The sequence below is a fragment of the Phyllopteryx taeniolatus genome, chromosome 20 (genome assembly GCF_024500385.1).
Source record: "Phyllopteryx taeniolatus isolate TA_2022b chromosome 20, UOR_Ptae_1.2, whole genome shotgun sequence".
Classification (NCBI taxonomy): Eukaryota; Metazoa; Chordata; class Actinopteri; order Syngnathiformes; family Syngnathidae; genus Phyllopteryx; species Phyllopteryx taeniolatus.
In genome coordinates, this window is record NC_084521.1 from 9,252,161 (window position 1) to 9,760,807 (window position 508,647).

The 508,647-nt window shown below is 40.3% G+C and overlaps 19 protein-coding genes, 5 long non-coding RNA genes and 1 other non-coding gene across 74 annotated transcripts; 11 read left to right on the forward strand and 14 right to left on the reverse strand.

The window, feature by feature from the left end:
• Positions 1 to 1,141: 1,141 nt before the first annotated feature.
• zeb1b (zinc finger E-box binding homeobox 1b) lies at positions 1,142 to 60,954 on the reverse strand. Of its 2 annotated transcripts, none has more exons than XM_061758111.1 (8): positions 60,582 to 60,954; positions 20,841 to 20,993; positions 14,285 to 14,446; positions 10,497 to 10,699; positions 9,897 to 10,002; positions 7,860 to 9,586; positions 5,940 to 6,120; positions 1,142 to 4,769 (listed from the first exon to the last, which is right to left on the reverse strand). In XM_061758111.1, exons 1-8 carry the CDS (start codon positions 60,637 to 60,639, stop codon positions 4,144 to 4,146), a joined length of 3,216 nt encoding a protein of 1,071 aa, XP_061614095.1. In that variant the 5' UTR covers positions 60,640 to 60,954; the 3' UTR covers positions 1,142 to 4,143. The 2 variants fall into 2 exon arrangements, with proteins under 2 accessions (XP_061614095.1, XP_061614096.1); XM_061758112.1 differs by lacking the exon at positions 60,582 to 60,954 and adding an exon at positions 22,985 to 23,332.
• On the forward strand, positions 11,909 to 14,387 carry LOC133470129 (uncharacterized). Its single transcript, XR_009785874.1, has 3 exons — positions 11,909 to 12,805; positions 13,467 to 13,593; positions 14,254 to 14,387. It is a non-coding gene; the product is annotated as an uncharacterized LOC133470129 (long non-coding RNA).
• A 17,954-nt stretch (positions 60,955 to 78,908) lies between the features above and the next one.
• Positions 78,909 to 122,162, forward strand: znf438 (zinc finger protein 438). Of its 11 annotated transcripts, none has more exons than XM_061758654.1 (6): positions 79,032 to 79,051; positions 103,229 to 103,297; positions 105,527 to 105,574; positions 105,847 to 106,005; positions 116,338 to 118,125; positions 119,421 to 122,162. In XM_061758654.1, the coding sequence occupies exons 5-6, from the start codon at positions 116,366 to 116,368 to the stop codon at positions 120,004 to 120,006; spliced, it is 2,346 nt and encodes a 781-aa protein (XP_061614638.1). In that variant the 5' UTR covers positions 79,032 to 79,051; positions 103,229 to 103,297; positions 105,527 to 105,574; positions 105,847 to 106,005; positions 116,338 to 116,365; the 3' UTR covers positions 120,007 to 122,162. The 11 variants fall into 11 exon arrangements, with proteins under 11 accessions (XP_061614636.1, XP_061614637.1, XP_061614634.1 ...); XM_061758655.1 differs by having other exon boundaries at positions 105,847 to 105,917; XM_061758650.1 differs by lacking the exon at positions 105,847 to 106,005 and having other exon boundaries at positions 78,921 to 79,068.
• A 45,241-nt stretch (positions 122,163 to 167,403) lies between these two features.
• svila (supervillin a) lies at positions 167,404 to 235,538 on the reverse strand. Of its 30 annotated transcripts, none has more exons than XM_061758027.1 (42): positions 235,376 to 235,533; positions 206,824 to 206,887; positions 205,315 to 205,406; positions 204,852 to 204,915; positions 204,642 to 204,769; positions 203,840 to 204,551; positions 200,895 to 200,978; positions 197,987 to 198,820; positions 197,432 to 197,602; positions 196,808 to 196,842; positions 195,585 to 195,649; positions 195,020 to 195,150; positions 194,456 to 194,551; positions 193,826 to 194,108; positions 191,082 to 191,592; positions 189,728 to 189,911; positions 186,734 to 186,866; positions 184,062 to 184,112; positions 182,223 to 182,279; positions 181,690 to 181,855; positions 181,273 to 181,350; positions 181,052 to 181,078; positions 180,371 to 180,457; positions 179,463 to 179,640; positions 179,213 to 179,385; positions 177,907 to 178,062; positions 176,534 to 176,670; positions 175,754 to 175,901; positions 175,507 to 175,652; positions 175,238 to 175,413; positions 174,566 to 174,719; positions 174,200 to 174,479; positions 173,929 to 174,083; positions 173,745 to 173,847; positions 173,097 to 173,304; positions 172,892 to 173,025; positions 172,323 to 172,478; positions 171,684 to 171,827; positions 170,626 to 170,747; positions 170,203 to 170,358; positions 168,356 to 168,376; positions 167,404 to 168,144 (listed from the first exon to the last, which is right to left on the reverse strand). In XM_061758027.1, exons 1-42 carry the CDS (start codon positions 235,473 to 235,475, stop codon positions 168,058 to 168,060), a joined length of 6,987 nt encoding a protein of 2,328 aa, XP_061614011.1. In that variant the 5' UTR covers positions 235,476 to 235,533; the 3' UTR covers positions 167,404 to 168,057. The 30 variants fall into 30 exon arrangements, 28 of the variants coding, with proteins under 28 accessions (XP_061614011.1, XP_061614009.1, XP_061614007.1 ...); XM_061758025.1 differs by having other exon boundaries at positions 203,840 to 204,557; XM_061758023.1 differs by having other exon boundaries at positions 204,627 to 204,769.
• Positions 235,539 to 244,044: 8,506 nt separating this feature from the next.
• LOC133469882 (cAMP-responsive element modulator-like) lies at positions 244,045 to 250,863 on the forward strand. 2 transcript variants are annotated; one of them, XM_061757440.1, is made up of 6 exons: positions 244,045 to 244,181; positions 244,485 to 244,629; positions 246,220 to 246,234; positions 246,384 to 246,452; positions 248,996 to 249,104; positions 250,262 to 250,863. In XM_061757440.1, exons 1-6 carry the CDS (start codon positions 244,170 to 244,172, stop codon positions 250,404 to 250,406), a joined length of 495 nt encoding a protein of 164 aa, XP_061613424.1. In that variant the 5' UTR covers positions 244,045 to 244,169; the 3' UTR covers positions 250,407 to 250,863. The 2 variants fall into 2 exon arrangements, with proteins under 2 accessions (XP_061613424.1, XP_061613425.1); XM_061757441.1 differs by lacking the exon at positions 246,220 to 246,234.
• A 1,878-nt stretch (positions 250,864 to 252,741) lies between these two features.
• Positions 252,742 to 289,199, forward strand: prkdc (protein kinase, DNA-activated, catalytic subunit). The gene is made up of 86 exons (XM_061757437.1): positions 252,742 to 253,054; positions 253,933 to 254,009; positions 254,082 to 254,186; positions 254,332 to 254,406; positions 254,592 to 254,700; positions 254,808 to 254,920; positions 255,206 to 255,305; positions 255,431 to 255,486; positions 256,146 to 256,176; positions 256,256 to 256,413; positions 256,489 to 256,635; positions 256,744 to 256,908; positions 257,082 to 257,250; positions 257,459 to 257,508; positions 257,603 to 257,725; positions 258,033 to 258,182; positions 258,281 to 258,390; positions 258,796 to 258,955; positions 259,070 to 259,156; positions 259,274 to 259,393; positions 259,582 to 259,741; positions 259,830 to 259,939; positions 260,588 to 260,675; positions 260,787 to 260,950; positions 261,033 to 261,185; positions 261,625 to 261,732; positions 261,901 to 262,127; positions 262,273 to 262,367; positions 262,875 to 262,977; positions 263,781 to 263,914; positions 264,065 to 264,295; positions 264,421 to 264,647; positions 264,738 to 264,946; positions 265,741 to 265,864; positions 265,950 to 266,093; positions 266,238 to 266,414; positions 267,071 to 267,259; positions 267,591 to 267,695; positions 268,095 to 268,262; positions 268,515 to 268,642; positions 269,237 to 269,444; positions 269,673 to 269,851; positions 269,968 to 270,136; positions 270,233 to 270,298; positions 270,384 to 270,447; positions 270,594 to 270,742; positions 270,835 to 270,975; positions 271,071 to 271,190; positions 271,968 to 272,111; positions 272,256 to 272,407; positions 272,735 to 272,866; positions 273,480 to 273,591; positions 273,764 to 273,888; positions 273,970 to 274,119; positions 274,603 to 274,776; positions 275,003 to 275,101; positions 275,398 to 275,608; positions 275,690 to 275,864; positions 275,987 to 276,187; positions 276,324 to 276,436; positions 276,962 to 277,093; positions 277,181 to 277,360; positions 278,409 to 278,611; positions 279,157 to 279,295; positions 279,368 to 279,556; positions 280,491 to 280,715; positions 280,790 to 280,898; positions 281,083 to 281,185; positions 281,271 to 281,433; positions 281,503 to 281,677; positions 281,855 to 282,048; positions 282,140 to 282,323; positions 282,442 to 282,602; positions 283,271 to 283,482; positions 284,050 to 284,137; positions 284,218 to 284,361; positions 284,635 to 284,842; positions 285,120 to 285,187; positions 285,519 to 285,739; positions 285,880 to 285,972; positions 287,047 to 287,133; positions 287,237 to 287,308; positions 287,384 to 287,585; positions 287,694 to 287,882; positions 287,971 to 288,110; positions 288,624 to 289,199. Exons 1-86 carry the CDS (start codon positions 252,889 to 252,891, stop codon positions 288,826 to 288,828), a joined length of 12,285 nt encoding a protein of 4,094 aa, XP_061613421.1. The 5' UTR covers positions 252,742 to 252,888; the 3' UTR covers positions 288,829 to 289,199.
• A 479-nt stretch (positions 289,200 to 289,678) lies between these two features.
• Positions 289,679 to 300,472, reverse strand: garem (GRB2 associated, regulator of MAPK1). Its single transcript, XM_061757439.1, has 6 exons — positions 300,023 to 300,472; positions 298,569 to 298,709; positions 298,186 to 298,316; positions 295,952 to 297,148; positions 295,726 to 295,880; positions 289,679 to 294,604 (listed from the first exon to the last, which is right to left on the reverse strand). Exons 1-6 carry the CDS (start codon positions 300,141 to 300,143, stop codon positions 293,746 to 293,748), a joined length of 2,604 nt encoding a protein of 867 aa, XP_061613423.1. The 5' UTR covers positions 300,144 to 300,472; the 3' UTR covers positions 289,679 to 293,745.
• A 559-nt stretch (positions 300,473 to 301,031) lies between these two features.
• ncf2 (neutrophil cytosolic factor 2) lies at positions 301,032 to 305,343 on the forward strand. The gene is made up of 16 exons (XM_061757442.1): positions 301,032 to 301,276; positions 301,457 to 301,539; positions 301,628 to 301,736; positions 302,341 to 302,475; positions 302,624 to 302,731; positions 302,808 to 302,867; positions 303,285 to 303,328; positions 303,534 to 303,675; positions 303,772 to 303,837; positions 303,936 to 303,990; positions 304,084 to 304,127; positions 304,191 to 304,339; positions 304,413 to 304,518; positions 304,707 to 304,827; positions 304,903 to 305,035; positions 305,161 to 305,343. Exons 1-15 carry the CDS (start codon positions 301,103 to 301,105, stop codon positions 304,992 to 304,994), a joined length of 1,488 nt encoding a protein of 495 aa, XP_061613426.1. The 5' UTR covers positions 301,032 to 301,102; the 3' UTR covers positions 304,995 to 305,035; positions 305,161 to 305,343.
• dph2 (diphthamide biosynthesis 2) lies at positions 305,030 to 309,462 on the reverse strand. Its single transcript, XM_061757443.1, has 7 exons — positions 309,221 to 309,462; positions 308,943 to 309,119; positions 308,724 to 308,836; positions 307,922 to 308,142; positions 305,667 to 306,332; positions 305,370 to 305,549; positions 305,030 to 305,260 (listed from the first exon to the last, which is right to left on the reverse strand). The coding sequence occupies exons 2-7, from the start codon at positions 309,090 to 309,092 to the stop codon at positions 305,139 to 305,141; spliced, it is 1,452 nt and encodes a 483-aa protein (XP_061613427.1). The 5' UTR covers positions 309,093 to 309,119; positions 309,221 to 309,462; the 3' UTR covers positions 305,030 to 305,138.
• A 380-nt stretch (positions 309,463 to 309,842) lies between these two features.
• On the reverse strand, positions 309,843 to 314,574 carry mcur1 (mitochondrial calcium uniporter regulator 1). 3 transcript variants are annotated; one of them, XM_061758750.1, is made up of 9 exons: positions 314,422 to 314,573; positions 312,925 to 313,032; positions 312,750 to 312,853; positions 311,704 to 311,805; positions 311,235 to 311,276; positions 310,998 to 311,069; positions 310,857 to 310,910; positions 310,632 to 310,746; positions 309,843 to 310,235 (listed from the first exon to the last, which is right to left on the reverse strand). In XM_061758750.1, the coding sequence occupies exons 3-9, from the start codon at positions 312,804 to 312,806 to the stop codon at positions 310,180 to 310,182; spliced, it is 498 nt and encodes a 165-aa protein (XP_061614734.1). In that variant the 5' UTR covers positions 312,807 to 312,853; positions 312,925 to 313,032; positions 314,422 to 314,573; the 3' UTR covers positions 309,843 to 310,179. The 3 variants fall into 3 exon arrangements, with proteins under 3 accessions (XP_061614734.1, XP_061614732.1, XP_061614733.1); XM_061758748.1 differs by having other exon boundaries at positions 314,268 to 314,572; XM_061758749.1 differs by lacking the exon at positions 310,632 to 310,746 and having other exon boundaries at positions 314,268 to 314,574.
• LOC133470394 (uncharacterized) lies at positions 314,258 to 315,644 on the forward strand. The gene is made up of 3 exons (XR_009785970.1): positions 314,258 to 314,380; positions 314,831 to 314,911; positions 315,034 to 315,644. It is a non-coding gene; the product is annotated as an uncharacterized LOC133470394 (long non-coding RNA).
• Positions 315,645 to 315,780: 136 nt separating this feature from the next.
• rgs9bp (regulator of G protein signaling 9 binding protein) lies at positions 315,781 to 320,029 on the reverse strand. Its single transcript, XM_061758751.1, has 3 exons — positions 319,346 to 320,029; positions 317,670 to 317,976; positions 315,781 to 317,251 (listed from the first exon to the last, which is right to left on the reverse strand). The coding sequence occupies exons 1-3, from the start codon at positions 319,439 to 319,441 to the stop codon at positions 316,872 to 316,874; spliced, it is 783 nt and encodes a 260-aa protein (XP_061614735.1). The 5' UTR covers positions 319,442 to 320,029; the 3' UTR covers positions 315,781 to 316,871.
• A 1,342-nt stretch (positions 320,030 to 321,371) lies between these two features.
• On the reverse strand, positions 321,372 to 329,191 carry zgc:56231 (uncharacterized protein LOC406257 homolog). The gene is made up of 18 exons (XM_061758981.1): positions 329,017 to 329,191; positions 328,811 to 328,906; positions 328,617 to 328,736; positions 327,369 to 327,507; positions 327,124 to 327,308; positions 326,464 to 326,551; positions 325,861 to 326,037; positions 325,659 to 325,770; positions 325,516 to 325,578; positions 324,988 to 325,134; positions 324,734 to 324,899; positions 324,448 to 324,633; positions 323,378 to 323,517; positions 323,134 to 323,299; positions 322,917 to 323,025; positions 322,697 to 322,767; positions 321,870 to 321,989; positions 321,372 to 321,769 (listed from the first exon to the last, which is right to left on the reverse strand). Exons 1-18 carry the CDS (start codon positions 329,044 to 329,046, stop codon positions 321,557 to 321,559), a joined length of 2,328 nt encoding a protein of 775 aa, XP_061614965.1. The 5' UTR covers positions 329,047 to 329,191; the 3' UTR covers positions 321,372 to 321,556.
• Positions 329,192 to 330,297: 1,106 nt separating this feature from the next.
• Positions 330,298 to 332,295, reverse strand: rps20 (ribosomal protein S20). The gene is made up of 4 exons (XM_061758877.1): positions 332,137 to 332,295; positions 330,982 to 331,081; positions 330,672 to 330,745; positions 330,298 to 330,519 (listed from the first exon to the last, which is right to left on the reverse strand). The coding sequence occupies exons 1-4, from the start codon at positions 332,137 to 332,139 to the stop codon at positions 330,337 to 330,339; spliced, it is 360 nt and encodes a 119-aa protein (XP_061614861.1). The 5' UTR covers positions 332,140 to 332,295; the 3' UTR covers positions 330,298 to 330,336.
• Positions 330,813 to 330,877, reverse strand: LOC133470597 (small nucleolar RNA U54). Its single transcript, XR_009786027.1, has one exon. It is a non-coding gene; the product is annotated as a small nucleolar RNA U54 (small nucleolar RNA).
• Positions 332,296 to 333,188: 893 nt separating the features above from the next.
• Positions 333,189 to 344,673, forward strand: LOC133470513 (ankyrin repeat and SAM domain-containing protein 6-like). Its single transcript, XM_061758979.1, has 18 exons — positions 333,189 to 333,884; positions 334,599 to 334,811; positions 335,549 to 335,747; positions 335,847 to 335,997; positions 337,035 to 337,079; positions 337,162 to 337,366; positions 337,779 to 337,885; positions 338,235 to 338,386; positions 339,601 to 339,838; positions 339,942 to 339,991; positions 340,382 to 340,576; positions 340,660 to 340,822; positions 341,416 to 341,627; positions 342,100 to 342,292; positions 342,395 to 342,462; positions 343,053 to 343,169; positions 343,713 to 343,809; positions 344,116 to 344,673. The coding sequence occupies exons 1-18, from the start codon at positions 333,553 to 333,555 to the stop codon at positions 344,163 to 344,165; spliced, it is 2,787 nt and encodes a 928-aa protein (XP_061614963.1). The 5' UTR covers positions 333,189 to 333,552; the 3' UTR covers positions 344,166 to 344,673.
• LOC133470515 (uncharacterized) lies at positions 343,775 to 348,715 on the reverse strand. The gene is made up of 3 exons (XR_009786004.1): positions 348,580 to 348,715; positions 344,317 to 344,403; positions 343,775 to 344,167 (listed from the first exon to the last, which is right to left on the reverse strand). It is a non-coding gene; the product is annotated as an uncharacterized LOC133470515 (long non-coding RNA).
• A 347-nt stretch (positions 348,716 to 349,062) lies between these two features.
• ahrra (aryl-hydrocarbon receptor repressor a) lies at positions 349,063 to 424,812 on the forward strand. The gene is made up of 9 exons (XM_061758980.1): positions 349,063 to 349,558; positions 349,834 to 349,926; positions 351,335 to 351,516; positions 408,431 to 408,549; positions 414,527 to 414,616; positions 417,516 to 417,660; positions 417,868 to 418,001; positions 419,361 to 419,566; positions 421,188 to 424,812. The coding sequence occupies exons 2-9, from the start codon at positions 349,865 to 349,867 to the stop codon at positions 422,308 to 422,310; spliced, it is 2,061 nt and encodes a 686-aa protein (XP_061614964.1). The 5' UTR covers positions 349,063 to 349,558; positions 349,834 to 349,864; the 3' UTR covers positions 422,311 to 424,812.
• Positions 424,813 to 430,823: 6,011 nt separating this feature from the next.
• Positions 430,824 to 437,416, reverse strand: pigm (phosphatidylinositol glycan anchor biosynthesis, class M). The gene is made up of 8 exons (XM_061758629.1): positions 437,011 to 437,416; positions 436,245 to 436,418; positions 435,362 to 435,482; positions 435,011 to 435,254; positions 434,008 to 434,111; positions 433,237 to 433,391; positions 432,496 to 432,597; positions 430,824 to 431,830 (listed from the first exon to the last, which is right to left on the reverse strand). Exons 1-8 carry the CDS (start codon positions 437,179 to 437,181, stop codon positions 431,663 to 431,665), a joined length of 1,239 nt encoding a protein of 412 aa, XP_061614613.1. The 5' UTR covers positions 437,182 to 437,416; the 3' UTR covers positions 430,824 to 431,662.
• A 1,380-nt stretch (positions 437,417 to 438,796) lies between these two features.
• LOC133469876 (leukocyte elastase inhibitor-like) lies at positions 438,797 to 447,310 on the reverse strand. 2 transcript variants are annotated; one of them, XM_061757428.1, is made up of 10 exons: positions 447,161 to 447,310; positions 446,421 to 446,602; positions 444,962 to 445,063; positions 443,845 to 443,982; positions 443,325 to 443,442; positions 443,037 to 443,179; positions 441,156 to 441,233; positions 440,953 to 441,042; positions 440,695 to 440,875; positions 438,797 to 439,587 (listed from the first exon to the last, which is right to left on the reverse strand). In XM_061757428.1, the coding sequence occupies exons 2-10, from the start codon at positions 446,595 to 446,597 to the stop codon at positions 439,361 to 439,363; spliced, it is 1,254 nt and encodes a 417-aa protein (XP_061613412.1). In that variant the 5' UTR covers positions 446,598 to 446,602; positions 447,161 to 447,310; the 3' UTR covers positions 438,797 to 439,360. The 2 variants fall into 2 exon arrangements, with proteins under 2 accessions (XP_061613412.1, XP_061613413.1); XM_061757429.1 differs by lacking the exon at positions 444,962 to 445,063.
• Positions 447,311 to 447,363: 53 nt separating this feature from the next.
• On the forward strand, positions 447,364 to 448,706 carry LOC133469879 (uncharacterized). Its single transcript, XR_009785808.1, has 2 exons — positions 447,364 to 447,574; positions 448,399 to 448,706. It is a non-coding gene; the product is annotated as an uncharacterized LOC133469879 (long non-coding RNA).
• Positions 447,764 to 457,352, reverse strand: LOC133469875 (leukocyte elastase inhibitor-like). The gene is made up of 10 exons (XM_061757427.1): positions 457,194 to 457,352; positions 456,565 to 456,746; positions 455,754 to 455,903; positions 454,479 to 454,619; positions 453,848 to 453,965; positions 450,019 to 450,158; positions 448,975 to 449,052; positions 448,703 to 448,792; positions 448,431 to 448,614; positions 447,764 to 448,326 (listed from the first exon to the last, which is right to left on the reverse strand). Exons 2-10 carry the CDS (start codon positions 456,739 to 456,741, stop codon positions 448,091 to 448,093), a joined length of 1,314 nt encoding a protein of 437 aa, XP_061613411.1. The 5' UTR covers positions 456,742 to 456,746; positions 457,194 to 457,352; the 3' UTR covers positions 447,764 to 448,090.
• A 1,973-nt stretch (positions 457,353 to 459,325) lies between these two features.
• snx16 (sorting nexin 16) lies at positions 459,326 to 480,412 on the forward strand. Of its 6 annotated transcripts, XM_061757435.1 has the most exons (9): positions 459,329 to 459,760; positions 461,411 to 461,514; positions 461,670 to 461,940; positions 465,272 to 465,358; positions 469,573 to 469,721; positions 469,828 to 469,897; positions 472,409 to 472,545; positions 473,218 to 473,343; positions 473,792 to 475,212. In XM_061757435.1, the coding sequence occupies exons 3-9, from the start codon at positions 461,776 to 461,778 to the stop codon at positions 474,045 to 474,047; spliced, it is 990 nt and encodes a 329-aa protein (XP_061613419.1). In that variant the 5' UTR covers positions 459,329 to 459,760; positions 461,411 to 461,514; positions 461,670 to 461,775; the 3' UTR covers positions 474,048 to 475,212. The 6 variants fall into 6 exon arrangements, with proteins under 6 accessions (XP_061613420.1, XP_061613419.1, XP_061613417.1 ...); XM_061757431.1 differs by having other exon boundaries at positions 459,332 to 459,760; positions 461,411 to 461,940; XM_061757434.1 differs by lacking the exon at positions 473,792 to 475,212 and adding an exon at positions 476,782 to 477,845 and having other exon boundaries at positions 459,340 to 459,760; positions 461,411 to 461,940.
• Positions 461,113 to 465,955, reverse strand: LOC133469878 (uncharacterized). The gene is made up of 3 exons (XR_009785807.1): positions 465,850 to 465,955; positions 461,385 to 461,471; positions 461,113 to 461,294 (listed from the first exon to the last, which is right to left on the reverse strand). It is a non-coding gene; the product is annotated as an uncharacterized LOC133469878 (long non-coding RNA).
• A 16,407-nt stretch (positions 480,413 to 496,819) lies between the features above and the next one.
• Positions 496,820 to 503,122, forward strand: LOC133470495 (agouti-related protein-like). The gene is made up of 3 exons (XM_061758948.1): positions 496,820 to 497,079; positions 501,636 to 501,709; positions 502,268 to 503,122. Exons 1-3 carry the CDS (start codon positions 496,959 to 496,961, stop codon positions 502,466 to 502,468), a joined length of 396 nt encoding a protein of 131 aa, XP_061614932.1. The 5' UTR covers positions 496,820 to 496,958; the 3' UTR covers positions 502,469 to 503,122.
• The last annotated feature ends 5,525 nt before the right edge of the window (positions 503,123 to 508,647 follow it).

The following is a 508,647-nucleotide window of genomic DNA, read 5'->3' on the forward strand; positions in this document are numbered from 1 at the left end:
CATTATTAATTCATGTTAGGCGGAACGTGCTGATGTTGGTGGGGAGGGGGGAGGGTTGACCCCAGTAGAAACCTAATCTGGATCAATAGGGTTGACCTTGGGCAGGGCTGCTAACAAGCAGACTGCACTGATTTGAATGGGACAGATCGATCACTGATGCAGTTTGAAGCAACAGTATGTAGTGATTGTACCTTAGAAAGTGTCAAAATAGTGAGGATGGCATAATGGACCAAGGAGAATAGCATCGATGCCATGACAACCCTGGACCTTCGTGCTCCAAAATATTGATGCTAGCGTTAACAAATTGTGTGCAGTACAATTGCCTATCAATGCCTCAAGATGACAGCAAAGGACTACTGTTGTCTAAATGAAGCTCCTCAATTCACTTCAGCGCCAAGATGCCACCAGATGGCGCCATGGAATACTGTTAATGCTTTTGGCTGTGCACAAAAACTGATAGTTTTCAGTGAATAATGGATACATTTACAAAATAAATAAAAATCTACGAATAGACAATTCGGCGAATACAAGGAAGACATATCTCCAAACATTTTGATTAAAAAAAAAAAAAAAAAACAAAATTTAAGATTCTTAGTAGAACCTCCCCCCGCCCCAAAAAAAACTTTTTGTTTAGCAAAACATGCAAATTTGACTAAAAATTCAACTTCAGCCTTTATAGAAACTGTCAAATTTCCATTATTTTCTATGAGAAATGCTGTTTTTAAATACAGTGGACCCGCTTTTCGCAGGGGATAGGGAACGCGCCTGACCGCCAATAGCAAAAGTCTGCGGATAATTGACACCCATTATAATTGTATATAATTGAAACCCCAAACTTTCTTGAATAAATAAGGATAAACCTCCAATAAGCATTTTCAGAGTTTGTTCCCTCCCAAAACAAGAAAAGCAAAAATAGAAACAAAATTAAAAACAATTTTGAAAAAAACCCCACTAATAAGTGAATCTGGGGTGCCGAACCGAAGGTATGCGGGGGTCTTAAAGCTTGGCAAGCATCTTGCAATGGGCTGTGTTCAACCTTAGTGGTCTCACTGTCCTAAAAACAAAATACATACTATCAAAAAATGCACATTGGAATATAAATTCACAATATAAACCCAATGACGATATCAGCACAAACCCACAAGTTTGTATTTGGTGTATTTTATTGTGAGATGGGGAGTCATTAAAAAAAAGGAAAAGAAAGAAAACAATCACAATAAAAAAGATGAGGGTGTTAAGGGGTAGAGGGGCTTATAAAAGTGGGCATGGTCTTGACAATGACGTAGAAAGTAACATGTTGGCACAAAAAGAAAAGCATTGGAACAATATTATTTTGGCTTGGCAAACAGGACAGATTGGGTGGTTACGGTTCATCCTTCAATACAACAGCACACTCATGCTATTAGACATACAATTATTTGTTCAAAAAGTTCAGTAGCTTCATACTAGAGAGGAAAACTAAAGTAACATGAGCATGGATGCAAAGAGGTCACAGGTTCCAATTTTTCAGGCTTGGAGGGGTTATTCGTTGGGGGGGAGGGGGGAGAAAAAGAAAAAAAAAAACACTTCAGTATGCCGGAGTCTCATTTGTTTCAGGCTTGTGGTTATGTTACCTTTGAATCTTTTTTTCTTCCCATACTAAAATATATTATCGTATTAATACAAACTACAGTATTGTACACTACATAGTGTAATAAATAAACCATAAAGAAATATAAAAAAATAAGACATAAATATAAAAGTTCTCTATGACTAAACAGACAAACCCATCTCTTTTTGGGGAAGGGGTAATAATACTGCAACTGCTGAACATACAGTACACACTGAACAAAAAAATAATAATCAAGAACAGGTCAAAAATAATACTGACATGTTGAATTAAACTCCTGGAATTTGCCTACGTTACCTGAAGAGACGTTTGATCGCTGTGTGTTGAACAAGTGCACTGAACAAGCTTAGAGAAGGCAGAAAAACTATTACAACAATTAGAAGTCATGTGTGCTAATTCTTGCTCCAATGAAGAAATACGTTTCCAAAATGATGCAATGGTTGTACTACGTAACACTGTAGTCGGCCAGGTTGTACTCCGTTGACTGGCTGATCTGGGATCTGCTAATACCTGATCTTAGCTGCTCCACTCCCACAGCATAATGGCACTTTTTCATCTGCAGCTTTCACTTGTTTCTTTCCTTTATTTTTGCATAAGGCTCAGAAGGTGGGGGTTCTATGCCTAAAAGAAATGTAAAACAAAACAAAACAAATCCCTCCATCTTTTTTGCTAGCGTCTAACCATTTTTAGCATGTTTTGACATTTTGGGAAAAAAGCCCATTTACTCTCTTGTCCATGCGTCTTCATAGAAAAGTAACACACACAAAAAAAGCCTCACGGAATTCAAAAAACACATTGCATCTTAATTTCATGTGTAAAGATACAAAATGAAGAAGTTTCAATGATTTGTAAGGTTTTGCGACATCCTCCTCTGACCACTCGTGAAACGTTATTTAATGATCGTGTTGCCCTGGACACTAACAAGCTTATTAATGTAAAATATGATGAACATCCTTCCAAATCTTTTATGGCAAAATGTCACCGTTGTGATAAGAGTTCAGGCTCAAAATTGTTGTTTGTAATCAACCTTTAAACAACAATATAGTTTAGCTTTGACAGCGTCAATAAGTATCAATGCCATGGCAACTCAAATGCATGCGTACCACTCTCTTGTATTTTGTCACTGTATTGTAAAAAGGAAATGAAAGCAGATACACTTCACTATTGTGTGTGTGTGTGTGTGAGGGGGGGGGGGGGGGGGGGGAAATCAGGGGTCCCCTGATACAAAAGTATAGTATCTGGATCACACTGGAAAAAAAGTAGCAAAAAAAAAGTTGGGAATAAACTATCAGGAGAACAGCAGTAATAACACTATAAGAATAGATGTTTTTTTTTGTAAATAAAAAAAAAAGCAATTAGGAAAATTATTTTATAAATTACCTAATTATAATGTCACAATGTTACAAGAATTAAGCAGCAATACTGTAATATGACAAAATATGCTGTTTTTTGAGTCAATGTCAAAATTCCCACACAAATGATGCAAATTAGACCTGTGCGTCTGGAGTTCTTTTCCAAGAACAACATTATGGAGACTAATATTAAATGTGATTATTTTTTTATTTTTTTCCCCCTCCCTCACATGCCAACTTTATTCCCCTATTGTTTTGACTTCACTCTGGTAATTATAATCTTCATATAATTTATTTGTTTGTTTTCCTGCTGCAAATACAGTATTACAACTTCATGCTTATATTTCAACTTTATCTTTGGAATTCCCTAAGAGTGTTGCCTTAATACTTAAAAATAACAACAAATAATTAAAAAAAAAAAAAAATCTTCCCTGGTTCTCATAAAACTACTATTGCTAATGTAATTTTTTGTCTGGGTTTTATCTCTTTAGTTGGCCTGTGGTGGTTGTGTGAGAAAGAAAGCGAATAAGCGTTTGTCCCAAAATGTCAATTTGTACAGAAAAAGTCCCCTGAAAAGTCTAAATGGCTGTAAAGACCCGTCCTCTCACCGATGTTTTTATTCTTAAGGCTCACAATCCAATCGGAAAACCAAAATAAGTGTGACGTTGTGGTATCTCGAGTGCGCTAATACTGAAGGGTAGAAAACACAACTGAACTGCTCGATCCTCACGTAAACCAAGCCACTTGTAGTGCACAGGATTTGTCTTATTTTCCTTCCAACTTAATAAAATACTGACTTTTTTCATGTTCATTAGCAATAAAAAGGTATAGAAATATCTCCCAACTGTACAGCATTTAAGGGTTAAAATATGAGTGGCAAAATTAGTAACACTGATACAAAGAAATGAACCAAGGTGTTTTAGTAATAAAACATTATCTAAAACTTGTCGGCTCTAGCTTCCAAAGTCTGTATAATGCATTTCCTTCCTTGAGTAAAATTTGCATTCTTCATATTTTTCTCTTTACAAATGGATTTGAGAATTTCTTTTCTTCCCTGTGGAAAAGTCACCAGTATTTTTGTTTGTTTTCAATTTTCAGGCACACCTGGATCTCTACACAGTAGTGAACTGAATGAAGCAAGCTGTCTCGAGTGAGCAGGAGTCTGATCGCTCCTCTCGTCTTTCAGTCACGTTCTCCTTTCTCCTGCCTCTCATCTTCTTCACAAGCTGCGTTCGCTTCGCCCCCGCTCTCTCTCATGACCTCGTCTTCTCTCTCGCACGCCACGCCTTGTTCTCCGTCCATCGCCTCATCCCCCGCCGCCTTGCCTCCCTCCTCTTCATGTTCTTGTCTCGTGTCGGCTTCCTCCTCGGTCTCCGCCGTCTTCTCCTCGGCCTGGTTGTCGTCATCCCCTCCCTCGTCCCCTATCTGCACCACCTGGATGTCATCCATGTCGACCGCGCCTTCCTCCTCCTCCTCCTCCTCGAACTCTTCGCTTTCCTCGTCCTCTCTGGTGCTGCTCCCTCGCTCGTCCGAGTCCATCTGGAAGGGAGCGCGTTGCGAGCCCCGCGCCCGTCTCAGGGCGTCCTCATCCGGGCTCTCCCTGCCTCCGCCTTGGCTCTGAGACTCCTTCTTGCAATAAGAGTAGCGATGGTTCATGTGCTGGGAGTACGAGCCCGAGTGGGAGAAGCGTTTGCCGCACTTGTCGCACTGGTAGGGTTTCTCCCCCGAGTGGAGGCGCTTATGTTCGATTAAGTGGTGTTTGTGTTTGAAAGCCTTGGTGCAAATGCTGCACTCGTGTGGTCGTTTCCCTGTTGAGGGAAGAAAACAAAAATTGGATCAACAAAAATCACTTTCAGTTTGCAAAAGTACTCACACTCTGTACTTACAGGCATTGGGGATTGGTTAGTTTAAGCTACCGCTAACTGCAAAGGTTGCCTTCACAAGTTTTCATTCCCCGCCCGCCCCATTTAAACTTATACAAAACACACTGTGGATGGGTTTCAAAACCACTGTTATGAAGCTTGGCTGTTATGAAGCTTGGCAGCACGGTATGGTGGACTAGTGGTTAGCACATCTGCCTCACAGTTTTGAGGTCCTGGATTTGAAATGCGGGTGTTCCCAACCAGGCAAATATATATAAATATCTGTTTTGTCTCTATTAGCATATTTGGTATTGAAGTAATCTAAAAGTAATAGAAGGTAATCAAGTTACATTATTTTAAATACTGCATTATGGTAAGTGGTAATTACTGACACTAGTAAGAATACATTTTTAAAGTAACCTTCACAACCTAAAAAGAAGTAAAAAAAAAAAAAAAAAAAGGATAGTGTCATTTAAGTCTGAGGGCTTTTAAATTCGTAAAGGCAGGATTTTTATAACAGCTCTTGTACTGAATCATATTTGATTGTGCTGGTTTAATTAATGGGTTGCCCTGCTGTGAGTGTAATTTATTTTGGAAAATATTGTTGTGTAAAAAAAGAAAAGTACCATTGGGCGGAAAATACTTGAAATTTAACTGAAGGCAAAACAATTTTGCTTCAGTCTTGAGGAAACTAAATCCAGGGTGGGGAAGGGCTATAGTTTCACCTAAACTGAGCTCATTTGGAGATGAAAACAACAGTTGCTAGCCAGGTATCAGGGAAATAAACGAGGGGAAAATGGTAAAAAGCCTCTGAAAGCGTTGACCTGCACTTGACTCAAAGCAATCCAAATCACTAGCAGAGCTCGCCTCTTACAACATTTGATGCTTCATTCGAAAAGCTGGCAGTGCAGATGTTGGGGAGTTGGCGGAAAGAGCTCCTCAGACCTCTTCTGTGCATGTTGAGTAATACCTGCTGGAAGGCGGTGTCCAGCCTTCCGCAGTAAAATCCCCCTTCACTTGCACTCTGACTCAATGTTCCTAGCCCCTGAAGCTGACTGATGGTGAGACGCGATCTGTTTTTGTTGGCTGGAAAATGAAACCATTCATATTTATTACCTGTGTGTTCGTATTTGTGTCTGAGCAGTGAGCTGCTCTTCTGGAAGATCTTGTCACACAGGTCGCAGGCGTACATGCCGCTGTCCGTCTTCTTCATCTTCTTCCTCAGAGGCCCCGAGTCCGAGTCGTTGTGTTCCTCCATGGCCGACGTGCCCTCTGAGCCTGTGTCCTGCTTTTCTTCCTGGGGGAAGAGGAGACATGATTAGTAACTCTGATGGAGTCAAAAGTGGAAAAAACAATGAATGACTCAGTGTACGTCTACAGTGAAGGAAGGTGCTGAGTCAAACTATGTCATGACAACTAGTAGTTATCTGGAAGCCAGTGGCAATGTAATGCAGGGCCCCGGTTTCCGAGATACCAGGATGCGAACGGCGACAACTGAACTAGTTTGCGCAGTTGCATAAGAATGCACAAGCTCAGTTAGTTACTTTCATTTTTACGGCCTAGAATAGTTTTCCTACGCCTATTTACTGTAATTATGGCTATACTATCTTAGCATAGATTATTGATGCTGCGTTTAGACAAAATTAGTTATGTCACTGCGGTAAGAATGTAACTCCGTTCGTAAACGGAGGACCCGCTGTGGTGATTCAGAGAGCTGACTTTCGTGTAGCTGGTGTGGGACCAATTCCCACTTAATGCCTCATTCACAATTGCCCTCCGATTGAGAGGGGAACGATTCAGGGTAGTGGGGTACAAGATAGCTCAATATATCTCATTGTTATCGGTCATTTGCTACAGTATCAATACACCAACATTGGCTACAGAAAATTTTACTTTCTGAGCTAAGTATGCACTTAATTGAAAATGTTTAACTTGAACCGGTATCGTGACAGTGACCCTTCCAAGGTGTAAGATCTTAGACCCTGGGCATAATAAGCATTTTGTGTGTCAAAGAAAGAAATAATTTCACTATTCACTTTCAAGCCTCTAAAACCCACCCAATGGTGCTGGAAAAGACATGATTCGTGATTAAGAAGAAACCAATACACACGGAAGTTTCTTTTTACAGGGCAGTCCTGTGCCAATACACTTAACACAAACGTAAAATACAACAACAATAAATCAATGAGAAAGGCAGAGGTGCAGCATTTAAAAAGATTCCCGCAGATCAATAAGGGTCTCAGCAGTAAAGTGCATCCTCGTGTCCTTTGGGTGACGGACCAGAACATTTACATCCATCACTGCTAGCCCATTAGGGTGTCCCTGCACAATGAATAGCCATTACTGACCGATGTTGTTATTTTTATTATTATTATTATTATTTTTTTTTTTATAAAGAGATGAATTTTGTTATTTCTATATATGACTTATTGATGAGTTTTAGCTGGTGTCAGGCTATGTGTCATGTTCTTACAGCTCGGGATAGCGAAGCTGGTGAACAACGAAAATAAAAAGGCATGCACTGAAGATTGGGACTGCTATAATGATCAACTATGGTAAGACATTCATCCCTTTCCTACCACATGAAGGTGTTTGCTGAGGATGAACACCGCAGGAAAAAGGAATTAAAAAAGGAATTTGCTTGAAGTCAAACAACACCGCATGACGAGATCTCGAAAATAATGGAAGTACCCTATGTGTTCTTTCAAGGTGAGAACACTTGTGTATCAGTTAGCTTACAGATGTCTGAAAAACAGATGTAGTGTGCAACAAAATCCTACCACCTGTTCCATCTTAAAAACACTAAAAACCCTTTTTTCCAGTAGGGGTAGAAGTAGTTTGGTTCACATTTTGATTCACATGTGACGGGTAAGTAAATTATTCCAAACTATAACACTTATTGACACCCTTCCATTGCTGTACCAGCTAGTTCTGAAGTACAAGGTGTGTGAGTTAAGATTGAACAAGGCATATGGATGTCCATCAATGAGTTGGTAGAGAATCCTTCAGAGTCTTTGAAATGGGGACGATACAAACCTTGATTCCGTTGAGGTGGATGGTTTCCTGCGTTTCGGTTCCGGCAGGGCTGCTAGCTGTAGTGGTATAGGTGTAAGCCAGTTGAGGGATCAGGATAGTCTGTTTGTTGTTGGTGGTCAGTGCCCTTAGACATTGGATAGGGCTCTGGTCGGCAATGGCCACCAGCGTGGGGAGTTGAGTGGTCACAATATTGAGGGGTTTGGCACTTGGCGGACTGGCGTACAGTGCGACAGGGCCGGAGCCCACACATGAGAGTGGCGACGAATCTTTCTTTGTGCAAGTTAAGTTCAAAGGTTCATCCAGATTGGTACGGAATGAGGAAGGTGAGGGGTAATTGCGGGGTTTTACAACCACGCCCTCAGTTTCCTCTTTGTCAGACTTTGGCAGGGACAGGTCCAGTGGTGCGTCAGTGCTGTGAGGGGTCCGGTCTTGAAGGAGAACGTCACCGCTCGGGTTTAGTGGTAAAGGAGAGCCCGGAGAGCTGTGGGAGCCGTTGACCTCCGCTGGGGTTGCTTCTGTAGGACTGTCCTGAGTCACAGTAGGACTCATGGAGGCCATCCCCTTCCCCTGGATCAGCGATACTACGCTGTTGGTATCGCAGGCATCCTCTTCCTCTGAAGGGGGTGTTGGGGCACCAAGTGATATTTGACCCTCCTGCATTTTGTCAAACCACTTTTTGACAACATGAATTGGTAGGCTGACTGAGTCGGAGATCTTGGCCAGCTCTTCCTTGCTGGGCTCTGCATTTAAGGCAAAGTAGGCCTTGAGCAGGGACAAGAGGTTCTTGGGCTGGTTGGAAAGTCCTCCCTCTGACAGCATGGCAGCAACAGCAGACTCTCCATTGAGTCTGAAACTCTCCTTATTGCAGTGTTTGAGGGCATGGAGTGCTTCCAGCCCAGCAGGACAACTATCACACAGGAGACAAGTCTTAGTGGTTTTATCCTCTTCTTTTGTATCAGTGGCCCTCTTGCTCCTGACGGTCAGATCTTCAGGGAGTTTCTGACACTTGGACGGCTCTGTGGTTGGCTGTGCAGTTGAAAATGGTTCATGCTCCTTCTTAAGGTTTTGCGCTGCAAGTTGGGCTTGGTTGGGGTCTAAATTGTAGTTTATAATGATTTTTGCATTGCCATCCTGACCCACAATAGGCAAACTGATGGCTGAGATGAGCTGCTGCTGGGAAGGATGGAGCGTTCCAGTGGTTAACCCCAAGTTGGCCTGGCCCTGGCCTTTGGCGTTGCTTTCCAGGACTTGGCGAATAACATTACCGTCCACGGCCACTTTGAGAGCATTCTGGAGGTCTGCTATGTTGATGCTGATGGGTGACACCAGCCCCACAGTGGGCAGGACCACAGCTTGCACTGTGCCCTGCAGAGGAGCTGCAGCCCCTCCGCTGTAAACGCCAGCATTCATGCCAGCCACAGCTGGGGATGTCATTACCATGGGTTTGTATTCATAGTCCATAGGCTCGCTTTTGATCTGGTTAAGGGGCAGCTGCTCCTGTAGGGGCTTGCTGTGCTCTAGCTTCTCTCTAATCTGCGTGCGGAGGACAGAGGGTGATGTGGGAAGGATTGGAGTCTGAACCTGGGTCTGGGATTTGTTGTTGCCCTGTCGTTGTCTACCGTTGACAGAGATGAGGCTGATGCACTTCTTGCTGCTGATGTGCGAGCTGTATGAGCCAGAGTGGGAGAACCGCTTCTTGCAGTTGGAACACTCATAGGGTTTCTCTCCTGCAATGGTAGAGAGAAGATGTGTATCTATTAGTTAATGAAGCTAAATGAGCAGGCTAGGCTATAGAAGCAAGATGGAAAAGAAATCTCATGCATTACACTGATGTTGGAGTGCTGATGTAATGACACAGTTGGGAAATGCCCTTCTTTAATTGCACCATCATAATGCTTAAAGAAACAGTTATAGAACATTAACGAGGCGTACACATTCGATGGAAAACATCAAGGATAATTATAGGAACTGGCTAAACACACACACACACACACACACACGCTCCACTTCCATGGTGACAGAGGATTGGCCACTCACCACTGTGAATGCGTAGGTGCTCCTTCAGATGGTGCTTATATTTAAACGCTTTGCCACATTCAGTGCACTTGAATTTGCGATTGCCTCCCGACTGTGTGATGTGTCTCTGAAGAACCAGACAAAGAGAGGGTCAGTCAGCGAGATACACGATGACAACATAACCTTTGAACCGCTACGAATTCATGACACAGTGTCATCAATCAATCGGGGACAAAAGTTCATGTTTGAGCGTCATGTTTTGGAAAAAAATAAAAGAGGCACTATGTTTCCATGGATGGTTGTGTATAATTTCGAATCACTTTGTCGAAGGACGATTACTTCACAGTAGAGGTCCAGACAAAAATCTTCTACACTTTCATTTGGGAAAAAAAATATTTTATATATAAATTTATTCAATTATATATTGCAACTCCAATTACTAAGTTAGTTCATACTGTTACTAGCCCTATAGTGGGCAACCTTGTCGAGACAAATGATGGTATGATTGCCAATGTAATTTAAGGATTCAAACAAGCAGCCTTAATAGACAAGACACATTCTTGAAACTATTAATTTGTTTTCCTTGTTTAATCATTACTGTCTAGTCAATCCGATTTTTACCTGATCCCTTCCTGGCTTGTGGGCCGTCATGTGTCTCTCCAGTTGTGCGCGGTGTGCAAAAGTATAGCTGCACTCGGGGCAGCTGAAGCATTCCTCTGTCTTCTCGTGCCGGTACTTGATGTGCTCTTTCAGGGAGCTGTAACGCTTGTAGCCACGTGAACAGTAGGGGCAGGTGAGCAGCTGAGAGAAGGAATCGGGAGTTCCTGGACGGAATAAAAAAAATAAAAATAAAAAGTCAGAAGAAGGCTGTAATGATGTGAAGTGGAGTGAAAGAGGGTGAAGGTGGCTTAACAAGAACACCACAACACTCCTATATTTTCTCACCAACCAGTGAGAGTTCCTCCCCCACAGGTAAACACCACCCAGGTACCCAAATGGCTCCAAGTTGATTACCGAGCCAACAGCAAAAACAACATGGGGATGCCATTTTGGCTTTTGGTCTCACAAATTGCACCAAACAAAATCTTCTACCGCTGGCAGAGGTGGCCAAAGTACTCACACTCTGTACCTAAGTACAGATATTTTCTTGTTCTGAATCAACTCCTGTACTTTAGTAAAAGTAAGAAAGTACAGATTCTGAAATGTATTTACATACACAAGTAAAAAATGAATTTTAACTGTTATAACTGTTAACTGTTTTGATAGCCATTTTGCTTTGGCACAAGCTTTTAGTCTATCAAAACAAACTGTTAAATTTGATAATAATCATCTGAATCACTACACTTCCTGAATTTTTTTTTTTTTTCCAGATTGGACATTTTCAAAATCCAGAAGCTGGTGGTTTTTAGGCTGGTACGAGACAACACATATCTCACGTATCATTCTTCAACATGAAATAATTCTCTTAAAGGAGTCCGTGAATGGGAAATATTTTAGTTCTCCCAATCACGTTCCTCCATGTAGCTGCTGTCCTTGTCTTTTCTGCCTTGCAAACCCTAAGCTCTAAATTAATCCAAGATCTCAACCGCGGTTGACTTTACCTCTTTCTCTTCATGCATTTTTTTCCCGTTGTCGTCATCCGTGGAGGTTAAAAAAAAGTAACAAGCCTATTTTGACAAAACGTATGCTGACAATGTAAGGAGTAGAAAGTACAGATGTTTTCAAATGGCTAAAAGTAAAAAGTTGGCAGAGGAGTAAACACTCAAGTAAAGCACATGTACCTGAAAATTCTACTTTAGTACAGTAACAAAGTATTCCTACTTGTAATTTCCTCCACTGACTATTTGTAGACTTTTGTTATGCCTCCTAAAATATAAGGACTGTATCTCGCAGTAGCCCAGCTCCCACACAGGTGAAACATTACTTTGTTAACAGGTGATGTATTAAGTTTCCCTGCGGCACAGGTGAGGGCCTTGGGATGGGAACACACACGCACACACCTTATCGCACAGGTAGCCATGAGTCAGAGCTCTCACAGATGTGACAGATTTGTTCAGGTGTTGCAGTTTCTCTGCTAAGCTTTTTCCTCCCTCGCTCACCCTCCCTTTTGTTGTAGCAGGTAAAAGCCAAATGCCTAGGGGCCATAAAAGGCACTTGTGTGCTGCTTTTACAAATAGCAGCGTGGCGTGGGTAATTATGTTGCAAAGTGTTGTTAATGGAGAGGCGCTGGAAGTGAGGTGCAACCAGATAGAGAATTAAGAGTGTGAGATCCACTGCAGCTAGCATTTGGTGTGAATTTTAAGTTTAAATTGGGGTGTATAAACTTTTTCTACCAAGGGCTGCAGACCGAAAAATCAAAAGGATTAAGGGCCACTTTGACATTCTTCACCTTTAAAATATATAACCCGGTAACCAATCCACCAGTGTAGGTAAAGATTGACATATTGTGTGTATATATAGTCAACTTTTCAGGATTTTGGAGTGGCCAGCGGCCATGTATGCTACCAGATTGACCCCTGACCCCTGTACTGAGCAGCAACAGAATCACATCTCCACGTCTGAACCAAAACAAGAACAATCTAACAAGTTAACCTCGACATGAAGCAGAAGGAGGAGCAAACAATCGCTCTTTGCTGTTGTGATGGAATGATCTGTGATTTTGCTGATTTTGTTTAGATTAGATTTAGTTTTTGTTTTGTCATGTCATATTTTCCCTTGTCAACGCCATGGCTTGTCTTACTCGTTAGGTTTTTGTTTCCACCTGTTCTCGTCAGCCCCGTCTCTTGTGTTGACCAATCAGCTGCTTGCAGCCACTCATATCTTGTCCAGGTGCTCCTCGTTGCCTGTCACTTTTCTTGTATTTAGTTCCCTGTTTTCACTCACTCTGTGTTGGTGCATTGTCATCATTTCTCATGTCATGTTTCTTTGTGGTGAGTGTTTGTTTCTTGGAATTTAGATTTTTGGACTTTGTTAATTTAGTGTTTACTTCCATGATCTTTTTTTGTTTTTGAAATTAAATTCCTGTTTGAGACTCCTGCACACCTGCCTCGCTTTCCTACAAACGGGGCCTTTGCACCGACACCACAAAAACCCAATCTCAAAAATGGAGGTGGTCATGAATAGAAATGTTATTTGTATTTCAGTTGTGAAAGATTAAATTTTTTTTTTTTTTTTCAAATCTTGAAACGCTATATTAAATTACCGTTATTGGAAGCAGTAGGAGCCGGCGCTGCAATACATCACCGGCATCGTACCGAATGTGTGATTGGTTGAAAACAAGGAAATGAGAGATAATGTTCACCTCTCCTGCTTTGCCACCAAGTGTACAAAGTCAGTCATACAATGCAAGCCATGCTGAATGTTTGTTTTCGTATACGCCGCAGGAGCCGAATAAACGGGCAGCAGACGGCCCCCGGGCTGTAGTTTGCACATGATTATTCTTTCTGAAAACAGATGAAACAGTTTTGACTTGGTTTTACAGTATTTTGGAACACAATTTTCAACAAAGTTCTGAAAAGCCTTGTTTCTACAAAGAAGTACAGTACATTGATTGTTCGATCACTGAGTCAGTTATGCATGTTCATCCATCAGTCTGGTTTGGTGTTGCTACAAAAGGACAAAAATCAGGCTCCAACGGACAGTTAAGACTGCCAAGAGGTTCATCAGTACTCGCCTACCCACTCTTGAGGACTTGGATGCTGCAAAAACTAAATAAAAGGTAGGCAAAATTCTCTTGGGAGTCGCCCCACCACTTCTTCCAGCTCATTTTCTCTGGTAGGCGCTATTGAACAATGCACACTAAACCCAGCAAACAACCTTTTCCCCTTGCAATCAACTTTGTAAACAGTTGACTCATATTTCATAGAAATACTTTTTCACATCTTTTGTGCCATTATTACTGTGTTCATTTTTGTTGCTTTGTTACGCTGCATCATTTGTTGTTGCTCAGTAGAACTGCCCTAATGGACACTTTATATTGCTTAATGACTCTAGTTTGTACATTTATAACTGTACAGTATCTCTCTTAAAAGTGAGTACACTTCTTAAAACTGTAAATGTACTGTCCCCTCAAGCACAACCATTCCTTGGCAACAAAAGTGAGTATACCCCCTAAGTGAAAATGTCAAAATTGTGCCCAATTGTGCCCCCCCCCCCCCCCCCCCAGACTCATTAGTGGTACGAGGTGTGAACGGGGCGCTGATGTGTTTAATTTGGTGTTTCGCTCTCATACTGATCAGTGAAATTCAATACTGTCTATTTTGTAAATTGTCCCAAAATATTCAACTTTCACATGCCATTTTTGTTTGGAGTATAGTAGCATGTATCGTGGTGCCATACATTAATTGGCAGAAAAATATCACTTCCGTGTTCTGCATAGATCAAACACTTCTACACTGTGAAAAACGTACCATTTTCATCATGAATGCCGCCGTCCGGAGTCCCGTGGCGTTGCAGCTCATCCTCCGGGGCCTCTGGGTAAATGACGGCTGTGTCCCCTTGCTGCAGCATCTCCTCCACCAAAGCGTCTGTGCTCACGTCATCCTCGCCGTCTGACACACAGTCTTCTTTCACTAGGAAGTGACAGAATGCACTCTGGTTAGAGATCCCAAGGGTGGACATGAGGTGCAGTTATGAAACCGTAACCACATAAGAAATGTGATTGCCACGCTCAATGTCATGGTTTTATTAATGGTGAATCTCTCATTCGCACAGAATCTAACGCCATGTTTTTTTTTTGTTTTTTTTTTAAATCCACAAAAGGCTGGAGGAGCTACATTGGCCTTTGTACAAACTGCACAAAGTATGACCATCATGCTCTTTTGAAAAAACTGAATGGCAAACCAGTATCCACAATGTTACCTAAGGTCCTCGCTTAGTCTGCAACACACAATTTGAGAAATAATTTCCTCTGGTATATGAATGTATGTACATCACATGAGAATAGAAGCGCGCACACACACACACACACACACATTGCCCTCTTGAGAGGTCTGTGCTTAGTATTTCTGAAACTGCCTGTTGTTCCCATCACATGAGTAGAATAGCCTAACAACAAGCACTAATCACCACCCTGCAGCTCAGGTTGTGCCTGCATGCAAGCTTCTATTTCCTGTTCTTGCCTTGCTCATGGTTAGTGTGCCATTAACCCCCAGCATTTTGTCTATTACACGGAAGTTCAAACTTTTCTCACTGAGGCCCCATACAGAAAAATACAAGGGCGGGGCCATCGCCCCTTGTGTTTATGAAACATGCTAAAAACTACTTAATATGCTCTGGGTTGTCATGTTAAGCAGTTAAAAAAAAAACAATCTCATCTTGGTGTCATCGGCAACAAAACAGTTGCTAGTATTACAGCAATTAATTTTATAAAAGTAGTAAATACAGTATCTCACAAAACTGAGTACACTACGTTTTTGTAAATATTTGATTCTTTTCATGGGATACACTGAAGAAATGGCACTTTGCTACAATGCAGTCTGTCGTGTAAATATGTAAACAACTCGGCACACAGCTATTATAGATAAACTGCTGGCAACAAATGTGAGTACACCCCTAAGTGAAACTATCCATATTCTACGCAGGGTCACTATTTTGTCTGGCGACCATTTTTCTTCCAGTACTACCCTAACCTTATTGGGCATCAAAAATACTCTCTCTTGAAACATTCAACATTAGGCATTTAATAAAAATAGTGTGGTATCCAGTAATATTCCAAGTGCAAGCCATGCACCATATTTGAACATTTATACCTTAAAAAATGCTTTAAAATAAAGATCCTGTAACCCTTGGATGCGGGCTGGGTTTAATTTTATTATTAAAATATGTGGCGCTCCAATAAAGATCGTGACCAGACTTTGGACACACCTGGTCTATTAAGACAAATGTTTCCCAACCTTTACATTTGAAAACAAATCTCACAAAAGGGGATGAACAGGTTACTTATGTTCCTCCTGCCATCTAGTGGAAGGGTATTTAATTATTTGGTCTGTCACTATATGTCACTGGCATAGACAGTTGAACAATGATGCATAAATAATTTACAGTCCAAATGTGTGAAATTTCCCTAATGTGCTTGGGAATCACTATATTAAGATGTTGCGTGCCTGTCTCGACACCATAGCAAAAGTGTCCTTGTACGAATTCAATTGCAGTGTTTTCTCCGCTTCCTCGATTCTCCCTGACTTCAATATAGTGTTTAGTGGGCTATGTGTGTTGACAGACAAGGCCAGCTGTCTGTTCTCCTTTGAGATGGTAACAGGTGTAGGACCGACACTCGAATATCCGTCATCTTCCAAGCGCTTCCTGCGGTGCGCCATAACAAAGCCGTGAAAACAATATGAGCACAGTAATTTGTTGCTATGGTTATTAGGAGCACTGGACGAGGACTTCTGGCCCCGTAATAAAACCTCAAGCCACAATCCAGAGAAGAGGTTGTCTAATGGCGAACGTAAGCGCGGATATGTAACAGCTGAGAATTGCAGAATTCATTTCCCACAGTGGAGTGTCAGGAACACAAGGTGCTGCTCACCCTACCACACTGCTTTTCTCCCATGACCTTAACAATAGAACATCCCAAGACATTTTTGCACTTCTATTTCGCATGTAATACAGGCTACAATCAATGGTTTATACTTTATATGATAAAAATATGGAGTGATTATAGATGGTTTAAAGAGCTCACTCATTTACTGCAGCTTCCTGCTGCTTAAAAACAATTAATTCCAATTGCTGTTATGACAGGCTAACTTATACGAATAATGACAGTATAGGTAGATACAATATCACATATCCGATTGAGAGTAATCCAGTGTACGTATTCTATCTAGTAGTGATAAGGTATACTATTATCTATTGAAAACAACTGTATTTTACCACAAAAAAAATTACAGCATACACTCAAAATCCCCAATATGGCGAATTATCCACGATATGAATCGGAAAAAAAATCCACAATTCGATATAACGAGGCAACACTTTTTTTTGTGTGACACAATGTTGTCCATAGTATAATAGTTACATTATAAATTGTTTTGACTTGAATGTCCATTAGTTATGAAACCTGGACTAAGTGAAACTTTTTTTTTAATTGGCTGTGGGTAAACATGGGAAACATGAGGGGAAGTGCTGATGTTGCTGTGTGTTGCTTATCCACACACTACAAAACACACTTCTTGGCTCCAAAATGTTGCGCTTGAGTGTGAAGTGCAGTCCCAGCTGGGGGTCTGCGAAAAAGGTGCGACAAGTTCTTATTTTTCCTCCTTGTGTGTGGGTCTCATCTCTTTGTTAAGCGCCGAGTGAGGCCAGAGGGCTGAAGCGGCTCCGTGTTATCAAGGCTGCCTCCCCTGACATGAAACCTCACACGGGCCGTTTATGTGCTGACGCAGACATGTGAATGCACTGCTGCACTAAAGGTGGGGGGAAAAAATCTAAATCTGAGAATGTTGCAAAAATATTTGGTGCCGTTTTGTATGTAGAGGTAAACTGCGGCTAAAAAAAAATAAAACTCTCCTTCTCTATCACATGATGGTATGTGCCGCTTGTGGTTATGCATCCAGACTCATTTGCAGTTCCTCACCATTCCATATACGCTGTGTCACAGCAATAATAAGAATATGCAAGTAACAGCTCTGATCTGCCGTTATCATTTGCAAGATTGCAAAACGTCCATGTCAAAAATAGATGTTCCTGAACAGGAATGCACTCTCTTATCATTAGCTTTGTTCTGTCAAACTATTGTTGTGTGTCTATGCTAGACTGTCTTTTCAGCTCGCATGAAATTATTCCCTTCCTATGCAGAGGGGTGGCTCACTTTTACACCACATCATGACATAATGCACACAGGAATGTAGTTTTTTTTTCCTGAGAGTCCCTACTGCACAAGAGGTAGATTTGAAAACGAGTACATCGATGTCATCTATGCACGTCATGCCAACATGTTACTTAAAGTACTGAAAAGGGAAAAAAAATCTCAAGACGCTATTAAAACTTGTTCCCATTGTTTTGCGAGTGTTGTCAACTCATTGACAAAAAATGCAAAATTAGGTAATGATAATATTTATAATTTTTCAGATTAGATGGAACATTTTTGAATGCCAGTAGCTGTTGGTTTTTAGGCTGTATGTAGCAAGGCATTAGTTATTCGCCACAAATTATTGCTGGAGCTGACATCAAACAACTCTAACTATGGCCATGGCTGGGGAATATCTTGCTTCTGAATCAGTTGCGTCATCATCGATAGTTTTCCTTGGTTAATACTCCTCTTTGGTGCTGCTGTCCCTTTCTTTTCTTTTTTTCTCCACCCCCTCCCCGCCCCTCCTCCTGCTTCATGAGTGTCCAAGATCTCTAACAAGATTACAACCGCGGTTGACTTTAGTCTTTTTTTTTTTTTACATTGTTTAGTGGGGTAAAATAACAAGCCTTTTTGATGAAGTAGGGAGTGGGAAGTACACATCAGTTTTCAAATAAACTGATGTGTACCATAAACAGAAAAATAAATACTTGAGTAAAGTATTCAATCTGAAAAATTGACCAGTACAGTAACAAAGTATTTGTATTTAATTACTTTCCACTACGGTGCGCTAATGCAAACAAATCAAACTCATACACATACAACCTGCTCATCTTTTGAAGGCCTTTGCCTTTGTCTTCGCACACTCAAAGTGGCTAAGTGCTTCATGATATTAAAGCACACCGACTCCACCCTGTTCATTCTGAGATGTAATCATGCTCTACAAATCATCAAAAATAAAGGAGAGCGTCCAATACACTCTCTCTACCTTTTCCTCCCCTGAATTTCTCAGCCTGATCTTGGACTAGGTTCGAGTACATCCACACTGGGCTGCCCCACCAAAGCATAATCACTTAGGAGGGAATGAGTAATGACAGCGAGCAAGGCGCCCATGATACCATATAATCAAGAGGAATGAATCAGAATATGAGAAACGGCAAGGGAGAAGAAGGGTGTAAAAAGAGGAGGAGGGGAAGAGAGGTTAAAAAAAACAACTGGAGCACGACGGTCTCGCGAGAAGAGGTGTCGCGGCTTTAATTTGAAGCAAACCGGGCTACGCTGAGAAGATTAGTGGGTGGTGCTCACGTTTCAAGGCAGGAATCTGTTCTTAGGAGTGAAACCATCAGCATGATTAGGCAAAAAAAAAAAAGTTAAAGGATTGGCGCTTTCCCCGAGTTTCATCAGTCGAAGCAAAAGACGTTTCTGTTAAAGTTGAGGCAACAAAGAGCGAAAACGTATGTGTGCAAATGTGTGTGAGCACACACGAGGGAGGCAAAATGAACATTTGCACAAGCCGAACTGTGGCGCAGAGCCAGCCTGCTGAGCTGTGTCACTGTAACTCATGCTTTTCAAAATGTTTAATGTTCGCAGTTCCAGGCCAAAACCAATGACATTGTTACTCCTCCAACTTTTACGCAAGGAGATACAGCTGGAGAGCTGCTGAGAGGAATGAAGAAGAAGAAGAAGAAGAAGAATCATCTTTTATTGTCATGAACATGCATGCATGCACACGAAATTTGTTCTCTGCATTTAACCCATCACAGTGAACACATGTTAGTGGAACACACTGGAGCAGGGGGCAGCTGAAGCGCCCGGGGAGCATTTTGGGGTATCAGTGTCTTGCTCAAGGACACCACAGCCATGAGTCCGGGGGATGTTGGCGGATGGTCCAGTCGGGGTTTTTGAACCAAGGTCCCCCATGGTGGCAGGCGATGATCTTAACCATTGGGCCACGGCCATCACAGTTTTGGGATTAGCCCGTAACACTGTCCACAGCTCTGGAATTGACTTTATATAGGAATGCGTGCGTTTACCGCTAAACAAAACCAAATGGTAATTGGTTTGAGTTTTCAACCGAAGACTACAGCAAAACACAACTTAACCTAAGCACGCCAAGTGACCCAGTCGATTGTGACGGAACTGGGCAATCGCGAGCAAATTAGTCGGCCACCTACACCCGCACACCTGGAGATTAACCCTCGCGCACATACGGTACCAACTCGCTGCAATGGGAAAAGTGCAATCCCTGGTTTTTCCTATTGGCAAACAAAGTTTTGAGGCCCACATTCTACAGGGTGATTGAAAAGTAACTCCATATTTTAGTCATATCATCATCAATCATTATTTTCCTTTGGGGTTGGTTGAAGAGAATTAAAAGATTTTTTTGTTGGAAATCCAACCAACTCAACAAAATGATACAAGTATCATATAAAATCTACTTCATCGATATTTTTGCCGATGAGTATGGTGTTGTATTCCCTTCTCCAAGCTTGAAACACCAACATCATTGTTTTTAGAGGGGGGTGACACATGTCCTTCCTCTGGGTCTGGCTGCTTCTGACGTCATGTCAAGTAAGTCGAGGTAAAAAAAAAGTTCATAGCGGCACTACAATGCCCACCAGTGTCATAAACCTCTCCAGTGGTTCTTTGCTCGCGAGGCTTTTTTGTGTAGTTGAAGGTCTCTCCTCTGTTGGCATTGTCTTTGTTTAATATTGCGCTTCCTGTCTAACCAACTGCCTGTAGTACCTGTTTCCTTGCACTGTTGCACAAAGACACCAGTAAATGAAGAAATGCTCTCATATGGAGAAAAATATTTATTTTCCAATTCTCTTAAAGACCCTGAAAATTGATTTGTTTCTAAATACATAATGTTTGAAGATATGTAGTTCAAGAAGGGTGTGTAGGCTATATCCACTATAAATGTTTAATAACAAAACAGTTCTTTAAGATTGCATGCTGTTGTATTCAACTTAAGTGAAATACAACTAAACTGTACTTGGGCAGTGATTTCTTTCTGTCCCACAAGCGGGAGCTTTGAGAATCACTATAAGAATGGTGAAATGAGATGCAGCATCAAAATGTTTTCGTCAGCGGAGTGAAGTAGAACATGTTACACACTGAGGATGGTGGGTAGGATCGTGTGATAATGCGGCCCACAAGCATGCAGCTGGTCTCACCTCCATCCCAATGCTCCCTGGGGTGCTCGTCGTCTGGTAGGGTGCTGTCGCAGTCCGCCCCGTCAGCCAGGCTGGCTTCCTCCTCCACGATGTGCAACTTGTCCTCATCATCTGAGTCTGTGCCAGCTTCCACCACATTATTGTAGTTGGTCACTAAACGGGTGGAAGAAGACAAGAAGTCTGACTAGATTGCAGGATTTCTCTATTATAATTGTTTTTTTTAAAGAGATAAACAGGTGAAACATAATCAGCATTTTTGTCGATTTTAAATGTAGTGGTCCTTGGTTCAGTGCTCCTGTACCCTATGAGCAGTTTGAAAGGCCAAAAGTGACAATATTAAATGTCCAAACTACTCAAACAAATGGCTCACGGAGGGACAGAGGAGGAGGTATTCAACTGAAAATACCAATTTCCGAGGCAATGGCTGACTTTTAACGTGTGAATAGTGTTATTAATGCACAATAGCGTCACCATTTCTCAATAACTATCAAAGAACAATTTGTCAAAAGTGAGTCGATGTGAAATATTCAACTGTTTCCCCACAGGAAAATGTATGCTAATGTAAATAAAAACTTTAATGGGGCCATTGCATCTAATATAGCGCACATTACACATCTAACCAGGCTGCTGGATTTACTAAACGTCCATTTGGACTGCTCTGATGTCATCATCCCCTATGCTACTCATAGCCCCTAGGGAGCACATTTACATGGATTGACGCATTTGCCGGCATTCTTCAACATTTCTCAAAAATCATATTTCTGATGGAATTACAATTCCTATTATTATAGATTAAACTATTAGTAGTCCAACTTCTTTAGTCAATTGTTTTTATTTTACCATTAACAATGGATGACTATTTTTGCATTGTTTTGTTGGTGTTTTGTTGTACTATGATGGTGACATATTAATAATGATGTTTCCATTTTTCTAATCGGGAAATTCTTGACCTAACTTCCATGATGAAACTCATAACTCAATTTACTTGTGTATACAATCAGTAAAATGAAATGCCGTTAATGTTTCTGCCCCCAAAAATCTGAAAACATTTTTGTTTCTTGCTTTTCAAGGAAGAAATAGCACTGTATTGTAAAATGTAAATATAAAAACATGATGAAATGGAATGTAAAGAAATAAACTGGTTTTATTAAGTTCAATTACGCTGAAAGTCAGAACACAGACTATGACATTAGTGTGTTGATGTGCCTTTAAGGGGCGTGGCCTAGTGATTGACATCAGGAGCTCTGACTTTCAGCTCAGGCTGGCCTTACAATGCGATTAATTCAGTGCATCTGCTCCTTGTGAGTGCTTTCATTTTGTAATTGTGTTTTTTTCCGTTCGGTAAATGGCTAACAGTCCATCAGCTACCTCTCCTTTTTTTCCCCCTACTTTACTCGAGCACTGTGATGTATCTGAAGCTTGTAACTTACATTTTGGCTACCTATACAAAGCAAACAAATCGAACAAGTGACTGCTATATTAAGGTGAGACAGTCAAAAGTTAAGATAACACTGTGCAGTACTTTCAAAATCCCAATAAATGTGAGCTTGACGAGCATCTCAGAACTAATTGAAATGTACAGAATTTGGAGCTATAAAGTAAAATATTCTAAACTCTTGAAGAAGTAAACTGTAATTGAGTACAGAGCTTTGGAACAACAGGCTGCATGATGGCTTCACACTCACACAACAAGTGTGTAGTGTGTTTGCGTTTGTGCGTGAGTGTGACTTCATTAGTTTGCAGTCTGAAGTGCTGTGCGTGTGTTGTGTGGGAGTTGACGTGACCTTGTTGGTGGCGTTATGAGCTGAATGAAACAGACACGGACACCCCCCCCCCCCACAGAAAAGGGGGTTTTAGCTGGAGTGTATTCACCTGACTGGCAAGCATGTGTTCCTGTCTACTTTTTATTTTGTCCGTCACCTTTGTAACTTCCATCCACTCCTCCGCCCATCTCACATCCCTGTGTTCCTCTAAGCGGCCTACTCAACAGGTCGAACCAATTCTCTAGTGAGTGTGGCTCAGTCAGCGCTACACTCAAAAGTATCTGGCCAAGCTACTTTATCACTCTCTGACACACACACACACACACACACACACACACACACACACACACCATCTGGATTCACTTGGCGAGTATGCACCACCTGAACATTTGGTTTCCTGCACTCGCCCACTTCTTCTCTGGAGAGCCTTCCAATGTCAGTAGGAGGTTTATCTGGGAATACCACCGTCCTCTGTCAATGAGGTTTCAGGGAGGTTTCTTTGCATCATGTAGGTCATCGCAAGTGGTGGGGGTGCAAAAGTGAATCACGCAGGGTGCAGTGAGGGGGAGGCAAGGAGGTTGAAGGTGTCTAGCGGGTGTTGAGATGAAAGGTGTGTGAGGAGGAGGAGCGTGAAGAAGCGGTGGTATTTTCATAGTCATCACGCTGTGCTGCAGTCGCAAGAAGGGAGTGAGGTTCATCAGGAGAGCTTTGTCATCCCTCAATCTCTTTTCTACTTTACACTATTATCTGCTTTGTGTTACCATGACGCAATCCCAAGAACCTTTACTCATTCAGCCAGTCAGCTGGGGGGGGGGGGGGGGGTCCAGCTTTGGCTCCTCTGTGTTTTTTCCAAAGAAAGCCAAAAGATCCAACAGAATCCATTTACAACTAACTAGCGGGGGGACTTTCCAACACACTCAGCGGAGCGCTGACTGAACAATCTTACTTTGGATTACTTCAACGATAAACACCACCTACATACTGTATGCCTGGATCTTTTCATTAAGACTATATACTATGTGGTTCAAGTGCTAATTTTTTTTTTCCTGATGTGGCCGAGAAACTCTCCACTAAAGGTCACAAGCCAGTGTATTTCTCGTGCCAGTACCAAGCTGTACTGTAAATGTTAAGTGTTGCGTCACGAAAGGGACCCAGCATAAAACATTGTCCATTGGATAGTGACCCCGACCCCTGCCGCGAATGGCAAAAATCTAATTGACGCCCCTCATCCGCCGTTTGTTCTGCCCAACTGCATTTCCAATAAATATACATTTACATAAAAAAAGAGGGAGTACAGTGTCCCCTGGTTAGCAATGTAGACAAAACCTCCTTGCAGCAGGTAGTAAATACAAATTCATGGTTTTAAATTTATGGATTCATATCAATGCCTTCTTCCCTCTCTGCCTAAATGTGACTGATGCAATATTAAGCTGCCTAAAAGGCGGATGGCATTTCTATGCTGGAACAGAAAATACCAGTACTTTATTTCTAACGGCTGTTTAAGAGCACAACACTCAGGAACACGAACGATTACAAAGCAACACTCTCCCCTCCAGCAGTGTCAAGAGAAAATGATCAACTGTGAGGCTGTGGAGAGCAAATCAATACGTAGATGGGAGGTGGCAAAAGCAGCAGGATTACACAAAGTGGAATGAAGAAACACGCAAGTGGGTTAGGGGAAGAGTAAAGGATCGGTGGATAGTGTTAGGTGTCTCCGCGTGGTGGAGGGTGTAATCTTCCTGTACCAAATGGTTGTCGGTCTCACAACAAGTGTGTTCCGACAGCCAATGTAACACCTAGCACCAACAAAGGCTGTAGACCCTTCTGGCCGACCGGCTGAGCGTTTGGACAGCTGCCTTCATTAGCGCTAGCATGCTAACATACAACAGGAGGACCACTCCTACGCATGCAAGAGAGAACTCACTGGTAGGTGGAAGAGGTGATGCATAGACTGCTTCAACTTAGGTTGTGTTGGAAGTAGTCTTATAAAATTCTGGGAATTTTCAAAGTTGGAAAGGTTCCATAGGAATCTGGTCTATGAGCAACCTTACGCATTTGGCAAAACAGATGTTTGCACAGGATGTCTATTTACGACAAAACTAAATGTTTACATTTATGCTTGAATGTGATACTAGTGGCAGAACGGTGGATGACTGGTTAGCACATTTGCCTCACAGTTCTGAGGACCGGGGTTCAAATCCCCGGGCCTACCTGTGTGGAGTTTGCATGTTCTACCGTGCCTGCGTGGGTTTTCTTCTCCAGGCACTCCGGTGTCCTCCCACATCCCCAAAACATTTATGGTAGGTTGATTGTAGAATCTAAAAAGGTGTAAATGTGTGCACGAATGGTTGTTTGTTTATATGTGCCCTGCGATTTGCTGGCGACCAGTTCAGGGTGTACCCCGCCTCTTGCCCGAAGATAGCTGGGATAGGCTTCAGCACGCCCCCGACCTTTGTGAGGATAAAGCGGTACAGAAACTGGATGGATGGATGTGATACTATTCCATTAAATAACTCTCAACTCCCATTAATTTCCATGAATTCCCATACAGTAATTCCCACAGAAAGTTTACCAATGTGGAATATTTCTAAAATTCCCCAGCTTAACTTCCCATGAAAATGTTCCGAACCTTTACAACCCTCGCTAAAACACCAGCGAAAATAATAGTCTGAAAGTGTAGTCCGTGACCTGTGGCCGTAGATCACACATTACTCCTTCACTGAAGCATTGATTGATTATACTAATGTGCCACAATCAATGCAAGCTAAATAACTTCAACCAAACATGACTTGACTACGGATATCCCAATTGCAGGATCAGGCATCCTAGTTTCAAATGCATCCATTTGTTTTTCTGACATATTATGCTTAAGGATTCCGCAGATTAGTAGTGTAGCTTGTAATGTTGTCTTTATCAGGTAAATGAACTGAACTGATGCCAAGTTCGATTGTTCCCACAACCATGAGATCACCATGATTGACACTTTTCAGACAGGACTTTTATTAATGGCAAGCAGACAAAAGCACACTTTTGTTTGTATGACAATATGGCAATGTAGTTTAAATGCTGAAAACTGAAGTCTATAAAAACAGAGAACATGACTGTGGATGTTTGTTTTTTAACATTTTTCCAGAAACAAACTTTTTCTGAAGTGTGGTATTATGCCATCCATGCATCAATTTTCAATACAGCTTATCCTTATTAGGGTCGCTGGTGAGCTGGAGCATATTCCTGATGTTGGGCAAGAGACAGGGATTGTTTGCCAGCCAATTTCAGTGCACATACTGTATAGACAAATAAGTATTCAGGCCCACATTCACACCTAAGGATTATTTTTGTCTTCAAGGAACTTAACTTGCATTATTTTGGAATGTGGGAGAAAGCCTGAGTACTAGGGTGAGAACATGCAAACTCCACACACAAAGGCTGGATGGAGCCTGGACTCAAATCCCAAACCTCAGAGATGTGAGGCGGATAGGTTAAGACACATGCCGATATGATATATACGTACAATTAAGTGCATTCAGAAGATGTTTCAAATCAGAAAACGCAAATCATATACATTGATGTGATTAAGGACAGGTCTGATTGATGAATAGTAATAGTGACTAGAGGCAAAAGAACCCAAAACTCAGGGAAAACGTATAGTCTTCAAACATCAACATCTGAAATGGTATGTCTTGTGTGCAGCACCGTGACACATTTCAGCTCCTAGGAACACCAAATGATGGGTTTTCTTTGCTGCTAATTCTAAATGGCATGTATTTTCATCATCATGAGAATCAACTATTGGTCTGTCCTTCAAGTTCCTGTGTTCTTTAAGTACTGGATCCCTCTGAGGCGGGCAACTTGTCAAACTCTAGGGGCTCACTCGGGGCCAGCAGGCAGGTCGCGGTGCAACTACCACAGACATTCCTTAAGAGTACAGATCTTGACGTCACAGAGTCTGCCCTTGGAGCTCGGCAATGCTATTTTCTCAGGGAAGCTAACCACGACAAAAAAAAACAAAAAAACGGCACAAACCAAAGTAAAACAAAGCAGTGCCATTCAAAACCTCAAGTATTCCGTCTCAAGGTGAGGCGCCGAGGTAAATGCCACTGATTTTGTTAAAATAACAGCCTTCCTTCAACAGAGTCAGGAAGGTCAACTCAAGAGTCGATAACAAAGTCAAAGAATTGGGAGACTTTTGATGCTTTGCCTTTTCTGAGAGCACCTCCAATTTGCTGGCTCATTTGATTCTGACAATATGTATTTCAAGTAGCAGCGACATATGTAGCTGTGAAAAAATAACAGCAGCCCTTCACAACCCCACACATAACTTCCTTCTGACTGAAACCATGCCAATTACCCTTTGCGCTTGTAAAGTCTCATCAGACAAGGCAAATGGCAATCTTATGAGATTTACAATGCATTACTTTCTTTTCTATGAGGGAATATTAGTGCCACACTGAAAAGAAATGTCATAATGTTATGAACATTAAGTGCTTGTTTGGTTTTTTTTACCTGAAAAGGTTAAGTATTACAAGACTAATGCCTTAAATGAATATTCTATGCATGAAATCAAATCATGAATCTTGTGTAAACCTCAAATTTGGAAAAAATTAAGTAACGGTACCCTGTGCATAAACCTCGATATTGCAGTTTATTCTCGCCGTATGGCTTTTTTTATTTTTATTTTTTTAAGACTTTATTCTTGTAACATTGCAAGTTAACCTATTGTACATTTAAGTTTAATTGATTAACTGAGGCACTAGTACAGATCTGAATTAACACAAGTGAATGAAGAAAGACCCTTTTCTGAATGTCTGTGTAGAAATTTAGAATACAAACATGTTACAGTTGGAAGATATACTCTGTCTCCCATTGGTGTGTTTTGGCATCTTATTTAAATGGCTTGGCTACTTTGCCTAAGACTGTTCAACAACCTATTAAGCTGTGCTCTTGGTTTAATGAGTTAAGACAAGTGCTCTTGTCTTTATAATGACACAGATCAAGGTTTTAGCACAGTAGTTAATTGGCCTCCGTGGGTCGTTCATCTGTTGTCTGAAGAGTACTTTCCATGACAAGACTAATGTTAATGGAAGCTATTGTTCTCTTAATCTGCGTGATGATGACACTGGGAAGTCTGCGTTTGTTAGGAAAAGCCATACCCTTTGCCGTTCCCTTTGTTTACGTTGCATATTGGGATGCCTTTTTTTATTTTAATAGGTTTCCTTGGCGGCACGGTGGCCGACTGGTTAGAGCGTCAGCCTCACAGTTCTGAGGTGCGGGGTTCAATCCCCGTCCCCGCCTGTGTGGAGTTTGCATGTTCTCCCCGTGCCTGCGTGGGTTTTCTCCGGGCACTCCGGTTTCCTCCCACATCCCAAAAACATGCATTAATTGGAGACTCTAAATTGCCCGTAGGCATGACTGTGAGTGCGAATGGTTGTTAGTTTCTATGTGCCCTGCGATTGGCTGGCAACCAGTTCAGGGTGTACCCCGCCTCCTGCCCGATGACAGCTGGGATAGGCTCCAGCACGCCCGCGACCCTAGTGAGGAGAAGCGGCTCAGAAAATGGATGGATGGATGGGAGGTTTCCTTGCTATTCTCTATGTACTTTGCTTATGTCCCCAAAGTAATTGGTATTAATAGTGTAGTTAAATGACTCCTATGTAGATGTTATTGTTATATCAAGATAATGAGCACAGTGACAAACAAAAACAAATTCTGTTGCACTGTGCCTCCTTCAATAGGTTTCACTTACAGATACTCTAAAGACCTGCTTGGCCTCGAAGGTAGCAATATGACGACCATATTTATGTTGGAAATGAGACCGCACCATCCATGGTAATAATAATAATGGCAACACTTAAGTGACACTTACCGTTTGTTCTTGTAGAACGTTTAAAAAACAGAGGTCATTACAAGTGGCCAAAGCAAACACCTAAACCCTATGCTACCTCCTACTTATAACTCAGCCACTCTTGGTGGAGAGGCCTGCTGCTGTTATCGGTGGTGTCAGAATGTGCAACCACTAAGCTAACCTGGCTATTCACGGTAAAGGCATGTGATTTAAAAAAAAAAAAAAAAAAGTTGCTTACAAGGTGGTTGGGATGTAGAAAAGATGAGGACTCTTAAATTCATAAAACCTGATACCAAAATATGAACAGTAAAGTTGGAAAGTATAATGATGTAAAACTGCTGTTAGTGTTTTAAATCACCTTTTATATTTCCAGGCAGAAAATCAACCACAAGCTCATCTGAGTTTGAGCTTGTCTCCATCAAACCTCATTTGAGTGCCCTGGGGAAAATTAAATGTCCCTGTCAACTCTGCTGTCAAACTCCATTCAGGCTGCAGCTGTAGTCTAATGTACTATGAAAGCTTCAGAGTAGTATAGTGGTGCCCTTCTCCTTTTTGAATTTTGTCTCAGGTTGACATTTTGAGTGGACGCCCTGTAAAGATATTATTAGAGTCATTGCCTAAAGGTATCCAGACTGTTTAAATAGCCACTTGCATCCATTACATAACATACTTTATTTTATTCTCAGCACAAATGACAGCTATATGATTTGGTTGGCAGATACTGAGCATGTGAAGATCATTTAGTCAAGCGTGGGAGCAGATGCTCAATCCAAAAACAAATGGCACCCATCACCAAAATTATTCAGAAAATAGACTAAAGAAATAACACAGTAGGATATATTTAACTTTATTTTATATTTTTGTTTCAGATTGTCATTCACACACACTTACACCTAAGGACAATTTAGTCTTCAGTTAATCTTGGGCCTGGAGCACACCGCGCAATGCGGTTGAACCCGATTGGACCAGATCATCACAAAAATGATGACAGTTGCCGACTCACCCCTGCATATTGAGCGTCTAGATATATGTATGTCCTGAACAGTGAGCCTGTATAGGTGTTTGATGCTGTACAAACCCTTTATCACATTTACCGTAATTTCTCATGTATAATGCGCATCCTGCCCAAAATGTCAACAGTGCGCATTATACATAGGTATAGGGGGTAATGGGAAAAAAAAAAAACTTTCACATTTCATAAATGTATACCGCCACCTAGAGTTTATGAAAAAGCTGTACACTTTCATTCCAATGTACCACCGCCACCTAGAGGTTATGAAAAAGGTGTAGCCTACACTTTCATTCCAATATGATAGGGGTACGTATGACTGCATAAGATGTACTGTTGTGCTCATAAGTTTACATACCCTGGCAGAATTTGTGAAATTGTTTTTTTTTTTTTTTAAATACGACTGATGACTGATGACTGAACAAAAACCATCATTAATTTCTTTATGGTTTTGTTGATGATAATGCTTTTCTGAAATGCTTGAGTTTAATTTGAATCCCATTAGAATCCCATTAAAATAAAATTAAATGTTTCGCCTGGCCCTTCATGTTTTCTTTAAAGAATTGTACCCATCTTACAAATTCTGCCTGGGTAATCAAACATGAGCACAACTGTGTGTTTTCTCATTTACTAAATAAAAGTAGGGCTGTGAATTTCAAAATAAGAGCAAGTAAATATCAAATTGTGTTCAAATAAAGTGTGTCAGAATAATTATTTGAAAAAACTAACAAAATACAGATAATACTTCATGTTTTGATCACATGGGTAGAAGCAAAATCATGCATTGTAAAAATGCATTATACATAAGTAGAAGGGTTTTCCAGAATTTTGAGTTCAACTTTGGGGGTGCGTATTATACATGGGTGCGCATTATATATGAGAAATTACGGTAATAAACCATAAAAAGATAGACTAATAGTTAAGGAATTAGCGGGTTGCTCGAGAGGACGTCGGCGAGAATAAAAGCAAGTGTGTGGATATTTGATGGGTCTCGCTTGCACCCTTTCATTTGAATGTACCCAGTGTGCTACAGTACTGCGTGTGTACATTTTGGCCAGAAGCTTCGCTATTTCATCCATAGACGCATTAGAAATATAGTTACATATTGTTGTAAAACACTATTGATATACTGTTTTTATATGGCTTGGGGGTGGCGAGGCGGCTGTTCTGTCTCTCGCTTGCTTAAAACACATAAATGCATTTTTAGCATAAGTAGAGGTTTATGTGCGTTTTTGATTGGCTAGTTGCTACATCATGCAACTGTGATTTAAAATTGAATGGGCCACTAAGGGGCTACTCAGTTGCCAAACCCAGCACACTGCGCGACAGTCCAGTCGGGTTCGGCCGAGTCGTGACAGCCTTAACATGCATGATTTTGGAATGTGGGATTGAATGAATAAATGAATAACAGGCAACAAATAATCATAAAAATATTCTGCATTTGTCAAAACGCTGCTCTGAATAAATATAATATAGCCATCCATCTTCTACACCGCTTATCCTCACTCGGGTCATGGGTCTGCTGGAGCCTAACCCATCTGACATCCTGGACTAGTCATCACACAATCGTTGGGCTAAAAATAAATCATCCAATATATTTTGTAAAATACAGCTATTTACAAGGGAAATGAAGGGTGCAGGATCGAGATTGACATCCTTGGTGCCATCTCTTGGAAGATTTTTATGGCCTCACTTATGTCTTGCTGAATGGCAAGCAGGAGATGGACTCAGTCTTTCTTCCCCATGAGCCTGAGCCTGTTCTTTACAATGTTCAGTTTTTAAAATATTTCCACTGAAGCTGTTGTCACTGGCAGTGTTGCATAGATTCTTGCCATCTTCGCAAATGTTGGAAAGATAAGCTGGCCAGTGTTTTCCTTCACTGTGGCGAGAATTTCTTGCAGGCTTTTCAAGGGAAAGTTGGAATGGAACACCTTTAGATCGGTCTTCAGCTGGTCCTCATTTTCTTGATAGAAATCACACAGAACATGTGGACGGCTTCCTCTGCTTCTGGTTTTTGGGGTGCTTGTCCAGTTGGCACACACTGTTAAGAGCGTGGAAGGGCTGTATGATTTTGCCAGATGGACTTTCAGTGATGTGATGGGTAACAGACATTCATCCTGCACTGTCAAGCTTCAATATACTGTATGTGATAATTCTATCCTTTGTCATCAGCACAGGAAGATGGTCTCTCCCGTATTGTCAGACAAGAATATTTCTTGACTTGGGTAGTATGGCTGACTTGTGCAGGTTGTGTGGGATCAATTCCTGACTCAATGCCCCAATTATGATAATGTTGTTCCAATAGCTTTCTCTCCTAATGTCCATCCATCCATTTTCTGAGCCGCTTCTCCTCACTAGGGTCGCGGGCGTGCTGGAGCCTATCCCAGCTGTCATCGGGCAGGAGGCGGGGTACACCCTGAACTGGTTGCCAGCCAATCGCAGGGCACATAGAAACAAACAACCGTTCACACTCACAGTCATGCCTACGGGCAATTTAGAGTCTCCAATTATTGCATGTTTTTGGGATGTGGGAGGAAACCGGAGTGCCCGGAGAAAACCCACGCAGGCACGGGGAGAACATGCAAACTCCACACAGGCGGGGACAGGGATTGAACCCCGCACCTCAGAACTGTGAGGCTGACGCTCTAACCAGTCGGCCACCGTGCCGCCTCTCCTAATGTGTCAAAGGCAAAACACAAACATACTGAAAATTCACCTGGTTTAGCGTCATAAAATGTTTTCTTTCATTTGACTTTTAGAATCAAGTCAGTGCTTTGCATTTACCCATTGTAATTTTCATTTCCACAGTGTTAGATCGGGCCTTACAGCTGGGCTGGGGTGTGATGAGGTGTGTGTTTAAATATACGCAATGAGCAATAACAGCGTTATCCAACCTGCTTGTGTGGTGCAGGTCTATATTAGGTTAGTGTAGCACAGGGCTGTTGCATTTTAGGAGCAGGTGACTGGACATTCCTTCCTGTATTAGGCCTGACAGTTTACTGTGGGGGAGTGCAAAGCAAGGAGAATTACACGGGTCTAAGGGGGAGGGAGGTAACAGTGCCAAATAACTCTCCAACTGGAAAATCTCATTAAATCTTGCTTACCTGTAAGTAAACCACATTCGACATGGCTATCAATAAACTCAAACTAGAGACTAAATGTCGCCATCAGCAATGTCAACTCTGGCCTCGCGTAGACTGTGGTTTTTTAACGTAGATTAGCATTCTAACTTGAAAGATGAATGCACCCGAGATTGTACAATTTAGAATTAGACAAAACATTTCAAGGAAAAATAAAGCTCTTAAACCACAAAAATCTTCAGAAGTTTGAATATACCATGTAAGGTCTCAGTTAATCAAGCACTACATTGCATATATATATATTTTGCAACACATACTTCATCACAGTTAAATTAGTGTATTGTGTATAAGTGCTAATAATTATAAATTATTTTTACTCTTGTACAACACCAGATCATTTTAAAATGTAAAATTCCTTGACAGTTAAGGTTTTATGATGGTGTAAATTAGAACCTGGAATCGATTACTTCTATTGCCTTCACTCCCTGTAAGAATTAATTTAAAATCAGAGGCCAGCGTCCCAAAACGGATTGGGTTCCACCTTAGAAGCGTCCCAAAAAAATGTCAGTTCAGAAGTGAAAGATGTGCTCACCCTAACAAAAAGGAGGGCATAAAATGTAAACGGGTGGGGGATGATGGCAAGGTGGGAGGAGAGGAAGTGCTAATGGCTTAAAAAGACAAAGCTGGCCTGTCAAACCCGATGTTCATCTGAAGTGATGGCTGCCCCAGGGAGGGAGTGTCACAAAATGTCAGAGCGAGACGACGACGAGTAAAGATGGAGAGAACACAGATGAGACTGATTGGAAAAAGAGATCCTAAATGGGTTGAAATAAATGGAACTTTAGAAAGAATAAATCTAAGTGCTTATTAATAAAATGAAAGCACGCATCAAAGGTACATGACAGAAGACTGAAGGTGAAAAAACATTAATAAACATTGCTACACATACATTTTCCACTTGCCTGCTTCTATTAAAGGTCAGGTGTTGATGCTGTGGCTCTGGCTGACACATGTCTCATTGGGAGGACAGGCCATAGGCAACAAGGCAAGCACCGCACACACACACAACACATTGGTACACACTCCAATTCCCACTAGTGGACAGGTGAATGCACAGAAATGACTGTTTGCCCTTATAATTCATTAGTTATTTTTACAATTATAAATGTCATCACTTATTTCTCCTCTCATGAAGCGGAGGTCCAGATGCATGTTGACAACCCAGCTTGGCTTCTGTTAATTCTGACACTAATGTACAAAAAGTGCAGCGAGAGCTCTTCCCTTCCAGAGCAAATCTTCTCCTTTGTGAATTTTGACAACAGCTGACCACACTCCCCATTTCTCAGAATGTCAGCTCAGTCACAAGACTCCCGGGGGCAAACATCCTGGACACCCCCTGACACACACACAACCTCACACAGACACACACACAATCCGCATAATCAAACACGTGGCCTCAGGCTACTCCTAAGTTGTCACAGTAGTTTTTTGTCCTTCATGTGATGCTGGGGGAGAGAGAGGTTAATGCTGTAAACTTGCATCCACAAAAGGTCTTTTGTCACCTCATTCTATCCTCTCTCTTACAAAGTGGTCTTTCCCCATGTGATCAGGGAGGGTTAACCCCCCCCCCCCTCACCCTCCTCCAGCCCCCATGTTCCCTAACACCCTTCTCCAGGGCGACTAGAGCTGAGGAGCAGTCAAGCAGCACCATACACACCATTACCCTGCTGTTAAATGACCATGAGTGTGTACTGCAGACGACTTGTCTGTTGGACAGTTACAGGAATAAATCTTGTTAAACCAGGCGAGAAGAGAGTGAATGTATACTGTATGCTAGACCGCAATAGAGCCCCACCGATCCCCCCCCCCCCCCCTTTCAAACCAGCACCACCTCATTGCACTTTCTTGGTTTTATTGGTTTATTGTGATATGCAACATCAGCCCAAACAAAGGAAAACTTACAAGCTGGAGTAACATATGTTGCCCTGATAGGCCAACGCATTGGTCAGATGTGAAATGGCTGAGGCAGCAGGTAAACTCAGGTTGTCATGTATTGATGTATTAATGGATTGTTTTGTTCATTACACCCCGAAGTGTTGGGATTGTGTGTGTGTGTGTGTGTGTGTTGTGTGTGTACGCTGGCAGCCACCGGCCCAGGAGACCATTAGTCCACCATGTCGGAATTCATCGGGTGTATTGACAGTCCGGGCGGGGCAAATCGATAAGTCGCAGATCTCTCACTGCCCAAGTGCCATCTACGATAATGGGCTTACAGTTGGTCAGGACTGTGTTATACCACATCACTTACAGTATGTTAAAGTAAAATAAAGTAAAAATAAGGACACAGTTGATACATCCATCCATTTTCTATAGCGCTTGTCCTCAATAGGGTTTTGATGGAAAAGATAATGCTTTTGTTTTAAAAAAAAAGGGCCAAGCAATCAACCAAAACAGCATCTTTTTCCATTTCAGTTAAAAGCTCCTCCTTTGTGTATTGTGTATGTATAAAAATGAACTGTTGATTTTGGGCTCCAAAAGAGAATACATGCTAGTCAACCAGACTCCAAAGAAAAATGTAATAGACGGGTAAGTGTAATTAAAGTTTCAATTATTATATTAAGGTCATATATACAGAGTTGTGTTTTCTTTCCAGTATTCGCTTGATGCAAGTTTCTAGTCCCAAACGTCAAAAGATGAAGGCCACTGTCTAATATTTTCCAATATACAACAGCCAACAGGGTGGTTCCAGGACACATAGCACAGTGCAATCATTGGGCTGGATTTTCATGTGATGTCATCAATAGCGTAACAACTCAGGGAACATCCAGATGTTTTTATTTTTTTATTTTTTATTATTTATTTTTTTTAAACATGTGGAGTGTACCAAGTAATGTGCCATCTCAAGTAAAAAATATGACCAAAAAAACTATTGGCTGCAGTACCCACTATTACAAAACACTAACCACCTAGTTGTGGTTTAAGGGCACACAAGGACAGCCTGTATCCCAACCTCAGCAGCAACAGCAATGATACTGACCAATCACATTCTGGTTCTTGTTAAAGCTTCTTGACACATTTCCTAACACGCATTCCTAGAGCAACCAGTGAAAGTTTTACCCTTTGTGAGGAGAGCTGGAGTTTGCAAGGACAAGCAGATGGTAAATGAGCTTGAATTGTACTATATAATGCGTTTCTACTTTCAAGGTATTCAAAGTGATTTTACACCGTCACCTCATTTGCTCAGTCTCACAATGGAATATATAGTGTGATGGGAAAACAACCGCTCACTCACACACTGATGACAAGCACCAGGAGATGTTGCGATCTGAGTGTAATCAAACGAAGGTTGAAGTTGTTTAGTATGGAGGCTGAATGAAATGCGTCAAATAATGTTTTTTTTTCTCAATGCATGTGATAGAGATTTGTACTTTATGGGGAATTCCACTGGATAGCGCATGAACGAAACATTGGCCTTCCTGTTCAACTCTGATGTGCAGAGGTCCAGAGGAAAGGGAAATATAGACACTCTTGTCCATGTGTGTGTGTTATTTGACATGGACATCTAAGCCACATTTTTGCTACTCTATAGCATGAGTGTGACTGAAGACATATGTTTATATCCAATATGTAGTTTGTGTTTATGCACTCCCGTGCGCAGCTGTTGCAGACAGATCAGTGATAACGCTTTTAATAAACTCCAAAGGCGTGTGTATGTTTTACTGTCTCGTGCGTGCATCTTGTTGAAAGGTCCAGGCTGCATGATTGATGTGCTTCTACAGAGCAACAGGGGCACTCCTGCACACAAGTCTGTACATTGGAGGTGGGTTAAGAGGTTTAAAAAAAACTTGCATGGTCATATTCAGCAATGCTCAGCTAATGTTACTCATCTGAGTGAGCTGAGCCTTTGGTGTATGTGCACAGTAAACAAGGTCATCCATTACTGAATCTTGAATCAAATTGCTACAAAATGTTTTCTCCTCAATCGCCCCTGAGGTCTATTCTGAATTGTGAGAAAATTATCTGGACAATCAGGCATCACTGTACATCTTCAAACCTGTGCTAGAAGTGTAGTGGAACATGATTACATTGATTCCAGCCAGTCATCTCATCTAAGGTTAACTAGGATAGTTTCACTATCAATAATGGTTTGCATTTACACTTGTCTGATGAGTAAGAATTTTAGTATTTAGGATCTCAGATGAGCACTAGTGGTTAGGATGTTTGCTACAGTTCTGAAGTATGGAGTTCAAATCTCGGGTATGGCCTTCTTATGGTGGTTCTCTTCGTGTACTTTGGCATCCTCCAACATTCCAAAAACATGCATTTTATTTTAATTGAAGACAAAATTTTCCATAGGCGTGAATGTGAGTTTGTCTACACAGTATGCGCTCTGCGACTGGCTGGCAGCCAGTTCAAGGTGTATCTCACCTCTCACCCAAACTCAGCTGTGACCCTTGTGAGGAGAAACAGTGTAGAAAATGGATGTAGCATGCGAGAGGTACAACTTCAGCGCAAATCACCTTTTAACTTTTTGTTTTATTATTAACAGTGGTTACTGTTTTTGAACAATGAAGAATGTTGAAAAAAAAAATCTACGACTTGAAACGCCATTGTGGTTTTTTTTTTTTTGGGAACAGCGGTTAACTTATAGATTGTGAATGGATTGTGTTCAGCCTCAAGAGGTTCTCTAGTATATGATCAGGTAACTCGGAGAAAAAAATGGCTGTAAGAGCAAAATGGTAAGAGAAAGAAAGTAAGCAAGGGAAGAGGGAAGTTTATTTTGGGGTCTCTGAACTGTAATCACCACCTACATCGGCTTCCTCCCAGGTGCTGGACATCGACAGGGAGACACGCACAGCACAGAAGAATAGAAAAAGCAGAGACTTCTCTAGAAAGAAAGACTATTATAGGTCAGGTACTGCCGCCTGTGTTCATAATTAGCCTTCATTTCTATATTCTGAATATAGAAGAAAGACAACACTTTTCTTGCCAAACCTGGAGGCTTGGGGGAAGTTTTATCTTTGCAACAGGAGGAAGTTGAGGAGGTGGGGGTGGGGAGGCGTCAGAGAGCTGACACCACACTTCCACTGCCTGCCCGCGGAGACTGGCTGGTGACTACTTTTGGAGGGAGCTAGACTCACTCTTAATCCTGTTAGACATTGTGTTGACTTGCTCAATGACAGCACATCAACAGGTGAGGCAAGACAACATGAGGTCATCAATGCCGTGGACAATGAATTTCTTTTTTGTGAGGAAACAATTCATTTGTGAGCATAAAATACTGTACATTAAATATCCTTGGTTTTATAGTATTGTTTGAGGAATCATACAAATATAGTATTACAAGGCAGGGAAGTAGTAAATGAGCCCAGGTTGGTTTCATTAAAATTCCTAGACAAGATTTTAAATTAAGGAAATGATTATGGATTTAAGGGGTAATACCAGTGGTGAGTGGTCAGGGCCAGCAAGTCCTTCTGTTAGCTTGAAAACTATCAGATGCACTGACCTATATGTATAATCCAAATTCTAATATTTACTCAGTGAAAATGTATGAATTTATTTCCAACAGTCTATTCTCTTAATTTTGTAAAATTTTTGTTGGGTGCACATCTTCCAGTAGTATATGTTGAAGTTGGACATTTTTGCCCAATCAGATTTCCGCCTCTGTTTACTGGCATGTTAATTTAATCTGCTCTGGGGTCTTCTGTATTCTGTTGTGCAGTCAGCATCGTTCTGAGGAAAACTTGCTTCAGCCAACTTGAACTGGCAAACATGCTGTCAAATTAATATATGTAATAATTAGCATCTCTGGTGAGTATGAGGTATTTTAGTAAAATGTTTTTATATTAGAGGTCAATATTACTTCTGAATTACTCCAGATGATATATGTGGCATAGTAGTGTTTTCATATAGTATTTATGCTTTCTATGTGATGTGTGTTATTACAATTTGGATTAAGTCAGGCTGAAATCCACACTGAAGGGCCGAGTTACCAAATGTGCCACTGGATAAACCAACTCATACAATACACTAAAATACAACAAGACATCATACCTTTCATACATGTTGAAATTGTAATCTCACAACTCAATTTTGCCAAGTTTTAGACAAATATATCCAAAAAGGTGCAGTCCAATCAGTCCCTTTAAAGGAAGTGGTTACCCATTGCAAAAGCAATACTGAAAGCATGTAAATAATAGCGTGTTTAAAAAAAAAACAGCATGGATGCTGCTATGGAAGCAGTTTTATTAAGTGGAAAAAAAAAGTCTTCATTAGAACACACAGGAAGACTGTCTTCTTTTCTGAAATGTGATTACCTATAGAAAACGACCAGCCCATTTTGCACCGTAATTATTTCCCACTGCCCAGGCTCTCATTTTAAACGAGGGGATTTTTGAGTTGGACACAGAAAGGGGAATTTCTAAACTAGTTTGTCATACTGAAGACAATTTATGTCACAGTGTTAAGCAGAGTTGCCTGACTGTCACAAGATATAAAAATTAAGCCAAAAAAATATTTGCTCCTAAGAAGAACTCCAAGAAGTTTGTTTTATAATCTAATTTATTTCAGTTGTGCATTTCTTTGCAAAGTAATAGGTACATTTTCATAACATTAGATTTTCACCAATAAATACTGCTCACTTTCTTCAATAGAAACAATATACAAAACAATGATGCAGTATGACATCGTGAATTGCACATCCACCCATGTTACACAAGTTAACAGCCGTTAGCAACCAAATAGCTCTGGTGAAAACGGCAAGTACTGCAGCCCAACATCAACTCACTTTTTCATTCATCCATCCATTTTCTGAGCCGCTTCTCCTCACAAGGGTCGCGGGCGTGCCGGAGCCTATCCCAGCTATCATCGGGCAGGAGGCGGGGTACACCCTGAACTGGTTGCCAGCCAATCGCAGGGCACATACAAACAACCATCCGCACTCACATTCACACCTACGGGCAATTTAGAGTCGTCAATTAACCTACCATGCATGTTTTTGGGATGTGGGAGGAAACCGGAGTGCCCGGAGAAAAACCACGCAGGCACGGGGAGAACATGCAAACTCCACAAAGGCAGGGCCGGGGATTGAACATCAGGTCCTCAGAACTGTGAGGCAGACGCTCTAACCAGTCGTCCACCGTGCCGCCCTCACTTTTTCAATCACAGTTTAAAAATTAATTATTGTATTAACGCTAATGTTCCACAATGCATCATGAGTTTGAAAAAGCATGTTGGAGCAGCACAATCAAAATCAATCATGGACCAGCTGTTGTGCCCCAAGTGGTTCCGTGACACAGGAGCTCACTCTGCTCTGTAGATTAAATGCAGTGCCAGTTTTTTTTTTTTTTTTCTACTCAGTATGTCTTTGAAGACGTTTCGCCTATCATCCGAGCAGGCTTCATCAGTTTATGCATTTCATTGGCTTTACTATACTATTAACTATTTTTCACCTTTATTCATCCAGGTAAAGCAACTGAGAACAGATTCACATTTCACTCACGTCTGGTGGAAACCTTGCCATCTCCAAAACCACCACTTTTCAGGAAACCCAAAAAACTTGTTTGTTAAGCCATTAGCATTGCATTGTAAAAGAGAGCAAGCCCTTTTTAACACTTTATATTTGTCAATAATTTGAAAAATAACATACCCAAATGGTGACTGACCAAATTTGGACAGTGACACCAGCGATTTGCAATGCCGACCTGACAGCCGACAGCAAAAAAAACGGCAAAATAAAAACAAGTATAGATGACAAACTGTACAGTGTGATACGTTACATATAAAATCTTTATTTTTTTTTAAATATAAATCTTGTACATTTGTCGCTTTTTGCTGCATTCGCCTTAACCACCTACTTTTAAATATAGATGTGCTGTAAAAATTAATGTGCGTGTGGATGTTCCAGCTGACCCATGACTCTTGAGGACAAGCGGTATAGAAAATGGATGGATTTTAATTTTAAAAGATTTGTAGTAACCAGTCACCCCTTATCTGTACACGTCAATCACAAGTTTATATGTTTTTGCACCACAGAGTTATGTCAGAACAAGTCATAGTGAGGACAAGTGGTGCAGACAATGGATAAATGCATATAATATATACTGTACCTTTTCATCAAATGTCTCATTCCCTGCTCACATACAAATACTTGTTTTCATTGTACAGTATACCACTACATGTCAATATGTTGTCATCCTGTTAAAGCCTGAGCCTTTGATCCCACTGCAAAAAGTATATATTATCATCAATGGACACGCACCTGCTATGTTGCTCTAACACCCGTTATCCATGGGGATAGTGATTAGTGCTACAAACACTGCATGAGTTTGCATGTTTTCATATGAGATGTCTCCATGAAATAATAGGATGGCAGATGCTAACTGACAAGATAGAGTTGAAAGCGAAGCCCCTTGGTCATGTCTGTGCAGTTTCCTAAAGCCAATAACCCGATGCCATGCTGAACGATCACAATACCAGCCTGACACTTAGCGCAAGAGTGGCACAGTGCCAGCCTGACCCTCCTCTCTAAACACACAGTCACAGCGGTGAAGTTTACCGCCTGTCTGCTCCCGTCACTCTTCTCTGCCAGCAGCAGTGTGAGGATTAAGGGAAAATCCCGACCTCCTCATCCACCTCTCTTAAATGGCTCCGCTCATTTTAAACAGCTCCTCCAAAGCTGGATTACAGCTCCGGTTGCCTTCTGCTCTACATCACAGATCAGCAAAAGTTGTGCTGTTACCATCCATGTTATTGACATGCAGCCTGTACAAGCCAGGGGCAGTGAAAGAGACACAATTCAGGATGGTAGCCTGTGTGATATGCTGATATTTAATTAACCTGCTTTCCCCTCACACTGAACATACACACGCACTCCTCCCTGCTCAAAATTCCTCCAGCAGGGCAAAAATGCACACTCCTGTCCATCACCCCGGCAGAGTTGCTGGCATAGCACTTTTATTGTAATTTTCATCACTATGTGCAACCTCTCCACCTATCATCTGCTGCCCTTTTCTCTTTAGTGCATTTTCCCAAAACCCGGGGGGTGGGGAAGATGCTTACATTCTTCTGATAGTCAGTTAAAATGTGCATGCAATGTGAAGGCAAATTGTGTATCTTGTATCTGCTGAATTATCCCAACAAGACAAAGGGAGTTTGCAATTTTCCCCAAAAATCACTTTTTGTCATATTTGTTAAAATTGTCAGTATGATGTGACATTGGTACATGACTAAAATGGTCTGTGGAAAAAAAAAAAAAAGTCTGCCCTCTCTTGCCCCATCTTGTTCCAGAAACAGAAGGCGTGACTGACGAGGTGTCATCATTTGTAGCGTCTTCGTGGGTATTCATAGCAGGCACACCCCCTGCGGCCTCACGCTGACTTGTTACCATGTTACCCCAGAAAAACACATTAGTGATGGAGTGTTACTATGACACTAAATGTTAATGTAACAACGGTCAGGCCTTACTGACAGTTTTAATAAATATGACAAGAAAGTTTTTTGGTTTTTTTTGGAGAATTGCAAGACATCAGTCTGAAGAAATGTCAAGATATGAGCCTGAAAAGATCCCTAATCCAGCACTGTATTTAGATCAATGCGTCGGCATCCACTTTGTCTTGTCACAAATGAAGCTCAGAGGTATCTGGTATTGGGGGTAGGTTAGCCTGCATATTTCATTCATGTCTGCACATTAGTTATGCATGGAAGACTAGCAAGGGAAATTCACACTGTGGCCGTTTGTCTTTCTAATGGAGGGGGAAACAGCAGCGTCTACAGGCAGAGAACAACTCTCATGCTACTTTAATGGGAATGAATAAAGGATGAGTCGAGGCTCAGACACCAGGTTAAGAGGCTGCTTAGCACCTCTGGCTTGATGCCATGTTCTGGAGGAGCTGATGGTACAGAGTGGACGAAGACAGAGATAAAGGCAGAAAATCAGCAAAATGTGGTGGAATGTTGTGATTCATTAAGGGGCTGGCAAATTGCTTATGATTGTTCAAAAAATCGGCGGAGATACAAACAATTTCTGAATGCTCATCGATTGAATCCAATTGAAACAAATGTAGCCACACACACAAATTAAGAATGAAAACACTCGCAAGCAGCTACTGTGAGCCAAAACTCCCATTCAAATAATCACACGAAGACTAACTGGCCATGTGACATAACTCACTACTCACATGCCACTATAGGCACACTTACAACTATTTATGTTTTTACATTCTTTTATTTTTTTATGTTTTTATGCAAAACCACTACTTTTCTTTATTAAAAACAACCAAAAAACTGTGGTAGTTTTTGGGTGGCTGGAACGGATTAATGACATTTCAATAATTTCAATGGTGAATATAAATTTGATATGAGTAAATTGTGGTCCAAGCTTGGCCGTTGAATGAATTTAACTCAAGTCAAGGTACCACTGTATTTACATTTTAAAAATGTTACAAGTAAATTGTAACATTTAATTGTATTATTGCAACTGAAAAGTTAAGTGAGTGTTAAGTGACACATCAGAGGTTTGCCAGCATCCCGAAATGCATTGTGTGCAACTCTGGTTCGGTAACTAGTCTCAATAAAGTTGCTAACAGAGTTCTTCTCTAGCAGTAAATTCAAGCAGGATGAGGATATACAGATGGGATACAGAGTTATAAAAAGCAACTTGTTGGCATTGAATCTGGTACCATACGCCTGCACGGACCTCTACTGTTTGATCTGCCATGGGGGGGAAAGCAATACAAGAGAAAGCAGGCACCAGAGCAGAGGGATCTAAAGCAGTGCCTCTGGGAAAATCCTGGTGATGTTGTAAAGAAACTGGTGGTAGTGGGAGTCTGTGCTTGGTCGGCCGAGCTTCGGTAGCTACGCCAATAGTTGTGCGGAGAGTGGACCGAGAACAGAATCTGGCACGGTGACGACAGAATCTGCCAGTCTGCGGCCTGAGATAGAGCCGTAATGGGTGCCACCTGCCCTGAGTTACGGCAAATAACGGGAGCTCGTAACAGCAGCTGGCGGCACCTGTGCTTAATTGTCAAGTTGCCACATCAAAACAAGGTTGGGGGATTACTGGAAGCGAGGGGCGTAGTCAAAATACACACAAGATGTTTTTGTCACTGCCCTGGCACCACATGGTTAAGCATCTGTCGTAGCAAATTTAATCAGCCTATACAGTGAACCTCAAATATTTGCAGTTAGGCAAATTCAACAATTCAGATATTTTTCAGAACCTGTCCCCTGTTATTTGCTGAAAAACTCATTCACTATTTTTGTGCTAAGGCCAAAGCAATAAAAGTAATTACTTGGCGCTGTCTTATAGTATCTTGGTACGAAGGAACTATATTGAAGTGAATTGAGTAGCTTCATATCGACAAAAGTAGTGCTTTACCACCATTTTGCAGCATACTTGTGCCATGGAACTTTGTTGAAGTGAGTTAAGAGTTTCATTAGACCATCTTGTGGCATATATAGGCAATTGCAAACATTTTTTGCGGGGCATCAATGACTTGCGGATTTTTCGCTACTTACGGCAGGGCTCGGTCCTTATCCGACGCAAAAAAAGTGCTGGAACTCTGTACTTGTATGCCCATCACTTGCTCAATTTGGAAAAACAATATGAATATATCCTCTGACTTGTTCAATGGAGAATTTGAGGAGCTGTGATTGACTGCCGGTGCCATGTGACATGGTGTGAGTGCCTCTTATTTTAGAGTGAGAGGTTGAGATAAGATGTTAAAAGGAAGGGAGGGAGAGGAATGCTGAGCTGTCCTTGTAGGCCCTTCTCCATGCACCGCGCATGCGCCGCCCTCTTGATTTAAATGTTTCGATTACAACCTCTTAAGGCCTAAACCACATTTGTCCTGATCCCGATCATTTCCTGGGAACTGCGGTCCACTTCAAATAGGGTATCCTTTTGTTTGAGCCTCTCTCTTTTTCTCTCGCCCTCGCTGTATTCTTCTCTGTGTGCAGCAGTTTATTTAGCTGCAATGTTTACATTCCAGTTGAGGCAGCCTCTCCCAGGGGAGGATGACTGGACCAAGCGGTGTGGCTGAGCCTCCCTTCCCCATGGCTCAAGTCACTTTCAGATCACAATGACTGACACATTCAAATGATCTAAATAACCATTTAATACAAGCATGCCACCACTAAATTACACATTCATTGCATTCACATGCTAGAAAATAAGTCACTCAGACCGGATGACAAACAAAATGCTGTCTCAACTACTGTATATAGTAATATAACAAAACAACAGTTTGGGTCCAAGGGAAAGGGGCTAAGTGGATGAAGCTCGAGGCAGTCCTGATTGCTCAGGACCCTGGCTCTTCAATGGCCTCATCATTAGACTGCCTGGCTCCTGTGGCCTCCGGCAGAGCGCTGTCTGCACGCCCTAATGACCGCTGACTCACTCAGCACGCAGCATTGCCACCACATTCGTTCAGCCCAGAATAGCCCCAAATAAAGAGAGATGGGAGTGGAGCGGTGAGGGTAGGCGCCTGCTATATTCCTGTAAGATGTTACTGGAGGCCATGATCCGCTCAATTGAATTCAGTTCAATTCTGTTATTACCCATTGCAAGTTGCTGGGAGAATTGGGGCAACGCCATACAACACAATAATGATACAAAATATTCAAGAAATATTACAATTATAATATTGGTTTTCCAAAATATTTTCTTGTAATATTTATTTATATATTTAGATTTAGATTTTTTTTCTTAAACTTTTTTTTTTTTTTTTTTTTTACCCCCCAGTTTGTTGTAATAGTCATTGTTGATAACCACAATGCATCCCAAAAGACATCCTCCAATTATTTATGATACTCTAAATCACAGATGTCAGATCCGGCCGGCCACTTCATTTTATGTAGCACGCTAAAGCAAATCACATGCTTCTACTTTGTTTCTTGCTAAAATCCAAATTCCCAATTCCCAAATTCCAAGAAGTGGGACAATATTTTATACTATTTTCTTTGACTTCTGATTTCAAAATTATTTATACATTAATTTCTTGTCTATATGTAACAATATGATTAGACGATTATACATTTAAATGGTTTCACAGTTATGATTTGAATTTTGAACCACATGTGGCCAGCGACAAAATCCGATAGCATGCTGACATTCTACACTGTAAGGCATGAAGTGTGACAACACTGTAAAGGCCGTTTAATGGTGTTGGGACATTTGAGGGTTAAACTGGCCTGGTCAACTGATTTTGTGTGTATGTGTGTGGCGGGAGGTTATTGAGGGTAAAAAAAGTAAAAAGTCACACATGATACAAGAGGAAAATCCCCTGTTTTCTTCCTGTGACCATACACCTGTGTGTGTTAAGGACACAGAGGGAGGACACATCTGTTTGGGATTTGGAACAGGGCTTTTTCACCTCATGTCACGCGAGACTTAAGACAAAGGGGGCAGAGAGAAAGAGAAACGCAGTCTGCCTCCGATACACGAGAGTCAAGGCGAAAATACACCTCCTAACAAATCAATACAGTTTATTGATTACATCTCCACTGTGCTTATGCAACATCCCCACAACTATGGCGAAATCACAGTGTGCAGGTGGGGCTTTGCAAAGCAGAGATAGCAAGGTAAACCTTTCATGCATGCCACATGCTCTTTAAATCAAACTACACTATGTGACCCAATGGCCTGGAAAAACAGAACTGCTTGCATTAATCCATTCACATGGAGAAGAGTGTAAAGTTGTATTCTCAGAGTGTTTAAACCATGGAAATGACTTGTCCATGAGCAATATTCATGAATCTAGAAGAGACTTGGGACCATCGGCTTTAAATGGATGTCTAAAATGGTCAACCGTGGCTAATTGTGAGTGAGTCTTCTAACGACCCAACCCGCTCCAGCATGCTTCTGCTCTCTGCACACCCCCGACATTAACTCCTCTCAGCCCTCTTATTTTCTCGAACGCATTTTCCCCCAACAGAGCAACATTTCCACCGGGACTCTGATGGAAGCTCAGAGATGGCCCACGCTTAATCGATAGTGCCAGGTTGCCAAGACAACCTTGATTTCCTGTCACAGTTTTTGCAGAGTGCCGGTGATTGCGCCGGGTGTCCATTGCACCTGCCGCCCTCCTCCTCTTCCAGTGCCTCATCAAGCACTTGCTATCCCATACCTCTCTCCCTCCTGATACACAAAAGAGGACAGATATACAAAGCCATGACGGATTAGACCCAAGAGGTTGAGCTGGCCCAATCACACCATAGTGCCAAGGATGTGGAGACACACACACAAACACACGTCCTGTTATCTCTAACAATGCTGAGCTGTGACAGCTATCATATCTACCTTGGAAGGTGATGTCACCTGGGGAACGTTTACTATCAGTGCCCCTCATACACGCACACACATACACAACCTGCCTCCCTCCTCCATAAGAGGTTGGCACCTTCTGTTTTTTTTCATTAATGGAGAGCTCATTAATCGTGAGTGATAACGAGGACATGGGACAGGGACATGATTAAGGGGCTCTCTCTCCTTTAGCTGGCTGCCCTTGGGAATAAATAGCCTAGGGTGTGTGTGTGTGTGGTCCACATGTTAAAACAGGTAAAGGACATACTGTATATATCTTGTGCTATCACTAGGACATCTCTGGTGTAGGACCCTGCACGTTTTCTCCTTTATTTATTTAAAGTATACCCACATGCACCTTCCAAAAAGATGTATGACTGAAGAGGTTAGGACTTGATTGTAAGGATGATGTTTTGAAGTTTGCACATGCTCATAACTCATACTTCCTAACAAACTAATTCTTATATTTTGTATCTGCATATTCTGCAAAAAAAAAAATATATATATATATAGGTTACTGTCTTAATCCACATCTTGTCTTGGAAACTTATTTCATGTGGTACCCTTTAATTGTCCAATTCAATAGTGCATTAGGGTGAGCAACAGTTAATCAAAGTGTGATAGATTTGTGTGCCAGACTGACTCCAATTTCTCTTTGTCAAGTATGCTTTACGCTATGAAATCGATGATTAGTTATCACATTGCACTAACCTTGTAACTTAGAATGTATATTTTATAAAACAAGTGTTACTTTGTTGTTGTATCTGCCATATCCAAAGGAATAATACAATTTGTAGTCAAGTTTAGTTAAATGTTAAAAACCTTTAAAATAAAGATTTAAATCTGCAAAATTCTGACAAAGCATCACAAGCTTTGTAAAGTCATATTATTTGAGACATCTGTTTTTCTCATTTTTTAATGCAAGTGGTCATAATGTCGTTTGGTGTACTTAGTAGGCCTACTTTAAATCAACAAATAAAAAAAAAAGCCTACAACATTTTCTCTCACTAATCCAAACACATTTTGACTTCCAAAAGACTTGATTGGTTGCTACAGATGAAACAGAGAGTGATAATCTGTGACACTATGGAACATCCAAACTGACCCAAATGTATTGAATGAAACTGATCCAGAAACATTGCAGGGTGCTACGAAGTCACAGGAAGAGAGCAGAGATCAGACCGTACATCCACAGAAGGCTTTGCAGTACAGCAATCATTTAGCCTTACACACACATTAAATCCAATCTGTCTGGACCAGGACATTAATCCCTTCTCCTCGACCATGGACACAAGCAGACAATAATCCTCCGTATTTGTATATTAATAGCAAGAGGGGCGGACTATCTATGTGATTGCGATTGTATGTTTTATTAGTTGGCTAATCTGCTTGTCGATCAGAGGATCTGGTCCATTTAAAGCCGGACTTTAATAAAAACACAGTCACCACAGCCTGAGGGATAAGATCCACAAGGACAAGGGAAAGAACATGGCTGTGTTGAATAGACTCATCGCCAACAATAAACAGCTTTACATCAACGTTATCTGTCATGGTCCAATACAATTATTGTGTGGAATCCACCCCTGGGCCTCTGCCCTTTCCTATGAAGAGGGCTAGATAAAGCCTGACCGAAATATAAACCTGCTACCTTGTTTCCAGGGTGTATGCTTCACTCATCTCTGTTATTTCTGAGGGTGCACTTAAGATTCATTGTGCGTGTCCATAATAATGTGCATCGCCCTGAGAAACACTCCCTGTCCTCCTGAAGAGCTGACCCTAACATACTCCAGAGGAGCAGATGCCGTTCCACATCAGCTAACACGACCAGCGGAGAGGTGAGATTCCTTAAGATCTGAATCACGTTAAGAGTCATCTGCTCACCTCTTGACCTGTCTAGACGCTGTATTACCGCCACACCCTGCTGGACATCAGTCCTGATTCCATAGCTTTATCAGAAAGACGTTCGATCAGTAGGGCAATGCTTTGAATTAGCAGGCAAGTCAGAAGGAGATGAAGGCAGGCTAGACCACAGGGTGATTACCACATTGGATACTCCTGCCTTCTTACCAACAGTTGTGCCTGGAATCATTTACCCCACAAACACACAGTCCACACTAATACCAATAAAAAAACAAACTATCCACATGAAAAGACATTGAAAAAACTGTCCAGCAGTGATGCTGTGACCCCAAACAGTGAGGCCCTTTCAGCAAATCAGAGGCCGGAAGAAAGTCATATCTGGAAAAGGCACCAATAATACCAACTGTCTTTGTTCTGGTGGAACGGAGGGCGACTGGTTAGAGCATCTGCCTCACAGTTCTGAGGACCGGGGTTCAATCCCCGGCCCCGCCTTTGTGGAGTTTGCACGTTCTCTCCGTGCCTGCGTGGGTTTTCTCCAAGCACTCCGGTTTCCTCCCACATCCCAAAAACATGCATGGTAGGTCAATTGACGACTTTAAATTGCCCGTAGGTGTGAATGTGATTGCGGATGGTTGTTTTGCCCTGCAATTGGCTGGCAACCAGTTCAGGGTGTACCCCGCCTCCTGCCCGATTACAGCTGGGATAGGCTCCAGCACTCCCGCGACCCTTGTGAGGATAAGCGGCTCAGAAAATGGATGGATGGATGTCTTTGCTCCCTTCTGTCATGCCTGGAATCATTTAGCCTACACACACACAGTCTACACGAACACCAATTTTAAAAAAAAATCAATAAAAATAAGAAAAAAAACTATCCACATGAAGACATTTACAGACTCTCCAACAGTGAGGCCCTTTTAGCCAATCAGAGGCCTTAAGAAAGCCATATTTGGAAAATGCATAATAAAAATGGCAAAATGAGGAAGGGGGGTACAAATTAATTAGAATTACTTGATACTGACCATGAAAACTATATTGTACACAGTTTTTATACTATAAGCATCTATTAAAGTGTTTTACTTTGGATGATTACGCACCCTCGGGAAAGAAGTGATTTTCTTTAACGATTGGCTGATTTAGAAGAGAGGAGTGAAGAGGAGAATAATACAAAAAAGGATAAATCGAGCCAGTAACATGGTTCACAATCCAGTCGGAATTCATATGGAGGTCCAGAAATCCACTCAGAAAGATTGCTTATGAAACAGAACCACAAACAGAGAAAATAAACATAAAGCTTTGTCTTGAAATACATTACAGTCTAACCATGTGACTCTCACGGGTTAATCTCATGGGAGCATCCCCCACCCATGATCCCCCTGATGGACTGTAACAACAGGAAGTCAGCTTGCAATCGGCCTGCAACCAACACCACACCTACAGATAAGTGAGTTCTCCCTCGCGCACACATCACATTGGAACACAGACACACTCTCAGCCAAGTAGAAGAAGGCACAAACAAACACTGTTCCGACCTCCCTCATCATTCAGATGTTACATTAACGACAGCCATTTATCAGTCCACTGAGTTAAGTCTATGTTTAATCCCTTTAAAAGAAGACTGTGAGGAGCAGAAGAATCAATGGCACGCTGCCCATTGCTGCTGGCGTCTGTGGCAAGCAAGACTCGCTGCAGCCTGGCACTGAAACACGGAGGGACCGAGGCGGGCAGGGGGTGGGTTTTTCAGTGGCTCAATAGCCCTTGTTTGTCTAGGTCCCTTTGGGAAGTCAGGACACAGCAGTGAATAGGAGCCAGTTAGCAGCGATGGCATAATAAAGAGTGAGGGGGGAGGACCCAGGTCATTGAAATTCTGCGCAGGCTACTGTCAAGACCAAGCACCATTGCCAGCTGTGGCAGCAACTCAATGGAGCGTGGGGGTGTTTAACAAGGCTCAAGTTTTGGTTTATAGTCATAACATTGGGAGATAAGGAATCATTGATCTGACACTGCTTGATCAGCAAAAATATTAGCTCCGAGATAGTAATCTGTGGTTCAAAACACAGAATATAAAGTAGACCAGCCAGCCATGTACTGTAAATGTGACTCATTTAAGCCGTGAATTTCCCAAGGAAGATGACACTGAAATGACAGGCAAACAGGCCAGGCTATTGTTTTTCTGTTCGGTGTCTGTCATACTGTGTAAAGACACTCTGCTCTGTGTGGATGTGATTGTAAGTGCTGAGAGAGACGGATAGACACGACAGTAACAGTGTCCTTCATTCGTGTTTAAAAGTCACTACCGGACAGCCGTCTGTATAAATAAAGGATTTCAAGTCAGTTTTTTTCCATGTCACCCTTCAGTCAAATATAATTTCTTCATAAGGAGACAGACAAAAAAAATGCTTTCTGAGGATCATTCTTATTTATTGTTCACATATTGTTGACATTTTAGCATCTTCTGTTTTGTTGTGCAAATGTTCCAAATAAGTGCATCTCTATCTTAATACCAGCAACATTGGTACTCAATGATTTTCCTTTTGCAAAATGTGGTCTGCTCAACTCACAATAAGCACACTCCCAAAGATAAACCACAGGTAAAAGTTTGACTTTACTGTTGGACAACTCGACTCGATAACTACTTTTATCAAACAACATTTTCATCAAGCTAGCGGTGCAGTTCAGTTTGCCACATAATGGTTTAAATCTGTTAACCCTGATCAACCTTGCGTTTACATTGCATGGTGTAAGGTTGGGATGGTGGTATCTGTGTTAGCTATAGTATTACACCATATCATTCGATATCATAGTATAAGCGAAGAAAAAAAAACATGAGGGGGTAAGGCAAACAACTGCCATGGACAAATTACTGCCAGTCAGTCACTGGACAGCAGCGTCTACAATCACCCCTTCACAGTGTACCACTGTGACTGGGTACCAAAGGGGTTACCAAAATCAACTGCTCTGCACTGAACCTTTTTTTGGGTTTTTTTTTTGTACAGTCCCATTGGGGTACCAGTGGCTGTCATAAGCCACTTTTACACAAGCCATCTAAGACATATTTTTCCTGGCTGACTACCACGTGTGTAAGGTACCAATGTGGGATTACAGATAAAAGTCGCTATGCGAATTTGCCGGCCTCCGAGGAACAAAACCAATTACAATGAAGATGGGAGTTTGTGTAAAATGCACATAAAAACAGAAAACAAGAACAAATAATTTTCAGCCTTCAGTACATTCAACTGACTAGAGCTTGTGTGCGTCACTGTTGCTCAAACGCCATATAATTTAATTATCGGAAAGCGTGAGGCCGCAACGGCTGTGTTAGTGCTCACTTGGACATTGCAATGTCCTGCTTCATTGAGATCTTTCCTGAACGGGATAGGCAGATAAATGTACCGTTATGCCTTTGATGCGCCAATTTTCCATTCCAGGCACAGTACGTGAACGATGGAGCTCCAGTAGCTCCAGTTCATTGCTTGATCAACAGAGAATCATCAACAGGAATAACACAAAATTTGACATTTTTAAAATTGTAATAGATTACAACATGGAGGTTATTCTTTGCGTTTTAGAGTTCAGGTTACCATACAGTTTTATACCATGTCATGTTCCTCTGATTTGATGAATAAATTAAACTCTTATGATTGTAAAATGCCATACTATTTATGTAGCTTATGTAACCTACCATGACCAGCAGTCTACACGTGTGAAGGCAAAGATCAAGGATTACCACCATTAGAGCTCAATTGATCTGGATCACATGGTGCTGAGCTAACCTGTTTCTCTCACTTGGTTTGCGTCATTTACTTTTAAAGTATGCCAAGAAAGAGAGAATCCAAGCTTGTCATGATTTGTTTTATAAAGGACTACCAAGCCATGAATTTAATGTACAGTAACATCCTGGTTTGTGGTCCTTTCAGCCCCTGATGAGGAGCCTTAAATAGGTTGCCACAGGTGCTGGGGGCTGGTGTGTAGGAGGAGGGGTGGTAGCCTGGATGGGAGCAGGGCCGCAGGAAGCCTCTTGTTTTCACAGAGATAAAGGGCTTTCAGGTTGCATCCTGGGCCGTAATCTCCCACACACTTCCTGGTTTTGTTCAAGGCGAGGCGAGAGAAAATGACAAACTAACCTTCGCCACAAGAGGCTGATCAATAACTTCGGATGAAGCCGGATGTGTGTCTGGCATTTGTGCATTTGATAAGCATTAAATAGCAAAGCGACTGCCAGAATGACTGCGATTATAATAAAGGTCCTTGATTTGAGGTGATTTATGGATTCATTTATTCTGAGTGCTGGTTCATCAGTGATGATGATAAAAGTGTGCATATACTTTATTTTCTGACCCCTTCAGTTGCTTTTAAAGCATAATTAACATTGTTCCAAGCTCTTACATTCTAATTAAAGGTAGTGCTTCCTTCCTCCAAATTCAAGTTCCTCCTTAGTCACTTAGCAAGAGCCTTGTGCTTAAAAAGATGTATTTACTAGATATTTGCATTAAAGGGCTTTATTGAAAGCTGGCATCGGGGAGGAGCACACACATGAGAAGAATGAGAAACACACTTAATGTAAGAAAGTCCACATTCCACTCTCTATTTGGAATGCCAGCTTTCGACCATGAGGCACACCCTGTTCTGTTGCCAGAGGAAACTTTCAATCTCCTCTCTACCTCGCTCTCTGGCTGTAGCTGTGGCTCTCTCATACTTTTGTCAGGTGTTATTTATGAGTGGTGTATAGCTGAGTAGCTGCATGCCTACAGCACCTGCTGGTGTTGGCGAATCCGAGCCAAGGCAGCTGCCAGAGACTGGAATAAGAGAACAAGAGAGGGGTAGAAAGAAAGACTACTTGGGGCTCTATCTAGCACAAGCCAACGAGCAAGAGAGTTTATGTCGGAAAACAATGAGGAAAGCTGAAAATGTTTGGGGTAATAATGTGGTGATGTCAAATTACACTGCCGCTGAGCTAACATCTTATGCGGCTAATGAAGGTTATTATGATGGGAACAGAAGGACAAAATAAACAAGTGACAAAGAAGTGCTAATTAATAGTGTTGTACAACTCAGAACATAATCAATTAAAGACCACGCTTCATTGACTCACAGGCAAAAGCACTGGCGCCAGAATAACTAGGTGGGGTGAGGGTGGAGAGGTGGGGGGCTTGTTCATCAGCATGAATAAAAGGACAGATGTACAATAGCTTGAGTACCATCCCTTATCCTCCTGCTACATTTACACAATATTCATATTAATGGATCATGTCATTTTTTTTAGTGTGAATAAGTGGTCACTGTGGAGCTGAAAGAATGGTGTCATGGCAGTGATACAATTAAAGCCAAATTTCACATACATGTTTCATGTACAGTAGCAGTGTTAAATGGGTCAGTCAGTCTGGGTAGTGATTAAGGAATACTTAAGATGATTACAGACCAACTAAATACTCGCATCTTGCACTAAAAAACACTTTCTACACTGCTTTGTATTTCTAGTTCATAAACACACACTACAGTATTTACAGTAGCGAGTGTGCCTAGTCTTGGCTTTCTTAGATTGGGTCACACTCAGGGGCCACTGGGAGCTCCAAAAAATACTTATGGGTTAAATGGGGCGACGCGGTTGCTCCATGCTTCCCTATTACACCCTCCCTCTGCTTTCAGGCAGACCATTCTCCTCTCATTAATCCTGTGTGGATGTTTATCCATGATGACATTCAGCATAGCAGACGGCCCTCTTTCTGACTAACAAACAGAGTGACTAAGGTTTTCTTTGCTTGAGCTGTCATAGGGCTCTCGCCTAGCCCGCCTCGTTCAGTGTACAAGCTCGGGGGGGGACACAGGAGTACTCTCGATTTGTTAGTCATTGTGACCCTTGGGACATCAAAGTCAGGCTGCGCAACTAAAATCAGTGTGTGAATATGAATGTGTGCCCCCTCAGGAGGGCCATTATCAGTTGTGTGTGCTATGGAGAGGAAAATCAATATGGTCATCATAATGGGCTGGCAAAAAGCCAGCCAGTAGGCTGTGTTCAAAGCACAATGCACAGCAACGGATTACTTCTCATCTGATGTCATCCAATTTCATCCCTGTGGACCCAGCCACTGTGGGATTATAATAAGGTCAAGCACATTAGAGGGGGCTCGCCGACAAACGTCTTTGTGAAAGAAAAAAGTTGACAAACTGACAATCAGGAAGTGATGCTCTAGCAGAGGTTTGCCCTAAAGAGCTTTTGCCTCACACAACACAAGCTGGCGTGAGCGCCTTACTGAGCCCGCCTTCTGCCTATTGTGTCCGTCCAGTCTTTTTCATTAACCGCTCCACTGAGGACCACAAGCAAGAGGGAGGGGACGGACGGACGGATGGCTGGGCAGGGGGGAGCGAAGAAAGTAGGTGGTGGAAATGATGGGGGGTGGTCAATGAGGGGTCTGCAGACAGACCCAAAGGGAATTACTGTTGGCCTACCAAATGCATGATTAAAAATAAACAGACAGCACAGATAGGGACACCATACACAATGACTGTACACTTTCTACCACTAAGGATGGCAATTAAGAGGTAATCACTCGTTAAGTATACACATCACTCGAGAACATTATCTCACCCTTGCACCTGTTGGAAGCGGCTATGAGGGCGGAGTGAAGAAAATTAAAGAAAAGTTGGCAAGTTTTGTGCAGCTGAAGTCATCCTGCGAACCCACCTGTGCCCATGACTCACTGCTTTGGTGTCAGGCTTACATGATACACTTAACTGAGCTCTGCTTCTTGTGCTGCGCTGCCTACATCGCTGTGTTGTCTGTATCAGGGTCGTGGCTGTTTTGGACGGTTTCCCAAGCTTAGAACCAGGGGCCTAAAAGGCGTCATGGAGCAATTTATTCTTTTTGGGTCACCTATTGTCAGCTTAAAATGCCTTTTATTGATCACCACAGAATTTCCTACCAACTGACTCTTTGATTTTATTCTAAACTTACGGTATGTTTGCTGTAATTACTTTATTTCTAAACACTGGCCTACGATATCATGGACTGTACTCAACGGGCAGGGAATCTCTGGGAAGAAGTAGCCCACATGCTTCCCTTCAAGAAGAAGGGGGGAAAGGGGGGGGGGCACATTTGGCTTGTGCGCAACGGCTGTTGTTTTGTTCAGCTCATCAAGTTGACGTGTTGCTGCTACAAGCTATCCCCCACCGCACCCCGCAAACTCCAGAATATTACGATCCTTTCAGAAACATTGTTGCTCTCTGGATGGGTACCTCAGCCTCGTGTGGGGAGGGTTCAAGGTGTGTACCCCCTCCCCGTCACATTGTTCTCATGGCTCATGCTTCAGATTCAGTAAAACTCCTTCCTACTGGGCCATATTAAGCCTTCACCCTGGCGCTAAAAACAGCTTGTTGGGCACCACCAATGTGCCCACTAAAATACACAGGATAGAAATGTAATGAGCAGCATGTAAGGGGAACAGACGTACATGTAAGCTACATTTATGAGATAAAAATGTCAAAGTGCTACAATGTGGGTCTTCAGGGCCTTAGGCTGTGGGAAGGATTTGATGAATTCTGCTTATGTTCCATGGATTCCTCCCTCGCGGGGACCTTCAGGAAAAGAATGGGTCATATGCAAATGGCATGCACAGTATGGAGGAGAAATTTCCCACAAGCCCAGTGTGAAAAGGGCTCTCCCTCCCCATGCCAGGCCCGCTGAATGGGCCTTTTCTTCTGCCACTGAAAGTGAATGAGGTAGCGCAGGCTAACTGCAAAGGTAACTAGGCTCTTTCTCCTCAGGCTTTCTCACTAAAGCCTCAACACACAATGGTTCATTTACGCATTCAACCACACAAACCACAATAAAGCACATCCAAGCGCAGTTAAGGGGGTTACTGAAACTGACTCTGGGTTTAAAACTCTTCCTTTATGCAGGAAGAGCACCTTTTTATAGGCTAATGCTCTCTGCCTCCATGGGGGCAGCTAATCATTAAGCAGCCTTAACAGAGGTGGGATAGTACATCATAAAATTCAAATTTCAAGAAGCAGCTCACTGAGAAAAGTAATTCTTCTCGCTCAACAATATCAGTTTGCCGGAAAATAAATTCCCCTAAAAATGTTACCAACAAGAGGTAAAGCATAACTCGGACACAGTCTTCATCTACTGTGCGAGACTGCTGCTGCCATGTGTCAAGCGTTTTATCTGCCGTCACCGAGTCTTTCAGCTGTCACCTGTTATAAACGTCTTTGGACACCTCAGTCGCTTCTCACCAACTCCATCCATCCCCCACTTGCCAAACCATGGGGAACACATAGCCCACAATTTAAGGGGTCACCAAAGAATGGACAGAGAAGGAGGGAGAGGAGAAAGGGCTGAGGGCTCCAAAACTCCCTCCCTCTCCTTCCCCGCTCTTCTCCTTTCATTGAACAGACTTAAACACAAACACAATTGGACATGCTGGAAGCCTCACAATGGCACAGGGGAGGAAAGTGAAGTCATACTCTAGGCACGCTGGGTGCCTAGGTCAGGGGGCAATCAGCAGCACCCCTGGCTACTGTGTCTTAACCCCTCCGGCTCCTTTCTCCCCCAAAATAAAAGAGAATCTTGGGGAGAGAGGAGAGTGTGAGGAGGCGGGGGCAACTTCTTCTTAGTTGGCACTTTCAAATGAAGCTGCTGGGGAAATTGGTGAAAAGCTGTGAGATAAATGAAATATTTCCTCCTCTGCTAAAGTCTTCACACAACAGGGGTGGACCTTTTAAATGTAAACATGTCTTTAAACACACTAATGTGAACATGTGGAGCTACAGAGCATATCCCCACCACCTCCGATGCCATTCCATGTTTCACTTGACAAACTGTATCCACAGCTTGTATTGTTCCCATGCAAACTTACAGCATGTGGTTGTATTCAAAAGTTTTTAGGCGTGGTGACAGAGTCCAGTGCACTCAGTATACTGTAGTTTCATCAAGCCAATAAACAAGTGCTTAACATCACACAAGTAGTTGCCAAGTGCCGACCTCATTTTCCTTATTTGATGGTGATTCACCAGAGTGAATTTAAAGAGTGCAGAGGAAAGGAGGATTGCACTTTATTCGATGTTTTGATGCAACAGCTATTGAGAAAGAGTCCAAAAATCGTCCCAGTGACGCCCTGTTTATTTTTGCAAAGAATGTTAACACCGGTCACATTCCTCTATTCCCAAATTGCTGTGTTAAATTACCATTGCGGGGAATGGCAACTATTCCCGAGGGGGGCGGAATGGAGAGAAGTGACAAAGGGAGCAGTAGTATCCCACCAATTGCAAACTCCTGTCATCCTGCAAGCTGTTAACACCTCTCTGTTTACAGCAGGGAATGGAGCTCACCTTGATCACCGCTACACATGATAGCGAGCGACCTAGCTTAAGCCACTGACCATCCTAAATTGGGAAATTTGGGCACAATTATAAGTGTACAAACAATGACTAATTGAATTTTAGTGGAAAAGTTGAGGATTTCACATTGTTATAAAAACAATTCAAATATAACTTTTCATGGAATTCCATTATGCTGGTTTGCATGACAGGTCACAAAGTATAGGAAGTATGGATATCAAGGCAAATGAGGTCAAAGTAACAGACAAGACATCTGCCTGGTCACAGACTTTCAATATCAATAGGCCTGTGTAAAAAGCCTGTCAATTTAAAGGGGACAAGTACACATTCTGAATGTGTTTGTTGGGCAGCATTTCCACAAATCAGCACTGTGGAAATGAATGATGAAGGCGAGAAACATGCATTTACAAAACTAATGAAAAAGCCTTCTTGATGATAATGGGAAAAAGGCATTTACAAACCCCAAGCTTGTCAAACTGTCCTAGAGTGATCGTCCCAAAGAGAGAAAAAAAATACGCTTATTAGCTGTGCAGTTATCTAAGGCGTGTCCACGTATTTACACCCAATCTCCAGAGGCGAAGCAGCAACACGCCTCATAACAAACCAAGATGACAGTGGAAAAAAATAAGTCACTTTTGGAGAACACTGACGAATCACCAATGGAAACAGCAGTGATAAACATGGTACGGTTGCATGTTTCCTCCCACAACAGCTATCGTGCCTGACTTTTCCAGCTCCTTCAATGCTCACCAAAACCAGCAGACATTCCAATACCATTTTTTCCCCTTGCCATCAACTTCTTAAACAGTAGACTCATAATTTCAGAGTCAATGTGCACATAACTGTAGTGCCATTATGACTGTATTCGTCATAGCTCCGTCAATCTGCATTATTTGTATTTATTTTTTATTTTTTGAAATCAGTATTACTACACTACTGGACTCTTGATATTTCTTAATGGCTCTCTTTTGTGACAAACAAAAGCTGTTTTACTAGAGTCGCTGTAACTACCCAAGACAAATAAATTCCTTGTGTGTTTCAACATACTTGGCCAATAAAGGTGATTCTGAGTGTAAGAAATGGCACATATATTATTTCCAGCATCACCCTACTTCCTTGATGCTACACTGGGTGGCACAATACACAATACACCATGCAAAAGAAACGCTTCACTTGTCACTATTCCACATTTACAAGCAGAATGGCATGCAAAGGATGCAAGTGTAACCCACATTTTTGGAAAGTAGAGCGTGTGGAAGCAGTTACTTTTTTGTGTCAGTTGCAAAGCATCAGGGGAAATTATGTGTGTGCAAGTATGTGTGACAGTGACATAGACACATGCGCCAAATGAAGAATATTGTGTTTTCAACGCTGGCTAGGTGACAACTGTCCCAGTGGAATCAAAAGGATTCCCAACGCCTGCACAGCCGCAGAGCCGCTGTCCTTATATGGACTGTGCGCAGCTCACATAAACAGGCGCGTGAGCTGTGCCTCGCGTTCCGGAACCTCAGTCAAACCTTGACGTGGTTCTGATAAGCTTCCTGTATCTTGTTTACCGTGATAGAAATAACAATAATAATGTTTTAAAAATTATAATAAATGAATAAACAAACAAAAGAAACGTGTAAAAAAAAAAAAAAGACTGCGGTAGACGGCGATTGAGTTGGACGACCGATGGAAAGAAGTGGTCAAAACAATTTTTGATAACTTCTATCGGAAAAACAAAAACAAAAGACTACGGTATCTTCGATAAAGTTATTGAAAGCGCCGATGGACATTGCTGACTGGCGTCGATAAGGGAGCACGAGTTGTTCCGCCCAACCGAGCAGCAACAGTGTCCCTCACGTTACCTGCTCCCTAACCAAAGAAAGCGCATCAAAGAGTCGTGTTTTTTTGTTTGTTTGTTTTTTAACTTTGATAGACATATTTCCGTCCACGGAAGCACAACAACGTTTGCGGAATAAACAAACAACCCGTCGAGAATTGTGAGAACAACCAGATAGAAACAGGTCCGACTTTGACAAAGATGGTTATAACTCGAAAAATGACCAATGGTGTCTCTTTCTATAACGAAAACGGGTACACAAATGAACAAACACGTGTTAAGATGCGATAAAAGCGCTGTCCCTTTTATCACAGGGGTGAGGTGCGAATAACGGGTGCAGCGGACCGGTGAAGAGGGATAAAAACTCGTCAGAATGTTCTTCAAGCAAGTGAATAGTGGATCTACAAAAGAGAGGGGGGTGGGAAGTCAACTAAAATGAATGTAAACACGAGATAAGAGCGAGTCCGTTTCTAAAAGGGTGAGGTGCGAATAACGGTCTGGAGTGCAGTGGACCGCTAGGCGGAGGGCGAGACGCGACCCAGGTATAACGGTACACCGCATACAGCGCTCACTTGCTACTTCGCAGCACTTTCGCTCACTGAAAAAAAACAAAAAAAAAAACACTTTTGCGCATCCAAAGTTCTCAGCCCAACAACCGAGGAGCACAACAACCTCCCAACTGTCCGCCCGAACGCGAAGCTCCGCGTCAGAAGTAGTTTTTACTCACCGTTGTTCCTCCTCGGGTTGGCCTGCTTTCTGCGCTTACACCTGGGGCCATCCGCCATGATCCTTTCGTTGTGTCTAAATGGTGCGGGAGAGTCACCTCCTCTCTCACCCACTCTCCCCCTCCGCGTCCTCCCTCCCCTTCACCGCACCTGGTTTACGACACTAACACTTTACGACATCACCTTCTCGTGTACCTCCCGGACCGACATTAACTTGCCGACACCGGTCCCGTCGAAGGAAGCACTGCAAGTCACAAGGGAGGAGAGAAAAAGAGAGAGAGAAAGAGAGAGACGCTAGCTTGTGTGTACCGCTTTACCTGACCAGCCTCTTGGAAGTGCGTTTGAGGTTTGTTCTTTTAGGGCTGCCTTTGTTTTGGTCATCAAAGGTGAAGGTGGACGCACTTTGTTAACGTCATAAAGCAACTCGCCACATGGAGATGTGTGACCATGGGGAACACTTTTTCTAAACTTTTGTTTGTTTTGTTTTTTTCTAATTGCCTCCAAACATTAGGTGCAAATTTCGTCTTTGTTTATTTGCAGTAAATAAATAAAAAAGTTGTTTTTAAAAATCTGTTGCATTTTTATTGAACATTATGTATAACCAGTCTTGTAATAAAGCGACAGAAAACATGGCACCCCTTGTAGAATATTACTTGAGTAAAAGTCTTAAAATTAGGTATCAAAAGTAACTTTCTAATATTAATATTAGATGGAGAGAGATAACCACACAGCAAAGTAGGCATGCTGAATTACTAATCATTTTAAATATATGAAACATATTGCATGATTAAATATTAAAGATAACATATTGCGATCTTTAAAATGGAATAAATATTCAGCATATCATCCGTGACCCGAGTAAGATAAGCGGTATAGAAGATGGGTGGATGGATGGATCCATTCAAGTATTTTTTCATACAATAATACAATACAATAAAAAATTTATGTCTACTCATACATTAGTGGTTAGTACATCCACCTCACAGTTCTAAGGTCAGGGGTTCAAATCTGGGTTCATGCCTTCCTATGTTGACTTTACATGTTCTCCCTATGCTTGTGTGGTTTTCTTTGAGTACTCCGGTTTCCTCCCACTGTCCAAAAAGATGCATGTTAGGTTCACTGAAGACTGTTGTTTGTCTATGTCTGTCAATATGTGTCCTGCGATTGGCTGGCGACCATTCCAGGGTATACCCCGCCTCTCGCCCGAAGTATCCGTGATCCTAATGAAGAGAGGCGGCATGGAAAATAGATGAAGATGAAAGCCGGTCTCAATCCTGGACAAAATTAAAAAGGGGTACCTTGCGCCAGGAAGGCGTCTGGCATAGAGACGGTGTAAAACAAATCTTGCGAGTAATTAGCTGTGGTCACCCCTGATGGGACAAGCCGAAAGTCACAACAACTTCAGTGGTATAGTTAAAGAGTAATGTTAGCGATCACACTTTAGCCTGGCCACAACATATCTCTAATAGTGTGAGCGCTGACACTTATTCCATAGTTCCGGACTTAAAAATTATGTCTGCAGGGAAAAAAAATCCCCTCCCGCAATTGACACAGTAGTACCTGTAGGCTTGTTTTCTGATCAGATATTGTCCCGCCCACATTTAGGTCTAAACCTGTGTGCAAGCACATTTTCTTATACTAGCACATGTTCTTCGTTGCTTCACAAACCAATACTACTGGTCTGTCTCCACTTTATTTCTATGCAATATTAATCAATTGAAAATGGTGAAAACAGCTTGAGTGCTGTAAAACTTCGACTATTCCCTCATTCTGTGAAAGCCTGCGATGTAATTGTTGCCTGTATTGAATGTCTGGATGTTTTGGTTTTTTTAGACAATGAGTGAAAATAGTGAGGTTAGATTCATTTGAGTAGGCTTGTTTTGTTAAAATCCATCACATCAGAAGAAATGAACCCACATTAGATACAGTATATGAGTTAAGTGCGTGCAGATTCATTTCAACCTATCAGGTTTAGTCAGTTCATTGTTGTATTGATTGCATCACTCACCTTTGAAAAAGAGTGTGGAGATGATGTAACACATTTGCATTTGTGAAGTTAAAGGCCTTTTGTACAGTCGGCGACGTTGTGTGACTTCTGCAGACTTTGATGGCCACGGCTGACTAGTGCCGTGTTCGTACCATTTTAATAAATAACAGCGTAATAAATTAGCATTTCTTTTTAAAGCATATTAATGATTGAGCATAATTTTGCGGTGCTGTTGTGTTGATTTGAGCGTGCAACTGTATATGATAGCAATATAAGGTATAATACCAACTTGATCAAAGCAGTTTTTGAAAACTCGAGCAAGATGGGTTTTTTTTTCTTTAATTTCCTGAAAAGTTGTTGTTTTGTAGGTGGAGGGATTCTGCCCGACAGTGATAATACATAAAATGAGTAAATAGTGCCACTGTACAGTACTATAGAGCATTCCACTGTCCACACCACCTATACAGCGAATATGGTGTCCAGTTCTATCGCTGATGTCACACCAAGACATGGCAGCGTATCGATTTTGGCGAAAAGGGGGCGTTCCCAAGCAAATGAATAATTTACCGATTGCTCCAAAATTGGAAATGACTGCCAGTTTCATTGTCTTGAGCAAAAAATACATAGAGAACTTTTTAGTGAAATATAGGCCATCTGGACACCCTCGGTCTTTTAACCACATGCCTAAACAAGTTCATGATCACATTGATCTTGCATCCATGTGTCGATGTGCCTTTACGGGGCACGGCATCATGAGTGATATCAGCAGCAGCAAGTCAGTCTGGAGTTTATTGTCGATTTTATTCTTGTCTGTTTTTTTTTTTCTTCTTATAACTGTGGTCCTAGCACTCCTTTGTGGTATAAAAGTGTATATTTTTGGTGCTTGTTGGGGTTTCTACACTCTTCTTACACTGAAAAAAAATTAAATGACCATGTTTAATTTAATAACTTCACTCCTCTCAAACCGAATGAATAGATATAATCAATTCAAAACAAAGGTTTTTGTGTCCCGTGACCATGTGACACCACACCGGGTGGATCATAAAGCCCATTCTGCTGTCGGCCATTACATCCCAAAGAAAGTAAAGATTTCCATTGCTCGAGAAAACTTTGTTAACGAAAGTAAGAAGTCCAAATGTCTTTGTTTTAAGTTGGTAAATGCATGTTTTGTCCTCATTTATAGTTAGTGGTAGGATTGATAACTACTTTACAGACTGCTTTTGTTTTGAGCAAGGACAAGAAAGAAATGAGAAAGAAAGGAAGGGAAAAGGACAATTCTGTAGCTCAGAAGGGAGTCTAAGAGGGAAATTAGAAAGCAATCAATGATGAAAGGCGTATGACAGGGACAGCACGATTTGAGAGAAACTAACACATTTGGTTGTGATCAATTACGGTAATTTTTAAGTTGGTCATATGTAGTTTTTTCATTACTAGCAACATTGTAGTTCATTTATCTGCCAAATGTCTTAGATTCTACCTAGCCATATGCTGTAAATGCCTTTAAAGTGTTTTATTTATTTTTGTACCCATCCTTGACCTGTATTTGTGTGTGTGAAATGTGTGTTAGCGAGAGGAAGAAGTCATGAGACTGTCATCACTGATTCAATCCTCTGCATAAAGAAAGACCCCGCTGTTCTTCTGAGTAGCGCTTACCACAGACGAGGAGGACACAGACATGCCAGTGCAATCAGCAGGTTCAGGCTGCTTCCAATCAGATGAAACCTCCGGGCACAAACACACAATGCTTATCACACCACGCTCTGAGCAAACTGAAAACCCTGAGTCTGAGGTGAATTGTTTTTGTTAAAGGAAAGGTGAACTTTATCGACTGCATCAAGGTCCAATCACATATACATTTATAGGTCAAAGGAGCTGCAGTTGCTGTGTGGTGGTGGCTATTCTTAAAGCAGACAACTATAAGGTTTCTACTGCCTGTGTCATCACCAGTCAGATTTTTGTTGGAGGTGGACTGTGTTACCCATTTCAGATTAGGAGAATTACCTTTAATATGCTGTCCTGACAAATGTGATTGGTTTATGGGTACATGACATTCTGTAGTCATTCCAGAGTGATTTGTAATCTTTGAAGTGAAGTTTTACAGACAAAACTGCACTCTTTCCATGTTAAACTGATTCACGTTTGTTCATGCATTATGCAGAAATATCCCAAGGCCAAAACCTGATTTTCATCATACCATTCCACTGTGAGGCACGGTGGACGACTGGTTAGAGCGTCTGCCAGCACAGTTCTGAGGACCAGGGTTCAATCCCCGGCCCAGCCTGTGTGGAGTTTGCATGTTCTCCCCGTGCCTGCGTGGGTTTTCTCCGGGCACTCCGGTTTCCTCCCACATCACAAAAACATGCGTGGTATGTTGATTGAAGACTCTAAATTGCCCATAGGTGTGAATGTGAGTGCAAATGGTTGTTTGTTTAAATGTGCCCTGTGATTGGCTGGCAACCAGTTTAGGGTGTACCCCGCCTCCTGCCCGTTGATAGCTAGGATAGGCTCCAGCACTCCCGCGACCCTAGTGAGGACAAGCGGCTCAGAAAATGGATGGATGGATGGATTCCACTGTGATACTTTGTTTCAGTTAACATTAATGCATCTCTTGTGCTCTATTCACTTCTTAGTCATGACAGTACTACTGAATGTATGTACAATACTGAGATAATCCAACACTACCTTTTCACAGCATGTCATTATGACAGTAAAGTATGTAGATACTGCGTAGTAGTGCAGAGATTAAATGCAAAATAGATTTTCGCACAACTTGATGGATGGTGCATGTGCCAAAGAAGAAGCAGTTCATTTTGGTAAGATCTAGAAAATGGTGCTTTTTCAGGAGATATCATGGATCTGTCCACCCCAAAGTTGCTTGTAAAATTTTACAGCTCTTGTGTGGCTTAAAAACATAACCAAAATAATATCAAACATCTCTCTATATGATGTAGTGCAGTGTTAAACCTGTGAAAACATTAACAATAATCATTAACATATTATTACATGAATACATCTCTGACAGTGTCAATCAGAAGTCTGCATTACTATCTTTATAAAGGTAGAATTATGATACTGTTCATGCTTTGGATTCCATTAAATAGTGCAGTTGTACCTCAAGTTGTGGCCGATGAGTTTGTTTTATGTCATGAGGAAATTGCGCTGCTAAAAATCTGCAGGCCCCAGGCAATAGTCTCCATTTTAGTGCAACTCATCATTCAGCTACATGTACTGTATACCCACAGACGATTGGCAGTTCTGAATAATTCAGTAAGAGCAGAGCAGGCCAGCTCTGAGGACAGTCTGACCAGACAGAGAGTAATAGCTTTAGCATAAACAACACCTCCAAACTTGCACTGTTCCAATAATTGTCTGACAAGGGGAGGGGCGGTTGCCCAGACTTTGCATAGCTTGCTGAAAGAAGGCCCCAGAAACTGTCTGAATCAGCAAAGATCAATGGTGAAACTCTCAGCTAACCACGTGGTCCTATAGCAGTGGCTCCTTGCACGCTGAGCATGGAAAATAAGATGCTTGTTATCCAATGGAAAGTCAGATCTTTTGCCATTTTCCTTGGAACACACCACTATTAGCATGAAGACAGCGCCTGTGGAAAACAAGGAAAAGCAATTGTGCGACTAGTCATAATGTAAAACAGCCCGAAGACACCATCTGATGTCTTTATGAAAAGCTGGATAATTTATTTTCTGTGGCAAATATTGAACCGGGCATGATCAGTCATACACTATTAAATGGGGACTGCAATTGTTAGGTACATGCAAGGTTTCTGATGTCTCTTGTTTTGTATGAACTAGGTCGAGAGATGGTAAGTGTAAGGTGAGGAATATTATTCAATAGGAGAATGATGGCAGCAATAAAACTCCAGCAGTACTACCAGTGTAGGTAGTGTATGTTCAAACATATATATACATACATATATAAACAAAATTCAACGCTAAAATATGATGCAAAATAAAAGTATATTGTAAAATTTACAATACAAAAATAAATACGAAATGTGAAACTAATAAACTGACTCACAATGCTTGCGTGGGTTTTCTCCATGTACTCCGGCTTCCTCCCACATTCCAAAAACATCCATGATAGGTGCAGCTAAGATGATGAAGAGGACAAGTGGAAAAGAAAATGGATGGATGGATGGTAAATAAAAAGATTTCGACCATATCGCAGAAACTGAATATGAAGAATATTTGCATGTCAGTTTTTGGAGAACAATAAATAGTTTTACAGCAATGTAGTTCATAAAACCACACATATTTAGCCTGAATTTATCTGTTCACAGTCATCACTGTAAATAAGGGTAACTATAATGATGACTTAAGCCATTTATGTTCCTCTCACAACATGTTTCCACAATGCTCACAGTGTCATCAAGACAATTACCGCCTGTAATGGTATTTCACGTTTAAATAAATACTCAACGAAGAGTATTGTTACTTCAAAATATGACTCAAGTAAAAGTCAAAGGTAAAGCTAAAATAATTATTTGTGTAAGACAAAGTATTACTGAGTAATTGGTGAGTAACTTCTGATTTTTTTTTTTTTTTAAATGAGAGCATGAACGTCAAACAGACAAAATTGTGAAATAGGAATGTGCAAATTCAGATACTGACCAATAATATCACTTTAACTGAAACAATATCAACAGTATAAATATGTAATCTTCATAAAATAACATAAATGCCAATTCTCAACAAATGCAATTAACATTCTTAGCACAATAAGCTCAGCATTTACGTGGCATGACAAAGCATTTCAGCACATGACATAGCTGTTCTTTTTGCAGTCTGTAAAGTAAACATAGATTAAATTTGGGGCCTGAATGCCTCTTCTGACTGAAAGTCGCGCTCCGTTGTTTCTGCTGTGCTCCGTTTGGTGAAATAGAGTCAAATGTCACTGGTGGTTACGGTGGATTGTGAAACATGTGACATGATCCAAGGCGGAAGTCTCTCCGCTTTGGATGCAAGAAAACAAATAGATCGCACAAGAGCAATAACAGATAGACAAAAACAAATGTAGCGAGTGGAATGTAGCGCAGTGTATTATCTTAACAAAAAGAAGTAAAACGTATGTTGCATTAAAACTACTCTGACAAGAACAATTTATTCAAAAAGTTACTTAGGTAGATGTAACGGAGTAAATCCAGCGCACTACTGCCCACCTCTCGTCAAAACTGATTGGTCCATTTACCAGTTTGATCAAATTGAGGTTGGATTGGTTTGGTAACTGCACCAAGATCACTGACCGGTTGAGTTGGTCCACACCCGAGTTTGATTTCTGTGGTCGTACATGACTTGGGTGATAGGGTAAAAGCACCCTCACTCTATAACCCCTACCAATATAAGCATACTTTTATCTCGATAATGACATTCAGATATAGTCTTTACTAATGCGAGCCATGAAATGGAATGAAAGGCAGACTCTTGTTCTTTCTGTGTGGAGTTGAAACTGAAAGGATGAGAGCGGGATAAGCAGCCATCCTCTTCTACATTAAGGGATCATGCTGCTCCCTGAAAATGAGTATTGATCCTCTTAGGTGCAGGATCGTTTAGGAGATTAATGTGAGAAGTGGTTGAGCTCCATAGTGCTCCACCAGGACCAGGGGGATCAACACAGTGGGATAGCTGAGCCATGGGTGACAGAGGTGCAGTAGTGCAGAGAGGGTGGGGAGCAATTCAGTTCTGTACATCCTCACTAAACTACTGCCATCTGGGCTGTCAGCTAAGAGCAGGAGCTGGATGTACAGGTTAAGAGGTAAGGTAAGGGGGCCAGAGCACGTCAAATAGAAACAGTCTGGAGGGAGAAAAATGAAACAGCTATGTGTCACAGGCAGGCAGGATGGATGGAATGAAGAGCAAGGTAAGGAACAGAGGAAATGAAAGTAGAAAAGAGGAACAGAAAGTGCAACAAGGAGGATGACGGAAAAAGGTACACCCTGCACTACTCCATATAGTGAGGAGGAACAAGAAGCTGTGGCAGTGATAGAGCGACACAGAACAGACTAAACTGCTTAATCTGTCCCTAGAGACGGCGGCTAAATGTGAGGTTCTGCTCTTGTGCTTTCTACAGACCACCAACCCCCCCACACAACACTGGCATTCTGCTCAAATGCAGCCGAGGTTGATATACTGCTGAAAGGCACAAGCGCAAACTTATAAAGTGCACAAGTGGAGCCTACATTTCAACTGATTCGAGAGAAAGAATCAATTTGAGCCTACTGGTGAAGTGTTATGCCACGCTGCACAAAATGAGTTGTGAGAATGATCAGTGAGGGTTTTTTTTTCTCTCCTTAGAATCGCTAATCTAATGATCCTACTTGCAGCAAATAAACAGATCCTGTTGCAGGCCTGAGAATTTTCTCATATATCTCCCTCTGGGGGGTGTAGCGTCCGTGGGGGAAACTCTTAAAACAAATATTAGCTCAAGTATTCAGCTCCAGTTGAATGGATGCTGTCAAAATGTGAAACCCAACAATACAATGTTTTGAGGACGAGATGTCAATCAGATTTTTTTTGTTTTCCTCCCCCATCGAGCCAGCAAATTTTTAGCGAACTTCCGCCTTCCTCCTGTATTTTTTGTGTTTCTCAAGACAGGAAGTTGCTGACACAAAGGTTGAGGGCAGCCACACCCCAAACAGTTCGGGAGAGGAAAGGTGAACCCAAATATACCTTTTGACACCCGGAATAACACTGAAGACGAAAAACGTATGTAGCCTGATCATATGGTTCTGCAAAGGTGGGTGGCCACAAAACTTAAGAGTTCCTGACCTGCGGGTGAATGTAACGCTGCTTGTCTGCACTGAGATCCAAGATATATACTTGTTTTGGCTAGGAGGATGTGTGTGTGTGTGTGTGTGTTATCGTAACACACACACAGACAGACACACACACACACACACAGTACACAACCGCAATGGCCCAGAAAGCCTTGCCCCAGTCATGTTTTACGGCGGTCAATTGTAGAAAGCCCAATTTACGTTTATATTGTATTTATTGGAACGTTATATTTTGGGTATGATACGTCCATGTGCTCTGTGTACATCAAACTAAGCATAAAAAACTGCAAAAGTATCAAGGTGTTGTTTCTCGATGCATCACGCACTAGACACCAGTGTGCTGTCAAATTATTTGTGTGAACTGAGGTGTTTCTCTGCAGTGATATGGCAATGACTTGTCTGGATTTAGTTTAACCCTATACCTTAATAAAATAACTATCTTTAATTTGTTTTTGCATGTATAAAATCGTATACTTCTAATGTGTCGCTGTTCGTTTGTCGCTCACAGTAGAGGTTTACTGTAAAACTCAGCCATAAAACCAAAGAGAATTATACATTGACTTATACATAAACACTAGAATGTTCAACTAATCCATATAATTTACTCTAACAAAAGTCTGCTCGCTGAATCCTAACATATAATGTGAAATGCCATAGACAGGCTAACAGAAGTTTGCATTGATGTTGGTAATTCTAAACCTCTAAACAGCTGCTACTTTAACACACACAAAGTAGCAACACATTCAAACACAGCATGCAACAATATATATATATATATATATATATATATATATATATATATATATATATATATATATATAAATTCTCTGCTGTGTGGGAACAACACTTATTACTGCAACTTGGGGGTTGGGGACCTTCTCTGCTTGTTCTTCTTGCTCGTAATGACACTGCAGTTCTTCCAGGAGATCATAGTGTTGCTTATGTTGCAACAGAACATGGTATTACACTGAAGGCACACAACTCTAAATTTAGACTTGAAAAATGATTGCTTAAAAAAAATCAGCGATATGGTGGGGAAATGAATGATGACACGCGATATAGCGGCAGTTCACTGTATTCTGAAATAGCACAGTAATCTGCTCACGAGGAATGGGCCAAAATATGTTTCAATGGGTGAGCAAGTTTGATTGAGTTACGGAAATCAGCTGATTGCAGTGTTTCCCTCAAAAGGTGGTGCAAAAGTAAAGGGGACCTTTTTTTTTTTTTTCAGGTCAGTTTCGTTTGTCCATTCATCCATCCATTTTCTGAGCCGCTTATCCTCACAAGGGTCGCGGGAGTGCTGGAGCCAATCCCAGCTATCATCGGCCAGGAGGCGGGGCACACCCTGAACTGGTTGCCAGCCAATCGCAGGGCACATATAAACAAACAACCATTCGTTTTTAAAATAATACTTTTGGACTACAACTAAAAAGCAATACCTGATTTACTGTACATTTGTTAATGTTTTATCATTCATGAGGAGGATTTGACCTTCAATTATTTGTGTGGCTTTTAAGGCATAGTCTCTCCTGAAAATGTTGATTTTCAAATTGTGCAACCTCTGTCTTTTTCGAATTAGGAGGTTCTACTGTAAAACCTTCCACTGAGTTAAATGTTGGGGGAACTAGGGGAAAAATACCAACTTGAGTGTGAATGTTATGCTGAAAAGGCTTACCTTCACAAGGAAACACTTTCATAAAGGTATGAAAGCTAAATTTTTACAGAAAATAATATTTACGTGATCTTTCCACAGTTGATATCGGGACACAAGGATTCGAAAGTGTGCATTCTCATTTCCTTGTTGTTGTTTATTGGTAGACGTTTAAGGCTCAATCTGAGAAATGTGTAGGTGGTTTGTTTGCTTATGTCTCAATGTGTGATAGGCCAACACTGTTTTCACTGGATAAATATGAATACCAAACACCTACTCTTTTCCCACATGTACTCGCAGTACATCAGAACATTTGTCTACGGTAGATGCATGAATAGTGGCGCAGTACTATAAATGAACATTGAAAATGCCAAGCAATTACTATGGCTGTCCCTTAACTCAACCTTTGCATATTAAACCCTGGTTGTCAAACAGATTGTCTCCGCTACTCTGAGCAGCCTGCACTGTGAAACAGTTTTCATTAAGGGCCGACTGCATGGACCTTAGGCTGGTGGCCTCATGTAATTTCATAGCCCAGCGTCCCTGTGACCACTTCAGGGTCCAATAGTGGCCACCCACACCTTTACAACAGCCAGAGAGAGGTGCTGAAAAGGTGACAGACTGCTAGTAAGTTTTAGGTGTGAAAAGGGAGTCCCAAAATGAAACCCCAGTCCAGGAAATGACTGAAATAATAACATTTAGGCTTTGGAAATGAAAAATGTAGAGGGAGGGACCTCATTTGTGTAGATGAGGGACACTCACTCAACAGGGGGAACTTAATTATCTTCTGTTAAAAGTGTCTCCTCCCACATTCCAAAAACACGTTATGCTAACAGTTTCAGGTCTTGTAAGAGCTACGGAGATCACGCACAACAAAGTTTGAATTTTGTATTATTTTTTTCCCTCCCCCCTTCCCCTACACTAAAAATTTTACTTTGGATCTTCTACTGAACGCAAAGTTTTGAGCCAAGGTCACTATTAGAAACATATGCAGAGCATTTCACACCAAAATGTGTTATGTTGTTACAGGCACAGCAAAATTGAATGTGCCCAAAAAGCTCAAGCGGACAACTTAAAACCCATCCATCCATTATCTTGTTCAGGTTCACGGGGAGCTGGAGCCTATCCCAGCGAAAGGCAGACTACACTGTCCATGCCTTAAAACATCAAAAGGAAATCTTACATCTGCATGCTGCTTTGTTTGACTCATTCACAAAAAATAGATTCAGAACTGTAAGTGATGGTTGCAGTTGGCTGAAGAAAGTACTTGAGTTTGCACATTTCTTGTTTTATGGGAAAAACAAATAGTGTGCTTAAGCTTTTATTCTGTGTTCTTCATTCAAAGGAATAAGGATTTTTTTTTGGGGGGGGGGGGGGGGGCAATACATTATGTTGACTTATTGATATAATACCTAGTCCTTACGTAAAAGAATTTTTCCAAGTTGACCTAAGTAGCTGCTACCTCAAATTTACTGTAAACAACACCAGTGACAGTGCCAGAGCAGTAAGCATCTGACAAGACAGAAAAATAAGAAGGTGGAGGCACACTGACAGCATATGGCTAATCAGGGTTATACATAACCTCACTACCTTTCGCCATAACCTAATCTCGCAACAAAGGAAAGTCTAACCTGATGTCACATACAGTATAATATGTGAAATATATGAAATGACAGCAATCTCTAAATATGGCAAAATATGGAGGTGGCATATAATTGGTCAGAATTACAGTACAGCAGCACCACGGGAGCACAATTTTGATTCAAGCTTCAATATCGCAGGTTGCAAATTGTACTTTTGTAGGCAAATTTAGTCTTTTGATAATCAGTTCAGGTTTTAACTCAAACTAGTGATCAACCACTCAGTTTCGAGTATCATTTGATACTCCGATTGACCAAAAAAAGGGTGGTTTGTTAAATTCTTACTCCTCAAACACCTCTATCTCATATTTTACCTTGTACAAATCATGTGGCAACATTGGGTTCAATCAATGAGGCTTGTCAAACAACATACTGTGTATACCGTTACATTTATAACAGAAGTGAATATCTTCCAGTATTTATTTATTTTTTTCATAAACAGTACACTGTTTGGATTCATCCATCCATCTATTCGCTATGCTACCGATACCTATTCAAGGTTACAGGAGAAGCAAGAGCCTATGAGAGCTGATTTAGGCCAAAGGCAGACTACACCCTGGACTCGTTGCTAGTCAATTGCGTGATGATTGTGAATGGGGACATTGAGTATGAATGGAAGCCGTTCAAACCGCGTGAATGTTAGCCATGTGAATCACTACACAACTGAAGGCCCCACTGTTTTGAATAATCTGGTTAAAATCATCTGGACCGACTTCTGTCACTTAACATGATTCAAATGTTTTTGTTTTTTTCCCCCACACTTCCCTAACACAGTTTTTGTCTGCTAGACCTGATTAAAATGTGTCAATTTGAGTTACTTAAGATTTAAAGGAAAGCATTCATCATTCCTACATCCACATTATGGTCAGATGTCCAGGTACCTGTCTATTTCCTATTGAAAAATGTACCGTTTCCTATTGCCTCTGCCATCTGTTTACCCTTGACCATGTTAACAGCAGCATTTTGTAGACTGAAAACACTGCTATGCACTCAAAATATTTTTAGATTTTTGACAAAAGACTGACAATTTCTGTGTAAATGCTAAAAACATTAGTCTGTGAAAATGGAGGACATGCACATGGGTGTGAAGTGTTCATGATGAGTATGCGTGACTGAATAACAGACAAAACTCTAATGGAAGACCAAAGTGTCGTTGTAGTGTTTGTGCTTTTTACACCTCTCCAGCAAAGTGTACATTTACTTGAACTACACTGCTGCTGTGTCCAACGGAGTTGCACTACTTACTCAAAATTTCAACCTTTCAGTCACGAAGAGTATTAAAGGCTGGATTTTCAGTGCAGGTCCAATTCCAATCTACATCTCATTTTCTATTTACATGTACAGTACATTTGAAATGACGCATATCCGATATCACCGTATTTACATTTCCTTCACACATGAAACAACCCGCATACACAGATACCCAAATTGCATGTTAACATCTACACAATTGTTTTTTGTCTTTTTCATGCATTTTACGATGCCATGACGCATATCTGAACTTTGTCACTCCTGAGAAAAATATCTGAGTTTTATCACTTAGTGTAAATCTGTCCAAAAAGATGTTTTTAGAGAATACCCAGAAGGACGAACCCAGTTACCTTACCAAGTGACATTGCCAGCTACTCACCCGGCATGCTGTAGTATGCACGGTGAATGCATACACCATGGTTTATTAGATTGTAGATAGTTTGATAACCTTGTCAAAAACCTCACAGAAAACATTCACTTTTTATCTGAGTTGTACCTGAGCTGTAAAATGTACCTTTGTGAAAATTTTACTTTTAATTGCTTGTATACAAAATTGGATCAGATTTTATTTTATTTTTTTCATCCAAAAAACACAAAATATTGTACTTTCATAGGTATTGAAGTCTGTCAACTAAAACGAGTCCAAAATGGCAATCAACTTAAGCCTCACATTGTGGGCCATGAGCAAGAATGCTCATGCTTATTCAATGTGTCCACTGAGGTGTGCAGACACTTCATTTAATATTTCCATAAGGTTGCATATGAGGGAACGTGAAGCATGCCGGTAATAAGAAAGTAATGCATTCTGTGCCAATGGCGAAAAGGTATGCTTGAAACATCCCTCACATGAACAGCAGTTTTCAACTCGACAGTGGATACATAAATCATTAAGCCAACTAAACAAATGCATTTTTTATCCCCAAACATCAAAACATCTCTCTGTCCCTCATAATAACCAAAGTACATCACTTTTATTCACTGAGGGAATACAAAACAAGAGGCGGTCAATCCGAGTGCATTCCCTTAAAAAAAATAAAATAATTATTATTGGCAGAGAAAGGAAAAGAAGAAATGGATCCACATGTGCAACTTATTTTAAAGTTAGATCAAGCTGTCACATAATGTAATGCATCCTCAGGGGGAAGGGAGATTTTTGCCCTGTACGTTAACTTTGTTCATAAGATTAGATTAGTATAATATTAGTGTCACTGCTAGTTCTTTTTGCCCAATCTCCTGTATCTCAACTCATGCAGAGCTTCCCAAAATAAGTAATGTGTGCAGGGACATCGTGGTTATAATAAACCTTTATTAACTGTCCATAGGAGCTGCAAACATTGAAGAGATGAAACAGGACTTCTTAGTTGTTTCCCTTTGCCTGATGGTCATTTAAGCATAGCAACCACAACAAAAACATTGTTAATATTAACACACAAAAACAATTTGATAAATGGCAAGGGTGTTATGTTGTGCATCTGCAATATTTGCATTTAAGGTGCGTATCATGCATCATGCATTTAAAAAAAATATTTTGACTTGTCTCTTGTTAAGTCTAGAAAGAAGTTGCCACTAAAACGTGTTTGTGTGTTTGCTAATGTAGCCGCTACAAGTGCCATGCTAATTGAGTGTAATTCGGTGTGGTGATGTCGCCTCCACAAGTGAAAATAAAATGTATGCTTTTATTGTTTTAAAGGGGGCTCGGGAGCACTTCGCAGGTCGCATTGGCAGAAACATGCACCTGTTGGTCTTTTAAGGGTTTAGGGGGAATCTTGAAACAGTGAAAGACTAACACAGCATAACAATGATCATACATCCTAAAGGAATATAAGGACCAAAAGTTATACAGAGGTCAGAGGGTGCCTTGACACAGGTGGGAGATCTACATCTGCAAAAACAAGTACACGCAAAATTATACTTTTCTTTTTCACTGAAATATGGATTTATCGTCTGAAAATACATTTTGAAAAGCTCAGTAGTTCATAATTTGATGTAAACAATTATTACGAGGACCCGGAACATACAATGTGTGTATGGGGAATAAACAGTAAAAGGGTAACCTTTAATTTACGGGGTGAAAAAAAACATTTCATCTTCCTTGTTTGAGACTAGGTAGCCCTTCTTTTGGAATAAAAATCACACACACACTCACACACACACACACACACACACACACACACACACACACTCTCGTAGCTCTCGTGAGGTATGCTGAGATCTTGCGCAACATACTGAGATAACGCAGTTTGAAGAATTTTAATTTCAATTTTGTCAAAAAGGGACATTGGATTTTAGAGGTACTAATACACACTGCAATAGCTTCAGATGGCTATGTTGTAGAAGAGAACGTTCAGTAGCAGGATAGCGATGCTACTGTGGCACCGTCTTTGAGAAAATTATATCGACCATCCCATGCGATTCCGACCGGCTCCCTGCACACCTTCATAGATGGGAATGAACCTGACACAGCTTAAAACGCCTTACCGAATGTTGGTCGATAATGTCATTATCCTAAAGCAATTCTTAATTCTATTTGGACCTCAGCTAAAAATCCCTTTATTGATCACAAAGTCAGATGACACGACTACATTTTGGATGGTTAAGACCTCAATGTGCTTCTGTGCCCTTTGTAGCTCAATATATAGCCAAGCACTACTGATGGCTTAGAATATAATTTGAAATGCTTTAACATCTCTTTCACAGTGATACTTAGAGGATTTAATCAAGAGTTACAGTTAGCGGCTCAGCAAATGCTGGCAAGTGATAGCTGTGTCGTTCATCAAGGCTTACAGAAAAAGCTATTTCATATCCTATTTAGAGAGATGAGAAATATTGATATGAGTCACAGAGCATTATCAGCATGAAACAGAGGCAACTGAGCTTCTCTCTGTTTTCTCAATCCTTCACTCTACCACTGCTGCCTCTTTATGAGTGAGTGTATTAAAAGAACAAGAAAAAGATCCTTAAGTTGCATAAATGCATGTTTTTTTTCTTCTTGCTGACCGTTTGTCATCAACACACACAAACTGACACAGTCAGAGCACCTGTCACAGACTATACTCTGTAGGCTGTGACAGTGGTTAAAAGAAGAAGACACGTGTAGCCCCAGGTGACTCAAACTGCAAAACTAACAACATTATGCTTCACTGCCCAAACAGCGCGGTGTGAAACACTAGTAAAAAGGGAGACATTAAAAAGTAAATGTATCTGGACCTTTACATGTATCTAAATGTCTTTTTTTATGGCTTCAATAGATGTCAAGAAAAAGTAAGCATCATTAGTGCTCCATGTAATATACTGTCCTTACTTGAATTATTGAAGCATAAATTAAATATCGCAGACAGAAGTTATGTCACTGATGAAAGTTGATCTCGCGATAAAATATGTGCTCACATGATACGAAATGACATTTTTGGTTTGCCGTTACATCTGGGAGATTTCAACGCCTTTTTAGCACAACAACATAAGTTGACGACCCCGCTCACACTGCGCGACAATTCGGTCGCTTTCGGCCGCGTCGCTTGATGTGCGCTGGGCCTTAGCTCCACTCCAAGCCAATCAAAACAATAGTCAATAGAAAAATGTCTAGAATTATAGCACACATCAGAGTTGATCAGATAGTTTGACATTTGCACGTTTATTGAACCAGACTTCAATTTTGGTCTATTTATTCTTACAAGAAAAGTGTGTGGCCCATTTAATTGTAGTGCTGCAACAGTACATAACGTTACATTCAGGGGCAGACTTATTGTTCTGCCCATGACAGTTTATGATGTGTTGTCGTTACACTGTTCTCTGTCAGTTATTGATTGAACCTTTATTTCGTTGTTTCTTTGCAGCAATGACTTTTTTTTTCAAGTTTTGCATAAGCTTTGTGTTAATGTGATATATGTGTGATGTTCAATTACATTTTGGCAAGGTTTGCAGGTAAAAAAATACAAACTTTACTGTTATGGTTTGTTCACAGGGCAGGACACTTACCGTTAGGAAAACTAAATTTGCAGGGCCCCCCGAATGTCTCAGAAAAGCTGATTTAAAAAAAAAAAAAAAAAGGATTTAAAGCAATTATTAGTGTTTGTCTTGATTCGAGATCTTAAAAACACTTTAAAATGCTTAACTTATCGTGATAGTTTTGAGTGGTCCCCCCTCCTGTCTCATGCAATGGACTACTTCATTTTCTTACTGCGCATGTGCAGACTTGATTCACAAAGACGGGAGCAAAACAAAGTTCCAAACTTGTTGCCACCTCGTGAGGAAAATGAACATTATTCCAGTGGGGAAAAGGAGTAGGAGAGAGGAAAACCGTTACAAAAAAAAACATAAAATCCAAACTATCAAAGGTTTCAACCATTTGCACGACACCGAAAGTGAGTAACCAATAACAGCAAGGGCCAGAGACACTTGCCAGTTGCAGTAGCACTGCTGTCAGTGTCAGCTGAGGAGCAGAATTGCAGTAGAAATGAGTGTAGAGTGACCCGAGTCGCCCAGATGTGAGCATTGAAGCAGTCAAAATGGGAAACTACACTATATATTCTTTGATGATAATAATACGCAAAGATTTTTCAAGACTTTATCCAGTTTAGGAAATAGAATGATTTTTCTCAAATTCACACTTTTTTTTCCTTTTTTTTAGTAGAGGATAAACATTAATATCCCAAATCTTTCCATTACACGGAAGTGGAAAGCCCCATGATCGAGTTTGCCTCGGGTTCGCATCTCTGAGTGCTTCACAACTGCGTGCCATTGAGTGTAAGTGTGGAACACTGCTACATAGTTCACTCAGCAGCTGAGCTCATTGGCTGCATTTACAGCAGACTCACACAACAGGCGGGCTGTACCATGTCTTCCTATGGGAGGTGTTGTACGACGCACACGTACTACAAAGCACTGTTCGCTGACCACTCTGTAACAAACAAATAATCAAGCTACTTAATATAGATATAATCTTAGCTGACTAAAATGTATTCGAGCCAATTTAAGAAACACGAGAGGGTAATTAGCTGCCGTATATTGCGCACCCCCATATGAGCTCATTGATGGTTTGACCCAAAATGGCTGGAGCGAAGCAGAAATGAGAATCGACGATTTTGCCAAGTATTATTTGAAAATGACCTCGTCTATAGAGTGACGGTGCAGCCTCCAGGTCTCTGGAGATCCAGGTGAGACATAATTTGAGGTAATCCAACAGTTTCATGGAGCCCGCTGCTTTTGAGTCTCGTCACCGAAGCCAAACAGGGCTTAGTTTGCAGTGTTTGTCACCATAGCTTGTACATGTCGCTCGAATGTCTGCATTGACTCTTCATTTTCTGTTTGAAGAACACTGTCAAAGTTGAGAAACAACAACATGCAACACTATACAACTGACGTGAATATGCACATGCAACGACCTTCGTGTTGGTGAACGCTATCGAACGGTCTGCCAGTTTGTGTACAGTTAGTGCAGAGCAGGCCTGTGCTAACCAGTGCACCATGCTTATGAGATGCAGGCGCTTATTATTATTTTAGTGCACTTTCAGGACAATTATTAAATGAAGAAAGTTTCCACGAGACAGTTTTCACAGTCAAATTGATACCAAAATGAATAACTCTTGCCCTTTTGCCACTGCAAGGTACAGGCAATACACAACGGGACTGTTGACTTTTTCTTTGGCAAAATTAGGTACAGTAGTACCTTGACTTGCGAGTTAAATTTGTTTCAGGACCAAGCTCAATGTACTCTTATATCAAATCACCCCCCACGCCCTCATGAAATAAATTAAAAATGCCATTCATTCATTCCAGCTCCCCCAAAACTGCACACCCCCCCCCCCCCTTTTTTTTTTTAAACAAGGAAAATAACTTTTACTTTTATTAAAACATAATAATAAAGAATACAAAGAAGTAAGGCGGCACGGTGGGCGACTGGTTAGAGCGTCACCCTCACAGTTCTGAGGATCGGGGTTCAATCCCCGGCCCCACCTGTGTGGAGTTTGCATGTTCTCCCCGTGCCTGCGTGGGTTTTCTCCGGGCACTCCGGTTTCCTCCCACATCCCAAAAACATGCATTAATTGGAGATTCTAAATTGCCTGTAGGTGTGAATGTGAGTGTGAATTGTTGTTTGTTTATATGTGCCCTGTGATTGGCTGGCGACAAGTTCAGGGTGTACCCCACCTCTCACCCAGAGTCAGCTGGGATAGGCTCCAGCACACCAGTGACCCTAGTGAGGATAAGCAGTATGGAAAATGGATGGATGGATTTTCGAGGCGTTTGAAGTGCTTATTCCATGTTGTTTTTATTTAGTATTTATTTATTTATTTTTGACAAAAGATGGTGGCAACTTATCACTTTGCTACTGTGAGTGATTTCAGCAGCAACATGGCTGGTTCATCTTTGTGTGAGTGACTGGATGTGAGATTTGGCTTATTGTAACTGCTTGTGGTGTCGTTTTCAATTTTTGTGTTTGTTTTTATGCACTGTGGCTCTTTTTTTGTTTTTTCCCCACTTCACTCAAGTACCGGCGTGTCTGAAGCTGACTCGTAACTAACATATAGGCTTGCGACACAAAGCAAAAAAAACGGTATTATTTAGCGCTTCTGGCTACCAATGGTCTACAGCTGCACGATTATGGCTAAAATAATAATCACGATTATTTTGATAGATATTGTAATCATGATTATTAATCATGAGTATTCCTCATGTTTGGGAAAAATCTTTATTGTACTACTTTTCCAAAAACTATGTAGACAGTTTTCAGTGCACAATTCATCTTTAAATAAGAATAAATGATAGATAATAATAATAAAAAAAAATACCTATAAAGTTCTACTTTACCAAGGGCTAACTCAATAAATATGGTGTTACAAAATACAATCACGAATTGCAACTTTATAGAAGCAAATGCAGCTTATGCATAAAACGCAATAACATTAGGCTGCTAGCACCGACTTTTCATTTGAAAATCCCCTTCGGCATAATAGTGAATTGTCAAGGACGGCACGTCTCCGTTGTTCTGCTTGACCATTGGTCAGTCGGGCACGGTCACAAACTGCTCAGAACTCGACAGTTGTGATTTCCCTCTCTGTTTACTCCCGTATACTATTTACTTTAGTCCCATTGCGGTCAGGCCAGCCGAAAAGTTGAAGTCAGTAGTCCTACGGCATCCCGGACGGGACAAGCTTGAGGTTCCACAACATATGTCGTCTGATAGCTCAGGTCACTTTTAAACAACACAAAATACCTATTTTTTTGTGCACTTTGATACAAAAAAAAAAAGAAGATTTTTAGCATTTGTTTTATAGCATACATTTGAATGTTTTTGTGTGTTGGTCCATGGCCTATTGTAAAGCTATTTGACCTCAACATTTTTGTTTTCAATTAGTCATAATTTATTACTTTAAGAGCTCTGGATCATTCACGCAGCGACCTGTTTGAAATAATGTACAGTTTTTTTTAATAAAGGGACGGAAATTGAAAGATGTTTTTTTTTGTCCGATTTATCAATTATCGAAAAAAATAATCAACCGATTAATAAATTATCACAGTTATCGTTAGTTGAAGCCCTAGTACATGCTATACTAAGAGCAAGTTGAGTGATTGACTGACTAAAAATACATAAATAAATGACTGGCAGTCTACAAATTGGCTATAAGATCAGGATCCTGACCACCAGTTTAGGCTTCAAAATAAGAGGCCTAATATAATGTGTAAATGATGTATAAAATGATCAGGTTTACATTGTCCAAATTAGTTTACTGTCATAGCAGTTTCCTGTCCTTGTATGATTATTTACATATTTTTTGATGTACAAGCTTCACCAGAAATGTCTGCTAAAAAGGGAGATGGTAAGGAGTTTGCATGGTGTTTTTTTTTTTTCTTTTTTTTTTTTTAAATACTTGAATGCATGTCATCCAATTTAATATTCACGCAAAAGTACTGACTGGCTACTTGTCAAGTTGTCATGTTTCTGCGTACTATGTCATGTTGTTGATTTGTTTGGCCCACAGTTGATGTAAAAGACAGAACATTTGTCCGATCACCTTCCAAGTTTGTCTTTTGAAGTGTCTGCCTTTTGTAGTTTATATTGGCTCTTTACCAGATGGATATGTAAAGCAAATTATTTTGTGAAACAAGCCATCTGCTGTATCAGTTTCCTCATCGATTGATGACTGGAAGCTTTCTGCCTGATCAGCCACGGTTGGCAACTGTGAGCTTGCAGTCAGCGTGGATGTTTCTCTCAATCAGTGGGGGTGAGGGCGGACTTCTACAGTTTCCAATTCTTAATAGGCGTAAGCATTTTTTGTTGTTGTTAGAATGTTTGTAGTGTGTTAGTGTAGTAGTGATAGTTGAAACGTATCCTAGATATTAATGATCAGCTGTAATAAAGTAAAGATGTGTTGTGGGGAGGAAGAGTGAAGGATAAATTCCCCTCCACGCAGAGTCAACATATTGAAGCTGGAAATAGCGCTCGCTGTGGTGTATATTCCAGAGGGGCTTTTGGTTTCCCTTTCCAGGTACAAAATATTATTTTCACCACTGCCAGGAAGCCAGGTTTTGTCACATTATAACGAGCCGTAAAGGTCAGCAAAGCCCACATGCTGCAACTCTGGGAGGAAGTTTTCATTTTGCACCCCTTCAGACCTACAATTTTCTGAGCTGTTGCCATTTCAATGTTTAGCTGTCATCGCATGTTGCCCCCAAAAGGGTACTGTACACTTACAGTCACTTGCCCCTGCTAATTTTTTTTCCTGTTGAGCTCTGGCATCGGTGGGGTCTCTTGTCGATCTACTGTGATTCAGCTTTTCTACAGTTTCATTACATTTTCATTCCATTAAACTTAAATGTTGGAAGAGTTTCTGCTTGAATTTCTTTTGATATGGTCCATTGTCATGCTTGAAAATGATTTTGGTAATGGAAGCACAGTTCCTCTTTTGGTACAATGGCAGAAAGTGGTCAGTCAGAGGGTTCACGGACTTTTCAGAAGTCATTTAGGGACCCTAGAGGGGTCGGCAATCTTTCTCCCTGACATGTTTCTGGTCAAATACATGACTTCGCCAGTCCGCCGCCGCTGCTTTTCTGACATCACAGCTTTGTTGGGACATGGCGGTCTTTCACTAACCATCCACTACTCCATCCATCTGGACCATCCAGGCTTGCACGGTACTCCTCAGTGGACAATCTCATGCCGCAAGGTATACCTCTGCATCATTTGCTGCTATGGGCATAGAAGGAGAGCGAGTCATGTTGTGCCCCCCTCCCCCATTGATGACTTGAAAATTATTTTTATCAACTATTTTGGAAAATCAGAGAAAAAATATAATTTGGAACACACTGTAGGAAATGAATAACCTAATGTATTTGATGGGGATAGTTGGACATTCACACGCAAACGATCTTTCTTCTTTCACATCTTTCTTAGGTCTGTATTCTGTACTGAATGCATTTCTAGTATATAATAAGTCAGTTAAATCACAATCCGTAAAGTATGGACGTACAATTAGATGGTTTATTTCAAAGCAGCTTACTGCTCACGTGGAAAATTGGTTAGCAGACACTTTTATAAGAGTTTTCACAGGCCCAGTGCAGCTCTCAGCTCTTTGGAGGAGTTGGTCACAGTCGGACTGTGACAGCCTCGTTTATCACGCTCACCTCGGCAAAGTGCTCACACTTCTAAGGGTGCGTCACATACAATGGCTGTAAGGGAAGAGTAACATTGTCATATTTTTCATCCCTCTGAGCATGAGTAAGGGGTTGGCATGTAAACATGGCACCTTGCATAAACAAAATCCATGCCATACAGCCGGTTTTAATGTTGTCTTTGGCTTATGAACAGTTCCACAGTGGCTTCTCATGTTGCGAGATGAGGAGGGTGGAAGCAGGCAAAGGAAACTTAGATGATTGTCTAACGTTTCCGCTTAATCATAACTATGATCATATTACTATAACACGCACACAAGCACACACACTTTTCTTTCAGGCGCCACTCAATCACAGAGCTTTGAAGAAAGTTTCAGTAGTATTAATTATTCAAGAAAGCTGAAAATGTTCGAAAATCCTATTGCTTTGTCAACAGCAGAGGTGTGATAGTTATTTTCTGCATAAGAAAGCTAAATGCAATTTACTTTTGACCTCAAGACAAGGAGGGATCACTTGTTAATACTATGGGCTAAAACAGAATACCTTTCCATACGCTCTGCATGGGCGAATATGTCCTTAATGGATCGCGGGTTTTTAATTTTGCAATTGACTTTGCATTGTCTGTGTGTGCGTGCACACGCGTGCACGCTAGAGGCTGACACGGAAGTGGAATTTGACGACCACCCCCACAGAGGTTGATATCACTCCCACCTAATACACTGAATGTTTAAAAAAATAAAATAAAATCCCGCTCACACAGAGATCGATCCCATTCCCTCCTAATCCCGAACCAAAACTTTACGGAATAGTGTGAAAACCATGGTATCGACTCCCGTCGTGGTTTCCACTCCTGGTGACTTTGTTGTCATAGTTCCTGCTCCTGGTGACTTGCATCATTCCCATAAAGACTCATGGCTATATTAGCTCAAAAGGATGCTTCTACTCAATACTGAGAAAATGGTCTGAATACTTATGGCTATGTGATATTTCAGTTTTTCTTTTTTAATAAATCTGCAAAAATTTCAACAATTCAGTTTTTTTTCTGTCAATATGGGGTGCTGTGTGTACATTAATGAAGGAGGAAAAAAAAGAACTTAAATGATTTTCGCAAATGGGTGCAATATAACAAAGAGTGAAAAATGTAAGGGGTCTGAATACTTTCTGTACCCACTACATATATTTCACACCAGTGAGATGACACATTGGCCACTATGTATGTTATATTATTTTTATGTATACTGTGGGGTGGCCAGCGAGCGGCGGCACGGAAATGGCCCACAGGCAGAACTTTGGACATCCCTGCTCTGAGCGAATTGCTCAAAAATGTTGAAGTTGTCCCTTTTGAAACATCTTTTTTTATTTTTTATTTTTTTTTATACTAGTCTGCTTATACGTGTCATGTCGGGTAAGTGCTGCCCAAATATGTCATGAGCGGATGGTTGAAGAACAAGGAAAGCGCATCTCAAGTCTGAATAATGAATGAAGACCATATGGTAGATGGGGGGGAAAAATGATTTTGTGGCTCAGTAATAGTTGGTGAATATTTTTTTTTTCTCAGCTAAGTCTTCATAGACGTGTTTTAAGGAAAATGACATCCGACACCTAATGATGGTCTTTAGTCATTTTATTGAGGTGCTTCTTTAGGACTGGTTATGTTCCATCCAACAAGTCAAATTATTGTGTGATAGCGGCATAATATTAATAGACTCCAGTGTTTGTATAATCTTTTAGGTTATAAGTACAGTACTTAGCTTTTCTTTCAAACCTGCTCTTGAGCAAGGCATTGTTCTCCAGATTCTGCCTTCATGGTGTAATTGTGTTTGGTGTGTCTGTGTGTGTTTAAACCACTTTTTTTGTATAGAACCATCAAGCCAGGTGTTCAGAGAATCTTATTTTCTGTGACAATGTTGGCCAGCTTTTTATTCTATATTTAATTCAGGACCTTTGTAAACATAACATCACCCAAAGTTCAACATCCATTTTTATTCCACCTCCAGTGTATGTTTACATGCACTTTATGTAGAAATGCTTGTCCAGACGGAATAGGAACTGTGAGCTGATGCATGAAGGATGACATACAGTATACAGTGAAATCAAAGGTTAAGTCCTACAATTTGTAATTCAACATTTCAGAGATAATGCGCCTCTAAGGTTGCACAATAATCCATAGGCCATACTGCAATCACATGTAAATCCGGTATACACAACTGTATTGCCGAAAGTATTCACTCACCTGAATTTAAGTGACATCCCATTCTTAATCCATAGGGCTTAATATGACATCGGTCCACCCTCTGCAGTTTATACATCTTAAACTCTTCTGGAAAGGCTTTCCACAAGGTTTATGAGTGTGTTTATGGGGATTTATGACCATTTTTCCAGAACTGCATTTGTGAGGTTGCACACTGATGATGAGAAGGCCTGGCTCTTAGTCTCCGCTCTAATTCATCCAAAAGTGTACTATAGGGTTGCCGGCCAGTCGAGTTCATCCACATCAAACTCCCTCATCCATATCTTTATGAACCTTGATTTGTGTACTGATGCACAGTCATCTTTGAACAGGAAGTGGCCATCTCCAAACTGTTCCCACAAAGTTAGGAATGTCCTAAATATTAACCTCTGAGCTCCAGTGAAAGGAACTGCAGCATACCAAGAGATTTTGGACAGTCAAACAGTTTCGGGATTGCCTCTTCCTGTTCTAACATGTCTGTGCACCAGTGGACAAAGCAAGGTCCATAAAGACATGGATGAGGGAATTTGGTATGGATGAATTTAAGTGGCCTGCACAGAGTCCTGCCCACAAGATAGAACACCTTTGGGTTGATTTTGAGTGGACAGTGAGCCAGGCCTTCTCATCCAACATCAGTGTGTGAACTCGCAAATAACTTCTTGAAAGAATTGGCAAAAATTCCTATAAACTCACTCCTACACTTTGTTGCAAGCCTTCCCACAAGAGTTGAATATTTTACAGCTGCAAAGGGTAGACAACAACATATTAAACCAGGGGTTCCCAAACCTTTTTGCCCCATGATCTATAACCCCAATTCCAATGAAGTTTGGACGTTGTGTTAAACACAAGTAAAAACAGAATACAATGATTTGCAAATCATCTTCAACCTATATTTAATTGAATAGACTACAAAGAAAATATATTTAATGTTCAAACTGATCAACTTTATTGTTTTGAGCAAATAATCATTGATTTGGAAACATGTTCTGTAGTCTGACGAATCCACATTTCAAATTGTTTTTGGAAATTGTGGACCCTCCGGGCCCAAGAGGAAAAGAACCATCCGGACTGTTATGGACGCAAAGTTCAAAAGCCAGTATCCGTGATGGTATGGGGCTGTGTTAGTGCCAATTGTATGGGTAACTTACACATCTGTCAAGGGACCATTAATGCTGAAAGGTACATACAGGTTTTGGAGAAACATATGCTGCCATCCAAGCAACGTCTTTTTAATGGACGCCCCTGCTTATTTCAGCAAGATAATGCCAAACCACATTCTGCATGTGTTACAACATCGTGGCTTCGTAGTAAAAGAGTGCAGGTACGAGACTGGCCTGCTTGCAGTCCAGACCTGTCTCACATTGAAAATGTGTGGCACATTGTGAAGCGTAAAATACGACAACGGAGACCCCGGACTGTTGAACAGCTGAAGCTGTACATCAAGCAAGAATGGGAAAGAATTCCACCTACAAAGCTTCAAGCATTAGTGTTCTCAGTTCCCAAACGCTAATTGACTGTTGTTAAAAAAAGGTGAAACATGACCCTGTCCCAGCTTTTTTGGAACGTGTTGCAGCCATAAAATTCTAAGTTTTAAAAACAATCAAGTTTATCAGTTTGTACTTTAAATATCTTGTCTTTGTAGTGTATTCAACTAAATATAGGTTGAACATGATTTGCAAATCATTGTATTCTGTTTTTATTTGTTTAACACAACATCCTAACTTCATTGGAATTGGGGTTGTACTTTTCAAGCAGCCAACCTCCCTCAATCTACCTTTTTTTGGGGGGGGCCGCGACCATGTCTCCGGTTTGGGAGTGCAGATTGCTACCACTGAGCTAAAATTCTGGGCTGCCGACACAGCTCAGCACCAATGTATGTTGATGTACAATCTTGCAAAACACAACATAATTAACAATGTAAATTGTTTTGTCATTACTTGAGTTTACTCCGATGACTTGCACTGAAGTGAATCAGCCAGGGATGCTGCCTTATTTTTAAAGTCCCGGAACAATGTGTCAGCTGCTTCCACGAATGCCTCTTTTACCATCTCTCCTTCTCGGAAGGACTTCTTGTTCTTAACGATGCTTCGGTGGAAGCCCTCGTTTTTGAAGTATGTTGTGTGAAAAATAACTGCTGTCCGGTCAACTGGGATTTTAGTTCCTTTCTCTTTCTCAGTTCGCTTTTTGGCAGGAAGTCAGTGTCGTATTTTCCATCAACAGTTGATCATATGCTGACGTCTTATTTTTTATTTATTTATTTTTTAATGTTACGCGATGTCATGCGATCTACCAATACTATCTTCGACCGACGCATTGAGCACCCCTGTATTAAACCATATGGATTTAGAATGGGAGATCACTCAAAATCATATGTGAGTCAAGGCAGGTGAGCCATTACGTTTGGCATTAATAGTGTATCTCATGAAAGCTCAGTGCACATCGAGGATGAACCAACTACAAGTCTGCAAAGTTTTTTTGTTTGTTTGTTTTGTTTTTTTACTTGCTGGGGTCCATAAAACAGAAAATGGAACTCATTAATTCTTAAGCCTTTATACCTGTAGTTTGCTTTCACTGGTTTCTCTGGTCCTGTTTATATACCTATCAACGCGAATCACTTGATTAGGTATGTAAACAACATTCATGTCCTCCATGACCCGAATGTGGTCCTATGCAGGTTGTCAGATAGATAGTAGATCAGCTAGAGCTTTCACATCACATGCAAATTGCAAAGCACACTTTTTGTAGGAAAATTCGGACTGTTGATTTGGTTTGAACCACAATTTATTTGCTGTATTCAGACCTATTACTGGACTCTTGGGATTAATAAAGAATATCTTATGTTATGCTAAACGTTAGCAAGGGGGTGAAATCAACTCTCTGTAGTGCAATTATAATGAGGGTGCTAGTATGAAAACGGTCCGTGGGTCTCTATTCTATCTGCTTATTACAATTCAGTGGTTAACTTATTTCTACACAAATGTTTCTAAAAAATTGAGATTTCATGATGCCATCAGTATGACCTTGGTATTGATTATATTCATTTCCATTCATTTCTATAGGAAGCAAAGAATCTAAATTAGCTATATGAATAGAGGTATTGTAGGTTGAGGTATGACTTCCAGGCCAAATTTTTCAACTAGCTCTAGAAATCAGTTAAAATGTAACTCATTTTGGACCTCAAGTTTATTCTGTCCGACACAATCTAAAAAAAAAAGTATGAAACCCAAACCACACCTCGTCATTCCTCTGAGGGTCCTCCCACTTCAAGAGGTGCAGTACATTCATGAATGGCAACAGAAAAGTTTTCCCTTGCATCCAGTGTTATGTGGCGGTTTCCCAAATATACTGCCCCCTTGTTAATTTATTCCATTACTCCACCCTTTGTCTCCTCAACCTCTCATCTCCCTACATATCTGTCTTGCAAACACAGTTTGTGTCTCCCTTTCTCCTTCCCACAGCTATGATTTAGGTGTCATGGTGGTTCCCACTCCCTTCGAGCCCTGGATCACGTTACCCTGCCATTACTCAGTCATTCCCCTGCAATGGTGCTCCATGTCAGCAGCAGTGGAGCCTGCCTGCCTCCTCCGGACCTGTAGACTAGCACAATTTAACCACAGACGCCCCTGGTCAGTGGAGTTGGTCCAGCTATGGCGCAGCCTCTCTGGAAAGTTATGTAGAGTTAGTGTCAGGCAGCGAGCTACAATGTTTTACAGCTGCATTTTCTATTTCAAGCCTAGCCTTCTTTGGTTGCACAACAAGCTGATCATGTTTCAGATCTGTAAGAATTTTCTTTTTTTTTTTTTTGTGGATGAATTTGTAGTCCTCATTGTTTTATGTGCATGTCATGTCAGTTTGCCTGATGAGTTAAATGTCTTGTTAATCCCAACATTCTCATAAATGTGAGTGATGTAGGCAGTGGTATGAGGGCAGTGGTGTTCCATTGTGCTTTTAAGGATGAATGTATCTACCTGCTTTAGCTAATGCTTGGCCCTGCAGAAATTCCCTTGGCTTAGGTTTATAATGTGATTAATGCCTGTCAGGTAAAGCTACTGTATATTGTAAGGAATTGTGGGATGCTATCCCTTTTTATTTATGAGGTAGTGAAGTGTAGTAAGTGTGTAACTGTGTCGCTGCCTATGCATTCTCATAGGTTGTAAAGTTTATAGATGCCAGAGCAACCTCCTGCTATTAAGCTTGTTGTGCACTCATGTGGAGCCACAACTCCCCTCACACAATCACCTTTAATTCCCCTCCTCACTAAATTTATCTTGACATGACACATAGCCGTCCTGTGTGTGGCAAGCTAGCATATCACTGCACAGGAAGACCCGCTCTGGCTGGGATAATCTTCTCTAATTGAAAAAGAGGCATCGTTGAGGGCCAGTGGATTCTATGTTGCTCATCCTGCTGCTTGTTTTGCAGTAATGAGACATCTGGGGCTGCACAACAGAGACGTTTGTAGAGGACTGTCAGAGACTAAACAACAGAGCTCTCTGCTTGTTTACAAGTTCCTGGACCTGGATATTTTAGATTCGGCTTGAACGATTAATTAAACTTGCGATAGTATCACAATATGATACAATGCGAATTTCACTGCAGGCAAAATCATATTATGGAGTACATCCACATACAGATTAAGTGCAGCTCCTCACAAGTGGTTATGTACGCCTGTGGAAAAGGAACAGCCCTTATTACCTGCCAGCCATCCACCCACCGTTTTTCTCTACTGTTCATCCTGTTCATAGTCACAGAGGGTCTCAGAAGCCTACACCCGCTGTCTTACACGTCGTAGGGGACAAATCAAGTATGAATTATCACATTATGGTTTTTCATTCCATTGAGCAAGAGAAAAGGTGGGAGCAGTGTACAGATCATCCAGGGAGAGGAGCACCTCGCTGACTCGTTCATTGGAAAACGATAAACGTAAATCTGTGGACTACGTCCATGTGATTCAAGTCTACTGCGTGGACCTAAGGAGCTAGGGAAAGAAAGCCAGGTTCTGCTCCGCTTTCCTCTCATTCCATTGAGCAAGAGAAAAAGTGGGAGCAGTGTACAGATTACAAAGGTAACAAACTTTAGTTGGTCTATAGAAGCGTTTAACCGGTTAGTCGAGTCGACTTTACGACTCCATCGGCATGACACGCTCACGGCTACCACTTATTATTATTACATTTAGTGTAATGGTGAGTTATTTTTTTGACTGATTTGGTTTTGTTTCTATGGCGGTCTGTCGAAATATGCCTTTTCGAGAAACTGATCCATGGTGCAAAAAAGGTTGGGGACCACTGTGCTGAAAAACTATCGATGACGTCAATTCATCGACTGCAACCTGACTCTCATCTCATTATAGTCTACTACAAAAACTCTTAAGATGTTCAACCCCAAGTAAATGGTGTCTTCTCTGCTCTTGGTGTTTATACTGCCACCTTCTTCATGCACCCTGTGTCACAGGGAAGTGAACTGGTCTTGTTACTTGGCATGGCATTAAGGCAGGTCCACAGCTACACTCCAGATCCAGCTGGATCCACTAAGCCCTCCGCAACTCTCCAGAGACTTCGAAATTACTGCTTTTCACAACCAGAAAAGCATCTCAAATGTTTGAGTCACATTTTAAGAGCTGTTTTTCTCTTTGAGCCTGCATCACACATGCAGATATAGATTCTGATATACCTCTGATGCAAGGGCGTACTTTCTCTCAGTTAACGACGACAGCACTTCATGATTTGGCCTGCTCAGAATAACACACTTTTAAACCTGCAAAGTTATAAAACGATGAACCTAGCATTGATACTTGAGAGGCTTAAAGTTAATACTAAACTGCTGTAATCCATTATTTGGGTGGTTTCAGAGCAGAGATAGCAGTGGTTCAGCATGTACCTGTCAGTACTAAATGATTGCTCATTTCCTGCCGCGGGGGGGGCGGGGTGGGGGCTTGAGAGTAATAGCAAGCAGCTGCTTCAGCTGGACCTGGCCTTTCCTCGCTCTCAGCATGTTCTTCTCAAGAAGGCCTGGGTGCCAATACGCCTACTTCTTGTTCATGTTCCGAACAACCTGTTTTAATGTATTGCAAGCTGGTGATCAGACAACACTGAAGTGTTGAAGTAAACATCACGGTGTTCATTAGCGTGTCATCATTTGCGTCAACTGGCAAATTCACAAAACAATTTGTATTGTTTTAACAGTGGCTATTTCTTTTTTATTAGCTAAATCTTCAATCCATAAATCTAAGGTAAGGCACCCGGAATAAGGGAGCCATTTCATCATCCAGGGAGAGGAGCACATCTCTGACTCGTTCATTGGAAAACAATAAACGTAAATCTGTGGACTGCGTCCATGTGATTCAAGTCTACTGCATGGACATAAGGAGCTAGGGAAAGAGAGCCAGGTTCTGCTCCGCTTTCCTCTGGCAGTGGAAACTGATAGCTGGAGCTCTCTGGAGTTTGCTGACATTTGAAGGAAGAAAAAAATACACCTTCTGCAGAGGCAGACTTGCAAATCAGTCACAAGTGCAGGATGGGTGATTTTTAAAATGGGAAAGAGGATGTGAGAGATTCTGAGAAGCCCTCTCAGCAATGCTGAGGGACTTCGATAGACCAAGACTTCTCCTGTGAATCACAGCTAATTAACAAAGTAATTAAGATCAAAATCTCTGCTCAAGGAAGGACCATAAATTGTCTATACATTAATAGGCCATCAAAAGGAAATCCCTTCCTTTCATGAAAGGGGTAAAATAAACCGTTCAGACCCTTTCCTCTATTATCCCCACCGTGTTGCACAAGGGACATCTGTTGAGAAAGAGCAAGCCAATGTTAAGCCAAGCTACAGCCAACATTGCTCCAACAGAAGCTCTGTTCATAATGCATTTGCTACACATATTTTAGCGTATTTCAATAAATAATGTCACTCCAAGGACACTGTTCGATCTTGCCGAGGCAACACTGACTGTAAGCCACACTGCATGATCTCATTTCTCTTGTGGCAAATGATAGATAATAATAAACAGTTTCTTTAGGAGGGCACTGAGCACATTTTATCATCAACTCACACTGGCACAATAACCTCATCATGTGATGGATGGATGTGTCTCTCTTATTCTGTTGCTACAGGCTGCAGATATATTGCTGCGTATGAATTCAGTGTGCACAGGGAATTGAATTTAGTGGGTAAAAGTGGAAGGGATTTCAAATCTGATAAGGATCAGTGTTCTTTTTATGGTTGTTTTGGTTTTGCTCTCCCCTACTTTTAGTCATTTTCTCTTGATCATTTCTCCGTAGAATATTGACTTTTTCTAATCATCCAAGCAATGTCTCTGTGAAGTTACTGTAAACAGAGCCCATATGTATAAAAAATATTTGGAAAGCAGCTTGTCTTGGGCATTGAAATGGCAGCGGTGCTACAGTAAACTTTAAAACTAAAATAAGTGTATACCTGATAACAGATATTGTACCTGGTAATACTAAATTTAATACCCCCAGGTAAAATCGCTCTACACAAGCTCCCTAGATACAGCAAATTATCTTTATCTTTAGTTTAAGCAACTGTTGACTGAAGTGATCTCAGAACTGTAGCTTTTTCTGGAGCTATACATCGCAATCTAAAACAGGCAATGTTGCCTAAACAATAATGTTGCAAATTTATGAACCTTAGTGGATGGATTAATAGGGACGATGCTCACAGAAGTATTTCCAACAACTGTCTTTTCATTAGCAGTAAAGTAAAATGGTTTATATACACCATAAAAGTGAGCAAGAGACTGTAAAATAAAGGAACACAGGACGGAAACGAAACTTCCTACCACCTATACACACGCGCAAGTCTTGCCACATAAGCCTGTTTGAGGAAGAGAAGGAGAGTCGTCAGCAGCTACACTTTTAGAGAAGAAAATCCTCTATTTGTCTTCTGACTGGGGGAAGGTCCATCTTGTGTCAGGAAAAAATACAATTCAGCACCATATCAAACAAAAAAATCATCAGGCATCTTAAAATGCAAACTGATCAGTCACTGGATTAATGTGATTTGTTTTCTGCACCAATGGATGCAGTGTCGAACGTCATCTTTCTACAAGCTTTGTTTCTAGCGCAGGTTAACTTCATCAGCTTGGCGTTTGCTTCATGTTAACGAAACATGATTGAGGTTATTTACTTTCCATTGTTTTTGGGGCAGTGATACTGAACTTTCTGCAGTTTGAACATGATCATTGCACTAAAACTATAAAAAACTGCACTTAAATAATGATACCATTCAAATGTATTGCACATGAAGGTTAAATAAAAATGGTACCTATTAACAACTGAGCTACACTAAGTGATTCTTTCGCATGCAACTAGAGGGAGCCCCTGTACCACAATAATAGTAGTAATTGTACTTAGTGCTGCAATTAACGGCTATTTTATCATTTAATCTGTTGATAATTTTTTCCATTAATTGATGAATTGGATTTTTAAAAAAACTTTCAATTTCCATCCCTTTATTTAAAAACAAATTTATATTAAACACTATGTATATACTTATGATATATACTATATATAGTTATTTCATACTGACTGCTGAAAATGCACAAACATGAATTGATTATGCTTCAGTTACAGGTTTGGTCCGTAACGTGTCAGAAAATAGGCAAACATTTTGATAATTGTTTTCCAAAGTAAAAGATTATTTTGATGAAACTCAAAGATAATCAGCCTGCTTTATTTTATAATTATTTACTGCTTTATTATTCTAATAAATATACTTATTTACTATTGAGAGGCTGAAATTCCGAGGATTTGCACAATTTTAAGTTAAACAAGGTCTAAAGTGCAAGGTTAATAGATTATCAAATATCATTATCAATTCGATAATTGCTTAGTTGTCAGTTAATTGATTAATCGTTGCACCTCTTTATGAAACTTATGTTATCAGTTTGAACTTTTTTTGGGGAGGCCCCTTTAAGTGTGATAAATGTGCAGAAAAATCATAAGTTAGGAGTGTGGCAAATACTTTTCACTGCACTGTATGTATTGATGTGAAATGGTTCTACTTTGTGTTTAATTTGCAGGCTCTCTTTCGGTTTGCATATTTGTCATAGCCTAAATGACTTCCTCTTGTCTTTCCTTTCAGGCAGGACAGGGTTACTCTCCGTATTTCCTGTCCAATTCCCTGAGCAGTGGCTATGTTCTGATTGCTTTCTAGATGTTAAACATTCCCAGGCTCTTATAACCTTCTTGGTTTGCCTCTGCCGTCCAACGGCTGTCCCAGGTGAACAAGTGGGCGAACCTCCTGTTTTTAAGGATAAAAAATCTTTAAAAAATAAAAATAAATAAAACATTCTCACAGGGGCAGGATATACGGGGACTGAAGGATCAGGAGACTGAAATGAGAAGCATTCTTTCTTTGCTTTCTGCTACGTTTCTGCAAAAATGTGAGAAAGTACGATATCCAAACCATAGCATTTTTGAAGAAATTGGCAAAGAGGGGTGATATGTGACGGAATAATTAGTCAATTTCAGAAACTATTTAAATAAGCCTTTTTGACTTCAAGATCTAGAGGATAGGGGAAGTGTTTCCTTTTTGGGTTCATTCTCCCTCCTTCCTCATGAGACACCTGATCGACAGCTGAATTATGTTATCTCGTCTGAGTCAGCGGAGCCTTCGCATCACTCATGAAACAATCCAGATTGTGCTAACATATGTGCGTGGAGGCCGCATTGTGGACATGACCCAGGAGCAGAGCTGGGCCAAGCTGCACTATATTTAGCCCAGCGATGCTCAGGCTAATTGCCCTCCCAGGCCTAATCATTTCCAGGCTCTGCAGCTCACAACTGACTGAAGGGGAGGCCAAACACCCTCCAACCTCATGTTAAAGAGATGTCAGCATCAATGGGCCTGTCAATGAACTCCACAGACAAGACAAATAATATGCTTCCTCCTTGTATTTCATTAGCTGTGCTGTAAGCGGATTGTAGGGTCAATAGTTGTGAAACCTTTCCACCACTGTATTGGTTTCATTTTATAGAGGTTTGGCAAAACAGCTGGATTTTCATCATCATCTTCCAGACAGTTTACATACGTGTGTCTTTCCTGGCCTGCTAAAATTGAAGTTTGAAAAGCTTAGCTTGCTTTGTTCAATATCTATCTGTTGTATGTTCTCACTTTGCTGGAAGCTTTGTGAGAGTCCTGTTGTTCTTAAATTGTGCTATTTCATGTTTGGTTACTTGCCCTTGGTCAAATGTGATCACTCTTAATGGTTTAGGGCAGTAGGCTTAAAAGGACAGCTTGGGCTCCTGCAGAAGTTACCTTTTAAAAGCATGACCACATTTCCTTTCTAATGACGTTCCCAAAGGATATCTGGTCATTCAAAGGTTTATTCCATTATCTGTAAAAGGAAGTCAATAACTGGAGGTAGACAAGAGGGACTGGCAATTATGAAAATATAATGCCGTTTCTGGCTAAAAGCTCATGAAACGCATAACTAGTACTGTATACACATATTTTACATTCATGCAGCAGCAAAAAGTCTTTCATAATAATTCTATACTGCCAATCAACAGACTTAAAAGTAGAGGTTGCTTGCCTCACACTGCTACTGCCGCGGCTGCTTGCTCTAGTCGCCATTTTGTTGTTTGGTCGAGTGCGGCCTAATTAAATAAATGGCTTCATCGGGACGGTCAGCTGAATAAAATGTCACATTATTGACGCTGATTAGTCATGTGATTGCAGAGCATTTGTCTTGGGGGGTGTGGCTATCAGGAATAAGGGGGTGTGGCTACCCTAAGGGCACTTTAATGATATTAGTAAAGATCTGCTTATTTATTAGGCTGCGAGTTATTTATGCTGTCCATCACAGCTAAGGTGGTATATTGTAGGCTATAAATGTCACAGAGCTAGTAATGTGCTACCAGAGTTTCTGATCAAATAATTGAAAATCCTTGGAAAATGTTTCTTTATCCTGTCAACTCAATTACATTTCATGTAGGATTTAAAATGGGCTTGATAAGGATGCTGCGTCTGTTTCAAGTTCCGCTTCAGCAGTTTTTATCCAAATTTTTGTTGGCGTCTGTTTTGAAATGCTTTACATTCCTCAGTTTTAGAGGTGTGTTTTTAAATTCTCGTTCACAAAAACTGGCAATGACAAATCAAACCAAAAGTTTAAGTGCTCTCAAAGTAGGGACCAACAGAGACCCGCGTCTTGAGTTCTCGTTTGTTTCAATCTTTGCTGTTCCACTTAGGTCCTGCAGCTGTATTCGGTGTGGCAGAGTGTCAAAACAAATATTGAAGACGTTTCTGCCCTTTGTGCACTGAGTGTGCTAATACTACATCAAGTTTAACAAATCACTTTGCTCAATCCGTATCAAATGAGACCAAGAAAAGCACATGTATACAGACAAGCAACAACACCTTTTCTGAGCACTTTTACCCTGCTCACCATTAGACTACTCACAAAAAGTTAGGGTTATTGGACATTGGGATGAAATTTCAGGATTTCAGCTGGAAATCATCCCTTGTTCCTGCAGGACACTGCTCAATACACGAGTAGACTTGAAATTGACGTAAAAATCTTTGTCTGGTTTAAAGGTACTTCTCACAGTGCCCAGTTTAGGACTTTTCCTGATCTTCCTCCAACATGCATGTACTCTTCTTGACAACTCGAATAACCTAAATACACTTCAAACAAACTCTTAAAAGCTTACCAGCCTAACCATACAATTACAAGAGGATTGATTTCTCATTTGGCATTACTGTATTTTGGATGTTCCTTTCTTTGATGATTGCTGGAAATGTAGTGGCCAGAAAAAAAAAAGGGAAAAAAAATCTAGGTGACTGAAAAAGCACACACACATTATACACTTTCATTGTGTCTATTTTGTGCACATGTTGGCAAATTGATAGTCTGTTGTCAATCCTGGCAGGCTGCAGTCTCTGGGTCTGTCTGATAGTGCTTGTTCCTTTGAGAGCGGAACATGGTGCGTGTAATGTCACCAGCTTCGTCCAGGCTCTGATCTCAGTCCAGCGTGAAACCATCCGGAGTCTGGGATGCCAAGACCTGGGCAGAATAAAGATACACATGCGAGTGGTTGAGCACATCATAATACGTGTACCACTGGTTTGATAGCTGATACCACCTGCACTCTCCACACTGGCTCTTTGCTGGAACACATTGATGCATGGATGCACCCTTGGCGAATGAACCCACCTCCTTGTTTACCTCACCTCTCTTGATCTGCCACAACTGGCGTCACTCCCTCACAGTTCTCTGTTCTTTCTGTGTCTCCCCCACCCAATACAGTCTTTCTTCTTTCCCCCTCATCTCCCAGTTCCTCATCAGATCCACGGGGCCAGATTTTTACCGCTTTTCTGCGAGTCCTGCAAGGAGAACCTTCAGGGTCTCAGTGGGATCAATTTAAAAAGGAAATACTTGTCTCTCCGCCTCTCCTTGGCCCTCTCGACTGATTGGATCCGCTCACCAGAAACTTGCAGGCTTTTGATCTCAGCCTCTCCAAACCCACAACTTCTATAAGTTTTTGCCGGAGCTTGGCTTGAAGAAAAGTCTGTTCCACTTTCTGTGAAAAGTGCCCCCCTCCCAACCCATTGCTTTGCACCTGCGAGTGATCAAGTACTGATGGGGAAGTTTTGTAAAGCCACTAGGTGTTTTAAAAAATATATATATATATCTTAGACATAACTGATTTCTCTTTGAAGATGTGGGAATGATCCCCCTCTTCTACAACTAGTGATATTTGGGTGAGAAGTTGCTGCAAGCTGCAATAAATAATTTACAGTGTGAGGAAACAGTTAAGAGAAAGGTAGGAGGTGCTGCCCTGAAGGAGTGTGTTGATGTCACGTCTTCCTTTGTTCACCATATAGGGACAGCCAGTCGTATCCACCTTCATCAACAGGGACTACATTATCGCACTCTAATCATCAGGGGTTTCTTTTTTTTCTATTACTTGCTAGAATTCTTTTTAAATGTTAATTGTATCAGGTTTTGTTTCCCCCTTTTAATATCAGTTGGCTAAACATTTCACTTAGTCTAATCTATGACGTATTTAGAAAATTATTGCCTTGTCAAAGAATTTCAGTAGCGGTTATTGTTAGGAGTCTTAAAAATGCCAAGATTCCATCTATTACTACAGTTCACTTGAGTTTGCCACCTCAGAGTGGCATCACATGATGTAACTTACCTGTTCAACTCATTCAGTACATTTGTACTTGTTTAGTAGCGGAGCTCTTTCAAAGCTAAGAAGTTGGGGCTTGGTGGTACCAAGCCGATTGGTTGTAACTTTTAACTCAAAACCTTTAAGTCAAATAGATCTAAATTGATACATGCAAGAGGAATTCGATTTCAAATCAAATGGCCTCATTGTGTAATGCAGCTTTTAAAGAGTGTTAACATTAACAAAGCTGGTTTCAATCCATTTAATGCAGCAGTTGTATTTTTATTTTTTTTCTTACAGCATGCACACCGAAAAATAATTCTCCAATGAATTCAACAAGGAAGAAGAAAGATGCAATTGAGTATAACAAACAACAATAATAAAGTCCAGAATTTAGTGATAATTGTTTTTGGTATATTGTTCTTTATTATAACAAGACTAGCTTTAGCTGGAGCTCAACTTTCCCTTTAGATGTACTTTACCATAGCGGTTGGTATCCCACTCTGTCAGATTGCTATAGGTCCAACATGTTTTTTTGTTTTTTTTGTTTTTTGTCTTACCTAACTGACCGTTTTTCTCCTTGGAAAATTCCTGTCACGGTAGTATTCCGAGTCTTGGTGAATTTAGCCAAACCATACCACAAACTTGTTGTTTTTTTTCAAAACCACATTTGAAGAACAGCACCTTTTTTTTCCTTCAGAGTCAACTTTTCTCAGCTGTAGAACCACAACAGATAGAAAAACTTTAAAGTTTGAAGTGCCTCAGATACAAGCATTTGTCTTTCTAAAGAAAAGTAACCCTTACTTTCGGGACTCTTGAGTCCCAGTGTGATGACATCATTGGCGAAGTTGTGTGCTAATTGAGGTTTAATGCTAGAGTAGAACGAGCAAGGCTGTAATTTTGCCGCCCTGTCCTGGAATAGAGACGATGTTTTCATGTGGTCCCAGCAAATTTAGATTGCAGTCCTGCAGCTGTGGGACACCTCATGCCGATTCGCCCCCCCCCCCATGTCTCCTTTGTATAAAAAAAAAATAATAATAATAAAAATATGGAAAAGTCTGTTTTTACCTTAACATCGAATTTTCCATTTGAAAGAATTCAGTGGCGAAATCAGTGCTTCCTTTCTTTTTCACATCTGACTCCGGTGTAAGCCATGTTGGAGACTGTGGACCAGGTGAATGAAATGGTATTTTTAGATTGGGATGAGCATTTCACTAAATCTTAAGTGGTTGGCTATAGGAACAATTAATAAAATATCACTTTCAATGGGATGTGACAATCTCTTTGAATGTTTTAAACTTCTCTTTTGACGATATTGAGCAGCATAATCCTGTGTCGTGGAGTTGCAATAGCAGTGATCTGCGTCGAACTACCTGAGACTGAATCAACAGCACCTCTGCTGGTTTGAGCCAAGTAGTGCACTTAATTTGGTAGTGTCATGACGTCATTTAACAACAACCCTCGTAATGCTTAATGAGCAGCTAATCTATTATAGTTTAGTTTTACTCAAATTTATCACATCATTAATATAACTGCAATACATATAATATTTGTGCAAGCCTATTCAGAGCAGCTTCTCAAACCACCTATTTAACAAGCCATTGTCAAATGCCTTGCAGCCGCTTTTGGCCTGTAGGATGACGAAATCACCCCCTCCAGTTTGAGATGTTAATGTGAAAATGAAAATAAGATGTGGATGTCATTACTCATTTTGTATTCAAACGTGTGGAATGTAAAAAGACCTCATAGTGTGATTTGGCAGAATATGTGAGTGATTGAGTTTCAACATGCGTCTTTGTACCAGTCGGCTCGTAGAGGCCTGTAATGAGCACTGTCAGACTTAACTTAACAACCACCCACTCGGAGATAAAACACTTAAGTAAAACGCAAGACTAAGTGAGGTAACATTTGAATTGTACAGGATTTTTTTTTTTTTTTAATCTTTATATCAATTTTGCTATTAATGTGGAATTTTAGCCAGACTGACTGTCACAGCTCACCAAAATCAGTTCATTATACAGTGAGACATCCCATTCATAAAATGTGTTGGTGGATGTACCGTAATCTGAAATCCATTATCAAAGTCGAAAATGAACCTTAAATCTTAACATTCAATTTGAAAGTAAGAAAAAATGTAATTCAAATATACCTTGATGGCATTCAACAATATTTCCCTAATCAACTTTGGGGAAAATAAATGATTATGTAATTACAATGTTTAAACAATATTTTTTGATGGAATGTGTAGGCAAATGTCTCAATGTTCCAAACTTGATTTTAATGCCAGTGTCATATTGTGCATAGGGCTGGGCAATATGCGGGAAAAAATGCTATCACGATGTTTTTTTTTCCATATTAGTCTATTGATAAATATGAAGATATATATTTAAAAAAAATCTAAAGTTTTTTTCAATGTTAAATGGATCCTGTTACATTTAATTGTGATTTGAAGGTATTAGATTATTTTTTTATTTACATTTTTATTTTCTGTCCAAAGTTGAACATGACAGGGAACGTTATACAACTGTGTTAGACAAATAAAAGGTATCCATCCATTTTTTTCTGCTTATCTGAGGTCAGGTCATGTATTTATATTTTTTTAAATCCTAAATCTGACCAGACAAAAGCTTTCAAGTTTTCCTGTTCCAAGAGAACACAATATAGACCGTTAAATTCGTTGGTGAACTCCAAATAAATAAATAAAAAAACTTGATCCTAAAACTAAAATCTTTCAAGTTTTACAGGAGGACAGAAACAAAATGGACATGCATTCTTTTGTCTGTTTCATAAATAAAAGGTCATAAATTCTCAAAATCTATCCTTTGAATATATTGTTTTAAATATTGTTTGTCAAACAGGATTTGAGCAGAATAATCCTGCCCGGCATAGCTGCATATCTGAGGACTACAAAGACGTATCTTTAACTTCCCATAGCTGACATCCGACATTACTTTTAGACTGCAAACTTGAGACTGGCACAACAGCGCTTTTACTGGTACTGCACTTAATTTTGCCCCAATTGCTTCAAGACACGATTGATCAACAATCAATTCCATACAATCAAGCAAAGTTTTACAGGTGAATTAATCCATTTTATATGCCTAACCGCACTGCAAATTAATTCCATGATGAAAATTACAATGGCAATCCGTAGGGAATAGGTTCAAGGTTAAACCTTTTAACAAAAGTGGGGGGGGAAAACAAATCATGAAACTTTTTTTTCTCTCTTTTGCACAACTCACATGGTACAGGTAAAACATTAGTGTGTTAACTGTGCGGCTTGTTAGAATCAGTTTGTGAGCTGTTGATGAGTTCCTGTGTTTTCCAATCTGCGGCACAATAAAACATCCGCTGCATTACCGCATTACGTGTCCTGCTCTCCCATACTTCAATAATTTATCCAGACAAGTAGAATGATTATTCTATGAATATGCACTAAAAATTCATTTCTTGTGCTCTTTCTCTTCAAGTTTGTGCATGCCAATGTAAACTCAATTGTGTGCCCTTACGCATGTGTGTTACTGTGTGTACGCAGCTCTTTTTTTTTTTTTTTTTTTTTTGTGTGTGCTTGAAACAAAGGTGTCAGGCCGAATTAGCCCCCTTATGACTGAATGCCCAGAAAGCTTAGAGATGCACCACAGGTTCTGCTGAGTCGCTCATGAGCCACAGTGTCTGCCTCGTCGTTACTTTGTGCCCCTCCCTTCCACACGCACACCCCTCTTTCCACTCCTGAGTTGCTCTAACAAGGTTGTTGGAAGAGGATAAGGCGTGTTAAATGAATAATTTACACACACGAGCGCTCCTTATTTATTTAATATGGATGGATCTGACTGAGTGGGCAGCCTGTGTCCCTGCCTGCCGAGACACTGTTGGCTAAACGAGCGCTCATTCTGTTAAATGGAGTGTGCCTTTGTGTGTATGTGCAAAGCTACGTGCGAATCATGTCCCCACTGAATGTACTCGTCACCACACTGTGTTACACTTTACACTTTGATGCAAATACATCGCATGACAGATCTTTCACCTTTGTCATCGTTGCTTTCGTGAATTTAACAATTTTACGGCCTAACACACTGCAATGGAACATTTGTTGAATGCTTGCAGAAACGCTTGTGTGAGCTATGTCATTACAACCATTATGGAATTATTTATTTTAGTTAATTTGGTAGGTTGGTTTGGACCATGTCTAAATGACATTGATCAGGAAGAACATATGCTTGGCACCGGAGCATAGCTCTGTGAACTCGTTTCCATTTGAAGTTTGTCCGTACCCATACATTCGCAATTGACCTGGTGATTTTGTTGTTGTTGTTGTTGTTGCTTTTTTTACTCAAAATATTAAATACTTGATCTCTCTGCAGGGGGAGTGTGGAGAGTTGGGGGGCAGGACCATGATCTAGGCTCCACCTAATGACAAAGGAACTCATCAAGTAGGTAATCTTCTATAGGCTTAATCTGAACTGGATTTAATAGACCCAAACACAGAGGGTCGAATTTGTCATAATTTACAAGACTTGGCCTTACATAAAGGACATGGTTAAAAATGTATTGCACAGTTGCATCATCTACCTTTTGCCTATTTCTTCTGTTGATGGAGGTAGCCATGCACAGCAGGATACATCACTACAGTTTGTGTATGTATGTATGTATGTATGTATGTATGTGTGTGTAATTCCCAAGAGAAAAAAATCCCATAGCTCACACTGACCTCATTATAAAAATAGCTCATCTATCCACCCATCACTTTTTCAATTTTCCCTCTCCTCTGCAATCCCTTATACATTGTGATCCTTTCTACCTTTCTCTTTCTACTTTGTCTCTTGTCAGTGTTTGCAGTGGATTTATCACAAGATTAAAAGCTTATGCAAGTCTTTGTAACATTAAGGTTTCTCCTGCACCTGTCATTACCAATCTAGTCCTAATCTGGGATCATAAGATTTCTTTTAATCAAGAAACCTCTCAGGATAGCATTAAAAACAGTGGTTCCGTGATGTGCCAACCATGTCCCCGAGCTACAAATCAATCTGCTGTGTATCCTTGGGCTTTCACCGTCTCTTCTATCTGGTCTCCTGCATCTTTTCACCTTCCTTTCCGCCGTTGGAGTGCTCACATCCTTATTAATTAGCGGCAACAGTATTGTGGATAAGCATGTCTTTGATGTTTTGTCAGATATGGTTTTGATAACCTCTGCATTTACAAGTTGACTACTGTAATTTCTCATGTATAATGCTCATTTCCCCCCTCCCCCTCAAAACATTTCAAAAGTCAATGCTGTGCATTATACATAGGTAGAGGGGAAAATGAAAACAATTTTCCCATATGCCGCCACCTAGAGGTTATGAGAGAGGTGTACACTTTCAATATAATACACCACCGCCACCTAGAGGTTACGAAAAAGCCTACAGTTTCATTCCAATATGATGCACAATATGTACAGTTGTGCTCATAAGTTTGCATACCTTGGCAGAATTTGTGAAATATTGTTAGTTTTAAATAGGACTGACTGAACAACAACCATCATTAATTTCTTTATGGTCATGTTTTGTTTGATGACAATGCTTTTCTGAAATGCTTGACAGTTTAATTTGAATCCCGTTAAAATAAAATGAAATGTTTTGCCTGGCCCTTCATGTTTTCTTTAAAGATTTGTACCCATCTTATAAATTCTGCCTGGGTAATCAAACATATGAGCACAACTGTGTTTTCTCATTTACTAAATAAAGATAGGGCTGTGAATTTAAAAATAAGAGCAATTAAATAAAAAGAAGGTATTAAGTGTTCAAATAAAGTACTTAAGAATAGTTATCCATCCATCCATTTTCTGAGCCGCTTCTCCTCACTAGGGTCGCGGGCGTGCTCGAGCCTATCCCAGCTATCATCGGGCAGGACGGGTGGTACACCCTGAACTGGTTGCCAGCCAATCGCAGGGCACATAGAAACAAACAACCATTCGCACTCACAGTCATGCCTACGGGCAATTTAGAATCTCCAATTAATGCATGTTTTTGGGATGTGGGAGGAAACCGGAGTGCCCGGAGAAAACCCACCCAGGCACGGGGAGAACATGCAAACTCCACACAGGCGCGGCCCGGATTTGAACCCCAGTCCCCAGAACTGTGAGGGAGTGTGCTAACCAGTCGTCCACCGTGCCGGCGATTAAAGTCTATTTTCATTCAAATATTTATATCCAGGTATCAACTTTAATGCTTACACAGTGGAGATATGCTTCCTATCAACTTGAATCCAAGTAATCATGAAACATGATATGTAGATCTTTGCATTGTTTCGTGTCCAGATCTGTTTCCGAACATATTTGTTGAATAGTTTGCTGTCATAGATGTCAAATATTCCAAATTGAGTCTAGATCCAGTCCACAAATTCTCCATTGTTAACACAATTTATGCCGAGCAGGTCATTTCTTTACCAGATGATACAGTTGCGAAGTTGGCTTTCTTTGAATGTTTTTTTTATTTTATTTTATTTTTTATTTTATTTTTTAAACTAAAGATAAAGTAGTCTTCAGTTTACCTACATTTAGAGGCCCAGTCTCACCTCAACACGAGAACTGTTGAGATCTTCTGCATAGTCTTTTGATTTTTGCACGGTCTTTAGGAGCAGCTGTCATTAAAGTTTTATAACATTCCCATTTGTTTCTCAAGCTGAAAATCTACCATGTGGCCCTTCTCTGGTTGGCACTTGACTCCACTGTAAGTCATTTAAGTCCATAAAGCCTTTGCATGCACACTTTTCTTCACGGTCACTGTAAGTTGGGTTAAAAGCTCTAAACCATATTTGTTTATCCTACGCTACATAGGTGATGTGTGTATTTGTTGGGTTGCCCTTGAGGTGCATTACCTTCACCCCCACCTCTGCCTCTTATTTCTCCTCCTCCCTACCTTGCTGTTTATCTATCTCTGTACCCTCCATGTCCCTGAACCTGCTGTAATTAGCATTCACACAACACTGTTTATTTACTCAGGTACTGAAAGAAGGGGAGGGTGGTGAGAACGAAAGAGCTCGTCGGAACCAGAAAGCTGAGGAAAGGAAGAGGTGATGAGGGCTGAAAACAGGAAGACGGGGAGGAATGATTCACCAAATCAAAGGGACTCTTTCATATTGGATGCATGAGATAATGATAGTAAGAACGACATGATGCAAAAAGTCAAAAATTAGATGCACAGAACTTTCCCACTTCTCTATCCCACTGCGTTTTCCAGTGTTTCATCTGAGATGCAGAGGGACTAAAATTAGCATGGTGGCAGCTTCCTTCCTCTCAGATTCCCCATTGAATTTGTCTCGTTGATTCAAGGGATCATAAAGATGTTTGTGTTCCAGTAGAGTTTGCAATGACTCCCCCCCGCACCTCGGCTGTGCCAATAAGAACAAAACTCTAAGATCCTGTGTTGGAGTGTTTATTTCAAATATTGTAATGTTAACATATTAGATCTACATCACACAATGCACCCGCTTGTTTTGGAGAACAGCATAAAGAATTGCTGATGAATCTAAAGTGGTTTAGTTGTGAGCTAGGTAGAAAGGGGAAGGGTTTTGAAGCTTTTTTGTATCCTCAGGAACATGAAACGCAAGACTGTTAATCTGTAACACGTTATTGTCATTATACAGTATCAATGGAATTATTCACATTCACTAAAGTTGACAGGGTACGGCCAAATTGTCTCCCGTTCTTTATAATCTTTATAGTCAAATGCCCCTGAAGTCCTGAATTCACAATCGCGTGACAGCTACAAATGGTAGACGTTACTTTAAAAATGACCTCTACAGGTCTTAGAGGACATATAGAACAATTGACCTTTTAATTGCTTTTATACAAATTAATTAATGTTAATGGTTTTCTGGACAGCCTGGCCACAAAGACAAATTACAAAAACTCCAAAGATTTTTTATTTATTCAACCACCCCCACACCCGCTTTCACCTTCAATGTAACCACATTGGATTATATAACTGTGATCCTGGATCTCTGCAGCTATTGAACTATTTTCCCCACTTTTTTATATGTATCTGTGTCAGGTCATGAAGCAGTGAGTGCAGGGCTAATTACCAAACCTGAAATTCCTGGCCAGGTAGTGGAAAACTCAGAAGTACTGGGATTGCTGCAGCAGGTGCATGGAGAGGAGACGGTGTCATGCTCACATGTTTTTGATTGTTGCAAATTTTTTGAAAAGGGACACAAGAGCCTAGAAAACGACTCCAGAAGCAGAAGGCCTTACACGAGCAGGAGTGAGGCCAACGTGGAGCGCATCAGGCAGATGGTGCCTGGTGATCATCGGTTGCTATCCTATTGATCGCAAATGAGCTGGGCATGAACCAGGACAATGTCTACAAGATTATCACTGAAAATTTGGGCATGCGGAAAGTCCACGCAAGGTGATGAAACTAATGATGACCAGAATGCTTGATGCATGCAAGTGTGTCAGGACATCCTTGACCGTGTTGAAATCACCAGTGATTAGCCATGAGCGTTCATGTACTAGCTGGAGACCAGACTCCAGAGACTTCAGTGGAAGAGTTCAGCGTCTCCAAGGCCAAAGAAAGCAAGAGAGTCGAAGTTCAAAGTCAATCACAATCTCCGATGTGAGTGGCGTCATCCATCGTGAGTTCTTGCCACAGGGCCAGAAGATCAGACGGCACATCTACAAAGAAATCCTGCAGCGTTTGCTTCATTCAGTGTGTGAGAAGAGAGTTGTGGTAGGACAACTCGTGGCTGCTTCACCCATGAAACTCATCTGCTTACAATGTCCTGAGCATCTGACAGTTCCTGGCTGAAAACAACATAACTGTGCTGGAGCAACCTCCCTACTTGCTCTACCTGGCTGTGTGTATTTTTTCCCTCTCTTTCTCAAGGACGAAAACAAGATGACTGTGATAATGATGCTGCTTCAATTTGAGGAAGTGAATGCTGACAAAGTGCGTTTTGGGAATTAGTTGAAGGGTAAAACTTGTATTTAGGAGTCTGAATTTGAACTACATTATTTATGATGCAAGTCCTGGAACTTTGCCAGCATAGCTCGTATTTGAAGTTTTTTATTAGCCATTCTGAATTTTGCCGGATTGTGACGTAACAGTGCAGGTAATTTGCTTAATAACCACCCATCATTGTCATTTCCTGCACAACACTTATGGCAACTTGTCAACATCAATGACAGACGCTTTGAGGAGTGCTCATTCTCACAGATATGCATCCAGGAAAATGGTTTTACACTCATCCTCCCATGCAGTCACACTTAATGGTCTTTTTGCCGTTTCCAGCCAAATAGGCAACAACAAAGGACAAAATATGTTCTGGGAGACCTCACGTTTTGTCCCTTTGAAGAGTGTTTCAATCTTGGGAATTTGTTTTATGTTCTTGGACGGTCCATGTACACCTTTTCTTACCAGGGGTGGGTAGGAACGCCCTACATTTACTCAAGTAGCGTTTTGGATAAATTATACTTGTCACATTAGTTTTAATACTGCATGCGTTTTACTTTTACTCACGTATTTATGATAAGAGGAAACGATACTTTTACTCTGTGACAATGATCTACATGCTGCTCGCTACTTTTATTTATCAATTATTGCTTATTTTTTTGTGTGCAATCTGTTTAGACTACGAATTTCGCATTTGGCGCCATTTGCTCCAATACAACATAACCGCGAGTGACGCTTTGACTCTAGTTCACCAATCAAACAACACATGACGGTCACATGACTGCATATGTGAGAAGACAGAACGTCTTCTATTGGACTTTGAGGGAATAAGTATATACGCGAGATACGCTAGCCCGGCTAATCGACCTGCTTACGTGGCGGCCATGTTGGGAAGGTCGCCGTTCCCATGGAAGGCAATAGCGCGCAACTGTGTTTACATTTCAGACGACAAAAACAACATTTGCCTGGCACTGTCTTCCCAAACGTGGCTATTCTAACCCACTTTTAAGTGAAAAAACAGCTTGGGTTAAGTTTGTTTTTGTTGTTGTTTTGGCTGTGCATATTAGCCCACATTAGCCCTATTTTTATGGTCATAACTGTAAAACATGGCGGCACAGTGGACGACTGGTTAGCACGTACCTCACAGTTCTAAGGACCCGGGTTCAAATCCGGCCTCGCCTATGTGGAGTTTGCATGTTCTTCCCGTGCCTGCGTGGGTTTTCTACGGGTACTCCCATTTCCTCTCACATCCCAAAAACATGCATGGTAAGTTAATTGGAAGCTCTAACCTGGCCACAGGTGTGCATGTGTTTTTTTTATATGTGCCCTGCGATTGGCTGGCGACCAGTCCAGAGTGTGCCCCGCCTCTCGCCCAGAGTCAGCTGGTCTTGGCTCCAGCATGCCCGCGACCTTTATGAGGATAAGCATGAATGAATGAACTATAAAACATGCATATTTTGGGGAACATGCTAATCTCGCACGCACTGAACACACACACACACACTGCACATTCACATTTTATTTAGTTATAGTTTTAGTTGTATTTTATTTGATGTTCATCCTCTGACAAATTACTCACCATTTACTCACTACTTGTTTACGCTTAGTAATTTTTGGGAGGACTACTCTTGTCAATTACTTTCAAGTAACAGTACTCATACTTGAGAACAATATTTGTCTACTCTGTCCACCTCTGCTTGTCACTCATCTTTTATGTTCATCCAGCTCCTCTCCATTTTCTTCCACACTCTTTAGTGCTGTTTGACCTATTCGAATGGGTCCAAATGTCACCGCGAAAGGAAAGGTCAGGTAAAGGTTTAGCGTTGCAAAGTCTGGATGACGAAGACAGTCTAGCTGCCTGGGGAGGGATAGGGTGTTAACACTTGAGACCACAAACACGCATTTCCAGACATGCTCTTGGACTCACTGCTGTCACCTCCACTCCAGATCGAAGCCACTTACCTTCAGATCCTTTTGCCATGTTAACTATAAATGTTCAAGCTTTAAAATATGCTTATTTGCTTCATCTGTGAACACTGATTATTAAAATTCCTGTGGATGCTTTGCTAAACAGCCAGTCAAAGGTTACTGGTTGTTTGGGGGGTTACAGCATCCTGCCTTCAATAACTGCAACTGTTGTTTTTGCTAGGGCACAGCTTTTGACCAACGGACACATACATAAATGCATATTCCTTTGATTTATACAGATTATTTGAACAGTTTTATTTGTCTGTGGCATAACAGGTAAATCCATTTAAGACAGTTTTAATTTTTTTAAGGAGTAGTGGGTTAGCAGTGTGGTCTCAATACCGATTCATTTTCATCCACATGCAGGCTACATCGGCATGGACCTAATTGGAATGGATTTCTCCTGTGCCTTGATTTGCTCGAGTGACAGTGGATGACATATGGTTGTGTGTTTGTTTGTACATGCCATGCATACCATGTGGTGCTGTAATAGAGAGCAGCACCTTTCATTGTTGTCCAATGAAAAAGCAGTATTAGTAGCTGGATGCTATCAAATTAGTATTTGTGTCTTTCTAGCTGTTTCATCCAGCATGAGCGGTGGGACGAATCGAGGACCTCTGCAAACACAGATTTTCCTCATGACTGCCCTTGCTCCGGACACTTGAGAGCTTAACTCTCCTGCACGCGCACACACGCACACACACGCACACTGCATGTACATACACACTTAGTGTTACACTGAGCTTAAGTTGAAGACTGTTTTCACCAACAGTGATTGAGCAGTTTTCCTGCAGTAATTGCAGGAAAAAGCAATCTCACACAGAAAACACCTTCAACACAGATAAACCCAAGTTTGCTCAGGTGGAATAAAACTGAACCGTTTTAGCTAAAAAGACCAACTGGTAAAAATATTTACATGTATTGACCTCCCTTACATGTTTGTATGTAGGAGGGGGATTGTCAAAGATGGGTGCTAGACATGGCTTCTCACAGCCGGCTGGCCCCGACCCCCCCCAATGATCTGCCCTCTTATCTAGCCTAGATCCTGGCCTTTCATCTGCGCCAAAACCTGGGGGAGTTTGGCCTCTGCTGTGTTTTTACCCCTCCCTCCCACAAACATGGACACACAGTTCATTACAGACCAGCTCCATCTCCAGGTCCTATCTTTCGGTCCCTGATGAGCATGGCTCTACCCTACCAAGCAGATAACAAATCTCACAACTATACTCAGAATACAAGTTAAATAAAAAAATAAATAAAGATAAATTAAAATGTGGGAAATGACACTATTTTCTAAAAAGAAATGGACATGTACATTGAATATAAAGCAAGACTCAGTAAAATGTTTTAAAAAATGTATTTAAAAAAAAAAAGAAAAAGTTAAGTTAGTTATTCTAAACTACTAAAAGAAATTTGGGAATATCAGTACAATTCAATTTGAAAACGAAAGAACTGACAGTATGTGGTTGCACAAGAGAGAATTTTCACCCAATTACACCATGTATAAACTCATGCCTAACAGTAGACAGTTCACACCAACAATTCAAGCAGCTCTGCACCGTAAATAAAGTAAAACCTTTAAATTTGAATGCCCTAAATGTCTTATAAAAATTGTATTCTAATTACCTGAAAAGGATGCTTTAAAACTTTAAAAAGTTAGGTTATACCCTCGTCATCAAAATTGTTTTATTAAGTGATATTACAGTGGTAATATTACAAATTATTTTAAATGTTACTTACCAATGAATGTAAAAGTTAACCTTTACAGTTACTGAATGTTTTATGATGGAAACAGTTTGAGTGTGGAACAGATTAATAGATTAATTCTATTTTGCAAATTTCCAAAGGAGAGTTTTTTTTTTTTTTTTTTTTTTTTTTTTTTTTTTAAAGCCAAACAATTTGGAAGTTAACGAAAATCCCGTAATGAATTATGTTCAACCTTTAGAAGTGCCACTTTTGCTTATCGCCTTTAACTTAGATCTCATAACAAGTCATGGTCCATATAAAAAGCTTCAAAGGGGTCTACAGTATTTGTTGCGGTAACAGTCAGGAGAAGGGTACTAAATCATTTTCAGGCACCACGCAGACACCACGTTTCACTGTGAAGACCGTAATCAGTAAGTAAAACAGGACACATCTGAATTTCAAGAACTGGTCAACCCCTCAAAGTAAACTAACAGATAAAAGGAAACTGGTTCAGAAGGATCCCAAGAGGCCTACAGAAGGACATGTTTGAGGAATCGTTTGAAAGGAAAGGTATTTTAGGTGAAACAACACTGCACCTAACTAAAGGTACAAAGCACCTACTATGATGGCCACCATCATGGCGGTGGATCCAACAAACGTTGTCTGTTTTTCCTCCAAGTAGTCACAAGGGACGGATTATGAGCAACTCCAAATACCGGTCAATTTTGGCACTGAACCTGCAGAATTTCCCTTTTTTAACAAGATACAGCAAAATACAATCCATAGAGCATTGACATGTCAAGAAAAGACTGGACGACATTGTGAAATTTATAAGGTTTCAACAAAAAGCTTGTACCCTCATGCAACAATTGTTCTATGTTTTCATAGTATTCCGAGGAATAGGCACAACATACATTGATTCCGAATCAGAAGTTCAGATTCTTCCAAACAATTAAAGATGTTTTAAAAATAATACATTGTAAGTTGTCCGCATCGAGGGCAATTAGTGAGATGACCATCCTGAATTTGTCTCCAATAAATTGTCTTGTACTGATTTTGATATACTGTATGGTGGTATTTTAAAGCACTTGGAATTTTATATCTCCTGGAAAAAATGCACTGTGGAAGGCGACGCATTCCATATTAAGCACAACTTTACCTGGCTTGAAAATATTACAAAGTGAGGCCAGTTTTGTCTGCCATGATATTTTTCTTGCAAGGACTAAATGTTTGCATGTGTCCCAACTTGTTTGAGTATGTGAGCCAATGTTTTTTTTGGGTATTATTTGTTTTTTTTTTTATATATATGCTCACTTCATGCTTGGTCTGCACACACTGCCCTCCTATTCAACCCTGACCTCTTCCATGCATAAACATACGTTCCTCACCTCTCACCCTCTGGCTTCACCTGTTAATCTGTCTCCCCTTTCCCTCTGTCCCCTGCATTCTCTACACAAAAAAAAACAGGGTTTCTGCATCATCCTAGCCCTGACCTATGACCCCAGTCAGATTAAACCTGATGGTGTTTCAAATCCCATGGCAGATTGAGTGGAATCTGTGACCTCCACATGTATCTGTCTTTTAACCCCTATATTTGATTCCCCTCATGATCGGCCAGTTAGATCCCAATAATCATGTAGGTTGGATCCCCTTACAAGTTATGTGACACCACACCGTTCTTCTGATCACTTTGTAAGATATTCAGACCCTTTCTTTTTCCACACGGTTTTGCTTTTGGTTTGAAACCTCATATTTACACAAGTATTCCAATGCTTTGCTGTATTATTTCACAATGGACACCTCATAAACCCCTGCAATAAAATTTTGAGCTGGGCAAGGGAAGATTGCTTTAGACTGGAGTGAAATGAAAGAAGTGTGGAGAGCAAAAAAAAAAAACTAAAAATGTAGTTAGATCTGACTTTGAGCCTCAGAAACTCTTGGACAACTATATCAAATGTACTTAACCTATTTCGAATTGATAAAATGTTTTGTTCATATTCTATCCCAACAAACAAGCTCCCCATCCAGATCCCATTCAACTGCTAAAAGAGATTTGTGTCCAATAGGAAAAGATGAGCAAATGTCAGACTGCACGTATTGAGTCAAAGGTGGTTTGACTGACTGATTGGCAGCAGCTGTTTCTGTCAGGGTAACAGGAGACTGCAAGTCTGTCTGATGGATGTTGTACATGCCTTCTTTTATTATTTAGCTTTGGCCTTTTCGGCAATTAGGTTTAAATTAGCTTCACAAGGAGGTGTTCGGATAGCAGCAAATATGCAAAACTCACGGGTAAATGTGGAAACATATTTCAGGTTCTTGGTCAGTTTCCTTTTTTTTTTTTTTTCTTCTTTTTTTTTTATTGTTGTTTTGACTCCAAACCCACATTTTGAGGAAAAACGTTAAAGAAAGCACTCTTCATTATGCTCTATATTATCAGTGGCTGATTTGTGTTTTGACATTTCGAATTAGAGCAGGGGTGGCAAACTCATTGTAGTTCTTGGGGCCACATACAGTACAGCCTAATTTGATCATATCATCCAACATCAAAATCAGCGTAAAGTGCAGGATTTTGACATCACGTTATGAACGTCTGCTTTGCGTTAATGTAATCTCATCTGAATACCCCTTGTGTTGCCTCCATGTCCTGTCTTAAACCCCCACCTCCACTCCATTTTCATGAGGATTACTACTTTGTGACCTGACAAATGGCTGCATTTCTTCAATCACATTAATTCTATCTTATTGAGCGCTTGTAATTATAGTGTCTGTGTTTTAACCTGCCTTTATTGCCACTTTGCCTTGAAAAAGCCAAAAACAAGGTGTAATTCTCCTTTTCTAAAGTCAGACATGCTTGGTTACAAAAAAAAACAATATTTGCCTGTTTAAAAATCCACAAAATTGTTCAACACATTTTGAAGTACGAAAACAAATCCATTGCAGCTCTTGTCTTTGGTTTTAGGAGTGGCTTCATACAGTTTTCGTAATTACAGTTCAAAATAACACCCCCCTATTTCAATTCTAGTCAAGTAACAGTGTTCACAATGTTAGGCAGTTTTAGAGCCGAAGGCGGCCAACTCCAAATTTTGTACGCAGGAAAAACCCTGGTTACGTTTGGATATCGCTTTCAGTTCTAGCAGTGCTGTAGAGTATTATTTGTCTTTGGTTCCCTATCAACTGAAAGCGCCAGACTTATAACTATTCTTTTATTTCACTTCCCTAATAAGTACTGGTTGAGGCTTATGTTCCCATATGAGTAGCGGTGTAACATTTCTAATTACTAATTAATTGTGAATCGTAATATCAAGGCAACTGTCATCAGATTGTGGCATTACAATTACCACTTGGTACAGTAATCCGATGTCTGTCATATCTGAGTATTTATATATATATTTTTTAAATATATATTTAATTTGTTTGATGACTCTGTTCCCAAATCATCAATGACAGTAACTTGGCTTATGAAGACGATTTGGATTTTATAGGCAGACTGTTAACTTTTTCAGCCACTAATGCGCACCATTCCCCCTCACCTATCACGTCTTACTGCAAACTTTCACATGGACTGAATTTCCTCCCAATAGATTCAAATCTATGGCGACATAAATTGTATCGAGGACCATGCATCCCTTGGTTTTATTCTGAGTGTTCAGTAACAATCGAACTACCATCAGCTGTCTCCTGTATATAAAGAAGGACTACCTCCAGTTTTATGGATCTGAATTTCCTCCCAATAGATTCAAATCTATGGCGACATAAATTGTATCGAGGACCATGCATCCCTTGGTTTTATTCTACTGAGTGTTCAGTAACAATCAAACTACCATCAGCTGTCAACTGTATATAAAGAAGGACTACCTCCAGTTTTATGGAGCTGTCAGGGAGTGTGTAAATATTTTTTGCACAAAATCACTTCCAGGTGTAAAACAATGACTTTTGCGTTTTTTTACTGCCCCTTCTTGAAAAAGATGCCTTTCTGTATTTTTTCTTCTATTGTTGCCATGTTTTTGTGTCACCTCCAGAATGCTTTTTATACTGATTGTTATTATTGTGGTGGCACAGTAGATGACTGGTTAGCACATCTGCCTCACATTTCTCTGGACCCAGGTTCAAATCCTGGCCCCGCCTGTGTGGAGTTTGCATGTTCCCCCTTTGCCTGGGTGGGTTTTCTCCGGGCACTCCGGTTTCCTCCCACATCCCAAAAACATGCGTGGTAGGTTGATTGAAGACTCTAAATTGCCCGTATGTGTGAATGTGTGTGCGACTGGTTGTTTGTTTATATGTGCCCTGCGATGGGCTAGCGACCATTTCAGGGTGTACCCCGCCTCCTGCCCGATGATAGCTGGGATATAGGCTCCAGCACGCCCGCGACCCTAGTGAGGAGAAGCGGCTCGGAAAATGGATGGATGGATGGATGGATTTGCGGGTCATCCTTATTGCTGTTCAGGAGCTGACAGCGGAAGCCTTTTTAGAGCCATCAGGCTCTACTAGCTGTACCTTCCAGGAAGTGAGTTGGGGGGGTGATGACAAAGACTCCACTGCAATGGCCCAGCAGGAACTATGGCTACATGCCGAGTTTAAATCAAAGAGGGCATTCTGTCCTGAGTCTCAGTGACAAGATAACTGGTGTGTGTGACCAAAGAGATGTGGCTAAGCGGACAGCTTGTCACCCTCGTACAGATGCTTTCTTTTTTTGTTGTCTTGTATTTGACTTTGAGGTGTACACCATGACCCGAATTGATGCCCAAATGCTCCTAAAAAAATTCACAGAGACATTTCTAAAATGCTAGTCTAACAAAAAGGTTACAGAAGTAGTGTTGCGAGGCTGTTATGGTACAGTCTTTGAACGTGTACTTCCAAATATCTAATACTACGATTTTGTCTTTTAGCTGGTTTCCAGTGAATCCAGCCATTCAAATGAAGAGTCTTCAGTTCCGCAGCATCGCCCCCAAGGCCCCAGTCATTGTGCCTTGCCCATCCTCTGCAGTCCTATCCTGCCAACCTCCCACTGCCCTTCTTGAAGCTAATAGTGGATCCAGCCCTAAATCCATTGTTGTGCCGACTCAAAACTATGCACTGATGCAAATTGCTGGTCAGGATGGCACATTCTCTCTGGTGGCACTGCCCCCTTCTGTCTCCTCTCAGACAACACAGCGACAACAATCTCCACAAACCCAGTCCATCCAAAAGAATCTCAAGCTCCCCATACCCAGATACAAGCCTGTGCGGAAAGCAGGGACTACAGATAAAGTTGGATCACCACCAATATCTCTAAGAGTAAAAACCGCCTCTGGGGTTGCTGTGACACCACAGACAAAAACGCTGGTGAGCAGCAGGTCGGCGTTGATCAAGAAAAAGAGAGAGCCGTGTGCGGTCACTCAAAAGTCAAAAGAGGAGGTGTCGGAGCAGGTCATTTTTATAGACCCGGCCCATTCTGAAATCTCTGTCCCTGCCCTTTTGCCAGACAATGCTGTCCTGTACCCGGGTTCCCGATTAGAACAAACCTCAGATAAAGCTGAACAATCTGCAACAACAGGCGTTACTCAAAATCCATCCCCACCTTCTACTCTCCCAACTGATCTCAAAACATCCCCAGGAAAATCCAAGGAGCAAAGTGGTACTAAGATCAGGATCTGCCAATCTAAGCCTGCATCGGCTCAGCCTCCAAACAGCATCACTGTTATCTCTCCAGCCATCTTCGGCAAAGCAGTGCAGATTATCCCTTCCCCTCCCAAGGGTAAACTGCCCATTCTACCCTACTCTAAAATGAAGACCAATCTCATTCCAGCTGCCAAGCTCAACTTGTCCCAAGATAAGGATTGCTTAAGCCAGTCAGGTCCCATGAGTCCCAAAGATCTTACATCCTCGATCCATGAGAAATCTGAAGCTCTGGGTTGTAGCCAGATGCCAAACTCATCTCATCAGCCTCAGAATAAGAACGCTCTCATCCCGGTGTTGGGGAACCTTCAGAAGCTGCCAGGAAAGAAGAGAGGAAGAAAGAGAAAGACAATGGAAGACATCTTAGCATATGAGGCCCGAAAGAAGAGGTCATTGTCCTTTTTTCGTAGAAGGGTCCCTGAAAAACCAATAGTCATTTCAGGTTCCAAGCAAAAAGAAGTTGACATTTCAAAGAAGTACCGTAGCATTCAGCCCAAGCCAGTGTTGGTGATTGAGGCACTTCCCCATCTACTTAGCTTGCCTGCTAGTACTTCAGATGGTCAAGAACCAGACCATGTACTGAGTCATCAGCTCCCCACTTCCACCGCAACTCAGGACCTAGATTGTTCTCCCCAACATCCCCCAGTCACTCTACACCTGAGTTGTACGTCCCATTCCAGAATTCCTGGAGCTAGCCGCTCTGTCCATCGTTGCCCCACCTGTAGCCGCTGCTTCCAGTTTAAGCATCGCCTCCAGAGCCACATGAACATTCACACCAACAGTCGACCATATGTCTGCCCGGTGTGCCGCAAAGCCTACGCGCATTCTGGCAGCCTGAGCACCCATATGAAGCTTCACCATTCTGAGGCTCCATCTCGTCGGTCTCTATGCTGTGAGTTCTGCGAAAAGGCCTTTGGATATGTGGGTGTTTATTTCAGGCATCTGCGAGAGGTGCACAAGGTCTTGCTAACAGTGGAGCCATCCATTCGACATCATGAGGAGGATGTGACTGTTGAGTGGTAAGAGGATGCGAACGTCATTTTATCCAGTTCTTTGAACAATATAGCTCTTAGGAATCATCATGGATGGGTAACATTTTTGCAGCAATAGTCCAGACTATAGTGAACACCCTTTTTATTGCGATTCATTTTCGCGCCCCCACTATATCGTGGACTTGTTTTTACACTAGCAGCGTGACAAGATTTCCCAATAATTACACTCAGTCAAAATGCCGAGTCTGGTTGGAATGGCCACTTCAACCTGGATACAAGTTGGAACACAACAAGAATTTTGAAAATCAAATGAACAAAAGGAGTTTTTTGTTTGGGGGAAAAAATTGCCTTTTTGGGCATTGTTTTTGTGTGCTATCGCCTATAGAAAATCTGGTCAAAAGATACCTTCAAATTAAAATAAAACCGTTATTTCTCAACATAGCTACTCAATCCTTTGGTTTCATCTGATACTCGGGGAACGTCTTCTCCAGTTAGCTGAGAAATTTCAGTGAAAAGTATCCACCAATAAGCTCGTACGGGCCGGAATTTCTGGGGTTCTCAAAGTTGATGCGTCAAAATTACTGCAACCTTTCAAATGCCGTCACTTGCTCTAATAACTCGACATAAGTAGCACAAATGTTTCATTTGTGAGGAGAGCAGTGCGGGCAGTAGAATAGGTCATGTTTTTAGTACCGTATATTCACGACCATAGGGCGCACCGTATTAAAAGGCACACTCAGTTATTTCTGTATTTAACACATACATAAGGCTCACCGTATTATTGGGCGCAGGCATGGTAAAATACACGGTAGCATGCATGCACCTTATGGTCGTGAAAATACGGTAATTGTTTTTTTCGTAAATTTGTTATGGAGGAATATGGAGGCGTTTGAAGTGCTCATTCCCTGTTTAAAAAATTCCACAAAGATGGCAGCCACTTGAAATTCGCACGATACAGGCTAGTCCGAATTTCGAATTGGCCCCTTCAGTGTAGCACTGAGGTCTACTGGAAAAAGGTTCCCACATAGCAGCGTGAATACTGTATAAGCTTGTGAGTAATGTTGTATGCTCTGTTTGTATGTGTTGCTGCGCTGTGTGTGTTGAAATAGCAGTTTGGTTTATAATTATCGTAGCATTGATGCTAATTTACCTTAACCCATTTATGGCAATTCACATGAAATGTTTAAATTACCACATACACCTTGCGGGTCTGGAACATATCCCCCACGATAAATACGAGTTCACTGTATTTCTATGTCACGTGTCACTTTTGCCTGTGTTAGTCAGTATTGATCAGATATGTACTAATTCTGTCCCAATAGGGACAAGTCTGAAGCATCAGATGAGCTGGATCCTGAGGAATCTGTCGAGCTGCAGATTAAATGCGGCCGCTGCCAAGTGGTCACTCTTAATTTTGCCGACATGAAGATGCACCTTCTGTATGTTCATGGGGAGGAGGTCCTGATCCAGCCTCGGGGGAATCAACCTATGCCGGGTGGTCTTAAGGCTGAGAAAGAGCTGGTAAAACACGCCGCACACTACTGGCGACAGCTCAACAAGAAGCGCAACCTGGTCAAGTGTGGCAACTGCGATGAGGAGTTCTTCTCTTTTGCTAAACTCAAGAGGCATATGATGTTCCATCACTGTGGAAGTGAAGGGGAGGACAGCAAGACTGTCACAACATCAGCTGCTGTCGGATGCCTTGGGGTACTTGCAGCAGGTTCTGCCTTTAACTGTGTACTTTGCAGTAAGGTGTTGGATACAAAAGAAGGGGTTCTGGAGCACTGGAGGGGTCACCACCACTGTAAGCAACCAAGTTTACTGTGGGCTGCCCTGAGCACCTACTCCGGTCTGGAAGACGATGAGGCCAACAGGGATCTGGACACTCCTGTTCCAAGCCCACATTAGCCTGCCCAACCCTTAAAATGGCCATGGAGCTCATTTACTGGAGCTTGTCATCATATTCACTCAGTTGTAACTGTTAGCAAGGCAGGGATTTCTTGTTTCTCTCATGTTTCACAACTACTCCCATTCTTCGGGGGGCGGGGTGGAAAGATTATAAGGACATCCAGTTCAAAGATTCCACATTTATAAACAAAGGTCTTGTTCAGTTTATATGTTGCACTGTTTTTTTTTTTTTTTTTTTTTTAATTTAATGCTTATTTAAATATTGTTTAACATTAAAACTCTTATAGATATGTTCATGTGATAATTCTATTTCCAATAAATAAATGTAGTGGTAGCCATGAATGTAAATTTGGTCCGACTTGTCTGGGACTTCTGCATCTAACACTGTTCCATTCACACTCTTGAAAATACTTGTAGTTCCCTATGTAGTTATACGACAGCACCTTAGTCCACAAAGGGTCCCAGGTTATTCTGTGGGTTAATTCAGGAAAACAGGACTTTTTGAAATTTTTCTTTCTGTGCATTTACATTATCGCAAATCAACCCTAAACTCTTTGCATGGTGTGACACCCTCAATAGGGGAAGTGTTGATTTTTATTTTTGTTGTCATTTGTATAAGACCAAGCGTTTAAGTAGTGTAGCTAAGAGATTATCTACACTGGAAGATCATTTCATGTTAGTCTAGGATTCATACAGGTAAATAAGACAGAATTTATATATTGTTACTGTAATAGAAAAAAATAACAGAATTAAAGGCGGTATGTGGGGTTATACGTAGGAGTATTTGGGCAACACTTGAGGGGGAAAAAACTGTGATATTACAAGGATTGCGTTGAAATTGTAATGAGTGAGTTTTCGCAATACAACAGCAGGATACTATAAATGTATTTGGTAATACCAAGTATTAATGGAAATATTTCTGGTTTAACATGATAACCTGATGTGTAGGTCTTCATCAACAAACATTTGCACAATCACATTAAACTGATGACGAATGTGCCAAAAATATTTTTTGTAAAATTTGTAAGTAGTGTAACTTGACAAGCTTCTTAAGAGTCCTCATAATGCAGGCATGGGCTTATGGTCTTATGACTTTTTCCTTCATATTCCAACAATTTTTTTCTTTTCTCAATATTACAACTTTATTACCATATGAATTTGTTCTTATATTGACATAGTTTTAGTGAAATTTGAACTTAAAAATAAAAATTATCTTCAGTATGCCTCAAATACTCCTTCGTAGGGTCAGCTGTCAACTTGAACCCAACGACACACCTGACCAGCACTCATGTGACTGCCTTGTGGCCTTGAAAAGAATAATTAAAAGTACTCCATGTGTTACCTGGCTTCAGTTTGATGGCCAAGACTTCTTTACATGTTGATTGCCTATTTGTGTATTCTGTGACATGCCAAGGTTCTATTCATATAAGTGATTGTACGTCTGTGTTTAAGCTTTTAACCACTGACACAATACTGTTTTAGCTCGTAAATGTTGCCAGCTCACATATGCACCTGAGGAAATCTATTGACTCGGTCTCTTGTTTTCATGTACTGTTGTCCAGAAAATATGCTATTTTATACTAGATTAAAACAGAGGTCTTTTAGTATTGTTGTTAAATGAGGTGTCATCGAAACACAGACTTGTTGGGAGTTCTGTTTTCATATGAAGAGAAAAAAATGACAGGGTCAAACGAATGTACCTAAATGTTTAAAAATATATATATCCTAGTTATAGTATCCATATATGTCATCTTTAGATACAATATATAGATATATTGTGAAAATTAAAAATATATATTTACAAATTTAGATTATTTGCTGCTCTGTTTGGTCACAACAGAACACAAAGCTGCCCTCAGTTTGACACAAAACATGGAACTGTGAAGTGGCTAAACAGCAGTGCACGTCCTCATGGAATGCCCGTGTGTGTGTGTGTGTGTGTGTGTGTGTGAGTTCTCAAGCCTCAGCACCAATAAGGAACAAGTAGTAGAAATGAGAGGCACACTTACTTGAATTTAAAACAAATTTGGGGGCGGGGTGGCTTGAATCCCGCAACAATAACGAGTAACATCCAAAAGAAAAGCAAAAATAAGGCTTAAATGTGTTTGTGTACCCTGAGAATCTGTTTATGAAAATAAAGAAATGCTTTGCTGAGACAGTTTTCGTATGACTCATTTAATCGTGTGCTGTAAATCTTTTTAATTTGTTAATGGCAATCTGTACTGAAATTTAGTGATCGTTTTGCTGCTAATGGTGTTTCATTTTTAAGTACTTATTTGGCTTACGAGGCACTCTACTGGATTAAAATAAAAAGTACTATTTTAACTACAACTGCTACCTTTTAGGTATAAAATTGTCTTGTCAAGCCAATATCCTAAGGATATGATACAAAATGGCTGCATTAGATAGGTCACGTAAGTTTATGTTTCAATGCCAGGTGCTCAATTTTCAATAGATCTTCAGGCTTCAAGGTATTGACATCCAAAACTAGAACTATTGATTTTAAATATGACACCAGATGACTGAGGTCAAATATAAAGATCTGTTCGGTCTTTATGTGAAGAGACTCCTCACAGTAAGCCATTTCACTCTGTACTTTTTAAATATTAACAGTGGTTAACTTTTTAATTGTTGATGCGTCTCCTCTACCCTATATAGGTCTATGCATGCATCAGTGTTCATCAAAGTGATGACAGTTAATTTATTTTTTTACACGTGTCATAAGGGAGGACATGAGGTAAATCTGACTTAAATTGAACTCTCAAGTCTTTTTCTGGGTATAAAATGTGTCCGTGAGCGTAATGCCGTTCAGATTTTGCCGAACTGTGACATTACAAATGCGTTTGGCAATGTCAGTTGGTGATGAAGTGTTGCCTCCATGAGTGAAAATCCTATTGATTTTACTGTCTGTTATGGGGGCTTGTGTGTGCTTTTTTATGTGCTAGTAGTACAGTCTTTCTACAGTGCTCCATTGGAATGTCATTAAATTTCTCCCTTGTCCAAAAATTGATAAATGATATCTGTTGGAAAATATAAAACACTAAATAGTCTAGAATGAAACCCATTGACCTAAATTTTATGATTCAATCCAGGAATTCAAACATTATTTTCGTGGGGTTTAAATTGGCCAAACGTGGCCATATTATTGATGTATTTAAAGAGTTGAAGTTGGAAATGACAGAATTAAACAAAAACCCTCACCCTTGGGAAGTTTCATTCCAATTGCATTAACACAGCTAAAATGGTTCATAAAAAGGAAGTGAGGGGGGTCACAAATGGCCAGCATAAAACCCAGAGGATTAAGACACCTGTTTCAAATTGTGACAACACTGGTGAGTGGCAATAATTTGACCCTGGGATGGACTAATTCTACTACCATCTGCGCAGCAAAAAAAGGAATGAGGAAGACCGGGTCAAAGAAGGGGTTTCTATGCTTAAAATTGTCTTGAAAAGGAGAGGTTCAGAGCAATGTGAGGGTACCAGGTTATCTAAGTGGAGCATTTGAACAAGAGCAGAATTCCTTTTGATTGCTTCATATTTAATGAATGGAGCCGATGCTTGCTTGTCTTCTTGTTCTCGAGCGACATGAAACTCCACTTTTTTTTCAAGTCCCAAAAGATAGCAGAGGGGGAAATAAGTCAAAGGGGTGGAAGCGACAGCCTCGCCACAGCCGTGTAGAATGCAGGTCCTCGGCATTAATTGTTTTGGAAGCACATGATTCCGTGTCACAGGTCAAAGGCAGGATTTCTGCAGCTCGTCAAAGACAAAACTTCCTCAACCGTGTCTTTTATTCTCTTTTATTTTCCTCTACTTTGCAAAGACTCAAAAGGTTGTAAATGAGCGACTTCAGGTGGTGCTTGAGCCGCTGAAGGTGCGACATCAGTTACACGTGGCAGGCGCAGATGAAAAGAAGTGTGCTATACATTGATGCATATTTCCCTTTAATCAGCGTTAACACGCAGCACCGCCGTCACACAAGCGCTCTCACCTCCGTGTGGCTCTCAGGGGGGCCCGTCTGATCAAAGCCCCCTCTACTCCGAGATCAGTGAGAACGAAGAAGTGGAGCTTTCTTTTTCCTTTCTTTGGGTCAGAGTCTTTGTGTGGTTTCTGCTTCTGCACGCCTTATGCGTTGGCCTTTGATGGAGGCTGTATTTTTGGTGGCTATGGGACATTTCCCGTGTACTTTCAGGTGGCAAAATCCTTGAGCTTTCTGTGATGGCGCTACTAGCAAACAAGTCATTAGACCAAGGCAGAGCGATAGCGAAAACCAAGGAAAAGGCATGAATAACGATTTTAGCCTTCTTCTCTACCGTCATAGTCTGAATGTGTCGAAAAGAAGATGTTACATGAGGTAAATTGCTTCGAAAGGAGACAGAACGTCGGCCGTAATTTACTTTTAAACATTGAAGTTGATTTGAAAATACATGTGGTGGAAACGCAAAGATCATTGAGAGACTGGCTCATGAATTTAGGAGATAACAATATATTAAATACCTTAACCTTGGTCATGGTAGATGTAGCCAAAAAGCTAGCATAGCCTCTACCAATGAGTGCTTCTTTTGGTGACTGAAGATGGTCCCTGTTATCGAACTAGGAAGGCAATGATAGCTTTAGTTACCTACATTTTCTGCTGCTTGGACTAATGGCATGGAGCGTACCTTCTGACGCTGAAATGGATTGAATGTATTACTACTGCCTAAACTGTAGCTGACGTTAGCTAACAATCTAGCTATCCAACCATACATCCATTTTCTGAGCCGCTTCTCCTCACTAGGGTCGCGGGCGTGCTGGAGCCTGTCCCACCTATCATCGGGCAGGAGGCGGGGTACACCCTGAACTGGTTGCCAGCCAATCACAGGGCACATCGAAACAAACAACCATTCGCACTCACCTTCACACCTACGGGCAATTTAGTCTTCAATTAACCTAGCATGCATGTTTTTGGGATGTGGGAGGAAACCGGAGTGCCCGGAGAAAATCCACGCAGGCAGGGGGAGAACATGCAAGCTCCACACAGGTGGGGCCATGGATTGAACCCGGGTCCTCAGAACTGTGAGGCTGACGCTCTAACCAGTCGTCCACCGTGTCGCCCAAGCTAGCTATTGTTTACCTAAATCACTCAAAGCAAAACCTATTAAACATGTTTTACATGCCTGTGAGAAAACACCTTCCACAAAGCCCACGGTGACGCTTTGGTTCTACTAAACCACCAGACGGTATTATCTTCATACAACTATTTACGATGGCCACTCGCCTTGTCCTAATTCATTTTTATTTCTTTGAAGTAAACGGGGGAAACAAAGTACAACTATAACTGACCCCAAACACACCAAGTTTTTGTCATTGTTTCAGTTCAGATCACTTTTCTTCCCCCCAGAAATATCTTGGTACCCATTGTTTACAAACATTACGAAAGGGTCTATTTGGGTCTGCTGACCCAATATGTAGAACAGGGTGAAAGTAAAACCACAAACAATTCGTGCCGAGACTCGAAATAAGAAAGCCGGCGTTACTGGAGAGAAACGTCAGAGATTTATAGGTGCATAAAAATGTGATCCACCGACCATTGCGAACATCTTAAGTGGCGGTGTAATGTGAGTGCAACATGCAGTGTTTTGTTGAACATGAGCTCGACTCCTCTTCGCTCACTCCCCACTGTTGGTTGCCAGTCTATCTTGATATGCTAACATGTGTGACGACTCTGTCGGCACATGTGGCGTGTCGGTGATATGTGCGCACATTCATCAAAGTGATTCTATGGTTACATGAAAGATTTATAAAGCCTCTTCATGTCAGGACCTACATGTACAAATCGCTAGGCCCATATTTAGGACCTCTCCCTCCCTGCGTCTCTCTTTCTCAATATGGAGCCGTGAGCCGCCCTTCCTTTCCCCTGCTACCTCTGTACTGGTCTCAGGTTTCAAAGTGTCCCGTCTCCCTTGGCCCTCAAAGATTAGTCATCTAATGAGCAGCAGGGCTGATCAGGTGAATAATTGATGACGGGCGGCTGGAGAAATGTCATCGATCCGCTGGAGCTCCAAATGGAGGAGAGAGGCAGACACCTAAGGAGCCCAAGCTGGCACGGCTACCACCAAATCAAAGCCTTTGTCTGCCAGGGGCCTAGAAACACTTGGATTATATCCATCCATTTTCTATGCAGATTGTCCTCTTTAGGGTTGCAGGTGAGCCGCAGCCTACTGTATCTCTGCTGATTTTGAGCAGAGATACGTTGAACATAGTTGGGGTACAATCTGGACTGATTGCCAGCCAACCGCAGTGCATATAAACCTTCTGACATCTATAAAATGAAAAGTGGTGCACGAGCCAAGGAATCCAGATCTTGAAACACATTTCACTGTTACAATTCACTTGCAAACAAAACCAATGGACCTGTCAGATTCAGCATTACGCCACCTACAGGAGTGGAGTGAAAGTGAACACTATTGTCATTTTAGTTCCAAATAGTGGTACCTTCACTCACGAGTTTAATTAGTTTCATGACCAAACTCAAACCTCAATTGACTGGTGTATAAAGTCAATTTTAAAATCAATTCAAATACCATAAACACGTTTTTGGGTTAAGTGTTTTAATAAAGAACCTGCGTTGTATAAAACATAATAAAATGGTTTTATGAAGTGTAAATAGCATACGTTGGGACAAACCGAGTCTCAACGACTGCATTGTTATTTTGTATGTGTGCCTTTAAGGGGCGGGGCCTCGTGAGTGAAATCAGATGCATGGCTGGTTTGTCTTCATGTGAACATCAGGATGTGACGTTAGCCTGACTGTAACTTTTTTTCTACTATTCTCATGTTGTATATGTGTGTTTGACTATCATTCAAGAAATGACTGAAATGTCATCTTGTCGTTTTTTTCACCTTACTTGAGTGGCGGCGTATCTGAAGATTAGGCTTTCCACACAAAGAAAAAAAATCGCCCAAGCAATGGCAAGTAAAAGAACTAATACTTGTATTCATACATTTTATGCCAAGCTGACGGAAATTGGATCCAATGAATGTATGTGTCAAACAACATTGCTCACTTTACAACAATGTCCAAACAAACGGCAGGTCAAAACGATTATTATCCATGTTTCAACACACAGTATAGAAACAAATTTGTGAGTAATGGACGGTTACCATTAGAGATGTTTGATACCACTTTAGTAAGTACTCACCGATACTGACAATCAAATCAACTTTTGATCCATAAAATTTCAATTGACACAATGACAGATAATTGTGAACAAAAACCTTCCTTTCTTCCTGAAGTACTACTTGAGGATTTGCTGCTGTGTCAAACTGCCACAGTGTAGCGCCAAATACCGGCAAGGAGGACTGACTCGATGTCAGATTTTTTTGCTTTAAGTATCTGTGGCTGGTATTCACGGGTACCAGATACCTTGAAATAAGGCAAGCATCAACCTGATACTGATACCTGGTATTGATACTTGCCCATCCGTAGTTATCATAGTTAGAACTGTAAAGAATAGTAGCAGCTTGTATCATGGCTGTGGTGGCTGTGCTGCAGCACCTGGGTTATGGCTGAATGGATACATTGTTTTTAAAATCAACATTCAAGCGCTTATAAAAACAATTCAAATGAACCAGGCACAAAACGGAAGCTCCCGTCTCCTTCTTCCATGTTTATATATTCATAGACGCCTTGTGTAGAAGTACCATGATAGAAAGATAAGAGAAACTAACTCTCTGGTTCAAATCATCTACCTTAACTAAACATACCATCTCTCCCACCTGACTTCCAGTCTGGATCCATTTAAAGTATCCTGAAGAGCATGAAAGACGACTGCACGCTTCACGAAGCCAAAACCAAAAATATGCCTTTGATTTGTATTTCTGCCAAGCTTAGCTCCATACATTCCAGCAAGTGCTTCCACTACACGAGGTGATGGGCAGTTTACAGAATATTACTGAGATTTCCGTCCATCGTGCGTGCTTCAGAACTACGGCTTTTTTGTTTTTTTCTTCTCAACAACTGAGATTTAAGAAATGCTCAGCATGTGTGCGTGCGTGAAACATCACGTTTAACTCTTTAAAAGTCAACTCTTTGAATGTAGCTATAGTTGCAATTTGATTTCCATCTGTAACCCAGCAGGAGTTTGCCAATGCATATGATTGCATCACTCAACCTTGCGCGTGTATGTTAAAAATGGTTGGGCAGCACACACTTAGGTAGGCTCTGAACGAGGAAAGCTTCATTCCAATTTATCTTATGCAAAGTACAAGTCTCACGGGACATTTTGCATGTCTGTGCTCCACCTTTTAACATACGTAATACAAAAAGCCACAAAGAAAAAAGTGAAATGCAGTGAAGCCCCGTTCATTACGTAGGCTACTTTCAAGACCAACCTGCGACAGGTGAAAATCCCCATTGTAGCGAGACCATATCAAAAAATATTGATATAGTTACCCCACCCGCACACTTTAAACTCATTAAAATGCACGTTCCAAAGTATTCCTTCATGCCTGTTCTCACGCTCGCTGTCAGGAAATGTGAGACTCTTGTATAACATCACTTTGAGGAAAAGAAGACTTTCACTTGCACAGTTTTCCAAATAAGAGGCAAAGTGTGCTTGCTTCAAGCTATTTATGTCACTCCCGTTTGAAGTGAATGAAAAACTGACGCATACAACAAAAGAGAATTAAACATCCATATTTAAACACCAAAATGTTGAACCAAACCATTTAATAACAGAAGTCCACAAGTTTAATGCGAGCATAACACCATACAAATGTGCAATAGAGCGGAGGTGTGAAAGATGAACCACAATATAGCGGAGGTTTACTGTATAGAAAATGGATGGACGCATTTAGAGACAGCACCCCTTGCTGAATGTGGTTGGCTCTTCATGCCACTTGTCACCCGATTCTCACATGGCTCATGGACATTATGATGGTGACATTGCTCCAAACGGGCCTGCCCCCTCTCTCCTTTTCCATGTCGCTTCAGTGGGGAATCCTCTCTGGGATGCTGCTCGTTGCCTTTCTGTCCATATGGTCAAGCGCTCCCAGTGTTCAGTGGGGCAGGCGCCATTCGCCCAGGGGAACTCCTGCCATCTGTTCCAATCTTCCCCTTACTTCTCATATGACTCCAAGTCTGCCAACCACTTCATGTACAGGCTCGTATCTTTCACACTATTTATGGATTCGTTCCGTCATGTTTTGTCCTTATTTCCAATAAGAGTCCTGAAAGAAAACGTGCTGATGAAAACATTGATTTCATGCCACATTTTTCCCATTACCTTTCCAGTTCGGATCACATCTTCTGCTTCTATTCATGTGAAAGTCAACATTTCCACGTGTGTGTCCAACAACGCTTTAAATGAGACGGAGAGCATCTTTCCGGAGTCATCTCAGCTCGGGGGAATATGGCGAGATAACCGGATGCTAATGCCGACACTTTGCCTTTGGGGAATTACTGAGCAGTAACCTACATTCACCGAGTTGTCTCCTACATGAGGTTAATGAATCAGGCCTGCTGGAAGGGCGAACACGCTCTCCACACGAGGAGCACGTATATTCCCACACGCGTGGTTAATAACCATCATCAATACAATAGTTGTAGACACAACTCACAACAAGGATGTCTGTGCTTGCTGTAGCGCAAAAGCTAACAAGGTTTGCAAGTCAGAAGCCATCTGAATGGCTAATTCACTTATATAGTCTGGCTCCGGCTCCAAGGAGTCGTGGGTGCGTGGGTAATAAGAGGGGGACTGTTTTTCTGCATAGAAATGTGTTTGAATGTTTGCATGAGTATGTATTAGACATACTTGGGTGAATTATCCTCAATTTTTTATTGTTATTTTTCTTCCTATATGAAAATGGCAAGACATTTGGTGGTTGCATTAGTGTTCCTGAAAACTTACTGTTCATTTTCAATGCCCACATTGAATGTTAAGTGGTCAATTTTGACATACTATCAAACAATGTTGTTTATGTATGAAGATCCTTATGCTGTTTGGAGATTTCCCCCATGAGCCTTCAAAGACCAACATGCATGTTTCTGCAGGAACCTGAGCAAATGTGGTGGTGACACAGACAGTTCTCAGGACTGTTTCAAACTGCCCCGTGAACATCATCCCCACTCTCCCACCAAAATACACATACACATGACTACATGATCCTTTAAAGACCAGCAGGTGCATGCCTGTGCAAATGTGGTGGAAACACAGACAGTTCTTACAACTGTTTCACTACCTCTTTAACACCGTTACCAGTGTCACGTAAAAAAAAAAAAAAAAGCATTTAAATGCACCTTTAGTATATGTCCTTGCATTTGACTAGAAGTGGGATGTTCTCCACACCTTCATCCTACCTCATCCCTTTTACCTCCCTCCCCCTCCGTAACGGTGACTCTGGCTGGGATCCACTCACCGTCTCCCCCCTGGGAAGAACGCCATCTGACTTGGGTCGTCAGAATCAATTATACTCATCCCCCTCTCCTCTCCCTCTTCTCCTCTCCTCAGCAGCATTTACATGAGTCACATTTTTTCAGACTCCTTCCTTCTTCCCTTTACTGTGCGCACACCTCTTGCACCTAGCCCCCCCCCCCCCCCCCTCCTACTCTGTCCAAACCTGAGGCTCCCCTGTCAGGATCCGGGAGTAATTCCCCTCCTTTTGCATGCTTTCGGGAAGAAAAGAAAAAAAAAACAGTGTAAGGTGATAAATCTGCAGTGATGTACTATAGGAGGGGGGGAAAAATAAATGAAGGAGAAGAGAAGGAACCCCAGAAGGCACTTTTGCATGCTCAGCACAGCAAGAAAAAAAGGCTGCGCCGTCCCTTAAAGGGCAGAGATGAGGAAAGGGGGTTAAAAGAGGAGTGTCACGATGACACAGGACACTAAAGAGACACTAACTCACCTACGGAGCCTCACTGCTGAATGAAAATTTTAGAGCTGGAAGCTGCCTGCGCTCCCTTTTGGTTGCAAATCTAAAAAAAAAAAATGCAAATGTGGCCCTGCATTTCTGTAATAATAACAGTGAAACTCAATTCTCTGTATGGCTGTTATAGTACAGTATGCGGGAGGGTTTGTGTACATTGAAAAAAGCGATACTCTTAATTTGTGACAACTGAATTCATAATTTGTTTCAAATTATGAATTCAAATTATTAATATTTTTTCTAATTGACAGTGCAGAAAATGCACAGAGATAATTTGATTAAGATTGAGTTACCGGTACTGGTTAGAGCTGTAAAATATTGATCTTTATCATTATTTTCCAAAGTAAAAGCAGACGTTTCCAAATGTCATATTGTGATTCAAGGCGAAGATCATCTAAAATCGGAGAATATTTACTGTTGTGAGGCTAAAATTGAGAAGATTTGGACAATTTTAAATTAAACAAGGTCTCTATAAATGTTCAATTGATTATCAAAAGAGTTGTCAATTAATTTGATGATCAATTAGTTGTCGAGTAATTGATTAATTGTTGCACCTGTATTTTAGACTTAATTTAATCTAAAGTATTATTTTTACCTTAATCAGATATTTACATAAACACAAAGTACAAAATATAATTTATTATAGAGACAATTTTGACTACTGTTTCTTCCATTCCTCCTTCTTCTTTCCTCCACTCCTTCAGTCCCTTCTTCCCTTCTGACCTTCCCGCCCTTTCATTCCTTGCTTCCAGGATTCAAACCCAGGACCTAGAACTGTGAAGCAGAGATGCTAACCATCGGTCCATCATGCCTCATCCCCGTTTCCAATTTCCCATTATTGACTCCTTTCTAATTTCCTTGTTCCAGTCCTTTTCTTTACAAATTCACTTCTAACCATTTCTTTCCAATGTCCTTGCTTGTTTTTTCTTCTTCTTCCTTTTCCATTTCCTTCCAAAACACAAAAGCAGTCTGTAAAGTAGTTGTCCCTCCTACCATGGACTGTAAATGAGCACAAAAACACATTTACCGACTTAAAACAAAGACATTTTGATTTCTTACCTTCGTTAACAAAATGGACTTTTTACTTTTCTGAGTTTACATGAAGATAATCAATAGCATGTTACAGGCTAAAGCAGAGGTTTTCTGCTACACCCAACTGTCTTCTTATTTAACAGATGACTGATTTTAACTTCACTTCATGGGCAGACAGCAGGTCGGTGTAGGGGGGTCGATCCGTTTGAAGGATTTCTGATGCAAACCTGGACCACCTGCCCGACGAGTAACGCGAAATACAAACAAAGGCGGGTGTAATTGGCATCGATGTGCTTTAAAAGACCTCCTCCTCCTCCTCGACAAACACCTGCAGCTCATGAAGCAGGGCGGCCCCACGGGAAATCACACATTAGCATTTAGCCGTTTCATCTGCTCCTCTAATCGGAGCCAAACGTTTCAATAATACAACACAAGAGTGGTTACGCAACACAAAGCAAAAAAAAAAAAAAAAAAAGAAGGGCACTCAGTGAAAAGGTATTTCCAGAGATGTGTGAGTGAGTGAAGTATTTGGCTCAATATCTGGACGCTTCTGATGAGCTGCAAGGTGAGCCAATGACCACGGCCGCTCTCCTTGTTGTTTATGTAATCCCAGTTACTACTTGTACTTCAACTGGCCAGATCATGTTTACAATGCGGCATCGAAATCAACAGGTCAGGAATGGCCGACCTTGCGAGCAGATGTGCAACAATGCACGCAATAGCAAACATGCTTGTGAATAAATAAATGCTGACCTTCTCTCGTCAAATCAAATGTTATGGTGCAATCGTAGGGTCAACAAAGGGGCGAAACCCATAAAGACGACACAAGCATTTTAACTCATGGAAACTTCGGTTCTTACACTAAACTGTTTGTATAGGGCACATGGACAAGTCATCAATCATTATAACTAAAGATTTATTTGGTTGATTACTGTAATTTCACATTTGATGGATGGGCAGGAACTCCAGACACCCAACTACTTGTGTGCAAACTAGAAAAAGTAAATGTTCTATATAATATATGCTATATCAACAGCTGCTGAGCAGCCAAGTGCGACTGAAAGAAAAATTCCTGTACAGTTAATGACTGAATTTTATGACTGTTTTTTCTATTTGTTTGCGTTCTAAAATCTAAGTGTCCAGGAATGGATTTCAAATTACTTCCAAAATGTAGCACAGTGTTCACCCCGCTTATTTGCGATTCACTAGTCGCAAATTGACCAATTTCACCCAATTATTATTTTTTTAACTTATCCTCTATTATTTGCTGAAAAACTCACCCATTTGTGTGGGTTTTTTTTTTTTTAGCACAGGCCAAAGACCTGTCTAATAAAAAGTATTGCTTTGGTGCCATCTGTTGCATCTTTGTGCTAAGGAACTATTTTAAAATGAGGGGAGGAGTTTCATTTAGGCAGGCTATCACCTTGTTTAAAAGAAAAGTAGTGATTTGCTATAGTATTAACCTTTTTTGGGGGGGGGGGGGGGGATGTCAATTATGTCAAAAGTGGATATTACTGTACTTGTGCTACTTTTGAAAAACTGTCTTTCGGGATAAAAGCTTTGGAACACTTGGTCACCTACAAGAAGTTAAAAAAGTCTGTTGGGTTCTTCCACACAAACTCACCCGTGCATGCCTTTATAGATCTTGCTCTTAATTTTGCTGGAGTTATGACTGCGTTATGGTTTCTGTTCGCACTAAACCTGAAATAAACCTCATGGCTCTTTCTGCTTACATTAACAGGTTAGCTCAGCTTCCACCCACTCTAAAACCACCCACCCCATCATTCACCTCGTGAAGATTCCGAGCTCTCCTTTCCTGGCGCTTGGCAGCTCCTGATGAGCCTCTCTGGATTGCAACAAGCAGCAAATAGCCTATTGTTGCAGGATAATGTGAATTGTAATGTTCTCTGCTCTCTTGGAATGCACTCTGTCCTGACAGCCTCACCGCTGTGGGCAATGGTAGGCGCCAAGTATATATGAGCACCTGCCAAACAGAGGTCCATCAGTGGTGCTTTTACTGCAGAGAAGGAGAGGGGAATCCCTGAAGACTTGTGGGAAACAAGCACCTCTCCCACAGTTGTTTCACGAAAACTCACCTCCGCCCACTCGATCCAACCTTGGAGATTTTCTATCATCTTTCAGAGCTCATGTGAACAAGCTGTGCATCGGAGGCAATGCTGAAAGTGCGGTGAAAACATTGACACAAACAGGCCTGTTAGTTCCCCCTGGAAAGAACCTCAGTCAAGCACTTTCAGTCTCTATGCGGTCATTCCCTTGAAATCTTCATCTTGTGATTATTCAATTCGCTAGATAGCATCCGCGGTGAATCATTCACAACTTCTCATTTCATTGAGAATGTTTATTGCGATAACCTTTCATTTTTGGATATACAGTGCCAGGTACAGTACTAAATGATTTTGCAGTGGTGCCTCTATCATCCATTCAGATAATGGGATGGCATGAAAAGCAGCCAGAAAAAGTCACCGGGGGAAGCACTTGCTCAGTGCCTAAAGCGAGATATACTGACAGTCGGTTCCAAATTTGAGCATTTTCCTTCTGTTGCAATCAAAGTCAGCAAAGGCCAGAGTCTCCTATTTTTCTGAAAGATTACCCTGAGCTATTATCCTGTGGTCTAAAGTATGTTAAAAGTGATTTTTTTTTCCTCTGCTCGGAAAACTGTAAAAGCTTTCCCAAGTCATTCACCACAATAAAGATGACGAGAAAGTTTGCACTCTAGCTACTTCTTCTTCCACTACTCCTACTCCTACTTCTACTACTCTTTCTTCTTCTTTATATTTTTCTGCAGCCCCTGTAGCACCATGCTGCCTCTCACAGGTCAGTCTTAGTACCACGCTGGACTTCCCAATATATCATAACGTGTTCGGTGTGCTGTGGCGGTCATCTTCACCGGTACACCACCCGCTTTGCTCGTTATGTGTGGTGTCTGTCACATTTTAAAAATTGGCTAAGATGCTAAAAAATGGTATGTGTGTAGTCCACTTACGAATTTGCCTTGAAGCGGCAATATTTTTATATGCAAATCAGGAGTGGTTGTCAGAGACTAGAGTGCGCCCCTGCTAACCTTGGGGAATAATAGTGACCGAGCCCTGCCGCGAATAGCGAAAATCCGTAAGTAATTAATGAGCCCCTAAAAAAGATTTTATTGCCTATAGATGCCACAAGATGGCAGAAAAGAACTATTTTACTGTACGATGGCCTGTCAAAATAAGGATTTATTCATAATTCCTTGCTACCAGGATGGTGTCAAATCTACATTTATATTAAACAGGGCTTTGGCCTGAGCACAAAAAGCAAATAGGGGAGTTTTTCAGTGAATAAAGGATGATAGGTTCCAAAAAAACAACAACAACAAAAAATCACATGTTGAAGACTTCCACTGACAACACCAGCTAAATTTAACTCCTCCCCGACATACAAAGCTTGTCTCTCAGTCGAGATGTATCACTTCAGCGAACTTCCTTGACACCAATTCCTATTTAGCTTTGATGACATTTTGCGAAGAAGTGAATTTGTAAAGCGTGAACTGCGAATATGCAGGAGGATTACTGTAATTACAGATAAACAAGGCTTTTCACATTTGGGCAAAATAGCTGGAAAAATGAGTTCTTCCTCTTATGTTGCACCTTTAAAGTTCCTTGGTTTCCTAATTTAACAGCATTTTACTGTCTTCATCCCTGAGAGGAAAAAAATAAAAAGAAAGTTATGCTCTCTGAAATATAATGATGTGGATTTAAAGTTGGCTTTCTGGTATAACACTTGGCAGGACTTTAAAAGTTAAAAGGTCTCTCCCTTGGTTAGTTGAGGTAGCATTTTACCTTTTTCCACACATTCTATTCATCTGTTGTCTGAGATAACAGGTTCTCAGGAAGCATGAAGAAATGCTCCGAGAACTTAAATACTTCTAAACAGGATTCTGCAAGAGGTAAAAGATGTCGAAGGCGGCGTATTCAGGTAATAAAAGGCTGTTAATCTGTCAGATTACTGACAGAAAATGAGAATGTGTGGGATTAAGGTAAAGCATGTGCCTTCCTTTTGCTTTATTACTCACTTTACATATTTAGGGATCTTTTTTTGGAGGAGCTCTGCACCTAAATGGATTAAAGTCACAATTCACTACTTTTATGAAAACAGACATTTAAGCATATATCCTCCTCTCTGTGTCTTTTTGAGTGCACGCTTTGATGCTCAACCAGACGCCCACTGTCACTGTTTTAGCGCGCCACAATTGTCTGCTCGCTGGTTTTTTAGGCTCCCATTTTTGGAAACGCTTAACACTGCCATCTATTGTTCTTCTCATGGCTGCGGATCCTATTGTTGGGAGTGACTTGATTAAGAATGCTGCTCACAGTTTGGTGGAAATACTTTAAACAGTGCACCTCTTCAGTAGGAGAATGATTTATCTTTAATGGGTTTTACTCCTTTATTTGAGTTCAAACATTCTATTCTTAAATTTCTCCTTGAAATTGTCAAGGATATGAAAACTTTTCCAAACGTAAAATACAGTACAGTGAAAACTGCGCATACTTTTAATTACGATCTTCTCGCACAACTTCAAACACACACTTTCTGGTGTCATTTCTGGTAAAAGATGCCGCCACCTGACTTGTAAAAATACAAATTCAGTATTCAATTCATGCAGGGTATGAATAATTTGGAACACTAAATAGCATTAATAGGTGTGCATGTGGACCACACAGATTAATTGCATATTTATTTATACAGTGGAACCTCAAAGGTTAGACACAAGCTCACAATTTGTTCCAAATTTGAAATTCCCATAGGAATAATGGAAGTTTGGGTCAAACTGTCACCATTACAATTACATTAAAGGAAGTTTCAAAGTAAGATTTTAACATTCTTTACTGTCTCACAAGACCAAAAATGTAAAAATTACGATAAGTCACATCGCATAAACGCCTACAAAATCTCCCTTTGTACTTTGTAACGCTCTTATTTGTCACACAAGTGGAATAAATAAAAAGCACATCTTTGATAAGAATGATGCTTTTTTTTTTTACCTCTTATCAAAACTTCCTTACCGCCTGTCTGCTAGCTTAATGCTAACATCTAATACTAAACACCATTAACAGGCTAAGGTAAATTAGCATAGATGCAATGGTAATTACAAAATAAACCTTCAAATAACAGCACTATTTAACAGGTTTAACATTTACAATTGTTGGGGAGTAAAACCCACTCAAAACACGGCCCGCACCACAGGGTAATCAATCATGATAATATTACAGTGACAACTGATAAATCGGGAATTTTGCTTACTTTGGTCAAATGCAGGGAAAATCTTTTATCAAATTTGGGCCGTTTACGGATATGTCTGTACCCCGCTTAAGGTGTTAATTACACTCAGAATGTACGCTAATTATTTAATCTGAAGACAAAGCAATAATGTTTGGGAGAACGGATGCAAAGTGTGCTTGCAAGCGAAAGCAGCAGCACATCCATAACCTCGCAAGCAGACATAAAGGCAACAAAGCTTCGCCTGGCGTCGACTCTGCCTCTCACAGCTAATTTGACTATAATTACTGTCGTGCGACCAAACTGGGAGAGATTATAGGAATGAGTTACACCTGATGCCATGTGGTGGACGCCAAATATTAAATATTTAAAGACCCTTTTTACTGTGAAGCAAATAAGGCAAGGCAAACGTTGAAGAGTGGCGACCATGGCGCCACATTTTGGGGGCACACATGAAAAAATACGTGTTGTTGTCCACTGGCTGATCATTTACTGTATTAGAATAATAGAATAAAGGAGTGTTTGCAGTGGCGATATAATATGAAATAAATTGGTAGGGCACCAACCACTTAGCTCAGCCACTTAGTTGGCTCCATACCAGGTAAATTACATTACTCGCTCTCTTTTTAATTCCAATTTACCTTCTAATGGCAGACAAGAAATTACATTGGTGATTCATTACAAGTGAACAAACATTTTAGCTTTTTAGTAGACACAGCCATGTGGAGAAGCACAATTTATCACTTTCTTTTTCCTGCATGACCACTTGTTGCTAGGCAGAGCTAATAGGCCTTAATCAAAACTGCCACATTGACCAATGAAATAATTGGTATATGCCAACCGTGGCTATTAGACAATTTGAATGGAAAAGCAGGAGCTGATGGCATTGTACAGTAATTGGAAGTCGTTTGTGCTGTTGAAAGAAATTACTCCCAAACTTCTACTATATAGAGGGCTGCTTAATACACAGGCCTGTGCAGGCAATACCAAAGGAATTGAAGCAATTTTAACATTGACAAACAAAATCATTAAGTATTAGTGAAAAAAATAGTACATGTTAAAAAAAATAAAGAAGCTGGTAGACAACCTGAAATGGTTTACTGTACAGTATTCCTCTGCTATATCGTTCAAATTTCTGTTAGCCTATCTATGACGTTTTGCACTGTATGTTAGCATTCAGTTGTATGGTTCAATTCAACATTTTGATGTTTAAATATACACTGTTTAATTCTCTTGCTTGTTTTATGTGTCAGTTTTACAGTAAACTTCAACAGGAAGTGACAAAGAGCTTGAAGCAAGCACACTCTGCTCCTATTTAGAGAACTGTACAAGTGAGAGAAAAACTGACTATATGGATCATGAGAGTTTATTGGTGCAATGTCATTATATTTTATTCAAATTTGATCAAAGGAATTCAATTTGATATAACATACTTGCAAGAAATAAAAAGAGGGCCATTTGTTGAAATTGATTGAGCATAGCCCCACATGACCCCTCATTGTGCGCGCGTGTGTGTGGCTGAGTAGAGGGTTCGGCACACGTGACCAAGTCAGCGCCATGACCGTGTGACGCTCAGCCACCGCTTGCTGCAGATACAAAGCAGGACATTGTTCACCACTTGAAGTCATTTGGACCTGAAGCTGCTTTACTGGAGCATCACAAAGAGGTGACACAATCAGGCAGTAAATCTGAAACGCCTTGTATGTTCAAGTGACCATGAAATGACCATCTGCAGAGCTATACTTGAAGTGGCCTACAATATGGTCGGAGGTAACCGTTGCTAACAGAGGGCAGTGAATACAATGAACGTCCCTGCTCATACTCAGGAAACGGGACAAATTCCACCGTAAAGCACCAAGTGACCTTTTTGCTCCAGGACCCCCTCTACAGTTTGGAAGTATAATACACTTTGAAGTCTGCAAACTGACATCATATGGAAAGCCGATATCCTATCCTATTTGTTGTACTCACTGGCAATTCCAATTCAGCGCGCTAGTGGGGCGACTTCGGCATATTGATCAACAAAATGACAGCAAAATGTTATTAGTGAGGCAAAAATTCAAGTGGGCATTTTGATGCTACTAGTATGGTCCAGGAGGCTACTAGTGCTAACACGCCAACTAGATGGGCATCAAATAATGTTACTAGTGCAACACAGTAGTTTACTGGTAAGTAGTAGGCCAAAAGTGACACTAAATAGTGGAAAAAACGTTATTAGGAAGTACACTGGCATTCTACTAGCGTTCTGAATTTTCTTACCACTGAGAACAAAGAGCATATCAACCTTAAGTTGGATATTAAGCTTATCCAACAAATGCTTAAACAGCTTTCCATAGCTGCGGAAAGTGATCAAGAAATGGTCAAAATCTAAAAGAGCCAAGCCAATTTTGCATAGCAGTGATTCTCAAAATGCAAATGGTATGCAGGCTCCTTCTAGTGGTACACGAAAGAATCACTGCCTCAGTACAGTTCAGTTGTATTTAACTTTTAAGTAACAACCTTTTTTGTTTGTTATACTTTTATCTAGGTTCAGTTTTTATTGAACTTATATGTGCAATAAATTATAATTCAATTGTTATCGAAGTAGTTTTTTTTTCTATATTTAACTCAACAAAAACACTTTGACCTACTTACGCTACTGTATATTAATGTTAGTCATGATGGAGGTACTTGGACAGATAAGTATTTTCTTTAGGTGGTACTTGCTGTAAAATGTGAGAAACACCAGCAGAACTCAGTGTATATTTATGATCATCTTAATATGCGTACATGACAAACATTGCCTTGACCTTTGACATGTGACATTATCTTTGTTAGATTAAAGCGGCAAATTTATCCATCAAGCAAGAGTTTCAATTCCACAAGAAGCTAAATGTAAATAGATCAGATAGAAATCTTATGCTTCACGGAAAATTAAGGAGGATGTACTTTATGAAGGATGTACTTTATGCACATCACAGTAGTCCTATGATTCAATACACTGTAATAACATTATATGTGAACAAGGGAGGGTGGGAATTCAACATGAAATTGCAAACAAACAGTAGGCTATATATTGTATACAGTGCATGTGTAGCTGGCTTCCTAACATTTTCTGTTATGCCGGTGACATCAGCCCAAAGTGGCGTGCCGGTGGGATGACACCATCCCTGCTTTGCTGCACCGCTCCACCTGTCAGCAGGACATCCATGACGCTTGGCTTTGCTGGAACAACTGAGTCAACTTCGAAAACGTTTAAAGAAGCAAGCATGAGCGTTAGAAGAGATGCTCCAAATCACAAGTTGCAAAAATGTTTGGGGTTAAGATGACTGATGCCAGTCTGCAGAAGATCCACATTCAAGCGGGAAGAGCTTAACTCAAGCAGAAGAACATAAACTGTGCTTTTAGTTGTTTTTCTACGTTTAGACGTGACTAAGCTGGACTTTCTGTATTACACTTCTGTGCGCTGGTATTCCCCAGATGACTCTCAGTATGTTCCCACTGTTGCCGTGAGACTTGTGTAACATGTTAGTTACACGTCTATTGCCCAGTTCAAGTAAACGTGCAGCTGTTTCAAGGCTGACTGCCAAGCATTCTTCCCCTATGTTGACCTTTTGAGAGTTCACACCCTCAAAATGTGGGAAATATCCTCCAGATTGAGAAAAACCGCATTTAGAACACATAACTTGGAGACAGGCTGACAACAGGTGAATTAGCAAAATGTATTGAACATTATATATTTGAAAACCAAAATGTAAAAAAAAAACAACAACATAATTTAACCTAATGAATGTCCGCTAGCTTAGAGCTAGCGTATAATGCGAAACGTGATAGATGAGCTAATGAGATTAGCATAGATGTTGCAGTAATTATTAACCTTCAAACAACTGCTACTTTAACATACACACGGAGCATACAGCGATACTTAGAGGCCTAAATCCTCTCTGCTCTGTAGGAAGAACAACTATTGGAGACCTTCTCTGCCTTTTCTTTGTTCTCTTAATAATGCTGCACCTACATCCTGTAGACCTCAGTGCTGCTCGGCATGTTGCGCAACAACGTGATACTAAACTGAAGGCGCGCAACTCTAAATTCAGGCTTGTCTGTATACTGTAAAAACCCATTTAAAAACAAGGACATGAAAATATGTGCTAGAGCTGGAGTTAACTGTAAATGCAATTACAAATAATAAAGAAATGATTACATAAATTGAATATATATATATATATATATTAATTTTAAAAAAGTATTGACTTCAGGATCAATAAAGCATAAAGGCAGTCCTATGCCTCGAGTCAAAGATTTTTGGGGAAACCTTTTCTCCGTTCTTTGCCAAAAAAAAAACCTCACCAGCTCAAGTCAAAGCAATAATATTGCTTAAAAAGGGATGTTAGTGGCAAGGAATCAATTTCAAGTGATTTGAGGAGCTTAATTTAGACAAAAGTAGTCATTTGCCGCCAACATGTGGCAACTGTAGGCAATTACACTTCCTTTTGGGGGCATCAAATACTTGTGGATTTTTTGCTCTTCGCGTCAGGGCTCGGTCCCTATCCCTGCGAATGATGCGTGTTCACTTCATTCACCAGCACAAAGTTTCATGAAAATCAGTTCTGTGTTTTTGTGGAACCATAAAGAAAAGTGCTAAAAACGACACTGTAGAGTTCTTTCATCCTTTTAGGAAGGTCATTATGCATGCGTGAAGGTTTGCCAGTGGAGAGGATTTGCGGAGGAATCGGGCTGTCATTCAGTCCAATTGGTTGCGCGTACTTTTTCTCCTGGTCCATCCCAGGAGACTGAAAGCAGAGAGCTTGGTGGAGCGGGAAAAGGCCTCGAGACAGCGCATAAGTGATCACTAAAGTCGAGGATGGAGACTGTGCAATAGATGCTACGCCCCTGGAGAGCTGCGCAGAGGAGGGATGACAAAGGGGATGAAGATATGAAAGAGTAGACCGCGAGTTGAGGCGTTTAAAGTGAAAGAAATGTGATCTCGTAAGGGAATCATCACTTTCCTTTGCGGGTCGCTCTGGGTGACTGCGCACACATTATTGATGTGAGAGCATTCAGTGACGGGAGACAAAACAGACTGATCAAACAGAAGAAAAAGTCAGAGCAAATAAAGTCGGGGTCTCCCTCTTTGTTTTCCTTCACATTGTGCCAGAATGTAGTGTATGTCAAAGGAAGAAAGGCCTTGTTTCCCGTACAGAAACTGTATGATTCATGTTTCCTCTGCTTTGATCTGTGAGCTGTGCTCAGCCTCGGGATAAACCATTTCAGGTTGTCTAAACAATTTCCAATCACAGTTTCCATATTTAGGCTCTTATATGAAGGAGAGGGGCGACGCTAGAACGCATTTCTTGCTGTGCGGCGGAGAGGATTTTATCCATCGAGCGTTCAGACGTTGATCATGCGCACGCAAATAAACACACGCACGCGTGTAAGTGGCACAGCACGTGCCCCCTTGAGGTCAGCTTACCGGCAAAGTGAGACCCTCTTGAAACCACCCACCTCCGTCTTTCATCCTTCTCTCCAAATGCACGTCTGCTCCCCAGCGTCCCTGCTCTCATCAACTCATCACCACCACCACAACCACCCCTTTTCCTGTGTGAAATCCACCCAGGCACTTATTAGTAAACCCCACCACTCCGAGACCCACTTCTGCTCTCCCTCCTGATTACCCAGCATCCCTCAGCTCCAAAACACCCCAACCACTCAAATGCTCTAGATCAGGGTGTCCAAACTTTTTCCACCCAGGAGAATCAAAGGAAGTAGGGGCTACTTTGATATTTTTCACTTTTGAGTTTATTAAACAAACCAATCAATATATCTGCATAGGGGGGTCCTCGGTCCCTTTCCTACAGCAGTGATAGAATCCAAATTTGTACATACAAATATGTCAGAATTTGTACAGTTTCACTTCAGGGTGTACTCACTTTTGTTGCCAGTAGTTTAGATCTGGATTTATCGTGGTTTGTTCACAAAAAATGCAGTATTTACTGATTTTATTACCAATAATATTGTTGTGGGATTTGTCAATTATTGTTGAATGTCATCATTCAGACTGAGCAATGATCAATAAAATAATACAAATAAAATTGTCGGTCTACTATAGCAACAACAATAACATCCTTGCATAATTAACACTTGTACTTCCTTTTGTCATACAGAAAGTGAAAAAAAATTGAAAAAACCCCCCCAATAAAACGTGTTATTTGATGTCTTCTCTGAACGCTTACTCTGAATAGTCACGACCCAGTGTCAAAAGAACAATGCAGCCATGTTTTGTTTTGCTTTGTTTTCTCCTTTGCGGGACTAATAAAGACATATTGTTGTATTCTAAAGGTCTGATGTTCCGATAAATGATTGTTGATATTTGATTTGATTTTCACAAACACCACACGCCACCTACAGCCTGCAAGCCAGACTTTGGACATGCCTGCTGAAGACCAATACTGGCCAACACCTCAAGTTTGAATTACAGTCTCAAAGCATCTGTGTGTGTGTGTCTGTAAGCGTGAGTATGTCTGTCTGTGTGTGTGTGTGCGTGTGCGTGCGTGCATGTGCGTGTGTGTTGCATGACATCATTCAGCTGTTCCTCTGGGCACGACTCCATCCAACTAAATAATCCAGCCCAGCTCCATAAAGCAGGGAGTGCCGCCGCATTCCCCCAGCCATGAAATATCAAGTGGTATTAAGTCACTGTAACTGTCAGTCTTCTTCCTTCCTGCACACACACACACACACACACACGCATGCACACACACAGACACACGAAGAAGAAGAAGCATGTTTTATGCATAATGAGCTTCTTTTTTAGGGGTGGCAGAATGTTAAGCAACCATGTTGTGTTGTGTATCGCACAAGCAGTATCCTGTATGAATGCAGCAGGTGGCTCCATGTTAACCTTACCCCACAGTCTGAGCAGCAGAGTGCACCTAAAGGATTTGGTTTCTCTCATCCCTTCTTCCCTGCGTCCCCATGGACGCCCATTAGAAATGACATCAGAATGTCCCTACAGCTGAGACCAGAGCACAGAATCACCCACAATGCACTGGCAATATCACCCCATCACAAACACCGTCGGTGTTGTGATTGTTTACCAGTGGAGAAGTTTGGATCATTTCTAAATGAATAAAAGTGCACATAGAATGAACCCGGTTCAACTTTCATAATATAATGAAATAATAATATCTTGGATTTTCGAGCGATAGTTTTTCATGGGTTTTTACAGTAATATAGGCAAATCCGAATTTGGAGTCGTGCCTTCAGTGGACTACCACGTTGGGCCGTAACATGCCGGGCAGCACTCGGGTTTACTGGTTTATTTACATGCGGCGTAAATAACAGCAAGACCAAGAGGCAGGAAGACAGTGCATGTTTACGCCACACGACATTCAAAACCTCGAAATGCGGTATGTTGTCATAAACCGAGCATCCGCCTTACGAGAGTGTTCTAATGAGTCTTATTCTAGTTTAGAACAGTTGTGCATTTTCAAGAACGTTTTTTTCACTTGAAACGCATTTAGCGGAACATTGTGACAAGGAGAAACAGGTGTGATTTACTTTCAGTTAACATTTTCATTATTTACAAGCTCTGACTCTTTTTACTTCCCTGTCAGCATTTCAATTTCACAAGCACTCTGGAATGCCAAACAGGTGCTGGCTCAACTTTCGGACCACAAGAAGTGCGACAGGACAGAAGAACTTAAGCGCGCACCTGTTTTCTACCAGGCTTGGGGGAGTAAGAGCCCATTCCCCAGATCACGCTAAAAACAAGGAGCCTCTATCCACCGTTGTTCTTTTTCTCACAGTTAAAAAGAAGCATGTGCCATTTTGCTTGCTTTTTTTTTTTTTTAAAGTGTTTTATATATATATATATATATAAATTGATATTTCACTATGTCAGTGTGGATGTGTTAAGCTTGACATTCAACAACACCATTGTCATATAATATAATTAACACTTTTATAACAGGGAGCCTTTTATATCTCCATCTTGTCTTCATGTGGTTTAACCCAGAAAATTGCATTGGTAAAACAAAAATAGTATGACCTTGTTTGGTTGAAAGTCATAATCACGGCTGTATGTTTTTGAGTTCTGCATCTTGTCCGTATGTAAATTCAAATTATTATTATTATTATTTTAAAAATGTGTTCGGTATGATTCACTAACCGCAACACTAATCGCTGGAACGAACGAATATATTCTATTGAGCCATCTTAATAGAGAAACTGCTTCTTGTCAGAAGGAGCAATAGATTTATTTATTTTTTTATGATGATTTTCCTGCCGGGATCCATCATGGGCCCGTGACAACATTATGCTAATCACTTGGCCTTTTGACAGTCTCACGTACAGGGAAAGCATGTTAGGGTGCTTTCAAATCCCCCTCAGATTGATGTTTATTCAGCCAAGTTTGAGCAGAGGTGAGTGATGGCCAAAATTGCATCTGTTGACGGTGAAAGAAAACAGCCGTTCCCCGGAGTGCTCTGCGGGAGACAGATGTTACGGCTATCTAATAGACACACACTCAGTCAGACAGAATTCCTGACTTCTGCTCGGATCCTCTCCAAGGACCCATAGGTGCTGTCGAGACATATGGACGTTCTGGGTCGCCACCTCCACTCAGAGGTTCAGAGGTGACTCATTTCTCATTGACATTAGATTAGACGCATTTAACAGGATTTAAGCAGCACTCCCTGTTCCCTTCAGCCTGCCCTGATTTGATTTGAGCTCACCTTGTAAGTCGGTGACTGCAGATAAGAAGAGCGTGCGGGAGCCTTCCGCGGACCGTCCTGCACTTTCGACTCTCACATAGCAGGGGAAGTAAAATCTCCTCAAAAGAGCCTTCATACGCAGTACGCTCACCAGACACTTCATTAGATACACCAGCACCAATGCGATACATCAGAAATCATCAGAAATGCCTTCAAAGTTTGGTTTTGTTGGTTGAAGCCATCTATAAAAGGAATTCATTTAACTGATTACTTTACTTGAGTATTTATTTTTCAGAGCACTTGTTACTTTTACTACCTACGTACGAAAATAGAGATCTGAACCTTCTACTCCTTTGTCGGAAATAGATTTGATCATTTTTCCGACCACCGCGGATGATGACGCGACGTCAAAAAGGTGTAAATAGAGAAAGATAAATAGAAATTAATTGACTGAAATCTTGGGGTCTTACAAGGCGGGAAAAACATGAACCAGGGAGCAATAATGACGACGGCAACAGATGCAGAGATTCGTTTTTTCTACTGCTTTTAAAATGCATAACATACAGTAGGTCAAAATGAGTCTGTGACGTGGTTTAAGTCATCTTAGCGACGTCTACGCACTTTTTCGATTGAATGCAAGATAAGCGATCCAATCCGAGCAAAGCTTATTGACATGTGGCATATTAGTGGGAAATCCGACCTTTTCAACTGCCAGGCGTATAAAGAGCAACTAGAATGGTTTGGAAAGGGACATTGTGGGCCTTTCCAACCCACATTATTTTTGCAAAACTGAGAAAAGGACAGCAAAGATTATGCAAAAATAAACATTGATGGAGGAGGCGTTTAAGTGAATTGTTTGCCTAATAACCGGCAGTATTTTTTTTCTGTTATAACCATGAGTTAATTTAGTTCATTTGCTGTTAGCCAGTTCACGTTAGCAAAGCGACGGGAACACATTGTTTCAATAGCATAAACGACTGAGTCAAGGCAAGCTAGCTCCTGGTTTAAGAAAACATTTTTTTATTGCCTTGTGTTATTTTTATTTATTTTTTTATTCCATTTGTTATTATTAAAATGTGTATCCTGTATAATTGACAGTTAAAAAATATATTTTTTATGTTTCCCTTTTGTACTTAAGCACATTTCAATCATTTCAAACTTTTACTTGAGTCGAACCTGTGCTTCTACTTTCGTCACATTTTTATATGATCTTTTGTTCTTATTAAGGGCAGCTTGTGAGTACTTTTGCGACCTCTGCCAGACTACTTCATTATGCATCCTAGCACGTATGCGAGCCCACAGAAGAGCTGCATTAATAAAAAATGCCTTTACACACACTATTTTTGTCTTGCTGAAATTAGCCCGTGTTCACAAAAGTGAGCTCACCTCTGCCCACATACTTCCAGGTCAAGGGCGAGTATAGATTTCCATGACTAACCATAAATTGACTTTTCAGCGTGAGGGTCTACATATGAGGACATATCACCAAACGCAAATTAGCGGAACATTGTGACATTCCCCACTGCGGGAAAATAATTCATGGAAGGGACTGTGTTCAAACTTAGGGTTCCACTGTATTGAACCCATGTTCGTCTCTACTGTTATTTAGGGTAATAGCCCTTTATTACTCTTAAAGAATGTGTGTGTGTGTGTGTGTGTGTGAGGGGGGAGTACCCAGAGAAAATCCCACACAGGCAAGGAAAGCCAGAACTATGAGGCAGACATGCTAAAAACTAGTCCACCATGCTGCCATAATTCAGTTCAATTGATTTGATTTGCTTTCATTGTTCCACATCTTGTCTTATCTCATGGAGAGTCCTCGCTGCTTTTACTTTGGGTAGGCTGCACTATAAATGGGAGCTAAATGCTGAATCAGGCACAAAAGCAGATGATGTGAGTTGAGATCTCTCTGGGATTAAGTCTGAAGTGCCCCCCCCCCCCAAAAAAAAAAAAATGCTCCTCACTTGACTAAATGGCCTCTTGTCTGCCGTCAGCTCTTCATTACTTCTCTTCATCTAAGTATGGAAAAGGAAGACAAGTGGCGAATGTATAGAAATCGTACTGGAAGAAGAAGTGCAGAGAGGCATCTCTCACAAACACTCTGATGAGGGGTCTCCTTAAAACACAAATTTACACAAACAACGCCTGAAGACTGAGGTGCACTTCAGCTGAATGTTCCAATTCAATTAATCCAGGTTGTGTGCATGTTCTTGACCCTAATGAGGATAAAGATGGATGGAAGACGTTCCTTGTCCCGTAAAGGCTTAACCGTCACTATCTTGCTCGCTCTTTTGGTTCTGTCTCACTTCACTTTGATGCAATGTACCAGAGCAGTCAAAAGAAAAAAAAAGAGCAGTCGTTGCATAAATTCCGCCCGTGGCCCGTATTCAAAGCGGTTAAAGTAGAAAAGAGAGGTAAGTGAAAGAAGCACAGACCTATTGAAACACAGTAATAACATCTGTGGTGTACATCATGAATTCGAAGACTTCTTTTTGTGTGCCGATGTACACCAGCAGGCATGCACATGCAGGAATGACAACAGTGACAGAATGTCTCCACCAGACTGCTCACAACAGCGTCAACACAGCCTCCATCTGCTGCCACTTCTGAATAGGCTGGCTAAAACGTTTAATGGAAAAAGGGCCCCTTCTGCTGTGGTTTTAAATGGAAGATAAAGTTGGATATTTTTATCTCACAGAGGTTTGCGTTAAATATTTTTTTCTTCCCTCAGTCTGGCTGTTAAAAAGACAGAAGGCTTTCTGTGAGAGGCAGCTTTTAGCTGTTTTATCAGACGTGCGAAAGTAGGGTGAAAAATAGATGAAATGACTTCTGAAAATTCCTTCTCACTCCAAATTTCTGCCCATCTTTGATTTATACTGTGTTGAATCACAGAAGTCAACTCACGACACTTACAAGCGTTAAAGCAGCCATCTTGCTTCTGCTACTCATTATTTTCATGAGGGCCCTCAAAGGGGTTTGTTGACAGTTCATTATTTGCACATACATCCTAATCAGTCCAAAAATAAAACATCGAGATGGGATTTTGCTTTTTATTTGACTTGTGGGTATTTTTTTTGCAACCCTCAAAATAAAGACCTGCTCCCCTTAGTTACACTCCACTCCAAAACTTTTGGATCAGTGAGGCCACTTCCTTTATTTTTTCTGTAAATTGAAAACCTTTGGGTTTGATATACAAAGTTCAATATGAGACAAGAGATCAACATTCCCATGTTTATTTCCAGGTATTTCCATCTGGATCTGATACACAACAATTTGGACCAACCCATTTCTCATGTGAGCAAAATTACAGGAACATTTGACTGATAGAGGTGGTATGTAAATATATAGCGCTGAATTGTTCTGCTCAGTTTCTTTTGGGTTTTTTTCCTGTAAGTATTCATACTAGTTAGAGGAATAACTAGCATGACAACCAGAGGGTTGTCTACGGGTGAAAAACGATCAATTGTGAGGCTGAGAGAATATGGAAAATCATTCAGAGAAAGTCCCTAGAACAATGTAATGCCCTCGCATGTGGGCAAGGTGGGCTCCGTGTATATCTATTTGGCATGGATGTCCGCTTATGACATTCCATTAAATTATCGTATTCCCATAATTCTAATGGAAAGGTTCCAATTCCGAATGTTTCCGAAATTCTCAAGCTTAACTTCCTGCGGAAATTTAATGGAACCTGTCTTACTGTCCTACATTTACACTGGTCGTCATCAGAATCAGAATCAGAATCAGAATCAGAATCAGAATCAGAATCATCTTTATTTGCCAAGTATGTCCAAAAAAAAAACCACAAGGAATTTGTCTCCGGTAGTTGGAGCCGCTCTAGTACGACAACAGACAGTCAATTGACAGAGAACACTTTTGGGACATAAAGACATTGAGAAAAACTGAACAATAAAAGGTTGCTAGTTATCTGGTCAAGCCGGTACATTTTTTTTTTTTTTTTTTTTTTTACAATTGTGCAAAAGATGCAGAGTCCTCTAGCACTTAGAGCAGTTCCAATGACTAATATTGGAATTTTTTTCAAAAATCCAAAGAAATTGGAGTATCCTAGCATTTGGAACAGATTGTGTTCGACCTGAGTTTATCGTAAGACACTTGAGATTTTGGCAAAACGAAGACAAGGCACCAATGTCTCCTTTACCGGGAAGCCTCAGTGTTTGCGTCTCTGGAAGGATTTTCATGTTTCCATGCCGCAGCAGGTTAGATCTTGGATCAGGATGATAGTACCATCGCAAACACTTCTTTGCCAAGCAAGTGGTTTGGAATGCAAGATTTGTGGCCCACAGGTCACCCGTGTCTGCTTACACGTACGGAGCTGCGAAGATCCCAACTTACCGTATCGACCCAAAAGGAAAAGCCACATGGGTGGAAGCCAACGTGCTCCACTTCAGAACGCAAACCACAGATGCAACCGAACTAAAACTAGAGCACTTCTCAGGGGCTTGGAAGAGAACCTGGGCTCCAGCCTAACCCAGTCAACCGGTCCTGACCACATTGGAGAGACAGATGGAAAACAGAACCTCAAGAAAACAAAGATTTCCAAATCACTGCCTGCCTTTGAATTCCATGTCGAGATGCTTTTTGACACCGAAGCCTGAAACCTTTATTGAAACAGAATGCTTCCAACATGCCACAGGAGGTTAACTCAGCACACACACACACACACGTTAGGATTTGTGACTTCGTCTTGTTGTGTTTTAATGAGAATATTTTATCTTGCACCAGGAGTTACTTAAAACACTGTTAACAAATGAATATTTCTGCTTTTATCTATCCGTTTATCCTCGTTCAGGGTCACGGGTGAGCTGCAGCCAATCCCAGCTGACTTTGAGCGAGTGGCGATATGCCCACTCGCAGGGCACATATCGACCATTTACACAACGTTCACAACTGTGGACAATTTAGAAACTTCAATGAACCTAACAAGAGACGTCTGAGGCAGATGTGCTGACCACTTACACACTGTGCTGCCCGTGTCTGCTTTTAGTTATTTAAAAACATTAGAAAGTTTCCAGTGAGATCAGCTCCTTCACTCACACGTCATTTTCTGCTTTTTTTCTTTACTGAGCAAATGAAGCGACGTTGATTCTATTATTACAGTCACCCACCAAGTTCTTTTTCAGTTTGTTTTCTTACCTTTTATTTCATTTTCCCCCTTTTCTCATTTTTTTTGTATTTTCCAAGTACAATGATAATTATGCCATTACGTGTGTAAAAAAAAAAATCACAGTAATTAAGTGGTTTTCTTGACATTTTTTTCAGTCGGTTGGCAGCGTAGGTTCCCCTGTTGCCTTAAAAACTTGAATTAAACTTGACAGTGATGAAATGGAACATTACATGGTCGCGATTTATTGTGGTCAGTCCAGAAGTTTTGGAATGTAAGGAAAAAAATGCATTTACCTTCAAAAGAAGTTAACAGAAACTTTGGTTCGCCGCGTAGATTTTTATTTTGGATTTTGGATATTTATTTATTTTTTTTGCACTTGGCCATGTGCAGAGCATTTCCAAATGCCACTGGACTTATTTCGGATGACAGCGCATCAAGTTGAGTGACAAGTGCGGCGCTGAAACACGTGTGGACGCGTGCACACGATATGGAAACAAGCTGCACGCACACACCTTTTCACTGTACGACCACACAGATATCAGTCTTTGTTTTTATCTTGTAAACATAAACGCTCACTGTCTGGACAACATGCTTTTCCAAATCCATGCTGAGCCTGAACTAATGGCCACATGGCCTCACAAACAGACACACACACACACACGCACACATATTGTGACCCCCCCCACAGAGAGGAAGTGAGATGAGCTTTTTGTTGCTACTGTAATTCAGTTATCCCTCAATGCCGGAGGCCAAATGGCAGGCAGGAAGGAGGATTGTGCTGTGTCTGTGCTTTGCTTATCTCTTTTATACACAGGTGAATGCCTTTCTGCTTTGCCTGTCTTCAGTACAACTCTCAACACGCCTCGGGCCATCGTGGATGCCCCCTTGCTGCTAAGCTGCCATCTTAAATCCAACGGTGTAAAAAGCTCATTCAGACATGGTTTCCCCGCAGGAATTTTACCACAAGCGCAGTGTGTTCTTTCATGCCACCTTTGTTTCCAAGCAAGTGTCACGACTACTAAACGCTCATTCTAAACCACAGGTGTCAAACTCAAGGGTCAAGGCCCGCATTATTTTATGTGGCCCAGTAAAGTAAAAAAAAAAAAAAAAAAAAAAGGTGTGTCTACTTCATGTTTCTTGCTAAATGGTATTGTTCTATTCATTTTGGCAGAACAGCTGGATGTAAATTGGAATTTTCCTCCTTTTTAGCAGATATTACAATATTTTCTTAATCAAACCTTTCTTAACATAAATTGAACAATACTGAAATATTTGCATATCACAATGTTTCATGACTTCTGATTTTGCATTCAATTTGTTGTTAGCAATAAACATAACAATCAATGGGCTTATAGGAGTTACCCAAACTAACCATCACAGACGTACATCGTCCTTGTCCTCCTACGAACCACCAAACAGTAATTTAGAGAAGAGCCTGAAGATGAATGCTTCTTCTTAAGCCCACCGATATAAATGTAGAAGTCAATATTCGTCCAAATGTTGTGGTTAATAGGAAATCCGTGGTTGATTAAGACGCCGTTGAATTTGGATGATGATGTGTTCTTTGTAACACAACAATGTTCATGGTATTGTTTATGTTGCTTTTGGGAAAATAAATCTTTTATAAGGCCCATTCTCAGCTAATGACTCGACTTTGAATACACACACGGTTGTCACAGCATTATTTGCAAACAGCCCATCGCAGGGGCAATTCTGTACACCATGAATCCCCGCTATTCATCGGGGACAGGGACCAGGCACTGCTGCAAATAGCGAAAATCTGCAAATATTTAACTACCTCCTCCTTTTAAGGAGTTTGTAATTGCGTATAAATGTCACAAGATGGCGGCAAAGCCCTTAAAATGAAGGGGCTCATAAAGCATCAACAGCATACATCTAACATGGACAAAATCATTAACACATGCTACACGAACGGCTGTATTCAGTAGTTAAATTATTCAACAACAAAAAATAACCTTCACATGAGGCTCATCAATAGCATTTTAGCGCATACTAACCTAAATAACACCCTAGCACAAAGTGAGGTGACAGCACATACATGCAAACAAATGTGCGCACAAACGCTTTACACAAATGGTATGCCATTAAACTCACTTTTTGCCATTTGAACACAAAAATAGGAACGAAGGCAAATTGGAACGGCAAAGTCGACCACACGGTCTTCACTTTCAGTTTCACTGTGACTGTGCACAAGGTGCATTCAAGCACCCCCAACAAAAAAGGGCATCTAAAATGCAGACGAAAAATACGTCATCAAAGAATTAAGCCCAGCAAAAACAATAACACCATTCTATACGATGGCGCCAAAGTAATACTTCGATTGCTTTAGCCTGAGCTCAAAAAAATAGTGAATAGATGAGTTTTCAGTGGATAACGGAGGAAAAATCTGCTAAGAGGCGAATTTGCAAATGCTCCACCCACATGAGGGTGTTCACTGTAGGTAATAATATGTTAATGACTGTATACATTCAGATGGTTTTCACAGTCAAACCGGCCTTCCGAGAGTAACCATACAGTGCCGTGAAAAAGTATTACCCCCTTCTCAAATTCTTTTGCATAGTTTCCCCACTTTAGTGTATAAGATCATCAAACAAATAAAAATATTAGACAAATATAACCCAAGTGAACATAAAATTCAGTTTTGAAACTTACTCAAACTCTTAAACAAAGTGGGGAAACTGCAAAAATCTAAGAATTTCAGAAGGGCGGCAATACTTTTTCACGATGTGGCCACGACGAGAATGAGTTTGACACCATCTAAACAGTTTGATGGACAGTTTTTTTTCTGTAGCAGGACCCTGTGACTGCTCCAAATGCCAGAACAAACGTCATCAAGCTGTAAAAAACTGCAAGCAAACGCACACTTAGCAACCATGTGGTGACTCACACAATTGCACGCATGCAGGTTAGCAACAATCTGGGGCCGGACCTCCTGCCAGGCCAAGCTTGTTGGAAAGAGGTCACATTCTCCAAGGTGTGTCTAAACAGAGATGACATGTGGATGTGCTGGCACGAGAAGGCACTCCAGGCTCCCCTCCATCGCATCTGACGCCTCTCTGTACAAGAGAAGCTGACACGTTTGTTTTATTTTTCTTTCTTTCTTTCTTTCTTCCTTCCTTCCTTCCTTCATTCATTCATTATTTTTTTTCCTCTTCTCCTTCCCTTTGAACAGCATATCTCACTCAGCCAGAGAAAACACAAGCATTGTTTGCTTTCGTGGTTATTCCATCCCTCAGGTTGATACAGACTTAAAAATACCAATAAAGCGGAGGATGAGTTTGACAACAGGAATGATGCTTAATTTGGCAATGCAATTGCCTTCTATTCCCTGAGGCGTTCACTTTTAAATGTTTAATATAAGTTGTTTTAGGTTTTCAACACACATGCATGTTTGTCGAGCTTGTATACTTCAGCACCATATTACAGTGTTCCCCGCGGCCTGCTCTGTCACAGATTTTTATGTGATCGTTTTTTATGGGTTTTTACAGGAAAAAGGCAAGTCCGAATTTAAAGTTGCGCGCCTTCAGTGCAGTACCAAGGTTTATAGTTACCGTTTATAATTACTGCCATGACTATGCTAATTTCAGTTAGCCAGTCTGTAGTGTTTTGCATTATATGTTAGCAATAAGCTAGCAGAAGTTTGTTAAATGAAATTATATGATTTGGCGGAACATTTAGGTGTTGAAATATACAATGTCTAATTTTATTTTGTTTCATGCAGCAAATTTTTTTTTGTGTGACATATTCAACTGGAAGTGACAAAAAAAAAAAAGGTTAAAGCAAACACATTTTGCCAGAGAACATTTTGACAAAAGACTGAGACCTGGCACTAAGGAATACTTTTTTAAAGTGCGTTTTAATAAGTTTAGGAGTGCTTCAATCAGTTTAAATGTGTTTAAAGTGTGTGATAGAGGGCAAATTGTGTTGAAATAATTGTATGGTGGATATATCGCAGACTTTCAGCTATTGCGGGTGGGTCTGGAATATATCCCCCGTGATTAACAAAGCTTCACTGTAGATGTAAACAACAGCTGGACAAGATCAATCGATCTATTGATCGATAGATCGATAGATAGCTCTTGTTTACAGTTATTAAAATAAGGCAATGAAATCCCTGCATGAGAAAAAGGTCATCTGCTGACCAGCCACAGTTGTTTGCCTAACAACAATGACATCACCATGGAGAAAACATGCCGAACACAATCCTCACAAGCTCACAAAGGTCTTCAAACACTATTAAAATGAGTAATGTCCTCTTATTTTGTGTCTCGGGTCCAACACTGCATTTATATATAACCTTCTTGCTGATTAGCTCTTAAAAGCTGACAATGCAGGATCACAGCTATCTGGTAAATGGGAATGCGACAAACACCAGCCACACTCAGCGGATTGCTTTGGCTTGCATCATTTTGGCTGAATGAGTGCTTAGTGAGTGATCATAAAGCAAACGTGAGCTATAACACCAAGTTGGGTTTGAAGACCGCCGCTGGAGAATTAATAGTCCTAGGCCCCAGGTATTTCCACAGGTCATGGCTGAGACCTGAGTGGGTATCCAGTTCTTTATAGAAATCAATATAAGTTGGGGTTTGAACCATTTTCATAGATGGTGGGATTTCTCAGATATTAAAATATATTTTTACGAGTTCTGGCCCCATTAAATAAATGGCAGCAGAAGTCTGGAGCTCCGATGAGGACAAGAAGCCAGCAAGCACACGGAGCTGGAAGCGTGGAAAGAAAAGCAATGAGGTTGTGGTTAAGCTAAGGTTAGAGACCTCGATCAAGATCAGGTTTAAAGGGGGGGCCTTTGGGGGGGGGGGGGGGGGGGGTGCGGGAGTTTAACCCTGAGATGTGGTGTGGAGCCACTTTTGACAAAAGTAAAAATGAATGTTTGTTTGTTAGTTAATAGACTACGAAATGTGTCAGAAAGGTCCCGGGACTGGCATCATTACAGACATATTTCCCAACCAAAAGACAAACTTTTTCTCCTTCAATGCAGGCCAAACGATCAAACAGCACATCTACAGGGAGATCCTGCGGCATTAGCTTAGTTCAGTGCATGAGAAGAGGCTGCTTGTCCATGACAAAGCGCCCGCTCACAATGCGCTCAGCGTCCAACATTTGGCTGAGAAGATTCACGCCGTGCTGGAGTAGCCTCCCTACTCACTCGACCTGACTGAGTGTCATTTTTCGTCTTTTCCAAGCGCTAGGGTGTCATCAAGAGGACCCATTTTTCATATTTGATATTGTATAATTGGTTTTAGTGTTTTTTTTTTTTTTTTTTTGCACTTTTAATAGTGAATCTTGACATTTGGTTTAATTAGAATACACTAAAAGTGACTCCAGTCTGTCTGCTCAAGAACAATCGCGAAAGGTGGAGGTTTGATTTGCTGTATTTGTATCCAGGGGTTTGCTGAATATTACAATTCTAAATATAAATATATATATATTCTATATTTCAATTGTACAGGTATGTTCTGCCACCCATTAAGTAATGCAGGTGAGTCCTTGTTAGCCTCTCGCATTAGTTAAGAATTGTCCTTTAGACAGCAGCCTGCTGTTTACACAATGTAGCTTTCCCTCCAGTTATAGTGTATGTGTGGTGTGTGTGTGTGTGTATTTATAGGTCAAGGGGGGGGCTTAAATGAGCCTGCTCACCACCTGAGGGTGATCTCTGCCATAACAGCAATGGAAGTGTGTTTGTGTTTGTGTCCTCATCACCACGAGCAGTTGGCACTAGATGACAGGCGTCTTTTTTTCTTTTTTTTTCTCTCGAAGTAGAGAGAGGAGCTGTGTTTTTTGTGTTTGTTTCCCCAGCTTCGATTGTCTTTTTGACCGAACAAAGGCGAGCAGAACGTGCCCTGAGGCTGAGTCACTCTCTCCTCTTGGTTACACCGCTTTATGTTTTTGTTCGGATCCTTATGTGTCTCAAATTATTAAAAACAAAAAAAAGTGTCACCCCCCTTTCCTCTGAAATGTTTGATGTCAAGCAGCGTATTTTCGAGATGACACAAGCGACCTCTTCCAACTTTGCAAATCCACTTTTAGGTTGAGCAGTCCAGCAGGCAAACATGTCTGCAGTAAATTGTGAAATGGAAAATGCAACCTTCATGCCATGGAGGCGGTAATGCAATTATAGTCAACTGCTCCCCCACATCTTCACCACCACCCGGCATGTTGTCTGCCTTCATCATCGCCCACCTGGTAAGCAGCCCATGACGCCAGACTCCCCCTCACCCTGCACTCCGCAAGCCTTCAACTCGTCTGCTCTCCAGGCCCGGGGCTGGGCCACAGGATTGGGGGGCGGGGGTGATGGAGGGACAGGAGGTATGAGGGAGTGTGGTTTGGTGGTTCTGATTATAGAGGATCAGATGCGCCAGTGATGCCAGGTGGTGGTGGGCGGGCAGTCGCTTGACTCTGGTCCAAAGGCTTTAGTTTGGAGATACAATGGGACCTTGACTTACAAGTATAATTCATTCTGTGGCAAAACTCAGAACTAAATTTACTTGTATTACTGTATATATTGTAAGTTGAAAGGAATCGAAATGCCATTAGTCCATTAAGCCCCCCCACCCCACCCCCCACACCCGGAAAACACCATTTTTTATTGTTTTTAATAAAGAAAAATAGCACTTTATTGTTAAATATAAGCAATGTACATGTTAAAATTAACTTAACTTTTTTCAGTGTTACTCACAAGGTGACTAAATGCAAAGTGGAACGTCAAATTGTTTCATGCTCAGTTTGTTACTGTTTGTGTTGATGCTCTTATGTGTTATAGTAGCAATTGTTTATAGGTTTATTATTACCGTAACATCTGCACTAATTTCCGTAAGCCTGTCTATGGGGTTTTGCATCATATGTTAGCATTAAGCTAGCAGACTTTCGTGAGACAAAATTACCGTAATTTCTTGTGTGTAATGCACACCTATGTATAATACGCACCCCCAAAGACCCTAAAATTCTGGAAATCCCTTCTTCCCATGTATAATGTATTTTTTCAATGCATGATTTTGTTTCTACCCATGTGATCAAAACATGAAGTATTATCTGTATTTTGTTAGGTTTTTTTTTCAAAGAATTATTCTGAAGCACTTGGTTTGAACACTTAATCCTTTTTTAATTTACTTGCTCTTATTTTGAAATTCACAGCCCTACTTTTATTTAATAAATTAGAAAACACACAGTTGTGCTCATATGTTTGATTACCCAGGCAGAATTTGTAAGATGTGTACAATTATTGAAGAAAGAAAACATGAAGGACCAGGCGAAACACATTTAATTGTGTTTCATCCATCCATCCATCCATTTTCTGAGCCGCTTCTCCTCAATAGGGTCACGCTGGAGCCTATCCCAGCTATCATCGGGCAGGAGGCGGGGTACACCCTGAACTGGTTGCCAGCCAATCGCAGGGCACATACAAATAAACAACCATTCGCACTCACAGTCACACCTATGGGCAATTTAGAGTCTCCAATTCATGCATGTTTTTGATGTGGGAGGAAACCGGAGTGCCCGGAGAAAACCCACGCAGGCACGGGGAGAACATGCAAACACCACACAGGCGGGGCCGGGGATTGAACCCCGGTCCTCAGAACTGTGAGGCTGATGCTCTAACCAGTCGGACCACCATGCCGCCCAATTGTATTTCAATGGGATTCAAATTAAACGGTCAAGCATTTCATAAAAGCATGATTAAACATAACATAACCATAAAGAAATTAATGATGGTTGTTGTTCAGTCTTCAGTCATATTTAAAAAAAATAAAAATAAATAAATAAATATTTCACAAATTCTGCCAGGGTATGTAAACTTATCAGTACAAATGTACATATCTGCAGTCATATGTACCCCTGTCATATTGGAATGAAAGTGTAGGCTACACCTTTTTTATAACTACGAGGTGGCGCTGACATTTTGGAATGAAAGTGTACAGCTTTTTCATAACCACTAGATGATGGCATACATTTATAAAATGTGAAAGTTTTTTTCCCCATTTGCCCCTATACCTATGTATAATGCGCACTATTGACTTTTGACAATTTTTTGGGGAAAGAAATGTGCATTATACACGAGAAATTACAGTATAAAGTTTAGTATTAGATTAATATTTTGGTGTTTATTGTACAACAATGAATTCTCTTTTGTGTGTCAGTTTTAAGGCCTTTTCACACCCACTTAGCAGGCCACAGCACGCTGTCAGCAAACTCATTCATTGGGTATGTGCTGCATGGTCGTGACGACGGAAAACGCCGTGTTGCACCGCTATGCGACACGCAAGGTGGGCGATGGCCGCCGTTGCGTCGCGCCTCAAGTTGACAAATATTCGACTCAAGTGGCGTCAGGATTAGCGGAGTGATTTCAGAATGCGAACAGCAATAGACCAACCAGCGGGAAAAGCCTCCCTGTTACTGTCAGGTAGGCAGCCAAGCAACCTCTTCCAAATATGGGCAGGCTTGCACCGTAGTGCCGTTCTCTTGTGTCCTGCACGGCAGTGAACACCCAAAAAAAAAAAAAAAAAAAAAAAAAAAAAAACCAAGTGCAGTATGAAAAGGCAAGCACACCTTGCTAGTTACGTGGAGAACTGTGTGAGCGAGAGAGTAAGAACAGGTGCTAAGGATACTCTAAAAATTGTGTTGTTTTATTAAGATTTTCAAAATGGTCTCTATATATCAGATTTTCAACTATTACGGGGAGAATATAACCCCGACAGTATTAAGAAAGCACATTAACAGTAATAGTGAGTATCGCATTTTCCTATGCAGCCTACCTACATGGTTTTTGTCCCACCAATTTTATCCCTATAAAAACGCCACAGCTCCATCTCGGATCCTGTTCGGTTCCCATATTGCAGAATTTTTCATGTTAATCAAAGCTGTGGCAGAGGAACACTTTGAAGTCTGCCATAAATCTGTGTGTAAGTGAATCCAAACATGTGTAGGGTTCAAGTTGCAATGTGTGGTCCCATTTTCCTAAAGAGGAGCAGCCTCTGGTGACTGCGTCCAGCTTGAAAAGAGACCGTCCGAGGTTGAAATTGGACAACGGCGAGGAGCGTGGCGGCGAGCTGAGAGGACCCGAGGCACGTGGCTGCGCTCCACATAAAATAAATCCACACCACTTTTATGGCCTTCATCACAGTAGCGATCTAAATCTGGGTTAACAAGCAAAGCTTACCACTAAGAGCCCAGGGCACCGGAGAAAAGGGGAAAAAAAAGTATTCTTTCTTGAAATTCATTTCCCATAAGCCATCTGGGCCCCCTTGCTTTGAAGTGGCTTTCTCCGACTTTGGACAGGAAGTCTGAAGCTTAGAGCGTTGCCAACCTAAAGACGAAGAGAGAAGAAGAGAAGAAAGCGTACCTGCATTGTGATGCCGTGAGCAAGTGATAATCCACACATAAATAGAAAGTGGGGAAAATGCAAACACAACATGCAGAATAATATGCGCTTAAGCCTTATTTGGACTCTCTTTGTTCACGACTTGTCCCATTCTGCGCAATGACGAGAGCAAAGAGGGGACGACGCATCAGGCACGCCGCCAAAATGCAAATACTGCCGAATAAATGACACTAAAGCCCAATGTGCCACTTTGCACCTAAGCCTGCTGAATTAACACCGTTATCATAAACAAAACATTATTTTACGATGAGCGTCGACAGATGGTTAAGAGCATTAGCGTGAGAGCTGCCAAAGGGCGCCGCTCGCCCCTTGTTTGGCGTGATAGAATTCACAGGTGAGCCAAGGCGCCAATGTGCCCTCGGCATATGGCCCAGTAAATATTGACTGATATTTTAATTACTCTTTGCATAATCTAATTATTAATCACACACATTAGTTTCACCTTTCCACTGCGGTACATCATGGCTAACAAGCTCCAAACTCTCTCGTCATATGCTCGCCCAAGGTCACAGTCAAGAGCGCCAGGCCTTGTTCTCGAATACTGTGATACCTTGACTCATGAGCTTCATTTGTTCCGTGACCATGCTTCTAACTCAAATCACATCCATCCATCCATCCATCCATCCATTTTCTGAGCCGCTTCTCCTCACTAGGGTCGCGGGCGTGCTGGAGCCTATCCCAGCTATCATCGGGCAGGAGGCGGGATACGCCCTGAACTGGTTGCCAGCCAATCGCAGGGCACATACAAACAAACAACAATCCGCACTCACGTTCACACCTACGGGCAATTTAGAGTTGTCAATTAACCAACCATGCATGTTTTGGGGATGTGAGAGGAAACCGGAGTGCCCACGCAGGCACGGGGACAACATGCAAACTCCACACAGGCGGGGCCAGGGATTGAACCCCGGTCCTCAAAACTGTGAGGCAGACGCTCTAACCAGTCATCACGTGCCCTCAAATCACATGTATATCAAATAAACGTTCCCCATTGAAATGAATAGAAATGCCATCTATCTGTTCCAGCGCCAGTGGCGTGCAGAGGGGGGCGACGGGATGGTGGCCCCAGGCATCCAAATTTGAGGTGGGCATTCCAATCATAATCTGAAAGAAGATAATGGTGATTTCAAAATTCCCACACCTGCAACCAACACCCCCACCCCTTCCCCCCGCCGACGTCAACTTCTTTATCGACGTCTTCTGCTTCAGTGCAGTATACAGTATATGGTGGAACGACTACGCACACGCTGCTTTGCGCACATTGATCATGCTTTTCTGTTATTTCAAGCTTTACCTCAGTGGAAATCTTCGCAGCACTTAGGAACTATAGCTAGGAAAAAAAGAAATTTGGCAAAATAGTTGCAAAAAAGAACAAAAAACAACAACAGGAAATTGGAAGCACAAAACACAACCCCACCTGTATTTTCACAGCGAGCTAATCAAGTAAACTGATGGTGGTCGGATGTTGTGAAGTTTGCTGTGGAAAAGTTTCTGAAGCTCAACAAAAAATCAAACTTGACAGAGTGACAATCTGCGAGTAATTGATGCAACCTTTTAAAAAGGTTTTATTTTGCCTGCAGAGTCCTCATGACATCAAAGCACTACTTTTGTCAAAATGAAGATCCTTAACTCACTTCAACACACATCCTTGGCACCAAAGCTCTACATTTTCTCTAAATGAAGCTCTTCAACCTCAGTTCTCTTCAACATAGTTCCTTGGCACAAAGCCACAATATGGAGGTGAGTTTTTCAACAACAAAAAATTGGATAGGTTCCCAAAAAAATAAAAACGGCAAATGTGAATTTGTGAATGCCGAATAACAATTATGCTGGGGTTCACTGTTTTTACATTGCCTGCCTTTTAATGGAATTATTCTCTGTGCATTCAAGGTTGTAATTGAAGGCCTGTCAAACTTTAAGGGATTATTGTTTGATGTCCAAGGAAGAATTCTTTTCATAAGGATAAATAGTGTCGTAACTATAACACAAAGCCATGAGGTGAACTTGCAAGGCAGTGGAGTCAGGAATGCAATCGTGAGGCCAGAGGGGAGGAACACTGAGGAGAAGAAAAATCGATGAAATATGCGTTTTGTAATTTGGATGAACTCCCATACTACACTAAATATTCCTGATTACAGTTTTCCCTTTTTTCTGCATGAAACTGACAGAATTTGGGCCTCATCTGAGCATCTGCGTGCAACTTGAGAAACTGACCTAAACCTCTGCAGAGCTAAAAAGCAAATGTGTCAACAGACTGATGAAGAATTCACTAATTCCATTAAGCGTTCATTTATTATATTGCACAGTAGTGTATATATTGTAGGTATGTAATAATACTGTGTATTGGCCACTTCATGAGTTAACACCTCCATCCATCCATCCATTTTCTACCGCTTATCCGAGGTTGGGTCGCGGGGGCAGTACCTTTAGCAGGGACACCCAGACTTCCCTCTCCCCAGCCACTTCATCCAGCTTTTCCAAGGGGATCCCGAGGCATTCCCAGGCCAGTCCAAGGATGTAGTCTCTCCAGCGTGTCCTGGGTCGTCCCCAGGGTTTCCTCCCGGTGGGACGTGACCGGAACACCTCGCCAGGGAGGTGTTTGGGAGGCATCCGAATCACATGCCCCACCCACCTCATCTGGCTCCTCTCGATGTGCAGGAGCAGCGGCTCTACTCTGAGATCCTCCCGGATGACCAAGCTTCTCACCCTATCTCTAAGGGAGAGCGACCTGGAGTGTCCTGGTGCCAAGTGCACATGTGGACACCCTTATGCTTGAACATGGTGTTCGCTATGGACAATCCATGATGAGCACAGAAGTCCAATAACAGAACAGCGCTCGGGTTCTGATCGGGGGGGGCCGTTCCTCCCAATCATGCCTTTCCAGGTCTCACTGTCATTGCCCACGTGAGCATTGAAGTCCCCCAGCAGAACGATGGAGTCCCCAGCTGGAGCGCTCTCCAGCACCCTCTCCAATGACACCAAAAAGGGTGGGTACTCTGAACTGCTGTTTGGTGCATAGGCACAAACAACAGTCAGGACCCGTCCCCCCCCACCCGAAGGCGGAGGGAGGCTACCCTTTTGTCCACCGGGGTGAACCCCAATATACATGAGCCGAGCAGGGGGGCAATAAGTATACCCACATCTGCTCGGCGCCTCTCACCATGGGCAACTCCAGAGTGGAAGAGAGTCCATCCCCTCTCGAGAGGACTGGTACCAGAGCCCAAGCTGTGCGTGGAGGCGAGTACCACTATATCTAGTCGGAACTTCTCGACCTCACAAACCAGCTCGGGCTCCTTCCCTGCCAGAGAGGTGACATTCCACATCACTGGAGCCAGCTTCTGTAGCCGGGGATCGGATCGCCAAGGTCCTCGCCTTCGGCCACCGCCCAACTCGCACTGCACCAACCCCTATTGCCTTTCCCACAGGTGTTGAGCCCATGGGAAGGGGGACCCATGTTACCCTTTCGGGCTGTGCCCGACCAGGCCCCATGGATGCAGACCCGGCCACCAGGCACACACCTTCGAGCCCCACCTCCAGGCATGGCTCCAGAGGGGGGCCCCGGTGACCCGCGTCCAGGCAAGGGAAACCTGAGTCCATTTTTTGTCGTCATCATAAGGGTCTTTGAGCCGTGCTTTGTCTGGTCCCTCACCTAGGACCTGTTTGCCATGGGTGACTTAGCTCCTAGGATCATTGGGACACACAAACCCCTCCACCACGATAAAGTGACGGCTCAAGGAGGGGGAGTTAACACCTGCATAATCTAATTATTATTTCATCTTCATCAGCTTCACCAGATCAGTGAATCCTCACGTGCATCGAAAAGAAACAAAAGTCCTTGCTCAAAATTACAAGTCATTGTGTTAATTTAAATTTTATGTATCAAAAAATACTAGTAGTATCGATATTCGGTATCGGTGAGTACTCAAGAGAGAATACTCGTAGTGGTATCAGTCTGAAAAAAAGTAGCATTGAACATCCGTAATGTGTTTGTTACTGTACTTTTGAGCTTGCTGCACCTTATTCTGGTACATTGCATTCGTGTACCTTATTTGCATGCTGTATATTGGATTGTATCAAGAGATGCTAGGAGGCGCAATCCACAGAAACTTGGATCAGAGTCAAAATGGGCTGGCAGATCACACACACAAACACACACACACTTCCAGGAGACACGGAGGAGAGGGGGATGGGGAGTTTGGAGCATGCTGCCCTGAGTGGGCGTGGAGGAGTAGGAGGGAGGATACGCACCATGTCACACATCAAACTCCTCACAGGCCACAGGAGTTCACATGTGCAGTAGAAGCATCCAACAAGTGAGCATGGAAGAGAAAGCAGGATGATGAAAAACAGCGAGAACCACAATGTAAGCATTTTTTTTCTTTTTTTTTTTAAAGGGTCAACATCTTCTTTCTTGTTGCTGTTTCAAGACAAGCTGTCAGGAAGCTTGTGCAAATATTGAGCAACACTCCAAGCAACAGTTGGATGAGCAGAGCAGGCGCTCCATCAACAGAAACCTGCTGTGTATATTGTTCTTGTGTGATTGCAGGAACATTCCCCTCTAATTACTCTTGTTCCTCATCGCAGGCCAACTGCTGACACTGACAACATCTGAGATGTGAACACTAAAACAGACAATTCAATCCTACACATGCAGGACTGGAACAATGAGAGGAAGTATGGAATGACCTTTGAACATTTCTTTGCCATCCTTGATATCCAGTTTAAGCTACATGTGCTAGTACGCTCTTTGTTTTCACGACCAAGACAATTCAGCGTAACAATAGAACAATTTTGCCGACTGTGTCTAAAGAGTAAAATATTGTTTTCCCACTACTAGTGGCCTATTTGTTCTACTAGTGCGCTGAATTTTAATGTTTCAATGTCACTGACTGGTCTAAAGGCTTTTAAAGATATTGTGGGGGTGAGGTAAACAAGGTGAGGAGTTGAGAACCAGTCATGTCACTTTACTCCCCACATACAGCACAAACTGAGTCTTTCTACAGCAAACAGCCAACCTCTCCCTTTGAAGCCAACAACTACATTCAACCCTCTCATCTCCTGCCCAGTGAGGGGCAGGAGATGAGAGGGTTGAATTTCAAATTGTTTTTGGAAATTTTGGACGTCGTGTCCTCTGGGCCAATGAGGAAAAGTTATGAACGCAAAGTTCAAAAGTCAGCATCTGTGATGGTAATGGGGCTGTGTTAGTGCCAATGGCATGGGTAACTTACACTTCCGTGAAGGCACCATTAATGCTGAAAGGTACATACAGGTTTTGGAGAAACATATGCTGCCATCCAAGCAACGTCTTTTTCATGGACACCCCTGCTTATTTCACCAAGACAATACCAAACCACATTCTGCACGTGTTAAAACAACGTGGCTTCGTAGTAAAAGAGTGCGGGTACTAGACTGACCTGCCTGCAGTCCAAACCTGTCTCCCATTGAAAATGTATGGTGCATGATAAAGTGTAAAATACGACAACGGAGACCCCAGAATGTTGAACAGCTGAAGCTGTACATCAAGCAAAAATGGGAAATATTTCCACCTACAAAGCTTCAACAATTCGTGTCCTCAGTTCCCAAACGTTTGAATGTTGTTAAAAGAAAAGGTGATGTAACACAGTGGTGAACATGACCCTGTCCCAGATTTTTTGGAACGTGTTGCAGCCATAAAATTCCAAGTTAATGATTATTTGCTAAAAACAAGCAAGTTTATCAGTTTGAACATTAAATATCGTGTCTTTGTAGTGTATTCAATTAAATATACGTTTAACATGATTTGCAAATCATTGTATTCTGTTTTTATTTTTGTTTAACCCAACAGCCCAACTTCATTGGAATTGGGGTTGTACATGGATATACATAAAGCAGTGATGAGAGCAGTCATTTTGAACGTGTGGTACAAGTACCACCAGTGTTATGTGGGTTTTCTCTAGTGGAAAATAAAAATAAAATAAAAAAACACTGAATTAAATAGAAATAAAATTTACATTTAAAAAATGAAATACAATTAAACAATTATAATGTAAGACAATTCTACTGGTGTAGAATTCTTACTATTGAGGATAAAATGTCACTAATAGAACACAGCTGTCAACTAGTTTATTAGTAACATTTTTCTTTCCACTACTGTGTGACATTTCTACACAGTCCATGTCTACCACTTTGTAACCAATTGTACTAAAATCTATATTTTGACTAATTTTACATGCAGAGTATGTTCATGCTCTCATGGCATAATTACAGTTAGGTGTGCACCGCAGCAGGCTAGTGGTCGAACAACAACTCAGATTCACATTTACACATTTATGGACAATTTAGTCTCTAATGAGCCGAGCATGCATGTTTTTGGAATGTGGGAGGAAGCACGCAAACTTCATATAACCGAGCTGACATTTGAACGCACAGCCTCTTTGACTGAGGTAGTCGTCGTTTTAAAATATTACCCGTCCAGGTTAATGTTGATAATAGTTTACATCAATTCCCCAAAAGGACAGAAAAACAGAAGGTAAGCAAGTAGAAATAATTGATTGGTAAAACTTTTTTTTTTTCTTTTTCTGTCGTCTTAACCAATGAGTCAAATGTGATACAACGCTTCTATCTAGTGGTTGGTTCAGAAAAGTGCACTCATAAATCCATGGCCGATTTCAAAAATACAAAACACTACATGATTTAAATGTTACTTAGCCTTTTTTCCCCCTGTAGCCACAGCACGATTCTATTGTCGTACATTACAAACTCATTATTGCACAACCTACTCCCTCCAATTGACATGAAAAAGTTCTGCATTTTAATTACTCAGCCTATGGCCCAGCTGCACATCAATTGCAAATAACTTGCAGTATACCCCAAGCACTCTAAAACCATTTGGACAAGTGAAATTTTCCCACAACAAACTAGTGAGTTAAAATTTCAAATGTGAAAAAAAAAAAAAAAAACAGTTGACACATTATCTGCCATCCATTTCCACATCCAGGGTTTATTTCAATTACAGTTGTCACAAAAAGTCCTCAAAAGGCAGACTGTGATCTGTATATAAACTGTACACAAATGCAAGGCACTAGAGTGTAGGTTTTATGAATCAAATACATTTCATTATCTCAGTCTTTAGTTGGTCAATTAAAAAAAAGGCATAAAAGTTGCATTATTTTGATGGTTAAATGGCAAAATGTTATACCTGTACAGCAATGGAGGATTACAAACATTTTTTTAAACAATAGTTTTCTATACTCATAACATTTTAATTAGCTTAGTTTTTGTCCTACATGAATATAAATATAAATTATTTGCACGAAGAAGTCAAACATGTAGACAAGAGGCTGACAAATGTGAGGGCACTGACTGTGTCCCATCTATGCTACATCGTATGTACATGCATGCACACTGTAAAATAGTCCTCTCAGACACCCAAGTGCAGTTTTATTATACAAACACAAGCTCAGAAAGACAAACAAATAAATGAGAAGCTGGCACACCTCTCATCCTCATCTGTTGATGTCATCTCCATTAGAGGGTCGACTCAGGAGAGGCTGCTCCTGAGCCTCGAAACCCTCATACAGAACGGCGCTGGCTTTTCCTGGTGTATGTGTCTGTTTACATGCCGACTGCTCCATTTAGAAAAGCCCTTTGGTTTTCTTCAAGTTCATCTGCTTCCACGGGGGCATACTGGCATACTCTTCTCTGGTCATCTGCAAGCCTTTCTGTGGAAGCAATGGCACACAAATCAGCATCAAATTAAAAGGAACCCCTACAGGAGGCCGTGAGAACACACGTGCATCTCGTATGTCGGAGTCAGTTTGGTGTCCACGCCAGCTGCTAGATGAGTTAACATGCTAAACAAAAGGGATGTTTTAGTTCACGAAAAAAAAAAAAAAAAGTGAGGATGCTCCATGCTGATCTCTGACCACTCACCTTTCCACTAGCCCCCACACCCTGGAGAGTGGAATGAACAACAGATACATTAAAAAAGGAGAAGAGAACGGTGATGGAGACAGAATGGAAACTTGGAATGAAAAATGAATCCACAAAGAATGATGGAAGACGGACAACTGATGAGGGAAAACTAAATAATAAATAGAGACAGACAGGAGAGTCACGGTATTTATGAAATAATATTTTCCAGAAAGTGGAGGTAAACAAGATGATGCCATCCATCACTATTTGTGACATTGTGTTCAAGCACTGCTGAAATTAGACTAAAAAAAAAAAACGTTTTTCTCCAGTTTGATGGATTTGTCTTGAGAAGGAATCAGTGGGATTGGAGGTGTACTATACCGACAAAAAAATCCACAAGCCTAATTAATCACTCAATGGTTGGGCTGGGCCCCTAACGCTTAATTCATCATCTTACAAAGATATGTTGGACAAGGGCTCCACAAAGGCATGACAGGATGAGTTTGGGACTAGAACAGCAGGCTCTCTGGTCGAACATTAGCAACTACTGTCGCTTGCAAATGTTCTTCTACATGAATGACACACTCCAGTATATTGTTGTAAGGCTCCCCGCAAGAGTAGAAACGCCATACAGTCGAACTTCCAAGTTCGAACATAAGACGTCCGAGCATTTGTCCCCGTATAAAATGTTGATCAAGATAATCCGTTCCAGGGTCAAATGGTCACAAACAAGCAAAAAAACTTTAGAACTGGACAGGCATTTAAGGTAATAAACACGTTAACAGTTGCATAACACTAGAAATAACTGAACCAGTTAATACTAGGGCTGGGCAATTTTGTCACTTAAAGCGAACTCAAGCATATTCTTGGTTCAGCAATTGCAAGTTGGCGCATTTTTGGGGGGGGAACCTATCCGGCCAAAGCCATGTCAAATATAAAAATATTTGGTACCATCTTGTGGCCAAGGAAGTATGTTGAAATGAGGGGAGGAACTTTATTTAGTTGAGTCGGAGCCTTGTCCAATAAGAAAAAGTGCTTTGCAGCCTTCTTTTTTATTTCATAAGCAATTGCAAACCTTCTTGGGTAGGTGTCAATTATCTACAGATTTTCACTATTCATGGCAGGACTTGCTCCTTATTCACTGTAATTCAAGTATTTTTTGTCTGGGCAGATAGATATATATATATATATATTTTTTTTTTTAATTTCTGCTTACATAGTTCAAAGCCCGCTTCTGTTGGCTTGCACTGTTTACACCGATAACATAGCTGCTAACAGAGAGGAGGCAATTTACAAAATCCTCCTCAGTGTTGCCCACTAAGCTACTTGGTTATTATATTTAGTGACTATTTTTCAGACGGGAGTGAGCTGACTCTATCACATTGTTTTCGATACGACAAGAAAGGAGGCCAATGGAATGCAATCACAGAGCAGACTCGCTGAACCTTGCCAAAGACATGGCATCCATTTATACGTTTCAAAAGCAGTGACTTAGACATGCACGAATTTTGAGACCAGAGGTATGTACTTAAAGATGCAAAGATTTTGTTGGCGTCGCCTGCCTCACCTGTACAACGAAATAGTTTGGCATCAGGAAAAGTAAAGCATATCCCAGAAGGGGTAAAAAAAACAAAACAAAAAAAAACAGAACAAAAAACACTTAATAATGCCATTTGATTTTCTATAAGTGGGGCTGGGGGGAGGATTAAAGTAAACCAATTTATTTCAAGGCCATATCATCCAGCCCTAATCAACTTTAAAACCATAAAGCTAAATTATAGCAAAGTTTGTACTTTCAAAATATTACTCAGATGGGAAAAGAGCAGTTGTAATAAAGGAAAGAGTATTTAAGTGCAGGTTTTTACCTGGAAGTCCTCGTCCGAGAGGTAGACCTCCAAGCGCAGGGGGTCAACGCCCTCGGGCAGCGGCCGGGCCAGGAGATCTTCCAGAGGGTACGTGGTCTGACAAAGTCTGGCTAACACATCTTCCACCAGGATGATCTGGTTACACACCTCGGCCTCCTGACAATACACACACACACACACACACACGCACGCACACACGTTTTAATGCCAAAAGCTAAAAGCACCAGAAGAGTCGAATGGCGGCTAATAAATTGAATTAGGAAAATCAGTAGTGATAATGGTTTCCACATGGGCTGACCTGCACTTTGGGTCTGTTCTGTACAATAGTGCCGTGCATGTGCATGTGTTTCACTGTATGAGCATTGCACTGGCTCGTATCAGACCGCAGCGCGATGATGAGATAATGTCATTTCAACCACACACCCGCTCAGTGATCTCAGCGATGTCTTCCCGGTGCTCCCAGCTGGGGAACATGTTGGTGAAGGTGAGCGGCTCCAGGCCAGCGTGGATCAGATACGCCTTCGGGGCCTTTTTCGGATTCTTTTCTGCACAATCCGATAAAAGTGCAGATCGTTAGCTTTTATGTAGTGTTAATGTTGACAGCAGATTTTGATTGGCAAAGTCTTTTGACTCAAATTTTTAGTTTTAGTCATAATTTTGTCATCTAAACTGTTTTAGGTTTACTCTGGTTTTAGTTGATGAAACCTGCAGTAGGTTTAGTCGACTAAAACAAGTAAGTCAACTTTCGCTTCCCTTTCTGAGAGTCGTGACTTTCACCTACATCAGCGGTTCTCAAACAAACTCAAATGGTGGCGGGTTAGCAAAACAGCGGGAAAGTCACTGGACTAGCAGATTTATATACACTACCTGATTGTTAAAAAGTCATACAGGTATTTTTAATTAACTGTTTTCATGCTCACCTGTGCGTGTTACCATGTCGGTCTGATTGGTTCTCCTCTTCAAACAAAATTAGTTTATGTGATCTCGTCTGTGAGTGACATTTCAGTCTCATTTTAAATTCGTTGACAGAAATGTCAACACATTTCGTCATCAGCTTAGTTCCTGGATTTGCATTTTTATTTACTTAACATCTCCTTCTAAAGGGACAGATTGGGAACCAAACCATCATCGGGTTTGTGGAAGCAACAGAAAAGTCCATTAATTAGCCAGTCCCTCGATGATCTGGTCTGAATTTCCACAATGTCAAGTTATTATTTTTTTTATCAATTTATCTGTTGAAAAGTAAATTACAGTCATCTCGCTTCAAAGCAATTTACCTCACGTCACGTATTTCCGACTGAGACGGGACACATTCAATTTGTGTCGGTGGAGAAGAAGGCTAAAATCATCATTCAAGCCATCTACTCCATTTTCTCAATCAAGTTGCCTTGTTCAAATTACATAAAGTTATTTCTTTGACTTTCGTCTTTTGCCACCCTTGTGACATCACGGCGCAAAGGTCTCTATAGGAAGGGGAATACCTCTACTGTACTGCAGCACCGTCTCCATTGCACACTTCCTGTCCGAGTCCCAGCGGATTCGGGCTGAGCCGGTGCTTTCGCTGTCCCGAGGCCACCAACCCTGCCACAGGTACACTTCATGGTGGTTATCTACCAGGAACAAAGCTGAGGGTGGGGACACAAGACAACAACGTGTTTACAAGCTAATGTGCGATTTACAAAGCACACCGTTAAAAAAAAAAAAAAAAAGTGTTGTGTGTTGGTTGACCTATGGAGCCTACGGGGGGAAAACAAAAACGTCCTTCTCGAGCGTTCCAAACGCTGTGTTGTTATGCTGACATTATACTACTGAATGAATTCTGTGTCAATGACACATTGTCTCAATCTTTCAAGCAATGCTTACTTGAGGATCACAAATGATCATTAATGCGACACATTCACAAATCAGACTGACACAGCAGAAAGTGGACAAAAACCTTTTTGCTTCTGAAACGGAATTATCTTTAGTCACGAGGCATTAAAGAGAACTTTTGTGACTATTTTAGTTAATTTATTTATTAAACCAGCCATCTTGTGATGTAAACAGAGTTCCTCTCATCTTAAGGCCTCCAGACGAAATAAATTAATTACATACATACATACATATATACAAATGTGTACCTGGTTGGGAGGTAGAATAAAGGTCCTCCTGCAGGAAGGGCATGGAGTTAACCTTCTGGGCATCTCTGGCTGGGTAGAGAAATTCCACGGCTACAAAGTCCCCTGAACTGCTGCTCAGCTGGTACAGACGTGGCGTGAAGTTGAACCTGCCAGGATCTGAGGGGCGGAGAAAAAATAAAGATATCCATTTCATCGTGCTCAACTTTTCACCTTTCAAAACATTTGTACATTGTAGCTGTATCATCAAACGTGAACCCTTCCAAATGTAATAAATACAGAGCTGCTGATCAAATTTTACTCACTCAGTCAGAAAAATCTTTACACGCTTGTTTAATAACAATTTGAAACATTGCAGGATTATACTAAATCTGTTCAAGTATTTATTTCATCTAAGTGCAATAGTAACATTTTTGTTTTAAATGATCAAAATTTCAGGCATATACAGAAGTTGGGATAACGATATACAAGTTGGTACTAATAAAAATGTAGGTCGTTTGGCCTTGGCCGCCGAGGTCTGCACTCTCCTGGCTGTCATTGTGATAATAGCTGGACCGATAATGATCACCCACCTTGCAGCATGCAGTCATATGCTTTCCTGTCTCTCCTGCCAAGGGCCTCCCAGAATCCTAGAGGTTCGGCTCCCTCATTGCATTCCCGTATGGTCACCTTGCTGCTACTGTGGAGGCCTGCTTCCAGAGGACAGCTGAGCAAAACAAAAAAAACAAAGCTGTTGAAAATCAGTCATGTCAATTTCTGGGTTCCATTTCCACTCACTGGTCTTTGATGCCGCTGGCCGCGGTGTGCGCCACCTCCCGCGTGTGCGCCTGCGACTTGCAGCCGTGCCAGAGGTAGATGAGGGACTGGCTGACACTCAGCAGTACCATGCAGACTCTGGAGCGCAGGCTACTGCAGTGGCACACCACCTCCGCAAGGTGGCTCTCCACCTCCACTTCCCCTCGCACACAGTACAGTCGCCAGTCATCTGGGGTGAAAGGCAGCAAGGTACTAGTACGCTCTATGTCCACATTAGTAAGACAAGCCCACTACTAAATGTAAAACTTAAACTGCATCATTAAATTACATTCTCCACAATATTCTAATTTATTAAGAGGCGCCTGTATGTATTAATGCCGATATATTAGTTGATAATTGTCTTATTGAGAGATGGATAAAATGTAGTAATGATTGTTGTCATAGCTAGTGGAACATTACATTTAAAAATATGTTCATGAGGGTACTTGTTGTTTGTAGTGGAGTAGATCTACACCGCATCATACTGAGATCTGTTCCACTCATGTAGTTGAATTGAATAAAAACTGAAGATCATTTTCCTCTGATGTACCTGCAGCTTTTGTATTGGACCGGATTAGATTGTGAACGTGGACCCAATGTTGTGGTGAACGAATGATTCTCAGATTTTACTTTGTGAGTTTTCCTCCTCTTCTCTCTTCCCTGCGTGGACGATCATCCTTCCTTTGAAGCACTGCAGGAAACACGGGGGTTCTTTTCCCTGCAGGACTTGAATCTAGACGGCAAAGTTAGCAGGTGTTCAACTAAAAAGGCAGAAATGCAAAAATTAAGGTAATACAAGGACACACTTATTTACCTGTGCTCCTCGTTCCTCATCCAACTCGACAGTCATGAGCGCCGATGTTCCTTTCTCGCTGACTGTGGAGTTGCGACCCTGCCAAAAGAAGTAGCAGCATTTCTCTTTGCCGGGCCCCGCAGTCTTCAGCTGCTCAGGGTTTTGCCGCTTCCCAACTGGTAAGAGGACATTGTAAATACAAAATATTGTGATGATGTTATAATGGAAAATTCCCTGCGATTCCAGTGGACCGTTTCTAACCTCAGAAAAGAACACATATTTGAGTACTGACCTGCCGTGCTGACCATGTACTTCCACTTCACCACATAGGTATCACCCTCGTGGAACTGGCCGATGCTTTGGCGTGGCAGTCGGCTGTAGTCGAACTCCAGGATGTGCCACACCTCCACGGCAAGCGTGGTGACCTCGTAGCAGCGCCGGTCGTCCCCCTCCACCAGACCATAGCCCCGCCCTACATTCAAGCCATCCACTACGGTGCAGACGGGCGCCTGGTGCAGGGGCATCATTAGGGCGGCGTCGTATGCGTGGGGCTGATCTGAGGTGGGCTGCTCCTTGCATGCGAGTGGAGCAAAGAGTATAGGAGAGTGGAGCATACGCTACAATGACACCACCGCTTTTATGCAGAACATTCTGCTACCTTGTGATCATTGATGTGGTTGTTGCTGGTTTTAGTGGGACTGGGGGTTTTCCTGGAATCACTCCAGTCTAAGAACTTCTCTTTGAACAGGGTGGTTTCATTGTGGTGAGTCAATCTGCCAAACACTGCCCAGTCAGGACGCCCCTGGCCTTTCCTATATTACAAAGTAGTCATACATCATGTTAATCCATGCCAATCTTTTTGATGCACTTCTGAAATAGAAGTGGTATTTACATTTAAAACTAAAAACTAAACCAAATGCCATAATATTTTAAATCAGTCTGGAGTCAAATGCACTCGAACATTGACAAGGTACAATCTTAAAAAGTAGTAACAATGCCACTTCGACTGTAATCAAACGCTGCATACACAGCTACATGTCTTCTAAACAAAAATAACATTAATTAAACCCCCAAAGCATAGAAAATAAAATCCAAGGGAAATCATACTTGTGGACTGTTTGTTAAGTGTCTTTAATATTGAATATTACACTGTGATATAAAGTTGATAAAATAGACAAGAAAGGTGATAATGGCACACACTGCACCGACAGTGCACTTTGTGTGTAGCTGGAAAGATCAAAACACGTTTCGAAAAACGTGCGTTATTCTGTTTGCCATAAGTGACGCATCAGTGTTGTTGCATTACTGGACATGCGTTAACTTTGCATACTTGGGAATGAGGGGGTTGCACTCTCCGGGATCGAGCGGGTTGATGTCACAGTTTGTGTAGTCAAATGTTCCGTTCCACAGGTGTTTGGCCAGCTGGAAGGCCACCTTCCTCTGAGCCAGTGTCACTTCCTTCCCATGCCAAATGTACATCTCACTGCCAAAGTCAAAAACCAGAACCTGCGCAGACGACACAATTTCCCCATTTCAACATGTCTGTTCCAAACAGTAACTTGGAAACACATTTGGTTTAATGACTTGTAAATGTCTGACCTCCTTTGGTTTGAGTAAGGAACAGCGAGGTATCTTGGCCCAAAAATCGTCATCCGGCACCAGTTTGTTGTCCATCAGACGGTAAATACAGTTTGTCTCTACAATGGCGGCCTCGTAAAGCTCATCTTCATCCGGCGTGCCCGCTGCTACACACACATACGTACAAAGACGAGGGACTTAGAAGCTGATGTGGGCTTTAACTTAAGTGGCATTTAGACAGGGATCAGCTTTGGAATTGAACTCTTACACTGGTAACTCAAGTGGCCTCCCAGGATCTTCCAGAACTCCTTGACCGCGTGGCTGTGAGTACTGAGGCCTTCCTCGATGACCTGGACGTAGTCGGCACGGCAACCCAGATCTTTCTTGCTCTGGATGAAGTTGCCCAACTCTGAAGCCTGAAAGCACAGAAAAGCAGTCTTATGGAGCTCATGACAAACACAGCAGGGAGGAAAATGTTGAAAAAAAAATGAAACAATTACAGTAATGTATCATTGAATCACTAATAAAATTTTGGTAATGAGACATGCCAAAATCTCAGCAAAGTGCATTTCAATTACAATTTGGCAACTGCTGTTGGCATTTACTGTTCATTAAAGTATAACAAATAACTTTCAAATGACAGCAAGTGGTAATACAGTATAGCAGATTCAATTTTGAAAGACATTTTCTCAAAACAAAAACAAAAACAAAAAAAACAAAAAACAAAAATTTCAGAAACTAAGATACAGTATAATTTCAGACAGAATACACAGGTTTGTGAACTGTAACCAAATGGGAAGCTCCGAGTTTTTGTTTAGTGTCAGATTGAGGTCAACAGCCGTTTTGGCCAGTTCGCGAGACCAGCGGAGGGAACTGCGCCTTTGTGTTTGTTTGTGTCTCAGCTTCCTGCAGCCACCCCTGACACACATACAAAATCAAAAATAACCATAAATATGTTTACATAACGGCACGCACGCTCCAACACTGATGTTGATACAACTAAGAGTGGTCACAAAACGCAGTGCTTTGGGTCACAATTGGACCTCACCTTGTTCTTCTCAATGACATTAGCAAACTCTCCCGTCCAAATGAAGCAGTGATGAGGAGTGATGAGGAGGAAACAGTCGCCGCTGTTGAGTGATGACGCTCTTGGCTCCACTAGCCTGGTCTGGATATGCCGGCGGCCTTGCGTAACAAACATTTATCGGAATATCATCATTTTTTGTTTTTCCCCTGAGCGTTGATGACAGTTTACAACAACAGCTAACCTTAAACTACAACGTCAATTTAACCACCTGACAAAGTGGTAGCCCCGTTTTAGTGGATTTGTTCTAGATTATCCACAGGGGCGTGTGGCGTAGTGGATCAGCGCGGGATTGTGTGACCTGAGCTGGGGAGAAGAAGGATTTAGAGCCGCAGCTGTCACCAACAGACACGTGGAGGAGGTGCAAAGACACTAAAATAGACAGTCTCTTGCCTTTTTTAGATTTTCTCTGCAAAGGTTACACTTGAAGCAGAATCCTCCAGAACAGTAGGTATCTGTAGTTCCATCTTGCGCAAGTAATGAATGGGACAGTTGCTTAAGACTGCCTCTTCTCTGGTTTGTTTGGGGTTTTTGAGGGGGCTTCACTTAACTTTCTACAGGCACTACCGTCACTATCAACAGCACATTATACATCATGATAAGATGTAAGAAGGATAAGGAAAAATACTTCTTGCCCATACTTTATTTGATTCTTTGACAAAGTATTGCACCGCATAACTTAAATCTCAGTATTTATGTGTGTATATGTTTGAAGGTCTTTGCAAATATCATTATATCTTTTTTTGGTAAAACAATACCTTAGTAGAAATCCAATAAAATTAAGTCACAAAGCAAAAAGACAAAAAGCTCAAGTATTACATAGTTTGTCCACTGCCTGTGTTTTAATAAGTCAAGAGTTATGTTAAAAAAAAGGTATTTAAAACAAAAAAGAGAGGGCATTCCATAGGGTAAATTGCTTTTAAAAAGGTCCAGGTGAACGGCTTTTTCTATACAACGTATCGCTTGTATGAAGCCCATTCATTCATCCATCCATCCATCCATCAATCCATTTTCTATACCACTTTTCCTCATTCGCTATCTCAGTTGACTTTGGGCAAGAGGCCGGGTACACACTGGTTTGGTCGCCAGGCAATTGCGGGGCCTTCATCAATAAATTGTTACGCTTTGTACTCAGGAAAACATTCAGAGCACAAAAACATAAAACTGTCGTGATCCAAAATGCAGGAAACAAGGCGACGCCTTTGAATTACAGTATTCCTTCACTATATGGCAGTTCATCAAACACCACCAAACATCGATGGTTAAGCATTCCAGGAAGATCCCCTATAACTCCGCTGTGAGTGTATGTCAACAGCCAAGAGTGATATGTGACTGACCTTTGACCTGCAAGAGCATCAGTTTCTTGTAGGGCACGGCACTATTGTTGGACATCTGCTCAGAGATGTTCACGCTGCGCAGGTTAACATTGCTGAAGTTCTCTTTGCTGGCAAGACCAGCCAGGGCAACGTCGGATAAGTTGGAGTTCTTGTTCACTGCGGTGGGGACAACACACAGACTGCATTCACTTTAAAGTAGTACATCTGTACAACATGCAATCTTAAATCATTACATATGATCCGTGTAAGAGATCATGACCTTTGAGTGCCCACATTTCAGGGATCTGTCTGGTTTAAGTAAATCTAGACCACTCAAGATAGTTGATTTATTGCCGTCGAGAGATGTAGGAGGAAATTACAAGAGGGGCCCTGATGGTGTCACACTCTCAAAACAAACTTTTGCAGTTCATGTAGCTTAAAAACAATCCTGATCCTCCGATGACTGCTCTGTTCAATGGCAGGAAACAGATGTCGGTAATTTGAAGTCCTGTGGGAGCTTTGTGTCTGTTGAGCCTTTCCTTTTTACAATGCGTGTCAGCAGGGAGTTTTTAAACATCACAGTATTATGTATTTGTCAGCGATGGGTCACATGGTCTGATGAGTACCGATTTTACAGTGTTCTAGACTGATGTTTGCATCAGGATTATGCCTAGTGCCTACATACCACACAATCACCGTTTAGGCCAGCTGATTACATGAGGAGAAGCTGGCGTTCCAATCCATAGATTTAGCTTTTAAATTTTTTTCCCCCTTTGCTGGTGGGATGGGCATATTCCAAGACGACAATGCCAGGATTCATGGGGCTCAAATCGTGAAAGAGTGCTTCATGAAGCATGAGAAAGCCTTTTTACACATGGCTTGGCTACCAGCGAGTCCAGAGCTTAACCCCGTTGAGAGTCTTTGGAATATGCTGAAGAGGACACAGCGGTACATTTCTCTATCCATTTTCTACCGTTTATCCTACTCAAGGTCACAGGAGGCTGGAGCCTATTCCAGCTGACGCAATCACAGGGCTATTTGAATAGCTCCTTGGAGGGAGAATTTTTTTTTTTTTTTTTAATGCAAGCTGCTACCAATGGCCCACATTTCTCCTACCGCAGTTCATTCGTTACACACCTGCTATATTTCAGATTTGTATCCTACTTACACACAATTTGGACATCCAAACACTTTTGTGGTGCTTAAAATTTTACAGAATACTTCCGCAATTCTGAATTTAAAGTCACGCGCCTTCAGTGTGTTACCACTTTGTGTCGTAACATGCTGGTGAGCAGGGAGGGGTTGACCGTATTCTAATTCTGCTCACTTTTCTCAGCCTTCATTCTCCTGCTCTCCAGCAGGCCCACGTTGAGGCGCTGCTCAGTGTATTCGTGTCTGATGTCCTCTCTGGCAGCGAGCATCTTTAGCGGGTTCTTAGACGCTTGAACATTACGCGTTGGGCGCACCGCTCGCTTGTGCTGCACCATGTCCGACATCAGCCTAAGGAGAGGTCACAGTCGTTGGGATTTTCTAGCAGGAAACTGTAATTACTGATGATGTCAAACAGTGACACTTACGTTGGAACCTGCGGCCCGAAGATGGCGTCAAAGTCGTCAACAAGCTCCACCTTGTTGGCGACGGTCGGCAGCTCCTCCACTTGGCGGTAGAACTTGGAAAAAGTCTCATCTTCCAGTGTCATGACTTCTTTAATTTTCTTCTCTGTCACTGTCACAGTAGCTTCTGGCAGCGCTGCTACTGAGGAGACAACATAAAGGGCCATTGGAATCTCAAAATCAGACCTTTTTTTTTTTTTTAAAAGACACGTTCCCATTTTACCAAGCTCCCACACTGCAAAGGTCAGCTTCAATATCTGCTACTTGTTAGAGAACAGCAAGTTGTGCAAAAAGTACCAAAATATTGAACAGATGGATATGTGCATTCCAAAGGTTAGAGAAACTCAAATTAAGTTTACATGTAAAGGGTTTTGTGCATTAAGGGTTCAATATGAAATTTTACCCAAAAGCCGAATATTCCTAACTTTTTGTAGTAGTGTATGTTGAATTATACAACTACAGATAACAGGATACAAGAAATAATGTACAGAGGACCTTAGGTTTATGACGATACCAACATAAATTTTGACTAGGTTACCAACGGTAACTAGTTTGGGCAGTGGAGTAAGAATACAGTTCAACATTGGTGCATGGCACAGAAAGGCACGCTCAATTAATGTCATTTGTTTTTTTCATTTTATTGTTTCATATTTACGACCTCAAAATGGTTTTCATCCAAATATGTACTGCAATTAACGACTTCATTATTGAATTAGCATAGATTAGTGATAGACTGCAGTCCTTTCCAACTTGTGTCCAAATTTAGCTTGTTGTGGCCATAGAAATGGAACTCCGTTGTAAACCAAGAACCCCCCTAAACTGCAAAAATAGTACAGCCACTTTTTTATTTGTACACCAGGCTGAGGTCTGACCTTTACTATTGATCTTGCCAAGGAACGACTCGAGCTTTTCCAGTTTACTGTCCGACTCCAGGTTCAGATCCGGTACAGCCTTGATTTCTGCACAAAAACATGAAAACGGCTTTCAGAACCATACATTTAAGCAGTGTTCCATTTAGCTCGCATACCATCTAAGAGCAGGCAGTCACTATGTTATGCATGTTGTTGTCGTTTAACAATGAATATCACACAAGCCATCCACATGTATTTGGTCCCAACTGTTAGTAAAAAAAATTCACACGATTAATTAATCAATTGTTAGGTTTTAAATATTCTCTGTACATTGTAGATGGTTGAAAATATGTTTGTCCACATTTTTACACAGACCATCTTTTTTCATAATCGTTTTAAAAGTTAAACAAAAACAATTTAACAATATGTTCCTCTGCAGACCGCAAACTGACTATGAACAGCACATCTCCTTGTTGCAGCCAAGTATAGTAGTGCACTCATTCTCATTAAGATGTAATTTCACACAATTTACAGAATTCGTAACAATTAATGACAAATCTATAATTATGCCAATAGTTGATAGTCTACTGGACTGGTAAAATAAAGCAATCACAGCAGACAGGTTCGTGTTTGTGGAATTATGTTGGTTTCATATGGTAAAAACTGGGGGGAAAAAAAAAAAAAAAAAAAACAAAGTAAAACCTTCGCCATCACCCATGTCCTCCACATCTGTTAGAGATAAATACAAAACACAGCAGAGTGTAAATATAACTTTACCTTGAGGGATTACTAATAGTACAATAAAATAAAATATACTCCAGTTAAATTCGTCAAGATTTCAGCTCTTCTATAGAACTCATATCAACATGACGGGTGGTGCAGGGAGGTGAAAATCATTTGAATGAGGGATGAAAAAAACTGACCATCTTGTGGTTTGGAGATGGCGAGGCTACCGTTCTTGGGTTTAGATGAAGATTGCGGCGTAGCAGGGGAGGCCAACCCTGATGAATGAACATGCAAAAACAAAATGACTAAATACAAGAAATAATTGAAAACTTGAAATAGCCATGAAAGTGGTGTAGCAACGGCACAGTTTATAAGTACTAAGAGGTAACAAGGACACTTATTGCTTACTACTTTAATATGTTGTAGACGAAACACTCCAATGAGGACTAATATTTGTGGTGCTTCCCACTCACATTACATGAGCCTTGCCCACTGCCCATTCTAAATGTGCAAAACCCACCACTAAAGCGTATTGTGCCTCCCAAGCTACCCGCTAAGAAAAGGGCTGTGCACTGAAACGTGTGTAAAGGATGGAGAAATGAGTGTCTTGTCACCTTTCTTCACCATGCGTGCGGCCACAGTGAACTGGGTGGAATCGTTAGCAGCGCCGTGACCTTTCGACTTCCAGGCCTCCTCTTGAGCTTCGATCTGCTCTTTCCTCTCCTGGATGGACATCTGGGCCTCAATCCTCTGGGATTCCATTGCAGCTTCAGTGATTCTCTGGTTCAAGAAAGAGCGAAAAATGTTTGTGACGTCTGGGAATAATCCTTCAGGGTAGCTGTGTTATCAGTGAGTTTGATCACTCTCACGAGTATTGTATGCCATGTTTCAATTAAAACCGGATTATTTCACCGCACTCAAAGTAGCCAAGCAGGCACCTCTAACAGAGTCAATTTAATTAGCGCTTTCTACACCGGACAAAAAGAGTCACTCATTCTGACAAAATAGGTGAAACCAAAGACGTTTGTTAAATCAAACAGTGTGACTGTGAGGAGCTTTTGAGGCTTGTGCACATCAGGCTGCCACTCAGTGACAAAAGAGGGGGTGGTGCACATTATTTAGTTTATTTTTTTTTAAAAAGGGTCACCTTTCGTCTCCAGGGGTGTCTCTCATCCACCTGCATAGATCTGGGAAATGTGGGGGCCTTCACAGCCAGTGGAAGGGATGAAGAAAGTAAGATAGTTTGAGGTTGAAGAGTGATCGGGGAATAATGATACTAAATATTCAGAATGAGCCACAAGCTGCGGCATTGGCTTTCGAGATCAGCGTTCGACTTATAAAGGAGACGTACAGTAAAGTTAACCATTAACGGGGGGTTGGCTGGAATATAGTGATCCCAAAAACATTTAAACAATATAACATGTAAAAGGTGACAAAGTAACTGAAGTGAAATAATATTAGCTCTGTGAAATAGTATTAGCTCTACTGGGGGGGATTCAGGAGAAGAGCAGATATTAGCCACGGAGAGAAGACAAACAAGGACAACATGCAGCTACAGAGCAGGAGGATAGAGTCACTTGAAACCATTTTAAAAGTCACCCCACTGAACATGAATTTACATTTTTGCCGGTATCAAAGATATTCCTACGAGAGACATGAAGATGCATTAAAAGGAATTGAAAAATCAAGTAGAGTGGAAACTTGGCCCCTGAAGTTGTACTATTCGGAATACAAGCTAAGCTCATTTTGTGCATGCTTTTGCTTTTTCTCTACCTCTTTTGTGACACATTTTCCAAAAGAAAAATGAGGAATGCTAAGAGAACCAGATGAGGAGAAAAAGAATGTGCCGTACTCTGCTAATTAGTCATATTTAACTGATTTGACCTTTTGATATGATTTACTGGCTTAATTATATTTATTTCATAAACTACCATCACTTCCACATACAGTATTTCATTAGTTTTAATTATACACATTTCTCTGCCTCTCTGAAACAGAACAAAAGAAGGGATTTGTTATTCTACTGGCCAGATGTAATCAAAACCAGTCAAACTTGAAAAACGTTATTCAGTGTCTTGAGTCAAATCAAGGGCATGCGAGCCATCAGGTATTTTGAACACAATTTTAGAGGATCACAAGTGTAAATAATTGCTTATCCCAACAAAATAGTCTCACCTAAGGCTAAGCCAAGGAGGGAATGTTTACATTGACATTCGATTGATAGTTTGTCATATGCATAAACATTTGGTTCGATATTCTAACAAGGATGTTTCCATCAATTTTGTTGAGAATCTACACATCCTTGTTATGTATATGACTATTTTTATATCATCTCTGTCAAATCTCCTATATGTATGCAAATGCCAAGCTGTAATGTCACACTAGCATTTTGGAGCAATTTGAACTCAAAATGGAAACATCCCATACAAAATGTGATGCTGATTTCCCTGTGAAATGCTATGTTGGACCTTAATAGCTAGAAGGTACCTCAGATATCAAATATCTTCTTGAGCCAAGGGAACAAAAATCAAGAATATTTTTAGCGCTGGTATGATTTTTGCCTTGCCGTTGGCTCAAGTGATTATGGAGGCAAATGAAAATACATGTGCCAATGTCACCAAAGTTGTAGATGAATTGGGTACTCAACAGTACATACGCAGCAAGATCAAACCATTGCAACACCTGCTGACTACACCGGGCTTTGGCTAATTACATATCACAGTCTTGTTAATCAGAAGTTCAGGTTGCATTTTAGAGACACATTTATAAGTTTGCAAAAGCAGAGATGGAATGGAGCACAAGACACAATATTCATAGACTGTAACCAGCACAAAAGCACCGCCTTCAAAAACACACAAAATGCTTTTCCGATGAATCTGTCAACAGTCAAGCTATAAAACAAATGTCACGTGTGAAAATGATAGATTAGTCAAACTGGATGCACTTGATAAATATCACCACTTTGCAAAAAAAAAACTGGCCTTACCCATAGTTCGTCAGACACTGCAAGATCATCGATCATCAGTTCTTCATCGCCCTATAGACAAGCAGTCGCAGGAAAAGGAGTTTTATTATTATATATATATATATATATTTTTTTTAAATTTATTTTATTTATTTATTATTATTATTTTTTTTTAAATCAGATGTACAGTGGAAGTCAAATATGTTCCCAAGGTCAAAAAATTATGAATTGTATAATAAAACACAGACGACATCACAAGATCACAGCATACTTCAAGAACTTAATTCAGCGAGATTAAATGAGGCAATTAGTGCTTTAGCTCCAGCTTTTTGTAACACTTATTCCAAAAGATCGATCAGCCTTAAGAAACGATGTTAAAACAAGAACATGGAACATAAAAGCATTCGGTAACTGTGTTACTAAACCATTTGTCAAAGTTAAGGGAGAGTGCTTAATTTTAATACCATTGTACAATAAAGATAATTAAAATTTTTTTTTTTAGCACTTTAATGATGCAGCTTACAAAGTGAAAAACAAGAGGGACATCTACAACGCAAGGGTCTTTGTCATACATCATTTAAGTTACTGGTTTTAGGTTTTAATATTAACCGTGGTTATTTTTACACTTGTGTGACGGTTAAAATTTTATCGTCCATAGAGGAAATAATTTTTAAGTTGACGATTGTCCCGGAATAGCTTGTGTTCAAATTTAGCGGTTCCACTGTATCCTGTAACCACATTTCATCTTTGAATTAAGCACAAGTTTGGACATCTCGAAATCTTCTCAGACCTTCAGTTTCTGTCAATAAAAGCGCTTGTTACAGAGAAGATAAAAACGTTCAAAACACAGCATGTCTGACCTGTGACTGCCAGAGCAAACACAGCAAAAAACGAGCAGTATGTCAGCAAAGGCATGGGGAGGAGAAGAACACACTCCGATATGGAGAGCCAAAACAAATGATGTTTTGTAGCAGTTCTAAGCAAAACTCAACAGAGAGGTTTGTGTACTCACACCCTCCGACATATACACACACACGCCCTTCGAAAATAGACACCCGGCATGCCAACACAGACACAAAATACACATGCGAGATGTAATGGGGGTTTATTTTTCAAAAACAAAACAAAGGAATTAAGGTTTACAAGTGTCATGCATTGGAGTGGAAAGAAATGAGGACTGACAAAACAGCATGGATGCTCATACAGTGGATATAAAAAGTCTACACACCCCGCTTCAAATGTCAGGCTTTGGTGGTATTTATAAAAAAAAAATAATAATAATAATAAAATAAAAAATTACACCAACATTTTTTTTAAAACTTTTTCCACCATTGTGACCTAGAACCTGTACAAGAGAGGATAAGTAAAAATGAACAACTGAGATCAGGCAGTTGCACAAGTGTGCATACCCTCTTAACTAGGATCTGGCGTGTTCAGAATGAACTATTCACATTTAAACACATTGGACCACAGTCAGCAAACACATTTTAAGTGTCTCTGATTAACCACAAATAAAGTTTAGGTGTTGTATTATGATTTTCCACACTACGTTTGGGAATTATGGCCAAAATGTTAAACTCTCCTAAACAAGTGAGTGTTATGGTTTAATGAGTTTGAATGTGATTGGTTAATTGGAAATACAACCACAATCGCATATCTAAAAGGGCATGCATATTTGTATAACCACATTATTTCAGTTGTTCATTTTTACAGCCCCTCTTGAAAATTTTTTATTGAGTTGAACAGGCTGCTTCCTGGTTAATGGAAGATGAAGAACAGACAAGGGTGCAATATCATTCTGGCGATTGGACAGTTACAAATGGTACCATATTAACCCACATGGTTAAAAAAAATGCATTATTTATATAATTGGTTGTTGAAATATAATTTGGTCCTTCCAGCACTATTTCCCCAGTTCATTTTTTGAATAGTCATATTGACTGTCGTGAAAAAGGGGGAATTATTAAAACAAAGCTCGTGGTGACCTAAGACTTTTGCACAGTACTGCATATATGTATATACATACAAAATATACATACTACACCATACATATATGTATATGCATGTACAGTACATATATACAGTGAACATCCTGTAGTATACCTATACAACAGTTTTAGTAACTTTATTTTTACTCAAGTTAATTTTGGTTGGAAACGTTCAACACGAAAACAGTACAAAGTAAGAAAAATGTGAAACTAATTTGGATGTCACACTTTTCTATTTCCATGACTGGAGTAAATTAGGGAAAGTTCAAACAGAGTTAAACTCAAGAGTGAGAGACAACAGAAAAAAAAGAGAGAAACATGGATAATACACAACCTCTCTGTTTAGATGTCTTAAATTTTTTTTTACTTGATATCTTATTTAGAATTACTGTTCATGAAGAAAGCCTATAAACATTCAATAATAAACTATGATGCATAAGAACGGCTAAACAGGAAATGTTAAGACTGTGGTGCAGGCACTGTGCCTCCCACATTAGTTCTGCATTGCAGTCACATGAGCATAAAATCCTTCTGTGACTTCACTTGAAACAACCAAATTATCTGATCTTTTAAAAAAATAAAACACATTTAAAAAAAAAAAAAAAGTGCCACTCGATGTATGCCTTATAGAACGATCCAAACGTAGCTGGTGACACGAGAAGCCACAAAAAACACGGACTTGTCTGTAGATGTCATGTGGTTTACCTTCTTCTTGAAGCTCTGCTCCACCTCCCACAGGTGAGCGTGCTGATCGCCGACAGCAACCTTCACTGCATCCTGCTTCTTATTGATCCTGTTCCTCCAGTCATCCTCGCCACTTTTCTTCAGCAACGCCACCCTGTGTATGAGAGAAGGTAAGAGGTGGGGAATTTGACCTCGAGTTCATCTAAGTCGTCAGAAGTAAAGAAAATTCAAATGCAGACAAAGAGCCTATGTTGCAGGCCCCCCAGGGATCCTTGCTCAACTGTGCAAACATTCAGTGATAGATCCAAGCTAGCTTTACGTTGAGAAATGAAAACCAAGCTAATCAATGAAATGAAAATGCCCCCAATATTAGAATACACCAATGTAGCATCATTCAACCGAACTTACGTTTACATACTATATAGTGATCCATCCAGTTTCCTTAGTTTTTCTTTAAATAATTGTAATACCACAAAAATAATTCTCATTACATTTGTATTTATTATTACTTTTGTCAGTTTCCAGTTAATTCAGTGACCACTGTGTTTTTGTTTTTGTACCAATACTTTTGCTTAATACTGTACAGATCCTGAAGGTTAGGTTTCTAAAACAAAATTACGTTCCCCCCAGTGGGATAGAAAAGTCAGACAACGCCAATTTGAAGCTGCCAAGGTCACGTCACAACATTTTCTGTTGGATCACAGATGTAAACAGAGCTTCAATTAAAGCATCGCTTAGAAATTTCAGTGCATCCGGATTGGAACACTCAGAGATGAGATGCGGACATCAAAAAAAATTATGAGGGTTCATGTATTTTGGTAAATTGTTGGAAATCGGTTGTGAAATATTTAGACTTACAGGAGAAGACAATGCAAGTTAATAGAAAGCACATGGACTATTTAAAACCATACAATGGAAAAGAAATAAGAACAGAGGTTCAATTATCAGATGTGATCCGCAGAGGAAGGCCAGAGAGCTCAGTGACCCAAAGTGAGTGGACGTCGTGTTCTGCCTCTGGGGCGCAACAACACATCCAAAACAGGAGGAAATTACCTCAGATAGATATCAGAATTTGTGGCTACCAATCAGATTTTGTATCCAGGAAGATCCTGATTGTGAGGCTTAAAAACACTGGGGGAAAATTAATAAATAAATAAATAAATAAACAAACACTTCAGCACTGGCCTACACATCATTACATTATGTCACCAGTCAATATGGATTGTAATGACTGTCCGGTTAGTGGAGTCCTTAAACCGGGAGTGTGAAAATGTGACATAACGCAGTTTACGTAATTCTTTTGGAGCAGCTGTGATTCACACCATTTCTAGTTTTCTCAACAGTATTTCTCATGTTTTCCATAACCTAAAAACATGCACATATTGCTGCAAATGTGCAGATTAACACAGCAACACACCATCACAGAATCAGGCGATTAGATCAGTGGTGGCACCCTGGAAATGGAATGTAGGTCGCATTTTCCTATTGTTGCAAAGTCACGACCCACTTTTATAGAAGAGCAATAAAGATTTTTGTTTTAAAATAGCCTGTGAAAACACGTACAGTATATTTTTTAAATGCCGATTAAATGCCGGAGGCTGAGCTGCAATGTATTTGTTAAACATTTCTTGTCACTTTCCTATGTTCTGTGTAGAAACTTGGAACACCTCTCTACTATGCAGAGAGAAATACAAAATAAATAAATCAGAATATGAATGCATGTAAATCAACTATCTGTGACCCAACAAAAATGTGTCCGTGGCCCACTTTTGGGTCCTGACCCACCAGTTGAGAATCACTAGATTAGATGACAATGTCAACACTTGTGTCCAGTTCACATCTATTGTAACTCACTATTTACCAATTTACAGTATATGTAATAGTCGCATATTTGGATACAAGACTTGTAACTAACACTGAAGAGAACACTCGCCAGTCATAGCTGATTTGCACTAAATTAGTGAGATTTTTATTTTTACTTTATTGTTTAACAATAAGAATCTTCTGTAATTCAATAATTCTGTAACAACAGCACAGGAAGACACGATCAGTTACTGCTGTGCTAATCGATTTTCATTTGACTACATCATATTTATATCCTAGAAGTGTTTGTCATAAAAATATTTATTCTAATTGTGAAGTTTCAAGGTTGCAAACAGCAGGAATTAGTTTGCGCAGCAGCAGAAGAAAATGTCACGTGACACAATTAGATGTGTTTTTCATACAAATGTTTTTCTTGATTACTTCACTACTGCATTTGCGTTGGTTCGTAATAAACTACGGTGCATATCAATTATTAAATATCACCATGTACAAATTTGTGTGAAAAGAAACCGAACTCCGCCATAAACTGAGGACCATCTGTACTGTTTTGGCCATGTTATAAAAAGTTAAATGATTAAAGTCATAACTAAAATTTCTTCTAAACTGCCCGAATAAACCTCCAATCAGAAAACCAAAATCTGTTGACGCCGGCATTTGAAACGTAAAGGTGACTTTTTAATGCTACTCGTCTGAACTCCCGTTACATATTAAAACCACTTAATCATTTTCAGTTTCTCCGTTCAGCTTATTATTAAAAAAAAAAAAAAAAAAAGCAAAAGTTGTGCAAAAAGCACTGACAGTGGACAGTTGCATTCAAAATTTTAGAGAAGTTCACCTGTAACGGTCATACTGTAGTGCACTTTAGGTTAATTCTGAAATTTCACCTGAAAGCCAGACAACTAACTAACTTTTGGTGAGTAGTGTATGACCACCTCCTTGTGTATAGTATGTGTGCACTGAAAAACAGCTTCAGCATGTACGTCAGTGAGCGGCTGCCCTTACAGATATAAAAAAAAATTCTTGTCGCTCTCATTCCTCATTTCATTTATCCCACATTTTTACAAAATACACATGCAGGTGATGCTTCTCTTCCTTCTGCATACTGTATTAACATATTAAAACTATTTGGTGCCAAACTTGGATACTTTCTCTAAAATATACTTTAACTGTACCCCACACCAGCAGACTCACCTCTGTTTGATGGACATGTGTTTAGCAGTCATCGTGTCGCACAACTCGTCTTCCAGTTCGGATTGCAACGGGCCGGTTGTCAGTTCCCCGTCGTCACGGTAGGTGTCCGCCTCGGGAGGCTGGCATACGCCCCTAGATGAACCAGATGCTGCTCTGGACCTCACCAAAGTGGGCTCGGGTAGCTCTGCAGCGGACAAACGCACAGCAATACAATCAATAAGAGCTTTCGACTACAGGCTGAAATGCAATATTGGGCGTCTGTGACTTCCATAGCTTCCGTTAAAAGCAAATTTAATGATTTTACTTTCATAATTTGGCATAAAAGTATATTATTACCATAAAATGGGGCCCATTTGTTGCACACGACTGTTGTTTTTGCCACACTGGATGCCACACTTTGTCAGCCACACTGGATGCCAGATACAAAGTACACCAACCCAAACAATTCATAAAATAATCAACTGCTGTGTAACAAAAAGGTGTTTTCACCAACTGCAGAAATGTCTTACAAAAATTTGTAAGACATGTTTGCCAAAACTTCAATAAACTAAATGTATGCCCAACCGCTTTCAATGGGTCCAGACAAAAAAAGTTGCAACCTATTCCAACCTTATTAGAGAAAACATTTGCTGTGTTCTCTACTGTATTGGGTTGAATGGAGGAGGCACAATTTTTTAGTGATAAATACTAAAATTAAAGTCTTCCTTGAAATCAGATATTATGAGCAATTACATTCATCCATCTGTTTTGTATACAGCATAGCCTCATTAGGGTCGTGGGTGAGCTGGAGCCCATCACCAGCTGACTTTGGGCGACAGGCAGGATAAAGCCTGGACTGATGGCCAGCCAATCGCAGGGCACATACTGTATAGTCAAACATCCAATCACACTCCAATCACACCTGAGGACAATTTTGAGTTTTCGGTGAACCTAACGTGCATTTTATGGAATGTGGAAGGAAACCGTAGAAACCCCAAACAAGCACAGCAAGAACAGGCCACGCAAAGCCTACACAAGGCCTGGATTCAAACCCCAAACCTCAGCCATGGACAAGTTAAAAAATGACAATATTTTAGGCAACATTGCAGAAGTGTAGCATCAATTATTTAAAAAAATTAAAAATAAAAATTACAGCAAACGTAAGAAATCTGGTTTTCTTGTTGGGTCAAAACCTGATTACACAGAATTTGAGAAAAAATAATGAATACATTTTTGTGACTTGACTATTTAAAGCAAAGGAAATGTTTCATTCACATGGGAATTTTTTTTATTTTGAACAGTGGACACTAAATAAGTAAATGAACGCAAATGAAGAAGACCATACATATGTAACATAATTCTCGATTGTCCTCACCTTCACTGAATGTTCGGCTCCTCTGGCAGGCTGCATGGTGCACTTCCTCCCTTGGATAACTCTTTTGTTCCTGCCTTTCCAGCGACATGTGACGGTCGGAGTTCTGCGTGTTTTCATCAACCCCCCCCCTGGACACCCACTGCTCCTCCTCTTCCTCCCATCTCTCACTTCCAGTGTGTGGCTGAGGCGGAGCAGCCTGGCTGCCTGCTCCCTCAGGAGAGGGCAGCCTCCTCTTTCCTCCTGCCGGGTCTGTTCCTTCCTCAGCGTGTTGCGACACAAGATAAGGCTTTCCATCGCGGTCCACAGGGTCGTGGGGCCTCCGGGATCGGTTGTTGAGGTGGGAAGGGGGCAGCGGCTTGTCGGCGTTCAGAGGGGCAGTTTCAACCACAGCTGGCCCCATCGTCAAGGGGATGTCTCCTGCATGGTCAGTGGACACTGTCCCGCCTCCTCTTAGCGCAGAGGACGAGGATGAAGAGAGGGGTTCAAACAGAGAGCTTGTACCATTTTGAAGCTAAACGGGAAGATAAATAGAAATGTAAGGCATGCAAAATTGTTAATGGAAACTTAGATATAACGCGCACACACACACATTGCCACATGAAATTGCAGAAAATCATGCTGACTAATCACGGCCTGCCTGACTCAATGCACTTCATGTCCATCAAAGGGCGGCCCATCGGGTTGGTGAGCCCGCATCGTAAAGCCATGCCAGCTACAACCTGCACAAAACGCATCGTGCTGAAGCCTAAAGCGCACTTTATATATGAGCTACATGTGAAGTAACGAAGAACTGTTTACATTTTTTTATTACAGTAAAACCCCAGGATTGGAGATTTTATTAATTTCATTATTCACTGGAAAAACTGACCTACTCACGGTTTTTGCGCACAGGCCAAAGCAATCAAAGTATTACTTTGGTGCCATCTTGAAGTCAAGCAACTAGATTGAAGTGAATTGAGGATCTTCATTTTGACAAAAGTAGTGCTTGCCCCCATCTTGTGGCATCTTGATGCCAGAGAACTATGTTGAAGTGAGTTGAGGAATTCCATTTAGACAAGTAGTGCTTTATTCCTAACACTATCGTTAGGAGCGTAGTAGTTGTAGTTATCAGTGCTGTCACTATTTTACGTTTTTGGTTAGTGTTGTTTGTTTTAGTTTACATTTCTTTTAGCAGTATTGTGATGATATTGATAACTGTGATATTTTTGCTTGCTGGAGATCATGAAATAAAATCTTCATACCATTTCACCTCTAGAACTACCCTGACACTTTTGTTGAGCGAAAATTGATAAGCAACAACTTACATCCATGGAGAAATCTTGCAAAACTCTCGTCATACTTAAACTGTCTCTGTACACATTTGCAAAATGTTTCCAAAAACAGCAAGATAAACAACAGAATTTAGCCAATGTGGTGGTGAAATGCAGACTTTGTTCCCTCCTCCACCACAAACAGACAAAGACATCTTTGCTTGAGAGCTGACCAGTGAGTGCATGTCCACAACAACGCTGCTGCTGCTTCACTGACAAAGCACGATGAAGGTGATGAGTCACGGCTCAATCAGAAGCTCGGCCATGCACTGCAAAGTCAAAGTGGAGTCGCACCACAAATACGGGGGCTCAAGACGCGATCCCGCGCAACACAAGCCACGTGATGTGGCCAGCAGAAATGGGCGGTCATTTCTGAGAAGCGCCTCGTCACAGCGCTTTGTCAACATTGTCGCAGGCGAGTGCACACCCCCACAAGGGGGTAAGCTTACTTGATGGAGTTCTACCAGCTTCTCACACTACTCCTGTTCATGCTGGCTGTCTGAAGACTCCTGAGTAGAAATATGCACATGCCACAATTCTTTGTCTAAAATAAAGGGCTTTTTCTGGTTTACTTTTATTTCTAAGGCGAGTAACGAATGCCACTTCCTGGTAAGAAAACCCTCGCGCAGTTTTACGTCTTTGTCTACCCTAGAGATCTATTCAAATCAACTAAGTGTAAAGTCGTATAAAAAGCATAAAACTGTCAAATGTATTAATTCCTTAAACTTTATGTTAGGATCAGGCAATGTGTCAAAGACAGCACAGTCTTGCCATTAGTCAACCACTAGCTCTGTTGTCATAAGAACCTTTTTCTGCAACTTTACACTGCAACTTCTTTAACACCTTAATCTTGTTTGTTGCCCTAATTGTGTATTTTGAAATGATAATTGTGTTCACACTTCAAGTTTTTATGATGATTTATGATCAAAAGAACTGTTGTCTCGTATACAATTAACTTCTTTGTATAACGTTTGAGGTGATCACCTTTGCGTTACACCTTTGTCATTTAAGACCGAATGCTCTGTTTTTAGTATATATATCACAGTATTAACAGTTATTGTTTTGTAATGTCCCTTACTTCATACTTTACCACTATGAATTTTCAAATAAATCAACCAGCATCCCAGAACTGATCATGAATATACCCGGAACATTTTTACAGTTAAACTGTGGTCATTGAAGCACAGCTAAAACAATATTAGGGTTACTTTTGCACAGTACCGTATATTTGATGCATACAGCCATACAAAGTGACTAATGTTAGTTATAGTGCCTTTGTGCACAAAAATAAAAAATCCCAAGGTGGTTTTGATCAAAATAATCATTGGATGAAATGCTTTTTATTATTGAATGAATATGAAAGGGTGTGATTTAATATTATTTGGGGGCTTCATCAGACCCCGGAGGTGGCAGCGGATCTTGTTCATGCCCTACCTGCTCCATATCACCCTGAGTGATGGGTTGTGTCTGGTATCGAACGTTGTTCCTGCGCTGGCGAGTGTCCCCCCTGGTGCGAGTGACTCTGGTGGGGGGCTGCGCCAGCCGGTTAAACAGCGCCATCTTCTCTGCCAGACTGAGTGTGCAGAGGTCAGGCTCCTCCTGGGCCTGGACTTGTTCCTCCATCTTGCAGTTGTGAGTCTCTTGCGTGAGCGGTGTTGGCTGAGCCTCTGGCGCCTGCTCCCGGGCGATGGTGTTGTGATGCGATGATGCCTGCAGACTGGGGCGTGGATGACACCCAGGAAACAGAAAGGAAATACTTAGTTGTGGTTACATCATACAATGGAACAAGATGCACCGTATATCAGGGTGATTCAGCAGAAATGAAAATCTGACACTAGACATGCACAAATGAGTCATCTCCACTACTTTAGAATCCTACACAATCAGATGAATCGCATTGTAATAGGCGAGTAACCCGCAATCACACAATAGGGCACCTAAACCTAAAAATCATGCTATGAGTTTCATTAAAAAGAACAATTTCGAGCATTTAGTAAAGATCAATTACGGAGTCACACTTTTGCAGGTGGGTGCAAGCGTTGGGCACACGCATGTCCAGTATACCTGCTCGGAGGGAGGGCGCTGCAAACTAGGGTGGGACTAGAGACGTGCGCTACAGCTGTGTGAACTGTTATAGTCTGCGGAACATGAGTGGACACACTACAGGGGTCCAGGACACAGACAGACAGTGAAGTCGAACACACATATTCACAACAGAAAAAAACAAAAAGGTGAGAAGGGTCTGAGAGAGTGTAATAATCCACAAAGAATGTTGCTTGTCAGTTCACACAACTGTACTTTTCATTTGAATATTTATGCGAAGCTCTTACAAATGAAATGTTGGAATGCAGTTTTAGACATACAGTCAGTATAAATATTTTTTTTGTTGCACAGTGGACGCCTCGCTATTAGCGAAATTCCCGATAAATGACCCCTATTATAATAAACCCCCAATAAATGTTTTCATGGTTGGTTACTCCCCAAAAGAGAGGGAAAAAAAGGAAAAATAAAAAAAATGGAAAGACGTTTGGGGGGGGGGGAAATCCCGAACTGAGAGTATGTGGGGGCACACTGTAGTTCCATAACACTTCCAAAGATACCTGAAATCCGTGACGCATTGGCACTTACGTGGCGGCGATGACCACCTCTTCAGTGGTGACTGGCTGAGTTCTGGCTCGGTCCTGTGTCCGCCTCAGCCTCCGGTCCACTGCAGCATTCCTTGAGCGGGGTTTACCAGTTCCAATGTTTTTCTCCAGTTCCTGATGATTGGAATAGGAGTGGTGCGTGATTATCGACAAATTGTTATATTTTATGTGGGAAATATTTGAATGCAAAAGGACACGATGAGTGAATTTGTAACAATTAGACAACAATGACGAAAGACCGATCGTCCAGATAGTATCTGTTGTCAGAATTGTTTGGAAATATGAGTCGGCTGACTACACAAAATGGTTGAGGCCAACTTCACACTCACGCAGAAGGAAATGCTTGTTCCACACTCATCCAAAGAATGCACTGAAAACAAACCAATATTTCCAGGTTTTTAGGCACTGCACAGTAAAAATCAGTCTTTGATTAGGGGTACGTACACCGAGTTAAAGTCTGGATCAATCGCAAAAAGGTCAGCTGACATGCATGCATGTGCCAAACGTGTAGGATATAAGAGGACGCAAAGGCAGAAAGTAAAGCTCACCCTGAAGAGAGAGCGCTTGGCCGCTACGCTCAGCTTGGCCCGTTCATCGAGCTTCTCTTCATCAGCTGCAGAGAAACAAAAAAAGAGGGGGGGGGTTCGACAGAAAACTTGACTGGTGATATCAGTGTTGTGATAGCTCGTCTGAATAAAAAGGTTTTTGAGCTTGCAGAGTGTAGCATACATGATATTTGCTGCATAATTTAGGAATCACTTATTTTTGGATCGGAGACAAGAAAATGTATTTTATTTTCTGTATAAAAACAAAAACTGTACCTGCTTTTGATAGGACTTAAATGCAGGTTTGTTTGTCCAAATTCAACTAGCAACTAAACAAAAATTGACAATGAAAATTAAATTTCAGATCTTGATAAATTATTAGCAACCGCTACATGGTTAAATAATGTACTCTTACTGTGTATACATATTTTTTCAATGTATTTCCAAACATCAATATAACAAGCTACACAGATAAAATAATGCATTAACCGTAAGCATAAAAAGCCATAATTGATGTAATTTTACTGTCAAGCAGATAAGCACTGTCAAAGGCCAATCTACTTTTCGGTAAAGATGCAAATTTGGGTGGGGGATCCAGATGTCAAGACACAGGGGACTGCGTTAGCTTAAGTTTTTGATGGATACAATTGAGAGAACAAATGTTCAAATGTTTTCAAAACTGCAATCTTCTCCACACAAAAATCGCTTCAACAATTCTGGCTCTCGTAACAGCGGTCCATACTTAAAAGACTTAAAAATACATTTACACATCATACCTCATCTACTTTAATGGTATTGTCAGGGTGCCAAGATTTGGATTTACTGGTGCTTAGTGTAGTGACCCTGTCTCTCACACATACTTTTTTTGTACTGACTCAAAAGGAAGCAGAGACTGTGACTGTCAATCAAAGAAATATTTGTCAGATGATGTCATGTCACATATACTGCAGAGTGTTTGTTCGTACAGCCGTGGCACTCACACCTGTCTCATTCTGCATAAATCATACTCAAGCGTGAGGACAGTCACTGGTTCTGTGCTTTCTCTTTGCTCCCAACTATTGTACGTATGGTGGGAAGACCAAAAGGTTGCAAACCAAATTATACAATTAAGCCAAACAATATATACTTGCATGCTAGAATTTTATTGGTGCTATTGTCACCCTTGTGTCATACCAACAGCTGTATCGTACAGCTTGGGTAAAATAAGAACCAAATATGCTATTTACCTTCATTGGAAGCCAACTCGGCACTCACACAGGACCTTCAACAAATAAAAAACGAAAGTGACAATCAGTCAAATCAGCAAGACGTCTATGTTGATGAAATTAAAGGGTGACGAGCCGTTCGGAACAAAAATGAGAGAAAACCCTCGACGCAGAGGACGAGAAGCATTTTGGTGAGAAGTGGACAGTTATGGTATGCTGAAATGTTGAGTGTTAGAAGAACAGTAAAGCAAAGTAAGCTGGCCAATTAGGCCGCATTACAGATGTCGGTTCAGTTCTGTGGTCACAGTGAGAGCACCAACAAAGGACAATTCATGCTTTCCTAGTATGATCACACATAATGACCACTGCTGTGAGGCCCAATCAGAACTACCGTTGACCTTAAGTCATTGTGCAAGTTTGCTAATGTTGTTAAGGGGAACGGTGTCTACTTTTTTGCTGCTATGGAAAGTGGCCTGTGACAATCTGGCTCCTTCTAGTAATGTGATTATGCATTTATTGCAAAATGTTTGACTGTACACCAACAACAAAATGCGGAAATGAACACCTGTAATTTCTCCAACATGCATGATCACGTTTTGTGGAATTTTCCCTGCAGGGCCATGCATTATTGCATCCAAAGTGTACCTAGCAGTCTCCTGGCGCTCAGATGATGTGATGGGCTGTGTCCTAAACCTCTCTGATGTCTTTCTACACTCCCCCGGACAGATATAGTGGAAGGGTCTGCGCCCCCTGTCCCCTTGCTCCCTGCATGGGGCTTGGTAGCCTGCTTGGCCCTCATCCCTCTCCACTGCATCACTGGGGGCCCCCACACAGGAGAGGGAGCAATGGCAAAAGTACCCAAAGGAAAGAAAATACAGCAAGTGAGGAAGAGAGCAAGAGGTGAATGGCGACAATGGAACTGTTTAAATGCACATTAAAAAAGTCAGAAATTGGGAATGACATTAAGCATCTGCATACGTGTTAGTGTTTCGACTACAAAATATTTAATAGTAGCAGATACAAGTTATGGTGCCAATTAAGAGGTGTATTGCATGAGTTTCCTATAGAGGGGCAACTCCGCAACATCACTGAGCACCAGACAAAGTTGCTTGTTAATGAATGAGAAGCAGTGGATGTTAAATAGCAAGCACAACTGTGAGGTCCACAACAGCCAGCTCTTAAGATGCATTTTCCACCTACAGTTCAGCTCTGCGTCTGCTTGGAGGAATGGCGGAGCTTTCCATGTAAGAATTTCTGAGCTGGGCCACAGACACACGGCTGTCCTGGTGACTTTCTGCATTACATTTCTTGAGCTCCTGAGGATCCTGCATGTGGCGATGCAAGCTCCTTTGACCTCGCTCTTGATCACCAGGATTTGCTGCAGTAGGGATGGAGCCTCCTTCTGGGCGTGCATGCGCCGCCTTGGGTCGGATGTGAGATGCAGACACCCCTTTGTGGACATAAATGGCATTTTCCCGCTCTCTGGACCTACTGCCGGCTTCTTGTTGATGGCTGGTGTGCTCTGTGTGTCTGGCTGACTCAGCCGTTTCCCATCTTGCTCTGCCTCTGTGACCTCTCCTTGCGGGATCGTCAACCTCAGTGTGCGCTTTGGAGGTCCTCATCTCATCTTCTCCTATTCCTCTACACGGGTCCTCAGTGCTCCTCTCCCTGCGGTGGATCTCTGAGGGTATTACTGCTTTCTTACTACGCAGGAGGCCCTCTGTCCTAACGCCGCCTGTCTCCTCACGTTCTTCATCTGGGAGCTCCTCCGCTCTGGATGGAGCACCAGAGGTCATGGACAGATAACTGGGATAACTGACAAAATCTAGTCCCGCTGGTGGGCCGGACTGAGAGAGCTGAGCGTGATGTTGAGGGTGGGAGTTGTTCTGCTGAGGAGTCAGTGGGTCTGTGCTGTAACGCGCAGATGGCTGATGCTGAAATTGTCTGCGGTATGTCGGCGCCTCTGCGACACTTCCCGGCTCTGGGCTCCTCTGGCGAGCATCCTCCTTCGCAAGCCTCTCTCTAACTCTAATTCTTCAGGGAAACAAAGAGCTGGTTAATATTTTCACCGTCAGACCAAATGTGCATCAAAAGCCAAGCCAAAACAAAATACAAAAAAATATCCTGTACATTGAGGAATAAAAAGGTCTTTTGTTTGATTAGAATGGTGTATGAAATCACTGAAGAATGATAAACATTTCTTAATTAAATCAATGCCTGTTTTTTTTTGTTCGTTTAAAAAAATACCATATTTAATTATCAAATTAGTAAATACATTTGAACCATTTGACCCTTCCTAACTGGCTTGTTTTAATTGTTGAGTTTAATAATTGTATATAGGTTAAATAAATATCTCTAGATGGTTTCCATTAGGGATGGCATGTTCGGTACGCTCTGCACTGGACAGTACACGCTTACGGACTTATGCAATTCCCTTTGCATTGACACAATGTGCGTGTGTGCCTGTTGCGTGTTCACCCACTCACACTTGTAACTGTATCCGACTTCAAAGTGCAGCTCATGGACACGGTAAAATGTAAAACCACTAGCACAAGCAAGAGGATTTGAGAGACAAAACTTTAAAGCAGCAGCGGCTTCATTGAAATCTCCATTGTGGATTAATTTCACTTTCGCCATCGAATACAATGACGTGGGAGTGAAAACTGTGAACAGACATTTTACTGTCTGCAAACAATATGACCAAGCTTCTCCTGTGTTCGTATCCTGATACAAAGCTTGTTGGGCACGCGACAGTGGATCGACTTGGAAAGGTATGACCAGCAAAAACATTTATGGAGAATGCTTTTGAACACATCTACTGTGTCACTTAAGAGAAACAAGAAACCATAACCTGTGCCCTTTTCTCTGGTCGAAGATGAGATGTTAGGTCACTTAAAGAAAATGCTTGAGCCATGTTTTGTTGTGTCTTGACTGTCGAACACATTGCAGCAAAATTAATTCAACCGTTACGACTACTGTTATATCTGCAGCGCATGACCAAGTGACCCATGCTTAATCTGACTGTTACAGTTTCTATATAGGTTTTAATTTTTTATACATATGTTATACTACTGTATTGTCACATGTATGCAAATAGTCAAGGAAAAGAGAGAGCTTATTTGAAAGAGTTGTGCTAATGGTTATCTTAAAATAACTAATATTATTCAGTACACTGCAAAATGCAGTTGTTGCTTACTGGCAAAATAAAGAGACAATTTTGAGAGAGAAAAAAAGTTGCACTACTGTTTCTTATACACAAAAGACGTACTGAACTCTGGCAAAACCGTACTGTGGATCACCAGTTTCTATTGACATCAATTGGTAAATTCACAAAGAATGACTGTGAAAAATACAGAAAATATCATTTCATCTTAACCATGGATTTACTTTACAAGAAAATAATTTTGTTTTGTTGTTTTTTTTTTGTTTTGTTTTTTAAATCGTCATAAAACAACAGCAGCTGCAACAATAAAAATATAAACACGGATGGAGTATTAGGACAGAGATGTAACTCCTATCCCCATCAGATATCATGCTCGATTAATAGAAACATGGAAAGTGAGATTAAAAAAAGTTTTTAAAAAGTTGCTTAATTATGCACATCTCCACTAGTGAAGGTGAAACTGTTAATTATTAACACAAATCAACACTGCATTTTCCTACAGTATGACTGCAAAATTACAGTTGGTTAATAGGTTATATGTTATTATGCAACAAGGTACGGCCTTCAACGCATTTCAGCAAGGGGATTCAATCTTTCACACCAGAATGAGGTTGAGAATTAAGTTATTGTCTTGAGAATTGGAACTGAAACTCGGGGCAGAGAAGATGACAACGATGGGGCCAGCTGGCTGTCAAAGCTCAAAAGCAGAGATTCTTAAGCTTCTTCTGATCAGTTAGGCATCCTGAACTACAAAAGCATAGTTTTCTTCCCCCCAAAAATATAACAACATAGAAAAAGTAGTAGTAAAAGGAGTGTTTTGAGAATTAGAGCGAGGTCCTGTACTGACAGTTTAAGAAGCACTGCTTTTAAGGCTTGATGGCAAAGACCAAGCTGGACAGGAACATGAGGGTGATTTTGGGTGAGACACGACCAGGTTTGGTGTACCTCGAGGGCCAGTTGATTAAGGAGTGGGTGTCGCCATCAGCATCAGTCTCGAGGAACCAATCAGTGCACAGTTTTGCGCTTGTACTGTACCATTGAAGGGAAATATGAGAATACATGGGCAACAGGATTCTACTTAATTTTTCCACGCAGACAAACATTTAACGTCATAATGTGCTTGACAGGCATGACTTTGGCTACTATCAGAAATGTATTAAGAATGCTGGTTGTATTGCTAATTTAATTAGACATTTAATTAACATTGTGAAATTGACAGAGGTGTCCCACACACAGGTTACTGATTCAATTGTCATCAGCTGTTTCTATAATCAAAGCGTCATGAACACTGGCAGTCAATTATAAAACAGCAAAGCAAGAATGTGATGAGACAAATGCACGTCACTCAATTTGATAGCGCCATATCAAATCATAAATTTAATTAGGAGGTACTCTGCCACGACGAAGATCACGCTGACCTAAAAGAACTTGTATGTAGTCACATGGAACTGATTATGAAAAGATAACACTTTACAACTGCTAAAGTAAAGCAGTTATTTCATCATGCCCTGCTGTAAGACAGATGTGGCCAAGAGGTCACACTAATCTGCACACTAATCACACTTTCCTGCACTAGAGGGAAAACAACATGGCAAGCCAAAGAGAGAGCTGTTAGCAACAGTAAACTGTCCAGGGCCATGGAGCTTCTTTTGTAGTAAGAACAAAAAATACAAAGTGTGCAGATAATGAACTATAATGGGACACATGCCAAAATCCAGAAAATTTTGGAAGTAAAAATCAAATGAAAGGACATATAGAGTTGTTCTCCATTAACCGGAACTTTCACTCTTCCAGGAAGACGTTTTACAATATTCTGGAGAGTGTCTAAGGGAATGTTGGGTTAAGTGCGCCGTGCCAGTCATTCAAGATTCTTCCGAATTCATCCAGCCAGGACTTTATGGACCTTGCTTTGTGCACAGGGGCAGAGTCATGCAAGAAAATAGAGCCCTTCCTAAACTGTTCCCATAACACAATTGTTCAAAATGTCCTTAAGAATCAATGGTCCTCCTCCAAACCTTGACAGATTGATTTTGTATATTATACAGCGGAACCTCAGTTCACCAACTTCATTTGCTGCGCGACCTGAAATGTTCATTAACCGAAGACATTTTTCCAGTTAAAATGAATGGAAACGTGATTAATTGATTCCAGCCCAAGAACCAACTCTCCTTCATACGTGGCTGTTGAGGACATCTGGCAAGGAACTGACAGCGGGACACCAGCCGACACACCTCGGCGCAGGTGAATGGTTCAAGATGGCGAGCCAAGGAGCCTCTTGCAGCGCAGGGGGGAAGCTGAGGGCAGGGGTGACATTCCAAAAATGCACTTAGCTGGATTGCAGTGCTCCGTCAGGTGCACCAGCTGTGACTTTGTGCATTAATGCATTTGAGGAAACGGACGCCGCCAGAGCCGTGACACTGTCCAGGGCTTCATATAAGCACAATCACTTGCATTTTTCACTTTCTTGGGAGATATACTGAGGGCTAATTTACAGCAAAAAGCAAAGATACTGTACCTGAAATATGTGATGCACAGAGCTAATGATGTAAATGTCAACTACATCATAGTTCTTGAACCAAAGGAATATTTATCCCAAACTTATGTTGGCAAATTAAATTGTTTTGTGGAAAGGCACATTCGTGAACTGAGGTTCCACAGTACTGTATAGGTTTGGTGTAATCAAAGTGCTTTGGCGCAGCATCGACAGAAACTGGGCATTCATAATCTTGTTCTATGATGTTTTGTTTTGAATTTGGAATTTGAAATGGGCATCACTACTCCCTCCGCCATGCCTCCCTGACATGGCGAGTGTATCATCATGGAAAGAATTAACTATTTCCCGGGTTTTCCTGGACAAAAGATAAAAGCATTACATTTGTCAATAGAATCAATGAAAAAAAGCCCAAAGAGGAGCAATTAACTTCGCTCCACTACAAAGCCAATTGCACTATTGCAACAGCGTGGCCTGGAGTTGAACTTGAAGTTTCTCAATATGTCGTAATTTGCCATGGAAAAAAACCCGAGGAGGGGTCAGTAGCAAAGGGACAAATCAGATCATGGATATATGCCAAAAAAACAGATCATTTTAAGCTTGCAGTTATATGAAAATCATTTCTCAGAGGTTTGATGGCATGTCAAATATAGATGCAGAACAAGTGATGCAACACTATTAGATGGACTTGCCACTACAGTGTAGCTGCAAGATTTAAGACCATCCCTCCATTTTCCGAACCGCTTATCCTCACTGGGGTCGCCCGCGAGGGCGTGCTGGAGCCTATCCCAGCTGACTCTGGGTGAGCGGCGCCAGCCAATCGCAGGGCACGTACACAACAACCATTCACACTCACATTCACACCTGCGGGCAAGTTAGAGTCTTCAATCAACCTACTATGCATGTTTTTGGGATGTGGGAGGAACCGGAGTATCCGAAGAAAACCCACGCAGGCACAGGGAGAACATGCCAACTCCACAGAGGTGGGGCCGGGACGTGAACCCGGGTCCTCAGAGCTGTGAGGCAGATGTGATAACCAGTCGTCCACAGTGCCATATATATTAATATATAATACATTATATCAATACATATGAAACCTTTTTACAGGGACTGGAATAAAGGGAATCATATTTGGTTGTGTTGTTTGGATAAGTTGCATGCTGCTACTTGCCCTCTGCAATCTCTTTAATGCTAAAATGCAAAACACTAATTATACAATTGACAAGTTTTTGACAATGATTAGCACAGAAAATGTAGTCCGTGTCATTCACATGTCATTTTTAAGGATAATTAAGACCTTAACTTTGGAAAAATCCTAATTCACGACAATTGAAAAAGCCCCCAACAAATTGACAAAATAAGTCGAGAAGGGCACAGAAAGACCACAAAGAGTGCTCACCCATGTCTGTTGAGTATGTTATGGGCCTGCTGCTCAATAAAGAGGTCGCCAGGTGATGCCCCGTGTTTCGGTGCGGGGAGAGAAGGATGTCTGCTCATCTTGGGTGAGCCCGGCGGCACGCCTGTGACGGCGTAGTCCTTAGCAGGCGCCCTCGCGCTGGAGGACAATGATGTAACATCCATGTAAGCGGATGGCTCAGGAGCAGCTGCCCTACGTTGATTCTCCAGGTTCATGAGTCTCTCCCTCTCCGAGAACGAGTCTACTCTGCCTCGACTCATTTCATATCCGGTCTCGGGATGGCCGTGTCGGGGCACACTTTGCCCTCTCCTCGGGCTACCGATGGAAGTGTAGGAATTCATAGTGATGTCACTCTCTTCATCTGCGACAAACTCCGCTTTGTTATGCCTTGCGGAGCCCTCAGGCTCTTTCAGAGTACGAGTGTACACAGATGAACAGTCAATGTCTGGCTCCTGGTCCAAAGAGATGCCATAACGCTCAGCTAGCTGCCGACGCCGTTCCGCCTTGTAGCGGGCAATGCGTTCAGCTTTGGACTCTAGCTCTGGAGCACCTTTGGTGGATGAGGATGAACTGTAGACATGATCGGTGTGATTGGAGGCTTTAGGGTCAGATCTGCATTGAGTTCTGGACTGTCGCTCAGGAACCACTGGCTGCATATCTAGATTTTCCAAACCTTCCATTCCATACCTTTGCACTGTAACTACAGCGGGCACAAGTTAGGGCTTTTCTGAATGCTAACAACTAACTATTAGTAATCTTAGTATCTCACCACCACAGGGCTCACAGGGGTCAGACGCTCTCGTGTATCGCGGTGTATCCTCTTCCAGAAGCCGGTTAGCCACCAAATTGGGCAGAAGAGATGGGTGCACCTCACCCTCAATGCCCTCCAATCGCCGATTAATACGCTCCTTTCTACACACGTGGACAGGAGGGACGTTGTAATCATCATCAGTAGAATCAATAGCCAGTACAAGAAGGTCTAGCACCTCCCTACCTGTTCATTTCCCAGTGACTCGTGCTTGTGGCAATGCCTTCAAATCGTTTCCTCAACTCAGAGACTTAAAATAAGAGAGAAAAATTGGAGAAAACAATTACTCTGTATTGCTTGGTAAAACATGATTCAACATTTGGAGTGTCAAGGTAGCACTCGATAAAAGTTGGCAAAAAGAGAGTGAATTCTTGATTACAGGGCCAGACTATAAACTTGTCAAGGTGAATGACCACCCACATAGCATTATACAATGACAGTATATTCATAGACCAGTACACAGCAATGGCTTTTTAGTCACAGTATATACAGTGTAAATGTATTTTGAAATGAACAGAATAGTTAGGGTTTAATTATTATACAGTAGTTTTTGCTCATACAATATGACAGGAGACAATGTTCAAATAAAAATAAGATTGTTGACAATCATTTGGAAGTGCTGTATACAAACGAAAACAGTTGCACATACCTTTGTTGAAATTAGCCAAGAGACTAACATCTATATCCTTGGTAACTTTGACTGGATCGCCCTTTTCGTCAAAGGAGAATTCTTTTTGGAAGCTGAGTATTCAAGGAAAAGTTGTATTATTGGCTATAGAAACAGAACTGCTGGGGAGGGGGGGACCATTGTTTATAGACTTAGTACAAGTACTGTCGCAAGAAACAGAGTGGTACATTTTTTGCTTTGCTCATCAGTTCAAATGAAACCACTTGAGGCAGAATTCTTTTGAATTAATACGTTTTATTACATTTTCAAGAAATTTAGTTTTGGACTAAGTAATGTCAGCAAGGATATACATTACAAATTGCGATATGGTTCAGCTCGACGAAACCCTTCAACCTGACACAGATATACAATAAATCTCTATTAAGTTATTTGGGATTTGATCTAAAACCACAAAAAAATGTGGTCCAGATGTGAAGAATTTAAAAAAACAGTGCTGTGGGTGTGTTTTTGTCTCTTCCAGAAACCACAGTGTTGTTCAACCTCATCTACAAAAACACTTGACTCCTTCATTTGACCGCTACATTCACAATGCTGTTAAGTGAAGGATTCTTTCCCACACTTGTGTTACTGCTGGTAAGGTAACTTAACAGTATGAAGGCTAATCTGTAGGCCGGGCGGAGTATTTGACAGCCTGCCAGCATCCTGAGCAGTGCCTCTAATGCTGCAGCAGTACCGTACTATACTAGCACGCTACACAGTGACAAACATTTACTTAACTGGACAAAGACACTGGCTGTATTTGAGGTTTTCCTGCTGTATCTTTCTTTTCTATACCACAGCTGCCCAACAAAGTCATGTTAAACAGGTACTACTATACAATATTTTATCCAGGTCCAACTTGTAAAGTCAAAATTTTCCTGCAGTTTTACAAAAGGGAATTAGACCAATACTTATGGAAAAATATGCCTCAAAGTTTCAGTTAAAACCATGCATGATGTATGCATAAAAGCATCATATACAAGTACAGTGTGTTTGATTTTCCTTTGTCTTTTGGAGACACTTTTTCCCAATTGAAGGACATGGTTAAGAGAAAAACAAAAGTTATGTGAAGTAATCTGACTCAGAGGAGTAACACATTAGCGTCATCATACATGTCCCCATTTGTTAGCAAAATCATTTTATCCTTTTTGTTACTTTTTATTCTTGACAGTGAAAAACTTTAAATTTGTCTTATCAATTTTGAAAGTGTGTCGTGTGAGGAGCAACTTGAATTGAGTCACCTTTGCACAATGGCTTTGGCTTTCCGAATGAATGTTTTGATTTGCCATTTTACCATTAAAAGGAGGTTTTTACACTTGTAAGACAATTAAGCATACTACTGAGTTCCCATACAGTCAATAAAGATTAATAAAAGCAATCAGCATCCATGTCATACAGCTACTGTTTATGCCTTTGTAGAGACACTTTATAGTTTATTTTGTGCTGATGGTAAACAGAAAAACCTCAGTACTCCTACATAATGTGGCTTACCTAAGAGCTCTCTTCTGTAGGAGTCTGGTATTGCCAATTGTAATCGGGCTGTCACTTGTAAGTCCTGAGGACAGAGGAGAGAAATAATTCTTGAAAGAATACACTCATGAGTGGACTTCCAGAGATTCCAAAATGCATTATGTGGAAGATAATAACCCTATCTGGATGAAGCACATTCACAAAATTACCAACTTTCGTATTGTGCTCAAAGACTTTCAGTCCTCTAAACTCAGAGATACAGTAGTTATTATTGAATTACATCATTGCCTCTATATCTGAAGTATCTCTGTGTCTGTGTATGTGTGCGTGTGTTATGTCATGGCCCATGGCTTTTTAGTGATAGCTGCTGTGTCACAGATGCTGTTAAATCTGATCACACGTCAAGGTTGCCTAGCAAACAGCCTGAAAAGTGGAAGACAGCCCAAGGAGAAATGACCCTTCTCATTCCTTAAACACACTCGGAATGGATTGATCCATGCAACTCCACGACAAACATGTGGTCTCACTCCATCCCTCAGAGTTCACTTCAGGGCTGAGTCATACACTGGCTTCACTGCTGCCCCACCCAAAACTTTTCCCTGGAGACCGCTCACCCCTAACACCCTCCATCACCTCAATTGCTTATCGGTTGGTCCTATTAAGCATGTTTGGGTTGATGCTTTAAATCAGTCCCACTTGAGTGAAACATCTTTTGGGAAGAGAGAAAGCTTATTTGCAGAGGGCAGTGTGCTGGGCTATGTTTGGGGAGGGTCTGGTATTGTTTCAGCTGGTTGGAATATGGTCCGTGCAAGCCCCTGAAAGATTCAAGATGACTGTTTTCAGTGGACAGGAATCTAATGGTTTGATTCATAATTCTTGTAGCTATGAAAACTGACTCAAACAAGGATTTCAAAACAACAGTCTCTGTCATTAATGGTACTTTCACTAAAAGTCATTAAAGTGTTTATTTTCAGGCTTTTGGCATTAGACTAAAAGGATGTTTTCATTGGACAGATGACAATAATTCAATAAAATTTTATTTATACATCACCAAATCACAACAGATGTCTAAGACCACGCTCACTCATTAAAAGACCAACTGAACCCAACATGAGTAAGCACTACGCAACAGAGGCAAGTACTACATAATGGAGAAAGCTTTTTGGCAACACAAACTGGAGAGCCAAGTGCCCAATTCGGATTTAATGACCATATCAGATATTTTTTTGACTATTATACTATACTATCTGATACGGCTGTGTTTACATTCACGGAACACATGAACCAACCCTGCCTGCACAAATGCTCAATTTGCACACAAGTCACATGCAGTACGTTTACATACCATTTAGTTGGCCTACACAAAGTAGAAATGTTTGGAGCTTCTTTAAAATCAAATAGTCGTGAAATATTTTTAATTGCTGTGGGGAAACAACAACAAAAAAATAATTCAAATGAGGGATTGGGTCCCAAAAAAAGCAAATAAGCAGGGGATCAGGTTTAAAAAATAAAATAAAAAATAAAATAATGCAAATAAGCAGGGGTTTCTGCAAAAAAAAAAAAAAAAAAAAAAAAAAAGGCAATAGGTTCCATTAAAAAAAAAAATCTGCGAATAGGTGAATTTGCAATTGCTGGATCTTGACTATGCGAGGGGTCCATTGTAAATGGCAAAACAGAAACAGCAGCCTTGTACAAAAAAAAAAATCATCATCTGGTCCAAGAACCAATCACATTTTTGTAAGGATTTAGATGAAAGTGCAGATACAGAACTGTATTTTCACACTAATGGAACAGGTACATTATACATTATGAATATAGTTCAGTATTGATGTAAAACAATATTTGATGCTTCATATGGTTTGATGTGACACGGCAGCGCAGCTCGCTAACTCGTTTTGCTGTAAAGGAAAGCTTATCTGTTGGGATGTTAAGACAGAGATTCAAATTTTGAATCGCGGCAAAACCACTGGCAGACTTATTGACTCCTCATCAAAACAGTCGCCAAACCACGCACACTGCGCAACAGCTCAGTCGGGTTTGGTGGCGTCGCTCAGTATGCGGCAGCAGTTAGACGCCATGATTGTGAAACTGACAAGTCACCGCGTTTCAAGAAACATCTACATCAATCGGCCAATCAGGCGACCGTTATATCACGGCCCTCCTCGGCCTGCGTTTTAGAACCAGGCCGGAGGAGGTTCCACGCGGAGCGAAGCTGGCTGGGGGTAGGACGGGTACAATGGAAAAGGGGCGTAAGACTTTTGCACAATACTGTGCATTGACATAACAGACTTTTCCTTTGAGTAAATGTGTTAAACAAAAATCAGAAACTAAAGTGATTTATATTCGTATAAATATTATATTAGCAATTGTATAAAACTAGGCTTTTTCCCTCTGGGGCAGCAGTCTTACTGCTTTTGTCAGGTCTACAAATGTGGGTCATTAGCTCCAGAAGAAGAATCAGAAGAATCATCTTTTATTGTCATGAACATGCATGCATCCACACGAAATTTGTTCTCTCTCTCTCTCTTTAACCCATCACAGTGAACACATACACATGTTAGTGGAACACGCTGGAGCAGGGGGCAGCAGAAGCGCCCGGGGAGCATTTCGGGTTATCAGTGTCTTGCTCAAGGACACCACAGCCGTGAGTCCGGGGGATGTTGGCGGACGGTCCCGTCGGGGTCTTGAACCTAGGTCCCCCACGGTGGCAGGCAATGATCTTAACCATTGGGCCACGGCTGTCCCACCCTCACAATACAATGGTAATTCCAGACACAAACATAAAAAGCCCCGTAATGGTCAAAGATGTTGCAAAGCCTCTGGTATAGATTGGAATGCACAGAAACACGATGCCTGAAACAGCAGACAAAAAATTCGCCTGGAATCCCTCTGAACTGTATCCTACCAGCTTGAGTTAACCCTGTAAAAGATATGATGTCATGGATCAGCATCACTCAGTATCTGAAGCAGGGGATAGTTTTTAAGTAATAAAATAAGGAAAAAAAAAAGAATCTATTAAAAAAAAAAAAAAAAGACCTGTCTGTAAGGAAACTTGTCCCTCATAATGGGCGTGTTGCTCTAAAAGTCTGGCTGTTGCTCAATATTAACATGTCAAATGTAGCAAAATTTAAGATGCAAAAAGGGCAGACCATATGTTCAAGGTGAGGTATAGGATTAACTTTGATGCTTGGGATTACAGCACCCAAAAGGAAACATGTCATGCTTTAGCAGACTGCATTACATCACACACTGTGTGCGCATGTAGATGTTTACTTCTCCAAGCAATTACCCACATACTCTGTCTGCCCTCACCATTCATTTAGGGGGACAGCCTCAAATTGTGACTAAAGCCTTACTGAGAACGGTTTAGGAGGCAAAGCGTTACAAAACAGATGGGGAATCACAAGCCCAAGGGTGCAAACACTGAGATTTAACAAAAGGCTACAACAATAAGCCAATTAGGCTTTCAATGCTAATTAAGAAACAGAATGCCACTCAAAGTGCAGGTCTCAAAGACTTAACACTATAGAACTACAGAGTCCTTCCTGCATATGCCTGTTTTGATCATTAAGCTTTGTGTTTTTATAAACTATTTGTGGGCATGAAATCTTTTTCCCTGTCAAAAAAAAGGGAATAAAAAAATATATATATTTTCAACTTTACTTTTGCATTTATCTGCTTACAGATTAAACAGTGATGACATCATAACATCTATGGTAGAGGTAATGATTAGTAAGTAGAGTGAAAAATTCAAGTCTCAGGTAGAAAAGAATGCAGCAAAGAACAACGATGTTCAAATCAACCAATCTCCCTGCACGAGGCATAAAAGCCTCAAACTGTGAACTGTGAAGAAGCCTCTAACTTCTTGTGGATCGCAAGCTATTCCCACCTGGGGGGAGCAGGTCTCAACACTCAGTTTTCACTCGGGAAACATTACAAAGACGGGTGGCTATGAGAAGCAGACGCAGATCTGCGGTCAGTCACCGGTGCAAACTCATTTCTACATAACTACATTTCTACATCCTCGAACTCCACCACATACTGTAAATATACATTGTGAAGTATCAAAAGTTTTGTTTCCACTTGTGCAACATCGTGTTTTTTAATGACGTATCGTATACATGAAATAAAGAAAATATAGAAACTAGCCCTTTAATGTAGGTTCCTTGGGGATCGTAGTTAATAAAGACGAGACTATCAGAGTTCAGTATATGATTTATATTTGTCTAGAAATGTATATACAAAATAATTTTCAACTGAAGGGGTTTTAAATATAAGTGGCATAATAAAAACAAACCAGCACTTCTAAGATACACTGCGTGCATGAAGTTGCAGGTCAAGTCCAGCAGGCAAGTGTTGTCTTGACAGGAATATTCCACTGTAACTAAAATGAAATTGATTCTGAGACTCACAGACTGGAGTCTAAGGACAGTGAGGTTTCTTAAAATTGTGCAAAAAAAACCTCATGGTTAACTCCAGCGCATCCATAGCATGTGACTGCAGTGCTGTGGCGGAAAGTCTGGTGACACATTTGACACTCATGAGATTGACACTGACCTCCCACAGAAATGACTACAATATGATATACAATACAAGGGCTGTAAAAAGTATTCTGCCTTTACAATGATAATGTTCAGTTCTGATTGACACTTTCAGAGGTATTAATTAACCAAAATGTTCATTATTGTGGTTATCATTTGCAGTGGTGTAGAATTAATTCATTGTTCATCTGCCCATTTGCTAAATTTGACAAAGCAGAAAGGTGGCTAGTTGACTTCAGGAGGTTTGGTTGTTGGTTCAATATAATTAACACTCAATTTGGTTACAATGGAAATTTTGTTAATTTGTCATGAAGATTCATTACTAAAGCAGAGAGCCTCACTAAGAACATACTGTTTCCTTGCTATTTCTCCTCAAAGTTTGAGAGCAGGTAGATAGATGCACAGCTCAGAAATAGCTGGCTCCCTAGGGGTAAAAAAAAAAAAAAAAAAAAAAAAAAAAAAAAAGAAAGACTGCTCTGCTGTCCTTGGAGGCTACAGCTGCAGTGCAACGACAGCTGTCTGCAAAGAAGGACATTGAGCAGAAAGGAAGCAGGTCTGCTGTGCATCACCGGACAATTCCTATGATTTTATCCCTAGCCCCTCAATCTGAGTAATCTGTCACCAACTCCAAAATTGAATTCCAAACCTACGACCTGAGCTGCAGAGACCAATGCTCTTACCTTCGCTGCAAAACTTGACATGGCTCAGATAATTAGAAATCCACGGGTTCCGGTACATTTTGGCAAATGAAAAAAAAAAAAAAAAAAAAAGTTGTTGGAGAGGGTGAATTTAAGAGAGGAAAGAGACGCAGCTACCCGAGAGGTGATGCAGCAACAAAGCAGTTATGACAAAGCTTTGGGACAGACTGAGGGAGAGAGAGCAAAAAAGAGAGAGAGTGAAGTCAGGTAGCATTCAAGTCAGGGAGGACAGAGGATAGAGAAACTAGCTGCAGGGCTAATATAAGAAAGGAGGTCCTGGTTAGTTCTCTCGCTACCCAATTCGGGGTGCCCCCCCACCACCACCACCACGACAACAACATGCAAGGCTACAAGCTGTGCTGCACATGCTAAGCTCATTAACCAAGGCCCGATGACACAGGCAGATTGCAGCAGAGTGGTTTGAGTAAACCTGACAGACACAGAGGTGCAACAAGATGAGTGCGTGAGCCAGAGGCAAGGAAAGTTGGGAGTGTCCGAGGAGAGTGCTGCTTTCCAAATCCTTGGCTCCTAAACACCAGTGGGGTGCCAAAGAAACCCGTGCTGAACATGAGGGGAAGGGGAGAGAGGCTAGATGGGAGTGAACCAATGTGAGCAGGACGAAAGGAGAGAGTACAAATAACCCTCTCAGCCTGATGAGAAATTCCAGTCCTCTTGCAGCAGGAATTAAATAAAAGGCACACAGACAGGAAGGCAGATAAGGAGAGACGCATTGGAAAAAGAAACTGCAAGAAAGAGAGTCCAAGTAAAACTGAGAACAATAGTACTGTAGAAGAGCTCTCAGTAGCCCTAACTCAGAAGCACAAAAGCTACAAGGTTGTATGACGTAAAATGATGGGACTGTACCATTTTTTTATTCTGGTGCAGGGTGAAAAATAAAACGAGTGAAAAAATGTGTGTGTGCATTTTGCTTCAATGATGTTCTCAGCATGCTACTTTCTGGTTCATGGAGAACGAAGTAAGCCATTTATGAACTGACAGACAGCATTTCAATTCTGGGAGAGAGGGGGTTGATAGTACTTCAATGTGGTGAATTAATATTTTCACATCAAATGTGCCACACCCCCACAATAAACAGGTTGAAACAAAAACACTTGTCTCGTACTGTCTATACTACGTAATGTTGCGGCTTCTCTAACTAAGCAACAGTGATCGAAACAATTACATCTTGCCCTTGCGTTTTTGCTCTTTGGGTCTATGCCGCTTAATCTGTTCAGTGTCATGTGAAAGCATGATTTTATCCCAGATGACTGAAACTGAGAAGCAGACATTATCATGGATTATTCACCAGTCAATCTCAGGGCACATATTGACAACAAGAATCCATATTGGCCAGTGAGCGGGAATTGAGGAACTAATTACACAGGTGCCAAACGTGTGTGAACCACTACATTAACAATGACCAAACCATAATATCAATAGCCGTCCATCAATATTCGGCTCAAACACAGACATTTAAGTGAACTGTCCCACAACTCTCCGTTTTATACACTCACGTCCTCCTCAAGGCATACCACAATAATTCCAATTAGACATATTCATGTGCTGCATAAACCCTTTTCCTATTATGATTCTCCAATCTGTGAAGGCCAAAACCCAACGAAAACGTGCAGACATACACCCATATACGTCAGTGTGTCAATGATGCACTTATCGCTGCACTGAGAAGGCCTCACAGGGAGCCTGGCACGGAGCCAGCCCAACACGCTTATTCTGACGCTGACGGTAAAACAGTGCAGTGTATCTTCTCTATCTCCGGCGTACACAGTAAAACCTGTCAACGTGAGCCAGGTCATTCGCGACTGCTGACAAAATATATTAATCTTAGAGGACCACTTATACATGCAAATGTAAGCCGTACTACGGGACAAATTGAAATAATACTACTACAGAACAGATGTCATAAAAGTTGTCGAACCCTACATGAAAGAGGGCTAGACTGGGGATTTAATATGCAGCCTAGCAGACGGTCAGGCGTGAGAAAACACTGAGGGATGACATCTTTAGGTCCGCTGAGATGAGCTCATCGAGCAGCATGTAAACACGCTTGCACATACGCAGACAGACGCTCTAAATCTAGCGGTATGAATGGTAGAACGTGCAAATCCTGCCATCTATAATGCTATCATCACCTCTGCACCTCCAACCATGTAACATCTGTCTGTCTGTCTTACTCGTTGGTCTTTGACTCATATGTGACAGATGAGATCAGCCCCGCAAAAATTGCTCAATGGTTAGTACCCTGTTATTAGCGACGATGATGCTCTACTGCTGAGAATGGGCAAGACCTTACAGGTTACTCCAATGATACAGCCCTGCTTTAGCCCGAAAACCTTGGTGGGGAATTGTAGGGTCGGCTCAGTCAATATATACGAGCTTATAGAAAAACCGCAAAAGGGAATAGGAAAAAAGGGGAAAAAAATAAATCTAAAGAAAATATGGTTAAAGTGATTGCACTTTCCTGTAAACATTGTAAACCTAAAACTACAGTCAAATAAAAGGAATGAGAATGGGTCAAAGAGCCTGTGACAAAGGAAGCCACAGAAGTGGAGAAGTGGATTGATTCCAGGAGAAACTATCCCTTTAGGAATCATTTTCCGAAAAACTAGAGCGAAAACCGGGTTCAAAGAGAGCATGAGAAGGTAAATTGTCTTCAATTAAAGCAGACTGTCCACAATAATTTCCTCTGATGTTCAGATCATTTTGCGGTTACATTTTCATGCCAAGAGATACATTTATTATTTGCCCCAGACCTTTGTTCTTCCCTCTCGCTGCTATAACATTTTGTAAATCTGAAATTAAAATGGATCACTGGGAACCAGGATTGTAGAAATATGCGCATGCATTTGTATGTGGCATTCAACTGTGTATTATAGATATTGAGAACTTTCAAAAGCAATAAAGGCTCGTACTAACACCCGTTGTAACACCCATGTTAATCAAACAATATGGACAGTGTGTTGTAACACACAAACGAATATACTGTACATAAAAAAAAAAAAGAAATTTAAAAAATGTAAAAAAAAAAAACATTTTCACCCAGGTTGAGATCCAGACTTGACACAAAAATACAAACAAAACTTTAACCCATGTTCTGGAGCGACCAAATTTCTATTCAATATTCATGGAAAAAATGAGAAATTATCTCAAGTCTACATCTTTAAAGCAAAATCAACTACCTCTAAATGTAATTTCTTAAGTAACACAAGAACTATGAGAGTGTATATTAGGTTAAGTGGTAAATTGTTCATTCTTTATATCAACAAAGTTGGTCTACCAAATCGAATTGTATCAGCTAATCACAATTGTGAAATTAAACGGCACGGAGAACTGGACATACATAACAGAATTGTTCCTCTCCACTAATCACCTCCCCAGATGTTCAGTCAACTAAACTGGATGATTTCAGCCTGGACAAGCTCACGTACACCCAGTCGTTATTAGATAAACACTTCCAGACAATTATTTTGCCCTTCAGACAACCTCTGGTGCACAAAGGCATCTCAACAGGTCTGCTTGTAGTCACTTATAATGGCTGAATCACCTTCCTGGTCTGAAAACTCGGAGATTAGGGAGAACACTTGGAGGAAGAAGAAACAACAAGGCTGGTCTTTTGGACCTGTCCTTCATGGCTTTCTTCATCCCACAGGAAAATGTACATATCTTTCACAACAGATTTACAGAGGGGTCCGATATGTACAAGGACCATCAATCCAGACAAGTACTGGTACATGCTTTGGAATGTGTAGAAAATTTATTCATCAAATTCTTAAATCCAAATATTATTTCACCTTATCTTAGTAGCAAGGAAATTATGAAGATTTTATATTTCATAAGCATATAGCCTGCCAAGATCACCAGTATCTATTAAACCCAGGACACAGCTGAACTAAACAATCACAAACTATTTGCAGTCGACGACTGACTCTCGCACACCGATCGACTCGCGCAAAAAAAATAAATAAATAAAAAAAAAAAATTTTTTTTTTAAATTTAAAAAAACAAAAAACAATTTAAAAAAGGCGACCCCTCGCATTCTTATTGGGAAACGTTTTGAAGCACCACCTGTAATATTTTTATTGAACAACAAACATGGCTCATTTCTCAAGGAAAAATATGATTTTCCTGAGCACTGTAGCTACATTACATTACACATTACATTACACTGTAGCTACGACAGAGAATATAAAAAGAGGAAAGGGGCAAGAAGAAAGGAGACTGTGGATATTTGAGACTGCACGTGATATCTTTTTGTTGCTTTTTCTTCTGGGTCACCGTAATTGATGGTGTCACACATGATGTTAGCATATGTACAAGACTTTAGTATACTTCAGTTAGCAAACATGAAAAGGTTGAAGTAATTTGGCTTTTTCTTTGCTGCTAATTTGCGAACATTTATACTAAAAGGACCTAACTTTAAATAAGATTTTGAGGCAAAAGAAAAGACATTGGAAATTACATGAAATAAGAGTCACATTCAAATGATGTTTTACAGTTTTTTACACTTGTGACATGTAAACACCAATAAGATGCAGCCAATGCAATACAATCAAAGACACACCTGCATTATGCCTAACACATTGATCATTAAAGTTGACTGAATATCAATATTTTATTGATTTTACAACTCACAACTCAATTTTAAAAGTTGTATGATAGTTAATGTTTAGTCAAGTATTGCCAGTACATAATCAATTTAAAAACATCCAGTAATGAGAAAGACCATGGCCTTTCTAAGGCCACATTATAAAATATATACAGCAAGTAAATGTACGTAGATCGTGTAGCACTCTCTGCACACCAACCTTCCACATCACATACAATAGACCTCAAACCCCAATCCCCATAATCAGCTTCCTATCACAACCACTTCAAGCCTAAAACTTTCCATTCACACTCCAAATAGATACACCACGACAATGCTGACCTTCTGTGGCAATTTTACAGTCTATTAACACATGGCAGTGCACACACCTCAGCATGACTTTCCCAAAATAAAACAGATAAGTGTTCTCAAGTTGGGATTGCGGCAACTCCAAGTGAAGTGCTCCAGAGGTCTAGCGATGCAGCTCTTTGAAGAACTAAGCATTTTTTTAAAAAATAAATAAATAAATAACCAACCATAATCCAGATGATCATTCAAAATCAAGAGGTTCAATGATGTGTTTTGCATTGTAGAACTTCGATTCCACTTGATTAAAATACATTTCTGGCACTACTGTCTCCTGAAATAGACACGCTAGATACCGATTACTAATTGCAATCAGGATTATTTGTAGACACAAGCGCGCTAACAAACATGCACACATAAATGCATGCACAGTGTGTGCTTCATTCTGACACGCTGTCCACATCTGGTTTTCAGTGCGCCAAATACAGAATATGTAGTTGATTGCATTTGCCGGGGATTTGTTTCCATCGTTTAGGTGCCATGGACAGCTTCCCAATTGGAACTGCTAACCTGGAGGACAGGAACGCTTAAAAGGATAGAGATGCACTGGTGGAAAGCGCTCTCCCTAAATCCTGTCTCAGTGTGAAGTGAGCCGTCAAAGAAAAACAGCCATCAGTAAAGTGAAATGGGACTGCACTGACTGGAATGCAGCAGGACTTTTTCCTCACCCAGAGCAAGAACTGAGACCTCTGCAAAATACGTCAACTCGTACTGCTATCAGTTACATAACACATTGTGCTGTTAGACATGACCATAATATTCAATTAAAAGATTAACTGATCCTTAAAAAATAATGAATCATATTTTAAACAAGTGAGGCATAATGGAGTGCACTTCGAGGCTGCAACCAATAATGGCGCTGTTGATTCGGTTCCAAACAGTTTGTGGTCTTAAAAAACAGCTTTGGGAAGTGGAGCTTTATCCATCCACAAAGAACTCGACTATGGCACAACCCCTTCAAGCAGGATTACACCACTCAATAAAACACATAGCATGGCATAGAAACAAGAGTTCAGAACCTTTAGACAATTTATCACATTCCTTTAATAATAATATAAAATGGAAATAAAAGAAACGGTCAAATGCCCAGAGCTTTAATGACGAAAAACAACAACACTATTTTCCAAGATTGTGCAAGTGGCACATATTAAAATGATTGACTGAATATTGCACAAGGGCTTAAACTGCAGCTGAGGAAACATCTAACTGAGGTTACAAGCGCAAATCTGAGGCCAATGTCAGAGTCAGTTATTTCACTCAAAGCCCCAAAAGACTATTAGTGGCTCATCATAAAGCACCACTAAATCGATGGCTGGTGGGGTTTAAATAAATTTAAAGACACTGTGGCGAGGTTACCAGCATTAGGCCTCCTGACAAGACTTCAATTGTGACACAAAACCTAAAGTCATTTGCAGACAACTAAGAGGAGCACCCGGTTACTGAAGATAAGTCACATTTGTTGAAAAATAACCTTCCTAATAATCACTTGGAGTAGCATTATAAATCCAGCCTCTGGTTTCATGCAATATTGTGTTCTCACAATGTTTTGCTACGAAATAGGATTGATGCCACGTTGACTTAAATCACAGGTGTCAAACTCAAGGCCTGGGGGCCACATCCGTTATGTGGCCCGTGAAAGCAAATCAGGTGCGTCGACTTCATGTTTCTTGCTAAAATAACAGCATTGCAAATCGTCTTCCCTTTCATATAACGTTGATGGCAAACATTTTTGTTACCAATCTCCATTTCAAAATAAACTGAATTAACAACTTTTTACTGGCTTCTGGTTTCAAATATTTATTCATCGATTTTCTTTCTTTTTTTGTGTATATGTAATAACACGAGGCAATTGTCGATTTACTGTATATGTGTTCGCGCTCATGACGTCCCTCCGAGGGAAACCATAACTACGATGTGGCCCGCAGCAAAAATGAGTTTGACACCCCTGACTGAAATGGTGTAAAGGAATTCCTGCACCTACGAATCTGAAACCTTTAACCAGATGCTCACCAAAATTTTACTGGTTGATTCTTAACACTTTCACAACTGGAAAATCAGTTTGGAACTTTTGCACAATTCTTCTTCACCTCTGTTCTGTGAAGCTGAGGGGATTGGTTTAGTTGAACTAAGCGAATAACATATTTTTGGCTTGCTGGCTTCCCGTACAGATGCAAAGTGTACTAAGCACATAAAGAACATGATCACAAGCTAATGAATAAACAAATAAACAATACAATCACTATTAAGAATATTTGATCTAGGATTGCCATTTTAATAATACTGTAGATGCTATTTTCCATATTGTAATGGAAATTATTTTCATACGATTATCCTTGTCAGAGAAGGCCAGAGGCGGACTACGCCAGTCGCTCACATAGCAATTGGGGTTTGGGCATTGGTGGGAATGTCAAGCGTAAAAGTCAACTATGTGAACCACTACAATACCAATGGGACCTGATCCTGAAATATTAAGTGAATATAAAAGTACAATCAGAATTGGAGCTCAAACTTCTAAGATTAATGCAGTTTCCTCAAATGACACGAAGATATGTCGCTTGCTCTCGACCGCATAAGAAGATGATGTGATGGAGGTGAGCCAATTAAACCACAGTGACGCCACAACCACTAGCGGCCAGTGAAGCACCGACGGTGTGTAACAGAAGCCTATCACAACATCATGCTGCAGACTGCCTTACTCTACAATCTACCAAACCCCAGTGCAACGCAGCTGACAACACCCCACCCCCCAACACTCAAAATTAGACCAGAAAAATAAGTTACTAAACCAAGTTACTAATTAGTCAAAAGTTCTAATAACAAAAAAATTGTCACTTTGAATGACTGCATCTTGTTTATACATTTGGACTTGCAGGTTTCAGCACTTTTCTCAACACGAGTATAAGTGATGACTGGACGCTTTCAAATTTATATGGAAAAACTTTGGCGCGTGTTGCCGTGCTAGGCAGCGCTCTATTTTTGTCTGACAGGGTAAGAGCAGGTGCAGCACAATGAACAACTGTAGACCATAGTCAGTCATTGAAGCACAGAATGAGTCACATTTCGAGAACCAATGTCTGACACAAACTCCTCATTTGGGCTATCAATGTTCTTAATCAACACCCAAAGGATCACAATCCATAAATACTTTAAAATTACAATTGACATCAGTTTAGCTTAACCAAAATGTAAGAATTTCTTTTTTTTAGAATTTAGAACAGTACGTTTTTCCAAAAACCTTAAATGTATTGTATTAATTAGACAATTAATTAATTAATTCATAATTTTTACAAACAGGTTTGAAAAGACCCATAGCCAAGAAGTATGTGCCTGATGAAGAATTATTAAAATAGCGTGTCGCATTTTACTCAATGACAATCGGCGACCCAATAAAAACTGACCCATAGTGACCCATACCCAACTTAACCCTAAATTTGGAAAAGGCCGCTTTAAGGTGTTTAAAACTTTATGAATATAATCACAATAAAGGGCACCAAAAGATGTGATTAGTTTGTCCCCTAGGATTGAAATAGGGTTTCACTCATAAATAAAAGCCACATACCTTCTTGATCTTCTTAGAAAGCCATTAAATACGAAGTTGGAAATGTTGAGGATCAGGGCTCGAAGTTTCTCCAGTTTTAGGTGAGCTGGAAAAGATGAGAGCTCTGGAGACTTGTGGAAACGACTACTGGGACATAAAAGTTGTAATGACAGGTCGACCAGCCGTGGCAACAAACACCCGCCACCCCCCACCCACTTTCCATCTACGACCCTCCATTAGGGGATCTATGTGTCGGGGCTACATCTATAGCAGGCATGAACCCAACAGGGGGTGTGGGGGGTGACAAATTTAGAACGGTGCTTTCCCACTTCAACACAGCGTAAGATCAATCAGATGACAAGAGTGACAAGCGGCAGTCATATATGACAGTGGATTAAAAGAAAAATGACAAGAAAGCTTAAGTGAGGGACTTGAGAAGAAATCTTGAGTTAAAAACACAAAAGTATAACATTGCATTTGTAGAGTGACAAAATGGACTGGGTCATCGGGTGGGTACAAATTGTTAGAATCAGCTTGAATTTTTTTGTTCAGGATCACATCATGACTAATTGTAGCTACATTATCTACTTCAAAGATAAATACCTTGTTTATCTGGATAATTGATCATTCCAGGTTGTACAATTTACAATTTTTTTTTTTTTTTTTTAGTATTTTACAAAATACGGCAGTAACTGAGCTTGCCATCTAGTGCCATTTGACAACGTATTCCTACGCTGCTGTGTTAAAAAAAAAAGTTAATTGTGCGCCATACATAACCATAAAATATAAATGTCTTAAAAATATAATTTCACTCAATATTTGTATAAAACCACACTTCTAGGCCATAAACATAAACAGTAAATTTGCCTGTCTTTATTTACCGTGTGTTTAATCTTATGCTGCTGCACAAGTCAAGTGCCATTTTTAATCGGTTTTGTAGTCTATATTTCAGTTTTGAGTGAGTCCTGCAAAATGTCTTACAACAAGTAGCTGGGAAAAAGTGGTGTGCCCAAGAAAAAACATTCAAGCATTTCTCTATGTTGCTGCTAGTTTTTTTAAATGTTATAATGAAAACTGATTTTGTTATCATTGCCATTCATTGTACATTATTAAATTGAAAAAAAATAATAATAATAATAATAACCCTAAAACCGCTCAGTGATTTATATCCCGTGGGCAACACGATGGATTCAACACCAGCATGATTAAAAAATGTCATACAATATGATGACACGATACATAGTGTACTCCGTGTCATGAAATGGATAAACATCCAGCAAACAATACCCTCTAGTGTTTCCAGAAGGTATGACCACCACAATCCCTGGTTGTCTTGCTTTCTTGGCTCTACACCACACATTGTTCCATAATGTAATCACACCAACTGAGTATTCATGGTGGCGTTGTAAGAAAAACCTGTATAATGGATTGTTTTCCTCAGCTGTTTGAATCAGCTTTCAAATAAAAACAAAGGGTTTTAGCCACTTTATAGTCAATTAGGCACACTGGCATAATAGTTATACCAGAAGGGAGTTCACCAATGTCATGGCAAATATGATTTCAATTTAGGTCAAGGCAAGAGCTGAATGTTGATTGCGAACATGTCCTGCTGGCAAACTACTGTTACCAAAAAACTATTTTTTTTAAATAAATAAACTATAAACAGGAGAGGAGTTCTGTTTAGTATAAATACTCTATATCACAGGTGTCAAACTTGTGGCCAGATCCGGCCCGCCACATCATTTTATGTGGCCCGCAAAAGCAAATCAAAATTGCTAATTGTATTATGGTGTAATAAAGATATTTGAAAGCATTTTTCATTTTATTTTTTTACCAAGCCCCCTTTGAAAATGTAATCGCGGAAAAACATGTTTTTATAGGCTTCTGATTACAAAACTGGTTATTCATCAATGTGTTGTGTATACTGTATGTAATTATGGGTTGTAATCTTTTGTTTATTTGGGTTCACTGTCATAGCGACCCTCAGAGGCAAGTCATAACTACGATGTGGCCTGTGACAAAAATGAGTTTGACACCACTTCTCTATATAAAGAGAATCCAAAACAATGCTGCTAAATGTGCAAAAAAACCAAACAAAACAAAAATAAACGTGTTTGCCTTCCTTCACTGCCCTGCAGGAAAGCTCACACTCAGCAATTTATGGTCCAGTATAACCTGGCTAAGCCTTTGCACCAAATGAGGCTTGGGGACAATGTTGGTCCCGGAAACCATCCAGATGTAGAATGAAGATCTGAGCATGAAGTGCCATGACATCATTTATGTGCAACTAGTGGCGTATACAGTATTTTCCCAAAATTATGGTCAACCTCCTAATTGTTCGTCTGCTTTGTTTGACTACAGGTTCCGCTCTAAATTTAATATGATTAATACTTGATAAACTAAACTTCAAGTACATAATTTTGCCAATGGAATGGATCAAAATTAGTATCATTCATTACTCTGTTGTTGTTGTTGATCCTAGTAAAGTATTAAAGTTATGATGTTTAAAGGTGGATTTTATTAATGCTTTACATTTAAAAAAAAAAAAATTAAAAAAATCCTAATTTCAAAAGGAAAAATTAAAAGAACATTTTCATGTATAATAAGATCAGGCCAATTTTTAACATTGGAAGTTGATAAAGACCACAAGGCATGTCCCTGCGGCAGCATAAAATTTATGTAGGCTTCCAATCCAAACAGCATCTCAAATAAATTAAGAGCAGCAGGCATGCATAAGCTGTTCCCGAAATGTTCAGACTGCACTTCTTCTTTACCGCTCCGCTCAATTAGCCCAAAAAAGCTAATTCATCCAAGCTGTGCACTCCCTATAATACATCCACCAACCAGATGTGCCAGTGTTTCTCCAAGTTTGTTTCTCATGCAAAACACTGAATTCTTTGCTCTTTTACGAATTTGAATGAGCACAAATCAGGTCCACATGTCCTCTTTTGAGGAAGGCAAAGAAGAAACCATTTTTAATTTAGTGGCCACAAATGGAGAGTGGAAAAGCCAAGGTGTGCTCGCAGTTAAGTCATTATTCAGGTTATGTTTACACAACAACAACCTCTGAACGTTTTCAAAAGGTTTCATAGACAGTTGACAATCTTGTCCAAACTATCCCATTCACAGACCTGCAAAAAATAAACTGAAAAGTACTGTAAAATTGGCATGTCAGGCCAGTAGTTGGAGAATGGTAAACGGACATGCTTCAACAGTGCTGTGCAATGAACCCTTAACACGCATGCGGAAGTCCGCATTTTTCACAAGACAATCCTCAACATACGTTTCAGACGTTATTTTCTCCATGAATATTACATTGGAATAATTGACGGGTTTTTTGGGACATCACAAATGAAGACGTCCCTGACTTTACACAATCTCGTTTTTGAAAAACGGCAAAACTTACATCTTAATTCAAACAAACTCTTCCACTATACTGTATTGATACACAGGATTGCACGACCAAGATAAATTGATTGCGGCCTTTTATGGCTATTTTCAACTTATTGTCGCAGTTCATAGATGGGTAAGTATTTCCACACTGCAGCCTGGTTCTCCGGACAAGACATTTCTTCTTTAAATGAATGCAGAACCTGCCTGCCGCTTCGGCCTTCAAAATAAAAAACCTTAAGTCAGTCTTTTAAAATTGTCTCAAGAACTTTTCAAACAAGTTAGAGACACACATGCAAGCCGAAAGGTTTATGGTCTCAGTCAAAATAAGCCAACTAGCAGTTCCATTAGGGGAGAAGCAAGAGATAATCCTGGGTAAAACAGGTCAAAAAGGAGACTATGCCAACTATACTGCATCCTAATACATTCAAAGATTCCTTGGTACGGGAGAATTGGTTTATAGTCTTCAGCTCTTTTGTCCTAGTTTAAACTTTATAACAAAACCCTGCAGCCGTAAATGTTTTGTGCCTGTCAGCACTCCATTTTGCCTAAATACAAGAGAATAACTCCTAACAAACAAAATGTTAAATCATCCATTAAATGACAGATCAATTATTACATCCATCTCATAATTACTGAAATACCCACACACAAACACACACTCAAGCCTACCCCAAGCATTGTAATCAAATGCTTTCCTATAAAGGGCAAGGGTTTCTGTTCAATTCCAATGATGAACAGTACCAGCTGTAGTGCGTTTACGAGTGTGTGCATGTCCGATAACGTGGCTAAACAGTTCTGAGAGATTTGAATAATCCCCCTTTAGGACTGGTGCTAACTGGCTAGAGTTTATGGGTGCAAATAACCAGCTGACATCATGAGATCACACACGTTATAGAGTTTGACATGAGTTGAAAGGTATTGTGCAGATCTACCAGAAGGATTCCATCCTGAAATAGAATCAGTTTGTCAATCCGGCAATCACATAACATGACCACATCAAGTCTAGAGGAGGACCAAAACAACTTTTGTAACCTCAATGAGTCAAGTCTTGTATTTCAGCATGAGTCATGTCCCAAGACTAAAAAGCTAACTTAAGAGTCAAACCTTATTATATAAACACATCTCTCAATGGGTGTATGATTGTAATCATTGTGCGATACAAATGGCCAGTGGACATAAAGCATAACACTATTTGAAAGGCTTGCATGCTGTGTGGGGATGTTGTGTGAGATTGTTTATCTATCTTGGAGTTGTGTCACTGTGTGTGTAAGTAAGTGGAGGATTCAATAATGTGGTCAAAAGGACCCTTCCGATTTTGTACTGAAAAGGGAAGGTACAGATTGGTCTCTGGACTCCTTCAGTCTCATGAGATAATTTACGAAAAGGTGCACAACTACATATGGGAACCATTTAAACACACTTGTTTGCATGATCGCTCAGTAATTCAATATGGTGGTCGGACTCTTGGGTCTTGAACAGTTGGGAGCATACTCCATGGTTTGTTTTGCATACATAAATGTTTAAATATTAAAAACTGTGTTTGAAACAACAGCCCACACAGCCAAATGACGTGTTTGTGCTGCATGAAGAGAGCGGGAAGAGGATAAACATTTACGTTCCATGAAGTCCTTACTTTAGGCGGGTTCAAAAATTGGTTAAAGGTTTGCCTGCCTTCAAAGTCATCATAGCCTTGGAAAACACAGACCATAAAAATCTGAATTTAGAAGCAGTTTTAAGGGTGACGATTTTCTAATGTAAAGTTCTCTATATTTTTGTCCTACATGCATCAAGTTTCCCTGAAAATTGGATATTATTATCCAAAATGTATGCATAACGACACAAATTATGTTGGCTAGTGGAACCAGGTACACCTTACGAAAGCAGAGCTGAGCGTTCTACGTGGATGCTGTGACTGTTTGCAAACTGAAACCTAGTTTGTGAACCAAACCAGTATTTATTTGCTCGAAACTCATGTTAGTAAACCGATTTGGTCACAGACAGGGTCGTGCAGTGCTTGGCCTCATGTCGATGCTACGGCCTGGCCTGCCGTTCCCCAGACCTGAATCCAATCGAGCACCTCCTGGTTGTCATGTCTCGTTCCTTTCACTGCCACCACACCATACCGGCATGTCTAAGAGTTGACTGATGAGCTGATCAATGTTTGGTGGGAGACATCGTCTAGGAGAACATGTGTCATCTCATAAGGCAAATTCCCAGACGACGTAGGGCGTGCATACAGGAATGTGGAGGCCATACACACTACTGTGCCTCATTTTGAATTCTCGTTAAGAAATTCCACAGAAGTTGGATCAACCCATCTGTTTTTCCACTTTTATTAAGAGTATGATTCTGAATACAAGATCTCCACCAGGTAATAATTTTAATTTTCATTCATCATTCTTGTCTTGGCGGCCGACTGGTTAGAGCGTCAGCCTCACAGTTCTGAGGTGCGGGGTTCAATCCCTGTCCCCGCCTGTGTGGAGTTTGCATGTTCTCCCCGTGCCTGCGTGGGTTTTCTCCGGGCGCTCCGGTTTCCTCCCACATCCCAAAAACATGCATTAATTGGAGACTCTAAATTGCCCGTAGGCATGACTGTGAGTGTGAATGGTTGTTTGTTTCTATGTGCCCTGCGATTGGCTGGCAACCAGTTCAGGGTGTACCCCGCCTCCTGCCCGATGACAGCTGGGATAGGCTCCAGCACGCCCGCGACCCGAGTGAGGAGAAGCGGCTCAGAAAATGGATGGATGGATCATTCTTGTCTTGTTTGTTCTCAGCACGTTCCACTGTGTAATGTATAAAGATTTTGAACTGGAATAGTTCATTTATTCAGATTTTGGATGTGTTGTTTAAATGTTGCCTTTTTTTAGCAGTATATTTCCCCATTAAAAATAAAATTAACATTTGCTGCCATCTGTATTAAAAAAAAAAAAAAAAAGTACTAAACTTGATCTTATTACTTCAAATGCCCATTGCTAGTTGTTGCTATTAACAATATTCCCTCAAACCCTGTGTATGAAAAGCATTGGTAGAAAATTTAAAAGGTTCCTGGTACGGCCCGTGCGTGCATGCGCTTGGCAACATTGCCTACTGTGTCACCATAGCAGCTGTTTCGGTCTCATATTTCCAACATCAATACAACAACACAGACATCTACGGAAAGTTTGTCCATCAGACCCAACAGGACTGTTAAAAGATCTTGTGCTAGACAATCATGTGATCAGTGTGAGACGCAGGTATCTATGCAGACAAGAATTTCAGCTCTTCATAGGGGAGGGGGTGTTTGTGTAGTGACCTCTCCCCGCCTCACAGCAAGAAACTTGCAAATAAGAAGTGCAGCGTCCAGCAGAAGCAAACCGTTGAGCTTTATATTGGCTTAACTGCAGCCAGTTGGTGTATATGACTGTGAAACAATCATGTCTGTAAAACTAATTGAATATCAAACTTGGATTAAAAAACACAAAGCAAACAAAATACCATGGTGAGGAGTGATACATTAATCCAGGTCTGTCTGTTGCTGATTCACCCAATTTTTCACCAGTCCATTTAAGGCAAAGTGAGTGTAGCTGTTTCTTATTTCATACTGCTTGAAATCTGTGTCAAAACAGATTTAGGCCATGACCTCGGAAACTCTCCTCCTCTAGTCTCCAAATGTTACTTGTCTGTATAAATCTAGAATGCTATTATTGTATGTATAATATGCTAGCAGTTAATTATCTTTTTGCAAATAGAAAACACTGCAGCACTGCAGCTATGACATGCATTAGTCAATGTTGACACTGAGTGCGCCCTGCTGGAAGAACATTTATCTCAATGTCCTTGGACATCATCAACATCTTTAAAGGTCAAACACAATCTATTCTGAGGCGCTTGTCACACTGAGATTTGTTAAAATTTTGAACATAGGAAATTACCAGTTCCAGGATCACACGGTCACCAAAAACTTTAACTGTATAAGTAATTTTAGGTCACGTGTTAGATTAGCATTTGACTACGTTTCTTTGGATGACTACCGTAACTTCGTGTATAATGCGCACCCCCAAAGTTGACCTCAAAATTCTGGAAAACCCTTCTACCCATGTATAATGCATTTTTACAATGCATGATTTTCGTATTATCTGTATTTTGTTAGTGTTTTTTCAAATAATTATTCTGAAGTTAAGCACTTTATTTTAACACTTAATACCTTTTTATTTAATTGCTCTTATTTTGAAAAGCACAGCCCTACTTTGATTTAGTAAATGAGAAAACACACAGTTGTGCTCATATGTTTGATTACCTGGGCAGAATTTTTAAGATGGGTACAATTCTTTCAAGAAAACAAAGAGCCAGGCAAAACACATTTAGTTTTATTTTAATAGGATTCAAATTAAACTGTCAAGCATTTCAGAAAAGCATCATCATCAAACAAAACATAACCATAAAGAAATTAATGATGGTTGTTGTTGAGTCATCAGTCGTATTTACAAAAAATATATATATTTTACAAATTCTGCCAGGGTATGTAAACTTAGGAGCACAACTGTACATATGCAGTCATACGTACCGCTGTCATATTGGAATAAAAGTGTAGGTTACACCTTTTTCATAACCACTAGGTGGCATATTAGAATGAAAGTGTACAGCTTTCTCATAACCTCTAGGTGGCGGTGGCATATTGAAATTAACGTGTACCACATTTTCATAACCTCTAGATGGTGGCATATATTTATAAAAAGAGGTTTGTTTGTTTTTTCATTTTCCCTATACCTATGTATATGCGCACCATTGGTTTGACATTTTTTGGAGGGATAAAAGGCCTATTATACACGAGAAATTACAGTACTTAGAAAGTAAAAAAAAAAAATCTATTATTTCTTTTACATTTTAAATGGGACATGAAATCTCTCAATAATGTGAACTCCTATATCGATAGAAGTGTTGTATTAAACAGAATATTGTTGTCAGGAGGAGTACGGTACAGATGTAGCTCAAATTCCCCAAAAATGTACACACATACAAAGGTAATCATTTGATGCTCCCTGAACCTAGCTCCTGTGAGGTATACTGAAGTCTCGCATTAAGTAACACATTGAGGCGATTCAAGCTTCAAAGTTTTGTGCAACATTATAGGCATACGTTTCCCCAAAACTTTAGAATTACAACTTCTATTAAAGATGTTAAATACACTTTTTTTTTTATGTTGAGAAAATTGCGATAGTCATCCAAAAAGAAAGGCTGCTAAAAAGTGGGAGGCACACACAGAACCCAAACCAAACATGGTGAAGCAGCATTTACCTGTAATGGTGTACACAAATGGAATAAGTTGCAAACAGAAGTGAAGTGTCAATGTTTTTAAATCCAGTTTAAAAACTATTCTCATAATTGAGCATTTTCATCTTTTTTTAGTCTTTTTTGCACTGTACTGTATTTTAGTAAGCTTTCTTTTATTTTTCTGTACTTTGTTTTTGTCTTTTGGTCTTTGTTTATAAATGCTTTTAATCATGTAAAGCACATTGAGTTACGTTGTGAATGAAATGTACTTTATAAATACATTTGCCTTGCCTAAAAAGCTGATCAAAGACAAATAGTAAACATCTGAAAACAACACAGCGTTGTGGGGGAAAATAGTGAGAACAAAAGAGGTGTGGTTGTTGAGGGTTATAGACTTACAAAACATTGCGGTTTTGCATGTTTTAACTTCAAAGTCATGGCAACTTAGCCCTCCCAAACCACACTTTCTACACGATGTCTTGGTTAGTCAAACTGATGGGACAAAACCCACACACAACATTAAAAATAACAAAATTATTAATTAATAATAAAAAAAATTAAAATCCATTGTCCATGAAAATGACAGGTGGGGCCTCTTTACCATTTTGGTCTCCCAGAAGTTGTGCATCTGCTTCCAATTGCCAGTCTGTCTCCCATCTCTTTTTCCTCCTTAAAAGGGCCCACGTGAAGCCAAAGCTTGAGTTTTATGGATTGGGCCCTCCATAAAAAATAAATAAATAAATAAATAAATGACGTAACACGCAACAGACTTTATGCAACAAACCTATTCTGGCAGTTTCCCTCACTGAAGAGGGGAAAAAACTAAACCACCACCACTTAAGCCATGTCCACAGGAACATTAGGACATAAGGGCTGTGCCATAGTGTAACATCAAAGATAACGCTAGTATACAGTTGCAAAAAAATGTGTGACCCCCTCAGGCATTTTCTGCATAAATTGGTCATAAAATAGCATCTTATCTTCATCTGAGTGACAACAATAGACAGCTTCTGTAAACTAATAACGTTTATATTTTTCTGAACACAACATCACAGTATATTGTAGAAAATTATGCAAATCATTGGATTTAGTAACAGATTGAGCCACCTTTGCCAGTAATAATCTCAATCAAATATTTCCAGTAGTTGCCAACAGATCTGCACAACAGTCTGGAGAAATCTTGAAAATGATCATTGCTCTTTAAAAAACTTTTTGAGTTCAGCGATGTTCTTGGAAAGTCTGGTGTGAATTGCTAATGAGACCATGCTACAGTCTCTCAAGTGCTTTGAGGTCAGGAGGATTCTGACTAGACCACTTCAGAAGTTGTATTTTCTTCTGGTGAAAACATTCAGTCCTTGACACTTTAAACCTTTAGGTCGTTGCCCTATTGCGTCATCCATTTTCTGTTGGGCTTCATTTGGCAGACAGTTGGTCTTAGGGTCTGAAAAATGTCTGATAAACTTGATAGCAATGCGTCCAAACCCTGCGGTAGAGAAGCACCCCAAAGCATGATGCCCCCCTCCGCCATACTTCATACCGTGCTGCATTCCTTCCAAACAACTCAATTTAGGTTTCATCTGTCCACACAATAGTTTGTCAGTAGAGCTGTGGAACATCCAGATGCTATTTTGAGAACTTCAAACCTGTAGCAATTGTTTATTGCACAGCAGTGGCTTCCTCTATGATGTCCTCCAATGACATCCATTCTTGTTCAATGTTTTCCTTCTTGTAGATTTGTCAAGGGAGCTATTTCCATGTGTCACATATTTCTGTAAGTCTTGAGCCAACACTAGGATTTTTCTTGCAATCATTTTTGCAGTGTGGCCACTCCTTAGGTGAGAAGCAACAGCGAACTTTCTCCATTTGTAGACAATCTGTTTTATCATTGACCGATAGACAAGGGTTTTAAAAGAGAATTTTGTGCCTTCATGTAAGTTAATTTAGTCGTAGGTATTCTCAGTGCTGTTTTGGGCGACGAATGGTTCACATCGGGCAATGTTTCTTCAGAATATAAAACCCAAAAAGAGTGTACGTTTTCATAGGGCAGGGCAGTTTTAACCAACACCACCAATCTTGTCACATTGATAGGAGTCTGGGTTGGCCGACTCCTGACTCAGATTAGCAGTCATTAGCGTTAGTTCACATACTTTTTCCACCCTAAACTGTGAATGTTTAAATGGTGTGTCTAACAAAAACATGAAAACAATTGTTTGGGTTGTATTACTTTAAGCAGAATGTTTGTCTATTAGTGTGACTTACGTGACGATCAGCTCACATTTTGTGAACTCATAGCATTAACAAAATATTTAGTTAAAGCTATGAGTTGCATTTTAAAACTATACAAAATATCAAGGACTATTTAGGAGTAACTCCACATCAGTATCAAGTTACACTTACGTGTTCCCTTTTCATCGATTCACTGCTTTTATTATTGTTGCCTTTTCCAGAAATGACTTTCTCCAGGCCCCTGATTGGACAAAATACCACATATTGATAAGGTGAGCTCCACTTATCATTTGGAGAGGGATTTTCTGAGCACTACTGGAGTGAACAGAGATCTCTACCTCAGAGGGTAGAAGAAAAAAAAATCTCTAATCAAATGACATGGTGGAATGTGAAGAAAGACTCCCTCAGAGTTTCCAGCTCATTACAAGGCTCAGTTCACCTCAAAACAGTCACCAACAGCATCTGACACCTCAACTTTAATAATCAAGAACAAAACAACCGCACAAACAATGCATAACATACATTAGCAATCAGATTTTTCAAATTGCAAGCATAAACCATAAAATGTCCAACAATTATCAATTTGACCATCTTGCAGAGCATTTTTTACGTGCCAAAACCAATGAACAACACAAACATACCCCAGGGGGAAAAAAGCCTGTAAAGTACACCATCTTAAAAGACAACACTGGCTGCACAAAAATACCCCAAAATATAAATAAGTCCAACTAAGTGTAGATACAACACAAAATCTTCATACCTGATAGAGACTACTTATTTTGGTAGATTATTATATTACCTGTCAAACAGGAAGGAAGAGGAAAAACAGCAGAGCTGCACAATAGGTGGATGTGTGGTCGTGTGTCTTAAGTACGTAATTAAAATCGACAGGCATCTGATCTTATTTTGCCTCAATATAGGCGATAGCTTATCAATGTATAGACAGTGTCTCAATGGTGTAACGTGCAACACCATGCAGATTGTGACAACAATGTGCATTTTACGTCAAGAATTTGAAATAAAGTTAAGTCAAATCATTAAAGTGAGAGTTGTCAAGCTATGCATGATTGAACCAAAGATTTTCATAGAGCAACTTTCGTCGCCATGACAGCTCGTGTGGTAAAAGTAACCTGAGACAGTTAATGGGCTGTGTGTCTGTTGTATTAATAATGTAATGCATGTAAGCAAGCAATTCATACAGAACTTCATTTACAATTGCACACATTTGTGCAGCACTGCAGGTCATGGAATAACTGAATAGGGAACATGTACAACTTAAGAGCATTATGATATTTAGTTTGCCGAGTTTATTACAGGCTGGAATAAAGAGCATTTGTTGAGCATTTATTCGATATCCTTGATATCCAGCTTTAGGTTTATGTACTCACTCTCTAGTAAAACAATTTGGCGCGCACTTGTAGAACTGTAACTCGTAATGATTTTTTATTTTATTTTTTCCACTACAGATTTGCACCCCACAAATACACAGGTCAGTATGCTCAAATTCACCTATTTGTGAATTTTTTTTGAGGAAACCTATCCTCCAACATTCGCTTACAAAAAAAAAAACATTGCTTTGGCACCATCTGGTGACCTCTTGATACCAAGCACCTCTGTTAAACTAAGGCGAGGAGGTTAATTTAGTGAGGCCACAGCTTTTTCTAATACAAAAAAGTGCTGTGCCACCACCTTGTGGCATTTGTAGGCAATTACTCGTGGATTTTTGCTATTTGAGGCAGAGTTTGGTTCCTATTCCCCGCGAACTGTGGAAGTTCACTTTACTAGTGCGACTTCTGGCCTACTAGTACAACCTTAAGTTGGTGAACCTTTATATCAAATACATTTTCACGGCTTTGATATCCTTGATATCTAGCTTAAGGTCCATTTACTAGTGCACTCTTTGTCCTCACTAGCAGGGCAACTTTTCAAATACTGGTAGGACAACTACATGGTACATAGTATTAGTAGTTCTGTTGCAAGAAATTGCACTAATTAAATATAGCACTTCAGTACTGATTGTGCATAGATGTCAACTAGTGCGGTTGAGCCTCACTAATAACTAGTACTAGATGCCCCCCCCCCCCACCCCCCTGCAGGTTGGTGGAGGGGGGGGGGGGGGGGGGTTGACGACAGATTTTCAATGATCAGGAACAGTTCAAAAACCACAACAGTTTTACACTAAGTGCAATCGTAAAAAATGGCGGAGGGTACGCTGACGGTAATATCGCCCATATTAAAAAACCCTGACCCCTACACAATTGGACACTTTGCACATGCCAATTACCGCCACTGGTCTTCTACTAATGCACCCTCGCCGTTCTACATCCTAGCCGCTAGTGACGCAGATCATAGTCCACGCATTTGTCACGTCTCCCCTCAATTATTGTAATCTGCTGCTTTCTGGTCTACCCATGTCTAGTATTAAAATCCTGCAGTTAGTACAAAACATTGCAAGACTTTTGACGAGGACGAGAAAGTTCGATCATATCACCCACATTCTGGCCAACTTGCATTGGCTCCCGGTCTACTTGAGATACGATTTCAAGGTCCGGTTACTTACTCAAAATATTACATGGGTTAGCACACTCTTATCTCACTGACTTAGTTGTATTGTATGTGCAGTCCGCCGAATCTCAAGCATTTTCTATTTAGGCTCCAGTACTCAGGAATACCCTACTCGCGGATATTAGAGCTGCTACGTCAGTAGAAAAGTTTCAATCCCGATTTAAGACTTACTTCTACTCTTTGGCATTTAGTTAAAGTAAATGTAGGCCTGTTTTACTGCCGCTTGTCCAATCTCCTCCCTCCTCATCTCCTGTTCAGAGAGAAGGCTAGGTGACGTTGACCGTTGCCGTTTGAGTTCTGCACCGACCAACCAGGACAAGATCTGGAGGTGGACCACGTCCCCCGCAGTCACAGCCATGGAGGATTCTGCTCCGACAGACCGGGCCAGGTGCTGAGGCAGAACCACGGAAGGAATCTACCCTTCGCCGCTTTTTTTGTTCATAAACTGACACTTATGCCAACTTAATGAACATTGTACAGCCCCAGACTATGTGATAAACCGTGCCCACTCGACATCCATTGCAGCCTGGTCATCCTGGAAGGGGGCTCACCCCCACCCAATCTGCAGTCCCGTTCAAGTTTTCTTTTTTCTCCCAATTGGGGTTCTGAGTTTTTCGTTGCCCGAATTGGGGGTTTAGAGTAGGCGATGTCGTCAATCATTGACAACTTAACTGTGAAGCCCTTTGAGACTCTTTTGTTATTTGACAGTTATACAAATAAACTTGATTTCACTTGACTAGTCCACTGAATTGTCTTACTTGTGAGGACAAAGATCATATTAGTAAATTGACTTAATGACTGTCTATCAAAGATGTCGAATAAATGCTCAAGCACGCTTTCCATAAACCTGACCTTAAAAGTAACGGGGTAATTGATGTTATGCACTCTTTTGAAATTACAGAAGGCCTTTGCTATACTGGAAAATGAACAAAGCAGCACAGCTAGACTACATTCTTAAAATAAAATAAAATTGGTGTGCAAGTCTTTCTAAATTTAGAGCAAGTCTTTCTTGCTCTAAATTATAATCTATTATATATAATTTGGGTTGGCGTAAGAGGCACTCTTTATATTTCAATGGTTAATGGCTAATGAGAATATTTGACACCTGTCACGAGGGGCTGCATGATCACCTGAATGGAGTTTGCAGATCCTCGTAATGAACAGCTCATTTGTCTTTACCTAAAGTTTTTTGTTTGTTTGTTTGTTTTGTTTTTAAAGACACCAGACAAAATAGATTTTCGTCAATAACACTCCAGCACGGTCCGTGACGTTTCAATGACAAGCGAGTGGATGCGACGATTATTCCGAACTTTTCTCAGCCGCTTGTTTGAGGTGAAGAAACTACTTGAACAGCTAATTGTTTTAAAAGCAACCAGCAGAAAGACAAACCTACCTGTGGCTTTTTTGTGTGTGTGCGTGTGTTGACTCACGTCAACTGTTACGCCAGTCGACCCGACGAACGGCGAAAAACAAACTTGTGGAACATCCCGCATGCACACGTACGTCCAAAAGCGAACATGCAACCGCTGTCATTTACATTGAAACACCGCCCACCATGAAGTTAATCACTTCCACCAAGTCACTAATGGCGAACACATATGCTTCTTGTAATAGACTTCAAAATAAAAGCATTCTTGCGTGAGTATTTTGCTTCTCGTGGAATCTGCTTTTCATGCTGTGTCTACTTTTAATTACTTGGTTTTATTCCCTCGATTTCTACAACGATAACGTCAAAGATGTCAATTTCCACTCAAATACTATGGCTTTAGTATTGATTTTATGTTGAAGAGAAGGTCACAACATCCGGTTGATATGTGTTGTTCAACTCCGACTTTACGCGCTTCCTCTACATTCTTCTTGTGGTCAAGCAAGCCCGAGTTTTTCTTTTTGTGGACAGAAATTCCCGAATTGTCATCGAGATGGGAAATTGACAGTGATGGAAGTAGTGGGTGAATGTGTGCCTTTGCTGATCTGTGAGAAACATGACTCAAAAGAAGAAAATTCCAAGCATATGAAGGTTTAAGCATGTATTCTATATTCTTGATAACCAGCTAAGGTTCATGTACTAGTAGACTCCTTCTCCTCTAGTAAGACAATTCACCACACAAGTACAGTGACTGCATTTTACTTGTAATGTTTTTACACTGCTAGCGCCACTTTTGGCCAACAAGTACACAATTAAATGTTACTCGGCTGCACTATAGGAACACTAGGTCCAACTAGTAGGCGTGTGTACAGCCACTAGTCGCTCCTGAGCCCTAATAGTAGCACTAAAATGCTGCTTAAACAGAATCACGAAAAGCCTTTTGAGCGGCATTTATTTGATTTCCTTGATATCCACCTCAAGGGCCATGTACTAGTGCACGCTTTGTCTGCACTTGTAGGACAACGACATCTTTAACAGTGAGAAAATGACTGACATTATAAAATTCTACTAGTTAACATCGAGATCATAGGTGTCAAACTCAAGGCCCGGGGGCCAGATGCCGCCCGCCACATCATTTTATGTGGCCCGTGAAAGCAAATCATGCTCTTCAACTTCTGTGATTTTTGCTAAAATCTGTACCCAAATTCCAAATTGTCATAATAATAAACAATAATGTTGAGATATTGGATTTTTCTGTTACCAAACCCTTCTTCTACAGTAACTTAAACAATACTTGAACAAACTATTATCCTTGTCTTCTGATTTTAAAACTAGTTATCCCTCAATTTGTTGTGTAATGGTAATAAAATGATTTGGTGATGAAACATTTCACTGTTCTAACGGCCCTCTGAGGAAAATAATAACTACAATGCGGCCCGAGACAAAAATGAGTTTGACACCCCTGATAGATGTTTAGACTTACATTCACTTCTATGGAAAATGTCTAATCATCACTTCTGCTGTGAAAGTGCTGTCTTGAACTAAATTATCCTCATCCAGCCATTAGTCACTCAAATATAGATGCACAGATGCAAAGTAATGTTTTCCTGTGCCGACTTATGACATAAACCACAATGCAAATGTGCAATCCATTTCCAGCGTTCTCTAATGGCATATCCTGTCCATTAAAAAGTACTGTAGCCCCGGATAAACATTCAATCTGAGCAGAGTTAGTGTCTTTGCAGTCTTCGTGACTCCTTCACTTAATAGGTTTGTAAAGGGCAAAGTGGCATTCGAGGAGCTACACGTCGTTTCTCACAAGCACTTTTCAAAGTGTACGAAGGAATTTTCAGTGAAGCGGAAAAGTAAACTTTGACTTTGGTTTGACTCGCTTGTCACCGCTGCTCTTTGTTCACTTCGGCTCCTTGGGATCCTCCCCAGGTTGGTGTTTTCGTTGAAGGGTGTTGCCGAAGGAAACAGGCGACTGGGGAGCAAATAATCCCAAAAAGTGGCTGAGGAGAATTTTAGTGAATGTGGAACTTTGCAGCAAAACACAAAAGAGGAGTTCATTTGGAGCAGATGTTGTAATGAATTCCATACATTTTAGCTCCTCTGTCATCCAATACATGACCCCTCGTATGTAATCTCTTTCATGTGTTAACCATAAATGATAAAGCATGCTTTTTTTTAACTCACGAAAGCGATCTCAAACGCAATGCTTTGTTGCTGTAATCAAACACTGAATATTCAGCAATGCTGAGAAGGTTGACCGTTGTTGCGGAATTATGCATTCCTTAAATGCCAGAATTATGCGAAGAGTAAGTTGACAATTAGACAAAGATACAGTACAGTACATATGCTGTCAGATACACATTATACTTTAGTTTTCTCAGAGAAAAAAAAAATGCTGATGCAATATTTAGAGCTGGGTAGTGTGCCAAATGTGAAGTGCCCAATTAAACTCTCATGTCTTTGGTTCTTCTGTTACTGTTACTTACAAAAGTACTATATGATCATCATCCAATGCACCATTTGTATGCATTGTGTTTGCTATTGGTAATCTTATAACTATATTAATAGAAAATAATCATGGATAACAAAGGAGCACAGTAAAGTTTCGCAACAAGGTTATAACGGGAGGACATTTTATCTGCATGGCTAATGTTAAAGGGAACATACATTTACTTTTTATTGTTTGTATACAAATCGATGGGTCTGTGGAGTGTCTGGCTTGCCATCAAATTAACTAAGGAAATCTTTTGTGAGCTGCCTATTTCTGAAAATGTGTCTGTTAGCTCGCCGTTCTGCACCTCCGCTAATTTACATCATAAATGCCCCCTCACCGAGTTTCTTCACCCATGATTGAGCAGCTAGGCTAAGTGAAGATTCTGAGCCACTTTCAAGCAACAGACAGAGTCCGTGAGCGGCACATACTTTATGGTGGCGTTGGAGGGGGGGTATTTGTTTGGTGATGTGTCCATGAGCCATCCAGTGTTGAATGACTGTACTCATGATAAATTACAGTTGGAGGTAGGTTACAAAGGTAATACATGTGGATGCAGTATCAAATGTCTCTGCATTCAGATTGACTTTGTCCAATATAAGTGTGGATACACTGAATGGGAATAATCACACTCACACTCCTGCTTACTCTTGCGATTACTTTTCAGTTTTTGTAATACGCCATAATCTACTGTTCTAGAAGATCCAGAACAATATATAAGGATGGTGGTGGTTTGTCTCATTACTGGTTGTCGAAAGTGCACATTTTCGTCATGGAGTTACTGCCCTTTGAATCGGTGTGACCACTATTAGCCCCAATAATGAGTTCAAACTGGCAGTGTACTCTGGCAGCTAACAAGACCTCTTTTGTATGCCATTCTTCTTCATATCGCTGGGCTTTTCGCCAATGTCGTATACTTTGTAACTTGTGTCTGCAGGGCCAATATTTCAGACCCTCATTACTTTTAATTGCATTTTGTGCGGTTACATTTGACAGGGAGCAGTGCCCCCCTTTGTGTTTGTTTGATGAGGAAGATGTAATGTGTGACAGCAAGTACTCATGATTGCAATGTCACAGAAGATAACATGAGAAAAGAAACTGTACGCCATTATTCATGCGCCAAATAATGGTCTTGTTCAGTATATCACAGTATCAAGGCAGAAATTGACCTAGCAGGACAATAGAGAACAATACAAAACATATATGTACACTATTTAAATGTATAGTGTTGTGCTGAATTTGGGAAATCGTGATCCTCCTCGCTGAAGCGGCAGCTATGCAAAATGTCCGTCTTACGAAGTTATTTTCCAACAGCAATCAAATAAAGCAGTCCAGGCTGAGTGTATTTTTATTTTTTATTTATTTTATTTTTTTTCGCTTTTATGTTTTATGATTGGGCGTGATTGGGAGGAACAGCCCCACCAATCAGAACCTGAGTGGTGTTCTGTTATTGGACTTCTATGCTCACCACGGATTGTCCATAACGAACACCAAGTTCAAGCATAAATGTGTCCACACGTGCACTTGGCACCAGGACACCTAAGTCGCCATTCAATGATCGACTTTTTGGTCGTGTCATCGGACTTGTGGCCGCATGTCTTGGACACTCGGGTGAAGAGAGGGGGGAGCCGTCAACTGATCACCACCTGGTGGTGAGTTGGCTCCGATGGTGGGGGAAGATGCCGGTCCGACTTGGCAGGCCCCGGAGCTGTGGCCGTAAGGTAGTCGGTGCCTGTCGTGGCGGCAATCCCAGAACCTGTTGGTGGACACCAAAGGTGAGGGATGCCGTCAAGCTGAAGAAGGAGTCCTATCAGGCCTTTTTGGATTGTGGGACTCCTGAGGCAACTGATGGGTACTGCCTGGCCAAGCAGAATGTGGCTTTAGTGGTCGCTGAGGCAAAAACCTGGATGTGGGAGGAGTTCGGAGAGAACGACTTCCGGACGGCTTCGAGGAAATTCTGGTCCACCATCTGGCGTCTCAGGAGGGGGAAGCAGTGCACCATCAACACTGTGTATAGTGGGGATGGGGCGCTGCTGACCTCGACTCGGGACGTTGTGAATCAGTGGGGAGAATACTTTGAAGACCTCCTCAATTCCACAGACACGCCTTCCCATGAGGAAGCAGAGTCTGGGGTATCTGAGGCGGGCTCTCCTATCTCTGGGGTTGAGGTCACCAAGGTGGTTAAAAAGCTCCTCGGTGGAAAGGCCCCGGGGGTGGATGAGATTCGCCCGGAGTTCCTCAAGGCTCTGGATGTTGTAGGGCTGTCCTGGTTGACACGCCTCTGCAACATCGCGTGGACATCGGGGACAGTGCCTCTGGTTTGGCAGACTGGGGTGGTGGTCCCCCTTTTTAAGAAGGGTGAACAGAGGGTTTTTTCCAACTACAGGGGGATCACACGCCTCAGCCTCCCTGGTAGGGTCTATTCAGGGGTGCTGGAGAGGAGGGTCCGTCGGGAAGTCGAATCTCAGATTCAGGAGGAGCAGTGTGGTTTTCGTCCTGGCCGTGGAACAGTGGACCAGCTCTTCACCCTCGGCAGGGTCCACGAGGGTGCATGGGAGTTCCCCCAACCAGTCTACATGCGTTTTGTGGACTTGGAGAAGGCGTTCGACCCTGTCCCTCGTGGAGTACTGTGAGGGGTGCTTTGGGAGTATGGTGTTCCGGTGTTGTCCCACCGGGAGGAGACCCCGGGGACGACCCAGGATACGCTGTAGAGACTACGTCTCTCGGCTTGCCTGGGAACACCTCGGGATCCCCTCGGAAGAGCTAGAGGAAGTGGCTGGGGAGAGGCAAGTCTGGGCTTCCCTGCTGAGGCTGCTGCCCCCACGACCCGACCTCGGATAAGCGGAAGACAATGGATGGATGGATGTTTTATTAATAAGACCAGTTAATGGAGAGTGGGTCAATTTCCTACTGTGCCATTGGGTTTTATGTTTGATGCCCGCAAGTTGCAATTTTAAATTCCAGTTACTGTGTGTGGAATGAGTTAATGGTTCCAGCAGTAGGCTTAAGGTCAAAGGGATATTTGTAACGGCTCATTTGGACACATATGGGATAATGTTCAATGAGGGTCAAAGAATTGGGATCTCTATTACAATGTTTTGGAAGAGTAAGTGTGCTGAAGTATTTTTGGATGAATGTCATCGTGATATATGTAGATTTTACTGAGTTAGTTTAATTTTTTTTTTTTCGTTTACTTTCAAGTGTAAATGGGTAACTCCACCACATTGTTAGGACACACAAACAGTATGTATGATTCCTTTTTCTTTTATTTCTTTTATTTATTCCATAAGTGACTTTCTTCAGGCTTCTGATTGGATAGAATGGAGTTGCAGTCAGGGTTTATGGGTCTACTGTACCTCTTGCTTTGGCATCCACTTAACAGCTTGTGAAAGCATGTTTAAGTGGATTGTTTTTAAGCACCATTGATTGGGAAAGATCTTTTTCTCAGTTTGAGGTAAAAAAAAATAAACATAATAATAATTTTCTTCCTAAACCAATCACTTCCTCAATTCCTAAATGACAACTGACACAGTTTGTCCCTTTGATGACAATATTAATACCACCCAAATGTTTGTCAACATTTTTGCATGGACTAATTTGATTGGAAGAACAATTATATGACAAAGTGCCATTAAACTTAATCCAACCATGACAAGAGTCAGGAGATTCCCTGCTGCTTTCTGTCTTCATGTGAGAAATTCTTACAGCATACATATGACCTCATACCCATGGTTCTACTCATCTAATTGAATTATAACAGGTGTTAAAACTAAACATGTTTGCCTTGGAACTGCTGAATCTATTTCAGAGATGATTTTTTTTTTATTATTATTACAAGACTGCTTTTCTAACAATACTGAGAAGGTGATGAGATATTCACATCTGTAAGTGATTTGTAAAAGACCAACACTGTACAACTTGTACAAGATGGTTCAGACACTAGCCAATAGGAATGATATAACACAGTCATTTTTAATGAGGTCATCTTTAACTGACTTGTGGAAGAACATAAAGAACACACGAATGGGCTGGAGCCACATATACTGTATTTAAAAATTAATAATCACACTCAATATTTTTTTTCCATAATTTATAAGGACACAATTCAATTTGTTTCACAATTGAAAACAGTTCCCTCGTGTGTTGATAACATGCCTCTGACATGTTTTTGTCATAATACCCAAAGGATCAAGAACTACTACATAGTACACTTTACACTGTTGCTGAAATTAGTCTCATGTCTCAACATACACTACATAATGCAACATACAATGTAACTTTCTAAAAAAAAATAAAAAATAAACGTGATAACACAATCAAAGTGTATGTATGGTATAACCTGTATCGTATACATTTTCCAGTATTACAGATGTGTAAATGTCACCTAAAGTTGCCAGCACCCATGAAAAGAACTCCCATAATGCTTTACTGTCAGTGTGAAGTGGAATTTGATTGTGGTCAAGCGCATGCCTACATCGCTCTCCCACTACTCACGTCTACAGTGGCCTACATTGTGCAAAAATAATAGGGAAAATAAAAAGAAAGGATTGTTTGAACAAATTAGGTGCCCACGTACAGTAACAGAGCAGAATGAGCTATAGGGCTACATCTTGGTCCAATTATGTCCAAATGTGAACAGCATGATGAAAGGCCAATTCTAATTAAACCAGGAGATGCATTGGTTGATTCATGGATCAGACACCTGTTGTTCATTTTCCCTTTCAGCTCCTTGTTAAAGAACAGCAAACTGTGCAAAAAGTACTTAAATAAAAGAGAAGGTCAAATTAGGTTAACCTGTAAAGGTAATATTGCATTTTAGATCTTCAAATTTTACCCAGAAGCCCTAACCCCTAACTTTTTTGGAGTATGGAACTGTAGAACACAGTGAAGACAGTCATCATCAAGCAGAGAAAAACTGCCCTCTAAAATTTCCAAAAACATGAGAAGAAAAACTGGTCAGGATGGCTGTATTATTCGTCCGTATTATTCACATAACTGGGCTGTGAGTTGGGACAACACGAAAACATCCAATATTTAAAAAAACAGTTGTACCCCACTATTCGCGGGGGATAGGGACCGGGGCAGACTGCAAATAGTTAAAATCGGCCAATAATAGACGCCCAATTTTAATTTCATTGCATTTTTTTCCCCCAAAAAAATCCTTGAATGAGCAGAGATATATCACCAATAAGTGGTTTCAATTAAAAACCTGCATTGCCCCCGCCCAGAAAATCTGTGAATAGGCGAATCCGGAGGTGTCGAATGACATACAATTTTTCCCGAAAGCTTGCAGTAGAATTTGATATTTTCAAGGACTAACAAACAAAGCACATAGTATACCCGTGTGTTACTCTTCCAACTGCCGGTCTCCCCACCCATCCATAATTAATGATGACTTGATGGCAAACAGTCCGTGTACTGTTGCCTACTGTTGGCCATGCTGGACAATTCAAAACAGCAGTTGACAGCAACAGCATTGTTGTACATTGTGTCCCATGTAACACTTTATTAGCCATGTGCAGGGTTGTTGCTACAAACAGCTGGCCACACAGGATTTAGAAGTTAACATACTGTACGTACATTATGTACAAATTCTTAAGCACATAGCAGCTGCTACACAGTATGAAGTTACTCAGCTGCCTGCTATTTAACTTGCTCATCTGGGTGGATTTTTCCAAAGTGACAATGTTTTTCACTGCGATCTGCCAAAGCACTCACTGTAAGCAAATGATTTAATGTGAGTTGTTCTGGGAGTTTTCTTTCTCACAATTAGAAAAACTCTTCAGTCTTCTTCATTTATTCTTCGTTTAGGAGCTTTTGTGTCTCCTCCTGACCAGTTTCTGATACATTAACCTTTATTTATTTATTATCTTTGAATTGTGCGCCCATTTTTAAAACAGTTTGCTCGACAGTGGTACCTAATCGTATAATTTGTTCCATGATGATGATTGTGTAATCGGCAATTGGTGAGTCAAATCGGGGACGAGCTGAGCTACTGCTATGGGAGCTACGAGACCAGCGAAGGCTTCTGCTCTACTCTGTCCAAACATTGTTGCTTCAGTTCTGATTATAAATTGTTCAGGGCTGTGAATCAAGGAGGGTGTGTTTGGATATTCAATCTTCAATGCTTATTTCTGTGTATTTCCCACAAGTCACATGACTTTGAAGCCAATACTTTCTGATCTTTGATATTACTGGTTTGCCACTTCATAAAGACATACTGCTCCAGTTCAAGGTGGATGCAATGGGATTGCTCTTGTAAACTCCATAGCATTTTCCCAACATTTTGATCTGAGGCCTACGGAAGGCAGTTTCCTAATGGCAATGGATGTGAGTATTTTAGAATTTGTTTAACCTTATATAAGGTCATATAGAAATTCAGATCAAATCAGTCCAAGGTAGCTAGGTTAAGTAGTCATGTCATGTCGTATTTATAGCTTGTTGTCAATACATTACTATAAAACGGATTGAACAAAGTGTTGTTTTAGGTTCTTTATCCACACATAGTTTATACAGAAAAATATTTTAATTGGAATGTTCAGTTGCCGGTGGAAAATCCATCCAAATGAATGGAAAATGCTGGCTGTAAGATAATGATTTCATTTGTTGGTATACTTTTTTCTCTTTCCTTAGTCTCCTCCATCTAACAATTTATCTATTGAGGGCGCGCAGCCCCTGTCAGCCATGGCCATGAACTCACAGGCACTTCCGTCTGATTCAACTTCTTCTGATTACTATCCATGGACATACCAGAATCCCTGTTTCCCGGGATTTCAAGGTAAAAAGTGTTTGTACTAGTGTCTCCAAATATGACAGCTCTCCGTTTTGTCCCCTTTAAAGCAAGTACAGTTAAACTTTTACACAATCTGGACCAGAATTTGTTTCAGAAAAAAAAGCTTTACGGTAGCACAAACCAAGTAGTGGAAACTCCATTTTATACAAATTGACCTATAACCAGAATTTTCTCAAAACAATACGCCTTTAAAGTAACACAAAAACTTGAGGTCAAACAATCCCGCGTGGCATCATCATCATCATCTCATGAGACATGAGCTTCGTGAGCATCGAATGGATTAACTGTCCTGGCACCACAGAGGAGCACTAGTGATGGCAAAGTGGAATAAAAAGATGAAGGACCTGGATGGAACGAGGTAAAGATTATCCCAAAAGTCACTATAAACTTCCTTGTTTCTATTTCATTCAGATATCGTTCAGAAGTGAGGTAATCAGCACTTGACAATTAATCTTTGCGGTTTTTGCAAGCATATCATCATTCCCTTGCCCATCGCTCACCAACTGACACTGGAGTAGTGTTGAAAAATTGCTGCCCGGCAAGAGTTTATTTTTTTGTTCCCGACTAAAGTTAAGCACCAGTTTGAGAGGCTTTATGGTCCTCATATTGCTCCAACGTGGAGTAAAGTTTCCTCTATCCATGGGAAACGTCTCAAAACAGGATCTGTTCTTGTCAAATCACACAGCGGAAGGCCTACTACTACCACCACAGATGAAAACCCAGAACTCTTAGAACAGGCATTCACACAAAGTCCCATCTGGATGGTTGCACTGGAACAACAAACTATCAATTCAGCGGATGCTTCGGACAGGTATACAGTGTAAAGCTTTACACATACCAACTTCAGATGGTTCAAAAGCTTCAAGCTCAAGACCTGGAGCGTATAACCTGTACTCCGCATTGGAGAAGTGAGACAGCCCCAACACTTCTCAAACCTCAAACTGGCACTGAACTGCAGTTGGGGACAGACAAACTTCTTGCCAAGTGGCAATTTTTGAAAAAGATAAATAAATAAAATGGGAACTGTATACTGACTTTTGGGAAACCCTCTAGTACACACATTGCTTGTCTTGGGTCCTCAGTAAAATGTTTCTAATAATAGAAGGCGCTGTGATTGAGTGTCATCCACATTTTCAAGTCAGCTTCATGGGATAGGCTTCGGCTCCGCGTGACCCTGAAATGGAGAAAGAAAATGATTACAAAATGGATGGAAGGCTTGATGCATAGTCATAAAAGAAGAATCGGGGTTTTCCGTTCCATGGGAGCCGTGCTCCCACGACACGCACACACAGTCTCACCTTTTCTATTGACTTTTAAAGCCAAAATGGCCACTCCTGATGTTCTGGCCAAATTGGCAAATACCTATTGCTCCCTCTCACTGTACATAAAATAATCAATAAATTAAAACACATCCATGCATCCAGCCACTGAAAACACATTTAAAACATAAACATATTCTTAGCCTAATAGTATAATTGCCAAAGTATTTTTTAACTGTCACAATATCAATCAAAAAATACTAATGCGCTTGCTAAAAATGTTTTTTTTTGTTTTTTTTTCTTTATGTCTGTGTAGATACTCCAGCTCATGGTAATCCGCAGAAGTTGAATCGAGGCAACTTGACTCCTAATGTTTGTTGAAATTGTTGTTGGTGGGGTGGCGGTCCACCAACACAGCCAAGGTCTACAAATAGTCATTTCTGATTTAACACTCAACCAGCTTTCAAAACACTTTTTCAGGTGCTGCATTCTGCTACCAGAATGAAGGAGCGCAGGTTGTGCCAATCGCCATGACAACTACACGGCCAGGTAAGATACAAAAAATACTGCGAAAGAAAATTCATCAAAATGAATTAAATATTGAAGTGGTTTGCATAGTCTTAAGTCGTAGATAACAAAATGTTGTACAAACGACTGATGGAAACCACAAACATTAACCCACTGAGCACTAGATTCAGTCTAAAAATGGTGTCAAATAGGAAGCCATTAACCTGTATGCATTTCCTACAACGAACACGGATGGTCTCCTGGCGGATGTGCCAAACCTGGATCAGAGCATCAGTATGCTGCTAGATAGTCATGGGTGTAATGTTGCATAATGTCCCACAGGTGCGTGGGTGGAGTCAGGTTTGGGGAATGGGTGAGCTGCTGAAATAACGCCAACGCCTTTGTCATCCAAAATCTGCTGACATATTCCAGCAATGTGAGGCTGTTTATTGTCATGGAATACCCCAGGTCCAACTGCACTAACATACGGTCTGACGACGGGTCTGGGGATCGTATCCTGTCGCCCAACAGCTATCAGGATACCTCTGGCGAGCACATGGAAGTCTAAGTGGCCTTTCAAGGATTTGCCGACCCAGATCATCAATTACCCATCGTTCTCCACAACCTCCTACGCGATGCTCACATCTGTCACATGCTCATGTGAACCTACTGTCATCTGTGAAGGGAGTAGGGCAAGTGGTTTTGCAGATTGAGCAGAATCACAATGCACACAACTGGCCTGTTGGGTCAACTTGACTTGGGCATTGCTCCTCTACAGCCCACCTCGACCTCTCCTGGTGCACTGGCCTGTTGCCTAGTGTCTCCTCCATGCTCTGACCACAGCACGAACTGATTTGCCATCTTGGAGGAGCAAATTATGTGCACTGCGGATACTACCACACAGTACCACGACTGGCGAAGGCTCTGGAAGAATGTAAAACTAGCTAAGAATTAGTGATAAAATATCAGGAGAGAGGAATGGTCTGTGGCCGCCACTTATGAATATAAAGCCCGTCATTAATACTTAAGTCTTAGTAATTTCCTGTTGTTTACACGTACTGCTCATCCCATTTGCACAACAGCAGTTGAAATTGATTTACGATTGTTATACTGTAGCTTTCTGACTGCAGTTTTATATCCTGGAAGTGTAATTGACTTGAAATGAATAGGTATAAATATAAAGTAAATATAAGTACAATGGGTACGGAAAGTATTCAGACCTCCTTAAAATCTCCGCTCCTTTGTTACATTGCAGCCATTTAGTAAAATCATTTAAGTTCATTTTTTTCCTCATTAATGGACACACAGCACCCCATATTGACAGAAAAAAAACAGAATTGTTGACATTTTTGCAGATTTATTAAAAAGAAATAAGAATAACTGAAATATCACACAGCCATAAGTATTCAGACCCTTTGCTGTGCCACTCATATATTTAACTCAGGTGCTGTCCATTTCTTCTGATCATCCTTGAGATGGTTCTACACTTTCATCCACCTTCACTTGTCCACATGCAAACTTTGTTTTTTTGTCCTTAAAAACAGAGCTTTTGGAAAACTACAGTCAGAGTGAAGACGTTCTTGTTTAGAGAGACTCAACTGTGACCTCTAATACTCATGGTCGATTATTGATGTTGTCTCTTGGGTTCTGTATAGAGCAGTGCTGATTTTAAACGTAATCCACATCTAGGAATGGAGGAGTCAGATTGTGCAGCAGCGCATCCAAGTCTGCGGATGCTGCTTTTAGTTTAAATTACCTGATCCACGCTGTCTTGTATCTGTGATCGAAGGTCAGTCTTTTTTGGGTTGTGACTTTAACCGGATCATTTTAACTTACCTTTTAAGCTTCATATTTGTTGTATTGTGTGTTATTGCTTCTTTGTGTTTTGTACGGTGTACTTGATTATTTTATTATTATTTAGCCTTTAGGCCTTGTTTGATTTTATACCCTTTCAACTGGCAGACATAATCTTGTCATTTTTTAGATTTGTTTGTGTTTTTGCCCTTTCACAACAAAAAGCTTTTAACTAACATGAATTCTTGTCATTAGTATAAAATATCCAGCCATTTTTATGTTGAACCCTTGAAATTGCAGTTTGAATTATATAATCTGGTAGAAAATGTGTTGAGTCTAGAATGACAATTACAGTAATTGTATGATTCAATCAAGTAAATAGCAAGGAATTAAAAAAAAAAAAACCTAATCATTGTAATGGGTTTCAATTGGCCCAAATGGACATGGTTAATTAAAGCATATTAATGATATATTTATTGGAAATTAAAATCTGACAATATCTCCACTCATTGAAAGTTTATTTATATTGCATTAACACAGCTTTAAAAAAAAAAAAAAAAGATACAAGGTGCACACAAATGCCCAACACAAGAGTCCAGAGTGTTGAATTGATACATTTCTTTGTATGCAGTTTAGTGGCGCAGTAACAACATGTGGCAGCGAAACACTTTACTCTTGATTGTTTAGTTGAATGATGATGAGTCCAATTAGTGTTTTTAGCATAAAAAAAAATTCTGCATAAATAGAGTACAAATAACCTGCTGTGTTTACTATCTCTGCTGGCTCCCCAGGTGACCTGACAGCCTCCCAGCTACAATACACTGGGCCCATTTTCACACAGGCTGTGCCAAATGGCAGTGTTCCCCGTAAACAGTCAGAACGCAGCTTGATGAAGAACAGGTAGAGGAAATGTCATTCTAATAAGCTTAGATGATAAATTGGTTACATTAATCTTAATGGTTAGAATAGTTTATAATAGATAAAACTAGGGTTGCAAATTCTGGGAATGTTCAAAGTTGGAAGCTTTCCATATTGGAATTTATGGTAATCAATGGGAATAAACTAAAAATTGAAGGCTGTGTTCCTAATGGGGAACTTAATCCGGATTAAAACCAGATCTCATGCAAGAATAGTTGAATATGAATTGCCTGACAGGGTTAGCCATAATGCTTGAGGGAAGATGCTTTTTTATTTTCATATTGAATGGGATTTTTTTTTTTTTTTTTTTTTTTAATCTTAACATTTTGTGTGAGACTTGGATGGGGGTGCATTTTTTGTTAATTTTTATTGAGTTGGGATGGGGAAAGAGTAATATTTCACTCAGCGTTTGTTTTTGTTTTTCAATTAAAGAATTGATTTGTTTATATTTATGCTTAAATCAGATACCTTTAAATGACCCCCAATTCTCAGTTAATTACCCACAATTCTCATAATTCCCATGGAAAGTTTCCAATTCGGAATATTTCAAATATTCCTCATCTTCTCATGGAGATTTAACAAAAACTTTCCATCAATTTACCAGAACCTTTGCAACCCTAGATACAACCAGCATATTCATGTTATATGTTGTAAGGTTTTTCTGCAGGTAGCGCTAACGTTAAAAAATAGAAGAAAAAGTGCTGTTTCACAAATACAGCGTTTAACAATAGTATTATTGTCAGAGGTGCTGACTTTTTTTCCGTATGTGCCCCTTTTTTTACGCTGTGTGCACCTATGTGAAAAATGTGCCCTCTGTGCACCCCAATTTGCCCCTGAACAAAAATGTGCCTCACCACTTTGGCCCACACACGACTTGAACATTTTCAATCAGGAGCCCCACCACCTCGTAGACGATTGGGTTTCGGGCATAGAATAAGCTAGAAATGCGAGCGCTAATGGTTTTTTATATGTGCCTTGTAATTTGTTGGCGAATAGCCCAGGTTGTACCCCACCTTTCGACAAAGTCGGTTGCTCCAGCTCACCCGTGACCTTGAACAGCACACTTCGTAGAAAATGGCAAATTTTATTTATACTTGCTCCGGTTAATACATGTGAATTTGTTTCATTTGTAACTCTAGGGAAGCTGCCCGTGAATACAGGAGGAGGAAAAAAGTTTATATTCAAGATCTTGAGAAACGTGCGGAAAAGCTTGAAACTGAAAATTCGGTTTTGAAGGAAGAGCTTAAAACTTGGAAGATGCATGGTCAACAGAAATTCCAATAATTAACTCACAACCGGCTGGAATCCTTTTGCTGCATTGCTCTGGCTCATATAAAATGTTTATTTTATTTTATTTTATTTTATTATTGGGACAGATCTGTACAGAATGCACTGAATAATACACTTGAGTGTTTTGCTTCAGTGACCCTTTGTCATGTTAGTTCACATTAAATACAAAAGTCAGCAACTCATTCAGTGACATTTTGACAGGTTTCTGGAATTGAAAAATCCCAATGAATAATGCCTGCCATAATGCAGGCAATGGGGAAATTGTCAGTGTATAATAGAATTTCTTATGTATGAAATTGAGTTAAATATCAATAAAGAGAACTAGTTCAATGTGTTTACCAATGATAGCTTCTTAGTATTGTGCAAGAATCATACTGGAAGGATATTGTGAAAAAATGACTTGCTCTAATACAGAGAATACCTGAAATAAACATTTTAAAGGAAAAAAGAGTTTACACATTTTATCATCTTTGCAAAGAGGTCAGATAACATATACCGTTAAAACTGTGTCACGATATCTGGACCGGCCGTCTCAAATACAGATAGACACCCCCCACATGCAAATGCAACAGAACAATAAACACCACAGCGAGGCCCAGCCAAATAAGACAGTGGTGGGAAGTGACAAAGTGCAAACACTTTGCTGCAGTACTTATTGACCTGTGCGTGAGTATTTTTCCGACTTTTTACTTTTATGCCATACATTTGAAAACATCTCTACTACTTGCTTTGTCAAAATAGGCTTCTTACTTTTTTCAACCACCACGGAGCATAACACAATATGAAAAAAATGTAAACAGGGAGAGGTAAAAATCAGCGACATGGAGGAACGTGAACCGAGGACCATTAAGGAATACAATCAAATTTGGAGATGATGACATGTAAGACATGGACGAGCTTTGCCTTTGGTACTTGAGTCTTCAGTATGGGGACTTCCCCGATTGAATCCACCACTTAATACCACCACTGTCGCGTCGCAATTACAGAAACAATATAACGTACATAATCTGGACCAGTTCCGAATATTTGTTTTATCAAGTTACATGACAAACAATGTCAATAAAATACATCCTATACCAGAGATGGCTATCATTAAACGTGTAAATGTGTGCAGAACACTGCAGGTGTTTTACTAGTGGAATTTGTAACAAGTTTTTCTTTGACCAACCATTCAGAGATGGACAAATGCTGATATCATTGAGGGCCAATTTAAAATCTGATTGGTAAAAGAAACAAACAGTCCTCTTGTTACTAGTTTTAAATTACAGCGGCCAGCACTACAGATTCTGAAGACCCCGTGTAGATTGTTACTTCCATAAAACACGACTGGAAGCAGTGCAGCCAAGAAAAACACTATGAAATAAAGAGAAGACAATTGGAAATAATACAATTTCACGGAACAAACACTAGAAAAGGTTGTGCTTGTAAAAGTCTTTGGGCCAACAGAGAAGGCCTTACACACACCACTTGCAAGATTTTATACACCCGAATACTCCAGTGAAATGCAATACGAACTGTAAAGGACAGGCAGTATACAGTAGAAGATGGATGGTTGGAGGGTTTATGTCAGGCCTATGTGTCACGCTCAACACTACCTGCTTTTCATTAAATGTTAAAATCCAAAATGTTGTTAGGTTATGTCATGTTTGTTCCCTGTTGACGACAAGTGCAGACAATACAACATTAATTTCACTTTACCTTTGATTATTAAGGGACATTGCTAGTGTCATGGTTCATACAGAAGACTTGGATGCAGCGAGCTCGACGCATTGAAGCAAGTGAGGTAAACGGAGTGCATGACTTGGCTGCAACCAGCAGAGATGTTGATTTCATATCCAGTTTGCTGTCTAAAGCACTGTTTGCCAACAATTTTTTTGAATTGGGAAAATCACGGAAAACAACACAAATGTCACAAAAATGACATACCGTATACTAAAATAATGATCTTGTCTCGATTTACTTACAAATGGACTTACTACTGTACTTGTACTACATGCATGGGATATTCAGTCGGTGAGCAATGTATTTTTGCACGTGTTTTTACAGCTACCAATGTATGTCATACCGTTACTGTGAAAAATATTGAAATATAAATGGGAGTAAAAATGTATTATCAGACTGTGATTTTTTGTTTTGCTTGCTTAAACAAGCTTATTAAAAACTATGACTCCTGAAAATATATTTGCGTAGAATAAAATGTAAACAGCACTATACTGTAAAATGAAATGGTCACGTCACATACTACTACAATGCCGCAAGGAGTAGTCATTGTTCCGGTCACTTTGAATGGTTAACCAAATCTGACTTTTATTTTGAAAACCCGCGAGTGTGTTTCCTGTCCTTAAGTCTTCCGGGTACGAGATTGGATTGCGGCGTGCATTGTTGTTTTGCAGTAGCTTCAAGTCACTGGCTGCTCATCGATGTGAAGTAACGAAGCGACACTTGTAATGGTTGCTCATGTTACCTTCGTTCAGCAATGTCTCTTCCGCAAAGCAACGCCGCCGGAGGGATTCACGGGATCCTCTTGAAACTTCACGAGTCACTCGCAGACGAGGACACCCGTCGTGCGTCTTTGAGATGTCAAGATCTAGTGGGAGACCTGGGCCACACGTGCATGCTAACACCCACCGACAATGAACTTGGTAAAAAAAAAAAAAAACGTAGCGCCAACCTGACAGGAGTCTTTATTTTCCAACGCCAATGGAGCTTTGCTTATGTCAACAATGAACACGTTGTTTACAGTACAAGTTCAATGGAACAGTCATATAGGTGGCGTTATACAGAGGAACAGTCCTCTCAACAAAGTTTTGTTCAACTCTTAGTCAGTTGAATCGAGGAATTTGGACTCAAACAACAACCAATAAGAGTCCAGTTGTATGAAAAGACTTTTGAACATTTATGCACTTGTCTTTGATATCCATTTTCAGCTTCATGTAACTAGTGTGCTCTCTGTCCTCACTAGTAGTACATTGCACTCGTTGACAATTGATGTCTTAAAATGTTTTACTAGTTAACATTAGTGTGTCACTAGTAGTGCACAAATGTCAACTAGTGCACAGTTTTTTCCTCATCAGTAACATGTAGTTGTCCGATCATTTAGCACAAGGACCTTCAGCTGGATATCAAGGATGTCGTATACATGCTCAAACGGCTTTCAATACAGTTGCCTGTTTCAACAACCACGAGTCAAGTTGGCACGTTTCAATTAGTTCGGATTAATAGAGATAATAATTCCTTTGCTCATAAGCACACTTGAATTGCACTGAAACAGAAGTTGACTAAGACAAAGGTTTAGACGGGTCATCTTATACAAGAGTGTGGGAAAGTGTCCATTTGGACCGATAATGTCGTCTTGTTAACACCACTTTAAATGTATGTATGTACTGTAGGAGTGTAACTTTGCTGAAATGTTGGTGACTACTGCACGTGCCAAAAATATGTGATGAAGGCAGCCTCATGGGGGTAGGGGGTGAAATTACTTGTGCAAATGAAAACATTTCCCTTTTATTCTGTCTCGAAGCCTTACAGACATCTTTGCTGTTTTCAAAAGACTGTGGGCTGCTCGCCTTCCTCAAGAAGTCTTTGCCAGAAAATGAGGTTCGAACCAAGATACAACTAGAAAACATGTCTCATGTTGTTTAGTAATGTCATGAAATGTTTTCCCCCCAGCTACGGGATGCCAGAATTAAGACATTGGTTTTTTTGGAGAAGTTTTTGGACAAGCTTTCTCCGAAGGTCAAAGGGTGGGAGACGACATACGCCATTGACATAAGAGTAAGTCTTCTTTGGACTGCCAGATTATTTAAAACATTACTTTATAGGACTGATTGCAAACCCCACCACCCTTGAGAGCTGCACGTAACAAAAACTTTGACTGAAATGCTCAATAAAAGAATGTGACTTATTTTCCTTCCTGCAGGACACATGTATGATGGTGTATACAAAGGAAAAAATGGCCAAAAGTAGGACTGCAGTACTGGAACTTCTTATTAAGGTTGGTGTTATTTTTTTTATTTTTATCAGACATCAAGCTTTTGTACTGCCTGAATAGCATCACGTCTTTACAAATGCATAAAATGTATCCTCTGTCCGTGTTAGTGAGAGTCTTAAAGATAAAGAACTTGGGGATACTGCTTTTCATGAGCCTCAGTCTGGTAATTAACAACTTGTACTCAATAGGTTCTCCTAACAACAAAAGCTTCCACTGTGGTGGCGGAGTTGAGAATTGGTGACATATTCACAAAATTTTACAGCGAACTTTGTCAAAAGAGCAAACTTCCAGATTCAGGTAGGTTTTTGACTTATAATGATGAATTATCAATCATATTATCATTGGAAATGCTTCTTTAAGAGGTGTTATTTTCCTTTTTTTTTTTTTTTTTAAATATTCTGTAGTCCTTAGCACCATCTATGAATTGCTGGGAGTTGTTGCAGAGGTTCACCCCAGTGAGATGGTCAACTACTCAGACAAACTCTACAAAGCCTATCGGGGGGAGCTCAAAGAGCAGGTATTGCAGCTTAAAAGACAACTGTACTGTTATCTTTTTTTTTTTTTGCCATGTTCACAAATAAACAGAAACTAGATCATAGGGCACAGACCACCACCAAGGCCAGTAAATCCTCTTTAAGTATAAGCCTTTATTTGGGTAAAGCATCAGTTATTCGCACATTTTCACTATTCGCGACAGAGCTCGGTTACTGTCACTGTGTTGCTTTGTTCAATTTGCAGCTTCAATTTGGCCTTTTTTTAGTTGATTTATTTTTACGGTTGCTGTTTACTGTCATTTTTGCAGATGACTTCTACAACAAAGGAGCCCAAACTGATTGTAGTTGCTGGATGTTTGAGAGGACTTACTGCTCTCATGGTTAACTTCACTAAAACAATGGAGGAAGGTGAGCTCTGGAGCCGTGTTACTTGCATAACGCGATTCGGAAATTTTGCCTATATTTTGTCACATCTCTTTATTATTCAGTTTTGTCTGTTGGATAAATGACCAGTGTGTGTCTTTGACTTTTAGACCCAGCTACATCCAACGAAATCTTTCAATATTCTCTAAAGGCGATAAATCCACAGGTAAATGCCCTTGGGAACGCGAGCATGAACACACAGTGGTGTCAAGGGCTGCCTACTTTGTGTACCTTTATTCATCCTACTGCAACAATCAACCATCTTTGAGTATTTTGGAAAACTCTGTATAACAAAATGTATTACTATAATTGTTATTTGTATTATAATTGTTAGTAGTAGCTGTAGTAATATTATAATCTAGTCAGGAGAATGCTTCCAAATACAGTATTCCCCTTTTACAATGTCAGCAATGCATTGAGTGACACTGTCAGAAAGGGATTAATGGAACAATATGTTTTACTGTGGGTCTAGTTTGCCATGGTTTCAAATAGGGGTGGGCAAAATATGGCCCGGGGGCTACAATCCATCCCATTTACATTAACACAAGTCCTGTAATAATTGTTCTTTTAAGCTCAATGTTTTTTCCTAAAACTGTTTCAAATAAAATATGCAAATTATTGTTTTATTCATTCATCTCATCATATAATTGGTTAATTGTTTTATTTTAATAATGAACAAATAAAAACGTGTATTTACATCATCGTGTATGGGGTATATTTGTTGTATTGCTGTACAGGTTCAATCTACTGAACAGTATTTGAAATATAGTGTGTTGTTAATCTGAAAATTCACTTTGTCAATCACAAAAAAAACTTTTGTTCTAGATGGAAATGAGTCGATATGCTGTCACGTTTGGTGAGGTTACGCTTTTCGTGTCATTGTGATTTTGAAACACTCTGATTAATAATTATTAATAGCTCTGTTTCTTAAACAGCTGGGCTTAGATTGTTCTCCAGACATGCGTCCCAGTTCAGCCGTAGCCTCATAACCCACTACAGAGAGGTGTTTGATGCCATGTCCAAGCTCTGTGGTCACATCAACAATGAGATGAAAAAAAACAGTTACTATGCACTCGAAGCCTTCCTCAAGCAGGTGAATAATTTCATTCACTAGACTTTCCACATTGCACCAAATTTCTTAATAAAGCTGTTTGAATTTGTTTTTCAGGTTTCCATGCTCGTGGCGGAAAATATTGAAGAGCACAAAAGCAAGTTGAAGTTTTTCATGCAAAAGTTTTGCAGCATCATAAAGACCATGGAGTCAACCCACAAAGAACTATCCATTGCCATACGAGGATATGGATTGTTTGCAGCGGTAAGTTTGTGCGCATGGGGCAATAGTGAATGTCAGTAATTTTAATTTCCAAGTTCAAATTTGAATTCTGTGAATCATGTTGTGTGTATAATTTTATCTCTTTTTAAGCCATGCAAGAAAGTTTGCCCACAAGATGTGGAGTTGATGTACACAGAACTGATTCAACGCTGTAAACAGATGTACCTGACTGAGTCTGATAGGGAGGACGAATCCTTCTACCAGCTGCCCAGCTTCATGGACTCTATAGCGTGTGTCCTGATTCACCTGGACAAGGTCACAAACTCATAAACTCGTAATACCTTTCTTTTTATTCCGCTTCTGGCCCTCAAAAATGATCTTTTTTTCATCCACAATACTACTATTTCTAAAATTCCCCTACAACTTCACATTGAAAATTTCTGCTATTTTGGAATATTGTTTTGTATGACCCGCCCCCATGACCTCAGATTCCAGAGGTGTACACTCCACTACTGGAACGCCTCCTTGTGGTGCAGATTGACAACTTCCCTCAGTACAGTGAGAAAATGCAGATCGCTTGTTCCAGAGCCATCATTAAAGTGCTGGTGGCCATGGCCTCGAAAGGACCTGTTCTGTGGAGTTTCATTAGCTCTGTGGGTAAGTTGACCTGAGTTCAAAATGGCTACAATGAATCATGCAGTGTGGGTGCAAGGTGAAAGGGACTTCACATAAAGGGCAGATAAGGACAAAAAAATTCAGAGTAAAAAAAGTATCAAACTTTTTATTCAGGTGGCATTTATTGAGGTATAGGTCAATTTTTACATGATAATCACTTATGGTTCATTTTATTTTCTCATATTTTTAGTGCACCAAGGATTGATTCGTGTTTGTTCTAAACCCATCATCAACCCTGAGGTCAGTTTACTGTAAATGTTCTTTGTTTACGAAGTGGAATCCTTGCACATCTTGTTTTCATAAATCTCTTCATAAGTAATTTTTTTTTCCTCAGGGCAAACGTAATGAAAATGATTTGTTTGGCTCTTCTGAAGTTCATATTGGAAAGTGGAAGGTTCCGTCCAGTAAAAACTATCTCGCCCTATACAAAGACCTACTAGATTGTGATCGGTTGAAGGTACAATACAATTACTAGTGCTTTTTCCACCACTTCCCACATTGCTTGTTTAATGAACAAGCACATAAGTACAAAGGAGTACTGTGTTTGGGCCACAGTGAAAAGATGACATACAATTTCTTTCTTGTAAGATTACGACCTCAATCTCGTAATGTTGATCTCCCCCCCCGTGTGGCCCTAACACTCCTTTGTATAAAAGAAACCCCACCACTCTGTGGGTGTAAGAAAGTGGTTGTACATGGTTGATGAATTCTGGAGTACATTTTTGCTTATATGCTCCTCCCCTCACATTTGTCTGCTTCCACAGGATTCAGGATTTTTGGACGGAGCTTTTGAAAGTCAGAATGCAGCTCTTGTGTCCTTGAGTCGCATTCTTTACGATGAGCTAGTCAAATCGATTCTTCTAATCATTGATAAATTAGACTTGTCTTTGCAAAAAGTCACATCAAGAGAGGAGGTGAGTGGTTGCCCTTAGTGGACACAGTAACTGCATACTGTTTAACAAACAAGACTTGGTGTGTATGTACTTGACACCTGTCTCCTTATCCTTGTCAGGCTCCAGGTGATATATCTCATGTCGCGCCTTCTTCTGACCCTGCCGCTCATCTTTTGCCCAATAAGATGAAAGACTTCACTGCCTTTATCAATTTAGTGGACTTTTGCAGGTAATGTAGATGCAACACAGAGTTCCAGACAGCAAATAGCGAAGACAGTATACTGTATTTGTATTCTCGCAGTAGTTTCACGATGCATTGACCTAGTGATGTTCTTGAAGTCTATTACTTTTTTTATTGTCAGCTTTAATTTTAACCCTCATCCCAACAACCCAGGATCCGTATATAAAAAAAATGTCTAAACTATTAAATGCACAGACACTTCATCGAACACCATTCAACCTATGAATGGACATTCAAGCAGATTTCCTTGATGGATGAATGGAACTGTAATTGTATTCCTAGCACATCTGTACAAAATAATAAAGTATATTAAGTGCAACAGATCATGCCCATTTCCATCCACCTCGCTTTGTTGAAACAACTGAGACCTCTCTTTTGTGTTTGCTTCTGTAGTGAGCTCTTGCTTCATAAACATGTCGAGTATTTCCAGACTTGGATGTACCCCTTCAGCCATAAACTTATCCTCCAGTCAATTCGAAACCCACTTGTCAGTGGTTTTTACAAGTTGCTCTCTGTCACCATGAAAATTGCCAAGAGAATTAAGTATTACCAGGTAATTTATCGCCACACAACATTTTTAAGTTATCTATTTTGCTGTTTTGCTTTGACGTGAAGAGTTGTTAAGGGCTCACAAATGATACATATTTAAATGTTTTTTCTTTCACAGGGAGTTGGCTTTAACAGCTCAGCTTCATATCAGAGTGACACAGTGAAAAGTGCTTGTTTTGGACTCTTCTCAAAGTTTGGAAAAGAGGTAGAAGCTCTCTCAATTAATCAAATGAACTGTGATGTTTCACCCAAGTTGTTTATCTAATAATAACCAAGCTTTTCCCTGAAACTTGTGAGTGAAATGTGGTGTCTATCTGACTAGGTCTGTGTGAGAATGAAGCAGTACAAAGATGAGCTGCTGGCATCCTGCTTGACATTTGTCCTCTCACTGCACCACAACATCGTGGCTGTGGACATGAAGGTGTACTGTCCTGCTCTGGAGGTGGGTTCCATCTTTTTATTTGTAGCCTTAGTTGACATGCTTTGCAAGTACTGGGTCGTGAAGCAGCATTTGAGAGAGATTGAGTTTACTAAAGACTAACTGCAACGGCTAATAGTTGTAAAAAGCGAGCGTTGTCTGAAGAAAATACAAGGCGACAAACTCCATGCCTTCACTTTTCCATTATGCAGGCGGCTCTGAAGTTGGGTCTTAGCCATATCCCTTTGGCTAATGCAGCTCTAGATGCTCTGGAAGGCTGGTCCAGCCATATCCCTCTGGAGACCATGCAGCCTTGCTACAAGCTCATCCTCCCTTTTCTGGATGGATACCTCAAAACCAACGCCAGCGACAGTAAGCCTTTGATTTGACAGCAAACCAACTTAATCAAATCTGTTACCTTGTTGTGGGTGGAGATACACTAACCATCTCTTTAACTTAGACAAAGACGATAGCGTATGGGAGGTGATGTCCTCTTTGTCCTCAAGAAGTGACATTGGATACAACCGAGTGATGACAAGGCTCCTGAAGAAGTCTAACCAGTTTGCTATGGTAGTATAAAGGCTTTTAGCAACCACATAATAATAAGAATTTAAAAAAAAATGCTCCTGCCATTTGCAATTTTAATATTTCCCGTAAAAAGACCTCTTGTAAATTGCACTGTTCAGCTCCTTCTTAGAGAACAGCAAATTGTACAAAAAGTACTGTAACATTGAACAGTTGGGATTGTGCATTAAAAAGTTTTAGAAAAGGTCAAATTAAGTTGAAATGTTTAGGGGTTACTTCGGTTATTTTTTAAATTTTTATTTTTTTAAAGAAAAGCACTGTTTTAACACATGTCACAAGGTCAAGACTTTATTTCTGATTAATTCAATGTTATCTTCATTGAACCAAAGTGGCTTTAAAAAGAATATTACTATTTTTTATTAATTTGTAAATTAATAAAAATGGGGCTTATTTGTAAAAAGAATATTACTAAGTGAGCTCAACTTTTGAACATGTTTGTGTATACGTTTTTATTTCTGTTCATTTTTTTTTCAAAAACAAGTTCAAGCATTAGCTGAAACGGGAAAAACAAAATTACACTATCGCCATTTCTATGCCACATGCCATGCATGTTAAGTATTCCAAGACTGTACTTTTAATATACTTGAGTAGATTTATGGTAAACAATCAACTATCCTTTATGCATGAATGCAGGAGGATGCTCCTCTTACCATGGTGAGGCTCAGGGTGGTCAAGTTACTCGGTCATTTGGGTGGGAAGCTCAACAGAAACCTTATAACTGGTATGGACTCAGACAGCTAACCCGTTGTTTCTTGTCTTGTCATCTAATCCACCAAGCAGTGGTCATTTTTATAACATTGTTGGCTGTTTTGGGCCTCTGTTCCTTCACAAGTGGTCTCATCAGAGGAGATGATGAAAAAGTTTGTGGCCTGGGATATTGAGAAGAGGCTCAGCTTTGCTGTGCCATTCACTGATATGAAGCCAGTCATCTATCTGGACCCTTTCTTGCCTCGGATCAGTGAACTTGCTCTCTCCACAAGTGACAGACAAACCAAAGTGTGTCCTTTTCCATCCTAGTTTGCGCTCAGTTAATACAAGCACTAACACCATATTCTCCTTTGACTGATCTATGATGTAGGTTGCTGCTTGTGAGCTGCTCCACAGCTTAGTCCTCTACATGGTTGGTAAGAGTGCTCAGATGGTGGAGGGAGAGAACCGTTTACCACCTATGTACAAGCTGCACAAGAGGCTTTTTCCTGTGCTGCTGCGTCTGGCCTGTGATGTCGATCAGGTGTGTATCACTAATTATAATAATGGTACGAAACACGTGTATAAAGGCGCTGTAACACAGAGCACATAATCAGCAGACTGACCGAGAGCCAGGCTTTTGTAGTTGACCGTTCATTCAAATAATTAAATGTGACAGTTTAAGGGTGTGATGGTGGAAAAGCAACACTGAATATACTGTATCTGGTTGTCAAAGCCCTCTATTGATACTGTATTAAGAAGTGATCAAGTAAAAAAGGATATTTGATGTCTCAGCTAGCAATCGGCATATATGAGAACCGCATCAACCACCGTGGAGTTATTTAAAACCGTCGGGTGAAAAAAAAAAAAAAAAAAAAGGAAAAAAAAAAAGAGTGTGCTTGAGTTCACATTTTATAATTGCAAACACAGATTGGAAGTGTGTGATAATGCAGACAATATTTCTAAATGGATATTTTTGACAGGTGACCAGACAGCTCTTTGAACCACTGGTTATGCAACTTATCCACTGGTTTACTAACAACAAGAAGTTTGAGAGCCAAGATACAGTAGCTGTTCTTGAAGCTATTCTGGTAAGTGCACACATTCAGTAAAGGGTTTAATGATGATATTCATTTGCAATCCTGCGTGAGGATTCGACAAGTATTTTTTCTGCAAAATTTCTAAATACCTATCTGCAGTTTTACAAGTTTTTTTGTTATTATTTTTTTTGCTACTATAATTTAATTTGCTTCTTGTAGGATGGTGTTGTTGACCCCAAGGACAGCACACTGAGAGACTTCAGTGGCCGCTGCATCGAAGAGTTTGTCAAATGGTCAATCAAACAAACTAGCCCCAAGCAGCAAGAGAAGAGCCCAACAAACATGAAGTCGCTGTTTAAGCGAATCTACAGCTTGGCTCTACACCCCAATGGCTTCAAAAGGCTGGGTGCAGCTTTAGCTTTCAATAGTATTTACAGGCAATTCAGGTGCGAGAATGTTCTAATCCTTGTTTCTTCACTGTACACCCAATAAGAATTTCCAGATAGACTCCAAGATGATTATTATTCTCTGGACTCATGCTTCAGTGCCAACATGTTGTGTTTTTGCACTCTCAACTCTTTTCTCTTCCAGGGAGGAAAATTCCTTGGTGGAGCAGTTCATCTTTGAAGTGCTTGTTATTTTTGTCGAGAGCCTGGCTCTTGCACACACAGATGAGCGATCAATGGGTAACTCTCCTTCACTTTAACAAACCGCGTATTGCCATCTTTATTCCTATCACAACACGCAATCCCCCACCAGGTTCTATTTTAAGATGGGTAGACAAGGAAGATCCCACTTTTTCCATTAACTATGGAAAATATAAGACATTAAAACACATGATATTACAGTTTTATGCATGCATTACATCCTTTTTAGCAAGGTGTGCTAATAGGAAAAGCAGGGCTTTTGTAATGGGTTAGTGCAGTATGAAAAGTGGTACTTTTCAATCCAGTACTCAATCCAACCTTGATGTTACACCTGATAAAAAGGCTGTATCAAATGGGTAAGATGGATGATATTTATGAAATCGTCAATGTGTGGCTGATGAGTGATGTATCCCTGACCACAATGACAAACACTGGTTGAGACAGCAAAACTATCGTCAGAAAGTTGCACACAAACAGTAGGTTCAAGACTATTTTAATAGTGCAAAGTTACCAACCAACCATGACTTTCTTTTCTTACATCCACAGGTACACTGCAGCAGTGTAGCAGTGCCATTGATCATCTGAAACGGATCATCAAGTACAAGGCCCACACTCTCAATCAGCAAAGTGCTAAGAGACGTATCCCGAGGTGGGTAGTCAACCAACAAGCACATCGTTATACAAGATATGGCACATGACAACTGTGTTTCAAATGTTAAACTATTTTAAATTAGTTTGTTCTAAGTCTAATTCACGTACCTGTTGAAAAGTGAAAGCAGAATGCTGCTTAAATACATTTCCACTACATACAGTACGTCATGCATGCACTTCCTTGCTACATGTTTGCTTGATAGCTTTTGGATGTTAATATTGCAAGTCTCAGAACCCGCTAATGATGGGAAACACAGTTGGACCACGTTTTCCCTCATCCGGACGTGGATCACCGAGGCTCTGTTCGAGTGGTGCTTGATGACGAGCGCATGGTGGCCGGGCCTGCACCCTTGGCACACATGGTCACAACCTGAAGAAGCAACTTTGGTCCCCTTTCCCATGGATATAAGCGGCCGAAATGAGTTTTCTCCGCAGGGTTCGGGCTCTCCTTGCAAAAAGGGTGAGAAGCTCGGTCATCTGGGAGGGGCTCAGGGGAGAGCCAGATGAGGTGGATCGGGCATCTGTTTAGGATGCCTCCTGGACTCCTCTGGAGTGAGGTGTTCGGGGCATGTACAAACAGGAGAAGGCCTGGGAAGGCCCATTACACGCAGGAGGGACTTTCTCTCTGCTGGCGTGGGGAATGCCTTGGGATCCCTCTGGAGGAAGTGGTTCGGGAGAGGGAAGTAGGGGTTCCCTACTTCGACTGCTGCCCATGCGACCCGACCACAGATTAACAGAAAAAGATGAACGGATGGATGGATATTTGCATTGTCATTCTTATCCCTCTGTGTCCTCTTTTAGGGGCTTTCCAGCTGAAGTAAAGCTGTGCCTGTCAGACGTGGTTTTATGGCTTCTGGAACAATGTGGTCGACCTCAGACTGAGTGTCGCCACAAATGCTTGGAGCTCTTCCATGAGTTTGTGCCTCTCCTCCCAGGTGAGATAATAATTATCCATCCATTTTCTGAACCGCTTATCCTCACTAGGGCCGTAGGTAACAATAAATATTATCATCAATAATGGCACAGTGGAATATTTTAAAAACACTTTTCTACCCTGGTGCTCTGTGTGTTTGATGTCAATTTAGGAAATAAATCTCCACCACAATGGCTAGAGGGTGTGCTAAATGATCGTGGTATGGGTTTCCTGGTCGCAAAGTTTGAAGGTGGAGGTCTACTCTCCCAACCTACTCTCAGGAACTTGATGGGCCCTTTCAGCATTCGGGCCACCCTGCAGTGGATGGACCTTCTGCTGGCTGCCCTCGACTGCTACAATACCTTCATCAGCCTGCATATAATTAAGCCTAATCACATGCTTAGTAAGTTCTTGTGGTCACCAGTAATAAACGTGTGTAAAATGTGCATGAATTTCAGTCCTAAACAGCTGTAAAAGTCATATTTTAGTTCTGAACTGGCTCAAAAAGTATTCTATTTCCTTCCCAAGACTCCAGGGAACAATCAAGTTTTCTGCAAGCTGTGCATTTCTTTTTGACTGAGCTTGCCACCCAAGAGCTGGCTGCAGCAGAGAGCCTCTTCCAACATGGCCAGAGGAACTCTCACTTCAGTCCAATAGAGGTGGACCAGTACAACTACAGCAAATGTACAATCATTGTTCGTCTGCTGGAGTTTACCACCATGGTCCTCGTCAAAGGAGGCCAGGACTTTTGCAAGGTGAGATAGATTTTTAGGCATGAAAGCCCTTTTTGTAACCACACCTGCTTTTTTGTTCTTGCTGAAAGTACCTTTCCTCACTGTTTACAGCTTCTGGAACAAGATATTTTCACCTCCATATTTTTTGAGCTGACTGCCATGGTGGTGTGCGAGCCATCCTCTGTGGGTTTCAATATGGCAGATGTGGCTATAATAAAGAACCTACCCGTAGTATGTATTCCTCTCCTCAAGGCCTTGCTGGCCTCACCATACCGTGCTCGTCTGGAATGTAGCTTGAAGAAAAGAATTTCACATAAAAGGTATGTGGATTATCTTTTTGTCTTTGCCAGTCAATTGCAGGGCTGACACACAGAGATATATTTACCGATACCTTCACTTGAGATGTATTTAAAGAATTTATCAACAAAAATATTGCCCTGGTAGAATCTAAACATAAACATTTTGGTTATGCATACATTTTTAATACAAGGGAAAACCAAATGCCCAGTATGATAAATGTCTCATATAACATTAGTGAAATGTTACGAAAATGTTCTGGATAAATGGGCAGAAATGTCTACATACACGTGCCTGTAGAAATCCAATTGAATTGAGAAAATCTCATGCTTTATAATAAAACAAGGTTTCAAATTCCACACAGCAAAAACCCACACACATAGATGAGCAGCAGTTAAGCAGTGTAACGCAACATATAGAGAACCATACAGACATAGAATCAGTAGTTGCTAAAAGCTTCTGCTGAAATTTAACATCAGATCGTCATATTTTAAGTTGCGGCAGCGCCATGGAATAGCCAAAAGTGATTGCGATGTAGAGATGGGCATACAGGCATAGCATGTCAGTAACGTTTGAAGAGGCAAAACCATTTAGAAAAAAAAACAAGTTGTGTGCCTTGTTTTATCTCAGACCTGATAGAATTGTGATGTTGGAGTTTAACTCAACTAACAAAATTTCAAGAAGATACTTGTAAAGTAAATAAGCACATACCATATTTCTATGGCTAAACGTAATTCTCTGTTGTATCAAATGCTACTGAGTGTCAGGCTATCATGATTCTATATATCTAAACAATTATGTGTTTGTTTTTACTCAGTGTTGACGCGCTATGTGCTGTAGACTTCTACCAGTCTGGACACCATGGGCAGTTGGAAATGGTTCTGTCTTCTTGCAAGCAGATCCACAAAGCCGGCTTCCTCCACTCCATTCTGCAAAGCCAAGTACTTAAACATACTTGGTTTCATAATCAATGCTCAATGACTACATATTAACCATATTTTTTTTCCGGTGCTATTTGTAATGAAGGATGCAGATCCTGCCAAATCACTTCTCATGGCGGTGTATAACTGTGTAGCACCTGGTGACAGGAAGTCACTGCCGTCCTTGGATGTAAATACCAAGAAGCTAGCTGAGGGCCTACTTGAGCTTGCTTTTGCTCTCAATCAAATGGTCAGTGCCATGTTCTTTTAAAAGAAAATTTAATTTAAAACAAAATTGAATTGCCAACAAAAGTAACTTAAAGCACAGCCATATTTTAGCCCTGTTGGGAGATGACTGTTTTCCCACCTTCTGCTCTCGTGCATTTCCATGCAGGGTGAGCAACTCCTGGACATACTCCTGACTGGAAGTCACTGCCAGAGCTTCTTGAGCTTCTCTCATGCCGAATATTTCTACAGCCTCTTCCCGACGGCCATTAACACTGAGTTGCTTCGAAACATGAATACAACTGTACCTCGTCTCATGATGGCGTCCTCTCTCAACCCCACCATGGTTAATAGTTTTTGTCTTCTTTCCCTTCTTGTGCCATGTGACGACCTACATTGCGCAAAGTTGTTCATTGGCCGTTCCATCCATCCATCCATTTTCTGAGCCGCTTCTCCTCACTAGGGTCGCGGGCGTGCTGGAGCCTATCCCAGCTGTCATCGGGCAGGAGGCGGGGTACACCCTGAACTGGTTGCCAGCCAATCGCAGGGCACATAGAAACAAACAACCATTCGCACTCACAGTCATGCCTACGGGCAGTTTAGAGTCTCCAATTAATGCATGTTTTTGGGATGTGGGAGGAAACCGGAGTGCCCGGAGAAAACCTCATTGGCCGTTCCCGACCTCAAAACTTTATGTCAGTCCCACCTGTAGATAAATTTATCTTGTAGACTGCCATCACATGTACCTCAGAATCAGAATCCTCATTATTGACCAAGTATGGTAAAACACACAAAGAATTTGTCTCTGATAGTTGAAGCTACTCTAGTACGACAACAAACAAGCCCCTATGACAGAACATACATGTAAGGTATAAAAACACAAGTACGGAGAGTCACTGAGGAAAGAAAGGGTACCAGTAATGTGGTAATGCTGATACAATGACTCTAAAAGTGTTTACCAATTGGTTGAGCTATGATAAATCTTTCTGCTTTTGATCTCAGGTCAGCGCGTTGCTGAATGGCATGCTGGACCACAGTTTTCGGGAGCGTTCTTTTCGGAAAACTCAGGGAAAACAGCTGGTGGAGGAGGTGCTACGAGGATGGAATAGGCTCCAGTCATGGTGGGGTGGACACGCTTCAAATGCAGAGAGCAAAACTGCCACTCTCCTGTTACTCTCCAAACTCCTGCAGGTATTCCGATGACACTTCCTTTTGTTTTCCCAAACAAGCTGCTGATGTTGTGTTAATTTTGCTTTGTTAAAAAAACAAAGTGGATAATCTCTATTTCGTTATAATAACCAGATAAGTCATTGGGCCATAGTGACTTGCAACTTGTATCTGGAGAGCTGTGTGGTGTGTTGCGGTTCATGAATTGTGTTTGTTTTGCCCATCACTCTTAACAGTTAACCATCAGAAATTCTGTTTATTGCAGTATTTCTGTTGGCCAGCATCTTATTTTGTTAAACGGATCAAGCTACTGAATTCTGATATTTTTTCTTTATCATATTTTCCCTCTCTTCAGATTGACTCCTCGGTGTGCTCCAATGTCAACCATGAAGGATTTAAACAAGTTTTTTTTACTTTTACCATGCTCCTGGTCGACAGAAGTCTACCCCTGAATCTCAAGGTACAAACGTTTGCAGATTAAAGCCATGTGGTACAGTTCAGTTGGGTTTCTGGAATGATTTGCAGTGGGAAAAATGATCTCTTGCCTTTCCAAGTCTGGATGTAAAAGGATTCTCTTTGTTGAAATGAACCAGCTATTTCTTAAAATGAGTTGAATTGTTCGTAATTAACGCTCATTGTCACAGAGAAATGAGCTGAACACTTTAATACCACTGTAGTTGTTACGCCATTTGCTGTAAAGTGACATGCTACTGATTTATTGCTCCCATTTACCACTTTTGATTATGGAATCGTAATGAACTGTTGTGCATGTTGGAAACAGAGCCTTTGTCCATTACTCTAATTTGTTGCAGTATTTTCTGCTTTTCTGTGTTTTTACTGTTTTCCTTCATCTGTCTAGAGTCAAGCCCTGCTGGTGTTACCCTTCTTTACAACCGTCCCGGAGGAACCACTGGCTGAGCTGCAGAAAGCACTTGAATCCCTGGTGGCCTCCCACTTTCCTATGCAGTCTGATGAATTTGCAAAGGGGTCCCTTCACCGCAACAACTACATGGACTGTGTTAGAAAGGTGAGTGTTTTATAAATGATGCACAGATAATCACACATAAAAAAAGAAAGTGTGCATATAATAACACAAAGAAAAACAACCTTTATCACATCTTTCAAATGTACACTTTACTACATGTACAGTAAATCAGAGTGAAGCGACATTTTTTCATACAGATATAAAAATGTAGATGTTAAAATGTGTTTTTCTTTTATAGGTAGAGAATGTGTAATGTGTTGCTGGCACTGGGAATGAAAATAATTTTTGTTATAGCTGCTGGATGCCCTTGAGCTTTCTCAGAGCCCACTTCTGCTCAAACTGCTGGCTGGGATCCTGTGTCGAGACAGAAAGCACATCATGGAGGAGCAATTTCAAACATGCTTCCAAAGAATTGCTAAACGGTCAGTAAAGATGATTAATTGTATTTTTTTTAGGGCAAATATAAATAAGATTACTGGTCAAAAAGGCATCTTTAGGAAGTAGGGTATGGTATAAGGCACACCGGGGGTATTGAGGTAAATGTTTATCAAAATATGTGACTGAAAAAAGAGAAATGTATTGTTTGATTTGGTGAAAGGTTAGTGTTCCCCCGTAAGCCCCGTCGCGAATCGCGAAACTCCGCAAGCAATTGACGCTCACCCCAAAAGGTTTGGTTAGCGGCAAAGCACTACATGGACCTCTTCAACATAGTACCTTGGCACATAGATGCCACAAGATGGTGGCAAAGGAATACATGAAGCTCCTCAACACACCTTAACAGAGTTCCTTGGCACCAGTGTGCCACACGATGGCGCCAAAGAAACACTTACACATTATAAAAGGCTTTCGGCTGAGCACAAACCAATAAATAGTTACATTTTTCAGTGGAAATGGAGGAAGAGTTAAAAAAAAAAATCCGCGATTATATGGGTGAATAATAATGTCTTACTTGTAACCTGTTATTTTTGTTCACTTTTTTTTATAATCTCTTCCATGTTGCATGAATGTGTGAACAGACCAAGTGGTGAACGGCAGTTACAGCTGCTGTGTACGATATATGGAGTGATCCAGCAGGGTGATGTGCCAACCAGCAGTGTGCTTCAGGCCATGATGGAGAGAGTTCTGCTGCCTCTCGCCTCTCACTGTAGCACCAAGACACTCATTGACTTCTTTGTGGCAAATGTTGCGGAAATAATGGCTTTGCTTCTCAGTCGCTTCACCAAGGTTTGAGTTCGGCATTTTTCTTCTTACAGCTTGCTGTCATTATTTTATTTGTAGGTGAATTTAATTAAAAAGTACGTACTGTATTGCCTTTTCAACCGGACCATGTATTTTATGCTGTTTTTATGTTATTAACACTTCATTATTCAAGTTAATCAGTTGACAGCCTAAGTCTAGTTTTATTGAGATCTGAGTAACACACTCATGTATACTGTATGCCTCTTTTTTCAGACAAGTGAATCAACATTTGAGATACAGTTGTTGAAGAAGAATGGCTGCTTCAAGGTGATGGAACTCCTGTATTCTCGGCTTCCCAAAGAGGAAGTTTATTCTAAGGAATCACGCATCAATTCGGCTTATTGTGGTGCAGACAAAACTGAAGGGAATGAGCTATCAAAGAAATTGCTCAAGTAGGACTCCCCCTTGACTTATAGAGATGCATTTTTTTAAATTATTATTATTGTATTTGTTTACCAGTATACCATGACTTAATGATGAAGAGGAATCTTTTCAATTCTTCGTTTAGGTCATGTTTTGAAACGTTCACTGAGAATATGGCCAGCGAGACTCAGCTCCTCGAGGTCAGGAGACAGTACCACTGTGCTGCGTACAACTGCGCCATCGCTGCCATCAGCTGCAGCTTCAGTGAACCCAAATTCTATTATGGCTTCCTCTTCAGTGACAAACCAGAAAAGGTGTGGGCAAACTGTATGAATCAATCCTAACTGTCATCGTCATTCACGTGTCACAAATAAGTTAAGATGTTGACTCCTTTTTTTAAACTTGCCCAGAACCAGTTCATTTTGGAAAATCTCATTGACGTTGAAAGGACCTACAACTTCCCAGTTATCATTGAGGTACAATATGTTAAGAATTTTTTTTAGGTTAGGAAAATAGTATCAGGCAACATTTCTTTCATCCTTTATGTCCTTATCAATACAGGTCCCTCTCGAGAGAAAGAAGAAATATACTATGATTCGAAAAGAAGTGAGCGATGAGAACGGAGGTACAGTATTTTAACCTGTATTTAACCGGTATTTTGTCGACTACTGAAGTCATTTACTTTGCGGTGACTTATGTGCTATAACATGCAACATTAGGTGAACATTGCCTTTTTGGGTAACTCAAAAGACTTTTGTGTGGCGTCTAAAGAGGCGCCAGTATATTTGTCCTCCCAGTCCTACATGGCTGACAGCAGTCTGAGCGAGGAGATGAGTCAGTTTGATTTCTCGACCGGAGTTCAAAGCTTTTCCTACAGCTCCCAGAAACCTGAAGGAGAGAGACGTGCTGTAGCAAAAGTGGTGAGTTGTGTTTACGGAACTAAATATTACCATGTTTTGTTGTCCGATATCCTTTGTGATTTTATTTGCACGTCTGGCTATTATACATGCAGCAGACAGAGGAGGCACCTTATTCCCCAGATGCAACAGTGGACCTGGAAATGGACGAGCTAAATCAGCATGAATGTATGGCGACCATGACAGTTCTCATTGGTCACATGCAAAGGAACAACATAACTCCCAAAATTGAACAGGTAGATAAGCCACATGTATTTGTTGTAAAGAAACAAATAACAAACACACTGTCACTGCAATTTGTAAATACTTAATAATACTTTGGATGAACTAGGGAAACGTGCCCAGTGACCTTCCTCCATGGATGAAATTTCTCCATGGAAAACTGATGAATCCAGCAACACCACTCAATATCAGACTCTTCATTTCAAAGCTAATCATCAACACGGAGGAGGTGAATATCATGTTATGTGACTCTTGTCAACCTTTCACATGTGCATAATGCCTTCGTTCTGGTAAATGCTATTCCTTCTTTCCACTTACCATTAACCTTTAATACATTTTACTCACAAGTTCACTGTGACACTTTGCCATAATTGTGCACATCTCTGTCAATATTACTGTAGTCATCAATGTAGCATTGTCACTTTGCATAATTTTGCTAACTTATGTTGCTGATCAAGACGGCACAACAGGATGTTCTCAAAGTAAAGTGGCCACTGAACCTTGGGTGTCATCAGCAGGTTGCAGCAGAGAGAGAGAGAGAGAGACTGGAAGCGTCACAGAAAGGCATAGATGTGGTCATCCTTTGAAATTGAGTTTGCAAAAAAAAAAAAAAAACATTGCTGTTTAGAGCCTTCTTAGAGAACAGAAAGTTGCACAAAAAGTTCGGAAACCCAATGAACATTCAGATATGTGTGCATTCAGAAGTTTTGAGAAGGTCAAATTAATTTCACCTGTCAAGTTTGTAATGCATTTTAGGTTCATCCTGAAATGTCATCCAAAAGCCCAACGTCTCAAAGTTTTTGTGACTTGCTTAGTGTATGTGTATATGATCACTAAAAGTATATTTCATTAAATATAGTGAGTTTTTTTTTTTTGTCTTGACTGTACTACTACAGTGACACAACTTCCAGTGACAATTTCTTTGTATGTTGATGATTCTGATCTGAAATTTACTATTAAGAATAATGTATTATTTTTTTTTATTTTTTTGTACCATTATTTGCAGGTCTTTAGACCATATGCCAAGCACTGGCTGGGGCCACTCCTACAGCTTGTCGTATCTGGAAGTAATGGAGGAGAGGGTATCCATTTTATGGTTGTGGATATTGTGGTCACAGTGTTGTCTTGGACAAGCTTAGCAAGACCCAAGGTTGTGTATTTTCATATTTGTCCTTCTACTGTACATTGTAGAAATACCAATAAAATTGGTATAGCTGAAATATTATACTCATAATATACTTTTATGATGGCCCAAGAATGCTTTGACATTTGTAACAATATTTTCCTTTCATAGGGCAATGTCAGGGATGAAGTGCTCGCCAATCGGCTGTTAGAGTTTCTAATGAAGCATAGCTTTCACCAACGAAGGTCTGTGTTTCGCCATAATCTGGAGATCATTCGCACTGTGGTCGAATGCTGGAAAGACTGTCTGTATGTGCCTTACAGGTAGGTAGTCCTTAAAACAATCGCCCACTTTAAAATGACAGCAGCTGGAAAATGGCATCTTTTTGTCGAAACCTTGATAACTGGAGAGAACCCACATAAGCATGTTGGATTGAGGCAATTCTTGCTATTGTGCTACATACAATAGTCCTTGAAGGTTTTAAGAAAATTCTGTCAATTCTGAGAGGTGACAAGGAAATGCAAATCTGATCTTTGATTTCAGCTATGTCTGCTATCTTCAGGGATTTTTACATTTTTTTTAATTGCCATTTGTCGCAAAACAACATCTGTTATGCTAACATAATTTTTGTATTTAATGTCTGTTTGTAGTCTGATATATGAACGCTTCTGTGGCACGGACCCAGAAAGTAAAGACAACTCTGTTGGACTTCAGTTGCTCGGAATCATCCTGGCCAACAATCTCCCAGCTTACGATACCTCCTGTGGAATTCAGTATGACAGGTGAACCTGTGTGGAATGAACACGGCAAGGGCCTCCTTGTGCTGCCTGTTAATTAATAACCTCAGTAATAGTAATAATGTAATCACATCAAGGTCTCACTTATAAGGCATTACTAATAACAATTTGGTGATATTCCCATACAATCTCAAAAACGCATTCCAATGAATTTTTTTCAGAAGACGACCACGTTTACTTTTTCACTGATTTTATTACCTCAGTCTGGATGTATTGTTCCACTCTGTGGCGGCTTGCTTTTCTGTTTCCGCCTTCCTGCACGTCTGCTTTACTGTAAATGTCTGCCTTTGTAGTCACGCATAATGAAATCATTGGGGAATCAATCATTGTCATTCATTAAATGCAGTACCACAATTCTTCAACACAGTAAAGATTACCATTCACATTTTATTTGTTTACTCTAGTGTATGTCATGTGTCGTGTATTTGAGCAACTGACTTTTTAATTCAGTTTTCTTATCATATGGATATAAAAAGAAGTAGTTAAATAATTTTATGAACTAGTTCATTCACATTTGAAATGCCAAAGGTGGGGACTATCGTAAACCGAAGACCCCCCTGTACTGATTATCTTTTAATCATGCTGCATGTCTTTACAGGTACATCAAGTCCCTCACCAACAACATGACCTTTGTAAGGTATAAAGATGTCTACTCAGCTGCTGCTGAAATTATTGGGCTCATCCTAAAGAACTTGACTGACAACGAAAACGTATGCAATCTTCCCCACTATTATTACAGTTAGAATTGAAATACTGTGTGATCCATTCCATCGATTTTCGGTATCACTTATCCGCACTAGTGAATTAAGTTAATTAATATAATGACTCTTTATTAATGTTACAAACAGATTTAGATCTAACCTTTCCAAATGATTCCCCTAGCATCACCAAGAACTTCTCAATCTTGCTGCAAGTCAGATAACAAGTCTGAAGAAGAAAGAAATGAATGACAAGTTCATTATTTGTGTGAACAAAGTGTCAAAGCACTTTCCGCCTTTTATGGATAGGTGAGCATTGCTTTGTGTACATATTGGCAGAAATATCTGTACAGTTCTGTTGCTCCACACTTTCCTCTTTGGCTCTTGCAGGTTTGTCAATCCTGTGTTCTACCAGCTGCCAAAGTTGCACGGCTTACTAAAGTTGAACTGTTTGGAGTGTGTTTTAAGTCGAGCTGATGCCATTCCAGATATTTTTTTGCAACTTAAGACCACAGGATTCATTCAGATGATGGCTCATCGGTAAGTGTTATTTATTTTTTTTAACTTACTGAGGACCCCCTAAAATTAATTTATGTATGTATTTCAGTTTAGATAAAATTGTTGACCTACAGAGGGTATTGAGTGATATCTTTGCCCTTGCCAACTAACATAGTCGTATGTTAGTCATATAATCACTGGGACACTTTGCCATTTTTTTCCACACACATTACTGTGGAATTACTACACCTTTTACAGACATTCAAATCGTTCGATTGCTAACCATGAGCAATCACAACTTGGGTTATGCCAGATAAATATCAAATATCTGTTGTAGGTTTTGAACAGGTGCATTCAAAACTTTAGAGAATTTTAGCATTTTAGGTTTACCCTAAAATTTCACCCAAACACTGAACGTCCTTAACTTTTTGCAAGTACAGTTGTGTACTTGGATGATTCAGATTCTGACATACAGTATTATTTGTTTTTTCTTTTTTTTTTTCTTTTTACTCTACATGCATTAAGGGATGAAGCAATGCAGAGAGTGTGTCTTGAAATCATCCACAAAATCCTTGCTCGCCTGACACCGCCTCAGCTTCAGGAGTTCCTTGGAGCTGTGACATCGTTCGTTTCCCACCCTTCACCAGTGTGCCGAGAGAGAATGTACGACATCCTCATGTGGATCCAGGACAACTACAGGTATGCAGCATCACTACGTCTACCTCCAATACAGTTGTTTCAAATTGTTTCCTCTCATAAAATAACGGATTTGGGTATATATTTGGTGTAATTTGACACAATTTCATCAGCCACAATAAAAATGAATTCTGAGCTAAAATGAATAAAGGGACACAAATTGATTTGACTTCACTATTAATTTAGTTTTGGGTTGCTCTGACCATTTGACTGCTGTTGTTTCCTCCAGTGATGAAGAGAGTATGACAGACAGCATCTCACTGGAAGTTTTGAATGCAGCTAAAGAGACACTACTTCAAGGATTTGCTGAAGAGAACCAAGGTCTTCAGTAAGTACTAACGCAACTAGTTACATAAAAGACGGACCTCTCCCAAGGTGGATTGAATTCGGTCTGCATATCAACACAATGTATTCCTATCAAATAATAATTTAAAAGGATTTGATTTATATTGTCTAAAAGTGAATGTGTAGAAAAGGCTTATTTTAAGCAATTATATTCCCTTTTCTTTAATATACTTACACGAGAGAGGCATTTTCCCAGGTTATTACGATCCAAAACGTTGAATCTGTTCACTATGTTTTTGTTTTGACATAGTCATCCCTGTCTACTGTTCTTCAATTCAGGTTGTATGTTCGTAATTTCTGGACTCAAGAGAAGCGCCTTCCAACCACGACTCTGGAGCGAATGTTGACAGTGCTTCATTCGTTGTACAGCTGTCAAATAGAGAGGTGTTTCTTAAGCCTGTCAACCAATCTCTTGTTGGAAATGACTAGTCAGAGTCCTGACTTCAAAAGAAATATATTTGAGTATCCTCTCTCGGAGTGCACCTTCCAGGTTGGTTTGTTTCACTGATTTCTAGTCAGATAGTTGCCTGTTTTGGACTGATCTTGGAACTGTTCTTCTTCCACCCAATAGGATTATTTGATTGATTCCAACTGGCGCTTCAAGAATACGGTGATGACTCCAATGTTTGTTGAAACACAAAGCTCTCAAGGCCCTGAAAGCTTGGCACTGTCCCAATCAGGAGCCACGAAGGGGAAGCTTCGAGCCACTCAGACCTCACTTCAGTTTACCCAAACCCAAATACCAGGTACTCCTAATTAATTACTATCTTACAAATATTTTGTCTACTTACTACGTAGATATGGTCACGCTAACCGAGACAAATTTTGGGGTAACAGGTTCATTTTTCTGTGTTGATGACTTCGACAGGTCGACACACGGCATATAACTGGCTTACCGGAAGCAGTGTGGACACATTTGCAGAGTATTCAGTGTCTGAGTCATTGTCCTCCTTGTTGGTGTTTGAAAAGAATGCGGCGAGGCAAAGTACAGCAAGACGACCAGTAGGAAAAGGCTTTGGACAAGGGCGCCTCACCACATTGACAGACGAGGTGGACAGTCATGTAAAAGGTCTGTGGTGTTTGTCAATAGGTCTGCAGGATCAGTGTTTTAAATGTATTTTATACACTTTCAACTTCAAATGTTAACTTTGCGTGCCCCAGGAGGACATTGAGAAATGTCATGTATTGTGTTCTCTTGTCAACAGCAGAGAATGAGAAACGTCAAAAAATCCTTCAATTGAAACGCAGATTTCTCAAGGACCAGGAGGAAAGCCTCATTTTTGCCCAAAAAGAAGTCCAAAAACAAAAGCGACTGAAGGTAATAAATGCCCAAAGTTTTGGAATGCACAAAGTATCGTATATGATGTACCGCAACATATTTATAATTTCATGAAGTATATGCACAACTGCACGCTGTCAAAATAGTTCCACTACCTCTTTGATTTTTAGTTTTTTTTTTTTCATGGTTCATTCATTCTCAAATTGGCACATAGGCAAACCAGACAACCAGAATTACGAACAATGAAAAATAACACTTTTAGGTTATATTTAAAAGGCATTTATTTTGATCCACATACACATTGTTCTATTTTCCACGAACACAGATTCATTATATTGGTTTGTATAAGTGATACATTACTCCACAAGTGCTCCATCCATGATACTATATTATTACCAGCAAAGTAATATCACAATATCATACTATCATGGTCATTTACAACCCAGCCAAATTGTATTGCAATTACCGTTACATACTAAGCATGCAATTAGTGAATGTCGTTTTCTGTACTCGACTTTTCATCACCAACTTCCTCAATGTTCAGTGCTTCTCTATGGTCTGCAGGAGCAAAAAGCGGATCAAAGACTGCGAAAAGAGGCTGAGGTGACACTGTATCGCAACTACAGAGTGGGAGACTTTCCAGATATCCAAATCCCATACAGTAACATTATTGCCCCCCTTCAAGCTGTTGCACAGGTGACCCTGCTACTGTTTTCTTCCAGCATACAGTGCCTTCTAAATATCTGAATGTCATAAACAATGGCTTTCTTGCATGCCTCTTAGAGAGATCCAATTCTGGCCAAACAGCTGTTCAGTTCGCTGTTTACCGGCATCCTCCAAGAAATGGAGACTCAGAAACCCAGGCAGCAAGCAATTGAAATTAAAGAGGATCTTCGATGCACCATGAACAAATTTCTTGGCAAGAGTACGCTCTGCTTCCCACCATTTATTGCATGTGTGCAGGTATGTTTCTTGCTATTGTGCTGTTTCTGCACATAACAAACACAGGTTTGAACCTTTACATTGAGAGTATCTTACATATAGGCTGCAGGTAGGGATGGGCAAGATAGCCTTAAAATATTATTTTTTTTTCTTCATAAAAATCTGATTCCCAATAATCAGTTTTCCCCTTTTACTTATAGAAAAATCACACGACAATGACAAGTTTTGCTTTTTTTTTCTTCTTAAGGATTTGCTTTACTTCTCCTGATACCAAACAAGCTTTGAAAGTATGTTTGAATCAACTTCCACAGAAATAATAGAAATAGATATTTTTTTCTTTGCTGATAATGTCAAAATCAGGATTTTGCCTAACACAATCCTTGATAAATTAACATTTATTCAGCAATTCAAGATAACACTCCTGCTCTCACAGTCTCTTTTCATTTAGAATTGTACAGGTGAGGCAGACGACCTAAAGCAAAATATTTGTAGCTCAGAATGAGTTAGAAGTACCTCAGGTCAAAAGTTTCCAACATGTCAGTAAATATGCTAATAACATAACTGTAAATGGTTAAAAAAAAAATGGTGTTCACCACAATTGACTTTGCGATTGCCTTCCACCAGCTGCCTTTCTTGTCATACAAAATACAATGTTAAAGTGATTCCACTCATGTTGTCTGTTTTGTAGCAGGAATTATGCTTAGAAATACGCCTTTTAAAAAAAAATAAGAATAATAAAAAAAATGTTGCTTGAGAGGTTGGAAATGTTGCTATACATAGCAACAAAGTCACTAATTTGGCAACACAGACTGTTTTGGTGAAGTAGCTACTCTGTTGTGCACGTCAGCAGGGATGCACTTTGTACTACTAATGCCGGTGAAATATGAATAAAATAAAAAAAATCATTCTTATAATTAAACTTGAATTAATCAATAAAATCGTTGAATTGCCCATCTCTGTGAGCAAGATTAGTCTGCATCGGAGGTCTCGCCTCTGTCATAGTCTTTCTAACCTTGTGGCTACAACTTTAATCTAAAGCGTAACTCTACTAATTATTTTGCCCCGTAAGGACATGTGCTACCAGCATAAAGACCTGCTGCATATCGATCCAGCACTTATCAGCTCCACGAGCCTCGCAAGTCTCCAGCAGCCGTTGGGCGTCCTGCTTTTGGAAGAAGGTCTGCTGCACATTGGCATCCAGGATGAACCTCCTACCAAAAGGTCACGAAAAGGACTCCACCCAGATACCCAAAAATGGGTCCACCTTGCAAGGTACCACAAGTTCACTACTTGACTTAAGCATGACACCACAATGACAGCTGCACAGCGCGAAGTTTAGGAAGTTTCTGTTCAACACTATCCATTTATTGTAATGTATTATAGGGAGCACTTTGACTAAAGTGGTAAAGTTTTGTTTTTTTCCCCCCCTCAGTTTAAAGGTTACAGTTTGAATCCCCACCACTGGGGCTCTGTCAAACTATCCTTGCTGCTTCCTATTGTGTCTGTGTGGGCTGTTGACTTTCCTTCCATGGCAACATGATTTTTGAATTGTAAACATTTTAATGTAAACAATAGTTATGTTCATGGATGTATGTATATACCATGAATTTGGTGAATGTGTAGTGAGTGGTAAGACATCCTTTTGGTGCAGTGACTATCACAACTCTTATTTTTGAAAGCCACTGTTAAAACAAATTTGCGACAATTGTGTATTGGACGCTGACAGCCAGTAAACCCTGATATAGTCATATAATGTAATTTGTTTTGGTCAAAAGTCACCTTTTCCATGCTAATTATTTCTTTGCTCTGTGCTTCAGGCTTTACAGAGATTTGGAGGATTATGATGTTGTACGCGCCATCTTTGGCGGTAAAATTGGGACCATGCCAATCACCAGTGCTGCTCTGCAAGCTGAAGCCAGCACTGACTTTGCTGAAGCTGCTAAACTATACAATGAGGTATGAACCCTTTTTATTAAATTATTTCCACGCACATAAATAGATTTTCTGTTTTCTTTCGAACACTGACAGGCTCTTAATACTAAAGACTGGCCTAATGGCGAGCCCACTGACTCTGAGAAGGACTTTTGGGAAATAGCTGCAATGGAGGCCTACAGCCATTTGACTGATTGGAAGTCTCTTAAGTACTGTTCCACGGTTTACATCGATGAAAATACTCCTGCTAACCTTGAGAACATGTGGCTTGAGCCTCTCTACCAGGTTAGTTAATTGACATTTTACAATCGAGCACAGGGGTGTCAACCCCATTTTTGTCATTGGTCATATTGTAGTTACGGTTTCCCTCATAGGGCTGTTATGACTGTGAAACCATATAAATGTTTCATCGCCTCTTCATAGCACTACATATACGCAACAAATTAATGGATAACTACTTTTGAAATCAGAAGTCAAGCATAATAGTTTGATCAAAAATTGTTCAAGTTACTGTAAAAAGGGGTTTGGTAACAAAAAATGCTTGTAGTATCAGTGATTATTTATTACATATGACAATTTGAATTGTGATATAGTTTTTGGCAAGAATGATTGAAGTTGACTCAAATGATTTGCTTTTGCGGGCTCCCGGGGTCTTGCGTTTGACACCTGTGATCTAGTAGATGAGATGAAGTTCGGTTAGGCTGACATAAGGCAACTCGACGTTCATAATCACTGAGTAGAGCAATGCTGTTTCTGTACTTTTTAGATCTTCTTGCTCCCTCTAGTGGTGTGTGGACGAATTACTGCCTAAAAACTGTTCTGTTGTAATTTACTTCAATACAAGTTCAATACATTTGCGGTTTTCAAAGATTTATTTAGGTTAAAAAAAAGTATCTAACAGTTACAGTGACTTACAATTTTACTAAAAAGGTTTTATTCCTAAACAGTATGTCTCGTTTTTGACGAACACATACACAAAGGCCTACTACTCTGCTGTATTTTATTTTGTTCATGCTAGTGTACTTGGAGAGCTAAGATTTTTTTTTTAGGTGACCCTTGGGTAAAAAGTCTGAGAACCACTAATCTGTATCATGGATGAAGCCATCAATTCTGCACCAGTTTGAATCTTAGCGAGGTGGATTTGAGTCAAAAGAAATATGTCAGATGGGCACTAATGTGCTTCATTACATTTCATATCTAGTGTTGTTTTGTATTTTAGGAAATGTACCTGCCGCACATGATTCGAAGCATGCTCAAGCTCCTGCAGTTGGGTGAGTGGGACCAAAGTCTCCTCAGCTTCATGGACCAAGCCATGAAGGTGGAGGAGCGCAAAAAGCTGCTGGAGAGTCATTACAGCCAAGAGCTCAGCTTACTCTACATCCTGCAGGAGGACTATGACCGCGCTAAATACTACACCAACTCTGCCATGCAGCTGTTTATGGAGGTATTCTTTTAATATGAAAGGTGATTGGACAACATTTTTTTAAGCGTGTTTTTTCTCCTGTCTGCTCTTTGCAGAATTACTCAAGTGTAGATGCATTGCTGACACAAAGTCGTCTAACCATCCTGCAGTCAGTGCAGGCCTTGACGGAAATCCAGGACTTCCTGCAGTTTATCAAAGGAGAAGGTGAGGAGATGACTGGCTGCCTCTGTTAGAGAAAGAAAAAGCCACAAAGCTGACTTTAGCTGAAGGCGCGGTGTCACTGCCTTAGTGTACCTCTGCATTAGGTAGTAGACGATTCTTCTTAGAGCAAAATCCTGATCTTTCTCTCGCCAAGCTGACTTAACATTCATTGTGATTCTTGCATTAGTGTCTGTGACATCCCTCAAGCGGCTCATCAGTTCATGGACTGAGCGATATCCTGATTCTAAAATGGATCCAGTGAACGTCTGGGATGATATAATTACATCCCGGTGAGGAGAAAATCAATAAATAAAGAGTACCATTATTTTATAAGATCACATCAGAAAATCTCTCTTTTTGAAATCCTCTTCCCAGATGTTTCTTCCTGGACAAAATCAGGGAAAAGCTTCAAAGCCATGCAGACACCGATAGCATGGAGGTGGATGAGGCTGAAGACACTGCAGAGGACCTTAACACTTTAGTAAACAACTGCAAGTTCGGCATGAAACTGCACATGGCCGATAGCGCAAGGAAGCAGGTGTGCAAGACTGCTTGCTGCCACATCACGGGCCTTCATTATAACTTCAAACATTTATGTTGCTTTCAGAACAACTTTTCTGTTGCCACCAAGCTGATGAAGGAACTTCACAGAGATGCTAAAACAAATAGAAAATGGTTACTGCGGTGGGTCCACAGTTTTAGCCGGTACAGCCATAAACGCAGCCAAGCTCAGGGTCCTTTGGAGCAACTCAATATCATGCTGAAGACCATCCCGCTCTTGCGTGAGTGAGGGATTTGAACCTTGACCCTCCGGTTCCTAAGCCGAAGTCCTAACAGATGAGCTACTCCCACCCTTGATGATCAATCAAATGGCTTCAAAAACACCATGTTACAGTCAAACCACATTTATACAATTGACACAATGGTCCAGCTTGTGTAAAACAAATGTTTTCTTGCAGAGGATATTCAGGTTGACTGCCAGAGTGCCACATCTGAAGTGTACAGACACCAAAAGATCCTTCAAGGAACATCTTTCCACATCATGGCCACGGCTGTAAGCAGAAGCCCCTCAGTTCTGGAAACTATTGAAGCTGACAAAGCCGAAAGAATTGTCAAACTTTCAGAAAGCGTTTGGCCTGTTCAAGATCTGAAGGTACATCAATGTTGACATTTTCACGGTATTAGTTTACTTTGGTATTAGTTCTGTATTGTCAATGTGTTATTCAAAGATGTTTTCCCTGCAGGAAGTGGAAGTGGGGCTACAGTTGCGAGCCTTGACGCTGATGCGTGATGCCACCAGAAAGGCTGATGAGGAGCTGCAGACTTGGAAAGGGGAAAGCACGGAAACCAGCAGCATTGTAGAAACATACATGTGTTTAGCTGATTTCTGTGATAAACTGCTGCGTCGGGAGGATGAGGGAGACACGAGTACGTTTGTGAATTTAGGCAATCACTTTTTTTTTTTTTTTTATTGTTAAGAATTATCACCAGTGATAGCCTAAATTAAAACAAAATAATAAATAATAAATTCTCTCCCCTTTTTCAGAAAATCAATTCCCAGACCTCTTGTCACTCCCAGTTTATGTAGTTGAAAACATGTTGAAAGCCTTGAAGTTGAACTCAGAGGAGGCTCGTCTCAAGTTCCCCCGACTACTTCAAATCATTGAGTTGTATCCTTCTGAGACGCTGGACCTCATGACGAACAAGGTTCGTGTGATTGGATTTGTATTGCATTGTAACGTTCCATTTGGTAGATTTTTTGCTTTGTATTAAGAACACATTAAGTAATGTCCTAATTGGAACAAGTATTACTGTCATGGTTATTAGCTCATTCAAAGCTATGGTGTCATTATGAATTAAATGGTGTTATTTTGAATATAGTTCACTTATTTACTGTTAACTCTTACTTTTTCCAGTCAAGTTTTGTAGTGTTCTTGATGTAATCTTCAGATGTTTGTGGGAATAAACCATCCTTTTTTTCTTTCTTCTTTTTCCATTACAGCCAACTTTTTTTTTTTCTCCTTGTACAAGATTTTATATTTTTGGATTCAATTAAACGTGGGCTCAAATTTGTTTATTTTTAAAAAGATTTTTAAGAAACCTTTTTCACTTGACTTTGAAAAGGGCAGTTTTTTTCCCCCTTTTTTCTGGATGAACCATGAAGTCCAGAACATATCAGGATGCATAAAGAAGCAAAATTAAACATAACTGACCTGATCTTCTTGGGAAATGATCATATATATTATTGCTGCAAGTTATTGTTATGACAGAACTCTGCTCACAGACACAAATCTAATCAGCAAAAACATAATCAAACACAAACAAACAAGCAATAATCCACGTTGAGTTATAAACTGTCATCTGTTTGTATATAGATGGCGTCAGTGCCCTGCTGGATGCTAATTGGTTGGATCAGTCAGATGGTGGCCCTTTTGGACAAGCCTCAAGCTGTGGCCGTGCAGCACTGCATCCAGCAAATAGCGGAATGTTACCCTCAAGCTCTGGTTTATGCTTTAATGATCAGTAGCGAAAGTTACCACTTCGAGGGCTCTGCCACCGGCCACTGTCAGCAGGAATTTGTCAACAGGTAATAATAGATATCCATCCATTCATTCGGGTCACGGGGGAGCTGACTGTAGGTACATAATAGCAAAACAACACACTCACATTCTCACCTATGGACAATTTAGTCTTGAATTAACCTAACGTGTTATTTGGAATGTAACACGTAAACTCCACACAGGTGTGCCCGAGTTAAAATTTGAACACCGAACCTTGTCACACGAGTCCCCTGTCACATATTCTCTGATTTTCTTTTTTTTTTCTTGTTTTTCACTGGAAACTCACCTATTTGCTGTCTATGGGCTCAGGCCAAAGCAATAAAAGCATTGCTTTGCTGTCATGAAGTGAGTTGAGGATCTTTATTTAGGTGAAGTTAGCGCTTTGCCGCCATCTTGTGATCGCTACAGGAAATTATGAACCTTTGGGGGGCGCATCAATTACTCACAGATTTCCGCTATTCGCAGCAGGTCTCAGTCCCTAAATCCCACAAATGGATTGACTCAGATATGTTGTATCATGAATGCACGTTCCTTGCCCAGATATCTTTAAAGTATTCTCATTATAATGATGTGTATTGCATTTGTATCAACAGGATTAAGAGCATGCTGGACAAGGGAGGAGCTGTGAATAAATTTGTGGATGCACTGCAACAATTCACAAATCCTGATATGATTTTTAGGGTAACAAGTGCCATTGGAGTTTTAGCCATGACTAAATGAGACTTTCAGCTTATTGTTTTCTGATCATTTGGTCCCCTTAGGACTGGTGGGAAAATGTCAAAAACGAATTGGGAAAGCCTGACTTCAACATGGAGAAAATGGAGAACATGTACATCGAGATGTACTCTTCACTTGGGGATTGCAAAAAAGATGGTCATGGGATATTTCGCAAGAAATTTACCCAAGTTTGTATATGTTTTTTTTTTCTTTCCTCGAGCTTGTAGAGTATATATATATACTAATATATTTGCGTTTTTAACTTCTACACAGTCATAACTTGTAATACATTTTAAGGATATGAGTGATTGTGTATGTGGAGCATTTGAACTTAATCATAATCATTATAACAATAATAGGTCATTTGTAAATATGGGGGGACCATAAAGCAGAACTTTAACCAACGGAAAATGTTTAACCCTGTTAGAAATGCAACAAAAACGATGCTATTTCGTCCACAGAAATTTGCTAAGGATGTAGAGAGTTTGCTGGGAAGGAAAGGCAGCAAGCTTTTTGAGAAGAGGAGACAGAAAAGCTTTGTGCAAAAGGTGGATCAGTTGGCAATGTCCATGCGGAACTGTCACGCGGAACCCGGGAACCTGAAGGAGTACTCGCCCTGGCTGAGTGCTTTTCAGGCAGACTTGTTCATAAACGAGCTGGAGATCCCCGGTCAGTAGAATACAGCCACCAAAACCATTGAGGTCACACTGAGCAAACCTCTTTTTTTGTTGTTAACGAAAATAAAATCGGTTACTTATCATTTATTTCCCTGATGTGAGGTTATGCATTGGTCATTTAATATGATGGATCATAAGGACAATGTCCTGAGTATAGCAGAACAGTACAGCAAGTTTGAATTTTGTGTGTGTTGTGACAAAAGCACGCCTTACAGGACAATTGAAACTGAACTTGCAGCCTGAAAACATTGCTCTTATTCCTCTTCTAGGGCAATATGATGGCCGATCCAAACCTTTGCCAGAGTATCACGCCAAGATAACTGGATTTGATGAGAGGGTAAGTATTACAACTCTTCGTTTGTTCAAATGTAAGATGTCACGTTGTAGAAATTCCAATTTACCATGACATTTTTCCTCTTTGCCATCATTTGGTACCCTCCATAAAAAGAAAATGACACTTTTGGATTTTATATTTTCTCACCCATGGACCCACATTTTCCCATGGCTATGAAGCTTAGCTCAATTTTAGAGAATTATTATTACTATTATTATTATTATTTTTTAAATGCAGCCCACGCTTCACCACATATCACACACTGGGGTCGCATGTACGACTTAAGCGAACCAAAACCTTGTGCTGTAAATGTGTCGGAATTTGTGCACGACAGGTAAAGGTCATGTCATCTATTCGCCGTCCCAAACGTCTGATCATCCGTGGCGACGATGAGCGCGACCACCCTTTCCTGGTGAAGGGCGGAGAGGACCTCCGACAGGACCAGCGCATCGAGCAGCTTTTTACCGTCATGAACATTTTGCTGAGTCACGACGCGGCATGCGCTCGCAGAGGCCTGCAGCTCCGCACATACCAAGTCATCCCCATCAACACGAGGTAATGTTTTATTGTATCTCACCCTTTCAGTTTTTTATTTGGACCGCATGAAAAATTGGAAGCTGAAACTCCTTCCTCCACAAACACTCCCATTATCGGGGGGATTATATCAGAATGCCATTATCTTGTTACCGTTACAGAATTGGTCTCATTGAATGGATGGAGAACACATGTACTTTGAAGGAGTTTCTGTCAGCCACCATGACGGAGGAGGAGTCACTTAGGGCAGCCAGGTACATTTCAGCCATTGTATATTCTTCTATTTTTTTTTTTTATAGCACTTGTCCTCGCCGGTACGGTGAGGAACTGGTTAGCACATCTGCCTCACAGTTCTGGGGACTGGGGTTCAAATCCCGGCCCACTCCTGTGTGGCGTTTGCATGTTCTCCCCGTGCCTGGGTGGGTTGTCTCCGGGGACTCCGGTTTCCTCCCACATCCCAAAAACATGCGTGGTAGGTTGATTGAACACTCTAAATTGCCCGTAGGTGTGAATGGTTGTTTGTTTCTATGTGCCCTGCGATTGGCTGGCGACTGGTTCATGGTGTACCCTGCCTCCCGCCCGAAGATAGCTGGGATAAGCGGTGAAGAAAATGGATGGCACTTGTCCTCATCAGAGTCTTGGGTGAACTGGAACCGACAGTATACCATCCAACTGGGCAAGAGGCAGGGTCCACCCCGGACTGGTCGCCAGCCAATGGCAGGGCATTATGCACTGTATACAGTATTTCCTATTAATGTATTTTCCATTAAGCATATAAACAAATACTATCAATGTATTGTAATTAAATATATATATATATATTTATTTAGCGGCCGCTTGCTGATCAGTCTGGCGATCCAATGAATTATTTTATTTCTATGTAGCCAATTGTACAAAATCCCAGCAAAGGCAGATAGATAGATTTTCTTTATTTAGTCAGATACTAAGGTAGAATCAGCCATCAATATTTGTCATCAGCATCAGTAGCACAATATTGAACTAGAGCGGCTCCAACTACCGGAGACAAATTCCTTGGGTGTTTTCTTGGACATACTTGGCAAATAAAGATGATTCTGATTCTGAATATTTGGACAGCAGTTACACCACATGATTTATTGATTTTATGATTGTGTGTTTACTATGTGCTGTATATTTATGATTGAATTTGTTTAGCTTAGTTTGCATTGGCATGATTTTACGCCACCTGTCACCACATTTTTTGTTTGCCGTTGTTGTACAGTATGATGAAAGCTTTTACAGCCTACAAAGCATCTTTCTTGTGCTTTGAAAGACATATTTTTTGTAATCTGCAATTTCCTGCTTTTCAGGTCTCTTGACATCTACAATAAGTGGCTGTCCACTTTTTCTCGAAAATCAGAAGAGTCTGGCATAACACCGTATGCTGCAGCTTACATGTAAGTCTCCTGAGCCTATGCTCATTCATGTAATGCAGTTTAGCATCTGTATATTATTTCAAAGCATTGTGCCTCACCACAGTAGTGTTTTAATATTTGGCAGGAGAGCAAAACGCGCTGATGCTATCAGCAACTTTTCCAAAGTTTCGCAGCAAGTGCCCGCTGATCTCCTCAAGTAAGTGAGATCTCCGGATTGATCGCTGAGGAGGACATCTGACGTCAAATATCTGATCTCTTCTTCCATTTCTAGGAGAGCTTTCCTTAAGATGTGCAACGGTCCTGAAGCCTTTCTTTCCCTGCGCTCCCACTTCATCAGCTCGCATGCGTTACTGTGCGTCAGCCATTGGCTGCTAGGCATCGGGGACCGTCATCGCTCCAACTTCATGATCAACACGGAAACGGGAGGCATGATTGGCATCGACTTTGGTCATGCATTTGGCTCAGCCACGCAGGTAGAACAACCAAAATGAATTTTCAGGATTGTACCTCAAACTGCAAAAGGGATGCAGGATGCTCATCTAGTGTTAATTAAACTTCAATGTGGTGGTTTTTCCTCCCAGTTCCTTTCAGTCCCCGAGCTCATGCCTTTCCGACTGACCAGACAGTTTGTCAATCTAATGCAACCCGTGAAGGAGTCCGGTTTGATCCAGAGTGTCATGGCGCACTCCCTGCGAGCGTACAGGAACGGACCGGACCTGCTGCTAAACACAATGGATGTGTTCGTCAAGGAACCATCGCTGGACTGGAAGGTGCGCACGCGGTCCAAAACGCTGTCATCTGTCTTGTCCACTGGTTTTTTTTAAATCACTGCAATCCACACATTTTGCCCTCACACAGAACTTTGAAATAAAGCAACTGAAGAAGGGAGGTACGTGGACAAAGAGTGTGGATACCAAAGAAATCAACTGGTATCCTTTGCAGAAGGTGAACTTTGCCAGACGAAAACTGGAGGGTGCAAATCCTGCCACTATAACCAGGTATGATCATTAAATCATAACTTGTTAATGAGGTACAATGAACCCCCGCTTATCACGGTAGGCAATAGGTGAAGAAAAGTGATATAGAGATGAAATAGAAATATCTAGCCGCTGATGCACTTTTGGCAGTTCACTGGACGGGACAAACAGTCAAAGGTACAAATACCAAATGGAAACACTAGCAAGGAGCTACAGTTTGCCAAAACACACACCCAGACGCCCACATGCTGGCTAAGCGGCCAAGTTGGGTCAACCGGCTTCAGGCCCTGATGTCACTCACTAGGCCACGCCCCTGTAAAGTACACACACAACTCTACGCGTGTTGTCGTGACTTTTGGCTCGTCGTAATGTGCAATAGGCTAATTAAAATGTGTTTGTGTGGCAGGGCCACGAATGGAAATATGAATGTTAGTTAATTTTTCAAATTGCTTAAAAGTTCAATGAAGTAATATACTGCTTGTCATGTACGTTCTCCTCGTACTCCGGTGTGATCAGATGTTTCCTTGTTGACAGTGAGGAGCTAAAGCTGGGCTTCGAGAAGGACCCGGCCTTCCAGGGGATGCGGTCGGTCGCCCTGGGGACGCCTGAGCATAACATCCGCGCAAGGGAACCGTCCGCGGGTCTGTCCGTGGAGAAGCAGGTGGACTGTCTACTCGACCAAGCCACGGACTCAAACGTGCTTGGGAGAGCGTGGGTGGGCTGGGAGCCGTGGTTCTGATGACGCATGTTGCGTTTGATTGCAAACAGGTTTGGCGGGTGCGGTTACCCAAACTGCTAAACGCAACTAAATGTGCCAGCAAGTCTAATGGTGGAAAAAGACAACACTCATTCAAAATGCATTAGCAGTAGCTTAACCTCTGCAGCCAATTCAGCGACTTTTCCGACCCCTTTTTTTCTTTGAATTATGACATCACCAAACACGCACATCTGGACTAACCCTGCAGCTCTGCATACCTTGATGTGGTAGCCTCCATAAGTGTACAACCCGTCAAAAAGTCAATTTTTCATAATATGCACACTTTACGTAATGTGATAAGTGTTTGCTTAAATTGTTGGTATTTACAAATAAATGTGAAGAAGTTTGGAAAATGTGACTTTAGAATGGTTGTTACTTTACAATGTCCTTACGTTTTTCATTCAAAATCGATAGGTTTCTCGCTTTGACTTGGACCAACTTTAGGCAGCCATCTTCTATTAAATATTTTCCTTTTCTGTAGCGCACGTCGAGACACAACCTCTGACACAAAAAAAAAATGTATTCACACATCAGTCACTTGGCGTGCAGCATTTCTAGTTACCAACAATGCATAAAGATTTAGATAAGTGGTGCTCAACACAAACCGCCTAAACTGAGAAACTATGTAATGTCACTTTTGTGCCATATTTTCACCACTTGATGACGATTGTCTTCACCGTGCTTTATGGTATATTAAATACCTTGAAAATTGAAATCAATTGACTTGTACAGATTACAGGTCACAATAATGCTGGAAATAGTTTTGGAATTATTTATCTTGGCTTTTTTTTTTTTTTTTAAATCACAAAAGCCTGACATTTGAACAGGTGCGTAGACTTTAAATCCACAGTTTATTGTAACATAATGTACAAGTTTCCACTGCCAGCTCACTCTTTACATGATGTGAAACATAACCAGACACCAAAAACTAAACACTTCTTTGACAGCGTCAATAAAAACGGAGTTATCTCACGTTATGATTGTGCTGGTGTAGCAGATGTGGTGCATAGTGTTATCATACATTCAGAACGCTAAATGATTTAAACAGAACACTGATATAATACCGTTAATTCATTTAATAGGTTATACAATCAACAATAGCTAAACAAAGTATGTTGAAAGACAACTGAAGGCTTCAGTAATATTCCACCGATACTTTTCCAAAATGTAATTAAACCCTGTTATTTCCCTCCTCCGGCACAGAGTTGAGTTCATACATCAGTTCTTCAAGTAAAATGACACAATTGGTTAAAATTTATTTGGCATTGACATTTGTACTAATAATACAAATGGTGGAGCCAATGTGTAATCGTATTCTTTTCTTGTTCCTTCATGTGATGACTTGCATTATGGAAAGCCATTTGAGCATTTATTCGATATCCTTGACGTCCATCTTAAGGTCCACGTACTAGTATGATCTGTCCTGAAACCTTTAAGCGCACTAGTAACGTTTTTTTCTTTTTCTTTCCACCACTGTATGACATCTGCACATCGGTAGGGTGACTTTGGCATACTAGTAGGACAACTGTTATCAGTGAGGCAAAACTGTGCACTAATTGACATCTGTGCGCTGAATTGTTTTACTAGTGAGGACAAAGCGCGTACTAATACGTGGACCTGAAGCTGGATATCAAGGCTATCGAAAAAACACTTCAACAGCTTTCTGTACTTGCACAGAATAATCACCACTATGTCACAAATCAATTCTCCTTTAAAAGTAAAGATAGTGTGATTAAAGATATTGGGAAACATGTAAATTTACCTGGTTTATTATTGATGTTTAATCCCGTCATGTGACTGAGGCTGCTAGATTCTCTTTATTTTACAAACGTGTGTCTGCACAACCCATTTATCGCAGTAAGTTACAAACAATGCAAACTCACGCAATTTTTTGTTTAAAAAAAATTAACGAGCTTTTTTTACGTTTAAAAAAAAATAATATCATCTTGCATTGTTAATCACTTAAAAATACATTTGCATATAAGAAAAGTCAAAATAAGCATGTAACACTTCAGGAGAAACAAAGAAGCAGATCTAGTGTAAATGTTGAGGTACCTTCATCCTTAATGGGTCTGACTAATACAATGCTGGATAGTTTATTTTCTATTAGAGGAGGAAAAGAACTGCATAAGTACATTATACTCATAATTTAAAGCTGAAAGAAGAAACAAAAGTGTGGTACCGATACGAATCATTATTTGATCAGAGCACAACCATCACATGCAGAGATGAGAATAGAAAAAAAAATCCTGTACTATAGGAGCACATAAGTACTACACTAAAAACACAAACAAAAAATGAATTAAGTCAAATTATGATGGGAACAAAAAAATTTAATTAATTCTACAGATAGTTTTTGGAAAATAAAATCCTAATACAAATTCATGATTTGGAGGCAACAATGTTGTGATATTGCAAGAAAAAAAGTCTTAATGCAGCGTTTCCCTGCATATTCACTATTACAAAGTTTTATTTTTATAACCTTTGTTGTTTGTTGAAAAACACACTGTTTTGTGTTCGGCCCAAAGCCATCTCTAATATAAAAGTATTGCTTTGGTGCCAAGAACTACAGGTACAGTTTAATAAATTAGGATATGGTGGAAAAGTTCATTCTTTAGTTCAGTACTCATATTTGCTCATTAAATATATTAAAAATCAAATCATGAAATATTTCACTTTTTGTATTGCACTACTGAAATAGGTGAAGCTCTCGACGCTATTCTAATTTATTGAGATGCACTTGCTTATAAGGGTTTTTTTTTTTTACTTGAAAAAGTATAACTTTGTTCTCAATGACTTTTTTTCTTTAAAATAATACATTCTCCTATCGACTTTTTGCTTGTAACTTTACTGTAGATGTAATACTCCTTTTTACAAAATAAGCCCATCAATATTAATGGTCGTGTTCTCATCCCAAATGATTTAGGAACATTTTTTTAGCCAAAATGAAATGTCCTTTCTTTTCATCACAGGACACTTAATCCAACGAGGCCGACGACGTATCATTTTAGTTGATTTAAAAAAAAAAAAACGAAGTGCATTCCCTCTTCGGATAATTTAACGTTGTTTACACGTTCTGTAACGGCAATAAAAGTGCATACTGCGTATTTACTTTTGGTACTCTTTAGATGTTAACTACAGAAGATAGATTAGTCAATGACTATGTTTGCTAACAAAAGGCACAGTTAGATGGCAGCGTAGACGAGAACCTGTTGAACTTCACTGATAGCCATCTGGATCTTTCTTTTTAATTGTTGGGCGCTTCACTTATTAGTTTTAACTTTTGGGGAAGAAAAAAAAATATTTTTGTGGAGGTTGATGATCGGGAAAATAAACTGGAAAAAGATTTCAGAGCTTGTTTGGTATCAGGAGGAATAAAGTAAATACCGGGGAGGGGGGAAATCGAATACAATCACAAACCTGACTTTTGTGGAAAACAATCTGAAATTTTAGCTTTTAGATTTTGTTTTACTGCCCAGAGAGAGAATATATTCAATATCCAGTTTAAGGTCCATGTACTAGTACGCTCTTTGTCCTTACTAGTAAGATAATTCAGCGCAGTAGTTGTCTTGCTCGTGAGGACAAAGGGCCTACTAAAACATAGACCTTAAATTGACTATCAAGGATATTGACTAAATGCTGTTTTCCATACGGCAACTCTGACTTTGTTACTGCTAACAATAGTTCGCGATGTTCCAACTTGCATGCAAATTCAGGTTATGCTGCTGCAGTGGCAAGAGAACTCCATCATCAAGTAGCCCTTAATCTATTGCACCGTAATACATTTACAATATGGCAAGACAGACGGTATGCCCGATTAAAAGAACAGTATGTGGTTCTCATAGCTGCAATACAAACACTGTTAAGCAAAGCAATATGTGGTAACCCCATTATGGACATTTCATGTTGGTTTCTTCTTGGGCTCTAGTGACAGGAAGGTGGGAACATTCAATCAAATAAGATGGTAGTGTATTGGCTGAAAGTTAATTAGGCCAAATTTGTTTAACAGTAGACATCAACTAAGAGAGACAAACAGCTTGAAGCAAGCACGCTTTACTTCTTATTTGGAGAGTTGTGAGATCAAATGCTAGGGAATACTTCAAAAAAAAAAAAAAGTGTCTCAATTCATTTAAGCGTGTTTAAAGTGTGTGGGAGGGGTAAAACTACTCTTTACTGCAGATTTTAACCTGTTGCGAGTGGGTCAGTTCACTGTACGACGACTACTCTTTTGTCTTTGAATTTTGTGGCAGTCCGATGCCCTGTAGCACTATTCTGCCTCCCACAGGTCAGCTTTGGTACTACACCGGACTTCTGGTTTGAGGAAGAGACTCCCAATTGTCAGTGGCGATATCGTAATGGCTGTGTTGGTCCTTTGGAGTACACCACACAATATAAGAGCAGTAAGAACACTTTTTTTTTTTCCTTGTCACGTGTGGGATCTCACATTTGAAAACTCTGTCCAGATGGTAAAAATTGATACGTGTACCCCGCAAGCTCTTCTGGAGTTTGGTTTTGATACCGAGAACTTGTAAGCTCAATACACTGTACCTAGATAGCTACAAATGTGTTATATACAGTCCCGTATATTTTGTTTTTTTAGCAGATCCTCATGTTCCCTGTGCCAGTCACATCAATGACTGCCCCCACCCCCTCCATTTTTTTATATATATATATACATTTGTTGGCATGAATGCTAGAGGCAAAAAGAAAAATCATTGCTGACATGAAAAATGACCCAATCAAAAGTGCTAAATAATTCCATCTGGTTTGCAAATAGCAGTCACAGATTTAAAGGGTGATAGGAAGGGTCCCGCCACAATGTGCTGACTTGGAAATAAGGTCACATTGTGGCTGAGGGGTGCATAGCGTATAGTTCACCCAAGGCGGTCTCCGTTCCAGTCATATCTTCGGTCTCCATCCGTTAATGAACTGCATGAGTTTCTTCACTTGCAGTTTGCTCAGCTGGAAGTCCTCATAGAGAATCTCTTCGGTGAGCTGCAGTAACAAGTTCCCGTCGATCTTCTCGGAAATAAAGAGAGCCGTGATCTCGTCGGTCAGACCGATAAATCGCAGGGATTTGGACACCTGTTCTATGGAGAGTCCGGCCAGGTTGGGCGGGGGCTGCCACTGTGCTGAGGGAGATCCCGATATCGCGCCTGGAGATTCTCTGCTTGAGATGGAACTCTGGCTTTGTGTTTCCTGTTCTTGTTGCGTAACGAGGCAGGAAGTTGAGCTGTCCTGCTGACCATCACAAGCTGATTCAGATGCTAACTCTGAATTCTTCTTCATGCTGTTTGACTTTGCTGTTCTTGGAGGTAAGATGGGGCATGAGAGGCTCTGCTTGGCGTCGCATCCGTCTATCGGTTTGTCTCTGTACATTTCCGAATTGTAACTGGAAGTTTTGGTGCAGGACTTACTTCGAGACTCGTTCCGCAACCTGAGGCTTTCACTGCTGTGCGCGTGCTCTCGGTCGTCAAAGTCGGCGAGGCTACAAGTTTTGGGGTTGCTCGTGGACCTATTTCTTGGGTAACTGTAATAGCTGCGGCAGCCGGGGGGCAGAAAGTCGTCTAAAGCGTGACAATCTCCTCCGCTGAAGTTGTTGGGCCAAGACAACCGGGAGGACATCCCGTCGGTCGGCAAGCTACTGCTCGGCAACGCGACACCTGGCTTGCCGCTGGCGGGACAGGCCCAGTTACACGGGTAGCACACGCTGCTTTTCTCTTGCACATCAGACGCCTCTTGTTTGCATTTTCCACTACTGATGGGGGGGGGGGGGAGAAGAGATTAGACATATCGACATGCAGACCTCAACATAAAAGATGAATTTCATATCACAATTAAGGTTGCAAAGGGGTGGAAAATTTAGGGAAAGTTTCCAGAAAATTTCACAGGATTTTAAGGTGGAACTATAAATATTTCAAAATGGAAACTGTTCATGAGAATTTGGGGGGTGTGATATAAAAAATAAGTAAATAAAAATTTTTAAAAATTGGCCGATTTTGTCCCATTTTTAAAAGTATTGTAAAACAGTCAAGTGTTCTGTCTTCAATTCATATCAAAAAAGTTATTTTATTCAATATATATATATAATTTTTTGTAATTGTGTTTTTTAAATCAGCCGATTTATTGATGATTGATATTTTATTCTGCCAAATATCGGACTCAGCCTCAAAAAAATCCATATTGGTCAGGCCCTAATAGTAACATTTTCTTTTGTCATACGCAGATATTCATGCAAAATGGATAGCTCTCCTTGCCCACATGCGAGGGCATTACAGTACCTTCTCCAATTTTGATTACGGAACACTGATGCGCAAACTAGTTCATTGCATGCCATCTATAAGCAAGGTTACCCTGTATGCAAACATTTGTTTAGAAATTAAATCCACTGTATAGATTTGACAATTGAATTCACTGCCTGAATTGATGAGCTGACAAAGAAAAATAAAAGCCTTTTTACACTATGATATACATGTAAACACAGACAAAAGCTAAATATCAGCTATTGTCATCTTTGATAACTCTTGAAGACATCTTGTGTAAAACAAAAGACAGTAGAAGTTTAAAGTTCCTACAGGTGCTTTGTCCCCGTCTCCTGCTATAGCGTTCCACCATTTACCCGTGCCGGAAGAAAGTGCTTTGCCGAATGCGGAAGTTGGTTGCGCATGTACCCTGTAGTACGGTTGAAACATTGAACACTGGGATGGATATGTGCAGTCAAAAGTTTAGAGGAGGTCAAATTAAGTTAACCTGTTAAGATTATAGTGCATTTTAGGTTCATCCTGAAATGAAGCTTAATATCCCTAACTTTTTGTGAGTACTATATCTTATTCGAAAAAACAGCATTTAATGAGTATGTATAATATTGTGACTTCTTACATGCTGTGGAGGCCAGAGGAGTAATAGGAAAGGGTTGGACTTGGCGAGCGGGTCTCTTGCTGCAGAGGCTTCGACAGCATCGGTACCGTCGGCATCTGTTTCAAACTACGCGGAGGAATCGGCGGGGCGTTCAATAGGCGGCATTCTTCTTTCACCTAGAAAAGTATGACATGGTTTAGAAATTGGCAGCACAACTAGCCAAAATGTCAGAAACAGTGATACTCACAGCTTCAGATTTGGGCGGGACCGGCGGTGGAGTGAGAGCCACATCGGGAATGGTAATTGAGCCAAGGGGGCATGTGAGCGGGCAAGACGGGGTTGTTGTTGTCGTAACGCAACCGTTATTAAGAGCTTGAACGCCCTCAGTTAAAGATGACTTGGGGATCTGGCTTTTTAAGTCGTCCAACCACAGCTCCTCATAGGGAACGTCAGACTTGACGAGTGACGCCTGCGCGTTGGGGCAGTCAAACATTTCTACGGAAAAGTTTTCGTTTTCCGCCGAGTCTGTTGGAATGCTGTCGGAGGGCAAAAGAGCCCAATCGCCGCAGAGGCTCACGCATCCCTGCAAGTTGACCTCACTGTTGCTGTGCAAGTTGCTGCCATAAACGCACACAGAGAGCCGGTGGAAGGACTGTGTCAGTTCATCACGGGCGTACGTTAAAGAGCTGGGGATCTGCATGCTGTTGGGACACCCGTTGGAGGTTCCGCCACCGCAGCAGTTGCCGTTCCCGCTGCTCTGCTTATTAGGGCTCTTCCCCTCGTCGTTCCAGTCCGTCCGCACATCCCGGACAGCGCGAGAGTAGTCGTCAATGTCAAACTGCTCCTGACAGAAAGAGAACCAGCGATGCACCATGGTCTCCAGCCATAACTCGCCTTGCAGCAGCTCCTCCGGAATAATAAATCGAGGCAGAGCCGTGTGGAAAGGGAAATGGATAGGGATTATTTTGTTGCTTTGCAGTACGCAGCACACAACCACCGTCTTGGTCTGAATGTTGACCAGTTTGTAGCGATGGCCCTCCCGGATGAGGTGGAGGTCGTGCTGGTTGCGGGGCGGACCGCTGGGCACCGTGACATTGACCGGCAGACGCGTTTTCTCGACGATGTTCCTGATGGTGTGCTCGCCGTCCTGCATCTGAAGCTCCAGCGGACTGCACGTGCTGAAACGGCCTTTGCATTGGAAAGGTAAGCTGATGCTCTCGTTGGTGCGGTGGTTCATGCAGATCAAGCAGGGCATCTTGCCTCGACCCATCTTAGTGATGGAGTTTAGCCTGCCGATCTTCTTAAAAATGGTGTTGAATCTGGATTTTTCTTTGGAGGTCTTAGCATAGAGGATCTCGGCCTGGCCCATTAATGTCAATTCATCGCCAGTGCTTAGTGTTATATTGTAAACTTCAGTATCTTCATTGCATTCTCCTGAAGCCATCTACAAGAAATGACAGCACAACCTTTACAAATTGTATTTCCATGCAACAGTCACATCAACTTTACTGGTCGATTCACTTTCTGTTGTTTATTGAACAGGACACAAAATGAGATACACTAGGCCAATTCTGACACCCAGATGCTCACACACACACTTACCAGATAAGTTCCTGACGGCATTCACTAGGCCACACCCCTTAAAGGCACACATAAAGCACTACAGTTGTTCCCAACATACAGTCCAGTAAACTCGCTATTTGCGAGTGATGGGAACCGAGCCCTGCTGCAAAAATTGAAATCTGCCAATAATTGACGCTGTAATTGGGTGTAGATGCCAGGAAAGCACGGAGAGATCATCAAGCTTGGAGGCCATATTTCTAGCATGAACCCATGTTCCATAAATGACTATTAAGTACCATCACATGAGACTTATCAATAGTATTAGCGAGTATACTAGCCTATATAAAGAGCTAGCACAAACTGATGTGACACCACACATATATGCGCACTAGCACTTTACACAAACAGTAATAGGTCATTAAACTCACCTTTTGGCATTCACACACAAATGTTAGGGAACACTGGCAAATTGTAACAGTAAATACTATATAGGCTATAAGTACACACATCGGGAGCGAAGCAAAAACTGACTGATTAACCGCCAACAAAAAATAACTTCTCAAACGCATGTGGAAAAAAAACTATCAATGAATTAAACTGAACAACACCACCAGATAGTTAAAGAAGAACCGGGACGCTCAAGAGAGAGGACATGGGTGAGAATAAAAGCAGGAGTGTGACTATTTTAGAATTTTGTAGAGTGTGCTGGCCATCAAGAGCGACTTCATGCTTGAGAGCCTGAAACGTGCTTGTTTTCATTCCTTTCACATACCCTAAACCCTAATCATTCCATACAATCAAATCATTTCTTTAAACTAATGAGAATAAAACTATTGATCACTTTATTTAAAAAAAAAAAAAAAAAGTAAATGACCAAGACTGCCATAAAACTTATCCTGTTTGAAATATTAGCAATACCTTAACATTGAAAGTGATTTCTTCCATGACGTATACCCTTTCAGGAAACGCTTTGGCCACTTCTTCCACACTGTTGAAGTATTGCACCGGCTCCTTGACATCTCGGTCCTGTTCCAGCAGCTTAAACTGGCCTGCAGTGGAGAAAAAAAGTGGTATTTACACTATTCTCAAGCAAGCAATGAGATTTAGATGAAAATTGATTAATTAAGCTGTTGTAATTCTTATTCCATGAACGCATTATTAATCAGAATATCGTTATCGTGTTTAGACTACTGGGGGTACATACACAACATATTCTTAAAAAAAAAAAAAAATCTGGCTTGAGTTCCTCTTTCAGATGTTGACAAACTGGATTGTGTGTATTCTGCTTGAATACATCTTACCTTCATAGTGAACAGGGATTTCTATTTTAGGTCCAATCACGTAGTGTCCTTCCTCAAGACTGTGAGCAGTAATGGTTGTCCACTGACGACAGGAATGAATCAAGAGGTAGTCATTGTCTCGAAGGCCTTCGACCAACTGGCCTGAAATATGAAAATAAATGAGTTATTCACTCCCAGGGACCAACTGCAGTCCAAGATAATGCCTCTCACTGCAATGATCATGACAAGAAGTGACTCAATGCAACAACAACTTTTAGTTTTTTATCATACTCATTAATGATCCTCGGCACAAACAAAACAGTCATTTGGCATGCAAATTTGCACGTTCTCCCAGTGCTGGTGTGGGTTTTCTTCAGGTACTCTGGCTTCCTCCCACATTCCAAAAACATGCTTCTTAAGTTAACTGAAGACTAAAATTTTCCTTAGGTGCGATTCTGAAAGGTTTGTCTAATGTGCCTCCAAATGGCTGGCGACCAGTCTAGTCTCGCCAAAAGTCAGCTGGGATAGGCTCCAGCTCACCCGCTGCAACCCTAGTGAGTGTAATAGATATTCTAGAAAATGGACAGATGGAATTGTGGAGAAATCTAGTGGTCACTGCATAAGGAAATATAGAAAAATGCATCATCATATAATGGTAGCCACATCTTGAATGACTTGCCCAAACTCATTAGCGCTGTTAACCTTCATCTTAATACTTTTGTAATACCCAAAATACAACACACAACCTTTCGTTTTACCTATACGGGTGTATCTGAATTATCAATGCATTAAACGTTATTCTCAAAGTGCTACACAGACTCCCTCTACTGGTATGCGAAAGAATCACTGAATTTTTTTTTTTTTATAATTTACAACCAAACCTAAGAATGAATCAGCCATAAATTTACAATTTTGAGGATTATATTTTACAGCTAACAAAAACCTATAATTCACCATCTCAAAACAATTGAATTTTACGTTTTATGTGTTTAACGAACCTATATGAGTTTCACTTTTTAAATTGAACTACTTAACTGTAAATGTAGTTTTCTACAATGTTCTAATTTATTGTGATGCATTTGTAAGCATAATCAGATAGATGCTCTAATGGTAATTTCATAACGTTTCCTGCATATTTGTCATGGCTGGGCAATACAATGTGTGCAATCTCAGTGCTGTAATTAAAGTCATCCATCCGCAGCTGTCATCAACAGTCAAGAACAGAACTAACCTCTCACTGACATCCACAAATTTGTCGCGTTGCACAGCAATAACGCCTTATTTGTAGGGTAAAAACACGTATATAATCCCTCCACAATATAAACGATAACTCCATTAGTTAAAATCGTCGTGAAGACACTTTGCAATTGCACAGACACAATTCGCAGTTAGTAGCTAGTAACAACAACAACAAAAAGTTAGCTCGGAACCCTTGGGAGCGTCAAAAATAATAATAATAATAAAAAGTGACTGACCGTTGTCCAGCTTGACGATTTGAGGCAACCTATAAGCACCGACAAGTTGATCTAACGGCAAGGCCGTCGTGCTCCAAGTAACATCTTTTAAATTGTTGTACAACATTGTTCCAAGGTCCATCTTGCTAGCTCACATTAGCCCACAGGAGGGCTAGCTAAGTGTAAACACGCTCACAGAAGGCTCCACAGCGACAACAAAACCCATAAATGCATCCAAACTCCATTTACGGGTTTGTATTTAGCACGATGCCTCTTAATTTGTGCATAATACTGCCAATTCATCTCTTTACGTGCCATTAAAATCCGTAATCTAATAATGAAGCAGAGCCATGTTTGTTTAGCTACTAAATAGAAGCAGATGGATAACGGAAACGAGTTTTTTTTCCTTACAAAATAAGAGATTTCCTACCTCGCATACACGCACTTTCAGTGTAAAATTTAAAAGTTATTGCTAATATAGTGTTAAATATATTACTTATTTAACGTGAGTCCCACCTACGTCTTGTTATAATGTTACTGTGTTTGATATTTACTGGAAGCTCTTATTTTAAAGTTAAAAGTGTATGGGCCATTCCAGAATTGGAGGACATTTTCTGCAAGCAAAGTGATCATCCATGCACAGAAAGATGCACTTGTTTTGTAAAATATAGTGGTTCTAAAACACAAAATTACAAAATGTAGCTGTTGCTGTTGTAAAAGTGATTAAGTATTTTACGGTGGCATTTTGCTGTCGTTTTCCCCTCGGATTACCAATTTCCATATTGCTGCCGTAGGTCCAAAACCCTCACATTACCACAGTAGGTACATTTAGTATTTTTTTCACCAATGTATACAACAGCTCATTCCCCACATGTGTAAGTTATTATCTTTTTTTATATATATATAAATTATTGACCAATCAAATATGCAGTTTTCTTGGTTTCAGAGTTACAAGGATTCCAACTAGGCAAGAGAGGCCGTGGTGCAGTTTTGTGTGTCAACCATGAATGTCATCACTTCCTGATCTTGGTTGTACAAATCAGAGGAGCTTCCTTCATTTGCTGTGTGATCATCACACAAGTCTCTAACCTGTGACAAACAATGTCTTTTTTGGACACTCTTCGTCAGTGGGACGACGCTGTAACATGTGTGGACAGAAACGATTTGACAGAGGCACTGAGGATTTTCTTGGCCATCCAAGAACCCAACTCCAAAATTTGTTTTAACATCGGTTGTCTCCAGCTTCTGAACGAAAACCTGGATGCTGCTGAAAAGGTAGTGTGCGTCTTTTGTCAAAAACATATCTGACATTTATTTAGTAAGAAACTGGGTTGTTTAATGTGAAAAGGAACGATATGATATTCTATAGGCTGAAAGTGCAAGTCACTGAGAAAGAAGAAGTAGCGCTCACCATTTCTCATTGGCACTGAAGGAAGTGATTTGTCTTTGTCTAAGGCCTTTGACTGCAGCATATGCAAGGATGAGCATTTGGCCGTCGCCTTCTTTCAAAGAGGAATCACCTTTTATAAAAAGAAGAGGTGAGGCCTGCTCGTCACCTCAATAACTTCAACACATTGCTTTCCATTTTCCTTTAACCAATAACCAAGCTAATGTGTTGCATTCAAGGTATGAGGAGAGTGTTGGTGATTTCCATCTTGCCCTCAAGGCTCTAAGGGGCAACCAGCTGATAGATTACAAAGTCCTTGGTCTCAGATACAAGTTACATGCATGTGAGGTAAGAATGTGCCACTCATATGTTAGTTTGCAATAAATAAACTTAATCCTTAACCTCTACCATTTTGGATCATTAAATACTGAATGAAAAGACTTTTGCCTTTAAAATGAAAAATGTCAATTAAAACTATATGAAGTACGATCCATTCATTTTCTATACCGCTTTAAACTCACTGGGGTCACGTGTGAGCTGGAACCTTTCTCAGCTGACTTCGATTAACCTGAGAAACATGGAACTACATAGAAAAGCCAGAGTCCGGTTTCAGAACCTTGAGGTGGTTGTGCTGACTACTCATCCAATGCACCACCTATATGCATCCATCCATCCACCCATTTTCAACACCGCTTCTCCTGTCCAGGGTCGCGGGGCGCTGGAGCCTATCCCAGCTGACTTTGGGCGAAAGGCGGACTACACCCTGAACTGGTCGCCAGTCAGTCGCAGGGCACATATAGACATGGACAACCATTCGCACTCACATTCACACCGTCACTAGTTTTTCCATTGTCCTCTTTATGATTTGCCATTATTGATTTTTGACTTGTCTACATGTTCTGGCCCAATGTGAGTGTGTTTTATAGCTCAGTGAGGTGTTTGTTTTTGCCAGGTTCTGCACAACATTGCCCTGGCGGAGGCTCACATGGGTCAGTGGGAAAACGCCCAGAAGACCCTTACGAAGGCCCTCGGATACAAGACGGACACTAAGCTCAATGTCATCGACAGAGCTATGCAGTCTATCCTGGTCTGTTCTGTTTTTGGACTTAATACTAGGATACATACTATGTTTGAATGCCATGCCCATGAAAAAATTTCCTCTACTTGTTTATTAACAGCAATAAGAAACAAAGATTTGATTATCCTTTTATATATTGCTTTATTTTCGCCACCAGAAACAGAAAGTTTTTAAAGTAGTGGAGTTCCCATCAACTGTGCTGTTTAGACCAAATAAACACTATGTTGCTGAACTGGAGAAGAAGGACTACTTGGGAAAATCCAAGGTAATACAACCTCTATAACCTTTAAAAACAACAACATCAAACTGAAGCTTAATTGACCTTGTGTGTTTGTTTTTAGGTGGTTGCCTCTGTTGTTCCCCAGGATCAGTTCTCTGGATTTGCCCCTTTACAGCCACAGGTAATGTATACTAAATGTAATGGAAGAAAAAGTATGTGAACACTTAGGAATTACTTTGATTTCTGCATAAATTGGTCTTGAAATGTAATCTGGTCTTCATTTAAGTCACAAAAATAGATAAAGACAGTTTTCTGATGGTTGAGGTCAGGACTTTGACTGGGCCACCTCCTTCAGTTTTCCTGCAAAATGTTGAGGGAATTCAGTTTTCTGCTGATAATAGGAATCTGTCCAGGTCATGAGGAAGCTAAGCAGTCCAAATTAAACCATGGTGCCCCCTCCACCAAACTTCACAGTTGAGATGAGGTTTTGATGTTGATGTGCTCTGCCTTTTTTTCTCCACACCGTGTTGTGTGTTCTTCCAAACGTTAAAATTTCCGAATTTATACAGAATTGACTTTTTCTATTTCCTGCACACAGATTGAGCAGGAACCTTCAAGTCCTAAGGAGCCTGAGGTTCTGAGGTAAAAATGTGAAAACATATCATTGTAATACTAATTATTGAAGCGAAGAAATTCAGTTCTTAGTTTTATAGTATGCTTTTTTTTTTAAATTTCAAATAGAAGTGAAATTGCAAAGTCAGGCCTCTGTACGAAATAAGTGTTTATAATTCATTTCTCATATGCAAAGTACGTTGTGATGACATTAAAGATGACTACTCTTTTAAAGGGCTTTGGAAGGAGACCCTCACATCGTGCGCTATGAGTTTATTCCTGAGACCAGCGATGAGCTAGCCGTTGTCCCAGGCAACATTGTGTTTGTTCTGCAGAAAGGTTCGGACAACTGGGCCTCGGTCATCTTCAATGGAAGAGTAAGACTGCTACCACACACACAGTAGTTGAATGTGTACCTCAACTCTGCATACATATGTTATTAATTTTTAACTTTAACTATGATTTAAATCCAGAAGGGACTTGTTCCTTATAATTACTTGGAACATTTGGAAATGTCCTTAGCTGCCAAGCAGAATAAGGTGAGGACTATGTTGATTATACATTAAAAAAATGTTTTTTTGGATTGCAGTGTTGATTTATTAATCCTCAGTTGTCTGGTCTGCTTATTGGAAAACAGGAATTATCAGAACCTCCAAGTCGGGTACCACCAACAAGGCCAGAAAGGAAACAAGGTAAACATTTATTAAAACACAATTGACAAACCATATGCCGTTTGGTAATTGAAAACAAATTGAAGAATTGCTTGTGCATCACATTTTCTCAAGGTCTTGTTCGTGATAACATCAGCAGTGGAGACTCACAACAGAAGGTATGCATTCAGAAAACAAGAAAAATATTTTGACTTTCCTAAATGGCTGTGTCCTCGCCGTAGGAAACTCAGCCTGCTGACAACACGTGTATTGTCAAAGTTTACTACACATTCAACTTTGCAGTGTCTCTAGCAAGTGGCTCCACTTACGTGACACTGATTGAAAAGATCAGTAAAAAACTGAACCTCTCTTCCTCGTCAGTCACGTTGAGGTAGGGTGCACATTATGACACACACTATTCTGGCAGTTTCTTTGATTAAGCTGGAAACTTGTGTTCAATGTAGCTTAACATCAGACGCAACAAGTGCCATGAATGAAGACACAGACATGGAGAGTGTTTGGAGTCGTGCTCAGAGCAAGCACCTTACATTGTGGTGTATTACCAAAGAAGTGAGTACAAGTACCAATAATAATAAATAATAAAAAAAAGTGAAAACGATTTGATAGTTTTTATGTGAAATGCTCTGAATACACTGTAAATTAATGCTGGATAATCATGAAACATTCTAAATACATGATGATCATATGTGAGGAATTCAGTTTATCACTGAGTATGAAATAAGTGTGTTCTTGTTTAGCAAACTGAAGTAAAGCAACAGAACAATGACATCATTTTGGTGGCAATTCACTCCTACGAGTCTACAAATCCCGAGGATCTCACTTTTATTCAGGGGGATAAAATCACACTCGTCTGTACAAGTGAGAAACTATCCCTTTAAACATAATATTTCTGAGAACTTTTCAGACATGATGAAATGTTTTTTCCCCCTGCAGTTAACCAGGACTGGTTTGAAGGACATTTGAATGGAAACACTGGCATCTTTCCTGCCTCCTTCGTGGAGGAAGTTCCTGTGAATGGCCAATGATGTTTGCAAATGTAAATACACAACTGACTGAAACTTACGTGGTGAGATGCTTAAATTTTCCATATTATGTCTTCTTTAAAAAACCCTTAAAAGTGTCAAAATATTAATAATTTGCAGTAATTAAAGAAATAATACGTGTTGCCATTATGCTCCTTCTTCTTCATAGGCAATAGCGATGCCTCTCCTGCCCTCCACAGCTTTCCCCACGGATGTCTCCCCCAACTTCTGCTCCAAGCCGCGCCAGCTCCGCGTCGCCAAAAACGATGCTGAAAAGACACAGTCAACACTTGAAATGTGCTTTCACGTTCGACTGCAAGTTTACAACAATAAAGGAATATCCATCAACACATCTTCTTGTGGTTTAATGTTGTGTACCGGCAGAGTTGGTGTTGGCCACAGTCAGCGTCTGGTTCCTTAGGACAAGTGAGGAGCCACACCGGGGCTTTGCATGATCGGAGTCCAGCTTGTGGCTCCTCAGTGCTCCGGTGATTAAAGACACATCCGTCTCGTCACATTCCTCCTGCCCCTCTGCCAAAGGCACATAATTTTGTCCACCTAGAAACAAAAAATATATACAGTAACTGCAATAACCACAAAGACAAATGTAGCCATTAAGATATAGCACCCTGACTCAAAAGTTGAGGCTTTGAGGGATACAAAACGGACTCATACCTGGCAATAGATGTCGAAAGTCAGTGACGTATTCCGCAGACCACTCGCGGTTCCTGTTGCAGGCAACTTCCATCTCGAACGGCGTCACCACAGGGCGGTAGAACTCACTGGAGTCCAGTAGTGCGTTCTCCGGACACGAAATCAAAACAAAAATGTCTATTTCGAGAAAGTTAGCAAGCTTGGGCACGTTCAGCTTCCCCATGGCGAACACGTAACTCTTCTTGCCCGCGCTGCGGATCGTCTCTTTCAGCTGCTGGATTATTGACAGGTAGTTGGCCACGCCAAGAGTGCCCACCAAGATGCCCACCACGTTGGCATCCTTAGCCCTCTCTATAGCGTAGAAGCGCTTCATCAGCGTGCGGTTGACACCGGCCGACTCCACCCTCCCAGCCGATGTCACGGGGTCGAAGGAGGAGAAGGAGCAGCGGTTCCACGTCATCATGAAGTTTCGCAAGGTCGGTCCATCTTGACCGACGTAGAACACATCGTAATCCTCGATGCTCAGTCCGCTCTTCAGACACAGCTGCCTTCCAAAGTGAATACAAAGCTGCTCTGCATCAGGCTCTCTTTTAGTCTGGCCATGGCTGTAACACTGCTCGCCTTCCACAAAAAGTCGTGAAGAAACAACATTTGGATAGTCTTCACACAACAGTGTCACCAGATGATCTGAAGGAAAAAATGATCAGTTACTAGAGCAGCGATCATGAACCTTTTCCAAAGTCGACCACTTTTCAGGTTCAAATTTTCCATCACACCATTCTAAAAACATTTGCTTCAGTTTGCGAAGAGTCACTGCATTTAGGGCGAGAACGGATTAATTCTAGTTTCATTCATTTGGAGAAAAATTGCTGCGGCTCGCAAAGTCTCCGAACAAGGTAAGCTCATGATCCGAGGTTCCATTGTACCTTCAATCCAATTGTTTTACTTTATCATGTAAAAGGACATTTGAGGTCATTGTGCAAAAAAGAAGGCGTGAAGATAATTAAGAAACTATTCACTCTATCTCCTACGAAGGAATATTTGGGCCATGAAAAAGTGAAAATAGCTGAAATATTGAGAATTTTTATTTTATTTTATAATGGTGTAAATTATGACGGGCATAAAAACTATTTTATATGAAAAAAAACTAAGAGCTTCAGATGACCTAATCCACACAATGGATATAAAAAGTCTACACAACCCTGTTCAAATGATAGGGTTTTGTGATATGAAAAAAATTGGACCAAGATAAAACAGGAAAAACAACTACAACAGCTAAACTTTATTCAGAGGAGCGTTAATTATTTTTTTTTTGTCATTAAACCTTTATTTATCCAGGTAAGAAAATTGTAAACAGATTCTCATTTGCAATGGTGACCTGGTTGAAGAGTAACTAATGACATTGGGCTGCTGGAGACATTCAAACTCATGTTTTTTATTTCTGAACGCAGCCACATCCCAAGTTATAAGCTGGTGTGTACACTCGTGCAACCACATTAACTCAGTTGTTTATTTTTACTCCCACTCTCAAAATGATTTTTTCCCCCCAACTGAGTTGTACAGGTTACAGGTCACATTAATGGTGGGGGGAAAAAAAGTTTTGAAATGATTTATCTTCTCTTTTTTTGTCACAAAAGCCTGCCATTTAAGCACGGGAGTGTAGACTTTTTACATCCACTGAATCATTGGAATGTCTTTTTTCTCTTGTAATGACATAATTCTGTTTGCCACTATTTTTTATTCCAAATAGTACAACTTTTTTTTTTTTATTACAGTACACTCCATCCATCCATCCATCAAGCGTCTCAAACTATGACGTTTCATGATTACGAAGGTTGCACAATTAACTAGTTTATGCCAAGGAGTAAAGGTAAGGAACTGTTTTTTTTTGGTTGCTGTTTTTAATTTTTATTATATATGGCCTAGAAGCATTTCATTTTATACAAATATTGACTATAATTATGATTTTATTGCTGCGTTAGTGATAGACTATAGTAAATTCAGACTTGCGTACAAATTCGGGTTACGTTTCCGCCGTAGGACTAGAACTCCATCGTAGACCAAGGATCCTTGCAGTATAAAACCTTTGCTTGACACAAACTACAGTTTGACCATCGGCGTGACCAAATATCTTCTCTTCTGATCTACCGTGACTATCTGTCATGACAGCATAGCAAAGCATTTGATTTAAACTATTCATGAACTCACAAGCACTCGTGAGGTCATTGTGATCCCATGTCTTCCATTAATGTACTGTTATCTGCGTGTGTGCTTACCAATAGCATGAGTGTATTTGACATCATACAGGATGAGGATGTGGGTTTGCGTGTCAGCGTACAGTTCTCTGAAGGCCGAGTTGCACTTGTCCAAGTCTATGCTTGCTCTCTCAAAGACGTACATGAGGGGCAGCCGTTTGGACGGGCTCAGGCAGGCACGTCCGTAGTGCACCATGCAGTCGGCTCCAACGTGCTCTGCTGCCACCTCATCCACACAGCAGCTGACCAAACCAATCATTCCGCACGGGAAATTATACACACACTGCATAGGGCATGTCATTTGTTGCTCAAGTCAGATTTTGGCCCCAATTCCATCCATCCATCCATTTTCTGAGCCGCTTCTCCTCACTAGGGTCGCGGGCGTGCTGGAACCTATCCCAGCTTTCATCGGGCAGGAGGCGGGGTACACCCTGAACTGGTTGCCAGCCAATCGCAGGGCACAAAGAAACAAACAACCATTCGCACTCACAGTCATGCCTACGGGCAACTTAGAGTCTCCAATTAATGCATGTTTTTGGGATGTGAGAGGAAACCGGAGTGCCCGGAGAAAACCCACGCAGGCACGGGGAGAACATGCAAACTCCACACAGGCGGGACCGGGGATTGAACCCGGGTCCTCAGAACTGTGAGGCTGACGCTCTAACCAGTCGTCCACGGTGCCGCGGCCCCAATTCCCAAAAAAAAAAAAAAAAAATCTATCAACAAAGCGACAGCTCATAACTGGACTGGTTAAAAGAAACCTATTAGAAAACCCAAATGGAGGCTATTAAGACTAATAAATTTGAGTAATTCTGACATTTACCTGCCATAAGATGTGTCCCCTAGAATGTACACCTTCGCTTGAGTAATCCTTTCAATCTCAGCTGCAACTGCAGTCGAATCGTGCAGAAGTGCATCAGGAAACTGAAGAGCGACCTTTAAAATATGGAGGAAATCCAACGTGATGTCTTCATGTCAATATCACGTATTGCTGACCATGCAATTGCTGCTTAAATTGCGGCGGATGTTTAGGCGTCACCACCTGCCCAAAGTGATTCCGACAGACGAAGTCGCAGGTTTTCTGGATTTGATAAAACTCATCAATCTTTTCCAGAGGAGTGCTCCTCGTCTCTTGGACGTCAACTTGACGTTGTATTACATTTGCCGAGCTGCTACTGAACGCATCTGCCATGATTACAGTACATACAATCGAAAGAACCTGGACACACACATTAGCCATTCATAATAACAATGTCAGTTATTTAAAAACTTCGGAATCATATAATACTTGAGAACACTTAATTTAATATAAACACTTACGTTCTGTTTGTAAACTTTATCTAAGCCGCAAGCTAATTTCAAACCATATGACCCCAATTGACATGTGACGCAGAAAGTATTATTTACTACTAATAACGTTACAAAAGTTACACATTTCTACGTAAAATTACAATTAAATGGCATTAAGTTCGCCCACTTAATGTTATATGTAACAGCCACACGTGCTACTGCTACCACAGATATCATGGCGTTTCCGCTCGTCTTGACACTTCCGGTTCAACCTCGTTTCATAATAAAAGCATAGGAACGCACTGCATGTTCTGTTACCGTCGGACTTCAAAATTTCCAATTGCTAATTTTATATTCATGGGCTAGAATTGCTTTTTTTTTTGCAGACAAATATTTACTGTAATTATTAAATTTAGATGTTTGAGTTTACTAACTAGTTTGCTCAGTGGCAAAGGTACACGTCACCGCAAGGCAGGCGAGTTACAACTGACTAAAAGTGTTTGTCTTCAAAATATTTACGAGAATAATGACTTTACTAATTTGTTGGTTAGTGATAGGCTGCCGTATGTTCAGCCAGGTTACATAAAAATTCAGGTTACGTTGCCGCTGTAGGAACGGACCTCAGTCATAAATCAAGTAATGGGATACTGTAGTCAGTGAAAATTCATTTTATTACACATTAATTACACACAAGTGTCAGTAAGTTAAAACAAGATACGATTTAAATATATGTGGACATTCAGTAGCGTGAAAGTCATATAGTCATACAAAACAAAACAAAAAAATGTATATTTTTCCACTGCATTGAACTGCTTTCATCCATTTCTTGAGTGGGTTGTAAATGCTGGCAAAGATTACTGGAAAACGTTTGTTGCAGTCCTTGAATTGTGCTTGACCTGAGACTCCATCAAAATATGGTCAGTGTTAATTGTCTCTGAATATGCTGAATGGGAATACAGCGGAGTTGCAGCACTCCTTCAGTGTGCGCTTTACATCCAGATACGATAGAAACCCAAAACCACGGTGAGACAAGTGAACACTGAACCTAGAGGTGAGTTGGGGGGGGAAGCAATCAATTAGTCTTTATGCACTAAGTTAAGCTTCAATTTATTACATATCAAAAGTTATTTTAAATTCAGTAGTCCGTCTAACATATTTATAGCGCACATATTATAGAAAATAGACTTTATTATAGTTTGTGTACAAATAGTTGGGTTTCTTGTGCGCCTAACCACCCAGAAAGTGTGAAATTAAACAACCAAGAGAATGTTTTGTTTGTTGCCTTTTTCTGAAAATGTGCCTCCTGTGAGCGAGCTGCAATACTAAACTGTGCATCACAATTTGGCAAATATACATAATACCAGCCCCCGCACCGAGTTTCTCCACCCGTGATTTAGCAGCTCGGAATTTATTTCTAAATACAGTATATGTCATGTCCTACCTGCGAGGTATTTTATAGTGTCCAATTTATGTGACTCTAGCATGGTTTTCAAACCCGCCACTTCAGTGTCTATTTTCATGTTTGTCTGAGTCAGATGACGATCTTGCTCGGAAGTCTGTTGGCGGGGCGGGAACAGACAGGATGCCAAAGCAGTGGGAAAAAAGATGGAACGAAAATGATTTGGATGTCAAAACTAAGAGCTGTGATGTCATTCAATCTACAAACCATTTCCATAATTTCAGTCCGCGTTTCCAGAAGCTTCCTCTCATGGTCTGCTTTCTGAAAATAAAAATGGATGAGGATCACATCTTGCTTATGTGGGCAGCAGCCATTTTAAGCAAAAATGTTCAAGATTGGTGGGATTACCAGTTCTTTCACACTGCTCTTCTCTAAATTCATGTCCAAAAAGGTGTCTGAGCGTACTTTATTCATGACATCCTAAAACATAGTAATGGATACCATGTATGCAAAATATGTATGAGTTTAATCAATTTTAAATTAAATGATAATGTCAAGACTATATTATAATATTTTTCACTTTGAATTATACATTTTGATGATAACAAACATTTGAGTAAATCATTACAATACATTATTACTTACAGCTAGTTGCACCGTCAGCTGCCATAGCTGGATCTTCAATTTCTGAAATGTTAATATGTTGAAAGGTTATCTTCGGCCTGTTCATGGTCTGTGTCTGGGTCTTGTGTCACTGAATTAGGTTGCCAGAGGAAAAAATATATATACAAAATCGACAAGTAATGAACGCCCCCCCCCCCCCCCCAAAAGGTTTATAATTGCCTCTAGATGCCACAAGATGGTGAGAAAGCACTTTATGAAGCTCCTCAACTCACCTCAACATAGTTCATTGGAACAAATATGCCATAAAATGCCAGCAAAGTAATACTTATATATTATACAGGGATTTGTTAAAACAGCGAAACAGTGTTTTTCGTTCTTGAGTGAATAATGGAAAACTGCAAATAAACGAATCCGCAAATATGCTGGGTCACACCCCAACTGATGTATTGGTGATGGAAAAGCTTTAGAGTCTGCACTTCAACATGCTTACCTCATTTTCTGCCAGTAACGTAGAAAACTCGCTCTTCTCGAGAATAATCATGTCCTTCTTTAAGGCTGCTATTTGAGACATCACACGTTGCATCATAATCTCCTAAGGGACACAATTCATATGGAATTAAGGCGCAGCTCTATTGCAGGAGGCACAGCAAGGCTGGAAAAGAATGAGTGAATGGGTGCCAGGGGGTGTTTTAAGGACGTGGCTATCCAGTGTGCATGAAAATGTTTTGGATAATTTGGCTTTAAGTTAAAATTTCAAGATGAACCTAAAATAACTATGACATTCACAGGTGAACTTAACTTGACTTTCTCAAAAAAAATGTAAAGTCCAATTTCCCAGTCTTTCAGTACTTTTTGCACAATTTGCTGTTCTCAAACAAGGAACTGAAGTGCAACATTCACAACAGGTGTTTAATTCATGAACGGGACCAATACATTTCCTGGTTCAATTAGAAATGCTATTCAAATAGTCCTCCTTATCATGTTGTTCACATTTTGACATCATGAGACCGTGCAAGAAAATACCTAAAAATAAATTGACAGCAAAGTGGCTTCAAACAGTATGAGAGACTGGAAAAGTCACAGAAAGGCACAGAAGGGCACATCCTTGGAAACGTTTATTGATCAAACACCTGTTGTGAATTTTGCTGTTCAGCTCTTTGTCCGCAAATTTTAACCAAAAGCCGAATTTACATTTTTGTAACTTTTTCCGAGTAGTGTACTATAAATACTGTGAAGATAAAACATTTCCTATTCATCCTTTCATATGTAATAAAAAGGGGTAACATAATTACATAATTCCTAATCTGCTAATTATAGCAGGAGCAAGAAAATGCTGATTTTCCTGTTAATTCTATTTCTTAAAATTAACATGACATGCGGTTCATTTTACAAATCTGGATTGGTGACCACTTAGCAGTGAATAGCTAAGCAGGCAGAAGCAAAGCTGTGATAGAGGTTCAGTAACCTCGGCTGTTTTACTGGCAGAAACTCATATCATCGTATGCGCAAGAAACTTACAAAATTAGAAACTTTTACCTGCTGTACTTTGGTTACCATGTCACTATAAATAGTGTCCATGGTAGAGTTTGTCATCTTCAAGAGCACCTTAACTAACGCTTCTGCTTGCTGAGTAGTGAAACCTGTTAAAAGAAACGGTATGAATTCATGAAGAAGAGTTATAATGTGAACCAATAGTGGCGACAGCTCAAACCGTTTTCTTCAAGGATTCGAACCACCGCATGAGTGTCAAAGAACAGCTTCCGGACTTTAGGAACATCAGGTTGCACCTCATACTGGATGGTGCTGACAGAATTGTGCTCTAAAAGCAGTGTTGACAAGATGCAAGTTATTATTCAACCTTTGCTGAGTTGACAGGACTCTGATTGGAATGACATTTTCTGCATGAGTTCTCCAGAAAACATTCACCAAAAAAATCATGGCTGTCTGTAAGCATACAGTATGGTGCAAAAAGGGTTATTCAGCCGTGTTGTTTTAATAACTGTTTTCGCAGCTGTCATTTTGACTTAGAGAGACAGTAAAATTCTAGGACAGATAGTTAGAAGGCATATGCGTAACAATTCAATAACTAAATATGGTTAAGTACTAACCCTTGTTTTGCTGGGTATCAAACGCTTTCACTCAAAATGCAGAACATTTTATAACTTTTGCATTGTTATTTTTTACTGTTTATTCTCAAAACCACCAGTTCAGGGTGTAGTCCGCACCCCCGCCCGATGATAGCTGGGATAGGCTCCAGCAGCCCACGACCCTAGTGAGGATAAGCGGTAAACAAAATGGATGGCTGGATATTCTCAAAACCAGTCATTCTCAAAGTTTGGTACCACTAGTGTTATGTAGGCTCCCTCTAGAGCAGGGGTGTCAAACTCATTTTTGTCACGGGCCACATCGTAGTTATGACTTCCCTCGGAGGGCCTCTACGACTGTGGACCCATATAAATGAAAGATTACCTCATATACTGTAAATTACTTACAGTATACACAACACATTGATGAATAACCAGTGGTAAAATCAAAAGCCTATAAAAACATTTCTTTTCAAAGGGGAATTAGTAATGAAAAATGCTTGCAAATACCTCAATGGTATTACAATAGAACAAAACTAGCAATTTTGATTTTGTTTCTCGGGCCACATAAAATAATGTGCCGGGCCGGATCTGTGTGAAGTACACATCAATGTAATCATCATTTAAGTAGTTTTTCTTTATGTACTTAGAGTCAAGCACCGCATTAATGTTCATACTGTGCATATTGCTGCAGTGGATTACAATGATATTAAATATATATAATTTTCAGGAATAAAACCACCTAATTTCTTTATTCACACTTGGGCCTGCTACATTACTGTATTTTCATGTTAGTCATAATGGGGGCACTTGGAGAGTCAAGTATTTTCTGAGGCGATACTCGTTTAAGAACCACATTAAAAAGTAATAACCACAGCAATTACCAGCCTTACAATGACGTCATTGTGCCGCAGTAAGTTTGGTCGCATTTATTTGCACCACGTGATCGCACAATGTACGTATACGTCACCTCTTCCGGACAGGTGCATGCGTCTGAGTCCAGCTTGTCGCCTCACTCGGTTAGTGACAGATGAAGAACTCACCAAACTTGACGAGGATTTCAAACGTGCCCAACTAAGTTGGGTAGGTGAAATGTTCGACAATAGACGTCTACTATAGCTCACCCTGTCTGTTTTTTGGCCGAGGCTGAACCGCTTTTCGTTGTGGCTAAGGGCAAAAACAGTGAGTCGCGTGTGACATTGTTTAAGCAACATTGTGAACGCGTCAAAGTGAAACTCTACAAGGAAACTTTGAACAAAGTTGGACTTCCGCCGTTGAAATCATTTGGGCATATCCGGTAGTACCTTTCAAAAGAAAGGCGATGCCACAGAGAACAAAACTATGAGGGTCATTCCAGAATTGGGAGAACATTTTATTTTCAAATAATCCATGCAGAAAATACAGAAACATGCACTTGAGTAAATCATAGTTGTCCTAAGAAAAATAATAGTATCTTTAGTAATCCTAAATTAAAAAAAAAACAGCTGCTGCGCACCCCCTGAAATTGTTTTTTTTATCTCTTGTCCCTCTTAGTCATCGAGAGGATGAGAAAAAAAAAGTGAGCTACATGACTCAGGGGAAATTTCATCATCAAGCTAACTGCTCTGACCAAAGGTAAGTCCTCTCTTATCTTTCATTTTCTTTTTCAATACTTCAGTGTCACTCAAACCAACTCAACCCTGTTACTCATATTTTTAGAAAAATACATTAATTTTAACTTTTGTCTCTGTGGTCAGGACTGACCATGACCCTACAATCACTAGGAAAACCCGTGGGGGGTCCGTCTACACATCTCGTGGTGTTGGACTGTGGTGGTGAGAGTTTGTGTATGCTAAGAGTCTTTTGGTGCACTTTTCATCTGCTTTTAACACCATGCAAGCTAAAATTCTTGCAGACATTTAAGCCAGTTAATTATTGGATCATGGAGTTTCTTATTAAGAGAGTCCAGCGAGTCAGAATGGGCTCTTTATACACATTCATACACTAGGACTGTACAAAACAGGCACTTTTATTGAAAAACTATGCTCTAGTGAGCCTGCTACAGAATAGGGAGGTAGATCCTGGGTCTGTTTTATTGCCACTCCGTTTTAGAATGGAGCACTAAGTCTCTTAATGTTAAACACCAATAAGAACCAAGAACTGTCCATCGATTTTAGAAAGTCAAAACAATCCCCTGACACTATGATCACAATATTCAGGTTGTTACAAACTACAAATACCTTGGCATCGTACTGGTCATCAAGCTTCAATGGGACTCATGGACAGATCTTTTGCATACAAAAACACAGGCATTTTTTATTTTTTTTAACTGCTTGTTTTTAATGTCAATAAAATTCTCCAAATGTTGTATTTTGCTTTTTAAGTATTTTAACTTGCTGTATTATTTGCTGGTTTGGAAATGCTTTTGAGTCAGAGAAAAAGACCATCAGAAAAAAACAGTTCCAGCATGTTACATGCGATAACACTACTGAGCACTAAACACATTTATAATGACGGAGCGGTGAGAAAGCCAAATGACATTGTATATGGCTATACACGTCCTCGGGCATCTTATTTGAAACTACTGCTATCTAGGCGTTGCTTTTGCCCATCCCTCCTGAACAAACCTTGATCCAAATTATTTCATAAAAGCCTTAAATCAAGTGAAATAAGCTAGATGTCCAGCCTGATCATCCTCAAGGGTGCATAGTGCATTGTAGTGTGTGAGGTATGTTACATTATTTCTGTCAGTGTCTGATGTGTGGGCTATTTGATTATGTTATAGTGTATCGCTGATGTCATGTAATGAAGTGTCTTGCAATTGTGCCACAAACCTAACAATAGAGTTATCTTCTTGCTATCTAGCTCGGTCTAGATCAGCGACATCATGCGCTGCCATCTGTGTCTGCATTTCAACCTACAAGAATTCCACTTGGCGCTAGAGAAACATACAAGAGGCTGTCTCGCTCTGCGTTTGTAATGCTCACTGTAGAAAGTGTTGTGCGGATTAAAAAGGAAAAGGGAGAAGGAGGTTTTCGCTATACAGTATACGCACAGAATTGAAGATAAAGATGGATTGTAAGTCGTCAGAACTCCCATTGTTTTTGTTTTTTTTAATTATAAACATATGTCAGCATTGCTGATTCATGAGGGTAAATCAACCCAAGTTCAATATAATCAAACTATTTAGAGTTATAATTAATAATCTCTGCCTAGTGAGTCTATTGTGCTGTTTTGTGTAAAGAAAGAATGTAAAACCATTTATTGTGGCTGAATCTGCCTTAGTTTGTTCTTGTACTGAAATGTTTTTTTTTTTTTTTTTTTAAGTGATTTTGCTGGGCATAATCCCATTTGATAATTTTGTCTATTTGACATTCATGCGCTATTTAAAAAACATAAATCAGAAGTTACAAGTTACTCAGTACGTGAGTATTTTTTTTCACTAAGTAATTATTTGGAGGACTACTATTTACTTTTACTTGAGTCATATTCTAAAGTAACACTCTTATTTGAGTTAGTACTTATTTACTCTACCCACCTCTGTGATTGAGGTTCACAGGTATTGACAAAATTGTGAAATGTATTAAGGTTTTGCTCATGAGAAGAAGAAGATACAGACAGATAAAGTGGTTGCCACCAAAATGACCGCACACAGCAATAAAAGCGCCACAATGTGACTGCGCTGGCCTGCAGGCCGCTGTCCAGCGAGCTGCTCCTCGTCCACAGAGAGCAGGGCCAGGGAGGCGCTGTCAGTGCTGCCGAGTGGGTCGCCGTTCCGCGGCCCGTGAGGCTCCACCATCCAGCGCAACACGTTCACCTTCGTTTCCATGTCATCGATCATGCGGTCAATTTGTCTGATCTCCTGCTCCATGGTCTTGTGCTCCTGGATCTCAAGGCCATCGAGGAGGTTGGTGTTCAGAGCCCGGTTAAGGTCTGTTAGGCTGAGGGCTCGAACAGCCACTTCACTGCTTCCTCCTTTGTGGGCAACAATGACAAGTGACATTTCTGCCCAAATCATGCCAAAAGAATATACAGTGTTCTCCCACTATTTGTGGGAGATAGGGAGTGAGGCCTGGCACGAAAAGCGAAACTCTGCAAGTAACTCACACCCCCAAAAAAGGTTTATGATTGCCTATAGATGCCACAAGATGGCAACAAACCCCTACTTTTATCTAAATGAAGCCCCTCAACTCACTTTCACACAGTTCCTTGCCACCTACAGTAGATGCCACAAGATGGTGGCAAAGCACTACTTGTGTATATAGAAAGCTCCTCAACTCACTTCAACATAGTAAGAGCTTGCCTCGAAGGAACTATCGACAAGATATTTTATTACCAAATTGAAAATTAACCTTTTCAAATACACATTGAAAATGGATTGAAATTGTTTTACCTTGCAGGCCAGTTTGCACCAAACTAGGCGACTCCGCAAGAGTAAAGATGTCTCCCATGTTGTAAACTTTGCACATGTCAATGTGGAGGAGTTCCAGGCTGGAAGAGAAGGCCACCCAGAGGAGCTCCATCTCCTTGCGCTGCTCCACGGGGAGGCTTTTGTCCCGAAGATGCGAGGTGAGATGTTGACAGATGGCCGTGGCCAACTTCCGGGCCCTCTCTCTTGTTTGCCTCAACTCATCTCTCAGCTGCAAGCTGTCAGTGCAGCCGCCGACACATGAAGCTAGATGTCGATAGCATGCCACTACCTGTACCAGGTCAAATAAATGATGTAAAGAAATTATTACACTCAGAAGGTCACAACAATTGGAACCGAACACACATGAAGATGGCTTAAAAGTGCTACCGCTTATTGGATTTATGGAGATCCATTATATATTTTTTTTAAATCCTGCGTATTCAATTTAAAGGTATTCAGTTTTGAATCTGTCAGTGGTATTAATTTAACTAGTCCTTATACAGTAGGTCACTCATTGAAATGCAAAAATCTTGACACCCCAAAAAAGGTTTATAATTGTCTATAGATGCCACAAGATGGCAGCAAAGCAGCACCTTTGGCTAAAGAAACTCTTCAACTCACTTGAACAGTTTCTTCGCACCAAAATGCTAAAAGATGGTGGCAAAGCACTACTTTGGTCTAAATGAAGCTCCTCAACTACAACTCACAACTATAATATAATACAGTACACTTATTGTTTTAGCCCGAGCACAAAAAAGGAAATAGGTGAGTTTTTCAATGGAGGTTAAAAAAAAAACAAAAAACTCAAATTGATGAATTTGTCAATGCCGAAGAGCGTATATGTGGGAGCTCAATGTAATCAACATTTCAAACCTTAGAAAATATGGAAATGCATGAAAATGAATGGAAAAAATTACAAATGCATTTTGTATTTAACTATAGTAATAAATAATCTCTGTTTCTATATTTTATTAGGATTTCATGGGGATGTAATGTCTCGTCTTCCTGAAAACACTAGACTGGGTTCAAGGGCCAAAGCATATCACCTTTTTACAAATCTAGATACAGTACAAGTACTCGTGTGGGCTTTCTCCTTACAAGTTTTTCCAGACCATCCACAGTCTGCATAAGATACAAGACGGAGAGAGACAGATGTGCGTTGTTGCCTATTGGTTGATAAACTGTACAATATTAATCCCAGGCAAATATTAGTTACCTTCGCTTATAAAAGCATCATATTATCTATTGTGCAAAAATGGTCCAAATGTGAATGTAGGTTAAGACATTAACACACGACTAAGGCTCAAATGCAGTGCAACCTAGATATTTGAATGAGCACAAAGATGCAGCGGAGCAAGAAATTCTATTCAGTGAGAGTGCTGTTTTAGCCACAGGGATGAACTTGCTTGTATTGTACTTACTGTTGGTACTTATTTAGTTTGACAATATACATGAGTGAAGGGAAATGTTTCATTTTTTTCACTTTGAAAAACCAAATTTCCTATTTGTTGGTATAGCTTTAGAGAGTTGATACTAATTTTTAGTAGTTTTCTAACCCTTAAATATTTTGTCATAGGTACAGTGTGATCCAAAAGTTTAAGGTTAGCAATTAATCGAAATTGAAACAGTTAATATAACGATGATAAAATTAAGCTTACCTTAATCAAAGAATCCACCAGCGCTTTGCCATCGGTCAAAGCCTTGTTTGTTCCAAGTGTGCAGTTATCTTCTACTTTGTTATTTACAAGTGGCATGAGGATGACTTGCCAAAAATCGGGCACAAGATTCTGTCCTGGCTGGCCGCCCTTCACTGTGTAGGCTGCTTCTCTTTCCTCAAAAGATGCTTCACTCAGGTCCAAACAGGCTTCAGGTCCAAGGCAGCAGAGCTATGCATGACCATATCCCAGCCCAATACCCGATTCACGCCATCCATAGACCTCTAAGTATGCTTTGGAGGGTGACAAAATATTAGAAATGTGATGAGAGCCAAGAGAGAGGCTAATAAAATGATGTAACTTTAGCAAGATACTAATCCTGTGATTGACCCCTTTGCACCGACGCAGGATAAAGCCGACATGTAATCTCATTAACTGTCACTGAGAGCGGAGACAAAAGCAGCTGCCCGTCTCCGCCACAACTGTCCTTTCACTGAGGGGAGGCTGCGCTCTTTGCCTCCACTCTGGCTATCTCTCTTTCACTCAACTTGAAAACAATATGCTTAAGAAATGAATGCAAATATAGTTCAAATCTAAAGTAACAGAATATATGTAAGAAAACATTATGATTTGAAGTAATTTTCCACCTCTTCAACAATGTATGGTGCAATTCAAACTCTCACATACTTGTCAGGTTTGACGCGTTGAGATGTGACGTCATTAAAAATACCCTAAATGTCATTTTTGTAACCTGAAATGTGATGAATGTTGCTAAAGTGACCCACAATACAGAAAAATTAAATTTTTAAATTTCATTGTTTTGTACAGGTGCTTCTGGGTCAAATCTGACCTGTCCAAATGAATTTTACATAGGAACTGTACATATGCCATAAATGTGAGCATTATGCAATCAGTGGTAATACCCCACTGTCATATATATATATATATATATACACACACACACACGTCTATCCATGAATTAGTTTCTTTAACTGTTTCGAGTTTCCCCCATGAACCTTCAAACACCAACAGATGCATGTTTCTGCCAATAGCTGAAGGCAAATGGTGGAAACACAGACTGTTCACAGGGGAGTTTGAAAGTTGTGGGAATTGTCTGTATTTCCACCACATTTGCACAGGTTCCAGCAAAAACATGGAGCAGTTGGTCCTTGAAGGGTCATGGGGGAATCTCAAAACAAAGAGTAGAAAATCATAAGAATGAAGTCCTAAAGGTCAGAGGGTGCTTTTAGAAATGGCATCGCTCAAAATAAAAAAATCCCCAAGAGAAAGACCACTAGCATGGCAAAGGTGGTCCATAAGCTTCGAGGAGACTGACAGAGAGATACAGTATGTACAGAATCAAAGGATATACACTGATAGAAGGCTGTGTGTCTGTACTTAAAGGAGTTCATTTTGGTATCAGTAAAGTAACAACGGAGCATTTCTGGTTTAAGTATGCTGCCAATTTTACAAATTAGCAATCCATGCTAAAGGAGTTAAATGCTGAAGAACACTTACTGTAACACAGTCCAGGATTGCCATGGCAATGAGAGAAACGCTATTCTAATTACCTACTAGCCAGTACACCAATGCACTTTTTGAAGAAATTATCAAACCTTACTGGATTAAATATCTTACTGTATTCAGTTATGATTATTATTTTTTTTTTTGCACAGCATCTGGCCTTGTTGCAATTACAGAAAAGGGAGTTGCACTTAAGGAACCTCTGTTTTTTTACATTTCTTTTTTTCTCTCAAGGCCTTTTGTGACTTCTCCCTCAGGCTGCATTTAATGGACATCCTCATTTGACCATGTTGGTTTAAAGTGCGGTGCACCAAGCATGAACTCCCTGGCGTGATGTTTCTATTGCAATGTACAAGTGCCTGTCTAATAAGCTTTCAGTGAATGAAGGAATGGAGAAGAAAAAAAACTAAACTGCAGTTTTGGAATATTGCTACAAAGCAAATACAAAGAGGCTGAACTGTAATTGTACAGCTCTAATAAGAATCTTGTAGTCTTATTCTTCACATTGTGATAAAATAGCAATCATTTTATTGCATAAACACTATACCAGAGCAACATAAAACAGGAACATGCATCACATTTACAAGTCAAATACCTTAAGCTTAAAGGCATTTTAAAATGTTTGTGTTAAAAAAAAATTACAATTTTAAATTGTTAAAAATCATACAGGTTAATAACATGCTGTTCTAGTCAGTGGTTTGGGGTCCTAGCAGTACTCCTGAGTTTCCGGCTTCCGGTCTTATGAGGAGATTTAACCGCTTCCTTGATGTTGGCGAGAAAACTTTTCTTGGTTTTGACCTGCACAGGTGTCCTTGGAGTGAACTTGGAGATTTCTGCCTTTAAGGAAGCTATTTCCTTGTCCTTTTCCAAGGACTGGGATATAATTTCCTGCATTGATTTCATCTTAATGGAAACAGGAAAAACATGGTCAGAGTATTTTCTTATATTTATCATTATGACGCGACTCCATTTGCCCTTTAAGTCTGGGGGTGTTTCACCTCACCTGATCTTGGCTCTTCACCTGAAGGACCTCAAGTTCAGCGGATTTCTCCAAGAAGCTGTCTCGAACCTTCTGAAGAGTTTCACTAAGTTCAATCAGTCGTCTCTCCATGGACAATATCAACTAAGAGCAAAACATTTGATTGATCAGACTGAACTGAAACTGTAAAGCACAGGTGACGGTGTTTAGTAGATGACGAAAAGGTGGCAAACACTGTAAATGTCAAACAATCTAGCAAACATGGTTTTGCCATTCACATAAAACCAGAATATCTGACACTAAAGATCTCAAACTGGTTATCAGTAGAGCATTGAATTGCAACACAATTGACCTCTCTTCAAATATAAATTTGTCATTTGCTTTATATAAAAAAAAAAGAAAAGAAAAACAATAGCACCACCACCAGGTATGATTTATAATCTCCAAGACTCCCGTCTTTGAAATCCAAACCTTATACTTGAAATTTGAGGCAGATTGGTCGAGTAAAGGGACTAATACAGTGCCAACCATTTCATGGTTCTTAAATTCTAAGACTTGCATGGGAGAAGCCTGTAATCCCATGATATAGTAAAAATAAAGGCTAGTCATAAAGCATCTTAAGCCTTAAAACTGCTAGAAGTGGAGAGGACAAAAAGTCCAAAAGACTGATAAGAAATGAGATGCTCAAGTAAATGGATGACAAATTTTTCATTGATATGATTGATTGGCGTGTAAACTCTTGTGCGCAGCAGGACCCTCTGCTTGCAGCCCAGGTCCTTACAGATAAGCTACTGCAATCTAAGCATCTTCAAATCACTCCTCACCCTGAAAACATTGTTTTCCCCCTTTACCTGTTGCTTGTCCTCACACATCCGTTCTATGGCACTTTTCTCCTTGTAGAGACGTTTTAAACGTTCCTCCCCTGTGGGGGGGGGGGGGGGGGTCATCAACAACAAAAACTGTGATTTTGAACATTTTAAAAAAGAAGTCACAGCTCCCCGGAAAGGGACATTGTCTAGTCTTGTTCATGTATTCCTTACATAGGATGTTTCCTATAAAAAGGTTACAAACCTGCAGCTTCAAAGTCTTTTAATGGTCGACACTGACGGGATACTTCCACAGTCGCAACTGTGCACACACTGGTACCAGATGTCAACTGTGAAAGCTGTCGCTTGAGGACCTACACACAAGTTAGAACTATATTTAAAATCAATTCATTCAACCCAAAAGGAATTTCATAATTCACCACTGTCTGTCGACAGTATCTTATGACCATTGGAATCTTAACCTCGACTTTCTCTTGCTCTGCAGTGAACTCGTCAAGAGGCACATAGTCATCTTCTAGGTTGCTCAAGGCACTCTTGTAAGCATGCTCTTTTATAGCGTCCTTATACATCTCAAAAGTGTTCTCCAGTTTTTCTTGGTAGCACTCCTTCAGCTCTTCAACCTGTTGGCTAAACATTCAAAAGACACGTACTCTCACGTCAGACCTTTGGTGAAACGATCTAAACGTTCTGGCAATGGTTCTAAACCTGCGGAGTTCCTCGCTTTCCATGATCTGCTGTAACATGGCGTCGCCCATTTCCTTACGGATCTCCAACTCCTGCTCCACATTTCGTCTTCGCGCAGCCAGCAGTTTTGTTCGGAGGCTTTCAATCGTGTCAAGTAGCTCCTGGCAACCCAACAAGGATATACATATGGTATAAATCAGTCAAGGACATTAAAACACTTAAATCAAGCTCAATTACATTTCTGTGAATGATAGCGCATACAAGAGAAACAAGTCATTACTTGACCTCTCACCTAGTCACCTACAAACTTACTGTACTCAAGCAGATTTATTTTACTGACAACCTTTTAGTTTTACTCTCTACATTTGATACACACTGTATATGGGCAACATTAAAAAGACAAAATCTGCTGCAGTTGAGCTCGATTGAGAAGATGTCGCAAAGATCTTCCCCACCCGTGGCTTTATTTAATTAAACTTAGATTGATTAATGGCGAATGCATTGTCTTTAGCAGCCTAAAAACTACAAGCTTCTGGCATTCAAACATTCTATCGATGGTCTGCATTCTTTTTTTTTTCAGTTATGAATTTAGTTAGTCAGTTCACAACGTTAATAAAGCTATGGGAACACATTTTGATAACACATCCAGTGATTTCTTTTTTTCCTTCTTAGTACAAGCACTATGACAGTTAAGAGCAGAAAATATTTTGTGTGCAGAAGGTTTCCATTCTACAAAGTTCTAAAAACGGGCATTACAAATTGACAGGAAAAATACATTTTTACTTTTGTTAAGTACCTTTGAGTGTCTGTACTTCTATTGAAAAAGGTGTTGAATCCATACACTTCTACTCTTCCCAAACCTTTGCCCCCCTCCAACAATGATCTATACTTCTACTTACGAATGAGTACATTTGCCATGTCTGCAAGTAAACCTAGAAAGTTTGAAGGCAGTTTCAGAATATTTGTTTTTTTAATGTATCCCAGACCAAAATGCATCAAACTACACTAGAGTAATACATACAAAGTCTAAACGTCCCATAAAGAGCATGTCTGCTGGACTGCGACTGGAGACGAATGTAAAATTGAGTTACGTTCTGTGTCAGTAACGTCATGTCGGCGTCGTCGTCGTCGTCCTCATTCAGCAGCTCATCTTCTGACAAATAGCTCTCCAAGGCCTGCCGGTCGATCACACCATTCCTCACAAGAGATTTGCCATTCGGCGCCACCAGACACTGAGACAGTGATTGCAGAGGCTTGTCTGGGATCACCTGCACCACCTGAAGATGACGTAATAGGTCCGCAAATGTATTTATTTATTTGAATTTTAACAAGTGGTTCATAGCACTGCCTCAAAGACGATGTAATTTTCAGATTTACCCGTTTGGCTACAGCAGAGAACTTCATGACATGAAGTGTCTCATCATATGTAGAAGCACACTGGTTAATGTTGACAATCATTGAAGCTCTTCCTTTGCCACAGAAAACTGCCTGGAAGAGCTTGGTGAGCTTGCTCTCTCGAAAAGGGATGTAGCTGCTCTTCATTCTGATTGGATGAAGAACTGTTGAACTGCGCTAATAATCCCCACTGGCTGCAAAATTCCAACTGTCATACTGATAACAACAGATTGTACCTGTCAGTCTGATTGTTGCGCAGGGCATTGATGCACTTCCCCAGAATGAGGAGAGAGTTGTTAATATTTCCTGCTTCCTTTAGCCTCTCCCCAAAGGTTTTGGTTTTGTTGCATCTTTCGGAGCCAGCCAAGTCGCATAGAGAAAACCTGAGGACCACATAGGATAACGTTTTGTAACTGCAATTGCGGGAAGTGGTTACAACAATTTCCTTCAGGATCAATCAGTGGCAGTTCTGGTGAGGGGTGGGGGGGGCAGTGCTCCCCTAACACTATGCTTGCTCACCCTAGATTTTGATCAAGCCAGCCTAAAAAAAATTACAAAATTTTTTTATTTCTGGACTGTTCTTTTTTGGAAAAATGTTCACTCATTGATTTGATAAGTAAATTGTCAAGTCAAGGTACCACCAACTACTTAGCCCAGTTTGCTAGCAACGTTTTTAAAAAAAATTTCAATTGTATGGTATCATAAACCTTATTAAACTTAATCTATTCCAATAATAAATTGGAAGAAAACCCAGCAAGACTTACTCTGAGATCCTTTTAACTGTGTTGCACTTCATCTTCAGCAGCTTCATGGTAAATATGCTGTGGCTGTAGGTGGAGTTGTAGTCTCATTTTAAAAACATGAAAAGAGAAAATGTTAGAGTGATTGGGAAGAGTGGAATTTTTGCCTTCTGCTGGAGGACTGGTTCATCTTGGTGGCCGCAGCACTTCGGTTTTTGTTGCCAAATTGCAGTAGCTTGCTGGCTTCAGACAAACTCTGGATGTTAATCCATCGAAGATCTGAAAATGGTAGTTTAATTATGAAACCAACCAAAAAAAAAATTTCAATGTTTTTATGGCTGTACAAAGGTGAGAGGTCATCCTCGCAACCTTTGACATAAGCGTTGCCAGCGCCGTCGTCACAAATGCGAAGAGCAGTGCGTTTCTTGGACTTGGAGCAGAAGGACGGTTGAAGGAGATCGTAGATGTACTCGTTGTAGATTTCAAAGAATGCAACCCACAAAGCAAACTGGGTGCTCCCTTCATCTGTCAGACTGCTTGAAGGCACTAGAGAACCAAGAGAGTTAAACTCAAATAGTGGCAACAACTTAATGTTTCACCAACCACTTTACTAGACACGAATAGTTTAATGAGATTCTGGCAAGCGCTGTATCTGACTGACTGTCCTAGAGATATACAATAGTTTTCCTTGTAGTGGTACAGAAATGCACAGCATAATACAGAGGGGTATAAATATTTTGGTTTCTTGCTTCAACTTTTAGCACTGGTGATGTAGTGGTATACTGTATGCTGCTGTCTTTCATGCAGATGGCATCGACCACTCCACTGCCCTAATACCAGATTTAAAAAAAAAAAAAAAAAAAAAAGAAAAAGGATGGGTTGTGTCAGGCAGGGCATCCAGTGTTAAAACGCCACCAAACTAGTACTTAGATCTCATATTGTACATGTTGGAATGCGTTTTCTGAGAGTTACCCGATTGACAGTCAGAGGAAGAGGAGCGATCAGGCCCAGAACAGGGCAAGGAGTCTGACCCATTGCTGGTTCTAAGGGGATCACATTCCTTCAGGGGAAAAAACAGAGGTTATAGAAAAAGGTGGACAGAGCAGCAGGGTCACAATGATTTGTACTTTTAAATGTAAAGGCATTAGGCTGCAGCAAATAAAAAAAATCTCCCCATTTAGCCAGGTCTCGAGTAGCCGTGGACAACCACCATGTTGTGCCTAGAGAGCGACCCAGTATCGTTGCTGCTGTCATCCTGGGATTATTGCTGGTTTTGATCCAGCTGTTGTACCCATTGTTCTCTCATCCCTCCATTGCCCTTGTCTCCATCCCTAAGTGCTTGCTCGTGTGTGGTTCAGTTATCTTGTATACATGCAATGTATGAGTGTGGTTCTTGACCTGCTCAATGTGTAAAGTGCCTTGAGCTAAAGTGTTGTGAATTTGCATTATACAAATAAAATTGACTAATCTACTTTACATGATTTCAGTCATAGCAGCCCTCTCTGGGAAACCATAACTACAATGTGGCACGTGACAAAAAGAAAAAAATGCATTTGACACTCTCGCAACATGTCCCCACCCTGTCTCAAAAGTTTTAATAAGCAGCAATCTATACTTGTGAAATCATCGCACCTCTTTAAATGATGCAAAAATGGCAGCTTTCGCACTTTTCTCCTGCTTGACTTGGTCAATATCCAGACAACGTGCATCATTCCTGAGGTAGGGCTTCACATCCATGCCCTCATACTGGCGCCCTGAGATGTACTGAAAGGTGGCATCCAACACTCGAGGCAATATTCCTGGCTCTTTTGAAGTTCCTGATAGAATTATTGAGACTTTAATTTCACTTCTGAATAATGGCCTAATTAAAAATGTACCTTGGATTGTGAATGTTTTTCCAGCATTGGTGACGCCATAGCTGAAGATCAGCACATTCTTTCCATCCAGGAAATCAGACATTTGGCTGCTGACAGTTTGATCATAGAGCTCAGCTTGGGTTGTCTCTGGTCCAAAAATCTAAAAATGCAAGTTGAGAGCAATAATAAAACAATAGCTACTCTCTTTGAGCAATGCATAAAGAAAAGCAAATTGCAAATATAAGATTTAAATTCAATTCAAAACTATTCACATACAAATGTATCCATGTCCAGTTTTATGCAGCTTTACTGTAAAGTTAACCCCGCTTTGATTGTATTGAATACTTCTAAAGCTAATAATCAGAAAAATAATTCAATTCAATTCAGCATTTCCATTTATGGCATTTGATTTCATTCTTAACATATCGCTAGTGTCAAGCAGAACTCTCAAATCTCCAAAACCGTCACATTTCAGAAAAAAAAAAGTAGCGTGTTTGTTGAGCGACTAACATTTCATCAAAGATAGCAAGTCATTTTCCAACATGTGGACTAACCGATACTATCGATTTGTGAAATAATACAAAATTGGATGACAAATTTGGACAGGTTTCCACCTAAGTGACAATATTTGATTAAAAATAAAGTTTTTTTGTTTTTTTTAAAGCCATCAATTTACAAATTCAAGAGATAAAACTAATGACATTACAATGAGACAGTTACCATTTTGATAGATACTTTCAGTGGTATTAATTGTATATGAATATAATTAAAATGTAGCTTGCTGCAGAAATTTTTGCTAGTCAAACTTGTGTTGCTCTGACCAACCAATCAATAATGTGATGTTAAATTGGACTGGCTGTTTATTAAAAAAGTTAAAATTGGAACATCTGTAGAAACACTACAAAAGGAAGAGACTAAACTAATGAAAATATAATACTATTTAACAGGAAAAAAAAGTCAAATTTGGGTTGTAAAATGTAAGTCAGCGATTCTGATAGATTTTAGGTCAGCAGAAGGCCATACTAGGGCGTGGCCACTCATCATTTTAACTATACCTTATAGAACTAGTGGAGTAACTATGGAGTGCAGTGCAACACAATTAGAAATTACAACTAGAATAATCAAAGTAATGCTGTAGTCTGTGAGTATGTGCACATATTTTGCACAGCTCAAGAATGTTGCAAAGCTTGCAAAGTGAAAGTTATGGAAATATTCTGGTCACACTCACAGCAGTTTTTGCAGGGTGATGCAAAGTGAAAGATTGCTAACCTTGGAAAATGAGAATTTGTGTACAGATGTGCCGATACCCCTTTCACTGCATTTCAAGGTGGCAGAACCTTTCGGGGCCTGCAGCGTCGCCATTTGATCGTTTTCTATCACTACACAATCCTGAGAAAGTGGGCAAATAAATCAGTGATGCCAAATTGGACCGCATTCAACTGGTCGAGCTAAAACTAGTCTACCTGATCCTCCTTGTCAGAGAGCTCCTCTTTGGAAAGAGGTCTGACTCTGAGATAGACTTTCATAGTGTGTTGCTCTGCTCCTCCTGATGTTTCCGCCTGCAAAGAAACGCAAACTCAGACAAGAACCGGACTCGGCAAGTCTGGGTGAGAACGATATCAAGAACCCTGTTTAATGACAACAAAAAGAGAGGGGAAAGGTGTATTACCTGTATGGGTGACATAGAAGTCAAGTCCATGTCACCAGACTGTATGGTTGTTCTCCTTGTTTAAGAGGCACACAAAATCCTTTCCTAAAATTACTGATCCAGTGGCAGAGCTTCCACAGATTCGATGGTAGCATGGGAAACAATGGAGGCGCAGGCAATTAGTTTGAACTCAAAGCTGGTGTTAAGTGAAAAATCAGCCAATCACCTTTGAGGGTTGTGCTTTAACAATGGCAGTACCAAACCTGTCACTGCAGCAATACTTTTTCTCACTGGTCAGCGTATGAACGTAACCCCCCCAAAATAAAAAGGGTTTTTTTGCTGGTTAAATTCTGATATATTGACAGTTCTCTTCTTTTTTTTTTTTACACCAAGTGCCACCACAAAAACTACTTAACACTTAGCTGTTGAATTACCTTCATGACCAACATTAAAATACAGCAGTAATACATCAAAAAACGAATTCCCTAAAAAGGATATTTTTGGAAGCCACTCACACAATAACACTAGTAAAAACAAACAAAAAAGTTAATCAAAATGTATCACACATATGCAAAAAAAGGACTTTTTAAAAGCAAAGGTCTTAAAGAATGATTAAATGTGAATGTATTTAAAAGTTAAATACAACTGAAAATGTACTGCACATGAAAACTAAAAATGTAATCTACTAGATTTTATATGTATTTTTTAAACGCTGTATGCAGTTACAAGCTTCATTCGATTTGACTGTAATTTCATGGTTCGAACATAAATTTTGTTTAATTTAGCGACTTTGACATAGCACTCATACCATACTTTGGGGAACACTGATGTCAGCCTATCCATACAGTATAATTAAGTTTGCTGCTGGGCAACTCAATGCCCAAGTGGTTAGCCCATCTGTCTCACAGTTCTGAGGTTGAGGGTTTGAATCTGGGCTGGTGTGCGTGTACTGACCACATTCCAAAAGTATGTATGTGAATCGATGACTAAATTGTCCATTCGCATTAATGATTATCTGGCTGTGAATCTCACCATTCAGCTCCTTGTGAGAGAGCATGTTTTACAAAGCACTGACATTGAACAGTTGAAAGTTTAGACATGTTCAAATTAAATTATAAAGTTTACAATGCATTTTAGGTTCATCCTGAAAGCCAACAATGCCTCACCTTTTTAAAAGACAACCATAAGGCTACAGTACCCGTTGGGTACCACAGATCATGTGACTCATGGAGAATTTTATTGCCAGTCCTGTCATTGTTAGCTTTTTCCTTCCCACACTGATTAAAAAAAAACAAATGCATATCAGTTTTCTTTTGTATTCTTTATTGCATCAGTGCATATTTATGCATCAGCAATGGTAACTTCAACCTCAACACCAGGCTCGATGCTGATGGAGGTGATCTGCTTGACAATTTCAGATGGGCTGTGCAGATCAATCAGGCGTTTGTGGATCCGCATCTGGAAGCGATCCCAAGTTTTGGAGCCTTCACCACAGGGGGTCTTTCTGGTGGTGATACGCAGGGTCTGACGAGGACAGACGAGAAATGTGAAACCCAGCACTACTAGCACTATCAATAGTCTCATGTTTTTCCAGGTGTACCCAATGTCATAGCCAGTAAATGTCCAGGGAGAAACAACAAATGCACAATTTGCATAAAAACTGCAACAGGTGGTACCTTGGTTGGCATGCGGACTGGTCCCTTCACCTTCAGGTTCTTCTCCTTTGCACCACGGATCAAGTCAGCACAGACTGAAGATGACAAAACATTACTGTCACACTCATTTAATCAACAGCCTGTTGACAAGGTACTTCAAAATAATAGCTCAGAATAGCGTATTCCAGACATCAGGGTTATCAGTCAAATGTATATCCTCACCACTAATCAGAAACGCAAAATCAGAATCTTTATACAATGTACAACAGCATACAAATATTATTGTACATTGTATAATGACAAAGACTGATTCTGAGGCTTGTTTCATTACCTTTCTCCAGAGACTTGACATTACGGCTGGTGAGGGTAATGCGGATGCGGTGAATAGCCACCTCAGTCTCAACAGGTGCCTTCCCAGAGTCCTTGAAAGCCTATATGAGCGTAAATAAGCAGTTGCATAACTTTATCAATCTTGTGCCATTACATCTGAAATTCCAAATCATTACAATTTGGTTTGCGGTCACAAATCTATTTGGCCATCAAAACCTTGTCATAATTCAGATAAGATTGAGCAATTGACCAATTAACAAGTGAGCATCTTTCAAAACTCAATACAGTGAACACTAAGCATAAGCGCGGTTCAGCATTTGTGGATTTCTTTCCCTGAAACCCAAACCTATTTGCCGTTTAAGTGCACCCTCTGGTGACATCTTGGTACTAAAGAACTGTTGGTGAGTTGAGGAGCTTAATTTGGACAAAAGCCGTCCTTTGCCACCATCTTTAGGCAATTTAAAAAAAAATAAAAATTGGAGGGTGCATTAACTCCACCATTTCTTCATACGTGGCAGGACTCTGTCCTTAAACCCTGCGGATAGCGGTAGCTCACGTTACAGTGTCCCAAACATGAAATTTCCAACGGTGAAGAACCAACTAGTTTGCGCAGCGGCGTAACAATACATTGCCACAGAGGCGGCTTACTCCGCTTAGTTAGTGGGAGTTAATTTGATTGTTTTATGGATGGAGATTCTCAGTGTTTTACATACAAACATGGAGGGCGTTAGCGTAGGTTACGAATAGACTACGGCGCGTTCGGTTAAAATCCGGGTTGCCCGTCGTAACCCGACGACCGCACTTGTACAATACTGTACTGAAGTTCAAAATAAATAAATAAAAATATAACCACTGAAATAAAACAGGTAAAAAAACTTTAAATATGATTCAATTTCACGATTCAAACAGTACACCAACTTTTTACGCTTAGCCTTAACTGCTAAATCAACGAAAGTATTCCGACCTGTTAACCGTCTTAATTTAGGAGTTGGCGATATGCAGCGATGTAGCCAGCTAATTCGTGCATGTGGCGACGATGCGAGGGCTAGCCGAGATACTCTTTAATTTCTATCGAGTAGCGTATCATATTGCCATTAGAATCACCATACGCTTGTCACGTGAAAGCAGTAGTAACATTTCTAAGCTATAAACATACCATTGTAATAATTCCTGACCGACTTATTCGGAAGAAAATCAAGCGAACAGCGGTGAGCCAGGAAAAGGCACCAACAACGTGGTTACGTTGCTTTCAAGAAAGAGGGCTAACAAGGGCCCGTTTCCTGCATATGTATCGGGTCTTCCTGCTTCTTCTCTGTGTTTTACCATCCGTGACAGCGACATCAAGCGGCAGAGCACGGAAGAGCTAGAACGCGCTTTGTCCTCACACATACATTCTCAACTGTGGTTATCTCTCCACTTTTGTCTTTTTCTTTTCTTTCTTTCTTTCTTATTTTTTTCAACCCGGGCAGGGGTGTGAATTAATTATCCCATTTCGACAAAGTGTAGCGTAGAAATTACTGATACCTGTTTCATAATTAAATTAATTTATTAAAGTTAGTAGCAGTGAATATCAAAACATGGTTTCCCAAATAACTTCCAATTCAAGTGATTAGTTGGTAGTACACTGGCTCTCTCTAGTGGTTTGAGAAAGAATTACTGCCCAAATACAATTCAGTTGTATTTAATTTTTAAGATTAATACATTTGCTTGAAATCCCAAACAACTGTTTGTTTGCTTTTTAACATTTATTTGGGTAAAATTGTATTTAAATTTTATGTAAAATACATCTGAATTGTGTAGAGCCCCTCCCCCCTCATTGTAAGTGCAGTTTTAATGTTTAAACTGCATAATGTGACAGTAGTTTATAATAGCTTGTTTTAACCACTGGAGGGCGACACAACGTGTTCACGAAACATTGTCAAGGTAGACTTTGTAACAAACTTCATTAATTATTTTCCTGTACCGCTTATCTTACTAGGGTCGCGGGACTTTGTCACAATTTTTTCGCTAATTTGAAAAAATAAAAAAAAATAAAAAAAGTAATCGTTGTGGTATGATATTTCTAATTGTCGTGGTCATATTTGTGCGGATGTGAACACACAATTAATTTCTTGAGTGCGGACGATAAGGTGTGAGTTAAAAACGTACTGGATAATATTTAGAAACAGACAAATCATTTGACAAGTAGCAACTCCGGAAGGTATATTATTGTAATAGTAAAACAACAATCACGTGTCGTTGAGTATATTGTTTTGAAAGGAAACCGGAAGATGTGTCCGCGTAAAGGACGATGGTGGGTGAACCAATTCTGGATCAAGTAACGGGTAACAGCGCAGAGTTAGCCGGTGGTGAACCCATGCCAAGAGGTTTACTGGAAAACGACAGCCCATGGATATTGTTGTGACAAAATAACACAAAGATACATTTTTATAGTTGATTGCTGTTTCGCGCCGATAGGGGGCCGCGCATCATGACGTCCAAATGCAGGCCGAGTGACAGAGGAAAAGTTTTCAACTCTTCTTGTCGGTAATTCCAAGTTGAATGGGAGCGGAATAACAGCAAAAAGGCGGACATGAACTTCGGCGTCCCCGCTAACTCGATGCTACTCCTCCGCGCCTGCGATGAGGGGGACTACGAAACGGCCCGGGGGATCCTGGAACCCGGAGCCTCCAAAGACTGCGGACGGCAGAGCAGACTGCGCTCGGACGCGGGCTCGGAGTGCAACGCGGCGGATTTGTTGTTGTCTCTCGTACCGGTGGACTGCACGGACGAGGAGGGAAACACCGGCCTGCAGTTTGCCTCGGCCAGCGGTCATGAAAACCTGGTCCGTTTTTTGCTCCGAAAGGGGGCCTCGGTGGACAGCCGCAACAATTACGGTTGGACGCCCCTCATGCAGGCTGCCAGGTGGGCTGACACCTCCGACATCTTACTCAGGAATATCCCAATCATTGCAGAACAGTGCTCCTCAAACTTTTTACACCAAGTTAAAAAAAAAAGAGACTTTGCGCTCTACATGCCACCATAATGACCAACAATACAATAGCGTAGTAGGCCAAAGTGTTCATAAATCCCGAGGGCAGATGTTTTATTCTTGAAACGTATTGTTATATTATGCGCACTTTGAACATTAACACTGCGCTGCAATATAGGAAAATGAAAACTGGAGGCAAGTAATGATTCAATGAAAAACATATTGCACATAAACAAACAGTTTTAAAAGATTGAATGCAAATGTTTTGTACAGTACTTAATACTGTGTGCTTAAGTATTTCAATACACCTGAACTGTACTTAACAAACGTCCTGTTCTGGATTGAAACAATGTTCAAGTCACTGTGACATAATGCAGCGTTTGAACATTTTATTCACTGATTCTTTCGTGGCCCAATATGGAGCACACTTAGAAACTCGCTCGCTGCATCAGATGGACATCCTAAATTGAGTGCTGGCGTCCATCTGCCTCACACGGTTGACACTAGCGTGATGGCGACCATTCAAGAGTGTACCTGACTTCCAAATGAGGACAAGTGCTGTAAAAAAAACTGGATGGACAGATGGATGAAAGAGAACAAACAGTAATATTATTCATCTGTGATCTGTGTCTTTTTTGCATGCGTAGATTTGGTCACCTGACCGTCGCCCACATCCTGTTGGAGAATGGGGCAGACATTAATGGGCGGAACAGGCTGGGTGCAAGTGTCCTGACGATGGCGGCACGCGGGGGACACACGCATGTCGTGAAACTTCTCCTGGAGAGCGACGCCTTCGTCGACGACTTTGATCACTTGGCCGCGGCCGCAGACTCCAACGGAAACAACAACAACAGCTGCAGGTTTGTCGTCTCTCACGGTCAAACAACTTGAGATGTGCACTCGTCACAAAATGTTAAGGATGTTCGGATTCTGGGTAAATTTCGGGCTGAACCTCAAATATATTATTACGTTTACAGGTGAACTTAATTTGACCTCTAAACCTTTCAATGCACATGCTTGACTGTTCAAAAAAAAAAAAAAAAAAGCTTAGCTGCAAAATTCACAACAGACGTTTGATCCATGCATGAACCGTAACATTTCTTGATTCGATTAGAGTTGATATTTAAACAGTCCTCTTCAACATGCTGCACACACTTGGACCTGATGAGACCAAGCCAACGTCTAACAATTGTTGAACAGTATCTCGCCATTGCAAGGCTTCAAACAGGATGTTCTCGGAGCTTAAAGTGTCACAGACGTCATCGGCAAGTTGCAACAGAGATCGAGAGAGACTGGAAGAGTCACAAAAAGGCATAGGAGTGTACTTTTCTTGGAAATATACTGTTTGATTCATGGGTAAAATTTGCCTTTCAGCTTCTTTGTTAAAAAACAGCAAGTTGTACATAAAGTACAGAATCACTGAATATGAAAAACCTGCATTAACAATTTTAGAGAAGGTCAAATTAAGTTTACATAAAAGTTATACTGTAGTGCATTTTAGGTCCATTCTGAAATGTAACTCAAAAGCCTAATATCCCAATTTATGAGTACTTTATGTTTTTGAATATTTGTGGTTGAGTGTGCATTCTTTCCATAGCGCTGTTGGTTTCGGAGCTGGTGAAGCCTGCGCAGGGGGCGGTGTGCGAGATTTCATGGACGTTACAGCTCTGATGGTGGCGTCTCAACATGGCCATGAAGCCACAGTGCGTCTGCTGCTGGAGTGGGGCGCCGATGTCAGCTTTGCACAGAAGACCACCGGCTGGGGTCCGCTGATGGTGGCGGCACTCAGTGGGAAGGTAGGATGAAAGACGAGAGGCTAATTCAGCATACAGTTAGCGTTCTTGTGTGCTTGAGTTTCGGGAGACAATGACAGATCAAGTTGATTTCTCTGCAAGGTGGCTGTGGCCCAGCAGCTGGTGGAGCGTGGTGCTGATCCAGACCGTGTTAATGTGTTGTCCAAGACAGCATTTGAACTCGCCATGCAGCTACAACAGAGAGAGATCAAGGCTTACCTGGATTCCATCACTACTGTACGACCACAGACTGGTATGACTTCTCTCTCTGTCCCTTTCATTTTTCCTAAGATTATTTCTGTGCTGCTTTAGTTTTAAATAAGGTGATACAAAGTTGTTGTTTTTTTAAGCGTCCATATCATACTGTTAGTTTCTTAGCAGTTAAAGCGTGTGGGAGAGGTAAAACTACATGGAAAAAAATAAATAAATAATTTTTTATGTGGTCCCTCTATATCGTGGTTTTTCAGTTATTCCGGGTGGTTAGCTTGCTAGTTCGTTAAATTAGGTTAGCTCTACCACACCACAAGTGCTCTTCTACTTCCTCACTCTTGGCCTTTTCTGAACGACATGCAAAAAGAAGCATTCTACCGCAGGAGCTCTTTAATGGTTCCCGCTTTTATGTGTGTGATCGACATTCACTGCAGTTAACGCTAATGTGAAAGCGATAGCAAAGGTCGTAAACGTTCATTCAACCTCTTTGATGCTTCTCTGCATCAGTAGTTTCGTATTGTACCTGCACCATATAGCTTGTGACTCATTTTTACACACAATGTTTGTAAGAGAGCTGGAAATTCTTGAAAATATTTGTATTTAAATGTGTCCAAAATACTTTTGGATAGTTTTGGATAATATTCTTTTAAGTGCTTAACATTTACAAACTTGTTCTTTCACAACAATTAGCTCAAATATCAGACAGAATGGTTCACTAGTTTAATTTACACATATGCATATACTTAAATTTATATAACATAAAACATATGAAGAATCCAGTTGTATACAACATAAAACTGTAACTTCTATGCAACATAGCAGGCTTTTTAATGTGATAAAATAAAAAAATAATTATTTTTGAACCAACATGTAAAATTATCACAGCTGCAATGTGTTGGAAAGCCTTGAAAATGAAACTTGAAACAACTTAAATTTTACCGTATTAACCATTCATACACACGCATGCGCGCACGCACACTCAGGCAACCACACACACAAACCCTGTTGTTTATGTCCAGGGATGGGAAATGATCAAGAATACTTGTTAATCTCATCTCAATCTTGATTGTTTCTTCCCAGATGATGAGAGACGACGACCAGACGTGTTCAGCGCCCTCAAACTGGGTGTGTTGAAATAACTTCCCAACAATAACGTGACTGGTTGTTTATAAGATGATTTCCCCCCCCCCCTTGTGCTTATGCTCAGGAAATTCCCAGCTAGTCAAAGAAATCTTGGAAGAGGATCCCACTCAGGTGAATTCTTCCAATCAGGAGGGAGCAACGCCACTGATGATGGCGGCAGTGAGCGGTCAGTTAGAAGTTGTGCAGCGAATGGTGGAGAAGAAAGCCGACATCGACAAACAAGACGGAGTCCACGGGTGGACGGCCTTGATGCAGGCCACATATCATGGGTGAGCAGTAGCTGTTAATAATTTGCTATAACAAGGTGCTATGTGGGCGGCACGGTGGCTGGCAACCGGTTCATGGTGTACCCCGCCTCCTGCCCGAAGATAGCTGGGATAGGCTCCAGCACTCCCGCGACCCTTGTGAGGATAAGCAGCTCAGGAAATGGATGGATGGTGGTGCTATGTGTAAATGTTGAGAGAGATCATGTTGTAGGCACTATTATAACAGCAATTTCCAGATTGGTTACAACAATCAATCATTGTATGTATTGTATGTAATTGTATGAAAATCTCACAATGGAAAACATTTTTTTGATGGTGGTGTGATCATGGATTTTTAAGTCAATCCTCAAGTTGTTGCAATTTTTGACTCTGTAGTGGCACAAAACAATGAAAAAGCATTTTATTCTTCTTTCAGAAATAAAGACGTTGTCAAGTACCTACTATGTCAAGGGGCTGATGTCAACCTTCGAGCAAAGAATGGATACACAGCTTTTGATTTGGTCATGCTGCTAAATGATCCAGGTAGCCACTGTTATGATGTCATCATAATATAACATATTTTATGTTGTTGTTGTTTTTTTGGGGGGGTCAACGAACAGTCATATGAAGTTGATAAATGTTAGCTTAATAAGTGATCATTTAAGTACTGTATATGTATAAGAAGAGGTAATCTTCAGACTTTGAGTAAAAATGTCTTTCAGTTGAATAAACCTCTAATAGTCATACTTTCTAAAACTTAGAGGACACTTAATAAGCAATTTTTTAGTATGTCTGTTGTTTTTTCAAATGGAAATTACTATGTTTTCATTTACCCTTGAGTATACTCTTGAATGATTGAGTAATTGTTTGTATCTTCTGTTGGTTTTGTCAGACACTGAGCTGGTGCGTCTGTTAGCCTCAGTGTGTATGCAAGTGGACAAGGAGAGGTCCAAACACCGTGGCAGGACATCAGTGGCTCACTCCAAAGGCAGACATGCCCTCAACAACACCCCTGTGCCACCTGATGACAAAGGAGGCCTTAAGGTAAAGATTTTCGTTGTCATTGAGTTGCTCTAATATCCTGTCAAATTAAAAGCAGTCATTGCATTATAAATGGCCCCTACAATCCCAGTAAAGTGGTACCTTGACAAATGCCTCAAAGACACACACATACAATACTGCAGTTGTTGTGATTTTCAGTTTGCCGCAAAGTACAGAGATTACACTTTGAAAAGCCAGTCTATTTCTTAACATCCTCTTTTATTAGGTTGTATTAGATTTTTATAAAATACATTGCTACTTTTGTTTATCGAAAACACATAAATAATTGTTGTTTTTTTGGGGGGGCTCGAACAGATTATTGGCCTTTCAAGACATTTCAAGGGGAAAATTAATTTCATTTTCCAATAAATTACAAGCTTGGTCACGGGGGATCTTCAGTTTACAATGGTACGGACATGTAACATTCCGAGGCTACGAACATTTATTAGAGATTTTCAATATATTTTTATATGTCTCTATTTTAAATTGTAAATCAACTATAAGCATTTTCTATGTTTTAAAGACTTATTGAAAACTAAATAAAAGTTTTGTAATAAGATAACATCCTGTTCAGCCTTATTCATCAGTAGACATTAATACCATTTTGTTTTGGAGTTGATAAAAAAAATGCAAAACTAATCATTACAACAATGTGAACCAATGTAAATCAAAAACATGAAAACTGAAGCAGCAAAGTTAGTGAAACACAATATTGACACATAATTATCGCTGCCAAAGATTTGGCTGTGGTGATATTGGTGGACGTTTATTTGGGTTTATCCATTTTCCCAACATTCGTTAAGTATTGATGGCACAAAATTACGGCAAAACGCACCATTTACAGTGTATATCTAAATGAAACTCCTCAACATAGTTCCTTGACGCCAAGATGCCGTAACATGGCAGCAAAGCACTCCTCTTGTCTAACTGAAGCGCCTCAATTTAAATTAACACACCGTAGTTACGCTGTACCAAATTGCCACAAGATGGCGCCAACGTAATACTATTATTGCTTTGGCCTGAGCACAAAAACAGCAAATAGATTATCTTTTCAGCAAATTGCGAAGGATAGGTTCCTCACCCAAAAATCCGCAAATACGTGAATTTGACAGTGATGAAAAGACAACATGCAGGGGTTCACTCTAGTTAAATAACGAAATCATGTTCTATAAATACACCCCACAAGTTGACATGCTGGACTGTAACCCCATCTGCAGTCCTGGTGGAGTAGGATGTCTAATCGGTTCCGACGGCTGAAGCTGACTCACACCCTGAGACATGGCTTTTTGTCCAACCGGCTGGCTCCGTTCCCCGATGACGCAGAGACCTCCCTGGACGCCACCATGAAGGCTGACGTGAAACCTGCTAGTACCGCTAACGCTGCTCTGGCACCCACTAGTACCCAGGGAGTAAGTGACATCAGCGCCGTCTGGGCAGTCAAGAGCAAAGAGACAGGTAAGCAAGAGAATTGTAAGAGTGCTAGTAGAAAGGATAAGAGGGGACATTAAAAGCATACACGCTTAAGATACGGTAGATGTGATGTTGGTTTCTTTCCCAGGTCTGTGCAGGACATCATCAGAAAAGGAGGATACGCTAATTACCACAATGGTAGGAATGTTCATCCATAAATTTGGTGCCAATATAAATTAATTGAAGGATCTGCTGAATACATTTTGGTTGCATTCAACACATTGATAATGACATGAAACTAAACGTTTTTAGATAATGACTTCAATAATGGATGAAATTGTTAGCATTCATATTTGTAGACACAAACAAAATAGCAGGGAACAGTGTTGGAATTTCCTTTTGAATTGTTCTTAATCTGTCAAATCTCATCAGATCTGGGGTAATTTGTTGTGGTCATTTAGGATTTTCTGACATTTTGTTCCCAGAAGAAATTGAAAAATGTATCAATTTTGCAGGTCACAAATGTTTAAGTCTTGGCGGAGGTCTGCACTTTCTCAGTGTTGCTGACATCGCGGTTTTCTCCTTCAGCTTCGAAGCGGCGCTCCCCTTACCCGGCTACCTAATGACAAGCTGAAGGCAGTGATCCCTCCCTTCCTGCCCCCATCCAACTTTGAATCGTGGAACTCGGACCGCTCACACCTCCTCAGGGAGGGAAAAAGCGAAGCACCTCGGCTTCCGATGCCACCCCAGAGGAAGTTGAACAGCAGCGGGAACTCCGATATTGTGTGTTTTTGCGTGAGAAGGACAAGGAGTTTTTATTTGCTCATAGTACAGCTAATGTCTCTGTCCTGTATTCATCTTTTTAGACATCTATCAGTCGAGTGGTGAGCAGATCCATTAAGTTTCCCGGCCTTCCCAAGGGGCCTTCGTCCTCTTCTCCTTCCAACTCTGGCCACTACCACTCGCCTCACTCCTCTGGAGGCTCCAATGGAGTGGCGGGCCTCAATCGGGAGACGCACAATCGCTCAGGTTCACATGGTCAAAGTCAGAAATACATATCGAAAGCTATGGAAAGCCATTTGAGCATTTATTATTCATACATACTTGTTGGACAGCTACATCTTAACGATGTGTGCTACTAGCGTATTAGTAAAGCAATAGATGTTAACTTGTAAGATTTTATTATGTCACTAGTAGTTTTAGTAGCACGCAGTTGTCAGCTGCTGCAGTCTTACCTCACTCCTAACATGTAATTGTCCTACTTGTATGACAAAGTTGCCTTACTAGCTGGATATCAAGCATATCAACTAACTGCTCAAATGGTTTTTCCAAAAAGCCATTTTAGCATTTATTCGATATCCTTGATATCCAACCTAAGGTGCATGTACTAGTATGCTCTTTGTACTCACTAGTCAGACCATTCAGTGCACAAATAGAACAATTGCGTCTTACTGGTAATGTTTTTGCCACTACTGCCTGGATTGTCTGACTAGTGAGAAAGAATGTACTAGCACATCCTTAAACTGGATATCAAGGACATCGGATAACTGGTCAAATGGCTTTCCAGCATACAGTATTTTGTGTCTATCTTTGACAATGAGCGTTGACATGCTTCCACTAAGGGGGCAGTGCAGATGGTGTTCTCGCCCAGATAGCGGCCCAACGGAAGAAAGCTGCGGGCCTGATTGATGTGAAGACTCAACCAACTGAGAAACAGCACAGCCAAACTTTAAGTCCACCGGCACTTCCTGCTGCCACCGCCAGCATGCCACCACCAGATATCAGCCTCCCTGATACGCACTCTCACCCGAATATGGACATCTCCTCAAGAAGGGTCAGCATCCTGTTTACATGTCATTACTTGGTTCAAGTGTAAAACATTGAGCGTGTGTCACAATAGACAAATTCACCATGACGTCACACGTTCTCCCTGGTGGCAAAAGGTGAAGCGTTCTCCGATGACATCACTCATAAACAAAACAAACCCTTCCATATCATTTGACCGAGGCAGAGCGATTTAGTAAACAGGGCAAATGGTTTCCACTCACCTTATCCCCCTCACCCAGAAGTTGCGCTGGATTCATTTACATTTTTTAGACAGAAATTAAAAAAATAATAAACTAAATCTGGGGTATTTGTGGCGGCCCAAAACGCAGAATGTTTACATCATCATTTCATTTCAGGTCAACGGTGGTCACTCATGTTCTACCACCCAGTAGTATCATGGCACCCATTGTTCTAAACATTCTGAATTGGTCTAAAGATGCAATCATTATGAATGCCAAAATGATCTTCATTCCTTTCAGAAGATGGATTTGAAAAGGAGACCTCAGTCTGGGAACTCATCCACCTCCAAGAGCACATCGCCCACTCTGACTCCGTCTCCCTCCCCGACCCCCAAGCCCACCGGTGGGCAAGGAGACTCCTTGTCCTCGGCTTCTTCCCATCCTCGCTCCAAGAGCAGTGGCGGCTCCAGTAGTGGCACCATCACCGATGAAGGTAATAAAACATGTGAAACCCAAAAATAAACTAGAGTCATGCAATTTACATGAACTCATTCTATGGATTTACCATTTTGATTGATTTGTTTTTTTTTTTTAGATGAGTTGTCAAGTATCTTAAAGAAACTGTCGTTGGAAAAATATCAGCCCATATTTGAGGAACAGGAGGTACTTATTCCTTTCTCTATCGTTAACTAAAATCAGTGTCAATTAAAAGATTTTATTCTTAACTCTTGCATACTGTTCATTTTCCATGCACACTACTGTTTTACACTGTTTCAAAATTCCCTAATGTTTCAACCTCCCCCTTCAACACTATTACCACTGTCCCATGAAAAATATTATTCCATACATTTATGGAATGTCCAGTTTCAAGATTCCCACCTTTAACACAATTTCCCTTGATTTAACACACTGGTGAATGTCAAATGCATTTTTGTCGACATGGGTCAAATGTGACACAAAACAGCCTCAGTGCGCACAAACTTTGCAGGACCTGTACAAAAGAATAAGACTTCTAGCTTCTATTTTTGTGTATTTTGGATCTCTTTTAGAAATGTCATACAACTTCAGGGTGACATTTATTTTATTGCTCTCAAATGTCAAAACAGGTCAAATTTGACTATGTAGGAGTTAGGTTTTCATGAAATAAATTTGCTTGGCAATGATGAATTGGTGTGTATAAAAAGGCTGTATTGGGTAGGCACGCTTATATTACAAGCTGGGAATAATGGTTTGTTTTTCTTGTCATTCATTAGGTGGATATGGAAGCTTTTCTGACTTTAACAGATGGAGACCTGAGGGAGCTTGGTATTAAAACAGATGGACCAAGACAACAGATCTTGGCAGCCATATCAGAGCTTAACGCTGGGAAGGTACGTAAGACACCTCTTCCACCAAAATGGGGTGGCATTCAAATCGTCCCACAATGGTATTATTAAGACTAAACTTCGATACAGTGTTCCGCCGCCTAGTCGCGAAATCCCGACTTCGCTATTCACTGAAAAACCCGCCTATTAACTGTTTTTGTGCTCTTTCTGAAACGCCTTAAGAGGTCCAACAAAAGTTAGTCCTACTGTTCTGTTAGACAGGGCTTTGGCACCATCTTGTGGCATCTTGGTGCCAATTAACTATGTTGGCACATCTCATCCAATAGACAAGTGTTGTATGTGGGGGAGGAGCTAAATTTAGGCTAGGAGTTGGAAGAAGTCACAAGAGAGTCGTTGTTGCATGTACACGGGTAATTCGGGAGCATTTTTCCAAAATCAAATCTTCTATAATCCATTTATTTTTAAGGGTTATATTGTAAGATGAACTTGAAATTACTTAAATTCTGGACCGTTGCAGTTTGACAAAATATGCTGTAACTTGCCATATTTTCCTGAGATTGTGAAACCAACATTGTGTGCCTTGGTCAGGGCCGAGAAAGGCAGATCCTTCAAGAAACCATACATAACTTCCAGTCATCCTTTGGCAGCAGTGCCAGCAACCCAAGACCACCCGGAGAGCCACGTTGTGAGTGTTTCATTCCTGAAAGATTTAATTATTTTAGGGAATATTTCAATTTCCTGTTTTGCTTAAAGGTGATTAATTGATTCATGCACATAGAGTATGTATTGTGTAACAAAAGCTTTTTTGTTGTTTCCAAACAGATTTGTTTTTATTGTAGCTGTACCGGTGTTTAAAATAGACACTTTGTTCCATGAAAGTGTTATTAGTGCGGGATTTCCTAATATTCTGATGGTGTATTTACATAGGAAAAAGGACATTCAGTGGATATGACCTGGTGATAACTGTTTTTACCCCCTTTTTCCACCTCAGCTCCAACTAACTGGATGAGACATCAGGTTTGTTCCTCCAGTAAGAGGTAACTCTGAAACGGACAGCAAACCACTTCAAATAATACTCAAATGCTGGTGACCTGAAGCAATTCAATTACAGTATTCTAGACATAAGTATCCTCACATAGTGAATTAAGGTGTTGGTACAAGAAGATATTACAGTAAGACAACTAGCCACTACCTTCTTAGGTGCCTTTACAACAAATCTTTCTTGAAGTGTTTCTATGGACACTCAAGCAGTGAAGGTGGAACACGGCTGCTAGAGAACCTAAAGACAAAGTGCACAAAACAAAGGAAGAGTGACTGAGTAAATGTGAGAGACACAGCAGGTTTTGAGTTAAAAGGAGTTTTTCGTTTGCAAGACTGTGAGTAATACGTGCAATCATAAGGAAAGCAAAGGGAGTATAAGAAAGTGCAGTACAGTATACAGTTTATTAGGCTGCTTCTATCAGTATTTTATGTCTTCAAATGATGGACTTATTTGGTAACAGATGGTTCCATTGTGAAATAAATAAACATTATGATGCTTTAATGTTGATAGGTTTTTGATGTATTTTGTTTTAAATTCTTTTTAGATTCCGTGGGTCTAAATACGAGCAACAGTTTCCACTGGGCCTCTTAGTCAAACTTTCTCCAGCATAACTGTGTTGGTGGTTTCTTAACAGAATTTCCTTGGCAGTATGCCATGAATACAAAATATTTCCTTCTGAAATAATATCCTGCTAATCACTGGCATCCTCATAGGCCTCAACATAAATGAGTCCACCCTCTTTTGAAAAGTAAGCAACAGTATTTCCCAGTCAAACGAACAATTTTCAGAATTGAAACCTGTGAGGGAATTCGTGAGTTACATTTGTTTCCAAAGCGATACTTTAACTTTGCTAAAAATTAAATTTGTGTGCACTAAAATTGGGAACATTAAAATCATTTTGAAGAATGACATTTTTGTGTGCGTACACTGACAAATCTCATGAGGTGCACACTTTATGCTGAGAACTGTAGGTATATCTATTGCACGTTTGAGAAATAAAGGCTGTTTCATTTAGACAGGCCGTAGCCCTGTCTAAACGAAAAGTAGCGCTTTGCCTTTCACTGGCGACCAGTCCATTATGCAGTGTGCCTTTCCCCCGAAGTCAGCTGCGATAGATAGACTTCAGGTCCAGCGACCCTGAACAAGATGAGCAGTTATAGAAAATGGATGAATGGATATTCTCAATAAAAGACATAATTGCAGCTCACGCTCTGATGTAATACATTATCATCAAAAAGCGTGATTACGATACAAGGCTTAAACCTGAATTGTAATGATGTTGTGGTCAGATTACATGTTGATAGAAAGATTTGGGGCAAACATTTATTCCCCAAAAATTCTCTCTTCAAGTTTAGGGCCATTTTTGTAAAATTATTTTTTTCCGTTTCTCCCTGGCTGTACAACACTGACATAATTATTTGGCTCACATGTGAGCGTGACCTTGGACAATGGCTTTACTACATTGTGTGTGTGTGTGTATTTGTTTGCCTTGGTGACCTCACAGTTGACACTTTCCTGTCTATGCCGGATGACTTGTGACTTGTCCCCCCCACCATCCCCCCCATGCTGTCAACACATGTACACATCCATTAAAGTTGGTTGCTGGCAGCTGCGTCTAACACCCAGTGAGCACATCTCTCTCAGGCCGGCATATTGTTAGCATAAACAGTTGTTGGCTCATTTCACATCACCATTCCACTGTCAACATCACTCCCTGCAACAGTCATGTTGGTGCCAGGGTTTCCCAGGTATCTTTGGATGTTTTGCTGTTTAATTATTCCCCCCCCTTTTGTCTCCCTCATGTTGAAATTTTGTAGCACCTATACAAAAGAAAGACATTTTGAAACAGTATCATATTTGTGTATTTTAAGACATAAAATTTCAGAGTGAAAGAGTGACATTTAGGGAATTTTTATTAGTCAAATGTCAAACCGTGTCAAATTTAACCCAACCGGTATGTAAGGGTTCGTTTGTCTTGTCTCCTTGAGCAATGGTTAATGTCATGAACGGCCCTGTCCTAAATAATTGTGACAGAAATGAAATGAGCGGATGTTAGTGTCATTCGAGAGGGACCGTCCCATCAATGATTCATGTCCATTAGAATCAGACATGTCATGTCACCTCTCCACGCTTCCCTTTGAAGTCCCACGGTGACATCTTAATCAATGAAGGCCACACAATTGCGAGTGGCGTGTGGCTTTTCGGTGACTCCGTTGTCACTCGCAGGCTCAAACAAGGTTGCGTGCGAAGGTAATTGCAAAAGCAGCGTTGGCAGGGCTTTAAGTCTGGGCTTAATCTACAGTAGATGGCATCTTGAATGGCGGTGCCAGTGGATTCATATTGATACCAAAGCATCTCTCTAGCTTTAATGGAAGCCACTGACAGTGTTAAGCTACATGTACACTCTGTTCCCAACAACCACAGAGGCCCCGTTTACCTGAAACCTTTTCTCCATAATCAAGCCTTGCGAAGTTTTGTCAAGGTCTATCACAGTATCTGTGACGGGAGGTGGGGGACGGGGCTGCTGAGTCCCGGTGGCTCAAAGGCACACTATGGTCCAGCCTACCGTCTACCACGGATGCCAGTATGTTCCCTTTTGGCCCTCTTTCAAACGACTGCCCAGACTTCCTACGGATGAAACGTGGATGCAAAGAGTCGAATGAAGTTCCAGAGTCGGCGTCAGCGTACAAGGGGCGGGTCCCATTTAAGACATGAGATGGCTGTAGCCAAAATACTGTAAATTGCAACACAGATAATAGTCTGCATTCTAAGTACTTTCGAGGTGCCCTTGAGCAAGGCATCAAACCCCTGAAAACTAAGGTCAGGGGGCGCAGCCCTTTTGCGTGGCCCTTCACTCTGACATCTGTCCTTGCACGCCTGTGTGTGTTGTCTCCTCTTTGTGATGTATGTGGGATAGCGGGATCAATTTTATTTGGAATTTAATTGGTGTATCGTCTTAATTCAACGACTGGATTTAGTTAATACCATCAGGAAGTCATGTTAGGGGTACATCTACGGTATATGTAAAATATAAATTATGACAGCAGAGGGCAATGCAGTACACTGTCAACATGTTTCCCTTGCTCTTGGAAGGACGAGACAGATTTCAGTGGCACGTTTCATTGTTTAAATGCAAACAAACAAACAAAAAAGACATCAAAACACATTTATCAAAAGGTACAATACATTTTACTAAGAAGCACAACATAGAAGAAGACAATAGTTAATTGATATTCCTAAAAAATATACCACTTTGTGGACTACAATGTGCATCAAAAGCAGTCCACTCTTCTACACAAATGACAATTATTGTATGCATTAACTGTTTATGTCAAATTGTAGCTTTTGGCTCTATTGTGGACACTATAGGCCAAATGACACCCATGAGAACTACTTTTTCTTGCTTTCTTTCTTGTTGTTTACGTACAATTCAGGTCAAAGTGGTTTAATTCTGGATTAAACGCATGATTTAAAAAAAAAATAAAAAATTATTAACATCAGTCATCTTTGGACAAGGGAACAATTTCATGTAATATTCTTAGTTTCAAAAAGAGGCTTTTAATGGCTTACTGCACTCCAATTGAGCAAATGAATTGATTTGAAGAAGTGGAGATACCCTCTGCTGACCATGGAGAAGAATTACATTTTAATTTAAGAAGTGGGAGATTCATCTGCTTACTAGAAAGACTGTGCTATAAGCAATATAAGAAAAAAAAATAATACTAATAAAGGGTGGTAGCTACTGTGCTGAGAATATACATAAGAACAATCCGCACATTCTGCAAACAAACTCGAATTTGAAGGGTTAAGACGTAAAAATGAATGGAAAAAAATATTTTATACTAATGACAAGAATGTTAGTTAAAAACTGTATGCAGAAAAAGAAGCAACAAAACATCTTAAAATAGTTCACGGGCAAAATCGAATTATAGTAAAATAGAACTATGCTAAACATTTGTAATAATATTTTTTTTAAAATTTTTTTTTTAGAAAACTGAATTTGTGGTCGTCACTAGTCAAAGGTGACGGGCGAACAGTTTTGTTTCCGGTAAACGTTACACAGTAAACCTAAAGAGACAGTCACCGGATGAGCGTGAAACGAGAAATACGTTCTAGTCTTATCATAAATAATCAAATGTTAGCAACGCGACAGCGTTTGTTCTTCAAACAAAACGATTCACTTGTATTTCACTTTCTACGAAGAGCTCTTGTTTTGAAGTCAAAATAATCTCACTTCCGTCCTCAGCTCTTTTTTTTTGTTTTTTTGTTTTGTTTCCGGTGACATTGACGCACTTGCTTCAACTTGTCTCAGAGCGCCGCCAGTCGACGTTTCAAAACCGACATCCATCACATCAATTCGACAATATCATGTACATATAGTCCAGTTCGGCCGAGTGTCGCTCTAGAGCATACCGAATTTCTCCGTGAAACCAGTTTCGCAGCGGGTGGAACATCTTCCGGCTCGTAAACGTCGCCGACCGCAGAGCGTCCGGGTATGAGTGTGCACATTAGCTGCTGGGCTCGTGGGCTTGCCCTTCGCGTGTGACCCCTCCCCTCCAACTGCTCCACGGAGCCGTGTGCGCGTGCGTGCGTCGCCGGGGTCGGTTTGGGCTGATGCCCGCTTCATGTGTCTCCCGTTAAAACCGAAACTGACTTTACATGGAAAGGATTTCGAGATAAATGGCGTGATTTATGTTCAAACCAATACAAGCAGGAATGTATAGTACTGCAGAGTACATCTTATATTATTATTTTCTTTTTATGACTCACAAACCCACTGCAGCTGAACGGAGCAGCGGAGATAAATGTTGACATGTTTTGTTAAGTTTCCCCACTTTTGTTTCAAATTCCTTAAAAGTCTCAGCGACGCTTCTAATTTTTCAAATCTACATTTGCAAGTGAATTTACGTCAGAAATTCGAAACAAAACCTCCAAGCATGGCCACCGTCCGCTGATAATTCCAATATGCGGACATCACCTGAAAGCACCACAGACCTCGTGTCCGCTTGTATGCGTACGAGCGTCTGCGCGTGTGCGCGCGCGCTCTGTTTGCGAGGCGGAGTTGCGTGCGAAGAGCTCGACATGTCATTCAGAGGAATCCGCCACCTGAAAGGCGAGGAAGTGCAGGCGACTCAATTGGCTATAAAGCATCAGGCAACATCTGCAACGGCGAGCGCGACAAAGCTCATGAAAACATCCGCTCGGAGCTCTTCGATTGATTTGATTTTCCCGTGGATTTATCACTTGCCACTCTTGAGTGGGTGCACACCTCCGAGACGCATCTCGCTCTCTCTTTTAAAAAAAAAAAACAAAATTTTTTTTTTTTTTTGCGCTTAATGTGACTCCACTGCAACATTATACTGGACTTAACTGACCACCACAGCGTGTTCGGGTGAGTACTTTTTTTGTTTTGTTATTTCTACTCGGGTTTAATGAAGTTATTGAATTGCACACTCTTTGGAATGTGCAACTTGCTTTTTGTGGACTATTTATATTTTACCCACCCTCTCTTCTTCTGTAATTCACTGCAGTTAGTGTCTAATTAAGCCACTTTGAGGGACTTTAAATACGACTCGTCTCTCATGCGCTAAGTCCCAAAGCAAAGTGCATGGGAGCCACATGAAAAGTTGAAAAGTCCTTTGTGTGTGTTTGTTTGTCCTTCCACAGCGCACCTGTTACCTCCACGGAGCGCAAGATCATGATCCCTCCTGGAGACTGCATGTACGCGGGCAGGAAGCGGAGGAAGCCCGTCCAAAAGCAGTTAAGTTCACATTTCATCAAGAGCCTCGCAATCAGGCTGCAAGTGACACATCAGTGTTGTTTGACACAAAATATTGCGGCTGTTATGACGTTTTGAACTCATATATGTAGCATTTGCACTCCTGTCAGCCAAATAACATGAATCCATTTGACTGTAAGATGCGAGCAAACGATCAACTCGACTTTACTTTTCATGTCTGTTGAAAGATCACGTGACCTTTTAGCCTGTGGTATGTATGTTCTTAACTTTGAATTGTTTTGTAGTTGACACTTTCTAATATACACAGCATATGAACTCGCCCTCATAAGCTTGTATGCTCATTTCATTAATATGAAATGAGGAAAAAATACAACTGTAGAAAGTGGTCATCAAATGTGACAGAAAAGGATTATAGTTATGTGTGTTGGACCACCCCTTTACGGTCTTTAAATAATTAAGCAAAACCCTCCAGTGACCTATAATGCCATCATTTTGATTCAGTTAATTTTCCAGGTTGAAGAAACTCTACAGTGTCATTTATCAAAATAATATATCAACTCACAGTCTAATGGCATTAATCACTATTATTTAGTTAATCCTTCAGTTAGTAAGACTAATTTATCATGAGCAGTGATATAAATGCAATGTGCTGAACAAAAAAAAATATGCACGCATCAGTTAGCTGGTCAAGTTGTGTACACACATCAAATAACATTGTGGAGTGAAAAGGGTTGTTGAGTTTAACTAATGAGAAAAAGGCCCTAGAGAATACAAATATATAATTCATGCCATGCAGCACAGCTATATTGTAGTGCTTAAATCATTTTTGTTTTTTTTTTCTCTAAAGATGTTTGCTGTCATTGGAGGAAGAACAAAAACGTTTTGCGTGGCGCACCGAGGAAGGCTGCAGGAAAAACGTTCTGAGGCAGGGACATTTGCAGAGATGATCATGTGTCTCTGCCAATAAAATAAAAAAATCAAATACATTTTGTTTTAAGTTCCATCAATCCGTGGCAGACCTTTCAAAACATGCCAGTGCTCCCAATAATTGATTATTTTATCTTGTAGAGCAAGACCATCAGGGCTCGGCCAGCTGACAGTGTAAGCTTTATTTAAAACAAAAAACAAAACAAAAAAGGTCAAAATGTGATGTTGTGATTGTCATATTTCAACTAACTTTGCCTTTAACAGTTGCATGGCTCCAAAAAGTTAAGCTGCACACGCATAAACTGGTTCTCACTGCTTGTCACAATGCTTCCAAGTCCAGGCAAGTGTGTGAGAGAAAACAAAACAAAACAAAAAAACATCCTTAGTGACAATTTGGGCTGGTGAAAAGCTAAAAATGTGTTGATGCATGACTTTATTCAAAACCTTTCAATCTTTCACCGACTCTCATGCATGTCTCCCTTTTGCGAACCACCTCACCAGGAAGCCGTCGTCTGTTAATGAGAAAACGAACCCGTCCAAGCGGCACCGGGACAGGCTGAATGCCGAGCTGGACCGGCTGGCCAGCCTGCTGCCGTTCCCGCCGGACGTCATCTCCAAACTGGACAAACTGTCTGTGCTGCGCCTTGCAGTTTCCTACCTCCGCGTCAAGAGTTTCTTCCAAGGTAAGGAGATGACATTTGCAAGGACATGTGTGTGTGTGTGTGCGTGTGCGTGTGTGTGTACGACTGGATGATTTCATTAAGTGGTAGCCACACAACTAATATACTCTATTCATAGCACAGTTTATACACAACTTTCCTTGATGTGTTTGATTTTAGGAAAAAAAAATTGTTTAAACTAAAGGACATGCACTTGAGCTCTTTAACTACCCGTTTGACCAATCAGTCGAGCACATCAAGAAAGTTAATAGTCAATTTTTAGGACCATAGATGCCTTTACCATAGATACCATTTGGTAGACTATGTTTTTAAAGGAATGAGTTAACATTTATAACACCTTTTGTCATTGTAGAACTAAAATAAAAGTACGCTATTGCACCCTACACATTTGAGATCAACATAGAAATAGTCAATAGGGTAATATTTCATATGTTCTGCAATATGCCCAGCAATTAAATAGTTATTATGCTATCAAGTGACCTCTCAACCATTTGGTAGAGGATCATATTTTAAAAACGATCGATTTTTGTTATAACCGCCCAAAGGCAATATAAAATGAAAACTTTTTTCGTATTGGATAATAAAGATTTAACGCTTCAATTTAGTTTACTATTTCTTCACGCTCTCTACAATATATGATGGATAGATAGGAATAAAAAATATGTAATTATAGTGTCGTCAGATCATTGCAAATGTCTCTGTTTTAATGAAACTTCCTTTAGTTTATTGAATAACCTTTGTGATTCTTTTCTATTGGACTCATACATTTCCAATTCACATGCAGTGCATTCCTAACAGAGAGATTGATCAGCCTTGTGAGTGGTTAAAGGAAGAAGCAATGCTTCCTTCCATTAGGTTTGTTTGATACCAACATTATTAATTCCGCGTGTGGCCTCCCGTGTTGCCGTTTCCTTTGATATTACTCATGACAGTAGAACAGACAAGTGACGCCGATTTCTATGCGAAGTATCTGTGGCGATATGACTGCTCTGATGAGCCAGGACTCTGAAACTAAATCCCCATCATCCCTTTGTGTGTTGTAGCCTGGTGTAATTCAATGTTATTTTCAGGCCCTCTCTTGTTTTCCCACCCTGTCTGTGTCGCTTCTCCATGTCTTCTTGCTCTGAAATCCACTTTCAAATAGTGAACTTTCAGATTGCCTTTGAAGCACAGATGCTACAGGATGTGATAGAAACGTTGTCATCCTTAATTTTAAGGGAACAATAAGGATGTTGTCGTTCCATTTTTTTATTAGAGGAGCCTGAGCAACTAGCACCATTCTGTTGTTGTTGCAGTTTGACAGCAGCCATATTTATGGCTGATTAAAATACATTAAAGGGAACCCCAAGCTTGGAATTTACTGCTTTGGTTTCTTCGTCCTCCTTTTTCCTCTGTCATCCGCTGGGTGGGCGTGGGAGGCAGCACTTTGGAGGAGTCGTGCAATTTTCACACACACCCTCACCCACTCACCTGTTTGACTCATTTAGCTTAGCCATCACGCAAAGTTGCAGTACAGGTGCTAATCGGACTTATTAAATGTGCCTTTCCCGGATAAGGGATCTCGTAGAGGTAAAGACGACAACCGCTCCCTCGAGGAAGATCTGGAATCTGAGGTGTTGACAGAGTTGCAAAGTAAAGCGTTGGAAAATGACATTGCAGTCGAGCGTGTGAAAGCGTGGAAAGGTGTGTTGAAGCTGTTGAAAGTGAGGGCAGGTGCAGTTATCGGCCCTTTTCGTACACACGTCTCTCTGTGTGTTACATTAAGGATCTGGACTCATTTTAGGAGCCACACTTTGAACACTCATCAAAGACTCTCAATTGGGTTGCTCTACTTCTGTCAGACATGTTATCAGCAGCAGCCGTTGAGCGGCCCACTTGTCGTTTGATGCTCCACTAATGAAAATAATTAGTGTGGAACTGAGGCCTTTGGTTTGCTAGAAGTCTGCAAAGTGTGCCCGCCTTCCCATTGGAGTGTTTCTGCACTGACCTTTACTACTCAACACAGGTCACATCCTTTCTGTATTTACAAACAAAAATGACATTAAACTGATTGTGACATTCCTTTCTCTTATTATTTTCTCATCTTTACGTAGAGAGAACGCTTTATTTCACTGATGCTCATGTACCTCTCCTTTATGTCCACTGGGGGGACGTTGTGAAGTTGTTATGTGTTTAGTACAGACTAGAGAGATTGGACTGAGGATCTGAAATAACAAGCTCTTAGATTGTTTGCCTTTTTAAAACTCTAAAACATATATTGCTAATTTTAGGACGACACATGAGTAATGAGTGAGTTATGCAACGTGCCAGACAAGGTGACAGTGATGGGATTGTTAAACAACTGCACTCAGTACATTATTATTATTATTTCTTTTACTGTAGTATTGACTTGCACTTGCAAAAGTGCATACCGACCTATGATATACAATAACTGGAGGCAAACTGTGTGTGTGACAGTAAATGAAGTGACACCTGTGAAGTGCTTACATGCTCGGTGAAATATAGAAGTGCATTAGACTTGTTGTTGACCCATAATAATTGCTAACGCTTGCCATCAAAAGTACAAACATTTTTTTAAAAAAAATCGAATATGGATGCAATAAATGTCATTTCCATTTCCCATCTGGTAATATTTGCTTGCCTTGAAAAAAATCCCAGTCCAACGTATCCATAAAACCGATAGACAAAAATATCCCTAGGATGTTATTTTTTTCTCAAACCTTTTTTATTTATTTATTTTTTTAAACAAGAGTGTTTTCTTTCTGAGTGTGTTTGTTCAGTCTGTCTGTGTGTGTATCTGTGTGTGTCAGCTGACTGTAATTCCCTCCTCTCCCATGTTAGACCCCGGCCTTCACTGTAATTGTCGAGCTTGTTAAATATTTACACTAAGGATTAACGATCCCTCCTTCGTTGTCTTTCTGCCCCAATTGTCTTTATTTCTCCCCTCGAATGTCGTTTTTGGAGTCTGTTTGCTCGAGTGTGTCTCACTGAATTAAATTTTTATATTAAAACTGGAATTGTTTCGCTTAATTACCATTCTTGGTTTTAAATTTAGCAAGCACGACATGCTTATCATAATCTGTCTGTTGTAACGGATAAGAAATCATTGGTTTGATTCGGAATGTGAATCAAGTCAAAGTGACTTGCTTCTTTTTCTCCACAACCTCCTCTTGTTTTCATATTTTCTTTTTGACGCTTGATGCTCTTGTTGTTATTATGTGACCGCAATGCTGCAAGGCTTGTGATGTGGATCTTGGGTATGTCATTGGAAAAAAAAAACCAGACATTTTAGAGATTTTAATCCAACCTCCCTCAATCATTAAATTTTGTGAAATTCAGCAAAGGTATTGAATTGTGTGTCTGTAGTGGCATTAATCAGACAATGGGAGTTCAGATTGTTTATACACCAAGTGCCACCGATTGCTCCATTGTTATACTTCACAATGCCCTATTTTGAATTACACCCAAAAGATGGCAGTGAAGATGGTTACTCTCATAAACTTATTACAAGCAACAGTTTGTAATGTAATGTAATGTGTATTTTTACAAGTTACAGTGACGATAATGAGCTTCTGAGATTTTCTTGAAAGTTGTCCATCCATCCATTTTCAACACCGCTTATCCTGGTTAGGGTCGCGGGACGCTGGAGCCTATCCCAGCTGACTTCGGGCGAAAGGCGGACTACACCCTGAACTGGTCGCCAGTCAGTCGCAGGGCACATATAGACACGGACAACCATTCACACTCACATTCACACCGTCACTGAGTGGGAACTGAACCCACGCTGCCTGCACCAAAGTCAGGCGAGTGTACCACTACACCATCAGTGACTCTTGAAAGTTGTATTTTAGAGAAAAAAAGTTTAGTGCGTAATGTATGGTGCGTAGGATTAACGTTTGAACGGGTGCAGTATATATGCCGTGTGTGTGTTACAGTATGCTATGGTTTAGTTTATAACGGATGTGGATCTAAGCATAACGTATTAATGTGCTGTCTGGTATGATATGGTACAGTCTAGATCAACATCTTGGCTCGTTACGTTAAACCAAATAAGACAGAACTTGTGCTAGCTGCAGCTCTTTTGAAGCTTCATTTGACACCCATTTACGTTTCAACCAGCCAAAAGTGGTAGTATAGTACTGTGTTACTATATTAAGAATGTATGTTATCACGCGATAGTTTATTATTAGATATAGTTAATCTCTTTCATGATGCACGCTGTCCAGTGATCTATTAATCAACTGGATTAAAAATCAAAGTGTAGTATAATTTGATTTTGGAAAAGCATAAAATGGGAATCATTTAGGGGAAATAAAGTATGAAATGAAATCAAAGTATGCCTCAAAATGTAGAAAAATAATTTGTTCTCTCGTGCTTGAGGCTTCCAAACTGAGTGCTAATTTACCTCCTGTAATCCTTTGCCAGATAAGCGTACAAAACATTGTTATGAACTTAAAAAGAAAAGCAAGTGAACAAAATAAAGCATTCATACAAGCTTTACGACAACATTCAGTGATAAAATGTTTACATGATGGATAAAATACAGATATTTTATGTTGTGGTAATGGTGCTTCTTGACTGTAGACTGTTCGGCTATGGAACCTAGTTGAAGATCATTTTGATGAAATACGTTATCAGTCCCATAACAGAACATAAACGCTGCTTATATTGGTTCCCGATTGAAGCTCTTTCCTGTGAATTATCAGTCCATCTGTCAACAATAACTGATGATGCCACTCAAACAAATACCCGAGGTGTAAATATATCCGTGTCACATTGAGGTGTGTATATATAAATGTGTGAGTCTGGAAGCCCTGTCTGTCTATCATAGTTGCCAAACCAGTTGAAGTGAGGATAGTGTGTATAAGAACACTCACACAGACGAATATGCACCTGATATAGACAGCCGATTAGCTGTGCAAATGTATTAGAAATGTGTGCATGTCACTGAATATGTGTAATTGTCTGAGGTTGAGGTGCATTAAAAGGGGAAAAGAAAGGCCACAGAGACAACAGCCTCACGCCAGGCACACGTCACTCATGACGTCGATCGACGGACAGCAGACTGTTTTGGTGCATTTGAGGAAACAAACTAAAACTTAGAAAACAATCTCGTGTTCTGCTCTTGCATCACGAGTTTAATGACCGTAAATCCATTTTTCAAAAGTATTTGGGTTAATCCTTATCGTAGCGAACATTTTCTATTCAGCCAATTGAATGTTTTGCCAGAAAAAGAGAAATGCCCAAGCATTTTCTAAAAGGAGATTTTGCTTACGGGTGGGAAAGTGAAATCAGGTCACATTATCGATGGACTTTAGATGTACTACACTCTCAGTGACCCCCGACGGCACTATATTGTTAAGTTGAAGTGGAAAATTTTACCAGTCAAACAGTAACAGCTAACTGAATTTATTTGAAACACTAACATACTGTTTGAGTAAAATCGGACTCATTTTGACATTTGGCAGCTATAAAAATACCTTACCTAATCTTGAAATTGTAAAAGTGTCCAAGCCATGTGTACGTGTTTGAAACCGGCCCGAGAACTGTCTGTGTTTCCACCACATTTGCACAATTTCTCACAGCAACATGCACCTGTGGGTCTTTAATGGGTCATGGGGGAAATCCTGAAACTGAAAAAGAATGATCATACATACTAAACACAAGGAACATAAGTCATACAGAGGTCGGCGCGTATCTTGACACGGGCGCAAGATCTGCACCTGCAAAAATACACTCTTCCTCTGAAACATTAGTTAAGGAATAATCATCCATTCATTAATGTCAGACAGGCTATTAATACATTTTGAAAAGATCTGTAGTTCATAATTTGATTTCTTGGCCCTATGTGTGGATGGAAAATGAACAGTATGGACACGTTCTACAACTAGTACCTGATGAAATATTTTTTTCCTAATGACATTTCTGCTGACTCACAGGTGTTTGTTGTTGATTCTATTCAATTATAACATTAGACAATCACATCTGAATAAATGTGTGTATGCTTGATGGTCATGTGATCGCATTTGGATATTTCAGTATTTTTGTTTATTTATATAAGTTTAATTTGTTTCTACTTTACTTCACAACAGATGTGCTGCTGCCTAGCTCCTGGCTATGTCCAGTACTGAGATTAAATCCAAAACAAGTCAGAGGAATAGCGTGCGTTAGTAGACCCGTCGAAAACAATATGTTCCGAGAAACTAGTCGACCTCTTATTTGTTCAGATTTAGAATGTTTTTTTCCCAGTTGGAAAAAATGAAAATAAATTAATCCAGAGTCAGTCTGTCTTCTTCATGAAACCTTTAGTAACTGCACGGTAGCATTTTAACACTGTTGAAGAGCACTGATAAAATTAATACAACAAAACATGTTTTAACACTGTAATAATGAAGGCATAATAGTTAAAAGGCTTAAAGGATTATAATCAGTATCATAAAAAAAGACAAAGGTGAGTAGTTTAGCACTTCTCACATTTTAAAATTGTGATGCAAGTGTAAAATTAAGTTGACCACTATTTAGTAAAACCAACCCAATAAAACACTCTACATTACATTACTACCTTTTCTTTGTTAAAAAAATAAAATAAATCAAGTGACCTCACTTATAGAGAAGCAGCAGTCAGTAATGTAATGTCTATAGTTTACTGTTGCAAAAAAGGCAAAGAAAAAGCAAACAAAAAAATTTACCATGAGTGATTAAAAATACAAAACTAAACTACAATAAAACAAAATGAAAACAACATCCATCCATTCATCCATCCATTTTCTGAGCCACTTATCCTCACAAGGGTCGCGGGAGTGCTGGAGCCTATCCCAGCTATCATCGGGCAGGAGGCGGGATAGACCCTGAACTGGTTGCCGGCCAATTGCACAGCACATATAAACAAACAACCATTCACACTCACATTCACACCTACAGGCAATTTGGACTCTTCAATTAACCTACTTCTTCTTTTCCTTTCGGCTTGTCCCTTTAGGGTTTGCCACAGCGTGTCATCCTTTTCCATGTAAGCCTATCTCCTGCATCCTCCTCTCGAACACCAACTGCCCTCACGACATCCATCAACCTTCTCTTTCGTCTTCCTCTAGCTCTCTTGCCTGGCAGCTCCATCCTCATCATCCTTCTACCAATATACTCACTATTTCTCCTCTGGACGTGTCCAAACCGTCAAAGTCTGCTCTCTCTAACTTTGTCTCCAAAACATCGAACCTTGGCTGTCCCTCTGGTGAGCTCATTTTAACCAACCTGGTCACTCTGAGAGCAAACCTCAAAATCTTCACTTCCGCCACCTCTAGCTCTGCTTACTGTTGTCTCTTCAGTGCCACTGTCTCTAATCCGTACATCATGACTGGCCTCACCACTGTTTTATAAATTTTGCGCTTCATCCTAGCAGAGACTCTTCTGTCACATAACACACCTGACACCTTCCTCCACCCGTTCCAACCTGCTTGGACCCGTTTCTTCACTTCCTGACCACACTCACCATTGCTCTGGACGGTTGACCCCAAGTATTAAAAGTCCTCCATCCTTGCTATCTCTTCTCCCTGTAGCCTCACTCTTCCCCCACCACCCCTCTCATTCATGCACATATATTCTGTCTTACTTCGGCTAATCTTCATTCCTCCTCTGCTTTCCAGTGCATGCCTCCATCTTTCTAACTGTTCCTCCACCTGCTCCCAGCTTTCACTGCAGATCACAATGTCATCTGCAAACATCATGATCCACGGGGATTCCAGTCTAACCTCATCTGTCAGCCTATCCATCACCAGTGCAAAGAGGAAGGGGCTCAGGGCTGATCCCTGATGCAGTCCCACCTCCACCTTAAATTCGTCTGTCACACCTACAGCACACCTCACCACTGTTCTGCTACCCTCGTACATGTCCTGTATTATTCTAACATACTTCTCTGCCACGCCAGACTTCCGCATACAGTACCACAGTTCCTCTCTGGGTACTCTGTCATAGGCTTTCTCTAGATCTACAAAGACACAATGTAGCTCCTTCTGACCTTCTCTGTACTTTTCCATCAACATCCTCAAGGCAAATAATCCATCTGTGGTACTCTTTCTAGGCATGAAACCATACTGTTGCTCACAAATACTCACTTCTGTCCTGAGTCTAGCCTCCACTACTCTTTCCCATAACTTCATTGTGTGGCTCATCAACTTTATTTCTCTATAGTTCCCACATCTCTGCACATCACCCTTGTTCTTAAAAATTGGCACCAGCACACTTTTCCTCCATTCATCAGGCATCTTCTTATGCGCTAGAATTCTATTGAACAAGCTGGTCAAAAACTCCACTGCCACCTCTCCTAGTTGCTTACATACCTCCACAGGAATGTCATCAGGACCAACTGCCTTTCCATTTTTCATCCTCTTTAATGCCTTTCTAACTTCCCCCTTACTAATCATTGCCACTTCCTGGCCTTTTGCATCCTTTTTGCAAAGACTACCACTATCTGTCCCTCCAAGTTCCTTTCCTGGATGCCGTACTTACCCATCACTTCTTCATCACCCCTATTTCCTTCACCAACATGTCCATTACAATCTGCACCAATCACGACTCTCTCTCTAGCTGGGATGCGCAGAACTACTTCGTCTAGCTCGATCTGGTACTCTTTTCACCTCCAAGAAATTCTTAGCCAACTCTTCTTTTAAAATAATCCCGACTCCATTTCGCTTTCCATCTACACCATGGTAGATTCTAGCCTTACTGCCTTTTCACCTGGTCTCCTGGACACAGAATATATCAACCTTTCTCCTAATCATCATGTCATCCAACTCCCGAGATTTTCCTGTCGTAGTCCCAACAATCAAAGTCCCCACATTCAGTTCTAGGCTCTGTGCTTTCCTCTTCTCTTTCTGCCGAAGAACCCGCTTTCCACCTCTTCTTCTTCTTTGACTTCGACCCACAGTAGCTGAATTTCCAACGGCGCCCTGCTGGTTGACGGTGCCGGTGGCGGACGTTGTTAACCCGGGCCACGACCGATCCGGTATGGAATTCTTTGGATGAACGCTCATATTTGTTTGGCAAAGTTTTAAGCCAGATGCCCTTCCTGACGCAACCCTCTGCATTCATCTGGGCTTGCGACCGGCCTACAGTTTGCACTGGCTTGTGCCCCCCATAGGGCTGCATTAGAGTCTTCAATTAACCTACCATGCATGTTTCTGGGATGTGGGAGGAAACCGGAGTGCCCGGAGAAAACCCACGCAGGCATGGGGAGAACATGCAAACTCCACACAGGTGGGGCCGGCATTTGAACCCCGGTCGTCAGAACTGTGAGGCAGATGTGCTAACCAGTCGTCCACCGTGCCACCATGAAAAAAACATAAAAAATTAAAACAAATCTGTGTGTTAATCCTTGGATGCTTGTTGAATTAATTATTCTATTATGAAAGTGATTCGAACTTTGGTGCCTACTTTTCTAGAAACCTATGGCTGAATTCAGAGTTGTACAACCTCAGTGACATTTGACTTTAGCGGTTTCATTGTATTTAGAAATTATACTTATTGCCTTGAAATTATATCAAAGTAGAAAGTAATACAGCTCAACGTTATGATCCTTATAAAGGGAGAAGTTTTTCCTCCCGTATTGTATCTTATTAGCTTGTGCAAGTGTATGTTGCGTACTCATGTGCACGGCTCATTGACTCATTTGTTCCGTCTGTCTAAATTTTTTCTGAAGTGAACACTCAAACCTATGGAAGGTCAAAACCTCTGCCCTTTGCATTTGCCCCGTTGTTTGACCCCGTCCCAGAGCCAGTCACCCAGAACACAACAAGCTAGTAATCACCAGGAATCAGTTTAACTCGTCAATGTGGCGAGCTGTGAAGAAATGCTTACGTACTGTTTTGTGGAATTCCTAGTTGCGCCGGCCAATTGCACTTTTGAATGCTCCACCTTGAATTAAAGCCGTAGCGGCTAAATGCCAAATGTCATGAGCTTGCAGCCAAGTGGACTGAAATGCTGTTCCGCTGCACGGAACCACCAGTTTGCACATTTATGTGAACGTGGACAAACAGGACGGTGTGACGCTGATGTGTTAGCCGGCGGGTCACATTCTCACGCTTTTCATTTGACATGTCATTGCCTCTCATATAACATTTCGAAGGCTTTATATGCGTATTGATGAAGAGCATTCGGGCAGAAAATGGTTTGGAACCTCTCAATCGGTGTGCTGTTGAAGCAGAGAAGATTTGCTCTTATGCATGATGATCATCTTCAAATGGGGCAACCAATTGAGCTTGTAACTGTATTGTCGCCGCATCTTTTGTCAGTACCTTCTTCATTCCCCCAACAGCTTCTGCTTGTTTTACTGACCCCTGCGAAAGAAAATCACCTCTCTTTCTTCATGGGCTTCATGAAGAGTGCGTGAGCAGGCTTAATGCCAGTGCTCAGGCTTTCCCCCTTCCTATTTCCTCCACATGTAATGACTGTAATTCCGTGCTACAAGTTGTGCAGACAAAGGTAGCTGTATGGATGCCTTATACGTTTCCACTATAAATGTTAAAGTGTTCTGACAAACCACATGCAACATCTCGGAATGGTCTCTCTTTTTCCTCCATTGAGGCCTTTCAAAACATGTTTTTATCGGTAATTGACTACAGCTTCGAATACCTATCACAGGGTGGTTGCGAAGGGCGTAAAGTGATCCCATGCTAGCTAAGTTAACCACTATCCTACCAAAGGTCTATAATATAATAAAATATGATGTTCATCAATTTTCTAGCAGATGTGTAAAATGACCCATGGAAGATTGCCCAAAGCTGAATCAATAAAATACGCGCGCTGACCACGACATTAGATACACCCACACAGCCTAATGCCAGTCAAGCTTTATAAAAATGTGGTCTTTATGAATAATAATTTATTCATAAAGGCCATTTAAGTATTTCAATGTTCTGAAGGCTAGTTTTACTATACGTTGATGTGCCACATAGAGGGGAGTGTAGTATGCTCTGAACAGAGACATCATGCATGTACGTCATCTGTACATGCATTAAACCTGCGTCCAAGGCACACACCATTAACATATTGATAATATTATCAATATGTTAATGGTTTAGTACGAGTAAAGTGTGGTGTAGTATTCTGAGGGGGGTTTGTAATATACATTCTTTTTGTATTTCATATTGTGTTTTATTGATTTAATGCTCCAACATGGTAAAATATTGCACCTCTTGAAGGGATACAACAGTGCAGGCATGTATTCCAAAATCAGTGTGCACTGATTGTATGCTATACAGGCTGCTCTTAACTCTTGCAGGTGGCATGAGACTGTTTTCATTGCATGTTCTCATGCTGGTATTCGTTCCATGCTCGTCCAAGATTAAAATGCTCTTCAGTTCCCTTTGTTGTCTGTGAAGATTTAGTTATTATCGACGCCACGATTTCATGGTAAATTGCGCATTAGTTGCATGTCGGCTCACTCTCCCACCCTTGTGCATGTGTGTTCACCCACCCCCCCGGTAATCAGCCGCACAATAGCTGTTAACTAGCACAACAGGCCAGCCATGCTAATCCCTTGTATGTATCCCTCGCAGTTAACTCATTAGTTGCTCGAATCAAAGGCATGACACTTGCTTTGTCCCTGCCTGGCCTCTCGTGCCATAGACACTGAACTCGCTTGAGTGAAGTTGGACTCTATTGGCTTGGGGGGCCAACAAAGCCCTGCGGGATCACAAAAGGCCATAAGTGAATTACTCAAACCAGTGCCAAGGGGGTCCCCCGTTAGACGCCAACTGTAACAGCTAGTGGCAGCCGTGCGGCAACGGGAGGCGTGTTCGTTTGCAGTGTGTGCAAACAGACGGGTAGAGTGTGTGTTCAAGTTTGAGTGAGTGTGAATAGACAAACAGAACTCATGCAGAGGGAGCAGAAGCCTTTGTTGGCCCAACACTATTGTTGGGGGTTGTCTTGTGTAATTACTGTCACAGCTACCGCCTAGCGCGCTGCAACGCTCCTCCTGGGCAAGGAGAGCACACGGGGATGAGGAGGAGAGCAACAAGCGCACTGGAGATTAGATCACCGACGCACTTAGTGCATGCGCTGTCGTACCGGCGCACTGTGGATGTAGATGTGCATGTACAATGGATTTAAAAAGTCTACACACCCATGTTCAAATGTCAGGTTTTTGTGATATAAGAAAATGAGATCAAGATAAATCATTGCAAAACTGTTTCCACTTAGAATATGGCCGATAACCTGTACCATTTAAGAGTTTAATTCAAAAATAAATAAAAATATTTCCATAAACTACTGAAAGAATGTGTGCACAGCCTCTTAGAACTGGGGTTGTGGCTGTGTTCAGTTCAGAACGGGCCAATCACATTCAAACTCATATTAAATGGGAGTCAGCACACACCTGCCGCCATTTAAAGTGCCTCTGATTAGACCCCCCTCACAATTTTGGATGTTTTAGTGGGCTTTTGCTGACATTTTATTTCTAGCAGAAGCCTGAAGGTTTTGCGCAACATTGACTGCTGTTTAGAAATGTTCTTAATTCCCTTCCCCTTGACCAACGCCCAGTTCGAGCTGAAGAAAAACAGCCTCAAAACAAGATGCTGCCACTACCATGCTTCAATGTACGTATGATGTTCTTTCGGGATATGCAGTGTTATGTTTACGCCAAACATACCTTTTTGAATCATGATAATGAAGTATGTTTTTGCAAAATTTTTAAAAGATTAAAAAAGAAAATGCAATTGAGTTGCGCAAGTTGTAGGTCACATTAATGCTGGAAAAGGTTTTATCAAACAAAAACTTGCCATTTGAACAGGGGTGTGTAGACTTTTTATATCCATTGTGCACGTATTTGTGATAGTGTGCAAAATGTAGTGGAACCACTAACAATAAATGGCCCTGAGGTCAATAATATATTTTAAAATTTGGAGAAAATTATTTTTAAAAATTTTAATTAGACTTTTTTGCAACACGTATTCACATAGAACGAAGCAATCTTAACAAAGGATGTTGAGCAATGGCGGGCCATTCATTTGGTATCTTTGCCTTCAGTTGGGAATGACCCATCTTAATCTACAACTTAATACCACCACTATCACGTAAAAATCATAGAAACTATCAATACTTTACAAAAATGCAATGTAACAGCTTGAAACCATATCATGTACATCATCTGGAACAGTTCAGAATCAATATTCATTTAATAACATAAAAACAAAAAAAATACATCAATCTCACCAAAAGTGCTGGTTATTACCGTAAATATGTTAATGTGTGCAAATCGCTGCAAATATGTTTTGCATGTCGAAGTTAGAAAGTTTTGCTCGGAGCAACCAGTCAGAAGATGGAGAAATGCTGAAGTCATCAACGGCTAGCGCACTGGCCGCGTGGGGATGAAATTGAAATCTGTTTGATTAAGTCTAACATCTAACATCTACTGAAAACTGTACAGCCAAGAGAAATAATAAGAGATGACAAGCATACACTGTTGGGAATAAATCCGATTTCATGGAATCAATATTACAATTTAGTTTGTAAATGAGAAGGCCTTTGGTGGGCCTGACTGTTCGCCACTGGTGTTGAGAGGAGAACATGAGAGGAAAATAAGAATGAAATAAAGAGAGAAGTAAACAGATTCACATTGTTTGCAGCAGGACTCCAGACTTACCATGCAAATCGTTGCTTTTAGAATTAAGAGAGGATTTTTTGTTTTGTTTTGTTAAGAGTAATTAACTGAAAAATTGTTACAACTTCAATCAATTTAGTTAAGGCTATACTACATTTTTTTGTATTTTCCTGTTGGAAAATTGGTTTCCAGCGGTTGACCAGCATCACGCAAAGGACTGTGTACTCCATTTTATTCCAGTTTGTTTGTTGAGTGAGCATTATTATGCACGTATCCAATAATCACAAAGATTTCTAGGGCTTGTGCATAAGCCCCAAAAAAAAAAATTTAAACTTTGGAACAGATCCGGCTCGATTCAAGGCTGCAACAGATGCAGGAGATGGAGCTGCAGTGGAATAAGCTCTTTTGCCTTGAAAACTGCAGCTGAAAAGTGTTGATTTTTTTTTAAATCGAACACATGGACATGTTTAGGATTGTCTGGTACTAGCCTTCCCCAAATTCAATACGACTCAAAGGGGGCAGTTGGGACGGCAGTTGTCATGCTGTAAACTATATTATTGGTCATCAAACAGGAAGGCGCTTCCGCTGCCATTTTTTTTTCATAAACAAGTCAGTCTTTAAAACCTTTTACCCCACTTCAAAACTTTCTGGTTTTAGATTGAAAAGTTCACATTGACAGTTTAGATTCAAGCAACCGCACAACAAACTGATTTGGTTGATCTCCATGCCAGCGTGCAGAATGAAGAACTGCCCAAAGCCACGTCAAAAGCCCATTTAATAACTTGTTATGCATTTCAACTCTCATTTTGTTTTGCGTACTGTAGTGGCATGAAAGCACTTCCATGTATTCTAATTTGAAAATGTTGACTTTGTATAATGGGATGTCTTTGTTAAAAGAGAATAAAACAATTAACTCTCATGCCGTAATGCAAAAATCAAAAAGAAAATGTCTTATATTAATTTGAAGCTTTTAATTCTTTAAAAAAAAATTAAAAAAAAAAAAAAACATTTTCAACATTGCAGTACATCCATAAAATTTTCAAGTTAAAGGTGTCTGATGAGAAAGATGTTGTTATCTGTGCACCGCCCTCATTCTGTTTGCATGGACTAGAGACAAACAACAAAGAAAGTGATTGATGTCATGACACAGATTCCCTCCTCTGAACCAAAACTTTGGCCGTCATCCTCAAATGGCCCTGCAGTTTTTCTCCCAGTGAAAACCTGAGGCCTATTAGCTATGGCACAAACAATTTAACATGGCCACCCGCATAAAAAGCTCAGTGGTGTCAGTAATGCGATCTGTTGATGGCTAAACCGAGCGAATGGAGACCCTATTCACAGTGGCTGATGAATGAACTTGGTGACACTGCTGCTCTGGCACGGTATGGTTTCACAATGACAAACCGTTAAATACTAAAATAACAACGTGAAACAAGGCAGTAAAAAAAAAACCTGACCGCTGCTGCTTTCATTTGGCATGAACGCAAATGCTTCTGAAAATTTGTAGCTTTGTGATGGGCCAACATGGAACACATGCATATGTTATTAGCAATAAAAATGTTTGTGCTCACATGGCACAAGCATTCGTTGTCAGGTTTTATCTTCATGCTGACTGCTTGGGCTCATTGTACAACAGACTGTTTGTGTTGCCTGTCACTTTATTTTACGTTTGTAGACCAATGCTTCAGTGTGCATCCGTAGACATGACTGTATGCTGCTGTTGTTTTCGAAAGTAAATCGATATGTTTCCATGCGGTTGGAAAGATCACAGACCAAGGTGGTATGTGACCCGGTACAGCTTGATGTAATCTCCTTCAACCAGATGAGGTCCCCTTTCTTCATCATTTGAGCTGGTAAAACACAATAGACTGTCACTCGCTTGAGTGAAAACAGTTCCTCATGTCATGTAAAGTTAATCGGAGTTATAGCGTTTCCCCGCTTTATCGCGGTTCATCGTTCACACCCCGGCTATAGTGTAGATTTCCCAAGCAGTAATTTTTTTTAATGGGTTTTTACAGTTTTAAGTCCAAATTTAGAGTTGCGTGTACAGTTGAACCCCGCTATTGATAGGGACGGGGCCGGACCACAAGTAGCGAAAATCCCCGGATAATTGAGGCCCATTATAACTGCATTTTAAACCCCCAAAATTCTTGAATAAACAAGGATAAATCACCAATATGGGTTCCTCCAAAACATTGAAAAAAATATATATATATTTTTAAAAACATCCGGGAATAGGTAAATCTGTGGGAGCAGCGTTGAGGTCTACTGGAAGAGATGCAACGTAATGCAGAAGCAAAAAGAAGAGGCAGAAAAGGTCCTCAAGTCCAACGAGAACCAATGATGCTGCTGTCACATCAGCATCAACATCAGTTTTTGTGAGAATGCTATTTCATGGCCAGGAAACTGGGTTACACAGGCTGTTATCACATTTTCTATACTGCTTGTCCTCATTAGAGTCACAGCTGAGCTGGAGCCTGTCCCAGCTGACTTTGGGTGAGAGGTGGGGTACACCTTGGACTGGTTGCCAGCCAATCGCAGAGGCATGCGTATAATAATTGATTAACTGATAACTAACAACTGCGATTGGCTGGCAACCAGTTCAGGGTGTACCCCGCCTCCTGCCCGAAGATAGCTAGAATGGCTCCAGCACTCCCGCGACCCTTGTGAGGATAAGCGGCTCAGAAAATGGATGGATGGATAACTAACAATTTCTTTAATATTGTGGAAATGAGTGTCGATTAATATCTTGAAGCAATTAAGGCAAAATAGAGTGCACGCCTATATGTCTATATGCATGTACATTGGCTGATATTCAATATGTAGTATCTTAAAAAGAGGCCTGATTTGGAAGAGGCCTGATTCCAATCTGAAGATATCCGATTTCATTATTTTCATTATTTCTTTCTCTTTATGCTGACTACACATGACCGAATTGTGTCACTTAAGAGCCAAAAACAATCTAAATTGTGTCACTTGAAGCGTAAATCCAGCCTTAGGGTAATTTAGGGTTTGCTCAAAATTCACCTAAGCCAAGGGAATGTGATGCAAAAGGCAGTTTAAATGGCTTTGTGTTTGTTTTATTGGCTGGCAGGCCATGGCCTCTCACTGAGGACCCAGAGCAGCCTGAACTCTAATTGAACTCCTGCTCCCTGCCGAATTATGATCGAACGAGTGCGCTTGACAAAATAATGCATACAGAGGGCACAGTGAGAAGGAGAGATTGTAAAGACGGTCCGTCCTCATCCCACACCACACGCTTCCTCGGCTGTTGCCAAGCAAAGACGGGCAAACGAAAGAGCTATAACCTGCATATTGTACTGATGGGGATGGAAAATGTCTCATGCAGTCAGTCAGGTATCCAGTTAGTCAGGATAGTGAGTATGTTGACAGATAGAGAGAGAGAGAGAGAGAGAGAGAGAGAGAGAGAGAGAGAGAGAGAGAGAGAGAGAGAGAGAGGGAGATAGCTACAGTAGATGGAAGAGAGAAGGAGGCAGAGAGGAAGAATTGGGAGGCGGGGCTGTTGTTTGCGTGACTCGCGCTTTGCTCTGTCCTTCAAGCCCGGGGCTTTATTTGTTAGCTGGGGGAATGGAAGGTGTATTTTAAGTGTTTGACAGTAAACAAAGCTGTGACATGGCCCGAATGCTTGTTGGGATTTCACAGGATGTGTACATTTGTGTATATGTGCGTGATAAAACTATTTATAGTGTGGCAACATTGGCCTTGGGAACTAAGAAAGTACAAATACTCTGATACCGAACTTAACTAGAATTTTCAGGCGTCTGTATTTATTTATTTACTTACTTACTTTGATTGACATCTTGGGGTTATATACAGTAAAATGGAAAAAAACAGTAACACGGAGGAATGTGAATCTGGGAGCATTAGTAACAACAGCAACCGATTCGTAGAAGCAAGGTAGTCCCCATTCTTGGCCTTATTTAAGAGATTTTTCTTTTTCTTTTTTTAGCAGTTCACAACAGTGGCAAAGCTATGGCAATATGTTGTTTTGATAGCGTAATAGTTGAGCCATTAACTAGCTTTAAAAAAAGAACCAGCAACATGGAACGTGATATTTTTTCTTCTCAGTTTGAGCACAATTTAAGTTGATAGAGGAGGGGAACAATTTTGTGTGCAGAATGTTTTTTTTGTTTTTTTATTGAGCCAAATTATTAAAGTGGTCATTAATGTGGTCATTAATTTTGTACTTAAGTACCTATCAGAGACTGTACTATTTTAATTTTATATCAACATAGCAGTTGTATCAGTACTTCTCCTTTTAGTAGGCTTTTGCAAATAATTTTTACATACTGTAAGTACTGTAGTTCTTTTTACAGTAGTCATAAAAAGTCAATACACCCCTGTTCAAATGAGATCAAGATACATTACTTGAAAACCTGTGATAGCAAAAAAAAACAAAAAAAAAAACCCTTCAGGCTTTTAGTAAGAAGCAAAAAAAAAAAAAAAAACAAATGTCAGGAAAAGTTTACTATAACAGCTGAACTTTGTTTGGGTTTAATCAGCGGCAGTTTAAATGGTGACAGGTGTGTGCTGACTCCTATTTAACATGAGTTTGAATGTGATTTATTCTGAACACAGCCACATCCCCAGTTATAAGACGGTGTGCACACTTGTGCAACCACATCGCAGTAGTTTATCTTTTACTTCCCCTTCAAAAAGATTTTATAATCAGTTGAGTTGTACAGGTTATAGGTCATATTAATGGTGGAAAATGTTTTGAAATGATTTATCCTGGTCTAATGTTTTCTATATCACAAAGAAAAAGGCATTTGAACAAGGGTGTGTAGACTTTTTATAACCACTGGAAGTACAATATGTAAGTCCTGATTTACTTATTGTCTTTATCGGGCAAGGAAACAAGGTCACAAGTGTAGTATGTCTTGTAATGTAGTAATATTTATCGAATAAATAACAACTTCAATCTATCTTACTTTCAATTCGTATATTATTAAGAACATGGGCTGATGTGAGTCAATGTAGGTTCCTGTGTGTTTGTGACCTCGTTAGACGTGGCGCCACAGGCATCGAACTCGCACACCGTTCGGGCAGCGGTGCTAATATGATGATTTATTCACAGGCACAATGACATGACCCATTGAAGAACACACGACAACAGATCAAATGTTTCATACCAGGTTTAGGGGCTGCCAGGAAAGTCATTTCGGATTTATAGTCAACTCAGAGATACATAAAGTGCAATATAGTTTCTTTTTGAAATATTGTGAAGAATATAGAAAGTGACAGAAAGAGGTGGCGAGTGTGTCAAATTCTTTCTCCGTCCATGAGGATCATGTTTAAATTGGCATGTTGCAGAGAGCACTGAATTTAAACAGCTGCTAGCTTTTTGCCCACAGCTTCACCCTCGCACACATACACACAAACACACGCGCACTCACACACACATATACACACTGACTCGCCGCGGAGCCCTCCCTTATTCTAAGTTTGCGTGCGGAGCGAGGAAATTCTCCATGCTAATGTGCCAGGGTTTGTTTTCATCATCAAATTGCAAATGTTTTAAATATGCATCACACACACGCATACAGTCAGAGCACTGAGTTTAAATCCTTGTTTTCGTTCGGTGTCGTGGGGCAAATATTGAGCTGGATGTGGTCAGACCAGTGTCTATTTTTCATCCACCACTCCTATTATTTTTCAGTCACAGATGATTCATAGTGGCGCAATTCTTGACCTAACAGATTTCAGTGCTTTCCTTGGCAGTGTATGCCTATATTAACACATGCAAAGGCCTTTCCCATGCGTCAGACATATTAAACTAATAAATTCCATTTCATAATTATTGGGGCTTGTTGTGGTGGAGGGAGTTGTTGAGAGTTGTTTCTAATATTTTGTCCCATCCATGAAGCAAAATAAGGTAACCAAAATATTCAAAAGTATGTGTATATGATATACGTATGTCTCAATACAGTGTATCCCTTAATGAATAGACATGTTCATTATATCTTGGTAAATGTTTGTATTTGTTGAATCTTGCCCAAAATTCTGATGATGAAGTGGTCAAAAGTTTTACAGAGGAGTTTGACAAATTAATAGCGATAAAAGCCAGTCTAACCCAGTTTCCTGGCTGTGAAACATCATTCACACAAAAAAGATGTTGATGTTGATGTGACAGCCTGCATCATTGTTGGACGTTGGTGTAAATATAGCTCCAAAATCAAAGCTGAATTACATCCGCACGTCCATATAACTGCCAACAGCGTCATATTCTTCCATCTGTGATATACAGTAAGTTCAAACTAAAGCAGTTTTTGCACACGCTGTTGTACCACTGTCACATGAAGATCTGCTCTCCTTGGAACCAAATGGAACTCTGCTACCTCCGTGCATATTCTTGCCCCTCAGATGTTCGCCGACAGGCCTTATTTGATATTCTGCAGGGGGGGGTAAAAAATTGCAGTATGGGCTTAAAGACATGGATAACCCAGTTTGAGAGGCAGTTACTATTGCAGGTTGAACATCAGAGTCAAAACATTATTGTAACTTACGCTTTATAGTCTTCTTCTCTTCTCACATTCTTCTTTTCTTTTGTTGAGTCTGGTCCTCCTTTTGCAGCAAAAAAGCAACAAAAGCCAAAGCAAGAACAATTCAGAATAAATCCATTGATGCTCGCTGAACTGTTGTCTGTGTTCACACAACAGTGGTCCATCTTTTGGAATACATGTAGTAAAACAGCCCTCAAAAGCCCAATAAAGAGATAAATACTCACTCAGGTTAATCCTTTGATAGTTGCTGATATCCAATGTTATGTTTTCAAGATTTTGCTTATAGATTTTGTTTGATTTCCAAACTTAGGGATTCCACTGTTGATCATTTGATTTTTGCAGGAAAGTAACATTGAATTATCTGTGTACTGCATGCTTTTTTTCTTTTTCCTTTTCTTTTTCCTTTGCTTTTTTCTCTCTCTGCATGTTTTTGTATTTTATATGCCAAGATTGTGAAAATTCCTGTATCAAAGAGAATTACAACATGCATTTTCTGTCTCACAGCAGACATGTTTTATTTCTTTGCGTGCGAGTGTGGTGACCTATACCTGCCCTTGCTGAACTCCCCAAAATAACAAAAAAGCAAAACACTTCAATTTTTTTTTATTTGAAGCTAAACTGTTTCATGCGGCACAGTGACAGACTGGTTAGAGCGTCAGCCTCACAGTTCTGAGGACCCGGGTTCAATCCCCAGCCCCGGCTGTGTGGAGTTTGCATGTTCTCCCTGTGCCTGCGTGGGTTTTCTCCGGGCACTCCGGTTTCCTCCCACATCCCAAAAACATGCAGACTCTAAATTGCCCGTAGGTGTGACTGTGAGTGCGGATGGTTGTTTGTTTGTATGTGCTCTGCGATTGGCTGGCAACCAGTTCAGGGTGTACCCCGCCTCCTGCCCGATGATAGCTGGGATAGGCTCCAGCAAGCCCGCGACTCTAGTGAGGAGAAGCGAAATGGATGGATGGATGAAACTGTTTCATGTTTTATTTTCTAATTGTTGGACACATGGAAAGTAATTTTTGACATACAGTTGTTGGCAGCTAATCGGGATCTGAGTAAACAAGTCCATTCAATGCAATAAACATGGAGGGGAAAACATTTGATAGTGGAAAATACAGGAATTCAGCGGCAATTAGTGGAAAGCACGTTATTTCATTAGCTTTTTAAGAAACAAAACTGAAATCGATGCAGTGAAACGTCAGAGTCCTCGCATGAGTAATATGAGCGTAAACAAAAGCTCACTGGAGAATCCTTCCTCCTGACTCATAGAGAGAGGGGGAAAGAGAAAGGCATGGAAGGGAGTGGAGGATAACGTAATTGTAGCAGTTTTAGGTCGCATCAGGCCTTTTTTCACAGATACAGTATAAATGCAGGCTGTCTACTGGCCTCTTGCCACTCAAAGGCCACATTCATGGAGGCACTGCCACACTCACAGAGGGCGATTGGATCCACCGGATACCCTTCGCTTCTCACGCGATGTGTAAACCCGCAGAAAATGTCCTCAATATGTCCCTAAACGAGTTAAAGATGCCACACCTACTCACATGACTGTGCCATGACAATGCCTCGCTGGATTTCTAAATACTGGCCATCGTGTGCACACAGAAGTTATTCTGCCCGTCAGGTGTCTTGTCATTGTTAGTCGCTCAGTCTGTTGTCTCTAAAGAGCAACGGATCATCTCCGCCATCTGTTCATATTTGAATCTGTTGTCCTTTTATTTTGTGGCTTAGGCAACAAAGCTATCAAGTGATTAATATCAGAAACAAGACATCAAAACTCACCAAGGCAGAGTGGTTTTGGACAGTTATGATTGCTACGGTGAACCACAACAAATAATTGCATCATTTGCATACAGTAGGTGGCAAACAAACTCATTACCTCTGCCAAATGAGTCATTTTCTAGGAACAAGGAAGTAGCCTGCAAACAAACAAACAAAAAAACTCATGAAATTGTTTGTAGTTTTGCAAGGGAGTTTTTTTTTTTTCCCTTCTTTGTCATCACTGCCCCAGAATTGTAAATGATCAGGTTCTTTTTCTTCCTCGGTAAACCATGAAGACCGTTGATTTTAAAAATGGATGTGGCTGAAATTCAGACAGTCTCATGGTCATTAAGGGACTGACTGATGAATTGATTTTTGTGTTGCTTTGATTAATTGCACAGACGTGCTCTTTTGGATAGCGTGCTGTAGCGCTGACATTAGCTAGGAGGCTAGCTATTATGTTTTGCTAATAACCCAACCAAAGATTTTACACACAGTATAGCCTACCTGTGGGGAAAATGGCTTCCACAAACCTTCTCAGTCTATCCCTTTACAAGTGCCGACTACGCCAGGCAATTGAAAGACAACTCAACCTTTTGGGGTATATCTGCTGGCACAACGCCAAACACAACACCTTTTTGTAATCAGCTGCAGTCAATCAGTTTTCTGCCACCCGGGTGTGTCCTGGAGCCTTTTGTTTACAGACATTATGAAATGGTCTATTTAAATCATGATGCTTAATCACGGCTCCCGAAACATATATAATCAGCACACACAAATTCCATTTTCTGCAGATGTGTGTGTTCGTCGGCTTCTGTTGTGTCATTTCGAGCTTCCTTGTATTGCGATTGTCATGTTATTCTTTCTTTTTGGTGTTTTAATCTCCTATTTAATCCTTTCGCTCCCAAGCCTGTACAACCTCAATCTTCATGCTCCCCTCTCTCTATACTGTTGCTACTCACGGCGAGTGTGTGCGTGGTTTTAGTTCTCTCATATGTCCGCTTCATGTGATGCTGCTCCTCTTTCATAGCGATCAGTAAAGCGAAGCAATTCCATTACATGAAATGACATTAAACGTCCATCTAATTGAGCAGCACAGCGCAGCTAAAAAGAGGACCCCTGCAATGAGGTCAACATGTCACGCAATCAGATTATACCATGAGTGACTTGAATGGGGGGCTGTGTTGAACAGGAGTGGATGGTGAAAGGTGGGGGATGTGGGCACACAAAACGAAAAGAGAGGTAACATTAAAAGAACATATTGCTTCATTTATTGGGGTATCGCCAATAAAACATCAGTCACCCATCAGTAGACCTGCGTTCTTATTTAAATGCGTTGTGTAAAAACAACAACAAAAAATCAGGACTGGCAGAGTGATATGTTTGACTGGAAGGGGTGAGGGTGTGCATAATGTTGTCATGCATGTCTTGTTTGGAAGCTTCATTTAATCTTGACTGTGTTTTTAACACACCTCAGAGTGGTTTTGTAAGCTGTCATCTAGTATAAACAAAATATTACAACCTGTCTCTTCAGCTAATAAATTCTCATGTATTTAGTCAGCAGCTGGATGGATAGCAGAAATTTAACACCTCCCAGAAACCTTCAGGGACCAACCTTTTCCTCTTGGCGAGCCTCCCGCCCCAGCTACTTGAATTCCTTCCCATGCAAATTTCCCTTAGCCAAACCTGTTGTCAATTTCCAAGCCATTTTGAGGCTGTGTTGTTGATATTCTGCCCACCCCACTTTTGGTGAAGTCATCGCGAAATGAGATTTGATGAACTGGAAAACCTTATTCCCATTACAGAATTACAGAGGAAGTGTAAGATGTCATATTCCATTGCACTGTTAGTATGTGTTCATGTGCATACGAGTTACAGTCATGCAAATCTTGAAGTAAACATTATTCTTACCTAGCCACACAGATATAAACAGTAGCTGGCACCGAAAACATGTTAACTAAAACCAAACTTTAATTGCAAGTTTGAATGAGCAAGAGGACACAAAAGGTGTCAAAGCCAATTTTGCTAAACAAAAAAGTGGATTTTCTAAAAAAAATTCATTTTTATTTCATTTGTCTATTTTATTTCCATGTATGTACATAGAGTATATTGGTTCGTATTTTTAGTTGGTATCCTTCATAGATTAACAGGTACTATACGCCTACTAAGAGACCACTCATTCATCGCTCATTGAAAATATTTAGAAAACCTGTAATAGCTTTGGAGTCCACAATTATGTGTCTCTTGCAAATTCACTGGGACAAAGTACTGTACAATGAATCCCCGTTTCATGGGGGGGATACATTCCAGACCCAACCAACATCTGAAAATCTGGAATATAGTGGTCCTCCTCCAACACGCTTTAAATACATTCAAACTCATGGAAACAGACTTTAACTTATTAAAACTCACTTTTTAAAGCATTCCTTAGTACAAGTTTGCACTCCCTTCCTGTCAAGATATGGGAGACTATAGTGGGGGTTCGCGATATTGGATTTCCTATAGAATCACACTGGAAAGCCTTTGTGTATGTATTGCATGGATAGACAGAATAACAACAGCATAGGTTGTTGAGGATAAGAACGCTGGGGTCACATTTCCAATAAAGATTCAACAACAACCCCTTACCATCACGTTGCATGCCCAATTCTCACGTTTCGTTTTTTGTTTTTTGTTTTTTTTTGAGTCACAAACCAAATCAAGAGCTTTCTCACACCTCCCCCTGCAGCAGAATGCTACCTGTGGTGACAGCGTGGTTCATCATCCAACGTCAGTCTGTTTAATCTCATTTTAAGACAGTTGCATTCCCACCCTGCAGCCACAGGTTGCAAGTGTGCTATGGAATGCTTTGAGCGCAGAATGCCAAAAATAGACATGCTGACCCTTTACAAGCGTCTGTTGTGGCTGCATGGGGGAAGCTGCGCGTTGGCCCCTTAATACAGGCTTAAAGCACAGCCTAGTCTAGTGGGGCTGAGGTTGGAGTATGTGTGCGTATGTTTGTGCATGTATGTGTAACGCTGACTGAGCAGGCAAGGGGGTTGCGTGACTACTGCAGACGAGGCTGTGACCTCGGAAAAGTGGTTATGAAAACGATCTGTCGAACCGAGTGGGGAAGGAGTGAGCGAGAGCGCCTGTGAATGATTGTGAAAAGACGAATAGATGGAGGGAACAACCAGGGGTACCTCCAGGTATTCGGGCCCCACCACTTCAATGCCGCACGATGAAAATGCTATTTTTTAGGGCACTTGTCAGTCATGGGCCTTTAGAATCGTCAGGGTTCCCCCACCCCCCTGACCAAACCGCCCCATATGGCGCCCCTAGGAATACCATAGAGAAAAGAGAAGAAAGACAAAGAGCAGTCTTGCTGAAATAAGTTCAGTAATGACACTATAGGAAGCAACAACACGCCCACACACACATACAATTCTACTCTGCCTTAGAAGTCAGATCACAAGGGAGTGACACCCAATGGCAGATCACACAGGAGTATTCTCATCGCGTGCCTGTACAGCAATGATACACAAAGCCAAAAATGAAAAAAGATGGAGGAAGTGAATATTTTTGTCACACACTCAGAGGGAGAGAAAAAAAGAACACGTCAAGTATCATATTCCTGATGTGGCACCGACATGCTCGGAATATCCAGGAGAAATGTCTGTGGCTTGAGCTCTGTTGGAGGCTGACCATAGGGAAACAATTGGAGAGAAACATGGTGTCTATGCATATATTACATACATACTATATGTATTTTAAGGTCCCTTTTTTATTTTTCAAAGGAGTTGGTAAAGAAAACCATACTACAAAGAATATAATCACAGAATTAAGAAATTAGAATAACTATTAAGACAGTAACAGCAAAATGGTCAAATAATAAAGACGTAGTTTAGAAGGCACGTTGTTATCTAAATTTGTTTTGCATTAATTAAGTAATATGTGGAAAAGAAAACATGAATTTACGAGAAAAAATTGGAAAATTACGAGCATAAGCTTACACAGTGATACCTTGACTTACAAATGCCCCAACTCACAGGATTTTGAAGTTACGAGCAGAAATGTTGCTTTGTGTTGGGAGCTTTAGGTACACACACACACACAAAAGAAAAATAATAAGTATGGCAGTCGCTGATGCACTCAGACGTTTATTTAATGGGACAAACAGTCAAACACACAAATACAGAATGAAAACACTCGAAAGGAGAATGAAAGAGACACTAACACTGTACTAACTGCATGGTAAATTGTCAACCGAGTTGGAGTCAGAGCTCCTGGTGTTGCCCCTTAAAGGCACAGGTCAAGACACAAATACGACAGTGTGTAAGGGGCAGTCCAAAAGTAATGAGCCCAGGTTTATTTAACCGACTAATAATATTTGTTTCTTTCCTGAAATTATCAGGGTTTGTAGTTTATATACTTGCTTGAAGCTTTATTTAGAAAAAAATGTTTTGTTTAACCCTATCCCCTTCCTGTCAGCCGTTTTGGAAATGAGGTCATTGTTGGATACCCGCCAGAAGCAGTGAGCTGTGATTGAATTTCTTGCTTTAAAAGAGTGTGGGGAAACTGCAATAGACTACAACGCAGTCAAAAAAGTGGGTGTCCAGGATCAAAGGCGAAGAACAAGAGCCTGCTTTGTGTGACCTCTGTGACAAGTAAAGGAGCTTATGAAGTCATCAGTTCCTTTGGCTGGATCAACAGATCATTTTCAGCAATTAATCCTGGGAATAGCGCAAGTGTTGAAGCACTGATCAGAGAAGATTGTAGCATCACCAATGATAACATCATGTGTCATCATTGATGACATAACCCTAAACTCACACACATTTTGTCAACCTTTTGAAAATGTTTCGTCGTGGTTCGCTTCACCAAAGCTAGAAAACTTCTGACCAGTAGTACGGGCATCCAACAATGATGTCACTTCCAAAATGGATGACCGGAAGAGGACAGGCATAAACAAAATTTTTTTTTTTTTTTTTTAAACAAACCTTTAAACAAGTATTTAAACGACACAAAATGAAAATTTCAGAAAAAAAGTAAAAATTATTCGTCAGTTAAATGAAATTGGGCTCATTACTTTTGACCTGCTCCTCATGTGTATTTTACTATTCAGTTGTATTTTTCTGAATCAAAAACATTTAACAAAAAAATATTTGTTCTTCTTTTGGTGCTGGGATGGCTTAAAGGCATTTGAATTTATTTCCATCCAGGGAAAATGTATTTGAAATACAAGTAAATTGAATTACGAGCTTGGTCACAGAATGAATTAAATTCGTAAATCGAGGTACAGCATTGGTGTCAGTATGAGGGCTGTTGAGGATCTTGTCAAGTTACACATTATTATAAATTCAACTTAAACATTCTTTATTCATGTACCATAATGACTTTTGTCTCGCAAATTTACTTTTTTTTTGTAATCTGTTATTTATAGAATGTAATAGCAATTTTGCACCTATCAAGTTCCTCAGCTTTCACTTCACTTCAGTAGAGTCAACATGCTCAGAGACTTGTAATCAAAGAAAGGTGCAAGCTATTCATTTGTAAGCTAAACTTGCCAGACAAATGAAAATGTAGATGTTGCCTAAAATATCTGCACGTGCGACGTTTCGTCTTCTTCTTTCACCGCAAAAGCAATTTAAAGAACTTAAAAGAAAAATGAATCAAAGGACGATGTCTTTGCAGGGACTTTGTTTTCTTTTTTTGGGCATATAAATAGACATTCAAGGACAGCCCTGTCTTGAAAAGGGTTAACACTGAAAAGTGAATTAAAGAAGGGAAAACACAGAAATAAAGTAAAGATAAATGAGAGGGAGGAAACATATCAGTGTTCCGTGCGGATTGCGTGTGAGCAGTAATGCTAGCCTTCAAAGAGCACAGTGGAGCACATTGTATCCATGCATGAGTCGCTCAACAGGGACGGCGGCATGATGGAGGGAGGGAGGGCATACCAGGACAAGGGCTGTGAGCGAGATGCGGGATGAGCGAGAGGAGAGAGGAGAAGGCTGAACGGCCCGGTCTCATGACAAACCGCATCTTTGTTATGAAGACAGCGGCCGGCTCTCACGCTTTTAAGTGGGAAAGCCACATGTTTTCGCTCGGTCACACACTCGGCGGACACTTCATTAGGTACATCGGCCCAATCGAGTGACATCCTACAGAATCCTGGAATTCATTTGGCTTTCAAATGTAATCATAAATAGCAACATTAATTACAAGATAGTTTTTAATGATCATTATTATCAGTCACCATTACATGATGATGCAGTATATCACTGTTAGTAATATTAATCTTCCCACTTTGCACAAACAGTGCAACTATTACTGGAGAATAATTATACAATATTAATTACCATATACGAACATGCGACTAAATCTTCAGTTATTTTTTTTCTTCTTGCTTTGATTAGATAAAAAAAAAAAAAAAGTTGTTTCTACTCAATGCTGTTTTTTTGCATTTGTTTTTACTTAGTTTGTTTCTGTATTTATTTATTTCTATTTATACGAGTATATATGTGTGAATATTGCTACTGTGACAGTTGAATTGCGCGCCATTTATCTAGCTATACATTTTATTTATGTTTATTTATTTATTTGTCAGGCATGATTCAAAACTGGGAGAAAAAGGACAAAAAGTGGGTTCTTAAATCCAGGGCTGTGGTGTGTATCTCAGCCAATTTCATCTGATCATAGCCACTTGTTTGAAGTTTTGTGTGCAGAGAAACATGAATGCGTTCATAATTTGTGTGTTTATAACTGTTTAGCTGTTGACTGAACGATGAAGCAGGAGCTATCATTCATTATTACGTGTGGAAGTGCTGATTAAACTGTAATCTACCGATCTCCCCACTCAGTGGAGCATAAATGTGACCAAATAAAAAAGCAAATCTGCCATCTGGCCCAATTTGCATGAATCATGTCAAAGTAAGCAGAAGAAAATGCATGGATCTGGATAGCCTCAAACCTGAATCAGGCATTGATCAAAAGAGGATGAAAATTCAATTTGAATAGGTTTGGATCCAAAATGTACACGCTGTACTTCTGTGTACTGATGGTGTGAATGTGAATGGTTGTCAGTCTCTATGTGTGCCCTGTGATTGACTGGGAACCAATCCAGGGTGATGTCTGCCTTTCTTTCGCCTTAAGTCAGCTGGCATAGGCTCCACCTCTCCGTGGAAAAAAAGTACCCCTCTCACATGCTTTAAACACACGACAACTTATTAAAAACAAACTTACTTTATTAAACACTTTTTGTAAATATTCCTTAGCACCTGTTCTCATGCTCTCACGCAATTCTCCAATTCAGAAGCAAGTGAAGCAGCTTGCTTCAAGCTGTTTATTTGTCATGCTCAGTTTATTGTAAAACTGACACACAAAACAAAAGTGAATAAAAAAAACTATATATTAAAACACCAAAATGTTCAAGCAAACCAAAGGCTGTAAGCTTAATGTTTACATATCCTGTGAAACACCATAGAAGGGCTAAAATAAATTAGCATCTATCATCATCTACGGTAATTAGAAAGCTTCAAACAACTGCTATTTTAACATATGTGGAGCAGAAACAATTTTTACAGCTGTATATACTCTTTGCGCTGTGGGAACAAATATTACTGGGGCTTGATTGGGGACCTTCTCTGCCTCTTCCTCTGTTTGCTCTTAATAGCGCTGCATCTCTTTCAGTAGACCTCAATGCTGCCTGGCATGCTGTGGCACAACATTGTACTACACTGAAGTCTCGCAACTTTAAATTCAGACTTGCCTTTATGGTGTACGCTATTAAAACCCATGAAAGAATAATTGCTTGAAAATCTGTGATATAGCGGGTGCATGAATGATGAATTGTGATATAATGTGAAAACTCTGTATATAAAATCGATGGATGTTCCAATGTGTCTGCGGTGTAAGTGTCCTTACCTTTTAAACACTTAAACACTTATACAGTAATACACAGTAGTACTGTACACTATGTAGATTTTATTACTTGTAATATGTGTTTTAATGTTTTTTTTCTTTGTTTTTTTTAATAGTTGAAATGTTTTAGGCTAGGAAGAATTTATTTTACCACAAAACAAAGAACAAAATACCGCATACACTCAAAATCTTGCAATATGATGAATGATGCACAATATGAATATGAAAAAGAAAATCTGCAATGGACTGAATCTACAATAGGTGAACCGCCATATAGTGGTGGAACACTGTATTTACATTTCAAAATTGCTTTGTCACACCATCTAACATCCCCTTCTTCTTCTGCGCTCATCTTCCTCACTGTCACTTCTACTGTATGTCTCCATAGCTGAGCGTGATCACAGCCAATTATGGCTTGTTTTGAGCGTGCGACCCGTTCCGTTGGAAGCGATACATTACCGGCAACTCGTGCCAAATCCCTCCCTCCATCCTCCATATGTGTGCCGTCTCTCACGCTGGTGCTACATGTAGCGCTTCATTCTCCACACAAGTGTTGGAATGTGGGTAAATGTGAATTTAATGATGGGACATTTGCAATGCATATGGCAGAGAAGAGGATGCTTGTGTTCCCGCTACACCATTTTAACAGTATCTCGTGATTCAGACTAGTTCAATCAAACGTTTGAAAACAATTAAATTATCTGCAATTTATCTAAAGAAGCCAATCAGTCCAGAGTGTACCCCGCCTCTCGCCCAAGGTCAGCTGGGATGGGCTCCAGCTCACCGTGGACCCTAATGAGGATAAGCGGTATTAAAAATGAATGGATGCATATTTAAATAAACCATCACTATTTGCAGGGGTTGTGGGACCATCGATATGAAAAGTGAAAATTTGTGGGTAATGGACACCCACCCTAAAAATGTTGTAATTGCCTATATTAATAGTTTAAACCCTATATAGGGAATACCCCAAACTATGAAAATGAGAAGCTGGTAATCAGTCTTTTATATATGTGTGTGTGTGTCTCTCTCTGTCTTTCGTTCCTTCTGGCTTGAGGCCGGCAGATGCCAACGTCACGTGGTGGCTAGGCCAACTTCGCTCATTAGCCAGCACGCAGATCTTTAACTACACCACTGAAGTAAACTAGACAAATGAAATTCAAATTGAAATAAATAAAAAAACATAATGCAATTTCCAACCACGCATTTAAAAAAAAAAAAAAAAACTTTTATTTCCAAAACGAAAGTACATTTAATGTCAGAAAATATCTCTGCTTTCTTTGGTGTCAACCCCACAAATAGCCTCGTCTGCCTGTCTGACCTCTTCTGAAATCTTCCATCACACTGCTGTTTACTGTCAAACTGGCCCGCTATCAGCAGATGCACAACACTAGCTCCTCCTCTGCTAATATGACGTACTAGAACGAACAGGGCGTTACCGAAAGAGCACAAAAATACGCATGTAGGTATTAATAGGTGAGTTTTTCAGCGAATAGTTGTTAGTTATACAGACACATTCACAACTTGGCGAGTTTGGGAATGCTGAATGATGAAATCACTGTATTGATAAAATGTGTATTCAATTATTTTTTTTTTTTTAACCGCTTCTCGACCAGTCAAATCAAATTCTTGCAAAAAAGCACTCCGACATAATATTGATTCATTTGTTTCATGATGCACAACGTGTAATAAAATCCAGGACTTCGACCTGCTCTGCGATTGGCAATTGCATGAAAGTTAACCAGTCGGCAATACCTCAAAGACTCAAAAGAAGCAGTCACATGCTCCTTATCAGTCATTGATGTTCTGCTTCGGTTCAGTTTAGCTGCCTCGCACGGTCTCCGATCGTCACCTTACTGGTGCTGTTTAATTGGGTTACACACATAATCGGTTTCTTTGGCCTTTGCCTATTCAGTGCGGCTCTGCTTGACATTGCTCATCAATGGCTCCGGAGACAGAGGACATCGCGTGCTCCTGCCGCAGTGTTAAATCTATTTAGGGCCTCGACTTATGCGAGGAAAAACTCAGTGGCATGTTGCTGAGCTAATAATGTTTGACCGCTTTCCCAGTGAGCCGCACAAGTGCTCCTTTGGGACCAAGAGAGAGTGAGATGCGGGCCAGCGAGAGCACAGTGGCATGGCTCTACATAGACGACCTCGCTGTCGTTGCGTGCGACGGTTTATTTGCAATACTGGCCACATGTTTGACCATTACATAACTCCTCAGTTGTGGTCTGTAAATCATGGCGTATTTAGGGATTTCAGAGCATGTGGGTACAGTATGTGTGACCTATCCGGTTTTGAATGAGAATTTCAATATACAGTGGTGCCTGGAAATGCGAGTTGAATATGTACCTTGACCACACTTGTAACCCAAAACAATCGTATCTCAAGTCACGTTTCCCCGTTGAAATGAATGGAGTGGCCATTAATGTGTTCCAGCCGCACATAAAATGGCAACAAAAAATTGCGCAATGAGTTTTTTTCATGAGAAAAATAGCACACTATAATATTATACTTTACAAAACCATGCACGAATGACATAATTAAAATTAAACACTTTTTGTTATTCAATTCAATGCACATAATGCTGCTCATTCTGGTGTGCATGCCTTGGCCACCTGGGGGCAGTTTAAAGGCAAACTTTTCTGCCTGGCAAACTTTTCTCCCGCCCGAAGATAGCTGGGATAGGCTCCAGCAGCCCACGACCCTGGTGAGGATAAGCGGTAAAGCAAATGGATGGATGGATGGATGGATGGATGGCTTCAAACATTTTCCACTGATCAATTGGTCAAAGCGAACAACTGTCCTAACGATGTCTCGTATCTAGAAAAACTCATAATTTGTGTGCAACAGTAATTGTAGTATTTTTATACTTTTATTATCCCAGAGATGATGTGAAGCATTCAAAATGTTTTTTTAAAAATAATCTTTGTCTTCATTCATTTTCCAAACACTGATCACACAATAAAAAACAATTGGTTTGATAAGTTGGCGTTTCATGTCCCTGCTCTTTTCCCTTGTTTGTTCCATAACCGCATCTCATTATGTGAAATGTGGGAGCTACGAGTCTAATTAAAGGCTAATTAAAGGTCCCCCGCTGCAAAAGCAGACACGCCTTTGTCGCACTGTTTGCACAGGTGCTGTGAATCCCTTGTTGTAATGGTGTCAGGTTTGCGCATCGTGCTCGTACATTTACACTGTCCACCTGTATGCACACTCTAATTTGAGGCTGTTTTCAAATGTGCTTTTTCCTGTTCTTTGGAGATTTCCATGGCAAACTTAACACATTAATCGAGTGTGTCGAGTCAATAAACGAAACAATTCTCAGATGTTCCCGTTTGGCTGTAAACTATATACTGAGTACATTTAAAAGTGGTCTTACTCATCTTCTCCTCACCTGCTATAGAAAAGTTCAAATGGGGAAATATGTCACAAGATGTAATGTTGACCAGATATAATGATTTTAGCTCTACATCATGTTTCTTGCCAAAGAGAGAAACCCGATGATTTGAAACCTGTGGCACCACAACAGTCATGATGCCATGTGTGGGTTATACCTATTTGTCTCACTACATGCTGTAATCCCTCATCAGATATACTGCTGAGAAATTAATCTACAACATAAGAGTATAACACTCAGTAATGCATGCCAGCATATCATAGCAATCCCAAAATGCCATGGAAAGAACTGTATGTCCCCTTTAGACTGTGATTGTCACACGGGATGATTTCAGATGAGTGTAATCCTCTTCTCTCTCCTTGAATTTTTGTTCAAATCGAATGCACAAAATGATTATTCTGCTAAAAATGTGGAAGTAGATCCACTCACAGGCCACAGCATGAGATAGAACCACACAATCTAATAAGACGACAATGGCTATAGCAAGATAATAATGCCAAGTTTTGTTTGACGATAGAATAGTTTTATTATTGTAGTTACTGTATAGTTTGCAGTGGCATAGAACTGTGCCGCATTATACTGGGCAGTGTTTGTAATACAGTATTTTGGCCACCTTATTTTGTAATGAGTATTGCATGGTGCAGTGCACTACACACAACTGCATACTGCAGCTCCAATTGTACACAGTACAGTACAGGGGTGAGCTCACCATTTGGCAAACAGACAATTTCCTGGTGCCCTGAGATTTCCAGGTGCCCCCAAACATCTCATAAAAACTGATTAATAAAGTTGAACAAAATTAGCAAAGCTTTAAACCTTTCTCACGGTGACACAGAATGTGTGTAACCGTCAACAGCAAGAGCCAGGCGCTCTTGCCAGTAGCAGTAGCACTGGTGTCTGTGTCAGCCAAGGAAGATGCAGTACTGCAACTGCAATCCTACAAGTGACGAGTGCCACTTTTAATCATGAAAATGTGAGCAATGCTATCCCTACTATCCCCCTCGAATAGTGGGGATCCACTGACAGACAGACAGATATTTGATATAACTCTTGCATTGGATCTCATTATACGCTACCGTCGGTTGAAATTTAAGGATGAACCTAAATTACAACTATAGTGAACTTAATATGACCTTCTCTAAACTTTTGAATCCACGTCCGACTGTTAAGTGTCTCAGTACATTTTTGCACAACTTGTGGACGTTCTCAGAGGGTAGTGGCCACTGAGCCTAGAGTGTCACGGAGTGTCTACAAAGATACAGAGAGACTAGAAGAGTCACAGAAAGGGATAGAAGAGGATGTCCCCGTTGTGAATTTTTCCATTCAGCTCCTTGTTAGAGAACGGAAAGTTATGCAAGTTGGACATGTAAATTCAAAAGTTATAAGAAGTTCAAATTAAGTTAAGCTGTAAATATTAATAAGGCATTTTAGGTTCATCCAAAAATTTCCCCTGTAAGCCAAATATTCCTAACACGTTGTGACTAGTGCAGAGCTTATTTTATATAACTGCAAGTCAGTGTACCGAATGTTTTGTCTGTATCATCCAGCTAAAGCGTCATCTTTCACTAAAAATAGCAGGCCGATATTAACACATATTACTGCAGATAAACAAAGTATGCCATCCCAAGCCTCATTTCATTCAAACGCACAGCGTGTACCATGACACACACTGACACGCGCTGCACTCCAACTGTTTTTTCTCATCTGTACTCGGATCTTTGCTACACTGACCACCCACAATGCAACAACCCCCTCGCCGTGAGTCTCATCGTGCTATTTACAAAAACTCTGAATACATAACCATGTTTGTCCCACGGTGCTGCGACCAAATTACAAGCATATTAGTAAACCAGAGTATGATTTTTGTGTGTGTGTGTGTGTGCCAAGTCATGCATCACTGCCTTTGTGTATATGAGATAAGTATCATTTGGTGTTCTCTCATATGCTACTGGGAGCCTACAGGGGATATGCATTCCCACTGACGTACAACACTGAGGCAGAGTAAGGCTGAGGTTAACCAGATGAGGGCTGCTGTAGCGATAAGAGGTCTTACTAGGCCACAGAAACAACAGCTATGGATTTAATGGGGATGACAGGTGAGTGTATGGTGGGAATCCATTAATCCTCCCATAACACTAGGATAAGTGTTGCACCTAACCATCACACAAGTTTCCGTTACGAGCGAGTGTGTGTATTTGTGTGTGTGCAGGGGCGTGGTTTACTTTAACGGTCCCACCCTGCTGCACGCGATGCCTGGGAATCCGTGCCTGGTGAGGATTTACTGAACTTGCTTTAGGGAATCCCTGCTCCCTGCCTCCCACATAGCGCACCCCAGCCGACACGTACACAAATACACACATACACGCACACACATACACACATTCACGCACACACATCAGACAAAAGCATCAATGTGGTGCTGTCACATGTGTAAAGAATCATCATGCACACACCTTCAGGATGTGGAAGTGACACACCTGAATTTCAGCAGATCAAAACACACACACACCATCTGCATTTCTTCTGCTTTTTTTCCGCATGTCGCCTGTCATGAAAACACTGCACTATGTGATGCGGTATGATTATGTGCCAGATTAAAATGCACACTGTTTTGTAAAGTAAGACTTAAAAAAAAAAAAGCATCCAATGAAGCAGAAAGCAAAAGAAGAGTGTCTGGTCTTGCTGGCACCATATCAAGCAGCTTGTTTGGATTAAAGACAAGAGACATGAATTTAAGCAAAAGGAAGGCAACCGCAGCATCGTAACAAGCTATATTTCATGCATCTGTCAAGTTCTTTAAAGTGAATGGTGGAGACAAGCGAGGGAATGAAAGAAAAGTTTATATAGCCTCGGGTACATAAGCTACGTTTTCAACCAAGTTCAGTTCAGTTCGCTTGTATTCCCGCTAAGAGCGCGTTGACTGGATAGCATCTGCTTTGTAAACAGTATAACATCATCGATGAGTTAAAGAAAAGGGGTATACAACTTAGCAAACAAGGGGACAACCAAAGTTTGTCCATTTAAATGCAAAAAAAAAAAAAGAATGTGTGCAGTACAGAACTGAACTGAATTGAACTGCTTGATAGAGGAGAAGGGCTGCAGGCCTAACTGGAAAGTTTGCTTTTCCATGTAGTGAAATGTCACCCTGTATTATATCTCCAGGAGGGGGGGGGGGGGACATAAAACAATGATTTTATAGCTTTTATATGCAACAATGACATTCTGGCAACTGGGAAATTACATTTATACCAGCTGCGATTTTTCTTTGAGGACTGAGCTTATATGCTCTCACTTGTAATCAGTTGTGAAAATGGTCATAAAAAGCTGAAAAACTATTTCCAACAGGGCAAAGGAGACAGACAGGGAATGAGAGGTGATGTCACACAATGCATTTCACAGGCAGGGTTGATGTGTCACAATGTCCTCTCCATTTAGTGGAGCTGTTTGGTCATTCATAAAGGGAACCTACAAATGCAAACAAGTTACAAGCACAATTACAGACAGCAATTAGGTTCTATCGTAAAGCAGAAATCTAAGTAAGGCATTCCCTCTGAATTATTATTATTATTATTATTTTTTTTTTTTAATGTGAGTACAGACTCATTTAATTGCTGTGGTATTGTATTGTTGGTTGTCCTGGTCACTTGATCTTTTCCAAAATACACCGGTTGGGGAACACGTTTGCCCTTGCGATTAAAACCGTCATCTATAGTATGTCACGTATGCGAGGCAAGACCACTTCACTTAAAACCCAGTAAGAAGAGAAAAACAATGAAACTTGAAGCATGTTTGATTCACATCTGGTGCGCCCACTGACTGACTTCCACAGCACAGTGGAAGCCACAAAGGACTTCTTCTTCCTTCATGTTTTATTGTCCAGTGGGAAAAAGACTCAGTTCCTTTTATGACACCTCCCTCCTTGGCTTCTCTTTATCTTTTACTCTCTTTCTGTCTTTTTATCTTGCAAAAACCCTTGTCTTTGTTTAACTTGTGGTCGGTAGCATGGAAATGACAGTAATTTTTAAATTACAACACCAATTTTAACTTTCATGAACAATGGCTATTGTGAAATCTTGCTTTTTACAACAACAACAAAAAACTAAAGCAAAAATATGACTGGTGGAATGATGTTTATCATGTACGTACATTGAACATTGAAGTAAACAAATGCACAAATGACTTGAGTCTGTTTCTCCGGACAGTCAGGGGCCCCCAGATACTCAGCGCCCCTGGACAGTTGTCCCCTTTCCCCCCCCCCCCCCCCCCCCCCCCCCCTGTTCAGTGCCCCTGTGTAGACGTAATTTTATAATGCTGTTGTTTTGTTAATGTGGTTTGTCAGTGATTCAAAGATACATGTTAGCTTACTTTACATTTGTCGGCATCCTCTATAATCTATTCTTCTAAGGCCTTTTTTTCGTTTGTTTTTTTAAATCAGTGTAACTTAAACATTTACTGTAAACACATTAGGAAGGAAGCGCTGTGTCTACAGTTACACATCAGGTGTCCTCTTGGCTCAGCGTAACCAGCGTGGGCAGATACGAAGGTGTTTTGTCAGCACTAAATGGCTTTGTGGTGCTGGTAATAATCACTGGTGTCACTGAGGAAATGGATAGGCTGACTGCAGAGCTTTAGTGCCACTTCCTGCCTCACGAAAATGTGAATCAGGGGAGTTGGCAGGAGTTTGGGGTGTTTTCGTGGCTCGACTGTTAACTTCTTCCTTCTAATTTTCCATTAAATGCTGTTATGTCTTTCTCTTCTCTACAGGTGTCTGTCCTTCTCTGTGCCAATCCCTTTTGACTTTTTAAAGGGTTTAACTTGGCAGGGCGCACGTTACTTGATGGCCAGCTACTGCTGGGCTTGACACATCGCATTAGGGCCTCTCACGCTATCCTCGACACTGCCTCAGCAGTACACTCGTGTGCGTGCGTGTGTGTGTGTTTGCGTGTGTGCTTGCGTTTGTGTTTGCGTGTGTGTGCGCAAAAAGTGTATGAATGACGAATAGCCTCAACCCCCCAAAGTAGTACATTACAAAAGTTTAGTTAGTGACTACAGTATCTATTTACTGTATATGATGAGTTTCTATGAATATTGCTTATTCTTGGCTTTTGCTGACTTTTCATTTTGACAACTTTTAGGGGAGGGGGATTTGAGGTTTTAACACTATATCAGATAGAAGACATGTTTAACCTTCAGGAACTTGTATTGGTGGAGCACAAGCACTTTAAAAATAATAATTAGTCTTAGTATTTCTAATAAATTAATTAGTTAAATGAAAATCCCCTGGATTCCGCTTAGGTTTACCTATGGTGGAATGTTTTTAAAATTCAAATTAGCCATTGCTCTGTGAATAAAAACGTTTTAGGTAGTTATCTGTTCACAAAAAGACTTGAGCTTAGTATACACTATATGTATCAAACAAGTTTTTGTTTTTTTTAGAAAATGTGTTTACTTTCATCAAAGTGGAAAGTTAAGAGTCGTGCATACAGGTTAAGATCCTAAAACCTATCCAAAAAAAAGAAGTCAGACAGAAAGTGTATGCTCACCTCACTGCTCCAAAAGAGTGATGTCACATCTGGAATGTGGATTCATGGGAACTATTATTATTTTTTTTCTTTAGAGGGCAAAACTACTGCAGACAAGCTGTTGAATGCAAAATTGTGGACACACAATAAACTAAGTAAAAAATAAATGAAAACTACTGTCTCTATTTCTTGAATTCTTTGATTGATTGATTCATTGTTGCTTTTAACATCAGCTTATGCTTTATTGTTCATTTTTCAAACCTTTAAGATAGATCATTTAATTTACCTCATCACTTTTGGGACTCTATTGTCTCACTACTGTACATTTATTCTAACTCACTATTTTCCTTTGCGGTCCCATATTTACTACGGTTCTGATGAGTCAAATAACAGATATTAAGCTATAAATCACAGGACGAGACTTGATCTGAGTCACCCTGCTGATGTTTCCCCCCAAAGCAGAAAAGTCTTTTCTCCAGGAAACATCCTGAATCTATTGCTCAGGCATTCCTGCGGCCCTGCTCATAAATCAGCTGAAAGCAGAAAATGCTTGCCTGTATAGTGACGTACTGTAAAGGAACAGAAAGAACTGTTTTGGAAACATATGTTCTTCTCATCCCTCAGCCATCTGTGGTTTCACGGCGTGGAAATTGCATCCTTTTTTTAAATTGGGAAAATGTCTTTGATGCCTTAAAAGGGGCCTTTAAAAGCTTTCATTTATTTAAAGACTTGCATATTACAATGTTATACGTTGCCGTAAACACCACATTTTACTAGATTCCAAGTGGTCAAGGTTAGAGGGTTAGCGTTTATTGTTTTTACATGATATCTGTGTTCTTATTCATTATTTTGTTTTACTCTTTGGTTGTTTGTAAAAAAGAACAAAAATAAATAATAATAATAATCCACCCATCCATTTTCTGTACCTCTTGTCCTTAGGGTCGCAGGTGAGCTGGTGCCTTTCCTTGCTGGTACACCCTGGACTGGTCACCAGTTAATATATATTTCAATTTGCTCAAATTGTACATTCAACTGGGCTAACGATGGATTACAGAAAATCAAAAATTCAAATTTAAAATTCAATTCAAAGCTTGTCATGCAGGAAGTCACGTAAAAGCGTCATAGGATTAACTGTACATGTATTTTTTTGTGACACTTATGCCAAACTATTGAGCCACATCAAAAGCCAGCGTTACCGTAGAAGATAAGATAACCTTTATAATTTAATATATGTCACTTTTTATCAAATTTGGTACATTCTACTCTTAAACATCTTTTACACCTACTCAAATATATTGTAAGAGTGTCAAAAAAGATGCCTTCTTCTGTATGTATGTCTTTTTTTTGTGAGAGCAGGTTTATATATTGACACACCCTCCATCAAATGTATACAAATCCACTCATCAGTTGATGAGACATTAATTAATTCCGTAAATCCGTCCCTAAATGATCAAAGCTGTGTGACACAATGTCATCATCGAGGTCATTGTTAGCTCGGCAAAGCTCCTTCGCAAGCACACAACATGCGAAGTACAGTCGAGACCTTCTAGTCATTTGAAATGATGAGGTTTGATTCTCACATAAACAGCACGGTTCATGCCATGTGTTGGACAAAGACCCCTCTTAAGATTTTCATTCAGGTTGCATATTCCTCATCAATCATCAAGTATGATCCCGAGCCTTAAATTCCTGGTCCCTTCAAGAAATAGAAGCACGCTGATGGATTGTTTCTAGTCACGCGCGGGGCGAAAGAAAAATAACCCCCCCTGACCTTAAAGCGAAAGACAAGTAATAATACCCATATGCTCATAAAACTCGCATAAGCATATTTGAAAGTTCTCCACAACATAGTCTTATATAATCCCCATTTTCACCTGTCGGGGTGTTAAACAGCTGGGATGTGACCTTTGATACTTTTAAGGAAATGTCAAGGAAACACCTCCTGGACCCAAATTCCAATCATTCATCTTCAAAGGATTTTGATATTCTTGGTTATTCGTTGATGCCAGCTCAGTAAATATGAATCATTGCTCTGTCAAATTAAAGTCTCCCTCAAAGGTGAGTATGGAAAGCCGTTTGAGGATTTATTCGATATCCTTGAGGAGGTCCTCACGAGTAAGGCATTTCAGCCGAATAGTTGAAAAACGGAACTTTTCTCTCTTACTACTCTAACTCTATATTTTTCTTGTCGTGCCTTCCACTACTACCTAATGACAAATTCCGCAAAGTATTTGGACAACTTTGGCATACTAGTGGGATAGCTTCATGTTATGAGTGAGGCAAAACTCTGCACTCATGAATATATGCAACTAGTAGTACTACTAATGAAGCACTAGATGGAATCTTATAATGTCACAAGTAGTTCTAATAGCACACAGTTATCAACAAGTGCAGAGAATGCCAAAGTTGTCCTACAGACATACATGCGACACGATATACATACATGTTTTTTTAGCTGGTTAAAACAGAGTACTTAACTCTCCCGGACATATGGAAATTGCACCCTAGGATGAACCAGACTTGTGCAAGTCCACATTTCTCTCCCTGATGTCTTGGCTGATTTTATAAAAACTTTTTTTTCCTCATACTTCAAATTTATTCTCATAAAATCACATCCCTTTTCTCAATATCTTGCAACTTGTGTACTAGTATGTGGACCTTAAGATGGATATAAATGAAAATGAGCATTGATTCATTATCAAGGATGTCAAAGCCATTTGAGAATGTAATTGACATCCTTGATATCTAGCTTAAGGTTGTACTACTAGGCCAAAAGTGGCATTAGTAGTAGAAAAAAAAGCTTTAAGACAGTCGTTCTACTTGTATGCTGAATTTTCTTACAAGTGAGGACAAAGAACACACTAGTGCATGAACATTAAGCTGGCTATTGAATAAATGTTGAAATGTTTTTCGATATCACACTACAAATATGTTTTGTTACTAGTAACGTTTTGTCCACAACTGCCTTCCACTACTGTATGACATTTCCACACACTCGTAGGACTACTTTGGCATAAGGCTACTAGTGCTTGATACATACCTACTAGCTGGGCCTAGTAGTGTTATTAGTGCAGCACAGTAGTTTACTAGTAAGGTTTAATCAGGCACTAATAGGCCAAAAGTGACCCTAGTAGTGGAAAATGTTACTAGTAAGAGAGTCAGACGAGTGTGCTGAATTGTGAGGACAAAAAGCATAATAGTACATTCACAAACAGTTTTCCATAGGCATGTGAATGACTACTATAGTATACCATTTCCTCCTGGCATCAGCCCATTTGGCAGACACCTCAATGTTTGTTTACAATTCGCAAAATGCTTCAGTTGGTTTGGTATCAAACACAACCAATGCGCATGTACTGCATGCACACTGTGTGTTGTCAGCATCACGCTAACAACAGATGCCAGGAAGTGAAGTGGCATTGACAGTACAGCAAAGCCTCACCATGCGTGACTCTCCGCTGACTTTGCCTCTTTTAGCATGCTCGTGTGATCCCACGATCACTTCCCATCAAGCCCTCCACCCCCAATATCCTTCACACACACACACACACACACACACACACACACACACACACACACTGCCCGGTAATAGTACAAGGAATGGGTGTTCTCCCCTCCTGTGCCAAATGTAGTGATAGGACTGTTAGTATAAACGGGCCGGGATTAGATTGTTGAGATGACATGCAAGGGGCACAGATGGGAGAATCTCAAGTGGACAGTCACGAAACAGCCAAACCCAACCAACACTTGAGCGCCGCACTCTTCTACACCTCACTCAATGTCTTGTGCAGCTCAAACCCAAGGCCGATGACCCATACGTGGGGAGTAGTGATGGGATATGTTTAGAAGATCAATTCCCAAAAAACCAAACTCGATGGTGTTGTGTTTACAAGCTAACTTTAACATTGATCACACTGTTACTCTTAGAAAAAAGGCCTTCATTCGGCAATCACTGAAATACGAGGGGCAGTCAAAGAGTAATGGGCCCAGTTTAATTGAACCCACTAATTTAAGTTGAATTTAAACTACTATTTTTTTCTGAAATGTTCACACTTTAAACTGTAGTTTAAATACATGTTTGAAGGTTTTTAAAAAACATTTTGTTTAAGCCTGTCCTCTTCCTGTCACCCATTTTGGAATTGACATCATTGTTGGATGCCCGTCAGAACCAGAGAGCTGTGATTGAATTTCTTGCTTTGGAGAGGGAGGCACCACTGAACATTTTCAAAAGGTTCCAAAATGCGTATGGGGAAACCGCGGCAGGCTGTAACACAGTCAAAAGATAGGTGTCCAGGATCAAAGGCGAAGCCCATGAGCCTGCTTTTAGTGACCTCCGTGACAGGCAAAGGAGCTCGTGAGGTCATCAGTTCCTTCGGCTGAATGTAACCCATCTGCCATACTCACCCGATCTGGCGCCATCAGATTATCACCTTTTTGGACCTTTAAAGGAAGGAGTTAGGGGTCAGCACTTCTCTCATGACCAACAAGTTAAGCAAGCTGTAAAAAGAAAAAAAAAAGGTTAAAAAGCACAGCCTACTGAATTTGACAAGACTGGCATAGATGCCCTTGTTCATCGATGGACAGTGAGATTTTATTGAAAAGTAGCAATGAAATACCCACTTTTGGGGCTTTAATTCTATGCATATGTTGCCTTTCTATTGCAATAAATAAAGCTTGAGGGAAATTGAGCTAATTACTTTTTGACTGTCCCTCTGTACATGGAAATTAAAAGTTTCACTTATTCTTTGACTTTTTCAAAAATATTTTATTACTACCTTTATATTTGATCATAACCCTACATCTGAGTTGAGTGAAATATAAGTATAACAATGAACAAAAAGAGAAAAAAAGTCTTGCAAGTACAAAAAAAGTTGTAGTTGAAAATGTGCATTTACACATTTTAATAACTGCCCCAGAAATGGTTATGGATTAAATTATTATGACTATTATGTGAGTTAATGTTTTGATGGCGCGTCATTAGACAGAAATAGAATTTTAACAATTAACAAAATAATGAAAATAGTTAAAAAAAAAAAAAAAAAAGTATTGTAGCTAAAAAATATATTTTGATATGTGCTCAATAAATTGTTAAGGATTAAATTATTACTTTGAAAATCAAGATTGTCATTACTCTAGTTATTTATACTGTATCTGTCCAGCTATTTATAGTGTTTGTATATTTTCATTTGTGTCACTCATTAACTTGAATAGTGATTCTCAAAGTGTGTGCACCACTCGTGATACGCAGGTTTGCCTTAGCACTATGCGAAAGAATCACTGGCTAAGTGCAGTTCAGTTGTATTTAACTTTTAAATTCAATAGATTTGTAATTAATCTTTTATTTGTTTTTAAACATTTATTTAGGTACAATTTATATTTTACTTGCAATACATTTTAACTGAATCGTTGTTCCAGTAGAGTTTTACATTTTTATTTTCATATATTTAAGTGTGGTTAATGTTACAGTGGTTTACAAAAATATTAAATATACTTTTTACCAATAAAAACTCTCTGTGGTATCTGGTGTAAAAAGGTTCAGAATCACTGGACTAGAAGAAATCAAATGTTTCTGACTAGTTGTCTTGTGTGGGTCTAAATATGATCAGCATGGCCTGAGCCATTCACTTTAAAGGTTATACAAGGAAAAAATACATTTATATGTTAAAGTAAACTGTAGGTCTATACAATTCTCAAGCAGCTCTCAGCTTTGTCACTGAGCTCTACTTGTGTGTACGTGATGAGGTGTTAGGAGAAGGATAATCAGATTACTGTTGGGTTAGCGTGTCACTTAATGAATCAGCTCTCTCGGAGGCCAAATTGTTGTGTGATATTGTTGGTGTGAGCCGCGGGAGGTCAGCGGCTTGATGCTCAAGAGCAGCAGCTGACAGGTCGATGCCAAGTATGGTCGATGGCCTTTAACTGTCAAAAAAAACGGTCTGCGCAATATATCATAGTCACACGGGTGAGTAATTATAAATCAAATTATTGAGTAGCATGCCTTGAAATCTAGTTCTACAATTATTTTTGTCGAGGGGGAGTTTAAAGAGGATGCTGTTGATAGGGCTGTGGGGGATGGGCAGAAATGGCTGCGCTCCCTGACTTTGCAACATCACACTGCTTCACAGATTAACTATACACGCACACACACACATACATTACGTACACAAGCGCACGCACGGGGGATACACGACACCTCTGATAGCATCTACTGACAAGTTAATGGCATTCATACATAAAGCATGATCAGCATCACGGTTATCACTTGAGCCCCCTCAACCTCTGACGCATTAACCATCTTGCACCCATTTTAATTACACATTGGCGAGCCTCACCATGTGTGTAAGTGTGTGCGTTTGTGTTTGTTACACCGTGGAAAGCTGTTTGATCTGTTCAATATCCTTGATATCCATCTTAAGGTCCATGTACTAATACGCTCTTTGGCCTCACTAGTAAGAGATTTGCGCTACTAGAACTACTAGTGAAGTGCTGGATGTTAACTAGTAGAATTTTTATAATGTCACTACTAGTATTAGTAGAATACAGTTTTCAATTAGTGTAGTTTTGCTTCACTGGTAGCATGTAGTTGTTCTAATAGAATGCCAAAATTGTCCTACTAGTCAGGACGAAGATTGTACTAGTAAATGCATCTTAAGATGAATATCAAGGATATCGAATTTGCTCAAAGGGCCTAATGGAAAGCTGTTTAATCATTTATTCAACATCACACTGCAAAAATACCCAATCTTACCTCGTAAATTTATCTTATTATTAGTGAAAACATTTGACTGTACTTTTTTTTTAAGACAGTTTCGACTTTTCCCCAAATATTCATCAAGAAAAAAAAAGACTTGACATCAAATCAAGTAAATGCTCACGCACTAGTGTGCTGGCAGTTGTGGAAAAAATTTTTACTGGTGTTCCATAATGATTCTACTAGTGCATTGAATTGTCTGACGAGTGAGAAAAGAAGGAGCATACTAGTACATAGACCTAAAGCTTAATAACTGCTCAAACGGCTTTCCGTATTACACTGCACACATACTGAATGTTTTGTTTGCACTAACCTGGTACGCTTGGGAAAATGCTTCATGCAGAAGTTTTGAAATGTAGTGTAATGTTCCCTATAGCCTTGTGTGCTAAAGCTGCGTTACTTGTTTCCCTCCCATATGGATTCCACTCGAGGGACCATCTGTCCATTATTTGCCTCAATGGGCCAAAACAACACCGTAATCTTTTTAACGGATTACAATAGACTGGCGTTATGGCAAAAAAAAAAAAAAAAAAAAAAGCAAGATCATTAATGAACTCAGCTTTTTTTTTAAATTTTTTTTTTTTTTTTTTTAAAGGCTCACTCTGTTTATTCTTCTGAAAACCTGTTGAATGTTGTGTTCACTGTGACCACAAAGTGAGTGATAATTACTTGCTTTAAAGTGCTTCATCCTGTAAGTAGACAAACTACAGGGAAGACAGGAGGTCTGCCTTTACTCCTTAGTTCAAAACAAATGGACCGATGTTATCTCAGTCGAAAGCAAAATGCAACCATTTGATCATTTTATTAAATCATGCATTTATGTATTATTTTATAAAATTTGGTTTCAAGATTGGACCTGATTTATTGTAAGACTGGCTAACTGTAGCTGTGATGTCATTTAATGACCTATTTTTTTTTTTAGACGATCCTTATTGTTATGAATATACGCTCAATTGATGCAAAGTCAGGATTTGCAAAAGCAAGCAAACATGCACAAGGATTTAAGAGCGTTAAGGCTCTTAAGTCTCAGATTGCTTGTGAAACTAGTGATTGTGTGAGTAAAGAAATAGGAAGCTCGGAGTTTATTGTGGCCAGTTGGGTTCCTGAATGCAGCATTTATTGAGCGCGGGAGAGCAACAAACCACAAGCATTCACATGAACACAGGACTCTTTTTTTGGGAATGCTATTTATAGCTGTACTATACAAACACGTGAATGTTTATATTTAAAAGTTATATTGTATACTGTATAATGTATACCTTCTCTCAAACACTACTTAACATCACTTGGCAAGGGAACCTTCCAATTGACGATTTTTCTTCACTGTTTTCACATTCAATGAAAAGGCGAGACATTTTTAGACTGGTGCGTTTTTGAATTTTTTTTTTAACAGATTTCTACTATACAAAAGCATTCAACTGTCTTTTTTTATAAACTCAAAGAACAATTACGTCAAGGGCGATAATCTAAGATTCAAGACTTGAACTCTGTTTCTTCTTTCTGTAGCTCTGGTCTCTCCTGGACTTGAGATTCAGGAGTTATGTTTCACTCCTTTGTGTCCTGAAGTTCTTCTTTACAAAGTTTTAGACAGAACCGGTTTCTCCCATGGACCTCTTTAGCCCAGTTCTATGTGTCATTGTCTTAAAAGAGGTTTGCTAATAAAGCTTTGATGGCATGGAGATGATTACCTGGAGACACAATTTGAACCCAGAACCTCAGAACTGTGAGGCAGCCATCATACAGCCCCTTCCATTTTAGATCTTAACCCAAGGAAGGAAATTTGACATAAATACTGGCCCAACAATGGAGTTTCCCCTTGTCTATCCTCTGTGTACATCGCCGTCTGAGTGTACTGTGAGAAAGGCATGTGCATTGTCATTTTGCCTCTGGGAGCAACATATCTGGGATAGAAGTGCCTCATCAGGGGAGGTCTGTATCCTCACGTCACCCCCACCAAGCAGGCCGAGGGTCCGGCTGTAGGACGTTTGACTGCCGGTGGAAGGAAGGAAAAGTGAATCGTCTTCTTGTCTCCAATTAGAAATACGCCGTTGCGTTCATTTGGGTATAGTCAAAATAAAAAGCTTTCCTGCATAACAGGCTCATCTCACGCAACACATGCTTGAATGCAGCCGGTACAACGTTTGCAGCACATTCTCCTGAAGCTGCCGTCCAGTCACATTCTGTTACTTTTCTTAATTGTCTGTATAAATATTGCACCGTGTTGGCCTTATGTTGTGGTTAATTTACCCTAAAGCTTGACAAGCCTAATTTAGGAGTGTTTTGACAAACTCTCAGGCTGGTTGTGCATGTGCGATACTCTTTCAGTGAGTTCATCTGATTACCAATTTTCACGGTGGACAAACCTCATGCTCGCATAAATCATGTGTGCCACAATAAGTCATGCTCTCTATTTTAGACGTAATTAGATGACTTTCATACTTTGACTGCTACAACTAAACCTTTAGTGTGTGTGTGTGTGTGCGTGCACGGAGAGAGTGAATTGCAGCAGCTTACTGCCTTTGCAACGCTTTTGCATTTGACTTCCAAGTAAGGCTGATATTTACTGACTGGCCACAATTAGGTACACCTGCACAAAATCATGGGATAATGTACAAGAGATGTTTAAAATTACTCCAGAATATAATGATGCTTTTATGAATCTACTGTCAAGGAGGTATTTATTTAACCAAAGTCAAGCTATCAAAATATGACGAAATATTTTCATTACGATGCATTGCAGTTTAGGACACTAAAAAAGTACGACGATATAAAACTTATTGTTCAATTATTACTTTCCGGACAGTGACACTGACATTATTTTCAAATGGGATAATGTTAGACTTTGTGTGGGATCTTGTTATATATCGTGCAGGTGTAGCTAATTTTGTGGCCAGTGAATGTGGCCACTTTCTTCCTGTCCGGCAGCGTGACTTGTCTGCTCATCGACCAAAACCGAGAAGTGGAAACAATCGTGTGTACTTCCATTTTTAGGAGATCCCATTCGCGTTGTCATAATATCACTTCTCTTTTTTTCCGGTAACAAACACATAAAAAAGGCCTTTGTCTCAGTTCTGCTTAACAATTAATAGATTTGTTTTAAACCAATTAAACACCGACACAAAACCATATACTTGTAATGTAATTTGTCAGTTTTGTCTCCTAAATTGTGCAATATTTATTGTAAACAATCGATCGGAAATATCCATTCCATAGGTCAGTGATTTTTCAAACTGAATTGTGTCGTATCATTTTCTTTCGACTATTTTTGACTCCGCCATTGCCTTCCTTCATTTGTTGTCATACAGAAAACAATGTGAACATGATTCTGCTCATGTTGCCTGTTTCATAGCGGGAATTCAACTTGCAAGTCGTTTTTTGAAAAATAGTCATTAGAGCAGTCACACAATTCTCTATAATGTATAAATCACCAAAATGCCACTGACTGTGCTTTTGTAAAGTTGCGCCTCTCTGTTTGCTGTCATTTCGTCATTGGAAGCAGTGCACATCAGAAATAGCGATAGTGGATACATTGAATTGGATTTGGTTAAGTTCCCTTAGATTAAACTGGCCATGAATGTTTAGGTTGAAAAGTTAATTTAAAAAAAATGACTCCCATTGCAGGCAGCACGACTGGTTAGAGCGTCAGCCTCACAGTTCTGAGGACCCGGGTTCAATCCCCGGCCCCGCCTGTGTGGAGTTTGCATGTTCTCCCCGTGCCTGCGTGGGTTTTCTCCGGCCACTCCGGTTTCCTCCCACATCCCAAAAACATGCATTCATTGGAGACTTTAAGTTGCCCGTAGGCATGACTGTGAGTGCGAATGGTTGTTTGTTTCTATGTGCCCTGCGATTGGCTGGCAACCAGTTCAGGGATAGGCTCCAGCACGCCCGCGACCCTAGAGAGGAGAAGCGGCTCAGAAAATGGATGGATGGATGGACTCCCATTGCATTTAGGGGTGTTGCACTCGGTAGTCATGTTTAACGGCGACCCCAAACAAGTTAGATAGTAAGAAAAAGATGGTAGCTATGTTTAGTTGGTGTTAGAATTATTTTCCTTGGGAAAATGGATAGAGTGGAGATGCACAAACACTTGGGACACTGAGTGAGATCCACTATTGGAACTGTGTCATTAAATCATCCTTCATAATTAAGGCTTATTTTTGATTAACACTGTCATTTTGTTATTGCGATTGTACTTTGCAGCTGACAATGTCAAACAATTCTCTTAGATAAGGCCATGGATCTTAGCAAGCGTTATTGAGTTGTGACAAAAAGGGAAAATGTGCGCTCCCTTTTGTGACACGAACAAGAAAAAAAGTCAACTAGTCAGAATTTGAATTTGAACACAACACTGATGTCAATTCCAATTTGAATTTGAACACGGTGAGATCCGGACATTTGAGCCGTGGTATAATGAAGTATTAGCTTCCATTACAGTGCAAGCTTAACCTTTTTACAGAGCAGCATTGAGCGATTGCCAGCAGTCATCAATATTTAACAGCTGTTGCTATTATGAAATTCTTTATGGGCTAATGTGGCTCGCCGGCTTGCACGCAAGGCCTTGGCTGGCCGCCAGCGCCCTGTCAGGAGGAAGGGGTGGGGGGGATTGACAGACGGCTCGCTCGCGTGACAGCCAGCCCTTGATCGACCAACTTCTCTGTCTCTGTCTCTCTCTCTCTCTCTCTCTCTCTCTCTCTCAGTTGTGGATTTCCTGCCTGTGTGCGAACAGAGACACACACACACACACACTAGCAATGGCAAACACACCTACACACACACACACACACACACACACACACACCGAAAGGGGCGGGACTAGGCAAAGGAGGTGGCTGTCAGCCAACTCAGGCCCAACACACACACAGGCACTTACACACACCGTTTTCTCTACTCACGCAAGGCTTGTCGAGGGGAGGGACTGCTGTGCCGTGCTCGCATGTTCAAGTCCAAGGCTCTTCTTTACGAGCCAAACACACACAGCTGAGCATCAGCTGCCAAAAGATGGCACCACGCTGCTGAAACGAAGAGCGAGGCCAGACGTGTACTGTGAGAAAGGCGGCAGTCATTTGCACATAGTAGATGAGTAGGCTACATAGTAGGAATCATACAGTTAGCAGGGTTATGCATAAACACAAAACTGATTCCCCCAACATTTTCTGTAGGGGTGACCTAAATCTTGATAACATAACTCATCCATCCACCCATTTTTAATGCAGTGAACCCCCCGTATGTTCACTATTTTTGTTGTTTGAAGCCAAAGTCCTCGGCTCCATCTTGTGGCATCTTGGTGCCAAGGAACTGTGTTGAAATGAGTTGAGGAGTTTCATTTAGACAAAAGTAGTGCTTGTACACCAACTTGTCATATCGTGGTGGCAAGGAACTATGTTGCAATGAGTTTAGGGTCTTCATTTTGACAAAAGTAATGATTTGGTGTCATCTTGTGTCATCTTCGTGCCAAGGAACTACATTTGAGTTAAGGTGCTTCATGTAGACAAAAGGTAATGCTTTGGTGACATCTTGTGGAATCTTGATGTCAACGAACTATGTTGAAGTGAGTTGAGGATCTTCATTTTGACCAAAGTATTGCTTTAGCGTCATCTTGGTGCCAATGAACTATGTTGAAGTGAGTTGAGGAGCTTCATTCGTACAAAAGTAGTGCTTTGTCACCACCTTGTGGCATCTATAGGCAATTATAAACCTCTTTTTCCAATCGCTTGTACATTTTTGCTATTCACTCCTTTGCCGCGCAAATAGTACTGTAATGAAATAATGATGATCTTGTCTTAATAGACTGTCGTATGAATGACAACAGGTGCATACACAGGTTACCGGTAATTGCACCTTCTGCAATCTAAGTGGAGGTTCATGTAATTGTGCTGCCTATCACTGTAGGTTTCTAGTGTAGATAGATAAACAAAGATACATTTGTTGTAAAAAAAAAAAAATATATATATATATATATATATATATTTTTTTTTTTTTTTAAGACCAAGTGAAATTGGATCATTTCCCGCGGCACACTTGTGCTCTTTCGAGGCAAGTTGTGCCAGGGCAGCGGTTAGGAATTACCACTCTGTACAGTGAATATCTTGTTAATACAGTACATACATACAGTTTTGCTAAAGAGTAAATCTAATGGTCGTCTTATAATTTTTACCACGCTACCGTATGTTGTTATCAATTGTGTCTTGTGTATTTGGCTTTAAAGCTATACTACCTCTTTGCTTGCCGTGGGCTGGTGTCGCACACATAGTGAAAGGTCCGAGGTTAAAAGTGTGCTGGTGTTGTGTCTATGAGCAGCCATGTACGAACACTTTTTCCTTGCTCATCACTGCACATCACTGCAGATAGTAAGTAGCAAGAACCCAAAGAATTGACCTGGAGTATTATCTACATGCGATGCTGGCCACCGTTGTACTCAGGACTTCTAAAACAGTGATGCCACAAGTTCGAGTCATGCAACAATCCTCGAGCACTCCTCAACATAATGTCATGCCATTCCTCTAATGTTTAAACGTCGGGTTGAATTATTCATCTGTGCGTTTTTCATCATTTTGTGGGACATTTCTTTTATGTTTCATCCCCATTAGCTCCGCAGTTGCATGCAATGACACAATGAGCCCACAGAGGCTTTTATTTCATTGGTGAAGAAAACCCCTTAAAAACAATAGAAGACAAGAATACTCAAGAGAATGTAATAATATTATTGTCAGAATCTACACTGGAAGGATGCCTTCATTAATGTAAATACAGAGGGTTCACACAAGTTGCAAATTATTCAGAACATTCATGCACAGGAAAGCCAGATTGTAGTTTGCCAGAAAACTCCTATGTTCTGCAATCAGATTATTTGGACAGAACAAGGTCAACTCACATCACAATGATTGGAAGAGAAAGGTATGGGGAAAGACAACAACTCAAGAAACAAAGCATACCGCATCATGCGTCAGGCATTATGGAGGCAGTATTATTGTTATTAGCATGAGCTTGCTTGTCTGCAAATGGGACGGGCTCACGATTGTCACTGATCATCTAATTACTGACAGAAGTAACTCTCTCTCTTTCTTTCTTTCTTGAGTTAAAAATAAATAAACAAAAACATGTATAGATAGTCATACAGTATAATGAACTAGTAAATAAATATCAGATGTGAAATATTAACTTTTTAGATGGATGTTCATGCATGCTTGTGTTTGTGTGTGTGTGTTCCCGACTTAGTGAGTGTATGTGTGTGAGCGTGCGTGTGACCATGTGCATGTGGTCCAATGTAATGTACCGTATTGATGCTATTGGGGTAAATATGAACAATGGATGGAATTAGGTAAGGACTGTTTTATTTTGAATCCATTGTGGTGCTGTATATGGCAACATCATAAAAAAAATCTCTCTGACTTCTAGACCAGACTATCTTTGTATTGAACAACAATGGGCGAGGTTAGAGAAATTAGCTAAAACTGGTAGGTAGTAGACTCTAAAATCAAATAAACAATATTGGCACCATCCTTGTGTGTGTGTGTGTGTGTGTGTGTGGTCGCGTCAAATCACTTCATAATCTACTTTTCCTTTCTACTAACAGGTGGACAATTAACATGTGTTTAGTTTAGGTGGTAATTCTGTTTGAAATGACTGTTTTTGAAGTCCAAGGAGTGTTGTGGCTTTTCCTTGATTGAGACATCTTAATATATGGCAGGTGGTCCTAATTTTTAGTGTGTTCACAAGTGGAAGTGGAAAGACAGATCGGACCGGGTTTAAAGAAGCTGGACGCGTTCGGCCTCGCCCCTTGGCAGCAGCAACATCCCGCCGCTTGTCACTTTTTTTTTTAAATACTCTTTTCCTCACACATAAACGCTTGGACCATTACACACTCTGTTTTCCTTCGTCGTCCAGAGCGGGAGAAAATAGAGGCAAGAAAAGCAAACCTCAAGACACGAGTAGCGATGAATGAAGGCCGCATTGTTGGCTGAGGAAGTGCCTGTGCCGATAATTAATCATCCCGCATGTTTGTCTTTCCTGACGCTGCATCCTCTCCAGGCACTGCCGTAAGAGAGAAAACAAAAACACACAAGGCGTTGACGGAGGAAAATAAAGACGTTTAATTGATTCATTTCCCCCTGCAATGATTTCCACTAGTTGGATGATGTTGCGGCGATTGAGGAGAATAGAGTGTGTGTGTGTGTGTGTGTGTGCTGTCTGACTGTGTTTGTTTGTATATGTTTGCACTTCGCTGAGGTGGTGACAAAATACTTTATTAGCTGGCAAATATGAGTTAATGAGGCTGCTGGGCAATTCGCTCACCAGCGATTAGTGTAATGACATTGTAATAAACCCGTCGTAATGAGGGTAAATAAACCAGTTATATGTACGGGTACCACTTGACAGTAAGACTACAGTTATTGGGGGTTTATGAATAATAACATAAATAAATAGTTTTATAATGACGTTATAAACTTTGAATAAATAGCTAATAAACAGATGACTTACAGAGTAACTGGTTATAGGTCCGACTTTTCCAACATTTTAATCGTTAGCATTACATTTGCAATACGATATGTCTCTACAATACCTTTCTTTTATTCTTCTTCTCAGGCTGTGATTTCCAAAATGACCAAATATGGTAGCTAGCCCTATAATAATTATTAGTTATTTAACAATAAGAGTTTGTTGACTATTTGGAAAGTTCAAGCTACTGTTATCTGTTCAGTTCTATCTCTGATCCTTCACTAATATAATCTAAAATGCACATGAGACATGACGTGTAAAGTGCAATAAATAATATCAATGAGCTACAAACAAATCAACAAAGCAGTAAAACTTAATGTGGGCTCATTATATTGCAAATATGCTCGTCACGCTTGCTGTTCTTTTGAAATGACTAGTTTATTACATCTTAGAATTTAAAAACTCAAGCCAGCAACAGTAAAATATGTGGCCTTTATTTTGATGTGCATGCATGTGGACGGTACGAGCAAGGCAGTGAGGCGGCACTTATGTCTGCAGCAGTGGCGTCGCTAGGCCTATTTTAGGGGGGCTGAAGCCCCTCAAAAATGCTAATCCCCCCAAAAAATTATTTGGTTGTATTTGGTTAGGGCCAAGTTTTAGTGTCTTAGCCCCCTATAACCAATCTCAAGCCCCACTAAACGATTTTACTTCCCCCCCCCCCCCCCAAAAAAAAAATCCCGAACGGGAGTGGGGAGTTTGGATGACCACCCAAACCTATTTGGATGCCCGCGGCCACCGCCACCTACGCTCCCCGCCTTTGCACGCCTCTGCAAAAAGTAGATACACTGGTTAATTTTAAACTGTACCTTCTGACATCTGGTGGAAGATCATTTAATTGTTCTGCCACTATGCATTGGTGGCATAGATAGATTAAAAAACCCCAAATTCTTTGAGTAAATAAATAGTTTTCTGACCAATTAAGTGAAATTTGATAATTACTGTATACAAACGAATGTGTCACTGCACACTGGAGAAGATCTAAATGTCTAATGGAGGTACTGTTATTGTAATGCAGTACCCATGTATGGATTTTTTTTTTTTTGTATATCCTAAGTAAAGAAAATGGTAATTCATTGTCTGCAGTGATGCTTTGAAAAAGAAACGATCGGGGGTATGAGTGGATGAGGACAGGAAAAGATGGTAATGGGGCATAATGCGGGTATGCGATGAGGTGGGGTGTTGGCGATATATGAAGCACAAGAAAATACATACAGTTATACTTTTTTACAATGAGGCTGCGGTGTGTGTGTGTGTATGTTGTGTTGCGTGACTAATCTCTGCCTGCTACAATGAGTGACGGAGCAAAGGGCTGATCTCTTGGAGTGAGCCGCATGCCCCCTGACAGCACGCCCATAAGAGAAACACGCAAACATGTATGGAACACGCAACACGTACGTCACCCATGCACATGTGACCGTCCTGCACGCCACCCGTCCGCGGGCTAATTGCACACTTGCTGATTGTATTGTAGGTAAAGCTTCCTCCTTGTCCTTGTAGCACACAAGAGGCGACATCGGTTGTATACTTTTCAATCATTTTCTGTTGTGTTGAGTAGCAGATGGCAACAAGCGGCTGTAACCTGTGTTAAGAGATAACAACAAGATTATAGTTGTCATTTGGCATCTTTTTCTTCCTCTTTCTAGTGTAAATATATATATATATATATATATAGTCTAGAGGAACCTGTCATAAACTACCACTTTCAGCACAGTGGCGTTCTTAATAAAAGAATGTGTTACTTCATTTAATAAATAAAAAAAAAACTAAACACAAACCAATTTGTGTCATGCCAACTTTCAACCAAGGCAGCATATTGTATCACTGCTGCCTCTTTCTTCTCTGCCTGGAAGCGTTGCATGTTGATGTTGATGTATCGTGTGAGAGAAATCCTATAAAGTCATGAAATCCTCCAATGTTATGTCTTGTTAGATGAGAGGCTCACCGTGCCCTAATACCTGGCATTAGCACAACAAAGAAGGACTTGGACCTCAAACTGGTCATATGCATTCCACATGTGCTGTCTGACTTCTAGAGGATATTGGACAGTTGTCACTCATAGTTAACAAAAAACATTTTTTTACCCCCTTTATGTCTCTTGTGCCACAGTAGTATGGAACAGACGTGAATTTCCACGTCACCGGCCACAACATTAGGTACATCTGCACACTCCAATACCCAACCTTTTATTAAAATGATTAATGCTCAGTCTTAGTAGACATTGTCAGAAAGGTATTCATTTAAGAAAAACATGCACAATAAACTGAAATGCATATGAATAGATTTACCATTCAGTGTCAATATTTAGACTTGAAATAGAAATAATCAGGTTAATAATAAACCTGGGGGGAATTAGATCTTACAATACTGTTTAATATACCCTATTTTCTTTTCATATTGTTTTTGTTATCATCTAATATTTTCCTATTGTAATCTTTCTTTCTTGTCTTTAACTTATTTCTATGTTGTTTGTATTTGTTTTCCACCGCTTTAGTTCTCAGTTTAACAAATTGTCATTATAATGCTTTTTTTCTGCAGCCATTTTGCAATTCCTTTAAGATCCGCTGACAATTTTTATATTTCATGTTTTTGTGAAATATATTCATTCACTGGACAATGTGAACTTAGAAGTGGTTAAATCCTCTGAAGAATGTGTACGTGTCTAAACTAAACTGTATTGCGGTTGTATTTTGCAGTGGTGTTAAATTTCACTGCATCATACTGAGCTCAGCTGCCGCTAATATTTTGGTTAACTCGGCTTCATAAGAGGTGCTCATTTTAAATACATAACTCAGCATTATTATTTTTACCATGGCCCACACGGCTATTTAATTGAATTAGGGTGATGACATGAGTGTACCTAATGAAGTGGCCTATGACTGTACGTCTGCATTACCTCCCCTTTTTTCTAAGTGCCTTTCTGGCAAAAAACACAACAACCCTTTTCTATATTCTCTTGTGGTCTTTATTCTTACAGCAAATCAAGACAAGGCGCCAAGGAAGCACATCAACGCTCCATCCTCCAACCTCGAACCCGGCAGGAAAGAGAGTGTCCCAGTGGGCACGGGGGTCAACGAAAGCGGCCTGCTCTTGGAGGTAATTATGTCACACTGAACGGGTCATCATGTCATAAATTGCGCCAGATGAAGTCTTAAAAACAGTGTAACAGAACCACAACAACAAACACACTTAAACATATTAAAACCCCTTTTTTAAGCACCTATTTAAAAAGGTGAATGTTCATAAGTAGCATTAACATTCTGGGATATACAGTATAGTGGGGGAAACTGTACTGTAATGATGATGAGCCAGGTTCAGTTCACAAAGCTTTATACTTCTTTCCTTCCTGGTACACTTCACACTGGCATACACACCATTCACAAGATCTGCATGTGAGCAGGTGAGTCAATTGAAGGAAGACGCGAGGGAACGTCACTTAAGTGCGTGTGTACGTGTGCGACCTCCGGCCTTTGCCCTGACCTCTTTTGGCTGGATGCTGCCTTGCGTGACACACTGTATGGATGAGACGGGAGTGTCGGAGCTGATGAAGGAGGTGGGGACTCGTACATTTTGGCGGGTTGAGCAGCCTACGAGGTGCGCGTGTGTGTGTGTGTGATTGTATGAAAGCATTGGTCTGAATGTGTGTGTGTGAAAGTGAGCGAAAGATGAGCGAAAGGACAACAGCCAGCCTGTCAACAGTAATCAGCCCAAAACCCAAGATGTGTTTTTGTCACTAGACCTTCCAAATCAGAATAATGCATACATTCACGTAGCTCATCGTTAATTAAAATCAGCACGCACGGTTCCATATGTCTACAGTACGCACGCGATGACGACTATTTTGGAACATGAAGCCGCGTCGATAAATCAGATCACTGTTTCACGTGCGATAGCTTAATGATGACACCGATCACACAGCCCAACAACTATGAGCGCTCGCACACACACACACACACACACACACACGCAGAGGCGAGCTGAGCCACTGATGCTTCTGTTAACGTGTTAGGTTGTCTCAATAGGATGGCGAACAAAAGATTAGATTGACCACGGTGATGCACCGCCTCCCGTTGCGTGACTCAACCTGCACGAGGGCCTCAGCGCAAACTGTGCATTAGTTGTTACGCTGATGGGATCCCAAGTGGGACAAGAGATCGTGCCGTGCGTGTGTCACTATTCATCTTCGTGTTTTATTTTATTCCAAGGTATTGTGTGACAGTTAGGTCCAAAAATATATGATCAGTGGCGGTTTTTCTTATTTCGCCTTTGCACACCACCACAGTGGATTTCAACCCCAAAAAAATGGATGTGATTAAACCTTCAGATCTATGTTAAAATGATTTCCAATAATAGGGCATATCATTTAGCAGAGATGGGTCATATACTGCGTACGTATAAGTCATAGGTAAGTAACTTGTCTTAACCTTTAAGTCCCAAGTTACTGTGGCAAAAATCAAGCAAGTCGAGTCCCCACTAAATTTCAAGCAAGTCAAGTATACAGTCTTGCTCAGTCACGTTTTCTCATTGATCATAACACAAAATATATCAAAGTTAAAAGTTAAATTAACAACTGAGCATGAAATAAAAAATATATATACAGTACACTGACATATCCTGTGTGTGTAACGTGTAAACACTGTGTACATTTCTATAAATGCATGCGGAAACATTACTTTGTTAGTTGGTAAATAATTTGCTTCAAGTGGAACTAAAGTCGAATGCCGTAGGTTTTTGTCAAGCAAAGTCCCAAGTCCTACAATTGGTGATTTTGAACTTCTTTACTGCTGTTTGTGGGTCTTACTGCTTCTATTGAGATCAGACCCCCCGCAACAACTTAAACTAGTTTGCACACTTACTAGCCAAACCTTTCAATATACATACACAGCTTTTTGAAATCCAATACAAGGTCTATACCCAGACCTTTACAAAGATAATAAAGTTTTAGTTATCTGAGAGGTTTTATTTTTTTTTCATTTTAACCAATGAGTGCAATAACTACCACTTATTACATACGGTATGCATAATAAATAGAGTATGTTAATGTTTGGTACAGTGGTTGTAGTTTGCAATACAGTAGAACTGTTCTGCATCATGCTGAGAAGTACTTCCAATATTTTGGCCATCACATGTAGCTAAACATGACCAAAATATTAGAAATACATTTCAGAATGTATACGTGTGTGTGCGGGTGTACCTAATAAAGTGTCTTGAAAGTAGACTCAATCGTGGCTTGATGAGAGGACTACGATAATTGCTATCAAAACATGGCTTAAAAATGACTGTGAACACTTAGCACTAATTGCACTGTGTGTAGGCTCCAGTATTTTTCATTTGAATTATACTGGCGTCCCATGTCAAACTGCACTACGGACGTGATGAATGTGTGTGTTCCCGCTGGCAGAAGGTCTCTATTTTCATCCTGAACCCACCCACGCTGTCTTCATCTGGCTAAATCAAATGGAATGAGGCTCCGTTGCCTCTCCTCGTTGGCCTCTCTCGCCTCCAAATCCAGCAGAGAGCCAACATCCAATTTTGGCCTCTGCGTGCGAAGGCCCTCTCAAGATTTTCGAGTCAAGGCTTTTAGTCTCCCGAGGGCGGTTATGGGAGCCGGAGGCACCGCAAGTTGCAGATATGTTGCAGACGAGCCAAGCAGCAGGTGTCTGTTTCCGTTGCTTACATGCCTCATTTTGCAATGTGAAGAGAAAAAAAGCCACTAATACAGCAGCCACCATTAATATGGAATACAAATATGTAATTGTAAATACTTATTCCAAGATAAATGATTTGTTTTCCAATAAGTTCTCTTTGTTCCAGGGGGAGGAACAATAAAAAAAAAAACTATTGTTTTGTGCCACATTCTCCGATTTAACTTTAGAAATAATTGAAAATGATTTACAGTACAGGATTATTACATATAGTCAGTTTCTGTGTTTAGCAAGCTTTCCAATGATACCAACATTTTGAAAATAAGGTAAAGATCAAGAAAGTTATTCAAGTTTGGGAGCAATTTATAAGGAAATGGGGGCGCGGTTTATGCAGATTGCAGATCGCAGGCACGACATCGTCATTTCGAATGAGTTTGGATCACGAACATTCGCATGGTAGTGCGAAGAAAATTGGTCGGTACGCACATGTCATAAATCTGACGGCAATTTTGTGGATACGCTCAATCTGTGCGCAGAGTACGAACAATCTTCTCAGTGAAACCTGACTGAGTTGGAGACGTGTTGTTCTTAGGTAAAGGTACAGATACTTGGGTAAAACATTTTGTGGTTCTGATTCGGTAAAATAAAGAAATAAATGTTTTTTTCTCCCTCAAGATCTCAACCACAGTTGACTTTATCTTTCACCGCAGTATTTACATCCGTTTTACATCGTGTTGTCATCCACGTAAGTCGAAAAAAGTAAGGAGAAGAAACTACAGATATCTGTTTTCAAAGGGAGTAAAAGTCAATTTTATCTGAAAAATAAGAAGTACAGTAACAAAGTATTTAGACTTCATTGCTTCCTATAAATGGAAAAAGAAAAACATTTGTGATAAAAGATCAATGCTAACGAATAAGAGGAAATGTAAAGGCAGCGTTCAGTTGAAACGAGTGAATACAACTTCTTTTCACATCCTCAAAGTGATGTTATAAAATATGTCGCCCATTTCTTGACCGCGACAGTGACAACAGGCGCTAATGAATACTTAAAAATGTGTGTTTTTAATAAGTTGCAATGTGTTGCAAAGCAGTGATTCCCAACCAGTGTGCCGTGGCACATTAGTGTGCCGTGAGCGCTCTTCGGGTGTGCCGTGGAAAATTATCAAATTTTACTTCATTGCTCCAAAAAATTCTTTATTTCCAAGAAATAATGTATCTTTATTCATCTATTTGTGCCAGTTTGGCACAGTGACAGACAGAACAAAGAAATGTTCTTCTATTAGATGGCAGGAAATATATACAGTAATTAATGTATCCACTTTTTGTGACATTCTTGCTTGTTGGTGTGCCGTGAGATTTTTCAATTGTAAAATATGCGCCTTGGCGCCATAAGGGTTGGAAATCACTGGTTTAAAGCATGTTAGAGTGATAAAACTATATATAAAAGTTATTTCTATAGTACAGATCTGTGACTAGGGGTGGGCGTGCTAATATAATAATTAAATGATCGCTGAGCGTGAACACATGTTGCAAGCATGTGGTCGTGTGAAAGAAGCTGCTTGCTGAGGCAATCGCATCGTTGGCAGAGAGACGGAGAAGAGAGGGTGACATGCAATAGTGAGTTCATACACACACCAGGGAAGACCTGCGTAGTCTCGCAGTAAAATAGAGGCGACAGACTCTGGCAGCAGCAGTCACGCAACTGAAGTAGCCTTGCCGTTGTCACGCTATCACAGCTGTACACACACACACACACGCGCACAAAAACACACTCAGTGACAAATCTCCTTCCTGTGCTTTCTTCTTTCTCTCTTGCTTGTTTTCCTCAGCTCTTGCCTTACTGCCCATCTGGCTACTCATTGACTGAAGCTCTCCTTTTTGTAAATTATGTTTTAATCAACACTCTATGATTGATGATCATGTTTGCAAAGCACTTTTACGACCACAAAGTGTGCCGGTAGTTTGTTTACCACTATGAATAACAACATGTTTGGCAGTCTTTGAGCATTTAAATCGGGGTAACTAATTACATCACTTTTTTTTATGGAGGGCTAATTAGTCTATATGGTTTACAGTGCTAGGAAAATCACACACACACACAAAATGTTTAAAAAAACATATATTTTCCACACAATTTGTAGGATACAATATAATAATAATAATAATAATAATAATAATTGTATTCTTTGATTGTATTCTTCCAAGTAAAAAATTGGAAGAATACAATTAAACACAGTGATTCCAAGAGGGCCTTCACATTGTATGGAGCCTGGGCCCTGAAAGTAACATTAACAACAACAACAACAAAATGGAGTACATTGTTTTTAAAACTAACTATTTATTTTATAATTGTACTGTTCTGAGCGGGTAATAAACCACCTTAAAAATAAAATTGTCCAACCCAACTATCAACGGTGCACTTTTTATGAGACATTTTATTTGGCATGTGCTTTATTTGACACAACCTGTTTTATAGATACTCAGTCACCTGAAAACATATATTTAAAAATAATCTCGCTGAATAAATACTTTACAATTAAATAAAGAAAGTTAGCTGTTGTTTTAATACTTATTTAATTTTAGTGTTGTTCTAAATACAGTTACAGGGTTGAAAATTAATGCTAATGCTATATTTTGCTGTTAGCTGTGTTAGCGGCTATGCTAACTGGTAAAGAACAAATTGAGCTTTATAATAAAAAGAAAAACTTTGATTTTGTTTTGTCTTTATTTAAACATAGAAAAAAATACAACAACCAATTAGCTTGATATCATTTCTGCTGAGTCATGAAGCTCAATTTTTTTCTTTTCCTCAAAATGTCTTAAAAGGTTTTTTAATAGGGTTGTGTGTATGTTTAGAGAAACAACCTCAGAGCGTAATTACTGCTATTTAAAATATCAATGTAATAAAACTAAATGATCTAATAATTACAAAGAAAACAACTAAATCATGCAATAAAAATCCAATTGTATGTATTTTATCTGTTATATTTGATATGTAAGTTGGTCATACAAAGGGAAGGACGAGGGGGGCGGGGGGAAGCCATTTTAGGGGGTGCTCAAGAGCTATTTCATATTGAAATTAATATTTAGTATTCACTTTTACTACAGGTACGTTTTGTCTCAGGACAACTCTAATTTACAAAACAAGTACATGTTTCTGTATTTTGTGTATGGATTATTTTTTAGAACGTTTTTTGCGGGTCTACAGAAAATGTCCTCCAGTTCTAGAACGAGCTTTTTGTCTTCGTCTCTTGTATGATCTCTCAATGTGTAGCTATTGGTCATTTTGTTTTCTTTTTTTTTTTAAATCACTTTTGCAGTTGTTTGCAGAGAATAATATAATATGGACACTGTGTTACTATAGGCAAGTACTGTACTGCTGAATTGTAATGCACTGTGCATGTGATTGTGTGTGTGTGTTTGTGTAGTCCCTGACAGGATTTGCCTTGGTGGTGAGCAGCGACGGGATGGTCTTTTATGCCTCTTCAACCATTGTGGACTATCTGGGATTCCATCAGGTGGGTTGAACTTTTCTACTGTTGTAGGGAACCGTAAAGTACACAGTCGGCGGAGCCAAGTTCATCCAACCTAGTCTCGTCTGACTCAACAAGTGTCAGACAGAGGTCAGCTCCTTGGCCTGACTCGGCAAGTTCAACCTTCCCCCTTTTCTTTAGTCACTCCTTTCCATGCATCCCTTTTTGCTCTTTTTCGTCTTTTACGTAATTGAGCCAGCATAAATACTGATAACGATCTCGAGGGCAGAGTGAACCCACCAAGTCTTGGCTCAGAGGCCACAGAAAGGTGAAGACCTCAGTTTCACCCTGAAATATGTGTCTAGCGTGTGTGTGTTCGTGTGCGCGCGTGTGTGTGTGTGTCTATGTCGGTGTGTTGATAAGTCACAAATGGTTTCGCTTCCTTCCTCTCCAGTGGCCATATCCATTAATTATGGATGATATCAACATGGCCTCGCCTGCCCCGCAATGTTAAAATCCCGTCTCTCTTTATAACCACAAATAAAGTGCTTTTCACTGTTTTAAATCCCCCGTTTTGCTCCCATGTATACACACGCACGCGCCCACACACGGACACAGCACAGCAGATTGACAAACTGCAATAGAAATTCTTCTTCAACAGTGCGTCCACATGGATTACAAGAAGACAAAGACAATAATCCAGTGCCATGGAATTGGCATAAAAACCAGATCAGTTGTAAAATAAATGATTATACTGCATGTGTGTGTGTGTGTGTGTGTGCGTGAAAGAGAGCCGAGGGGCAGTGGCAGCCAACTGCTTATGTCAGCGGTGGCCAACACGGCGCTTGGGCTCAACTCTCAGACATTCAACGTTTCATTCCGATTTAGGAGATTTACTTTTTCTTTAACTAGATGTGTGTGCTCTTACAAGATTAAGCCACCAGGTAACAGTAAAATTGGCCTTAAATGTAGCTAGCTTGATTACAAAAAAAAAAAAAACAAGCAGTATGCTTGTCAGTCTGGCCAAGAGATCGGTAAATCAACATTCAATTAGTATTGAATACAAAAAGAAGCAGCACATGTAACATAAATCATAGGTACAACTATTTGCAACATATGAGAGTTGTTTGGCTCTTTGTGATTGGGCTTTGCTCAGCCCTACCTATTAATGATTTCCAAAAACTTAAGAACATCCTGATTAGTATTTGGGCAGCATGATGACCTAGTGGTTAGCATGTCTGCCTCCCAGTTCTGAAAGTCAAGGTTTGAATCTTAGCTCCGGTTACTACATCTTCCTCACACATTTAAAAAAACATTGAAAAAAATGCATACAAATTCAAACTGCACACTGTTCAGAGGAGTGGATGTAAGTCTGAATAGTTGTTTGTATGTATGTGCCCAATTAACTGGCGACCCATACAGGCTGTACCCAGCCTCTCGCCTAAGGTCAGTTGAGATCCAGCACACCCACGACCCTAATGAGAACAAGCAGTAAAGAGAATGGATGGATGGATGATTAGTACTCAGAAACATTTTATAATTCCATCCCCCCATACAGATCACTTTTGTGTGGTTAGCTTGTATGATCCTCAGAGGCAGGAAATCACTGTTTATGGTTTACAAAATATCAACATGACAACTCAAATCTAGTTGTCAGTGTTCTCTAATGTGTCCATGAAGCCCCAAAACAGGTCCCCCCATTGGGAGATCTACTGTATGTGTGGTTGACAGCGAACAGTCTATTCCTTGCAACAAACCCAATGAGTCTTTTCAAGTGCCCACAGACGATCGTGTCAACAAAAACATTCCCACAGCCTCCCTGACAACAAATTTCTTTTGTGTCTTCAAGTCCCATAGTTTGCCTTGACAACATGTCATGTAATCCGGTGCCCACAATTGTAGTCAGAGGGTGCACTTATCCCTAATATACCACAGGGAAGAAACAGACATAGTAGCACCACAAGAGAGGAAAAGGAAACCTCCAACGGCCTTTGATCATATATGTCACAGCCGCAGTTATCCTTTGAAGGGCTGTGAAATTATCACTTCTTCCTCCTTTTCTTCCCTCTTTCTTTTCCTCACTCTGTTTTTTTTTTTAACATAAACAAAAGTCACTCGAGCCATCTGTTGTCTACCGGACTGCCGGTAGGGCACCAAACCGCAGGATGAGGCGCGCGCTGAGGACGCTGGGAACAGACTGTATTTTCAGAGGCAGACGATCAAAAGCCCTCGCGTGCCACCAGTGTGGAAATTATGGAGGGAGAGTGCAGGGAGGAGGCAGAGAGGGAAGAAGAGAAGGTTGAACATGCTAGTGAGGAATCTGTCAGGGAATGACAGAAAGCAAAGCAATTGCTGGAAAAAAAAGAAAGAAAGATGACGAGAGCGGGCTGGAGTTTGAGTCACTGTGCATGTGTGCGTGTGTGCGCGCGTGCGTGCGTGCGTGCGCATGGGGAGGGTAAGCTGGACCGGACTGCTGTTCGGGAGCTGGTGTCACGCGATGTTTGACAAACACAGCTGCCCTCACTGGCCCTGCAACTGCCCACAACTCTTACTGTATTTGTAAAAAGCTGCAGAATTCTCTGACTTGCATCGACTTTGTTTGTACTGTGTGAATGTGTGTGTCTGTGCAAGTAAAGTGCTCTGGGCGTCATGAGATGAGTAACCTCGGCGACAATGACCATAATCCTCCCACCAAAAGCAGCTATTGTCCGCATAAAGACTATTTCATCACCAGTAGTAAACAAAGCGTTAGGCCACATTATCTTGACCAAGGCAGAGCGATTGAGAAAACAGAGTAAATGGCTTGAATGATGATTTTTACCCTTCTTCTCTGCCGTAGTTTGAATGTGTGAAATGTCAGACAAAAAGAAGATGCTACATGTCACAGGATTTTGGGAGTTAAGAATAATACACTAACGTTGCATTCATGGCTTCTTCCGTCTAGACTGATGTGATGCACCAGAATGTGTTCGATTACATCCACATAGATGACCGCCAGGAGTTCAGAAGCCAGCTACACTGGGCCATGTGCCCTCCACAACACCAGGGGCCATCAGCACATCAGGACGCCCAGCTCGCTGCAGGGACTGGTGGGTAATTTATTGCGGGAGGAATCCTCAGGAGATTAAAGAGACAGTGGCTGAAATCTGCCTACACTCAAAATTTTAATTCCACCTCATCCATCACTTTAATAATGCACAGGAATTCATATCCATTTCTGACATATTTAATGGTCTCATTTTTGTATCTTTCCATTACAAAGGAAATCATTGAACACTCTGGTTTTGCATTTTAAGGTGACGAGTTTGTGGTGAGCAGTCTGTTCCACTCTCCAGAGGCGGGGGGCATTCCTCCTGAGCTCTCCTGCTTTCTCAACAGATGTTTCATAGCGAGGGTCCGATGTCTCTTGGACAGCACATCTGGATTCTTGGTGAGTGACACGAAGCAACACGCCTGCTAAACTGAACGGTAACTTGCAAACCAAGTCATAAAAATTCTCTTGGAGCAGATTCAGGTCAATAAAATTAATATGATGCATGTGCAGCAGAAAGTGTTCTTTTACCATCTTGTTTGCTGTAATCTAAAACTGCAGTGCTAAGCATTTAAAGAGAATTGGGTGGACACAGTGATGGCTCTTAAAGACTGGTTCGTATCTTACAGCCTTGAAATGGAGATGCAGTGGAAAAGTGCCGGAGGTCTGTAGACAGGCCAAGCAGAATATGCCTTTAGACCACTTTAATCAGGGTCAACAGAGTTTACTAAGTCCATTCTGGTTGACATTGGCACACAACAGAAACTCTATATGGCAATTTTCTGTACTGGAAGCATTTGTAGACCAATAGTGAGCCGCTGTTTATGAATGTTTTCCTCATCAGTCCAAATGATTGCAGTAAAGACACAAAAGAGTCATGCATGATTAATCCTCAACAGACTTGAAAATGAATTGTATTCCAAACAGTGGTTGATTATAGCCACTGTAGTGGTATTGCTTTGTGGATGGTCTATCCAGTCTGACTGGTTGACTGATCCACCATGTTGACACTGACTGGAACATCTCAAAATGCGTTCCAGAAAACTCGAAAGTTGGAAATTCCTAACCTCCTGTTTGGGGGGGGGAAAAAAAAAAAAAAAAAAAAAAAGGATTGGAACGTAGCTCAAAGTTAGAGTTCCTACTCCCAAAGTTTGGGCGATGCCAACTTTACTAAGATGAAGAAATCTCACAAGCCCATTTATGCCCTAAGACATAAGGAACATACAGTATGTATGGGACCATATCTGGATTTTTACCAACATTTAATGGGTTCTTCCCATTTTTCCTTGGGTTTGGCCTACATTCCTGGAGACTTCAACAAATATACTTTTTGAATAATCCTGCTAACTTGCCACCAAACAAACCACTCAACAAACAAAGACTCAAAACACTACACTTCTACCTTTAGACTTTACCTACATTATGCAAGCTGGATCCAGTTTGAAGAGGAGCATTCCTTTATTAGCAAAATAAATAAATAAATAAAATAAAAACACCTGAAAGGTCTGTACTGCCATTGATTTGAACCTGGAAAGTAGTCATCCCAATTTGCATTTTATTTTGAACCCCCAACCTTCACAAGAAACTTTCTTGTGCCTTGTTGCCTAGCTGTTACAGACTGAGACACTGCTGCCCTCATAATGATGACCAATCCAATCCCCCCAAAAAAGAGCATAATCACAGACCTGCCTAAAAGTATCACTTTTTGATGCTCTCTGATGTTCCTACCACTAAATCCTTCCTGTCTCCTGTCCCCAGACAATGCAGTTTCAGGGTCGGCTGAAGTTTCTCCAAGGACAGAAAAAGAAGTCTGCCTCCGGGGCTCCGCTTCCTCCCCAGCTGGCTCTCTTCTGCATAGCTGTACCCCTTTTACTGCCCTCCATTACCGAGATGAAAATGAAGAACATGTTAATGCGAGGAAAGAACAAGAGCGGAGGAGGGATTAACTCGGCACTGGAGCATGGGTAAGAGTTGCCCAAGTGTACATTTGTACTGTATATTCAAAGGGCTTTGCACTTTTTTTTTTTTTTTTTTTAACGTGTGTAATGATTCTTTTGATGGGGGTGCTATTATTAAAGGTCATGCTTTCAACGCCAGCTTGATGTCATTGCTCCAATTTTGCAAATCGTGAGTTTTGATATATTCTGGCTACTTGCTTTGACCTCTGCAAAACGACACCATTTGCGACATTTGCCCAAGATAAAGGTCAACGTTTCATTGTTACATCATCATGTTAATGCCTGAAGTTCTGAGTCCACCACATTCTATGCTCAGATTTGCTCCGTACAAGACATGCTTGGTAATAAATGCAAATGACTTAATAATATTCACGATCCAATCCATATTCACAGTCCCATTGTGAGATTGTCGTTAGCATGTCTAGCTCACAGTCAAGAGATGCATGTTTTTGTATTGGTACTCCAATTTCCTGGGTTTTATATTAGGACTCTAGTATCCTCCCAGATACCCCAAAATGGCTTCTTAGTTGAATTGTATGTGCCGTGTGATTAACTAGCTTCCAGCTCATGCCCAAAGTTAGATGGGATATGCTCACATCAACAATACATTTCTCTGAAAAAAGTGACATTTTGGTGGTGCGCCATATTACTGTTTCTTTGAGGATGAAAGTGATCCACAATTTTGGAAATAATTGATGCTACGTTTGATTAGCAACCAGTCTAGGCTGCCCCCCTTCGCAGCGACCCTATTGGGGAAAAGGAGTGTAGAAAATGAACAGATGGATGATTTCAAACGGTGAAGTTTCCTCTTTAAAGGGACACACAAGTGGAGATCATAACATAAACTTCTCCATTCATCCATCCATCCATTTTCTGAGCCGCCAATCATCACAAGGATCGTGGGAATGCTGGAGCCTATCCCAGCTATCATCGGGCAGGAGGCGGGGTACACCCTGAACTGGTTGCCAGCCAATGGCAGGGCACATACAAACAAAGAACCATCCGCACTCACATTCACACCTACGGGTAATTTAGAGTCTCCAATTAACCTACCACGCATGTTTTTGGGATGTGGGAGGAAACCGGAGCGCCCGGAGAAAACCCACGCAGGCCCGGGTAGAACATGCAAACTCCACACAGGCGGGGCCGGGGATTGAACCCTTGTCCTCAGAACTGTGAGGCAGAAGCTCTAACCAGTCGTCCGCCCTTCTCCATTCAAAATGTGCCTATTTCAGAATGAATGAAGATGCTGTTTGAGATTGTACGGTCTTAGACCATAAACATGCACGTCTGTGGTTGTGGATGTTTACTCTGTTTTCAATTTTCAGACATGAATCTTGGAAAAGATGAGTCATTTTTTGAATGACTCTTATGAACTTATGTGAACTAAAATCTCAATATTTATCCTTTGAGTCATTCATGACCTGGTTGAGAGTCACACCAAGTGACATTTTTGAAGGCCAAAAAAAGGTATTTGTATTATCTTTATGTACAAATTTTTCTTTTGGTTCCAAGAATAGCAAAGTATACAAAGTAAAAAAAAAAAAAATTAAAAAAAAAACAATAGGGGAAAAGGTGTACTTTGGTGTTCTCCTTTTCTCAACTTACATGCTGTTCTGTCTCACAGAGAACGAGGCGAACACCTCCGAAGGCACTCCTTCAGTGGAGGAATGGGCGACGTAGCAGACCCTCTCCTCCTCTCCTGTCCAACCCCTGGGGTCGCTCAGAGGGGCCACCACACTCCCTGGACCCCACTCACCAAAGATAACCTCAAGTTCCGCCCTGACGGCTACTACAACCAGGAAGAGCCCCTCAATTTCTGCAAGTCGTCAATGTCTTCCCATAAGGGCCTCGGTCCCGGCTTGGGGAGCGGTTGGCCTCTGCGGCCAAACTCGGGGCCCCTCAGAACGGGCCAGGGTGTTGGCTACATCCCGACGAACCGCTCAAACAAGGCCGGCCAATACGGGAAGCCGTACCGCCTTTCCCCTAGCTGCCACAGCGGCAGGAACGGGGAGGTGTTCGTCTCCAAGCTCTACGGGAGCCTGCAGATTCCCGCAGACCCGGACGCCTACTGCGTGGATTTAGTGAAGAGTGAGAACGGCTACGGCGAATGCTACGACGGCCACCTGATGCCGCCCATCAAAGTAGAGCACGACTCTGACTCGGAGAACGGCTGCGATCCTTTCGGGCGACCCTGGGTGCATCGGGATCCGGACGCTATTGACCGTCGCTTTGGTAACGGGGTATACGACCAGAACTCTGGCGTCCAGCTCAAATCTGAGACGGATTACTACGATCTGCAGTACTCGCCTTGTCAACGGGGCAAAGCGGGAATCAGTCCACCGTACAACAGTGGCAACTATCAGAACTATGCAGTGAACAACAGTGGGCGTTTGTTAAAATACGACAAAGACACGGGCAATAACAATAACAACGACAACAGTCAGTTCAGCCCTCAGAGACTCTCTCACTCCCAATGCAGTAATCAATCGGTCAACCTCATCGACTCTCACGTGTACCAACAGGAGCCTCAAAAGCCATACATGCACCAGGACTTCAACAAGGACGGCACTTACGAGTTCAAAGGTCACGGGCTGATCCATTCCATCAAACGGGAGCCCATGGACTCCCCGCCGTGGTCCGAGGGCGGCCATGACATGAGCCAGCCCATGATGGTTGGTCCAAGGAACATTATGCCATGTGTGAGCACAGGGCACCACAAATCTAGCCCTTACATTTATATGCCCTAGAAAAGAAAAGTGAGTTGCCCGTCATTTGCTGTCATTGACAACACACACACGCACACACACACACAAAATGTAGTGTAGTTTCCCGCTGTCCTACACATTTACCAGCATAAAATGCAGAAGGTCAACATTCGTCCGTTTGACGAAGTGGTGACAAGCGAGGCTCAGGTTCTAGTGTTAGTGTTATGACAATCAAAAACAAGAGGTGGAATCACATTTATGAATAGTTGATTTTGTCCTTTGTAGACCCGAGCACTTTTGGATTGAGTGACAATGAGTCAAATAATGTCCAGCCACACCATTTATTTCATGTGTTGTGCACACCTTTCGCTGTGATGTTGTTAAACAATTTGAACTTGGTACACAGCGATTCACCTCTGCCACTTGGTTGCTTCATGGGAGATCAGTCTTCTGTTTTTATGTTTGAATGTGCTTGAAGATCTTTGTACCTTAGTGGTAGTTTTGCATGTTTCAGCACTTTAACTACAATTTGCCCACAAATGAACACTGGGATTGTTTCTATGCATTATAGCAGCAAAATACATCAGATTGCAAAGACATGACGTTAATACACATTGGATCATTTAAGAATAGGTCAAAAATATACCGTGGCGCCTAAAGGTCAAACACAACCACTTCTAAGATGCTGGTCAACTGGCTTAAATTTAGATCATCTTCCAATAGAAAAGAGCAGGAAATGTAATTGACGAATTCCAGTGTCAGACTATAGCCATCATTAAATTTTACAAAAATTCGCACAAGATGTCGGCATACCTCGCATGATGGAGCATTTATTCGAATCCAGTTTAAGCTCCCAGTACTAGTACGCTCTTTGTCTTCACTAGTAAGACAATTCAGTGTAGTAACATCTTTGCACTACTAGTGCAACTTTTGGCCTACTGGTATACAATTAAACCTTATTAGTAAACTACTGGCGGCACGGTGGCCGACTGGTTAGAGCGTCAGCCTCACAGTTCTGAGGACCTGGGTTCAATCCCCGGCCCCGCCTGTGTGGAGTTTGCATGTTCTCCCCGTGCCTGCGTGGGTTTTCTCCGGGCACTCCGGTTTCCTCCCGCATCCCAAAAACATGCATTAATTGGAGACTCTAAATTGCCCGTAGGCATGACTGTGAGTGCGAATGGTTGTTTGTTTCTATGTGCCCTGCGATTGGCTGGCAACCAGTTCAGGGTGTACCCCGCCTCCTGCCCGATGACAGCTGGGATTGGCTCCAGCATGCCCGCGACCCTAGTGAGGAGAAGCGCCTCAGAAAATGGATGGATGGATAGTAAACTACTGTGCTGCACTAGTAACACTGCGAGACCCAACTAGTAGGCATGTGTCATGTGCACGATCAGCCTCCTGGACCCTACTAGTATCAGCAAAATATCCACTTGACTTTGAACAGATCATTTCTATTTGCATTATTGGAGAAAGTAGAAAAACTGTACAGAAACCTGACAGTATTGAGTATATGCAATTTGCAGTTAATTGACCAAAACATGTAAAACTGGTGATTCTGTTGCAGCTTTAAGTATTATTCACTACACTTTGTTAACAGACAAAAGAGTTTGTTTCTGTCAAATTGGCAGGATGGGAGTACATGAGGAAAACCACAAACACAAAAGTGTAACATGTTAAAGGTGCCTATGTCTAAGTGGCACCATTTCAAAGGCATAAAAGATGCATGGATTTAAAAGTTAGAATAAACACCATTAACACACAATGGCTGATGTGAGTGTCAAACAAGTTGACAAAGGGTTAAACAAGCACATTATCAATGGAAGGGTTATTTTTGTCAACTCGTTAGTTTAAACTGAAGGAGAAGACCGTCTGTTGTTGACTTTATTAGTCTTCTGTCAAAGTGCACAATAGCATCTTGAACTTAAATGATATTATTGTCGAATATTTTAATGTCACGTTATGTTGTACAGTTTAGTGTTCACTATAAGATCAGCATTTCTTTGCAGATATGACACTTTTTTTTTTGTTAACGTGGTTCAGTCAGAAAACAGACTTCACAATCTGTGTTTTTGCACAACTAAATGAAAAGCACCAAATTAATTCAATCTCACAGGCTGAGTTCTGTGATGCTACTGTGGTAGTTTCAAAAATTGCACTACTGTGAGTAGTTCAGTTGAAGTTGTTTTTTTTTTTTTTTTAATTAGTCAACACACACGTGTACATTGTGTCATTGTATTGAATTTGTCTTTTGCTCAATGTGTGTGCTCATTTCAATAACTGTTTGATGATTCATATTTATTGTTAGGCAAAAGTGTATAATTTAAAAGCTGCAGTTTGAAGGCTTTTTTCCTTGTCTAAGGTAAATCCATGTGGCATTTTCTTGCTACCATTTTGATAACTGTAAAAAAAAAAAAAAAAACTGCCCTACTTGTGTCATTAAATAGGTAGCTGCAAAGTAGTGAACACAGTGTAAATATGCAGTGTCTTCCAATGTTTCTACGTGTTTTTGCAAATGAGACTTATCTATTAAAAGACTATTCTTTATGGCAGTTGTCTTGTTCTTTTAACCAACATATGGTTTGATGAGATATGGTATAAATTTGTATTATTATTAAGATTATATATACTGTATTACATTACAAAATGTTTAACCAAACCATGTAATTTCTTCTAATGAACGCATGCTAGTTTAATGGTAACGTAATACAAAACACCATAGATAGGCTAATAGAAAGTAGATGTTAGAGTATTTATAAACCTTCTAAACACTGCCACTGTTACACACATGGAGCAGCAACACAAACAAACAAAGCATACAACAATACAGGCATGTAGTCTCTCTGTGGGAAAAACAACATGGACCTGATAGTTGGTATGCATGTAGCCCTCTTTAGTGTCAAAGTTGATGATGTGTGTTAATTCAAGGAATGCTGAATAATTGTGGAAATACCGTAAACATATTCCTCAAGATTATGCTGCAAATATCTTTTTTTTGGTTATTATTTATGTTTCCAGTTATAAAGCAACATTTAATGTTGCAAATGTACAGTTTATATGCATGGGGCCTTTTTAGCTTTGAAAATTCCCCAGTTTTGCAACTGCTCACTCCACATGACTCAAGTTTCAAATGATGACCTTGTGGCTATGCAGTTCTTCAAAGCGATAGAGTAACGGAAACTAGACGCAACTACAAGCTTGGAAACGGTGGTCCACAATGAGCTTTGTGTGATTACCGCCGTAAAAGCTGTTTTATCAGACCTGGACAAGTTTTCTTCCAAGAAAATGTTTTTTTTGAGCAGATTGGGAAGGAAAAATCTTTCTGAACACATCTCAACCCTCAGGATAATCTGACGTCTGAGAATCGGGCCTACACTGACTTGGAATGGAAGTGGGAAAAATTAAAGGGAAAATCCGCGGGTAATTGACGCCCCCTCTAAAAGTTTATAATGGCCTATAGGTGCCACAAAATGGTGGCAAAGCACTACTTTCCTATTCGACAGGGCTATCGCCTGACTGAATGAAGCTCCTCCTCTCACTTCAATGTAGTTCCTTTGCACCAAGATGCCACTATATGGTTTCAAAGCAATACGTTTATATTAGACAGAGTTTTGCTCTGAGCACAAATACACCAAATAGCCATCTATTGTATTGCCAGCGAATAATGGAGGATAAGGCCCCCCCCCCAAAAAAATATCTGTGAATAAGTATATTGTCTTTGCAGGTTTCTTTAAGGCAAAAAGGAGCAAAGTAATCTAAATGTTGTTATGTTCTATTTTCAAAGTTTTGTGCACATTTAAAAAAAAAAAAAAAAGATTCATCAATTGTACAACTTTATGGAGGTTTTGTTTTGTGGTTGTGCTGTATATTTTTCAAACAACTGAGTATTCAAAATCCATCCATCCATTTTCTGAGCCGCTTCTCCTCACAAGGGTCGCGGGCAGGAGGCGGGGTACATCCTGAACTGGTTGCCAGCCAATCGCAGGGCACATACAAACAAACAACCATTTGCACTCACAGTCACACCTACGGGCAATTTAGCGTCTTCATGCATGTTTTTGGGATGTGGGAGGAAACCGGAGTGCCCGGAGAAAACCCACGCAGGCATGGGGAGAACATGCAAAGTCCACACAGACGGGGCCGGGGATTGAACCCCGGTCCTCAGAACTGTGAGGCTGATGCTCGAACCAGTCGTCCACCGTGCCGCCAGTATTCAAAATTTCAAATAAAATGTTGATGTTACGACATTAAATGCATTCAGAATCAGTTTTTCATGTAACGAACATTAAACCCAGTGTTGCACGTCGATGCATAAATGGTAATTGTACTAATTCGATCATGTCTTTTTATGAAGGAAACTCTTTGGTTACAGCTTTGGTCTATTTAGTGGGTTTTGAAAATGTCAAAGTCTATGAAATGTGGTGTCATCCTTCAGGTTTGTGTCTCTATTAATAATAAATAGAGGCTGGAAGACAATACAGAGTATCTGTGGCTATGCACATGATAAATGTGCTGTAAAGTTGGCTTGACAGCTCCTTCTCCTTCAAATGATTAAGGAACCTTAACATCCGAATCTGACCCCCCTCTGAGATGAGCGCTTGAGCAAGGGGAGTGATGCCAACCGTGGCGGCGGGGGTTTGGGTAGGGCATGAAAACGCGCAGGGGACATCCATCCATCCAGTTTCTGAAAGATGTGCGGTAATCAAACGCTGCTTCTTGGGGGTTGGAAATCCTATTTCGATATTTGAGAATATCATGTAATTGTAGTAAACCAAATGTAAACATTTACTACTGTATATTATTTTGCTTACCTCGGACTATCCAACTCCTGTATTCGATTTTGTATTGTGTATAGACTTACTACTATAGGCTCAAACCCAAAACCTGTGGTCTATTAGTGCAAAATGGGCACAATTTGTATTCGCAAAGTCACGAGCATGCCAGCAGGTTCCATACACCCATTCAGATCTTTAACAGTTATTTAGATTGAGATGTATTGTTGCGGGATAAAGGGCTGTGGGCCACTCAAAAATCGTGAAAAATTAATTTGCCTTAACACCTTTAACAGAAAGCTGTGACAAAGATGTTTTTCAAAATAACTATAACATACAAAGAATAATGCTTGATGGATTAGTTAAAGCGTTTAGTAAATTTCAGTTTTATAAGAATTATAAAGTGGGTCTCGCATCCTTCCATTTTTCTGTAAATGGCTCTAAGAGGGAAATGTTTCGAGACACGTGTACTAAAATGTAACTTACAGTTCGCCCAAACAAAAAGTCTTTCAGAGTTTCCTCATAGGTAATACTGTAATGCTGGTCATGCATGCCCAGCGAGGGAAAAACAGAACGAAAGCTTTATTCCTCGTTGCTTGACATGAAGAAAGTGGAATAGTAAAAGCTATATGATACCTAACTCATTCTGACAGATAATTCTCCACTAAACTGACTTCATACACTCTACAGCGTGAATGAACCCCTTTTGTATGTTGTGAAACACACCCCGCTGTGTGTATAACACCAATTACATATGCAACAGAGTCGCCTTTATGGGAGAGTAACAAGCATGCAAATGTCACATGTAGGTTTTGTTTCACTCAAATTTACTGATGGATGTGATAACGAAAGGGGTGGAGGGGGATGCTAAAAGGCTGACTTGAAATGTTTTATAATCGTGCACGCCATCCCAACAACACTTTTTATGAACGGGGATGGGGAAAAGAGTGATAATGAGATGGAGGAGCCGTGGGAAAAGAAAAGTTAGCATGGGAGAGGAGTGGCAAAGACAATAAAAGGACCAATCAAAAGAGAGGAGCAAGAGCTTCGTGTAAATGCAAAGTGTGTGACGCTTGTTGTCAGCTGTATATTTTTGTGTGTGTAGTCCAAGACCTTTAATCCTATGCAAGGTTGCGTGACGGTTCATACCCAACTCTTTGCTGCTCTGCACACCATTTCTCCTAATTGGTCACACCCACTCCCTGTTTGTGTGTCTTTCTCTCTTTCATGCTCACAAACACACACCCATACTTATATAGGCAGATGTAGCAATGCATCCATACACAGACACAACAACATCCCTCTATCTCCGCCAACCCCCAAACAAACCTACATTTAACTAATGAACATGGACCACGATGTTTTGTCTCAACGACTCACTTTATTTGGTCATGTCAGTGCTGTTTTCAACTGTGACCAGTGATATGAACTACAGATGGCATTATTCTCACCACCCTCACCTCAGGTATGGCCAGTTATAAAATACTGTAGATATATATTGGTTTTAGTTGACTTTTTTTTTTTCTAAAGATTTGGCTCAATCCAGAATTGGAGAAACAATTAGGCACCAACATTTTTGAAAATGTTGAATCGTTTTTTGTTGTAATTTTTTTTAGGTTTTCAAGGAAAACAGATAATAAACCATGACTGATTCGTCCAACTGAACCATCAGCTGTACACTTGTACACGTTACGCTTGCATTGTATGGTATAGCTGGTAAACTGCTTGAATAGGTTCAGGGATACTTGTTATGGGCGGAAAGAGTTTGTGACAATTGGAAATACAAATTCAGAATTTATCGATGTCACATCTGGTGTGCCTCAGGGGTCTGTACTTAGCCTTAAGCTTTTTCTTATCTATATCAATGATTAAGATTCAATACTGCAATTTCTTTGTGGTAAGATCTTTGCAGATGACACCAATGTGTTGGTTTGAGTGACACAGTCTATTACTGAAAACATTGACAAAATATGAAAAGCAGAAGCCTTACCTTGGGTCTACTCATGGTCAGAGCAATTCACTTGATGATGTCATTCCTGCTGTGTCATGTAGCTAACGCTTTTCTCTTCCTCTAGATAGCTGAAATGGTTTTAGTAACAGAGATGCGTGACATAATAAATACTAATATTTAAAATTTGTCTGATAAAAAAAAAACAGTTTTAAAAATTACTGGGAAGACACATAAAAGAGAGAAAAAACGGCATTTTAGGGTGTGCTCAAGAGATATCTGGTGTTTTAAATAATTTTTAGAAGTCACTTTTACTACAGCTGAAGTTACATCTTACATCAAGAAAACAATAATTTACACAAAAATTGCACAGTTCTGTATTTTGTGCAGGGCAGAGGTTACAGAAAATGTCCTCCAATTCTGAAATGAGCCATACACTCTCACGGTCCAAAACATGAAGGCGCATACAACATTTCTGCCACAATAATTACTATAATTTGCAAAGTAATGCCTGTGGTATTCAACACGGATGGCGTTGAACTGCACTGCGTCATACTTGGAAGTGTTTCTAATATTTTGGCTTCGTCAGGTAGATACCAGAGAGTAAAAATATTGGACAGGCTACAATAAAACTAAAATACATTTTTAACAGTGTCAATCAAAAGTTAAGAATGTGTTCAAACCAATCTGAGGTGTACCACATGAACTGCCCAGGAAATGCATGTCCATGGTAAAAAATAAAATCATGTTTGCAAATAAATTATAATGATTTGATCTTTCTTATTGTTGTTTGTATTATTATTATTTTTTTAGCATTGATCAATTGTTAAAGTGATCAACAGATTCGTTTCAATAGTCCATTAGAGCAGTGTTTCTCAACCAGGGGTCCTTGGACCACGACTGGTTCACGATGTAATTGCAAGGGGTCCGTGAAAAGGTCGTTAGGGTCGATCAAAAATATGCAGGAGTTCCTGGACCCCAAAAAGGTTGAGGAGCATTGCATTAGATTGCCTGTGAATATTCTCAGTTCAGCTATATACCTTTGTTTAAAGTAAACTACTTTTATCTGTCTGTTTTAAAAACTAATTAACTTACTATTTATGCTTTGAACCCCACTGCATTTTTAAAAATATATTTAACCATTACATTATATTCAACTCTTGAGTATTCAGATGTTACAGCTTACTCATTTTAGCATGTATTTAATAATAATATGTGATGGGAACGCCCTGCGATTGGCTGGCGACCAGTTCAGGGTGTACCTGAAGATTGCCACGATTGGCTCCAGCACGCCCGCGAACCTAGTGAGGATAAGCGGAACGGAAGATGAATGAATGAATGTGATGGGAACGGACAATGGCTGGATGGATGGATTTATGCAGATGCCCTGGAGGCCAGTGGCCAGTTGAAAAGTCGAGAGCCACCTGGTGATTCAAATAAATTTTGATTATGTAGGCTGTTTGCCACGTACTTAGTCACTTTACATTTGCATTAATTAAAGAAATGATAAAGACCGATATTTTATATGTGAGGGCTTATTTTTAAAAAATGGCTTTTATATTGTAAATGGTCGATTGTGCATGTGTGAATAATGGTGTGGAGTTTATGCATCACACAACAGCCTTTGCATCTTAGAGTTAAGAGCAAGTAATGTGAGATAAGGAGCCACTGCAATCAATTGGTGTTTTGGTGCGTCTTATTTATACCTGAAGGTTTGATCAGAGGTTACGTCGGTACAGACGCCCATTCTGCAAACACAAGCTGCCGCCTACTGGTCAAGGCCGTAAAGTGCAGAGAACTCAAATTTAATATTAAATAAAAACACACAAAATGTAAACTGCAGTTTTCCCATGACAGAACAAAATGTTCTTCATTAAGTTTATTAGCATTAATGACCCTAAAATAATATTACCATGGGATATGTCCAACTGAATGTTAAGTTCTCAGACAGTTCAAGGTTTGGTGGAACCCTTTCAATAGAACATTGCAATACAATTAAAGGAGTTTACTGGAAAGGCCCAGCTTAATTGAGTCAAGAGTACTGTACATTACATCCATCCATCCATCCATTTTCCGAGCCGCTTCTCCTCACTAGGGTCGCGGGCGTGCTGGAGCCTATCCCAGCTGTCATCGGGCAGGAGGCGGGGTACACCCTGAACTGGTTGCCAGCCAATCGCAGGGCACATCGAAACAAACAACCATTCGCACTCACAGCCATGCCTACGGGCAATTTAGAGTCTCCAATTAATGCATGTTTTTGGGATGTGGGAGGAAACCGGAGTGCCCGGAGAAAACCCACGCAGGCACGGGGAGAACATGCAAACTCCACACAGGCGGGGCCGGGGATTGAACCCGGGTCCTCAGAACTGTGAGGCTGACGCTCTAACCAGTCGGCCACCGTGCCGCCTGTACATTACAATCAATGTTAATTATAATAAAAGTTGAGAATGTGAATGGTTGTCTATATGTGCCCTGGCCTGTGAATGCCTGCCGAACATTCCGGGGTGCGTATACAATTTCTAATATTTTCTGAAAAACCATAATTTAGATGAGAAAATAAGCAGTTAAAAAAAATGTAAATAAAAAAAACAAAATCCAAACAAGAAATGGTATCAGTCTTCATACTGACGCTCCAATCACAGTGAAAAGTTCTTGCACATTCCTGCAGATGGCGGGGTTAATCAAACTTGGGTCTCTTTGCTGTCAGTTTTGGTTCGTAATGCACGATGAGCTGTATCAAGATGAAGCAGTTAACAATCAAAAAGAGCAGTCCGGCAAGCCAGATGAACAGAAAGGAGTTGTAGCCCTCAAACTCCAGGTAGTAAGCTGGGACCAACCACACAGCCTGATGATGAGAAGATATTAAAAACCCATTTTAGTTACCAACATGCTATACCCGACATGACTGTAACAGTCAGATTAAGCGTGGGTTGATTGGTCATGCCTGGAGTATTGAGGTGCTGCGAGGCAACTGCTACATTTCGCTGCTCACTTGTGAGCTGAGTTCAATAAATCGAGTATATGCGTGTGCTCTAAGACTGAGTTTGTGAGTTTTCGTATGACAAGACTGACTTTAGACGCCTTCCACTTCGGACGCTACAGTAACATTGCATGAACAATGAATGACGGTTAATGTAACTGCAGCAACGCTACTACTTTGCGTAAGCATGTTTACGTCACCCGCAAATACATATCTATGGCACATTGTTAATTACAATACATTATGTACACAGCAACAGTGTACATTCCTTGGAAATTGGTTGTACTACCAGATATCTTAAAAGAGATCTTGGGGACTTAAATGGCAGAAAAAAAAAATAGAGACAGCAGCCACATGGGGAAACATGAACCAGGGAGCGTTGGCGATGACGACGCAACGGATTCCGGAAACCACGATATTCCCCATCCAAATAAAACCCTCCTCTCAAATGCCTGGTACTCTCTAAAGTTGAGTCAAGTCCCGCTACCATGATTCGAGGAAATATGATATTTAATAATCAAGATAGTCACCTGTCCAGCAAACCAGAGGAGCAGCAGTCCCACTCCTTGTTTCAGTGAAAGACTCAAATGAGGGATGACCAGAGGAAGTAAACTCAGGTACCACAGGAAGTACTACAAAATGATAAAAAAAAAAATAAAAAAAAAACAATGTGGGTTTGCAAACATTATGATGTAGTCTTTGCTATGTATAGAACATAGGTGTCAAACTCAAGGCCCGGGGGCCAGATGCGGCGTCACCACATGTTGTTTTCCGGTCACTGATGGTGTAGTGGTACATTCGCCTGACTTTGGTGCGGGCAGCGTGGGTTCAGTTCCCACTCAGTGACGGTGTGACTGTGAGAGTGAATGGTTATCCGTGTCTATATGTGCCCTGCGGCTGACTGGCGACCAGTTCAGGGTGGTGTCTGCCTTTCGTCCCAAGTCAGCTGGGATAGGCTCCAGCGCCCCATGATACTAAACAGGATAAGCGGTGTTGAAAATGGATGGAAGTTATGTTTTCCTTGACTTTGTACTTCAAAACTACATATCCAGCATGTTTTTTTGTGTATACTATATGTAATATGATGAAGCGATTATATATTTGTATAGTTTCAGTCATAAGGCTCTCTAAGAGAAACCATAACTATTGTGTGACCCACCACAAAAATTAGTTTGACACCACTGTTATAGAAAGAAGACATTTGAGAAATATATTGAGCCCTTTTTTTCCCCAAGAGGAATAAATATTGTCATGACTTTTGACTCCTACACCTGTGATGTGCAGACTTTGTTGAAAGTGACAAAGATGGCGGTGTGTAGGAAACAGCAAAAGGCCAGGTCACGGTGAAAAGCCCACGACGTGACCAACAGGAGGATCAACTGTGGAAGGAACGCCACCAGCCCAAGCCACTGGCTCCAGCTGCTGTCTGAAAGACACAATAACTGAGAAATTTCCTCTTCCAAGAAGGCTGTTTAATCATACAAAACATTAGGGATATTTGACTTTCAGGTGACAATAAAGGGTTACCCTAAAATGCACTACAACCTCTACAGGGGATCTTAGTTTGACCTTCTCTAAGCTCTTGAATGCACGTCCAGCTGTTCAATGGTTCAGTACTTTTTGCGCAACTTCCTGTTCTCTAACAAGGAGGAACAGGTGTTTGAATACGTTTCCTGTTTCGATTCAGATTTGGTATTTCAAGTCCTCGTCATTATGCTGTTCACATGTTTACAGAGATAAAGACTGGAATAGTCACAGAAAGCAATAGCAGACATTCATGGAAATAACATCCTGTTGTTAATTTTGCCATCAAGTGGTGCAAAAAGTACTGAAACATTGAACAGTTCTAAATGCCAAAGTTTAAAGAATATGAAATTACTGTAAATTCATTGGTAAAGGTTATGGTGCATTTTAGGTCCTGAAATTTAGATCAATCTCGCTAACTTTCTGTGAGTAGTTTTTTCTTTTTTTAAATAATAATAATAATAATAATAATAATTTTAAAAAAAAAGTCAAACAAATAACAGCAGACTAATAAATACCTGCAGTAAGGTAGAGCATGTAGAAGTATGGAGAGAAGTTATGTCGAATGTCTCTTCTAGTTAGATGATACAAGTAAGTCTCATGAAGGAATGTCCAACCATACCTGCAAACACGTTCGTTAAGATAATAATGCTCATTTTCTGATGTACAGTACTCTGTAGATTCACACTGCAAGATATTGATTAGTGCTTCTAATATTTTGGTTACTTTATCTAGAAGAGAGCAAATTACTACAAATGCCTGTCAGTATGACGCAGTCAAAATGTTAGTGTGAGCGCTACGCAAGTTAATAGAGGGAAGGTTTTGGTTTTCATTGTGCAAAGTTATCAAAACATGTATAGTATATAATTTACAGTAAAAAAGTACTTATATTTCAGTCTACTTTTAAATTTTACTCAATTACATGAGTTGAGTCAGTACGTTATTTTTATTTATTTATTTTTATTACACAGGTATCTGTATCTCTACTTACAGAGTTTGAGTACTTCTGCCCGCTGTGTGTGTTAGACTTAGGAAGTTCCGCTGTGGTTTGTGCACCATGATAAATATGGACAAACGTATGGGGACGTCAGGCCATTATGACCAAATATGGAGTTTTGTAGCTATAAGAGCTTCCACTCTTCTGCAGTGTTTCTGTAAGAATTTCCATACATTTAAGCAGCAGCCAGTTCTGTACAGATCAGTCAAGTTCTTCAGTCACCAAAGACCAAACTCATCTAACCACAACTTTGCAAACTTTGTTTTGGAAAGCAAGAGAAAGCTAGAAGCATGTAATTATCCAAAATGTCTGTGAGATTAATAATTAATCTTATGGGGAACCTTCCCTGATTGATTAACTGATTAATGTGTCCCAATGCATTTTGTCTGAATGTCAATGTATGTACAGTAAATCACTAAAAAAACAGTAGTGAAGAGCTCAATATCTCCATTACATTGGTATCCAAGACAAATGTATGCAAACTCCTGACCACAACTGTGCGTCAATTTGATAGTAGCTCTTACATGTGATAGAAAAGTGCTGTGAGGGCACAAAAAAGACCTCCGGCCACACTTGCGAAATGGAACAACTCCCTGTTGAAGAAACTTCCCAAGAAGCCAACGATGTTCCTCCACATTTTTTGCTCTTCCTCTCTTCTGATCTGTGGTGTGCGAAGAGTCAGAACAATGGGCAGAGCATAGGTGATGGGGTAGATCTTCATATGAACAGACAGGCCGTAGAGCAGCGCTGCCCACGTCATGCGTCGGCCTATGACACAGAAGGTGGAGACTATTACAAAAGGAGCACTGTATATGATGAAAGAGGTGATGCGATTCATCAACTTTAAAACTATCCATCCATTTTCTATAACTTACCCTCTATACAAAGTAGTGTCCCCAGCACCAGAGCGGCCAAGATGGACTCAGCATTCCCTCGGCTGGATACTCCCATCGGCAGGGGGTTGAGGAGCCACAGCGAACAAACCCGCCGTGCCGTCTGATCGTAAAACCCGCCCAAAAAAAGAACTGTTACATGTACAGTACAGTAGAACCTCTAAAGTTGAATAACCACGACGTCGTACAGTTCGAAAATCAACCCAAGTTTTGGGGAAAATATGACTGTTTGCCCCCATCATCAGATCAGTAAATTGCACAAGACGATTAAGGTGTGAACTATGCTTATGAGTTTTACTTTTTCTTCTTGGAACAACACTTTCACAACAGTCGTAAGAATAAAAGAACATATCGGGTCTTTTCATATATCTTGGACGAGTCTGAAACGTATCCCGTGCGATAAACAAGGGTTCACGGGACTCACTTTTGACCATGAAGGTAGCGGTTAACTTCTTTTTACACTGGTACGACAAGCAAGAATATAAAAAAAAAAAAAAAAAAAATCTATTTTATTCTATTCTTAATATTAAGAGTGATTAATTTTACAAAAGTTGAGAATATTAATAGCTATACAGTTAATGTTAAAAGACTACTATGGTCGTGACAGTTTGACCATGAAACAGATTATTTGTAGTTGTATTATTTCCCAATGGATTTTTTTAAATTAAATCCAAATTAATCGGAAGATGACCAACATTCCTGAACTGTGTTTGACCCGAAAGAAAGTTACAATGTACAGGGGTTTCTATCCAGCAGTTAAACTGCCCTGTCCCACCTTGTGTATTCAAAAGACAATCAAAAGATAATGTACTGTAAGTGTTATGTTCATGATCATTTTCCATATGAAAACCACCAGTCAACACACCTCAAAGCCAAGACCCCGTAGGCATAGGATTCTGTAGATCAGCAGTCCGGACAGCACGTCACATAGGATGAAAAGGAGCTTGCCAAACACCACGTGGATATAAATGTTCGGAGTGAGCAGCCATGCCAGTAGAGGTGTGTATCGGTAGGTTGACCTGTTGTACGGGGACTCGCCCTGTGAAAACATTTATGAAATCAGAATGATGATAGCAGTATTTCAAGGTATTAATTTCATTCTAAAATGCTTAAGATTAGATTTTTCAAGCATCAGTGTCCCAGTGTCAGCTGAATATTTATTTTTGGACAACTTTTTACTTTTACTCCCTACCTTTGAAACAAGTTATCTGTATTTTCTATTGCTTACTTTCACAACAGGCCCGTTAATTTTTTCAACCTCTTTGGATGACGACAACATTAAAAAAAAATTAAATAGAAAGAGGTAAGTTCACCTGGGTCTCGAGGTTTTATAATTCATTAAAAAACATGGACAGCAGTGACAGAGCTAATTTCAATTTTGTTGTTTTGTTAGTCAATTGACAACGTCAGCAAAGATATGGGTACATGTTGAAGCCTGAGCCAGTGTTCTGTTTTTTTTGGTGCCAAATTATCAAGCTGGGCATTGGAAATAAATTACAGTAAAAATTTGTTTTCAGCATTTTATTTAACTTTTATTTAAGTCGTTGCGACTTTCGCCTTATATATATATATATATATATATATATATATATAACATCCCCAGCTAAAACTATGACAGCAGCTATAGTTACCTTCGTAGTGAACCTCGCAGCATCCGTGAACACATGATAGTCGATGTCAGTGTACTTGACTACCATCGTTCTGTCGTGGAAATCTCCATAAGCGACCAAAGCAAGACGTATAGCGAAAGAAACCGTGAAGAGAACATGTTTCTCTGTCACTTTGGATATTAGCCTCTCCATCGCTCCTAGAGAGCAGGCACATACTTCCACATTAGCATATGCTCGCTACGTTTTTTTACGTTGTCTAAAAACACCGCTCCTGTTTAAACATATGGCACAGTGTTAATATGCTTTATACGAACCGTTCCAAATGTTGCTGTCACATTTGCCAATTTTGCATGTTCGATAATGGAAAATTTAACAAAAATTCGATTCCGGAAATAACCCGGAATTGACGTTGTTCTTTGTGCTTGGAATCACCACATTCGCTCTTTAGCGCCCTCATTTGTTCAGGAGGAGATAAAAGAAATACAAAAGTCTTTGGTAAAAGTAGAAGTACAGAATAAACTCATAGAAAAGTATTTTTTTTTGTATTTTTATAATTTTGCAATTATATTATATACGTTTTGATAACTTAGTACAACTGGGGGGAAAAACCGCACACAAAATAGTTTTCTTCTCTTATTAACTTGCATGGTGCACATACTGAGAAGGGGGGAAAAAATGCTGAACACACTATCCAAACAAAGTGTTCCCATAACTTTGCGAACACTGTGAACAACTGACTAATAATAATAATAATAATAAAAATCTAAATTACCTCATGATAGCTAAAAAAAAAAAAGATATTACTTATATTAGATGGAGAATTCTCAGAATTCCCAGAAGCTGGTGGGTTTTAGGCTAGCACAAGACACAAAACTATTCACTACTAATTATTCTTGGAGCTGACAACACCAAACAATTCTCTTAAATAGGGCCATGGTTTGGTAATATCTGGCCTTTCCTTATCTGTTGCGTCATCAGCTTTAATCGTCTTTGGTACAATGACGCCAAGAACTTCAATCAATTAGGATCTCAACCATGGCTGAGCTGACCTCTAATAATAATAATGGATTTTATTTATAAACACGATTAACATTGAATGAATAATCTCAAAGTGCTACAGTATAAAAGTCAATATAAAGGCATAGCTACAATAGATATAAAGGCATAGTTACAGTATCTAATAAATAGAAAAAAAGAAAGGCCTAAAAGTAAAAACAAAAAAAATAAGTGTTACGTAGCATGATGATCATCTCGCGCTTATTAGCGTTACTATAAAATATATTAGGTTAGGGACAGTAAGTGTAAGTGCCTCAGGTCTATTCTGTAAACAAACAGATGCTTCTTTTTTTTTGGAACATCAAATTTGCTAACTTATTTGAAATGGCATATGATAAATGTGCACAGAAAAAAATTATAGTGTGGTACAAATGAAACTTCCAGCGGAATCTAAACAGCAATAAGAACTCCCATTGGTCTTTTTGTATAGCATAATAAATAAAAGTGACTTCTGCACTTGTCTGTATCCTTAACTTCCTCTAAAGAAATGATGTTACACTTCCCTAAAAAGAAAAGATTTAATCTGTTGCTGTTTCATTTTAAATGTCATTAATTCATTTACACAAACTATTACAACTGCCCCAAACTATGTCCTTAAACCCAAAGTACATACCAAAGTGATTTTTGCCTTCCCATTTGACCCCGAGCGACGATACGTTGATGTGGTTTCACCATTAAAACTGCTCCCCCTACCTGAGGGCAACTTAACTATGACATCAACTACATTTGAATTCAATTGGAAATGAAACAGTTGATATTTGTGTTTTCAAACACACTTTTATTGCATACATAAAAGAATATTACTGTATGTATAGACAACATAGAACAGTCGACAGTGAGCTGTCGATATTTCTGTTGACTCTGATTCATTATTGTATACTGTGCTTATTGCATACAGTATATTCCTAATTGGTGTTACAACAGGTTACGGATAGGGTGTAAACAGGTGCTGACAATCTACTGTATCTTTATCTCATTATTCTCTTTGGTTACATACAATAAATGGAGTGATGAGGATGACATTTGTTGTCCTAAAGCTGTGTGAAGGTTGAATTTAGAACATGTGCAAAGTATACAGAGAAAAGTACAGTCCTTGAAGGCCTCAGACTAACAGATAAGCATACCCAGGTTGCCATGTACGTGTTCACACAGCAAGTAGCAGTGAGTAATAAATGCAAAGGCATCCCAGAATCACATATAGGAGGCCAAAGATTATAAAAACAAGGGGATTCCTGCAGGGGTGCAGACCAAGTATCATGATAGCAAGCGTAACCTTGCTAGAAATGAGAAACATTGGACTGAAGCACTAAAATGCTCACACAGGGGAGCAATATCGGCCTGCAAAAAGGACAGTCATAGATGGGTTATGTCGAATGAAGAAGATGAAGGGGTGGTCGGCGATGAAGCTGGGTGTTGGTAAAGAACAACGCAACAACATGAGGGAAACAGTGGCTGCGGCAGCCTCGGTTCCCTCCTCGTTCACCTCTACAAAAGCCTTGTGGAAGACTTTTGACAAGACCAAGTCGTTGCCAGGTGACATGCCTTAAAACAGAAGAGAGAGAAAGTTATAACAGATAATATATTCCAATTGTTGTATGCTTGGGTTCAATCCATCATTTCAGGTGGCTTTATTGTCCCCAAAAGACAAATGCAGTGAAAACCTCTCAAGATAGTGCCTCGAAAGTTTCATCCATCCATTTTCTTTTACCGCTTATCCTTAGGGTCGCGGGCTGCTGGAGCCTTCCCAGCTAACTTCGGGCGGGAGGCGGGGTATACCCTGAACTGGTCGCCAGTCAACCGCGGGGCACATATAAACAAACAACCATTTGCACTCACATTCGCACCTACGGGCAATTTCAATTTTGGGAAATTCGAACTACCATCATTCAAGACGACACGCAGGAAACCTTGCAAGAGAATGCATCATAGGAGTAATTAAAGTAGCACGTTTTGTTTTTTATTTTTTTTCTGGAGTGTCAAGTGAAGAAGAACGTGTAAAGAACCTGTCCTGTTAGGCTGCTTGAGCATGCAGTATGGTGAATTTCTATGCCTTTTTATGCTGTGCAATAGGTGAGTTTGATATACTTTGTTATTTGTAACAAGATTGATATTCATTGGAAATGCTGTCGGACAGAAAAAGGTTTGGAAAGTGACAAACGTAGAGAAAATAGAACACAGCAAAAACAACACCTTGTGAGGAAGGGACATAACTACTAGCAAATAGAACAGGACAGGACAAGAGTAGTAAGTCAGCCAGTGCTATGTAGTGGGAGTGGCTAATAGTGGTTAACTTCTTTTTACACGTGTGACAATGCATAATTTGAAAAGTGCATCTCCAATGCAGAATGCTCATTATGCCGATGTAATTTGTCATTTGCATTGTTGGTTTTACATCTGAACAGCGGTTAAACTATCCCTAACACCATGATGTAGAATGTTAAAATGTTACTTGTAAAATTGCCTGTGCAGTTAAAAAATGCACATTATACACGAGAAATTACGGTACATGTTTTAAGTTACGGTAAGGCACCACTAATATGTTTTAAGCGGACTATAAAGGCTGGTTTTACTAAGACCAAATAAATCAGAATTCAAGGCCAGTGTTTGGACCGTGATAATTTTCAGATATATTCCAGGTACAAGTCCTACCAGAAAAATCACTCCTTGTCACGTCGAAGGCATCCACCATTCCCATGCTGATCAATACATTCTTCATGTCATACTTCTCCTCCATCTTGAATCGAGGCAAGCCAACCTGGACCTCCACTTCATCCATCATGTCAGGACGGGTCCACTCCACAAAGTTGTTATAGGTCAGATTCTGCTCTATCTGTGGTGAATGTGAAATCAAATTTAGAAATGCCTGTGTCACTAAGCAAGTATGTACTGTATTTATATGTGGCTTACCTTATTCAGACCAGTTGAACCGTCCTCTATATCATTGGGTAGAAAGATGAGCATGCTGAGATCCTTCCCTTTGTAAGGCATCTCCAAGATCTGCCAACAGATTTATGTTTTTATTTTTTCAACATGACCACAAAGATGGTATGTCTGCTTTGTTTTCAGATGAAAAAGATAATTTGTGACAGATAATTTTATCCTCTCAATACCTGGCAGTTGACTTCAGCGATGAAGGTGAGCGGGAATTTGGCTTTCTGGTGCATCATCTTCACTGGTTTGGTTGCATTCTAAAAATAACAGCAATATCAAATTAATAAAACTAGAAATGCACGATTGGGGTTGACCACATTGTGTACCACCCATGTCTCTGCATCCTCCAATGGTTTATGATACTGTACAGTACCATGAAAATATTGCACTTTCTTCTTACATAGAATTTAAACTGAAAAATATCTTCCCGTCACGATCAAATAATGTTTAAAAAAAAAAAGATAAATACTCAGAATACCTTGTCTTGATTGACACTATCTTTTTTACATTGTTTAGCAATGCTTATTATTGTGGGTGTTCTTCACAGTACTGTAGAACTTCACAGCATCACACTGACAGCTGTTTGTGAGTTTGAGTCACTCATGTAGATAAATGAGGTAACCAAATTAGAAATGCATGCTCAACATGCCTGCTACGGTGCTACCTCACTAACACAGAAGCGATAGTTGTTGTAACCTTGGCCCCCAAATTCACACCATTTCCACTTTCAGTTTGTGAAACTCAAATGCAATTGTGACATAAAGTCTAAAAGTACATAGAGAATACATCCATTCATCCATCCATTTTCTGAGCCGCTTCTCCTCACTAGGGTCGCGGGCGTGCTGGAGCTTATCCCAGCTGTCATCGGGCAGGAGGCGGGGTACACCCTGAACTGGTTGCCAGCCAATCGCAGGGCACAAAGAAACAAACAACCATTCGCACTCACAGTCATGCCTACGGGCAACTTAAGAGTCTCCAATTAATGCATGTTTTTGGGATGTGGGAGGAAACCGGAGTGCCCGGAGAAAACCCACGCAGGCACGGGGAGAACATGCAAACTCCACACAGGCGGGGCCGGGGATTGAACCCGGGTCCTCAGAACTGTGAGGCTGACGCTCTAACCAGTCGTCCACCGTGCCGCCATAGAGAATACAATAACTGAAAACCCAAAATTGAAGAGCAAGAGACAATTTACCATCGTCCAAATGGACTATTATCAATCCATAGTATACGTAGGCTTTCCTCCAGTGGGATACAACTGTTTTTTTTTCTTTGTTCTTATACCACATGCAGTACCATTTTACACAAGTTTGCTGTACCCTCCAATTTCACGCTGAGCTTCAATTCAAATTTAATAGCTTAGCATTTAATTACGTTACGTTACATACATACTATATCCACTATACACCAGGTCCTGAGGCTATTTCCACAAATGAAGCGAATAAGAGCTCCAATTATTATCAATTAGAAGCGAATACAGGACCCACCTTTTTCTAGGTCCACATCTTCAACATTCTGACACCATTGCAATGTTGCGACAAAAATTGTAAGAGATTAATTCAGCAGCTGCTGATTGAATTTTTTCACAAATGACTAATATTACTTGATTATGAATAAATAGGGTAATTAAATATGAGTGCCTTTTTGCTGTATTTACCAATTATTCACTGATGTGTCACCACCCTGGATGTGACAAGTTCAAACAAAGCAAAGTTCCCCTCATCTTTGTTCCATCTGTGAATCATTTGTCAGTCACGTCAGACTAAATCAGCCACATAGGCGTGCCACCGATTGAGCAATGTGAAATTTCAAGTTTGAATCACACACGGCCACTTTGTGCAGTTGTAACTCAGATGAGGGGAGTATTCCGTTCTTTTATGTCCTTGTGTATGAGACAAACTATTTCAAAAGTACTACACTTAACAAAGGGGTGGAGGTATGTATCATGGACAAGAAACCAGAAAGGAAAATAAAAAAAAATTCTAGCTCACAAAGGTTTTGACCAACATTAAAAGTTCTCATTGTTCTTCTGACTGCGGAATGTGTCTCTCCAGTGTTACCTTGTTAAGCCTAAACTGAGCGTCACGTGTAGCGCTCTCGTTGAATTTTTTATTCCAGTTGCCTTTAAAGTAGATGGCATTGACCAACACTAGCCTGATCATGCTGTCCAACACACCCTCGGCCAGGACATCCTTGATTTTGCCTGGTAAGCAACAGAGGCACAATGAGAAACAAGAGTCAGATGAGTGAGTTCAACACTGTTTAGTACTCATATTTAAAAGAGGGGAAATAAAGATTAATCAAGTGTAGAAAATTGTGTATGTATTGTGTGTGTGTGTTAACTCCACCTTGTGTCTCCTTTTCCACCCATTGGTTGATATTGACCCTGGCCGCGTCATGGTTATTGATAAAGTCCACAGTCTCCAGCTCTGCTTTGTAGTGCTTCCTTGTTGCAGCTAGAAAATCCTGAAAACATTAATAAGCAAGTTTTTTTAATCACTGTGACAACCATAAATAAGAATGCCTACCTTATTAGGTACACAAAATCTACAGAGATCCAATACAGGGGCCTCTATCAAGAATACAGCCTTTACAGAGATAATGCACAGTTTTCACGGTGTCAAATAATAAGTCAATAAGTCAAATAACCAAACATGCCTAATAATAATAATTTGGATACACCCATTATATCAAATAGCTATAGCTAGATTGTGTAGTTTTTGTTGTTATTGTTGTTCTTTCAACAATACACCTTCTGTGGGAATGTTTTACCGGCTGTCACTTCTTCATTTATCATTCACTTTTACCCATCCTTGCACAAACAAAACCTGATTTCTTCAACAAGGCGCTGTATGCTGCAACACAAACCTGAACAAACTGGTAAGACTGCTCCCCATACAGTCTATTGGCAACACTGAGGGCATACAGTGCACCTGGATTGTTCAGCTCAGCCAGCACTTTGGCAAAGTTGGCGTGGACATCATCCTGGTCCTGAGTTTTCAGACCCTGTGGACCAACAGGGCAATAGGTTAGAGTGCAATCTAATTGCTAGCATAGTGTTGACTTAACTGAATATCTCTGTACCTATGTTGACCTGCAAACACAATGAAAATCAATAGGCTAGGTTTTTGTGTCGAGCTGGAAAGATACAGTATACGCACATGCAAAGCCACCACCAAATCTTTGCTATTTAATCCCTCATATACATGGTGCAATGTTTGAGGAGGTATTATTTGTGTTAGTTAGAAAAACATTTTGGCACTGTAAATGTAAGATGATTGCTAGATTTAAAGTAGAAATGGGCATTTCACCATAAACCACTATGCAAAAGGTTAAGTATCAATTAATCAATTCATTGTTACTTTATTTGATTATTTTGAATGGAATGGGAGACACTCCTCTGAATGTTCTGAACTCCTGTTTCTATGTCAGTGTTAAAGAGCGGAAGAATGCTGCACAGAGGAGTAGGCATAGCACTGGTGTGCATGAATATAGCTCAACTTCCTATAACTGTTCATCTTGTGTTGTGACTGAATCAGTAGCACCTCTGCTATTTACATGATTAATCAATTATTCTTTCAGCACAACCAACAAGATTCTTAGCAAGCAATTAATTGGTTACCATGCCCATCCCTTATATAAAGCATAAAAGAAAACCTATAATTTTTTTGTGTACGGTGCATTAAACTTTTGAAATAATTGTCTTATTATCACAATGTAGTTTTGAGCAGCCACAACAGGAAGAAACCATAAAAGAAAAAGATTGCACCTCATTCCTCAACATTATGCCACACCATCAGGTGTGGAGCACTTTACGAGCCAAAGTTTCAGCATAAACCAATTTAAGCTGCTGCTTTACAAAATACAGAACTAGCACCAGTGTTTCCCTAAGGATTCACCCTGCTTCAACCAACACCACCCAGGCCAGCAGTTAGTAAAATGTTATACATGCTTCCAATATTCTAGTTGCTATATATGTTACCACCTTCTGCAGAAACAGTGGCAGAGTGGACTGGACCTGTTGATGCATTTGCATTTGCATAGGCTGGGGCTGGGGCTGAGGCTCAGGCTCAGTGAAACGGAGAACCTGGGGGGTGCAAGTGGTATTGTTCATTGAGTTAGACATCAAGATTTGTGCAGGATATGGCAACCTGATGCTTCCGGAGATAAGCACAAGTTGTGAAATTCCTCCAGGCAAGCTTGTTATCCTTAGATGAGGAACCTTGAAAAGATTTTACACCCCTAAACACAAGGATTATTGATACCAGAGCACTTGTGTCGTACAACCTTCTGCATCATAAACATACACAACTCTGTAAAATAACCCGGATAACCACTCGTCCAACATGCTGCCTGTACCTGTATGATGAAAATAAAAGTTGACTCTACGCTTGCTAATATTCAGTTTCAGAAAGATGGAGCTGAACAGTTTTCAAGCTCAATGCAAAGCTCATGATTATGTTTATTTAGACAGGCTGACACATGACATTCTATGTCGATGAACAGACAAATGCTGTCCAAAGGAGTTGTGCCACAGCAGAGGTATTCATAGATGTACCTGTAACTTTTCAGAGCTGACTAAGTGTTCCGAATTTTTAATGATTACTGTCCCCATCCCTGGTCCACACAACTGCAACTACGATTATACACACATTTCTAAATGGAAGGCGTCAGGTCTCTGTGTACCAAATGTTTTGGCTGCTGAGCATCTGTTTATTAGAGACTGAGCGACTTTCAAAACGTTCATTGGCACAAACTCCTTGCCCTCTGCCCTTGCACTTTAGCTGCTGTCAGCAACTTAACATCGGGCTGAATGCCAAATGTTACGCTGACTTCTCTTTCACCACCACACAATTTGCAGTCATGCACACACACGCACACACGCGCGCACACACACACACACACACACACAATACATCCAGCAGCTCTAACCTATCTGGGTGTGGCTTTACTTTGGCAATCCTTTTGTAAAATTGCACTTGGTGTTTGCAGAATCATGTTTCACCCACATTCCAACTACTTCTACTGAATAGATCAGTTTGTTGCTTTAAGGTCAGGGCCATGCTGCTGTAGACACACTGCCAATATTGAAAAGTGAACTCAGGAAATGAGTGACTTTTTGATAATAAAACGTGACAAATATTTGTTTTCAAATATAGCCATGGTATACTATCCTTTAACATCCATATCGATCAAGTGGACCAATGCGAGAATATATTGCAGTTATTAATTTCAAGTGAAATACTGTCAAAAGACACTTTTTTTAATGAATTTTTCTTTTTTTATTTCTGTAAAATATTGTAATGACTACTGTACTTTAAGCACTTCACACACAACTTACACAACTGTTGTGGGATCCTATCGTAACACAAAGAGAGAACAAGACAAAGTAATTAATCATAAATTACAGTGTGTGCATGTGTGTGTGCGCTCGCATCCGCTACCTTTGACATTTGTGCAGCTGTGTTGCCCCCCGACCCCAGCATCACCATGGCAAGGGCGGAGGAGATGCTAAAGGGGGAGAAGAAGACATTTGCAGCTTTGTCATTATCACTCAATCTTTTCAGCAAATCCAGGCAGAAGTTGGTGTTGGCCGTGGATACGGTGGTAGATGATGCCATTGTGTCTGAAACAAACACACAAGAAAATAAACCATAATGAAATCTTTTTTGTCATACAGTTGCAATTTTTCCCTGTTAAACACTCCAGACTTTAGATGTTCACCCGAGATAAACTTACTTAGCACTCACTATATCATTTCATCACTAGCAGATTGCAGCTCCGGAAAGAGAGAGAGAGATAGAGAGAGGGAAAAAAGCGACCACTGCAAGATTTTAACAATTAAATAATATAAAAATGGGAGGACTTCAAACCTAAGGTTGGACTTTGGGGCCAATGCTTCTGGCTGTGTTTGTGTCCTAATCATAGAGACCTTTACAGAAAAAGACATTCAAACTTGCATCTCAAAGATTTGTTGGCATGACCACTTTGCAGCCTCATTTATTTTTTTCTTCCAGAGCTGTAAACCTGCACATTAAACAGGATCTTATTTTGTTGCCATATGTTGAAAATCAACCATGTCCAAACTTCGCGGATGAAATTTAATCGACTGCATTTAAATAATTAGTAGATCGCTCGCTGTCTATAAAGTGCAAATTGTTTCAGAAGTGAATGGATTACTTACTGACAGGCGCGTTTCCTCAAGCAGTCAGTAAACGGAGGCTGTCAAATGTGGTTTGCCTTTTTGTTTTTTGACACGCCCAGCGACGTCGTCGGTAAAGAGCTTCCGCGTTTGGTGACGTCATTCGACGGAAGCCGAAAGGAAACAACGAACGGTTAGAAATATAAGACCATCCATCCATCCATCCAATTTCTGAGCCGCTTCAGTCTTTCCGTGACTTTGTTGGTAACTCAAAACCCTTCATTAAAATGAATGGAAATAACATTAGGCGGCACGGTGGTTGACTGTTTAGCACATCCACCTCACAGTTCTGTGGACCCGGGTTCAAGTCCGGCCTCACCTGTGTGGATTTGGCATGTTCTCCCCGTGCCTGCGTGGGGTTCACCGGTTTCCTCCCACATCCCAAAAACATGCACGGTAGGTTAATTGAAGACTCTACATTGCGCGGAGGTGTGAATGGGTGTTTGTTTCTATGTGCCATGTGATTGGCTGACGACAAGTTCAGGATGGACCCCGCCTCTCGCCCGCTATTAGCTGGGGAAGGCTCTAGCATACCCGCGACCCAAGTGAGGATAAGTGATGTAGAAAATGAATGAATGGATGATGTCACAATATGAAAAACTATTTAATTGCTTGTGAAGTTTGCAAAAAAATATTTTAGCGAATGCAAATAACTCAGCAGACACAAGTGATGGTAAAAGCTGCACATGAACTTCCCTTGCTAACATGTATCTATGAGGGTAAAAAAAAAAAATGTAACAGCCAGAAAAAAATCCCAGAGACACTTTCCACTTTGTGACTAATGAATGACATGATTAGACTAGAAAATAGATGCATAGATACTATATTCACCCAGTGAGGGAAATTAAATGATGAAATAAGAAAGCTACAGTTATGTTAAATGAATTCATTGCAGAAATACACAGTACAAGCTCACTCAGGGGAGGTGTATTGACCAGCAAACAGGATTGTGTTGGAGGGGTTATGTCGGATGAAGAAGAGGAAGGGATGGTCAGCGATGAAGGTTTTGGGAACTTTAGGTGGACCTCTTGAGGTGATTTTCATAATGAGAGCGGTGGCTGCAGCAGCCTCGGTTCCCTCCTCATTGACCTCCACAAAAGCCTTATGGATGACTTTTGACAATGCCAGGTCATTTGCAGGAGAAATGCCTAAAACAAAAACAAATGTGTCAATATATTGTACAGTACTTTAATAATTCTTATCTTTTGTCTGTGCTACAGCCTGCCTCAGACATGATTCATGAACTTCTTACCAGAGAAGTCACTCTTATTCTCATCAAAAGCATCCACCATGCCCATGCCGACCAGGACTTTCCCCAACTCATAAGTCACCTCCATTTTGAATCGAGGCAGGCCCACCTGGACCTCAACTTCTAACTCCATGTTGTCTGAACGAGTCCACGTCATCATTTTTTCATAGGTGAGTTCCTGCTCCAACTATCAAGGTGACAATTATCAAACCAAATAGCATGTCTGTTTAATTTTGTGTGTTGTTTTTTCCCAATTAAATATGTCATGTTTTTACCTTCTCCAAGCCTGTTGTGTCATCCTCTATTTCATTGGGCAGGAAGATGAGCATGCTTACGTCTTTCCCTTCATAAGGCATCTCTAGGATCTGTTCAAAGTTATTTAGATTTGTATTTGAAGAATTTCTAACTACAATGAAATAATTCTTGCTCTCAAACTTACTTAAGTTTTTGAGTAATAGCTTTTGATTGGTTTAATCAAGGTTGGTGGGGGAGCAATGGCTCTTGAAATAATAATAATAATGGAAAAAAAATTCAGTTGTTTTATTACCTGGCAGTTGACTTCCGAGATGAAGGTGTAATTGAATCTACTATTCTGGGACATCATCTCCACTGGCTTAGTGGCATTCTAAAGTCAAAATGAACAGTGAAAATATACAGTACTGTAAAACTGAGACTTTCAGTGGTTCTCAAACATTTTACCCCAAGTCCTACCTCAAAAAAATTCTTGGCTCTACAAGTACCACCATAATGACCAACATAAAAATACAGCAGCATAGTAGCCTCATGTGTTCATCAAAAACAAGACAGCAGTTTTATTCCAAAAATGTATATTGAATAATATTGTAAGCCGCTGTAAGATTATGCACCGGAAACTTACCACCACCAGGTGTGGCTGGAGTGAATGAATGAAATCTTTGAGTGCCTAGAGAAGTGCTATATAAGTTTAATGTATTGTTATTCGAGATGTTATTGAGAAGACATATAAATGTATTTTTTTTAAGTTCTACTGTACAGCACTGCAAGTAAATTCATCCATCCATCCATCTACCCATTCTATACCACTTATCCTCATAAGGGTCACGGGTGGGCTGGAGCTGGCTTTGGGCGAGCGGCAGGTTACGCCCTAGACCGCTCGCCAGCCAATTACATATAGACAAACAAGAATTCACCTTTGGGCAATTTAGAGTCTCCATTCAATCTGACATGCATGTTTTTGGAATGTGGGGGGGGGGGGGGGGGGGGGGGGGGGCGGAGTAGCCGTAGAAAACCCACACAAGCACAGGGAGAACTTGCAAAAACTCACATGCAGGAAGGTTGGAATTTAAGGCCATTAATGAATGGATAGATGTTAATACAGAGCCAGCCCGAGGCATAAACTAACTTAATGGCTGTTTGGCCCAAAAGACGTCAGCATTTTTTAAAAGCATATTATAAAATATAAACATGTTGGGAGGAGCTTCGGGACCCATAAAGGTTTGGATGCCCTGTGTTAATAAGAGTTTTCAATCCCAGTCACACACTTGCAGGTGTAGAGTGTACGATCCAAATTCCAATAAGCAGCATCATCTTCCTTATTGTTGTACAATTTTACCTTATTGATTTTAAATGGAGCTTCACGAGTCAAGTCTTCGTTGAACTGTTGGTTCCATTTGCCTTTGAAATAGATGGCGTTGACCAGTACCATTATGACTTCTTTTTTCAGCTTTTTGTTGATCAGGTCCTTGATTTTACCTGGAGAATGTTATTCACCTCATTACATTTTAGACAAAACCTACACAAACAGCTGCACTACACATAATCTTGAAAAAATGAATCTCGGTAGTAAAGCACATGAAACAATGTGACAAATGAGAGGATGAGAGTCAACTACTGTACATATAATGGATAACTGATTTTAGTTACTTTAAATTATTATTCGAAAATTATTATAAAGGTTTTAATGTAGACCTAGGAGTCTAACGCCAAGAGTATAATGTGCCAAAAAATGGTTCACGCCATCATATCGGGCTGCACAGCAAATGGATGTCCATATTACTGCATCAGCAGTACCATACAACCCACAATATTAAGCACACGACAGCACTTAACACACTTGACTACAACTACAATAATAAACATAGTGTTGAATAAATACATGAAGTCAATCAAAAGTCAGCGTAACTATCTTTGTAAACAAAGTCACAATTTTATGAACAGCAAGGCCTTCTCTGTTGGTCTAGACACGATCAGAAGCACGGACCTACAATTGCCACATAAATTCAATTTTTTTCCTCCCCACCAGTCTCGTCACTTAATTTTATTGCCTTTCTATTGGCAACACTGCTTTGTATATGTTAGATTTGTTTTGTCCAATCAGATTACAGTCTCCACATGCAGCCATGCCAATTTTAACCACACAGGTCCATATGTAACTATATATGATATAAAACTATATTAGCAGCGGTGGCAATGTTTTCAGATTTCAAATTCATCCTCACAGGGTCAAGCTGGCTATTACATGCTTATGTCCAGGTTCATACAGGTTTGGGAGGGATGAAGGAGGGTCAGGGATGTACCTGCTTATTTCAATAAGACAAGCAAACCAAGCCACATTCTGCACGTGTTACAACAGCGCTACTTTGTGGTAAAAGACTGCGAGTACTAGACTGGCCTGCCAGCAGTCTGGACCTGTCTCCCATTGAAAATATGTGGTGCATTATGAAGCGCAAAATATGACAAAGAAAGACCCCGGACTGTTGAGCAACTGAAGCTGTACATCAGAATTCCACCTACAAAGCTTCAATAATTAGTGTCCTCAGTTCCCAAATGCTTGTGTGTTTTTAAAAGGGAAGGTAATGAAAACCGTGATCAACATGCCCTTGTCCCAGGTTTTTGGGGAATGTGTTGTTGGCATCAAAATCAAAATGAGTGAATATTCGCAAAAAAAAAAAAGTGTATCAGTTAGAACATTAAATATCTTGCCTTTTTAGTGTTTTCAATTGAATATAGGTTGCAAAGGATTTGCAAATCATTGTATTCTGTTTTTAATTAAGTTTACACAACATCTCATCTTAATTGGAATTGGGATTTCTACGTTCGTGTGTTCATTTGTTTCTTTAATGGGCGTGGGCGTGAGTGAGGTCAGAATTTGCAATAGTTTGGGTAGGCTGTTTACAACATTGTTGTTAGCATCTTCTCCGTGCTCTTTGAGTGTTTTCATTTTGTATTTGTGTGTTCCGTTTGTCCAGTTCAAGAAAAGTCTGAAAGTGCTTTTTTTACTTCACCCAAGCGGCAGCATGTCTAAATCTCTCTCGTAACTCAAGGTACCACTGTCGTATTATGGCCAAAAGAAGAAGAAGAAGAAAAAAACCCCTACAAGATTAACTAAAGTTGGATGTTTTTTACATAGTAGACACAATTTTTTTTTAATATACACATTTCTTCTCATAATTTTCTCTAAAACACAACTTTATTTTTGTACTTCACTGTAATGTTAACGTCATAGTGTTTTGTTTTGTTTTTGTTGTCGTTGTTTTTGCCAGTGTGGCCCTTTTACGCCTTTGTATTTCATCTACCGGTGACATAAGGAAACTACGGCCCGCGGGTCACATCTGGCCCGTTATTCATTTCAATCCGGCCCACCAAAGATGGGTACAGAATCGCCCAAATTAAATCAAAATCATGACGACATTCATTTGACCTTGTCACGTAATACCCAGTGGTTCCACCAGGTGGCGCAGTAGGCAGTGATACATTGACTTGCCTTTGGCTGTTCTTTTTTTTTACTCTGCTACTGCTCTGAACCCATGTTCAACCATGAGTGGGTCTAAGAAAAGAAAAGTCGACAGTGAGTGCCGAGTGTTTAACCGCAGACAAAGTTCCAAAAATACAGACATGGCACAGAGGATGTTGGTGTTGTTTGGCTTTACATTTTAGTGTGATGAACACTAACAAAGCATCCTACAGATCCCACCTGAGTGAAGAACACCTCAGCACTGTTCTGAGAATTGCCACAACAAAACTAACACCAGACTTTGAAAAAAAAAAAAAAAGGCGATCAACAACACTGTTACCATTAAAAGTAAATTTAAGTATTAACATTACAATGCCTTTTTTTTTGTTTATGTTTGATATGTAAGCATCTGGCCCTGGCTTGGCCCGCCTGTCAAATTTTAAAAGCCAATGTGGCCCCAGAGCCAAAAGGTTTGCACCCCTGATCTAACCCATTAAAAACTTGGTTCATTGATTTATTTTAAAGTGAAAAAATACAAAAACATTAGTAGATTACACACATTTATCTATACATTTACTTTATTGATTTTACTTGATTGAATTATTGGTTTTCATTATATTTACATTAATGACACCATGAAACATTTGAATAATTATTAATTTATTACTTGAATTAACTATTTTACACATTTTACATACATTTACGTACATACATATTTTAATAAGACTGTATTTTTTTGCATCATCTACGAAGGACTTGGCTCACCTCTCCTTTTCCAAACTTAAATGTGGTCCTTAAACACAAACATTTGGCCACCCTTGGTTTAGAGCAGAGAAACCTTAGCTTTCCATGTACCACCAAAATGACCAACGTTAAAATATGATAGCGTAGTAGGCCTATGTGTTCATCAAAAACGTTTCAAAAAAGTTTTTATTCCGAAAAACTTCATTTCATATTTTAAGCCACCGTACCTTTATGCACTGTTTGAACATTAACACTGCCCCTAAATATAGGAAACTAAAAAAAGACTACTAAAATAATGATTCGAGTGAAATGTATTGCACATAAAAGCAAAATAAAAACCTAAAGGAAAGTTTGAATAATTTTCTTTTTAAAGATTAACTGAAAATGTTTTGCACTCAAAAGGACACCTGAACTGTATAGTCAGTGATTATTTCACGTACCTCCAGTGGGAGCCCGTGCACTAGTACCACACTTTGAGAACCACTGGTTTAGAGCATAAATCCATAATGCAAATTTCAGTTACAATAGAGTACAATATAAGTTTCAGTCTTCCTCAAAATTGGAAATGAGATGTATTGCCATAACATCAGCAAAAAATATATATATATTATGTGTGCTTGCTTGACAATTTCTAAAACAGCTTCTGACGTTTTATTCTGACAATCAACGCCCGGATAAAATTTTAACCACAACCCATGCGTCTCTGCTTTAACTTTGGGAAACCCTGCACTATAGCACCCATGTATGTCTAAATTTATGTTAAACTGCATATTTGACCAACGGCCAACATTCAGTAATAAGACCCTAACCCGATTACTAAGGATTTTGCAAAGTCAACGCGTCAGTGTCAAATCACTTATTTAAGTATTATGTATTAATAAAATACTAAATTCATGGACTTTAAAAAACGAATAATGAAACATCCATTTTAGAATGTGCGCGTGTTAGAAAGAGACCAAAGCACCTTGTGTTTTCTCTTCTACCCAGCTGTTAATTTTTTTCCTGGCCACCTCTTCATTTTTCTTGAAATCCAATGACTCAAGTTCAGCTTGGTAGTACTTCCTTGTTTCTCCAAGGAACTCCTGGAAAGTATGATAACGTGAAAATCTGCACAGAACCATCGAATTATAATATTAAGCAACTCATGAAACAAAATCCAATATTTGATTGCCTCCCTTAAGGTTTCTCCGGTATACGTGTGCTTACTGTCAAAGAAAGAAGCTTGACGGGTACACTTACTGTAGTTACGATGATACAGTCAAATACTATGGCGCTTAAGGTTGCATATGGCTGAGAGGAGTTAATGATGCATTTGAGCAAAAGCAACAATTCTGAACAGATTTGGTAGCTTATTTTACCAATCAATACTTATTCTGAATCAGTTTGCTTTGTATTTCAATTAGAGACTGTAAATGTTGCAGTTAATAATTCTCTTTGTACTGCTTATCCAACAAATTAATCAGTTAGGTTGTTTTATTTTTCTTGGTTTCTCTCTCCTGTTATTGGTGACTTCAATTTGAAAAAAACTAATCTAGCCAGCGGTTGTGTGCAAAATATTAAAAAGAATTCTTTCTCATAATAACCAGAACACACACCTCATTAACTGGGTAGGTTTGCTCTACATACAGCCTGTTGGCAAGACTGAGGGCATACCCAGTATTTGTTTTGTTGAATTCGGGCAAAAGTCGTTGAAAGTGAGCGTGAACATCATCCTCACCTTCGACACGTTTCAGAACCTGTGAAGAAATAGAGGAACCTCTCTGACATACACTACCATAAAATGTTGGATTATATTTTTGCATGCTTTGTTTTACATGACCAGAAAAGACAAAATATCAATTTCACGGCTGTCAAGTACACTTCATGAGGATTTTGATATTTCATTTGTTTGCATTTCTGTGTATGTACAGTGCTGTCAACCCAACAAAACGACCAATGAAAACATGTCACAATATCTCCACTGGTCTTTTATCAATGTCACAAACAAGCTGTATTATAAATATGATCTCACTTTCAAATGGTTCTGTTTTCTGTTTGACTGATTTACTTTCTTTTTTTTTTTTTTTTCCTGTGTTGAATCATTGCTGTGGTTAGTGTCTGGTCATGTCTTGTTTCGTATTGTGGTGAGTATATTGCCAGTGTTTGTTTGCTTGTTACTTTGAATCTTGTTTTTTGAACTTTGTTAATTATTTTTTGATTATTACACATCCCTTGTTTGCCTTTTAGTTTTTGAATTATTATTTTTTTTTAGACTTCTGCACTGCCACCCTGCCTCTGTCCATTTATGTCCGCTACCTCTTGTCTCCAACACCATGAAAAGCTCAGTCGTGACACTTATTTGAAGAATTGTTCACTATCTGTGAAGTGAGTTGAGTTGACGCCACTGTCTTGTGCTACAATCTCGAATTTTTGCTTACAAGTCAAAGCATAAAAGCAGAGCAACGGCTCATCTCTCAAAAAACTTGTAAAACGGGTCACTCTTAAGTCAAGGTACCACTTATAATTTAAAATGTAATCCAATTGATGAATTACAGACTTTCATTACATTTTCAGTGTTGTGTATGGCTTTTGTTGTTCTATGCTTTGTGCTAGGAAGTGTAGCTGTAAAAAATGGCTAATTTCAAATTGGTAAACTGGAGCTTGTCTCATTTGACTAGCCAAAGGCAAACTACAATCTGGTTGGGTTGTAAGGCAATCAGTACGCACACACACACAGGCACACACACACACGCACACACACACACACACACACACACACGCACATTCACACACCTACAGTTATGGAACAGGAATGCATCACACGCTGGCTGCCAGAAGCCTTGTGCACTTTATGTCAGATAATTATTATTGTACTTGTTGGCTTTTCGCACCTTTCTCAGATACTGTGGCAGCCTGGTGGACTGTTCAAACTGCTTCCGCATCTGCTCTCGTGTCTTGATTTGCATTTGCATTGGGGACTGCATCATCATCCCTTCTTGTTTTTCCTCCGTTGGTTGCTTTGCCTTAGTGAAGCAGAGGACCTGTGGGCAGAATCAAAGTCACATGTAGTTGCGAGAAAATGTATGTGAACCTTTTGAAATGACCTTGATTTCTGCATAAATTGGTCACAAAACGTTATTGGAACTTCATGCAAGTCAAAACACTAGAAAGTTTTCCTAAAGTGTAGTTCTCTTTAAACTGATACGACACAAACATGTTTCCATGTGTTTACTGTGCACAATATATACACATCGCAGTGGAGAGTAGAAAAAGTATTTTGTTAAAGTTCAGAGAGGGCTTCTCTGCTTAGGTTGCTGGTTCAATTCCAAAGAATTGCACCTGTGTGTGAAGGTGAAAGTGAATTTAAAGAGTTTAACCATGTTCAGCGAGTAATTCCGCTGGGCAGTAAATATATGAAAGTAATGGAATTACTTTGGGTACGATTCACCCTCAAAATGTAAACCTCCCCAAGACTGAAAATGTATCTATTTTAGAATTTTAAACTAAGCCAGTAAAACTGCACATAATAGAGTTTGTCACTTGATTCCACACCCTGGTTTTTCCTGCTGCAATCCCAATCCCACACTGATTGGTACGCATGCAGTCGTAGCTTGAATTTGTGCCTGCGGCAACATGCTTGCTGATATGATGAACTGTTGCTTGGCACAAATGACAGCGCATGTGTGTAACTGTGACCATTACCTCTGACATTTGCGTAGCTGTGTTACCCCTGGCCCCCAGCATCGCCATGGCAAGGGCTGAGGAGATGCTGAAGGGGGAGAAGAAGATGTTTGCAGTCTTGTCCTTCTCACCAAGCTTTTTAAACAGAACCACGGAGAAGCCCGCGTTGGCTTTGGTTTGAGGGTTTGGTGATGCCATTGTGTCTGATAGAAAGAAAAGAAAAAGCACCATTTACCAGAATGACACATAGCCAAGGCTTTAAAATGTTTCTTTGATTCAACACTAGCGTGTTCCACCATCACTGATCCCCACCTCTTGCATATGTCTTCACTAGATTATCATTAAAATGTATGCAAACTAAGGACAATGAAAAAATATATATCCTCACATCGTTAAGTAGTTTAATTAATGTTGGTATACAAATACACAAACAGAAAACACCCCTCATGTGGAAGTTGAAGTCATTATGCATATAACTTTTTCTCGCATCCAATGTAAAACATTTCACCCTCAATAATTAAAAAATAATACAACTACAGCAAATATCACACTAGCTACATATGTTCAAGGAACAATGATGTGAAAACATTACAAGGTTTTAATAATTTACATTTTTATATTTGTACCGTAAGACAATATGCTGTACTTACAAAGAGTCTTCTTCAAGTTAACAAGGAAAACTTGTTCTGATGAAGCCAAGTTCGCAAAGTTATACACAAAGGCCACTCCCAAATAGGTTTGGCAACTTCCTGAGAAAATGTTTAGGATTCACACCCAGCAGTGGAATGAGTTTAGTCTGCTCCACATTCAAACCCAAGGCTGGCCATGTTCATCTGCAGTCCCTACGCAGGACAACAAGCAAGTAGAAATAAGTAAGGTATAGAAATAATAAAGAGCACTCCCATTAAAAGAAGAGATCAACTATAGAATGAACGAAAACAAAACAATTCATAGAAAATGCACTGTGCAGCTGGATATATGTTTGCGGAGCTTCAAGGCAACACTTCATCTCGTCCTCATTGTAGCTGTCATAGAAAATATGTACATATATTTACAAATCAACACTTAATTAGAAAAAAAATGATTTACTGTGTCAGGAAAACTATCCAGTGCTAAAGAGGTGGATAATTATGTCAACTTCATTATGAGATGCACCTTGTTATACATACAGTATATATATATAGCAGTCCATGGCTGTCGTGACCACAATTTGGTTCACGCAGTGGTTGTGGATTAACGGGACAACAATGGGCTTCAGGATCTTGTAACGGTATCTCTGTTGATTTAAAATGCCAATAATAATCAAATGCACCTGTTTTTGTTGTCCTTAACATATGTCTACTCATAACCTAACCCCACCACCACCATGGGCCACTCGATCCACAAATCCGCAAACCCCTCACCCACACGACACCATACACGCTGTCGTACATCTGGCTTGTAGAATGAAAACCAGGATTCATCAGTGAAGACAATACCTCCCCAAAGTGCCATACGCCATTGATTGTGAGCATTTGCCAACTCAAGTCGGTTTCAGTGACGAACTGCAGTCAGGTTAAGACCACGAGAAGGAGATTAAGAATGCAGGTGAGCCTCCCGAAGAGGGTTTCTGACAGATTATACAGAAATTATTTGGTTATGCAAACCAATTATTGCTGCAGCTGTCCAGGTGGCTGGTCTTGGGCAATCTTGGAGGTAAAGATGCTGGATTTGGAGGTCCTTTCTCTCGTCCACAGTGCTTCCCTTTTTCACTTTAAGTGTTTCCAAATCAGTCACACTACACAAATGAATGAGCAAATAAATTGCAGGGTTTGCATTTAGGTGACGTATTTTAAATCAAAGTGTTCTCCTGAGTGGACAAACACCCAAACAATAGTGCTCATGATTCTAACATTGTAATACTGAGAAAGTATGTATTCATTCACACACACACACAAAAATTGCTTCTTACTTAAAAGTCAGTTAATGTGTTAAAAAAAAAAAAAAAATGACAGTTAATAATCTTTTATAGGGGTGTTGAATTTCTTTTCATCACAGGCCACATCAGAGTTATGTTTGGCCTCAGAGGGCCGGTTATAACTGCGAAATCTACATGTATAAACTTCATCTGATCACGATAATTATAATAATAATTATTATAGTTCTTATCCATTACAGTTTACATTTGGAGTCTGAATTAGAAGAACAAATGTATTAAGCAAGAAAAGTGACAAACTACATCTGTTTAATGCATGCCTTCATGTAACATGTTTATACCACTGTAAAGTAAAGATAAATCCATCCGTCCAGCCATTTTCTGAGCCACTTAAGGGTCGGGGGAGTGCTGGAGCCTATCCCAGCCATCATCGGGCAGGAGGCGGGGTACACCCTGAACTGGTTGCCAGCCAATCGCAGGGTGCACATAAACAAACAACCATTCGCACTCACATTCACACCTACGGGCAATTGAGAGTCTTCAATTAACCTACCATGCATGTTTTTGGGGAAGTGGGAGGAAACCTGAGTGCCTGGAAAAAACCCACGCAGGCACGGGGAGAACATGCAAACTCCACACAGGCGGGGCCGGGAATGGAACCCCGATCCTCAGAACTGCGCGGCAGACGCTCTAACCAATCGTCCACCGTGCCGCTGTGAAGATAAATGTTGATCTGAAAAAATTGCACTGCTCTTGAGGAATGGTTCACAGGAGAAAGATTATTTTCTATGTTGGTCTCAAATCAGAGACAATGGTTATATAATTATGATATATCCTCAAGTTTTATTTTATTTTAGATCATTTCATCGGTTTGAAATCAGAGGCAATAAGGGTTATAAATAAATATGACATAACGAGGGCTTTGGTTTTAATAGTTTCAGTTGATTATTTGAAGACAACAATACACTCTGGACTGGATTGATGAGTTTGACATATGTGCTCTCGTACTGTACAAGCGGGCTGCTGACTTTGTGCTGTATTCAGATGTTGTGAACTACATCATTCCTTGGACCATTTGGTACACTGTAAGAATCCACTTTCGTGATTATAGCGCCCTCGGGTGGCAGCGCTCAGTCACTGCTGCAGTTGTGGACTGATATTCAAGCATGCTAACATGATACAAAGGAACAGATGACCGTGCGATGTATTGTGAAATGGACAAACAGCAACAAGACAAACACACGTCCGTCTGTTTGAGTATGTTTAAAATCTGTTCTGAAGGGCAACATTCCATGGCTTACGGTAAGTCAGACGTTTTGGGTATTCTTCATTTGAACTGCGTCTAGTGTCTGCACAGGCTAGCTAATAACATGGCACCGTAAATATGACCTGCGACCCTCAATTTATTTCGGAAGTGCTCCTTGATGACAACAAACGTTGTTGTTTAATTTGGCTTGGGTATAACGTTACTTGCATCCTCGACTGTTTCAGTTCTTTACGACAAATTTGACTCGACTGGGTAGTAGTGGTGACTTGAGTGATTGCACTTGCTATCTTACGCTGATGTGGATGACTTATCATCAGCTGTTTCGCTTTTTTAACATATTTGTTTAAAAGTGTACATGTATACTTTAAAAGTAAGCAGAAAAGAAGGGCGAAACTACGTACAGTTATTTGTGGTGGGGAATGGCGAACTGGGCCCTCATTCATCAAGCGTGCATACGCCCAGAAGTGTGCGTAACGCGTGCGTGAGAGCATTTCTACGCAAAGTACGGGATTTATCAAATTGGATTGACGCTTGGGGACGTGCGTAAATTTACACACAGCTCTGACCATGCGTACACAGTACTGTTCACACAAAAACATCTGGTAGAACCGCGATACTACACATTGAACGCACTAAGAGTGTCAACAAAGCCATCCGAGTGCGCATCCAGCTGCTGTCGTCTCTGCCGCGACATTTTAGCGGGGGATTGGAGACATGCGGCATTTCGCCATCGACACTAAAATGAATCGCGCCGAAGTGCAATTATTTCCTTGGCCGCAATTTACATCCAGGTGCCATACAGACATCACCAACAAGCCGAAATTACTCATCGTTTGATTCTGCTCTTGTAGTTGCGCTTTCATCATGTTGCTAACGAGATGTGTCAAGCAGCCGGATTGGCTATTTGGCTTCATTCCAGTGTCAAGAGTACGTGGAAAGCATCACGGGTCACGTGACAACTTTTGATCTGTGCACTTATAAAAATAAATACACCCTCAAATGGACTATTATGAAAAGCCCAACACAATTTAACCCACATTTCCCATTATATAAAACAATCAACATTTGATAAATTGTTGCCTCATATTTGGTCATACATTTAGTATGGCCTTTTGGTGGAAAACTGGCCCCTAACAAGACACATGCACATATCACTAACAGGGAAGTCTGACTGACAGTAAGATTATTTGCCTGCTTTTCCCACCCTGCACACCCAGTGTGCTTCCTTGATTTATGAATTTTGAATTTCTTGTGGCGATACAGTGGATGAGTGGTTGGCATATCCGCCTCAGTGGTTCAGAGGTTTGGGGTAGAAATCCAAGCTCCGGCCTTCCGGTGTGGAGGTGACATTCTTCTCATGCTTGTGTGGATTTCCTCTCATATTCCAAAAATGTGCATGTTAGGTGAATTCAAGACTCCAAATGTTGCTTTAATGTGAAGGTGAAAGTGAATAGTTGTTTGTCAGACCCTGCATTTGGCTGCCGACCAGTCCTGGGTGGACCCTTCTCTCGCTTGAAATCAGCTGGGATAGGCTTCAGCACACCTGGCCGTGACCCTAATGAGGATAAGCTATATAAAAGATGGATGGAATTGCATGAGGCGTTATGTAATCTGTATTTCAGAGAAGCTTGTAGGTATGGTGATAAAACATGTACATACCAAATATTTTGTAAAATTTTGTCCAGGTTGTTGAACATCTTCGCCGGCCCCTCTGATTGAGCATTGCTGTCAGGCTCCTGCATCAATCTGTGCCACAGAAGCAAGTCATTACGTTGGGACGGTGGTGACGGTCAGTAGCAGGAGGATGGCATCACCGTTTGTGCCAGTACCTATACCCTTGGACAGAGTCTCATCAAGTGTTAGTAACAAGCTAAAAAGGCCACCGCGAGCTTCCTCGCTGGGAAGTGTCTCCAGCAGCTCAGAATTGTCATCCCCAATAACCAGGTCAGCTGTGGACGAGCATGGAAGATGTAGAAGTTCCCAGTTTCAGTCCCGTTGCACGGACAGAAGCAGTCGAAGCCAGACGCCACCGCCTCAACGCAGCCCTGTCATGCATACCAGAGGAAATGGGACTTTTGAGCCCTCAGTGGAGTATTCAAGTTGCCCCCGCTCTATATCGGCTCCTATAGCGAGCCAGCAAGGAGGAGGAGGAGAGAGGCCTATCACCCCAACGGTGCTTGGATATGAAGTCATGGAGGAGAGAGCAAAGTTTACGGTACAATAGCTGAGAATTTAATGTGGCATCCAGATCGTAACTCTTAAAACTCATTCGCTGCCATTAACGCCTATACAAATCATTTTTTTTATTGCTATTGTGTGTATGACCACACATGAGGAACCTCTGAGGTGAAACGCAATCCGTTCCATCAGTCACGCTTATTAACTGACATGTACAGTGAATCCGTTTTATGTGGGGGACACATTCCAGGGCGCGATATAGCGAGATCATGTTAAAAAATAAATAAACTTTAAAAAAAAAAAAAGTTTTTCCTCCTGCATGCTTTAAACACATTTTATCTTATTCAAACACATCATCCCTCTGTAGCTCACAGTTCTCCAAATCAGAGGCAGAGCATTAGTGCTTCAGTTCAAGCTCTTTATTTGACAGTCTTGGTTGAAGTTTACTGCAAAACTGACACATAAAACAAAAGAGAACTCAAAATTGTCTATTAAAATGCCAAAATGTTCCACCTAGCCACATAATTTTCTCACAAAGGTCCAATAGCTTAATGCTAACATATAATGCAAAACACTATACATAATGAAGAAATTAGCATCAAAACAGAAATTAGCATAGATGTTACATTAAGTATATACATTCAATCAACTGCTACTTTAATGCTGACAGTGTAGCAACAAATAAAAACAGAGCATACAACAATACTCAGAGGCATATATTCTCTATGCTCTGAGGGAATAACAAATATTAAAATGGCAAAACATGTTACTGTATTAAACTGAACGGGTGTCCCCTTCTTCTTTCTGTTTTAAGTGTATCTCTTCCAGTAGACCCCAACCAACATTTGCAGCACACCATGATACTACCACTAAAGGAGTGCCACTCTAAATTTGGACTTGCCTGTATGCTTTAAAAACAATAACAACAAAAAAAGATCATTTAAAAATCTGTGATATAGTGTAGCAGGTGCACGGACAATGAACAGCAGGAGTTCATTTACTTGCTTTGGAGGTGCGTCTCACATTAGTTCATTCTTAATTTTCTCACCAGTGTAAGAATAAAAATGGTAACAACAAAACACTCAGGGGTGAGTAAACTTTTTAAAACGTACAGATGAGCTAGGACATACATAGATTAGGTTAAAATCTTCATTTGAATAAGATAATTTTAAATATTTTATGTATATTTGATGTAATTAGAATTAACCAACAATTTAATCAAATAGTACATTTTTAAATAGAAATGTGTATTTTACTATATTTTATTTACATTTATCCATCCATCCATTTTTTGAGCCGCTTCTCCTCACGAGGGTCGCGGGCGTGCTGGAGCCTATCCCAGCTATCATCGGGCAGGAGGCGAGGTAGAACCTGAACTGGTTGCCAGCCAATCGCATGGCACACATACAAACAAACAACCATTCGCACTCACATTCACACCTACGGGCAATTTGGAGTTGTCAATCAACCTACCATGCATGTTTTTGGGATGTGGGAGGAAACCGGAGAGCCCGGAGAAAACCCACGCAGGCACGGGGAGAACATGCAAACTCCACACAGGCGGCGCCGGGGATTGAACCGCACTCCACAGAACTGTGAGGCAGACGCTCTAACCAGTCGCCCACCGTGCCGCCTATTTACATTTATAATAAACAAATTAACTAATTATTAAACAATTATGGGAAAAAATGGCTAAATTAGTGTAACAAATATTAAAAGACTTGATAATGTAATTGCTCGCTGGGTGGGCCTTCACTTAACGTTAATATGTTGTAAAGCAAAGAAAATGTATGTAGGTCATTGCTATTCGATGAGACTGAACACTTCCAATGGTTACAAAATAACTGCTTTCCTCCAGGTAGGACCTGAACCATTTAAGTACTGTTCCATTTAGTCCTACCCACGTTTCCAACCTGTTCAGCAGTATATTATGAGCTACCGTATCAAAAGCCGCACTGAGGTCCAACAAGACCAGAATTGACACCTTTCCCGAGTCAGGATTCAACTTTATATCATTTAGCACTTTGATAAGAGCAGATTATGTCCTGTGATGAGTTCGGAAACCTGATTGAAATTTGTCAAAAAATCAATTTAAGCTCAAGAAATTGCTGAGTTTATTAAAAATAACTTTCTCAACAATCTTGGTTATGAAAGGGAGATTTGAGATGGGTCTATAGCTTGCTAACATGGAAGCGTCCAGCATTCTATTTTTTAGCAGAGGCTTAATGGCAGCTACTTTAAGAGCTTTAGAAAATTGAGTCACGACAGCTCGTTGATTGTTTCAGCTGCTGAACCATTTTCTCTATAGTTTTTTTTGGTCAACTGTATCAAATTCTCACATGTAATAGTTTTTTTCCTGGGTGGCTTCAGATGTAGTGTCATTTTATCATTTTGCTGATTTGCGCTAATATTTAACCTCATGGATTGTATTTTTTCCCCACTAAAATAACAAGCAAATTCAATGCATTTATCTGTTAGGAGTTCTGGAGCTATCTGATTCGGGGGGGTTGTGAGTTTGTCAACCACAGCAAACAGAGTGCGAGTATTGTTGAAGTTCTTACTGATGATTTCAGAAAAGTGTTGCTGTTTAGCCCTGACTAACTCTTGGTTAAAATTACAAAGGCTTTGTCTGTAGAGGTCATAATCGATTTGGAGTTTATTTTTTCTCCACTTACGTTCTGCTTTCCTGCACTTTGATTTAGAGGTCTTTACCATCATTGTGCTCCTCCACGGTGTTCTAGGTCACAACCTAAGAAGGTTGTCTTAGTTTTAATAGGAGCAACAGCATTCATGACATTTGAGATTTTACAGGTGAAATTATCCAAAAGTTCATCAACTGTCTCAGCATTCACAGTTTGTGGCACAGCAATGGTCTCCATAAACTTAGTGGTGGTACTCTCATTTATGTACCTTTTCTTAATAGACATAGAGGAAAGGAAGTATCAGGTTTTATGTGGATTGTGGATGCCGCCTTACTCCGTTGAATGAGAATCCACTTGACATAACAGAGGTGTATACAGTGATTCATGTTCATCATGGAAGTTGCGTTTTGGACCCACCCTGCTATAGGCGAAAATCACAAGACGTAGAGAGACCATAGTTAATAGTTTAAAGCATTAAAATACCCCTCCCACATTAAACACACTTATTAAATCACAATTTTTGAACACATTCTAAACATATTTGAACATTGTAATATAATTATCAAACATGTCAACAAAATAGTGGACTTATGTAATAATAATGGGATTGAAAAAAACTGTTTTATAGTTTCAGCCTTAAAAGACCCCTGTAAATTTCCAGCAAGTATGTTGGAAACTAATTTTAAATGTGTGTGTCTTGTGTGTTCTGTCTATAATGTGCTTTAGGTGTATAAGGTCCTAGTCAGGAAAACCACCGATGAGAGCTGGGTTGTTTTCAGGAGGTATGCAGACTTTTCCAGACTCAACGACAAGGTGCGTTGTCAGTGCACGGTTGTTAAAACAAGGAGGGAAGTGATCGCCATGTGAAGTTCTAGTTTCCAATGCTGTATGCCTAAGGGCTATGACTGGAATTAAGCAATTTGTTTTCCAAGTTTGTTTTGTTTTGGATTACAGCTAAACAAAGAAGCCCACAATTTCCAAACATTCAACCACCATTATTTAACTAGGCGAGCAGGACAGTTTGTTCAAAAATCAGCAGTCTGCAACAAATGGAATTCTTACTGCCTTTACCACAAATGCAGTAGAAATGTACTACAGGAATGTATAATCTATCTCTGCAAATACTTTTTACCCAAAAGTCTTGATTCTTCACCATATTAAGACAATTTGGACAATTCTGTAGTGTCAAGTATTTAGGGGAAAAAATAATTCTGTACTGCTTTTCCTCATGGTAATGGTAAGAAGAGCATATACCAGATGACTTTGGGCAAGGGGCTTAATATACATTATAAAATACAACTCACCATTATGCAGAATCAAAAGGAGCCCTGTCCAATGGTCTCTTCTTGGGGTGAGGGGGAGAAAAGTGCAGACTTGGGTCATATGAATCAACTGTTGCACAGAAGTCTCTTGATTAATTTTTAACTGAAAGTCATGTGGTGAAAGAAGCAGCAGTGTCTGGTTGTGGTCATTTTACATTTTTGTGGGCTTACATGTTAAAACTGACAAGAGCATGAAAGGAACTGGTCATTTTCAAAGTAAAAGCGTTTGCTATATGTACAATTATTTTATTTTTTTTAAACATTTTTTTTCCTTTTATGTCATACATTTGACAGGTTTGGTGTTGAAAAATTTCATCTCCACATGAACTAGAACAGAGACAATAATAATAACTTACAGAGGTTCTTTCAATAAATGAACCAAACCCTCACCACTCCCACTCCAAAATCTTATAGAAATTCTCAATATTTTGTTGCTGTATGTCCCCCTATACATTTGCTCACATAATTTAGTTAAGGCCTCATTTCCATGACCAGGCTTCCCTGCTCAATGTGAAAATTGTCACTTGTAATTGGGATGAATAGCGAGCGGTTCCTCAATAGCATTGCTGCGCCCTCCTGTTGTGTGGCTGGCGCCAGTTCGTAGTGTGCTCACCATGGATTCCTCTTAACTAAATACAGATTGCCTCCCAAAAATGTTAAAGCAAGTACAGTACACCCCTGAACGTACAGGGGATATAAAAAGTCTACACACCCATGTTGAAATGCCAGGTTTTTGTGATATTAAAAAAATGACTAAGATACAGCTTTCAAAAAAAGTTCGACCATTACTGTCACCTATAAGCTTTACAACTCAATTGAAAAACTAAAAATATTTTCAAGAAGTATTTAATTCAATACACTACAAAGACAAGATATTTAATGTTCAAACTGATAAACTTTATTGTTTTTATCAAATAATCATGAACTTAGAATGTTATGGCTGCAACACGTTCCAAAAAAGCTGCGACATGGTCATGTTTACCACTGTTTTACATCACCTTTTCTTTTAACAACATTCAATAAACGTTTGGGAACTGAGGACAGTAATTGTTGAAGCTTTGTAGGTGGAATTCTTTCCCATTCTTGTTTGATGTACAGCTTCAGCTGTTCAACAGTGCGGGGTCTCCGTTGTCGTATTTTACGCTTCATAATGCGCCACACGTTGTCAGTGGGAGACAGGTCTGGACTGCAGGAAGGCCAGTCTAGTACCCGCACTCTTTTACTACGAAGCCACGCTGTTGTAACACGTGCAGAATGTGGTTTGGCATTGTCTTGCTGAAATAAGCAGAGGCGTCCGTGAAAAACCTGTTGCTTGGATGGCAGCATATGTTTCTCCAAAACCTATATGTACATTTCGGCATTAATGGTGCCTTCACAGATGTGTATGTTACCCATGCCATTGGCACTAACACAACCCCATACCATCACAGATGCTGGCTTTTGAACTTTGCATCCATAACAGTCCGGATGATTCTTTTCCTCTTTGGCCTGGAGAACACAACGTCCATAATTTCCAAAAACAATTTGAAATGTGGACTCGTCGGACCACTGAACATTTTTCCACTTTGCAGCAGTCCATCTTAGATGAGCTCGGGCCCAGAGAAGCCGGCGGCATTTCTGGGTGTTGTTGAGAAATGGCTTTTGCTTTGCATAGGAGAATTTTAGGTTGCACTGGCTGTAGCGCCAAACTGTATTTACTGACATTGGTTTTTTTCCTGATCCCATGTGCTGATATCCTTTACATATTGATGTCGGTTTTTGATGCAGTGCCGCCTGAGGGATCGAAGGTCACGGGCATTCAATGTTGGTTTTCGGCCTTGCCGCTTACATGCAGTGATTTCTCCAGATTCTCTGAACCTTTTGATGATATTATGGACCGTAGATGATGAAATCCCTAAATTCCTTGCAATTGTACGTTGAGGAACATTGTCCTTAAAAAACTGTTTGACTATTTTCTCACGCACGTGTTCACAAAGAGGTGAACCTCACCCCATCTTTGCTTGTAAATAACTGAGCAATTCAGGGAAGCTCCTTTAATACCCAATCATGGCACCCACCTGTTCCCAATTAGCCTGTTCACCTGTGGGATGTTCCAAACAGGTGGTAGCCTCCCTCCGCCTTCGGGTGGGGGGATGGGTCCTGACAGTTGTTTGTGCCTATGCACCAAACAGCAGTTCAGAGTACCCACCCTTTTTGGAGTCCTTGGAGGGGGTGCTGGAGAGCACCATCATCACCATAGTTTTCCATCATCATTTATCTCATTAAATAATATATTTATAGTTTTATTTATTTCATTTGTATCATAATTTGTTTAAATAATACAATATTTCTAAAATGAACTGTTATTTCTTTCCATGAAAACACGATTGTATGTACAGGCTACTGTTCAAATGTTTGAAGGCCAATACCCTTTTTTAAAGAAAAGTACTGTATTATTATTATTAGTAATACTTAATATTTTGAACAGTATTGTATTTTATTCAATAATTGGCTAATAAATTATATTTAAATTAATTATAAATAATACAATTTAAAAATGTCAATTTTAAAAATCGAATGTGGCCCTTGAGCACAAGTTTGCAGGGTGGACAAACTTCCATCAAGTAACGTGGAGCTTGATGACTCCAAGGCATTGGCTCTGTTACAAATAAAGAGCTGCTTTGGTCATTTCAGTTTAATGTTTCTGAAGTTGTAAACCTGCCTTCTCCTATGGATAGACTGCTACCTTTGCTAAATGGCTGTATACTGTACACCCTGTGGTTGGTCTTGTGAAGTTGAATTCCTCACAGCCACGAAGCATACGCGGAACACGTTGCAGTCATGTCGGAGGTTTCAATGAGGCTAGCGCAATTTATTTTCCTCGTCTCCTTTGGCTATGGGAACAGCTGTTGAAAGCAACATGATTTACTGTACATTTGGGTATTTTTCTGGAGCAGTAAACAGTTTTACAGAAATGTATATCATAAAAACACCACAATACAGAAGAAGTCTGTTTTATTTTAGGTCACGAAAAGGATTAACAGAACAATCTAAAATAAAGAATACAAATAAGCAGAGTAGTTAAACACAAAAACCTTGCAAAATACAGATTAGAAACTTATTAGCGTCGAACCATTTATATAGAATAATCTTATTTGAGAGTTACAGTATGTTTTAGGTATGGATTAGAATGTGGTGAGAGAGTTTTTAGTTTCAAATGTGATGAGGGAGTTTTCCAAAGGCTGGGGATCAAGCAGCTGAATGAAGGGACATTTTATTTTTTAAATATAAACCGGTGATTCTTGACCACTTGAGGAAATAGTAAAATACAAATATAGCTGTTGGAATTTTTAGATATGTATGTAAATGTCTTGCTACTGTGGTTGGGACATGCATTTTTTAACTGGCAAAGACATGAACGGAGGTAAAAGGACAAGAAAAGGGAAGTCAATCTAATCAATGTAAAATATGCAATAGAGAGAATAAAAAAAAGTTGAAGTTTATGGTTTGACAAGTGATAGACAGATATTTATATTTATAAATCATGAGTGGTGTCCAATACATCTCACTAGAAGCTTCATGTCAATAGTCACCAAAAAGGCATATGGGCACTAAATAGGAATTGTGCCATTTTTGTGTGTGTGTTTTGCTCTCCTTTTCATGTTCTACCCCAAGGCATTCTCAACTGTTCCTCAATTGTGTCTACTGTGTTTGTGTGTGCTCCAGTTAAAAGAGATTTTTCCGGGCTTTCGGCTTGCGTTGCCTCCTAAACGGTGGTTTAAAGACAACTATGACAGCGACTTCCTGGAAGACAGGCAGTTGGGACTTCAGGCCTTTTTGCAAAACTTAGTTGCACACAAGGACATTGCCAACTGGTATGTGATGCAACCACGCAGTAAAAGCACGTTTTTGTTAAAACATGATCTTTTCGATACTAAACATAAGTAATTATTGTATCATACCACTCTCTTTTCTTAATAGCCAATCAGTGAGAGAGTTTTTATGTCTGGATGAGCCGCCAGGGCCCTTCGATAGTTTGGAAGAGAGCAGGGTAAGTGTTAGTATGTGCCCATAGTAGTATGTGTGGTTTTATCATATTTCTGTAGAACATAAATTCAAATTTGTCTGCATGTATGCATTGTAATCTATGTATGCATGTATATTATGTACGCATGCATTGTAATGTATTTAACTGCTGATTGTATGAGGCTAATGCTTACTTAACTGATCAGTTTCCTGAAAACTGTACAGAAACATCACCAACAATTTGGTGTTGCAGGAACACTTTTTTTGTTCCTTTTTCCTTGAATCTATGCCAGGCAGGGTAAACTAGATAGATGTACTGGCAAATCCTGCAGTTTAACCCAAAAAACGTGTGAGATACATGACTTATTTGTGTTTAGAGCAGAGTGAGTGCATTTCATTCTTGTGTGTGATCAGTGCTAAGGCTGCATCTACTCTATATTCCTGATGGCCATGGCCAGGGGCGCTGGCAGGGATTTTGGGCTCCAAGAAAATAAATCTTACCCACAGTCGGCCGCAAGGCTGGCGGAAAATCTTGATACTGTTTTGCATAAAGATATGTGGTTTTTTTTGATGATATTGATGACTACTCCCATATTTGTGAAAAGAACAACACGAGAGGCACACACTAGAAAAATTCTGATTTTACTACAAAGCAGGGCGTGAATGTCCCAAACTACTGACCAAACAGGATACAATGGTGCCTTGAGATACACGTTTAATCTGTTCCGTGACCACAGTGGCAACTGAAAAAAACCTTTATCACAAATCATCTTTCCTCATTGAAATGAATTGAAATGATATTAATCCATTCTAACCTCACTCCCCCCAAAAAACAAGATTTTTGTTTTTGTTTTTTAACAATGAAAAATAGCACTCTATAATAGGTATTGTCATTTATACAAACAGAACAATAATGTAATTAAACAGAATGTAACACATTAGACAGTTTGTGCATCATGATTTAATGCTGCAGTGAAATTCAGTATGCTACTTCTTCTGGTGGGCCCCCCCTGGGCCACCAGGAGGCAGTACTCTGTAATACAGTCAAGCAGACACAAACGAAGAAGAATAGTCTTCTTTTTCTACAGTATTACTACCGAGCAAGTTGCTGTAATATTTCTCAGTTTTCGTAGAGGGTGAAGGAGGCCTGTGAGTATTGTTATATTACCTGTGTACCTGTGCTGCTCCACCATTTGTGATCAAATAGCCGTTTCTTCTCAAAGCGTGACTGTCGATGGTAACCGCTAGCCAGTGAATGGTGCTTTACATTGTTTGTTGGCAAAGTAAGTTAAACTGACCTTTTTTAAGGCAAAGCCATGTGTTTGGTTAAAATATACATAATTTAATTCTTTGCATGCATCGTTGCGTTCATGTGTGACAGACATCACATTCTCTGGCAATGTCATTGCAGTGTGTAAGCAAATAAAGGCTCTTTTGCATATTTTGGTACAAGAGATGGATTATTTGTTGACAGAAATCTAATATTACCAAACATATTTTGAGTGGCAGTATTTGTTAGCCTAAACCCGCACTGACACCAATAACATCTGTAGACAGAATGTGACACTTATGAAGGACCACATCAGAAGTTAATGGGGCGGGAGGGAACATACTTGCATCCGTGGCAGACTGCGGGCCGAACTGTAGTGTGCCTTGAAGCCACCAAGACTCAGCAGTCAATTCCCCCCCAATGCCAGTCACGGAAACCATGCTCGACCATGAGAACACTTAGCAACACAACAATATTGAGAAAGAAATGGGCAAGATCACACTCTGTACTACGTGTCTGGGCAGCCGTGGCCGCTGAAAACATAAATTACTGTAATTGTAGCTTAGGCTCTGTTGCTGCTCTGTTGAAGCCGTGTTTTATGCAAATTCTGTAACCACTTACCACATTTAGTTTTGAACAGCACATTCAATGCCAAAGATTACAAAAACAAATGATTGTTAACATTCTGTTTTCATGGTGTGGAATAAACTCCAGTAAAGTCTCATGACTTTATTGTTGTACTCTTTCACTATTACTGTAGTTAATATATTTATTAAAATAAACATAGCCAAAGGCTTAGTTTTATGACATATTGTACAGAAATAAAGTAAAATTTAACACCTAACATTATTTATTAACAATAAACCATAACAGGTCAAATCCAAAGACCATAAAAGAAAACACTCACTTAACTGCATCAGTATTTGAAACCGATGCAAAAATAACATTGGCACCTTGTTTTTTGGGGGTTTTTTTTGTTTTGTTTTCCCGTACCCGGAGAAAACCCACGCAGCCACGGGAGAGAACATGCTCCAAACAGGCGGGAGCTCGGAACTTTAAGGCAGATGCGCGAACCAGTTGTCCACTGTGCCGCCATGAGACAGAAGTGCTTAACATTTGTCTTCACCCAATACCCATTAGCCACTCCCCCCCCCCCAATCACCCTTCACTTGTTTCAGTTTGACCCACACATACTGTATGTATTTCACTTTTCCAACAAATCAGTTGTTTTCTTCTTTTTGTCCCTTGTTGCTGCCAACCTCAAAGGCTTTCTGTGAGACTCTAGAAGAAAGCAACTACCGTCTGCAGAAGGAACTGCTGGAGAAGCAACAGGAGATTGCCTCGCTCAAGAGGAGCCTTCAGGAGAAAGAGCAGGCCATTCTGCTTATGGAAAAGCATATCAAGTCAGTAGGAATGTGCATGCACACACGCATTACACATAAGCTAACAAATGATGTTTTTTCAAATTTCATTGATTTTGGAAAAATGATTGGAAATGTTTTGCAAATGCTGTTACGTACTTAAATATAGCATCAGAAAGGTAAAGTTTAGTCTTCACTGTCATCACTGTATGTTTGTCACGTTTCAGAATGTGCACATAGAGCACTGTGAGTAAAGTCGTTGGTCTCCCATTTGTTTTATCTAAGTTTCTAATTATGGGTACCAAAGTTAAATATTTTTTTTTTCCTCAAAGCTCATTATGTTATCCATGCATTGCCTATAGATTACATTTACCAGAAGTACAAAGTGGTTGTGCTCCATGTTTCTTGTGTATCCCTTCTGCAGCCAGTTAGGCATGAAATGTGGTGGGTCTGAATTATTTCTGAACTCTGCTAGTTGCTGCCAAGTGCTAAAATGCTCCATTGCTTCCATTGTGACAAGACATTACGACACAACTACACAATGTAACTTTGTTACAAACACTAGATCAAATAAATGTATCCTGATTATAAGAAAAGACAATGACAAATCAACACTTTTCCATTTTACTTATTTATTATGTATTTATTATTTTATTTACTATATTAATGTAATCAATAACTGTCTTGGTTGGTGTGTGTTTTTTCTGGTGTCAGTGGTGAGTGTGGGATGCCCCAGTCTCCATGCGGTCTGTCAACTCAGGGCAGTGAGAGCAGTGCAGATGCAGATGTGGAATCCTCATCTGCTGCAGAAGCTGATCAGGACATCCCAAACGAACCGGGGTAAAGAAACAAAACACATGAAAACACACTAGATAAAATCCATCACAGGTGGCCAAAATGAGCATAACAAATGAAAACACACACACGAACGCATGTTATTCATATTTGATGAGCCAAATGCATAATAGCCTCAGTCACTGTAAATCTTTATGCATCATTATTTACAACAGTTGTATGTTGTACACATCAAAGCAATGTTTTTTTCTCATTTGACACATTTGCTTTTGTTGTAAAAAATAGAACCCAAATTGATGTTACCTGCCTTCATAGGCAAGGTCAACTCATGACGCATTGCATACTATTTTAATTGGGCTTAAGAGCTAATGTGACATTTTCTGTGACATGGAAATTCACAGGTCATGTTTGTCAAAAATGAAACCTAGCAATATTTATTGTAATCAGGTATATGTATTATCCATCCATTTTCTGAGCCGCTTCTCCTCACTAGGGCCGCGGGCGTGCTAGAGCCTATCCCAGCTATCATCGGGCAAGAAGGCGGGGTACACCCTGAACTGGTTGCCAGCCAATCGCAGGGCATATACAAACAAACAACCATTCACACTCACATTCACACCTACGGGCAATTTAGAGTCTCCAATTCATGCATGTTTTTGGGATGTGGGAAGAAACCGGAGTACCTGGAGAAAACCCACGCAGGCACGGGGAAAACATGCAAACTTCACACAGGCGGGGCCGGGGATTGAACCCCGGTCCTCAGAACTGTGAGGCAGACGCTCTAACCAGTCGGTCACCGTGCCGCTATATGTATTATAAAATCCTAAATAAAACAAAAGTGACTGTCAGCTGAAGCTTTTTTTCCCCTTTCATACAGTATACTGAACAAAAATATAAACCTAATAGTACCCATTTATCATGATTTGAATTCAGAGATGTAAGACTTTTTCCATGGATGCAAAAGGTGTCTGTGTTAGTCAGCACTTCTCCTTTGCTGAGATAATCTATCCACCTCACAAGTGTTGCATGTCAAGATGCTGAGTAGACACCATGATTATTGTACAGTTGTCTCTTAGATGGCCCTCAAGGTAAGGCTACTTTAAGATGTGTTGTTTTACGGTATTGGGGGAATCAGAAAACCAGTCAGTATCTGGTGTGACGACCATTTATTTCAGGCAGTTCAACACGTCTCCTTATAGAGTTGATCATGTCATTGATTGAGTGAGGCCTGCGGAATGTCGGTCCACTCCTCTTCAACGGCGCTGTGAGGTAGTTGGGTATTGGCAGGAACTGGAACATGCTGTCATATACAGTATGTCGCTCCAGAGCATCATCATGTCCGGTGGGTATGCCGGCCACGCAAGAACCCATTGAACATGTTTGGGGCGCTCTAGTCTGGCTTGGCATATACAAGACCGTGTTCCAGTTCTTTCCACCATCCAGCAACTTTGCACAGCCATTGAAGAGAAGTGGGCCAACATTCCACAGGCCACAATCAAGAACCTGAAGACCTCTAGGAGATATGTTGCACTCTGTGAGGCAAATTGTGGTCACAACAGATTAACTCAGTTTTCTGATTCCCCCCCAAATACAGTAGAACCGCACATTTTAGAGTGGCCTTTTATTATGGGCAATCTAAGGCACACCTGCACAATAATTATGCTCTCTAATCAGCATCTTGATATGCCAGACCTGTGAGGTAGTTGGATTAAGGAGAAGTGCTCACTAACATAGCCTTCACTGCTGGCAGGCTTCTTTTCCTGAACTGTCTTGATTTAGTCATTCACTAAATCAATAATACCTTTGGGACATCTTTTAAGTTAAATGTAACATCTGTTCAACATGCTGTATTTTTCATTTTCAAAAGGTATGATTTTGTAAAGTAATTCACAGTATAGAAATATCAACTACCATCAGGAGTTTTATATATATATGTATATATATATATATATATATATGTGTATATATATATATATATATATATATATATATAGTTTGGCTTCCTGACCATATATATATATATATATATATATATATATATATATATATATATACACACACACACACACACACACTGTCTTATATAGATATAGAGAAACATTTAGGTAATTGATCACATCAGGTCTGTGCTGTGTTCTAATTCCAGGCAGACATTCATCATCCTGCTCTCATACAAAATGATAAATGTATTTGGCTTTCAACCAGTACGCTGAAGGAATGAATCAATCCGTGGTTTTAGCAAATGTATTGTGCCTGTTGAACAGATGTCTGACATTATTTTGCCTGACAAGTTAAATGGACAATTGAAAATAAACAAGCAAACAAACAGAATTGCCAATTTGTCTCTGTCCTAATTCATGTAAGAATAGAGAAACCTGTACAACAGAGTGCAAAATATGGATCAGTCACCCTCTGCACTCTTTTTTTAATTGACTTACATTTTCTACCATGCTTATTTTCTGAATATAAAATACTGTACTTGTTTTCTTTACCATCCTTTCTGCTCTTTACGGTCACATTCTACAGTCATGAGGCCAAAATCTGACAGCCGAGCCCAGAAACGTGAGGGATTAAATATAGCACTTCTGCAGGATAACCTTATGTGCTTTTCTTCCCCTCCTCTTTATTAACATGCATGCAAATGTAAAGAAAAGTCAGCCCCAAGGTCTAAGATCAGCCAGCACAGCAAGGCATTTATTGTGAGGTAATTGTATGAGTAATGAATGTAAATGTTAGCTGTTTTATTTGAACAACCTAAAAACAAACTGAACGCACGTCATTAGGCAAAACTGTGAACAATTTTTTTGCTTATAGGAGACCATAGCATTTAAATTAAAGGTCTAAACATTTCCACAGCTTGGAGCTAAAGCAGCTGTTTTTTTTTTTTTATTTATTTTTTTATTATTCCTGGATTGACTCATTCAATTTGTGTAACACATGAACATTGTTAGTTTTTTTTGTTTTCTACCATATTTAATCATTTGTAAAAAAAAAAAAAAATTTAAATGGAGCAAATTCGTGTAATATTTAGTTTCCATAAAAGGCATTTAATGCCTTACTGCACTCTAATGAAGCAAATGATTGACGCAATTTTGATTTGAAGGAGCAGAAATATGAACTGCTGGCTGTGTCGAATAATTACATTTTAATTTAAGAAGTGGGAGTGCCTTCTGCTGCCTTAGTAATATAAGAGAAAAGGTGGTACTTAGAATTAAAAAAATATATATATATACAAAATTTGAGGTGGTTTTAAAACCTCCACACAAACAAACTGGAATTTGAATGGTTAACAGACAACAATAAAGGGACATTTTATACTAATGTCAAGACAAGATTTTAGTTATAACTGTATGCAGTAAAAGAAGCAAAAATGGCAAATCTTTAAAAGTGAAAGTCTATGAGCCTATTAAGAAAGTCAAATCTAACCTTTGCCACAAATCTAACCTTTGCCACCTTTAACCTTTGTGGAAAAACATCATCTAGCCAAGGCGGAGGCTGAGAACCCCACCCAATCGAGGGGCGGGATCGGGTCCAGGGGTCCACCCGAGAGCAGCCCGGCGGACAGGACACGTCCCACACCAAGGGACCCAGGGCGGTCCACCGCCCCCACCGAGGCGCCCGACAACTGGCCAGCCAGTGGGGGCCGCAGGGACCCAATGCCAACCACCCCCACCCAGCTAAACCCCCCACCACACACGCCCCGCCACCCCACCCCCCTCCATCCCCAGGAGAGCCAGACTTTTCCTAACTGACATCATCGTAAGACTGTGAATATTGCTGACGGAATTCTCTGACGTAGAACTCGCAAGCATCTTCGCAGAGAGTCGGTAAACTTCGTCAGTGGCCTGTTTCTTTAAATATTGCTGTTGTAAAGGATTATGGATAACATATCTCCTTTCAGGAGTAACTTATTCTAAAAGTGGGTTAAAATCACTTTTCCAAAGCAATTGGAACAACCTTTTCCTCAAGTACTTCCCTGTCATCTCGTGTGAATAGGAAAGGACAGAAAATTCCTAAACAATAACCTTTGTCTGAGAGTTAATGGTATCACGTTAAAACAAAGTACTATAATTTTATCTTTAACATCAATTAATGATGTGTCTGACGCCTTACTGCTTTGAATGCAAATGCCCTTTACGTAGTTATTCTCCTTTCCCGTTCATGTTGTTTTCATAACAACTCAGGGGCCCTTTGATCTTACAGGTTCCAATATACTGATGTCTAGTCAATCATTGATTTGACCCCAACTGCAGTGTGTATTCTGTTAAACTCTTTACACTCCGATGTTCTTTGACTGTTGCACACGCCTCCCTTACATCACATTTTACTAACACATTACCATCTTCACATGATGGCCGCAAGCCTTCGCGTTCCTGCTTTTTCTCCCCATCTGTTTTCTTGATGAGAGGAGAACGTGTCTTCCTCTTGTGGAATTTGATGGCGGTCTTGTTAATGTTGCAATAACGTACTCTATTAGTGGTTGTATAGTGCCTGTTCACACATGAAAATGTCCTTCAGTATCATGTTCAATGGCTCATCTGCTTCTACTCTGCAGCGGCACATGTGAGATGCACCTGGGGCGATCCTCTGCCTGTTGGTGTGGGCCGTCAATCAGCACCTCTCCTCCAATCATCCAGGTCACCCAGCTCGACCGACAGAAGATGGATAGTTAAAAACACTGGTCTTCCTTCTTGTCTTCCTCTCCCACTATACCACTCGAGCTATGTCCATCAGGTTCTTTTCTTCCGAAGCTGTGTATTTCCTTTCTTCAGTCAGATGTTCCTTTTCCCCCTATCCCTTACATGATAGGGTTTGGGTGGATGCAGGATTTTGTTTAAAAACTATGACGAGGATTAGGTTACTATTATGAAATATTATAAAAAGGACTGCCCGGTTCTGCCACAGCTTGTTTCCATTATTCCAATATGGTCTGCTTTTGATGGGTCACGGGATCCTACTTCTGATACTGAGATAAGAAATTCTGAAGGCTGTATAATGTTCTATTACAAAAACATTTGAAATCACTTAACATTTCACGACTTAAATACCTTCCCCATTGACTTTTAAGATGCCTACTTTATATTTTATCCATCCTGCTGACTCAAAGCCAAAGTTTGGCTTCCTGACCAAAAAAAAAAAACTCGAAGTCTTTTATAGCAATTGTCCCACTTTGTATCTCAACTTGAATTATCTAATCAGATGAGGCAAACTTCTGATAAAAAGCCCTCTCCGTAAAGCAGACAAACATGCCCATATAAAATGTGAATATGAGAATGGGTAACATATTTATTTTAGTACTTGCACGTACTTCCCTGCCATTGCTTTGCACTGCCATTAAAAGTATAGACAGACCTCCCTGCTTGGGAAGCACCACTGTGTTAACTTCACTTAAGTCACACTTATTGATAGCTATTGGGAGAAGAAATTGTAAGTGAAGTACCGGTAAATGCAACTGGAAGCACTGATTGTTACAGTAGTTTGCAATCACGAATTGGTCAGGTATGGGAAATTTTAGACCACCTGAACCACCGTAATGATCATCAAAACACTTGAGGATTTTTCACTAGGGCACAGTCTGCTTGTGGTTAGCACATCTGCCTCACAGTTTTTTCAGTTCATGTTAAGTTGATCGAAGACTAAATTGTGCATAGGTGTGAATGTTAGCTTGTTTTCGTGTGCGCTGTGATTGGCTAGCGACCAGTCCAGGGTGTAACCTGCCTCTCACCCAAAGTCAGCTGGGATAGGTTCCAGCTCTCCAGTCAACCTAATGAGGGCAAGCAGTATGGAATGGGAATGATGGATGAATTTTTACTCTGTTCATTGGTAAAGTGAAACTGCAGTTTTTTTTTTCCCTTATATGGTATTTATAACCCTGCTGCTGTTACTAAAAAAATAAATAAATAACAACACATGCACATAATACTTTATCTCTTGCTGGCTTCACATGCATTATAACCGAAATTATGAATCATGCATGTACTAAATACCAGCACGTTCTTGGTAGAGTTAGTGGTAGACCAAGTAATGCAGGCAAATGCATCACAAGAACATTACGTCCTAAAAACCAAAGTTGCAGGAATATGGTTTTGAGAAATTAAATGCAAAGAAATGCGAATTTGCTTTCCTCATGTCTCTGTCCCATTCCACGGTTTCACACGCTCTCATATGTTATGGAATCCGGAACATATAGACAGATAAAGTGCAAAAAATGTTTACAAAACTTTACCTCCCCTGGCAATGTGCTTCCTAAAAGGTAGTTGGCCATGTATAACCGTAATGTCTGCTCGCATACTGTGATGGGTATAGATATTATATTTGGGATGAAAGACAGTGACGGATAATGGCTGTCACGTTGACACATTCTTAGTTTTATTTATTCTTGGTGGTTGACATTAGCTGCAAACATATTGAAAAAAAACACTTTTCACCATTGTTGACCTTTTATCAATGCTAAGATTGTCGCATCCTTAAAAGCCATATTTTTTTAAATACAATTGATCTTTGAGCGGAATGAGTGTAGGCTAGCTGTTGTTTTGTAGGTATATGACTCTTCTAAATATACCTCGGAACCAGTGGTTTGAAGCACTTTATGGATAAATGCGAACGCTGAATAAATAATAGTTGCTTTGATGTGCTTTTAGTACTAGGATCTATTGCTCTGAGACAAGAGACATGCCTATCCGCTTACAGAACATTTTATTCTGAACTGTATCTAAATTGACATTCATATCAGTAAGGTTTGTTGTGTTGTGTGTCGTTGTTACTTGCTTATTTGTATTATAATGAAGTGCCTTTAACACTTTCACATAACATTTGATTTTGGTGGGTTGTTGTAGCTTTATATGTATTATTTTAAACCACCCTGTTCTATGAAAGGAAATCATGTTTTAAATAACACCTATGTATATGCCACTGCTTTGAATAGACTGGGCAGAGATATTTATATAATAGTCCGTATGTTAACTTACTCACATTTCAATATTTGGTGTGTATTGTGTGTGATTGGAATAAATATCACTCTGAAATCTGGTCATAAGACTGTAAATAGCTTGCTTAATTCACAAATGTATATGGAATGATGTATTGTCAGCACATAAATGTATCTTTTCTTGCATTTCTTGTCTTTTTTTTTTTTTTTAAGTCAAATATAGCAGCATGTGGTGCAACAGTTACAGTAGGGCCAGTTCTCAAGCAGGCCCTATACTGTAACCTGTAAATTAAAGCAGTGGGAAAAGAAATACTCAGGGGAAAGAGGGGGGAATGCTCTCTCAAACAAACACGTTGCCCCTCAAATCAAATCCACACGTCTTCTCAACTGTCTCCTCTGCGCCACTGTGCCACGAGTTCTTCATGCTGATTTGAGGATAATCACCATCATATTTCCAAATGGAAAACAAATAAATATATAAAATGGTCTACTCGATATTTGTCTTGTGAATTGTGTTTGCTTCAGAAACCTCTTGATTGCTTTATATTATTAGTTATATATTTTAGGTTATTTTTATTAGGTTCAAATTTATTTGAGGTGCATAGACACCTAAGAGCTGTTTAATATGATAATTTTATGAATTATGAGTTCTAGATGACGGAGGCTTACTTAAACTCAAAACACAACCAAGAGTGGAATTTCATAGAATATTTAATGAAATCGGCGGTACGGTGTGGAGTTTGCATGTTGTCCCCGTGCCTGCGTTTCTTCCCACATCCCAAAAACATGCATGGTAGGTTGATTGAAGACTCTAAAGTGCCTGTAGGTGTGAATGTGTGCGCGAATGGTTGTTTGTTTATATGTGCCCTGTGATTGGCAGGCGACCAGTTCTGGGTGTACCCTGCCTCTCGTCCGAAGATAGGGATAGGCTCCAGCACGCCCCCGACCCTAGTAAGGATAAAGTGGTACAGAAAATGGATGGATGGATGGATGTGCCCTGTTAATAAACTTGTGTAAACATGTCATCTCAGCCATAAAGTGTATTTATTGCAGTTTTATACCCTCCAGTAGATTTTTCAGTTTGAATGCTGCCTGAAAATAAAAATTTAAAAAAGACGTTTGAACAAGCTGACCTTCTCCTGAATGTTCTTCGGCAGCACGCCTGGACAAACGCAGAATAAGCCTGTAAAAACATGACTTCTTGATAGTCTTTTCATGGTGGGATTGCCTTTAAAACAAAGTCTATCTGGTGCCACTCTCTTTAAGGCAGATTTCCATCTGTCACAATTGTCTAATTGTGACTCCATATAGCGTCCTTAGGCTGGACCTCAATTCCACAGTTTCTTCAGCAACAATCTACCTCTAATAGTGTTCATTCACTGCCAACCTTCCCAATTAACATGGATATTTGACTTCTAAAGCCGTCAATGGCAGTGAATGTGTTAAATATGGCTGCAAAGAGGAACATGAAAGCTACTTCAAGTAAAATATAGTAAGGTAGTAAGATTATTGTGTTTCCTTTCACATCCACACAAAACGATAGCATATTTCTGTTCATTTCACGCAAACGTAAACATCTGTCGACAATGGGTGGCATGGCTCACTTGGTAGAGTGGTCGTGTACCAACTTGAAGGTTGTGGGTTCAATCCAGACCCTTTGTGACCATATCGAAGTGTCTTTGAGCAAGATACTGAACCCCCAATTGCTCCTGATGCTGCACCATCAGTAGGTGAATGAGGAGGAAGTGTTAAAGGACTTTGAGTACCTTGGAGGTAGAAAAGTATTTTAAAAGTGAAAGCCCATTTACCATGTCTTTTCACAGCCTCACATGATGTAAACATCTGTTTGTTTCATCCTTTACATACAGTACAAATAATGTAAACGTCTGCCTGTTCATTCACATACATAATTCAAACAGCTGAGTGTTATTTCACATACAGACATAATATAAACATATGTCGGTCCATTCACGTAGAATCATATTGTGAACATCAGTCTCAGCTCTCTTGATATGCCCCTCTCGCAATAGGGGGTTTCTTTAATCTTTTTCCTTGAAGTCTCGGCGCCCTTTGCACAATGGTCATTGGACCGGACTATTGCTATATTAGTCATTTAAACTGCTCTGAGTGCTAGAGGACTCTGCATCTTTTTGCACAATTGTCCCAAAAAAAAATGTACCGGCATTACAAGATAACTAGCAACCCTTTAGTGCTCAGTGACTGTTTTTCTTAATGTCTTTATGTCTCAAAAGTGTGTCAATTGACTGTCTGTTGTCGTACTAGAGCGGCTCCAACTACCGGAGACAAATTCCTTGTGTGTTTTTTGGACATACTTGGCAAATAAAGATGATTCTGATTCTGATTCTTTGTTGCTCTTCCAGTATTGGTACATACACACAGACAGAAGCTGTCATCCCCACAGTAGGAGAATTATCGTTTTTCATGAAACATTCTGTAGCCCTTTCATGTTTGTGTGCGCGTTTGTGTGTGTGCGAAAAGTAACTTAAGCCACAGTGGTCAACGCAGTAAATTTAATTACCTGGTATTTCTTTTACAGGCAGACATAATTGGTAGCTAGTTCAACTTTGGATTGAATTCAACAGATATTGGTTCCAATTATTTTCAGGCCTATGTAAGGCTACATTTATACAGTGGCAGCGGCCTGTTTGCTCATGGTGCAGCATGGAATTTTGTCCATTTTTTTCCCCTCCATATTCAAGTCCTGTTAAGTTTAAAAAAAACATTTTTAAATCCCTTCTGGCCCGTCACACTCTGATGGAGTACCTGACATTTGTTACATACTGTCAATGTCAAGGCTTTCTATGGCTGAAACGTGGACACTGGGCAGCTTAAAACGTAAGCACGTTTGTTGCCCCAGCAGTCAAACGATGGTCCCCTGCCTAGTTTGGCTTCAGAGTCGGGGTCAGCATGGGGGGGGGGGGGTCACATGTATACTGCAGATTAATAAGCATTCAATATTAGTTTTCTGCCAGCAACTAATTCACTAAGCCATCCCCTGTACCAAAACATGCAAAATATGCTTCCTGTCCTATAACTGACCGCATCCAAGTAGAGGTTTAGTTGTGTGCATCCCATATTACTACAGCTGACTAGATTTCTCGTCCGCATTGTAACTGTCATGGCGGATGTTTTGACAATTTATACTCGCCGACAGCCACAGCAATCACGGCCTGTTACAACTCACAACTGTCCCGTTTCATCCACGGTGGCCTCATACTGGACTGCCGTGGCCGGTGGGAACATAGTGTGACCGTAGCCTGAAGACTCATCGAGGACTTTGACGGCATTTCCTTCACCACTATTCATCACTAAAGAGGGTGGAGCAGGGTCACTAGCGATGACAGAAGTATATTTGTGTGAGCTACATTTATTGTCATTTGGCTTTATTTACAGCAACTTTGACATTTTCAGCTTCCTAGCTCTTTCAGAAATGTTGGGTGCTTTCCTAAGAAAATTATTGTACTGCAACTCTGAAACAAACCAAATGAACTCAAGTGGCACTAATTTGAACTCTGCCAAGGGCAAATGCAACTTGCCCCCCACCAGCACTCATTTGATCAAAAAATAATGGCATGATGAGCAATACTTTTCCACTCCATCTGCTGAATCTTGTGGCTCAGTGGAAAAGTGTTTACTTACTTGCAAGTTATTTTTTGAACACCGCACCACTTTTCCACAAAGTTTTGTGGAGAATTAGATCTGTAGTTTCTGTATAGTCCTACTACAGTAAGTAACTAATTAACAAAATGCTGCTCAAAACACAACCTCTCACCTCTCTCGTGTAGTGTAGCATAGTATCGTATCCACAAAAAGAGCAGTTATGGCCCTTGATCTTTTTTGCGAGATAAATTCAGACAAACGTATGGATCAAATTGACTGGACTTATGGTGTGGTACACCCACTCTGTAGGCTTTTAATGTAAATGAGTGACATTAATCCTTAATAAAATTGGTACCATTATTTCCAGCAATAGAGCACAAGTTGAGTTTTATTGTCCACTTCTCATTTTAACCCACAGAAATGTTTGATTATGCAGCATTAAAAATATAATAATTAATCATGAAACAATGGGCTGATCTTCTTCGGGATTTGGATTGTAAAAACATGATACACTTTGGTTGAAAATTGACACCGCAAATGGGTCAGGACAGTTCTCAAACTCCTTTATGATTTCACGTTCTATGTTAATTCAAAATGCAGGTGTCAGATTTGTCCACAAGGGCTTGCGTCAAGGATGAAAAATAGAGAAGTGTTATATTTTATCATTGGACATGGATGTAACCTTAAGATACAGTATACAGTATCGGTCACGGTTGACTAATTTGTCACCAATGTCTAATTTAAAAACATAGCTAAGAGGGAATTAATCCTGTATTACTGTACTATAATTATATACACTTTGACCTATACTAATGTATTTGGATCAGCATCTACATTAACATTATACTGTAAGTGACATTTAAGACAAAGAACCAAACAGAACAGCGGCATACTTTATTCAGCCTGTGACTCACACCGGAGAGATTTGAGGACATAATTCCTGCTAGGTATAAACCCACAATGCTTTGCATTTACATTATTATGGTAGCCTGAGTAAGACAATGGTGGTCGACTGGTTAGAGCGTCTGCCTCACAGTTCTGAGGACCCGGGTTCAATCCCCGGCCCCGTGCCTGTGTGGGTTTTCTCCTGGCACTCCGGTTTCCTCCCACATCCCAAAAACATGCATGGTACGTTAATTAAAGACTCTAAATTGCCCGTAGGTGTGAATGTGAGTGCAAATGGTTGTTTGTTTATATGTACCCTGCGATTGGCTCGCAACCGGTTCAGGGTGTACCCCGCCTCCTGCCCGACGATAGCTGGGATAGGCTGCAGCGCACCTGCGACCCTTGTGAGGAGAAGCGGCTCAGAAAATGGATGGATGGATGGATGGATGGATGGATGGATGAATAAGACAAAACAGATGACACTTTGAATTAAAATGACACTGAGCTGTTCTTTAAATTGTGACATCCAGGGAAGATGCTTTTTTAGGATTGTAGGCATAGCTTTCTAGCTAACTGTACACTGTATTGGTAGAAATGGGCCTTGTAATAAAAACTAAATAAACTTAACAATTGCGCCCAACTGATGGAATGAAGACACCATGTACTTATATAGTGGGGGAGGGCCGACTCATGCCAGAAAGCCCAAGTGCGTACCTGGGCTTTGTTTTAGCCACACCCGAAAAATCCCAACAACTGAAATGGTGAAAAAGAAATTCAGTACTACATTTTTAGCCATTTCCATCAAACATATGAAATGTATTGAGAAACATTTACTTTATAGGGTCTTTACGTTCCAAAAACATATTTCCTTTTACAGATTTGATAGACTTAAAGGTTGTCTCTTTACTGAAGAAAGAGGTTTACCCCAAACACTACAAGCAAGCGTGCAATTTAGTACTTTGAAGGCAGTTTTGAAAGAGCACTGCCTCAACAGACCCAACCAGAGAATTGACATGACGACTGCTGTTATACGCTTAATTTGTTGATCGAATTTTTCGTCAGTCTCATGCAAGGGGATTTCTAAATAGTAATTTTAAATGTCTTTTGGCTGTGACTGACCGATTAAGAGGCGATGGGGAATTGGGTGATATTTTCTTTTGTCTTACGGTAATTTTGTTAAATAAATAAATAAATAAAATGTAGTAGTTTCTTGCAGCAATTTGTCCATATTTGGTGGGCAGGGGGCTTTTAGAGTGATAAACTATTTTTAATTAAGTGAATCATGACCATATGTAATACCAGCATGATGTAAAAGTTTGTCCCGTCTTTATGTCAGTATGTTCACATGGAAGATAATATTCAGCTATTTGTTTGTAGACTTTCAGCTTTGAAAGGTGAATAACTTGAAGTTGTTTATTACTTTAATTTGACTTGGGCATTTACTTAAAAAAAAGTCAATCAATCAGTTTTCTGACTTTTTTTAAATTTTTTTAAAGTAAACTGAACTGGTAAGAATTTACAATGTATGCGCCCACCCAATAACCGTAAGGCCAATTTCTTTATTTTGCTGTCGACGGAAACATTTGGGTTTAACATCAAATGACTGAATATGAAACAAGAGGTGAACATTTCAGCTTTTTATTTCCAGGTATTTGGAACTTGATCCGATACACACACAATTTATCACCAGGGGGTTCCTATTGCATTGATTTTTTTCAAAACATAAATCAAATAAAGCAAATGTCTACACTCTGCGCTGATTTGGGTTTTTCCTATGCCAAATACATCTACGGTTAGAGGTGTAAGATACATTAAAAACTGAGAGCTGCCTACAGTGGGTACGGAAAGTTTTCAGACCCCCTTAAATTTTTCATTCTTTGTTATATTGCAGCCATTTGTTAAAATCATATAAGTTAATTTTTCCTCATTAATGTACACACAGCACCCCATATTAACAGGAAAAAAAACATAATTGTTGAAATTTGTGCTTATTTATTATCAACAAGGCGGCACGATGGACGACTGGTTAGAGCGTCTGCCTCACAGTTCTGAGGACCGGGGTTCAACCCCCGGCCCCGCCTGTGTAGAGTTTGCATGTTCTCCCCATGCCTGCGTGGGTTTTCTCCGGGCACTCCGGTTTCCTCCCACATCCCAAAAACATCCATGGTAGGTTAATTGACAACTCTAAATTTCCCGTAGGTGTGAATGTGGGTACAAATGGTTGTTTGTTTATATGTGCCCTGCAATTGGCTGGCAACCGCTTCAGGGTGTACCCCGCCTCCTGCCCGATGATAGCTGGGATAGGCTCCAGCACTCCCGCGACCCTTGAGGATAAGCGGCTCAGAAAATGGATGGATGGATATTATCAACAACGCCCAGAAACGCCGCCGGCTTCTCTGGGCCCGAGCTCATCTAAGATGGACTGATGCAAAGTGGAAAAGTGTTCTGTGGTCAGACGAGTCCACATTTCAAGTTGTTTTGGGAAACTGTGGACGTCTTCCAGGCCAAAAAGGAAAAGAACCATCCGGACTGTTATGGACGCAAATTTCAAAAGCCAGCATCTGTGATGGTATGGGGCTGTGTTAGTGCCAATGGCATGGGTAACCTACACATCTGTGAAGGCACCATTAATGCTGAAAGGTACATACAGGTTTTGGAGAAACATATGCTGCCATCCAAGCAACGTCTTTTTCGTGGACGCCCCTGCTTATTTCAGCAAGAATGCCAAACCACATTCTGCACGTGTTACAACAGCATGGCTTAGTAGTAAAAGAGTCCGGGTACTAGACTGGCCTGCATGCAGTCCAGACCTGTCTTCCATTGAAAATGTGTGGCGCATTATGAAGCGTAAAATACGACAACGGAGACCCGCCACTGTTTAACAGCTGAAGCTGTACATCAAGCAAGAATGGGAAAGAATTCCACCTACAAAGCTTCAACATTTAGTGTCCTCAGTTCCCAAATGTTTATTGAATGTTGTTAAAAGAAAAGGTGATGTAACACAGTGGTAAACATGACCCTGTCCCAGCTTTTTTGGAACGTGTTGCAGCCATAAAATTCCAAGTTCATGATTATTTGCTAAAAACAATCAAGCTGATCAGTTTGAACATTAAATATCTTATCTTTGATGTGTATTCAATTAAATATAGGTTGAACATGATTTGCAAATCATTGTATTCTGTTTTGATTTATGTTTCACACAATGTCCCAACTTCATTGGAATTGGGGCTGTAGAATTTTTTTGTAATGATTTTAGCAAATGGCTGCAATGTAAAAAAGAGGGAAACATTTAAGGGGGTCTGAATACTTTCCATACCCACTGTATGTGTGGAAACAAGCAATTGTGAAGTTAAAAGAAATGTGGAAACTCAATCAGAGCCAACACACAAACATTTGCCATAGCCAGTACTACCATTTTAATTATCCTGAAGAAAGAAACCACTGGTGTACAGCTGCTGAACAGTCACACACACACTTCATTTTGCAGAACACTTCATGAGCAAGATACAAAGACGCCACCCAAAAATGCAAACCACTCATTATAAAGAAGAATAGTCCAGCTTAACTAATTATTAAAAAGAATAATACAGCTTAGCTGGAATTTGCAGAAAAGTCGAGACAAGCCTGTAAAATTCTGGAACAAAGTTTAACGTGCTGATGAGACAAACATATCGATTACCAATGTGATGAGTTATTGCAAGCAAATGATTTGCAATCAAATATGAGTTCTTCTCTGTAATCACTGTCAAGTCTTATTTGCTGCAATACTCTTCTTGCTCACCTAAAAATGTGGTCTTTTACAAGTACAAATTTGTTCTAACTTGATGTATTAGATCCAGATGTAATTCCTGGAAATACAAGCTAAACTCTAGCTGATTTCTTGTTACATATTCATCTTTTCTAGTCAGATCAAAATATTTTCGCTGTACTGCTAAAATAAAGGGACTGGCTTCCTGTTCCGATACTTTTTAGATTTGTACGTTTGCACATTTCAATAAGTTGCAGAGCACCACAAATGGAATGTTATGCAATCACCTGAACTGAATTCGATTAAGGATGCATTTCACTTGCTGAAGACACAACCGAAGGGAAAATGCCCCAAAAACTAGCAGGAACTGAAGACAGTTGCATTAAAGGCCTGGCAGAGCATCACCAGGGATGAAATCCAGCATTTGGTGATATCTATGCATTCCAGACCTGATAATTTACTGCAAAGGGTTTGCAACCAAGTCCAAATCAAAGACCAATTAAAAAGTGAAAAGGTTTGATTTATGATTGTTAATTTATCCCATTACTTTTGGACGCTTAAAAAATGGGAGGCATACATACAAGCTGTTTTAATTCCTACACCGATCACCTGATTTGGATATAAATACCCTCAAATTAAAGCTGCAAGTCTGCAGTTAAGCCACATCTTATCCATCCAACGTGGTGGTGTTTAGAGCCAAAAAGATAACAATTGTGTTGATGTCCCAATATTTATGAACTTTACAGTATGTACGTGCCAATTTTTAGTTTTTTTTCTTCATTACATTTTTTTTTTAATGTGTATATATAATTTCACTCCAAAACTACTACTATTATATGCAAATCCATCAAATAAAATTCTGATTTAAAAATAATAATAATAATTCGAAGTTGTAACAAATACCTTTGCAAGGCACTGTAGCTACTACTGCCACTGTATTGGAAAAAAAATTATGCTAAAATACCCAGCCCATAGTCATTAAAACCCAAACAGGATAATGAGTTAAAAATCCATCAAGCAACCCATGTAAACACATTCATCAACATGTGGTCTTATTTACAACCAGAGCACCCAGAGAGCCAGATCCTTTGCCAAGGCTTAATCATTCACAGGGGTATTAATGTATGAACATTTTCTGCGTGTTCCATGGTTTATACAAAACAAATGCTGAAAGTTTGGAAATCAATCCAATCAAGCAGCATTTTGATTTTAATTGTCTTCCAAATATTTGTATTTTGTTGCCAGTGAAGAAATTATGTTCATCCTCATTTTCTTCAGTAATTTTTTTTATTGACGCATTTCCTGAGTCCTTTGGTTCCTGCTGATGTGGATGCAGTATTTACATTTTCCCCATGTTTGCACAGTGCAACATTTCAATATACACACCTGATTTACTAAGAAATGACCCAGATGTAAGGAAATGCAAAGGTCAAGGAGTTTTGTCATAGGTTATATGGGTTGACGACTCCTTATAAATGGCTCCAAGTCAGACCTGAGATCATTCAGAAGCTCCAAAACTACATTGCACAGATGATTTTTCTGGATAATTTTGTTTCTGGTATTTCAAAAATGTTTACACAAGTGAAATAGACCTGCTCTCCCCTTTGCATCTCATTGTGCCATCGCCTCCTCCTCACCGCCATAACCGCAGTCGCACAGTGGTGTTGTATTACACCGGCCTTTCAGACACGGCATTTAAAGACGCAAAATCAGCCACCTTGGTTTGTCTCAACTTCGATAAATCACATTGCTAAATTATTTTATTTACGTCAATTCCTCCCTACAAATGAATACAATTTCGACACAATCCTGGTTAGTAGATCAGCTTCCACATCCGTTGGCATGTACGATCAAGTTTGAACCCATTTTTACACGCACAAACCTTTAGTAAAGCAGGCCCAGAGCAGTAAGCAGTAGTGAACACACTTTTTTTCCCCCCAGTTGTCATGTGTGGGCTCTTATATATTTAAACAAATCTGTTAAGGTGTTAAGAATTGGTATCTGTGATCCCGTTTGAGGGAAAAAAATTAAGGGAAAGCTTGGGGCCGGTTTACAATAGGATCTGGGCTGATGCAGACTTAATAGACACGTGTGAAATAATGGGCATGAAAAGCAAATGAAAACAAAAAAACTAATAAAACAACAGACTCACAGCAGGTCAACAAGGAAATTGCCCTCTGACGTATAGAAAGGAACAAATTAAGTTACAGTCTGTTTTGGGTTGTTGTTTTCTTTTTGGAATTTCAGTTGCTTCCCATCTTATTTTTAAGTATGTGTTTTTGTTTTGTGTCCTGTTATTGATGTCATCTGTCTTAACAGTTTATTAATCATTGCTCTGCTCAAGTCAACTATGTTTAGTGGCTTACTGTATTAGGTAAGGTTTTATTAGTATAGTTTCTATCTTGGTCTGACGTCCATGTTTTACTTAACTATTTAATTGCATTCCGTACATAAATCTATATCTCTCTGTATGTTGGTCATAATAGCAAAAATAACCTCAACAGCAATCATTGGAGCCTACCTATCATTACAATGAGGATGAGGTGCTTGGTTTAGCAAGCTTTCCTTCATTATGAAAGAATGACACCGCGAGGTTAAACAGGGTATATCACAGGCAATGAGATACAGTACATCTGTATACTAAAGCTATCCTCTAGAACAAAACAAAGCATGATATCCTATTACAGTGAAACCCTGCATATTCACAGTTGGGCATTTGCAATTTCACCTTATCGTGGATTTTTGGGGGGAACATCTCACCCATTGCTCACCTATTTGCTGTTTTTGTGCTCAGGTCAAAGCAATAAATGTATTACTTTGGCGCCATCTTGTGGCATCTTGGTGTCAATTAACTGTGTTGAAGTGAATTGAGGCGCTTCATTTCGGGAAAAGTAGTACTTTGTCTCTGCCTTGTGATGTCTTGTTGCCAAAGAACTATGTTCAAGAGAGATGGAGTTTCATTTGGACAAAAGTCGTGCCTTGCTGCCATCTTGTGGCATCTATAAAAAATTGTAAACCTTTTGGAGGGGGGGGGGTCGCTTATTCATTAGTCACTGCCTTACTGGGCATCAAAATGGTGCTATCCAGACAATTGCAAAATTCCTTTTTGCTTTCAAAGTTTGTCAATTCAAGAGATATGTGGGTTTCGATCAACCCTGTTTTATGTGCTTTTATGTTTCCCTAAAGTCCCAAAAGCCAAGTGGTCTCCTTGCATATTTCACAAACAGACTCATCAGCGTGGACCTACCCACATTTAAAAAACAACAACCTGTTATTTTCTTTCATTTTCATATTGTGCACATTTTTTCCATAAAACGTTATACTGTACATAAAAATGATTAGGCCTTTTCAGTAGCACCTGCTTAGAAAAGACTTATACAATTAAGCTGTTTTTCTGTAAGCAGAACATTTCTATAACACATGGATCTCATTGTTAGATTTTTTGTTTTGTAGTCCTGTTTTTTCTTATTTGTGGTTGGAAATAAACATCTGGCTCAGATTTGGCTCCCATCAGTAAAGTTCCTTTTCAAATTGCGTTCAATACCGTGACATATTAAACGTAATTTGTTGGTCACATAAAAGTGGAAGAGCGCTGATTCTTTACTATCTTGTAAAACTCCATGGTCGCTCTTGTTATGTTTGAAAAAACAAACAGTTAATTATCTTTGGCAGTAAAAAAGAGTCCTTTTCTGAAGACTAATAAGTGAATAGTTTGAGGCAACAAATGGAAATATTGTTACTCCCTTTTCAAGAGAAGTCACGTTGCACGGGGAAGAAAAAACACCTGTGAGCCATCCACTTCACATTTCTTTTACTTTCCCTTATTATTGTGTGCTGTGGAATGGATCAAACAGAGTCCATTCCAGGAACGGGTCAATGTCCAATTTATTTGGGGAAAAAAAGAAGAATATCTGGATTTTTAAATGTAGTTATTTTTGATTGGTGGGTGGGGGTTTTGTGGTTATTTAACAGGGAAGATACACACTACATTGCCTCTTAAAATTGAGAAAATCTGATCCATATATTTTGTCACAATGGTTACTTGTTAGCCCGCGACCCTAGTGAAGATAAGCGGGATGGAAAATGGAAGGATGAATGGTTAATTACTAGTTTTGCAAAAGTAAAAATAAATCAAATACACTTTTAATTTGTGTCTTTTTTGGCCTGTGATTGGCTGGCTGGCTGGCTGGCGACCAGTCCAGGGTGTACCCCACCTTTCGCCCCCAAAGTCCGCTGGGATGGGCTACAGCACACCTGCAAGCCGCAACCTTAATGAGAATAAGCGGTATCGAAAATAAATGGACAGATGGACGGATCTTTTTTGCCCATGGTTGAATTTGCCCCTCTGACAAAACCCCAGACCCCAATCAGGTCCCCTCAGTAAAATTGGCTAGGGGCAGAACTACTTGGTCTCAAGTAGCCCAGAGTCTGAAGAGAAAAGTGAGCCCTCATAAAGATGGATGTATTTTCAGCACTTCATCACCTAGTGTCTTTGTAGATTCTTTGTCACCCAGGTCATGGTAATCCGCAAAGGTTGAATCAAGGCAATTGGAATGTACTTGTTAGTTGAAGATTTTTCAGCTTTAATCCAAAAGGCTTCGTCAGTTACATTTTTCGATGTGGAGTCTCCCTTTATGTCGGTCTCTGGAGCAAGTGTCCTGAGTCCAGTCCTTATCCCGCGCAGATAACGGGGTCCACTGTATTCCACATTCTCCACTTTGCTGATGCAGTCCGTGTCCTTGTTGCCTTTAGACTGAGTCAATAAGCTTGACCATGGCCAAGGCCACCCCTGAGAAGTAAAATGTAAATCAGGAGACCCTTGTTTGGCTCCATTGAATCACTTATGTCATTCCGATTAATACGTTCAATGTGGCATGGTTTTCAATCTTGTGGTACTATCCTGACTTGGGAAACCCAAAGACCCCAAACAGAGACAAGTAGAGTCGTTACTATGTAGTGGAAACATGTTTTTTTTGTCTGGTTTTGTTTTTCAAATTCAAGAAAAGTGAAACACGTGCCCAAAATGTATCACTTAGGCATTTCACTGTACTGTGAGGTCTTGCAAATTTTCCAGACATTTCATGTGACTTTAGAGGCACATTTTTCAGGAAAAATGCATTCAAATTCCAAATTGTACAACCTCAGGTGTACTGAATTTAGAGGTTCTACTGTATTGTGTAATATTATTCTTAAAGCTTGAAGGGAAAAAAAGTCTCATGGAGCCCTGTAATGACCCACGGTACTTGAGAATACTCACATGTATACTCACATGTCATTCTTTTTGTGCTCTAAATGTCAAGCTTTTAAAATCAAATTCCAGAAAGCACCCAATTACTTAAATTATGTACAGATCAAAGCAGACAAGACAAAACAAGGCACACATGAACAAATTGTTCAGAATATGTCATGTCTGTGTATTCCAACCTATAATTGTAGTTATTACCAGAGAACTGTGACGCTTTCTAACTATAGAGTCAACGATTATATCAATCTGATAATGACTACTTCTTTGTGCTCAGGGCTTGGAAGCAGCTCAAACTGTTTTCCTTTATCACAAGCTGAACAATATTTAGATTTAAAAAAAAAAAAAAAAAAAAAAGGTCACACATCAGGACATATTTAAATGATCTATCCCACTGACTATTAGTGATGGCACATTGAGGCCCAGCTATTTGTAGGTGTAAAATTTAACATCCAACAAGTACCGTATTTTCACGACCATAAGGCGCACTTAAAAGTCTTAAATTTTCTCCAAAATGGACGGGTGCCTTATAATGCGGCGCGCCTTATGTGTGCACCAAGTTCCAAAATCTGTAAATGTTGTTGTGTGACTTTAATGAGCGCTCCGCTTGACTGACTGGGAGCATTTCCTGCCGACACGCCGCTTATATCGAGGAAGGCGGACGTGACTGAGGACAGCTTGCGGACGTAAAGGGGAAGGGTGCGCGTGACAGAGGATGCTAAAGACACGCCCCCAGTAGGGAAATAGTTCCGGTACGTGCATCGGTTTGGAAGTATCCCAAGTGGTAAATGGAGGCCCTAACAGAACAGCACAAGTGAGTACAATGTAGATGACGGGATAATGAATACCCAAATTCGGTTACTCACAGGATTATGTAGTAGGAAGCTTTCTTGAATCCGTTCAAGTGTGGCACAGGGTGATGAGACACTTACGCAGTGAACAGGTAGGCTGTAAGAAACACTTGGTGAACATTGTGTACCGTGGTGCTCGGTAGTTGGCCGGGGGAATGTACAAGTAGTAGAAGTCCGCAATCCAAATCCGAATCAGATTTCAAAGCTGGATCCAAAACCAGTAATCGGGTATCTATTGTCAATTTAAATAGTCCAAGATCCATTTCCAATATCCAAGGTAAATAAACGAGGCAGGAGGGACGTTCAAATCCAGTCAGGTGGCAGGCAGAGGCAGAGGTTGGAATAACAGGCAGGGTCAGAGAACAGATTAGTCCAAAAATAGGTTCAGGTTCGGGGTTGGAGAGTACTGCAATGGCAAGTGACAATCTCGCAGTGATGTGAAGTACAGAGCTGGTTAACTATAGCAGGGAACAGGTAAAAACAATAAGGTAAAAGGAGGCCCTGCGACCCTAGTGAGGAGAAGCGGCTCAGAAAATGGATGGATGGATGGATGGATGGATGGATGGATGGATAAAAGGAGGCATTGTAAAGCTGAGGCACAAGAGATGGGACACAGGAACTTGATATTCAAAATAAAAGGGTGAACAGGAAATGAGCGCAACATGACACAAAGCCATTTTCAAGCAAACTGAACTGGGGTTCAAACTCAAGATATTTACCACAGATGCAGCAAGAGTGGATAACAGATCACTCCAGGACCAAGCCGTAATAGAGGAGTTCCGCATCAATTTAGCTAACATATTTCAGGTGCCGCAGGACTTAGGAAGAGGATAGATCTGTTGAGAACAAATGGCATGGGACAAGAAAAGTGTGAAAAAACAGTGGGCAGCAATACCAGGCAGCATAAAAGAATGGATTATACAGCCGAGACACTGGAAAAAGTTAAGATACGGAAAGCTAGGAAAGAAGATTTATATAGTTGTCAAAGAACATTTGCAACAACAGAGTCACAGAAACAATACACCCTTGCTAACCAGGATGTTAAAAGAATCAGAAAGGACAAACGGAGTTTTATGGAATTCTTTCGCAAGGGAGGCAGAGACTGCAAGCAGCAGAGAAAAACATGAAATAGCTGTTCAGAACGACATGAAAACTAGCAGTTGAAAAGAGAAAGAATGAGATTTCAGTCAGATATAGGAGCAGTAAAACTCTAACGAGACTGGAAGACCAATTCACTTCAAATAAATTCTCAATAGACCACCATGACAAAGCCATCTGATATCCTGCCACGTTCTCACCCACTTCCAATCGCTACTCTGCCGCCCGTATTATCACAAGGTGTCAGGATTCAGGTTGCAAATTGGACCCAGATGTAGAGAGGACAGGGAGGTGAGTTTCTGAATAAAGGTTTATTGCAGCTTGGAAGCGAACAAAGGATCTGCGAAAACTAAATCCGGGATTGGCAGGGTTCCACCGAGGACCGGTCTGGGAGGGTAGGAGTCCGTTGTTGTCGGTGGGCCGCAAGAGTCACACCAGTTCTGTCACGAGGAATAGGACAACATTCCTGCCAACTACTGTGGTACATTTAGCAAATAGAAATAATTGTGTTAATCCTAATTGACCGAAAACAAGAAAGGTTTAGCTTGATTTAATGTCAGACAGTGGAAAAAAAAAAAAAAAGTCTATTTGCTGTCTGTAATGATTTGGTTTCAACTGCATGTGCCACTGTAGTCACAGGAACATAAAGCAGTTTGGAGATGCTCTTAAAGCCTTCATCTTTAACATGCATGTCTGGAATTTTGTTTTTGGATTTCTTTAGAAAACTCCCACCTTTCTGTGGTCCATGTTTAGCTTGCTACACATCATGTCACCAAACAGCACAGTGACAACTTGTCACCGTTTAATTAGACAGACGTACTTATTACAAGTGTGAAGACACCTGTGATGGTAATTAGAGAACATACCTATTTAAACAACTTTACTAGAGTTACCATAATTTTTGTTTTTTCAGCGCTTTTTACTTATATTACTTTTGTCAAATTCTAGTTATTTCAGTGAACATTGTTGTTTTTTTCTTTCATTATAAGAGAGGCACCAACAGCTTTGTCCACGTGCGTAAAGTTAAAAGTTGAACTTGCTGGAAGGTCCACAAAAGTAAGACCGTATAGGTCAATGATACTTACAGGGCTGAAAGGCGTGAAGAAAAAGAGGGGCGGGTTTTGTGCATGTGTTTGCCTGCTTCTCAAATAAGTTGCAGAATGCAGAGAGACACACAGACAAAGCAAGTCTGATCCTCTAGTAAGCAGGTCAAGCACTGTTTGGTTTTTTTATCCTCTAAAGTGATAACTTGTGACAACAGAAGGAAGGAAGCTGGTTGCAGTCAGGATGAAGCTGTCACTGTTGTGTTTATTTGTTCTTTTTCTGGCCTTTGTGAGCGGAGGACTTCTCACCAGCAATGATCTCCAAAGTGACAGCAGCGATTTGACAAAGAACTCCAGGAGGGCAGGTGAGACAGCCCCACAAGCCAGATATTTTTTGTTTTGTTTTTTACCCCATGCACTATTGATATAGTTTAGTGTTAGTAATACAAGTAAACTAGTGTAGCAAAGAATTAAACATGAGATTGTCCCGAACAGAGGTGGGGAACCTATAGCTCTTGAGGCAAACTTGGCCTGCAAAAGCATTTGATTTGGCCCACCATGCTTCTAATTCTAAAACCAAATAAAACCACAGAGGATCTGTTACAAAAAGCCCCAAAACCATCTAACCCACAATTTCTCATAATATAAAAGATATTTCTCAACACCTTAATATGGCCCTTGAAGTCCTTTTTAAAAACAAAATAATAATAATAATAATACATAAAAAAAAGAAATAAATAATGGTGTTTGATAGGAAAGTTTCCCCACCCAAACCTAAAGTAGCCACGACCAAAAACAAGCTGACATCCATCAGGATGACATCAAATGAATATAGAAATCAATTTACCAATATGTTTTTGATTGTGGTTGTGGTTTGTAATGGTTCACAACTGCACTGCATCATACTAAGAGCTGAGACTAATATTTAGGATATTGCAGCCCTGTATAAAATCTTTCAGATTAGCACCTAAAATCAGTTTTTTAATAATATAAAGTTGAAAGTATTAAAAGTTTATCGATCCAAAACTAGTTAAAAGGTAAAAATATGTGCACAGTTCAGTTAAATGGTTGAATTAATAAAATGTTTTTTTTCTTTTCATTTTTTTATCTGAGCGTTCATATTTAGTAACTGACTCCATAAGAGAGTCCAAATACTGGACTACTTAGGTGATGCAGTGCAGCTCTACTGCAAACTGCCCCCTTAATAATATCTGGTAGTTTAAAACTTTTGTAATGCATGACACACCAACTTGATGATACTATATTATAATAAATGGCATTTACCGTTACATAAGTACAGTACCGTACCTGCAATATATAAACCTATATCATGAGAATCTAATTTTTATTTGATCACTGTAGGACAGATTTGATGATTTTGCTCTAGCAACATATTTTCATTTTTTATTTTAACCAGTCCTGTTCAGCTCCTTGGTCACGCAGAACGGTGGCTCTGTTTGTATTTTAATGCCAGAACAGTTCTGCTCCAGCAATGACTGATGACAGAAGGTATTTTAAACGCATGCGTGCAGGTCAATGAAAATGTAATTATTGGCAGGTGTGTGTAAAAATCTTTACCTGACGCGGCAAAGAATCATTGTCAATCTATAGGCTTCATGTAGGCTGTACTGTATATAGCAGATTTTTATATTATCTTCCCAAGGTCAAAATATTATGTTTTCCTGACATTTTATTGGTAAAACCTAACTTGTGCATTGATATGTGTGTACAAAGGTGAATTGTGACTATACACACTTATGTACTACGTTTTTTATAAGGAGCCAGCTAGTGAATGATTGTACTGATAACCACCCTTATCATTTAGCTGCAAACTTGGCTCGATTTGGCTTCACGCAACAATTTTATTGGGTTCACTGTCATAAAACTAATGCAGGTTAACTCAGCCCTTTGCAATAAATATTTTACTGAATCTTTTCTCTGAGGATTTCAAGCAGTGCTGTACACCTGTTCCGGGTTTAAATGAAGATTTTTTATTTGTTTGTTTGTTAACGTTTCCTACAAAGACGATTTATTTATCGAAAATGCTGTACACAGCCAAGTCAACATATTTGTTTAACTGTTAACTTAAAGGGAGCACGGTGCAGTAGTGGTAAGCACGTTCGTCCCTGGGGTTTGAATCTGGGCTCAGACCTCTCTGGCATTTGTACAGTATGTTCTCCCCATGCTTGCGCTGGTTTTCTCAGTGTACTCTGGTTTCTTCCCACATTCCAAAAGCATGCATGTAAGATGAATTTAAGACTAAATTGCCCATAGGTGTGAATGTGAGTGCCGATGGGTAGGTGCAGGTGACCAGTCCAGAGTGTATGATGCCTCTCCCCCGAAGTCAAATGGGATGGCACACCTGTGACCAGCACACCTGTGACCCTAATAAAGATAGCGGTATCAGAAAATGGATTGATGGATGTTAATTTTAAAAGGTTAGCAGTTACGAGTCACCCCTTATCGGAAAACATCAATCATGCATCTGTTTTTCCACAACAGCTCAATTGCAACCAGGTAATTATATAAGAACCCTCTCTATAGGATTTTTTTTTTTTTTTTTTTTTGACACGCATGCAGATTGTCATTATAAGAGAGAGCTCTTCTAACATCTGATCATACATGAAAGATTCAATGACCTGGTTTGGGTTTATGCAGTACTTTACTGCAGGAAATCCATTCAACAATTAACAATTAGTAAATTAATTGCTATACTTTGTCCCATCTGATTTAGGTTGAAAGGCCCGTCAGTCCATTTCAAGGCTGAACCATAGCAACATTAATGAATTCGATACATCAATTTTGACAGGTTATGTTTTTAGGGGCAGCTATAGAGACAGACAATAAACATATTTCCTTGTAGATAATATCAATGTGAAGGTTTTAGTTCTGTGAGGGAAAACGGGCACAAGATGATGTGCACAACTTTGTAGAGGCGAGCACACAAGGAGGAGCCGCCAGTGGTTTTTGACCTTGTGAGAAAAAAAAAAAAAAAAAAAAACCTTTGGGCCTCCCGACCTAAATCCCTAAAGTAAACTGTTAACAGTTTTACACTGGTGGAAGTCTGCCCCACCTGGTTGCTCTTGTTTTGACTGACATGGTTGTTAAAATTAACAACCTCATCCTCATCTGGCACAAACACACACACACACACACACACACGCGCGCGCACACATACAGGATAGTGAGTGCTTAGAAATTTGGATTCCTACTTAGACCCTCTAGGGAACACAAAAGGAAGTGATTGAAAATAAAGTACACCACAAGAGACTAATAACACAGATTGACAGCCTTACAAAGCACTTTTCCACTGGAAAGGAGATTCTACCGGTAATATGGCAGCATATTAACTATATTTTCACAATAGTACATCACTTTGAGTCACAGTTATGAGAAACTCTTGAGAAAAATAACATAAATCCTCATGTTTTTTGCGGGAACCTTGGTGGCCAGGGGGCCCAAAGCAGCTGCTGAGCTTGCTTAATCCTCTGATTTTGTAAATGTTGACACCACTCATTTGGTCTTTGTACAACCCATTGTCTAATGTGCTTGTGCTCATTAGGGTCGTGGGAAGTGGAACCTATCCCAGCTGACTTTGAGTGAGGTTGGGTAAACCATGGACCGGTCGCCACTCAATCACAGGGCATATACAGTAATCCCCTGATATTCACGGAGGATAGGGACCAAGCCCTGCCGCAGCTAGCTAGAAACCGTGAATAATTGACACCCCCCAAAAAATTTATTAAAGTGTAAATATACCCAAACTATGAGCCCAAAACACTTTAATATCAGTTCAACCTCGTCTCACAACATTAAAATAAATGGCTTACAGAAAATCTGATTTTAAAAACATGCACTTATAGTGCACATATACATGTGGCAAAGACTTATTGTAACTTCCATTAACAACCCAGGCTAAACTCTCTGATATACAAAGCTTGTAACACTGTCACTATCACCACTGGTCTATGCTTCTAATTAGGCAGGGCTTTGGCGGCATCTTAGGGCATTTCAGAAAGAGCATGGAAATGTAAACTTGGCAGAATAGCTGAGAATAGGTTCCACAGGAAAAAAAAAAATAGGTGAATCAGAGAATTGTGAACCGACAATTTCCAAGGGATTAGTGTATGGACAAACAACCATTCACACCCACGTTCACAACTGTGGACAATTTATTGAGTCGAAGCATGTTTTTAAGATGTGGGAGCTAACCATCTCTTTGAAGAAGCATGTTTTTCAGGATATGGGAGAAAATCAGAGTACCCGGAGAAAATACAAGCAAGCACAGGGAGAACATGCAAATGCCACTCAGTTCTTTCAAAAGAGAGTCAAACCCAGATTTCCTGATTGTGAGGCAGACATGCCAACCACAATTTTGCCATATTTAATTTATCTCATCTCCTTTCCAAAATTGGAAATGGACACTATTTAGACATGAGTTAGCGATGCAAACACAAAACAAGTTTTCAATTCATTTCTCTCTTTAGACCAAACAGCAGAAAGTGTTGTTGAATTTCTTTATTCTAAAATAAAGATGGTTGTCTTTTTAAGTCAGTGATTCCTAAACCAGTCTACCGTGACACATCATGTCATGAGAGATCATCAGGTTTGCCACAGAAAATTTGCAAATTTCACTTAATTTGGTGTGATTTTTTTTTTCCATCTATCTGGGCCAGCAACTTATAGTGACAATAAAATTATCTTACAATAGATAGCAGAAGGTGCATAATTAACCTGTATTTCCACATTTTGTGACATTCCTGTTCGGTGGTGTTCTGTGAGAGTTTTTCTTCTCATGGAAAACATGCGGCTTGGCTCAATAACGGTTGGGAAATGTAAAAGTTGCCTTTTGATTAAACTGTATTAAAACTGTAGATATTTGCAAGCATTGGAAAAATGTACCATGTTTTTCTCTCCATAGGCTTTTTTCCAAACAAACATAGGACACTGTTTGCAAGAAGAGGGCAGTATGAACAGCATAAGCTTCTGATGATGGCAAGTTTGAATGTACTGTATTATTATTATTTGTGTTGTTGTTATCTGTTCCGAGATGCTGGTTGAGCTTCAGTTTGTTCATGTTTTGAAATATCTTCCCCAAGGAAATAGTGGAATTTCAATTAATTAAATATAATCAAAAGTATACTCACAATTTGATGACAAGATGAACACCTTGTATAGAAACTTACACTTACTTTTTTGGGGGGCTGGCCACATTGTCGATATAGTTTCCCTCAGAGGGCTGGACTGTGAGACCTTATAAATGTATAAACGTTCTATTTATTTACTTATTTGTTTGTTTTATTTTAAGAAGTGTGTTGTTGTTATGTTAAAAAAAAGGAAGACTACTAGTAATTTTTATACAGATTTTTGCAAGAACCACTACACGTGATTTGCTGTAGCGAGCCATTAAAATGATGTGGGCGGCCAGATATGGCCCACAGACCTTGAGTTTGTCATCTGTACATAGTTATATACTGTATGTGTGCTATATAAAAGATAATTTTTTTTTGCCTACATTACAATGGTTGTTTTCCTTTTCTGTTGATCCCTCAGAGGCCTAAAGTGTTGCCCATTCTTCCAGAGGCCTCGTCGACCAATGCACCAAAACCTGCTTCTGCCACATGTTCCCAACTGGGACAAAGCTGTTTGCCAAATCAAGGCTGTTGTGAGCCGTGTTCCACATGCCACTGCCACTTCTTCAAAGCCATCTGCTTCTGTAGAAGGATAAATATGAAATGCAATAAAAATACATAAAAAAAACAACTACCAAAATATGCAATAGGACATGCAAACGCTACATTGAGTTGGTTAGATATGTCACTGTTGTGTTAATGCAGACATTACATCATTCAAAGTCACGTTGAAGGACTTTATATAACCTTTTTTTTAAAGCAAATGCTTGCACATCATTCTATGGTTTCATTAACTGTGGGGATTAATTAGAACAAAAATACTATTAAACTGTTATCAGTATTTGTTGTACTTTTGTTTACATTTTCATCATTTTGTGATATTGTATGCAGGAGCGCCGTAAAGGGGAGAAAAGTGCTGACGACTCTAAGGACCCTTGACTGACAGGGGCACTAGAAAATTTAATTTTCAAATGGAACATTGGAGTGGACTCCAATTCCCAGGAAGCACAGCTAATATTATGTTATCATGTTAATGTAGCTATCAGTCTGTTACCATAGTTTTCTTTTATTTTTGTGGAATTTTATTGTTTCCTACCAGATTTATGGGAATTTCAGCTCATGTCCTTCAGTCTTGAATGTATTATCACGTTGTGTTGGAACACAATACGCTATCAGTGCAGTTTTTGCTCATGTAAAATATATGTGTATATACACAAGGTATTGTATTGTAGCACTATTTTTGTTCATGAAATATATCAACATACTGTATATTCACTATGATTTGCATTATTTACTTGTTCAGTGAGATGGCATTATCTGGTATGCAAAACCAGAGGATGACTGTATGTTTTATTTCATACAGAATGAAAAAAAAAAACATACTCTTCCTCAATGTTTCAGCGCAGACTGAGCAGTCTGCACACACTACCTGCTACATAAGGCATTTTTCACAGATTTCAATTACATTCACAAATCTTGGCAAAATGTATGCGTTCATTCACAGCTTACGTGCGGTGGACGTGTCAGAAGTCTGGATGGGAGAATAGGCGTACAAGAAAAGTGCACAAGTCCAGGCGCTTAAAAGGGACTTGGGTGAATTGGGAGAATGTGGCCCATAATGAACTGTGACAAGATTGAAGTTCAGATTTGTACTGGCAGGAAATTAGTTGATTTATCACAATGGTTCCCACCACACACACTACCAAACAAAAATGGCACAAAAAGTATGAACACGGAAACATCTCTCAATTTAATCACAAAGCGACTTAATGTGATATGTGTGTATGTGTTTAATTGAACACAAATTAGATACTCGCAGGAAGTCATAATGCATTCCATGACCATTTAATTGTTCTGCCTGTCGCTATACGGCTCTGGCAAAAACAGATGAACAAAGAAATGAGTAATTTTCAAACAAAGTACTGCATTTTCACGACCATAAGGCTCAGTTACGCGGTCTATTTCTGTATTTAACGCATACATAAGGCGCACCGTATTATTGGGCGCATGTATGCTAGCGTATGTTTTTAAAAAGGCAGCGGGAGCAAAACTGAGTTCGGTTGTACTTCATTGAAGTATTTAACAATGTGCTCACGTTACTTTTTGATCAATCCTCAATCCTCAATCCATTCACATATGGTGGTGTAACTCGCTCGGCGATAGATGGATAGATGGCACCGTTTCATAAAACGAAAGCACCAAGACGGACCTCCTTGAAAATGTTGGATTTTCATTTCTTCTGCCCGCGTTATTACCCTCAGTCGAATGGTGACCGTAGAGACGCTTCTCCCGGCTGTTCTTTGCTCATTAATCCATTGCTCAAGTTGATCTTCCAACTCGGGCCACCTCGCCTTGTTTCCGCGGAAACTCAGCTTCGTCTTCTTGACTTGGCGAAGCTCGTTTTTCTGCTTCCTCCACTTGTGAACCATGGATTCATTGATCTTGAATTCTCTCGCGGCTGCTCAATTCCCATGTTCCTCCGCGTAAGTGATAGCTTGCAGTTTAAACAGTGCTTCGTAAGCGTGTCTCTTCGTAGGTGCCGTTTTCGGGGGCCTTAGCCAATATATACCTACTGAGGGTGTGCCTTTAGCATCCTCTTTCACACGCACCCTCCCCCCCTTTAACGTCCGCCTGCTGTCCTCAGTCACGTCCGCCTTTCCTCCATATAAGCAGCGTGTCGGCAGAAAATGCTCCCAGTCACTCAAGCGGAGCGCTCATCAAAGTCACACAACATGTACAGATTTTGGAACTCAGTGCACACATAAGACTTTTAAGTGCGCCTTATGGTCGTGAAATTGGATAACTTTCCGCAATACCCCTGATGATCTCTCATGGCACACGAGTGTTCCATGGCATCCCAATTGGGAATCACTAATTTATCTCACTAGAATAACAAGATTGGAAAAGATTTCCTGGATAGATGATGGAGAGAAAGTGCATTACAATAAGCAGAATAACAAAGAACAGGTGGGAAAACATCAATGGAGTCAAGGAACAAAACCTTTGTGGAAGAAAAAGGAAACAAGCTGCCAGAACACATACTGAATAATGCAAGATATATACAGTGAACCCCGACATTATTCAAAGTTCAGCATTCAGCAAATTCGCAGGTTTTTTGGGGGGACCTATCCTGTGTTATTCACTGGAAAGCTCACCTATTTGCTTTTTTTGTACACAGACTAAAGCAGCGGTTCGCAAACTTTTTACACCAATTACCACCTCAAAAAATTACAATCTTTTCAAGTACAGTACCACCTTAATGATCAACATTTAAAGTTAAATACAACTGAACTGTACTTAACAAATGTACTGTATTGGATTTTTTTTTTTTTAAACCTGAAACATTAAGCACAGTTTGAAGATTTAAGTCAGTAATTATTTCACATACCACAAGAGAGAGCCCAGGTCCCATTAGTGTTACTCATACCACAATTTGAGAACCACAGGGCTAAAAGCAATCAAATATAGCTTTGCCGCCATCTTGTGGTATCGTGGTACCAAATTACTAGTTTGAAGTAAGTTGGGGGCGGCACGGTGGAAGACTGGTTAGCACATCTGCCTCACAGTTCTGAGGACTGGGGTCAAATCCCGGCCCCGCCTGCATGGAATTTGATTGTTCTCCCCATGGCTGGCAACCAGTTCAGGGTGTACCCCGTCTCCTGCCCGATGATAGCTGGGATAGGCTCCAGCACGCCAGCGACAGCTAGTGAGGAGAAGCGGCTCAGAAAATGGATGGAAGTGAGTTGGGGAGGTTCATTTGGATTCTAAATGACTCTAAATTTAGACTATAGACAAACATATCGCTTTTCCGCCATCTTGTGGCATCTATTGAAAATTAGAAAACTTTTTGGAAGGGGGGTGAATTATTCACAAATTTTGCAAGCCACTCGCCCGTCCATCTGCTGCAATTGCTGGACTACAACACTCTGCCCTGACACCAAGACGACATCGTCTTCATTCAGCTGCACGGGTTCAAGAGTATGAAAATAAGATGGTTGTGGATATCTTAAAATATTCATACTAGCAGGACCACAGGACTGAGGGCGATCAAGCACTCTACTTTGCTGAAAAAAGATAAATGACGTCATAGATTAATCGTCTTCTACTTGACTTTCATCACAGTGTAGTCGACTACAAAAAATGTTTAGTCGTATTGCCCGACAGCTCATTTCAGCCTAATGCTACACAACCCATAGTATGAAAGAAACTGAGGACTTTTTTAAAAGCAAATTAATGGAATATCCTTCATTGCCCAGGTCAGTGCTCTAAACTCAAGACAATGACATACTTTTCAGTTAGTGGAGAAAAAAGTGAAGGCATCAAGACTCACAAACAAGCAGGTTGGCTACGAATGAGTGAAGGTTTGGAAAAGCAGATCAAGGGAGGGAATGCAGAATTTAGGTATTACTAGTAGCCTGCTGTTTTCATCCAACTATGAAAATATGGGATTAAATTTACAATTGTCCAAATACTATAAAATACTGGAAAAATAAAAATACTTTATTTCTGGTAAAACCTCTGAAATTAAAACTGAGAGGATACATTTCAGTCATGTTGATTGTTTCATTTCAAATCCACTGTGGTAGCATATAGAGGCAAAACCCTAAAAACTCAACTGTCATAATGCAAATACTTCTGGACCGAAACATATCTGGCTATTCTCATATATGTGTGTGTTTGTGTGTGTCTATAGCAGGGGTGTCAAACTCAAATTCACGGTGGGCCAAAATTAAAAAATGGGTCAACGTTGCGGGCCAAACTCAATATTTAATGAAAAATCACTCCGATTTGCATGTTTCCCTACTCTGCAGAAATGTAGCGTTAAAGTTTATCATGTGACAACAAACTTCAATTTTTCTTAAACACTGAATCTGGAATAAACAAACTTTAACATTATAAACACGAGAAATCAAATTTGCGATAAAAGACATCAGTGGTATTTGTTTGTTGTTTTGTATTTAAATAGATAACATGAATTCTTCTGTCTCTCCATCTTCTATTTATCCATCTCCAACTACCTTTCTTTTTGATGTAAATCTTTTTTCAAAGGCCGACAACAAAACAAACCCAAAAAATAAGAATGTCCTTCAGTGAAAATCCAAACTTCAAACTATTAACAGTACCTGCCTAGGAGTTGATAAAGGGCATTAAAAAAAACAAAAATTCAATTATGTTAGTATATTCTTTGTTACATCCACGTTGCTCCGCACACGACAAACAGGTCTGTCTTTTATTTTAGTGAACAGACAATCTGCCGCCCAGCTGTCTTGGAAGCTAACCGTTTTCCATCTTTGGTTTGGCCATTTTTGGGAAGGGGAAGTGTAAATTTGCTCGAGGAGACTGGTAGCATAGTTGCTAACGACTGCAACAGAAAGAGAAGGGGCGCTCGCCGGTCTAAACTATTAGTGGCGCATGGGCTATATACTGACGGGCCAGCTCTAATACACATTTAATATGGTGTTGCGGGCCAAATATAATGACATTGTGGGCCAAATTTGGCCCCCGCGCCTGAGTTTGACATATGCGCTCTATAGGGTCCTCATGGATCAGTCTTAGGGCCCATGCTTTCTCTGAGATGTCTTGAGCAAATTTTGATGATATCTTAAACTGCTTGACTCTTATACTACTTCCAGATGTATTTTCCCTTTCATGGTACAGATGAGATAAATTCACTGCATGACTGCTTGTCTGCCTTAATGGCTCACAGCTGGCTTCAGTTCAATGGAGTGAAAACTGAAGTATTAATCGTTATCCCAACAGTTTGGCTCCTAAAGTTAGTCATGTGCCCGCCAGTATAAGAAACCGTGGTGTCATATTTGATCCGGTCATGGTCTTTTGATGAACACATTAAAATAGTAACTTGTTTAAATTTTTCCGAAAATATGCTTCTATATAGCGGCACGGTGGGCGACTGGTTAGAGCGTCAGCCTCACACTTCTGAGGACCCGGGTTCAATCCCCGGCCCCGACTGTGTGGAGTTTGCATGTTCTCCCCGTGCCTGCGTGGGTTTTCTCCGGGCACTCTGGTTTCCTCCCACATCCCAAAAACGTGCATAAATTGGAGACTCTAAATTGCCCGTAGGTGTGACTGTGAGTACGAATGGTTGTCTGTTTGTATGTACCCTGTGATTGGCTGGCAACCAGTTCAGGGTGTACCCCGCCTCCTGCCCGATGACAGCTGGGATAGGCTCCTGCACGCCCGCGACCCTAGTGAGGATAAGCAGCTCAGAAAATGGATGGATGTTTCTATATCTTAGGTCTATGTGATCTAATTTTAAACTAGAAATGATCATTCATTCTTTTGGCTCCACACGTTTTAACTATGGCAATTCCCTTTTCCGCTGTGTCAAACAAATCTTCATTAGACCATATCCAATTAGTTCAGAATTACACTACTAAGCTTTTGTCTAGATTCTCGAGGTTCAGCCACGTTTCCAGTTTTGTCATCCTTTGCACTGGCTACCTGTTCATTTCTGGATTCAGTACAACATGTTCGTAGTGCACCGAATTGTCTTGAATTGTATAAGGACAAAAAAAGTGTACTAGTAAATGGACCTTAAGCTGGATAATAAGGATATCGTTCGATAAAAGCTCATACAGCTTTCTATAACTATGGAGGTGTACTGAATTTTGAGGCTGTTTATGATGTTTATAGCAAAATAAGAGGGCAGGTTTTGCAGAAAATCTGATAATGTTCACTATGATTGTGATTGCATTTACAAATGTGAAACTGGGAAAACAAAATGTACCCAACCCTCTGTTTACACCGACAAGTACCTGCAAGTGGGCCTGAGTTCTGCAT

Excerpts from the sequence above, each read along its gene's own strand:
- prkdc (XM_061757437.1), top strand. The coding sequence starts at position 252,889 with ATGTCTCTTCCGCAAAGCAACGCCGCCGGAGGGATTCACGGGATCCTC. Across the intron at positions 254,187-254,331 it reads CATACGCCATTGACATAAGA|GACACATGTATGATGGTGTA; the intron begins GTAAGTCTTCTT and ends TCCTTCCTGCAG. Across the intron at positions 276,437-276,961 it reads AAAAACAAAAGCGACTGAAG|GAGCAAAAAGCGGATCAAAG; the intron begins GTAATAAATGCC and ends TATGGTCTGCAG.
- LOC133469875 (XM_061757427.1), bottom strand. The coding sequence starts at position 456,741 with ATGGCATCACCAAACCCTCAAACCAAAGCCAACGCGGGCTTCTCCGTG. Across the intron at positions 449,053-450,018 it reads CTCCATTTAAAATCAATAAG|AATGCCACTAAGCCAGTGGA; the intron begins GTAAAATTGTAC and ends TTTTGACTTTAG. Across the intron at positions 448,327-448,430 it reads GAATAAGAGTGACTTCTCTG|GCATTTCTCCTGCAAATGAC; the intron begins GTAAGAAGTTCA and ends TTTTTGTTTTAG.
- snx16 (XM_061757431.1), top strand. The coding sequence starts at position 461,530 with ATGGCATCACCGTTTGTGCCAGTACCTATACCCTTGGACAGAGTCTCA. Across the intron at positions 469,898-472,408 it reads ATAGTTTGGAAGAGAGCAGG|GCTTTCTGTGAGACTCTAGA; the intron begins GTAAGTGTTAGT and ends CCAACCTCAAAG. Across the intron at positions 472,546-473,217 it reads CTTATGGAAAAGCATATCAA|TGGTGAGTGTGGGATGCCCC; the intron begins GTCAGTAGGAAT and ends TTCTGGTGTCAG.
- rgs9bp (XM_061758751.1), bottom strand. The coding sequence starts at position 319,441 with ATGCCACTTGTAAATAACAAAGTAGAAGATAACTGCACACTTGGAACA. Across the intron at positions 317,977-319,345 it reads TGGTGGATTCTTTGATTAAG|GTAGTGGCATGCTATCGACA; the intron begins GTAAGCTTAATT and ends GACCTGGTACAG. Across the intron at positions 317,252-317,669 it reads GGTGCAAACTGGCCTGCAAG|GAGGAAGCAGTGAAGTGGCT; the intron begins GTAAAACAATTT and ends TTGCCCACAAAG.
- LOC133470495 (XM_061758948.1), top strand. The coding sequence starts at position 496,959 with ATGAAGCTGTCACTGTTGTGTTTATTTGTTCTTTTTCTGGCCTTTGTG. Across the intron at positions 497,080-501,635 it reads AAAGAACTCCAGGAGGGCAG|GCTTTTTTCCAAACAAACAT; the intron begins GTGAGACAGCCC and ends TTCTCTCCATAG. Across the intron at positions 501,710-502,267 it reads AGCATAAGCTTCTGATGATG|AGGCCTAAAGTGTTGCCCAT; the intron begins GCAAGTTTGAAT and ends TTGATCCCTCAG.
- dph2 (XM_061757443.1), bottom strand. The coding sequence starts at position 309,092 with ATGGCAGATGCGTTCAGTAGCAGCTCGGCAAATGTAATACAACGTCAA. Across the intron at positions 308,143-308,723 it reads GGGGACACATCTTATGGCAG|CTGCTGTGTGGATGAGGTGG; the intron begins GTAAATGTCAGA and ends TGGTTTGGTCAG. Across the intron at positions 306,333-307,921 it reads CAAATACACTCATGCTATTG|ATCATCTGGTGACACTGTTG; the intron begins GTAAGCACACAC and ends TTTTTCCTTCAG.
- LOC133470513 (XM_061758979.1), top strand. The coding sequence starts at position 333,553 with ATGAACTTCGGCGTCCCCGCTAACTCGATGCTACTCCTCCGCGCCTGC. Across the intron at positions 338,387-339,600 it reads ATGACAAAGGAGGCCTTAAG|TCCTGGTGGAGTAGGATGTC; the intron begins GTAAAGATTTTC and ends CCCCATCTGCAG. Across the intron at positions 341,628-342,099 it reads TGGACATCTCCTCAAGAAGG|AAGATGGATTTGAAAAGGAG; the intron begins GTCAGCATCCTG and ends CATTCCTTTCAG.
- mcur1 (XM_061758748.1), bottom strand. The coding sequence starts at position 314,511 with ATGTTGCTTAAACAATGTCACACGCGACTCACTGTTTTTGCCCTTAGC. Across the intron at positions 311,806-312,749 it reads TGGTAACCAAAGTACAGCAG|GAGATTATGATGCAACGTGT; the intron begins GTAAAAGTTTCT and ends TGTGTCCCTTAG. Across the intron at positions 310,236-310,631 it reads CACTATAAAATACCTCGCAG|GTTCAGTGTTCACTTGTCTC; the intron begins GTAGGACATGAC and ends ACTCACCTCTAG.
- zeb1b (XM_061758111.1), bottom strand. The coding sequence starts at position 60,639 with ATGGCGGATGGCCCCAGGTGTAAGCGCAGAAAGCAGGCCAACCCGAGG. Across the intron at positions 10,003-10,496 it reads ACAAGCCAGGAAGGGATCAG|AGACACATCACACAGTCGGG; the intron begins GTAAAAATCGGA and ends CTGGTTCTTCAG. Across the intron at positions 9,587-9,896 it reads GCACCTACGCATTCACAGTG|GAGAGAAACCCTATGAGTGT; the intron begins GTGAGTGGCCAA and ends CTACCATTGCAG.
- LOC133469876 (XM_061757428.1), bottom strand. The coding sequence starts at position 446,597 with ATGGCATCATCTACCACCGTATCCACGGCCAACACCAACTTCTGCCTG. Across the intron at positions 445,064-446,420 it reads CAGCTGCACAAATGTCAAAG|GTTCTCCGTTTCACTGAGCC; the intron begins GTAGCGGATGCG and ends TGCACCCCCCAG. Across the intron at positions 441,234-443,036 it reads CTCAGTTTAGGCTTAACAAG|AATGCAACCAAACCAGTGAA; the intron begins GTAACACTGGAG and ends TGTTATTTTTAG.
- pigm (XM_061758629.1), bottom strand. The coding sequence starts at position 437,181 with ATGGAGAGGCTAATATCCAAAGTGACAGAGAAACATGTTCTCTTCACG. Across the intron at positions 434,112-435,010 it reads ACAGCACTTTTCTATCACAT|GTATGGTTGGACATTCCTTC; the intron begins GTAAGAGCTACT and ends ACGTGTTTGCAG. Across the intron at positions 432,598-433,236 it reads ACAAAGTCTGCACATCACAG|TACTTCCTGTGGTACCTGAG; the intron begins GTGTAGGAGTCA and ends ATCATTTTGTAG.
- znf438 (XM_061758650.1), top strand. The coding sequence starts at position 105,540 with ATGTGGCCCTTCTCTGGTTGGCACTTGACTCCACT. Across the intron at positions 105,575-116,337 it reads GGTTGGCACTTGACTCCACT|CTGGTTTCCAGTGAATCCAG; the intron begins GTAAGTCATTTA and ends TTTGTCTTTTAG. Across the intron at positions 118,126-119,420 it reads GAGGATGTGACTGTTGAGTG|GGACAAGTCTGAAGCATCAG; the intron begins GTAAGAGGATGC and ends CTGTCCCAATAG.
- svila (XM_061758019.1), bottom strand. The coding sequence starts at position 235,475 with ATGCGGGATGTTCCACAAGTTTGTTTTTCGCCGTTCGTCGGGTCGACT. Across the intron at positions 176,671-177,906 it reads GATGCTCTTGCAGGTCAAAG|GCCGCCGGCATATCCAGACC; the intron begins GTCAGTCACATA and ends TTGTTACGCAAG. Across the intron at positions 168,145-168,355 it reads GTGTGGGGGCTAGTGGAAAG|AAAGGCTTGCAGATGACCAG; the intron begins GTGAGTGGTCAG and ends TTGCTTCCACAG.
- ahrra (XM_061758980.1), top strand. The coding sequence starts at position 349,865 with ATGATCCCTCCTGGAGACTGCATGTACGCGGGCAGGAAGCGGAGGAAG. Across the intron at positions 408,550-414,526 it reads AAAGCGGCCTGCTCTTGGAG|TCCCTGACAGGATTTGCCTT; the intron begins GTAATTATGTCA and ends GTGTTTGTGTAG. Across the intron at positions 418,002-419,360 it reads ACAGCACATCTGGATTCTTG|ACAATGCAGTTTCAGGGTCG; the intron begins GTGAGTGACACG and ends TCCTGTCCCCAG.
- ncf2 (XM_061757442.1), top strand. The coding sequence starts at position 301,103 with ATGTCTTTTTTGGACACTCTTCGTCAGTGGGACGACGCTGTAACATGT. Across the intron at positions 301,737-302,340 it reads ACAAGTTACATGCATGTGAG|GTTCTGCACAACATTGCCCT; the intron begins GTAAGAATGTGC and ends TGTTTTTGCCAG. Across the intron at positions 302,476-302,623 it reads GAGCTATGCAGTCTATCCTG|AAACAGAAAGTTTTTAAAGT; the intron begins GTCTGTTCTGTT and ends TTTCGCCACCAG.
- rps20 (XM_061758877.1), bottom strand. Across the intron at positions 330,746-330,981 it reads TGTCAAGTCTCTGGAGAAAG|TCTGTGCTGACTTGATCCGT; the intron begins GTAATGAAACAA and ends TGTCATCTTCAG. Across the intron at positions 330,520-330,671 it reads CAGTCCGCATGCCAACCAAG|ACCCTGCGTATCACCACCAG; the intron begins GTACCACCTGTT and ends TGTCCTCGTCAG.
- LOC133469882 (XM_061757440.1), top strand. Across the intron at positions 246,453-248,995 it reads CATGACAACTACACGGCCAG|GTGACCTGACAGCCTCCCAG; the intron begins GTAAGATACAAA and ends CTGGCTCCCCAG. Across the intron at positions 249,105-250,261 it reads CGCAGCTTGATGAAGAACAG|GGAAGCTGCCCGTGAATACA; the intron begins GTAGAGGAAATG and ends TTGTAACTCTAG.
- garem (XM_061757439.1), bottom strand. The coding sequence starts at position 300,143 with ATGGACCTTGGAACAATGTTGTACAACAATTTAAAAGATGTTACTTGG. Across the intron at positions 297,149-298,185 it reads AAATCACTTTCAATGTTAAG|ATGGCTTCAGGAGAATGCAA; the intron begins GTATTGCTAATA and ends CATTTCTTGTAG. Across the intron at positions 294,605-295,725 it reads TCCTCTGGCCTCCACAGCAT|TAGTGGAAAATGCAAACAAG; the intron begins GTAAGAAGTCAC and ends CCCCCCCATCAG.
- zgc:56231 (XM_061758981.1), bottom strand. The coding sequence starts at position 329,046 with ATGGACTTGACTTCTATGTCACCCATACAG. Across the intron at positions 327,508-328,616 it reads ACAAATTCTCATTTTCCAAG|ATTTTTGGACCAGAGACAAC; the intron begins GTTAGCAATCTT and ends TTGCATTTTTAG. Across the intron at positions 325,579-325,658 it reads AACCAGTCCTCCAGCAGAAG|CCACAGCATATTTACCATGA; the intron begins GCAAAAATTCCA and ends CTCCACCTACAG.